Below are 564,709 nucleotides of genomic sequence, written 5' to 3'. Positions count from 1 at the left end.
GAGTGGACCTCCTCAACTCTCTCCATGGGGTGAGCTCTAACCCCCACCCCCTCACTCCACCTCACAGGAAGAGGCGGGATGTCGAGGGCTTCCTGTGAGGGACGTGTCCTGGCAGCAGCCGCTGGCATGTAAGTCTCCCAGCCCAGGCCCCTGTGACCAGCATGAGTTGTTCAGACCTTGCTCTGGTGCAGGTGAGACTTTCTTCCTTGAAACCCCTGTCTCTCCTTGCAGGCACTCATAGTGCTGGGTGGCCTCTTCCTAGCCCACAGCCCACCTTTGGGGCCGGATCCAACAGCTGCAACTTCATTCCACTACACCTTGATCCCAAACCCAGTGCCTCATGATCCATCCCTTTCCTGTTCAAGGATCACACACCCTCCCCAGTACTCCCACTTCCAAGGGCAAAACCTATATCCAGATCTCCCAAACCCTTTTGTTATTCTCCCTTCTCCACACCACGGAAGATCCCTTACTACAGCCAGCCACGTTTATTAAATAATAATAAAGGGCTTCCACTCCCTCAGCAACCCAGAGCTCGGCAGGCACTTCCAACCCACAAGTCGACACCTGCTATTCTACCCAGGCAACCTTGTCAGAGATAAAAGTTATATTTCCATTAGACTCCATTTAATGATTTGAGCGTCTGCTACATGCCACACGATATGCCAGACTGTGGAGAACAGCAGTGACTGTACAAGATAGACATAGTCCCTGACCCCACGGAGCTCACAGCTGATGTGGGTACAGTCAGACCCATCACTGGGCAGCTTAGGGAGCTGCATGTGGTCAGAGACACACGAGGGAAGTGCTGGCCCTGATTCGAGCATAGAGAGGCTTCCTGTGGGATCTGGGTTGGAGAGAACAGGGGACATGGAAGCCCAGAGGTGGGAGAGCACAGGGCACCCTTCTGGAAGTCCATGGAGAGGGGCAGGTGGCGGGGAGAACAAGGCTGGAGGGGCCTTGGTGGCCAAGATGAGACACTAAACCTTTACCATTGAAAGTTTCAGGCAGAGCTGATGGGTTTGCACCAGCCGCTGAGTGAGGAATGGATGTAGTGGGTGAAAGTCTGCTGGACACAGCAAAGGCAACATGCATTTTTATTATTACTAGGGGCAAACTCCTCTATTTCCTCTGTTTTACAATTCAGGGTTTCTGGAAATTAGAACAGATCTGCAAGGATATGTGGACTAGAAACAAATCAATGTAATCCCACAAGGGTTTATATGCAGTGTACCATCCCCCCACCCCACTCATGCAAGGGGGAGGGTGGGGAGGACTTGGTTCTTGGGCTCAAGTTAGGAGACTGTTGGAGGAAGAGATGATACATCTAAAGGGAGTCCTTTGGTGGGGAGTGTAGAGGAAATAGGCATGAAATGTGGGTCACTATCCATGGAGTTTGGAAACTGGTGGAGAGGCCAGAAGACACTGATGACCAGCCACCTTTTCTCCTTGAAACAGTTCATGAGTGCCCATTCTTGAATTCAGCTCCATCTCCCCTAACTCTGCAAGAGAGGGTAGAATAGGACCAGAGCTGTCACCTCACTGAGTCAACAATTGGGAAAGCTGAGGTGTCTACCGGGGTCCCCACATGGATGAGGGAGTGATGAGCTATAACTGATGACAAGCAGGAAAGCCATGGTGAGGGGCTGGGACAAGGCACCAGGCAGCACAGTTGGGGAAAGCAATCTCTTGAGAAGGCACGACCAAGGGCAAGGACAACAGCAATGGGCCATCGAGTGCCCACTGGGTACCTTTAACACTCGTTGTTGTGTAAGGTCATACATTTAAACCCCTCTGATGACATAATACCACTCATATAACAATGCTGAGAGAAGTATAAAGAATAAGATAAAACCCAACCACAATCACACCACCCAGCCCTTCCCTTGTCATAAAATATTCTTCTACAGCATGATTGTTAAGAGCCGCCTGGTCTGTTGTATGAATGTGCTGTTGGTCTGTGGTATGAATGTGCCTCTTCTTATCATCAGTCCCAAATGGTACTTGGTTTGTTCCTCATTCCTCAGTATCAGAAATAATGCTTGGTGGTAAAAAATCTATGCACAATTAACTTTGATGCACATTTCTGGTTATTTCCTAAAGAAAAAAATGCTAAAAGTGGAATTACCAGAAGGGACATTAAACTCTTCTGCCCGTAGCAATGTACAGATGCCACCCCTCTCCTTTTTTTTTTTTTTCTTTTGCTTTTGAAAGGTGTGGAGCATCCATTTGATGAAGCAACACTATCTATAGCCTTCTTCCCCAGGGGATGGTGACACCTGTGAAAGGATTAAGGTGTTGATCTCATTTTTCAGACCTAAGCAATGCTCTGCTAGCAGCTAATAAAAGACTTCTTTGAAAGCAAGTCCTTTCTGCTCTCATAATCTGGGTTAGAAGAAAACCTGAGAGGCAAGGCTGAGAGTATAAAGGCTCCATCTGCTTTATCCTCACAACCACCCCATAAGGCAGGTGCATTTTTACCCCCATTTGACAGATGAGGAAACTGAGGACTGGGGAGATGAGGTGACTTGCCCCAGTGACTGATCAGTGGTAGGGCTGGGGTCCCAAGCTGGTTAAAGAAGTAGAATCCAAGTCCAACCTAGGTGGAAGGCTTAGGCAAGGGGCACAGCTTGCCCTCAAGGAGCAGTCGTACTAGTTGAGCAAGAGGGTCTGGCACATAATCACAGGAGCTGTTCCGGAAGGCATGTGCCAGGACCTGGACTAGGGTGGACAGTGGTCAAGGAAGATTTGACTGCAAAGGAGGGCTGGAGACCTAGAGAAGGAGAAGAAACAGGCAGAAGAAATAGCCTGGGGAAAATGACCCATGGCAGGATTACAGGAGTAAGGAATTTCAAATTCTGCTATGGCTATAGAGAAGAAAGACACACACAGAGAAAAGAGGTTGGCAAGGGGCTAGGTAAAAACTTTGCGGTTTACCTCCAGGGCTATTGGCAGTTTCAAGCAGGGAGTGACAGCTGATCAAGTAGCCATCTCCTGTGAGGGTCACAGCCCATTGCCCTGCAGAACTGAGTACTCCAGGAGACAGGAGCTCCACTCCCATCACCTAGCCAATCTACTACCTAGACCAGGGCTGAGGGAGACATTAAGGGGATCACACTTTATAACTGTAAACTCTTAACCTGCCCCAGGTGACCACATCCCCAAAGGCAGGGGTGCTCACTGTGTACTGGGCTCTGTGCCCAGAACTCTACTTGGATTCACATTCAAGCCTCACATCAACCTGATTAGGTACTGAGATTACTTACTTCCCAGATGTGGAAACTAAGTCCTAATCAGGTCAAGTGACCCACGCAAGGTCACGCAGAAAGTAGCCAACTGAGATCTAATTAATCTCAGCTAACTGAGATTAAAGCCCTGCTTTAATCACGATTTAAAAAATCTTGCCAATAATAATGCACGTTTATACACACGTGTGCAGGATTTTCAAGTACATCAAACTTCAGGTACACTAACCAAAGGCACGACCTGCTTGTATTTGCATTCTGTCACCAGGCATGCTTTGGCCTCTCTTTGCTCTGAGTTCTCCCTGGCCTGGCCTTGCCTGGCCTGGTGGGAAACGTCTATGGTTTGTCTGGAAGCTGACATCTGCCCACTCCCTGGAATGTTTCTGACCAGCAAGAGCAGGAAAGACCAGGAAGAGCCATCCTCATCCTGGAGGACCATTACTTTATCTCTGCCCCCCTCCAGCTTCTAAAACTTGGAAAATTCCCCTGAGCACGAATTGATAGTCAGTTAGAGAAACAATCCCTGCTTTTGTTCACATCCAGAGCAGGGCGTGGTCATCTGGCACAGGGACCTTGAAGCAGGAAGTTCAGAAAAATGTCTGTCTCTATAGGGGCTGAAAGATGACTAGGGAAAATAGAGCCTGGTAAATGGGACATTAGCAGATCTGAGTACACAGTCAACTGTCACAGGCTATGTACAGTCAACTGTCACAGGCTCTGTACAGTCAACTATTAAGACGCCCAGGGTTCCTGCCTTTAATTTTGCTAGGAGGCCCTCCCCCTCCCCAAGCCCCATCCCTTCCTCCCAAAACAGTCAGATGCAGACCCACCCTCTTCTCTTAGGGGAAAGAGATGATTTAACTTCGCACTTGACAAAATCCCTGGGCTGAAGCTCCCATCAACAGGGAATTGTCTCCCACCCATATCCATATGGCCCCCAAATAGTCCAAGACCTGCTCTTCCACAAAATGAATAATAGCCACTATTTACCATGTGTCTAGCACTTGCCAAGCATGGCCATGGGTGCTTTATAGACCCCCCAGCTCATTTAAGCTTCACAATAACCCAATGTGGTGAGTATTAGTCCCATCTTACAGATGAAAAAACTGAGACTCAGAGCAATTAGGTGATTTGCCCACAGTTCCATACTTATAAAGAGGTGGAGTCAAGACGGCAAGGATCATGTATATCTTACTCATTACTGTGTCCCCAGTACACTCTTTAGGCTCTCAAATACAGTAAATATTGTCAAAGATTTTATCACCTATAAATGTGAAAGATGGTGTAAAACCCCTCCAGAAAAGAGGCCAGGGAGCCAAGCCCACTGATCTTGCATTATTTTTCCTTAATCTCAAAGACGAGATTTAAATTTTATATCACTGCAAAAGGCCTTACCCCATGTTTGTATCCCTCCCTCCCTCCATTGCATCCTCTATCTATCCTATTCTTGGACCACTTCTGATTCTGTTCCTGTCCTGTAGACAGAAAGGACAGGGTATGCTGGGGGTAGGGGTAGAAAACAAATATTTATTAAGGACTCACTATGCCTAAGACAGTGAAGATATAATTTATGTCTCCCTCCTCATCCACCTCCTTAGCTTATTGCCTGTAGTCTCTTATTCAACTAAACCGAAATTAAAAATGTTTTCTAACTAAAGCCTGCAAGGGGAAGCTGGTCTTTGCTACCCCTAGAGTTTGCATTTCTAAAACAAAGTGAATAAAACCAGTGGTGAGGTCCCAGAAATGTTGGCAATTTTAAGAACCCTAAACAGCTGTAAAAATGGACTCTGCTTTCTAATACCATGGTAAAAAGTAGGGCTTCTTGTGCTATCCATAGAGGATTATTTTTCCCCACTAACAGAAAAGAGGAATTCACTTACTGCAGTATCTAATGAGATTCTTCCAATGGAGTCCTTTTAGATCCATCTGCTTAACCTCTAAACCAGATTTACTCTCAACATTTGGATTGAGGAGGAAACCAATTCACTGTAACTTGCTACTCAAGGTTCGTTCTTCTCCTTATACATTATGTTGAGAAATGGTACAGCCCATTGATTAGGAGTAAAGGATGATTCAATCAGACGTATGAATCCCAGTGCTGCTGACTTCTTCTCTGTGCCCTCGGCAAAGCTACCCAATTTTGGGCCTCAGAATCTCAAAAATGAGACCCCAAAGTTGATGTACACCAAGAATTTAACTTACAGAGCATTGGGCGCACAGGAGATGAGAGAACTTCTGTCGGAAGAATGAACAGGCACCTTCTTCTTTCTGAATGACAGGAAATTTGTGGCTCCCAAATTTCAGTGTCCATCAACTTCTTTTCAAATTTCTGCAAAGAAAGTCCATTGTTCTAAGAGTCAAATGTCTCCTTGAGGTAAGTATCCCTGTCCCTGCTCCAGACGCCATGGAGACAACAGGCACCTGCCCAATGGAGGGGGAGGTAAAGGGTCAAGGGCAGCAGGTTCACTTTCTCTATTAAAGTACAAGACAGACCAGCCACCCTGGCCTCCTCACCCTGCATAATCTCTCTCCTTCTCAGAAGGAGAGCCCACAGAAAATTGTGCTAGGAATCCCAGCTATTCAGGAAATAGGAAACATGATCTAGAAAAATGAGCCACCACAATCTTAAAACATTTTATTTGATTCAGAAATTCCACAGTACAAAAACATTTTACAAATGTCAGCTGTGGTCTACTATTTACAGAGTTATGTACAAATCAAATAAGATGATAACATTTTCAATGTAAAAATATAGCATACTGCTACAGTCTGCCAGTCAGTGCTCACTACTCCACCAAACCTCACAAAATAGAAACTTAAAGATGAAACAAAGACAATGGCAATAACCACTGTTCCACAGGCTTTCCCCCCAGAACATAGTAGCAGGGAGCTTCTGCAGTGAAAAACAAAACAAAACAAACCAACAGTGAAAACAGAAGTTACCTACTCTCTAAATGAATACATTTGGTTTTTACAAAAGTTTTTGCTCTCTCCAAACTCACTACATTTTTTTCTTAAGACAGAAAAAAGACGCTTGTTAAAAATAACATACGATTACACATTAGCATCATCCAACTGTAACTTTTCGTCTAATGACTGGAGCAGCCAACTTTGTCTATGTCACATACAAACAGAAGATAGCTTCTTTGAATCTTCTCAACTGAAATTGTCTTTGATAAATCATCACATATGCAGTCATAATGGTTTGCTTTTGTCAGACTTCTGCTTGTGCAAACCACAGTGCTTTGTCAGTTCAGAGCTATGGCTCCAGCCCTTTAGAAATGGAAAAGCTCTTTGAGGAGTCTGTGGTCCTCACTGAATTTTGGAGAGGAGCTGAAGAGCAGGAGGGAAGACAACTGACCAAAATTCCCAAGAGGTCCTCACTCAACCTCTTAGCAAATTAGCCCTTAGCAACTGCTATTTCACCTGTGGCTAAACTGAAGTCTGCACCAGTTAATAATACTGTGAGTCGTGAATTAAAAGTAATGCCTACAGATACATAAAAATAGAATCCAAAAGTGGAAGTGAGGGGTGGTTGCCACTCAGAAGGTAAGAGCTGGTCTTGAAGAGTATCTTGAAGAAGCTCAGGAATGACATCAGACACATCAGGAATAAGCACCAAGTGTTTAAACACAAGAGGGGAAAAAAACCCATATATGATAGAAGACTATTGCCAAAAAAAAAAAATTGTGGTAATCAACTCACAAAATGAATTCAGGTGATATACCATTTTTTAAAAGTGCCTTTGTATTTTTAAGTAGTAAGAGAAGCAGGGTACATAAGAATGTCTCTGTTAATCCCCTTCCTGAGCTTGGCCTTCACAAGGCACCAATGTGAATAAGGCACCACCTTCTATTTGGGCAACTAAACTGAGTGTGAAGCTGAGAAACAAAAGAGCAGTGAAAATTATTAAGCCCTTGGAAAACAAGAGCTGTGAGGAATGAGTAGGGGTGGGATTATTTATCACTGAAATAAAAACACCAGAGTGATGACTTCACTGTGGTTTTCAAATACACGGAAGGTGACCAGCTGTTCTTTTCCCACTACATGCTGAACAAAGAAAGGCTGGTTTGAATTTCTATAAGGAAGATGTACAAAGAACTATCTGATCAGCAGGGTAGGTTACAGACTCTCCTTCACTGAAAATCCAGAATCCCATCCACAGCCACATGTCTGAAATAATTCATGCACAGCCTGTCTGACACCAGGGGGGTACATGCCAGATAATTCAAACTTTCTCTCACCCACAAAGCTCTGAAATCGGAATCAAAGCTATTGGCTTACAATCAGACTTCCTTTTATTTTCACCCTGACCCTGGAAACGAGGTGATATAGTAAGGATGACCCAACACCCATAAGGACTCCTAACTGATATCTCCGTATACAGTTGCACACCTCCAAAACAGATCAATTCACAGATCATTTAAAACAGAAGACAAAGCATACCTGGCTCTAGTGGACACTCAGGATTCCTTGCCCTACCTTCACAATGCCTGCTTTCCTTATTAGGTCTTGGCTTAAGCTCAGAATTACACATCATCTATAAGTGATTAAGCCAAGAGCTAAAACTATAAATAAGGTCCTTCAGGTTGTGGAGTTTAAGTGAAATTGCTCCAAGTGTCATATTTTTTAAATTGGGAGAACACAAATCTGATTTTGAAATAGACAACTGGCTTGTCTTTTTCTTAAGACATCATGAAGTGTGAAGAAGCAATCAAAAGATTTCAAATATATTCACAATCATATCAAATTTCTTTAGGGGAGCAATGGGTAAAAAAAGCAATCTAGCTCCCAGCTGCATTCAGTAAGAGCATTTTCTGGTGGCACCAGACATCTGTAATTACCATGGATGCCTTTCTTTTCCAATCTTATAAGTAGGGAGGGCAAACTGAGAGCTACTGGGCCAAATCAGGTCCACCCATCTGTCCCGTTGGGCCTGAATTAGATTTAAAATTTTGTTTTTAATTTAGTTGTCAATACGAAAAAAAGAATCAGAATCTTTCATGTAAACGTCCGGATTCTCAGGTTCTCTTGAAAAACGGGACAATCAGGAAACACTGCATGGTCACAACTGACTGGACTGGCTGCTCCCTGTAGGTGGGACAGAGGGTGTCCATTTGCCACAGTCCCCACTATGCCCTACTGTCTCTCTGACACCGAGAGAGCATGTCACTGCCATTTATCATCACCCCTTATTTATCATTACATTTGCTATAGTGGGGCCCCCTGAAGGAACAGCATCTGTTAAATAAGCGCAGCACTCTTTACCAACAATATAAAAAGAAGAGGCTAATAATCTTCTCATTGGCATTGTCCACCTCCCTCCAATAAAGACCCAAAGAGCCAAATTAGTGTTGAGGTGGTTGGGGACTGCAGGGTTTTCTCTTTAGGGAGGAAAGTGTGACATTTCTTCTCCGGGAATAAAATAGCCTTTTCCTTCCTTTGTCTCTTTTAAAGGAAAAGACACTCAACTCTGAAAAAAGGAAAAGTTCTGAAAATCACATAACCCCGCAACTTTGGGGGGACAGTTTTCCTGTTTATTTGTGCTTAAATGAGGTAACCTGAGACTAGGGTTTTCTTTTTAAATGACGCTAGTAGCTATAAAGTAGCACGACTAAACTTTGACAAACGTACATGAACTTAAATTACTATATATTGATTCCAACGATGTCATCATTGCCTAGGACATTTTTTGAACTTCTGATCTGGGACTGTCCTCAGTTATTAATAATATGTCAACCAAAAACTCTGTCTGATGACTTATTGCCCCATCTCATTTTGGACTCAAAATACTATTACCTGGCTGGGTCACCCGCCTAAGTACCTGGGCCTGGACCTGAATGACTTCTCATTCTCTCCGGAGATCGATATGCCTCAAAGGCCCAGGGCTCAGCCCTCTAGAGGACTCCTGCCCCAGTATGACTGGGCTGAGCCCATCCAGGTAGTCCCTGTTGCTTGTAGCTGACCTGAGAGAAGAAGACACCTTTTCCTGGGCTTTCACCTCCCTGGTCACTCTCTTAGCAAAGCTGACTGTGTCAAATGCTAATGCGTCAGATGCGTCAGATGTGTAGGGCATTGGTGAGTTAAGATAAACAACTAGCTCCCTAACTTCAACTACCTGCACTGGTCTCCTGTACAGAGGACACCATCAGAGCCACAGAGCCTTTTACTCTCAGGATGAAGGCCTTTCGCTGAGATCATCCCTATATTCTAGTTCTTGTTCCCCCAATGTCTAAAAGCCTGTGACTTGGCAGAACCTTTATCTGAATTCTGTCCTATCATTTTCACTGTCCACTCCATTTGTGAGTCAAAAATGCAGCTCTGCTTAAAATAAATGTTTTATTCCCGGCATGAGATGGGAGGGTTAAAAAAAAAAAAGTGAAACGAATATGGCAAAACCAGGAAGTTGAACTTCTCAACTATTCAGAGTTGGGCATTCATACTGTCGTTTCAATACTTGGTAAAATAGAGTTTGATTCTGCTGAACATCACAATCATTCGTATTTCAAAATAAGTACCCAAACCCTAAATCCAAACTAAAGCATCACCTCATTTTTGGACTACCACAATTTTCCCTTCTATTTTCATAATAAGTGAGCTTATTTAGCAAGCTCGCTGCCCACCCTCATGGAGCCCAGTTGATGTTTCCTCTCCAGTCCTTCACACTGTCCCTGGGGCCACTTTCTCAGAGATGCCTCCTTTCATGTGCAAAGCTGAGTATCTATCCTAAGGCAGCACCTAATGGTTCCTTTGGGGCATGCACCATTTCTTGGCTTCAATAAGAAATCACTGTGAAAATGTTCCAAAGTGAATTTTCGTACATTAATAGGACTGACCAATCTCCTTCACAGAACATATGCCAACAATAGAATGGCAGGACAGTCACGTGTGGGCAGGAGCTCTGTGCTCATCTCAGATTCCACGGTGACAACATGGAACATCTCTTCTCCAACAAGATGCCTGGTTTTATGGGGGAGACAGTTCTGCAGCCCACTTGACTCTCCCTCAGAGCAGCTGCAGGAAACTTGATGCCAGAGAACAGACAAGCACGTTCTTCTCCCAAGAAGCTGCCAGCTGCCTTTACAGAGCAGGGAGTGTGGCATTTGCATCAAAGATAAACACAAACCTCTTCTTTCCATCAGGGGGGCAAACCCCTTCCCCACCTGCTGGGCATGAGCCTGGAAGGAAAAGTCCTGCCCTCCCTACTTCCCACCCGGCCTTGGGATGTTTCTCAGTGTCCCCGCTTAACACTGGTCCTATTTGGTGAAGCAGTGAAAACCAGGGTCCCTGGTAGGGATGCTGAGAAAACAGGGTGCCAAAATCCAGCAGCATCTATGAAAAAGGTGGAAAAAGACACTCACTCCCGCTCAAGGTCACGAGGAGGAGGAGGGAACAAGTATTTTCCCTTTGGAAACAAAAATTCTGTACAGAAGTCATTCATAAAAACAGAACATTTACTTCTCCTTTTTAAAGCAAATTCTTTCCTCTTAAGTTCTCAGTACCTATTTTTGGCAGAATGGAGCACAAGAGATATCTTTCATTGGGTAAGTACAACAAAAACAAAGTGAAACCTGATTCACAGGCTGGGCTGCGGGGGTGGGGGGGGGGCGTACTTTAAGATTCAAGAATTTAATGATTTCAGGTCCCATGTCTTCCAAAGATGATACTCAAAGAGCACACTCATCTTTGTAACAATCCCTTCTTTTTCACCTTCTTAAAAAGAGGTTTGGGGCTTCCCTGGTGGCAGAGTGGTTGAGAGTCCGCCTGCCGATGCAGGGGACACGGGTTCGTGCCCCGGTCTGGGAAGATCCCACATGCCGCGGAGCGGCTGGGCCCGTGAGCTATGGCCGCTGAGCCTGTGCGTCCAGAGCCTGTGCTCCACAACGGGAGAGGCCACAACAGTGAGAGGTCCACATACCACAAAAAAAAAAAAAAAAAAAAAAAAGGAAAAAAAAAAAGAGGTTTGTCATTAGTCAAAACAGGTTCAGCAGATTAAGTGACTACCACCTCCACCTACTGCCGTATGTCAGTGGATTCTGATCCCTAACATTCCGGACACAGCTTTAGACCAGAGGCCAACCAAAGCAAAAATTACAACTTCCAGTAATACAGCCCAGTTGGGTATCAGTCTCTTAAAAATAAACTTCCAGGCACCAACATCTGAGATTCAGCACAGTAAATATAACCACGGGAAACCTCGCAGGGAGATCTGGCCCCTCCCTGATGCCTATTCAGATCAAGATGTGGCCCTGGTGCCTTCTGCACATTGACCAACCCATCTCAGAAAGAATGGTCTACATGGTCAGCCTGGCCCTGCGGCTCCTTCCTCAGCCAGATATGCCACCTGCTAATACATAAAAACTCATTTTTATGAAAGGTGATTGAATATTCAGTCACCTTCTTGACCTTTGACTCAGAGCTTTTTTAACACCCACGGCATTGTAAATGGTACCATAAATTCCACGTCAAAAATGGAAAAGAACATCATCTGTAACAACATGGATTCCAGAGAGACTGGCACTTGATTTCCATGGCTGTAGTGGCATCAAAAGTGCTTTTTCCACAAAGTATTTCAAATCAAAGTAGCCAGTAGTGAATAGGCAAAGTTTGCACAGATAAATTAAGTCTGAACAATCAGTATGGGTATTTTCCTGTTTCTCTTTACATGTTTCCTCCCTACCTCTCAGAACTGGCTCTAATTCAGTCTGACCCAACATGGCAAGCTGCTGTCAGACATAATGGACATGCCTTTCAGAGCTCCACATGGTTTCAGAAAACTGGAGACTGCCAATATACCTGGTAGAGAAGAGAGGCAAGGACAGCAAGTACTGGCCAGGATTTCATTCTGAATATCCTTGTAAGAGACCTCAGCTCCAAGTGGGCCACACACCCAGAGAGACGAGCTGGGGAACCAGAGAGAGGCGGCAGCTAAAGTGGCAATGCTTAGACCCTTCGTTTTGTTACAAAGGAGCGACCGTGTGGAGTTCACCAGTGTAGCTGCAGCAACCAGGTTCTGCTTTGCATGCCCCAGAGGCGAGGAGCTTGGAAGGAAGGGCGGGAGGGTCCTCCTCACCTAAGAAAAGAAGAGAGGGCAGAACCACACGTCATTGCACTTCAGTGGGCTGGACACTCAGGCCAGAACGAAGCTGGATCTGGGTTTGAACCACTCACTCTGTACAAGTGAGGCAGGCATCCCTGTCAGCTCAAGACTGCGCATTCTCCTCCTGCTAACAGGTTCTAGTTCCCTTAGCTGAGGATCCAGGGTTTGCATGCATGACTCCAACTAGTCATAGGCACAGTGAGAGTAGCTCCAGACAGCATCCTGCAAGGGTTCCCTGGGGAAGCAGGCCCTCCTACCTGGAGCCTGAGCTGAGCTAGAATGGAGAGAATACTGTGCCCTGTGAACTCCAGGTTCAATACATGTGGCTTTAAAGACTTGGGAAGGTGGGCGGTGGTGAACATCACAAGTCCCAACAAAGATACAGGTCCACAGACCCTCATCTGACACCCTTGGGGACCAATGTGTTTGGTTTGGTTTGGTTTTACAGTATTTTTTTTAAGTCTTTATTGAATTTGTTACAATATTGCTTCGGTTTTATGTTTTGGTTTTCTTGGCCACGAGGCATGTGGGATCTTAGCTCCCTGACGAGAGATCTAACCAGCACCCCCTGCATTGGAAGGTGAAGTCTTAACCACTAGACCACCAGGGAAGTCCCGGGCCCAGTGTGTTTCGGCATTCAGATGTTTTCACAGTTTAGAAAGGCGACATAATGAACATACTGTATATTACATAAGATGGTACCAGGCAGCTCACCATAATTTATCAACAGTATTTCTGCAGCTCACACATGTGAACATTCCCATTACCTGGGATCAGTAGAGACTATGCACGGAGTTTTGTTACTTCCCATCGGGCTGCCGAATAAATTTGCACCGAAATTAGAAAAAAGTTTTCCTGGATTTTGGACTCATGGGGCAAGGCCGTGGCCCGCATCAGGAACCCGACCCACCGACCCTCCGGGCTCCGCGCGCCTTACCCAGGCCTGATGAGGACGACATGCTCTCCGTCAGCGAAGACGTCTCCGTCTGGTCCGTGGAGAGCCCTTCCATCAGGGGCAGGGACAATTCGGACGAAGGCACGGACGAGTCGTAGATGCCCGAGTCCCGTGGCATGTCCGAAGGGCCGGCAGCTTTCACCGCGTGCGGCAGGGGCCGCAGGACCGCGCTGGCGCCCGGAACGGGCCCAGCCTCCGCGTCTTCGTCTGGAGCGAACTGCGGGCCCTCAGAGTGCGGGTCGGCCGGCGCCCCGGAGCCAGCGGCCTCGGCCTTGAGACAGAAGTCGCTCTCCGGCCCTGGCTTGCACAGGACTTCGTTTAAAACCAAGCCTGAGTCAAACTTCTTCAGAACCGGTTCCCGGTAGCGGAGTGGGGGGAGATGGAAGGGAACAAACTGCTTCTCAAACCAGTCAGGCTCCTCGTCGATAAACTGGTGCATGTTGCAAATGGCGACGTATAGGGAGCGGCCCGATTTGCTCCGGAAGTAGTTCCTCCTGCTAATGCGTCCGGGGTGCAGCCCCGGCTCCTGGGGGCTGAGGTCCTGGGAATGCAGGTGGGAGCAGAGCTGGGGAAGGTGGTCCATGAGTTTGTACTTGGTGCTCAGGTCCAGGACACCGGGAACGTCTCCCTCGCAGGAATAATCGAAGTAGACGGCAATGAACTTGCTGAGCGCCGTGGATGAGCTCTGCTTGGCTTGGCGGAGCTTCTCAGCAATGGTAGACACCGCCACCAGGAAGAGCTCCCCTTTCCCCGAGCCTCGGGCACCTCCTTTGTGCTTGTAGTTCTTCTTGTCTACGAAGTATTTCATGCCTTTGGAACACACCACGATGATGAACTGGGACTCGTGGATCTTCTGGATGACCCATTCTCTCTGCCCTTCTCTGCAGAGGCTGAAGTCTTCCCACAAGTCCAGAGCGACCTGGAAAGTGAGCAGAGAACCTCACTCACCTATACAACTTAGAGAGTCGAGTGACAAGAATGGGAATGTTACAAGAAGGGCACATCATCTGCCCCAAATCATTACTAGCACTGCTATATGCAGGCTTCGGGTTGCCCAGTTCCAAGGAACAGCTAACATTCCATGGGCGACAGTCACACACAGGCCCTCTGTATCATGCTCTCATTTTAGCATAATGTGGGATCGTTACCACTCCCACCCTACAAGTGAAGAGACAGAAGCACAGAGCGTCTAGCAACCCACCAAAGTTACATATCACATGTGGGGCCTTCAACTGACTTAAAGTGTGATAGGCAGCATGGAATACAGAGGCAGTGGGGGTGGGTCTATCTGATGAGTGAGGCTGCCTGGATCAGGGCAGATCCTGGAGAGACAACTGGAAGGTGGTGATAGATGGGTGTGGGTGAGGGATCTCAAAGTGGGCTGGGTTCAGGTCTGGATGCCAGAGTCACCCGTCCAGGCTGACTCAATGACAGAGTGTGACTGACAAAGAGGACCTCCTTGGCCTCTCACACAGCCCTGGGGTCAGCCTGCTGTTTACCAGGTGATCAGTGCATGGAGAGGAAGATGATGAGCTGCCATAACATGGCCATTCTGGTTCACTCACTTGGAGTGACCGGCTCCACCACTTCTCAGCAGTCTACAGGGCCACATCCCTACGAGGCCCCTACGAGGCCTTTAACCCCAAGGGGAGGTCTCATAGGGAGTCTGGGGTGGGGCACTGACAAAGAAAAGAACACAAGGTATGCGTGGCCCCTCAGAGGGCTTCACCTTCTCAGACCATCTTCATCTGACTCTGCTGAAAATGTCTCGGCAATTATATCAGCCTCTTTCCTTCCGTAGTTCAGAAATTAACTCTCAGTGCCTATGCCTAAACATGGCAGCCACAGTCCCTTATGTGGAAGGGGGCTCTGAAATGACTTTGCCTTCCTCTTTTGCTCTAAAGTGTTACCAAGGGAAGAAAGCCCCCAACATCCCTCCAGTTGCTGAAAATAATACTGAATTGTCTTACATTTTCCTTAATTCTCACTAACATTACGCATTCTGAAAGCTAACTGGGAATATATACCAAGCACTTTAAAAATGTTCCTATCTGACCCAGCAATTCCATTTCCAGGTATCCACCACTGGAATGGGGCAAAATTGAAATAATGAGATGTTTAACAGTTTGAAAAAACTCAAATTTGGTGAATCATTAATATGGATCAAGAGTCTGTTTAAAACTGCTGTTTACAGAGAACTGCTAAGAGTGTAAAAAGTTACTGAGTGAAGAGACAGAAAAAAATAATTCTAATCCATCCAAAATGCAAAACTATATGTACGAGTTCATCTATGCAGAAAAAGACTGGAAGGAAATACAGCAGTTTTAACTGTGGTTCCTCTATTCTCCAGGTTAAGATTACCATCCATTTTGAAATTTGTCATCCTTTTCTAGTTTCCAAATTTTCTATTACACTCATAACTGGAAGGCTTCCCCCCGGCCCCCGAGGCTAGTCACTTACAAAGTAGAGCAGAAGGGTTGTCAGTATCTGAAGACTGTGTGCCATCTGCGGGTCCGCACCAGTTTTTCAGTACACAGGCTGATCTGCCAACGTCTAGACCTTCATATATTAGGAAACCCGGCCAGCCTTGTAAACATGCTTAACTGACACTAGGGGACAGCCTCACCATGTGGAGAGAGTCTAAGAAACCCACCAGTCCTCAGTTTCAAAGCACAAATAACTTCCAATTACACAATTATTGTACAATTCTTGCATTTGTAAGAAACAGTGTGCCTTCCATGAGAGCTTCAAACTTCACTCTAAAATGAACACTATGACATTATAGAAAAGCTACATATTAACAGCTTAACTCAAGAGAACAGGCAAGAAACCAGAGGAGACCATTTGAGTACTTAACATGTTATTGTTTTCCCTTATTAGCCAAGCTCCCCCACCAAAACTGTCTAAACTCGCCTCTTTACTTGTCATTCTCTCTTTGACCCTCCAGTGCTCTCCGGGATGTCCTGAGTGACCTCCTCCCACCGGCCCCATTGCACGCTCCCAGGGCAGCTGCCATTTCCTCCACCATCCTGTCCCCCATTCCCCTGAGGTCTTTTTAATGCTTAAAACACTTCCTGCCAGGTGGGTGCCACTCAAGGCTTTTGAGCAGGAGTATGTCAGGGTTAGAACTAAGTGTCAACAAACATTTAGTGCTGGTGATGGGTAGGCCAGGCTGAAAGAAGAGTGCAAGGCTGACCCTAGTTTGGAAGCTAGGCATTTAAAAAGACTTTAGATTCCTCACCTCACAGCCACAGAAGTCCTGGAGGAAGTAGGCAAAACACTGGACGACGTTCATGTGATTCTGGCCATCTTTACTGGAATAGCAGAGGAAGACCTTGGGCCGTGGCCGGAGCCTCTCCCTGGGAAGTGCCGTGATGTACGTGGAGGACTCAGAACTCTCTTCATCTAAATGTGAATATATATTTTCTAAAGTGGAAAAGAAGATAGGGTTGGCGCCCACGAGCAAAGCTCTGTCCTGTTCCCTACGACTCGGGACCTAATGCTGTCTTCAAGAAACAACAGTCTCCATGTCACCTAGAGCACCCCCAGCTCCCTAATTCCACCAGCCCCTTGGGTCACCTCTGGGAATAGGACAGCTAGTTTCTGCAGTGGAGCCAAAAATGGACAAAATTTGTTCTTCACCTGAAACTGACCTCAGACAAGCCCAGAGCACTGCAGCACCACCCCACCCTCTTGCAACTGAGTGCACCTACTAGATCACTAAGCATCAGCAGAGGTGACCTTCTTTAAAACAAAAAAACTTTCATTGAAGGGTTTTTTTTTTGGTACAAATTACAAAAGTAAAGTCCGTAAATCTTAAGAGTACATCTCAATAACTTTTATCTAAGAATACACCTGTGTAACCGCCACTCAGATTAAGATATATTTCTAAGTTCCCCAGAAGCTGCTCTCCCGACGTCAGACTTTTATTAAGTGATAAAGCCCTACCTCTTCCCTTACTCACACCTTTAGTCTTCCTTTATGCTCTTGAATTTACCATCCTGAGTTTGAGAAGAGAAGTATGCCTGTCCTTTTAGTGGCTCCTGAGGTTAAAAGTCAAATTTTTTAATTCTGGGAACTATAGCAGCCAGGGAACTCACTCCAGGAGCTGTGTGGCTTCCCAGCCACCTGCCTGGAGGGACCAAGTGCTCCCGGTCTCCCTCTGTTGGCCCTAGACCTGCCAATATGGGAAGAACACACCACACAAAGATATACCTTGCTGCTTCTTGCGGCACATCACCGTGAACAGCGTCGCAAATGCCGATATGACAACCAGCGGCACAGTGATGGCAACAGCTCTGATGGGCCCAGCCCATTGGGAATACACTGGGAAATTTCAAAGGGAAGGCTTTTAGACTTAAGCAGTATAACAGGTTCAAAGAGAAACAATTTTTTTTCATTTTTAAACATAAGCCACATAACAGGTTCTAAGACTCCTTGACCACTTTTCTCTAGTACCGATTTGGTGATTATAAAAGTATTCATTTTAAAAGACTGTAGAAGACAACAGTAGTTAGAGTCTGCTGAGACAATAAATACCTTTGAGTGAGAATTTGCCTAGGGAAATCTCCCCTCCCACCACTTTTCTTCTGAGGACAATTGACTATTTATTTGGTCCCAGCAACACACACAACACCCTGGCTTTGATCTTCTGGGCATCAACATTAGGGTAGAAGGAAAGTCAGATTTGATGGAACATCATTTAAGAGTGAGGAGCTCAAGGGTTTTCTTTTTGTAAACCATGAAGTACAGAAAGTATCGAATACCTTGGTCCACTCTGTAGTCCAGAGGCAGCATTTCCAACAAACAAACAAAATCTTACCTGGTTTTAAGGCATAATGCATCACTTTTCTTGTCATATTAGTGTCATCCACCAGCTGCAAAACAGAGGATGCTGTATTACTTTTTTTAAGTGATAGCATCTCAACAGATTTTTTCATGCTTCCATCTGTGGGCAGTGGGGCGAGGGAGAGGAGAGCTGCTGCGGCCTGTGATCATTTTCAAGCTGAGATTAGATATTAATAGTCAGATTCATCTCTATATAAACCAACCAATACTAATATATATAGGATGGATAAACAACAAGGTCCTACTATATAGCACAGGAAACTACATTCAATATCCTGTGATAAACCGTAATGAAAAAGAATATGAAAAAGAATATAGGGACTTCCCTGGTGGTCCAGTGGTTAAGACTCCATCTTCCAAGGCAGGGGATGACGGTTCAATCCCTGGTCGGGGAACTAAGATCCCACATGCCGCGGGGCAACTAAGCCCACAACTACTGAGCCTGCACACCTCAACTAGAGAGCCCGCGTGCCGCAACTACAGGGCCCACGCGCGTTGGAGCCTGCGCTCTGGAGCCCATGAGAGACGCTCACATGCCACAATGAAAGATCCCACGTGCCGCAACTAAGACCCAACTCAGCCAATAAGTAAGTAAGTAAATAAATAAATAAGTAAATAAGAATATATAGGGAATTCCCTGGCGGTCCAGTGTTTGGGGCTCCATGCTTCCACTGCAGGGGGCGTGGGTTCAATCCCTGGTCAGGGAACTAAGATCCCACACGCCATGCAGCATAGCCAAAAAAATATTTTTAATTAAAAAAAAAGAATATATATAACTGAGTCACTTTGCTGTACAACAAAAATTAACACAATATTGTAAATCAACTATACTTCAATAAAATTTAAAAAGAATAAAAATAATAGGGCTTTCTTGAGTTGTACGTACCTCAATTATATAATCCCCAGGAGATACATTTTGAAGGAGGCAGCTGGTTGTCTCTGTATTTTGCTCCTGCAAAGAAACAAATAACACTTTAAAACTTTCTTCTTAGATAAAGGTCATTGGGACCCCTCTCTTCTGTCCTAGAACTGAAGGAGCCTTGCCACCAGTTTCAGTCATGTTTTCAGAAGATGTCAGTTGGAACAGAAAGCAACTGTGCTTATCTGCCAGGATATCTGAACTTCATTTTGATAAAAGGCCCAGGAGAGCCTGGGACCCCTGTCATATTCTATGCTTGGCTGGTGGTGCCCTGAGCAGCAATTTTTTATTTAAAGACAAAGAAACCAATTAGGATACATTTTACTTAATAAAAGGATGGGGAAAGAAACTACACTTCCATGTTTGTGCATATTTTATTTGCTATAATTTTAACTTGAGCTGAAGGTAAGTGACAGAGGTGAGAGCCAGCAGGAAAACAGAACTCGACACACAGGAGCACATCTACTTCTGCCACTATGACCAAAAACCTCTCTTGGTGCTCTCATGGGGTAATCTAGCAGTCTTGTGAACTTCCACGAAACATTTCACACACACACACACCCGCGACCACCTCTAGTTTAAGAACTTGGTTTACTGAATTTCTACTTCACCTTGGCCTCTGTGTAAAATCACTAGCCACTGACATGCTAGTGGCTTGGCTCCTAGATGTGTTTTTTTTTTCACTTACTAGCTGTGAAGCCTTCAGCAGTAGTCCAGGTGACCTCCCTGGGCCACAGGTTCCCCAGCTCTAAAGTGGGGATAACAGCAGCCTTTGTTCCATTGAGCTGTAAGGATTCAATGACCACAAAGCTTGGTAACTGGCACACAGTGAGCACCTGATTCATGCTTAAAATATGGAAGAACAGGGACTTCCCTGATGGTACAGCAGATAAGACTCCACGCTCCCAGTGCAGGGGGCCCGGGTTCGATCCCTAGTCAGGGAACTAGATCCTGCATGCTAAAACTAAGAGCTGGCACAGCCATATAAATAAATATTAAAAATTAAAATATAGAATAGACCACAACTACTTCATTGTTTCAGTTCCTTGGTAATACTTTATCTGCTACATCTCCACTGGGACAGCTACGGTAGAGATAACTAGGGGGTGAGGGATGGCTCAGGACGGCCCTGAGACGCACCCAGTGATAACATTCTGGAGTGTCCACCAACTGCTCAGAATCCACAAAGCCTAATGTTCACATTGAACCGTCCAAGTTCCAGGGCCCCAGGGGTCATTTTAAAACACAGAGTATTCCTTTATGCACACCTAGCAGCTCACCTGTTTACAGGTCTTTCGCTTGAAGGGTCCTTCATGCTTGAGCTTATAATGAATATAGAAGAAACGGAAGCCAAAGGCATGGGGTGCGTGGTCGAAGGACACCTGCATGTCTGAACCGTGCTGGGTGATGTTGAGGTTCCGAGGCTTCCAGACTGGGAGGAGGAAGGACCAGAGTTAGCACCCCGAGGCTGCCCCGACACCACTAGAGACGTGACAGACAAGGACAGCTATACTTACAGGGTTTACAGGCCAGGTTGTCCGGCTGCAATAGCAGGTCACAGGCTGTTAAGAAAGATGCATATTTTTAGTTTTAGCACAGTTTGACATTTTCCTCATCCAACAATTCAATACAATATAAATATATGGCACTGGGTATTGCTGGAAAGAATGTAAAATGCCTCAACTGCATCAACTCAACAATGATTTTCAGTATAGCCCAGTTGTATCTTATGAAAATTTGAATTGTGCAATATAAAAGTATTAATGCAGTTCACTTTATGTCACATAAATGGAAACAATATTAAAGTCAGCCAGATTTTAAAAGCTTCTTAAAGGCCACAGCCAAAGGCAGCGAGACCTATGTTCATGCTTCTGCCCCATGGGGGCTCTCTTTTAACTGTAGACAGAAATAATGCCAGCCCCTGCCCCACTGTAGACTGTTTAGGCACAAGAGAACTTTAGAGTGATGCTGATAATTTATCTTGAGGTTATTTTAACCTTAGCTAGCACTCTAACTTTTGATGGAATCTTTTTGATGGAATCTAAAAATGACATCCAGGCATCTATTAAGTAGTAGCAACAGTACTGAAAACCAGGCAGCAAAGGCAGTAGCTTTGAAATAGGATTTAAATGCGATAAAAACACAAGAGAGGCACTTTATGCCATGTTGCTAACCTAGGGAGAACCCTCTGGAAAATGATCTTACAATGCCAAGAAAATCAAAGGCAGCATCAAGGTCACAATGCACTGAAATGGTGATAAATGCACCACCTGCCTCACCCCAAAATAGACATTGATTCCAATGAGGAAAATTAAATCTTAAAGTAGGCGAGTTTTGATTTAAGCAAGCTTTCCATAAACACATTCTTTGAATCCTCTATCTGGTTGTTATGTGTAAGGCATCGAAAGATGCTGTAAAACGTTCATGGTCTCTGCCCTATGGAATCTTATTTTAATTAAGAAAATGAAATCAACTGTTATGAAATGACTTTGCTGCATAGAAAACAACCACAGTTTAAAAAAAAAGAAAAGGAAAGAAGGAAACAACCAGAGTAAGAATTCTACAAAGGGAAGCACGGATGTAGGCTGGCGTTGAGAACAAAAACATCACAGAGGGATGAGGACGGCAAGCAGGCCACATAGGAGGGGATGTCAGATTGGACAACCATCCAAGGCCTGGAAAGACGGACCAGGAAGGCAAGAGGGAAACACTGGGGCCCAGAATGCCTGGGCACCAAATTCATCAGCAATTCAGGTTGATGAAAGACACACCACACTGTGTGCAGAACAGATGGAAAGGGAGAGCCCGACAGAGAAGGGAATCCAGCATGGTTGGCTTGAGAGTGTGTACTCCAGAGTCAGGCTCCTTGGGGTTCAAATCCCAGCTCCCAACAGGCCCTTTAACCTCTCTATGTGTGATTCCACATCTAATAAGTGGGGATGGTAAGATTAAGTTCTTTGGAGGGTTGTTATGGAGGTAAACTGCATTAATATTTGGAAAATATTTAGAACAGAGCATTAATATTTGGAAAGCATTTATTTAACATAGATGTTAAATAAATAAACTTTCTAGAACGAGGTAACCTCAGGGATACTGCTTAATTTTCTTAATCTAATCCTGAAAATGACAGGCAATCACTCACAGAGGCCACCCTCCTGATGACAGGTACACGATAGAATCATTTCATGCTCTAACCCTTTACCTTGAAATCAACTTATATTTTGTATTCCGGTTTTTTTTTTAATCAAAGTATTTTAATACATGGCTGCCTTACAGCACCTTCAAAAAAATCAACCACCATGTCTACTCCAGAATAAGCCAGGAATGGGTGTCTCTGGTTAGATGCACACTGCCTGGGCCAAATCTTAATTCTAAAAGTTGCTTTTCTGAATGCTTTTTCTCTTCCCCATGCTAGTTTCTTACTAGTATTTCATGTGCTCTTGAACACATCTTGTCGAAAAGTCATTAAAAGCAGAAGAAATGTCTCCCCACAGGAAACAGGCAGGGAAGACCATACTCACTGCGGGTTCTGAAGAAGAAAGGGTGATAATTGCTTTCATTTTTAATGGAAGGAAAAGGGACAATCTTTACAAAGTAATCTGTTTCAAATTTCATATTCAGGAAAGGTTGAGATTCCACTCCCTAAAAGGGAACAAAAATACATGTGATGTCACAGAGAAATCACCCACCCTTCCAACCTACATGCGAGAGCTCCGGTCTGCCCTGACGGTCACGCAGACACAGTTCTAGGGCTGGGGGACGTGTTGCGGGGGGAAGGAGGAAGTCCAGAAAGTTTCCTTTCTGGACCAAGTTTAGGTTTGGACCCCTAACTGAAAAGGAAGATGGGCACCGCTGTCTGTTCTTTGGCAATGAAGCTGTGGCACAAAGCTGGTGGGGAGGAGCCTACATCCACTCCTGAGGGCTCAAAGCCACCTTCCAGGACGGCTGCTCCAGCCTGTAACCTGAGAGGTGTGTTTGTTTACCACCAAGAGGTGCTGGAGGGTTTCTGGGAGTGCAGAGCAGGATCGCCCACCTTGGCAGGTGGGGTGGACCCCACAGTCCCTTCTCCTCCAGTTTCACAGGCTTTCAATGGACCATTCAGCCCCCAGAACAATGGTGTATCTTCAGGAGCACATTCCCCACGTGTGACTTACAGCTCGTTTGAAGCTACTGTTGAGCTGCTTCGGGTCCTTTAGAATCAGTTGTTGGCACTGTCTTCCCTCTGACTTCAGCTCCTCCAGTATTACCCGAAATCCTTTTAGGAATTCGATGCCTAAGCAAAGCAGAATGCTTTTATTAAAAGTGGACCTAATTACTTCTGAACGCACTTTCCTTCCTCCAAGATTACCGTCCTCTCCACCTACACAACAGAGTTAAAGGAATTCTAACTCTAGCCGGAATATCTGAGTTTACAGAAAGGAAAAATAAATACCCTGCATTCCTCTGGTTACAGGCCAGGTGATTTGCTCTTTCCCACCATTACTAATTAATAAATCTCTCATCCAGCCAGCCAGTGCACAAACGCCCATTGCCTCTATAGGGTTCATATATTTAGACTCAAGTCACAATTGATCATAAAAGTCTGCAGTGGAATATATAATTTCTAGGTCATTAAACAAGGTGTATTCTGCTGATGATCATTCCCAATGCTGACCAGGGACTCCCCCCAAACCATGTTTCAAATACTTTCCGTTTTAGTCCCATATTTGCTTGCATGTTTCACTGAGCAACGGAGAAAATTCCCAACAAAGTGTGTGTCTGCACACAAGGGGTTCCTAGGCTTGAGATTAAATAGCTTAGGAGAATGCCTATGTGAGTTACAAAGCGGTTCTTGCTCTAATCATGCCTGAAAGGCCGACACCCAAGAGCTGCCCAGTGTGTGCTCTTCATACAGCCCTCAGAGGCCCCGAGACGCCCACAGCGCCGCTGAAAGGCACCGGCCCAGCCTCCCGCCACCTGAGCTTCCCCTGCTGCACGTCCAACTAGCTGCTTTCAAAAGGATTAAGCTCTGATGGCCACGAGAGCTGGTACTGGGGCTTCGTATCCCATGGAGACTGGAGTGGTCCAACTGCAGCTGGAGCTCCCCGAAGCCGGCCTCAATTGGTGAGATATCGATTTCGCATTCTTTCGGAACACTAGACAAGGAGACATTTTCAACCCTTCCCCTCCCAGGGCAAGAATAATTACACAGGATGCAATTAACCAGGTGGGAAAATTATCAATGGCAAAGGCCAGGGAAATCTTTTTCTCTTTCGAATAGGTTCTCCAATCCTGTAATTATTTAATGAAGAGCACATATTTTATGGTGGGAAAGGCAAAGGAGCTACAATTAGAGCTTCGCCATTTAGGGGGTCAGAGGACAGAGTGTGCAAGTATGGACCCTGCCATGCTGTATTATTTCAAGTACAAAGCTTCCTGCGGGGCTGAGTGCTGGCTGATCCATAGTCCGAGATTCACACATGCTGACAAGATCTAAGGTTTTTGACCAGCAACTATTTAGTAGCTCTCACAGGAACTTGTCTTTTGAGATCCCCCCTTCCCCCCAAAGATTTTTAAACAAATCCTTATTATTTATACTAAGATTTAATTCATTCAATGTCCCCAGAACTGTTTAACAAAAGCCAGGTGATTAATATGATTATAAGACTGTACATCTCACAATTACATAAAAACTCATCCGCTGGGGTGGGAGTGGATGATTCTAGTTCTTATCTTTAAAAGACCTGCAAGTATGGGAGTGGAAGTAGAGGCAGTAAATGTAAATCTTATATCATAGTAACCCCTGTATCACAATACTGTTAACATCTTGTAGTTATATAATGTTTAGCAATTTTATAAGGCAGTTTCCCATAAAGGAACTTACCTACTCCTCATCATTTAACTCATAAAATCCTCACAACCACAGGAGGAAGGTATTATTGTCCCCACTTCATAGATGAGGAAACCGAGGTATACAGACACTAAATGACTTGCCCAGGGTCACAGAGGGATCAAATGGCAGAGATGGGATCAAACCCAGAGTGCTCTTAACCCATATGCTTTTCTGTCTCCCAAGGAGTCTCCTTGTTAGAACCTCATAGAAACTGATAGAACCTGTCCAGCCATTCCCACCCACAAACCATCATGCAGAAAAAGCACATCTTTCTGCCTTCACTGTTCCACATCTCCGTTTTCCTCACATCTCTTACTTTCATTCTAAAGAGGGAGCCTGCAATGTGTCAGGCCAACCCCTTAACCGTTTAGCTTTATGTTGGAATGACTACTTCTCTCTTATCCACAGAGGATATTTTTCTTTTTAAATGTTAAGGTAATGTTCTTTTTGGAAAACCCATTGGGTTCAGATCCAGCAGTATTTACATGGATTAGTGAGTCAGGCCCACAGGTCTGATCCATCCTCCCTGTCTCTGTACTGAATCTGGTTCCTCTGAGATTTATCTCATTCAGATTAAGAAATTCATTTTACTTTTCCCTTCGTCAGATTTTTTTTTTTTTTTTTTTTTGCGATACGCGGGCCTCTCACTGCTGTGGGCTCTCCGCTTGTGGAGCACAGGCTCCGGACGTGCAGGCTCAGCGGCCATGGCTCACGGGCCCAGCCACTCCGCAGCATGTGGGATCCTCCTGGACCGGGGCATGAACCCGTGTCCCCTGCATCGGCAGGTGGACGCCTAACCACTGCACCACCAGGGAAGCCCCAGATTTTTTTTTTTTAATTCTAAGATTCGGTGGCAATGTCCAAGGAGCAGACCTGAGGACCAGGTTCTGATGATGATAAAAACAGCCACTGTTTTTTAAGAGCTCTCTTTAGAAATGTACCATGTGTCTCTAATTCTTTTTCTTTTTTCTTTCTTTTTTTTTTTACTCTTAACAGGTTTATTGAGGCATAGTTGGCATACAATTAACTTCATATTAGAGAACAATTTCATACACTTTGACATATATATATACCCATGAAACTGTCATCACAATCAAGATAATGAACTTATCTATCATCTCCCAAGTCTTCCTCATGCCTCTACAGAGTCCCTCCCACCCCTGTTTCCAGGCAATCACCAACCTGCTTTTTGCCACTAAAGCTTTGTTTGTATTTTATTGAATGTGTCATCACTCAGCATGCACTTTTTTGTCTCGCTGATTTCACTCAGAAAAATTACTTTGAAATTCATCCATGTTGTTAGGTATATCACTATTCCATTCCTTTTCATTGCTGGGTAGTGTTCCACTGTATGAATGTACCAGTTTGTGTATCGGTTCATGTGCTGATGGACATTCACGTTGTTTCCAGTTTTGGACAATTAAAAACAAAGCTGCTATGAACGTTTGTGTACAAGTCTTTGTATGGACATATGCTTTCCTTTCTCCTGGATAAATAGTAGTCAAATGGCTGGATCATGTGGTAATGCATGTTTAACTGTTTAGGAAAATACAAAAACGTTTTCCAAAGTGGTTGTGCCATTTTACATTTCCACCCTCAATATTTGTTTTTGTTTTGTTTTTTTAACTTTTATTGGATTATAGTTGATTTACAATGTTGTGTTAGTTTCTGCTGTAGAGCAAAGTGAATCAGTTATACATATATCCACTCTTTGTCTCTAAGTCTTACAACAAACCAAGAGGCAGTCATGTACACTTTACAGATGGGAAAGCTGGGGCTCAGCCAGATTTAAATGCTTCTTTTCAAAGGTAGATTCTGGGTTCAAACCCAGGCCCATTTGAACAAATGGGCCCTCCCCAGGTTCCATACTCAACCACTGCATCCTCTCCTGTGTGTCATCAATTCATTAAAGAGGACAAGCAGATGGAGCTCTAACCTGGATCTGGCCAGATAATGTGGGTTTGCTCTTTTCTGTTGATTTGTTTTAGTTTGCTTTTTTTTCAGCCCACACAATTTAAATAAAAATTCAATTCATTGCCAACATTTAAAAATTGTTGATTTCATGGTTTCTCATGAAAACTGGAGTTTTCCTGAAAACACACACAATGTGCCAATGCTGGGCCCACACATCTCCTTGTGGCCACAGAGATCACTGATGCTGGATACTGAAGCCATTATATCCTTGGATAGGTCACCTGTCCCCCCAACACCTGCTGAGACACATAGGCCAAGGCCTCAGTGCCATTTATCACTCTCACACTATTATTTTACAAACCCACATCTCTCTCAGTAACAGCCAAGGGAACAAAAGACAAGTCATAGGCACAACATGAAGCTGCATGCATGTGCAGCAAGTGTATACAACCAAGTAGCAAGTGTGTCTGTGCCGAGGCACACCTAAGCTATGCTCATGTCAAGACCCACCTGGCCCCGGAGGCCACCATGCTTGGGACCCCTGCACTGGGCACCAGTCACCATGGTGGACTCCATTTTGACCACTTACCGAGGGCTCCTGGGGACCAAAGAATGGTGACTGCCACTTGATCGTGGCAAGCATACTGACTGATGGTGATGTTCTGGGCATCGGCGATCACGTGCTTCCCCACTGGATTCAAGTAAGTGGTGCAGTCTAGAGAGTTGGGAGAATGAGAACAGTTATATATATATATTTTTTAACATCTTTATTGGGGTATAATTGCTTTACAATGGTGTGTTAGTTTCTGCTTTATAACAAAGTGAATCAGTTATACATATACATATGTTCCCATATCTCTTCCCTCTTGCGTCTCCCTCCCTCCCACCCTCCCTATCCCACCCCTCCAGGCGGTCACAAAGCACCGAGCTGATGCGGTTGCTTCCCACTAGCTATCTACCTTATGTTTGATAGTGTATGTATGTCCATGCCTCTCTCTCGCTTTGTCACAGCTCACCCTTCCCCCTCCCCATATTCTCAAGTCCATTCTCCAGTAGGTCTGTGTCTTTATTCCTGTCTTACCCTTAGGTTCTTCATGACATTTTTTTTCCTTAAATTCCATATATATGTGTTAGCATACGGTATGTGTCTTTCTCTTTCTGACTTACTTCACTCTGTATGACAGACTCTAGGTCTATCCACCTCATTACAAATAGCTCAATTTCGTTTCTTTTTATGGCTGAGTAATATTCCATTGTATATATGTGCCACATCTTCTTTATCCATTCATCCGATGATGGGCACTTAGGTTGTCTCCATCTCCGGGCTATCATAAATAGAGCTGCAACGAACATTTTGGTACATGACTCTTTTTGAATTATGGTTTTCTCAGGGTATATGCCCAGTAGTGGGATTGCTGGGTCATATGGTAGGAGAACAGTTATATTTAAGCATTTATTTATTCTCTCCATGTTCATCTTCTCAAATTATGCAGGGCATGTTCGGAGTTAGCCAAATCTATTCTGTCTAAAGACGTGTGCCTAGGGACTTCCCTGGTGGCGCAGTGGTTAAGAATCCGCCTGCCAATGCGGGGGACACGCGTTCGATCTCTGGTCCAGGAAGATCCCACAGGACACGGAGCACCTAAGCCCGTGCGCCACAACTACTGAGTCCACGTGCCACAACTACTGAAGCCCGCGTGCCTAAAGCCCTTGCTCCGCAACAAGAGAAGCCACCGCAAGGAGAAGCCTGTGCACCACATCAAAGAGCAGCCCCCGTTCGCCGCAGCTAGAGAAAGCCCGCGCACAGCAATGAAGACTCAACACAGCCAAAGATTAATTAATTAATTAATTTAAACTATATATATGCCTGAAATTATTTTTAAAAAAGACATGTGCCTTAAAGCCCACAGATGACATCAAAGGTTGGCTGTTTGGAAAACTTTAAAATGCTGCAGTGGGGTTTATTTATAACACCACCCCCTCCCCTTGAGTTAAATTCTGGGACAGTGGTAGGAGGATTATGTAAAGTCTGGAGTTTGTGTGTGTATCAGGCATTCACTTTTTACTACTATGACATTTTACCTAAATCAATAATAATTTACATCAGTTCAATCAGTTTTTAGCATTAAAGAGTGATCTGAAGCAAAACAATGGCTAAGTAATATGGGGTTTGTTCATTTTCAGAAGAAACCTCGAGGGCGAGGGCGAGGGGGGCGAGGGCGAGGGCGAGGGCAAGGTGACTGGGAAAAAGGAACTCATAGGAGGATGTGAATTCGTAGGGTAGTGATTCACAGCCAGACTGTTAAAGAATCCAATTAGGACCTGCCAAAGGGACTAACTGATTTCGTGATAAGCAAAAGCACCTTCAATGTTAACTAGTGTGTCAAAGGTAAAACCTTTGTTCCCAAACACCACCTCATCAAAGACACCCACAACACCCCCCAAATCCAAACAGTCCCAGGTAAAGACGAAAACCACCGATTCTTTGATTTTGTCTGAGGACATGACTCACTGCCACCTGCCAATGCAGCAGCTGTGCCACCTGGTATTGCTAAGTACACTTTCAAAGTCTAAAAAGGATCCTAAAAAGCTGCCAGAAGCTTCCAGCCAGACCCAGTGGGGGGACCTCCCAGGATGGCTGCAGGCTGTTCCAGCCACTTGTGCATGGAGAATCACAGACACTAACTTGTCATTCTTACGCTGCTTTATCTTGATTTCTTTTCAGTAATTAAACTTGAAAACTTTCTTTAGTATATGATGCAAAAGGCCTTCCATCGGATTCCAAAACTACTCATTACCCCTCTGAAGTCAGGGTGTTTTGGGGGTGAAGCATTCAGAGGCATTTTCTAAGAAGCCTAGTGAGTCTGCTGCATGCCTGTCCCCCTGCTCGCCGTAAACTATACCACACATTTCCCATTTTTATGACTAAAAATATTCACTAGATATTTGAAAATCACAACAGAATATTTAAAAAATGGAGAAGTCATCCATAACCTCCCACCACACAGAAGTAACTGCTAACATCTAACGGATATGCTTGCAAGCCTTTTGACATGCACACAATATCCCTTCTTTTTAAATTTCTTATTAGAGGACAACACACATGCGCTAAAATGCACCCGCCTCCTCTCTGAAACTCCACCCTTCACTCGGCTTTGTGTCCTGCTTTTCTGCCTAACTCCTACAGAAGGCATACTCCCTTCCCTAAACTCCATCTTCTTCAAAAACAGCCACCTCGACATTTCAGTATTTCTTCTTTTGAAAAGATGTTAATAATTAATAAAACCAAATTCTACTTCTGATGACAATTCACTCTCAAAGTGTTCAACATGTGTTCACTGGGTACAGAAGAGAACTTTAGAATAGGAAAAAAATGTTGAAACATCTGTTTTAATACCCACATTGAACAAACAAGGAAACTGCAGCTAGAGTGATCGGCTGGGTGGCTTGCAATGCCACCAGTGACCAGCCCAGAAAGCCACCTCAGATAGCTCACGCAGGGCTCTTGCTATTCTATCCCCAGCACAAAGCATATGACTAAAAAATAAGTTCTGAATCAGAACTATTCAGCCTGCAAAAATCCTAGCTGAGACCAGCTTCCCAGTATAAAAAAAGACAAGATCCCCCCATACGAGTAAAGTACAAACATTTTCATTTACTGAGGTCTATAATGAAAGAAACCTTTGACTCAAACAGCTTTAGGAAAAGATGCACGAACTAGAGTAAATCATGATTTTTTTCCCTTTGTTCATTCCTAATGCCAAAATCAGCACTCTCTGGGTTTCTGTAAATACAATTATACAAATATAAAGTCTACAAATTAAGACAACGTATTACAGCCTACTCAGGCATTACCCCACTCAGAGCATGACGAAGAAACGAGAAATGCAACGTGAAAGGAGGCAAGGGGATCTGTAAAAACTGATTTTGATGTAAAGGCAAGACATTTTCTTTCTTTGTAATGTTAAATGGCAAAGGAATAGAAAAGTAAGATATTTGTAGTTTAATACTTTTGTTGAAAACTTGGTGATTGGTTCTTAGCTATTTCAAACAAACTAGTAACCAGTCAACAGAGCAATAACAGGCACTTCCTTGTGGGAGAAAGAAATTATCTTTTTCAATGGAAAACAATGACTAAGTTTTTTGCACAGCCTGGATCCAATTATTAGCAACTCTAACGTTTTGGATTCCGAGTACAAAAAAATTATGCCCAAATGACATTTGGCCAATATGCAACCTAGCTTCAGATGTCTCAGGAGTCGAGTTGTGAATTAAATTCTAACTAAATGCTGAAGACTTACAAAGAAAATAATGACCAAGGGACAGGCATTGGCACGTGGGCCAAATATCTAGTCCCATGAAGAAAACAATAAGGTACTTTTAAGTTTTATAGGTAAGGATCCTCTTTCACAAAACCCCATATTAAATTAGAGATGCAAATACTTGTTTGCAGCTGACCGGAAAATTTTGAACTCTTGAATGTAATACAAGATCTACCAGGACCAAGAACATATATTAGAAATTAACTTTCTAACCTAAAGAAAGATCCCTTACACATGTCTTTACTTAGCTGAATTAAGTCTCATGGACTTGCAAGTCTTTCATTAGCATCATAGCATTTACCCAGAACATGTACACATCATGAACGTGAAATGTCTGAGTTTCCCATGTAAGTTCTCATCAGTTAACTTAAAGTACCCACGTCAGCAACTGCGGGCATGAACTTGACATCCATATTTGCATCTTAAAATTGTTAGATTGCATACATGACCTCAAAAACCCTGCTTTAGCAGTGATTATTCCAGAGGCCTCAGTGTGACCTATAGCCCTTACTCATAACTCTCCAAGAGATGAATCAAATGTCAAGTCACTAAATATGAATCAAGCTCCTTCTTGTCAACATTTTTACTTATAATTTATGGCTCATAAGGCTAAAATGCTCATAATTCTATATAATTACCTCCTAGGGCACAAAAGCAGATGCTAAGGCGGGCTCTACATGCTTAATCAGAAAAAGCACGCCCACCTGCCCTCAGAAAACAATTCATCCAGAAAAAGTCACACTTCCTTGAGAGAAAGGGCCAAAAAGGTACTTGGATTCTAATTCCAGTTGGAATGACTTCTAATATTAATAGATATCAATTACTGAGTGCACACGGAAGGCTAGCTCCTGAGATGAGCTGTTATAAACATTACCTCATTTAAGTGTCAAAATGACGCTGAGGAAGAAGTTAATCTTTATTTCACGTGACGAGAAAACTGAGGCTTGCCAAAGTGGAGTCACCTGCCATAGTTCACTACTGATAGGTGGGGAACAAGGTGAGAACCCAGGTCTAAGTCAAAGATGGCCAGCTGGAGACCCCTTTACCCTATCCACACTAACCACTACACGAGAACAACTATGACTACTCTTTCCTTCATGATCATTAGCCATAATATGATTTATTTCTACCCTAGCAGAAACTAACCGAGCCCCCTTTGACCTTACAGAAGGAGAATCAGAGCTCGTATCTGGCTTTAATGTAGAGTATGCAGCAGGCCCTTTCGCCCTATTCTTCCTAGCAGAATATGCTAATATTATCATAATAAATATGTTTACAACTATCCTATTTCTAGGAGCATTCCATGACCCTTACACACCAGAACTACACACAACAAACCTAATCGTCAAAACTCTACTATTAACAATATCCTTCCTATGAATCAGACCCCTGTGCCAATCTGAGACCGATTCACTCGGCCCACTCTGTGTTCGTGAAAATTTTTAAATAAATGCTGATTTTTTTTTAAATGTTAAATGTCCATACTGAAAAAAAATGCAAATTTCCCACTCTTCTTGGAAATCACATGCGGCTGTGCTCAGGGGACATCCCTCAAGACCACACCGATCTGGAATGGAGGAGCCAGTGCTCCTCTAAGACCAGACGCAGGCGACCCGGTTTACCACAGTCCCTACCACTCCTGCACCTGGTACCTGCGCTCCCTGTTCCCCTGCTGGGTCCTACAGGCATCTGCGTTTTTCTTAAGGATATGGCTACGTCCTGAGGAAATCAGGGGAGATCTCCACACAGCTTCTCTCAACACTTTAGAGGACAACTGACCCGTTCGAGCTCCGAAATACTTGGGGTTGCTTAACTGAGACTGAGGTGCTTTAGCTCTGTGGACAAACCTGAGCAGGTTCAGAAAGTCCCTCAACTCCAGGACCTGCAGTGTCCCTGACTAAAGCACAACTGTGGAAGCTTTAGATCACTGAAAGGGCTCCATTCTTCGGCGGTCAAGCCGTTCACTTACTGTCATATCTGAAGGTGATGTTATGCAGCCCGCTGTTTCTGCTGGCCGGCCCCACTCCCTGTGGGAAAACAGGAGAACGTGAGAAGGAGTGAAGCCAATTTGCTTTTCCATCACAAATTCCCCACGGAGTCAAAACACGCACATGATCGCAGAGACCCAGAGTCACGCCAGTCACCAAGCAACATCCACACTCTCCGTGTCCCCCTCCGTCCCCCTACCCAGCTCCCTCTAGCCCAGGAGATTCTTAACTGCCAGGCCACAGGGCTCAGGAGTACTCACATCCCCTGAAACAATAGCAGCAGAGGCTGCTCTGCATTTGGGGGTTAAATAATAATTCATTAACAGTAAAACTGGGAGAGAGTGACCGTGAGCTGCCAGCTGGAACCCTTCCAGTTGGATCCACTTTGAGCACTGATTGGTTATAAAATTTGCCTACCAGACACTCTCGTCCAAAAGCCCTATTAAGCCATAACAGATAGGCAATTCCTCAAGCCTAAGGAAACAGGTTTTTCATTCCAAGACCAGGAATGAGTGTGGGAATAAGCTGTTACTTTTAATGAGAAAAGTCTTCACTGCCTCCATACCTGTGCTTAGAGCATAGAAGGTGGATCATAGAAGAAGACTTTGAAAGGTCTAACTCTAACTCTTCGGGGTGTGGCTTTTAGCCATCTGTACTCTTAATAGCAGGGGTAACAACTCTGCCAGACCTCCCATTTTAATTACAGCATCCACAGAGGGAGCCCCGGAATCCTCCTGTTGGCCGCACCTTGTCCTGACCCACCACTTATCCATCATGGGAAAGAGCAGCTAAAGATCTCCCGACACTGGTTTGACTGTTTCTGTGATAATCTGCAAATGTGCCATTCAGCATTAATTGCAGAATTCTCCCCCAAAATGTTAATTCTTAAATGCTAAATGATGGGAAAATATTCTAACCACACAGCTAAAGTTTCCACCCAACAAGGGGGATGTTAGGGAAAACCATATGCTGGCAGTCTGGTATTTAATGGGCAATTGTTACACTAAGACACAATGTGCAGAACACTTCTGATGGAGCCCAGGGTCTCAGGTCACAACCCCAGCACATCCATATGCTACCAGCGTGTTCACGCTGCTTATCCTGAAGCCAGGCATACCCGCTGAAACTGTATCCCTGGGCTCAGATAAACATAGACCTTGGGAAAGCACAGCTGTGCAGAAGAGGATGGACACACATCATTCTAATTAAAGTGAGGAATAAGCAGTAACAGAAAATCTAAATCAACATGGGGCACTAGCCCCATGGTCTACTGGGGTTCCGTTCCCCTTCTTCCTGATTCACCTTCCTTCTCCAGCTGTCCTCCTTCCACCCTCCCTTCCACACATACACAAGGTTCCAGAATTCCTCACCTGAACGGAAACACTTTGTAAAGTGTTATTACCTTATTAAAACCCTAAATGTCTCCATAACTGCTTAGGGACAGGGCCACAGTCTGTGTGACTGGAGGATATCCAACTTACAGATAGCCATGACCAGAGCAACACGACCAGCTGGGGACCAGGAAAGAGACGATGCAAAACCCGCACAATCCCTCAGTAATGCCCAAGGGGTGTGCCCCAAGCCACACTCTTCTCCTCCCATACAAACCCCCAGGATATAAATTCACTCACCATCTATTATGAGCCAGACATTATCCTAGGTACAGTGGTGAACACAACAGCCACTATCCCTGCCCTCAGGAGCGAAGTGGTTCATTCTTTCAAAGAACAGTAACTGGGTATGTGGATCACATGCAGGGCATACAGACAAATCTCAAATCACACCCTGACCCTCCAAGAACTCTCAGTGTAGATGGCATACAAGGTCTCTGCAGCTAGGGTGAAAGGGCCAGCCATAAATAAGCATACAGTGTATGAAATGCCACATGCAGCGCCTCAGTAAGGATGAACCCAGGGTAAGAACACCATGTACTAGAAGCTGAAGAGAGGGAAGGATAACTGGGCTAGAATGGAGAGGACAGGGGAGTCTCAGGGGAGGGAAACAAAAATGTAATCCAGGGGCCAAGGTAAGTACCTTAATCCTTCATCCTCTAGCTGGGACCAAGGGCAAACCACTTCACTCCACTGGGTGTGAATCTCCTCAACTGTTTTTATTAAAAGACAATTTGCATGACTTTCCTCTGAGAAGGGAGTTTGAGGAGGACCATGTGAAGCCATGCAGAGGAAGCACTTTTCAAAAAGGAGATGCACTCCATTTAATAGCATGCTCCAAGGCGTGTAGGACTCTGGTGACCAATCACCTCGCTTGTAGGACTTTGTCAGCTTTTCATTTTGCTCTTGTTCGCCCTGTATTTCTACTGCAACACGTTTTTAACAGATATTCATTGGGCACTTGCCATGAATGCATTGTGGAAAGGAGCCCGAGACAGCGAGATGTGCTATATCCTGTATACAAGAACCTAAATCACTCCAAATAAGGTCTCTGTGATGTCTGTGGAGCTGCTCAGAAGCGGGCCCAGTGAGCTGACCTCAAAGGACAGTGAGGCTTGCCTATGGCATCCATTCACTACTGACTGAGCATTCCACCTTCATCCAAGCCCCAAAGAGCACTCAGCCATGAACCAGACCCGGGTCCTGATCTCAAGGAGCTCTGGTCACCAAGGTGATCTCCTAATGCGCAAATCTATCCTCATTTGTCTGCTCCAAGCCCACCACTGGCTCCCTGTACCTCCTAGACCATTCCTGACGTGGCCCCTGCCTACCTTCTCAATCACTCTCCTTCCTACCTTCCACCCCCGTCTGGGCCTGCATGACTGCTCAGCACATGTTCTGGAGACCTTCATATTCCCAGAATGCCCTTCCCATCACCCGGGGCCTGCTCCTCCGAGGGCTTCTCACCTTAGCCTAGCCTCTCTCACCCTCTGCTCCTGACACATTAGTCTGCCTGCACACTCATGTGATGGGAGCACAGGGATCCACCTCCACGATTTGACTGGCATGGCACCTCTGTGAATGTGGATGCAAAATGGTAATACTAATTCCACAGAAAATCAGAGACCAAAAGACCCTGTGACCATCCAAGGCTGATCTTGGAGCTTGGAAGCAAGAGGCACCATTGCAGGCACCAGCTCCTGTATGTACTGTAAAGACTTTTTGCTCTTGGAAGTCGTCAAGTGCACAGCTTCTCAGCACATGCCTCAGACAGATGCTCCACGAGGCTGTCCTCAGCTCACACCTAAATAATGCTTCAGCTGCTCCAGAGCCCTCAGAAACCACCTGAGAAACAGTATGTCCAGGCTGGCTCACAGAACACTGGTTTTCTTTACACTTGGTGGTAGACAGAATAACAACCACCCCCCGCAACATGTCCACATCATAATCCCCAGAACCCATGAATATGTTACTTTACATAACAAAGGGGCTATGAGATTAAGTTTCAGGATCTTGAGATGGGGAGAGTATTCTGAATTATCCAGGTGGGCCTAATACAATCACAAGGCTCCTTAGAAGAGGGAGAGAGGAAGGTCAGAGTCAGAGAAGGAGATGTGACAATGGAAACAGAAGGCAGAGAGACAGAGACAATGATTTAAAGGTGCTATGCTACGGGTTTTGAAGATGGAGGAGCAACGCGGCCGGCCTCTAGATGCGGGAAAGGGCAAGGAATGGATTCTCCCCCAGAGCCTCCAGATGGAGCCAGACCTGCCAACACCTTGATTTTAACCCCATAAGATTCATTTTGGAATTCTAATGTCAAGAACTGTAAGATAATAAATTTGTGGTGTTTTAAGCCACTAAGTTGGTGGTAATTTTTTATTACAGCAGCAATTGAAAGCAAATTACTTACATAACTTCAGTTGCCACATGGGATGAACATCTCTCACACACACACGTGTGCACGTGTGTGGTTTATACAGTCGTTCTCCCCTCCCAGACCGAGGGCAGACTGATCACTTGCCACTGCGCTCTTCCACCCCACTCCCCGCTTCAGGCATACAAGGAACACTGAACCATGACAGCTGCTGCTTGAGATTTTGCCGTCCTAGACAGAGGTTTCTGTGGGCTACTCTGGGGCTTATCTGGAGTAAAAGAGTAGTTAAGAGAATGGGCTTTGGAGTTGCCAAAGGTGTGTTCAAATCGTCCACTTTCCAGCTGTGTGACCTTAGGCAAACTTCTCAACCTTTCTGAGCCTCATTCACCAGAGCTATAAAGTGTTTGAATCAAGCTTCCTGGAAAGGATTGGTGTGGGGACCATGTGAGATGATTGACATATATCAAGTGCTCTGCACATTTCCTGGCACATATTGAAACGGTTATTTCATAGGCAGTAATGGTTATGCTATGATTCCTTCCCTAATAAACATGGTGAGAGTTGTGCTACAAGGGGACACGTGAGATAGGCAGGGTGACGCTCACAGGAAGTGGCATCTCCAGGTATGATCTGTCTCCAGCATCCAGACCTTGGGGGTACTGGGGGAGAAGAGGCAGCCGTGCAGGTCAGGACAAGGCGGCAGAAGGCACCAACCACCAGACTAAGGACTGTGTTCTGCTATTGGTCTTGGTGGGAACTGGGCAACCCAGGGACTCCATCTCTGCAAAGCACTCAGGTTGAACCAGATGGGGAGAAACTTAAGGCAAAGTGACCATGGCATTCCCCACAGTCCAGGGCCTAGCACATAGTCAGCCCTCGATAAATATCAGTTTTCTGTCAGAATGAATACATGCATAATTCAGCCGGGTAATATATCCAGAGAACCCAGGAGGGCCTAGCTTGATGTGACAAGGTGACTTATGGGCTTACAATCAGGTCCCACCATAAGGGAACACAGAGAAGGCAACTCACAAAGCTGGTCAACAGCTTCAGAAGCTGTTTCTTCAGGAAACAATTCCAAGCTCTTACCTACTACACCCGATTTGATATTTAATGAGCTGACAATTAACAATACTTGCAAAAAAAAAAAGAATACTTGCTTATTGCCTGTTACTTACAAAAATGCCAGTGCTGTAGCCTCAGGGTGTCACATTCTTGGTTAATTAACCACCCCCATTTGGTGCACTAAGGGCAGCTCTTAATTTGTTCCAATGCCAGCTAAGAAGCAAGCCCCAGGTGCCTGGAGCTCAGCTGTGAACTCTCTATGGTAAGCAAGGAAGGAAGCAGCAAATGGGGACAGAAGAGAGAAAACATCTTTTACTCTGGAAAGGGGAAGGGGAGGATAACCCCTAAGTGCTCTAAAGAAATAAAATTCAAAAGGCAAAAACCCACACCATGCTCCACCCATATGGCAAAAAAGCAAAGGCCTGGACACAAAGACCGCCACAGAGCGGGAATCCCACACAGAGCTGCCAACATCACCATGAGGGGCGTCAGATGGCCAATTTCCTGAGGGACCCTGGGGGATTCCGGGCCATTTGAAGATACCAACTTGCCAGAGCAACATTTTCAATCCAGCTCCAAAACAGCTTAACTGCCATTTAGGAAAAATGCATTTTAAAAAGGACTGTGCTAATTATAGTGCCCCCTTTCCATGGAAGGTAAGCCAAACAGTAAGGCCTACACAAGACTGCTTTCAAATCAATTAAGGAACTTTCAGAAAGCTAGTAAAGTTTTAGTGAATTGAGATTGGGTGAGAATTTAAATAAGACCATTTGTCAGAAAGAACTGAAAGGATGGTTTGTTTTTAAAGGCACACCGACCAAGTAACTACTTCAAACTGTGGGCAACTCAAACATCCTCTTTTCCATAACATTGCCTCCATCTTCGAGTTTCCAGTGTGTTAATGAGACTAAAAAGCAGACAGTTCTGTGAGGCTTGAAATGCACAAGGGGACTGATGTTTTTGCCTATGACCAGTGGACATTATGAGGGCTAGAGACAGGACATGGGGTCCATTTACTTCGTGCAGGTTCAGATGGTTTCAGAAATGAAGGCAGATCCCACTTACTTCAGTTCAAACCTTTAGCTTAAAAAAAAAAAAAAAAAAAAAATCAGCAAAGGCAGAGAAGCCCCAGGTGAGGCAAGCCGAGGAGAATGCCGGCAGACCCAAAACACAAGGAAAATAAATCACAAAGCCAGCTTGGGCCAGATCTATCTACTCAAGATATTCACTCCACATTCCCGGGAAGTGTTCTCTCTCACTCTCCATCTAGAAGCAACCAACTTCAGACATGCAGGGTGCCAGCCAGCTGTCTGCTTTGGGGAGGTGAGGTCTTGGATGTCTAGTGGGGAACACACAAACTCTTGAGGAGTGCCAGTGGGTTCCCACCAGCAATTACCACGACGGCCCAAAAAGACCTGGAGATCTTAAGTTAATTAGAGAGATTTGCTCGAGGAGGTAGGAATTCACTACTCCAAAGCATCGCCTGTGCACCAGACCAAAGCCATAATCATGATTCATCTCTGACTTGCTGCGAATCATCACACACATGTTCCTAATTTCACGCTCTCCCAAGGAAAGCTGAAGGGACAATTGTTTCTGACCTCTAACATGGAGCCGACCTATGCCAAGTTACCATGTGTCCTGCTTATCAAACTGAAAGCTCTAGTTTTCATCTAAGCATCTTTTCACTATTCCACCCTCCTCCACAGTGCACGCCCCCCCCAAGGAAATCCTTTCACTAAAGACAAAGATGTGGTAGGGCATTTATATGAGTTGTTTCTCAGACAGTAATTTTTCTTTTCTTTTTTTAAAAATTGAGATACTATTGACATACAACACTGTGTAAGTTTAAAGTGTACAACGTGTTGATTTGATACATTTATGTGCTGCAATATGATAGCAACTTTTCTACCTGGCGGTGGCCTAAATGGAATTTAATACATTTTAATATATCCTTCCCTGCTGCAGACTTTATAAGTTTCTTATTGCCTTGCCACTGGAACATGCATATGCAGTTAAAGCCCAGACATCAACACACACACACACACACACACACACACACACACACACACACATGCACACGCCAACTTTTTTCCTGTGTTTAAAAACAAAACAAAGCTCTGTAGCCACCTTGGTTTTCACAAAGCAGAAGCCCAAGTACTTTTTCCAACGAGTCTGTTAAGGATCTGGGCTGTGTGTTCTCTCATGGCTGATACTCGCAAACAGACAGGATTTTTCCAATCCTCAAAATGTTAAAAGCAAGTTATAAAACATGCCTCTGGACGGAGAGCCAGACCTTTCCCCTCTGCTGCACACACCACACCCATCCACACAAATGAGAACCTCATGTTAAAGAACTGGCATCTTTAAGGTAACAGTCAACCCACCTGCAGTTTCAAAAGCACACACAGACACAGATCAACTGGTCTTCTGTAAATACCGGATATGAAGAGGAAGCAAACAACCAACCACCCGAGAACAGACCCAGCAAATCAGCTACCGGCTCCCTCTCACGTAGCAGTGAAAGGTAGTTACGAAGACTTTGCTCCAGAAGCCCGAGAAAGTATCTTCCTGCGAGGGCAAAATAGTGATTAGACAGCAGAGGAAAACTTAGAGCTATAAACATGGTTGTTATGCCTAAACTCAGAGGAAATGTTTGGATCAAAACAAAACTACTAATAAAAAGCCTTAGGACCACACAGACATTGTGCGCTGAATTGTGCTGACTTCAAATACTGCTTCCGAGGCCCCGGGGTGGAGTCTCCAAATACTGTATCACATCTGGAATTCTGCTTTTACAGCATAAATGCCTGCAGAAATGGGGGATTGTGATGTTCCCATGGGGACCTAGCCTCCACCAGCTAGGCAGGTCCCCAGCATGCCCCACACATGTGCTTCCTTCAAGGTGGATTTCACATCTCTGGAAATTATGGAAGGCTGCCCTTTCAGATTTTAATGCTAATCGAAACATCACAGGCTGCACTATAAAGCAAGGCGACCCCTTCTGTCAGCCTATTATTTCTGTCCACACGGTGGTCTTGGACAGAAAAACCTCCTTAAAATAACAGAGAGAAGCAGCAAGTCAACATTAGACCCCTTTTCATAAGTTACTTAAACTCTCCTGTCTCTGGCTGCAAAAATCCAAGTCAGTCAACCTGTGCTCAGGGCCACCCCCCATCGCTTGCCTCCGGGAGGGATCAAGCTCAGGCTCCCAGGCTGCTTTGCCCATTGCCGGAAATGAGCCATTAATGCCATCCCAGCAGTGCTCCTGCCAAGGCAGGATGTCTTCACTTTTAATTGTTGATGACCCCTTTGCTGTTAAGGGGAAAGGGTTTCTAGAACCCCTAGAAGAATCCTGTGAGAAACATTCCTCACCCAATTTCCCACAGAAACATTTCTTATACAATTTTGGGGCATTCCCAGAGCTCCCAGAGGCCACTGAGTGCTTTCCAGGCCCCAGGTCCAAAGCCACGTTTAGACACAAAGATTCCAGAGACGCCACATAGAAATGAGGGGGTGCATCTTGGCTTCCCCCCTTCCCTGGGATGCAACCCCTCCAACCAGCCCCTCTAAGTGTGGGTTCAGATATACACACACAGAACACAACCTGCTTTGAGTGCTGGTAGGTGCCTCCCATCACTCCTGATCCTGCCATAGTCCTACCTCCCTAGGACCCCAACTGGCTCAAAACAGTGGTAAAGACCCTCATCCCTCTTTCCCCTAGGAGCATTCTTCCATCAGTTCTGACTAGAATGTTCCAAGCCAAAACTCCACTGACCCGTCTGATACGTATCTGCCTCTTTGCAAGGTCTGGCCTTTCTCAGATTTCCTGGGGGAAAGGAGGGGAATCAGCTCACCCAGAGGTAAAGCAACAGTCACCAAGCCCCACGGGCAGATTGAGGGGACTCAGGCCTTCTGGTCCTCAGCCCTGTGACCTCCCGATCCAACACTTCCACCTAGTCTGTTAAGTAACACATCCCAAAATGTCCCCGAGATGCAGTTGCAGTGTGTATGTGTGTGTGTGTGTGTGTGTGTGTGTGTGCGCGCGCCCAGCCACACAGGGTGAAAAAATAAAGGCACCAGGAAGGCAGCAGCGTGGCTCCAGGTGTTAACACTTAGCGCATCCTGCCCAACCCCACCAGCTTGAGGCCGGCCGCCCGGGAGCCGGACACAGCAATTAGGCCCTTCCCGGGCTGGGCGCCTTTGTCCCCTTGCTACCATCATTAGTGTCTGACTTCCTGTGCACAACGGGGGTGGGGGTGGGGGGCAATCACCGGCTGACCGGGCAGGACATTAGACTTCCTTTGTCGAAGACCCTCAAATGTTAACCAGCAAGTGAACAAGCTTCTCCTCTGCCCCACCCCCCACTCCCAGCCACTCCTCCAGCCCACCAAACACTCCGGGGCAAGTCTCAACAGTCTTGGTTCCCCCCACTTGGGGGAATGTGAGTTCCTTGGGAGCAGTATCAAGTCTCCACGTCGATTTCCCAGAGCCGTTCCCCTACAAGCATGTCACTGGCATTTGCTGAGTACCTGATGGTTACCGGGGCCGTGTTACTTGTCCTGCGTTAACGAGGGTGAAAACGAACAACGATGACGGTGCTCGGACAACGTGAGACCCAGGCTGTTCGACGCTCAGCTCAGTCCCCCCTAAGCACAGGTGTCCCATTCAAGTGTGCTCATGGGCTAAAGTGCAAGATGGTCTCAAGATGCAAGGATGTGCTGAAGGTTTGAGTAATATCACTGATCAGATCTGAAAATGGGGGAGTGTGAGTTGTTATATAGCTGCAACCCACATCCCTAAAAACCTCTCATTTACCCCTCATCCCTCCCAACAGAGGGCCCCAGCTTTTTCTGTGGGGACACAGATGTCCTTGAGGATTTGGTGAGAGCTGTGGCACACATGTACGCATGCAAATTCTTCAGGAGGTTTCAGCATTCCTGAAATCCACCCAGGCTCTCACCTGCCTGCCTTATTGATAGCATGACAGCTTAACACCAGGCCTACAGAAGAAGTGGTTTAGTGACCCAAGGGAAACTGGCAATTAAAAAACAAAATTCAAATAGGGCACGAGGTGGTTGGAAGTCAGATCTCAGTTTTAAATAAAACTCCGAATTAATGTCTCAACTGTTATCCTTTGTGGGCAGTATTTATTACAACTCATGTTGGGGCTCATGAACTTCAGAAAGTAGGAGCATAAAAGGCAACCATTTCCGCTGTTAAACACAGGAGCCCATTAAGAGCTTCTATCACTTTTCGGATCACAGGTGACAACAGTCACATCTGCAATCAAGTCAGTTTTACTGAATTTTGTTTTTAAAAAATAAACTGCAGTGTGGTTTATTCTTTTTTTCCTCCCTTTGCTGAATGGGAAGGAACATAATCGTGGTGTCCAGAAGATGGAGAAAACAGCTGAGTTTCCCACTTCTGCTCAACTGCTTCTTCCTGTCTGTCGTGTCTGTTGTCAGCACACAAAATTAGGTCACGTTTGGGATACATTCTTAAATATTTGCCCAAAAACCACTATGGAGGATAATCTGAAACTCCAGTTTTCCAGGGACTTCCCTGGTGGCACAGTGGTTAAGAATCCACCTGCCAGTGCAGTGGACACGGGTTCGATCAGGAAGATCCCACATGCCATGGAGCAGCAAAGCCCGTGCGCCACAACTACTGAAGCCCACGTGCCTAGAGACCGTGCTCCGCAACAAGAGAAGCCACTGCAATGAGAAGCCCACACACCACAAGGATGAGCAGCCCCTGCTCACCGCAATGATAGAAAGCCCACACGCAGCAGTGAAGACCCAATGCAGCCAAAAATAAATTAATTAATTAAAAAAATTTTTTTTAAGTTTTTAAAAAATAAAACTCCAGTTTTCCAAAATGAAGAATTATCTACGACTTTGACTTCTGCTCCAGACATACCAAAACTCATTCAAGCCTCAAAAATTAGATGTTGGTAACAGCAGAGACAGGACACTATCACTTCCATGATGCCAAGTCCCCCACAAGTTTATTTACATGAACCCAACAAGTTTCAAGGAGTAAATCATTTCACCTTCGGCTGTGATTTTTACCTCTTACCAAACCAATTTTTAAATAGTAGGTAATCGGAAGGTTATATTCCAATGCTAATGGTCCTTGCAACTTTAAGTCTCCCTACTTCTTGGATGCAAGCCAGCAGTCCGCCCTTAAACTATAAGCAATAAATCCAGAAGACTCTCTTTCCTAATTGCCCAATGATACCACATGGAATTCCCATTAAAGCACTCACATGCAAACACACACACAACGACATACCAATTAAATCATTGTATGATTTTAGGCCAGGAAATAATTGTGTTTGCCAAAAACTATTCAGCTTTGTTTTTATTTCCTTGAACAGCTAAAATGTCATTCTGGGAAGGAGGGCAAAGAATAAAGTAAAAATGAAGTATCAATGTCTTGGTGGATTTCAGATTAAGATAAATGTTCCCTGTGGGTGAAGGAGAGAGTGGAGAGTTCCCAGGAATGAAGAGTTCCCTGTACTACCTCCCCAGGGACTCCTGGCATAGATTGGTAGAGAGGTAAATTAGCAAATTCATATGAGGCAGGCAGGGCAAATGGAACAGCAGGTAGGTGCACACTTCCTTTCTGATGAAGTGGCCCTGGTGGCGGATTCCTACTCCCCCAAGGGGTTGAGGCAAGCAAATGGCACACATAACCTTCCTCCTTGACCTCTCAACAGGAAGAAATCAATGCACCTTGTCCCTTCATTAGCCTTCCCATGGAGAAGTGTTTACAAAATCAAAGCAATATGGTAGAAATCAGTTAGAAGCCTGTAACATTTTATCATGAAGTTAGGGTGAAACAGAGACTTACCAGAAAAAATTAAAAGCAGTGATTAGGTATTTTTAAGAAAGGGAATTCCCTGGCAGTCCAGTGGTTAGGACTCTGCACTTCCACTGCAGGGGACACAGGTTCAATCCCTGGTCAGGGAACTAAGATCCTACAAGCCACAAGGCATGGCCAAATTAATTAATTAATTAAAAAGAGAGGTCCAAAGGTTCTGGCTAAAATGATTTCAAACTGAGCAGCTGGGTGGATGTGAGGCCAAGCTGTCAGGCTTTGTGGGACATGGAGCCACGTCAGTCATAGGAGCACTGAGGAAAAGTCCCACACAGGCACAGCTGGCTCAAGTACCAAGTCCTGTCTACCACTTCCCCAACTGTCCCTGAGGAGTGCAATATTCAGTGGTTCTCAAAATCAGAGAACTCTAACGGTGGGTTTTCAAGTTTCTAGGAAAATAGTGGGCTTTTCTTTGAAAGAGGCTTTATTACTTTTGTAAATATAACAAGTTCAAGGCAAAGGAAATTTAAGTACAGAGAAGAATATGAAAATCCTCTCTAGTCAACATTATTGTACTATATACTTCAAAATTGCCAAGAGACAAGATGTTCAATATTCTCACTCCAAAAAAAGAAATGATAATTATGGACGTGACAGAGGTATCAGTTAAAGCTACTGTAAATCATACTATAATATAAATGTATCAAGTCAACAGGCCGTGTACCATATACTTATGCAGTGTTATAAGTCAATTATCAATATATCTCAATAAAACGAAAAGCACCCCCCAAACTCCTCCCCTCCCCATCACTTTGAAGACTCTTCCAAATGATCTCTGTTGCATGTATCACATGGACTCTGACTTGACATAAGTTAGATCCTAATACACAGACCATTGTTCTGATAAATCGCTACCAGCTAATGCAGTTTCTTTTGGGAGAGCCATGTGGGACCAATGGGATAAACAGCAAAAAGATCCTAATGAGGTAAAAATTAGGGCCATTGGGCCAAATTCTTTCTAAGGGTCCAGCCAGCTCTAATTAGCCATTATTAAAAAGTAGTAGGGCTTCCCTGGTGGCGCAGCGGTTGAGAGTCCGCCTGCCGATGCAGGGGACATGGGTTCGTGCCCCGGTCCGGGAAGATCCCACATGCCGTGGAGCGGCTGGGCCCGTGAGCCATGGCCTCTGAGCCTGCGCGTCCGGAGCCTGTGCTCCACAACAGTGAGAGGCCTGCGTACCACAAAAAAAAAAAAAAAAAAAAAGTAGTAAAGCAGGCCCTCTCACCTGTTCTAAAGCCAGTTGTATATGTGGAAAAGGCAACAAGGCAGATGCATCAAGAAGGTGACACACACACATGTTCATATTTTGGTAGGTTGCCTGTTGGCCTTGGTTCCCTAAATGTTGCCCTATAAGGTAACCAAATTACTATGCTTTATCCTGTATGTTTAAAAGAAAATTACACAAATTTAAGGGACTTTATGATTAGATGGCTGGTCTCATGTGAATAACAGAACTGTGTAAATTAAAAGGAAGTGCTGGTGGCGCCTTCCCTGGTAGCGCAGTGGTTAAGAATCCACCTGCCAATGCAGGGGACATGGGTTTGAGCCCTGGTCCGGGAAGATTCCACACTCCGTGGAGCAACTAAGCCCATGCGCCACAACTACTGAGCTCGTGGGCCACAACTACTGAAGCCAGGGCACCTAGAGCCTGTGCTCTGCAACAAGAGAAACCACAACAATGAGAAGCCCATGCACCACAACGAAGAGTAGCCCCCGCATGCCACAACTAGAGAAAAGCCTGTGCGCAGCAACGAAGACCCAACACAGCCATAAATAAATAAATAAATTTATTTAAAAATAAAAAAAAGGAAATGCTGGCAAATCCAGGAAGCAGTTGACAACAGCTTCATCAGGCATGGTAGTCACATTACAGCCACGCGGAAACCTTGGAGCTTCAACTGTTCAGAGTCAGGGTGGCTGGGAGAACACCAGTGTGGGCAGATTCTACAGAGCAAGCTGAGGAGATAAGATCATTCGCTATGTAATCTCCATTTTGTGATTAGAATCACAACACCCGTGTAGTGTGAAGGAAAAAGAATGATCTCTGCCTCAAAAACTTAGCTCAAGCCCCAGAATTTATCAGCAGAGATAGGCTTTACACTGGGAAGGCCATTTTGAGTGATGGAGAATAAGGCTCCTCCAGGAGTTTACAATTTGTTTTGGAAAACAAGCTTAAGAAAAATATGAAATTAGAGTCAATAGTGTTATACCTTATGGAATGAATATGCTAAGTTATGCAATCGAGCTCCAAATCACAGGAGCCCAGAGAAAGGGAAGTGAACAGAGGAAGACTCACCAGAGACCAGAGAAGTGTCTTCACAGAGAAGGCAGGTCTCTGGCTGGACCCTAGGGCATGTCAAGCTTTGGGGTGGGTGGGGACGGGGAGATGACCCTCTTCAAGCAGATGCAGACACAGGAGCATGTGGCCGCATGGTAAACATTCAATAAATGGCCCTTAGTTCTCAGGGATGACGTCATTCAATAAATGGCCCTTAGTCCTCAGGGATGACGTGGAGCCTCCCTCACCAGCCAGAGCAAACACTGGCAAGCTGGAGTAACTGACCCCACACCCTCATCCCTTCCATGTTAAACACCCCAAATGAATGGGCGCTGTAGGGCTGGGATGGACAAGTGGGCTGAGTTTTGCATGTGTTGCATCTTGGAGTTTGGCAAGACCTGAACAGAGTGATCCTTACAGAGGTGAGCACAGCCTGAGGCGGCAGGCAGGAGTGCAGGGGAGGGGTCTCCGATCCAGGCCAAGGTAGCAGTGGGCTAGGCTCGGGGTAGAGAGAAGCAAAGAAACAGGCAGTGAAACAGCAGCTTCCAAAGATGAACCAAAAGGATCAGAGAGTTAATCAAAGGGAGGAGTCAGATCCCAGGGCCTGCAGACCGGAGGTGCCACCGACAAAAGCGGAAGGATTAAAGCTGGGGGTCTCATTACACAGTCCTCTTATTTTCAAAATGGGCCACATTCCCTGCCCCCAATACAGATGGAAGGCATTTAAGAAGGAGGAAAGGGAGTCCTGAGCACCACCCACTTCCAATTTCCACCTATCTTCCCTCCGTGACCAAAAATGTCACTAACTTTTGGAATTAGTGCCACGGACGCCCAAGGTGGGAGTCTACATCTCCACCTCTCTAATCTTCCCCAGTCATTCTCACCCACCTTGACTTTCCTGTCTACACTTGGGGTAAACCAGTGCCATGCTCCCAGGCGGAGCTCACTAATAGTAAAGACAGAAAGAAGACGACTCAGAAATAAAGGCCCTTTGTTAGCTTTTTCCAACTCTCCATCAAAATTCCTAAAGATCAGATTCACTACAAACAATCTTTACAAATCTGACCTTGGCACAAATGGACAGATGCTATGTGATTCCTCTTACATAAGGTACCCAGCATGGTCAACCTCATGGAGACAGAATGTGAAATAAGCGGTTTGCCAGGGGCTGGGGGAGGGCGAAATGGGTTTAGAGTTTCAGTTTAGGAAGATAAAAGTTCTAGACATGGATGGTGGTGATGGCTGTAAAACAATGTGAATGGACTTAATGCCACCAAACTAAACACTTTAAAATGGTTAAAATGGAAAATTTTATGTAATGCATATTTTACCACAATTTTTTTAAAAGGGGAAAAAAAGGAAACAAGGATTTTGAGCAGGAAAGTAACAGTAATAAAATAGTGTTGTAGCCACGTCTGCAAGAAGAAATAGGAAGGTAGACAACTGGAGGCAGGAGAGGCGGCAACTACAGGTGTGAGGTGAGAAGGATGGCGGTGGTGGGGAGATGATGAAACAACGGGTCTGAGAGGCATTTTTAAGAAACTATGGCAGGACTTTGTGACAAATGTGATACAGAGGTGATGATGGAATTCAAAGGTAACTTGAAGGCTCCTCTTTTGGGAACCCGGAAGATTAGTGATTTTACAGCAATAAAGAGAACCCTGGGGAAGGACTCTTCTATTTTAAGAAAAAAATTTAGTGAGGGTGAGGTGACAACAGGGAAACTTCTACATAATACCATATTTTTTTTGGAAATACAGGATTAGAAGGCAGGAAGTCATGCATGAGGTCAAGCTACAGAACCTTAAGGACAGATGGGCTAATTAATAGGAGGTATAAAAAAGAACAAAGGGCCAAGAATTGGTCTTTGTGGGACCACCCACATTTAGAGCCTGTGAGGAGGAAAAGAGGATAGAAAAAGTGAGGCTGGCAAAGTAGAAGAGGAACCAGGAAAGACCATTAGGCAAAGGAGAATGAAACAGAATTTAAAAAAAGAACGTCAAATAGGTTTCATGTAAAAGAATGTCAAGATGGATATTTTCAGCATGAAAACCACCTTTTTGATTATACAAATCCCTGAGCAAATAATAATACTGATGGCTCATTTAGAATAGCTCCTCCATATAAATAAATTCCCATGTCTTTTGCTGCTATTCAGACCCATCCCCTGGTTTCCTATAAAACTAGGAAGCATATTGGGCTTCCCTGGTGGCGTAGTGGTTAAGAATCCTGCCAATGCAGGGGACACAGGTTCGAGCCCTGGTCTGGGAAGATCCCACATGCCGCAGAGCAACTAAACCCATGCGCCACAACTACTGAGCCTGTGCTTTAGAGCCCGCAAGCCACAACTACTGAGCCTGCATGCCACAACTACTGAAGCCCGCATGCCTAGAGCCAGTGCTCCGCAACGAGAGAAGCCACCACAATGAGAAGCCCACACACCACAAGGAAGAGCAGCCCCCGCTCGCCGCAACTAAAGAAAGCCTGAGTGCAGCAACGAAGACCCAATGCAGCCAAAAATAAATAAATAAAGTAGGAAGCATATTATAAGTACTATCTAAAGGAAGTCTTTTCATATGTTTGAAAACTTAAAAACAAGTGACATTAGCACTGGAAAAGGCGTTGAAAAGATTCTGGTTCACTGTCAGACTTTTGTGTACAGGATCAGAGCTTTACATCCTGCCAGGACAGCCATCCAATCTCCCATGTTATCAGGGAGAAGAGCACAGGGACCCTAAGTCATGACGCTCCCCAATTTCTGCTCAGCACTTTACAGTTTGAGCCACTGTTAAATTAGTAAAACCTTTCGGCAGTTTTTGAAACAATGCTATCTGAAAAATGTAGAGGCAGCCAACACTCAGGTCTTTTTTTAACCAAATACTGCTAACCAACTGACCTAATAGCTAGGATTCAGAATACCGACAACTGCCCAGAATTCAACACGAAATTAAAAAGATCAAAAGATAAGCTAGAACTCAAAGTTATCAAATTAGATTTCAGTTCAGGCAAACTCTTCTTGTCCAAAATTCCTGGAAATGGTAAATTTTTGCACAAAGGCACAAATACAAATATTAATTTTCAGACCATCCTGTTTTGGACATTATTCATCACTTGTGGCCATTTGACAGGCGCACATCCATATCACTGCCAGGCTAAGTGGATCAATTTTGGCTTTGTGGCTAACAACCTTTTCCCCAAAAGTAAGGGAATAAAAGCTGAAATGTCGTTATCTCTGAACTTTGATTCGTCTCTGAGAAGAGGCCTGCAGGAATATTACACCTCTTGAGTTTATTTCCAGACACCCAGAACAGTCTGGAGGAAGGCATATGCTAGGAAACAGTAACTACCACACTGGTTAAATGCTTATCACTAATGAACATTTATTGGGTAGTAACAGAGCTATGACCCTCATAACTTAACCATACTACACTCATGTCTTCCTGAAGGTACAGCTTCAATTCACAAGCATAATTTTTAAGGGCATAAAAAAGAACTTTCAAGCTCACCAACATAGCAAATACCTCTCTACCTCGTCTCTAAAAGTTTCACACTGTTTTGAAATTCTCCCCATACTTGAAGAACCCCATACCAACATCTTGTTGACTGATATTAAAGAAAGACTAGCCTCACTCTCTTAGCAACAATAACCTTCTAGAAGATTTGCCTAAGAAGAAAACAAACACTATCTGATAAAGGAAAGACAGATTCCATTGCAGACGTCTGGGTTCTCAGATCTGGAACATTATAATCTGATTGTACCTACATGGCATTCACCAAGAGGGCACTGCATGGTAGCGAGAGCAGAACAGAAGAACCAGAGCTATGAGCACCCCTGCCGCAACACTCTTACTGCCACAGAAAGCAGAAAAAGTAATTTCAAATGGGACACGTGGAGTCCTTACTCCTCCCTGCCCCACTCCCACCAAAAATAACCAATCATAAACTTTTAGCATCTCTCAAGGACTTCAAGAGAGACAAGAGGAGAATGTGTTGGCCTGGCTAAGGACCCTCACATCAGTGCAACTTCTTTCTTTACACATTTATTAAAATATGCAAGCACAGTACTTATAAACAAAGGAGTCATTTCAGTTTTTGCTTGGAAAGATGGGAGCCAATACATTCCTTCTGGGAATTCAGGGTAACGGCTTTACAAAAACAGTGTCCAGATGTGCTTAAAAATTCAGTCTGTTTCTTCTTTTGGGGCAGACTGGAGGGAGAAACAAAGGGTGGGAGAGTCATTTTATTAAAAATTGAAAAGGTTATTGGGCTTTTTTGGCTCGCACACTAACCTGCCCTCTGCTGACAAACCACACAGGAGCACCTGAGGCAGGACCATCGGGGCATCCCTCCTGTGAAGGCTGCAGGGAGGTAGCACCGGGCTGAGCACAGTGTGAACCTGGGGACCTTCTCTAACTTCCAGAATGTCCTGAATGGCAGACGGTTCCACCAGGTGGTGATAAAATTGGGGGAGAGACTCTGAAAGCCAAAGATTCTCAAGTGAAAATCAAGCATTTTTGTATCAAAACCACCACCCTTGGGACAAACCTTCATTAAAAAAAAAAATTCTCAGACTTTCCTGGCAGTCCAGGGGCTAAGACTCCAGCCCACCACTGCAGGGGGCGTGGGTTCGATCCCTGGTCTGGGAACTAAGATCCCTGCATGCTTAGGGGCACCGCCAAGAAAAAATGAATTCTTTTAACTGAAATGTTTTGTCAACATCAAATGCCAGTTTTAGCCTGGAATCTTTGCTGAGATTTGAAGCTTCCTCAACCCAATGGTTTCATTCCCAGAGTCCTTTTTAAACCACAGAGAGATTTAAATAGGTAGTCTGTTATAAAGTGTTTCGTCGTTTTCAGAGGGGTTGTAGCTGCCTCTGGGTTCTAAGGGTAAATGAGTGTTTCAAGCACAGAAAAATTAAGGGAGACAGAGAGTGAGGCGTATATTATGAATAAAAAGATAATCCTAATAATAGTTTACATTATCACAAGCCAAAGTTTATGCGAGCAGCTAAGCTCCCTTTCAAAGTAGAGGGCAGCTGCTGGTAGGCGGAGGAAAATGGTATGTCAGAAATGTGACCAACCTTCAAGCTTAACTCTGCTGTCAGCCACCGCTTCCTTCCGCCACCTTACAACGCCCTGGGGGTGGTGGCGGGATCCTTTTGGAAGTGTGTTGTTTGCAAAGGCACGGAACTGTCTCAGTGCTAGACAGACTTCATCTCCACTGTTCCTGGACAATCCTGACAGGGCCAAGTCACCCCGGTCAGGTGACCCCTGAGAGGCGGCCCTGGGCGGGCGGCCCTCCCACTGCCTCCCAGGAGTCAGGGGAACATGTCCGGGATGAACAGTCTTAGTCCCCAGAAGCTGCCAGGAATCCTATGGGAAGTAGGTTGGGGCTCAGAGGCTGTGCTTACATGCAGATGTGCCAAGTCACTAAGATCCTCCAGGCATCACACACTCCCCAGAATGCTGACCCCACATAAACCCCTTTACCCAAAGCGCTAATGTGCGTAAGCTGAGTATCTGTACTCAGTAGGATAATCCAGCCCTTATGCACAGAGCACCCAGGATGTGCAGAATGCAGGGCTAGGACACGGGGAAGGGTCTAAGGGTGACTGGGATGGGGGCCCAGTGCCCAGGAAGTGACATTCAGGTGTAAGGGACACCCCTGTGCTACCTGAAGACTAGGTGAGGGGGCACCTTTGGGCAGCGGCCATCTTCACATTTCCAAATGAGAACAGTGCTACATCTCAAGCCACTTATTTGAAGCTAAACATTTCTATACTTACAGGGGGCAGGAGGCGTATCAGAACAGGAGAAACAGTCCCTGCGATTTATCTCCTTTTCAATTTCCATAGATAGAAATCCCATTTCAAGATGTTTTCACCCAGCCAAGAGCGTTCTGCAAAGGTTGAAGCTTCATCCAGCCCAGAGCAGAAGAAAGGGGAAAAGCTCCCAGTAAGGAGCAGATCCCAAGGAGACCACCCCCTGCCTCCTATCCCACCCCACCTCCCAGCCTCACTGCATCAAAGCACATAAATGCGCTCAGTGAGGAACCAGTTGGTGGCACCGGGAGACCCTCAAAGGCGCTTGCAAGCATAAAGGAATGGCCGTCCAGGCCAGTGTCCTTCCGGCAGGGTACCACAAGCTATAGGCCACAGGATGGAACCACCAATTTCATGGGGTGTTGGTCAAGGTTCAGGGAAGGTGTTCACAACCAAGCTTTACTTGGGGTGAGGGTATTTAGAGGTACAAGCTGCACGTATCACGCACACCTCAGTCCTTTCTGCAGGGGATTAAGACACTGCTTGCTCTGTTACTGCTGCAGGTGGAGGTGCTGGTTTAAAACCACCCAGTGCCTTCCCGGGGCACCTGGCTAAGCTCAGAGCTTCTGGAGGGCATGATCCCTGGAGATAAGGCTCTTCATCAAGAAAGCTTTCTCCGTGCCCTCAAGCTGCAGGCCCTCTGGTCTCTGCATGGGTGACCTCTTCCCCAGCCTCTCACCATCACTTCCCCCTCTGGCCTGTGTCACAGACCCCTCTGGAGGTGACCAGCTTCCTGACAGCCTATCAAGCATTCTTGCCTCCTTGCCTGCCAGTCAGTGTCTTTAAGCAGAGGTTTCTTGTGTTGCCCTTATAAACTGGTAACTTCAGCCTAATGCAAAAAAAAAAAAAAAAAAGAAGAGCTTACTGAGCATTAAATGCTACTTCTTCCACTCTTCCTGAAATGTTCTTATCGTATCCAAGGAACAGTCACCCAGGACCCACTAAAGCAACACCACTTCAACCTGGGCAGGTGGCAATCACTCAGGATGACAGCACCTAGACGGAAACCCAGGGGACAGCAATCCCTGGGTGAGGGATGGGTGCGTATGTGTATCGCTATTTTAACCTGTTTAGCTTTTCTAATAAGAAGACAGCTAGGTATAAAATAAATAAGATACAAGGGTGTAATGTACAGCACAGGGAATATAACCAGTATTTTACAATAACTTTAAATGGAGTGTAATCTATAAAAATATCGAACCACTAGGTTGCAGACCTGAAACTAATATAACATTGTAAATCAACTATACTTCAATTCAAAAACAAGACAGCTTGGTGCAAATGGGGGTGAAAGGGAAACAAAATTAATCTCTCAGCCCTGCAATTACCCACATGCAGATTTTCTGCCAAACCAATTATTTCTTATCTCTGGTCAGTTTTTATCTGCAGCTGCCTTTCTCCCGCCCCTGCCACCACCGTGCACATACCTGAATCCTCTCTTCCCCCTGACAGTCACTGACAGAGTGGTCCAGGCCTCCGGGACTGTCAACACCCTGATGTAATTCAGGGCTCATGGGGAGTCTGAGGCAGTGCCGTTGTTTATGGATTCAGTGATTGATTGGACCCTAAAAGCTCCTGGCTCAGAAGACTAAATAGGTTGAAAGCAATCATTAACGGTAGTGTAATGTTGAAAAAAAACAAGAGACGCAAGGGGGCCTTTGGCCATGTGGACAAGAGCACGGGAAATGTGAAGGATGGAGGCAGATGGACATACTAGGCACCTCTGGGTAAACACCAGTACAGGCAAATCACAATGACGGTGGAGCCGATGCGGCGGGCACACTTGGTAGAAATAAAGCAATCTGTGTACGAATATTTTTTTTTTTGGCCACACCATGCAGCTTGTAGGCTCTTAGTTCCCTGACCAGGGATCGGACCCGTACCCTCGGCAATCAAAGTATCTTAACCACTGGAACGCCAGGGAATTCCCAGTGTACAAATCTTTTTTTAAAAAAAAAAAAAAAAAAAACCTATGCGGAGGACAGACACTTTACTTTTATTAGAGAAAGAACTGCAAAAATGGCCACAGGCTGGGTGTTTTTTCTCGAGACAGATCAAAAACAGGACACCCAGGTGCAAGAGGCAAGAGTCCAGATGGAAACAGACGGGACCGACTTAATAAGGAAGTGGAATGGGTAGGATAGAAAAATTATCCTCTGAGTTAAAACTTCAAGTTATCTCAATATAAACAATTTTTAAATTCTTAAGAATAATTCTAGTCTGACTGTCCCATTTTATAGGTAAAGAAACTGAGAGTCAGAGGGGTCACCTGCCCTGTCCACAGTCACACTCAGCTGGCCTGGGATGCCCTCATCTCACAGGTCACACTGATGTAAATGAGACCATCTAACAGAGTGGCTTCTAGCCCAAGATCAGGATTTGCAAAAGCTGCGGTAAAACAGGATTCATATATATTCTATTCACAGGAAATGTGTGATCAATCCAAAATCAACCTTGGAAAATCTATTTCTGAAGAAAGGTTCGCTAGCCAAATTACTGGTACAAATAGGATTCCCATGATAATGCTTAGATTCAACTATTTTCATAATATGCTATTAAGTGCAAAAGAGTCACTCAATCAATATTCTGATTTTAAAACCCTCATTTACTCACTTAAACGTCTTCCCTAATACTTTTACTGAGCAGCATTTCATCCACACCTCACATTAATACCACCAGACTTAAAAGCACTAAAACTTACTCAGAAGGTAAATCACCAGGTGGAAAGATTCGGTCCCTCTCTAATAAACCCAGAATGCAACAAGTATAAGGTACAACTCAAATAACAAAGTGTAAATAAAAATTATAAATGTCAATCTTTTTTAGGATGTGGAAAAATGAGCACACTTATTAACTGACAGCCGTCTGCCACCAATCATTATAAGTAGTTACTATGTGGACAGGCACAGAGCTAAATGTTTTAAAGACAGTAACTTATTTAAGTCTCAGAACAATGCTGGGAGATAAACTATTATTGACTCATTTTACAGGTGAAGAAATTTGCCCAAGGTCACAATAAATGATAGCAAATGGTACAGCTGGGATTTGTGGACCAAATTTACCCTCTTCTCAAAACACAATTCTTTGTAGTAAATTGGCTCAGTCATTATACAAGGCAGGTTGGTAAACGTGTTGTAAGAGCTATAAAACCTTTGCCCCAGTAATTACACTTTGGGAAACACTATATGTGCCAAGGAAACAAACCAAAATGGCGAGGTGGGACAGGAAACCAATCTGCCTGAAGATTTTCATAGCAGCATTATAACAGCAATAACTTGGAAATAGCCCAAGTGCTTCATCTGTGGGGGAGAGGGGTAGTAAAACGGGCAGGGGCACACAACATGAAAATATCATATGACCACTAAGAGCAAGAAGTCTGTAAACTATGTAAAAACATGGAAATATCTTCGGAAAACAAATATAAATAAGAAAGATAATAATAACCATTAAAAATAGTGATTACAACTCTACATCAAAATGCTTCTATATTCAAGAATGGAAGAAACAGCATTTAATGCTCATTCAGTTTTCTTTCTTTTTTCTTTGCATTAGGTTGAAGTTACCAAATTATAAAGGCAACACAAGGATACTCCGCTTAAAGATGCTATGATTCAGAATGTCCTTCTCTTCCTGATCTAAAGATGTGAAGTTTTCATATAAAAATAAAAGAATAGCTCTTCTAATTTTAAAGCCCCTTCTTTAAAAAAAATAAGTCCCCCCTCAGGCTTTCAAGTAAGCCCTACTCTAATGTTAACAAAACCTACTAATTTATAAAAACCCATAGCTCATGAATTTTTTTTTGTTAGTCATTTAGCAAATTTATTTAAGGACAAATATGTTGACAAACTGGAACATTATTTCTGTCACCATTTGGTCTGCACTAATAAAAGGCCACACTTTCAGAATCTCACTCTTTCATAAATGCATTTGGAAAAGTAACGCTATTTAAGATGGCATAAGTCCATGGGGGTGGGGACGTAGGTTTAAGAGTGTCTGAACATATGCCCAGATGGAGGCCGTGTGCTCCATGCCTAAGTGGGAGGTTTGTGCCCAGTTGCCTTTTCATAACATCTCATTCCCCAAAGGGGAGCAGAATATGCCCACACAGGTTCTTCACCACACCCCGTCTAGGTTGGCAGGGGGACCCAGCAAACCCTCAGCCCAGCCACAAGCACCCCCTAACCCTGTCCACACATCGCTCCCCTGAACCCTCCAATGGCTTCCTGTATATCATGTCACCTTAGGGGAATAGAAGAACAATTAAAGAACATACTAACTAACTACTTTTAAGATGAATGAGGTTGGGAAGTTGGGGAAGGAAGTGGCCCACAGTTGGCACCCTCTGACTTCTGCGCTAGGGGAAGAAAAGCTGACTCCTCCACTTGGCAAGACTGTTCTCTGCCTGGACCCATCTCACACCACTCTTCTTTCCAAGGTTCCTTTTTCCTCTGTCCTTACCAACCCACGCTGCTGGCCCACGTGCCCATTTTGCTCTCTACTTGGGATGACTTACTATTGTCCCTCAAGCATAAAGGGCTCTTTATGCACCTGGCACAGAGCCAAAGCCCCCCCCCCCCACAGTATGGCAATGCCTGCCTCTAAGGCAAACTGTCCAACAGGGCAGCCTCTAGCCATGTGTAGCTATTTAAACTTAACTTGAGTAAATTTAAAATTCAGTCCCACAATTGTACTGGCCACATTTCAGCCACCATGGTTAATAGCTACTGAACCGGCCAGTGCAGGGAAGAACATGTCCATCGTCACAGAAAGTTTTACTGGAGGACCTCCTTACCTGCCTCTGCAATTCCAGGTGGCGTTCTCCCACAGCTGGACGACCCTTCCCACCTGACACCTTGGGGATAGCTCAGTTTCACGCAAGCAGCAGTTTTTTTTACACGTAAATATGGACGCTTTTGGTGTACAGTTCCACGAGTTTATACATATATAAATGTATAATTAGATGTGTAAATGTGTACATTGCTGTAGCTACCATCACAGCCAGCACACAGAACAGTTCCACCATCCCCCCAAAATTCCCTTGTACTGCCCCCTTTGTAGTCAAACCCTTCATCCACCCCCAAAACCCCGGCAACCACCCATCTGGCAGCTTTTTTAAAAACTCATATTCCTGGCCTTCCCCTGGAAATCCCACTTAAGCAGGTCTGGGGTGAATCCCGGAATTTCTCACCTCCACGCCCCCTCCCAAGAATGTTCCTCCGGTGATTCTGGAGTTCAGCCAAGTTTGGTAACCTCTGGGGTAAATGCCAAATCCTAGTTTTCTGCAAAGCGCTCGCTGGTATCTAGTCTTGCTTTCTTCCCACCCTCATGAGTTGCTTTGTTGCACATGGTAGGCATGGCTGGGTGCTGGGAAGGCAGGGCAAGTTCGCTGCTGGGGGCACAGGCAAGGTAAGAACTTTGTGGCTCTCGTAGTATCTGGCAGAGAGAGGCCTCTCTGAGGCACATGGCCTCCCATCCTAATCCCTTCCTGGCTCTTTGTGCCATGGAATCCTCATCTGGAAAAAAAGGAACCACATCAGAAATAATCGTCTACCTCCGAAGCTCAGTGGAAGTGATGATTTACATAACACGTTCAAAGGCACTGGGCAGCCAGGATGAAAGGTACCTTGTCCCGGATATATCACCACCACCCAGGGCTGCCTCTGAATGAAACGTTCCTCACCCTGTTTACTTGATGGCTGTGGGGGAATCAGGACTCAAGTTACAATAAAATTGCAGCCTTTAAAAAGAAAAAAAATCACAATGTTTTTTCCTCCTAAATTCGTGATCCCAAGGGCAGGGTACCAAATTCCATCTTTAAAGAGGAATTCGGAAGAGTCAGCATCATCTCAGAAAACCTCCTCTGCTCAGAAAGTAAATAATTACAAGGAGGGTCAACACTCAAGTCTAGCCATTCTCCCGCACTTGTTCCTGCTCTGCTGACGATTCCTGGAAAACACTTTGAAAAGTTTTAAGATGATCAAAGGAAAAGAATGGCCAACCCAAGAAATGCTATCGTTTAACATCACATGTTTATTTAGCCCCACCAAGCCAAAGAGAGAAGATTGTTTGAAAGGGAGAGAATGCCTGCTTAATCAACTAAAAATGCATTCATTACTATGCTATTCACCGCGGCTTTCCTGAAATCAGACACTTTTGCCCCTAGACCGTAAGATTGAAGCGATTTGAAATGAAAATATTTCCTGTCCACTGCTTGCCAGTTTCTAGCCCCAGAGTGATATAACAGATGACATCCAGTACAATAAATGCTTTTATTAACCATAAATTTGAGACTGCTTTAGGGATTTGAAGTGTTGGGTTTCATGCTGAAAAAATGTAATGTTATCCACAGACCATCAGTGAGTAACAAAAACAGAGGCACAGGTTATGCTACTTTGATCAAATTATGGCCAAAACAAAAAAATCGTCTTTTGCATTTTAAATAGTAGTTGCTTTCAGGGCATATCTTCAAGGAGCACCACAATAGTTTAATCATATGTCTTAGAGAGTTTAATGGAAATTCATCCTGAGTGCAGATTTATTGAACCAGCAGCTTCTGTTAAACAGAAAGGAAATTGAAAAGTGTTACAAGGCTAAGTGAACTGAAAAATTCAAATACTAAAATGGAACCCCAAAATCAGGTTTTCTCAACCTCAGCACTACTGACATTTTGGGCTATTACTGGGAAAGGCTGACGTGTGCATTTGAAGATGTTTAGCAGCATCCCTGGTCCCTACCCAGGAAATGCCAGTAGCAAACCACCTCCCAGTTGTGACAACCAAAAGTGTCTCCAGAGATTCCCCAATCACCCCCAATTGAGAACTATTGCTCTAAATCAAATTCTAAGCCTGCTTAGCAAGTGCTGCCTGATTTCTCTTTTTCTAAAGAAAATGTCAGAGCCCAGGGAGTCTCACAGCCTCAGCTCCCTGCCCCAGGACTGCCCTCTACACAGAAATGTTTATCCCTGAGTGAGCTCTGAACTCAAAAGCACTCTACACTCCCTCTCCCACCAAAACTGACAGTAGAAGAGCCATGGAAACAAGAACCCTCTCCTCGAGCAGGGTAGACTAGACTAAGCAAAGGCAGCCCGCCGCCCTCTCCCAAGGCACACCCTGGCCCATCCTTGGTGCTCTGCGTGTACCCCAGCACAGCACCCCTACCAGCATCCCGATCGCTGCTTTTCTGGCCTTCTGCTGTCAGGCCACGGAGGCGACCGTGGATTCGGTGCCAGAAAATAAAATGAAAAGCGGGGTTGAACCTCTGCAGTCCATTCTCTGGACGCTGAATGTCCCGCTATTACATCTCGGCATGACATTTCACGGCCAGCAGGGGAGGAGGCCTGGTCCTGAAAGCTGAACAAACGACTGGTGCACAGGCCCTCCAGCGCCCTCCCCGGCTCCCTGCACTTATGAATAAAAGATGCAGGGCTTGTCTCTGTCGTCTCCCTGGTACCCTGGGAGAATAACAACTTGTCACTTTTTGACGTTTTAACTTACTTTGAAAAATAATCAATATTAACTTGCTGAGTCTTTGGGCTTTAAATCTGGGGTAGGGACAAATAAAAGAAAGAAAAGGCATGCCACGAGGTAGAAGACAGTAATTCAAGTTAAACGAATGAAACTCTGTTAAGGGTCTCTAATAAAATAATTTAGGCAATACACAATCATAGAAGGAGAAGACTGAAAATTGAGGACATGTTTTGAGTGAAGTGGCCTTTTCTGGAAATAAAGTTCATTGTTTTCTTAGCACAAAGGAAAGAAGTGGCTGAGTTTGGGTGTGAGGGAGCACTCAACCGTAAACCTGCCCCAGCCAAGGGGAGGTTATAATAGGAACTCATTCCTGCTCGGTCGCTGAGGGCGACATCTACAACTGTTTGCAAAAAGCCCTGGTGAACAGCAAAAGCCTTAAGCATTCTTGGGATCCAGCACTCCCAATTTTGAGAGCACAACTGATTTCAAATCGTCTTCAAGGAAATAAGTTAAATTACAGGATAGCACAAATGACACCCTGCAGTTTCTTTGGACGCTCAGTAAAGTAAAAGGAAAGCCCTACTGTAAAGCACTGTGTTTTTAAAAAAGACAAATAACACAAGACCAAACTGGGTTAAATGTACAATTTCAAGTAGAAAAAATGTATTTTGCTCTTTGCTAAAACTGCACCTATATTTGTTACCTATTGATATCTAAAATCCAACAGTGTCACACTCTCACCTTTAGAGGGATCTTGCCAAAATATTTAACTTGACCCTAATCATGAGGAAACAATCAGAAATCCAAGTTGTGTGACTGTCTATACCACAAGTGACCTTGACTCTTCAGATGTATATGTTATAAAGGATCAAAAAGAAGTGGAGGGACTCCTTTAGATTAAAGGAGACTAAAGAGACAGGAGGTGTCTATAAGCAGCGAGTGGCCCTTGTCTGAATCCTGGAAGGTGATTCAGAAAGAAATCATGAAGGATATTTAGGAGTACAGCTGAGGTACGTGAGGCAAAGCACTGGTGACTCTAGGCTAAGGGGAAATAGGTGCTCACCCCACTGTTCTTTCAACTTTTCTATAGGTTTGAAATTTTCAGAATCTAAAATATAGGGGAGAGAGTAAAGTAAAGCCCCAGGTATAGCTGACTGGCTGCCTGCTGGTCTGGGTGGGGGCTGGGCAGCAACAGCTTCATCTTCCTGTTTCAGAAAATGTACACCCCAAAGTATAAAGTCTCAATACAGAATAGATTCAGGATTAAAATAAATTTTTTTTAAAAATTTATTTTTTTTATTTTTGGCTGCATTTGGTCTTTGTTGCTGCATGTGGACTTTCTCTAGTTGCAGCGAGCGGGGGCTACTCTTCGTTGCAGCGCACAGGCTTCTCGTTGCGGTGACTTCTTTTGCTGTGGAGCCCAGGCTCCAGGCACGCGGGCTTCAGTAGTTGTGGCACTCAGGCTCAGCAGTTGTGGCTCGCGGGCTCTAGAGCGCAGGCTCAATAGTTGTGGCGCACGGGCTTAGTTGCTCCGCGGCATTTGGGATCTTCCCGGACCAGGGCTCGAACCCGTGTCCCCTGCATCGGCAGGCGGATTCTTAACCACTGCACCACCAGGGAAGTCCCTAAAATAAAATTTTAAAACCCATAGTAGTGTAACTTATTATTCACTTAACTGGGTAGTGGTTGAGGGGGTATGTACACATGGCAGACATTTAAGACATTTAAGTTTCTGCTTTTTAAAAAGGCATAGGTCCTTTTTTTTCCCCAAAAAGGCAATAGTTTATTTATGGCTGCGTTGGGTCTTCGTTGCTGTGCGTGGGTTTTCTCTAGTTGCAGGGCGCGGGCTTCTCACTGTGGTGGCTTATCTTGTTGCGGAGCACGGGCTCTAGGCACTGGGCTTCAGTAGGTGTGGCATGCAGGCTCCATAGTGCAGGCTCAGTAGTTGTGGCACACGGGCTTAGTTGCTCCACGGCATGCGTGATCTTCCCAGACCAGGGCTTGAACCCGTGTCTCCTGCACTGGCAGGCAGGTTCTTAACCATTGACCACCAGGTAACCTCTCAAGGAACAGGTCCTTTTAAAACCCCTTTATGCCTTTCCCTAAAACTCTTCTGCAATTTATCATTCTCTTTCTCCTCTTATCAGAATTCCTACTAATTTAAAAACTTTTTAGAATTGCTCTTTAAAACTCTCCTGCCTTCCACCCAAACTCTCCCCCATTATCTACCCCAATCTTTTTTTAATGAGATAAAAGCAATGATTACCCTAATCTCCAACTTGAAAACTGTGCACTTAAAGGGGAAAAAAAAAAAAGTGTGACCCTTTAAGCAAAAGGAAGAAAGCTCAGTAGATGGGAAATGTGCTCAAGTGAAAAGATGTTGGGATAGAATTTCTGTGTCTCAAGCTTCAAAACCCAGGGAGGAGAACAATGAGGCAGCCTGCGTGTCCAGAGCAGCCCTGAGAGACCTGGTTGGCAGTCACCTTGGGCGCGCCAGACACTCGGAACCCACCACTCCAGCCCCCCACTGCAGCAGTCTTCAGGCAGCACAACCAGATGTTACATTTTCTCTGCTTAATTTTGGTAAAACTCCATGACCTCTTTCTCAAATTAAAAAGGCAATGCTATTTTTTTAAACCACAGGAGCTATCTTTAGTGAACCCTTCTAAGGATTTCATTAATTCATAGCCAGCCAACCAGGACTTTTCCCACAGTCTCCCACAAAAAAGCCCGGGAAGTCACTGATTGCTTGGCTGGATCTGAATATGAGCAGAGGTAAGATCAGAAATATCTAGTTCCTCCCACAGGGAGGCAAGGCATGAAAATCAAAGCTGGGCAAAACCTCATTACCACAGCTGGCCGGCAAACCCACAGCCCTGGAAAGGCGGCAAAGAGCATCTTTGATTCTGGATGGACCCTCGAGTGACTTCAGAAAATGAAAGGCATTCACAACCAGAGGGGACCGAAAGAAAATGAGACCTGTATCTCTGTTAAAAAGACCAAGCTGTCATACCACCTAAGGGCTGCTGCCAGGGAGTAAGAGTCATTTCATTCACTTTGTGTCGTAAAGTCCAAAACCAAGATGCTTAGTTAGCGCTTAGCAGTCATTTTTTACATTTTTTTATCCACGGTGCAGCACAACCTGGACAGTCTAAACATCCCCTCTTCAAGCAACCAACACTTTGCCAACTGTGATTCCCATCCAGTACCAGCCCTAACCACTGCCTCTCTCATTCCCTGCGAATCTGTCCTACAGCCTAGCAGTTGGCCAGTATGAGGACACAGTGCCAATAAACTGTGGTGTGAATGAAGGCGAGCATATTTTTATGCTACTCTCAGCACCTAATGCCACATGATGCACCAATGTTAACAAAACATGAGTAAAACCAACTATACTTCAATAAAAATAAAATTTTTTAAAAAATAGAACATAGGTAACTATAGAACTTCAGAGGAAACTGTCATTACAATTGCTCGCCTTACATGTCACCTCCTCAGAGAGGCCACCGAGCTCACCCGCTCTCATCACCCCATTTTAATTTCCTTCAGAGCACTTAGTCACACGTAGGGAGAAACGACTATGCACCGCCACCCATCTCCTGGTGCAGCAGGGAACGAAGCAGATCAAGGACCGGCTGCCAGGGAGCTGACAGTGCACTGAAGGAGATGCACGGACAGACAAGAAAACACTCCTGTGTGTTTCATGGTAAAAAAATTTTGTAGAGAAAACTCAAGTGAAGAAAAGAGGTGAGCGAGACAGCAGTGGTTGCTATTTTAAATAGAGCAGGTCTGGTAGTTTGTTATCCTATTTGTCTCCTTTACTACAATCTAAGCTCCAGAGACCAGGCCTCACACATAGAAAACGCCAAATACTCACTGAATGAAGGAATGGCTGCTGAGGGTCACTCCTATCAAGCCATTCATCTGCTGGAGAAACCTTCCAAGCCTCACCATCCCTGACAAGTACATGTAGGCAAAATTCAAGGCACCCCTTTATCTAGTCCCAGCCTCTGTCTTCAGCCTTCTTGTTTCCACTGCCTCCAATGAGCCGACCTCCTCCAGCTTTACCCACATTTTTCTGTTTTTTTCCTCTCTGTTTTTTTTTTTTTTTTTTTTTGGCTGTGCCTTGCAGCTTGCAGGATCTCAGTTCCCCAGCCAGGGATGGAAACCGGGCCCCACAGTGGAAGTGCCGAGTCCTAACCACTGGACCGCCAGGGAATTCGCACCCACATCTTTCCTTCTGCCCAAACTGTCCCCACCTCCTGGCTCCACTCGCCAGAGGGCGCACTCAAAGTCCCCCCAGTGAGGCCAGTCTTCTTCAGCCATCTGATCCCTCCCTCTAAGCCTCCTCTGAACCGTCCAAATTAAGTGTCTTCTTCATAAGCAAATCAAGATTCCCCTTCTTCGCTGCATCACTGCAAAAGACTGAATGCATCCCACTAAATCTGGAGGCATGATGGGGTGAGTCTGACTTTACTAAATGCAGGCTTCCTGGCAAAGGTGAAATTCACACAGGGAGCCTAGGGGGCTTTGTGGAGAAGCCTCCCGGGGAAAGGCGGGCCTCCTCCAAAGCAGGGGAAACTGAGGCAAAGCAAGTAGCCAGAGTTACTGGGAACCAACTGAGACGTGGGCTAAAAAGCCAGAGTTCCAAAGGTGGGCGCCCAGCAGCACCTCAGACGTCTGCTCCGCATCACCCTGCTTCTCACACTGGCCAGTGCATAAGATGCAATGTTCTGGGATGAGGGGCAGCAGGAACCGTGGTTCATGCTACTCTGGGAGGAGTGGACAAGGCAGAGCGAGGACGGGGAGTTGTCTTGCAGCCCCGCCTGGATAGGAAGCCCCTACAGACGGGGGCCTGGTCCTACTCCGCTTCGTGTTTTCCCAGAAAACGTAACTACAGTTTAACCACAGCCTGACATGGGAGCTGCTCTTGCCTCCTCACACCAAATAAGTCTTTGCGAACTTCAGATATCGAGCAGTCACAACAAATCCTAACCATGCGAGGGCCTGGGCCCCACCCAGAGCAAATGTGCCCCCTCCAGAGGATGGAGGCGATAAGCTGTCACTCAACAGGGACCATGCTCAGGCTGACTGCTCCTGCATTTGGTCTGGACTGCATTGCATTTTCCTCAGATAAAAGGGGAAGAAACCCTTTTCAGGAGAAGAGAAGCCAGAAATCACCTGCACAGAATAAAATCACAGAGAACCACATGGCGCATCTCAGGAAAATGTACCTCTTCTTTACAAGGAAACCCTCCCTCTATCCCCATCAGCCCTCCCACTGGCAAGTAAAACAGTCCAGCTTAGAACAGAAGTCTGGGGCCACAGCCAGCATTTTTTAAAGGGTTACCATTCATTGGGGGGAAAATCTACAAAACTGACAAAACAGAACACTTGGAAAAACTCCTAGTTTTTAAGGGAATAAAGGACTTTCAAAATCTAAAAACGTTATAGTTAAAGCCTAATCCCTTATGATTTCAAAAGGATTCATTTGAAGTATTCATTTAATGTGTGAAAGGTAAATATCCATCTGAACATTTTAATTAATGTTACCAATTTCCATTCTCTTTTCAAAGTCACTGCTTCAATTTTATAGGCATTTCTGATAAGTTCAAGCAAGCTCCCCTACAATGTAGTAATTTTAATGAAAAGCCTCATGGTTAATGCCTATTAGATGAGGTTTGGAATGAAGAAACATACAATAAAATTATCATTTATTAAACTTCCCACAATACCTGCCATCTGTCCTGCCATTTCAACTTTTAATGTACCAGCCTTATGCAAATAAGACATTAGGTTTACTATAAAACAAATTCTTCTTAAAAGTGCATAGTAAAGGTAGTTCGCATTTACCCTATTAAATCACACAATTTACAGGCCAACTTCCGTTTTAGAAGAGAATTACATGTGTGTTCACATCACATCTTTATTTTGTCATCCATCCAGTGATTTGTTGAGGACAGCTGGTACCTATTAAGTCCCCCCTTTAAACGTTGTAGCCTTAATTAGCTACATCCACCTTCCCCCAACATTTCCAAACAAGGAACCAAAGAAAAGGAAAGCTGTTTTTATCATGGATGGTTTGAACAATGGAGTTGCAAATGTTAAAATAATAATCTTGGTCTTCCCTGGTGGTGCAGTGGTTAAGAATCCACCTTCCAGCGCTGGGGACTCGGGTTCGAGCCCTGGTCAGGGAAGATCCCACATGCCACGGAGCAACTAAGCCCCTGCGCCACAACTACTGAGCCTGCGCTCTAGAGCCCGCGAGCCACAACTACTGAAGCCTGCGTGCTTAGAGCTCCTCAACAAGAGAAGCCACCGCAACGAGAAGCCCGCGCACCCCAACGAAGAACAGCCCCCGCTCGCCACAACTAGAGAAAGCCTGCATGCAGCAATAAAGACCCAACGCAGCCAAAAATAAATAAAAATATAATAAATAAATTTTAAAAATATAATAGTCTTCATTAGAGACTAGCTATTCCATTTTTAGGCCCCTTCAGAAGAAACAGGGTACAGATGGAGTTTAAATGTCATGTCAGTCTTTGTTACTTAGGTAATTTTTCAATTGTTCAATTTTTAGTTTCATGCCTCACGTTAATAATTAAACCGTTCCCAGATACTGCTCAGGAAGGCATGAGGGGCAGTCTTCCCAGATATATTCTTGGTATTATTTAAGCTATAAACGTTTTACTTGGGCTTCTGAACACGTGAGAACAAGCAGACAGAATCTGCAAGCAGAGAATAAGCCAAGTATGGTTTTCTATGAATAGACATCATGCTCTTCCCAGACACTGAAGAGTTCTCAACTCACACAATGAGAAATTCAGTTGATCAAATCGCTTTAACCTGCCGTATGTAGATGAAATGCACACTAATTTGGTTACAATTTAGGCTTCCCTTCTTAAAAAAAAAAAAAAAGCATTCAGGGCTTTAAGTGTGAATGACATCAACAGGCTAAATTCTGAGCAAGATAAGGAGCCATGTCAACGAATCCCCAGTAGATTGGGTTTCCTCTTAGAGACCTGCTCCAGCTTTAATTTGCAGTAAGACTATCTGTTTCAATAGGATGTGATCACTCCTGGGCTTGTGTCTTTTCAATCAGCCGGTGGCCCTGCCGGGTTTAGAGTGGCAGAGAGGAAGTGGCCTGTGGTTAAACAGAGGAAATACCAAGGCATTTTAATAGAGCAAATAGTCTACTTCCCACAGGGAAGAGCTTCAAAGGCCTCAGGCCCTGGAGGAGACAATGTGTTACGGGGCCATCAGTCACCTAATCGTGTGTCAGGCCCATTCAGAACATCCTGGCAGCCAAGACAAACACTGCCCAGGAGGACACTGCCTCCCACCAGCCAGGCAAGTTGGGCTGCCTGGAGATGGGGCCTGTGGCACCAACACAGACAGGTCCCTTGGGCTTGCTGAGGGCAGAAGAACCTCAAAATCTGGGGGAGATGTGAAACGGAAATGGTCTTGGCTGCCGGAGTAGGGTGGCAGGAGAGAGGTCTGCTCCAGAGATGCTGTCCCCCACTCTAGCCTGTCAAGTTCTGGGGATACCTGAGCCCCTGCCTCAGCCCATTCTCTTACAAATTGAGGATGGGGGACCCAAGCTTCCAGAAGCCTAAAAACCCATCCATCGGGGCAGACACAAGAGGCAGCAAGGAATGAAAGGAACAATTAATTGTTGACTGGGTGGCCCCAGCAGCAGCAGACATCTGCCGGGGCACGGTATGTGAAAAGTTCAGGGACTGATGAGGGAAAGACAGTTTGAAAACTTTTTTAAAAGAAAAAAAAAAAAAACATTTTAGGCCAAATGAAGCATGAAAAATACTCAAATTAAAATAAAGACTTAAAAAAGCATTAGCTGTTCTTGCCTTTGTAAGGAAGCCATCTGTAAAGTTTGAATGGCTGAGGATATGATTTGGATCCTACCCTACTCTTTGCTGAGACTGTTTTCCAGACAGGCCCAGCTGTTCTGGGGAGGAACCCAGTGGAAGTGTCGGGTCCGCTTCACCCCCAGCCTCCTCTTTAACCCCAAGCCAGAGACACCCACCCAAAACGACTGGCTGCCCAGGTCCTCCTTCAGCCAGCCTCACCCCTGCCATTTTCCAGAGCTCGGACAAAGTCTCCACTTTACATTCTAAAAGTCCAGTGAAGTAATTTCAAGTAAGCTGATTTTAAACGTTTAGAATGTGGCTTCCCGCCTCCTTCTTGTGACCACAGAAGCCCTGTCTCCTAAAGCAACGATTCTCACCGTTGAGAGCATCACAGGAACTTGTTAAAATGTCAGTTCCTGGGCCCCATCTCACTCCCATTCTGGCCCCATTGGCCTTGAATCTGCATTTTAACGAGCTCCCAAGGCAATCCTGATACTGGAAGCCCCTGGACTTCACTATGAGAAATCACGTTTGGAAGGAAATGGTGCCTCAGTCGGAACTTAGTTGCTGGTCTCATTCACCCAGCTGTATCCCCGAGTTAATAACTAGCACAATGCCCCAGGCACTGCAGGGGCTCCGGGTCCATTGGATGGATGGGGGAGGGGAGAGAAGGGAGGGCTGCTCAAGAAAGATGGACCCCAGCCAAAGGATTCCCAAATTAACATAGCAAAACAGGCTGGAAGAAAGCATCACACTTCTTATAAAAATGTTTCTCTGAAAATGTGTCAACCGGGGCTGACTCGTTTTTAACCAAGAATTCTGTAAAAGACACAAGAGCATGTGTAACATGGACAACACGGCCACAGGACAGGCAGACCAGATGCAGCCTTGAGAGCCACGAGCTGCAAGTGAATGAAAACACATCCAATTCAGAATTAAATAAACATGGCTGGGCCCGCAGCCAAGGAGAGTTCTTGGATTGGACTTTTATCAGGAACCTAAATTTTAATCAGCTGGAACTTCTTCTTTTCCAAGTACCACCCTATTCCTTCCTACCTTTAGAGATGAAGTATTTGCCTTAAATGGGAAACTTGCACTTCATTGTAAAGACGATGCCAGCATTCTGGCTTCCTGAATTCCTGAAGGAACAGACTTTGGTGGGGGAAGGGGGGGGAAGTGGAAATTGTGTTTCAGGGATAATAGACCAGGGAAGGTGTACCCCATCTAGGTAAGAAGGCAAGAAATGTTCCCTCCTCCTCCACTGCAGGAAAAGCCACTAAATAAAAACCTGTGGGAATAGATTCCTAATTTCTTGTTCCATAAATAGGCTTCTCAAACAACCAGCAAGGCAAGAGGAGGGGAAAAAACCTCAGTGCAAGTGACCAACATAAAGTTACCCATCACAAACAAAACCATTCCACTTCCAAGAAGCAAGCAGTTAAGACTCAGTGTAAATGAGGATGCTGGCCCCTCTGGAAGTTTTACAACTTGTTACTTCTTTGCGAAAACTGTATTTATTACTCAAAGAGCAACTTTACCTGGCAAGAGCCCTAAGAGACTTAAAAAAAAAAAAAAAAAAAACTAGTTGAGGAAGTGAGCCCACAATTCATTTCTAAAACACTGCGCTGTGTTCAAGATGATATCGGCCCCTTAATTGCCCCGCTAATAATGGGGAGGTTGTGAAATCTGACCACTTAGACCAGGCTGGCTCCTCTGAGAGCAGCCCCGAAGGGAGGGTTACAGCTGCTGAGGGTTAGCTGGCTCCAGTCACCTTGCGAGTCCTGAGAAAATACACATTCCTGCAGGGGCAAGAGTTCCTGGAACAACCTCTCCCTGGAGAGCCAGGGGGTCAATCGCTCAGCTCCTCTCCAGCACCCAGATCCTGCCCCTCCTGAGGGCTCACTTCTCTATCCTGCTGTGTCTCCAGCTTCTCAGGTTCTGTGTGACGTAGACCCACAGGAAGCCCTCTCTTGCTTGCATCACACATCACCGACCCTTATTCTTATATGTTAACATAGCCCCAACTAGACTGTAAGCAACCTCAGTCAGCACTGAGACCAAGTACTATGGGCTGAACACCCACTAACTGGTAGGGGACTCGGACATGAATCAAATAGCCAAGTAACTGTACACCAGTACTTACTGGGCAGCCCTCTGACAGCGCAACTTCCGTAAAAACTTACCTAGGGAGGTAGGGGCAGAGGAGGCTTCCTGCAGGAAGTGATGCTGGAGCTGAGAGGGGAGGTTGAGATGTAAAGAGAAGGAACACAGGCGGGAGTAGCATGTACAAAAGCTCACTGCGGAGAAGACACTGGAGCTCACTGCTCTGATCGTGGCCCTTCCCCCACCTCCCCTTCTTAAAATCGATCACTTCATACAGGATTTAGCAGGAAGGCTGCAGGGTCTAACTGGGTTCAGCCAAGATTTACAGGGCTCCAGGCTCTGAGCTCACCAACATAAGGTTAAGCGTCTGGCTAAAGAAACTACTCTGAAGACACAGATGTGAACAAATACTGATGTAGTCTGGTGAGAACCAAAGGCAAGGACCTGCAGGAGAAGGCGAAGCAAGGGGAATGGCATTCAGAGGGCATCCTTGAGGAGGCATCACTTGAGCTGAGTCTTAGGCCAAGCAGGGGGTTCTCAGGGGAGGAAAAGCTATCCCAGGAGCAGGGAAAAAGCATGCCTCGGCAGCAAGAAGGGCACAGGAGTTAGGGAGCAGGGTGGGAGGGCCAGGGGCTGGAGTTGGAAAGGTGAGTATGTAAGGCAGGTGGACAAGCTGGGTCAGGGAAAGCTGGTGGCTCCATCAGATGCATCAAAAGACCAGTCCAGGAGGGAAGGAGCCACGTATCAGGTTGGGAAGAGCCTAGAATACAGGAGATAGCCCTGAGGCTTCCATGCTCATTCAAAAAGTAGGTGAAGATGACCCCAAGGAAAGGACTGTGAGGCCAAGGTAGGAGCTGTTGAGAAGGTCACCCCCAGCATGAATGTGAAGCCACTGGGATGAGGGCCCCCATTAATCCTGTGGGTGTGCAGGTTTAGGGGCAAACACATTCCCACAGAGAGCACAAAACCGCCAGCTTGGCTCCTCTGGGGCCCGGCTATACCCACAGCATTAAAACTTCACAAGGTCTTTGCACTGACACGTGAAGCCACCTGGGCAAGTGCAGAAAAACAGCAAATTGGGCTGATCCACCTAGGCCGGCTTATGAAAATGCAGAATAAAATATCTGTGATGCTGTTATTCAAAAGCCAACACACCAGTTTAGATCCAGAAAATTTAGGATTGGTAAGTCAACATGGGAAAGCCTTAAGGAAAACTTTTTGATCTAAAAACTGAGGAAAACTTGGTATCTATTGAAAAAAAAAAAAAAAACAAACCAAGAATAGTGGTATTTTTACTAAAATGGGACAGTAAGAAAATGTGATGTTTTACTCAAATCGGAAGGTTATATTCACTATGGGGTTGGTGAGAGGGTGGGTTATAGCTGTCTATAGCATAGCTATTGGGTTTGAAGACATTTCAGCTACTTGGTTCATACCTCGTTTTCTGCACTGTGTTTCTCTGAATGCGGGGCAAGTGAGCTGGAGGCACCAGCCTGTGCCCCTAAAGGGATGTCAGGTTCTAGGCCTCAACTGCTTGAGGTCGTTCAGAGCACCCCACAAGAGGTGGGTGGACGTTGTTCTAAGAGAACTACCCCATACCCATCCCTCAGAGCAGTAGTGCTAGGGAAACTAGGAAATCCCACTTACTCCTGTTTTCCAGGTGAAGAAATTGAGGCTCATGGCTGCCCAGGAGAAAAGCCAAGGTCATGTTCCATGGCTGCCTGAGTGCAAACCGGTGTCCCCTCCACAAGGCTGAAGGCCGTGAGTGCCCTGACACCAGGCTGGTCCTGGCTTGGGTGGGAGGAGTGCTGGGCAGATGGACACAGTCTCCAGGTCCTCTGGCCGCCCAAGCCCAGGAGCCCTGATAGAAACTCGGGACGGCAGCGTCCCCGCGCACACCCCCCTCCCCATGTCCCATCGCCCAGATGGCATCGAAGAAGCGCTGGGTTAGGGGCAGAGGGCTCCAAGCACAGGACAAAGTCGGTGCATCCCTCCAGTCTCGTCTCGGGCATCTGCCCGAGGTGACAAGCTCATTCCTCCCTTTGGCCACGAAAAATATCCTCAACTCAAGCTGGATGGCGGTGGAGGTGGGGGGTCATCCGTGAGACCGTTCCAAGGGCTGGATACGGGAGCAAAATTTACCAGCAAGTCAGGAGTCTGAGGTGGGGGGTGAAAGTGGGGTAAGACGGCCTGGCCCAGAAGGAACAAAGCGGCTCCTAAAGAGGAGGGGCGCACCCCTCTCCAGCACTCAGGGTCCCCTGCCTGGCAATCCCGGGCTTTTGCAGAGTTTTGGACCGGAGGTCCGAAAGAAGACCCCCACTCCCGCTCCAAAGCGCCCCGCATGCGAACAGCTCGGAGGATCCCAGCCCGGGGCCCTGTGTCCTGAGAGGGAAGAGGTCCCGGGCCTGGAACAAAGGGTGGGGCGCCCTACTCCTGCCCCACGCCGGGCGTCCCTCTCGCCCGCCCTCCTGGAGCCGGACCCCGGCCAGTGGCCGCGCCTCATTAGCAACACAAAGCCGGGGTCGAGCGGCCTCTTTCAACCCAGCCGAGGCAGGCAGACGAGCGACCAGGGAGGGACGCAGGAGGGCGGGAGCAGCGGGATCCCAGCCCCACCGCGCACTCTGCGGAGAGCAGGCAAGTCGACGCGGGCGCCACTGCCCGCGAGCACCTGTGCCCCCGCGCTTTGGGGGACAGCAAGAAACTCGCTGTCCTCTCCTTACCCTCCAGCCACAGGTGTCGGCGCCCCGCGTTCTGCTGGAGCCGCCTGCGGCCACTGCCAGCTGGGAGCCGTTGAGGCAGGCGTTGACTGTGAAGAAGACAGAGCAGAGCTGCAGCCACGGGGCCATGGCCGTGCGCTCACCCAGCCCGGCCCTACTCTGCTCCCCGGCCGCCTGCCGCTGGCCAGCCCGGAGTGGGCGGTGGCGCTGGCGGCAGCGGCAGAGCTGGCGGCACCACCGAGCATGCGCTGCGGACCCTCGGCCCGCCCCTTCCCTCCGGGGCCTGCCCCTAGCCTCGACCCTCGGGTTTTGGCCCCGCCCCCTAGGTCTGGCTCTTCCTCTTGGCCCCGCCCCGACCTCTAAGCCACGCCCGCACAGCCCATCTCCGAGTGACTTTGAGAAGCCGACAGCTGCAGTTTTTTCCCCTCACCTGAGAGGTCTTTTTTTTTTAAATCCAAGGATTTTTCCACGTAATGCCTGCTCCCTGCAAAACTCGGGAAAACAAACAAAAAAATGATAATGGTAGTTAAAATAATAATTTACAAGTGCCTACTATTTGCCAGTCCTCTTCTTGAATCCTCTCAAACACACCTGAAAGTGTCGGTAGTATTGTTATCCCAGTTTTCAGCGCAGAAAAGCTAGGGTAATGTGGTGGTTAGAGAAATCCTGGCTGGGACCTCGGACAAATGACTTGCTCTGTCCCCATTATTGTTCCCTCCCCCCTGTAAACTGGAATAACAGAGAAAGTGTCTTAGTCTGGGGAGGATTCTACTGGTTAACACATAAAAAGCATTCAACAAGTGCTACAATCTACTGTTAACTGACTTGCATAAAGTCACACAGCTGGCACCTGCCAGATCTGAGATTCAAATCCAGGTTGGCAAAAACAATACTCTTAACCATTACACTTGTCAAACTTACTCTTGTGAAGTGGGTACTACCTCTGTTTGGGAAAGGAAGCTAAGGCTGGGAGTGAAGTAGCCAAGATCATCCAACTTCGCCACAAGACCCTTCCCCCTTTGACTTGTCTCTGTGCTCTTGAATCCCACCTCTTCACCCTTCTCCATTGCCTTATCCCTCATCTATGCCACCACCTCCTCCACAACAGCTTTCAAAGGGCTTTTCTTGCTTGTACTTTTGTCCCAAATACAATGCATTTCTGCACCTTGGATCCAGAGTGATCTCCAAAAAGGTGTCAGACCACTGCCTTCTGATTAAAAATCTCCTGCAGTGGCTTTTATTCAATGGCCTTTAGAATAAAATCTGCAATGACCTCCTCCTCTCCCATGTTATCTCTTCCTACTCTGCCTTCACTACTTGGCTCCAGCTACACTGATCTCCCCGCTCAACCTCAACTTGGTTTTCTTGTCTCAGTCAACCTTGAAGACTCTCACCTTTGCCAGTCCAACAAGGCAGCCTCCTCTACACGACTCTCTCCTTCCAGGGCCTAGAATCCCCTCCCTCTCCTGTCTGCCTGGCCTACATGTGGTGATAGACAGCTCAGCTGCTACTAACACTGAGTTCCTGTATTTTCCATTGTGGCTCTGCACACCCTACCCATACCTTGTACTTAAACTCTCTGCAGAGGCAGAAGTGGCCCAAGCTTAGCAAGCTACCCTTGTGTAGACAGTAATGCTAGCAGAAGTCCTGGTGATTGGCTTTGGAACCAGGGAGCAGAGCCAGCTTCCCTTGAACTACAGAAGCTGGAAGTGGGAGACAGTGGTTGCCCAAACCCATCCTCCCTTTCTCGCTGCCAGAGAAAGGGAGGACGGGTTCCCCAAACAACAACTGGTGGTCCAGTGGGTAAGACTCTGCACTTCCAACGCAGGGGGCCCAGGGTTCGATCCCTGGTCTGGGAACTAGATCCCGCCCGCATGACACAACTAAGAGCCCGCATGCCGCAACTAAAAGATCCCGCACTCCACAACAAAGATCCCACGTGCCACAGCTAAGACCCGTCGCAGCCAAAATAATAAATAAATAAATATATATATATATATATATTTTTTTTTAAAACTCCACCAGAACATCCATGTGCTGAGATTTCCTGTTCATGTGCACCACGGGACAGGAAATGTTTTATTTTTTCATCTCATCACCAGGATATTCAGGAATTCAGCCAAACCCAGCATCACTGCTTTGGTCATCTAGAAGAACCAGGATCCACAGAAGGCTGCCTGCAGGGTAACCTTCTCCGAATAGACCTCATGAGGTACGTTGCTCCTGTGGGGAAGCTGTAGACTCTCTGCTCTGGTGCCTTCCAGACCTCTGCCCATCCTCCCTGACTCCCCTCTGGGTCATTCCCAACCCCCACAGCCGGGAGCTGGGGATGTCAGGGGTTTGGCCACGAATGTCAGGAGTGCCAGGGGCTGAAATGAGGCCAGGACCACATGGGTGTTGGTGAAGCACCCGGGAAACCAGGAGACTACCTGCTCCTTAGGCTCTTTAATCTCTATGACATTCCAGCCTAGACATGTGCCATAATTTATTAACCAATTCCCTGCTGAGGGACTTCTATTATAATCAGGGATTCAAAAATATCCTCACACATTTATCTTGATACACTTATTCAGCTGTTTTCTTAAGATACATTCCTAGAATCAGAACTGCTGGATTATGCACATTTAAAATTGGCAAATTGCTCAACATCTCATTGCAGTCTTAATGGGCTTCTCTGGTTGCTAATGAGGTGGACCATGCTCTCAGGTATTTAGAGGCCATGTGCACTTCTTCCTTTCTTCTGGAGTTGGACCCCAGAAAAAGGATCAGTATTTAGAGATTATGATAGAGGGAGAGCCTTAAGGAAGGTACTGGGGAGAGGAGAACGTTTCTTCTTGAGTTTCACTCACATCACCAATCACCATATGATTGAGTGACTGGGGAAGCAGAGCAAAGTCTCCTACATCCTTTCCAGTCTCCACACCCACCGACTTTTTTTTTTTTTTTTTTTTTTACCCACCGACTTTTGAGTTCCCTCCTGCCCACAGCTCGCTGCCCACTCTGGCAATTGACAGCCCCTGAAAATATGCTACAGAATTTAGAGAGCGCTCCAACTTTTCTAAAGGAGTACAGAGGACACAAGAAAGAAAATGTCTAAAACATGGTTAGAATGACATCCCTCAAGACCAAGGACTGAGAGGCCCTTCTGTTTGCCTTCTAGGGAGGCCACAAGCATGCATGTGGTAGGGGGGGTTTGGGTGCGAGAACCACATACATCAAAGGGAAAAATTTGGTCAGGAAATAGAGGCAATAAATTGGCATTTGGCAACATCCTCTCTATTCTGCTCTTCTTCATCAATTCTTTTCCTTTCATCCCCTCTTTTTATCGTGACCCTTCAGAATATTTGTGAGGCTGCAGGAAGTGAACCTCTGTACTAGAAACTGAGATAAAATGAGGAGGCCAGGCTTCCACAAGGCCTCCACGGTCTATCCTTCCTCTAGGCCACAGCAGAGCCCAGTTTTGTAGGTGCCCAGAGGATGAAGCCCTCCTCAAATACAACATGTAGTTTCACCCACCGTGGCTAGGGCTGTCTGTGGCCCAGTCACAATTTAAGCCACCCCTCATCTTCCCTATCTGGTTCACCTCTCTGCCACCAGTGCCCTGTACTCTGCCTGACACACATCAGTGGGCAAGAAACTGTTGCTGCCTCCATCCCTGGTTGGAATGAAGCTGGGGATTAAACAGATTAAATCACCTTAAGCCGTTGATGAAATGCAAATATATTTCCCCAATTTACCTAGAACCTAAGCAGATAAGAAAAAAATCCTTAACACGAGGATTGGATTTTGTTAGGAGTCAAATTATCCCCTGAAACATAAGAAAAGATAAAGTGATCATGGAAACATTTTGTATCCTGAATCATTTTCAGCTGAGAAGAACTAAAAACAATGAACGGTGGTGGTTAGAAGCCGTGGCCCAAAATTCTAATTTATTTTTGGTATTGCTATGTACACGTATTATGCACTAATCAAGACATTAAAGGTAAAGTGTGTCCTCCACCCCATCTCCCAGCAGGCTGAGCGTGAAAGTTTCCCTGGGCTTTGGGGAGAGCAGTACAGGGAGAACTGATACACTCCTGAGAGCCCAGCCGATGTCAGTTCGGCCCCGGGCAGTCTTGGCTCGAACCGGGTAGTTGTCATCATCTCCACTTCACAGATGGGGAAGCCAAGACTCAGCCAGGAGTTCCCAGACTCATCTGATCCCCCAAACTCTGCCTGGGGCGCGGCCCGCATCCTTCCGGAGCCGGCCTTGTCGCCGCCCAGACTGCCCAGAGGCCCAGGGCGGGGGCGGGCGTCAGACCCGGGGCGGCCGACCCAACCCCGCGCCCCGAAACCCTCGTACACGCACCCCAAAGTGTCGTGGCCATTACACGGAGTTCACACGTCCACTGCCACTTCCCGTTTCTTTTGAAGCGCGGGGAGCCCAGTCTCCACTGTAGCTGCCAGAGGGCGCGCGTGGTCCAGGTTGGAGACGCCCAAACAATCGCGGACTGCGCCGCCGCGAGGACACAACACTTTAGGGCACAGCCCAGATGCAGGAGCAAATGCTCGCTGTTAACCCAGAGCTGGTGCTAAGTTTGCGTGGAAGTAGAGTTCAGGAGGCGGTAAGAAAAGAATGTTAAATATGGGCTTTCAGTAACAGTGTAGCTCTGGGCAATAATTCAGTTAACCTCTCTGGATGTCACTTTTCTTAATGGCCACATAGGAATGACATGGATGCAGACCTCAGTGGGTTTTTGTAAATCTGAAGTAAGCAAATGGCTATGAGTTGTAAACCAGGACCTGATGGAGGCAGGCCCAGGGGCAGCTGGAATCCAGACAGTAGCCAGGGGAGATGGCCTCCTCTTGTCTCCTTCCGGAGCTCACACCCTGGTTTGGATATGCAATAGACTGGAAGGCTATGGACCATAACCTGTTTACCATTCATTCATTCAACAAGTGCTCATAGAGTCCCTGCACCATATCAGGCATTACACCAAAAGCTGGGGACCAGTGTGAACAACACGGACACTGTCCCCAACAAGACACTGTCCCAGTTGTCATAGAACCTACAAGCAAACATTCCATGGGGGACACTGGCATTACTCAAATAACCACATGACCAGGGGATAATTACAAGTAGATGGATTGTGTCTAAAGAAGTGATGCCTGGACTTCCCTGGTGGTCCAGTGGTTAAGAATCCGTGCTTCTACTGCAGGGGGCATGGGTTCGATCCCTGGTGGGGGAAGTTCCGCATGCCACACAGTGTGGCCAAAAAAAAAGAAGACCGAAAGATAAATAAAGAAAGAAAGAACTGAGGCCTGAGCTGAGATTCCAAGTATAAGAGTTACCTGGGCAAAGGTGAGGGGAGCAGAGAGAGGAAGAGTATTCTGAGTAGAGGGAACAGCATAGGCAAAGGCCCTGGGGCAGCAGGGAAGGTGGCATCTTCAAGGAACAAAAGAGGCCAGTGTGGTTGGAGAGAAGAGAGGTGTGGAAAAATGACTGGCAGTGGTAGGCAGATGGAACTTTATGCCCTATTTTGAACCTAAGAGTACCCAGCAGCTTCTGAAGGGTTTAAAGACAATGGCAGGGCTGTATTTTGAAAAGGTCCTGGTACCCCAAGTGCTGAGCACAGGGTACTACCTGGCATGTAGTCAGCATTTGACACATACTTGTTGAATGAATGAATAACCAGGATCATTGCTGAAATTCTGGGATTTAATGTCTTGAATGCAAAAATAATTTAAAAGCCTGGAAAAACATCCAGCCCTACTAAAGCTCCAAATCATACAAATAATATAAAATTCATAAAATTTTCTTGTGGTCTTTTAAGGTTATTTCTACTGTAAACTCTTTTATTATTTTTAATAAGACAATTTTGTAGAAAAATTTTAGATTTACAGAAAAATTGAGAAGATAGTACAGAGAGTTCCAATATATCCTGCCCCTAGTTTCCTTTATTATTAACAAATTACATTAGTATGGTACATTTGTAACTATTAATGAACCAATATTGATAAGTTATCATAAGTGAAAGTCCATACTTTATTCAGATTTCCTTAGTTTTTACCTCATGCCCCTCTTCTCTTCCAGCATCCCATCCAGGATACCACATAACATTTAGTTGCCATGTCTCTGGGTCCTCTTGACTGTGACAGTTTCTCACACTTCCTTGTATCTGATGATCTTGACAATTCTGAAGACCATTGGTTAGGTATTCAATATTTTGTAGAATGCCCCTCTACTGGGATTTGCCTGATGTTTTTCTCATGATTAGAATGAATATTATTAATTTTTACCTTAATCGAAATTATACGTGTACAAAGTTTAAAAAGGCTTATTAGTACTAACAGATGTATAATGGAAAAGCAGTCCTCTGGACTGTCCCTTATCACTCACACTCCCCAGAGCACCCTCCTTCAACAGTTTTGGCTGTTTTCTGGCATTTGCTGCCATATTTCTAAGTCCTATGCTGATCTTGCCTTTCTTGACTGACCAGTTTGGACACTGGCTCCTAATTTCCTGCTCTTTATGACACACGCGGATTGTGCTCTCTTTAAATTCCCTTCCTCTAGTCCCCCACTGAGGTTTGTGCTGGATGTCTTCCCTCAGCCCTTCCAGACCCACTCTGACCTGTATGGACCACATCAATGGGCTCTCTTACTCTAGGGCTTCTGGGTGGGTTGGGACACTGCAGGGCATAGGCAGGCAGCTGGAGTGGGGAGGGAGAGTGAGCAGAGATGCCCATGCCCTCAGTTACTTCTATTAGGTTGCTGCATCCTCGGCTCCACTCTCAGCACCCTCTCCATTTAGTTCTCTTCTTTTTTTTTTTTTAGTTCTCTTCTGTTTCTGATAACGGCTCCACCACTTTTGCCTTCTCAGGTGTGGTGGGGCAGGAATAATGGCTTTCGCTTGTAGTTTCTTTTCACTGCTCAAGCAATCTCTGAAATTCTCCTCAAATTACCCCATTTAAAAGCTGTTTCTTGGGCTTCCCTAGTGGTGCAGTGGTTGAGAGCCCGCCTGCCGATGCAGGGGGCACGGGTTCGTGCCCCGGTCCGGGAAGATCCCACATGCCGCGGAGCGGCTGGGCCCGTGAGCCATGGCCCCTGAGCCTGCGCGTCCAGAGCCTGTGCTCCGTAATGGGAGAGGCCACAACAGCGAGAGGCCCGCGTACCGCAAAAAAAAAAAAAAAAAAAAAAGCTGTTTCTTGTTGGGATCCTGACTGATATATTACAATTTTAGTTAAGTCAATATTCAGTGTCTATATTATTATGACCATATGAAACATTATTCACCTTTAAGGCAAACAGTGTTTGACGATGGAATTTCCTTTCTTGATACAACTATTTTGGGGTTTTGTGTGTGTGTATGTGTGTGTGTGTGTGTGTACTTAGTATATACCTTTTTAAAAGACTTTTGCTTTGTGTTATGCCCTCCTTGTTAAATCTTCCCATACAACTTTCCACAAGGGCAGAGGCATCAGCTTTTCTCCCAGTTCCATTTTATTCCAGGAGCATCCCCCCCTGGAGTCCCCATGTTCCTGCCCCAGTCAGGCTTGGGTTTTCTCTAGGTCTGCTGCCCAGCTGTCATACCCTTCCTTCTCTCTTGTGCTGGAATCCTAGGTTATGTTTCTTTCTGGGTTTTCTCACTCATTTTGGTGGCACATATCTTTCATTAGCTTCTTGAGAAAAGGTGTGGAGGTAAATTTTGTGAGACCTCGCATGTCTAGAAAACATCTTCATTAAACATCGCGGTTGATTAATAATTTGATTGGGTATTGAATTTTGTGTTGAAAGTAATTTTCCACTGGACTGTTGAAGGCATTGCTCCTCTGTCTTTTAGATCCTGAGGTTGAGGTTTAGAAATCCGATCGCATTTTTTATTCCTGGTCCTTTGAAAGTCAGTCAGTCTCTCTGTCTGTCTCTCTCTCTCTTAGCTTTTAAGCCTCTCTCTTTATCCCTGTTATCATGAAGATTCACAGGGATGAGTCTCTTCATTCATTGTGCCCCTTGACTTCTGGGAAATTCTTCTGAGTATTTATTTTATTTTTAATTTTAATTTAATTTAATTTTTTTGGCTGAGCCACACAGCTTGCAGTATCTTAGTTCCCCGACCAGGGATTGAACCTGGGCTATGGCAGTGAAAGCACTCAGTCCTAACCACTGGGCCACCAGGGAATTCCCTTCTGAGTATTTCTTTGATATCTTCCTCCTTTCCTTTCCCTCTGTTTACTCTCTTTTTGGAAATCCTAAGTTGGTTGATAGGTATGCTAAGTTTACCCTCCAATTTTCTTTTCTTTTCTTTTTTAATTGGCTGGGCAGTGCGGCTTTCGGGATCTTAGTTCCCCAACCAGGGATCGAACCTGGGCCTCCAGCAGTGAAAGTGCCGAGTCCTAACCACTGGACTGCCAGGGAATTCCCTATCCTCCAATTTTCTTATTATCTACTATTTCCCATCTCCTAGTCACTTTGTTCCATGCTTTTGAACATTTCTTCAACTAGATCTTCAAACTCTAATGAATTTTTATTTCAATTATTATATTTTTTAATATCTTATAGCAGCTCTTTCTTATTTAGGTCCCTTTTTCAGAATACCCTGTTCTTGCTTAAAGAAAGTAATTTCTTCTCTTGTCTCGCTGAGGAATAGTTTTTTGAAGTTTTCTTCAGTTTCCTCCAAATGCCTTTTTAAAGTTTGTTTGAACTTTTCAAACACAATCAGCTTTTCCTGGCTCCTCTAAAATCATTCTTAAGGAAATGGACGTGCTATGTCAGCAGGTTAGGATTTAAACTGGGCCATCAGCATCCAAAAACAAAGATCCCAGACAGGTCACAGACGTCAAGAGAAAAGAGGCCCCATTGAGACACTCAAATGAAACATGGTCAATACACAACTGGGAGCAATCATGCCAACTCTTAGTCATTTTGGCGGGGGGGCGGGGGGTCTCACAGGTACGTTTGTTCATGCACGAGGGCAGTGGGACTGCTGCAAGTCAACACGATGTCCCACATTCCCTCAACACAGTCAGACCAATGTCTTGTGCAAGGAAAGCTGGTTAATGATTACCATGAGCAGGTGCAGGACTGGAAGCTTTCAAGGTTTTGCTTCTTTTATCAGCACTCCTGAATTTATAAATGATGAAGCCCATCAATCCTATTCCTACCCAAATCTTCTGGTAAACTTGGGTACAGTAGGGCTTCATGGGGATCCACACATTTTCAATAAGGCTTTGAAGCATCCTGGTGCAGGACCAAGCTCAGGCAGCCCCAACACACTCCAACGACTCTGAAGGGTCACTGAGCACACAGGCACTCTTACCCATTTTATTTCTCCAGTTATAGTACCTAGAATTTTTAGCTCTCCATTCACTTTCTTCCACCAGATTTGTTGGGGTTTTTTGTTTGTTTTCTCCAGTACCATCTTGAACCTAAATGATATGGCTTGTGACATATATGAATGCATAATCACAGTAACTGGCATTTACATAATCAACTGTTTATTTAGCATTTATTGAGTGCGTGCTGTATGCCAGGCACTGTGTAAGGCACTGGAAAAAAAACATGCTCAAGGCCTTGAGGTCCCTGCTCTCCAGGAACTTACTGTCCAGGGCAGTGGCTCAAGCTTAGCAAAGCCCACTAAAGCCTGGGGGCAGCCACTGCAGTTCCTTATCAGATTAAGGATCTGAGGTTCAGGGAGGCTCCCTGGTTGTCCCAGTGACATGCAGCTATTCGGAGACAATGCTGCATCATGAACCTAAATATTCCTCTCTCACATTTTGTTTCAAAACCTGGGGGTATAAAGAGAAGCTAGAGAAAATAAAATGCAAAAGAAGGGTTCAGAAGAGACAGGAAGCTGTGCTAGAGTTCTTCAGAGAAACAAAACGAAGAGGGTACACACACACACACACGTATATATATATGGGGAGAGAGAGAGAGAGAGAGAGAGAGAGGAAGAGAGAGAGAGGGAGAGAGATTGATTGATATACTGCAGGAATTGGCTCACAAGGTTATGGAGGCCGGGAAGTCCCACATCCTGCCCTCTGCAAGCTGGAAAACCAGGAAAGCTGGTGATGTTATTGAGTCCAAATCTGAAGGCCAGAGAATCGAGGCTGTGTAAGTCCCAATCTGAATCTGAAAGCCTGGGAACCAGGAGAGCCCTTGCCCGAGCACAGAAGCTGTGACCTCAGCTCAGGCAGAGAGAGAATTCGCCCTCCCTTACCTTCCTGTTCTACCTGGACCCTGAACAGGTTGGCTGACGCCCATAAGCCCTGAGGAAGGCTATCTGCGGGTCTCAATTCACCAGTTCCAATGCTGATCTCTTCTGGAAACACCCTCACTGACACAACCAGCAATCTGGGCCTCCCTGTTAATCTCAGTGGAGGAAAATCCTCCCAGCTGAATAACTTGCACACCTAGAAGCAGTGGCAGCCACCCTGTGTGTCAGAGTCTTATCCGGTGTGCCCTCCATGGCATGGGAGGCCCAACCAGTGCCCCCTCAGTTGTGAAAAAACACAGAGCCCTAATTCTGTCTCTCTCCCAACCTAAGGCCCTGGAGCAAGAAATTCTACAGCAAAAGTTCACTAGAGATGGAGCAAGGAAGTGACAGATTGCAAAAACAGCAACAGAGCAAGGTGTTGAGCCAAGTTCATGAGCGAGAGAAGTCAGCTTCACACCAGCAACAAAAACAAAAATGCACAGAGCTCCGGGAGGGCCCGCATGCGCCCTCCTGACCAGGCCGCTTCCCCCTCCCATGTGAGCCGTCCTGAGGATGCAGGTGAGACAGCTGCTGGCACCCCTGCCCCGGCAGGTGGAATCTGCTTCAGGTTAGGATAGGCTGGCTCTGGGGGGAAGAGGAGTGTGGGGTAGAATGGTTCACCATCCCTCCTCTGGAGAGGTCAGATGATGATTTCCACAGGCCTTCTTTAGTGTATGTGTGTATATGTATATATATGGAAACTGAACATAATTTCTTTCTTTGTTGCTGGCTGCTGTTTTGTAATGTCTCACGGTGTTTCCCTGGGACTCTCCAGGCGGTCTCATTTACTGCCTTAGTTGTGCTTCCCGCTTTGTTCATGACTTCTAAACTGCTTTCCATAAAATTGAGCCATATATATATACACTGGCTACTCTCGACATAATTTGTACCTTTAAAAGTATGCGTATATTGTCGAAGGCCTATGTTGAGAATGGTGTGCAACGCCATAGACTGGATTACTTTTTAAAAACTGGAAACATTTCAAGCGCAATTAAAAATTTTTTTTTTATTATTTATTTATTAGGCTGCGCTGGGTCTTAGTTGCAGCATGCGGGATCTTTAGTTGCGGCATGCAGGATCTAGTTCCCTGACCAGGGATGGAACTCAGGGCCCCTGCATTGGGAGTGTGGAGTCTTACCCACTGGACCACCAGGGAAGGCCTTGTCCCTTCTCTTAAAAACTAAATTTTTAAATTTTAAAAATGTTTTAGATTTACATAAAAATTGAGAAGATAGTACAGACTTCCCATATACCTCACACCCAGTTTTCCCTTTTTTAACATCATATATTAGTATGATACATTTGCCACCATAAATGAACCAATATCGGTACATTATTATTAACTAAAGCTCATACTTTATTCAGATTTCTTTTGTTTTTATCTAATGTCACTTTTCTGTTCAAGGATCCCATCTAAACATCATATTACCTTACATCTAGTTTCATGTCCTCCTTAGACTCCTCTTGGCTGTGATAGTTTCTCAGACTTTCACCTCATTTTAATTTTATATACAAGTTGCCTAAGTTAACTTTACAGTTTAGTCTTTTCTTTTCTTTTTTTTGTGGGGGGGGGGGCTGGAAATGCAGAGTCAACCACTGGACTACCAGGGAATTCCCCAGTTTAGTCTTTAAGTAACAAGAATATTCAGTGGGACTGTGACTGAATTTAAAGAGTAATTAACATAGCCAGCAATGGATACAGTAACTGTTGGGACTGTGTGTGTCTTCATTTTGGGGACAGCGTGAAGCCTTCTTCATTTCTTTTCTTATTTCTTTTTCTTTTTTCTTCTTTTTTGGCTGTGTGGTGCAGCATGTGGGAACTTAGTTCCCCAACCAGGGATGGAACCCCAGTGGAAGCACAGAATCTTAAACCACTGGACTGCCAGGGAAGTCCCGCTTCTTCATTTCTAAGATAAAAAGCTATATCTTGTTAGATGGAATTATAGAGAGGTTTTGTTGTATGAGAGTTCAAGTGTGTGTAAAAAGGAGCATATGAAAGGTGAGTAGACAAAGAAGTAGACTCTGCCATATATCAATTGACTGCCTCTCAAACCTAAAATTCATTCTTCATGACCTGACATGCAGGAATGGAGCTGGTTCAGTTATCTTCTTTTGTCAGCTGGAACCATGTTAAACTTTGCCAGTAGAGGGTGACAGAGAGATGCTGCAGGAGGAGAAGGAAGGCCTGGTCTGGTGTGTTCCTTCTGGCAGGCTCCACAGTGTGGGCTGCTTTTCCCATCACTCAGCTCCTGCAGCATAGATGGCTTTTCCAGTTCCTGCTGTGTAGACAGTACCAGATTCCCCAATACCAGATTCTAGCAGCTGGGCTCCTGCAGTGCATAGCAGCCAGAAGCTCCATGGCCCAGTAGTCTCCCCTGGCACCCCTTTTGGGCAGTTTCATAGCAGAGTGCCTCCAGGGAGACACCTCCCCATGAACAGTTTTCCTGGCACCATAATGGATGGATTTCTGGAAAGTTCTGACCACACAGCACCCACCATTCACTGAGACATAGCCGTGCCCTCTCCAACAGGTCTGGATCTCGGCTCTGAGAGGGAGGCTTTTCCTTGGGTTGTCTTTCTCAGCCCTAGGCAGTGGCTGCTCCTGTTACAGGCTCTTCCTGTATTCTTTAGAGTTCTTTCTACTTTTTAGTAGCCAATTCCTCATTTCTCCAGGCTCTTGTTATAGTTAATAATACTTTAAACTTTCCTTGTTCAAATTTCTGTGTGGTTTCTGCCTCCTAACTGGACCCAGACTAGTGTGCACATAAAATAGTTTCAGAATTGCTAACTCATTCCCTTGTGAGAGCCACAGAGAGAAACAAATTTAGTAACTAAGCTATGATCTTTCTGTATAGTCCCTTTCAACTTTAGTCTTATAGTAGCCAGTCAAAATATTGTTTTCCAGAGTTAATTATGTTAGGTCTTTTCTTCCCTACATCCTCCTGTGTGGTTACATTATTTATTTGTAATACATTTAGATTCCTTACTGCTGGTGTTCTGTTTGAGGTTCTCTTCTCATCCTGGTTGATTTGAATGATTTATTTATTCTGGGAGTATATGAACAATTACCCTGGTTCCATAAAAGTGTACAGGTATACTCTAAGAAGTGTTGAGTTTCCATCTACCTGTTCCCATTCCCTCCTTCTTTCCATCCCATTCCCATCCACACACCTTCTATAAGTATCCAGTCTTTAGATTCTGGTTTAACTTTGCTGGAATTATTTTGCCATTTGATAGATGGGGGCCTATAGATGAGTCTCAAGCCTTCCTAGAGGGCAAAGACTTAGTGTCATATTCCTCCTGTCCTTGCTTTGTTTGAAGGCTAAGGTAAGCCCATCCCAAAGCTCAATAAAAAGAAATATTTGCTGAAGCTGACCACTGAAAGTCACGTTGGAGGGCAAATTGGTCATTTCTATTAAAATGTATGAATTTCTACCACATTGCCATTCTACTTCCCAATATTTAACCTTGGGGGAAAAAAATCACATTTGTGCACAGGTAGATGTGTTTTGTTTCTATAACATTATTTTTCATGGTAGAAAAACACACCAGAAACAACCGTAATATCTACCAATAGAGACTTGGCTAAAAACATACAATGGGGGCTTCCCTGATGGTGCAGTGGTTAAGAATCTGCCTGCCAGTGCAGGGGACACGGGTTCAAGTCCTGGTCCGGGAAGATCCCACATGCCGCGGAGCAACTAAGCTCGTGCGCCACAACTACTGAGCCTGTGCTCTAGAGCCCATGAGCCACAATTACTGAGCCCGCATGCCACAACTACTGAAGCCTGCGCACCTAGAGCCCATGCTCCGCAACAAGAGAAGCCACCGCAATGAGAAGCCCACGTGCCACAACGAAGAGTAGCCCCTGCTCGCTGCAACTAGAGAAAGCCTGTGCACAGCAACGAAGACCCAAAGCAGCCAAAAATAAATAAATAAAATAAATTTAAAAAAAGCAAAAAAAACCCATACAATGGGGATAGTCAACCTGGCACAGTATACAATGCAATGAGTTTGTTTGTTTTAACAAGGTAGAGTTACAAGGAACTTAGAAAAAGCTCTAAGACATATTGCTGAGGGAGGGGAGGAGCTAATTATAAAAAGATAAATATGTTAGAATACCATTTATGAAAACCAACAAATAAATAAAACAATACCACATATTATATGTGGGTACATATATATGTGTAAAAATCCATAAGAAAAAGGTTTGGAAGCATGTATATCAAACTGAAAAAGTGATTTCATTTGGCAGGGGCTGGGGTGGAAGAGACAAGATTTGGGGACAGGATTTCAAAAGAAATTTTGATCTGTATTGTGTTCACTTTTTCAATATTAATGTGTTCGTGTGTTATTTGTATAATTAAAAACAAACAAATAAACAAAACACTGACTACATTAACTAAATCTCAAAACCCTTGAAAAGGGACTACAACCTGTTGGGGAAACAGGTGACACAGTCAGTCAATATCTGCCCTCCTACAGAAAATTCTGGAAAATGACAAGGAGCCCCTACGTCTCTCTCTCCCATAAAATGTAAATACTTTTCTAAAAGTTGCCTGCCACTAAGGCTTGCTGTCTGCTAATAAAAGCAAGTAATGTAAGTAATGCAATAACTTAGAACCCAGATGCACAGTGAACACCATATACACACCACCTGTATTCTACAGTTAACATTTGACTAGTCCTGCTCTATCACATTAGATCACTGAAATGTAAAACCCCACTTTACGTCGCTGCTTTGATTCTTTTCTTTGCTGAGCTGTAGGATGGATATTTGACCCAAGGAAAGCAACTAAGAGCCAAGGACAGAGTCCAGGTATTCCCAAGGCCTTTGCTTTCTATTTCAACCATTTGATGACTGAGGTGAGAAAGGAGACAACATTCCCACATCAAGGTTGTTAAATAACTAAAGATAAAGAGTGTATAAAATACCTTCAAGTTTGTATTTATTTTCCTCTGGGGAAAAATAAAACTAGAGTCTTAGCCTCATTACATTAAAGGAAAAATGATTAAGATGATAATGAGCTAGAAAGTTGACTAAGCCACTAATCAAAGACAGAGACACAGATACAATTAGCGTTTTGGGCAAGTTGCTCTGAGGATTCTTGGCTAATCCTGAGACTTCCAGAGGCTTCGCATAGGGAGCCCCATCTCAGCCGGGACACAGAAAGGCACTTCCTGCCACTGTTCTCTGTTTTTTTTTTGTGTAGCTTGAGTTAAGACCGTGCAAAATAAACAATGGAATTTTGCCCAGGCATCACATTCCCTTCTGGGAGGAAATTACTACACTGGTGTTTCAGCTCCTCTGTTTTGGAGTATATTTTCTGGTATTTAAATTTTTAAATCCCCTAGCCCTTCTCCTGCCTTTTAGGAAAATTACTTGTGTTTTCTAACTTTATAGACTCAAATCTATACCTTTTGAAAGTCTCTCTTTGACTTAGGAAGTTTGTACAAATAGCAAAGTAATCTGGCCGAGTGAGATTCAACATCCCCCATAGAATGCACATCATCTGTGCACCTGAAATTGTGATTTTTTTATACAGAGAGGAAAGCACGTTATAAAGCAGCATGTGTGGTGTGATTCTACTTGTCCAAAGTGCATGTTACTCATGTGGAGAATGTCTGGAAGGAGAGGAGTATCACGGGGTGGTGGGATTACTAGCGATTAATTTCTTCTTTTTACTTTCCCGTATTGCTTACATTTTAAATATTGAGAATATATTATTTTCATAATAAAAAGGACATTTTCATTTTGAGGCAACAAAAATGGGGGGTAAGCAATAAAATAACTGGAATAGAAGAAAATGCAAGCAGGAACAATAGGATGCAACAGAACTGAGGTTCTCAAAATCCTTGCAGCCTCAATTGCTGTCCTGTTCCATATCCATCCCCTGTCAGACCATCATCCCTTCTGGCCTGCACCCCTCCTCCAGAAGCTTCCTGTCTGGTCCTCCTGTCTACCTGCCTTTTAATAATCCATTCTCTATAGAACACCCAGAGTCATTTTCTTAAAGTGAAAATCTGATCTGTAGTTCCCCCCAACTTAAAACCTGCAGAGGCCTCCAGTTGCACTAGATAAAAACCCAACCTCATCCTAACCTCAAGGCCCTGCCTGTTCTGGCCTTTGTCCCTTTTCCTTTGGCTCACTTTGCTGATAGTTCCTGGGGCACTCTTTCCTGCCTCAGGGCCTTTGCACTTGCTTGTCCCTAGCTGAGATAACTCTTCCCTAAGCTCCTCACATGGTCGACACTGCTCCTCAGAGTCTCCAGGAGTGGGGGCCAGGAATCTGCATTTTAAATATGTATTTTACATGATTCTCATGCACACTCATGTTTGAGAATCCCCATTCTAAAGCACTGGCTTTTGATGAGCATTCAAGGGGCAGGGAGTGCAAGAACAAACTTCTGACAGATACCTTGAGTACAGCGATGGCTCTCTCAGCCCCTTGCGAGGTCACATGGATCCTCTGGACCAAGATATTCCTCAAGAGAGACCTAGGTGTGTTGGCTCCCAGAAGGATGGGAATTTAGTACCCCATAGTACCTCCACCTAAAGCTATTATGGCCAGAATTTTAGCTAGGAAAATTCTGCAGTGGTGACTATTATTTATTCATCTATTAGTAAATTAAACATGAAGTATCTACAACAAATTCATTTAAGGTGGGTTTGGAGACTGAGCCAGGAAGAGTTCTGAAGCAAATACATTCAGACACCTGCCTTAGACGTTTACTACCTGAGAACTAGCTCACTCTGGAGCCCCCATGGAGGACAAAGCCTTGGAAGGTACTGGAAAAATGGTACAAATGTGCTCTGAGCTTACACTCAGGGCAAGCTCCTGTGCCAGGCATGGGATGTAGTGGTGGCAGGGGGACACCACAGGAAGATGTACCCAGGTCTGCCCAGCCCAGCCCACCCACGAGGGCTTGCGGCCCCTTGGAGGAGCTTACCTTGGTGCAAAGTTGTTAGGGTAGTTTTGTTTTTTATTGTTTTCAAGGAATTCACCTAGTCCTACCCAGTGGGCACAAAGAGAAGCCAGAACTTTACAAGCAGGCTGTGGCAGGAAAAGCAATGGAGTTGTTACTTTTTTGTTGGCCTCTCCTCTCTGTGCTCCCTTTTGGGAACCCCCTTCCTCACTCCCTGTGGTTCCAGGGGGCTGCTAGTCAAGGTGGTCCTGTCTCCCCCTGGACCTCCTTGCCAGACTCTGAGGGGCAGGCTCTCTTCCACTGGGCTTGCTAACCTGGCCCAAGATGAGCCTTGTGCTGTCCAGTTCCATCAGGCCCACCCAGCAGAGAATGCCTGGGCAGTGAAGAGAAAGAGAGAGTCCTAATAACATCATACAAGCCTCTAGATCCAGACAGACCTGAAGCTGGATCCACCCCTAGTCTTCCCACCATAGGTGCTAATAAATCCCCTTATTGTTTCAATTAGTTTGAGCTCAGTCTCTTCTCTTGCAACAGAAAGAGGCCTGACTCACGCACAGGCCTTTGTTTCTTTCATTATTGTTCCAAGTCTCCGAATAAAAAATGTGCTCTTGGAAGAAAATTGTCTTTGTTATGTAATAGTGAAGGCCAGTCTCGGAATGTAGATGGGCCATGTTACACTCCTACAGGGTGGGCGCTTCTATGAACACCAGGCCAGGCACAACCCTCCCATTCACAGCTCTCGGAAGCTGTTCTGTGGAGGAGTGTCACAGCTCTTAACGCCCAAACGCTCTGCCCTCATACACTGTGAATCTACACTGATGCCTCCGACTCTAACCTAACACCACAGAACCCATTCCAGCCTTCCTCCTTTCCATACTTATAACTTCCTTCCCAACAGTGAGAAACCCAGCTCCCACTGTCCTCAACATACTTACTTGCTTAAACCTATGATGCATAGAAAATTGTTTCAGAATTGCTAATCCATACAACTACAAAAAGCAAGTATACTAACTAGAGTTCAATATTTGTTTATAATTAGTTATCATTAGTCTGAGGGGATATAGTCAGAACACAGTGTGCAAAAGTTACCCTTTCCCCACTTCAGTATGTTTACGTTATTCATCTGAAATAACATTGTTTGTTGTTTCTGCTTACATTCAAATTTAAGGGACTCTGATCAACAATAAAAAATTGTTGATTTTAATTTTTGAGTATGTGAAACATGAATACAGTTCTAAGAGTCAAACCACACATAATGGTACACTCGGGCAAGTCTAACTCCTGCCCCCGTCCCTTCCACCCTGTTCTTACGCTCCCATCCCCTCCAGCCACCACTACTCTGAAGGTAACCAATCTCATTTCCTGGTTTATCCTTCCTGAGTTTCTCTTTTCAAAAATAAGTAGATACATCTGTGGTTTTTTATTTCTTCTTCTTTTCACACTATAGACACTCTTTAGCATTTTTCTTTGTTCACTTAATAATATGTATCCTGGACATCACTTCTTAACAGTCCATAGAGATAGTTGATCTTTTTTTAGAGCTGCATAATATTCCACTGTGTACATGTATTATGGTTTACTCAACCACTCTCCTATGTGCGGGCATTTAGGTTGCTTCCAATATCTTGCAATTACAAATAGTGCTTTAGTGAATAATCGTATGCATAAGGATTTTTGTGTTGTTGGAAATGTTTCTTGAGAGTAAATTCCTAGGAGTTGCATTGCTGAGTCAAATGTTAAACATATATATATTTTTCTTAGATGTTGTTCAATTTCCCTTTATATGAGTTCTAGTAATTTGCGTACCTTCCAGCAAAATATGAATGTGCCTATTTCCCATAGCCTTGCCAACAGAATGCTGTGTCAAATTTTAAATTTTTTGCTAATCTGACAAGGAAGAAATGTTATCTCAGTGCAGTTTTTAAAAAATTTTCTATTTAGTAAACAAACTTTGGTGTATAATCCCATGAGCTTTAACATATGTATAGACTGTTTAACCACAGTCAAGAGATAGAACATTGCCATGACTGCCCCAAATTCCCTTATGCTGCCCCTTTTTAGTCAAACGCTCTCCCCACCCACAAATTCTAGCTATCACTAATCTGTTCTCCATCCCTATAGTTGTGACTTGTCCTCATATCATAAATATGTCTTGTCATAAATAGAGTCACAGAGCACATAACCTTTTGAGACCTACTTTCACTCTGCATGATCTCTTTGAGATTCATCCATGTCATTCTGTGCACCAATAGTTTGTTTCTTTTTACTGCCCAGTAGCATCCTATTGTATGGATGCACCACAGTTTGCTTATCTGTTTAATCATTGAAAGATCTGGATTGTTTTTGCTGATTATGAATAAAACTTCTATAAATATCCGTGTACAGTATTTTAGGTAAATACTTAGAAGTGGGATAGCTGAGTCATATGGTATAAATATATGTTTAACTTTACAAAAAACTGAAACCATAAAACTCCTAGAAGAAACATAGGTGGTAAGCTCCTTGACACTGGTCTTGATGATGATTTTTTGGATTTGACACCAAAAGCGAAAGCAACGAAAGCAAACATAAACAAGACAGAATACAAGTAAAAAGCTACTGCACGGCAAAGGAAACTGTCAACAAAATGAAAAGGCCACCTACTGAATGGGAGAAAATATTTGTAAATCATATATCTGATAAGGGGTTAATATTCAAAATATATCAAGAACTCATACAACTCAATAGCAAAAAAACAATGTGATTAAAAAATGGGCAGAGGAACTGAATAGACATTTTTCCAAAGAAGACATACAGATAACTGCAGGTACATGAAAAGGTGCTCAACATCACTAACCATCAGGGAAATGTAAATTAAAACCACTGTGACATACCACCTCACACCTGCGAGAATGACTACTATCAAAAAGACAAGCAGTGACAAGTGTTGGTGAAGATGTGGAAAAAAGGAAACCCTGGTGCACTGCTGGTGGGAATGTAAATTTGTACAGTCACTACGGAAAACAATATGGAGATTCCTCAAAAAAATTAAAATGTTTTCTTCTAGTACTTGTATGGTCTCATATTTAATATTTCGATCTCAAACCCATTTGTGTATGGTATGAGACATAAATTTCATTTAATTTCTTTCCAAATGGTTATCCAGTTTTCCCAGTACCATTTATTTAAAAGTTCATCTTCGCCCCCATGATTTTATTTACTAAATTTCTAAATGCATTTGGGTCTATATGTGAATTTTTTATTCTATCCCATAAATTTGTCTATTCATGTGCCAGTAGAATATTTTAAAAATTACAGTTTTAATACAATGTCTTTAGGTCCAGTTGGGCTGCTGTAGATTTCTCTTTTGGTGTTTCCCTTACTGTTGTTCATTTTTATTTTTCTATAGGAAATTTAACATTAACTTTCCAGCTCCATAAAGAACCTCATTGGTATTTCTGGTAATAGAGATAGGGATATTCTTGCCTCATTCCTGATATTTGTGGAAATGTCCTTAGTGTTTCCCAGTGAAATAAAATACATTATGTTAAGAAAGTACCCAGCAATTTCTACTTTCATAAGTGATTTTTTTTTAAACAAAAATAGATGTAAACTTTTGATAAAGACTTTTTTGGGGATCAATGGATATAAAAATTATATGATTTTTCTCCTAAGATCTATTAATATGGTATATTATATTATTCGATTTCCTAATGTTGAACCAATCTTGCATTCTTGGAATAAATCCTACTTGGCCATGGTGTATTTTTTTTTTTTTTTTTTCGGTACGCGGGCCTCTCACTGCTGTGGCCTCTCCCGTTGCGGAGCACAGGCTCCGGATGCGCAGGCTCAGCGGCCATGGCTCATGGGCGCAGCCGCTCCACGGCATGTGGAATCCTCCCGGACTGGGGCACGAACCCGTGTCTCCTGCATCGGCAGGCGGACTCTCAACCACTGAGCCACCAGGGAAGCCCTGTATTACTTTTTAACATGGTGTTGGATACTGTTTGCTAATATTTTATTTAGTATTTTTGCATCAGTATTCACAATTGATAATAGTTTTGTGATTTTCTTTTCTTTTTTTTTTTGATTATCTTTTCAAAATCAACTTCATTTGATTTAGGTACCAATGTTGTATTCGCAGCATAAAAATAACTTGGAAATTTTCTTTCATTTGCTATATTTTACAATAATCTATGTAGCATTGGGACTACCAGGTTTTGAAGGTTCAACAGAATTCCCCTGTGAAGCCATATGGTGTCGGTGATTTTCTTAGTGAAATGATGTTCTGTTTCTTCTACAGAAATTGGTGCATTTAAGATTTCTATCTCTAAAGGAATCAAATTTGGTAAACTCTGGGTTTTTTTAAAAGGAAATTCACCATTTTGTCCATGTTTTTAAATGTAATTGCTCAAAGGTCTACCAAATAAACTCTTATGATTTTAAAATTTTCTTCTGTTGGGGCTTCCTTGGTGGCCCAGTGCTTAAGAATCCGCCTACCAATGCAGGGGACACGGGTCCGAGCCCTGGTCCAGGAAGATCCAACATGCCGCATAGCAACTAAGCCCGGGTGCCACAACTACTGAGCCTGCACTCTAGAGCCCTGAGCCACCACTACTGAGCCCACGTGCCACAACTACTGAAGCCCACGTGCCTACAGCCTGTGCTCCGCCACTAGAGAAGCCACCACACTGAAAAGCCCGTGCACGGCAACGACGAAGAGTAGGTCCCGCTCACCGCAACTAGAGAAAGCCCGCACGCAGCAACGAAGACCCAAAGCATCCAGAAATAAATTAAATAAATAAATAAATTTATATAAAAATTTTTTTCTTCTGTTTAAATTACTATTTCCCCATATCATTTCTTATTTTGGATATTTGCGTTTTCTCCCTTTTTTCTTGATTAAGCTAGCGAGTGGCTTATCTATTTCGTTAACTTTTCCCACCCCAAAAGTCAGGACATTGACTTATTTAGATACGTTATTTTCCTCTTCTCTACTCACTAATTTCTGATTTTATCTTACCTTTATTATTTCCATCCTTGACTTCATTGTTGTTGTTTATTCTGAAATTCTTTTCTGACTCGAGATTGAAAAATAATTTACTAGCATTCTTTCATTTTTATTGATATATTGATTTTATTGATAGTCATCTTTCATTTTATTGATATATGTGGTTAGTGATATGAATTTTCCTATCATCACTGCATTATATATGTTTTCCATTGATTTTCCTTTTTTTTCCCATATATTTTCATAATTCCATAATTATGGAATTCCAAATTCCAAAATTTCCATAATTTTCCATATATTTTCCATTGATTCTTTATTTATTTATATTATATATATATATTATATATATTATATATATATAATATATATTTATATATTACTTATTTTAAAATTTTTATTTATTTATTTTTCGCTGCATTGGGTCTTTGCTGCTGCACATGGGCTTTCTCTGGTTGCGGTGAGCAGGGGCTACTCTTCATTGCGGTGCACAGGCTTCTCATTGTGGTGGCTTCTCTTGTTGTGGAGCACAGGCTCTAGGGGTGCGGGCTTCAGTAGTTGTGGCACACGGGCTCAGTAGTTATGGCTCGCCGGCTGTAGAGCGCAGGCTCAGTAGCTGTGGCGCAGGGGCTTAGATGCTCCGTGGCATGAGGGATCTTCCTGGACCAGGGCTCGAATCCATGTCTCCTGCATTGCCAGGCGGAATCTCAACCACTGTGCCACCAGGGAAGCCCTCCATTGATTCATATATATAGGTTCATTATCATAGAGTAACATAGATATTCTTGTTTTTCTTTTGTCTTGTAGAATCCTAAGTTTCTCCCTCCTGTTCCTTTTCCCCATACAATCTCCTCTCCCCTCCTTTTTACCCTTTTCTCCCCCAAAGCACTGCCTTTCCAAAGGCTGTTCATGAGCACTTTTTAGTCCCTTCCCTGTAATCAGTTCTTTTATTTACCAAGACTCTTTTTCCTTTTCTTTTAAAATTTGAGATAATTTAAAAAGATGGACTTTCCCTTTTCTTTTTAAAATTGAGATAATTCACATATCATAAAATTCATTCTTTAAAAGTATACAATTCAGTGGTTTTTTAAAGTATATTCACAAGGTTATGCAATCATTAGCACATCTAATTTGAAAACACTTTCATCACTCCTCAAAAAACCCCATACCCGAGACTCTGGGAGGGCTCACACCAGGGAGTGCTTCCCAGAACTTCTGCTGCCAGTGTCCTTGTCCTCACGGTGAGACACAGCCACCCCCTGCCTCTTCAGGAGACCCTCCAACACTAGCAGGTTCTTGGTGCTGCAGCCACGAGTCAGTGCTGTGCCTCTAAGGTGGGAGAACCAACTTCAGGACACTGGTCCACAAGAGACCTCCCAGCTCCACATAATATCAAACGGCAAAAATCTCCCAAAGATCTCCATCTCAACACCAGCACCCAGCTTCACTCAACGATCAGCAAGCTACAGTGTGGACACCCTATGCCAAACAACTAGCAAGACAGGAACACAACCCCACCCATTGGCAGAGAGGCTGCCTAAAATCATAGTAAGTCCACAGCCACCCCAAAACACACCACCAGACGTGGACCTGCCCATCAGAAAGACAAGATCCAGCCTCATCCACCAGAACACAGGCACTAGTCCCCTCCACCAGGAAGTCCCCTCCACCACACAAGATCCAGCTTCATCCACCAGAACACAGGCACTAGTCCCCTCCACCACTGAACCAACTTTAGCCACTGAGGATAGACACCAAAAACAACGGGAATTATGAACCTGCAGCCTGCAAAAAGGAGACCCCAAACACAGTAAGATACGCAAAATGAGAAGACAGAAAAACACACAGCAGATGAAGGAGCAAGATAAAAACCCAAGAGACCGAACAAATGAAGCGGAAATAGGCAGTCTACCTGAAAAAGAATTCAGAATAATGATAGTAAAGATGATCCAAAATCTTGGAAATAGAATAGACAAAATGCAAGAAACATTTTACAAGGACCTAGAAGAACTAAAGATGAAACAAGCAATGATGAACAACACAATAAATGAAATTAAAAATACTCTAGATGGGATCAATAGCAGAATAACTGAGGCAGAAGAATGGATAAGTGACCTGGAAGATAAAATAGTGGAAATAACTACTGCAGAGCAGAATAAAGAAAAAAGAATGAAAAGAACTGAGGACAGTCTCAGAGACCTCTGTGACAACATTAAACGCAACAACATTCGAATTATAGGGGTTCCAGAAAAAGAAGAGAAAAAGAAAGGGACTGAGAAAATATTTGAAGAGATTATAGTTGAAAACTTCCCTAATATGGGAAAGGAAATAGTTAATCAAGTCCAGGAAGCACAGAGAGTCCCATACAGGATAAATCCAAGGAGAAACATGCCAAGACACATATTAATCAAACTGTCAAAAATTAGATACAAAGAAAACATATTAAAAGCAGCAAGGGAAAAATAACACAAAAGGGAATCCCCATAAGGTTAACCGCTGATCTTTCAGCAGAAACTCTGCAAGCCAGAAGGGACTGGCAGGACATATTTAAAGTGATGAAGGAGAAAAACCTCCAACCAAGATTACTCTACCCAGCAAGGATCTCATTCAGATTTGATGGAGAAATTAAAACCTTTACAGACAAGCAAAAGCTGAGAGAGTTCAGCACCACAAAACCAGCTTTACAACAACTGCTAAAGGAACTTCTCTAGGCAAGAAACACGAGAGAAGGAAAAGACCTACAATAACGAACCCAAAACAATTAAGAAAATGGGAATACGAACATACATATCGATAATTACCTTAAATGTAAATGGACTAAATGCTCCCACCAAAAGACACAGATTGGCTGAATGGATACAAAAACAAGACCCATATATATGCTGTCTACAAGAGACATACTTCAGACCGAGAGACACATACAGACTGAAAGTAAGGGGATGGAAAAAGATATTCCATGCAAATGGAAACCAAAAGAAAGCTGGAGTAGCAATTCTCATATCAGACAAAATAGACTTTAAAATAAAGACTATTAGAAGAGACAAAGAAGGACACTACATAATGATCAAGGGATCGATCCAAGAAGAAGATATAACAATTGTAAATATTTATGCACCCAACATAGGAGCACCTCAATACATAAGGCAAATACTAACAGCCATAAAAGGAGAAATCGACAGTAACACATTCATAGTAGGGGACTTTAACACCCCACTTTCACCAATGGACAGATCATCCAAAATGAAAATAAATAAGGAAACACAAGCTTTAAATGATACATTAAACAAGATGGACTTAATTGGTATTTATAGGACACTCCATCCAAAAACAACAGAATACACATTTTTCTCAAGTGCTCATGGAACATTTTCCAGGATAGATCATATCTTGGGTCACAAATCAAGTCTTGGTAAATTTAAGAAAATTGAAATTGTATCAAGTATCTTTTCCGACCACAACGCTATGAGACTAGATATCAATTACAGGAAAAGATCTGTAAAAAATACAAACACATGGAGGCTAAAAAATACACTACAATACAGTGATAACGAAGTGATCACTGAAGAAATCAAAGAGGAAATAAAAAAATACCTATAAACAAATGACAATGGAGACACGATGACCCAAAACCTATGGGATGTAGCAAAAGCAGTTCTAAGAGGGAAGTTTATAGCAATACAATCCTACCTTAAGAAACAGGAAACATCTCGAATAAGCAACCTAACCTTGAACCTAAAGCAATTAGAGAAAGAAGAACAAAAAACCCCCAAAGTTAGCAGAAGGAAAGAAATCATAAAAATCAGATCAGAAATAAATGAAAAAGAAATGAAGGAAACTATAGTAAAGATCAATAAAACTAAAAGCTGGTTCTTTGAGAAGATAAACAAAATTGATAAACCATTAGCCAGACTCATCAAGAAAAAAAGAGAGAAGACTCAAATCAATAGAATTAGAAATGAAAAAGGAGAAGTAACAACTGACACTGCAGAAATACAAAAGATCATGAGAGATTACTACAAGCAACTCTATGCCAATAAAATGGACAACCTAGAAGAAATGGACAAATTCTTAGAAATGCACAACCTTCCAAGACTGAATCAGGAAGAAATAAAAAATATGAACAGACCAATCACAAGCACTGAAATTGAAACTGTGATTAAAAATCTTCCAACAAACAAAAGCCCAGGACCAGATGACTTCACAGGCAAATTCTATCAAACATTTAGAGAAGAGCTAACACCCATCCTTCTCAAACTCTTCCAAAATATAGCAGAGGGAGGAACACTCCCAAACTCATTCTACGAGGCCACCATAACCTTGATACCAAAAGCAGAGAAGGATGTCACAAAGAAAGAAAACTACAGGCCCATATCACTGATGAACATAGATGCAAAAATTCTCAACAAAATACTAGCAAACAGAATCCAACAGCACATTAAAAGGATTATACACCATGATCAAGTGGGGTTTATTCCAGGAATGCAAGGATTCTTCAATATACGCAAATCAATCAACCTGATACACCATATTAACAAATTGAAGGAGAAAAACCATATGATCATCTCAGTAGATGCAGAGAAAGCTTTTGACAAAATTCAACACCCATTTATCATAAAAACACTGCAGAAAGCAGGCATAGAGGGAACTTTCCTCAACATAATAAAGGCCATATATGACAAACCCACAGCCAACATCATCCTCAATGGTGAAAAACTGAAAGCATTTCCACTAAGATCAGGGACAACACAAGGTTGCCCACTCTCACCACTATTATTCAACATAGTTTTGGAAGTCCTAGCCACAGCAGTCAGAGAAGAAAAGAAAATAAAAGGAATCCAAATCGGAAAAGAAGAAGTAAAGCTGTCACTATTTGCAGATGACATGATACTATACGTAGAGAATCCTAAAGATGCTACCAGAAAACTACTAGAGCTAATCAATAAATTTGGTAAAGTAGCAGGATACAAAATTAATGCACAGAAATCTCTGGCATTCCTATACACTAATGATGAAAAATCTGAAAGAGAAATTAAGGAAACACTCCCATTTACCATTGCAACAAAAAGAATAAAATATCTAGAAATAAACCTAGCTAAGGAGACAAAAGACCTGTATGCAGAAAATTATAAACCATTGATGCAAGAAATTAAAGATGATACAAATAGATGGAGAGATATACCATGTTCTTGGATTGGAAGAATCAACATTGTGAAAATGACTCTACTACCCAAAGCAATCTACAGATTCCATGCAATCCCTATCAAACTACCACTGTCATTTTTCACAGAACTAGAACAAAAAATTTCACAATTTGTATGGAAACACAAAAGACCCCGAATAGCCAAAGCAATCCTGAGAACGAAAAACAGAGCTGGAGGAATCAGGCTCCCTGACTTCAGACTATATTACAAAGCTACAGTAATCAAGACAGTATGGTACTGGCACAAAAACAGAAAGATTGGTGAGTGGAACAGGATAGAAAGCCCAGAGATAAACCCACGCACATATGGACACCTTATCTTTGATAAAGGAGGCAGGAATGTACAGTGGAGAAAGTACAGCCTCTTCAATAAGTGGTGCTGGGAAAACTGGACAGGTACATGTAAAAATATGAGATTAGATCACTCCCTAAAACCATACACAAAAATAAGCTCAAAATGGATTAAAGACCTAAATGTAAGGCCAGAAACTATCGAACTCTTAGAGGAAAACATAGGCAGAACACTCTATGACATAAATCACAGCAAGATTATTTTTGACCCACCTCCTAGAGAAATGGAAATAAAAACAAAAATAAACAAACCTAATGAAACTTCAAAGCTTTTGCACAGCAAAGGAAACCATAAACAAGACCAAAAGACAACCCTCAGAATGGGAGAAAATATTTGCAAGTGAAGCAACTGACAAAGGATTTATCTCCAAAATTTATAAGCAGCTCAGTAACAAAAAAAACAAACAACCCAATCCAAAAATGGGCAGAAGGGCTTCCCTGGTGGCACAGTGGTTCAGAATCTGCCTGCCGATGCAGGGGACACGGGTTAGTGCCCCGGTCTGGGAAGATCCCACATGCCGTGGAGCTACTAGGCCCATGAGCCATGGCCGCTGAGCCTGTGCGTCTGGAGCCTGTGCTCCGCAACGGGAGAGGCCACAACAGTGAGAGGCCCGCGTACCGCAAAAAATAAATAAATAAAAATAAAAACAAAAAATGGGCAGAAGACCTAAATAGACATTTCTCTAAAGAAGACATACAGACTGCCAACAAACACATGAAAGAATGCTCAACATCCTTAATCATTAGAGAAATGCAAATCAAAACTACAATGAGATATCATCTCGCACCAGTCAGAATGGCCATCATCAAAAAATCTAGAAACAGGGCTTCCCTGGTGGCGCAGTGGTTGAGAGTCCGCCTGCCGATGCAGGGGACACAGGTTTGTGCCCTGGTCTGGGAAAATCCCACATGCCACGGAGCAGCTGGGCCCGTGAGTCATGGCCACTGAGCCTGTGTGTCTGGAGCCTGTGCTCCGCAACGGGAGAGGCCACAACAGTGAGAGGTCCGCGTACCACAAAAAAAAAAAAAAAAAATCTAGAAACAATAAATGCTGGAGAGGGTGTGGAGAAAAGGGAACACTCTTGCACTGCTGGTGGGAATGTGAATTGGTACAGCCACTATGGAGAACAGTATGGAGGTTCCTTAAAAAACTACAAATAGAACTACCATATGACCCAGGAATCCCAGTACTGGGCATATACCCTGAGAAAACCATAATTCAAATAGAGTCATGTACCAAAATGTTCATTGCAGCTCTATTTACAATAGCCCGGAGATGGAAACAACCTAAGTGTCCATTATCGGATGAATGGATAAATGGCACATATATACAATGGAATATTACTCAGCCATAAAAAGAAATGAAATTGAGCTATTTGTAATGAGGTGGATGGAGTTAGAGTCTGTCATACAGAGTGAAATAAGTCAGAAAGAGAAAGACAAATATCATATGCTAACAGATATATATGGAATTTAAGAAAAAAAATGTCATGAAGAACCTAGGGCTAAGACAGGAATAAAGACACAGACCTACTAGAGAATGGACTTGAGAATATGGGGAGGGGGAAGGGTAAGCTGGGACAAAGCAAGAGAGTGGCATGGACATATATACACTACCAAACGTAAAATAGATAGCTAGTGGGAAGCAGCCGCATAGCACAGGGAGATCAGCTCGGTGCTTTGTGACCACCTGGAGGGGTGGGATAGGGAGGGTGCGAGGGAGGGAGAGGCAAGAGAGAAGAGATATGGGAACATATGTATATGTATAACTGATTCACTTTGTTATAAAGCAGAAACTAACACACCATTGTAAAGCAATTATACTCCAATAAAGATGTAAAAAAAAAAAAAAATCCATACCCATTAGCAGTCATTTCCCATCCCTGTTTCCAGCCCCTAGCAACTATTAACCTACTTTCTGTCTCCATGGTTTTGCTTATTCTGGACATTTCATATAAATGGAATCATACAATATGTGGCCTTTTGTATTTTACTTCTTTTATTTAGGATAATGTTTTCAAAGTTGTATAATGTATGAATACTTCATTCCTTTTTATGGCTGAATAATAGTCCATTGTATGACTATACCCCATTTTGTTTATCCATTTATCTGTTGATTGTCATTTGTGTGGACATGTGTTTTCAGTTTTCTTGAGTATATACCAGGGAGTAAAACTGATGAGTCATATGGTAATTCTACATTTAACTTTTTGAGGAACAGACAAATGATAACCAAAGTTGCTGCTCCATTTTACATTTCCACCAGCAATGTCTTAGGCTCTCATTTCTCTATATCCTTGCTACTACTTGTTATTATCTACCTTTTTAAAAAATTATATCTATCCTCATGGGTATGAAGTGGTATTTCATTGTGGTTTTGATTTGCATTTTCTAGACTTTCTCTTTCTGGTGGTGCTTTTAACCGAATCCCTTTCAGAGCCCCTACTCCTAATCCTTATCCTACAACACACAGACACATAAAGGAGTAAAAAGTAACCCCCGTGCCTGACCTTCCCCTTAATGCCCCCCATAGTAACCACTTGTTATAGTTTCAACAACTTATTATATATCTTTTCAGATCTTGTCCCTGCATTTAAACACACTCAGATTTATTTTAGTTTACTTTCATTTTTTTTACAGAAATAATGTTATAATATACATATTCGGTAACTTGCTTCTTTTTTTTCGATATTCTATTTTTTAAAAGTCTATTAGCATGGTTTTTGTAAGTGGAATACTGGCATCTTCTATATGAATGAGTAGATCTGGATTCCTTCTACGAATTTCTTATTGCTATTTTAGGGGAAAAGGACTTTAACCTAGTGATTTTGTTAAATCTAAATTGTAAGGTTTAATATTTATACACACAAGGATGTACCTATTCTCTAGCCAAAATACCACTTATATTTGGAGAATGTATTAGGGATACAATGTATTAGGGATATAAGGGATTCTTGGAACTTAAGAGATGTTGATTACCTTAGCTATCAAACACTCATATTTCATACTGCCACCCCCCAAAAAAAAGAATGGAAGAAAATAAAATTTCAGTGTATTTTTCTAGGTATTGACATCTGACTGTGACTATGTCTGCTGGAAGGCTTAGTGTGGGGAGGCAACTCTGGAGTTGGACAGAACTTGCCCTGCCTGAATCCTGGCTAAGCCACTTGCTACCTGTGTGGCCCTGAAAGTTATTTAGTCTTTCGGTATCCCTCAGTTTGCTCGTCTGTAAAATAGGGATAATAAACCACAATAAAAATATCTGGGTTAGGTTTCCTTATTTTTGAAGTGGGTTGACTATATCTACCTTGCAGAGCCGTTATGAAAATTAAATGAGATAATTCATGTGAAATACCATACTGCTTAGTTTGTAGCGGGCACCTAATAAATGGTGGTATTAATTATTGTTTATATTATTAGTATCATCATCTTTCACCTTTATGACTTTGATGAGGAGGCTTGTTCTATTCATTCTATTCATTATGCAAATAGATATGATGGACTAAAAAAAAAGTAACAGAGATCTAAAAACCATAGAAATAATTTAATAAATGAGAAGAACACTAGGTGATCACAGGGATGGGAAGGTGTCAGATAAAGCAGTGGGAAAAATCATAAAGGAAAAGACTGATATTTGTCTAAAAAATTTAAATTTCTATCTGCAAAAAGGGCAAATGTTAAGAAGTTATGAGTTAAAACATGGTAATCAAATGTTTACTATATAACTAGCTGCTAAAAATCAACAAGAAAAGCTATCAGACTCTGTACTAGTACAGTAATGCTGTTTTTATAAGCCCTCAAACTTGGTGGTTGAAAACTCTCTCTCACAGGTCTGGGACTGGGGAGAATGTAGGCGGGTTGGCTGGGCTTGGTTGCAGACTGCAGGTTGGGTTCAGGTCTGCTTCACGACTCTCAATTTGGAGCCCAGCCTAAAGCCCAGCTGCTACTTTGGGTATGTTCCTCTCTTAGCAATAGCAAAAGGCAAGTAGGCGAGGGGAAAGATATACTGTCTCCTGAAGCCTCATCCTAGAACTGGGACAGTATCACTTCTCTCTACATTCCAATGGCTAAAGAAAATCACATGACCAAACCCAACATCAATGGGATGGGAAAATATACTGTGCTCTCAATAATGAGTGGTACTGGGAGGCCACGTGGCAAAGAATATGGATGAATAATTTTAAAATATGGAGGGCATGAAGAATTGTGAACAATGATTCAACATACCACAGACTGCTAGGAAAGATATAGGTGAAGTAGGATTGACCAAGTGAGAAAATACAAGATATCAGTTTACATACACAAAGTTAAACCTCAAAAAATCAAGTTAAAATAACGAGAAACCAATTTTAATCTATGAAATTAGCAAAAGTTAAAAAAAGTTATTCTACTCAATATTAGGATGAGGTAAAACAAGGAATAATTAAAAGATTTTCATTTTTGTAGTAATAGTGCAAAGAAGCAATGTCATCTTTAAAGGTACTTAAAAGCTTTGTTATTAATTTTCTGAATACAGTTTGAATTTTTGAGATAACTCATCAAAAAAGTAAAATTTTCCCTAAATTTCAATTTCCATGCTTATTATATCTAACACACACACACACACACACACACACACACACACACACACACAACCATTTTGGATCTCATTTAATTTTGCAGGAATTTTTTGCCTTGTTAAAATACTTCTAACATTTTTCTCTATTGTTCATCTCCTAGTAAGAATGATTTTCAAATGTTTTAAAGCTTTGGTACCCTCTTGGAAAGCTAGAGCACAGTGGGAAAACCACGCAGAAATCAAAGAATTGTAGATCATGAGAAAAATTTGTCAGCAGAGTTACTGTTATTACTCGTAGGATGATAATTACTTGCAAAATTATTTGCCGGGATTACTTTGCAAATTGCTAAGAAAAATTTTTCTCATGACAACATCGGAAGTAAAAGTGGGTAAGTAAAGTTCGCTGCCTGAGTGTGTAAGTTGTGGGCTAAATATGATCCAGTTCTTGCATATTTAGCAATCTTCAAACGTCCCAAAGCTTGCAGCACTTTTAATTCACTCTTCCTTCCTTTTCCCACATACTTAGTTTTCAAAACCTGCCAAAGTTCCCTTCTCTCTATAATCTCCCCTTTTCTTTCCATCTTCACCACCCCACCCTCATCCAGGCCCTCAACAACTTCAAAAGCACATACTGCAACTGCAGATAGGTTGATCCCCTCAATCCAGCCTTTTTCTTCTCCCTGCGTCCTGCTTCTATCTTCCTAAGCCATGCTGCAACACTAGTTCAATAGGCAAATGTGGCTATTTACCACCATATCAAATTTTACTTCCTTGGCCTTTTTCTGTATCTACCTCCAACAGGGAGGACTGGCTACAGAATTTTAGGGGTTCAGTGCAAAATGCAAATGTGGCACCTCTTGGTCAAAAACTTAAGAATTTCAAAATGGCAACAGCAGAGCATGAAACTAAATGCAGGGCCCTTCTGAGCACAGGGCCCTGTGTAACTGCGTGGGTTCCACGGCCATGAATTTGGCCCTGCCAATAGGCACCTGCCACCCTAAGGAAGCCACTGTTCATGCTGTCCAGGTTTTGAGTCTTCTCACATATTGTTCCCTCACCCTTCCACCAACACCCAGCTCCTTCCCACATTAAGCCTTAGCCTTTTCCCAGATGCATTCAAGTAGGGGCAACAAGTTGAGGAATGATCTTTACACATCTCTCTGATCCTTCCCCTCCTATAGTCTACAGTAGTCCTAACCATCTACACACGTTAATTTAGTCCCTAACTATATACTTCCCTGTGTTTTTTCTGTGTCATTCATTCATTCACTCATTCACCATCTATCGTGGGCCAACTACTTGCCTTGACTGTGCTGGGCACTGGGTATGCTAAGTTCTAAAACAGCAGAGACCTTGTTTGACTTGTTCACCACTCCTTCCCTAAAGCCTCACACAGTGACTGGCTCACAGCAGACACTGAATAAATATTTGTTAAATAACTGTTGAATAGGTTTTCTCTCCACCATATGGTGAGTTCCTGGAGACCAAAAACTGTTTTCATTTGCTCTATGACTACTGATTTGGAACCTAATATGTGCCATACATTGTTCCAGACATGAAAACACTGTTCTAGACCACTGCCTTTACTTCTATATTCCCTAGAACATTATCTCTAGCACATTATTATAACAAGAGCTAACATTTACTGAGTGTTTTATATGTGCCAGGCATTAGTCTAAGTCTTATCTATTAACTCACTTAATTCCCCCAAAGATTCTATGAAATAGGTCCCATTATTATCCCCATTTTATAGATGAGGAAACTGAGGCTTAAAGAGATTGAGTAACTGGCCCAAAGTCAAATAGCTGCTGGGGTTTGAACCCAGGTGACCAGACAATAGCCCGATTTTTGACTACAGGGCTAGGCTGCCTCCAATGAGTATGTTTTGATTGACTGACTTGACTGAACTAGAGAGATCAAGTGGTGGCACAACACAAATCCATAAATAACAATCAAAGTGGTTGGGCCTCATAAAAACGACAAATTGTTATGCAATTTCCTGACCAACACTAGATACAATAGGTGCATAGTTTTTCAAGCTTACAATGTGGTAAATAGGACATAAACTATGGTATCATTTATTTCACTGAAATCACCCAGCCATAAAATGCTAAATAAAGGAGATAGCCCACTAGGCTACCCATGGAAGTCTGGAGGAAGAGAACAAACTCTAAGTTCCTACATGTTGGTGACTCTTTACTAGACTGAAGGTAAGCAATAAAGTTTTTAGGCTGAAAGTTCATTTGCTGGAGGCAGTAAAGCCTGTTGACACCAACAAGCTTACCAAGGCATTAGCAGGCAAAAAAGGAAAAGGGTGGAAAACAAGAGAATAGGAGGGAGGAAAATGGAAAAGGTGAGTTTAATGGAATGTAGAGTGTGGGAGCCACCAAGAGCTGCCTTGGCTGCTCTGCTGCTGTGGTTGGTGCCCCAGCAGGAGACAGAACAGTCAAGATGAACATTAAATTTAGCCAAAGGCACATGGAGGGCCTTTTAGTCCTATGGGGCTCGGTGAAATGGAGATAGCAAGTCACTATTTGTCGTACTTTGATTTGGGTTCCACATCAAGTATCAATAAATGGACTAGCGTACAGCAAACGGACTAGAAGTAAGCACAAGGCCCAGGTTGATGGTGTGTGTTGGGTTTGGTAATGGGGGATTTATGCCACTCACATAAATGTGTGACAAGATGCAGGGGGTGAAAGCGGCTATTAACACTGATTAACTCAAAAGTTGACCACCAGCACACACAGGCATTGTTTCCACCAGCACTCGTTAGTGACGGGCTTTGTCTGGCTGGCTTCACAAGAGACAAATGCCATTACGGGAGACCAAATAACCTTATTTAGGCAGTCGACAGATAATAGAGACGCTCCAGGTATTAGCCTGACTGCATTAGTTTGATTTGTTACTACTGTTCACCTTGTCCTAGGCATTAATGGAGACAAAGGCTTGGAATTACTTGCAGCAGAGTTAAGCTGTGGATTAGAGAGAGCCTTCGTGTTTTGAGGGAAAGATAATTTTATCTGGGGTTTTCATTTCCATTTTCATCTTGCTTGATTTTTCCTCAAAGCTGAAGTCCAGTTTTTCCCTTGAATATCATCATATTCTCTCCAATTTACTAGCAATTTTAATTGTTAAAGAGAGTTACTGACCCATTATTTCCTTTAACAAGATCAGCCTTTTATCTTTTAGGTTTTTGGAAATGATTTTAGGGTAAATACACTAGTGATCTTGTATATTATCTTACTTCTTGAATATTCTTACATATTATGAACTCACTTCACAATATTTAATAATATTGTTATTAGTATCTGAAAATATAAAAGGATGTGCATATTACATTCATAGTTACTTCTTTAATATTACAAATTTTATATTTAATTTTTTCTGACTTCTAAATGTTACTTGTTCTAGTTATAGATGCATAATTTCTATTATTAATGATTTCAGTTATAAATACATAACTGGTTATAAACACTATTTCAATTATACACAAAATTGAATTTTAGAATCACATAAATCAGTTATATTAAGCTGTCACTGGAAAATAATGAGATAATGATATTCTAGAGTTACTACATTTCTTTCCTCACCAGACTTTTTATAGATATGGTAAGTTTGTATAATTAAAAAATAGTTTAGGGGGCTTCCCTGGTGGCGCAGTGGTTGAGAGTCCGCCTGCCGATGCAGGGGACACGGGTTCGTGCCCCGGTCCAGGAAGATCCCACATGCCACGGAGCAGCTAGGCCTGTGAGCCATGGCCGTTGAGCCTGTGTGTCTGGAGCCTGTGCTCCGCAACGGGAGAGGCCACAACAGTGAGAGGCCCGAGTACCGCAAAAAAAAAAAAAAAAAAAAAAAAGTTTAGGGACTTCCTGGCAGTCCAGTGGTTAAGACTCCACACTTCTACTGCAAGGGGTACATGTTCGATCCCTGGTGGGGGAACTGAGATTCCGCATGCCGTGCAGTGTGGCCAAAAAAAAAAAAAAGTTTAATTGCACTTCTAGTCGTTGATCAATGTTTGTGATGCTGTTTCATTTTTTTCTAAAGTCTATAATTTTATACAGAATCCTCATACTTCTCAGATTTGGGGGTTAGGTTTAATTTTAGATAAATTCTAGATAACCTATGATTACTCTTTGAAAAATCTCAATTTGTGAAAAGTACTAGTTCAAAAATACTTAAATATTAACATTGTGAAATAGTTAGTTATACACAGGACTTGCTAAGACAAGCAAACATTAAGATGGAGACAGAGCTATATCTCCGAAACTGCAAGATGTTAGAAAGATGCACAGAATGTCAAGTGTGATGACATTATAAAAAATAACAACAGCAAAAACAACAAACATATACACATGTGTGTATATACATGTATAGATATATATGTGCTTTTATACACAGAAAGATCTACAAAAATGTTTAATGATGGTTATCTGTGAAGGATGAGATTTGAGGGAGGTTTTACTCTACTTCTATAATGCTTGAATTGTTTACAGTATGTAAACATGACCTTTGGGATTAAAATAAATGGCTATTTGAAAAAGCTTACCCATCACATGATCCTTTCCCCTCAAACCCACTCCTGGTGACTTCTAGTCCTCCACCTTAATATGATTTCATAGGAACCTACGAAGAGCAAAGAAAGCTCTTGGTGGATAAATTGTGACTAATATATTTTATAAATAGTGCTTTGAATTTTATAATATTACTGAAAGCAGCTCTTTATGTTAGCAAAAGTGGCCCCACAGGGTGACAGCACAGACTTCTTGGAAAACATTTAATGCTTCTGCTCTTCCAGTTACTTCCCTGCTGCCCTTCTCTTCCTCCTCTCTCTCCATCTCAGCAATAGTGAAACAGGATAAGCACAGCTTACTGCTGACCAGCTGTTGGGACACAGAGCTCTCTACCCCAAATTGTTCTCAGTAAATGATTTTTTAAAAGCTCTAAAATCTGAGTCATGGTACTTTTCCTCAGCAATAAGATACAAACTCCTCTAGTCTTTTCCATGCAATTAAAAAATGAAAGAAAAAATATATAATGGGCAGAGACTCAATAATTCAACAAGAATTATTCTACTCTGGTCATTACCGGAAGAGAAAAGAAGGGCAGAGGAATAGGAAGGAAAAAAACGCAAGCAAGGGAGAATTCAATCCAAATGGGCAAACTTGAAATACAGCTTCCAGGAAACAAAGTCAGCGTTCTCCAGCTCATATCAAAAAGAACACCCACTTTGGCCTTCCGTTAATTAACTGGAAAATAAATACCCAGATCTCCAGTGGCAGGACTCCCTTGTGACGCATCTTATCTTATTCCTGTCTTTAACTGGCAGGTACAGTGGCAAATGCAAAGAAAATACAGTTTTGGCCCAGAAAGTGCCCTGATTATTACCAGTGACAATGTCAGAACATATACAAAAGGCAGGAGATTTATCTTACCTCCTCAGTCAACATATTACTTGTAACAAAATATACAGGTGATTGGAAATCACTAAACTGGAAATAGATACAAGCCAGATGATCATTCTTACTTTGATGAATGCAAGTAAAGCACAACATTAAGTGGACTAGAAAAATATTTTAAAATTTGCATTTATTTGTAGCTCAGTTCTTTTGTGCAATGCAATACTAATGGCATGAATAAGACAACTCATGATTTTACATCTCTACTTTGGCAATAATAACTTTGCTTTAAAAAAAAACAACTTGAAACTGGAATGCTATACGGATTTGTGTTGATATATAGTGAGAAATTCTCACTGCTTTCTGCCAGAAATCAAGAGGAACAAAAGATTCACGAATAAATCACACTAATATGTTTAAGTATAATGTTTCAAAATGCAGTTGAAGGAAACTTATTGAAACAAATCACACCTTTGTGCCATTCTTCAGATTATTTGACTTGAATTATTTTGTAAATGGAATCCATTTGTGGAGTCAATTAGTCATGAGTTTACTGATTTTAGCAAACGAATTTATTAGATTAAATTTGCTCACAAAAAATAGCTGGCTTTTTCTGAAAAAGTTTATTAAAATATATAGGAAAGGCCTTTATTGTAACTAAAAGTGCCCAAGTATAATAGGTACCATGTTATAATAGTAATTATTTACAATATATTTTCAGAAAAAAAAGACAATACTCAGATTAAACACAGAAAAGAAAACATCACATTTTTAACACTTGATATCCCCATTGATTCTTTATATTCCACAATTGGAAGATAATTCCCCATGTTTAGTTTTCTATCTATTCCAGGAGATCTGTGTTGAAATTTTTTTTGGCCATGAGAAACTGTGATTCTCTATGGGATCTTTTCAGCTTTGCACGCCGATTTTGGAACCAGATCTAAAATTAAGGAAAAAGAAAACAGATCTGAGAAATGTTATTTTATTATTCTTAACATTTTAATTACCACAAGTAATAACTAAATTAAAAAATTACCTGGATTCTGTCTTCCTCTAGGTTCAATTTTTGAGCTAAGTCTTCTCTGATATCAATGCCAGGATAGCAGTTTACTCTAAAGACATTTTCCAACACTTCAATCTAAGAATAAGGAAACAGTTATTTAAAGTGTTGATCTTTGGTATGTTATCATAAAATAGACTTTAATTTGTATAGCAACATAATTGCATTTAAATCTTGGGCAATTAATCTGTATGCCTTTTTAAAAAAAAATTACTATCCAGAAACTGTTAAAGAGAGAGAGAGAGATACAGTCTATTGTTTCATTAATAAGGATTCTAAACTGAGATCCCAAGGTGGATAGGCTTTTGCCCAACAGGGTGTCAGTTAAAGCCTTTGTATTACGATCGTTGGTTGAAAAAACTTCCTACCTGGTTTTGAGTAAAAGCGGTTCTGGGTCTTCGGCCTCTATACCAACTCAACTCTCTTTTCAAAGAAAGTCTTTCTGAGGCTAAAAAGTAATCTTCATATTTCAAAACACTTTCTTCCGGCACTGAGTGATCCACAGTACAAGGTAATGAGATCCCATTAGGAAGACTCGGGACATGTAGACATAGGTTAACCTCTTTCCCTAAAAACAGAAAAATAAATCCCACCTTAGATGTCCAATTCTATATTCCACAAAGTTCTATAAGAAGTAATTTCAGGAACTTGTCTTTAATTTTCCTAGTAGAATTCTTCTGGGTTTCACAGGAGAACTGACCTTTCATCGACCAAAATCCAAGAAGCAAACAAAAATGAAAACCCTGCCTTGCTGATAGAGGACATATTTTGGCCTCTGAATGTCATTTATTTTTCAGTGAAAAGAGATTTAGAATATCTGATATGGCAAATACACCCAGAGATCTTCTGAAGAAAATGAAGATTCTTGGCATTTCCTGTGGGTGAACTTCATATCCACTTGGATCTAAGGCCGATGTTCTTTTTATTTCCCATAGGACTCAGCTGGAGGCATTAAAAGTGCTAGATTCTTCAATTATGTAATTGGATGAAATTGCAGTTTTTCTCTAAGTCTATGTAGTACGAAAAAAAGGTCAAATTAAACATTGCAAACTAATTAACAAAGAATTTTAAAAATTAAGTTGTGGCGTACCTGAAGAGCCGCAGGTGTCTGCCCAGGGCCTGTGGGGTTTCATTGATGGAACACAGTCTTTCTTCTGGTCCAGTCCTAAGATGCTCTCAATTGAAAAGGAGCAGGGCAGGGGTTTGCTTTTCCCAAGCCGAGCACCTTCTTGAAGGCTGGGAGACATCCTCGTGTGGGCTGCACAGAGCTATAGCTCTGGCCTCTCCACTCCTCCCTGGCTGGCTCTGCCCCACGTGTACCGGGCTGAACCTTCCTGCAGTTCACCTTATGGCTCCGCTGACGATGGGGGCTGGATTTAGAACGTCACTAATTAAAATCCTGTCTTAGAAAGTTTTAGCATGTCAATGAACACTGGCCCAGCCAGCAGCTCCAGGAGTTAATTGTTTATTTGTTTGCAAGTAATTAGCAACTAATGGTTACATCAGGGGGGCCACGTACAGGGACAAAAAGTGTTATCTCTCCTAAGCAGAACACAGACTTAACTTTCTCAAAAAGAAGTGATGCACAGACTAACACTCCTCTTTTATTTGAAATCATTAATGTATAAAATCATGCTTTTTATTCTGAAGTTTATACTTTCATGAACTCCAGTTACCTAATACAGGCAAGAGAGGAGAGCAGTCAAGTAATAAATAATCTAATTTAAGTGAATTTTCTTCCAAAGAAATCGGAAAAAATAATAATCCCTTAATGCTATTATAGTAATTCTGATGAAAAGGCCTGTTTTTCACATGCATATGTAATAGTGAATGTTGTCAATGAAAACACAATAGTATCTGGAGTGCAGCATACTGGAAAAGGTTGGCAATGTTATTAACACTGAGTTTAATTGTCTTCCAAGTGCCTCGATTAATTCATAAGGAACAGTTGCACCAAGTATTTTAAATAATTAATGAGCTAATTCTCTTCTTTCATCTTTTCTTTTAAATGAGATAGATACAAGTTTATATGAAGATTCATATGTAACCGCCTCCAAGCAACTAAAAAGTATGACTATTCAAACTAAAGGAAGAATTTCTCTCCCAACATAGTTGTTTCAAAGAAAAAAAAACAGTTTATCTTTTAAAGAAAGATTTCTCTCTGTTGATATTTTGAGGGACTGGAGGGTTTTCATGAGGACAATAAGGTTTGTGAAAAATAACCAAGAACAGAATATTTTAATGTCATCATCCTAAGAAAACATGAAATTAAAAGAGAAACACACCTGCTAATTGGGAAGATTCTGAAGTGGCCACTTCCTACCAAAGTTGTGACACTTTTAGTTCTTGTACTCTCCTGCTCCTCTTCTTCCAATACCTTCTTGATGATAAATTTAACTGCTCAGCTTTATCCAGCATTTAAACAACTATTAGGCTTTTCTTGTGGGAAGAGGAAAAGTAGTCTGTGTCATAGAGGAAACAGCCTCTACAGGACTGAGCTCAACTTCATCAGATTTTGCCCTATCATGATGTCACTTCCTATCACAATGTCATAAATACCAAGCTAAATTCCTCCTTACACTAGCTCTAGAGTGAATAAAGGATTCACACACAAAGCATCAACAGGCACACAAGATAGATTTATAAATATACAAGTAAAACCATCCTGACAATGAATAAACTAGTAAAACATTTATACCTTGTGGAGGTTTTGCCTGTAGTATCTTGGGAGATAGACTGTGCAATGGTGAGGGTGACCTTACTCTGGGAAGACCTGGAGGAAGAGATTGATTCAGAACCTCCCAGATTCCTTTCTCTCCTTTGAAACATTCATGCATTCATCCATTCATCCCGCAGTTGGGTGAACATCTACTGAGTACCAGAAAAAACAGAATAGGATCCTTGCCTTCATGTGCCCATGAAGCTCACAGCGGGGGTGGGAGTGGGGAGACAGGCAACAAACAATAAGTGTAAATAAGTAAATAATCTCGTACATTAACTAGGGATGAGAATGGAAAAAGAGAAAAGGTAAGTCAGGTAAGGGAGGTGGAAGGAGGCCTCACCGAGACCTTCAACCCCACAGATCAGTGCCCTAGAGGCACAAGTTTCAAGGATGCCACAACACAGGCTGAAGCAACTCCAGTCCCTAATTTCTTCTTTAAGAACACAAACATTGCAATATTTTTATTTCTCCTGAGTTGATTTTATCTGGACTTACTTATAACATTTTATATATGGATGAGTAGATGGAAATAAAAGATAGCAAAGAATTTCTTTTAAAATGTGGAAGAAATGTTTTCCCATGTACTCATATAATGAATTTTTATACAGCACTTAACCTGTGCCGGACACCATTCTAGGTGCTAGAGATTAGTGATAAACAAAACAAGGTAATTTTACAGAGTGATAAACTCAATGAAAGGAATAAACAAGGTGATGGTGATAAAACATAACAGGGGTAGGGGTGGAAAGGGAAGAGGGTCTTTAAGTATTGATGGTCAGGGAGGCCTCTCTAAGGAGGTGACATTTTAGCTGAAGCTGAGGATGAGAGAAAGCTAGTATGCCAGGATCTTGAGAAAAAGCATTCCAGTCAGAAGAACAGCAAGTACAAAGGTCTTGCAGCTGAAAAGCATTGGAATATTTGAGGAAGAAAAGGGCAGTTAGCCAGAGGGAAGTGAGTGGTACCAGATGCTATTGTTTGGAGAGCCAGGCCTGGCTGGATAAGAGATGCCTTTATAAAGACCATTGTAAGGAGTTCAAGAGCAAAGGGAACCCACGGCAGGGTTTTAAATTGGGACTAATATGATAGTCTGAGCTGTTTTTACTCACAACACTTCTGACACCAAATGTGTATGGGTTTTTCCACACCGAGCAATTCTCCAGTTCTCTGCAGACATCAACAGGGTGTCCTACAATTCAATTCTGACACTAACTACCTGGAGCTAGTGCAGACCCCACAGGTTAAGGGCTCAGTCCCACGAGACTGCCCCCACTTTAGAAACTAGTTTGCAAGTCCCAAGTTGCCACGTGTACTTCTGACCAACCGACTGTACATCTGGGGTTCCCACGACCCACTGCTCAGGTTCAATTATTTGCTAGAATGGCTCACAGAACTCAGGAAGGCATGTTGCTTATGTTTACTAGTTTATTATAAGGAATACAACTCGGAAACAGTCAAACAGAAGAGATGCATAGGGCAAGGTACGGGGGAAAGGTCAGAGAGCTTCCATGCCCTCTCTGGGCACACCACCCTCCCAGTGAACACCATTTCAATGTGTTCGCCAGCCTGGAAGCTCTCTGAACCCTGTCCTTTAGGGGTTTTTATGGAAGCTTCATTACATAGGCAACACTGAATAAATCATTGGCTATTGGTGATTGATCTCAATCTCCAGCCCCTCTCCCCTCCCCTGAGGTTGGGAGGTGGGGCTGAAAGTTGCAAGCCTCTAATCTAGGTTTGGTCTTTCTGGCAACCAGCCCCCACCTTGAAGCTATCTAGAACCCACCAAGAGTCATGTCATTAGAATAAAAGATGCTCCTATCACTCTTATTATCCAGGAAATTCCAAGAAATTTAGTAGCTGTGTGCCTGGAACTTGGGAAAAAGACCAAATATATTTCTTTTTATTATATCACAGATAGGATTTACGGTTTTAAAACCCCACCCTGGCTGCTACGTAGAAAGAGACTAAAGAGTGACAAATGTAACCAGAAAGATCAGTTGGGAGTTGTTTATTCAATACTTTTTTACTGAGCATACACTAATGCCAGGCATTGCTCTAGGTATGATGAAAACAGAGATAGCTGTCTGGGGCAAGAGATGAAGGCTAATAGTGGATTTGGGGAGAGATACAATTCTTCAGGAGGTTGTGGGAGACTGAGTAATTGAATAATTAGTACCAATTCTTCAATCCCCATAATATACTATATAGCCACCCCCTTGCTGTGGCCTCATAGTGGATATAGTGTACTTCCCACTCCTTAGCTTTAGGCTTGTCTATGTGACTTGCTTCAGCCAATGCGAAGTGATGTGAGCAGAAGCTTGAAATGCGCCAGCATGACTGGTTTTCCCTCCTGAGCTTCTGATATCACCATGTGGTCATCCCTGGGGTAGCTGCTGCCCCTCAGCCTGAGCCCCAGAATGAACACACAGACCTCAACCCATCCTGCGGCCTGCAGTCAAGTAGGCCAAGCCCAGGCAAACTCAGCCAAACATCAACTGACTGACAGTATCGTGAGTGAGAAAAATATTCATTGTTTAAGCCATTGAGATTTTTGAAGTTATTTGACACATAGCATTGTGGAGGAAATAGCTCATCCATTCAGGGATAGAAAAACACATCCTGCTGATGGACTGGTGGAAATGAAGGAAAGAGAGGCATTAAGGATGACTGTTGGGCTTCCCTGTTGGCGCAGTGGTTGAGAGTCCGCCTGCCGATGCAGGGGACACGGGTTCGTGCCCCGGTCCAGGAAGATCCCACATGCCACGGAGCGGCTGGGCCCGTGAGCCATGGCCGCTGAGCCTGCATGTCCGGACCCTGTGCTCCACAACGGGAGAGGCCACAGCAGTGAGAGGCCCACGTACCGCAAAAAAAAAAAAAAAAAAAAAAGATGACAGTTTTTCACCTTGAGCAAATATAGTGTCATTTACTGGGGTGTGAAAGCCTGGATTAGGAGAGGAAAGGTTTGGCAAGAAGTGAAGAGTTCCAGTTTGGATAGCAAGTAGGCTACTGGGTTTATGAGTATGAGCTCCGGGCTGAATCTCTCAAGTTTGTGCATTACCAGCATAAATCATAGGTATTAAAGCCATTAAAAGCTAGAGGTTTGCATGAGATCACCAGTGAATGGACCTAGATACAAGAAGGATCTTAGGACCAAGTCTGAGGTATTCCAACATTTGGAAATTGGAGAAGATGTGCTGGAGAAGGAACTATAGAAGGAAACAGCTAGTAAGGCAAGAGAAAAATCAGGAGATACAGTAATTGACCCAAGAGAGGAAAAAGGGTCAAGGAGAAAGATGGCTACAATAGCATCTCAAGTGGTCTTCCTGATCTTGATCTCCTTCCCATCCTTGATCTCCTATGGTTTTCTATCAACACAGTAAGCAGCCAGAGGGATCATTTAAAAACAAGTCAGTTCAGGGAATTCTCTGTCTGTCCAGTGGTTAGGACTCCGTGCTTCCACTGCAGGGGGCACGGGTTCAATCCCTGGTTGGGAATAAGATCCTGCAAGCCGTGCAGTGTGGCGGGAAAAAAAAAAGTCAGTTCATATCATAACTCTGCTCAAAAAATGGCTTCCCATCTCAGTAAAAGTCAGTCTGTATAGTGTCCTACAGGCTCTGACATGATTTGCCAGCCCCCCTTCCCTATCTGATCTTACCTCTTATTACATCTCCCATGCTCACTTTGTTCCAGCTACACTGGACCTCTTCCTGAAAACACAGGCACAATCCTGCTCCAGGAGTTTACACTGGTTGTTCTCACTACCTAGAATGTTCTTCCTTCACATATCCTCATGGACTACTCTGTTACCTCCTTCAAGTATTTCCTCAAATATCATTTTCTCAATAAGGCTTACTCTTCCTGCCCCTTTAAAAATTTCAACCTCTCTTTCAGGATTCCTGAGGCCCTCTGCCCTGCTCCAATTTTTGTTAAAAGCATTTACTACCTTTTTATATATCCTTTTTTGTTGTTGTTTTGATTTTGGTTTTTTTTTTTTTTTTGCCAGCACAGCGTAGCATGTGGGATCTAAATTCCCTGATCAGGAGTCGAACCCATGCCCCCTGCAGTGGAAGCATGGAGGCTTAACCACTGGACTGCCAGGGAAGTCCCTTATATATCTGTTTATTATGTTTATTGTTTACTGCCTGTTTCCTATCTCTAGAATTTTTGTCTGTTCTGTTCATTCTAGCATCCAAAACAGTATTCAGCTCATACTAGATGAAAGAATAAATGAATGGTCAGCTGTGTCAATGCTGCTGAGAGGCTGAGTGAAAATATACTAGGTTTGTTAACAAGGGGGTTACTGTCAACCTTGGCAAACTGGAGGGTAAAGAAAAAAGCCAGACTTGAAGTAAACTGGAGAGTGAATGGGATATTTCTGTTCTAGCAATATACTGGACCATATTCCTTGAAAGACCCTTCAACTACAAAACAATTAGATCCTGGGTAAAAAATACCTTCAAATACATTGCTGAGATCCCCATACGTAAGGAAAATTTTGTTTGTTCACCAAACAAAACAATAAAAACCCAACAACCAAGAAATGAAATCAGAACTGGGAGCAGTGATCAGTAAACAAATGATAAATACGAGGTAACCCACAAGGGAAAAATCCTTAGCATCACTGAAACCAGGATTCTAATCCTCAGGCTAGCAGTAGACGGGGGCGGGGGGGCACCGAACTGAACTCTCTTACTTCAGGCCACTTCATTAATGGTTCCTGGCAAAAGCAGACCAAATTCTCTCTGGAAGAAAGCCTCCCTAATTTAGGTCCACAGGATTCCCACAGATTAAAAGTAAGCAAATATAACCTCACAATCAAAGATTGGCAAGCACATGAGGCCAGCTACCATGACATGCGTAGAGGCCAACATGGAGAGGAACTGAGGTTTCCTGTCAATAGTCAACACCAACTTGCCAGCTATGTGAATGAGTCACTTGGGAAGTGAATCCTCTGGCCCTACTCAAGTCTTCACATGACTGAAGCCCCAAATGACACCTGATCACAATATTAACAGAGACTCCAAGACAGGACTGGGTATCCAAGTCACTCGTGAATTCCTGACATAGAGAAACTGTGAGAGGTATTAAATGAATACTACTTTTTTAAACCACTAAGCTTTGGGTGATTTATACAGCACTAGATAATTTATCTAAAAAGCTCCTGCTCCTCATAAAAAAAACTGGGCACAGGGAACTCTACTCAATACTCTGTAAATGGCCTATAAGGGAAAAGAATCTAAAAAAAAAAAAAGTGGATATAGGTATATGTATAACTGATTCACTTTGCTGTACCGCAGAAACTAACACAACATTGTAAATCAACTATACTCCAAAAAAAAAAAAAAAAAAAAAACTGGGAAGGGGGAACCTGTAGGTAGACTGGTCAAGAAAAAAAGATAGAACACAAATTACCAATATTGGGAATAAAGAGGTGATATCACTACAGAAATTGCAGACATTAAAAAGATAAATGAATATAATGAACAACTTTATATCAGTAAATTCAACAACTTACATGAAATAGGCAAGTATCTCGAAAAATATATGATTACCAAAACTGAGACAACATGAAACAGAAAACATGCCTAGTTCTATATCTATTAAAGAAACTGACTTGGTTATCAAATTCTTTCCCACAAAGAAAACTCCAGGCCCAGATAACTACACTGGTGAAGTTTATCAAACATTTAAAGAAAATCTTGGGACTTCCCTGGTGGCGCAGTGGCTGAGAATCCATCTGCCAATGCAGGGGACACGGGTTCGATCCCTGGTCTGAGAAGATCCCACGTGCTGTGGAGAAACTAAGCCCGTGTGCCACAGCTACCGAGCCTGTGCTCTAGAGCCCCCGAGCCACAACTACTGAGCCCATGTGCCACAACTACTGAAGCCCGCGCGCCTAGAGCCTATGCTCTGCAACAAGAGAAGCCACCACAATGAGAAGTCGGCGCACCGCAAAAAAGAGCAGCCCCCGCTTGCCACAACTACAGAAAGCCCGCACGCAGCAACAAAGACCCAATGCAGCCAAAAATAAATAAATAAATCTAGTAAAAAAAAATTTTTTTCAGCAAATTAGGATTAGAAGTAACTTTCTCAATCTGATAAAGGGCATCTATAGAAATAATCAGTTAACATACTATTTAGTGGTGAAAAATTGAATGTTTTCTCCCTAAGATAAGGAACAAAGCAAGGATGGTCACTTTCACCATTTCTATTGAACACCAGTGCAATAAAGAAAGAAAAAGAAATAAAGATCATATAGATCAGAAAGGAAGAAGTAAAGGGTCTCTTTTCACAGATGACATGATTGTTTACAATAGAAAACTTTTAAGAATCTACAAAAGCTACTAAAACTAATAAGTGAATTTAGCGAAGTCATACTATAAAGGTAAATATACAAAAATCAATTTAATCCCATACATTAGCAGCAAACATATACTTATGCTATGATCCAGCAATTCCATTCCTAGAAAAATGAAAACAGGTCCACAAAAAGACTTGCATGAGAATATTCACAGAAGCTCTACTGATAATAGCCCAAACTGGCAACTAGGTGTCTATCAACAGGAATGCAGATAAACTATGGTATAATACAATAGTAGAATACAACTCAACAACATAAAGGTATTGATATATAGTATCAATATATGGAAAAACATTGATGAATTTCAAAAGCATTTCAAAAACATTATAAGTCAAAGAAGCCTTATACAAAAGAATACGTGAAGTTTGATTTACTGATGTGATGTTCCAGAACAGACAAAACTAGTTTATATTGAAAAAATCAGAATTTGGAGTTGGAGGCAGAGAATGAATGGGAAGAAGAATCAGGAAGCATGGGGGATGATGGTAATGTTCTATATCTTGCTAGGTTTTTGGATTACACAGATGTATTCACTTGTCAATAATTATTAATACTCTAAGATTTAGGCACTTCACTATATGTAAAATTTTATCTGTTGAAGCATAAACGAGTGCTGAACTATAGTTAATGATACACATGCTAAAGAGTTTAGGGGAGAAGTATATTGATGTCTGTAACTTTAAAATGCATAAAAAATAGATTGGTGGAATAGATTGGTGGATGGATAGATATGTGGTTATAATTAAACATTATTCTATAATTGTAAACAAATAGAACTTCTAGTCCCATAAAGTTTTCTAAAATGAGAGACATGTTCTGTGTTTGCACTATCTAATATGGTAGCCACTAGCCACATGTGGCTAATGAGCACTTGAAAAGTGGCCAGTGCAAGTGCTGGTGCAATTAAATTTTAAATTTAATTCTCTTGTAATTTATTTACATTTAGGTAGCCACTTGTGGCCAGTGGCTACTATATTGAACAGCACAGACAGAGAATATTGCCATCACCGCAGAAAGTTCTGTTGGACAATGCTGGTCTAGAAGTACAGAACAATGTTGAAAATAGTGATAATGAAAACAGACATCCTTGTTTTGTTCCTGACAAGAGAATAGTGTTTCACCACTAATATAATGTCTACTGTTGGTTTCTAATAAGTGCTGTTTATCTAGAGTAATGTTATAATGAATATAAACACAAAATATCTATAGTGATTTATAGCTTTTAAAGCATTTTTGTGTATTTGTGCTTAGTCCTTTAATAAATCCTCCACTATTTGGTAGCTGAGAAAACAAACTGAGAGTTCAGTTGTAATTTGCAGAAGTCACCAAATAGCAGTGGCAGAGCCTTGACTTTTCTGTCTCCAAATTCCCTGTTCTATTGATTTTATCAATTAATGGCCACTGTAACATCTTCACCAATGATCTCATGGTATAAACATCAAAGTGTACTGATCAATTAAGAAAAAGGTTGTGAACCTAATTGAGAAAAGAACTTGAAAAAGAATAGATACATGTATATGTATAACTGAATCACTTTGTTGTACAACTGAAACTAACACAACATTTTTAATCAACTATACTCCAATATAAAATAAAAAGTTAAAAACAAAGAAAAAGGTTGTGAAACCTTGCCTATGATCAATCCTCAATATCTTTCAACAATTATTTTGAGATGAGAAATAAAAGCCTGACACATTGACACTGAAGAGACTTTAGGAATTGTAAAATTGGACAGCCTATATTTTAAACCTTTACATGTTCAAGGTGAAGTAAAAGATGAGAGGTTTATGTTTTATTTTGCTTTAGTAACTTATAAATCAACTCAGGCTTTGCTAACATTTATTTTCTAATTATGTATTTCAATTAAGTCCCAAATCATTAACTATCAGGAAAAATGCCCAATGTGTTAGGTGTTTTGGCAGAGATTTTTTTTTTTTTTTAGATGTTGGGGGTAGGAGTTTATTAATTAATTTATTTATTTTTGCTGTGTTGGGTTTTCGTCTCTGTGCGAGGGCTTTCTCTAGTTGTGGCAAGCGGGGGCCACTCTTCATCGCGGTGCGCGGGCCTCTCACTATCGCGGCCTCTCTTGTTGCGGAGCACAGGCTCCAGATGCGCAGGCTCAGTAGTTGTGGCTCACGGGCCTAGTTGCTCCATGGCATGTGGGATCCTCCCAGACCAGGGCTCGAACCCGTGTCCCCTGCATTAGCAGGCAGATTGTCAACCACTGCGCCACCAGGGAAGCCCCTTGGCAGAGATTTTTAAAAACCAGTCATAACATAATAAGAAATAAAATCAGCCTGTGAGCATAATAAGAAAGAAATGCAATAAGAAAAGCTTTAATGACATTTGCCCCTTACTTTTGCACAGGAATTACACTGTTCTATTTGAGACCCTCAGTATTTTTAAATATTAAAATGTGTTTTCTAAAATAAAATACTTTATTTTTTACTATTACACATACAGTATCTCCTAGAGCAACACTAAAGTAGACATTCAATAAATATTTGTTGAATGAGTGAATAAACGGATGGATGGATAGATGGATGGATGGATGGGACTAGGAAGAAGTGACATTTGTAAGCTGGACAGGCAATGTAAATTCTGTGTGCTTACTATTGTTGTCATTGCTTTTTAATGTGTAAAAGTAGTCCCAGTTTTCTATGAACTACTTATGTATGACTCCAGGGTAATCCACAAATTAGACATTATGACATTCTGAAACTATAATTAAATAAAAAGTGAGATGGGGGATTCATTTTTAAAATCTGAGCTTAAAATTTAAAAATCCTGAGGCACAATTCATATCTGTGACACTCTGTCATTCCTCAGGCCCTCCTCAGCCATCATTGTTACTTGAGACACATGGTATAGTTCCCAGTGGCTACAAGGTTCAGGAGAGTTGGGACTATTTCACACACTTCTGTCTCTCCCAGCACGGCTCACAGTGCCCATCAAACAGGAGATATTAAATAAAGATTTGTAGAATAAGTTCACTCTATTTATAACATGTAGAAAACATCTTAGGCTTTGCTCTTCTCAACCTCAAGAGTATAGTTTCATATTTTTACACTTTCAAATCAGTCAAAATTGTTTTCAGTATAGTGCCTTGCACATATCAAGCTCTTGATTTTAAAATTTTGATATAAAATCATCTAAAACTCTGATATATTTCTATTTTTTCAAAAATTCATTTAATACTATGGTACATAGAGTAAAATATGATAGTCCCCTTCAATTCTACCCCATTTTTACTCTCCAACCCACTGGCCACCACTAACAGTTTAGTGCTGCTCCTTCCTGTCTTTTTAGAATGCCTTGACATAAAGAGGTTGATGCATGCACACACGTTTTTATCCACATGGAGTCAGACACACATACTATTCTGCAATGTGGTTCCCCCACACTGACATGACATGACATCAGCACGCACAGCTCTACCTCATTCTTCAACAGCTGCTTGGTGCTACATCAAGTGGAAGAACGATAATTCATTGAACTATACCCCTGATAATGGCACTTACGTTTGTCTCCAATTTTTTAAACTATAACAAACAATGACTACCTTGTTAGCACATACGCAGGAGTATTTCCATGAAAAAGTTTCTTTGAATAATATATTATTTCTTTACCACCCAAAAATAAACCAGAATTTATTATGAAAAAAAAGAATATATTATTTTTTCACTGGATTCTGCCATATTTCCTTCTAAGAAATCTTTATCAATGAACACTCCCACCCAATCTAGCCCTTGTCTTTAGGTCCTCCCCAGATTGACAGTGGGAACAAGAAAACTCAGGGCTAGGTTAAATTAGACTCAGGATTTCCCCAGACTCAATAATCAAAGATAAAATAGTTTAGGATTTAAGGCTCCCAGAGGCTCAGGCCTACACGTTAGTGCCATTTAATCTAATCATTGTAGATTAAATGAGAGTTGTCAGTTAACCTGAGAACCTGATTGTTATTTATAACATTGTTTCTGGAGGATAAATGTCATGGTTCTTATCAACTTAAAAACAACCCTTTTGAATCACAACAAACATTTATTAAACTCCAGCATATATCAGGGATGTACTAGGTAACCAGGGGATGAAATGATTTCTGACCTCAAGAAACTCAAGATCAAGAAGGTAGTCATTAATATTAATTTTGTTCAGTGTGATAATGAGATTATGGTTATATTTTAAAAAATGTCCTTCTAAAAGAGATTCTACTTAAGTATTTACAGGTGAAATTTCAGAATTTGAAATTTTCGGTTTCTGGGTTTTGGTTCAAAATACTTCAGGAGGGCTTCCCTGGTGGCACAGTGATTAAGAATCTGCCTGCCAATGCAGGGGACACGGGTTGGAGCCCTGGTCCGGGAAGATCCCACATGCCGCGGAGCAACTAAGCCTGTGTGCCACAACTACTGAGCTTGCGCTCTAGAGCCCGTGAGCCACAACTACTGAGCTCACACAACACAACTACTGAAGCCTGTGCACCTAGAGCCTGTGCTCCGCAGCAAGAGAAGCCACCGCAATGAGAAGCCCGCGCACTGCAACGAAGAGTACCCCTGCTCGCCACAACTAGAGAAAGCCTGTGCACAGCAAAGAAGACCCAATGCAGCCAAAATAAATAAATTAAATAAATAAATTTTTAAAAATCTTATGTTATAAAAAAAAAAAGAAAAGAAAATACTTCAGGAAAACCCAGAAAGAAAACAAAGGTAATTGAAGCAAGTGTTGCAAAATGTTGATAAGTGCTGCATTGGACTGATGGGTATATGTGGATTCATTGTCTCTAATGAATAGAAATATAGTAATGTGGGTTCATTATTTTCTCTACTTTTGTAAATATAAATAACAAAATTCTCTCATTCTTCTAGGAACACCAATCAATAAATACAAAATCTCAATATAAGAATATAATAAAGATGTGTGCACAAGAGGCTATAGGAGGGCTTCCCTGGTGGCGCAGTGGTTGAGAGTTCGCCTGCCGATACAGGGGACACGGGTTCGTGCCCTGGTCTGGGAGGATCCCACATGCCACGGAGCGGCTGGGCCCGTGAGCCATGGCCGTTGAGCCTGCGCGCCCGGAGCCTGTGCTCTGCTAAGGTAGAGCCCACAACAGTGAGAGGCCCGCGTACCGCAAAAAAAAAAAGAGGCTATATGGGAGCAGAAAAGGGCCCAGATCTCTTGAGTGAGACTGAGAAGGGCTGAGGAGTGGTAAGAGCCCAACTCTGGTGTCATACTACTTCGGTCCAAATTCCAGCACTGCGCCTTTTTTTAACTATGTGACCTTGGGCATGTAACTTAGCCTCTCTGTGCTTCAGTTTCCTCTATAATTAAATGGGGATAATTATAGTACCTAATTGAGGATGAAATGAGATAATACTTGCAAAGCCCTTGAAGTAACACCTGACACATAGTAAACATTATGTAAACTGCTTGCTATCATTTATTACCATTATCAATGTTACTATGAAGGCTTTTCAGAGATGCCTTCAGGTAGAGATGTTTCAAGAAAAGGTCAGAGAAAAGCAACGTAATGAAGGCCAGTCAAGTATAGGGGTGTGTGTGTGTGTGTGTGTGTTGAGGGGAGTAAGAGGGAGGAAGTGAACCTGATTCCCATATTTCTAGCTTACGTGACCAAATGGATAATGACATCATTAACAGAAGGAACAGAGATGAAGGAGAGTTTACCAGTTGAAAACTGTATTTCTAATCATATAAACAAATGACAAAGTATTTAGCAAACTGAATTACCTCAGAATTAAAATATAGTTCCCAGATTGAGAAAGTAAAAAACTGATGAAAAATTGGCAGCATGCAAGTTAAATGATAAAGATTCTAAAAATACTTTAGGGGATTTTATCTGGAATAGTAAACATTATTGTTATACAGCTCACATATATAACCTAAATAAATGAGTTCATTTTAGTACTAGAAGATAACTGGAAATAACATTTCAGAAATCTAGCAACTCAGATATTAGTGGAATTGCCTTAAAATAAATACATATTTCTAAAAGGTTATAATCAAATAAGGCAGGTGTCATGGTTACCAGTGGATCCTTTTACATAAGTACTACCTGAGAATTCTTGGCAGTGTTTGGGTCCCCATTAAAGCAGATATATGTATGGGGGGCAGGGGCAGAAAAGAGCAAAAATCATCTCTGGAATATTTCACTTTGAGTACCCTGAGGTCATACCCCTCTCCAGGAGCTACGCTTTCTTTCTGTCAACAGCCATGACATCTATTTACTTAATGATTTCTCTTTAAAATCTGAAAAAACTTTAAGGGAAAAACAATTTAGCAACATATCATGTCATTGGTCTATTCATGAATATACCTATGCACCAATTTTCATTTTAATATTTAATGTTTTCTATTTAATTTTGAAAGAATCTCAAACTTTCAGAAAAGTTGCAAGTAAAGTACAAAAAACTTTTCTCTCCAACAATTTGAGAGTAGTTGCTGACATCATGCTCCATCACCCCTAAATACTTTAGTGTGTTTTCCTGCAAACAAGGACATTCACCTAAATAATCACAATAAAATCATCAAAGTCAGGAAGTTAACACTGATACAGCACTACCACCTAATCACCAAACCCAATTCAAATTTCACGATTGTCCCAAATAACATCCTTTACAGTGAAAGGATCCAGTTCAGAATCACAAACTGCCTTCAATTGTGTTACTTTAGTCTCATCCACTCAGCAACAGATCCTCTAGTATTTCTTTGACTTTCATGACCTGGACACATTTGAACATTACAGTCAGTTACTTTGTAGAAAGTCCTTCATTTAGGGTTTGTTTGAGGTTTCCTCGTGATTAGATTCAGGTTAAGCATCTTTGGCAGGATGACACAAAAGTGATGTTGTGTTCTCATTTCCTAGCAGGTAGCACATAATTTGATTTGTCTCATTAGTGGTGATTTTAACTTTGAGCATTTGATTAAGACGGCATCTGCCAGGTTTTCCCACTATAAAGTTACTCTTTTCACCTTTATAATGTAGTATTTTTTTGGCGAGGTATTTTAAGCCTATGTAAATATTTTGTTCCTCAACAAACTTTCTATTTATTCACTTCTTTATATCAGCAGGGACTCATGGTTTCCTATTTTATTTATTTATTTATTTATTTATTTATCTTTGGCTGTGTTGGGTCTTCGTTGTTGCGCGCGGGCTTTCTCTAGTTGCGGTGAGCAGGGGCTACTCTTCATTGCGGTGCGTGGGCTGCTCATTGTGGTGGCTTCTCTTGTCGCGGAGCACGGGCTCTAGGCATGCGGGTTTCAGTAGTTGTGGCTCGCGGGCTCAGTAGTTGTGGCTCACAGGGTCTAGAGCGCAGGCTTGGTAGTTGTGGCGCATGGGCTTGGTTGCTCCGCGGCATGTGGGATCTTCCTGGACCAGGGCTACAACCCGTGTCCCCTGCCTTGGCAGGCGGATTCTTTTTTTTTTTTGCGGTATGCGGGCCTCTCACTGTTGTGGCCTCTCCCATTGCGGAGCACCAGCTCCGGACGCGCAGGCTCAGCGGCCAGGGCTCACGGGCCCAGCCGCTCCGCGGCATGTGGGATCTTCGCGGACCGGGGCACGAACCCGTGTCCCCTGCATCGGCAGGCGGACGGACTCTCAACCACTGCGCCACCAAGGAAGCCCGACCGGCGGATTCTTAACCACTGCACCACTGGGGAAGTCTCTCCTATTTTATTTAATGAGTTAGAATCTCATTATTTATTGTGACGTTGAAATTTCCCCTGATTTGGCTAATGGGATCCCCCTTCAAGCTGACTTCTGTGTTCTTTTGACACATCAGTTTTGAGCACTTTCTGCTTTCTAGCACAACAAGATGTCTCAGGCACATCTTGTTCTTTTCTTGCTCTAGCCCTAGTGTCAGCCATTTCTCCAAGGAGCCCTAATTCTTTTTAACGGAGAATGGGGTTTGGAAGCCAAGATATGGACTCATATGTGCATTCATTGTTATTGGGGCATCTCTGCTCACAAGCCTTCTCGATGAAAAAGCTAAGAAACACATGCAGGTATGTGACATATACGCACTTTACATCCAGTTTACTTACTCCTATACATTTGTTGAAATCTGTGAGTTCACATACACACCTCTAATTCCAGTCTCGTACCAGCGGATTCATTCTAAACTTTCCCCCTTTCCATATTTGTAATTCCCTTCTCTGACAGTGAGAAATCTGGCTTCCCTTATCCTCAATATATTTACCTATTGCATCTATCCCCCTGTGTAACCAAACTGCCATTGCTACCACTCCTTCCCCGCAAAGATGCCCTAATTCCTCACTTGAGCTCTGACGCCTCATCCCAGGCTGCCCTACTTCATGGAAGCCTTCCTTACTGCACTAGAGTACCAATAACCTATCCTAGGTGCACAAAAGCCCTTCTCTCCCTGCTTGGGTTCTGACACCGCACACCCAAGCACTCTGTGTGGATACCTTCTTCACCCCTCTGGGACTCTGAGACCCTGCACTAGGCTGCCCTTCTTCATGGATATTCTCCACACCCCTTGTGTTCTGAAGTCCTGCAGCAGGCTTCCAACCTGAACAAAAGCCCTCCTCATCATGCTTGGACTCCGAAACAGCCCTCTCAGGCACCCTCACCCCACATTTGCTCCAACATCCTGCTGCTTGGGGGCTGCCCCTCCAACCAAAATGCTGTTTTTACCCATCTTGTGCTCTGATGCCCCCCCTATGTAGATGAGGGGGCTCACCTTGCACGGGCTCTGGCACCCCACACCAGGGTGCCCCTTTGTGAGGACGCCCTCCTTGCCCCTGCTGGCTCCAACACCCCGTTCTGAGCCCCCCATGCCTACCCACCCTGCATAGACTCCTACTTTATTTGGCCACACCTAATGGCTTTAGGGCTGAACTATTCAGAAAGGGAAGAGAAAAGAACATACAGCTGTTTTTACAAGAAATCATTGTCTCCTGTTATTAAGACTTTACTTTTGACCCTGTATATAGAACATGACTTAGCTAAATCACTCATGTAATTTTTCCTTTAAACCAATACATCTCATAAAGTATTGAGTTTACTTAAGACAATGTTAATTTGACCATGATTTATGATATCTCATATCACTAATTTATACAGTTTCTCCAACATTTGTTTCAAATCACAACCTCAGTTAAAGATGTTTTTGGGACTTCCCTGGTGGTCCCATGGGTAAGACTCTGTGCTCCCAATGCAGGGGGCCCGGGTTCGATCCCTGGTAGGGGAACTAGATCCCACATGCACACTGCAACTAAGAGTCCGCATGCCACAACTAAGAGTCTGCATATCGCATCTAAGAAGCCCGCATGTTGCAACTAAGAAGCCCACATGCCACAACTGAAAAAAGATCCCATGTGCCACAACTAAGACCCGGCACAGCCAAAAACAAATAAATAATATTAAAAAAATAAATAAAGGTGTTTTTATCCAAAATCAGGGTAGAAGTCAAAATCCTCACACCTTTCCTGCCATCCTGATCTCTATGCAATTCTCAAAATAGCCAGCCACTCCTGCTTTAGGGATTAGGGCGTCTGCCAGGTTGCTCCTCTCCCGGAACACCTTCTCCTCAGATGTCCCCACTGCTCACTCCAGTGACGCAAGTTTTTGTTCAGATGTCACCTTCTCAATGAAGTCTACTCTGACAAGCTTATTTAAAATTGCAACTGCCCCTCATCCCATTTTCCCTGCTGCTTTCCATAGCGCTCCCCACTTTCTAATATACTACTGATATACTTCTAATACTACATATTATGTTTATTTTTCATTGTCTCTCTTCCTACAGTCTCCACTAAACTGAAGCTCCGCAAGGGCAGAGATTTCGAATATTTTGTTCATTACCTAATAAATATTTGTTGAATGACGACAGCCATTTCCTGAGGTAGTGTGAATCCTAAAACTAAATTCAGAGCACCATCTAGTGTTCTTAGAAGGATGTCCTGATTAACTCTGAGACTTCACTGCATCAGCCATGATATAAACAGTACTGGTTTAATCAATTCTCTGTAACTGTTTTTTCACTGCCCTCTGTGGTTCCATAGAAAGTAAAATGATTTCAGTGATTAACCTGTCATGGGACTTATTGGTTTCTCTAAGAGCAACCTCTTCTCCACTGACTTGCCTATTGCTCCCCAGAACTTCTGGGAAGTAGGAATGTCGTGAAGATCTTGTATCTTTTAATCTGAGGGCATCTCCCCTCCCCACACTGCCAAACACCAAAAAACAAAAACAGAGTAATAGCCTTTGCTGGTTTGGTACCTACACCATTTCTCCAGAATATCACAATATATATATATTGATTAAACATTTTTTGATTTGACCACAAAAGCCCCTAAATCAAAGTGAAACAACACTAGCAAGGGTAACGGTAATATTATTTAAAATAGTATCAGGATTTTCTAAGACAATGAGGACAATCTTCTGATTTAGAAAATATTGGCTTCTTTAGTTATGATAAAGAGGGACAAATGAAGAAAATGAAAGCTGCCTTAAAAGCACTGAAACATTTAATATTTAAGAGTAAATCATGAAGGGAATACTTAGCTGATTTTTACTGGATGCTTATTGTGCCCAGCACTATTCTGAAAGCTCATTAATCATCTTCCCGACTCTATCATGTAGGTTCTCTATATTAAGCCCCATTTTTTAGATGATGAAATGGAGACACAGAGAAGTTAAGTAACTTGACTCAAGTCACAGAACTAGTAAAGGCCAGGATTCAAAGCCAGCTAGGCTGGCTCCACAGTCCATGTCCATGAGCTCACGCCCATGCATTTATTCACCTCCCAACAGAAACAGGAATGATGCTGCTTAGTTTCACAGCTCTTGGCTTGGTCAAAGAAATTAGTTTACAATGTCCTCATCTTCCAAAAATGAATCAAGGCAACCATAAAAGAAACAGGCATATACAATTATCCTAGAAATAAAGTTTTATTCTTTTCAGTCAAGAAAGTAGAAGCTATGGAATTTGCCTTTCCAAGGATTTATGTTTTAGCCACAAATTTGCAATCTAAGGATGCTGTGGCAAAGAGCAAAAGCAACATTAATATTAAGGTCAAAGACTAGAGGGTGGTTTGCAATGGGCACAATGAAGAATCGGTTGGTCCTGGCTGCCCACCCACCTCTTTTGGAACACACTCCTCAGAGCTTTTGATTTTACCCTCCAATTGCCCAAAGCTTCTCCCCACTCGACCACTGGTTCAAATGTTTTAGAGTCGATGGAATGACTCGGGTTCCCAAAATATCAATTAATATACTCATTTCTTGAATTTGGTTCATCTCAGCTGAATGCTAAGAAAACAGCTGAATTATCTGTTAAAGTGAGTCTCATTAAGGAGTGATTTATTAGGTAACATCTAGAATTATTTGCATTATATATTATACTCTCAAAATGAGCATGAATTACCCCAGAATTTCAGATTGATGGAGTCTTTCAGGGGATGTTTGTAAGTGGGAAGATTCCCAAGCTCTCTAGGTGATTCTGGAAATGGTGTGCCTCTCACCATCCTCAGCTGGAACCAAAGACTTCTTCCTAAATATTTACTTGACCCTTTAAATTTTCTAAAATACAAGGTTATTTGGTAAAGGGAAATGGTTATTTTCCATTTTGGATGGAGTTTTTCATCATGTGGTTTGAGGATGACCTGCTTTGGATTCACCTGGGAGAGTCCCAGTCCTACCTCTGACCTACTGCATCAGAATCTTCAGCTGGGCTCAGTAATCTGCATTCTAACAACCTCCCCCAGATGACTTTCATGTGTGCATAAGTCTGGTAACCACTAACCTAAGGGGACAATTTTAAAAGGTAAAGCACCAGTGTCATTTGCGTTGTTGGATTCTTTCCTATTATATACCGCAGACCAGAACTTCAAGAGGTGTCATGTAAAAACTTAATTATAAGAAGATCAAATATAATTTTAGGAGACTGATAATTAACAAATCTACTTACAAGACTGTATGTCTTTTTGTTGTAAATTATATTGTGAAACGTCTCAATGAATTCTTTGGTGGATGTCGTTTAATGCTGCCTTGCCTTCCATAAAATTAACCTGCTAGCCAGTTTTTACTATGCTACCCACACAAGTCTCCAGCAACCCTTGAAGCCTCATTTCCTGTATAAAAGGAACCGAGTTTGGTCAACTGTACAGAACTTGAGCTGATTAAACTTAAACTGGTTATCAAAGGAGACTGCAATTCTGCAGTTTTAGAGGTGTTTTAAAATAGGAAATACAATCATTTTTCTGGTTGAGCAGAGTGAACAGTAGCCTAAAGGTAGAGGATCCAAATGGAAAGCGTTTTAAGATTCTTTCTAGCTTTATAATTTGACTAAACTGCCTCTCCACCCAATTGAACATCAACTTGTTTTTTAATCAGCTGAGCCTGGCAAGAATTCCTTGCCTCTCTCTGATAATAGCCTCTTGAGAATCCTTGTACAGTTTAGGTGCACGTAACATACAAAAAAGGAAACCATTTAACTTGATGATAATACCCCACCCAGATAATTCAGATACCTAAGATAATTTTTCATTAGAATTATTTAGTTTGGCCAAGTTAACTGGCCGAACCCCTTCAGCTGCACCATATAACTCTTCTTCACTTTGTTTTCCCATATCATTTACTCCTGATTCTTACCAATTGTCACTAACTTTCTTCTTCTTCACTTATAATCTAATTACAGTTCAACCAAGAATGTTACTTACCCTGAAAGTCTTCCTTCTTTATAGCCAGGTTGCATGCCACTGTGCTGATAGATGAGAAATGTCGAAGGCCAGAGTTGTATTGCTGAGATCTGTATGATGCCGGGTACATCCAAGCAGCTGGGAACCAGTAACACTGTAAGAACTGACTCCAAACCACCTTTCAAAAACTAAAGATCTCTTCTACAGGGTGACTAATTGATAAACAATCTAAGGGGAAAGCTCTTATTGAAAGTTTATTGAAATCTAAGGATTATTCTGTGAAACTATACTGCAAGTCTACTTGGTAAAACTTTAAAAACTTGATTCTATTTGTCCTTCAAGAGATCATGGTAAAATCTAGTATTTGAGTTTAAAATAAGTAACTTCCATTCCGGTTACTGTATTTGGATTTGTTCCACTGTACCTGGATTTATTCCAATTTATCTGTGGAATCGGGCAACTAATAATTTTTATTCAGCATTTCTTATACTTCTTGAATGAAAATGGGATGGATTGGTGGGATTAATGGCTAGATATTTAGAAGACACTAGTGATTCTGCCATTTTCTCTGTATAATGATTCTTCTCTAAGGAATGTGGACATATAGAGATGGATGAAAGAGGCAGAAGTTCTAATCCAGACCGAGTTCTAGAAGTAGAGCTTCACTTTTCTTTCCTGTAAAAAAAGTTAGAGGCTGAAGAAGCTATTTAAAGATTCTTCCAAAACTTTAACAGAAATGCTAATCAGTTATCAGCATAATAAATCAGTGCACCCTGACTTTAAAAAGATGTTTTGTGATTTATAGGAAATATGGAAGTCTGAATTGTGGCGTGTCAGTCTCTCAAGGCCAGGTAAGAACTGACAAATTGGCAGCAAAGTCATGTTTTTAACTGAATATACTGATATGCAAGTGCTCAGAAAAAAATCTTACGGAGTCTACTATCCACGAATTTACCAGAAAGCCAAGTTAACGACACAACTGATCGCTCAGATCTGAGTTAGCCAGCACCATTTTGCTGGAGAGGGGAAACTGGACGCTTCAGGCAGGTTTGGGAAGGTTATAATCTGAGGAAACTAAAGAAGGCGCCAGCAGGGAGGTCTCCTTCATGGTCTCTGACGAAAAACGTTGCGGGAGTAGTCAAACCGCCCCAAATTCCCCAGTGCTGTCCTCACTCCAGGCTCTGGTTCCAGGAGACGCACGCCTTGCTGGGGGAAGACGGTCCCCTACGATTTACAACCAAACGCGCGGAAGCACGGCTGGCGCTCGAGGGGCGCAGTAAGAGCCGCCTCCGCCGCCTCGGAGGCCCAAACTCGCAATCAAGCCCCGAGCAGTGAAGGAACCCCCGGGCCAGCCCCGTCGCGGTGACGGGCGTCGCCTCGAGCCAATGAGCGCGCCGGGAGGCAGAGCAGTCAGGCCAAGGGGGCGGGATTTCCCGCGAGGCAGCGCAGCCCCTTGGCGCCTGGCGAGGGCGGCAGACCCATCGAGAGAGGGCGGGTCGGGGTCAGCTGCTGCAGGCGGGCGGGCGCGGGAGCTGTGGGCGGCCGCCGCGTCTTTTGCTACGGCCCTCCCTCCGCCACGATGCCGGGGATCGACAAGCTGCCCATCGAGGAGACGCTGGAGGACAGCCCGCAGGTGAGGCGCGGGCGGCGGCGGGCTGCGAGGGAAGGAGCGGGGCTGGCCGACCCCAGGCCTGGCGCCGCCGCGGCCGCAGGTGCCAGCCCTGGCCTAGGTGGGCGCCGCCCCCAAGTGTCCCCGCCGGTAGCGGGCGCCGCCCGGATCGCGGAGGCCGGGCCGCCCTACCGAGGCCCGCGTGGGCCTGATCCGCTGGGCCGAGAGCCGCGCGCGGGGTCTGGGACGTGGGCAGGCTGCGACAGAGCCGCGGCCGCCTTGGCTCGTGGGCCCGGCGGTCACATACGCGCGCGGGGCTCCCTTGTATTTGATAGAAGATGCTTTATAATCGCCGTGATGTGAGGTGGTAAATCCCGATCCTGGAATTTTCTCTTCGAAAACCTCTTCGGAGAAAATGCAGAAGGAGAAAAGACCCCGTAGACTTAATGATTTCTGACCAAGCTAGGGAAGGAAATGGATAATTTTGGGGGGGGAGATGCTGAAAGGCTGTTGATATTCCCGTGCGTAGAGTCCTCGGCGAAGCCCGTCAAGGGTCCCGGAGCCTCTCGGCCGAGTGTCGTGGCCGTGAGTGTAGCCGCTGTCACTCGGACCATGCACGCCGAGTGGAGGACGGCGCCTTCGCGGCTCCACAACTGCTGCGCCCTCATTGCAGACTTGGCTTTAGTAAACTCATCAAAATAAAAGCCCTGTGTTTTGTGCGTTGGGGATGATGCTAGTGTGGTTGCTCTAGCTTAAGATAGTCTAGGAACACGTAACCATTACTGATGTTTTCAGTACTGAAGAATGAAATCAGCGATGTTAAAAACCATGTTGGTAGGCGCTGTAACTTGCGTTGAGAAACTTCATCCCTAGGTCTGTCTCTTACACAATAACGGATTTAAGACGGTGTTGCTGGTTGGCTACCACTAAGAATGAAGAAAATTTTCTGAAATGTTGTTCATTTAGAACTACAACTGCACATATTTCATGTGTCTTGACGGTTTAATATGACTCCAAAAGAACAGAAGGGAGGGGCTGGATCCCCCTTTACTGTATGATATGTCTGCCATGGATGTGGTGCCAATTTTGATTGCCAAGTTGAAGTTGGGCTCTGATTGTGGAATTGATTTGTTTTTTTTCACGCTGAAAGTTATCTTCACAGGCCAGTTGCCTGCTGGTAATGTACTCTTATCAGCCTGTATTGACACAAAGAGAAACTGACTTCTTGGCTTATTTTGACTGCCAGAATAGCCAGTTCAAATGCTTAACGATTTCTGTAGTATAAAGTCATAAGCTACATTTGTTTCAGATGTTTAGCAAAAATTTTGTGGGATGTATTGCTCAGGTGTACTTTTGTCATTTTACTTTTTTATTTTATAAGACTCAACAGGTGCCTTACCTTTCTCATACCTGGGCTCGCTTTTATAGCTCATAAAGACTACACACTGCTCAGAATGGGTTACACAGTGCCCTAGCCATGACTTAGGAGGGTATAATCTCTTGACTCATCTAATTTCTTGAACTTTTCACACAATTAGTTTACAACTTGAGCTTCTTTTTTTACAAGCATGTGCTGTATTAGTATTAGTTTTATGGTAATTTTTAATGAAATAGCCACGTTGATAGTCTTTCAATTTCTAGAAGTAGTAAATTTGAACTAGTTAATGTTTACCTGGGAAAATTAATTGGGACAACTGGGATTTAGAAGGGTAAGACACTGAGAAGAAATTCTTGGGGAAAACCTGTGGCAAGATGGAAAGCCCTGGATTGGGGATTCAGGATATAAGGGTTTTAGTCATTACTGCCACTTAGTACCTTCTACCTTAGGGCAAGTCACTTAACTTGTCTGAACTTCAGCTGTTATAGATAGTGAATGTTTTAATCTTTGTACTTGATTATAAAAGTAATAGTTGTTTGCTTCAGAAAAATTGGAAGATACAGAAAGCACACAGTTACCTGTCGTGCGCCCAGCAGCAAACTCTGTTAACAGTTTGCTTTCTTTTTTCTAGTTTTTTTCTCTTACACATTCTAATGTGATTGAGATTATATTGTGCATAACGATTTTTATTTGGCTTTAACTACACATTGTAGCTTAAGTACCTTCACACGTTATTACATACTGAATAAAAAATTCAAAGGTTGCACATTTCCTTGACTCACTTAATATAGTTGTCCTGTTGTTGGACTTTTAGAGTTTTTCCCAAGTTTTGCTGTTATATATAGTGCTAAGATTAATGCTTTTGGGCATCAATTTTTGTTCTCATCTGGACTATTTATCTAGGATAGAGTCCAAGAAGTTGAGTAACAAAGAGGAGGAAAACTTCTAAAGCTCCTGATAGAGATGTTTTTATTAGATTATTTGATTCTAGTCAAAAATGGCCTGCCAGTTGCTATGTAAAAAAGTTAGAGCCTGGGAGTCTTGAAGGACTACCCTGAATTACAATTATCCTTTTTTAGTTTTAATTTAAAGTAGCGAAGTATTAAAATAGGGGTATATTTGCAAGTCCAAATCCAGCTGATTGCACATAAACATCTTTAGAATTATCTTGCACAAACCATACCATACCATTCTGCAAAAGATACCATCTGTTGAAGTAGGAAATCTTAAGACTACACTAGATGCCTTATCAATGCTTATATATTGTTTTGAAAATCAGAAACAAAATTAAACTTTCTATTTAGTAAGAAAAGATATGATCTTTAAAAAAATAACTGATTTTATATGTAGATAAAAATCTTATCAATGATCCACCTAAGCTAGAACTGTGAAGGCAAACTCCAATCCCAAATGGAGGCTTTTCTCTTTGGCATAATATGAAATACTCAAAGATTATGAGATGTACTTTTTTTAAATTCACATTTTGACATCTCTTATATTGAAATGCCCCTTACAGTTGATGTTGTTTTACTTGTAATTGCCTGCAAATGTACACACTTGGTTATTTCTCCTAGTGACATGAGTGGCTAAGTGCAGCCGTTTAATGTTCAGCCAACAAATCAATTCACAACCACTTGAAGGATTATCAGTCTTGTTTTTTGTCTGAAAATATTTCTTTGACAGCTAGTAACATGCAGCAAGTGCTGCCATCAAAATTTGCTGACTGGGTATCAATAATTTGGAAGAAAATATTGGAGATAAAAGTGGAGCACTTCTGAGAAATATTTGTCACCTGCTCGTGGCACAGAATAATATTGGATGTGAAAATATGGCTAGCGGTGTCTCTTATGTCAAAAAATTACCCACAAGAGTTGAAATTTTAGGGTTATATTAAATTTGTGCAACTTGTGTTTTCTTTTTTGTGTTTGTATGAGAGTTATATAAAAAATTCTGTCAAAGATCTGTTTCCATAAATATAAAGTAAAAACTTCAAGACATTAGAAAACCTGAATTCATAGCTTAATTGCCAGCATTGTTTTGTTTGTGACAGTAGTATATTAAACTGGCACAGCGCACAGTGGATGCTGTCATAGATTCAATGAAATGGTACCATATTGATTGCGTTTTTGTAAGCTGCTAACTTTAAACGGTCATTATACAGTGTTGAACTCAATCTTATTAGCTTTACATAAGGAAGCTGTTTCAACCCTGTTTGAGGCTAAGAACATCTTTTTAATTTAAGTCCACTACACATTTTTGCATAAATGTGTTATTCCTTGAATTAGAATGCTAATTTTTGAAGAAAAAAAAAAACGTAAGTGGCACACTTTTCTTAAGAATGGCACTAGCGAAACAAGATTTCATGATGCTTTCTTTTTTACATCTTAAAATAGCACTTGGGGAACGGCAGTAGGGCACTAGAGCTAAAAAATAAAAAGATTCTGCCAGATCTAAATCTCTGGGGCATTGGGAAGTAGAGGATTGAGATAACTTGGACTTCATATACTGGCATAATGATTTTGCACTGCTTTTTAAAACAACCATAGTGACTTAGCTTTCTCTTCTGAAAATAGGAAGCTAAGGAATAAGTTGATTTTTAGAAACCAGCTTCTAAGGCTGAGGTATAAATTAACTATTTGTAGAATAAAAGTACAAGGTCATCTTTTAGATTTTAAGCTGAAGTTATCTCAATAATTGTTGGAATTTAATTCTTATCCTGCCTTTGGGATATAAAAAGGTGAACATACTTTGCCTTTATGCTGAGTTTCCTTATATCTGATCCTTTTTATTGACAGTCTTAACATTTACTGACTGACAAGTTTTTACTCTTAAAGTGAAGGTAATTTTTACACGCTTATGCTCGTTGTGGGGAAAAAAAAAAAAAAAAAAAAAAAAGCCTAACAACATAGAAATGTATAAAGAAGAAGAAAAATGATTACAAATTCTGCACTCAGAAAAAACCTAGTTAGCATTTTACAGGCCATGTTGGGGAGGGGAAGGGGTACTATGGTGTTATTTTGGATTATAATGGGGAGGGGGTTGGCATTACTAGAAGAGACTATGGAGAAAGAGAGATAACCAGGGACTTCCCTGGCGGCCTGTGCTCCGCAACAAGAGAAGCCACTGCAATGAGAAGCCCATGCACCGCAATGAAGAGCAGCCCCTGCTTGCTGCAACTAGAGAAAGCCGCTGGGCAGCAATGAAGACCTAACACAGCCAAAAAAAAAAAAAGAGAGAGAGAGAGAGAGAGAGAGAGAGAGGGAAATAATCATACTAAGTTATCCTGAAAAAAGATATTTAAAATATTTATACATAGAATACTGTTAATATAGCCTTGACTGATTCTGTAGATTTGTTCTTAATTACAGACTTTTTAATTCATAAAAATATACCTTTGTTGTTCCTTCTAAGGTTTATATAACATAGTTGGAAAATCTGTCTGTTTTAATGAAGTGAAATTGAGAATAAAGAACCCTAGCATCTTGGCATTACTATCAAAAGAGAGAAAATCAAAACTCAGAATTGTTAGAGTTCTGATATCCTGTGATTTTTGCATCTTTTAGGAAAAAAAGATTTCCACTTGATTTATATAATGGTTAACATAAACTTACTGCTTTTATTTTATACAGACAAGGTCTTTACTGGGTGTATTTGAAGAAGATGCTACAGCTATTTCCAACTATATGAACCAGTTGTATCAAGCTATGCATCGAATTTATGATGCACAGGTAAAGAACTAAAGGCTGACTCAGTGCATTTATAAAATAAATCTTTAAGCCCATGAGGACAGAGATAGTGTCTGTCTTATTTACTGGTGCCTAGCCCTGTCCAGGGTGCATAGTGATAAACATTTGTTGAATGGATGAATGAATATTAAGTTTTGTATTACAGAGCTTACATTTCAATTACTAGTGTATAGTTTGTAGCACTACAAAAGTGATGAAGATTGAAGCATCTGCTCCTTTTCCCCAAACATAGTAAGGACTTTCTTAGTGAAACTCATTGATAGTGATCTTTGTGTAAGATTTGACTTAAAACCCTGTATTGTCACCAGTATTTTCCCTAATCATGCTTTTAATCTTATGGGATACTTCCCCTTTTTGAGCAGAGGATTTGTAAGTAGCTAGCCTCTATCTAGTTAGAAGGTAATAGATATAGCTCTAGTAGATATAGCTATATCTATAGAGTAGATATAGCTCTGGGGTACTAGGAGATGAATTTTAAAAGGATGTGACTAGATTATTTTGGTTGAACAGGCATAAGATTTGAGGCTCTATTTATGTAACTTAATTATAAGCCTTAACAGCAACCTGGGTTCTATGATAAACTCTCTTTGGGGTTAATTAAGTGTACAAGTTCCTTTTTTGCTCCTTCTCAATTTCTCTTCTTTCTGGACTCAAATTTTCATTATGTACTTTACGGTTACTGTGATAGTTACTTATTTATTTTTCTTAGTGATAGGTTGCTCAAGAATTTGATTTCTGACCACACAGATTAATATGTAAAAGAAACATTACATGTGTCATTATATTCATCACTGAAAAAAAACCTTTAAATTAAAAAAAGTATTTCCTTCATATGGCTACATTGCTATATGGTATGACTAGGTCATATGGTTGTATGTTATTAAATGCTTCTCATGGTCTAGTATCAGCATCTAGAGAGAGGGATAATCAGTTATCAATGTAGACTCTCTGAAGATTCTGGCTAACATTTTGTACAGTTTACTTCTAGCTTTAAAGCTTTAACTATTCGTTTTTATTGGCTAAAAAGAAAAAGCACACACCTGGGACACTGCTGAATTCCTTGATGGTGTCTATTTCGTGGTTTGAGTTTCCCTTTAAAGTGCTTAGTGGTAGTTCCCTTTCCAATGGCTTAATGAGGGGTTTTGAGAACATGTTGTACAATATTTATGTTAAGTGATAAATAAAAGTAGCATAGGAATCTTCAATTAAAACTTTTTTCTTAATCTGTACTACTGTGTTAATTTGAATGCTCATCTTTTCCCGTAGAATGAATTAAGTGCAGCAACACACCTGACTTCAAAACTTTTAAAAGAATATGAAAAACAGGTACTATATATGAAAGTTTTAAAAGTATAATTTAAAATATGCAGTGATACAGTATCTGTATAGATAAATAGAATTTCTTATCAATAATTCTAAGCCTTTTGGGATTCACAGAAGGTAATTTTGATATGCCGTTGAAATTCCATTATGCACTTATATCTAATTTTAATGATTTAATGTTAGACACAGAGGTTATCTAATTTACCTCTCTTTTTTCAAATGAAGAAACTGAGGCTTGCTCAAGGTTACACAGCTGGCTAGTAGAGAAACTGGAGCTAATTTTAAATCTTTGAACTTCTAGTATGGTGTGCATTCCTGTACACCATGTTGATTGGTCACTTAGCAAACATTTTAATTAATGTGTACTACTTATATGAATTACATTATTTTATTAAAACGATGTTTTTAGAGCTTATTCAAAATTTTAGAAGTTTTCTGAAGTTATTTAAAAATCAAAAATTATAATGTCACTCACAAAAGACATACAGCATTGGACCTTTACCTCATCTCTGTTTCTCACTTTTCAGCGTTTTCCACTGGGGGGTGATGATGAAGTTATGAGTTCTACTTTGCAACAGTTTTCAAAAGTTATAGATGAGGTAAATGCTTATTTTATTTTGCTTGGATAAGTGATCTTATAATTAAGTTACTGAAGTTGTTTAGCTTTTATTGGGATGTTTTATTATTAGGATTTTATGAGTAAATCTCAATGATAAAAGATTACTATTTAAAGAAGGGCCTTATTTCCAAATCTTGGTGGCTGTCTGTCTTGTAAAAACAACACTATCTTTGTCTTATTAAAGCAAATTGTTTTCAAGGAATAAGCATATAGATGTGCTGTCTCTACTTTCATGTACCATTCAGCCTTTAATTGTGTAGTTTGACATAGGCAGGGAGAGAAGAGTTAAGCTGTTAGCCATAGCTGGGCTCTTTATGGTTTCTCTGTTTTTTACATTGAGCAGTATTTTTCCATTCATTTCATTAATCCTTGCTTCCCAAACAACCAATACCAACCCTTAATTTCTCTACCAGTCAGCAGGACAAATCATTAAGACCTAGAAGCCAAGAGGAAGCAAGGTGGTGAGAAATGTTCAGAGAATCCATCCATAACTATTTTGTACTACTGCAGTGAAAGCTCTTCTTTTCAGATGAGCCATTAGGTAGTTCTGTCTTTTCTAGCCTCTTAACTGGAAAAGTAGTTTTTTGAAATATTTTAATAACTCATCATAGCAAAATATTGTCACAGGAGATCAATTTAAAGAAATATTTATAGGAAATGGATTTTTTTTTGTGGTAAAATATACATAAAATTTACCATTAATGACATTTCGCACATTCACAATGTTGTGCAACCACCACTGATGTTCCAGAACATTTTCATCATCGTCCCAAAGGAAACCTACTAGGTGCCTATTAAGTAGTCACTGCCTCCCTCCCCTCAGCTCCTGGCAACCACAAATCTGCTTTCTGTCTGTATGGATTTGCCTGTTTTGGATATTTCATACGAATGGACTCATACAATTTGTGGATTTTTGCGTCTGTCTTCTTTCACTTGGCATAATGTTGTCAGGGTTCATTCATGTTGTAGAAAGTATCAGAATTTCATTTTTTGTTTTTATTTTGTTTTGCTGAATAAAATTCCATTGTATGTATACCACATTTTATTTGTCCATTCATTAGTTGACAGACATTTGATTTGGGTTGTTTTCCCTCTTTTGGCTAATGTGAACAGTGCTGCTGTGAGCATTCATGTACAAGCTTTTTGTTTTTGTTTTTTCAAACGCCAGTTTTTTGGGGTATATACCCAGGAGGGGGAATTGCTGGATCATAGAATAATTTTATGTTTAGCTTTTTGAGAAACTGCCAAACTGTTTTCCACAGCTCTTGCACAATTTTACATTTCTGCCAGTAATGTAGGAGTGTTCCAATTTCTCCACATCCTTATCAACACTTGTTATTTTCATTAATTTTTTTTACTATAGCCATCTAAGTGGGTATGAAGTAGAATCTCATTGTAGTTTTTTTTTTTTTTTTTTTGTGGTACTCGGGCCTCTCACTGCTGTGACCTCTCCCATTGCGGAGCACAGGCTCCAGACACGCAGGCTCAGCAGCCATGGCTCACAGGCCTAGCCGCTCCGCGGCATGTGGGATCTTCCCAGACCGGGGCACAAACCCGTGTCCCCTGCATCGGCAGGCAGACTCTCAACCACTGTACCACCAGGGAAGTCCCCTCATTGTAGTTTTGATATGCATTTTCCTGAAGGCTAATGATGTTGAGCATTTTTTCCTATGCTTATTGACCATTATATATTTGAAAAAGTATCTATTCAGACCTTTGCCCATTTAAAAAAAAAAAAGTTTATTTTTTCATGTTTATTTTACTTTACTTTTTTTGGCCGCGTCTCATGGCTTGTGGGATCCCAGTTCCCCGACCAGGGATTGAACCCTGGCCCTCGGCAGTGAGAGCAAGGAGTCCTAATCACTGGACCACCAGGGAATTCCCTGCCCAATTTTTAATTGGGTTGTCTTTTAGTACTGAGTTTAAGAGTTCTTTATTCTAAAGTATACAAGTCCCTTATCAGTTATATGATTGGTAAATATTTTCTCCCATTCTGTGGGTTGTCTTTTTATTTTCTTGATAGTATCCTTTGATGCACAAAAGTTTTCAATTCTGATGAAGTCCAGTTTATATTTTTTTTGGTTGCTTGTGCTTTTGGTCTCATATCTTAGAAACCATTGCTAAATTCAAGGTTATCACATGTTTTCTTCTGAGAGTTTTAAATGGAATTTTTTTGACTGTCACCTAATGATGTGATAACATCACATAATTTTAGGGTTCCCTTATGTAAATGTATCAGTACCTTTTTTAACTTTTTGGCCGCACCACTTGGCATGCAGGATCTTAGTTCCCCAGCCAGGGATTGAACCTGTGCCCCCTGCCATGGAAGCACAGAGTCTTAACCGCTGGACTGCCAGGGAATCCCTATACCAACACCTTTTTACTAGGTTTTGTTCAGTTTCCATAATGCTGGTTGATTGTCTCTTTGTAGTTATTTGGCCTTTTTGGTCTTTCTTTTACCAGCTTAGCTCTTGTCATGCAGTACTTTCAACGCAGCTTGCTGATGCCATGATGTTCCCCATTACCCAGTTTAAAGAAAGAGATCTGAAAGGTATTGAAGTCAAGCTTATGTTTACTTTCATTAGCTGTCGGAAGATCACTGCTTGTAAAATGTGTAATACTCTATACCGTAACCATTTCTGACTGTAGCAAGTGTCACTTTTACTTTAATTAGTTGCTAAACATTTACAGGAGCTCCTGCTAGATGTTAAGCTAGATACTGAGGAGTACTTATATGAATAAGATGTCACATCCCTTGAGAAAGCCCAGAGAAGGAGATGGGTAAACAGATAATTCTGGTACTCTTATAATTAGGGATGAGCAAGGTGCTGTGGGGGCTCAGAGGAGGGTGTCAGAAAGGCTCCCTCACGGATGTGCCATGAGCACTGAGCAAGGAAGAAGAATTTGCCAGGAGAAGAGAGTCACTGTTCTACTGGAGGGACCAGAAAGCACAGAGTTATGGGTAGAAATGCATATGTTGTTTTGAGAAATTGAGTGTGGCTGCAGTGTTGGATGTGTTGGGGGGATGGCGGGAGACAACTCTAGAAATAGATTAGTTGGGATTAGATCATGCTAAAGATGTTGGACTTGAGTTTATAAGCAAAGAGAAGACAATGGAGGTCTTTAAGAAGTATACCTTTGTTTTTGGAGGATGGATTTGATGCTAGGAAGTTGTGACACTCCAGTGAGGTGTGACCAGGGCCTGAACTGGGACAGTGGCACAGGAGATGAGGCGTGTTGGTGGGCTGGAGTGGTGGGAGGTAGGGGCTGGTCCATCTAACAACCCATGTTTCAGTAGCTTGTGGTGGCTTTCTTTTTTTCCCATTTAGGATTATTATGTGATAAAATGAGAGTGTTTATAGACTTGGCTCTGCTTTCTTATAATTTACAATCTCAGACAATCATACAGACTTATTTACAAAGTATGTATAGATAGAGTAAAAACGTACTAATGTATCAGTGGATGATAAAGTATTTAAATTATACATGGAATAAAGACAAATGTATTTTAGAGATAGAATTAATATTTGTCTTGGTACTCTTCAAGAATAATCTTTTCCAAAGTCAAGAAACAAGACCTCTTTTCTCCATCTAAGGGGACTGAATATCATAATCTTGTCAATAAAATGTTCTTTTTATCATTCAGCGTTTGAACTTATTAGAGTCAGTATCAAAAAATCAGTAGGTTGCATTCTGGTACTAAATCAGAACATTTGTATATCTTAGAATTTGCAGTGTTTTTTTTTTTTTTAATTTACTTATATTATGTATTTATTTTTGACTGCGTTGGGTCTTGGTTGCTGTGTGCAGGCTTTCTCTAGTTGCGGTGAGCAGGGGCTACTCTTCGTTGCGGTGCACAGGCTTCTCTTCTCTTGTTGCAGAGCATGGGCTCTAGGCACGCGGGCTTCAGTAGTTGTGGTGCATGGGCTCAGTAGCTGTGGCGTGCGGGCTCTAGAGTGCAGGCTCAGTAGTTGTGGCCCACGGACTTAGTTGCTCCGCGGCATGTGGGATCTTCCCAGACCAGGGCTCGAACCCGTGTCCCCTGCATTGGCAGGCGGATTCTTAACCACTGCGCCCCCAGGGAAGCCCTGCAATGGTTTTAAAATTTTGTTTTTGGGTCATATTACAATTTGTGGCAGGTACAATTTCTGGTGGTGTAACTTGTTAATGATAGTAAATGATAGTAAATGTTAGTTGAAACACAATAACTTTTTCACTTTAAACGTTGAACTTTTGGAGTTTTAATAGTAGCTTAAATGGCAGTTACTGTTTTCTAAACAAAATTTAAGATAGTTCATAAATATGCTAAACTGAAATTATTCTTGAACTTTTCCAGAAATATTGACATTAAAGGAAGTGTTTCAGATTGCTAGTAATGGTAAGCTCTGAATACTTTGTACATTTATTTCTTGTATTGATGCATTTCTTTATCAATACAAATCTGTGGCCAGATTTTATGTAATAATTGAAAAGAATGAACCTAATTAAAAGTTTAAGTGAATATTATTTAAATCCTTGTTATTTAAGTTGCACTATTTATGCTAGAAGAAATATTTTAAAGGAAGTTAAATCTTGTGGTTTGTTATCTTCGTAATACCTAAGAAGGTGGTATATTTTCCCTTCCTTATTTTCCTGTCTATTCCATATTTTCTTTAATGAGCATTTGCTATTTCTGTACTAAAAAATACTTCAAGAAACTTTTAGTGGACTACTGTTTCCTTGGAATTAAATGTTTTTACCAATTTAATAAACAGAAACATACTTTAGGGGGAAATTTGGCTGTGGGGAACATTTGGGTGGAGTGATCACATAGTAGGGAATTCTTATTTTTGTTGAAAGATGCACATGTGAAAACCGTTAAAGCACTTAAAGGTTTTGCAAAGTACTGTTGTATTTTTGTTAATAGTCATTTCTGTTTTCCAGATCATGATGCTGCAATTAACAGATACAGCAGATTGTCAAAAAAAAGAGAAAACGACAAGGTGTGATACATATTACTCCTTCAGTATCACAATTAACAACTGTTTCATTAGGTGGTCTCCTTTTTCCAGTTTAAAAATGGTAGCCAGCAGTTGCTTTGTATGCTTTGCTGTATTGCCCTTATTCTTTCCTTCTAGTTATTTCAAAGCCTTTCTGTTAATTGTTAATTATCAGACAATTAATAATTGTCTTTTTAAACAAAATACTTTTCTGTTGATAGAGTTTTATAAGTAAACATAACTATTCCAAAAATGTAATTGATGCCCAGGTGTAACATTGCCTCCTTTTGCTTTGTATTTTGATAACACTGCATTTGTTTTATGTATGTATTCAAAAGTGTGTTCTGATATACAGTGGTTAAAAAGTTGAATTGTTACATACATAATTGAATGAAATTCTGTTTTGAAGACCCCCTCATTTACAGGGAATATATATATATATATATATTTTATGCTTCTTCAAGGAGTGAAATTCAGAAATATTATACTACATTTGAGGAGAAATGCATTTGAGTAAAGAACAAAGAACAGAGTATTAACAAGTTCATCTAGATGCTCCTTAAGATCATTTCTCTCTCAGTGCCTAGTCCAAGGCTTGATCAGAGTAGGCCTCCTCTAGATGCTTGTGAGTGAGGTGGTCTCTGTGCCCAGGAATTGGCGTCTGCAGCCTTGGCTGCGGCTGCTGGTAGGGACACAGTGACCACTCTGGGAATCCACAGCTGGGTATGATTACTATGCAACAGCCACTGTGATCCAAAAAGGGAATGTTTCTCTCACAAATTCAGTACAAAGATCTGCTTTCACTGATTACTTGATGGTGCAAATATTTATAAAATACATACATTTTTAGATCTACATTACTTTGTTACTTTGCCATAGAGAAGCAGTTAAGGCTCTAAGTATGAACTTTGTTTTTACATTGCTTCTGGCTGTTCCAGGTATTTTTAAATACATTCTTCCACTAATTCAATTTATTTGAAAAATTTATTGAGCACCTACTACATGTTGGGTACTATGGGGGAACAATGTGAGTAGGCTCCACCTCTGCCCTCAAGGAGTGGATAATCCACATCTATCAAAGGCTTCCTGTATGAAGGCATGTGACTAGAGCAGCTGCCAGAATACAAGGATGAAGAGAACACATGAATTAACACTGAGTTAAGTGCAGTAAAGAAGTCTTAACAAAATGCTGGGAGAGCAGAGAGAGGACAGTATATCTTTGATTGGTAAGTTGGGAAAGGTTACACTTTAAGTACCTTAAGCAGGAAAAACAGGAAAAGAGAAGAGACAATGTATGTTACGTAACAGGTGCTCAATAAATATTTGTTGTCTGAATACAAGAACTCAAGGGACATAGTTTAAGTGTGGGTGAAGGAAAACAAGTACAAGAAAAGAGGAGCAGTAGGGAGAGAACTAGAGAACTAGGAGGCAAGTGGTATGCTGTGAACTGAAAAAGGTCAAAGATTAATGACTAAGCTAATACCAGACTGTTGTCTGCTTTTCCTCCATGTGGTAGACCTTATCTGCCATGCTTAGTTTAGTTACTATAGCTACTATAGTTACTATAGTTCATAGCTATGTGTAGAATGCTGCTTTTAATGTGCATTTTAAAAAATAAAGTGGTTGGTAGTAAAACAGGAAAACTATCTTAGCCAATATTCTGCAGGATTTCTATCTCAGAAATTAAGACAGCTATGTACAATTGCTGGTGATGCACCTTTTTCCTTGGGTAGTCTCTTCCCCTCAGCCACTACTAAAGATAATTCAAAATTAAATAAATAATAGTATTTTTAATCTTTCACTCAAAGGTGAAGTATGAAGTAACAGAAGATGTCTACACTTCCAGAAAAAAACAACACCAGACCATGATGCATTATTTTTGTGCATTAAATACTCTTCAATACAAAAAGAAAATAGCATTGTTAGAACCTCTACTTGGGTACATGCAAGCTCAGGTGAATATTGTACTATGTTCTGGATTATAACTGTCTTAAGAACTTTATATTAAGTTTGATTTTTATGTTAAATGTAAGGATATTACAAACTAAGGTCAAATACTCATTTGTGTCTGTGATTTTAAAGCATTCTTTAAAATGTCAGAGTGCTGTTTTAAGGAAGTTAGGGAGAAGGGTTTTCCTAGCAAATGAAGATTTCAAATATTTTAGGGTAGATGAAACCACTTACCTTGTATTTAGACCTTGCCTATCACAGCTGGGGACAGGGAACAGAAAGATAAATGAATTCCAAAGCTACTCCTGTTGCTCAAGCTTCCACTCACTCTTGCTTCATAATAGATCTGAAAGAGAATGGACATGTTTGAGCTTGTCTCATGTTCCTGGCATACTTCCCGAGTTAAAATTAATGGATGAACTCCAAAGTATTCCAAGAGTTGTACATCAGGAAGGAGGCTAGAAAATTAAATTTGGGTAACATAAGATGAAATAGCAGTCCCCTAAAAGCAAGAGTTTAAAGAAATTTGAATATTCCTTTGAATATGAGTACTTATTATTCCTCAGATATAAAACTTATCTTTGTAGTAAACATGAAATAGTTTATCCATATGACTTACTTGAAATATTTTAAAATATATTTTCCAATTTTAAAAACTTGCTTACTATATGCATGTGTTAATATATAAGATGATGCACAGTGAAATTTAAGTGTAGTTTCTTCAGTGGCTCTATGCCCAGTAGAAATCATTGTAAACTACAACCTATTTTTACACAGATGGAAATAATCCTTTGTTTTTTACTTAACTATGTATCTTGGTGATTGTTTATATGATTCACTCTAAGTATTTTGTGTGTATGTGTTTCTGTTGTTCAACCTCCCATTCCCACACCCTCTTGCCCCAGATAAGTTTCTTTAAGATGGGTTCTGAAAATCTCAATGACCAACTGGAAGAATTCTTAACTAATATTGGAACAAGTGTACAGAAGTAAGTATTTTCTTCCTTAAAATTGAAAATGAAGTTATAAGAATGATAAGTTAACAGCTAAATACCATAATCTAAAAATATTTACCACTTAATTTCTGAGGGGCGATTTTCCCTGCCGTGAGAGTGTTTCTCGAGTGGCTCGTGGATGCTTCTTGGTTTTCTCACCATCTTTTCCACAGAATTTGAACTCTGAATTTCATAACAGTGTCAAATCTGATGGTATTTTATTGATTGTAACTAGGTTTTATGTCTGAATACAACAGACACATAATAATTATCCATAAGTGAATTATCTTCACAGTTATCTGAATTGTAGGGGATGGATGGGAGAGTACTAAATGAATCTTGCTTTGCAAACCATGAGAGATTAAAGAGACAGAGAAAGTAGGTCTAATCAGGTTCGAAGTCTGAGCAGTGATGTGGTTAATCTGCGATATGGAGGGAGATGAAAATGATTGTTTTAAACGCACAGGGCAGAGCAGTTTGAAAATTCCTCCAGAGTATGAGTCATTCAGTGTGGCTTCATTAGTTTTGGAATTTGGTATTGTTACCAAATATCTAAGTTTCAAATAAAATGTAAAGCTGCTTTATAACACGCCACTTTAACCACCCATGCCACTGCTGTTCTCTTTAGGAAAATATATACAGAACAAATATACAGATAAATAAGATTGGTAAGGAGTTCTTTGTCTGTTGTAGTTGGTAGTAAATAATCTGTTCCCTCTGTTAGTGTTCGCAGGGAAATGGACAGTGATGTAGAGACCATGCAGCAGACAATAGAGGATTTGGAAGTAGCCAGTGACCCCTTGTATGTGCCTGACCCAGATCCCACAAAATTTCCTGTTAATCGAAACTTAACCCGAAAGGCTGGATACCTTAATGCTAGGAAGTAAGAAAACTATTGTTATTTTCGTATATTGTGTATCAATTAAGGTAATAGCAAGTGAATATAATAAATGATATCTCCAAACTGTTCTGATTTTACTAAATGTTGAAACTTTTTACTAATACCACTATTAGTATTTATGCCAACTTTTTGACAGATGAGGTACATGAATAATTTTCAAAAGTAAAATTCTATTTAGATATTTATCAAATGATTTAGAATTATTTTAAAAAGTGAAACCAATTTGAGTTTAAATAAATCTAGCATAACATGTGAATGCTATTAAATATCATTATCATACTTTAAAATATATGTAATTACACCATCAAGTCAAATTTTAGTTTTTACCTGAAGATAGGATAAAGCAAGTTAACTCTAGCAGTAAAATAAATTCTTTTGTTTTGAATTTATTCCCTTGAAATACAGTTGGACTGTATTTTATGGAGCATCATAACAGCTGTAATTTGATCATTTCCAGCCTTGTTTTGGAAATATATACATGCAGAATCACACAAGTGGGTCAGTTTATGTGAATTTATTTTAGAGACTGAAAACCTGATGTTTATATTTTCTACGCACCTTGGTGCCTTTTTGCAAGGTGGTTCTTTGTGATGTGCTTTACCTTTATCTTGTGTCTGGCTGATGGTGGGATTTTAGGTGTGTTGTTATTAAAGAGTGAATGTACTTTCTTCATTTAGTAAAACAGGCTTGGTGTCATCTACCTGGGACAGACAGTTTTACTTCACACAGGGTGGAAACCTAATGAGTCAGGCCCGTGGGGACGTAGCAGGAGGCCTGGCCATGGACATAGACAACTGTTCAGTAATGGCTGTGGACTGTGAAGACAGGCGATACTGTTTTCAGATCACTTCTTTTGATGGCAAAAAGTTAGTATTTTTCCCTACTATTAAAAAAAATCTGTCATATTTTAAACTACTGAAATGTAGGATAATTCCTTTTCACTTGGACGTTGTACACATATGTTAAAATTATTATGTATTAAGATAATTTTCTTTTTAATCTTGTAGAAATTAGTTGAATTTTCCTTTTTGACTTAGATAAATGATGTCTTAATATTTTGAGGTTGTCAAAGCAAGTTTATGTGGTAAACACCTGGGATTTCATGTTAAGAGACTGGTCACTGAAAATCCAGCATGGTATGGGGAAGGTAGCACAAGCTAATGGAAAGAGCTCCAAACTTGGGGTCAGAAAGTTCAAATTCTGGATCCACTACCTACTTTGCAGTGTTAGACAAGTTACCTGACCTCTCTGAGCTTCATTTTTCTACATGTAAAATGGAGGTGGTGGGGTCCTTCATTTCTATTTTGTGAATTGTTATGTAGAATAGAAATCTAACACATGTAATGTGCCTAGCATGTAGTAGGTGCTAATAATAATATTTTTAAATGTTAATCACATATTTCTGATCAAATTAATTATTTAGGCCATTAATGTTTACGTGCCATTTTTTAAACTTCTATTACCTTTGCATTAAACAAGAATCCCATAGAGCAGCTTTTAAAACAAATTTTTGAGAAGCACAGAACAATACAAAAAGATGTATGAAAAAAAGCTATAATCTCATTAACCAGAAGCAATAATTAACTTTTTGGTCACTGCCTTACAGTTTTTATTTTTTATTCTAAGTACATTTTTTAAATAGCTGAGGAAATACTGAATGTTTATTTCATATTCCTTCTATAAACAAACAATGAATGTCAATTACTGTGTGTCATTTATCACACTGGATGTTGGGAGTCCCTTTGTTCATTTGTCAAAATTACCAAACTGTTAACGTTACTGGATGTATTTACATTTTTGTATTTCCAGTGTTTTGCTATAATGCTTAACATGATTTCCCATTTCACATTCCTGGTGTGATTCAAAATTAGTGAAAAAAAATTTTTTCTAACGCTTAAAATATTAACATCTATAGAAAAGCTACATATCCCTATGTTAGTGATTAATATGTTGAAAAGTTTTACTTAACCATATTCAAGGAAAAATAATAAATAATGAAGTAAAATTAGTATTTTCTATTAGGACCACTGATTTATGTTTGAAATATATATGGTAAGTGTCAGAAAGTTGAAATGCATTGTCTTAGTGTCAATGTACCTTTGTTATAGGCTGCCTTCTGAAAACCAGCACATTTCTTTTTTGGTACATCTTGGCATAGATAGACAAAGTCAAGAGTTGTTAAAATCTGAGTCCTGATACCTCTGATAGTCTCCTTTCCTTAAGATACTGGTTGGTTATGTGTTTTCTCTTTGTTTCATACTGATGTGTATCTTTAAAGATAAAAATTTCTCACTCATGTTAAAAGTACTTTAGAAAAAAGTTGACTGTCAAACTTTTTCTCCTTTTTTTTCAGGTCTTCAATTTTGCAAGCAGAGAGTAAAAAAGACCATGAAGAGGTAAAGTTTTATCTACTTAATTTCTTCAGCATCATCTTAAGATATTTTTCTGATGACAAAACATATTGATGTGTTCATTATAGAAATTTGGAAAATCCTAGTTAATTACAAATCTTTTTTTCAAAAAAGTCTATTGTCCTCAAGCAACATTCTTAAGTTTCACATGGAATTTTACAACTGGACCTATAAGGAGAGACCTTAGAGATCATTTCTTGCTGTCTTTTTAAAAGCTCAAATTCAGAGATGACCTTGTGACTGCTGCTTTCTGGCAGGCTGTTAGTATCATGAGGCGAGTTTAATCTACTCCCTTCTCTTACCAACTCTCTGAGACAGTATTTGCTGCATTAAGAACATAGTGGCAGATGTAGCATGGCAGGAAGCAACTAAAGCTTAAAACCTTGGGGAAATGAAAGACAGAAAAACAAAAATTTGGGAGTGTTTGTTCTTCCTCGTGAGTCTTTTGTTTTTGGCTCCATTTTTACTTGTCGTTCACCAAATATGGAAGGTAAGTTGTTATTATATAATTGTGCTGGTAAAAGACAAGTTTAGAAATTATGTAGAGATCAACTTTTATTTACTTCTTATGGAAAAGAGTAGGTATTAAAACGTGCTTCTGGTCTCTGAGGAATACAGACATATGGCTGTTCTTTGCAGGGTTTACCAAACAAAATATTAGGTTAGCTTTGTAAGGCTCCTCAGGCACTGGAATACTTGAGAGTGAAGCAGAGGATGTGGGGCAGAGAGTGTTTTCTGTGTTATTTATAAACCTGAAAGGGAAGTATGTAAAATACGTTCACAAGGAATATATTTAGCTCTTAACTTTTTTTACATTGGTATTAATCATGGTATCTGAGTCCAGACTGTCTTATTTGGTGGAGATTAGAGGGGGGTGTGATATAAAAAGATAAATATAGACTATCAAATTACAGTTTAACATGATAGCTATATTTTTTATTTCCTTGTATGAAATAAATCTGGGATTTAAAAATAACAAATCTGTTCAGTGTTCTGTTATACCTTCATATGTTGTACATATATATGCTTTTGTATATAGGAAGGTATTTATCTCATAAGAAAGATTATATGTTATTTCTTCTAGTGAAACTTCTGTCAGTTAAATATTAAACATTCTCTTTTAGAAGGGAAGCATTGTAGAAAAAAATATTAATCGTATTTTTCTATTTTCCCTCTTGCAGTGGATCTGTACAATAAATAACATATCTAAACAGATATATTTAAGTGAAAACCCAGAGGTAATATTTTTATTTTATGTATCCAGATATGGCAAAATTGAATAATTCTGTGGCTTATATGGCTTTTATTGTATTTTCTCAAGTTCTGTAATCTTTTAATTTGCCCTTGAATGGGCAGCTTTCACATATCATGAATAGAATGAGTATCTGGTCTTCCTAGAACAGTAAATTATTTCAGAACGTACTGAAATCAGTCAACCAACAAATGTAAGTAGACATCAACCTTGTGTTTAGCACCATGTTGAGCACCATGGAAAAAGGGGATATAGAAGAAAAATAGGCCATGGCCTCTGCCCTCCAGGAGCTTATGTATGTGGGAAGAAAAAACTAAAACTTTAAGTAACATTTCATATAAATTGAAAGTGTATGGTGATGACTGAAAGCTTAAGATTTCATAATATTAAGATCAGTATGGATTTTAGTTTTAGAGAAAACTCTGTGGAGATGGCAGAAACCTGAGCTAGGTAGGATTTGTCCAGATTTTGAGGAAGTTTGTGAAATTAGTTGTATAATTAGAATTGAAGGGTCTTGTTGGAGAATAATAGAAAACTGAAATGTGCATACAAATCACCTGGGGACCTTGTTAAAATGCATATTACGTTTCAGTAGGTCTGGGGTGAGGCAGCCTGAACTCTCAAGTTTTGCCAGTTATGCTTTGAGTAGTGGGTATCAAATCACATGAACTCAGCAGTGTAGACAGAGTTGTAGATGCAGTCCAAACATGCAGGCAGAACCCGGGGTGCAGAGAACTCTGGAAGGACCAGTGAGTCCTAACTGCAGTGTAGCTGGGAAAAGACTTGGTTTAAGAGAGGAGCCATCTGACCTCTGCCAGTCTTGGTAGGCCCTGCTAGGCTGTGAACCCGGCTGCCTCCCAGGGCTGTTTGGGGCTGATGGGAGGCTGGGGGTGGGGGTTACGGTTTCAGTTGAGGCAGATCGGGGCTAATTTCTCTAGGAAGCCCTACCCTTCTAAGTCTTAAACTGTTGTTGGTGTAGCAGTTAATTAGACAGGACTGTTGGGGGACATGTAGGAGGCCATTATAGTTTAGGCACAAATTGAGGGTCTGAACATGGTGGTAACCTGAGGGAAGAGAGAAGAATGAATCATAGAAACAGGTAAAAAGAAATTGGCTGGACTAGTTAGTAACTGACGGATGTAAAGGATGAAGAAACCGACCAACATAAAGGATGAAGGAGATAAAGATGACTTCCACGTTTTAAGCCCAAATGAAGGGAAGAACAATTTGGAAAAGAAGAGTTCTGTTTTTACCATAATGGTTTTGAGGTGCCATCCAAGACACATATGATTTGGATGCCTAGGAAAAAAGTTTTGAACTAAAGAAGCAAAATCTCATGACCTGAAAAATATTAGTTATTTCTGTTAGTTTTATAATGATCTAATGAGTTTAATCTAAGAATATCAGTGCTAACTGTAGAGAAGTCTTCTGCTTTTAGTAACTTGATCTCCTGCCAAACTTGCTTTTTCTTTCTGTTATGTCACTTGGGAATAACAAAAAATTAAAATGCAAATTAGATGACTTGTTAATACCTAAGGAATACAAAGGGAATATAGTGTTTGGATTTGAATAAGTCAGGCTTACTGTACTCTCCTGCCAATTATCAGAAGTCAGAGTTTTAATATTTTCCAGATTATCCAGAATTATTTTATTTATATTAATGAGAGGAAATTTTGATCAATTTGTGGCATTGTCTTTATACTTTTGCTAAGACACAGAAGTGCAAAAATGTTTTGTGATTATTTTTTCTAATGTACATGCTATTTTATTTAGCTTGTGTTTTAAATAATGTTTTAAATTATTTAATAAGTTTTAAAATATTTCTTATGGAAAGCTTTTTTCAAATTTGGCTGAAAATATCCATGATAACTTTATTAATAAATACACAGATATTACTGAGCATAAATACATTCCGGAAAATCATGAAAACTTCAGGATCATGGTTATAAAATACTTTAATATTTTGTGACTGTTTCCTACTCCTTTTAAATTTCTTTATTTAGCAAATTTGAGTGCCCATATGCTAGGCACTGTACTAGGCGCTAGCAATACAAACCTTAATCTAAAAAAAATTTGATAGTTAAAATTTAAAGAAAAAATATTTCCTATTATGTATATTCGTAGAAAAAAATCAGATTTTCCCCCTAGATTTACAGGAAGTAAGAGGAAACTTAAGTTATAATGTTGTGAAGTTAATTATGTGTCTTAATTCTAAGACAAGAGAATGTGGAACAACTTTAGTAACTTCAATTTACATTTTAAGTGTAACTCAGGGACATTCTGACAGTTCAGCGAGTTATATTTAAACTTTTGGTTTTCTTGCTTTACTAATTCATCCTTTTTTAAAAAAAAATAGGAAACTGCTGCACGGGTAAATCAGTCAGCTTTGGAAGCTGTCACTCCTTCCCCGTCTTTCCAGCAGAGGCACGAGAGCCTGCGGCCAGCAGGGTGAGTTACCAGTCTCTGGGCTCTTTAAAGAACTATATGGGCTATTGAAAGTGTTAGCAAACACTTTGATTTTAGCAGTGCTAGTTACATTAGTACGAAATAGTTCTAGAAAATGTATTTCAAATCAGTAAATTTACCAGCAAGAGTGCTAAATAAATGATGATTCCAAATTTCCCTTGTGTTTATCTCTAGGTTAAAGTGATTTACGTTTCTGAGTTTAGTAATTGGAAAGAAAAAGTCTTTTGATAAAGTCTTTTGACAAAGTAGCTGTGATTTGGGATTGTGTTTATTAAAATTTGTTCTCATCGACTTATAAAATTGTATTTTCTTTTCTCATAGTTTAAGTGTTTAATTTCCAAAAGAGAAAACTAAATGCAATGCCTTCTTGTTTTCTTCTGTGCTTAGACAATCTTGGCCACTGACAGCTCGAACCAGCAGTTCAGGATCCATAGGATCTGAGTCCACAAATTTGGCTGCCCTCTCTCTAGATTCTCTCGTTGCTCCAGACACCCCAATACAGTTTGACATCATTTCTCCTGTGTGTGAAGATCAGCCTGGCCAGGCAAAAGCCTCTGGCCAGGGAGGCAGGTGGGTAATAGGAAGGTCTGTAGGGCTGTAAGGCTTATGAGCCAATTTCTACAGTTGAGAGCCATCTCTCATATACCTTGTGCATCAGCTATGTTTTACTTTCTTTGTTTAATTACCTAACAGAATTTTGATAGTTGAAGAAGAATCATGCAGGCTTTTCTCTGTTTTTTGCCTCAGTTAAATGAGTTAAGATAATTTAGTTTTAAAAATACTCAATTCTGAATTGTTTATCAGATCTACTTCTAAGGTATTTACTCTTAAAATTACAGAAGAAAGTTGACAGTCCTATTTTTACATCATGACAATATTTTTTTTTTTTTTTTTTTTTTTGCGTTACGCGGGCCTCTCAATGCTGTGGCCTCTTCCGTTGCGGAGCACAGGCTCCGGACGCGCAGGCCCAGCGGCCATGGCTCACGGGCCCAGCCGCCCCGCGGCACGCGGGATCCTCCCGGACCGGGGCACGAACCCGTGTCCCCTGCATCGGCAGGCGGACTCTCAACCACTGCGCCACCAGGGAAGCATGACAATATTTTTTAAATTCTTGAGAGTCATACATGTGCTACAGGTTCATTAGAAAACGTTATCTAGGGGACTTCCCTAGTGGTCCAGTGGGTAGGACTCTGTGCTTCCAATGCAGGGGGCCTGGCTTCGATCCCTGTTTGGGGAACTAGATCCCGCATGCATGCCACAACTAAGAAGTCCACATGATGCAACTAAGAAACCCGCATGCCGCAACTAAAAAAAAAAAAAAAGTTATCTTGTGTCAGAATAAGAAATCTCCAGGAAGGAACTAAAACATTGTCATGCTATGAATTATTAATGAATTATCTTTTGTTTATATAATGAGAAATCCTTGTCAAAGCAGTTAAAATTTTTCTTTGGCTATGGATGAAGGAAACGTGGCTTAAGGCAAATCATTTATTAAGTAGGTGGGGCACCTAATAAACTGATAATGTAGTAATTTGGATATACCTGGCTGTGACCAAGAAAAGATAATTTACTCTTGATCACAGAAATATACTTAGCATTTGATATGATAGGTCAGACATGTATTAGGGAGATCAATTTCATGTTATCTTAAAGCCAGTGTTATTTTAGAACCACTTAGCTCTCTGTTTGTCTATAAAACCTACTTTAGATTGTACTTTTCTTCCTTCGTTGTGGGTGTGTCATGAGCCATGCACACTAAGGAGGGAGGTAGCTTCCATCTCTAGTTAGCTTTTCTTCTTGCATTCTGTTACGTATGTCTTGAGAAATACAGGTTTAAAACTAGAAAATGTTCAAATTATCTTAGTTAACTTGCGACATGTACTTAGAGGACCTAAAAAAAGGTTTTTTACAATCCAAGGAAATTCCTGGCATTTTTCTCATGTACCTAAAGTTGAAGCTAAATTAGCCATTCCTCTGTCCTACTTTATTTAAATTCAAGAACTTTTGCAACATGTTTTATTATAATGTTGATTTTTGTGTGTTTATGGCTAAACATGCAATCTGTCCACATCTTCTAAATATAGCAACTTTGAGTTCAGCCTATTAACTTAGTGTGAGGGCAGAGGCCTTCATCACAAGTTAGTTGGTCATCAGTAGTGTTCCTTAACAGGAAGGGGTATTTTGGAGCTTTTTTAAAATGTGTGTACAAGGTTTTGTGACTTTTAGTTTTTAACCCTGGGTTCAATGATTGAGATTCCTTCCATGTGGCTCATGGTAACTGACCTCTGGTTCATAATTTTTTAAAATACTTTTCAGGCGTACAAATCCATTTGGAGAATCTGGAGGAGGTACAAAATCTGAAACTGAAGGTAAAACAAGTGTAGTATTCTTATATTTTAGAAATTCTCAGAGCAGTAAACTGTGTGAAGAATTTGATGTTTACATTTGTTTTGCTGTATGCTGTTTTAATGGTATCTGTACTTCACAGTTTTCTCTTTTCACTCATAGTACACTTAAATAACAGAACTTTATCAAACTTAAGATTTCATTATTCACACAAAATTATAGATTATGATACTTTTGACCTCATAGTCAAATTTTCATTCCATAAGATATCCTTTGACCTTTTCCTAACAGCTGTTTTCTTCTGGTTTTGGAGCATAACTTTTTTTTTCTTTTTCCCATAGCTATTTACTTTGATATAATTTCAGACTTACAGAAAAGCTGTAAGCATAGTAAAAGGAATTCTTTTTAACTCAGAAGTACCAATTGCCAAAGCATAACCTTTTGCTCTTTGAGTTTGAGATCTTAATTTTTCTATAAGATGAACACTGTAGTTAGGAGTTATTTCTAAATGCTTCTGCTGTGTTGAATTTTTCATTGGAAAACCTAAAGAAAGCAGTGTATTTTATTCCTTAGGAAAAGAAATTTGGGATTTAAAAATACATAATGTACCTTGTTTTGTTGTAGATTCTATTCTTCATCAGTTGTTTATTGTCCGATTCCTTGGTTCTATGGAGGTGAAATCAGATGACAATCCAGATGTTGTTTATGAAACAATGCGCCAAATCTTAGCTGCCCGGGCCATCCACAACATCTTTCGTATGACAGAATCACATTTATTAGTCTCTTGTGATTGTTTAAAGTAAGTAGTAACCTGTCCCTCAAAAAACTGTAGGAAAAAATGTTTCCATAACTTTAGCCTAATTAAAATTTGTCTCCCAAATTTTTAATTATTATTATAGGTTAATTGATCCACAGACACAAGTTACAAGGCTCATGGTGAGTTCTGCAATGTTTAAAGCTTTATGTTAAGTCTCTTTGTACATATACACATCTTACATCTTTATAATAATCCTGATTCTGTATATTCAGATATGGTAGCATGAATTATGATTGGTCTTTAGGGTGTTATAATTGAGTCTATGGCTATCTCTACAAAAAAGTTGTAACATTCCATGTAATTTAAAGAATCAATGCAATCTGGTGTGATACTTAGTATTTATATTTAGCCCTCAGTTAGGAAGCATATATCATACACTAAAGAAACTAAAAAGTAAATTAAGGGATTAAAAGGCCAACATGATTGGGTTTGTTTTATAATTATCTGTTTTGAAATAGCTGCAGGCATGTGCTTCTATTTAATCATTTAATAATATAGACCATTTTTGTTACTGAATTTGAATTTGTAAAATGTGTTAATGACTAATAAAACAAATTCAGTATTCAACAACCTTTTAATTTCCTGACAATCCAAACCAAATATGACATTGTTTGTTCTTGGATTACCATTCGGTTAAGAAAAACAATTGACTCTAATGTTCTATTTAGGATATTAAACAACTTAGTACATGAGTTTGTCATATATAAGAGGGCTGTTTTAATGGTTTGAAAAATTTCATGTTTGCTTCTGATGTTTTCTGTGGCAGTTTCCATTACCCAGTGTAGTTTTGTATGCTACACACCAGGAAAATAAGAGACTTTTTGGATTTGTTCTTCGGACATCAGGAGGGAGAAGTGAAAGTAATCTGTCATCAGTCTGCTATATATTTGAATCAAACAATGAGGGTGAAAAGGTATGTGGCTTTTCAAAATGTGTTTGTTGTGAAATACATGTCATAGTCAAAGTTCTTACTAAGATTTCTGGAGAAAAACTCCCAAACTTTGCCTAGTCCAACTGAGTTGCTTGACCAAAGCCTCTTGTTTTGAGGAGAGCTGAGCTGATAGGTTGGGCCATCTGACTCCACAAACCTGTATCTTCCTGGCCATTGATAGCTGTTGCAATCTTATGGCTTTGTTAACTTATCCTGGGAATGCAAAATATTCCCATAATCAGCCATTTCCAAATGTCTTCATCTTAGAGTAGCAGCAGCAGCTGCTTGCTTTCTTCTTTGCAACTTTACCATCTCAGTAATGAATCTGAGATAACAAGAAGTGGGGTATGTGAAAGAGATGAGAGCCAGCAGTGGGAGCTCACAGACTCTGAAGAAAATACACAAAGGATTGGTTTTGGGACTGGAACATTCTTAAATCAGCTTTTGTTTGAAGCAGTGTATTAAAATGAGTTATAAAACTAGTTACATCAGCCATTTGGATACTTGATGTATAAGAACTGCCTGAGTTTTTCTTACTTGTTCCCCCTTTAGATTTGTGATTCTGTTGGACTGGCAAAACAGATAGCTTTGCATGCAGAACTGGTAAGAATCCAAGACACTTAATTATCCAAGAATGTTAACTAAAGTAATATAAGATCTTTCATATTAGCAAGTAAATAAAAATGATTTTGCTATGCAAGGTTAACAATAGATGCTATTGCTGATACATAGCATTTAGAATTTGGATAAATGGCTAACATTAGAATGTAAATTTTTGGTGTGCTTTCTCATATAAATGCAAATAATAATTTGAAAAGGTTACAAAGGTAATATTAATTGACAAGTTAAAATTTAAAGTTATTTCATATTTAATTCATTAGTTGTATTCATCTGGTCTTCAGGATCGCAGGGCATCAGAAAAACAAAAAGAAATAGAGAGAGTAAAAGAGAAGCAACAGAAAGAACTCAGTAAACAAAAACAAATTGAAAAGGTATGCAGTCCTAATGTCTAGATCTTCTCTGACTAGATATGATGTTTATGAAGTTTCCTTAATTCAGCACTGTGACTTTCATATTGGAATTTTCAAGTGAAGGTCTGTTTCTACTTGCTCAGCCACTTCATACATAACCAGATGATTCATAGCATAGTAGAAAAGGATGACATCTGTCTTCTTGGCTGTGCTGCACGGCTTGTGGGATCTTAGTTCCCCAACCAGGGATTGAACCGGGTCCCTTGTCTGAGAGAGCTCGGAGTCCCAACTACCGGACTGCCAGGGAATTCCTGACATCTGTCTTCTGATACAATGTTTACATTATAGTTATATTGACATGTAGTGTGACTTGCTATTTAGCAAACATACTACATATTCCAGAAGAGGTTGGAAGGTTGTCTCTGTCAAAGTAGGTCTTTTGAGAGGAGATATATATATGGCTTTCATCAATGGTAGTTGTGTGTGTGTGTGTGTGTGTGTATACACACACACACACACAGACACATACATACATATATATTAGAGAGAGGGAAGGGAGGGGATGTGGAGTGATTCATTATGAGCCTTTTCTGTAGTTTATAATGAGAGATAATGATGGCTTGAATGTAAGTTGTTGGCCATAAAAATGGAGAAGAGTGACATGTTGGCTTTTATAGGCTTTCTAGAAAAGTGTCAAAATTTACTTTGGTGTTGCATTGGTTGTGTGTAGTCTTTCTTTTCAGTAAGTTGCCAGAATTATGCATACATATTTATGACAGAAGAGTTGAAGTGGCTCTCAAGTATGTATTTAACTGCTTAGTTTCCTATTTGATTGCAAACAATTAACTTTAAGTTTCTTTTCTGTCTTTTCCACTAGGACTTAGAAGAACAAAGTCGGTTGATAGCTGCTTCCAGTAGACCAAACCAAGCCAGTAGTGAGGGGCAGTTTGTTGTCCTTAGCAGTAGCCAGTCAGAAGAGAGTGATTTGGGAGAAGAAGGAAAGAAGAGAGAATCAGAAGCATAAACTTATCCTTACTTTTTGGTTGATATTCGCCCCCCACCCCTTTGAATTTGTTGACAATTTCTGTGGTGAAGTGGCACAAGGTAACAACAATGCTGAACTATCAAGGAGACTAAAATTTATATTTGCTTGTTTATTTTAACTTCATTTTTTAAACTATGACTGACCTTGATAACTTAGGTTTGCATTGATTTTTTTTTCCCTTAGAAATAATATACTATGCAGTAACTTCAAATTCCACATGTCTAAAAGAAACCTATTCATATCCCTGAAGTAGATTGCTGAGGAATTACAGTTGCTCAAGCCTGTTCTTCCTTCAAATTGTGAACTTATTACCTTGCATTGTAATTGGCTGTGACCATAAGAAATCATTTATTCTTCAGCTTCAGGTATTCATGGATATGCTCCCTCTCTTTCATTAGGAACAATTGCTGGCAGTGAGGAAGCTTTTGACTGAATAGGTTTAAAATCCTTATACAGATAATTCTACAAGTTTGCAAATATTTTAACAATGTTAAATGTGCAATAGAACTTTTACAAAATAATTAGAATAGAGATTTTAGACTTAAGGTTTCAAGTTGTGGCAGGTGGTACTGTTGATTTCAGGGCATTTTCTTGGATTGCTCGCATTTCTCTGATGTACTACACCTGATGCCAGTGGGAAAGAAGCTTAAGTGTCTTCAGTTCAAGATTGCTACAGCCCTTGGCATTTTATTATCACATTCTTAGTTCTCAGGTTGGGACTTGAATTGTTGCTGCAGAGCAGTAATGGTTAAAATAAGATTTTGGAATTTATTAAAAGGGATTTTTTTTTTGTTCAAATACATTTTAGATTAGGATTTAACATGTAAAGATATTGTTACAGGATACATTGTATTTTCTGCATTGTGTGAAATAATTTTTATTGAAAATCAAGTGACATTTAGAAAGAAGTTCTATAGCAATTGTTTCCTGCTTAAAAATTCTCAGAATTTAGTTTAAAAATGTAATCTTTTAAATTTCAGACTGATAGCCCACAGTATTTTCATAATTCCATGTTTTTATAAAATACTGATCATCACTTTATATCCGTGAAGGCAAATAATATATGAGAATAGAATAATTTGCACTAATTATTGTAAATACTTGTCCTCTTTAAATAAGTAGAGTGAAAGGTCTAATTCCATGAAAGACTGAAAAGCAATTGAGTGCTTGTTATAGGAGAGTCAACCCAGGAAGGATTTTAACCTGGTGCCAAGGTTAAAATGACGTTTCTCTACTGCCTAATTCTGTGTCAAAACTTTTTTTTTTTTTAACTTGGATTTTTAACATTGCTGATAAAATTATGTTCCTGTGTTTCACATGTAAAAGTATATATGGCCAAGTTAAATATATTGAATAAAATATTTTACACAGTCATGCATTTAAAATTTTCAAGAGATTAGCCACTAAGACTAATTTTACAAGGGAAAAAGCCTTTTGTTATTTAACATATAGTTTTTTCTTTTTAGTTCTGATTTAGAAATGGCATATAGTTCTCACAATATAGTGTGGGTGTTTCACACTGTATATACATTGTTTTCTGTAGGAATGGGATAGATAATTATATATAGGATCATGATTTTTTTTTAGCCATGTGCCAAATGGGAATAATGATTACTTAATCATTATTTTGAAGCCTTATGTTACCAAAACATATAGTAAAAAAGTAGAAATTTATGGAATACTTTTTGAAAAAAGTTTATTTTGTCCTTGCTAAAGGGAATGCTTTCACAGTAGTTTGTGTATCATTCCTTTTGTAGAAATTGAAATTTATTCTGTGGTCAGCATTTGCTTAGTCATGGCAGGTCCTGCTTTTAAGACCTTTTTGAGAATTAGTAAGCTTTTTGTTTCAGTAAGTCTTTTACTATAAAGTTGTCACCTCACTTAGTTCAGGTGTAACTTGTCAGCCACTGTGCAGGGAAGGTGGTCAGCATTAGGAGGCAGTTTTACTAGGCTGGTGCTTTGCATGGTAGTGTACTACAGCCCTTGGTGAGCACTCTGGGTCAAAGTGTAGGCTAAAGTTAGGGGTACTGGCAGACTTAGGGATGCTGGACCGACTTGTGGTTCCTTTTACGTCATGTTTTGATAGGAATTTCCACAATAATACACCCATGTCTATAGGTCAGACCAAAGTGCTTTCCAGTGCCAAATAGAAGTTATGTGTGGGTTTAACAATTTTAGATGATTCAACTTCTGTTCCATTACCGTAGAACCATATGAACAATTCCATTACTGCAGATATTTAAGGATCAACTTTAATAAATTCTGTGTTTTGTTTAAGGAAGGCTCCCCATGGATTTCTGCGTAATGTTAAAGCTGGTCTTTGTTACCCTTTGAAATCCCTTCAAGCTTTTGGATGTTTTGGTGGTGATTGAATTAGATTTTGGGATATCTTTCTCAGACTTGAATTTGCACTTAATGGTTTTAGAAATTAACAAAACTGATTCTTTAAAAGGAAAGAAATTAAGTCTACTTAATTCTGCTAGGCACTCTTGCTACCTATGTCAACAGTACTTTTGTAACTATGGTAGTGAATAGATCAATAGATAGGAAACTGATGATTCCTTCCCCCTTGTAAAATTGGGAAAACTTGCTAACAAGGGACTAAAACTGTTGCCTTGAACACAGTCCCCAGTCTAGTTTTTGCCATGTTTACAATGATTACTTTGTGTTTAATTTCAAAAGAATTCTCAGATTCCACAGTCTAGGGGTGGTAAATTTATGTTACTTTTATGCTTGAGGAAAGGATAGTAGGGTGTGCATACCATTCTACATAACATATAATCATATGTGGTAAAGGCATCTGAGTTAATTTTGAGTTATATATAGGAACTGCAAGTATTTAAGATTTGAATCTTCTTATACCTGCTGACAGACCCTAAGAGCCTGTGTTTTGTAAAACCTCTGCCACCCAAATTAATAAAATGAAAATATTAACATTGGTTTTGATAACAGCCTCCTAGCATCCAAACTGTACTTTAAATATTCAAACACACTGATTGTAGCAAGCAAGCCTTTGACTTTATTTTTATCAAGTTCGGCTTACTTTTCTTTCATGAGATTTTTTTCTTCCGTATTAATTAATAATACATAATAATTTGAAACTGGAACTATATTATACTTTTTAACTAATCTCTTGTGGCTGTACTCGTGTAATTTACTTAGGTTAATATGAGAACTGGGGATTAAGTTATAACTAATGTGCAAAACCACTTTGTATATTTGGTGATTTTGTAATGTAAGTGAATTGGTTCATATTTCACTGATATTGTTAATCATGCATATACAATTAAAAATTATGCTTCATTTCCCTTTAGAATTAAATTTGAAAAACTCGACTTTATGTAATGGTGGTATACATGTGGAGTGAAGAACTTATTTTTTCATTTTGTCAAAATAAGTATTCCTGACAAGGCTTCAGGAAATATGCTGTTAGGATATTTTTAATGTATAATAAAGTCCATGATTTTTTTATAGTCTTTTTTGTATGAAATATTTGATATATACTCTGAATTTTACTTCTCCAAGTAATTTCAAATGATGCTTATAAAACAATTGGACTTTTTCTTAATCTGTTATGATACTGTTATTACACATCTAACCCTATTGCAATTCCATAACAGCTAAAATGGGAAAAAAATGTCACTTATGGGGAAATAATACTAATTCATATCTAGTGACTTTTTTTCCTTTAGAAAAATTAAGAGAATTTTCAATAATTACCCTAGACATGTTACAATGTATACTTGCTATGTTGGGTCCTATTCAAAGAAATTCCTGTAATTTAAAGGGTCAGGTTATTGTGTACACCAGCTTAAGTGGCTTGGGCCTGTAGTTTTAATACTAATGCATATTCATCCCCTGTGCTCTTTATGGTTTCCTGTAGCACTTACCAAGTTCTGTTCTTCTACTGGCAGTTTGTTTTAATTTGTTTTGAATTTTATAAAATGTATACACTTGTAGAAGGTCCAGGGAGTGGATGAAATTAACTTCAGAATTATGTAATTTATCTAGGTGCATGTATATCTTAAATATATTTGTGTATCGACATACATATAATCTAGCACCCATTTATAAACAGACACAACAATTTGATTTAAAAAAAATAAAAACTATTCATGCCAGCTAATTTTGCAAATTTTTTATGTGAAAACTGTATTATTAGTAATTTTAAGTCTGTGCTTACTGAAATAGTCTGTATAGCCATGAATTCCTACATCAGAAAGAAATCATATAACTTCAGTTTCCTTAAGAAGGACTATATTATGCTAAAAAAAAAGTATGCTAAGACTAAACATATAAACATCAAGCTATAACTGACTGGGCCTGTGGTCATCATCCTGCCTCTCTGTTCTCTCTGTTGATGTGCCATATAATGGTACACAGGTATGGCTGAATGAATGTCTTCTTAGTTTCTTTCCTCGCTTCCACATACAGAAACCTGTACTTAAATGCAACATAGAATATATAGAAATAAAATTTTAAACTAACACCTATAACTGCTTCTATCAGTGAGCCCCTCCTCTGTGTCTAGTAGTCGACTAGGTTCAGTACAGGAATCATAAGCCATCATCCATTCGAAAACACTTGTAGTGATCACATTAACCAATAAATGGCAACCCTTAGCCAGGGTTTTGTAGAAAGAAGGAACGCATGTATCCCATTAATGATGAATTCGCAATTGAAGGTTCTCTTTCAATTAACTGAATTACCTCAGTAATGGACTCTGCAAGTAAACAGACACTAAGCTGGCCTTGGGACTTTTGTACAAGAACAGCTAATTTTAGGGTCATGTACTGGGGTCAATACTTTATTCATTGCAGTCACTAAGACATTTTATATATGTACTTCTCTGTAAGAAGGATTACTGTTAATTCAGAATTATCTTGAATTATCAGAGGTAGCATTTATTATTTTGAGCATGTAGAAACGTGGATTTATACATTTAATGTAAGATGAATACAGCATTAGAACTGATGTATCTTAGTTAATTGAAATTTTTACTGTTTGGATTTTATTTTTACAAAACTGCCTTTCAGAATGCCAGCCATCTGTTGAGAGGCTATGTTCAGAGTGACTTTTTAAAGAATGTAGACTGCATTGAGATTTTAGTTGCTAGGTAAAGTGAGCAATATGAATCAATGTAACAAGTCACATTTTAAGAAAGACATCTGCGGAATTATATACCTTTTCATCCAGAATAGTTTGATTACCAGGTTCCTGTGAAAATTCCTTGTTCATAAAGGTCATATTCTTTGTAAAGGACATATGCCTTTAGACGATTGGGTAACGGAAGAAATGACATGAAGATGGGGCAGCGCAAATGTAAACGTCCCATACACTTCCGGATCTTGAGGCGGCACAAATGTTTCAGGGAGCGAGGGTTTGCTAAAATGAAAAACAGGCACATTATCCAAAAGAAAGAATTGCTTCATTTTTTAGTGATCTTTAGCAAATGTATTTTATACTTAAGCCACCAAGATTTTCATTTGCTGTGACTAAATGGAAAAGGTAATTGGGAAATAGCTTTCCACTTCTCACTGCAGATCTCGTAGCTGTGGTTTCAGAGCCATGTCATGTTAAGAGTCCAAAGACTGGCATCAGTTGTGGGTCTGGCCTGTGAGACCTAAAGCTCCTACATCTGTGTGTATTAACCCCCTGTTCTGCCCCTTGGGGTCAGGCTAAAAACTAAAGATCACTACCTGTGGGGAAATTATATGAAAGAAATTCTTCTTAATTTGACTTATGTGCTACTGTGAAAGAATTTGATTTGAAGGGTCATTTAATATCCTCTGTAGCCTTAGATCTTAGCATTTTCTCATCCCTGTTTTTAGTGCCATTTCATAGTTTTTAATTCCTGTGTCTATGGTGTACCATAGGACCAGAAGAAAAGTATTATCTACCTATATAATAAATAATTACCTAACAGATTTTATCTATTGGGAAATGGTAGTAAGTACAAATTAAGTGCAGTTATAAATGGTAACATTTTTTAGATAGGAATAGTATTTTTCTTGGTTTCTTTAGGTCAAGCTTTTAACTGAAGAGAACAATGTTCTACAAAAGAAATAAGAGCTCAGTTAGTATTTTTTGGTAAGAATCGTCAAGAAAGAAAGATACTCACTCAAGATAAAATGGATTTCTGACCAGAGCCTCTGTTTTTGGAGCACAGCTTTCAACTTTGAACAGATCCTAACTTGATCAACATAATCAAGCATCACTCGAACAACCTTTCCAGAGAGATGTTGCAGCCATGACAAAGTTATTACTTCGCAGAACTGAGGAAGAAAATCAGAACTATGAAAGTAAATGGAAAACTAAGTATCTGTGGTTTAACACAGTAATCAAAAGAACACTAAACTCGGAGTCAAGAACCAAGGTTTGAAGTTCCTCATTTATAAACTAAGGTGTTGAACAAGAAAATATTTCTTAGCTCTAACATTTGGAAAAATATTTACTACCAAGTCTTCCAAACTTTATAAGATACAAAGGTTTAAAACAGACTGTTACCTAATAGCTTTTATCCCCTTTGGTTGCCTGCATGGCTGTGTGGAATAAAGATTACCTTTCCAGCTTCACTTGCATCTAGATGTGGCCATCTGACTAAGTTCTAGCCAATGAGATGTCAATGGAAGTGTGAGCAACTTCCAGAATGCTGTTAAAGGAAGAGCAAGGTGTGTGCTGCTTCCTCCTGCCTGCCTTCCTGCTGGTTGGACTGTGGATGTGAGTTTCTCCTGTGAATCATGGAACTGTCCAATTAGAAGTCTATTTACTCTCGCCTTTATTTATAGGAGAGGGAAGTAAGCCATGTTATTAGAGCCTCTCTTATTTGGGGTTTTCTATCATTCATAACCTATTCCCACTCTCATACTTGAAACGTATGATAGTTTCTGCCTTTAAGTAAGGCAGAAACTATCTGCCTTAATATGATAAATATATGTCCTTACACAAGATGCCCATGTAAGAAGGCAAATAATACTATATGAAAAGTCAGGAAATAATACAAGATGACATATTGCTTAAATACCAAGTCCTACATTAATCATAACCTAAAAGTAATATACAATATAAAAATATTTTCCTTTTCAGAATTGACTCAAAGTTCTTTCTCCATTTTATTTATATTTTCAGATTTTAATAATATGAATTCAAGTATCTATAGTGCATCTATTGTGTGCTAAGCACAGATCTGTAAGCTGAGGAAAGTGGTGAACAAGAGCTTACATTCATGTATTTGTGGGGGAGATACATTAATCAGTAAAATATTAAGAATTTCAGAAACCGATAAGTAAAAGAAATGAAAAGCATTAAAGAGAATGATTAGGGAACAGAACTACCTTAGGTAAGATGCATAAGGAAGGGCCTCTTTGAGGAGGTAACACTTGAAATGAGACCTGAAGGGTGGCAGCTATTTGAAAAATCAGGGGAACAGCTCAAGTTGGGGAAAATAGAAGTGACCAATTAAGTAGGGGGAAAATAGGAGACTGTGGTGTGATGACAGCTAAGAGAAAAATGTCTCAAGAAGAGAGTGGTCAACTATATTTATTGTGATCCTTTTTTCATCAAAATGTGACCAAAGAAATCCATTAATCAAATGTTAGAGCCAAAAACCTAGGGGTACAAGTATCAGGAACCCAGAAACATTTTAGCTAGATAACTCACTTCTTCAAAGAAAAAACATAACTGGTATATAAGGCTGCATTTATTTTTCACAGCCTTGTTCAGATGTTGCTTCATTTGTGAAACTCCCTAACTGGAGTTAAATCACTTTTTCCTCTGTTTCTATACCTTTTACATCTTTCTACTATCATGTTTATTTTATCATATATTTATCATATTAAAATCTTTCCCTCCATGAGCTTCTGGAGGGGATGGAGTTTTATCTTTTGCTGTAGTTCAGGGACACGGATAGTGACTACATAGGGTGACACAGCCGATACTGTGCACTTACCATAGTATCTTTGATAACTGTAGATGTCCAGCCTTCAACAAAAGTATAGAAAGGATGAACTTTGTCTCCATGAGGACAGTCAAAGCATCGCTCTGTGTCATACCCATAATTCAACAGCATCCTGAGCATGACTTCATCTTTCAGTGTGTATTGAAGTGCTGATGGGAAATGTAAAGGGTTGACTTTGCAGAAGTAATTAACGTTGGCCCCATGCCGTAGCAGCAGGCTTATCAGCTCATAGTTGCCCATCCTTAGGGCTACCTGGAGGCAGTTAACTGGGTCTTGATTAGGCAGAGCTCCAGCGCTCAGAAGCAGCTTAACTGAAGAGAGGTCACCATTTGATACAGCAAAATACAAAGCTGACTTCCTGTGGTCATCATAGTGTTTGCGAATTCTCTGATCTAGCATGAAATTTACATCAAATCCAGCCTGGATGAGAAGTTCCAGGCATTTGGGGTGTGCTCCTGCTGCTGCACAGTGAACTGGACTGATGCCACTCCGCTTAATGGCAGCAAAATCTGTGACTGGAACCAAAATCTTCAGAGCTCTGAGAAAGAATTTCAAAGTGCATTAAAAAATAGTTTTTGTTAAGATGCTGCATTGACCTGTATATGATTGCTTTATACTAGCACTGGATGGTATTAGCATCAGTTGGTTTTTAGACACCCCAACCAAAAAAAAGCATGGGCCTGCATCCAAAAACTCAGATACCACGTAAAGTTAAATGAAACTAAGGTGTAGATATAAAACTCAGAATTACCCCAGTCAGTGAAACCTGAGGCTCCCCATATTGCCAAATGACCTGAAAATAAAATAGTTTTATGTCTCTTCAGGGTCTACAGAGGATGTCTGAATTTACCACTTTCTAGCTGGTCAAGAGTTTCTCACCTTTAAAAGGGGTGTTGGAGTTGTAGGATCAGAGGTGAAGAATATAAAATTCCCAGAAGCTGCCCCCCCTCCAAAACCCCATGGCTATTACTATTTCTATTATTTGCAATAATGTAGTTGAACTTACAACAAGTGGCCTCTGTCAGCTGCCACATGAATGGGCAGGTGGCCTGAATTCTTAGGGATGTTGGCATCAGCTCCATACTCTAGCAAGAGAGTCACAGAGTCTGGATTTCCTCCACTAGCTGCTTCAAGTAAGATGGAAGAAGAATCAGAGGCCTGACCAAGAGCATTAGCTCCTAGAAGGAGAAAGAGTGATGTTATGCAAAGAGTCTTTTCCACCGTATTGCTTAAGTATTCTTAAAAGTGTACCACCACTACCAAAAAGCAATTATTGAGCAGCTACTTTAGCAAAACACTAAGAATCAAAGACCTAAAGTATGTACCTCCTGTCTCAGACAGTTTACAAACTAGTTGGGGAGAGAAAATGGTGTAAGCAGTCTCTAAGTTATAAGTAGGTTGGCTTTCAGAGTAATTTTGTAAGTTATTTGTTTCTAACTTAAAAATCCCAGGAGAAGTAATTTTATAGAAGATGGTTTTATTTCCAGACCAGCATACAAAAGCTCGCTTACCTCATAACACACTATAAGATGGTCTAACAATCCTGTTGAACTATGTCACCATGACATCTAATGAAGATCTTACGGTGGAAAAGCGTATTTGTTCTGTTTTAACTTGTTCCTAGGAGACTGTTCATACTAAGAGACACTAGCTGTTTTTAGTTGAAGATAGGGACTGCTGATAGTTAAAAGGGTATATTGTAGTACCCTGTAAGCTAAGTGCTGTGTGAGTGGTGTGGATAATAAGAGTACAGATACAGGCTGTCTTCTTGAAGATCTCAGGGCTGGGGTTGTGAGCAGGGCTGGGAGGTGAAGGAAGGAGGGAGGAATTTGGGGTCAGTTGTGGAAGGCCTCTCAGTAAAGGCTTTGAAGAAAGAGTAGCATTCGAATGGACAAAAGAAAAGGAGGACACTCTGGGCACCTTCACAACTCATATAAAAAAGATATAGTGACTTTAGTGTGGACTCCATAATCTTCAGAATATAAGGACTCTAATAATTTATTGACTGTCTTGCATGTGTAAGCAGTAAGCCAAAGCCCATTTAAGGTGTATGTTGGCTCATCACAGTCATTTGTTCTTCTCTGTTCTTTATTTTGGCAATATCATCCACATACAAATTCTATTTCAATATATTATTCCTAATTTATATGGTGTCATTGTGCTTTACATGGAATGGCACTCTACTGCTGTTTCAACTTGGAGGAAATTGAAAGATCTTTCTTCATGGAAAAGATTATGATGAATCAGATCTCAGTCTTAAAAGCTCATATAGTTTTAGATGCAAAACTCCAGACTTAAGTGGAGTTGTACCGTAGGAGGAGAGATGAAAGTGACTTCAGTCTTTGGAAAATTATGTCCCCTCCTTAACAAGTGCAGAATGGGGTACCCAAATGATGCCATTCATTGAATAATCCATCTTGAAAATGAATTCCTAGAAGACAGATTATCTTCTCTATGTTCTGGAAGGAATCCATAAAATGCTTCCTACAGAAGAATTCTCACTGTAGCATTTGATGAGGAATAATCCATTTTAGGTGGGTGTTCTCTTAGTGAAAGTTCTACGTAGAACTATGAGAAATCTATTATATGCACCATGTTTTTTCTTTTACTGTTACTCACATTTTTTGCTAATACATATAATATATATGTCCTGATTATCATCGCTCAATTAGATAACCCCTTCCTGCATATTTTTGTCTAATTGAAAAATTTGTAAATGGATTAAAATATTTTGAAAATTAAAAAAAAAAGAATATAGTGGCTCCCCCAGAACCCCATTCCTAGAATGCATTAAGAAATGTCTAATAAGCCCCCATGTAATGAGTACTCACTATGTGCTGGTTTCTTTTTTTTTTTTTTTTTGCAGCACGCAGGCCTCTCACTGTTGTGGCCCCTCCCGTCGCGGAGCACAGGCTCCGGACGCGCAGGCTCAGCGGCCATGGCTCACGGGCCCAGCCGCTCCGCGGCATGTGGGATCTTCTCGGACCGGGGCACGAACCCGTGTCCCCTGCATCGGCAGGCGGACTCTCAACCACTGCGCCACCAGGGAAGCCCTGGTTTCTTTATGTATGTAATAATTTCTAAACTTCACAACAACCCTAGGAAGTAGATGCTAATATCTTCATTTTAAGATGAAGAAACTGAGTTTCATTGAGATTAAATTACTTCACCAGAGATGCACAACTAGTAAGAAAGGTAGTCGGGATTCATATACAGGTGGGCCAGACCCAGGTGCTATTTCTATGATGCCATGTTGCCACTCTAGCAGTGCAAGGTAATAAAGTAATGTGATTTGGAATGAGACAGATGTGGGTTCAAAGCTTGGCTCTTCTATTTAGTAGCTATGTGCAAATGACTGTATAAGGGGCTTACCTAAGGGAAATGCTCCCTCACTGACCTCACTGAGGTCAACCGATACTGGTTTCTTTGAAAGGTTAAGGATTTAAAATCTGTCGCCTCTCTTTTTTTTGTGTGTGGTACGTGGGCCTCTCACTGTTGTGGCCTCTCCCATTGCGGAGCACAGGCTCCGGACGCGCAGGCTCAGCGGCCATGGCTCACGGGCCCAGACACTCCGCGGCATGTGGGATCTTCCTGGACCGGGGCACGAAGCCGTGTCCCCTGCATCGGCAGGTGGACTCTCAACCACTGCGCCACCAGGGAAGCCCTCTCCTGTTTCTTTATATTTTAATCAATGATCTACACAAAAGGTTGCTCTTTTTGTGTAGATGAAGGATCCAGTGTTTACTTTGCTATTCCAGCTAATAACTTTAGACATCTCTGGTATCACTCATTTAAAACATCTTACTTAAAAGGTCTTATGGCCATTGATTGGGAACTAGCCTCCCCTATATGATAGGAAAGATTTAGGTAAGTCTAAAAAGCAGAAAGTTGTTCTTAAATGTAGGAGTCCCTGCAGTCTAGAAAATTGGACACCAGGACCGTCTATTGTTAGAGAAAGAAATAAGACTTCTGGATACAAATGGGGAGGAGAATAAAGAAGATAATTCTAATATTGGGACTTTATTAAATCTTGGTAAAGATTTGCTTCTTCGAAAAAAAGCTTTAGATATTACACTGCTCTTCTAACAGTGTCATCAATGAGGGTCTCCTCAAAGACAGTTCTCTGAGCTAGGATCTCTGCCAGTTAAACCAGGATCTAAGATGGCCACAGCTATAGCACGGGTGGCAGGGGAGGGTGTGTTTGAAGGGAAGTTCTACAACTGGTACCATCCCTGACCCTCACTTTCCTCAAGGGTAAAATGAGGATAATGCCTACCTTACAGGGTTTGTAGAAGATTATTTGAGATAAAATAAGTAGCTTAATACCTGGTGCTTAGAGAGTACTCAATACATATAAATTGCCTTCCCCTTCTCTCAGAGTTTTGTTTATTAATAGAGGGGAGAAGTGGGACCCAAAGAGAAGAAATCAGGAAGAATTTCCTAACAACTTAATTCATCTGGTAACAGGTTGGACTGCCTCATAACTTAGCTTAAGCAGAGACACGTGAAGGGGATGTTGTGGAGTGTTTCATTCTACGAATCTAGAAAAGAACACCACCACACAAAAAATTAAACAAAAAACAACCATCCTCTTAACATGGTCAGGGTACATTAAATAAAAGAGTAACCTGCATCCTAGTAATTTTAGGGAAACTGCTTCACAGCAAATAAGAAATATTCAACCCCTATTTTAGGCTCTTTCAATAGCTAATATTAACACACACTTCAATAAAATATTAAGTTAGGCTTAAATAAAATGTTAACTTCTATTACACTGAAGCTCTCCAGAAAGAGGAGAATGCTTAGGTCATGTTATCCTTTAGTAGTGTGCTGACTGTATAGGAAAATCTTGCCTTTCTGCAGTAATAGTTCCATGATTTTAGTGTGTCCACTTTGGGCAGCAAGAGCAAGAGGAGTGAATCCGTAGGAGCTCTTTGGGTCAGGGTGGGCCCCAGAAACCAGCAGGAGCTTCACTATGTCCCGTCTGCCCAGCCTGGCTGCTTCGTGGAGAGCTGTCTTCTCGTTGGCACACCGCAGATTGACATCTGCTCCATGGCTGATCAGCAAGGCGGCCATATTGTAGGAGTCCTGTAGAACAGCTGAGAGATTAGAAGTGAGGGAGGCATCATGTTCAACCGGAAATTAAGGCCAGAGTATCAGATCAGCTAGTTTCCCTCAGGCTTCTTAAGGAGTTCTTCCTACCTATTCCCCATGTACCAGCATTTGGTGTTTAGGAAACGGATTGTAAAATGAGGCATATATCAAATAATATTAATAGTGTTTTACATCAATAGGCTATTTGCTTTTCTGTAAACCATGACCAATTGTTCATTGTCTGTTGGCTGCTTATGTAGCTGAAAAACAAAGTTTTCATTTATCATCTTTATGTTCTCAAGAAAATGGGAACTTAAGTACCTAGTACAGTCCTAGAAATGTTTGTAGCTGCTTTACATGAGGAAAAACAAAAACAGCAATAATTAGGAAATTATTGTTAACCTCACATTTTGTTAACCAATATTCTCTAATTGGCATTTCTGCATTTCTGCTGTTAATTTGCATTGGATGATAATCTTTAGTCTTTCAAGATTCTAGAGCACCTTAATTTATCCATCTCCCTATCCATTTGCTAATTGTTGGCACCAGCTGTGTTTGGGGAATCTTGCTAGGTGTTAGACACTGAATCAGTATGAATTCTGCTCACAACCATTTATAATGTAATTATATAATTATAGCCATATCAAGGGCTATAACTGCACTAAGACTAGGAATATAGAGCGCCAAGAGTGTTGGGTCTTTTGTAATTCATTGAGCTGGCACTTTGTGTGCTCCTTCATTCTGGAAAGATGAAACATGTCCTTTGTTTTAGGAAATAATTTTCTAGACTTGTCTCATTGACGGTATATTGCCTCTATTTTGTCTGTTCTCTTTCTACCATTCCTGTTACTCACAGGTTGCTCCTCTTCAGTTATCATCCTAGTTCTCTTAGTTATTCTTCTTACTGATTTTTCATTTCTTATCTTCTTCCTCTGGAAGCTTTCCTAACTTTTATCTCCTCGCATTTGAGTTTTTTTAAATTTCTGCCGTCATATTTTTAATTTTCAAGAGTGTTTTCTGTTTTGTTCTTCATTTTTTTTTAGTAGTGTCCTGCTAGTTCATTAATTTTCATTGATTTCTCTGAGGAAATTAATGATAATTTCCCCCTACCTTTTATTTTCCCCTAAATAATCTGTTTCTTCCAAGTTGTTTATCTTTGTTTGTTGAAGACTTTCCTCAGATAGTCCTTGGATGTCTGCTCATGATTAAGAGCTGGGGACTAAAAATCTGCCTGGAAATTCTAAACATTGACTGTGGTCTTAACTGTAGGTTAATATGCCTGGGCTATTTGTTGGGCAACCTCCAGTTTTAGTATTTTTAGTTCTTTCTCTTTGAGCTGATCAGATTCTCCAAAGAAGCCTCCTCTTGGAGGGAGAAGTTCTAGCTGCCGGCTTTCTAGAATTTGGTGAAGAACTGGCAGATCTCAGCCTATGTGCTTAATTCCTCCAGTGTTTTCAATCCAGTATTCTTGCCCTTGCCAAATAACCCCCAGTCCAGAGAGCCTTTGCTCACACTATTCAGAGAAAAAACTTCCAAAATTCTGCTGGGTGGGGGAAGGGTCTGACCCAGCAGGGTGGATTGAGAGAAGTGATCTAGATACCTGACTACTTGTTTCTTAATAGTTTCCAACCAATTTTTCTATTTTAGCTGCCCATCCTTCATCCCTGCTCCATGAGGTAACTATAGCCAACAATTTCCAGGCCTTTTGATATAACTGTGCTGGTTTTTGGCTTTCCCCACTCCAAGTTAAGATTTGGCTTTCTTGACACTTACTACTCATCCATCCGCTCTTCTGATTTTTAAAAATCATGTTATTGTTGTCTCCTCTTCCATTCTTCCCATTCTTTGTATCTTAACCCTTTAAAACACCTGATGAACTGTAATCCTCCCGAAGACTCAGGAGGCAGCAGAAATACTCATTCATATTTAATCTGCCATCTTTACCCAACCATTGGCTGCTTCTTCCTACTCTGCTCCTCTCCTATATTTCTTATACCAGAATTAACTTGTTCAACTGAGGTACCATGTAAAAATGATCAGCTCATAATTGGGCAGAGACTTTCCCTCAGGCCACCTCACAGGCCAGCCTATATAAAGCTTTTTGAGGGTCAGGTACCCATGTGTGGTTATTTGGCACCAGAGTGACAGTGCTACAACTATGCACAAGAAACTGCCTTTGAAACCCGTGGGCCTGGAGGACACTCAGAGCCACAGACTGTTCTCCAGAGCTAACGTGTTAATTTACCTGTAAGAAGAGGAGAATTGCCTTCGACATTCTTGGCATTTGGATTGCAGCCATTGAGAAGAAGAAAACAGACATTTTCTAAGAGGCAATTGCTGACAGCCAAAAAAAGTGGTGTTTCACCATTGTTGGTGGTTTGCTCCCACACACTGGGTTTTGAAGCTGAAATAAATCCATTAGACCACACAGATTAAGATACAGAAATAAATTTTAAATTTATTTCTCAGAAGCATCAATAAGAGTTATAAAGGGAGTTTACCATTCAGGGTTATTTCCAAAATGTTCTTATTTAATTGCACTGCAGCCTTATGGAGAGGAAGCCAGCCTATCTCATCTGCTTCATCAAAAGCAGAACGGTACTTGGTCAACCCTGACAATACATCTTCCTTACCTATTAACAAGTCAAATGAGAACATATTCACATTTGGCACATATACAAGGCAGCCCATACTGCTTCTGAATTCCATCATCAAGGTTAGTGCATGAGACAACAATATTTTAGCACTACCTTTAATGAAAGACAAATTTAAATGGCATAGGACAAACAAGCAGTAAGGCCTTTCATCTAGCATTCCATACCACCTGGACCTGTGAATACCCGTCATCTTGTTACACACAGAAAACAGCTCTGTCCACCGAGGAGCCCAGGAGCTGTTTGCTAAGTTTTGCTGAAGTAGTTTCTCCCAGGGAAGGCCCCATCAGACTCTTGACAATTAGCTGTTGACCCCATAGTGTTCGGCACTTGGGAGATCCTGCTTCTAGGCTTCCTGAACTTAGAGGGGAAATGCTACCAGTTGTCACCATTACATCTTACCATAAGTTGAAGGGGATAGAATAGGAAGAGTACTTAACTGTCTCTATTGTTTCAACTATCCTCTTACAGTCTGCAATCAAAAAGCTGCAGAGAAAAAACATATGAATGTAATTCCAAAACTGAGGAAAAAACTAAGGCATTTGATAAAACAAAAGGAAGGGGTAAAGGCAATAGTAGTTAACCAGGAATGAACTCACATGAGGCAAATGACTGAGGCATAATAGAAATACTTCAAAACGCAAGAGGGAGGAGATAGGAGATATATGTATATGTATAGCTGATTCACTTTGTTATAAAGCAGAAACTAACACACCATTGTAAAGCAATTATACTCCAATAAAGATGTTTCAAAAAATAAATAAATAAAAGATATATGTATATATATTCAGAAAAAAAAAAAAAGGAAAAAGAAAACGTAGTATGGCCCTTAATGTATTCCAGGGAAACTCCCCTCCCATGTGTCTTCCCTCATCAGCTTCTTTAGGGCAAGAACTTTGAGAGCCTGGATTACAGTTAGCCTTCAATCAGTGTCTGCTGAACTGAATCAAACATGCCTAGGACTGAAATGTCACACTGTCACATGGTAAAATTTAAATGGCCACTCTATAATGTCAATGATTCTAGCAAAAATTATTATTTAAAAAAATAGTAAATAATCATGGTGTAAGTTTTAAAAAATATTCATGATCAGAATCTGTATTCAAAAACAATTAGCAGTTCTTTAAAGTAATATTTTTATTAAAATATTTAAAGTTTTAAAGCTCAACTTATATTATTTTAAACTCTAGTAAATAAGGATTGTCACCTTCCCTTTTTCTTTGATTATTCAATGAACCCAGCTTGAAAAAAATAAATTCCCTTAGCCAATCTGTCCTACATAAAATTTAGTCAATCTCCCTATCTTAAAGTCAACTGATTAGCAACCTTAATTCAATCTGCAGCCTTAATTCTCCATTGGCATGTAAGGTTACATATCCACAGGTTCTGGGGATTAGGACTTGGGACATCTTTTGGTGAGGGGGGGCTTTACTGCTCCTGTCTCAAGTATATTCTATTTTCCTAATTCCTTCAAGTGCCTGATCAAATCAGCAAGCCTTGCTAAGTATCATACAATTCTTGCAAGTCTAATGACTGAAATTTATAACTGTAGTCAATTTTAATTTCTTTGAAACATTTCAGTACTCTTAATCAAAATCTCTTATGCCTTTCAACCTAAAATCATGACTTCAAAGTTAATCACAAGGTTTAATCACAAGGTTAATACAACAGGTAACCCAATGAAATCCAATTTATTTACAAAACTTTTAACTATTTAAAGATTATTCCTAAATTTAACATAAAAGTGTAGGAATAGTGTAGTAAAGAATGCAGACTCTGAAGCCAGGCTGCCTGGCTCATTACTTACTAGCTCTGTGACCTTGGGTAAGTCATTTAATTTCTCTATGCTATGCCTCAGTCGCCTCATCTCTAAATGGGGAAAATAATAGTACCTACCACATAGAGAGGTAATGAGAATTAGAATTTAAATGAGTTAATACATATTTATGAAATGCTCAGAATAGTGTGGCACACAGTGATCACTCCATGAGTATGTTACTTAAAAAAAAAATACTGTAGGTTTGATATACTCCAACATCTCTGTATTTAATTACAAAATCTCTTGGGGTTAAAACACATTTATCCCATTTTACCTCCATCAGGCAAATAGAGGTCACCACCCCAAGCAAATGGGTTTAATACCCCTGAAAAATAATTGTAACTACTCAGGGGCTTGAAGTTGCTGATCACCCAGAGAGCATTTGACTAGCTGTGCTTGGCCGCAGACAGCCCATATCCAGGGCAATTCTCTTACTCCACTGAGGGATCCATGGGGTCCTTTTCTAGTGTTGTCATACCAGAACTCTGAGTTCACACCCTTCAGAAGGGGTTAGTCTCTTCTGGGTCTAAGTTTACATAATTACTTCTTTTGATTTGAGTAGGTTAAAGACTTTACCCTACTAAGGTTTCTGTGTCTTGGTTGGATTTATGCATTTCCTTAGCTCCCCAAAGACAAGATGCATTAGTGTTCTCTAGTCTTACATATCCTCATGTATTTCTTCTTTCTGATTTCTCATCTGCCTCTCCTCACCCATATTTGCTATTAACCTCCTCCAACTATTTTCTTTCTTTTTTTAAATTAATTTTTATTGGAGTATGGTTGCTTTACAATGTTGTGTTAGCCTCCACTGCACTACAAAATGAATCAGCCATATACATACAGATATCCCCTCCCTTTTGGACTTCCTTCCCATTTAGGTTACCACAGTGCATTAGGTAGAGTTCCCTGTGCTATAAAGTATGTTCCTATCAGTTGTCTATTTTATACATAGTATCAATAATATCAATGTGTCAATCCCAGTCTTCCAATTCCTCCTTCCCCACCCCCTTCCCCTTTGGTATCCATACATTTGTTCTCTATGTCTATGTCTGTATTTCTGCTTTGCACATAAGGTCACTGATACCATTTTTCTAGATTCCACATATGTGCGTTAACATACGATACTTGTTTTTCTCTTTCTGACTTACTTCACTCTGTGTGACAGTCTCTAGGTCCATCCATGTCTCTACAAATGACCCAATTTCATTCCTTTTTATGGCTGAGTAATATTCCATTGTATATATGTGCCACATCTTCTTTATCCACTCCTCTGTTGATGGACATTTAGGTTGCTTCCATGTCCTGGCTATTATTTTCTTTACTGCCTGATTAAATTCTGAATTATTTCCAAATTTCTCCTGTCTGGTCACACATCAAGTCTCATAGATATTCAGCTCCTTGGATTCTGACCCTCTCTTCTGTTTTTGTCACAACACTAGCATCGGTGCTTATGACAAGGCTCAACTGTTGAATACTTATACTATGTTGCCAATGAGATACCATTACCTCTCATCTTCAGGTGACTGCTGTGTAGTTTCCGGCTTGTGAATATCCTGTAAACTCTGTTGAATGATGAGCTGGGTGTCAAACTCATTGTCTATGTCTTCATCACTGGTGTAATTATCCATGTGAAATGCAGACAGATTTACTTTAAAGTCAAAATGAATTAAAAATATTTTTCCAGTTGTGAAAGATTATCAACTGATTAAAATTATAAATGAAATTCAGAAAACTAAAAAATTAATAGGATTGATAAATGAAAAAGTGCAAAATTTAGAACACAAAATATTCATTAAAAATCTTTTTGAAAACCCCAAACAGTTTTCTGAACTGACACAGATTCAACATAAATTAGAAGTTTTCCATGAGCAGCCATCTACTTAAAGCTTATTCAGGAAACACAACCTTTCATATAAAACTTAGGTCAGTGCCATTATAACTATGAAAATGTTCATACCAATCTATTTTAAACTTGACTTATGAGTTTTTCTCATTAATTGTAGCTCTCACTCCAAAGAATATCTTTCCTACACGCAGGGAGTATAATGCTGAAAATAATATTTTATTTAGTTAGTAAATACTAAAAATAAACATGTTATAGGAATAAATGTATTCTCATAACATGTAACAGGAATAGTGGGAAAAAAAACCCCAATATATTTTACTAGGCAACATCTCAATGGTTTTAAAAGAACATTTCAGTTTTAGCATAGAATAGGTTTGATCACATACCAAAGACTTTTTACCTTTTATTATATCCTTTAGGACAGCACTGAAGTTTTCACTGTTAAGGATTAGCACATCAGAATTTTCATTTATATTTAGGATCTCCACTCCCGTGTAGTGACCATTCCATTAATAGCTTTACTATAAATACTTGATCATAAGACAGTCTGGCACATTCTCCCTGTTTTTTATATGTGGTTTAGCTCTGTTTGAAAACATGATCTCTTTTTTTCACTGCTGTATTCATTAAATTTAAAAGATTAAACATTCTATTCCTGGAATAAAATGCTTTTGCAGGGGGTTGGCCATGTGAAGTGAATTCGTTCTCTTAGGGCTCATGCACATAGACACTACAAAGCAGAATCAATTTTCTACTTAAGAGAGGCCAAACATTTTGCACTGACTGAATTATCAAAAGTGACTGTCCCAATGGTCCTGATTCACTGGGATGCTGCACCTACATTTTCTTTGGATTACACAGCTGTGGCCTAAAATGTCCAGGGAATCCTAAGGAAGGAATAAAAGATAATAAAAACAAGATAATAAAATTTTGACTATAATTTTGTTTTGTTGAAATGTTTAAAAATTGTTAATATACACTAATACGATAAGTGCATACTAAATAATAAGAATAATAACTACTAAAAATAACAAAGAGCCCACTTGGCATTTCCAATTAAATATGAAGCAGACGCCAAGAAGCATGATACCACCTCAAGTGTGTAGGATTTCCCTCCAGTCATCTAACTGCCTTTGCATGTCAATTCACTGCTTTGCGTTTCCTTTCCTTGTCACAGGGGTACTGTGAGAAATGGAACTAACGTTTTAAAAGTATGAAGAAAGGGGTTTCATTCTGAAATTGTTTCAACATTTTCCTTATTTACAATTTATTTATTTATGTATTTGAAATGTTTGTGTATAATCACTTCACATAGGTGAGTGGAAATTATTACTGAAGCTGATGAAATGACTTAACACTTGTGAAACAGATAATTTCTGATATTAGTTAAATTTTATCCAGTCTTCCTAAATCTGTTTTTCACATATATATCAAACTCAAAAGAGGAACTAAATAAAAGTTTCAAAGATTTTCCACATTTCTTTTCACGATTTTCTTCCACAGATGTCTGTGATCTTGAGAGTCCATGTGGAAGGCTGTGCTCCAATTGAGACTGGTACATCAGGGAGGAGAACAATGCAAAGACCACTCACAAAGATCATTTAAAAGAATTACACCAAGATACTTGGGTTTTATAATATATATATTTTCAAGTAAGTGAAGGCAATTTTTTTAAACTTCTTTCAGATGTTTTCTTAATTTGTCCAATTTAGTCATCCAACTGACAAAGCAGAGCAACCCCACGTTTGATCCAGTGTTGAGTGGGTTGGTCTGTTTTCAACAGCATTGCAATGACAAAATTAGTCGAATGTCCTGTGGTGGAAAGAGTTCCTTTACGTTCACTTGTCTTGTAAAGAGGACAGACATAAGCATTCGACTTCACAATCTGAGACTTTTTAGCTTGAAGAAAAAGGAAATATATTCATTTGATAAAAGGAAAACAGCCACTGGTACTAAAAGAACAACCATTTATCTTGTAATAAAATGACCAGTAGTAAATCTAAGATCATGATTATGATATTGAACATTTTAAAGTTATTATTGTTGTGTTTTTACAGTTGGCGTATAATTATGGTTGTGAAACAAGGTAAATGATTTCATATGGTGCATGATTCTAGGTCTGGAGGACAGGAATTGATTTTAAAGACCTATCACTTAGCAGGTATGAAAACACTCAAGAGGACTTGGGAGAGAAGGAGAAATTAGGGAAGAAGGAATAAAATACAGCATAGGTAATGGAGGAGATGCAGAAAGAGAAACACAGCTGCTTAGAGCTCTAATACAAGAAATCCATAAATTAGAAGCTGAAGTTACAATTTTTTTCAGCAGGTTATTACTAAGAAAAATATACCAACTCTTACCTATTCACAGAAAGAATCTATACACAATCCTTCAAAAGCCAGGTATGAGATATTAGGAATCTTTCTAAACTGAGGCCACATTTGTCATAGTTATAAATGAACTGCTTTAATAATAAAAAATGCTTAATGGGTTGAGTGGTGATTGGGTAATTTATAAATTTTTCATTTATAGCTATTTGAGAATTAAAAAATAGAGAAGAAAGAAAAAACTAAAGAATGAGCTTCAATTGTTCAGATTTGGTGGGGAGATGATTGCAGAAGGAGGGAAGGAACAAGTAGGTTTCCCAAGGAGGCAAAATTGGCCTCCACCCCGTGTGGCTTGCAACATCTGTACCTTGGGGCACCTGGCTGGCTCCTAGGCCTAGGAGTTTCTTATAGCCAGAAAACTCTAGTCACTAGCTGGAGACTGTGTCAAGCCTATTTGTGTCTCTGAGAGGTATACAAAGGCACTTCAGAATCAAAATATTGATGGGAAGCTCTAGACTGAAAAAGAACTGTAGGGGAGGGGCAAAGGAAACATTATATCCCATGGGATAAGAGCAAAAAGAGGCAGAATAATATTCCTAAAATAACATAAATGCAACCCAAAAAGGCAGAACAATATATTTCCATTGTAAACATTAAGTCACTATTTACTATAATTGAACAAAATCTTAATAGGTTTGAACAGAGACTTATTTGGGGAAGCAGTTATAATATCTATCATTATCTTTCCTAAAACTCTACAAAGTTTCGTTAGAAATATATTTACTTGGTTTTATCCATATTATGGGCATCAGGTCAAACAGAAGTTTGGGGTATTGTTCGGCAAGCAATCCACTGTGAAGAGAAATTGACAGATGTTTATTAGAAATAAAATAAAATTTGCATCTTAGAAATTGCTACTTAGCTATTGGCTTTTAATACAAGAGAGGACCAGAGATATGCAGGAAAAGAAATGTAAAAACAAAACCAAACAAAACCAAGGAAGAGGCAATGAAGAATCAAGAGAAACAGAAGAAAAATATGGAAAGGCAATGTGTCAAACAGTGGACAAATATCAATTCCTGCCATTTTAAAAGCACTGTCCATGAGGCCATTTTAAAAGCACTGTCCATGAGGCCGACACTATGCTGTCACATTTAACCTTCCCAATAGTCTTGTCCCCATTCCTAATCCTATTTCACAGATGAAGAGTGGAAGGAAGCTCAGAGAGATTGAGTACTTTTCTCACAGTAACACAGCTCTTAAATGCCAGCATGAAGATTCAAACACAGATCTATCTATCTAGAAAATGTGGTTTATTTTCCCTATGCTACATTGTTTGTTTGTTTGCTTGTTTGCTTGCAAGAGGAGGGAAGAAAGGGATGAAAAGATGAATACGTATATAAAGAAACATAAATTAAGAGAAATGTCAGCAGAATGATGAAAATGAAAAGCGAAATAATCAAATGAACTATGTGCAGCTAAGTCTCCTCATATCCCTATCTTAGAGCCATCTCTGTAAAACCACCTTCATGCTCCTTCTTAAGTGACTTTCCCTGCCTCCGGCTTTAACCCTCCCTTGAGAGCAAAGTGTAACCCTAACTCTGGAAATAGAAAATTATGCTTCGTAATGGATTGTTAAAGAGCAGGGCTTCAAGGGAAATAATCTTTCCCTTTCTCATGTCTCTGTGTGTGTATATAAATATATATATACACACCTATGCACTGTTTAGTTTCCTAAGCTGGAAATTCAGTATTTATTTGAAATATGTACTTATTATGTCATCAAAATGCAAGAAACAGTTTTCCATTCACCAGGAGAAATGGGAACTTTACTATAAACTGTTTGAAACTGAGGTGCTCCTACACATTACCAAACAGAACGTAACTGTTATAAAACAGAAGAAGGAAAATAATTTCAACTAACTTTTCTACTAGTAAGACCATTGAAATATTAACTCAAAATTGTTCAGAACCTGAAATTACTCACTCATTAACTGTCCGAGCCTGAGTAATGACTTACGGCAAGAATTCTGATATTATTTATTACTTGTCGTATTCTCTAGAAGTCTTTTGGTTGATGGGGATGGCAGGGGGAAAGGTAGCAGACAGCTTATCTCACCTATGATTCAGCTACAAATGAATAGTCTTTGCAGTTGAAACTACTGACCTTGTTCTGTCCCAGCGTGCTCCATCCAGATATAATCCGTGGATATAAACGCCATCTTCTGGTGTTCCCTCAGATGTATCAGAAGAAATAACCTGAAGGCAGAAGCACACACTAGCAATGATTTTCTCCCTAGACAACTTTGTCTCATAAAGAAAGCAGTAGCTAAATCTTCAGAACATATTCAGGGAAACTCCTCCATATTAATAGCTTCTTAAACTGTAAGACTTTTTCAGTAAAATGTAAATCTAAAAATATATAATACGATTCCTTTTGACATATTTTATATGGTTTTACTGTACCTCATATTAATTTTTTGTTAAGATAGAAAAACAGCATTAGATTATTTGAATTGAATATTGAGATATATAAAAATTCTCTCATAAAGATAGCAAGACAAATATTATATAGTTTCTTCATGAACACAAAGAATGGAAAGAAGTAGAATTGTTTGTAATGGGCTATAAAAATATGAATTCCCCATATCCTCCTTGCTTAAATACATGCCTTTGATGTAATGATATACTCTGGAGTTTAAGGAGTTTACTGTACCTCAAATTCATATCCTAGTAAATCAATAGGGATGGTATATTTTCTGGCATAATTCTGCATCGCTCCAGTTAAAAAGGCTTGGGTGAAAAAGAAACCTGAGAGCCAAAACACACGAGGTTTTCCTGAATTGTACCAGTCCTATAAAGGAAAAAAAAATGCATTATGTTCATTTTTCAACTTAAGAATCACCTGACATACAATTCCTGATTCTGGTTTTTGTGTATGTTGCCCACACTTTCCATCACAGGACTCTTTCCTGACACCAAACACACAACCTATCTTGGCCCTTCTACCTTTTATCCCTTCTAGTTACTCTTCTTGGAAAATTCAAACTAACCTTAACATTAACCTGAATAAAACAAAATTTGAAAGATTCAAATCTTCTGCAAAAAGGCAAATGTAAATTATTTGAGGGTTTATTACATTACTTAATACCACTCAACTGAAGAGAGAAAAAAAAATACCACTCAAAAGCAACCATCTTGGGGCTTCCCTGGTGGCGCAGTGGTTAAGAATCCTCCTGCCAATGCAGGGGACACGGGTTTGGGCCCTGGTCCGGGAAGATCCCACATGCTGCAGAGCAACTAAAGCCGTGTGCCACAACTACCGAGCCTGCGCTCTAAAGCCTGCAAGCCACAACTACTGAAGCCTGCACACCTAGAGCACGTGTTCTCCTCAATAAGAGAAGCCACCACAATGAGGAGCTCACGCACAATGAAGAGTAGCCCCTGCTCGCCACAGCTAGAGAAAGCCCGCACGCAGCAACGAAAACCCGGCTCAGCCAAAAATAAATAAATAAAATAAATAAATTTATTAAAAAATAAAAAAGCAAACATCTTTAGACATCTTATGCATTGTCTAACTATAGCCCTCATGTGTTGGTTCCAGTTCCTTAATCCTCTTAAACTCCCTGCCTCCACACCCACTATCCCTGTTCCAGTTTAGATATCCTGGCCTTCTTTCTGTATCATGTGTACCTCTTCTTGTTTCTTCCCTCTGTCTGCTCAGTACATCTATAACAATGCTGCCAGAGTACACTTCTCCATGCATGGTTTAGATCAAGTTTTAGCATCTTTAATTCTTCAGCAATCTACTACTACCCTACCAAATTAAAGTCTAAAACATCTTAGTCTCCTATTCAAGATACTTCACAACCTGGCCCCAAATTGTATTTAAAGATCCATCCCTTTTAGTTCCCCTTTAAAAGATCTTACATTCTAATCAGAATGTACTTTTGGTGGTCTCTTCTCTGCACTGGGTGGACATCTGTTGTTTTTTCTGCTTATCTTAAAGTGGCACTACTCTTATATCTCTCTGGAGGATGAACCCTCCTACACTTTCAATCGAAACACTTCTGGTGGTGGAAATGCACCTTCTGGAAGTGGGCATGTCATTCATGCCTAGCTGATCGTACCTGCAGTCATAGTGACTGATTCAGGAATGGACATGTGACCCAATCAAAGTCAGAGATGTAGAGACTTTTGCTGGGACTTTTGGGGAAAAGATTCACTCTAAACTCTTTGAAGTTTTGTGGATGTAAGTCCAGAGTTGCTGTTGCTATCCTGCTACCGTCAGACAAGAACCTAACTGAGAATGGAGTTAACCCACAGAGATTGGAGCCGAGAGAAGTGCAAGAAGCCAGGATCAGGCAACCACATTTGCACTCTAGGCCAAATGCTGCCTGGAGTCACTTTACTCCCTGGCTTTTTCAATTACATGAGGGAACAAACTTAATTTTTGCTTATGTCAAAATTTTTACAACAGAATCAATCCTAAATGAAATAGTGTCTTTCATCCTACAGCTGTCTCTTAAGTCCTCTTCCTTTATTTGCAGTGTCCAAAACCATTCATCATTTAGACCAGCTCAAATGCTACCTCATCCAATAAAAAAACTCTGCTTTCCTAAGGTAAAAGAACTCTCTCCCTTCTTTGAATTCCCAGAGCATCTTATATGTCGCTCTTAGCTTTTTCTTAGATACACAGATTATCTTCCTGTAGGCTACTGGCAACTTGAAGGTAACCTGGCAACTTTATGCAGCAACAAAGCGCTTTAGACAAAGTGGGTCTCAAATCACATTTGAATGAACAGATGAATTAACAAAATGAACTTTGTCTCTGAGTGAGCAGCACACTATGGGAAGAAGCCAGCTTTGCTCCCTGGGAAGAAGAGAACAAACCACTGCTGGAGACGTTGCAACAGTACAAGCTGTCAGATCAAGAAGAGGAAGAGAAAGAGATGGAGCTTGACAAGGGTATAAACCAAGCAGAACTAGTATCATGCACAAGAAAGCTATAAGAACCCAGAGGCAAGTGTATAGAACATTCCCTTGCTCACTCCAGGGCTTCATTTAGCCAAGAATGTCGTGAGTGTCTGGGTCAGCTACTTACATACAATCTCTGAATCAGCTACCATTTACTGAGCGCTTAGTGCATACCGTAGGCGCTAAGTAATTTACATGCATCACCTCACTTAGTCCACGAAATAATTCAGTGAGTTAGGAATTATTCCTTCCATTTTACTGATGAGGAAACTGGGGTGTAGAAAGATGAGTATCTTGCTCAAAGTCACACAGATACTAAGTGTCGGATCCCAGATTTAATCTGAGATTCCAGCCAGTGTGCAAAAAGCTTAAAAAAAAAAAAAAAGGCACAGGCAGGAGGAAGGGAAGGTAAGTAGGGTGAACAGTGAGAGAGAAATGACAAAAGAAGAAAAAACTCCAGATGACTCAATTTGTTTAATTTGTTAACTCTAAGAATCATTAGGAGGTGAAGTTAAGAGTCCAGGGGAGAGAAAGATGATGGGAAAACTGTGCAGCTTCTGTAAGGGTAAGAAAACAATAGGGAAGATCCATTCAGGGGAAGAGATTTGTGGTGAAGGATGATAAACATGCCCAATAATGAGTGAGATTTTCCTTTCTCATTCAAACAGAATGATTCCAACGGGAAAGCCAATTTCAGAAAGTAGAGTTTGATATGAACTTTATATTAACAATAACAACAAAGGAAATTTGTTCTGGATATTATTCCAGCTGGCATCATGCCAGGACCCCTCTAGGGGACCAAGCTAAAGACTCTTCAAGGCCCTTCAGGAACAAAGCAGTATACGAGAAATGTAAGCACTTCCGATTAAAATTTCAGAAAAGTTTAGGAAATGAAAAAAAGCAAGATTATGTCAAGGGGAGGATGGAATTAACTATATGTCAGATACTTTTGATAAGGGACAGAAACTACTGAAGCCCGCGTGCCTAGAGGCTGTGCTCTGCAAAAAGAGAAGCCACTGCAACAAGAAGCCTGCACACTGCAACGAAGAGTAGCCCCTGTTCGCCCAACTAGAGAAAGCCCGCACACAGCAATGAAGACCCAACGCAGCCAAAAAATAAATAAATTTTTTAAAAAAATGTAAAAAAAGCCCTTATATTCTGATTCTTTTGTTAAGTGTATAATCTACATAAAAAGCTCCTATAAATTAATTTTTAAAAAAATTTTCGAAGAAATATGGGCCTAGGAGATGAAGAGGCAATTCAAATCAAAGAGGAAATAAAAAAACACCTAGAGACAAATGAAAATGAAAACACAACAATCCCAAATTTACGGGATGCAGCAAAAGGAGTTCTAAGAGGGAAGTTTATAGAGATACAAGCTTACCTCAGGAAACAAGAAAAATCTCAAATAAACAACCTAACCTTACACCTAAAGGAACTAGAGAAAGAAGAACAAACAAAACCCAGAGTTAATAGAAGAAAAGAAATCACAAAGGTCAGAGCAGAAATAAATGAAATAGAGACTAAAAAAGAATAAATAGAAAAAAAATAAAATAGAAAAAATCAATGAAATTAAAATAGAAAAAAATCAATCAATAAATAAAATAGAAAAAAATCAATGAAATTAAAAGCTGGTTTTTTGAAAAGATAAACAAAATTGATAAACCTTTAGTCAGACTCATCAAGGAAAAAAGGGAGTGGGCCCAAATCAATAAAATCAGAAATGAAAAGGGAGAAGGTACAACCAATATACACTACCAAATGTAAAATAGATAGCTAGTGGGAAGCAGCCATAGAGCACAGGGAGATCAGTTTGGTGCTTTATGACCATCTAGAGGGGTGGGATAGGGAGGGTGGGAGGGAGACACAAGAGGGAGGAGATATGAGGATATATGTATATGTATAGCTGATTCACTTTGTTATAAAGCAGAAACTAACACACGATTGTAAAGCAATTATACTCAAATAAAGATGTTAAAACACACACACACACACACACACACACACGAGATATCGCCCTGCATCTGTCAGAATGGCTATCATCAAAATTAACACAAATAACAAATGCTGGCAAGGATGTGGACAAAAAAGAACACTTGTACACTGTTGGTGGGAATTTAACTTGTTGCAGGCACTGTGGAATATGGAGGTTTCTCAAATAACTAAAAATAGAACTAACATATTACCCAGCAATTCCAGTCTCAGATATATATCGGGAAAAAAACAACACTAATTTGAAAAGATACATGCACCCCAATGTTCATAGTAGCCTTATTTACAATTGTAATATATGGAAGCAGCCTAAGAGTCCATCAGCAGATGAATGGATAAAGTAGATGTGGTATATATATATACAATGGAATACTACTTGGCCATTAAAAAGAATGAAATTTTGCCATTTGAGGAAACATGGTGGACTTGGAGGAAGTTATGCTAAGAAAAATAAGTCAGACAGAGAAAGACAAATACTTTATGATGTCACTTATATGTGGAATCTAAAAACTACAACAAACTAGTATATACAGCAAAAAGAAGCAGACTCAGAGATATAGAGAAAAAACTAGTGGTTACCAGTGTGGGAGTGCAATGTAGGGGTGGAGGAGTGGGAAGCACAAACTACTGTGTGTAAGATAGGCTCAAGGATGTATTGTACAATGTGAGGAATAAAACCAATATCTTGTAATAACTGTAAATGGAAAGTAACCTTTAAAAATTTTATAAAAAATTTAAAACAAACAAAAATAGTCCCATGAAAAATCAGCTTAGGAGATGAATAGGCAATTCACAGGAAAGAACACAAACAGCAAACACACATACCAAAAGAAGCACAGACTCACTAATAATCAAAGAAACTCAAATTGAAACAAAGATATGCTTGACCTATCAGATTGGCAAAAATTAAAAAGCAATGTACGAGAAAGCCTATCGCTCCACATCTTCACAAGTAGGGTTATTTTGTTATTAGCTTCTATAGTGAAACAAATAAAGCGTTTGTATAATAAAAGGGCAACTGAACACTGAGAGGTCATATACCTATGTGAATTTCCAAAATGTATTTTGGGGGCTCTCCCCACCCACTATCCTCACATAAGCATCAACCATACGATGGGGGCAAGTGGAGGAGTTGGGGAGGAAAAAGAGTGTGCTGCCTTACACATCCTTTATGTGTGAGATTGCAGGGTGAAGCGTTCGGAGATTTCAAAGCACTCCATCTTCTCCCTGGTTTTATGAGATAAGAGATAAGAAGCACCGATTTCTAGATAATGGACAATTATTGATAAATCCAAGCCTCAGGCTCTTTTTGTGATTTACCATCAGTAGGAAAATCACAAGACCAAGTTGTGAATCTTCAAAAATATAAATGTCACATATTACTTGGGTTTGGGTAAAATAAAATTTTAATTTTCTACTAGTACTTTGAAATGTGTGTAATTTTCAATATTCTAAAATTTTGATTAGATTATCATGAAACTACTAATCCATTTCATCTAACTCAGAGACATTCAAGTGACCACAGCCAATTTCTAGTATCTCTTCTAGTATCTCCAAAAAAATGAAATAATATATACATTATAATATATATATATTATATATAATTTTTAACCTGTAAAAAGTTCAGCCGGGCTAGAAAGTCTGTGATGTAACTTCCTAGGGGTTTAAGACTTGGGTATGATCGTTGGGCCCATATTTCTGGAACCTTTCCAACAAGCAGACTGCCAGAGAGTGCCTCCAAAGCAGAATCCATGACAACCACGCCCTTAATAGCTTTTTCAAGGTCCTGTAGAGTGTTGCGTACAGTTTTAATTAAACTGCAAGGAAAGAAATTGTGTCATCAACATATATGATAGTAAATACCAACATACAGTCTTTCCAGAAGAAGAAATAGCAGGATACCATTCACAGCTTTATGGGAGTGTATTCCCAAAGTGTGGTCACCTCCCACTTGATAATATAAAGTAATTTTAGGTGATACTTGGATGAACATTTTTCATCTTATTTATTACATATGTATTTTTAAATATAGAAAATAATATAACTTGCATATCAAAATTGGTGCTTTCAAGGTATTATTGCTTAACACCAGGCAAATTTAAACAGAGAATGATTTAAGGAAAAATATCAGGTAAATAATGTTATAGGTGACATGTAAACATGAAGAAAGTTATAAAGGTACGATACAATGGCTGAAACTTTGGAAACACTGAATTAAAACATACAGTGTATATTCATTTATACCCTTGCAAGTACTTTGTTTCCCGCTGAGGCCCAGACTGCTAAGAACACCATAAATATACCTGAAGTGAGGGTTTTAGCCTAGAAGCCTAAGCAACTGAGAGATAGTATGTTATGATATGTAAATACATATGGTCTTTGTATAAGAATTACTAAATTAATTAAGACAATATAGTGTTTTAATATGCTTTATTTTAAAATTTCAAAAAGTCTGGAAACTGAAACAAACTTGGAAACACTAGAAAATTCATAACCAAAACAATTCTCCATTCCTTAAGCCAGTATTTAACTGTAGAAAATTCAATTTGAAAATTCAAAGCAGGGGCTTCCCTGGTGGTAGAGTGGTTAAGAATCTGCCTGCCAGTGCAAGGGTCACAGGTTCAAGCCCTGGTCTGGGAAGATCTCACATGCCGCGGAGCAACTAAGCCCATGTAGCGCAACTAGTGAGCCTGCACTCTAGGGCCCGCGAGCCACAACTACTGAGCCCATGTGCCACAACTACTGAGCCCACTTGCCACAACTACTGAAGCCCATGTGCCTACAGCCTGTTCTTTTAAAAAAGAGAGGCCACCACAATGAGAGGCCCGCGCCACAACAAAGAGTAGCCCCCGCTCATGGCAACTAGAGGAAAGCCCATGTGCAGCAACAAAGACCCAACACAGCCAAAAATAAATAAATAAATTTATTTTTAAAAATTCAAAGCAAATAATTTGTTTGCTATTTTAGGGTACCTAGTCAATCCAGATAGACTCAGGAAGAAAATGGGGGGGGTGAATATGTGTCAATGGCAGAAAAATGACAAGAGATGTATTTACACATAGACCAAGATAAGGCTCATTCCATCTTCACTTCCTGAGGAGAAGAGCAATAGGTGGATGAGAAATTATGATTAATGAACATTTTTAACCAGTCAAAGCAGATCTCTATTTCATCACCATTTTTACATTATAAAAGATACCTTCCCTTCTGGAGCAGAAGATTATGCAACTTTAAAAACGGAGAAGAACTCTAATGAAATGGCAAGTTTTGATAATTTTTTCTTAAAATTTTAATTCAATACCAGTGTAACTTTTTATCAACTTTGGTTGGTAGCCTTCTGAATAACTGGGTATAGAGCTCCTTACTTGTTAAATCTTTCCATTTCTTGTACTAAAACAGTATTCATGCTCTCTTCATATCTCACGGGATACTTGAGTAGTGCTGATTCAATGTCAAAGTCATTTGGTAGCTAAGAGAACAGATTTTGAAGATCACATATTACTCTCAGAATAAATAATTAGTTTCATTCAGCTATAATATCAATTATAGCTAACATTAGGCAATTACTATGTGCCAAGTATTATGCTAACTGCTTTCCAAACATTATCTCATGTAATCTTTACCATTCACTATTAGATGGCCATCATTATCATTTAAGTACAGATAGGTTAAGTAAATGCCCAAAGGTACAGAGTCCAAAAGTGGTCTGCTTAAATCCATAGATCTCTAACACTAAGGCCCATGCTCTTTACTACAGGATAGAGTACTATGAAGAAGATATACATTTCTGAAAAGTTGTGTAATTTTCTTTTGTAAATTGAATTTTATTTTCCATTAATAAAACTGATGTACCATTTCATAACTCTTTTTAATTTATTTCCAATAAATTATCAATTGGCTCAAAATGGATTTGCTTACACCACTATCAAATAATTAATGTATAAATGTAGCCAGGTTCCAGGGCATAGGGAAAGAGAAGGCCATTGAGTGTCTGATTTCAATGAGGCATCTCAGAGACACTTGAGGAGAAGTGATAAAGGGGACTTTGGTGTTGGTGATCAAGCCCCAAGACAATGGAATTCACACTCTTAAAGGGGCAAAGGAATTTCCCTATGGGGGAACTCCCAAACTAAAAAAGTTGAGCTGCCCAGACTGTCCCCAGGCAATGGTCCTTGGGTGGTACAAAAGAATTCTAAGTCATATTAGGTGGTGTCACTCAAGGCACATTTGGCTCAGCACAAACATTCTACCCCAATTAAGTCCTATATGCCACTTCCAGGTAACTTCCTGCTAGGGATCTTGTAAGAGCCCTTTTGGGAGGGCAAGAACCTTGCCCCGAAGAGATAAACCACAAAGAAGAAGGGGCTGAGGGTGAGAAGAGGCAAATGGCAGAAGCAGCAGTCCAGGGGTGGAGGTTGGAGGAGACTAGCTTGATTTTACCCAGGGGTAGAAGGCAGTGTTGCCCCTTTCTCCTCTCCAGTGGCCACAGCCAGGCTTAAGGTGAGTAGGCTCTACTTAAGGACTGGTGTAAGGCAAGGGTACCAACTGTGAGAGTAGAGTAGGTGCCATCCGTGGATTTTCAAGGCAGATGGGGTAGGGGTCAGGTTCTGCTCTGTCAGAGTGCCTGACAATGAAATATGGGGATAATTATAGTATTTATCCTGGAGGGGAGTTGTGAAGATCTGTGCTTAGCACCATGAAGTCCTCTTAGTAGTTCTTTACTGAATTTAAGACACAGAAAAAAGTGAGAAAAGAGAGTATCATTCCACTCTACCAAGAGGGCTAAGTACATTGGGCTGTAGTATGGGGGGAAAAAAAAGGCTGTAGCTGTTAATTTAGTGCTGATCTTATTTCCCTGTGCCTCCTCACTTCTGAAGGTATAGATTAAAAACCATTCCCTCCTTGAACCAGCAAGTTCAGACCATTTCCTCCATTTAAAAAAAGTAGGCCCGGGCTTCCCTGGTGGCGCAGTGGTTGAGAGTTCACCTGCCGATGCAGGGGACACGGGTTTGTGCCCCAGTCCGGGAAGATCCCACGTGCCGCGGAGCGGCCGGGCCCGTGAGCCATGGCCGCTGAGCCTGCGCGTCTGGAGCCTGTGCTCCGCAACGGGAGAGGCCACAACAGTGAGAGGCCCGCATACCGCAAAAAAAAAAAAAGAAAAAGAAAAAGAAAAGTAGGCCCACCATCTTTATTTAGAAATGATAATAAATCATATATTCAGTAGCTTATCCACAACTGTAGTTACTAAGAACTTACTATTTGCCAGGCATTATGCAAAGCACTTTAATTTAATGATCTCCTTAATGTTCACAAGAACATTATACAGCTGGTACTATTATCACCACTTTACAGATTTGAAAACTAATGTTCAGAAAGGCAAAGTATCTCACTCAAGGTCATAATGCTGCTAAATGGAGTTTTCAAGTTGACATTTCAGTGCCATTTTGATTTATGTTATATTACAAGTAACGTACCTTAAGCTAAACATTACCTTGTTGAGAATATCTTTGGTAATTTCTAGTAGAATCTGGTCAGCACTTCCTGAGGATCCTGTCTGTTTGGAGCCTCCTTGGGTGAGGAGCAAGGACTCAAAGAGGACTTTTGTTTGTTGAAGATCTTTGGAGATATCAACATTTTCATGTAATCCAAATATCTCAGGGTGTTGAGTAAATGGAAGTTTCTACCAGAAAATAGATTCAACAAGCATCACATTTTCACTGGATACATTAATTCATAAGGTAGACATGTGCAGACCAAAAAGGGTTAAAAATCAACTAAACATCAAACAACAGAGGAATCAAACTTTTCCAGTTTTCAGTAACTACTAGAAACAAAATATATTGAAAGCTGATTGAACCATAGTACTTGTCTAATCCTATACATTATGGGGGACTACTTCACTATTTGCTTTTTAGAAAAATCACACTTGAATCTCACCCTATTTTCAGTGATATCAGTTACCTTAATGAATTCAATGTACTCATTATAAGTGCCTTTGGGAGGTGCAAAATAGTTTCCACTGGGAGAAAACTTATAATGAGAGTTTTCAATTATGTTTGCGTTATAAAAGTCAGCCAGCATGGTTAAGAGGAGACGTCTGTCCCAATCATCTGTCACTCTTCCTCCATAGTTACACTCTCCAGTCAGGTAAGAGATAGCTTCAAATGGAATTGTATCATATTCATTTATAAATAACTGAAACAAAGGAAAAATGAAATGAGAAAAACCTTAAAGTATTTCACTTCATTTCCACTTTAAGATGGCCTTCACTATCAATCAATCAATCATCCATCAATCTATATACATGGAAGTGGGGTTGGAAGAATTATCGTCATGGTTGTTTTGAAGCCCCATGTCATAAAGGCCCTTATCACAGCACAGAAGCAGAAAAATACAATATTCTGTGGTTGTCTAGTTGGATTAATATATTTGGTAAAACATGACAGAAATAATGGGAAAGTATTGGAGTTGGACAGACCCGAGTTCAAATCTTACCTCAATGGGTAAATTTACTTCTTAGCTTTGGTTTTCTCCAAAATAGGGATAATACCCACCTTACAGGGTTGCTGTGAGAATTAAAATTCACGTAAGTAATGTGCCTAGTTCAAAGTCTGAGTGAGTAGTAATTTATAGCGGACATTTGATCTTTTTCCTTTGGTGGGGGGCTGCTGACCATCTCATGCATCTCATGTTTCATTGTAAGTCTACAGAAACTGAAAAAGCCGACCACTCACTTTCTCAGCCTCCATTATGGCTAAAGCCTAGGCTTGTGACCTGGGCTTGGAAACTCAGATGTAGCCATCCTAGACTGAACTGGGGTTTAGGGTGCAAAGAAGCAGGAACAGCAAAGAATTTTTTTGATGACATCAGAGAGTATGTAGTAGACTAGTGTCTGTGTGGCAGCTATGAGCTGTGGTGTCTGATATTTAATAAGAGTAGAAGGAATGCTGTTACCAGACATGATATGATTCTGGATATGACTATGTATGCCTTGGCTCTCCAGCCATCTTGGTGATTCTGTAACGTACCCAATATTCTTTCAATAAATTCTTTTTCTACTGTTTTTGTTGACTGATAGAGCTAAATCATAGATCTGACTGAGTGGAGGCTAAGAGTAGAGTATAGTGAGGACCTATATAAAGCCAACACTGAGGAGGGCACTGCAAAAAGAAAGAACTAGGGTCCTTGATGGCAACGCTTTTGTTGAATCAACCAACTCCAGAGTCTGTCCTTCCTCTGCAACTCTTTTTTTATGTGAGATAAAAAGTTTCATTATGGTTTAAGCCAGTTTGAATCAGGTTTCCCATTATTTGCAGCAGAAAAATGCAGATGGAGATTATGCTTTATAAGGCAAAATTATAATTATTAATACCATCTAGCCAACTATTAGTGGTGTTGGGAGAACTGAATAAGTCATTCTAAGCAAAGGGAATTGCCTAGGGCCTGGTACACAGTGATCCTCCATCAGTGTTAGTTCCTTTCTAATTTTACCTGTAGTTGTCGAATACTGATGCGTAAATCTGATTCATTAAATCCATATGGAATATTCCAACCAAGAGGACCAAATTTCTTTCTCTCTTGCACAAGGGCATGAAAAAAACAAACTCCAAAGAGTAACTTCTCCCATGCCTTTTAGACAAAAATATGCAACAAGAAAAAAATCTGATCAGATTTCCATTACTAAAATGAGGGGAACTGATGATCTTTCATTATAAGGTTCTATGATCATATATCTCTACAAACTTTTATTTAGAAAGACTATCAAAATAATGCTTACTATAAAAAGTATTAATCTTATGACTTATCCAAAATCTCCAAGCTAGACAAACTACAATAACATTATACTTTATTAAAATGCAATAGTGCTAGAGAGACATGCCAAGATGGCAGAATAGGAAGAACTTGAACTCACCTCCTTCCTTGATACACCAAAATTACAACTACTTACAGAGCAACTATCTATGAGAACAAACTGAAGGTAGAAGAAAAGATTTTCCACAACAAAAGACATAAAGAGAGAACCACAAGATGGGTAGGAGGATCAGAGACATATTGTAGTCAGGACCCAGGTTTGCTGACCCACAAATGAGAGGAAAATCACAATTATAGAGGTCCTCCCCAAGGAGTGAAGGGTCTGAGCCCCACATTGGGCTCCCCAGTGTAGGGGTCCTGCACTAAGAAGACAAACCTCCAGAACGTCAGGCTTTGAAAGCCAGCAGGGCTTATGTTCAGGAGAGCTGGTAGGCTATAGAAAACAGAGACTCCACTCTTAAAGGGTGTGTGCAAAATCTCCTTAGTACTGATGTTTCCTTCCACGCAAGGAAACTTCAATTAATGTAACACTCCTGGATTTTCTCCATCCTTATACTCACTGGTGGAGGGAGGAGTACCTATCTGACGGATAAATTTGGGGAAAGTCAAGCAAATTTGCTTTGCTCAGCTTTTCCCTTTCCTCTCTTAGAAGTGAGCTTCCTGCAGGGAAGGAAGTTTTCCTCTGTTCCTCTGGGTAGATAAATGTACTTAATTCTGGGTTCAGTAATACTAAGCCCACTTGTTCACAGATGTAAACTACATCTTCCATCCTAGTCTATATCAGTAATTAAGGTTATAATTTGGTTCCCATATGTTTGTACTTTTTCCTGTTTCTTAACTGGTAAGAATTTGGGCAGAGAAAAGGAGTGCTATTTATTGGAACTCCTAACATCCTCAATACCATGTGCAAAACTTTTTTACATACGGATACACTGAAGAGTGTTATTAATATGTCAAAACATTATTACTAGAATTTCCATGAAGACAGACTTTTTTGGTGATGGCAGTGTCTATTTTACTCTCACTGCATTATATCGTACCTAACAAACATATTTGTTGAAAGAATAAATAATGTTAAAATAGATTGCTACTCTTGGGTCTGAACTGTCTTAATCAAATGCACTGTTGGACTTTTGTACAAACTAAGAAATGTTCATTCATTTAACAAATATTTATTTGAGTATCTACTACATGGGAAGCAGAACACAAACAACTGGGAATAAAATAACATAGGTAGAATTTCTATCTTCTTAGGAAATGCCTAAAGTTTAATATTAAATAAAATATTTATGTTTTCATATTTTTTCACTATAAAAACACATTTTAAAAGTTCCAGAGGCTGAATATTACCAGTTCCTTTCCCTCGCATCCACTGAAAAACTGAGGATCAGAAACTGGATCAGTGAGATATGATTGGAGGAGATTTAGCCGAAGACCCGTAGGAGGCTCATTAGTCATTTTTACTCCATTCTGTAGAATTGTTACTGGGAACTAAGACAAAATAAACAAAGAGCATTACTCTAGATAACCAACTCAAGTCCTAAAAATACATACACTAGGGCTTCCCTGGTGGCGCAGTGGTTGAGAATCTGCCTGCTGATGCAGGGGACACGGGTTCGAGCCCTGGTCTGGGAAGATCCCACATGCCGCGGAGCAACTAGGCCCGTGAGCCACAACTGAGCCTGCGCATCTGGAGCCTGTGCTCCTCAACAAGAGAGGCCGCGACAGTGAGAGGCCCGCGCACCGCGATGAAGAGTGGCCCCCACTCGCCGCAATTGGAGAAAGCCCTCGCACAGAAACGAAGACCCAACACAGCCAAAAATAAATAAATAAATTTATAAAAAAAAAAAAAAAAATACATACACTAGTGGATTAAAAATAGGTATAAGGGAGGACTCCAGAAATATTTTTAAAACCTCTTAAGGTTAAGCATTTAAGATATACAATGTATCAATAACACATAACCAAATAAATGTACTAAACTCCATAGGAAATAAATATACTTTTGGAGATGGGTAACTTGTGAGCCAAAGCCTAAAGGATGAGTTACAGCCTTCGGGAGAAAAATCTTCACATATTTTTTCCAACATGGGCATCCAGGAGACAGCGAGGTGACAGTTCTGTAGGCAAACCCAAGTTCCTTCCTCTATTGCTGCGTTAATCATTTTTGTTGCAATTGGCCCTTGTCCCTGTCCCAGTGAAATAGCTTGAAATTTATTTCCAGACATAGCTTTATCATTTGCAAATTTCAGTAGGCCTAAGAGGGCACAAAAAAATAAATGGTTTCACTGCTTACTCTAAAATTATAAAATATGCCTTATGTTTCAGTGTATAAGGATTTAATTGTGAAAAATTCTAGTTACCTTTCCTTATAAATACCGAATTTACTGATTTACACTCATCTAAGAAATAGATATTGAACGAGATGATTTATTTATAATTTATTAAGTTGACATTATGCACTTACTGGCCATGGGATCTGCTCCTGGAGATAACACAAAAATTAAGGGAATGGTGCAATTTGAATCCAAATAACTCTTTGTCAAATCAAATGGTGGAGGCTCTACAAACTTTTTCCCTAGTTTCTCAGTTACATAGTTAGTTATGGCTGGAGTTATCTGTTGAAGAGAGAAAAAATATGATCTTTAGAGTAACTTTTATTCCACAAAACAACTTTGATTATTACTGAAAACCGACAGAGTAAACTATGAGCCTAATGGATAAGAAAAGCATGCAGCATATCATAGGCAAAGCACTAATTTTCCTAATATATAAAAGGTATCTATAAATTGATGGGGCAAGACTAACAATCCAAAAGAAAATGGGCAAAGAAGATAAAGAGTTTGTAGAAAATGAAATAGAAATGGATCTTAAGCATAGGAAAAGATGCTCAACCTCATTTAGTATAGCAGAGACTGCAAACTGTTCCCATTCTGTGTCTCCTTTTGGTAACAGAACCCCAAGTTTTCCCAACCTTTCATGCAGCTAGATGTGGCCATGTGACTAAGTCTTGGCCACAGAAATACAAATGGACATTATATATGGAGCTTCCAGATCCTATTTTTTATAAGCAAACTGTTTGCCTTCAACACTCTCTTTTCCTGTTCAACAGATGTGGTGTTCATGACCCAGCTTCAATCTCACTGACAAGGACCACACTTTAGGAGTCTTCTCTAGTATGAGAGAAGGAACTTGAATCTCTGGATGATCTCAAGAACAGAGATGCCCTGCCAGCCATCAAGCAAATACTCTGGGCTGTTAGGAGAGATAGAGAAAATAACTTCTATTTTGTTTCAGCTACTGTACTTTAGGTCCCTTTGTTATAGCAGCTTTGTCTATACCCTAATACTTATAAATAAGAAAAATACAAATTATAATTATACTTAGATACCATTTTTCACCATCAGCTTGTTATATAAATGGGACAAAGATAGCCTGTGTGTATTTACCGCTGGATTGTTTATTTTTCACAGTAGGCTAAAACCTGTTAGTTCAAAAGTCCACTGGCACCAAACTCAAAATGTTGCATATTCAACTGTTTTAAACATAGCCCAAATAAGCAGATTTTTAACCATTTAGAGTTTGCCTACTTTTCACCCAACATCTGCTAGCCATAAAAAGATAAGCCCCAGGATATAAAGACCCCAAGCCACTGCTGCCCTTCAGAGCTCTGACACAGAGACTCTCAGCCGCCATGCTGATGAATAATGTCGTCCAGACACCACACAAGTCCCCTCTCCATTAGGGATTCCCTTGCCTTCCCCTCTCCTTTGGAGTTGTAGACCTCCCCTCACTCCCAGCCTCTGGACAGACACCTGCTATGAGGGATTTCTCCCTCCCCAACAAACAAACCTGTCAAAGTAACATCTAATGAAACTCATGTGCGTTACTGCCACCTCGATCAGCCCCAGAATCCTCAACCTCTCTGCACAGATTGGCAAAGATCCAAAAGTTTGGCAACAGGGCTTCCCTGATGGTGCAGTGGTTAAGAATCCGCCTGCCAATGGAGGGGACACGGGTTCGAGCCCCGGTCTGGAAAGATCCCACGTGCCGCGAAGCAACTAAGCCCACGCACCACAACTACTGAGCCTGTGCTCTAGAGCCCATGAGCCACAACTACTGAGCCCATGTGCCACGACTACTGAAGCCCACATGCCTAGAGCTCCTGCTCCACAACAAGAGAAGCCACCACAATGAGAAGTCTGCGCCCCGCAACGAAGGGTAGCCCCCGCCCGCCGCAACTAGAGAAAGTCTGCACGCAGCAATGAAGACCCAACACAACCAAAAATAAATAAATAAAATTTAAAAGTTTGGCAACATACTGGGTGGGCAAAAGTACAGGTAAACAGATATTTTCATACACTGCTGAGGAAGAGCGATCTGGTATAACTTTCATTGAGGACAATTTGAAAGTATCCATAAAATTACAGAGGGCAAATCCACTGACATAGCAATTTTGTTCCTAGGAATTTATTCTGATATATAGTTGCACATGTGAGAAATGACTTTTGAATAAGGTTATTCGTTGCAGCATTTTTATAATAAATAATATATAAATATTATAAAGATCCATCAGTAGGAACTGGCTAAAGAAATTATTGTACACTCATACAATGGAATACCATGCAACTGTAAAAAAAAAAAGAAAGAGAACACTATTTATGAATTAGTAGAGAAAAAAGCAATATGCAAAACAGTGGATGCTACCGTTTGTGTTGAAAATAAACAGAAAAAGAATTTATATGTATGTACATTTATATGTGTATAAAAGGACAACAAGAAGCAGATAACATTAACTGCTTGAGAGGAAGGATGATGAGTGACTGAGAGATGGAGACTGGAGGCACACTTTTCATTGTATTCATATGTTCATGTGATTCAAAACAGTGCATCAGTTTTGAACCACAGGAAGATGTGACTTACTTATAAATTATATTAAAATTAATTAAAAATAAAAGAAGGCTGCTCATCAATATTAGCAGCAGAAAAATCAGTACAAAGAGGTATCAGACATTATCTTCTAAACGCCAAACGAATTTCTAAAGGGAATGTGTAAGAATTTGATGGAGAGAGGAGTGATCATCACAGGCTTCTTTGGTCCTGGAAGGTTTGTGGAATACATGGGGAGGAAGGATAGAGGCTTCTATATGGGTAATTTACTGTAGTTGTGAGCAATTCTGTAGTTTTAAATAGTAGAAGTTTCAAGGAGAAGAATACTAGAAGTTTCAAGAAGCTTCTATATGGGTAATTTTGTGTAGTTGTGAGCAATTCTGTAGTTTTAAATAGAAGTTTCAAGCTGAAAAGAGGTCTGATTAGCCAAGGTAATAAGACTGCAAAGCTGTACTTTTGTCATTATTCTACAGGTATTGACAGGCTCCTGAAGGTTTTTTTTAATAAAGAGCTCACAATGACATAGCAGCTTTTTATTTCTTTCTTTAATAACTACACATGCACAATGATGAAATCTTTTTCATCCTTTTACCATTAACACCATGTAGAGTTTCCGCCTAGCACAGGAGATCTTCAGTATACATTTTTAAGGAAAGGGAGATGCTGAGGATGCAGAGACCTTGCTCCGCATTACCCTACACACTGGCCAGGGGCAATGGTGCAACTGCAATCGAGTACGATAGTTTTCTATAGAAAAAGTATCTTGTTCCAGTAATTTAACATGAGAAGAAGTTATAAGACTTTTCTATAATATTAAAATATATATTTTAATCCTTCATGTAAGATACTCTAGAAAAGAAATTATGGAGACTTAAACAGACCTGGATATGGGCTTTGTGATGATTAATTTTATGTGCCAGCTTGGCTAGGGCACAGTATCTAAATACCTGTTAAGGTATTTTTAAAATAAGATTAACATATAAATCAGTAGACTTTGAGTAAAGTAGATTACTCTCCATAATGTGATTCAGCCTCATTCAATCAGTTGAAGGCCTTAAGAGAAAAAAAGACCGATTTCTACTGAGGAAGAGGGAATTCTGTCAGTAGACCACCTTTGGACTCAAGCTGCAACATCAGCTCTTCCCTGGGTCTGCAGCCTGCAGATTTTGGACTTGCCAGCTTCTCACAATCATGTGAGCCAATTCCTTAAAATCATCAGAATCCTACTGATTCTGTTTCTCTGGAGAATCCTGACTAACACAGACTTTAACTGAATTTGGTTTAATGCAATTAAATTCAACTCAACTCACAGATATTTATTGAGATGTCCAACCATCTGCCAGGTACTGCTTTAAGTCCTGGAGATACTGAACAAAATAAGACATGGGTCCTGACCTCAAGAAGCTCAGAGTCCAGTGGGAGACCCTACCAAGTAGACAGACAATTACTGTGTATTCCAGTGTGGTCAGTGTGGTGTTTAAGCACAGGATCCCAAGCATGGCAGACAAACCAGTAACCCCACACGTGGTACTGAAACAACATCTCCACTGGTCATCAGAGAGCCATTCTGTGGAATGCAAATAGGCAGGGGTTTCCCAGAAGCAGAGCTACTCATTCCTAAGTTTACCATGAACAAGGGAAGCTATTTGTGATAAAATAATGAATAAAGCACTGTTTTGACCTTCAAGGGACTCATTTTCTAGTGAAAGGAACATATATATATATACATACAACTATCAGATAGGAAAGAATGAGGTACATTTTAATAATGTACAAAGGTCTTTGGGAGATAGAGTAAGGAGAAATACTCAGAAGTCACGTAATTATATAGGTCTCTGTTTGAACCTACTCAGAGACTGAATGAAGCATTAGATAATGCTCCTTGTGAAAAAAATGTAAAAAAAAAAAAAGGAAAAAGAAAAGACAGGACCATTGCAATCACTTTCAATACCTTCATTTTATATGTGGTTGTAACTGGAACTCAGAAAGGTGAAGTGACTTACTCAAAGTTTTAAGCTACATATATAAGCATAGCTTTTAGTATTTTGGGGTTTTTTTTAACATCTTTATTGGAGTATAATTGCTTTACAATGCTGTCTTAGTTTCTGCTTTATAACAAAGTGAATCAGCTATACATATACATATATCCCCATGTCTCTTCCCTCTTGCGTCTCCCTCACCCCCTCCCTATCCCACCCCTCTAGGTGGTCACAAAGCACAGAGCTGATCTCGCTGTGCTATGCGGCTGCTTCCCACTAGCTATCTACTTTACATTTGGTAGTATTTATAAGTTAGCTTTTAGTTTTTTGTTTAAAATTTTTCCTTTCGTAACACTATAACACTTTTCTCGAGTGTATGAAAATTGGTATCAGCCTATTTATTTCACCTAAAGAAAGATTTTTGTGCTTGTTTGAACTAATAAAATTATGACACATTCAAGATTTTCTACTGTCTTCTGCTTCTAGTCAATATTGAGGAAATGGACCAGATTTACCTTCTTGCCATAAAGAACTAAAAAATGGGCAATATTAATGAAACAGCCATTTTCAGACATAAGGCTGTTCAGACAATAGGTGGTACAGGACAGCGATTCCTGATAAAAAAAGAAACAAACAAGGTGAGACCTATTATCCCCTTGACTTTCCTCTGGGAGATACATTCCAGACTGTGGAACAAGGAGAGCAACTGAAAGTGGTACAACACAGTGTTGCTGAATTGGGAAGACAGGAATCAGAGTTCAAGGAGGCTCAGGCTGCTGGAAGTTTCAGAGTTCAAATTTGAAGGGAAGTATCCAGAGAAAGAGCTCAGAAATCTGCATAATATTGTCCTTCTATCTTTGCTGAACACCATGGTATGTATACATAGGCCAAGCAAAGAGTGATTGGGGAGCTGTGAACTTGGGATATGAGGAGCTACCAGAGTTCATGAAAGGCTGGGAATCATTCAAGTTCCCAGTAGCCACAATGGAGAGCCCTTGGTGATCACTTGGGGCATTCAGTAAAGGCCCTAGAAGGACCATACTTTAGCCATGGAACTAAACTATCCATGGAGTAAAGGCTATTCAATACCTGCGCTAACAAATCTTAAAACAATCTTTGAAAGGAGCAATCTGAATTTAACTGTATGGTCAAAGGGGTAGGTAAACCTTTCCTATAGAGAGCTAGATAGTAAATATTTTAGGTGTTGTGGGCCACATACAATTTCTGCTGCTTTTTCTTTTTCTTTTCTTTTTTAAATTTACTTATTTTATTTATTTTTGGCTGCATTGGATCTTCGTTGCTGCACGTGGGCTTCTCATTGCGGTGGCTTCTCTTGTTGCGGAGCATGGGCTCTAGGCGTGCAGGCTTCAGGAGTTGTGGCATGTGGGCTCAGTAGTTGTGGCTTGTGGGCTCTAGAGTGCAGGCTCAGTAGTTGTGGTGCATGGACTTAGTTGCTCTGCGGCATGTGGGATCTTCCCAGACCAAGGCTCAAACCCGTGTCCCCTGCGTTGGCAGGCAGACTCTTAACCACTGTGCCACCAGGGAAGCCCTATTATTTTTTTTTAAAACAACCCTTTAAAATGCAAAAATCATATACAGTTCATGGGCTGGACAAAAATAGGTCACTGGCTAGATTTGGCCCAGAGGTGTTGTTTGCTAATCCTGAACCAGCAGAACAAAAGTCAACAATCTTTAAAGGAAGATGACAAAATCAAAATCATAAACAATGTTGAGCATCCAATCAAACATTACTGTGCATGCCAGGATGTGGGAAAATATACTCTATAACCAAGAGTAAAATCAGTCAATAGAAACAGATCCAGAAATGATGGAATTAGCAGTCAAGGATTTAAAAACAGTTATTATAACTGTTTTCAAGTATTTAAAGAAAAGTATAAACAGAATGAAAGGAGAAATAGAATATATAAAAAAGAACAAAATTAACGTTCTGTAAATAAAATACACAGTTGCTGAAACAAAAATTAATTGGATGGAATTAATAGCAGATTAGACACTACAAAAGAAGAAATCACCAAATTTAAAGATAGCAATAGAAACTGTCCAAACTGAAGTACAGTGATACAAAGGATTTTAAAATAATTAACAGAGTATCAGTCACCTATGGTATAATATCAAGCAGTCTAATGTATATTTAATTGGAATCATGGGAAAAAAGTATTTGAAGAAATAATGGCCAAAGTTTTTCTCAAGTTGAGGAAAACTATAAACCTATAGATCCAAGGAGCTCAATGAACCCATGTGAGCATCTGAAATAAAGGTTAAAGTACCAAATAACAATAACTTTAAACCTAGTACTTCATAAATGGCAAATTATCTGGGTTCCAAATAGAACACATTTGTCTTTTACCTTATCAGGTCTTAAGCACCGAAGAATTATGATTTTCTGTAGTTCATTTAGCCTTGTATCCATTGGTGCTGGAAATTTAGCATTGTGTGGCTCTTTACTATTGTAGATCTCCCGCCATTCAGCTATATTGTCACAAAAATGATTCCTAATGGAAAGAAAAGCTTAATGATTATCCTTTCATTGGGAAAAAATTTTAAAAAGAGATTGTTAAATGAGGAGATGAATCAAGACAGCTATAGAAATATTTTTTAAAAATCACTAGATGAAATTAAAAAATCACTAGATTACAAATTTACCCATTACTATTCAATGCTAAGTCATTGTGTTTAAACAATTACCTGAGTCCTTTGAATGCAGGAAATTCACTTGCACGACAGATTTCCTCCCAGCTTTTATCCTGTAGCCAAGTTGGATCAGGATTTTTCTCAGAACTCTTAAGACTTACACCTCCAGTTAAAAGAAACATCAGTTCCTGGTATTCAATCTCTTTCTTTGCCCTGTGTTCCCAAAATAAGGACTGCTGTAAATTGTTGTTTTAAAATTGAATGAAGTCAATTTCTGCTTATATAGCCTGGATAAAACAATCAGAACTGACCTACCCTACTGCTATAAGCAACTAGGAATTGGAAAAAAAATAAAAGAAACAATTGTTTTTAGAAATTATAATAGCTAGTGCAGGACTGTGGTCCATGGAAAAAGGGAGACAAGGTGATCCCCATGATTGCCTCAGCTAACCTCCAGGAGGCACTTTTCAGACTACAAAGCATGAGGGTAATCAAATCAGAATCTAAGAGTACTGCTGAGTTGAAGAGACAGAGATCAGAGTTAAGGAAGGCTAAGGTGGCTGCAATTTGTGGGCAGAGTACCAGAAGAGAGGAAGATACATGGACGAGGAGCTCCAGAAATCTGCATAGAAATCCTTTTTATTCTATTGCTAAATGCTGAGTTATGTATGAGTAGGGTAAAACCCCAGGAGGACAGGCAAAGAATATCTGGGGAGCTGCAAACTAAGTAGCTACCAGAGCTCACACAGGACTGAATATATGAGTTATTGCCAACTAGAGTTGAATCTTTATTGAACACCAGAGGAGTTCAGTAGTGACACTGGAGATACTTTAGTAGTGAAGCTAACCTAGCTGTAGAATAAAGTCTACTCTAAAACTGTCATAAGAAATCTTAAAAATAAGACTTGAAGAGGTCAAATGAATTCAGTATAATTTAAGTACCTGCAAAAGTAAAGTCTAGTGCTCTTTAAAGCAATTAAAAAAGAGAGAGAAAAACAAATACTGTATGCTAACACATATATATGGAATCTAAGAAAAAAAAAAAAAAGGTCATGAAGAACCTAGGGGTAAGACAGGAATAAAGACACAGACCTACTAGAGCATGGACTTGAACATATGGGGAGGGGGAAGGGTAAGCTGTGAAAGTGAGAGAGTGGCATGGACACATATACACTACCAAAGGTAAAATAGATAGCTAGTGGGAAGTAGCCACATAACACAGGGAGATCAGCTAGGTGGTTTGTGACCACCTAGAGGGGTGGGATAGGGAGTGTGGGAGGGAGGGAGACGCAAGAGGGGAGAGATATGGGAACATATGTATATGTATAACTGATTCACTTTGTTATAAAGCAGAAACTAAGACACCATTGTAAAGCAATTATACTCCAATAAAGATGTTAAAAAAAAAAAAAAAAAGACCCAGCACTTACCAATGTAAAATTCACAACATCCATAACCAGGAGAAAAGTCAGTACATAGATACGATGTAGAAGTGATAGAGATGATATAACAAGCAGATAAGAATGCTAAAAGAGCTATTATAAACATGCTGAAGGAGTGAAAGTGAAACATGAACATAATGAAGAGAGAAGTGGGCAAAATAAAAAATAACCAAATGAAACTTCTAGAGATAAAAAATTAAAATCTGAAAGAAAAATTCACTGACTTTTTCTCAGAAATTGAAAGTATGCATTACCAGTAGACCTACACTATAAGAAATGTTCAAGGAAATTTCAGGTAGATGGAAATTTGAATCAACAAAAAAGAATAAAGAGCATCAGAAATAGTAACTAGTAGATAAACATAAAAGACATTTTTCTGTTACTTATGTCTCTTTTAAACATAATTGACTATAGCAAAATAACAACATGCTGTGGGCTTTATAACATATATACAAGTAAAATGTATGACAATAAAACAAAAGCTATGAGGGGAAAGATAAAAGTATATTGTTTTCAGTTCTTATATATATATGAAGTAGTATAATTTTACCTGAAGATAGACTATAAGTTCAAAGGTATACTATAACCCTAAACAAATCACTAAAATAATAAAACATAAAATTATAGCTAATAAACCAACAAAGGAGATAATATGGAATCATAAAAATACTCAATTTAAAGAAAAATAGATTTATAGAGACGTGGATGAGCCTAGAGACTGTCATACAGAGTGAAGTAAGTCAGAAAGAGAAAAAGAAATATCGTATATTAACATATATATGTAGAATCTAGAAAAATGGTACAGATGCACCAGTTTGTGAGGCAGAAATAGACACACAGGCGTAGAGAACACATGTATGGACACCAAGGGGGGAAGGGGGGTGGGATGAATTGGGAGATTGGGATTGACATGTATACATTAATATGTATAAAACAGATAACTAATGAGAACCTGTTATGTAAATAAATAAAAATAAAACCCACAGGTTAAAAAAATAAATAAAACAGACACTAAGTTCCCAAAAAAAAAGAAAAATAGAAAATGAGGAAACATGCAACAAAGAAAAGATGGGCAAAACAAAATAAATCATAAGATGGTAGATTTAAACATAACTCTATCTATTATCTCATTAAATGTAAATAGTCTAAACAATTTCATTAAAGGTAGTGATTATCAGATTGGATAAAACAAGTAAGACCTAATTACATGCTGTCTATAGACACAGTTTAAATATAAAACAAATAGGTTAAAAGTAAAAGTATGGAAAAATATATACCATGCTAACACTATTCAAAAGAAAGCTGGAGGGGCTACAATAATATCATACAAAGTAGATTTCAGAGCAATAAATATTACCAGGGATTTTAAAAAGTCAAGTCAATTTATTAAGAGGACATAACAGTCCTAAACATTTATACATCTAATAACAGCATCAAAACACAAAGTAATATTGATAGAACTGCAAGGAAAAGTCTCTATAGTTAGAGATTCCAACTCTCTCTCTATAACTGAACAAGTAGATAGAAAATCAATAAAGATATAGACGATATATGGACCATCTTGACCTCCTTGACATTTTAGAACATTCCACCCAAGAACAGAAAAATACACATTCTTTCCAAGAGCACGTAGAACATTTACAAAGATGGATCATATTCTGGGCCATCTAATGTCTCACTCATAAAAGTTCTGGAACAGGAATAACTATAGAGACAGAAAGCAGATCAGTATTACCTGGGGCTGGAAGTAAGAGCAGGAATTGACTAAACTGGCAAAAGGAAACTTCTGGGGATGATGGAAGTGTTCTAAAACTGGATTTTGGTGATGGTTGCACAATTATATAAATGTACTAAAAATCATCTAACTGTATTCTTACAATGGGGGAATTGCATAATGTGGCAATTACACCTAATAAAGCTGAAAAAAAGAGGATATCTCTATTGAGTGACTTACATTTATATTAATAGAAAAAGGTGCACAAGAACATTTACAGTGTATTCCCTTTGTGTAAGAAAGGAAAATAAGAAAAACATAAACAAATATATATAAACACACACGCACACACTTCACAAAAATTTACTCAAAATGGATCATAGACCTAACTGTAAAATGCAAAACTATAAAATTCCTAGAAGATAACATAGGAAAAAATCTAGGAGGCTTTAAGTATGGCAATAACTTTTTAGATACAACACCAAAGGCACAATCCATGAAAAAAAGAATCGATGAAGTGGACTTCATTAAAATTTAAAACATTAGCTCTGCAAAAGACAGAGAATAAGAAGGCAAGCTACACACTAGGAGAAAATATTTCCCAAAGATGTATCTGATAAAGGACTGTCATCCAACTCAACAACAAAAGATGAACAACCAAACTGCTTAATAAATGGACAAAAGACCTAACAGATGCTTCACCAAAAATGATATAAAGATACCAAATAAGCAAATGAAAATATTTTCAATATTATATATCATTAGTGAATTGCAAATTAAAACAAGATTATACTACGCATCTATTAGAATGGTGAAATCCAGAACACTGACAAGACCAAATGCTGGCAAGGTTGTAAAGCAACAGGAACTCTCATTCATTGCATTCTCATTCATTGGAACTCAACAGGAACTCTCATTCATTGCTGGTAGAATGCAATGGATTAAGGAATGTAACCTATATGCTTGTTGAGCCTCTTCTGGGATCTGTGATGCAGAATGGATTTAGACTTTCACTTAGGACCCATTTTCAAAGTAATTTTCACAGAGAAAATATTAGTCAAGAAGAAAAATCTTTTAATATTTTAATGGTCCCATGAGTGAGAAAATAAATGTGCTCCTTCAGCACCTTCCCCTGCCCAATATGTTCTGGCCTGAGTTTTTGCTTTTTCCAGAGTGTGGGTCAGTTTCAACATTCAGGACATCAAGGACCACAAGCCAAGATTCCTAAAAATGCTGAGATGCTGCATGGAATCTCTTGGAATACAGTTTCTTATAAAACTAAACATACTCTTACCCATGATCCAGCAATCACACTTCTTAGTATTTAACCAAATAAGTTAAAAACTTATGTGCACACAAAAACCTGAAGTTTTATTCATACTTTTCAAAACTTGCAAGCAACCAAGGTGTCCTCCAGTAGGTGAATAGATAAACTACAGTACATCCAGACAATGAAATATTACTCAGTGCTAAAAAGAAATGAACAATCAAGCCATGAAAAGACATAGAAGAATCTTAAATACGTATTATTAAGTGAAAGAAGTCAATCTAAAAACTCTCTTTTTTTTTTTGGCTACGCCACACGGCTTGCAGGATCTTAGTTCCCTGACCAGGCCGGCAGTGAAAGCACCGAGTCCTAAGCGCTGGACTGCCAGGGAATTCCCTGAAAACTCTATTTCTCGATCTGAGTGGTAGTTACGCAGATTTTTGCTTTGTACGAATTTACCAAACTGTACCTGAACATTTTGTGAGATTTTCTGTATGATCCAAATTTTAAAAATCAAACATCAAAACACCAATACTACTATAGAGAAATGTACAAGTAAAATCATGAATTATGCAGAGCTAAAACATGATATCCTTCTGTGAGAAGCCATTGATTAGGTTTTCCAGGCAAGTTTTTTTTTTTTTGCAGTACGCGGGCCTCTCACTATTGTGGCTTCTCCCGTTGCGGAGCAAGGCTCCGGACGTGCAGGCTCAGGGGCCATGGCTCACGGGCCTAGCTGCTCCACGGCATGTGGGATCTTCCCGGACCGGGGCACGAACCCATGTCCCCTGCATTGGCAGGCAGACTCTCAACCACTGCGCCACCAGGGAAGCCCCAGGCAAGTTTTTAAAATAAAGAAAAAGCAAGTAACTTACAAAAGAAGATTGGCACATAATAAAAAAGAAAACAATAGCTTGTCCTTCTCAAACAGTGATCGGCATATATTACAATATAAGTTGTATGTGAAGTGGTCATTTAAATATCGTAGGCGCTTTTCCAAAATTTTGGATTTGTTACTGAAAGGTTAAAAAAAAAGGAAAATATATTGAGTCAAGTAAAACTAAGAAAAAATAAGTAACATGTTAATTAACATACAAGTTGTTTTTATTTTATCGAAATAACCACTGTTAAAAATATGAAACTACACACACACACACACACACACACACACACACACACACACACGTGCATATATTGGGTTCACCAAAAAATTTATTCAGGAAAATACCCGAAAGAGCTTTTTGGTCAGCCCAATAAAAATGGTGACATCTGAGTAAGCTCTCTGGATTGTACCAGTGTGAACTTCCTGGTTGTGATATTGTACTATAGTTATATAAGATATTATCATTGGAAGGGAACCCTCATGCACTATTGGTGGGATTGTAAATTGGTACATAGTCCCACTATGAAAAACAGTATGGGGGTTTCTCAAAAAAATAAAAATAGAACTACTATACAATCCAGCAATGCCACTTCTGGGTATTTACCCACCACAAAACTCCAAAAACACTAATTCAAAAAGATATATGCACCCTATGTTTACTGCAACATTATTTTTTTTAAATTGAAGTATAGTTGATTTACAATATTGTGTACATTTCAGGTGTACAGCACAGCGATTCAGTTATACATTTATATATATACATATAAATCTATATATTCTTTTTCAGATTCTTTTCCCTTATAGGTTATTATATAATATTGAGTATAGTTCCCTGTGTTATATAGTATGTCCTTGTTGGTTATCTATTTTATACATAGTAGTGTGTATACGTTAATCCCAGTCTCCTAATGTATCCCTCCCCCGACTCCTGTTTTCCCCTTTGGTAACCATAAATTTGTTTTCTGTGTCTGTCTCTCTCTGCTTTGGAAATAAGTTCATTTGTGTCTTTTTCTTTTAGATTCCACATACAAGCAATGCCATATTTGTCTTTCTCAGTCTAGAATACTTCACTTAGTATGAGAATCTCTAGGTCCATCCATGTTGCTGCAAATGGCATTATTTCATTCTTTTTTTATGGCTGAGTAATATTCCACTGTACATATATACCACATCTTTTTTTCTCTCTCTTCTTTTTATTAATGTAGTATACCATATTGATTGATTTTTTTAACATCTTTATTGGAGTATAATTGCTTTACAGTGGTGTGTTAGTTTCTGCTTTATAACAAAGTGAATCAGCTATACATATACATATAGCCCCATATCTCCTCCCTCTTGTGTCTCCCTCCCACCCTCCTTATCCCACCCCTCTAGGTGGTCACAAAGTACTGAGCTGATTATCTTTTCAAATTATGGTTTTCTCTGGATATATGCCCAGGAGTGGGATTGCAGGATCATATGGTAGTTCTATTTTAAGATTTTTAAGGAACCTCCATACTGTTCTCCATAGTGGCTGTACCAGTTTACATTCCCACCAACAGTGTAAGAGGGTTCCTTTTTCTCCACACCCTCTCTAGCATTTATTATTTGTAGACTTTTTGAGGATGGCCATTCTGACTGGTGTGAGATGATACCTCATTGTAGTTTTGGTTTGCATTTCTCTTATAATTAGCGATGCTGAGCATCTTTTCATGTGCCTTTTGGCCATCTGTGTGTCTTCTTTGGAGAAATGTCTATTTAGGTCTTCTGCCCATTTTTTGATTGGAATTTAAGTGTCCATCAATAGATGACTGAATAAAGAAGATGTGGTATATATACACAACATACACTTAGCCATAAAAAAAGAAAATTTGCCATTTGCAACAACATGGAAGGAACTAGACTGTATATGCTAAGTGAAATAAGTCAGATAGAGAAAAATATCATATGATCTCTCTTATATGTAGAATCTAAAAGACAAAACAAATGAACAAACAAAACAACACAGAAACAGATTTATAGATACAGAGAGCAAACTGGTGGTTGCCAGAGGGGATGGGGTGGGGGCCATATAGGTGAAGGGGATTAAGAGGTACAAATTTCCAGTCAGAAAATAAATCAGACATGGGATGCAACATAGCATAAGGAATATAGTCAATAATATTGTAATACTTTTGTATGGCGACAGATGGTTACTAGACTTATTGTTGTGATCATTTCTTAATGTATTTAAATGTTGACTCACTATGTTGTACACCTGAGACTAACATAATATTGTATATTAACTACACTTCAACTGAAAAAAAAAAGATGTAAGGACTGGAGAAACTGGGTAAAGGGTACATGGGACCTCCCTGTACAGTCTTTTGTGTGTGCAACTTCGTATGAAGCTATATGTTAAAAATGGGGTATAATTCTATGAGAAAATGAAATATGGTTTACACCATCTCTCTATTTTCAAAATTCTAAATTTCTTATTGTACTCCCAAATGACTGAAAACAATCAGTTAATTAAAAAGCACCTACTGAATATCTATTAGTGTGAGAATCTAAGCTGGGGAGGGAACTGTAAGAGATAAAGAATTATGAAACATTTACCTGCCTCAAAGAAGCATAAAATCTAGATCAAGATTCATATGTTAAAAAAAAAAAGAAAAGTAAGAAAACATATGGACAAAAGTGATTACTTCTGGATGGGTTATGACTAATAATTATTTTCTTCTTTATACTCTTACATGCTTAAAACTTTTGCAATAAGAATACGTTGCTGGGCTTCCCTGGTGGCACAGTGGTTGAGAGTCCGCCTGCCGATGAAGGGGACGTGGGTTCATGCCCCGGTCCGGGAAGATCCCACATGCCGCGGAGCGGCTGGGCCCGTGAGCCATGGCCGCTGAGCCTGCGCGTCCGGAGCCTGTGCTCCGCAACGGGAGAGGCCGCAACAGTGAGAGGCCCGTGTAACACACACACACAAAAAAAAAAAAAAAAAAAAAAAAAAAAAGAATACGTTGCTTTCATTTTTTTAGTTCAATTTTTTCAGTAATACTTATGGGAATCTAAGATGATACACCCATTCTAGGAAAGTTTAGCAGTTACTTAAAAAAAAAACAAACAAGCAACTACCACATGACCCAGCAATTGCACTCCTGGGCAGTTATCTTGGAGAAATGAAAACTTATGTTCACACAAAAACCTGTCCATGCATTTTATAGCAATTTTATTTGTAAAAGCCAAAACCTGGAAATAACCCAGATGTCCTGTAACAAGTGAATGATTAAACAAACTGTAGTACATCAATATCATTAAATCCTCTCAGCAATAAAAAGGAGTAAACAATCTAAATGAATCCCCAGAGAATTATATTGGGTGAAAAAAAGCCAATTCCCAAAAGTTACATAGTGTATGATTCCATTTATACAACATTCTTGAAGTGACAAAATTATAGAAATGGAGAACACATTAGTGGTTGCCAAGGGTTACGGTCAGCATGAGAATGGGAGGAAGATGAGTATGGCTATAAAAGGGCAACATGGGTATCCTTGTGGTGATGAAAGTACTCTGTATCTTGACTGTGTCAACATCAATATTCTGGTTGTGATATTGTACTACAGTTTCTCAAAACGTCACCATTGAGCAAACTGCATAAAGAGTACACGGGATCGCTGCACTTGTTCTTATAATTGCATGTAAATCTACAATTATCTCAAAATTAAAAGTTTAATTTTTAAAAATACTTGGATCCATGGGAATGGGATGGAAGGGGAGGGGGTAGTGACACTTCTCTGACCAGACCTTCTGTATGGGATTTACTTTTGGAGTCATATTGATGGCTTATGTACTCAAAAATATAATTAAAATCAACAAGGAAAAGGGGGAAACTCTAAAATGAAATATAAAAATAAACAAATTACCCTAACTGTATTTCACATGAATAACAAACATCATCATACTAAAGGAGGAAAAACTAACCCAAGTAACTTTTGAATATAGTTTTTTGCATATAAAATCAAAAAGACTGTAAGTTTCTGTGTGAATACATGCATTGAATTCTCTTTAGTGTATACCCAAGAATTGCTATATTTGCTGGAAATACTGGATCATACGGCAAATCTATGTTTAATATTTTGAGGAACTTCTAAAAATGCTTCCAAAGTGGATGCATATTTTACAATCCCACCAGCAGTGTATGAGGGTTCTGATGACTTCACATCCTTGACACCTATTATTGACATTTATGTCAATTCTTCAACTTGAACATCCTACATCATGTAGGGTATGTTAATTCAAATTCCAAATCCCAACTGGGAAAGCTTAGGGATTTCAATCACTCAGGAAAGATTGTTCTACCAAGAGCCCATGTAGAACACATATGCTAGGCTCAAATCATATTTTTATTCTACTAAACAAGTTACTAAATACCAGATATTGTTTAAAAATACTCTATAAATATTATCTTTTTAATTCTCATAACAACTCTTAAAGGTAGGTATTATTATTATCCCTATTTTATAGATAAGAAAAATTGAGGCAATCACAGAAAAGTTAGCTGACTTGCCTGTATTCATGCAGCTATTATGTGGCAGAACTGAAATTTAATCCCTTACTCCAGTCTAACTCCAAAATCTGTGTACATTCAGTAATTGGTTAAAGTGAAAATATCTAGCAAATGATTAGAAATGGGGGGCTGAAATTTTTTAGAGAACTCAAGGCTGGAGAAAGATATATTGGAGTTGCTAGCAAAGATAGGTCATGTGCTTTATCAAAATATTTAAAAGAGAGGGGCAAAAAGACCTAAAGTTAATCCCTCTATGCCTAAATCTTGAGTAGAAGTGAAACAAAACTTAAAATAGAAATGAGGCCTGCTTGCTTGCTTTTTCTTTCTTTCTTTCCTTCCTTCCTCCCTTCCTCCCATCCTTCTTTCCTTCCCTCTTCCCCTTCCTTCCCTCCCTTCTTCCTTCCTTCCTTCCTTTTTCCCATATTTTGTAATGTTCTATAGTGAATATGTATTATATAAACAGTAAGAAAAATATTATATATCTTAAATGGAAGGATGGTGAAAATCCAACCTAGGGAGCATGAATGAAGCTAGAGAATGTTTACCTGTCATGAATAGAGTTGATATAAAGGTTCACAAACCAGATGAGAGAGTACTGGTACATGGGATCAATGTTAGCCAGGTCTGCAATGCTAAAGAATAATACTGATGAATGTTTAGCAATAGGTCTATAGCCTTCTCGAGACTCTGCTATTTTGAGTTCTGTTTTTTCTGCAATCTAGAAGAAGAGAAAAATCAAGATTAAGAAATAGGAGATGTTTTAATTATATATTTTTCATATAATGAAATTTATATTAAAAATATCCCCTAACTTAATGACAAAATTATACAGGCATGGTTTACATCAAAGGAGGGGACACTGGTTCAATCCCTGGTCCGGGAACTAAGGTCCCACATGCTGTAGGGCAACTAAGCCCGTGCACCACAACTACTGAGCCTGCGCGCCTCAACTAGAGAGCCTGCATGCCGCAAACTACAGAGCCCACGTGCTCTGGAGCCCACAGGCCACAACTAGAGAAGAGAAAAGAAACCCTGCATGACACAACTAGAGAGACGCCCATGTGCCGCAATGAAGAGCTCACGCATTGCAACTAAAGCTCCCACATGCCTCAGCGAAGCTCCTGCATGCTGCAACTAAGACCCGACGCAGCCAAAAAAGAAAGAAAGGAAAAGGAAGGAAGGAGAGAACTAGGGAGAGAGGGAAGAAGATGAAGAGAGGGTGGAAAGAAGGGAGGTAGAAGAAAGAAAACTCTCTTTACAGATTGAAGGTGTAACTATCCACCAATCATCTCTTTCTTATTTGAGGAATACAAAACTGTCAATCTTTGCTTATTCTTTGCTTTCATCTGACATGTATCTATTATTGTCACTCACCCTCTTTTATTTTAATAGGTCAGAGATACAGAGAGAGGGAGATGGAGAGAGAGACAGCAAGTATGCCTGTGTGTATGGTTTAAGGTGTCAACATGTGTACCAGAACCCAGCACAAAGTCTGACAAAGTAGGAATTCAGAAATATTTGTTGGCTGATGGTTTGATACGTTAAGAATACCTTTTTTCAGTGAAATTCTCAAAATTTTAACTTTTCTAGGCTTAATAACAGTATAGATATTTAACCCCAAATGAAAAAATTTCTCCAAGATAACAGCCCTTCAAATGACAACTCAATCTGATAGGTTGATATTCTACAGGAAAAACATGTAGAGCATTTTTCCAACCCTCTTCTCCCTTCTTTGCAAATGCTAGCCACAGACTCTCTTGAATAAATGTGCCTATGTAGCCATGTTTATATTGAATGATCCTGTTTGTAGCTGATTAAATCAGGTGGGAGGGATAGAACCAGACCTAAAATAAGCTAATTAATTTTCCCGCCAGAGAATGAGAACTTTAGGAACATCAAAAACTGAAATCAGGTGGTACTTGGCCTTAGTGCTAAAAGGTAATGGTATCAGAGTTGGTTTCTATGTGCAAGATAAACGTATGAAGGAACAGTACAAAAGTTTTACAGAAAAAATTGGTCTCCGGATGGAGCAGAAAGAAGCACATATGAGAACGGCACAACCTTAGAGAAAGGGAGAGACAGAGCATAGAAACTTAATGCTTTCCATTAATTCCTGAGGCCTGTATGTACTTCCTATAATTGGGAAAATAAAATATCCCCTTGTATATTTTTTATTTAAGCTAATTTGAGTAGGTTTCTGTTCCTTGCAAGCAAACTTTCCCCCAAATTACAGTGTAGCTACAATTAAAAGTAAGGTTTGAACCTCAAACTTGACTATAAGTGAAACAAAGTTATCAACAATGGAAATTAATGACATTTTTACAAAAGAAAGCATAATCTTGGTATTCTCATTTTAACCTCCTGTTATTTAACCCTTAATTTTTTCAGCTAAATGCCATTTACCATTAACGGCAACAGTAAGCAAAACATTGTTATTATTTTTGCAAATATTGTTATTATTTTAGCAAATATATTGTTATTATTTTTAAAGAGTAAATAATAATTTAACTCAGGTTCCAAGGCTTAATCTGCAGTGTATTTATAAATAGTGTTGTATTTATATATACTTGGCCGCTTAGTATGAAACGCTAAACTCAAGACATATAGAGTTTTGATTAATTACCATTAATGGCCTAAAATCAAAGGACAAGACATTTTCTAACAAATAAACATTGTGAGCACACGATGTTAAAAGAGGAGAATTTATTATTGTAAAAATTTCCGGGGCTCTGCTATTTATATATATTATACTTTCCAAGAATCCACAAGACTAAACTTCAATGAAGACAACTTTTGCAGGGAGGGAAGGCTTTGAAACTTATAGAACAAATTCTTTTTTTTTTTTTAATATTTATTTATTTAATTGCACAGGGTCTTTGTTGTGGCATGTGAACTCTTAGTTGCAGCATGCATGTGGGATCTAGTTCCCTGACCAGGGATCAAACCCAGGCCCCCTCCATTGGGAGTGCGGAGTCTTATCCACTGCGCCACCAGGGAAGTCCAGAACAAATTCTTAAAGTTTTGTTTGTGTTTATTTAATCTTATGGGTTGGGATAAAAGGGAAAAGCAGGTTTTAGACTATGTGGGAACACTTTGCTCTGAAGATGGTTTATCTTACATCTGGGTGGGTGGGTAGATAAAAGTCAGGGCCAGATACAGAGCATGTTTTAAATCAAAATATATAGTGAATTCTAAATTATGTTTGTAATGATTAATGAGACCCAGTCAAAAAGACATTATGATTAAATTTCTCTCTTTTTGTAAGATGAAGTATTTGAACCAATAAATACTGATATCTACTTTCCTCTTTGAGTCTAATAGGAAATAAGCTGATAAATGCTTCCTGTCTTTTCTTCCCTTTGAGAAAACACTGTGGTGAGAGGAAAATGAGGAATGGGTTCTGCTCTGACGAACATTAATTGGAAAGGCAGACATTATAGAATATCTCAGCCACGGTCCTCAGATGGGAGGCTACCACAGCATATTACTCTAAGACACTACTCCTTTTGGCTCTCCTGAAATGAAAAACACAAACACAAAACAAAACAGTACACCTGGCTAGAGAGTCATTACCATCACATTCACATAAAACTAAACCCATCCCAAGGGGAAAGGTGCCTAGACCTTTTGGAAATCCTCTACCCCAAAACTGGGGTGCACGGGGTAGGGTGCAAACAGAAGGATACTGAGTAATTAGTGAAATTTCTATTAGGTTTCTTTTTATTTTTTAATTACGCCAATATTAAGATGTGTTTAATTCATTGGGTGGGCCAAGGAGGGTTGAAAGGTCTGAAAATCAGTAAAGTTAGCCTACTAAAGTCATTCTGTATTATCATTTCATTGTGTGAACTTGGGCCTTAACTACTTTTTCTGGGCCCTACTTTTCTCAACTATGAAATGCTAAAGATGACAAATAGCTAAGGCTTCTTCCACCCATAACACTGTAGGATTATATTTTTTAAAAGATGCAATATAAAAATACCATTTAGCTGTGTTAGATGAATTTGCAATAAGTACATTATTGTATGTTTCTTCCTTCCTCTACCTGCCACTCCCAACTCTCATGCCTCTCTCCCAGACAAAAGACAAGATAATGTCAGAAGATCATCCTTATTAGTTCCTAGAACCACTTACTGTCCAATTAACCAGCAATTACCTTCACACATCTTAAGTTCCAACCACGAACAGAGGCAAGCCATATTCTCAAACTTAAGTTTTAGGTGAAGAGTCAATTAAAATTTGAATGAACCTGACTAGCTTACCCTACGTACACAATAATAAAAAGTATGTTTAAAATTCTTTTCATTCCAAATTTATTTCTTCTGTGTATAGGTGCCACAGAGATGACACCAGGTTTTGAATGATTCAACAGTATAAGATATTCTCTTATGAGTTTAAAATTAGTTTCTATCTTTTGGTATTTTATGAATCCTTTTCCTCTTCCTATAAGCCTAGTATAGCACTTTCCTTAGGGAGTGGGAGCACATTGGACTCTTAAGAATCTAAAAATTTCTAGGATTCTTTTTTTACCTGTTGTTTCTTTGTTATCTCATTGGACATCAATTTAGCAGAGTCTAAGACTTTAATTGCACTTTCATCTTCTAAAATGTTCCCTTCTGAAGATGATAATGTTTCTAAAATTTTTTTCTCTATATCTTTTAGCTGTTTCTTATTAGCTGCAGACTGAAGAATAAGAGCATTTCGTTCCTCTTCTAATTCTGGTCTAAAAAGATAAAAACATTTAGTCTAAATTTGTAGTATTTTATCCAAATATTAGATATCACAATTTTGTAGATAGTTAAATAATTTTGTAGACATATAATACAAATTAAGATGATTAATCTCTTTATCCTAACCTAAGAAAAAAATGCTCCCATGAAAATAATAATTTGAGAAATTCAAGCAAAAAAAGCATTAATTACATATATGTAAAATGTGGCAATAACATATACTACAGTAAGTCTAAGAATATGTTAAATTTACCATATGGCTTAGCTCATTGTGTGAGAATAAGAACTGGAAAAGAAACTCAGAATATGAGACTTCTTATCTATTCCTTGGCTTAATCATATTCAGTCCCATTTTTATCATCTCTTCTACAACAGGAGACAGAAAAGATGACTCATCCTACAACTGGCTCTTCAAGTAAAAGACAAAACTCGCACTTATATCTTAACAATGAAGGTATGAAACTTCAAAATAACATAATTCACCATGTTATAGAATATGTTATGACAGTTCTGTCTTGGATACTGCGCAAGTGGGATAAACATTGAAAATAACAAAAGAACTTCATGGTACATATTTTCACTTATAAGTTGATTTCATGTAATAGACTACTTGAGAGTGTTATATTAAGCTTCAAGTGGAATCGAAGGTTTCCTTCAGGAAGCAATTCTTTACTAGTAGCCCTTCTAGGTATCATAATATTTTTTCTCATTTAAAAAATAATACATGCTAGCAATGGAAAAATACATAAAGTATAAAGAAAATAATAAGAACTATCCATAATCTTACCAATCCTAAGGATTATCACTGTCAATATTCTTTCTCAATCTTTTTTTGGTATATATGGATATCCATCCATGCATTAACTTTTTAAAAACAAATATTACCCCTACCATATATAGGTTTGTATCCTGCTTTTTCATTCTTGTCCTAAGTATTTTCTTATTTCATTAATATCCTGTATATGTCTTTGAACACATTTCTGATTTTGTCTGTAGCATACATTCCTAGGGATGAAATTTTTTGGCTCAAACAGTCAGATACAAGTCAGAAGTCATGGCATATCACCTGAATCCGGCTACCCATATTAAAAGCCCAATATAACATGGTTGGTTTATAACTTACTTGTTATAGAATGGCTATTTTAAAGAATTAAATACTTATTTAATTTATAATGACAAAATATTAAATTTTGACAAGGTTTCAAAATAATCACATAACAAAAGTATTAATGGCCTACAAATATTCCTCTCTATACCCCCTGGAAGTATCTAAAAAAACACGTACCTCTCCTTTGCAACAACAATACCTAGTAATTGATCTTCAAGTCCTTCTGGAGTTATCATGAAATTGAGCAAAGATAGCTTTGTAGCCAGCTCTGGCATATAGTGTGGATTCCTCAGCTTTGTGGTGATATAAAACTTGAAATCAAAGGAATACTCAATAATGACCTCACCAAGTCTGAGGCAATCAATGCCACCTGTATTTCAGAAAAAAAATGCAGAATAAATAAGCCAAAGTTACATAGCCCATCCCCCCTGTTAAAGCCCTTCCTAGGTTACAAGTAAAAAGTCATAAAGTAATTTCAAATAGAATACAAAAAGGTGTTGCAAAAGTCACATATAACACAGAGGCAAGTAAGCAATTATACAGCAGGACTCATGAATTCTGGCGTACTATAAGACATTTTCTCTGGTTGTCATGGAGCCTTCTAAATAAAGATTCCTTTTAATCTTACTTCTTCCATTACTTTTCAATATATAAATATTGCTAAAGCTCTTAAAAGTACTAGAGCTTGACAGAGATAAAATTTTTATAAGCAGAAAGATATATGGTGGGCAACATTTACCTAAAGTCAACTCTGGTTCACATTAACCACTACTATTCATAGTAATGGACTTTGTGTGGTCCTTAGTCACAAGATAAAGGAATTTCAGGCTGGCTTCAACTTCATGTTCTCTACTGAACAGTCTAGGTAACAGTGATTAAGGCAATGAAGGTATTTACTTTAGAATATCTGATACTTGTTCCAAATTTCCTTTCATGCATAACAATGACACAGAAGTTCTGCGTTAACATTATTATTAAAATATGTAGTGCTTTTCTTGCCTCAGAGATAATCCAATCACCTTTCAGTTCTACCAACTAATATCAATTGATTTCTACCTTGTTTAAAAGTTTGTCTAAGTAGTAAAGGCTCCAAAGATGGATCCAGTTCTTCACCAACATTTTCTAATAGAAGTGGAGTTCCAAACTGAATACAGTTTTCCAGTGTTCTCATATAGTCTGAATCTGATAGCTTAATAACACTAAGCTGATTTTCTTTCTCAGAGTTTTTGATCCATTTATTGGCTTGACCCTGGGGGTCAATCATTAAAGGCCTAGAATATAATAAGAAATATTCTGAGGGGAATAAATAGATGTTGAGATTTCTTTAAAATTATATAATTTACATAATAAACATCACCATCAATCTGTACAAATACGAAGTGTTTCACATACATTATCAGGATTAATCTTCACAAAATTCCTGTGAGAAAAAAGTGAAAAGGAGTTTTATTCTCATTTATTTATTTATTTATTATTTATTTATTTGTTTTGCGGTACGCAGGCCTCTCACTGTTGTGGCCTCTCCAGTTGTGGAGCACAGGCTCCGGATGCGCAGGCTAAGGGGCCATGGCTCACGGGTGCAGCCGCTCCGCGGCATGTGGGATCTTCCCGGACTGGGGCACGAACCCGTGTCCCCTGCATCGGCAGGCGGACTCTCAACCACTGCGCCACCAGGGAAGCCCCCCCTCATTTATTTTTAAAGTGAAGAAATTCAGTCTCAGGGAATACTTTGCCCAAGGTTCTAAGGTTAAAAAACTAGTTCAATGTCAGAAGTAGGATAAAGAGCTGTGTTTTTTCCAACATAACATACTGTTTTCATGGTAATTTTAATCCATGTCATCTGTTAACATAATATAAAAAATAATCCTACGTATTTGATAAAAACTTAAAATAAGAGATCCACTAGCCTATAACGGATTTCCTTAGGTTATGAGTAGAACCATAAACTAAGTTTCCAAGTTTAGTTTGGTATATATTTGAGATCTATTTAGGAATGTTTTCTATGTAAGTATGGTACAGACTTTGTGTTTAAGAACATATGATTCATGGTTTCAGAGAATCAAAATATGATGTGCTTTCCTCTTCTTCAGTGATGATGCTATCTTAGGTTCCTTTTATATTCAGTACAGTGCATTAAATTATCTTTTAAAAATATTAGCACAGAAAGGGGAGTTTTCATTCCATGTCACTTTGGCTTTCCCATTCTCCTTCTGTTTCAACAGCTTCTAGGGATAAAAATCCCCTTTCCCTTTGCCTAAAAATAAGCTCTTTAATCAACTACTCCCAGATAACTTTGTTTTTGTTTTTTCCGGTACGCGGGCCTCTCACTGTTGTGGCCTCTCCCATTGCGGTGCACAGGCTCCGGACGCGCAGGCTCAGCGGCCATGGCTCACGGGCCCAGCTGCTCCGCGGCATGTGGGATCTTCCCAGACCGGGGCACGAACCCGCGTCCCCTGCATTGGCAGGCGGACTCTCAACCACTGCGCCACCAGGGAAGCCCCCAGATAACTTTGTTCTTTTATTTTCTTTCCTTTCCAAAAAACAAAACAATCCAATACTAGCTGACTGGTTGTTTTCTTTCTCTGCTCAAACTGTGCTGAAATCCTATTGAAAGCACAAAAAAGTACAGACACTAGTTAAAATTTACTTTTGCTATCATAGCAAACAGAGGAAAAGTGTTCCGGAAATGAGAAAGTTATTTTGCACACAATTGCTTAAAAGTTGTCTAGTAATTAGACTAGATGCTTTCAGTACCTTTCAAGGCCCTGTTTAAAGGGACATTTTTTCTTCCTTACATATCCTTATTATTGGAAAAATATGGTATTTGTTCATTCCCCTGCAAAAAGTAACTATTTCTGTCAATTAAGATTTTTAATGCCTATCAATATTCTTGGTAAAACCTAAATCAATGTTCTCAGTAATGCAATAATTAGAGATCTTGTTTATTCTAAAAGAAATCCAACTTCTACTTAATACAACTTTCTGTTTTACAAATACAATTGGAAAATTGAGTTGTGTCCATCAGAGAAATAACACCATGCCAAGTTATTTGTATTCTGTATGTACATGACTGTAGGTATGAAAGTAATGCTCATCTACATCTGAGATCTTTGGGCAGTCTGAAGAAAAAAGCATTATCAATCTATGCTTCTGACAGAGGTAGTAATTTTGGGGAAAACAAAGCTTTGCTGTTAAGTAGGCAGTAGCCAGTGTTGTATTAGTAAACGATAATAAAGCAGAAGAGTAAGTATTTTCATTGTGGTTAAAAAGTAAGCAAGGGGGGGCTTCCCTGGTGGCGCAGTGGTTGAGAGTCCGCCTGCCGATGCAGAGGACACGGGTTTGTGCCCCGGTACGGGAAGATCCTATATGCCGTGGAGCAGCTAGGTCTGTGAGCCAGGGCCGCTGAGCCTTCGCGTCTGGAGCCTGTGCTCCACAACCGGAGAGGCCACAACAGTGAGAGGCCCGCGTACCGCAAAAAAAAAAAAAAAAGTAAGCAAGGGGCTTCCCTGGTGGCACTCCATGGTATGGAGTGACATTTTTAAAGGAAAAAAGGAAAACCAAAAGAATCCAAAAAACTGTCAACTCAGAATTCTAAACCCAGCAAACAATATCTTTCAAAATGAAGATGAAATAAAGAAAAAAAGCTAAATGAATTAATTGCCAATAGACCTGTACTCAGGAAGTGCTAAAAATATTTGTCAGGCAGAAGAAATATGAAAATAGATAGAAACATAAAGAAATGAAGAAGTCTAAGGGCATTCCCTGGCAGCCCAGTGGTTAGGGCTTGGTTCTTTCACTGCTGTGACCCAGGTTCAATCCATGGTTAGGGAACTAAGATCTTGTAAGCCGTGCCACCACAAGGCCAAAAAGAAAAAACAATCAAAAAGTCCAAAAATGGGGAAAAAATGAACATAAACATAAAAGACATTTTTCTTATATTTAAGCACCCTAACATAATTACTGTCTAAAGCAAAAATAGTAACAATGTATTGTGGGATTTATGACATATGAAAAATAAAATATACAATAACAGCGCAATAAATAGGAGAGAGACATTGGAACTATACTGTTGAAAGATTCTTATACTATATGTGTAGCAGTATATTGCTATCTGAAAGTATTCAGAAACTAAAGATGTGTATTGTAAACTCTAGAGCAAACACTTAAAATAGGGAATATATAACCAACAAGCAAATAGTGGAGATAAGATGGAATCATAAAAAAATTCAATTAATCCAAAGCCAGGTGGAAAAAGAAGATAAAAGGAACAAAGAACAGATGAGACAAACAGAAAAGAACTTGTAAGACAGTAGAGTTAAATCTAAATGTATCAATAATTCCATTAAGTATAACTGATCTAAATACTCTGATTACAAGTGAGAATTATATCAATTATATCTCTATTTTAAAAAACGAAAAAAAGTCATGTAATCCCTCTCATTTAAAAGCTTCAAATTGTTGGTAATGTTCTGCATCTTGATTGTGGCAGGGATCATATGACCATAGGCCTTAATCAAAATTCATAAAACACTGCACCTAAAAAGGGTGAATTTTATTGTATATATCATATCTCAATAAACCTGACATAAAATTAAAGAAAAAATAAAGTGAGGAGAAAAACAAAGACATTTTCAGACCAATTCACAAGTCCTTACTAAACGAAAGACCGAAGGGACAAAGATAGCATTACAAATCAGTGAGGAAAGGAAGAATAACTCAATAAATGCTGCTGGGGTAAATGGTTATCATTATAAAATAAATAAATAAAATTAGATCCTTACCTTTCATCACATCCAAAGATGCAAAAAGAAGCAAGCAACAGGGTTCTAACTGTAAACTGCTTTCCCAGTTCACGACTCTTTCTGAGAACTATATTCTTGACCTACTCATGTGTGTTACTACAATGGCTTGGCCCCCAACCATAGGTGACAAGACCTAGTATGGATATTTGTCCCACACTAAACTAATCAGATTTTTCTCTCATGGGAATTTGAACTTGTACTTAATGGTTCTGGTTAATGTATATTATTCAACTGATGTGTTTTGTGAACTTAGGAACTAAGGCTTCATTAGGGAATGGCCATATGTACAGAAGAACAGAATCAGCATATAATCAGAGACAGACCAATGAAGCAGCTGCACAGAGAAAAACACAGAAAATAGGTCCTACAGTGAGGGAGAGAAAAAGAGACAGAGGGAGAGATTGAGACTGATTGGGAGAGATACCAATTTTCATTGGCATTTTCATTACAAAAGCCTACTGGCTCAACTTTTCTCTGAGGTACACTTAAGATACTCTAAAGTGAGTAGCCAAAAGAGTGAACATTAGTTACATTACTGGGTTCTGCTGTTAGGAGGCAGAGAGAAGAGATTAAGCCTCTGTGGTCACTTACAGTGTCCAGAAGGATGATAGCCATAGATGAACACATTGGTCCCAACTGGCAAGAGGTGAAGTCTGGTCTATAAGGATGGAGACTCATCCCTCAGAACTGACCCAGTCCATGACTTATTGACCAGACAGTCCAAAAATAACAGGTAGAAAGGAGTAACACCATTGAAACATTACTGTATTAGAAGAGTCATATTTCTGCCAGAAAATGACAGATTGTTTTCTTCAATTTACATACAATCCTGAAACCTCTGGTTTCCCTGGATTTCAGTTAAGCCTTATAGATATCCTAATAGCATTTTTGAACTGCAATTTTAAAAATCTGAATGGCCACCAAATGCATAGAAAAGAGTTTTAAAACAGAATACTCAGGGTCAAATATTCTGTTAAATAGAACTTGCCCTGCTTTACAAGAGAACACATTTTCTGGAATAGCTAATTACACTTCCTCAGATTGTAATAAATTTTACTAATTGCCTAGACGTTTCAACCTAAGGATGTTCACTCTCAAGTAAAATTTTGAGTGGATAAGCACTCAAAACACATACATCAGTATTTCAGTAAAATGATACTATCAATATAAAGGAGACTTAGACGTCTTGAAGTATCTAGTAAGTTTTCCAAAGAATATAATAAACAATACCTCAACCTTTTAGAATGTAAGATTCCCTTGTATCTTTAATGTATCTTATATCCCAAAAGAAGACTGAAATTTCCATTACAGTTATAAAGGTAGCAAATGGGATACCCTATTCCACATTTCACTTAACATAATAAATAAGAACAAGGATTTGGAAGTTAAATTGCATGGGTTCAAATTCTTACTCCACCATTTATTAGCTCAGTTATCTCACTACATTTCAAATTAGTAAATCACTGTGGGCCTCAGTCGTCTCATCTGTAAAATGGAATAATAAGAACTAACTCACAGGAATTTGTGAGGATATAAGGCACTTACAAAGTACCTCATGAATATAAGAACTTAATAGTATCTATCATAGTATGTTTGACATAAGATCCCAAGAAAAGACTTAAATTAGATGACATGACTAAATAACCATTTATAAGAAACTATTTCTCAGATGAGAGCAATTTCCCAAGTTTTTGAAAGTGATATAAATAAAAGGATAACAATAAAAACCATTTGGAAAACTCATATAGTTATCACACTATCAGTGATAGTGTTGAAAAATATACATGAAATTGCATAAATTATTGTTATAGTATCAGGAAAATGGGTAGAAATACCTAGTTAAAATAAATACATTGAATAGCCAAAACCTGCCAACGGCCCAAGTGTCCGTCAACAGGAAAATGCATAAAGTTATATAGTCATGTAATGGAATACTACTCAGCACAAAAATTAGTAAGATTATGCTGTGTGGAAAAAGCCTTATACAAAAGACTACATACAGTATGATTCCATTTATATGAAGTTCTAGAATAGGCAAAACTAACCTGTGATGGAAAATAATCAGAATAATAATCTCCTATGGGATGAGGGTGGGGATTTACTGGGAAGGGACAAAAGAGAATGTTTTATACCTTGACAGAGGTTTGGGTTGCACAAGTGCATACTTTTGTTAGAACTCATTGAATGGTATAGTTTTAAGTTTTGTGTATTTCATTGTATGTAAATTTTACCTCAAAAGAAAAAAAAAACAAATATTGAACTTTAGTTAATGATATGCATGCTGAAGTATTTGGAAGGAAGTAGATCCATGTCTGCAACATATGTTGAAATACATGAAAAAGGATGAGTTGATGGATGGATAGAGGGATAGATAAGAATAATAAAATGTTAATTGTAGGATCTAGGAAGTAGTAGCTATACAGGCACTTTAAAATCCTTTCAACTTTTCTCTATATTTGAAAACCTTAAAATAAAATAATTGAAAAGTAAATACTTTATGTTCCTTACCAACGCCTGGAGTTATTAACAATCACTCCATTGTCTATGGAGAAAGTATCTGTAGGCAATCCAGCAATATTCCAAGCTCTAATTTTTACTGGATCACCCAGGGTCTTACTCAATGAGAACTCCTCTGAACATGGGATTTTTTTCTGCTGTAAGAAATAAACAAATTTCTTTTGATGTTTTCTCTTGTCTTGTTGATTGAAATATTGTTAACATTAAAATACTGATTTAATTGTTATTAGATATTGTTTAATAATTCTAAAGAATAAAAAGAAAACTGAAAGGAAAGTTGGACTATGGAAGTATTTTACTGATCAAACAAGAAGAAAAAAAGAAAAACCCCATATTTTCAGTCATTTCTCCCCTTCTCTGTTTTTATTATCATCTTTTCCCCCCAGATACCCCAACACATACTTTAAGTGTTCTACATAAAGAAACTTATGAAATATAAAACCATTACCTTGCACAACATGCTCCAATCTTCTGTACATGTTTGTCGAAAGCCAGCAGTGAAAGCACCAAGGTAGGCTATTACTCCTGCGGATACTAAGACATCACCAGTCAAATTTTCATATACTATCTGAAGGTCATCTGCAGCTTGAGACCATCTGGGAGATTAATCAAAGGCAAAATAGCCTCATCATAGAGAATGATCTATGATAGTAATTGAAAGGGCTAAGGGCTTCTAGTCCAAACTCTATAACAAAATGCCAAGAAATGTTGGGCACTTGCTTATCTATAAGCAAGGAGGTTGGGTCCCTTCTAGCTCTAACATGCTAGAATATATATCTATGTTATACAAATGATAATCTACCTTTGATTATTAGAATATTGGGCATTTCTTACAGGACTTGTTCTTTCAGAATAAGCAAAACAAAACAAAAAAACCACCAGCATTTTGTCTAATAATTTTAATCAGGATGGTTTGGTCTAGTGGTCCTGCTATTTGTTCCTGAAAAACATAGGAACATTTGCCATTCATTACCAAAAATTACATTTAAGTTGTATAGCAGCTGACATACTAATGCTAAGGTTGATATTTTTTTGCATTTAATGAAACCTTTACAATAAAAAGTGCATTACAAAACCATCCAATCTACCTTACAAAGTATTGTCAAAAGTATGTAACTTTATCATGCTATTCATTCAACAAATATAGTTAATAACTATGATAGTTGGCTGGCCAGTACAGATAAATAGATTAAAATGAAGCTAACTGGCTTTGTTATATCAAGTCAGTTATCTGAAATAAATTTAACAAAATGAACCATATATCCAATACTCCCTCCCAAACATTTTATTATGAAAAATTTTAACATACATAAAATTGGAAAGAATTGCACAATGATCACCCACATACTCACCACTTAAAAATTATCATTTGTTTTATTTGCTTCTTTCTCTCTCTCTCTCTCTTTTAACATTTGAAAGCAAGTTGCAAACACCATCCTTGACATTGATATTCTGTTAGGAGGAGCTTAGCCAGGTGCTTTATAGAAAGTCCCACAATCTCAACCAGCCATTTAAAACTCAGTAATCATAATAAATACCCAAAGAAAGTCACATATTCAAGCCCGACATTTTAAAATATTGTTAAAAGGAGTAGAGATCTGACCTTGATTTTTCTCCACCTAGTCCTCCAATTAGTTTTGAGGCTCTTTCAAGTTTCTTAGCACAGAGTTCCACCTGGTCTTCTAAACGAGCCTTTTCCTCAGTTTTCTCAAGAAATGTTGCTTGTAAATTTTCCAGATGATGTTCTACTTCTGCTAGTTCTGCTCTCTTCTGATTCAAAAGCTCCATTGTCTCAGCTAAGGACTTCTGAGCTTCTGTTAAGCGGGCTTTCTTAGGAGCCACTACCTGTTTGGGAACAATATATACAGCTATAATGTGTACTATATAAAACTGACAATCGACATAATCCTTTATAGATATTATGAATTTTAAATGTTTATTTATGATTATAAATACATTTATCACTTATAACAATAAATTATACAAATTTTAAATGCCTTAAATCTTATATCATATTTTTATAGGCAGATAAAGTAAAATATATTTCTATGTCTTATAAAATATATAAAATCATTCTGGACTAGCAAACAGTTATCTATAAAATAGGCAAGTTATTCTGGACTAATAAAATGTCATAGTATGTAGCAAGAATAGCATAATAAATAGCAAAATATCTCAAAATAATGAGGAGTTGCCATTCAACTGCTGCAAAAAAAAATAGAAAAACATGTAACAGGCGTTAACAAATGCTTAAAAATACACGAAAGTGCTTTTTTTTTTTTTGGCATTTCCAAGTCAGCTTGGAAATTCTCAGTGTCTTCCCAGTCATCTGAGACTTACATTTGCCTTGAGGGGATTAAGACAGTAGCAGTAATACAAAGAGAAATAAAGTCTCGTTGTTCATCTTCACTACCAAAACTGAATTTTCCTCAACAAATCTTGAAAAGTGACACTTTGTTGAGAGAAAAAGAATTTTCTAAATTTCTTATTTTATTATGCTCATTAGTATCAATATATCAAGAATGGGGTTTGGTCAACTTGATCAGAGTGTACTATAAGCCACCAGTAGAAGGAATTTACAAGATGACCAAAGAGAGTATATGTCCATTTGAAAGAAGGGAGATCTAAGTCTTCTGGTACATTGCCGTGAATGAGCTAAAGGGTAAGAGGAAGAGTGAGGCAAAGAATCAGATATTGGGGCTCCCCTGGTGGCGCAGTGGTTAAGAATCCTCCTGCCAGGCTCCCCTGGTGGCGCAGTGGTTGAGAGTCTGCCTGCCGATGCAGGGGACACGGGTTCGTGCCCCAGACCGGGAAGATCCCACATGCCGCGGAGCGGCTAGGCCCGTGAGCCATGGCCGCTGAGCCTGCGCATCTGGAGCCTGTGCTCCGCAACGGGAGAGGCCACAACAGTGAGAGGCCTGTGTACCGCAAAAAAAAAAAAAAAAAAAAATCCTCTTGCCAATGTAGGGGACACAGGTTTGAGCCCTGGTCTGGAAAGATCCCAAATGCCACAGAGCAACTAAGCCCGTGCGCCACAACTAGAGTCTGCGCTCTAGAGCTCAGGAACCACAACTACTGAGCCCGCGTGCCACAACTACTGAAGCCTGTGTGCCTAGAGCCCCTGCACCGCAACAAGAGAAGCCACTGCAATGAGAAGCCTGTGCACTGCAACGAATAGTAGCCCCCGCTCACTGCAATTAGAGAAAGCCTGCACACAGCAACCAAGACCCAGAGCACACACACACACACACACACACACACACACACACACACACACACACCAAAGGATCAGATATTGAATTAGGAAGCTCCACTTTCTACTTTGGAGAAGACCTTGCTGGATATCTCCCTTCAACCCCTCCATAACAACATGAGACAGGTGCATCAGAATTAAAATAGCAGTGTGGAGGTGTAGAGTGGAAAGTCAGAAAAGAACCTGAATACCTTAGATTCTCAGCTTTATAGAAAGGATCCAGAAGATTCCACATGTGTAAATTAGCTGAGTTGAGAGCTTGCCGACCTGCTGAGATTACTGTGGGGAGGGACAAGATGTTCAAATGGAAGAACATCCATTAAAATTAATTTTAGGGCTTCCCTGGTGGCGCCGTGGTTAAGAATCTGCCTGCCAATGCAGGGGACACGGGTTCGAGCCCTGGTCCAGGAAGATACCATATGCTGCAGAGCAACTAAGCCTGTGTGCCACAACTGCTGAGCTTGCACTCTAGAGCCCATGAGCCACACCTACTGAGCCCGTGTGCCACAACAAGAGAAGCCACCGCAGTGAGAAGCCTGCGCACCACAACGAAGAGTAGCCCCCACTCGCCGCAACTACAGAGAGCCTGCGTGCAGCAATGAAGACCCAACACAGCCAAAAATAAATAAAAATAAAGTAAATTTATTTTAAAAAATTAATTTTATTTCTTTAACAGGTGTATAAAGGTCTACTTCCTTGAAATTTACAGTCACAGTCTGTACCTCTCTACAGGTACATATACCTTATTAAGAATATCTTCTCAATCATTACAGCCTGATCACTCATCCTATACTCTGAGGTTGTTCTAAACACATGCTATCATGTATTTCCATGAGTATTTTTTTTTTTTTTTTTTTTTAATTTTTTTTTTATTTTTTGGTACGCGGGCCTCTCACTGCTGCGGCCTCTCCCGTTGCGGAGCACAGGCTCCAGACGCGCAGGCTCAGCGGCCATGGCTCACGGGCCCAGCCGCCCCGCGGCACGCAGAATCCTCCCAGACCAGGGCACGAACCCATGTCCCCCACATCACCAGGCAGACTCTCAACCACTGCGCCACCAGGGAAGCCCCATGAGTATTTTTATTTATATTTCCTGCTCCCCTTGGTAGAATTCTGCAAGCTCCTGAGGACAAGGCCAGTGTTTCCTTGGTCCTTTGCTAGTCAAATTTACAAAATGCTCTTAACCATTCTCTGCTCTCCCAGGAATTTGGCCTCAGTGGGTACTCTAAAAAAGACTCCCTATCACTGCATGCCATGGCTTGATTCCACGCTCCGCCTCTTAACCCTACTGGAATTTCTTACTTCTGACCTTTGCATCAAGATTTTAATCTGCCACTTTGCCCTTGGTGTTTTGGATTTTTCTTTGCTTCTGCAGTCCCCTCATAAAACTTAATTCTCTTTTGCCCCAGGTCCCTGTAGCTATAGGTCAGTCTGGCCAACTCCAATGATCATCCCTGCTCTCACTTACACTAGTCCCAGGTTATGTCACACATAAGTATTCTCTTCATGTACTAGATACTCAGTTAATGCCTGATGATTATGCTGCAGCAGGACAAATTCTTTGTGGTATCACTTTTAGAAACTTCTTAACTAGTAAATATCGGCATAGATTTTAACTTATGGGAATATTTCAACACAAAATGATGCGCTGATCCTCAAAATACCTTTGCAACTCTGTCATACACCTCCATAGCCATGATCCACTTACAAAGACCCTCAGCTGCAGAGGAAGCTTTAGCAACCTTAGGGGGATCAAATTCAGGGTTTGTTAAGTATTCACCACGAATCTTCTGCATAACAGTCACCTATAAAACAAAGATTTAGATCTTAAGATTTCAACATATATCACGCAACCATAGATGAAAAATTAATCATACACAGTAAAAAAAAAAAGTATATAAAAAAGTTATGTTGCCTTTAAAAACCAAAGTGAGTACTTTGAGATATTTTTAAAATAAGCATAATTGTAGCAGTCATATTTGTGAGCAAAATATGCAAACTTATTACAGATAGTGAAACAAGGTATTTCTTCCAAAAAAATTAAAAGACTTGTGTAGTTTGGGAAAACATATGGAAATAAGGAAGAACAATTAAACATAAATAAATAGAAGTTTGGATGAAAAACAACTATACTTTTTTACTTCACAAATTTGTATATCTAATTTATTAAGAAATAAACCATTATAAGACACTTGGAGAACTCTTTCATGTCAATAATACACTAAAACAGTAATTTATTCCATGACTTTTGATGGTCTGAAAGAGGAGAGGTTTTATGTATTATGAGAATTCATAATAGTAATTAAAAAATATAATATTTATTTATTATCTTAATTCTAAAGACAGACTATCTTCTTATGTTTTATATAATATTGCAAAATGTTAAAGATTTTATACATCTTGGTAAAATTACATTTGTAGAAAAAATCCAATGAAACTCACCGGAATGTTGTCTTTGTCATATTCTCTCAAATCTCTTAGGAAATTCATATCTCCCAGAAGTTTTTTGCTAGGTCCCCAGTAATCTAATATCTATAAATAAAATTTATGGAAACTTATTAGATGTGCAATTAAATATGCTTGATATAAAACTTTTCTTCTTGAGGTTTAAGATATATTAATCCAGAGAAACTATACACTGTACTTTCAAAATATAAACCTACATCTCCTTGGAAATGAAATAAAGAGACTTCTCTCCCTGAGAACATGTTAAGTATATCAAATATTTAAAATATGTATATGAACTTATATATTGACTTTATTATTAAAAATTAAATATTAGAAGGCAAAAGATATGTTTATTTCTCTTTAGAAAACTTAAGAAAAGCAGCTGGTATAAACACCATCACAATTTTCATATAAGAAAATATATTTTTTTAATTTCAACTTTTATTTTCCATTAATCTTGACTTTCAAACCAGAAAGGTAGTGCCATAGACTGAAAGTTTGTGGCCTTTCCCCAAATTCGTATGCTGAAGCCTACTCCCCAGTGTAATAGTATTTGGAGGTGGGGTCTTTGGGAGGTGGTCTTTGGTCTGAGAAATAGACCTCAGAGAGGTCCCTCACCCATCCACTATGTGAGGACACAACAAAGAGATGGTAGTCTATAAACCGGGAAGTGAACCCTCACCAGACACTGAATCTACTGTAGTCTTGATTTTGGACTTCCCAGCCTCCAGAAGTGTGAGAAATAAATTTTTGTTGTTTATAAGCCACCCCTATCTATGGTAACTTGTTATAGTAGCCCAAATGGACTAAAACAGGTAGCAAATATTTTTCTTATAGAAAATCTCCTCACCTACCTAGACTTCCCAAGTGGAATAAAGAAGAGAAAGCCAAAGATTATACACTGCTCTGTCAGTTATAACATAAAGCACATGGTACTTGTGCTAATAAAAGGTGTTAAATAAGTAGCTGAACATTCTTTTTATTAATTTCAGAAGCCTGATGGGGTGTATGTGTGTGTGTGTATGTCTATCTGTGTGTGCGTGAGAATAACTTGTTAAGAGCCTATTTATTTTCTTTATCTTTATTATGTCAACGAAGGATAGAATGGCCAAAAAAAAAAAAAAATCCCGATTTTCCAATTCAGGAATTCAAACCTAGGTATTGTAAAAACCTGAAAAGAAAATAAGTCTATAAATTTAGTTTAGGATAGATGTTATACCATCTTTTTTAAGGGAGATACCTTTGAATAATAATTGTAATAACAACTAACATTTAGTAATAAATGTGTAATATTTATTATTATAAACAGCTTACTGTTTATAAGGCCTTATACATAAGAGCTTTATATGTATTAACTAATCTAATCCTTGCATTAACTTTGTGAGGCAGGTACTATGACAATCCTCTTTTTACGGAGTTCCACAGAAGTTAAGCATTGTCCCCAGGGTCACATTGCTAGGAGGGTCAGAATTTCTGAATATAGACATTCTGGCTCCAGAGCAAATGCTCTTAACAACGTCACCGTACTGCTTAACAGCAGAATTTTTTGAATGCTCAGAAACACCTATATAACCATATCACGTTCTTGAGACTCTTAGCTGGAAAAGCACAGGTGTCTCACTGTTCATTCAACCCCACCCCATGACAGTGGGGAATTCTGCATAGACAGAAAAGGAGATGGAAACAACTGGAACTACATTTTTCTGATGCTATACTGCGTTAGCTTTATCTAGGATACATATAATCTGGAAAACAATGTCTTCCCTGAACTGGGTACTGTTGACATTTAATTTGATAATAGTTGCTGTAAAGTGTTCTGTACATCCATGAATATGATATAAATCTGTGTCTAGTTATTACCTTGCCTCCAGTTCCTGAAGGATCTGAAACTTTTTCTGGTTTTATATCTTTCATAACACAAACAGCTGCCATAACTAGTTTAACACCAGATGGAGGATTCTTCATTGACTTCACAATTGTAATGTCAGCTGGCTAAATAAAAAGAAAACAGTAGGCTTCAGAATAGCCTACTTTTAAATAATAAGAGTTTCAAAAATAATGTTGGAGAATAATAAAAGCATAAATTTTCATTTGAAACTAATTGTTTTTTGCTTTGCATGGTTATGAAAGAATTAACAAAAGAGAACTTAAGTACAGTAAACCAATGGTTCCCAAGTGTTTGAGAGCTCATAGGTCCTTATGAGAATATGGTGACAGCTAAGAATCTTCCAGAGAAAATATTTTTGCGCACATGCACAAAATTTTTATATAGTCACATGCCAAGCCCACACATGGAATCCACGTTAATAACCCTAAGTTAAATAAAGACTTAATTCTATATTTGCTTATATGTTAGCTTTACCCACCAAAAATGAAAGAAGAGGTAAGTTCCAATTCCAAACTTATTTTCTAAAAACGTATATATTATTACGACAGACACAATTGATTCAGTTGATTAGTTATTGTCCACTCCAGTATCCTTCTGACTTCCCTTGCAATTGCTGGAAAGCTAAAAATTTATCTTAGTTCCCCATGCAGCTAGAGTTGTGGGAGGTCGTTAGGTCCTACCATCAGATCACTTGAGTGATACTAGAATTCAGAGTGAATAAGTGAGGACACTTGCAGGGTACGAGGCATCTGTTTTGCTGATATGGATTATGGTGGAGGCAATATGGCTCTGTAAGAAGGCTCTGCAGGCTTCCAACTCAGAGGGATCATTCCTCTGGTAGATTAGTGCCTCAGTCTAGCTTTGTGAGTCATTCCTGGCAGCTCAGCCTAGAATCTATTTACTTAGCTCTTCCAAGAATTCTGTAATTTATTTATAAAATTCCCTAAAGAATCTTTGCTAACACTAGTCAATTCTCTTCTCTGCAACTGAACCCTAACTCTTTTCTATAATACAGTATTTGATACTAGGAAGGGTACAAACAACTGAAAGGGAAACCTGATACTGATAACTTGAACTGGTGGTGTTTAAAGGCATCAAGAATCCTGTGAGTGTCAGAGGATACAGTACTGAAAGTCCATGGTACACAGTGATAAAAGTTACCTAAATTCATGCTCATGGTCGTCTAGAATGGAGTGTCTATTAAAAACAAACTTTGTCAAAATGATTGGCTCCTGTGATAAACATCTAAGGAGAGAATGAAGAAAGACTACTGGGTAGAATGTGGCTTTTAAATGCGACAGAGAGCAGACATGAAGAAAATAATAAGCTCAGAATTTTAAAATTAAAATTCTGGTTAAATTCCTCGTTCACAGCACAGTGACAGTTTCTAAATATAAATGACCTAACACAATCTTAAGTCTTACAACTACAAGTCTGATATAACTGAAAATCAGATATAGAGTTTGATCCTGAAGATGCTGAATTACTGATATGTTGAGCTCACTATCTTGTCAGGTATCTTATGTGAAAGTTGTAGCGGTCCCTAAACTTTCTGGCACCAGGGACCGGTTTCATGGAAGACAATTTTTCCACGGATGGCGGGTGGAGGGTGGCTGGGGGATGGTTCAGTTGATACTGCAAGCCATGGTTCAGGCGGTAATGCGACTGACGCAGAGCGGCGGATGAAGCTTCGCCTGCCCGCCGCTCACCTCCTGCTGTGCAGCCACGTTCCTAACAGGCTGCAGACCAGTAGCAGTCTGTGGCCTGGGGGCTGGGGACCCCTGAGTTAGGGCATTGATTAGGAAAAAAGGTAAAGAATGGGGTCTGAATATCCTGAACTTCCATACTACACTGGGCCTCCCTAGTCAACAGAAGCTGGTCTGTCTGTTTGGTGAGGTTATTCTAGTTTTGCCTAAAGACCCTGTAGAGTCATACACAACATAGTGTAATGCCGACAGGTGTGACCCACATCTATATTGTAAATGATCTTTAGGTTTTGCTGTACATGCATGTCCAGAAGGCTGCAGAAAGGTAGCTCAACATTCTATTTAACATATGCCTCCTGGTCCATGTACAGAACCACTGTGGCCTCTTGGAGATTATTCCATTCCCACTGGAATATCCTGAATGAAAATTATAAATAATATATGAAAAGCAAAAAATATAAGATAACAGTATAGCAAAAAGGAATTGTTAAGAGTCAAGTTTCATTTGACTGGACAAAAACAATATAATACCACCCACTGAAAGTGAACTACACCGAATTAACCAAGTATCTGTATGCAGTTTTACTTTGTTGATGAAACATAAGCTAATTCAAACACTTGCCTTTAGTGTATCCAGTGCAGACAGAGCTGCTTCCAAAGCTGGAATCGCCTCAGCTAGATCACTTTCACACTCATTTTTCAGAGCTTGGGCTTCTTCAGCCTTTCCACTGGCTATCTCTTCATCAAATTTCACAAACTCTCTTTTTGCTTCTACTTGTGCAGATTCTATCTCAATAATCTAAAGAAAAGAAAGAAAAAAATAAAGACATTTCCTTAAACATCCTAATGCTTTCTCTATCCTAGAGACAAAAGAACATTTGAAGATTAGGGAACTCGACATATCATTTTGAAGGATAAAATGAGGAGAAATGTAAATACACATGATCTAATTTGGTAATGGGCTCCCCATCTCTCTTCAAAAACAACAGAAACCACATGGAACCCAATGAGTCAATTGAAAAGGGTAACATCCCTAAGATCTAGTGGCAAAAAAATTAAGGCTTATTTTCAAGGCTGATTTTACATATTTCAATTGTCCTCTGACATCAGTTTTTAAAAATTCAGGATACTTTACCTGCATCATATGTGCATTTTCAATTTTAGCTTCCTCCAATTTGGGCTGTAACTGAACAAGCTCTATTTTCATTTCACCAACCTAAGTAAACAATTTGTCATTAGTTTTCATAACTACAATAGCTACGGAAGCCAAACAGAGAAAATTGAAACTTAAATGTATCATAAGGTATTGGGGACAGAAAACCTTAACTTTTTTTTTCCAGTTCTTTACATGATAAACAAAACCATGAGAGTGTGACCAGTTTTCTTCACAAAGGACTTTATCTTCCTTGAGTATGACAGGGCAGTGGAAGAATGCAGTTGTTGAGGAAGAAAATCAGGTAGAAAAAAGGTGGCAGCTCGGGCTATCCCTATTAATACTATGTGCCTGGTATACAGTGCATCCAGACCACCCCAACACTCTGTTGCCTATGTTGAAATAATGCTAATAAGTATTACTAGCACTTGACTCATTTTCTTAAAAACCCAATCTTATATTTAACCAGCCATTACAATAAAAAGTCAACCCTGACATTATATTCTCTCCAAATGCCAAAGAATTAAGAATAAAACTGGGTGTATTTGAGTCTGTGTGGTCTGGGAAACTCAGTGAACTTCTGTAAAATTTACTTTACTCATCTGTAAAATGAGGATGATAAAAGTGTCTACCTCATGGAGTTGTTATGAGGAATAATTGAAGGAATATACATGAAGCACATAACACAGTACCTGGCACATAATATATTCTCAATAAATTATAGCTCTTCTATTTCCCATTATGTATTACCATTTGAGCAGCTCCTCAAATTTACCTGAGACTCAGCAAAAGCTAATTTGTCAAGTCCATTCACATATCGCTGTTTTGCTTCCATTATAGCTTGTTGCCTCTTAGTCAAAAGCTGTCGAAATGAGGCAATAAGTTCAAGGTAAGAAGTAGCAGTAACATAGTTATGTCGTCCTAATGTGTGCAAGAACCTAAAAGAGAGGCAGATGGCATATCTTACTATAAGTAATGGGTTTTACAAAGTACGAAGTAAATTCGACATAGCATTAACAACAAACATTTAAGAATAAAGGTTAATTTTATTCAGAAGCTGCTGAATACTTGAAGTTTACAAAATCCTAGAATTTTACACAGAACCATTGCCTAATTTCTTGTCTACAAAATATCAAATAGCAATGGTGTAGTTAAAAAGCACAAATCAACAAAGATATGTCTCAAAAGAGAACTATAGCAAGAAAGATATAGGTAGGTCTTTTTACATGTTTCATATGCCAGGAGGATCTAAGAGACCCAAGATACTGTACAAGAGTATAGTAGGAAAGGGGACTGCAGATAGCATAGGAAGAATGAGTCATCATTCCTTGCACACGTGTCACATGTTGGTTGAACGGGGTTTGGCCAGAAATATAAGACTACTACCCATACACATAAAAACAATGGATGCAATGATGTTTCACAGCAAGTATGTAGACTAGAGCCCACTGATTGGTGTTAACTGTCCAAGCCAAACATGCTAGCTGGCTGTAAAACTCTGGCAATATACTATGAGCATCTTTGAAATGAGGATCTCAGAGATGAACAGAGGTAAAACTTATACTTTTAAGGCATCCACAGCCCACCAACCATCTCCCTCCTTGTCTGAGAACTTCCAACCAGTGCCCCAAGAGCAATGTTTGTTCTGTGAAACCTGCCACCATAACCACAGCAGATCAGAGCAGGATTGGGCACTGGACACAAACAAGGCTAATCATATTTTGGAATAAATTGGGAATATAGAGCTGGAAACAGCCAATCAATCTCTGCTACAGCTGGAATTGCAAGAAGTAAAATTGAGAATCGAAAGGCACACAGTTTCCTCCATATATACTGGGAAGTAAAAAATTCAGTCTGTAAAGAGAAAGAAGAAAGCAGATGCCCGATGAGAAACAGAGAAAAAGCATTTCTGGGTCTGTGGTGGCTTTGTAACTCCTGCTTCCAGTCACTTCTAAGATACAGCTGTATTCTTTCCCTTAAACTCTGTAAGGTATCCCTGTATCTTTGTAATAATTTCCTCTCTTTGTGAAACCTAAATCAAGTAGCTTTCTATTACTTACAAGTCTTAACTAATTAAATGATTGGAGAGACTTAGAAGCCATAGAAATCTTATTAAAATTTTGGGCTTTCACAAAAAAAGATGCTTTAAAATACAAGGCATTATTGTAAAATTTATTAATATTAACCTTTCGGAAAGATGCATAATGGAAGTGTGAAAGTGTTTGCAGATTGGAACTATCTCTCGTCGTTCAACTTCAGTAAGCTCCAGTGTTTCTAAGAATTTCACAGCTACAAGTTCAAGAGCGTCTTCGGGCCATGGCTAAAAATAAGAAAACGAAAAGCAAATAAAAGTTAAGATGATTAGTCACACTTCAGTTATATAAATTGTCTTCCTGTGTGAGAAGAATTTGGGGTTGAGAAAATTAAAACCTTAATAGGGAAAACAGAATTAGGGGGACTAAGGGCACAATGAAAGATCTAATAAATATTTTATACAGTAAAATTAAAGATAACGCAATATAAAGGAAAGGTAGATAATAATTTACATATCAAAGATATACTACACTGCTTCCCTAACTCTTCCACTTGGACATCTAGTAGGCACCCCAAATTTAGCAGGACAATGGCACAGGCTGCTTAGTTGCTCTCCTAATACCTATCAGCCCCCTTTCCTTAGGACTCCAATTTTATTCTAGATAGCAATATGCCCAGTTATAATACCACATTTCCTAGACTCCTTTGCAATTCAGAGTAAATAATGACATATAAGCAAGCTCTCTAGAGAATTACATAGAGCTGGCATGGGTCCTTTTTGCCCTACTTTCCATTATTCTACTTTGTTTCCGTAGCACAGATGTGAAAGTTGGAGATCTAGCAGCCACATTAGACCATATGATGACTCTGAAGATGGAAACCACATGCTAAGGATAGTAAAGAAGAACATGGGGGGCTTCCCTGGTGGCGCAGTGGTTGAGAGTCCGCCTGCCAATGCAGGAGACGCGGGTTCGTGCCCGGTCCGGGAGGATCCCGTGGGCCGTGGCCGCTGGGCCTGCGCGTCCGGAGCCTGTGCTCCGCAGCGGGACAGGCCGCAGCGGTGAGAGGCCCGCATACAGCAAAAAAAAAAAAGAACATGGGATTCTGATGACTTTGTTAAGTCACAAAAGTCCTAGTCTGCTTACCTTCAATTTTTTTCTATATGAGAGAGGAAAAGAAAAAAAACCCTATGTGTTTAGTTTGGGTTTCTGTTACTAGCAGCCCATTATAATTCCTACCTGTTATAACATCCAAAGTTGAACATTTGATTTTCTTCCCCACAGATTCACTTTTCTTCCAGTATTCCCCATCTCAGTGAAATGGTTCCTTTGCTTTTCCTAGAATATATCAAGTGTGCTTCTACCTCTGGGCCATTGGATTTGCCGTCCCTCTGACTAGAACCCTCCCCACCTAGACCTCCATGTGGTTCACTCTTTCACATCTCTGTGCAAATGCCAATTTACCAGGAAGGTCTTCCCAATGCACTCTTTCTAAAACAGCATTCCTTCCCTCATTACTCTTTCCATTATCCTGAATTTTTTCTTAGCACTTACCAATATCTGACATATATATTTATTTGTTTTTGTCTGTCTCCCTGACTCACCACTAAAACATAAAGTCCACGAAAGCAAGGACTTCTTCCTCACTGCTGGTATCTTCAGTGCCTAAAACAGTTCTTGTCAAATAAATACTTGAAATATTTATTCAATGAAATAATTTATGTTAAATGAGTAATTAATCTCCATTTTCTCATTAGAGTATTTTCCAAACTTCATTTCATTTAGATTCAACAAGATGCTTATAATTATTTTCTTTATAGTAGACAATATGCATTTTAAGATCAATTTTTTCAGTGTCTGGCCCTCTATCCTGGTAAAAGTCAAACTTTTTTGATCAAGCACCCTATTAGTAAAAAAAAGTTTTAAGCACACACTACCAGTGTGCACATACTTATTAACAGATTATATGCATATGGTATTACTGTACTAATATATATTTTTTAAACCTCAAAAGAGGCATCTAAAGATTATTAAGATAAATGAATTTTTGTAAAATGCCAAAATAAGTGTCATATGACTTTTCCGATCATGTAACTCTTTTTATACTGAGAAAGCTTCTCCCAAAAGCTCCCTGGCAGACTTTAAATCCAGATCCATTGGCAAGCAATGGGTTATGAACAGGCTCATGTGTAAAATGGTCAACAGTAAGAGGAGTGAGAGCACCAATGCTGAATTAGACCGACCAGGAATGAATCCCTATTATACATGGCTACATGGATAGTGATTTCCCAAACAAAATCAGAATTCTGTCAGCAAAGATGGAGTGGGTAGAAAATGGCTGTTGATAGGTAACCATGCTATCATAAGCTAATATTGCAAGTCACGACACCCCCGGGGATAACCTTTATTATTTAAACAGTTGATATAAATCCATATTCCAAATAGCCTGCTTAAATTTGTTTTTACCAATGTCTTACCAGATCTTGTTAAGTAGTCATTGTTTTTGCCTTATAATGTAGCTGACACAGAGCTTGAGCTGGCTGCTACTGGTTTATGACATTCTCTTACTGTCCACATACAACTGCATTATGTATCTTCAATTTTTAGTTCATTGCAGGAATCCCTCAGGGTACCTTGCATACCATCTATGACACATGGCCATTTGACATACAAACTGAGCAAGGGTATCAATGTTAATCCATGTGAAATATTTCATACAAAAGCGAATATTCCAGTAAATCCTTCCGTTATCCTCTGAGTTGTTTTGGCACCTCTGGTGAGAGTACTCCCTACTTGGGAGAACAGAGATCTATCCAAAAAGTCAGTGACTTCCTGACTATGTGACACAGTGGTTTACACTCACTTCCTGAGTTTAAAAGAGCCAGGCCCCAAACAATGCCATCAGCGCCCCTGACACAGGTTCTATAACCCCAATGTTCCACTATAAAATCTCTGTTCCTCTCTGTTATCCACTTAATCTCCCTTATCTATTTGCAACTCCTAGTTCCACCTTTTAAAAAATTTCCCCCAACAAGTATGAATCACATATAACAGAACAGAAAGCCTTATGGTTATAAAAAAAAAAATCCAGAAGTCATAGAATTGTATTTATAAGATTTCACAAAAGAAAAACTTATGGTTGGACAGGCTTTGTTCATTTGTTTGGTTTTGGTTTGGGGCTACTTAATGGAAGCAATATTAAGATATAGTTTGCATAAAGCAAAACTGTTTCACACAGTTTTATTGTTGTATAAACACTAAAACATCCACTAGCTGAAACATATTGCAATCCTCAAAAGGGCAGAATTAGTTTTTCAAACATGCAATTGATAAATAGGCAAGAGGGAATAAAACAAATTAGTGTCAGAAATTTATCTTTAAAAGAAATTATCCAGGGTCAATCTATAGTCCACACTCCATTAGGCATAAAACAAACAAATAGAAGGCACCAGGAGCTACCCTTCTCAAGAGCATAAATACTTAACGGCTTTACACAGGCAGTGACGATTTGCCTTGTTTAAATGAGGTGGTGGCCTGCATCATTTGCTGCTGGCATGACTGAAATTGCCACCAAGTTGGTCTTCCTGTTTCTTGTTTTGCCCCACTCCAAATCATCCACCATATAGCCTCCAAGTGTTTTGGGTTATTCCTAAAATATTGATTAGCTAAATATATGTTAATGCTCCACAATGTCTTTGGGATAAAACCAAATTCCTAGGCACATTTACAAATTCCTTTATAGCCTGGCACCCACTTAAAGCTCCAACTTAACTTCTGCTGCCCTCATTGCCAGTCAGCCATGCCAAACTATTTGCCCAAATGAGCCATGCTCTCCCCACTGTTCCACCTTTGCACGTACTAACATCTTGTGATAGTTAATTTTATGTGTCAACTTGCTATGGGCCAAAGGGTGCCCATATATTTGGTCCAACATTATTCTGGGTGTTTCTGTGAGGTGCATTTTTGGATGGGTTCAATATTTAAATGAACAGACTGAGTAAAGCAGGCTGCTCTCCCTAATGTGAGTGAGCCTCATCCAATCAGTTGAAGGCCTGAATAGAAAAAAAAGGCTGACACTCCCTCAGGTAAGGGGGACTTCCTCCTGCCTGATGGCCTTCAAGCGGGAACATCAGTTTTTTCCTGCTTTTGGACTGAGATGGAAATATCATTTCTTCCTAGGTCTCAAGCTTGCTGGCCTTCACACTGGAACTACACTGTCAGCTCTCGTGGGTCTCCAGCTTGCCAGCTGCAAATCTTGGAACATGTCAGCGTCCATAATCATGTGAGCCAATTCCTTATAGTAAATATATGTACAGATAGATAAATATATATCTCTCTCTATATATATCTTTACACATATACGTGTGTGTGTGTGTGTATATATATATATATATATATATGTATATATAAAATACATTCTGCTGGTTCCTTATACACCCCCTCCTCTATGTAACGAATTCATTTTCCTATTTCAGAGAGTCACTGTCTTAATAAGTACACCTTTCCCACACCAAGACTATGGCTCTTTTATATAATTGTTGACTGCTCATTTGCTGACTGCCTTTTTTGTCTTCCAGTCTAGAGTGTGAGCTCCTTTTGGGGATCATGTAGTCTTACCAGTCCCTGGTGCTGCCATTAGAGTAAGTGATCAAGAAACACTTGATGAATGTAAATTAATAGAGGTTGAGTAAGATTTCAGCAAAATTCCAAAAGATTTAGTTGTCCTTCCCCCCCAAATTACAAACCTGAAACCAGTCAATGGTACAGCAATTGATGAGGGATGGGAACTGCCTCAAGCAATTTCGAAAGGCATCTCCAATGGGACTAAAGGCCACTACAACATGAAGATTATCTTTGCAGCGATTCACAAAGAAAGCAAACAGCGCTAAAGGACTGAATTCATCGTGTTTACTGCCAGCCTGAGCCACAGGATGAACACCCTAGGGAATACCAGAAAAAACCTCATAAATAAAAACAGGTATGCTGATAATAAGATTACTAGATACTGGAATATTAAGAATTTTTATTACTCCCCTTATAAATATCTTTAAATTTTTGCTTTTATATCAAAATAATGGTTTTGTCATAGCTTGCACTTAGAAGACTACTTTCAATTCTGTAATTCTATAATTTAAAAACAAATATCTGACAAAAATTTAACTTATAAAAATACAAAAGTTCACCAAGATATATGTGTGGGACTATAATTCAACATTGTTTTTAGGAGGAAAAAATATAAACAACTAAAGTGTCCAGTTAAAAACATTATAGGGACTTCCCTGCTGGTCCACCGGTTAAGACTCCACGCTCCCAATTCAGGGGGCCCGGGTTCGATCCCTGGTCAGGGAACTAGAGCCTGATGCCACAACTGAGATTCTGCGTGCCGCAACTAAAACCCGGTACAGCCAAATAAATAAATAAATATTTTAAAAATAATAAAAAATAAAAACATTATTAAACATCCATATATTGTAATTTTATACAACTGTTAAAAATAATGAGATGCATCAACATGTGCTATGGCAAGATCAACAAGATAAAATAAATGCAAGAACAAACTGTGCAACAGTATGTATAATATGATCCTTTTTGTTAAATTAAAAAATATATAGGTGCATATGTGTGAGCACATACACACTTCTTTATGGAAGCAATCACAAAGAACTATTAATAGTGGTTACTTTGGGTGGGATGGACTTAAGGGAGAGTGAGAGAGAGGCCTTTATATTTTATCTTGGACATTCTTCTTGGTTTATATCATATTTTTTTCCATTTTGGACGTTCTTATGCTGTTTGAATTATCTAATTTTATTCTTATAATATTTGTATTTTTTGAAATGTTAATAGAGTTGTTTGGTAATGAGATTATAGGTCACTTTTAATTTTCTTCCCTTGTATATCTCTGTATGAGAAAGGCATCTTATATGTGGTTAGGAATAATGGCTCTAGAACCAGACTTCTTGAATTCAAATCCCCGCTTGCAGCTGATTACCTATGTGACCTGAAGGCAAGTTACTTAACCTCTCTGTACCTTAGTTTCCTCATCTGTAAAATGGGGAAAAGAGTACCTATATCAAAGGATTGTTGAGGAATCAAAAAGCCATTACATGTGAATACTTAAAATAGTTCTTTCCACATAGGTAAGTACCTTTCAGCTTTTTATACCCCACCTTTCTCCTTGTTCAAAGCAGAAAAGGTTTCATAGTCAATAAATTATCTTATAAATAGATTTAAAATTTTTTCAATAGCAAATTTAGGGAGTGATCACAATGATCATACAATTTCTAATGTTATAACTATGAATTTATTTCTAAAAGAATTCTCTACTATAGAAATATGATAGCTATATCTATGGGAAACTCTGTATATTCATTCTGACAGTAATTCTCAAATTACAACTATTATGATCAGTGTCAATCTATGAAATTATGTTCAGGTGGTCTACCTGCATTAACTCTGAGTTAACAGAGGGACATTCAGATAGAGAAAGGTAATACATGGTTCTAACTGTAGAACAAGAGTTCATGAAAGGGCCAGGATGGTGATATAAATATAGGGGTTATTTACACAGAAATATTGGTTAATGCTTCTAGAGTAGAAGTAGGGAGTAATATCCACACACACACACACACACACACACACACACACTTTGGGAGCACAACTGATTCTCGGGAGCAAGAAAAAGACTAGTTACTGAAGGAATAATTAGGGAGATAGGAAACAAACTGAGTGAAATTTCATAGCAGTCCAGAGAAAGCAGAGTTTAAAAGGAGGAATGATGAATTATTTCAAAGATGAATCACAATTTTAAAAGGGAACTGAGAAAATATCACTAAATGTGGTAAATAAGTCACTGCTACACTGAGAAAAATACTTCAATAATTTGATTCTGCAAGGAGTACAAATGGAACAGTGGAAAAGGTAGTCAGGAAACAGAGGTTTCTAGAACTCAGAGGATCTGAGTCTAGAACGCTGATGTTGACATCAGAGAGATGTGCTGAGTCTATAAGAGGTGCCCTCTAGGCAGTACCAGAGCCAAGCTACAGAGGTCAGTTATAGGAAGTGAGGTTTACAGTAAAATGTTTGCCAGATGGATGAAATAAGCAAAGTGGTCTTCAAAGTGGGATGCAGGGTATGTAAAGAAATTAATATAACTTCTTTTACATTACCTTTTATATTTTTAAAAATTAGTATAAAGCAAGCAAAAACAGGAATGCATTTTGGTACCCCTGAGTTCTGACCATGACTATTTCCTTGTGGAAAAACTGATACGGTGTTCCTAGGGTGGAATATGAAGGAAAGAAGTTCTTAAGGCTACTGTTGGGTCATACTATAAAAGAGTGAAGCAATGGAAAAGTTTTGTAGCAAAGTGATGAGAAGAAAAGATAAACAATAGCTACAGTGAGCAGAAAAGCCTTGCAAAGCTTAGAAAATCCCACTCCCCAAGGTGTCCTATTCCTTGGGTAGGAGTGTGGGGGATGAATTTATCCTATAAATTAGGAGAATTACGATTCTTCAGCAGCCTTAGCCACAACCTGGACGCTACTTGGGATTTTTTTTTTCTTTCTTCTTCCCCACGCCAGGCCATGAACTGGTAATGTATCAGATTTACTGAGGGCTTTCTAAGTGCCTGACATTCCATAAGTGCCTTACATTCCATGAGTGCCTTATTTCACTTGATCCTCAGAACTCACAACAACGCTATGTAGGAGGAACTATTTTGTGTATATAACAGTTTCATTCCATAGACAAGAAAAGCAGAGTGCTTGAACAACCAGGGTGAAACCATTTTATTCCACATGCTATCACTAGAGGCTGGAATGAAGCATCCTGGTGTGAGTGATAAAATCTGTGGGTAAAAGTAGTTATGGTACATGAAAGGGGAAATTACTAGCTGAAATCTTGTATGGGAAGATCTTAGAAATGGGGGTCAAAGGTCAGGACATCTGAAGTAGTGGGTGCTTCAAAAATGTATTTTTTTGTCAATTAAATCACAAAGCATGACTCTCAGATATATCAGAATTAATACAAGTAGTTTTGTTAAAATTTGAAAATTTTACTAACCAGTGGTAAACCATAAAAGCTAATCAAGTAGTGTTTTAAAGCTATATTTTCTCATATCACTGTAACCCTAAGATATGATTTTAAATCTCTAATCACTCAGAAAACATGCTAAATAAGATCAAATGGATGAAACACACTGTCATCATTATGGAAAAAATGAATTAAAATTCTGTCTCATAACTATCGACGCTATTTAAAATTCACCAAAAAAGTATTAAAATAATATACATTAATTTTTCAATTACCAAAATCCTCTGCACAAGATATATTTATCCTGAAGAGCAGAAAAGCTTCAAGACATGTTGAGAGCAGCACTCCCTAAAAAGCACTTACCTCCATCACTTCCTGTTTTTCATCTGCTGCAAAAATATTAGGTACTTCTCCAGTATTGAGCACACTGTCAATATCCTCTAGAAAAGCTTCCTCTTTAATCTGAGTGTCCGTGATTAGAAAGACTGTCTTCTGGCCCCTCATGCCCACATTCCTTAATAGAACCTTAAAATAAAAATGTACTTATAACCAGAATCGGGTGGAAATCTGTTGGTTTTGCTTTCCTTTCTTTTGATAACATCTCAAATTTAGAGTAGTACCTTTTCCATTTTGGTGGGGCTGTCAATCTGGGCCTCCATTTCTCCCACCCTTTTGGTGGGAGACTCCAACTGGCCAGTTTGCCAACCCCATAGACATACCCATTGATTCAGAGTCTTACTTCAGGGACTGAGATGGATTTGAAAACAGAAAGAATCTCTGTCCATCTAAGATCGAAGATATAAAGACCAGTTCTCTACACTAACTTTTAGGATGTAGAACTTTAGTATGTCAGGGTCAGAGAAAGTTTAAAAAGTCCAGTAATATCTCTCTTATTTTTTTCCACTTTAGGTCATCTCTCTTCAGGGGCCTGCAGAGCCCTAGGCACATGAGGATGAAGCCCCAAGTATGCACTCCACTATTCTATTTGTTACTGGAACAGCAACACAGCTCCAAAGACACTATTAAGATTTGACAACATTAATGACATCATCATCCTCATTGAGGTTCATATTTAAGTCTACTGGAAAACATACATTTACCTGAAATAAGGCCTCTCTGAACTAGAATAAAGGTAAAATCAGCAGCAGCCATGGTAACAGCAGTGGATAAGACTTAAGTCATAAATCCTGCTCTGCTGTGCATACCTTCTCTCAACTTCAGTTTCCTCATCAGTAAAACACAGAGACAACCATACCTGCTGCATTGAACTGTCATACCTATAGAATGACAGCATGTATATAAAGAACTTAAAACAGTGCTCAGCACACACAGTAACTGCTCTAGGGATAATATTATTATCATCATCACCAGTGTATTTAGCACACAGCGATACACTGGTGATAAAATAATGCATTGTAACACATATATGTAGAATCTAAAAATAAAATGGTTCTGAAGAACCTAGGGGCAGGACAGGAATAAAGACGCAGATGTAGAGAATGGACTTGAGGAGACAGGGAGGGGGAAGGGTAAGCTGGGACGAAGTGAGAGAGTGGCATGGACATATATACATTACCAAATGTAAAATAGACAGCTAGTGGGAAGCAGCCACATAGCACAGGGAGATCAGCTCAGTGCTTTGCAATCACCTAGAGGGGTGGGATAAGGAGGGTGGAAGGGAGATGCAAGAGGGAGGGGATATGGGGTATATGTATAGCTGATTCACTTTGTTATACAGCAGAAACTGACACACCACTGTAAAGCAATTATACTCCAATAAAGATGTTAAAAAAATAATGCACTGATATTATTTGCTAGATTTGCTCACAATTTTACCTTCAGGTCCTCTCTCCATTCATTCATACCATAGCTCTTAGAAATTTCTGGTTGGAAAATTTGCATTTTTGCCATGGATGTAGCCAGACGAGTTAAAGATTGACGACCACTTCCTCCAAGTCCAACAAGCAAAGCATTTCCACCAGACTGCTTTAGAATTCGACATATTCGTGATAAATGTTCCAACACATACCTATGAAATATCGATATTATTATACTTGAAAATCTTAATATAAATGTATATTTACACATAAGTATCATTTTGCTTTCCTAGAAAAATGGACCTTGCTGCCCCATACATTACTATCCCAATTTTAAAGAGGTAATCATCAAAAAGCATGATTCTTCAAATGCAGTTGCAATTGGATCATTTGATGTAAAGGAAAACTATTTGAGCTACAAATTCAGGAAATGTACTATACAAATTATAAAAATAAAATGAAATGGTAATCATTTATATTGGGAGTATATTATTGCTTTTAATAAAAATATTTCTTTGGGAATTCCCTGGTGGTCCAGCGGTTAGGACTCTGGGCTTTCACAAGGGCCCAGGTTCGATCCCTGGTTGGGGAACTAAGATCCCACAAGCCACACAGCTCGGCTAATAACAAAACAAAACCAAAAAAAACCCCAAATTTATTCAATCTTTTAATACTGGGATTTCTATGTGAGAAATAGAAAATCAGTTATATACAAAATGGTAAATTCAGGAAACGTAGCCTCACTAGTAATTAGGGGAATTAAAACTAAAGTCACAAAGTAGGCATAGAGGGAACTTACCTCAACATAATAAAGGCCATATATGACAAACCCACAGCCAACATCATTCTCAATGGTGAAAAACTAAAACCATTTCCACTAAGATCAGGAACAAGACAAGGCTGCCCACTCTCACCACTATTACTCAATGTAGTTTTGGAAGTTTTAGCCACAGCAATCAGAGAAAAAAAGAAATAAAAGGAATCCAAATCGGAAAAGAAGAAGTAAAGTTGTCACTATTTGCAGATGACATGATACTATACATACAGAATCCTAAAGATGCTACCAGAAAACTACTACAGCTAATCAATGTATTTGGTAAAGTAGCAGGATACAAAATTAATGCACAGAAATCTCTTGCATTCCTATACAATAATGATGAAAAATCTGAAAGTGAAATCAAGAAAACACTCCCATTTACCATTGCAACAAAAAGAATAAAATATCTAGGAATAAACCTACATAAGGAGACAAAAGACCTGTATGCAGAAAATTATAAGACACTGATGAAAGAAATTAAAGATGATACAAATAGATGGAGAGATATACCACGTTCTTGGATTGGAAGAATTAACATTGTGAAAATGACTATACTACCCAAAGCAATCTACAGATTCAATGCAATCCCTATCAAATTACCAATGACATTTTTCACAGAACTAGAACAAAAAATTTCACAATTTGCATGGAAACACAAAAGATCCGGAACAGCCAAAGCAATCTTGAGACAGAAAAATGGAGCTGGAGGAAACAGGCTCCTGGACTTCAGACTATACTACAAAGCTACAGTAATCAAGACAGTATGGAACTGGCACAAAAACAGAAATATAGATCAATGGAACAGGATAGAAAGCCCAGAGATAAACCCACGCATGTATGGTCACCTTATCTTTGATAAAGGAGGCAAAAATATACAGTGGAGAAAAGACAGCCTCTTCAATAAATGGTGCTGGGAAAACTGGACAGCTACATGTAAAAGAATGAAATTAGAACACTACCTGACACCATACACAAAAATAAACTCAAATGGATTAAAGACCTAAATGTAAGGCCAGACACTATCAAACTCTTAGAGGAAAACATAGGCAGAACATTCTATGACATAAATCACAGCCAGATCCTTCTTGACCCACCTCCTAGAGAAATGAAAATAAAAACAAACAAATGGGACCTAATGAAACTTCAAAGCTTTTGCACAGCAAAGGAAACCATGAACAAGACGAACCCTCAAAATGGGAGAAAATATTTGCAAATGAAGCAAATGACAAAGGATTAATCTCCAAAATTTACAAGCAGCACATGCAGCTCACTATCAAAAAAACAAACAACCCAATCCAAAAATGGGCAGAAGATCTAAATAGACATTTCTCCAAAGAAGATATACAGATTGCCAACAAACACATGAAAGAATGCTCAACATCATTAATCATTAGAGAAATGCAAGTCAAAACTACAAGGAGATATCATCTCACACTGGTCAGAATGGCCATCATCAAAAAATCTACAAACAATAAATGCTGGAGAGGGCGTTGAGAAAAGGGAACCCTCTTACACTGTTGGTGGGAATGTAAATTGATACAGCTACTATGGAGAACAGTATGGAGGTTCCTTAAAAAACTCAAAATAGAACTACCATACGACCCAGCAATCCCACTACTGGGCATATACCCTGAGAAAACCGTAATTCAAGAAGTGTCATGTACTACAACGTTCATTGCAGCTCTATTTACAATAGCCAGGACATAGAAGCAACCTAAGTGTCCATCAACAGATGAATGGATAAAGAAGATGTGGCACATATATACAATGGAATATTACTCAGCCATAAAAAGAAATGAAATTGAGTTATTTGTAGTGAGGTGGATGAACCCAGAGTCTGTCATACAGAGTGAAGTAAGTCAGAAAGAGAAAAACAAATACCGTATGCTAACACATATACATGGAATCTAAAAAACAAACAAAAAAATTGTCATGAAGAACCTAGCAGCAAGACGGGAATAAAGACGCAGACCTACTAGAGAATGGACTTGAGGATATGGGGAGGGGGAAGGGTAAGAGGGGACAAAGTGAGAGAGTGGCATGGACATATATACACTACCAAACGTAAGGTAGATAGCTAGTGAGAAGCAGCCACATTGCACAGGGAGATCAGCTCGGTGATTTGTGATCACCTAGAGGGGTGGGATAGGGAGGGTGGGAGGGAGGGAGATGCAAGAGGGAAGAGATACGGGGATATAAACTGATCCACTTTGTTATAAAGCAGAAACTAACACACAATTGTAAAGCAGTTATACTCCAATAAAGATATTAAAAAAATAAAAACAAAAAACTGAAGTCACAGTCAGATACCATTCCACTCTCCTTCGACTGACAAAACTTACCAAGTCTGGCAATCCTAAGTGTTGTGAAGGGTGAGAAACAATGGAAGCTCTTAAAAACAATAATTATTTTTGAAGATACTTTAGCAAAACTTAGCAAAGTAGAAGATGCTTACATACCATGACACAATAATTCCATTTCTAAGAATATAGCCTAGAGAAGTTCTTACACATGTAACTAAGGAGACATGAATGTTCAACCCTTTTTTTTACATAAACTAGAAATTACCTAGAAGTCTATCTCAGAAGAATGACTACATTCTGTTAAAATTATACAATACAGTGCAATACAGTAGTAATAATTCATCTTCTGTGAATTTCACAAACAATCTAGAATAAACCAACTTGCAGAGGAATGTGCACGGTATGCGACATGCAAAATAAGATTGCATATATGTTTAGGAACACACACATGTAGTAAAAGGCCAAAGAAACACGTGAGTTTCTTTTTATCCCCATAAGGTACAATAAGGATGCAGTGAGGGAGGGCTGGCTACCCAAGGGACTTCAAATAAATTGCTAGTATTTTATGCCCTTTTTTAAAAATCAAAGTATATTTGATTTACAATATTGTGTTTAGTATTTTATGTCTCAAGCTGGGTGATGGGTACAAGGTTGTTCATCATAGTTTTATATCTTTTTGTACATTTTAAATATTTCACAATAAAATTTTATAAACAGTAATTTTAATCATCAATACCAAATATAGGTACCTAAAAATGACAAGATTCATTCTCGTTTTGTGAGTTTGATTATACTCATCTAAGCATTGCTCCACGATGTCACTAAAATCATGAATATTTGGAATTTCAATATAAACTCTGTCATCTCCTTCAAGGTCAGGATTCATATAGTCACCAAACATGAGATTTCTTAAGTCCTCTTCAGTTACCTATAAAATGGAAATCAACAAATTATATTAAAATTTAAAATTTTTTCTAAAATAATTTTAAAACAAAAATTTTTCTGAAATAAATTTAAGAAAGTTTAAAATTCTTTTCTAAAATAAATTTAAGAAAACATTCCACAAAATTTTGTTTTATCTATGTTATGGGATGATTATCAATTAGATAATTCTTTTAAATATTAGGATAGTAAATAATATACTTGTAAAATTAACACCTGAAATTATATTTTATCCTTAGGAAGTAAAAAGAAAACAGTTTTTTCTATCATATAAGCTTTTTGCCCCCAGGGGAAGGAAAAGCCACTCCCATTTTGTGAGTCATTACTAAGGGATGGTCACCATGTTAAGCACCTTATATCTATTATATCATTCAATCCCTATCATATAACTTCTATGTTATACACATAATTCCTCTGAAAGCAAATCTTCTCAATATAAATACCTATCTATGAGGAAAGTTAAAAGAATATGATCATTAAGAAATAATAGTTTGTTATAAAGCAGAAACTAACAAACCATCGTAAAGCAATTATACTCCAATAAAGATGTTAAAAAAAAAAAGAAAGAATAGTATTCTTTCAAAGATAAGTTGATTGTAATAATTCATGCTATTGGATTGTTTTAACTTAATATATTTTTAATCACTAAATATACTCACTGGTGCATTCCCTTTCCTCAAATGTGAAAAGATACTATCAAATGATTCTTTAAAATGGTCTCTTATAACATTTTTGGTTAAAGTAAACAGCCAGAATCGGTCATTATCATTAATGAGACGATCATAAAACACTCGGAGAACCTCATGCACAAACAGACGGATCATAGTGTGCTTGCTCTGCACGGCATCTCTTTCAATGAGCAAGCAGCCCCGGATGACACGTGAAAAATCCCGCAAGTTGAAAGTGTAATGAGATTTTGTGGGAGTGGGCAAAAGATTTTCCATGGATTGTTTATATATCTGAATATGAAAAAAGCAACAAAGCAAAAATAAAATGCTTATAATCAGCAAAGTCAATAATACAAAGCCAAAAACAATGTAATATACTGTAAAAGACAGTATATTATATAAAATATTTTATTTATCCTATCAGATCATATTGACTTGGAAAATTGTATAGTACTGAGTCTAATATAGCACATATCTATTTCTTTTGGTTTATAGCAATCAACCAGGCATTACAAAGTTGAGGGAACTTATTATTATCTGATTCCATCCAAGCTCAAGAAGTGACAAAGCTTTTATTTCCCAGTAATTATGGTTGTTCCATTTAAAGGCAAATGACCTGGGATTAAATAGTTAACAAAAACTTTAGTAGAAAGTGAAATCAGATAACTCATTCTGAAGCGTTCAAAATGAAGAGGATGATGAAACAATTTTCTTTGATCACCACTGGCTTCAAAACAAATCAACGTGTTCTCTCCCTTCCCTTCTCTCTCTTGTTTTCTCTCTCCCCTCTCCTCCTATCTTAATTGGCTATAATATCAAAATGAAGTATATTTTTACTACAAGCTGAATTCACCAAATGAAGTTTAACATCCTCTTTAAGAAAGGTAAATTAAACCTTTTATAATATAGCCTGAAAAAAAATCCAAATGAAATTATTTTTTATTTATATATGTTCTCTAATTCATCTCCCCTTATCTCCACACATGGTAGGTCTACAATACATCAAAGACAAAAAAAAAGAGGATCCTTTCTGTATCCTCTTTTGCCTAACCAACTCCCCTCTCTTTCCAGGAGATGCCTGAAATATAACTACCATATTTTATAAATAGAAGAACTCTTCTGTATAAGTACAGAAATTATAATAATGTACTATCTCTTTGCTCATAGTTTCTCTATTTTAACAACCCAATTTTCCACCAGAACAGGGGCAGAAGAACTTTAGAAAGATACAGTGCTCTTGGAAACTGATGGAATGATTCTAGGGAGCTTTTTGCTTCTGGTTGCAGTGATGCCAAAGTGAACCCCACTGTATCAAGGCTCCAGAAAGCTTAGTTCAATGAGATTATCTTAAATTTAAAATTAAAATTTTAAATTACCTTAAATACATTTTTTTTCCCTTTTACCATCAGCGATGAGGCTGGCTCTGGCCTCTGAGCAGAAGCAGGTAACACACCCTGAATAAGTTAAGGGCTGCTCTTTGGCCATATGGGCAATCTTGTTTTCTAGTCCCACCTTTGTATTCTATTTTTTTTTCACTGCTACTCCTAAGTTATGTGGTCTGGCAAAAATAATGTATTCATAAGCTTCTTAAGTTTCTTTTTTTTTTTTTTTTTTTGACACAACATGAAGAATGGGAGGGAAGAGAGAGAAGGGAAAATTAGTAAATACTAGAGTAGGAACCCAACAATTAGGGAAACACCCACAGTATGGCAGATATTTGTTCTGGATGATTTCCTTATAATAACCTTGTGAAATAGGTATTATCTCCCATTTTAGTGATTAAAAAGTAGGTTTCTGGAAGGTCAAGTTACTTGCTCAAGGCCAGATAGCTAGGAAATAGCAGTCAAGACTCAAACCCAGTTAGATTCCCCAATTTCAAAGCCTATGATCTTCCTGTTCTCAAGTCTTCCTAACAGCTTCTCTGACACTGAAGACTAAAATGGCTAAGGGAAAAAAGAAGTTAAAAAAAAACAAAAAGGAAGGATTAAATAAGGATATATGTAGTACTAAAACATTCTATTGCATTCTTTGCTCACCTCCATAGTCCCATTGACAATTTGGTTCCCAACTAAAAAGTACTCTGGAGGAAATTCTCGAGTCCTAAGGTAGAATGCTACAATTGATGAGAAGATTCGGACCATGGTTTCATCACTAAAAGTATTAATAGTGCAGATGTTGAAATGTCTAATAAAACGGGGAGTGACTGGATTTCTTCCACCACCTGGAAGGCCCATGGCAGCAATCAGTTCTATGTCAACCAACGTGATTTTACTTGTGTCCTTAAGGTCATACCTTGAAAGCACATAAAAATTCCAAAACAATCAGTTATAAAGCCAACAAGATGGATTGAAAAGTAGATCTCCTTAGAAAATTAATCTGATTTTAGCTTCTTTAAATGGAAGAAGATTAGATAATGCTTGGAGTAAGAGAGAAGTTTTTTTTTAAGGATTTCTATAATCTTTATTTCTTTTTTTTTGAATTGAGGTATAACTGACATAACATTATATTAGTGTCCGTGTACACCGTAATGATTTGATATTTGTCCAAATTGTAAATTGATCACCACAATAAGTCCAGTTAACATTTGTCACCATACATAGTTACAAAATTTTTTTTCTTGTGATAACTTTCAAGATTCACCCTCCTAGCTACTTTCAAATATGCGATACAGTATTATTAACTATAGTCACTATGATGTACACTACAGCCCCTGACTTACTCATTTTATAACTGGTAATTTGTACCTTTTGACCCTCTTCACCTATTTTGCTCCCCCTATCCCCCACCTCAGGCAACCATCAATCTGCAGAGAAAACTTGTTTTAAAGCAGCACTCTATTTCTCCTTTCAGTGACACTGATTCTGTTGCCCAGATTCTGAGTATCTAGAAGGTCCCTTCCTCTTGCTCTTGCCTTTCTTTTTTTCAGTTCTTTCCAATTTGACTCTCCTTTGCCTCTTCACACTCCAAATCCAGAAGTATGGATGAGAGATCAATCTTTTTTGTGGATGGTTACAGGTAAATGACAATATGTCCCACTTTGCCTAGGACAATTGTTGTTTGTGCCTGTCCTGTAGTAACTATTAACACTCCCCTTTTTCTCTCAGAAATATCCTGGTTTGAACAATAAACTATATACCTATTCTACTTACAGCTAAGTCCTGATTTCTTTTTCTCATCTCAAATCTTATCTTCGGAGCACAAAAGGATGTATAAATAGAACCTATACACAATTTTGTTATATAAAAAGAGACCAATTAGGGAATAACAAAGCTTCAAAGAAGTTTTAATCAGAAGGGGTATACAAATGACGCAGTTTAGCTGGAACCACTCAAAGTGAAAAGCTGCTTATTTCCAACAGGTCATAAAGTCCTTTAATATTGAAGTTCTTGCAAAAAAGGGGGGTGGTTATGGAAGAAATCTATACAGCCAGTTCTTAGTCTAAAAGTACCATAGAAAGTATGAAAATATGACTTGATTTTTGGCAACAACTCTAGTAACTGTCAGTAAAGGACTGGTTAAGTAAATTATAGCAAGATCCACAAAACTAAACAGTATTAAAAGGCAACAAAATGAATGAGACAGACAAATAATATCGATAAATATTTAAATGCAAATAAGTTGCAAAAACATTATATGTAATATGGGTCTTTTTTAAATAAAAATATATTTATATAGAAAAAAACCTTGGAAGAATAGGGAATAAACTATTAACAGTGGTTATCTCCTGGAGGCAGGATTCCAAGGGCATGCAATAACAACAAGAAAAATATAATCCCAAAATATGACTTAGCTTCACAGTTAGGTTACCCTTGCCTTGAAATAAAAATCATGGCATATTAGGGATTAGGAAAGTATTTTAACAGGAGGAAATGAAGAATTATTAATCTGAACTAAAAGATACAATGTCTTATTTGTTGGAAACTAACCATGTCATCATAAAATAGGGTGGGAGGAATGGAAGAATTATCTATGAAATTGCTGTCAAAACCAAGTCATCCCAAGGATACAGTAGTCCCAAATAGTTATAGATAATATAAAGAATTTTAAAATGGTAGAAACATAGGGTGCTGATTTACGGTTACTTAGGTTGGAGACTACCCACAAATTCTCAGTGCTGGGTGATGGTAAAAGATGTAATTTGTAAATTATATTTAATAATTGAAAGTAGTAGATAAAAAGGACAAAATTTAATACTAGATTATTCTTCCATGGTATAAAAAGGTATAGAAAAGTCTTCTAAAATTTTCTTTATAGGAAAATCTGAGCAACCATTTTCTTTCATAAGTAATTTGAGAAAATGTATTATTTTGATGTGAGAAATTAAAATAGAAAAAGAGAACAAGAAATAACTTCAGCATGGCTACTTAAGACTTTAATTAAATAGTTACCAATTCCCACAGTCAAAAAACTGTCGTAATAATTCAATAGGAGGTTGAGCTCCATATTTCTCCAATGCAGGCATATTCATGTCATCTATAAAAATTATGCACTTCTTTCCCATAGGTGGTCCAAAAACTCCTTTGCGTCTTTTATCCAGCCTAGCCATAATAATGTTCTAAAATTTTAAAAAGAAATAGTAGTATATTTAAAGCCATACTTAACACCAGAAAAAAAAAAAAGAAATTTAACAGTCTAATTATGTAAGGAAATAATGCCAAGCAACACTATGTGCATGTTTATTCATTTATATTTATTCATTTTAGGGTTATACCAAACTTCATATTCAACATCATTCAGAGAGCATATATTGAAATCCTTCTATGTGCTCAGAATTGTTACATGTTTATATGTAACCAATTGTTACACCTATTTATATATTTATATTGTATACACACATATGCACACACACACAAAAAATATTTTCTATATTGGATACCCCAACATATCTATTAACTTTAACTTAATATCTAAAAGCACTAATCTAAATCTGTAGTATTTTGAAATTAGGGAATTCTACTGGCTTAAAACAATGAAAATGAGCACCATAGATCAGGAGAGAATGGACAGATATAAATTTAGGAATGGATGATAAAAATGGTGATTAGAAAAGATCTCATGCAGTACTTTCATCTTGGTACCTCTGGGGGTAAAGGGTGGGATGCACAGTTTCCTGTCACAGAAAGTCATACAATAAACAGTATATGGTTTGAAAGATCTTTCACTGACAGAACTTCAGCAGGCAGCAAATACCCCTAGGGAACCATCTAGGAGAATCTCGAAAGAACAAGTTTTCTCTCTCTCTCTCTCTCTCTCCCCTTGTCTCCTTCTCTCTCCCCTTCCCTCTCTCTCTTCCACCCTCCCTCCCTTCTCCTTTACTTCTCCAGTTAAGAAATCAATTGTTGCTTCTTGGGCTTGAAAAAAATGATGACAAAGCTCAACAATTCAGTATTAATGCAAAAATGCTCTCTTGAACTTTTGTCCTTAAAATCTGATTTTTAAAACTTACTTGTAATGCCAAAAAGAAATTTTGAAGTTTTATTTAAATTCATAGAGGATTTACACAGCTACTCATTTAAAATACAGTTTTAAATGCTAATCAAAAAGGCAAAAAAATTAATAACTATAGATCCATGTTTCTGGCTTTTAACTAACCTGAACCTGATTGGCACTGGTCCGTGCGGAGAAATTAACATAAAAAGGAAAGTACAGGTCCTTTTCCAAGTGATTCATCAGCTTATTCTTCACATACACTGATTTTCCTGTACCCGTCGGACCCACAAAAAGTAGCGGCCTTAATGAAACAGTGAACATATCATTCAAAAGGAGAAAAAGTCAGAATACATTTCAATTAGAGGAGGCTGGATTTAGTTGAAAACCTAAATAGTAATCAAATCAACTTCATCCAAAAACTCACATTTCAATTTATCATTGTAATTTCATAAAAGACCGGTGAAAGTAACAATTGGCACACAGTTTTGCTTACTTACTGAAATTTAAATAGTAACAAACTATTATTTGAACAAATGTAACATTGCTATATGCAAAAACACTCATAAAACGAGTAGTAACATGCTTAACTTTTCAGAAAAAAAAAAAAAGTCAAAGTTTGTCTCCTCAGAAAAGTGATGTATTTGTACTTTTTAGTTAGAGATACAGGCAAGAGGGTGCTGTGTGGAATAGACTAATAGGATGATGACAATAAGAGAGGTTGAAAGTGTTTCGCAGTTATCTCAATAGCACAAAGTTTTTGTGAGAAACTAAATAACAATGAATTCTAAAGGTAACGGTTATATATGCCCATTAACAGCATTTTTGAATCAAGTCAGTGTTACTAACTGAAAATACTTGTCTAAAAGCAAACTCTAAGGAATTCCCTATTCCAAGGGTTTCAAAAGCAGGGTTTCTCATTTTTGAGTGGTCTGAACTAATTTTAAAGGGAAAAAAAAAATCCTAAGAGTTTATGTTCACAGAACCCTGGAGAATCCCAGTTTGAGACATACTGAATTAAAAATTAAATACTGTCATTTTAATTGACAACTTGGCATCACATGCTACATAAAGACAAACACAAAGGCTGGCACTAAAACTGAGCAGCAGTAATCAGGTATAAAGAGTCATCTATATGACCCAAATAATGATAATATTAATTTTTAAAATTATCATTGACGTAGAAACATAAAATTAATACTATAAACAAAAAAAGATCATTTAGAACTACAGTGATGCCTGAGAATTCATCTACGCTTTCCAGTCTGAATAACATGCTATGGAAACCTATTTATTAAAATAATTTTACTAAATAAACACTGTTCTTAACTTGAGGTCCATGGATCAAACTGAAGAAATTCTTAGACAATATTGAGAGTTTGTGAACTTAGATGACATAGAGTTTATACCTTTACTTTCACTACCCTTAACTAAAATGGAGCAATTTATAATATAGTACCTGTGTACTTTATTATCAACAATAATATTGTTAATATTTGTCATCAATAGAAATCATAGATATTATACTAAATATTACAATTGTTAGAGATATCTCAAAAATATCACTTATGCCCATTGCTTCTTCAAAATTATGATCATCATCAGACTCACTGCTGGATCTTATTATTTAATGTGTTAATAAAAAGCACATTATTACTACTATAGCTCAAATTTGTTCAATATTTTAATAAATATATTTTAATATGTGGTTTGCTTTATAATCCTATGTTTGTACTTATTCATTCAAAAGCATTATTCTGACAAATGGTTCATGGAACAAGAGAATTCCTGTACCAGGAATTCCCCAGCATTGACAAGTACTTTCCTTGCTTAATGAAGTTTTTAATATTAGCCTCTAAATGCAAAAATGCAACTATGGGTACAAAATAGGGGTAAAATAATGTTCCCTCATAAGCTATTTTTCTTTTTTTTAATAAACAGGATAAAACTGTCACAAAATTCACGCAGAAACAGGTTCTTCATCAAAAACAAATAAACCATGACATTCATGCATATAATGTAAGCTTGTCCAGTTTAAATAATATTTTTAAAATAATTTTATTTATTTATTTTTAAATTTTTGGCTGCATTGGGTCTTCATTGCTGTACGCAGGCTTTCTCTAGGTGTGGCGAGCGGGGGCTACTCTTCGTTGTGGTGCGTGGGTTTCTCATTGCCATGGCTTCTCCTGTTGTGGAGCATGGGCTCTAGGTGTGTGGGCTTCAGTACTTGTGGCCCACAGGCTCAGTAGTTGTGGCTGACAGGCTCTAGAGCGCAGGCTCAGTAATTGGGGCACATGGGCTTAGTTGCTCCGTGGCATATGGGATCTTCCCAGACCAGGGCTTGAACCCATGTCCCCTGCATTGGCAGGCAGATTCTTAACCACTGCACCACCAGGGAAGCCCCAGTTTAAATAATATTAATGATAAATTATGGCTAGTGTTTCAAAGAAAAATAACTATAAAAGTGTTATTAAGAAAATTGGTATGGATATGTCTATGGTACGTGCTAGGCTTTTCATCTTTTTTGATGTGCTTTTCTTATTTAAGTCTGAGTCTTTTATGCTCATCTTAAGTTATGAAGAACTAGCATAGGACAGATCTCAAAAATGCCAAATGGGAAAATGTGGATCATGGTTAGTCTGATCCCTCAGGAATACAATGAACCTGTGAGTTGAATGCATACCTTTTTAACAGTAACACTGTAACTGACTTTTAATCTGCTATTACAAATAAAAGAAATAAAAGATGGCTTATGAGGCAACAAAGTATGATGGTAAAGACTTTGAAGTGGGCAATAGGAAACCTGGATTTCAGGTTTACCACTAGTAACAGATGTCACTATGGAAATGTCAATTAGTCCCTCAGGGTCCTAGTTATCTGAAAATGGATGACCTCAAAGTTCGCTTCAAAAGTCCTATGATCCTGGGCTTCCCTGGTGGCACAGTGAATAAGAATCCGCCTGCCAATTCAGGGGACATGGGTTCGAGCCCTGGTCTGGGAAGGTCCCACTTGCCACGGAGCAACTAAGCCCGTGCACCACAACTACTGAGCCTGCTCTCTAGACTCCGCAAGCCACAGCGACTGAGCCTGCGTGCCACAGCTACTGAAGCCCGTGCGCCTAGAGCCCGTGCTCCGCAACAAGAGAAGCCACTGCAATGAGAAGCCCGCACATCACAACAAAGAGTAGCCCCCACTCGCCGCAACTAGAGAAAGCCCATGTGCAGCAACAAAGACCCTACACAGCCAAAACTAAATAAAAATTTAAAAAATTATTTTAAAAAATCCTATGATCCTATTAGAAAGGTACTATAATATTTAAAATGCATGCTTATAATAGAGTTTCTTACTTTGCATAGGTAATACTCAAATCCATTAGAAATGTATATCTAATTGTATCCATTGTAGGGACTATGATATCTTGAATCTTGACACTTTTATCTCCTAAATTAGTACTTTTAATTAATTCATTCCAGTGGATCCAGCGACCTCGGTTTTTCAACTATAAGAGAACATAAATTTTAAAGTATTATAACCATGCACTTGCTATCTAAAAGGCTCTTTTTAGCACAGTTATCATATTTGCTTTTAAAAACTTTATAGCCTTTTCCTCCTTTTTATTGTGAAATACAGTGGCTTCTCTTGTTGTGGAGCATGGGCTCTAGGCACGCGGGCTTCAATAGTTGCGGTGCATGGGCTCAGTAGTTGTGGCTCGCAGGCTCAGTAGTTGTGGCTTGCGGGCTCTAGAGTGCAGGCACAGTAGTTGTGGCACATGGGCTTAGTTGCTCCGCGGCCTGTGGGATCTTCCCAGACCAGGGATCTAACCCGTGTCCCTTACATTGGCAGGTGCATTCTTAACCACTGTGCCACCAGGGAAGTCCCTGTCCTCTTAACACTCTAATCTTTCCAGACTGCCTTCAAGATGTCCTTGTGCATATATCAAGAATTTATCTGAGAGCCACTCTGATGTGGCTGAAGTTACAATTGACAGGACTTTGGCTTAATGTTTTCATATTTTAAAGTAAATGGGCAATAATCTAACTAGAAACAAAATATCAAATAAACTCATATTTGTTTCTCTAAAATTATTCTCTTTGGCATATTGATCCAGGCTGATATTCAGCCAGGACATATTGGAATGGCTGGACTGATTGTTACATTATTGAAGTTCTTCTGAACCAGGGGCTAAATAGCTGCTGTCTTGATACCCTAAGTGATCCTGATTAGGGAATCCACCCTCCCCCACACAGATATCTTCCTCTCCAAGTTGTCCTGCCCTTCCCTGGAGATCCTAAGGCCTCTCACCATCAATCAACAAAAGAGTTAGCACCTGGCAAAGAGGGAGGTCTCTTGGACTCCAGTGCTATGGCTGGCATCTAAGAATCTTTAAATATTTTCTGGCAAGTTGTATATGTATATGGTTTGTGTCTGGGTGACGGTAATTTTGCAAGTTTGGGTGAGTGTTTCTTCAGTAATTCATATTCTTAATTTCTTAGGTTTTAGCTTTTATTTTTATCAAAGTTATTTATGCACTATTTTAGAGTCAAAAGTATACAAGGTTAGGGAAAAACAGCAGTTTCCCACTCTTTTCTCCTCTCTAACAGCAACTACCTTTGCCTCTTTAAGCTGGATATTTTGATATTTACCTTCAATTCTTAAAGAATATGCTTGTGTTATCACTTCTTGATTTTTTAGTTTTAGAGGTTATTCTATTCACTTCCCACTGTGACTAATGAGGATGAAACTCTCTTTCTGGTCATATTCTTAAAATTCTGTGTTAACATGGTTTTAGGGAAAGATTTCTGCACTGGCAATCAGGAGAGCTGGGTACAAGTCCTGACTGTGCTAGTCAGTTGTATTTCTAGGTTTAGGTAAAATTGTAATAAGTCTCTATCCAGATCTTATGGCTCTGTGAAGTAAAATTTGCATGAATCAAATAATTATGCAAATGCTTACTGTTTAAAAGAATCTTCTGGTGAATTCTTTTTTAAATTGGAGAAAATAGATTTAATTTAAATCTGAAATTATAAAATATTCTCAAAATAAGTTTGTCTATACTGTCCACAAGTTATAGGAGTTAACTGAAGAGAAGGGACTAAAATGCTAACCACAGGAGTCAAAGTAACTCTAGGATGGGAACCCACTTTTGACAGCTGATCTAAGACTTTGTGTTTTACAGCTTATCATAACAAGCATTTTATATCATACCTCATACATGTAGTCATAGACTAGGCCTTTTTCATCAAAGTGGCATTCCCATTTACCCACAGAGTCAGGTATTGGGTTGCTTTCATCTTTTCCCAATATGACTAATCGTATGTAAATGTCAAAAACAATGCGACCATCTGTATCACAACTTCCTCCAATGGACCAAATCAAAGAAAATATAAAGCAAGCCTGTTGGTTAAAAAGAAAAATTAATTTAAACTATTTAAAAGGAAATTTTAACAGATTAACTAAAATATAGTACATTAAGTTCTAATTAATCTACTTGGAAAAGGTCAGATTTACAAATAAAGTAGAATGGAGCACATCTAAGTCACGTAACGAATCATTCCTCTGGCACTATGTATCTAAATTAAAATTCTCATGCCAAATGACCTAGGAATTTCTCTTTTAGGAGTTTATCTTCAAATATATTCCCACTGGACAAAACGATATATGTACAAGAATATTTACTGCAACACTGTTTGTGGTAGCAAAATATCTGAAGCAACCCAAATGTTCTTCAATAGAAGTCAGCTTAATTGGAATATGCTACATACGCTGGAATACATGTAGCTATTTAAAAAAAAAGGTAACCCAATACTGATATGGAAAGATCTCCAAAATATATTGTGAGAAAAGATGCAAATCAGTATGTATAGTATGCTAACATGTATAAAATATGTATACATATAGAAGAGGATATGTATCAAATATCTCTAGCAGGCTACATGAGGCACTGGTAATAGTGGTTGCCTTGAGGGTGGCTGGGGGGCTGGTATGGGTGGAAAACTTACTTTGCTCTTTTGAATTTTGCTCTAGGTACATGCCTTATCTAGTTAGAAAAATCTTTCAAATATATTTTGGGAGAAAATTTTCTGTGGCAACAAAGTGAAGGGAAAACCATGGGAGGGGAACTGCTATTACCACAGAGTAGAATAGAAGATAGATTGAAAGAGGAGATCGAGGTATTTGAGAATAAGGTGGTGGATAGGAAAGTAGCATAGACCAGGGAAGAGTACAGAACACCTCTTTCCTTTGGCTCCCTGAGAGCCTTATTCTCTGCCATTCTCTATGATCTCTAGACATTAACTAACCTGGACCACTGACTCCTTCCTACATATATCCTCTATGAATTCTGCCTGCAATGCTCCACCCAGCTGGTTGGATGCCTGCTCCTAGTCTTTCATAGCCAGTTTGTTGTAGCCTACACTCTAGCTTAACATTTAGACAAGATCAATTCACCTGAAGTCCATATTGGTTTAATATTGTCACCTTATTAAGTGTTTATCAAATTATGATCTTTCATAAGTAATAGGGTGTTTTGATTCATTCTGACATATTTTACTTTCTCTAAATCGTTTTTTAAATCAGAATACCAGGTCAGGGCAACTTTAATGTCTTCAGGTATTCTTTTGGTGCTCACCAAAAAACAGCTCTAGGTCTTGTAATGTCTTTCTCAACACAAGTATCATTTGCCAGAGGCATATTTTATTCCATAATTAAAAAACACAGTAAGTATAAAACCAACCATAATCCAAACACGAATGTGCTTGCTGGTAGGATCGTTTTCTACCACGTTACAGAGGAGTACTTCAAAGAGGCGTGTGAGAGATACAACTACATTGCTATCGCTTGTAGGAATCAGTTCCTTCAAAGTGAAAAGAATAAGATACTTTACTTTCATCTTATTTACATAATAAAAGAAAATAAACATTTCATTTAAAAAATGTAGTTTTCCTAAGGTCTTTATAAAATTTAAACTTAAGGAATTTAAATTGTAGGCATGATAAAAATCTCTCAAATATTTTAGTCTAGCATATTACATTACACAGTTGTGCAAAACATATTCTTATTCTGAATTCTTTGAGAAATGAAAACTAGTCAGAGAATAAACAATGCTCTAGAGATAGTAGAAAAGAAGTTTATAACACCCATTTATTCATCTGTTTATTCAACAAACATTTATCAAAAACACAGTATACCTATATACCAAGCTAGGAGATATGAAAATAAAACACATGATCTCTGAAAAGAAGTGATATTGAAATTAAATAGACTAAAATAATATGGTATAATAATGACATGACAGAGTTAAGTCCCAAGGTAGTGGGAGGCTACTAGATTACTTGGGATAAACAATTAGCCCAGACCCAGGTAGGAAGACAAGGAGGGAAATAGGAGAGGAATAATCAAGGAAGATTTCCCAAATGAAGGAATAGCTGAGATGAATTTGGAAGGAAAGTGTGAGTTAACCAGGTGCAGAAGGGAATAATGTTCAAGGCAGGGGAAACAACATATATACAGACATGGAGATGTGAGTGGACACAGAGTATTAAAGGGATTCTGTAGGATGTGAAAAGAGGGTGTGAGAGAGGAATGGCAAGAAATAAAACCTGAGAAGCAGACAGGGGTCAGATCTTGAAAGGCTTTATAGGCTATGTTAAGGATGTCATGCTAAGACGAAGAGGGTTCCAATGGAGGGTTTTAAGTAGGGGAGTAAATGGAATGAATTTGTGTTTTGGAATCCTCATTCTGGTAGCAGGATGCAGACTGGACCAGAGTAGCTCTATTGTACTGATTCGGGTAGGAAATGATGAAGGTCAGAACTGAAGATATTATGACAGGATGAAGTGGGGTGGTCAGAGGAACTGTGATGGAGAGAAGACAGATATGAAAGTTAGCAATGAGGGAAAAATCAATAGATGCTGGGGACTAACTGGCTATGGAAAATATGGGAATGAATTATGAAAAGAAAATCTATCACTCATTATCAGAAAGATGAAGTTTATTTATTTTTTTGCGGTATGCGGGCCTCTCCCACTGCGGAGCACAGCCTCCGGACGTGCAGGCCCAGCGGCCATGGCCCACGGGCCCAGCCGCTTCGCAGCACGTGGGATCCTCCCGGACCAGGGCACGAACCCACGTCCCCTGCATCGGCAGGCGGACTCTCAACCATTGCACCACCAGGGAAGCCCCTATTTCGTATTTTTTACCACGTATAGTATTAGCTTTAAAATTTTAAAAACTGAAAAATGATTATTTGTATATTTTTTCTATGAGATGTTGTACAGAATCTTCATAAAGTGAAATTGTCTTCTTTTATTTTATGCAGGGTATTTTTCCTATCTCCAAAATAGTATTTTAGGATGAAAATCTACTGAATACTCTTTTCCCTTCTCTATTATGTGGTGGTCCCCAAAAAGATATATCCACATCCTAATCCCAGGAAGCCACAAAGGTGATCTTATTTGGAAAAAGGGTCTTTGAAAATGTAATTAAGTTAAAGTCTCAAGATGAGGAGATCATTCTGGATTATCTGGTGGGCCCTAAATTCAAAGTCATAAATCCTTATAAAAGTCACATAGTGGAGAGACACACAGAGTAGAAGGCCATGTGAACATGAAGAAAAAGACTAGAGTTATGCAGGCACAAGTCAAAAAAAGGCTGGAGCCAAAAGAAGCTGGAAGAGATAAGTAAAGAGTCTCTCTTAGTGCTACCAGAGGAAGCACATTCTGGCCAACACCTTGATTTCAGACTTCTGGCCCCAGAACTGTGACAGAATAAATTTCTGTTGCTTTAAGTCACCAAGTGTGTAGTAATTTGTTACAACAGCCCCAGGAAACTAACACAATATGTAAAGTTTTCTCACAAAATACTATATGTATATGTGAGTTTTTAAAGATATATATTTAAAATCCTTTTATTATTTATTTATTTTTTGGGCGGGGGGGCACTTGGCTTGTGGAATCTTAGTTCCCTGACCAGGGATTGAAGCCAGGCCCTGGCAGTGAAAGCACCAAGTCCTAGCCACTAGACTGCCAGGGAATTCCCTAAAATAATTTTAAAATATGGAATTTTTAAATCTTTAGTCATGATAGTTTTAATCCAAAGAGTATAGCTGGAATAAATTTTACCTCTGGGTTATTCGGATGTAACTTCAGCAATATAAAACCACAGCGTGGTGGGGACTTCTCTGGTGGCGCAGTGGTTAAGAATCCACCTGACAGAGTGAAGTAAGTCAGAAAGAAAAAGACAAATACCGTATGCTAACACATATATATGGAATTTAAGGGAAAAAAATGTCACGAAGAACCTAGGGGTAAGACAGGAATAAAGACGCAGACCTACTGGAGAACGGACTTGAGGATATGGGGAGGGGGAAGGGGGAGTTTTGACAGGGCGAGAGAGAGGCATGGACATATACACACTAACAAACGTAGTAAGGTAGATAGCTGGGGGGAAGCAGCCGCAAGGCACAGGGATATTAGCTCGGTGCTTTGTGACAGCCTGGAAGGGTGGGATGGGGAGAGTGGGAGGGAGGGAGACGCAAGAGGGAAGACATATGGGAACATATGTATATGTATAGCTGATTCACTTTGTTATAAAGCAGAAACTAACACACCATTGTAAAGCAATTATACCCCAATAAAGATGTTTAAAAAAAAAAAAAAAAAAAAAGAATCCACCTGCCAATGCAGGGGACATGGGTTTGAGCCCTGGTCTGGGAAGATCCCACATGCCGCAGAGCAACTAAGCCCATGTGCCACAACTACTGAGCCTGTGCTCTAGAGCCCACAAACCACAACTACTGAGCCCATGTGCCACAACTACTGAAGCCCATGTGCCTAGAGCCCGTGCTCCGCAACAAGAGAAGCCACCGCAATGGGAAGCCCATGCACCACAACGAAGAGTAGTCCCCACTCACCACAACTAAAGAAAGCCCGCAAACAGCAATGAAGACCCAACACAGACAAAAATAACTAACTAAATAAAATAAAATAAAAACCAAAGGTGGATATTGCTATAATGGTGCTGTGTAAAATCACTTTTAATTCAACTATAAAAGCTAAAGGACAAAAGTATTAAAAACAACTATAACTAAATTATGTTAATGGATACATACTATAAATAAATGTTAATTGTGACATCAATAGCCTACAATGTGGGGAAAGGAGGGATAAAAGTGGAGAGTTCTTACATGTAAATGAATTAAGTTGTTATCAGCTTAAAGTACCCTGTTTTAAGAGAATATATGTAAGCTCCTTGGTAACAACAAAGAAAATACGTATAGAAGCTACACAAAAGAAAAAGAGGAATCAAATCCTATCAATACAAAACAAAACAAAACACAAAGGAAGACAGCAAGATAGAAAAGAGGGACAAAAGAACTACAAGATAAACAGAAAATAGTTTTTAAAATAGCAATAGTAAATTCTTTCCTATCAATAGATAGCTCAAATGTAAATAGGTTAAACTCCCCAGTAAAAAGATATAGAGCAGCTGAATAGATAAAAAAAAACGAAGATCCAACTGTATGGTGTCTATAAGAAACTCACTTTAGATTTAAGGACACACATAGGCTGAATATGAAGGGATGGAAAAAGATATTCCATGCAAACTGTGACCAAAGGAAAGCAGAAATGGCTATACTTAAATAATATGAAGTAGACTTTAAGTCAAAAACTATCTCTAGAGACAAAGAAGGTTATTATTACATAATGATAAAATGATCAATTGAATAGGAAGATAAAGCAACTGTAAATACATATGCACCCAACATCAGAGCACCTAAGTATATAAAACAAATACTAACTGATATGAAAGGAGAGACTGATAGCTATACAATAATATTAGGAGACTTCAATATCCCATTTTCAATAAGGAATAGAATATCCAGACAGAAAATCAGTAAAGAAACAGTGAACTTGAACACCATAGACCAAATATACCTAACAGATATATACACAACTTTTCACCCAAGAGCAGAAGAATATACATGCTTTTCCAGTGCACAAAGAATACTCTAGGATAGACCCCATGTTAGATCACAAAACAAGTCTTAAGAAACTTAAGAAGATTGAAATTATACCAAGTATCTTTTCTGACCACAATGGATTAAAACTAGAAATCAGAAAAAAAAAAAAGAGAGAAAATTAACAAATATGTGGTAACTAAATAACATAAGTACAACCACTGGGTCAAAGAGGAAATCAAAAAAATATCCTGAGACAAATGAAAATGGAAACAATACATACCAAAACTTATGAGGTACACCAAAAGCAGTACTAAGAGGAAGTTTATAGCAATGAACACTTTCATTAAAAAAGAAAAATGATCTCAAATAAACAATCTAATTTTACACTTCAAAGAACTAGAAAAATAAGAGCAAACTAATTTCACAGTTGGCAGAAGGAAGGAAATAATAAAGATCAGAGTAGGAATAAATCAAATAGAGACTAGAAAAACAATAGAAAAAAAATCAACAAAACTAAGAGTTGGTTTCTTAAAAAAATATATTAAATAAACAAACCCTTAGCTAGACTAACCAAGAAAAAAGAGAGAAGACTCAAATAAATAAAATCAGATATGAAAGAGGAGACATTGCAATGGATGACTCAGAAATAAAAAGAAATAATAAGGAACTATTATGAACAATTATATGCAAACAAATTGGATAATCTAGAAGAAATGGATAAATTCCTAGAAACATACAACCTACCACAACTGAATAGAGAAGAAACAGAAAGCCTGAATAGACCAATAACAGATAAGGAGATTGAAGTCGTAATCAAATACTTCCCAACAAAAACTCCCAGGGCCAGATGACTTCACAGCTTCACAACTCTACCGAACATTCAAAGAAGAATTAATAAAAATCCTTCTCAAACTCTTCAAAAAGTAGAAGTAGAGGGAATACTTCTGAACTCATTCTCTGAAGCCAGCAGCCAGAGAAAGCCGCCACAAGAAAAAAACAAAAAAACAAAAAACTATAGGTCAGTATCTCTGATGAATGTAGATGCAAAAATCCCCAACAAAATACTAGCAAACTGAATTCAACAACTTATCAAAAAGAGAATACACCATAACCAAGTGGGATTTATCCCTGGGATCCTCGGTTGGTTTAACATATGCAAATCAATCAACGTGATGCAACACATTAACAGAATGAAACATAAAACCACATAATCATCCGAAGAGATTCAGAAAAAAACATTTGACAAAGTTCAAAATCCATTCATGATAAAAATCCCTGCAACAAAATAAAGGCCACTTATGAAAATCCCAGAGTTAAAATCATAATTGGGTAAAACTGAAAGCTTTTCCCCTAAGATCTGGTACAAGGCAAGGATGCCCCCTCTCACCACTTTTATTCAATACAGCGCCAGAAGTACTAGCACAATGAGACAAGAACAATGAGACAAGAAAAAGAAACAAAAGACATGCAAATCAGAAAAGAAGAAGTAAATTTATCTCTCTTTGCAGATGACATAATCCTATTTGTAGAAACCCTAAAGACTCCACGGAGATGGGAGGGAAGGGGGACACAACATTTTAGAATTAATAAATTCAATAAAGCTGCAGGATACAAAACCAACTCACAAAAATCAGTTGCATTTCTTTTCATCAACAATGACCTATTTAGAAAGGAAATCAAGAAAACAATCCCATTTATGATAGCATCAAAGGAATAAAATACTTAAGAATAAATTTAACCAAGGATGTGGAATATCTGTACACTGAAAACTATAAAACAGTAATGAAAGAAACTGAAGACACAAATAAATGGGAAGATATTCTGTGCTCAAGGATTGGAAGAATGTCCATCCTACCCAAGTGAGCTACAGATTCAATGCAATCACTATCAATATTCCAATGACATTTTTTACAAAAATAGAAAAACCAATTCTAAAATTTGTATGGAACCACAAAAGACCTCAAATAGCCAAAGTAATCTTAAGAGAGAAGAGTAAAGTTGGACACATCACACTTCCTGGTTTCAAATTATATTACAAAGCTCTAGTACAAAACAGAATGGTAGAGGCATAAAAACGGACATATAAACCAGTGGAACAGAGTAGAAATAAACCCAACCATATATGGTCAGCTGATCTTTGGCAATGGTGCCAAGAATATACAATGAGGAAAGGATAGTCTCCTTAATAACTGGTGTTGAAAAAACTGGATGTCCACATGTAAATGAATGAAATGGGACCCTTACCTTGCACGAGACATAAAAATCAGCTTGAGATGGATTAGACTTAAATGTAAAACCTGAAACCATAAAACTCCTAGAAGAAAACATGGTGGTGGGGGTGGGGAAGTTCCTTGACATTGGCTTGGCAATGATTTTTTTGGATATGACATCAAAAGCTCAGGCAAAAATACAAAAATAAACAAGTGGGACTACATCAAACTAATAAGCTTTTCCGCACAGCAAAGGAAACCATCAAAAAATGAAAAGGCAACCTACTGAATGGGAGAAAAATATCTGCAAATCATATATATAATAAGGAATTAATATCCTAAATATATAAGGAATTCATACAACTCAACAGCAAAAACACAAACAACCCAATTTTTTAAATGGGCATAGGACCTGAATAGACATTTTTTTCCAGAGACAACATACAAATGGCCAACACATATATGAAAAGCCACTCAGCCTCACTAATCATCAAGGAAATGCAAATCGAAACCAAAATGAAATATCACCTCACACCTGTTAGGATGGGTATTATCAAAAAGATAAAAGATAATAAGTGTTGGTGAGAATATGGAGAAAAGAGAACCCTCATGCACTGGTGGTGGGAGTGTAAATTGGTCCAGCCATTATGGAAAACAGTGTGGAGGATCCTCAAAAAACTAAAAATAGAACTACCATATGATCCAGCAATGCCTCCTCTAGATACAGCACCCAAAGGAAATGAAATAAGTACCTCAAAGAGATATCTGTGCTCCCATGTTCATTGAAGCATTATTCACAATAGCCTAGATATGGAAACACCTAAGTGTCCCCTGGTGGATGAATGGATAAAGACATTGTGGTATATATATAATGGAATAATATTCATTCTTAAAAAAGAAAATCCTGCCATTTTCAACAACATAAACAAAACCTGAGGACTTTATGCTAAGTGAAATAAGCCAGACATAGAAAGGAAAAAACTGCATGATCTCACTTGTATGCAAAATCTAAAAGCTGAACACATAAAAAGAAGCAGAGAGTAAAACAGGTTACCAGTGGTGGGGAGGTGAGAGAAATGGGGAGATACTGGGCAAATAGTACAAAGTTACATCTATGCAGGATGAATAAGTCTAGAGATCTAATGTACAACATGATGACTTTAGTTAATAATACCTGATACAATATGTACCAGTACTGGAAATTTGCTAAGAGAGTAGATTTCAGGTGCTCTCATCACACACACACAAAAGTATGTTAACTATTTGAGGAGATATGTTAATTAGCTTGACTGTGGTAATCATTTCACTACATATATGTATATCAAATCAACATGTACACTTTAAGTATTATAACTTTTATTTTTTAAATTAAAAAATTAAATGCATTTACACACACACACACACACACCAAGTAGAAGTATAACTAGGGAAATGTAGATAAGATCAATAGATATTATCAATGTCAATATCCTTGTTGTGATATTATAATACAGTCTTACAAAATGTTACCATGGGGAGACATTACGTGAAGTGTATGTGGGATCTCTCTGTATTATTTCTTACAACTGCATGTGAATCATGGATTGTCATAATAAATATTTCAATTTTTTAAAAAAGTGGATACTACAAGTCTAAGGAGAAACTGATTTTAGTTATTTATCCTACCATTCTGACTTTAGACTTAGTCAAACTGAATGGAAAGTAAAGAAATTTCAGTGTATAAGAGAATTATAGTGTTACCTTGCATTTTTTCTTACGAAGACTTAAAGTGGGCTGTATTAACCAGTCAAAAAGTCCTCTCAGAAGAGCTTGATGATCTGGTTCCTGTAGAGGTCCTTTCAGTGAATTCAACCAAGAAGACACAAGTGGTTCCCATCCCAACTGTGAGGGCTCCAAATAAATCATGCCACAGCGGCTTACAGTGGCAGGCTACAGAAAAAAGACAAGTTTTCCTTTACTAATCTTGTAGTTATTAACTAATTCTTTGCATGACTTATAAGGTCCTTCATGATCTGGCTCCTATCTTCCTCTACAGCATTCACATACACTAGATGAAACCATTTGCAGTTACAGTTCCCCAGATATGGCATGGCTCCATGTCTCTATAAGTTATCTTGTCATGATTTGGAATGCCCAGCCCCAACAAGTCTCTGTGGAGAAGTCTTACCCCTCAAAACCAGATCAAACACTCAAACATTTTCCATTGTCGTCCTCCTCTACCCATTCCTCTCTTGGGTGCTCGCCCCCTCCATATTCTTAGAGCACTTAACATGTAGCTCTGTACTGGAATATATATATATTTATTAGCATGGTTCTCATCCTCCCTAAATGAGCATACACTGTGTCTTATTCATCTTTGTATTCCTTGTGCCTAACTCGCTTTCTGACACAATAAAAAGTACTTATTGACAAAGTGAACAAATGAACAAACAAAATAAATGAACAAACAAAAACTACTGTTAGATTAAATTATGAACTTACTGAGGCCTGGGAAAGGTCCATTGCTTCAAAGATGAGACTCATTTGAGGGGACATTTGAATGATTTCTCCACTCATAAGGCAGAGCTGAAGGCAATAATTTTTCAAATGTTTATTTTAAAAAAATCTCAACCTCCTCAGGTAAAAATTTATTCTATTTAAGTATCTCCTATGATATAATGGATTAAGTATTAGAATGGAAGCCAGAAAAAATCTTAATTCTAGGTGTAGTTCTGTCAATTACTTACTATGTAAGCAAATATATAATATCTCTGACTCTCAGTCTCTTCCTCTATAAAAAGGGATAATTTTCCTCTCATAGAATTAAGGGAGAGGGGAACTACATGATATATTGAAAAAAAATAAAATCCTATACAAACGTCAGCTTTTGTTATTAAAAAATTACATGAAATATTCCTGATTTTATAAAGTTGTCATAAGACATTTTTTATTAATAAAAAAAGAGAAATAGAAAAAATAGAGAATACTATGAACACTCACATACCCATCTCGTAGATTTAACCTATGTTAACATTTTGCCATATTTACTTAGTCTTTTTTAAAAGTATTTTAAAGATCATTACAAACATCATGGCATTTCACATCCAAATATGTCAATATTCATCTTTAAAAATAAGGACTTTTCTATATAACCACAAGAACATTATCACATCTAACAAAATTACCAATAATTCCTTAATATCATCTAACACTCAGCCAATACTCAAATCTTCTCAGTTGTACAAATGTCTTTTCAACTGATTGATTCAAACCAAAATTCAATCAAGGACTATGCATTGGGCTTGCCATGTCCTCTTGGTCTCTCTTAATCTAAAACATTCCTCTTTAATCAAATATGTGAAAAACTGAATTTATCAACTGTGTCCTTCCTGTCAAATTCCTATCTTGTCCATTATTATTAAAGCCGTTGTATCCCCTCAATCTCCTTGGCTTCCACCTTTGGAATTATCATTAACTTTTAATAATGTTGGTAATAATTATAAACTGTTGATACCCCAAATTAATTGCATTATTAAGTCTTTAAAATTCTTCCTCTACATTTATTTTTCAGTGCTTCATCTCTGATTCATTACTCTAATCCCAATTTTGCCCCTATCTAGTTCGTCAACAATTCAGCATTTAACATTTCTGGATCTGTTTCTTACCTGTAAAATGAATGAACAGTTTAGTGCTGGATTGTCCAATAAGACAGTCAGTAATCATATGTGGCTATTTATATTTCACTTTAATTAGATAAAATTTAAAATTCAGTTCTTCTATTGCACTTAGCCACATTTTAAATGCTCAATAGCTGCATGTGACTAGTAGCTACCTTATTGGACAGTGCAGATATGTCCATCACTACAGAAAGTTCTATTGGACAATGCTTGTCCAGAATACTTTTAAGTTTCTACCAGGCTGTTTCAGCAAACATTCTCCTTCTTGCTACAAATTTGGGAGGGGGAGTCAACATTCTCCTCGCTCCCCCATGCTATTTCCCAACTACTTCTATTCCATCCTCTATTACAGCCCTTGCTCCTTTGACAACCCCTGCTTGGCTAAAGCCTTTGGCATCTGGCTCAGTCTCTTTCTACTATAACTCTGGCCTGATCCAATGTTCATAAGGGGAAACATCTCATTACAGCACCCCCACCCCCTGCCTCCGGTATTTAACTACCTTGTCTTCACTTACTTCTCCCCTACTCCACTCCAGCCATCTACCTTATCTACCTGGGACCTTCTCTCCTGGAACACTACACAGTTCTGAGCATTCAAGTCTCTGCTCCATCCAGCTCTCTCACTCATTGACTCCTACTATATTTGCTCTTCATTTTCATAGAGATTTTCATATCCCTGTTGTTTTTACTTCTTTCTTTAGGTAGCTTCTGTTCTATGGTCCAGCACTTCTATCGTTCTCATGCCAATATCTTTAAAGTCTTTCTGTATTTCCAGTCTGGCAACATTATCTACACCCACATCCAAGGTGCTTAAATTGGTAGAGAAAATCTCACAAAGGCAGACCTTGGCACTATAGTTTATAATTCATGGTCTTTAACTCCATCAGGTTCTCTATAACACTCAGATATGCTTCTATGTTTTCCCAGGCAGCTGTCTTTCCCATTTTCCATGATGGCTAATTTAAATCTTCCCCTTTCTCCTTGAGTATACAAAGAACCAGGGCCTGCCACTGCACAAAGAAAAAATAAAGCATCAAAAGGATTTGCCTTCAAATTTCCACTATGAAAGCCATACATTCACCTTTCCTGCTCTCCTCTCATCCAATATGAAACAATCCTTCCATTTGGCTCTGAATCCTTAGACTTGACTGGACTGATTAACCCCTCTCTTCTGAATCATCACTATTTCTCCTCTCTTTACTTTCCCCTTTAGTTCAATCAATATGACTAACTGAATGAATGAAAAAAAGAATATGAACAAATGACTAACCACCTATGATAAAGTACTGGAGTATATGTTTGAATGCTAATTAAATTAGTTTGTTTATTTAGTATTATAATTATTTCATAAAAGCAAAAAAATAAATTGATATACTAACACAATACTAATACAGACACAAAAAGAATAATAAACAAATAAAATGGATCTACAATATAAATATCACAGAGCACTATATTGACCAAATGAAAGAAAACACTAAAGAGTATGATTCTATTTATATGAAGTTCAAGAACTGGCAAAACTAGTTTATCAGAGTAGAAGTCAGAATAGTGATTGCCCCTTGGGGAGGGTATACTGATTGGGTAGGGACATGAGTGAACTTTGTAGGGCACAATAAATTTTATGCACTTTTATTTAGGTGATGGTTATGTGAGTGTACACATATGTAAAAAAATCTTAGAATCTAAACTTAAAGTTAGTGCACATTTTATACTTATGTTATCTCTCAATTAAAATAAATACTAGAAGACTTCCATTTTCTCTTTTTTTGTATATCTCATAGGTTTAAGGTAATGTACCACATATAAGCACTGAAGCAACTGATGTTTTCAAAAAAGAATGAGGGCTTTTTATTTTCTTCTAAAATATTAAAGTTCTATAAGAAACCTTAACACTGTAGTCGCTTAACTTATTGCCACCCATTACATTACTATGCCTTGCTGCTAATACAGTAATTTTAATATACTTGCATTCTAATTAAAAAATTAAGCAAAGAATTTACTACAGCATAGTTTTCATTGAAAAGATAATTTATAAACTTATTCAATTTGCTGCATCCCTTATTTTAAATATATAGTCTGAGATGATTAGCTGTTGAACACATAACATTGTTTAAGCCTATCTGCATCTGCTTTGCTTTTTTAAATTGTGGTAAAAAAAATTAATTTACCATATTAACCATTTTTAACTTTACAGTTCAGTAGTGTTAAGTATATTCATATTGTGCATCTGTTTTGCTTTTAATAATGATGATTTACCTTTTTATTATCATCCAATACTGTGTTCATGCTCTCTATCCACAAAGTGTCAATGGGACCATCAAATACAACCCATTTCCGGTCAGGTGTTTCTGATAAGGCAAATTCTCTAAAAGTGTTAGCCACAATACCATCAGTCCACTGAGGAGGAAAAAATGAAGTGTTGGAAAGTGTCCTTAAAAAATTATAAAGTGATAATACAAAAACATTTCAAATTTCTTGGCTTAATGTGCATTGTCAATGAAAGTGGAGAATGTTTATACTGTAGATTACCTCATGGGACACGGGGTCAAATTGTCCAAAAAGTTGGCCCATAGTAATGGATTTGGGGTTTACAGTCCTATAAATGACCTTTTCTTCCTCTCCATAGCCACGTTCATTCATAAGAGTTAGAGTATCAGCCAGCATATGCAGAACTTTTGTTTTAGCGGCAAAAGGCTCTCCTACTAGCATAAAACTATTAAGGAAAAGAAGTCATTATACAATAAAATTCTAAAAAATAATGGTAAATTAAATTATTTCCCTATATATTGGTATGTGAAATTTTACCCTATGATAATTACTACATATAATTTTTGAAATTATATTAATTTTTCTCAGATATAAGGGAAATACATTTAACTTCTTAACTGGTTGATCTCTAAATCAAATTCTCGACATTAATACCATTATCTACAAAAGAGAATAAAAAATTTCCAAATGAAAATGGAAACTTAGTAACTGCATACTCAAAAAAATTTTTTTAATGACTTGGGGTTTCCTAAGCAGAGGAGAGGAGACGATTCACTTTTCCTCAAGATTTCACTTGCTGTAGTGCTCCTTGCCAAATATTTCTGAATCTCCTCTCCTGGCGCATAGGATTCCGCACTTTCTTGTGGGAATGAATACTAGGTAACTAAGGAGTAATAAGGGCAAATGATGAGTGTTACTTCTTAGGGGATAGATAATTGCCAGTGAGGGAACTTACAGAGCTCTCCTTTCCCTCTAGCACACCTGGGACCCACAATGCTGAGATGGTGGCTGCTCTAACAGCCTGGGACCTGAGTGATTATGATGAGCAGAACCTCTCTGTTAAACTATAATGGAAACAGTACAAATGAGAAATACATATTTGTTTTGAAGTCACTAAGATTTGGGTGCTGATTGTTTCTATGGAATAACCTAGTCCATCCTTACTGATAGAAATTGGTAACTAGAAGGGCAAAAGGTTTTCTTGCCATAATAAAAAAGACTAAAATAAGTGGCACTGGCTTAGAGGCTAGGTTGTGGGTGGTGGCCAAAGGATTGGCAATTAATATTATGCAATGATCAAACATTCGGTAAATTTATCCCTGAGATAACCTGGAAGATAGATAATATATCTAATGAAATTGTAGTTTTAGGGGAAAAGGATAGTGAACAGAATATTATTAGTATATATTGGCAGCTGATGGCTGTATTTAACAAGGAACTACAAAAAGAAATAAGCTTAAGAAAATATGGTCAGTTTGCAAGCAGGAATGAAAGTAGAGGGAGTTGAGAAATTCAGAGACTTGAGGGATTGAATGAGGTCATTTATTCTCACCTGCAATTGGTAAAACATAAATTGAGAAAATCTTTGAACAACAAAGATCAACTCAGCCTAGTATCAAGGATCAAATCAATAAGCCTAATATGTTCAAGGATACTACAAGGAAGTTTAGAAAGGTATGACTTAATAAGGACTATTGTTGTGGCTACTGGCACATGGAACTACCTGGAATCAAATAGAAAAAAACTTATTAAATAGTTTTTGAGAGGGTTTACTGACAAAGAAACCATGAGTCTAGGCTAAAACACATGTGAATGTTTAAGATGTAAAGAAGACTCAGGTACTGAATGCACGAGGGTTGACTGTACTAATTCCCTCTATTATTACATATGTTTGAAAATTTATATGATACAAAGGTTTTTTTTTTTTTAATTTTGCCTTTAAAAAATCATGACCTTTGAGATTTCAACTTTCTATAGGCAGTAAGTGGGCTGAAAACATTTGTCAGCTCCCAAGGATATTTTCTCTATTGTCCACCTCACATGTGACCAGGGAAGAAAATGGAGATAGAAAGACCTCTCAAAAGGTTGAACCGAAGTCCACAGAGCAGAGGTTACTGGAAAGACTCTCTCAGGGAGCAAAATCAAGCAGAAATAGATCCAGGTTTTATGGGGATTTCAGTTTATACAATTGGTGGGGAAAGCTCTCTAAGGAAAAAAATATATATGTAATTACAAATACAAAAATGTCCACCGCCACTTTAATGACACCCTTTCCAATAAATTATATATAAAATGATTATGACTCCCTGGAGGGGCCTCTACTAATAAGAGGTTCTGAAGTTTAAACTCCAGTAGTTTCACAATCTATCTCTGGAACTGGGCTCCCACACGCACAGCTGGGTTTCAGAACTGCTACTGACAAGTGTTGGCTTTGTCTCCCATTCTTCAGTTTCTAAATGGGAGTATTTGCTCTGATAATCCTGCTCTGGTAAACCCACTATTATAATACTGGATGTATGCAGGGCAGATAACTTGTCTTTGTAGTTTTAGGTCTTTGGAGCAAGAACAGCTTCCAAATCTGATACACAAACTATCATGCATCACCTAGAGATCCTATACTTTGAGTCTGGTTCATTGATTGATCAGATCTTTTAGGTTGTCTCCCTGGGAAAGGAAAAGTGTGTTCTATGTGCATGAAGTACAGCAAATAACATATCTGATGATCAAAAGGGCAAATTGTGGTGGTCATTAGTGCTACATCACTAATGAGTACTCCTTACCACTCCTTTTTGGATAGGTAACATGAGAGAGAAATAAACCTTTGTTTTTAAGCTACTGGAATGGAGATGGGGGTGGGGGGCGTTGTTCCCTAGCCTACCTCGCATACAAAGTTTGCTGAGTCTTTTAGTTCACAAATTTTAGTTGTTTTAATAGTTTAACTTAAAAAACAACATCTAACTTTGGCACACTATCTATAATCTATAATCTTACCCATGTCTAACAATCATCATCTCATATGCCTGAATCATTTTTTCAAGAAAAAATTTAACAGGCTGAAGATTATGTACTTTGCAGGCTTCATGAGCACATTCCAAAAATTCCTAAAATAAAAGAAAAATGGAATGCATTTCTACAAAATCGTATTATAAATCATGTCATTCATGTCTTATAAATGTAGACTTTTCATTTAGAAATAAGAAATTGTATCTTCTTATATTTATAAATTATTTCTTGAAACTTTATTTTTTAATTAAAAGGAGGAACAAATAAAATTAAAATACTTTAAAAATATTAGTATTCCCCATTATAAGTTATCAATGATCATGGCACCATAGCATTGGGTGTACACTGCATGAAAACAACTCCTCTTAATAGTTTTTCCAGAATTTCACTTTTGGTTAGGATATAGAAGGACATGCCAAACAATCCTTCACACTATAGTAAAGAGAAATAAACAGAGGTTACAAAAATTATAAAGCTTTTAAAGATACAGGAGAACTTTGGATGCAGATAAGTCTAAAGGAATTAAACTTCAGAAAGGGATGAGCCTTTCCTAGGTGAACACAGATCAACAGCTAATTTTGCCTCTGGGAGCAAGTACAGACATAGGTGGGCATTGGATTGAGCCTGCTATAGGCAGAGGGACTTTGCTGAAGTAAGGAGAAAATAACAGATATTTTAATGGTCATGTGGACTTATGTGAACCTCATAAAACTGGAGGAGCCTCAAATGCAAAGCTGGTTTTCCCATGGCCTATGCTTTTGCTGAGTCTGAAGTGACATAAGAAATCAAAGTCTTAGCTAGAAAGGCACAAAGAGAGAGATTTTCTTAGTCTTCAGATGCTTATATCCCAGAATGCTGCTATAGGAAGGGCCTTATTATACAATAGGACAATTTTCACTATAAAGACATTTGAAACCAGAGGTAAACTAAAGCTCAATAATTCTGCAACAAAACTCTGGCTTAGGTCAACTCCTGATTGAACTGATCAACAGCTCAATCTAGCTATCTGACAAAAGAAGAACATGGTTTTTCTGTAGGAAAATAATACCAGTTCAGCCTCTACAATTATTTTCTATACAATTTTTTTTTTTTTTTTTTTTTTTTTGCGGTATGCAAGCCTCTCACTGCTGTGGCTTCTCCCGTTGCGGAGCACAGGCTCCAGACGCGCAGGCTCAGCGGCCATGGTTCACGGGCCCAGCCGCTCTGTGGCATGTGGGATCCTCCCAGACCGGGGCATGAACACGTGTCCCCTGCATCAGCAGGCGGACTCTCAACCACTGCGCCACCAGGGAAGCCCCACAATTTTTAATACAAGTCATGAGGAAAAAAAAGCTGATAATCAGTAGAAAAAAAAAATTAAATAAAACAAAATCACAGTTGACCTAGATGCTATAATTAGCAGACAAAACATTAAACTAACTTTTGGGACTTCCCTGGTGGTCCAGTGGTTAAGACTGTGCTCCCAATACAGAGGGCACGGGTTCGATCCCTGGTCAGGGAACTAGATCCTGCATGCCACAACTAAAGGAGCCCACATGCTGCAACAAAGATCCTGCACACGGCAATGAAGATCCCGTGTGCCACAACTAAGACCTGGCACAGGCAAATAAATAAATAAATAAATTTTATAAATGTATTAAAAAATGGACAATATGACAAAAAACAGATGAAAAATGAAGAATTTAAGCAAAGATATGGAATCTCTTAATAAAACCAAATTGGATACACTAAAACTGAAAACAATAAAATATGTGAAATTAAGAATTCATTGGGGAGCTGGAGTCAAGATGGCAGTGTGGGAAGACGTGGAGTTAGCTTCTCCCCACAACTAGGGCGCCTTCTCTCAGCTGGTGGGGGACTCCAATGCCCAAGGAGATGGGAGAAACCCCAAAGTGAACCAGTAGGACATAGGGGGACTGACAGGGGAGGAGAAGTGGAGGCCAGACAGGATTGGCACCCCTGAGGCAGGGAAGATCAGGAGAGGCAGGTGAGAGGGACTCTCCGGGAAGAGCAGGACAGGAGTGGAGGGTGATCGCTTGGCCTACTCGGGCTGCAGAGCCTGCTGAGCTCCAAAGCCCCGTGTGGGTCCTGGGAGCATAGGAGGGAGGTCAGGGAGATCAGGAGAGGCAGGTAGGAGGGGTCCTCCCACACTGGAGGAGCAGGAGAGGAGAGGAGGGTGTTTTCCCTGCCCACTCGAGCCCAGGAAGCCTACTGGGCTCCCAGATGAGGTCCCCTGTCCTCTGAGACCAGGGGTGGGGGGCATGCCTGGGCCCCTTCTGTTCCTTGAACCTAAGCCCCACCCTCCACAGCCCCAGGGCCTTTTCCAGCCCCGTGGGTATTAAGCATTGGCCCAATCCACCACCCAAACCCTGCCCTTGCTTAGGCCCCATCCTCCACAGCCAGGGCCTTCCCCCTCACCTTTTTTTTCTTTTCCCTCTTCCTCTTTTTTATTATTGTGCTACTGATGTATCTTCCAGTTGCTGATTCATCTATATTTTCATTTTTATATTCTTTCTAACATATCTGTTAAGTTTCCTAGTCTAATTTTATTTTTTACTTTGCTATTGTTCTCATTTTTTTTTTTTTTTTTTGCCACCCCACATGGCTTGCAGGATCTTGGGTCATGAGCTGGGGACTGGGTGGAAGCTCCTGTGGTAGGAGTTCCAAGTCTGAACCACTGGAGTAACAGAGAACCTCAGACCCCAGGTAATATTCATCAGAGTGAGGTCTCACAGAGTTCCTCATCTCAGCACCAAGACCCAGCTCTACCCAAGAGCCTACAAGCTCCAGTGCTGGAAGCCTCAGGCCAAGCAGCCAGTAAGACAGGAACACAATCCCACTCATTAAAAAAAAAAAAGAGAGAGAAGGCAAAAAATATATGTCACAGATGAAGGAGCAAGGTAAAAACCTATCAGACCAAAAAAATGAAGAGGAAATAGGAGGTAATCTACCTGAAAAAGAATTCAGAGTAATGACAGTAAAGATGATCCAGAATCTTGGAAATAGAATGGAGGCACGGATTGAGAAAATACAAGAAAATGCCTAACAAAGATCTAGAAGAACAGAAGAACAAACAAACAGAGATGAACAACACAATAACTAAAATGAAAAATACAGTAGAAGGAATCAATAACAGAATAACTGAGGCAGAAGAACAGATAAGTGACCTGGGAGACAAAATGGTAGAAATAACTGCTGAGGAGCAGAATAAAGAAAAAAGAATGAAAAGAATTGAAGACAATCTCAGAGACTTCTGGGACAACACTAAACACACAAACATTCGAATTATAGGGGCCCCAGAAGAAGAAGAGAAAAAGAAAGGGTCTGAGAAAACATTTGAAGAGATTATAGTTGAAAACTTCCCTAACGTGGGAACGGAAAGAGTCACCCAAGTCCAAGAAGCACAGAGAATCCTATACAGGATAAACCCTAGGGAAAACACACCAAGACACATATTAATCAAACTAAAAAAAATTAAATTCAAAGAAAAAATATTAAAAGCAGCAAGGGAAAAACAAAAAATAACATACAAAGGAATCCACATAAGGTTATCAGCCGATTTTTCAGAGGAAACTCTGCAGGTCAGAAGGGAGTGGCAGTATATACTTAAAGTGATGAAAGAGAAAAACCTATAACCAAGATTACTCTACCCATCAAGGATCTCATTCAGATTCGATGGAGAAGTCAAAAGCTTTTCAGACAAGCAAAAGATAAGAGAATTTAGCACCACCAAACCAGCTTTACAGCAAAGGCTAAAGAAATTTCTTTAGGCAGGAAACACAAGTGAAGAAAAAGACCCAGAAAAACAAACCCAAAACAATTAAGAAAATGGTAATAGGAACATACATATTGATAATAACCTTGAATGTAAATGGATTAAATGCTCCAAACAAAAGAAACAGACTGGCTGAATGGATACAAAAACAAACCCATATATATGATGTCTACAAGAAACCCACTTCAGACCTAGGGACACATACAGACTGAAAGTGAAGGGATGGAAAAAGATATTCTATGCAAATGGAAATCAAAAGAAAGCTGGAGTAGCAATACTCGTATCAGATAAAATAGACTTTAAAATAAAGACTGTTACAAGTGATAAAGAGGGACACTACATAATGATCAAAGGCTTTATCCAATAAGAAGATACAACAGGGCTTCCCTGGTGGCGCAGTGGTTAAGAATCCGCCTGCCAATGCAGGGGACACGGGTTCGAGCCCTGGTCCGGGAAGATCCCACATGCCGCGGGGCAACTGGGCCCGTGAGCCACAACTACTGAGCCTGCGCTCCACAACGAGAGGCCGCGACAGTGAGAGGCCCGCGCACCGCGATGAAGAGTGGGCCCTGCTCGCTGCAACTAGCGAAAGCCCTCGCATAGAAACGAAGACCCAACACAGCCAAAAATAAATAAATAAATAAATGTTTAAAAAAAAAAAAAAAAAAAAAAAAAGAAGATACAACAATTATAAGTGTTTATGTACCCAACATAGGAGCACCTCAGTACATACGGCAAATGTTAACAACCATTAAAGGACAAATCGACAGTAATGCAATAATAGTAGGCGGCCTTAACACCCCACTTACCCCAATGGACAGATCATCCAAACAGAAAATAAATAAGGTAACACAAGCTTTAAATGACACAATAGACCAGATAGATCTAATTTATATTTATAGAACATTCCACCTAAAATTGGCAGAATACACTTTCTTCTCAAGTACAAACGGAACATTCTCCAGGACAGATCACATCTTAGGTCAGAAATCAAGCCTCAGAAAATTAAAAAAAATTGAAATTGTATCAAGCATCTTTTCTGACCACAATGCTATGAGATTGTAAATCAATTACAAGAAAAAAACTGTAAAAAACACAAATACATGGAGGCTAAACAGTGCGCTACTAAATAACAAAGAGATCACAGAAGAAATCAAAGAGGAAATCAAAAAATACCTAGAGACAAATGACAACGAAAACACGACGACCCAAAATATATGGGATGCAGCAAAAGCAGTTCTAAGAGGGAAGTTTAATAGTAATTCAATCTCATCTCAAGAAACAAGAAAAATCTCAAATAAACAATTTAACCCTACACTTAAAACAACAAGAGAAAGAAGAAAAAAGAAAACCCAAAGTCAGTAGAAGGAAAGACATCATAAAGATCAGAGCATAAATAAATGAAATAGAAACATAGAAAACAATAGCAAACATCAATAAAACTAAAAGCTGGTTCTTTGAGAAGATAAACAAAATTGATAAACCCTTAGCCAGACTCATTAAGAAAAAAAGGGAGAGGACGCAAATCAATAAAATTAGAAACGAAAAAGGAGAAATCACAATTGACACTGCAGAAATACAAAGGATTATAAAAGACTACTACAAACAACTATATGCCAATAAAATGGACAACCACTAAGGAATGGACAAACTCTTGGAAAGCTACAATTTTCCAAGACTGAACCAGGAAGAATTAGAAAATATAAACAGACAAATCACAACTAATGAAATTGAAACCATAATTAAAAATCTTACAACAAACAAAAGTCCAGGACCAGATGCCTTCACAGGTGAATTCTATCAAATATTTAGAGAAGAGCTAACACCGATCCTTCTCAAACTCTTCCAAAAAATTGCAGGGGGAGAAACACTCCCAAATTCATTCTACGAAGCCACCATCACCCTGATACCAAAACCAGAAAAAGATATAACAAAAAAAGAAAATTATAGACCAATATTACTGATGAACATAGATGCAAAAATCCTGAACAAAATACTAGCAAACAAAATCCAACATCACATTAAAAGGATCATACACCATGATCAAGTGGGATTTATCCCAGGGATGCAAGGATTTTTCAATATATGCAAATCAGTCAATGTGATACACCACATTAACAAATTAAGGAATAAAGCCATATGATCATCTCAATAGATGCAGAAAAAGCTTTTGACAAAATTCAACACCCATTTATGATAAAAACTCTCCAGCAAATGGGCATAGAGGGAAACTACCTCAACATAATAAACGCCATATATGACAAACCCACAGCAAGCATCATACTCAATGGTGAAAAACTGAAAGCATTTCCTCTAAGATCAGGAACTAGACAAGGATGTCTACTCTTGCCACTCTTATTCAACATAGTTTTGGAAGTTCTAGCCACAGCAATCAGAGAAGAAAAAGAAACAAAAGGAATACAAATTGGAAAAGAAGAAGTAAGACTGTCACTGTTTGATGATGATGTGATACTACACATAGATAAACCTAAAGATGCCACTAGAAAACTACTACAACTAATAAATGAATTTGGTAAGGTTGCAGGATACGAAATTAATGCACAGAAATCTCTGGCATTCCTATACACCAACAACGAAAAATCAGAAAGAGAAATTAAGGAAACATTCCCATTAACCATTGCAACAAGAAAGAATAAAATACCTAGGAATAAACCTGCCTAAGAAGGCAAAAGACCTGTACTCAAAAAACTATAAAACACTGATGAAAGAAATCAAAGATGACATAAAAAGATGGAGAAATATACATGTTCTTGGATCGGAAGAATCAATATTGTGAAAATGGCTATACTACCCAAAGTAATCTACAGATTCAATGCAATCCCTATCAAATTACCAATGGCATTCTTCACAGAATTAGAACAAAAAATTTTACATTTCATATGGAAACACAAAAGACCCCGAATAGCCAAAGCAATCTTGAGAAAGAAAAATAGAGTTGGAAGAATCAGTCTCCCCGACTTCAAACTATACCACAAAGCTACTGTAATCAAGACAGTACAGTACTGGCACAAAAACAGAAATATAGATCAATGGTATAAGATAGAAAGTCCAGAGATAAACCCACGCACATATGGGCACCTAATTTATGACAAAGGAGGCAAGAACATACAGCGGAGAAAAGACAGCCTCTTTGATAGGTGGTGCTGGGAAAACTGGACAGCTACATGTAAAAGAATGCACTCAATGTAAAAGAACACTCCCTAACACCATACACAAAAATAAACTCCAAATGGATTAAAGACTTAAATGTAAGACCAGACACTATAAAACTCTTAGAGGAAAACATAGGAAAAACCCTTTTTGACATAAACCACAGCAAGATCTTTTTTGACCCACCTTCTAGAGTAACAGAAATAAAAACAAAAATAAACAAATGTGACTTAAAAGCTTTTGCACAGCAAAGGAAACCATCAACAAGACCAAAAGACAACCCTCAGACTGGGAGAAAATATTTGCAAATGAAACAACAGACAAGGGATTAATGTCCAAAATATACAAACAGCTCATGGAGCTCAATATCAATAAAACAAACAATCCACGTAAAAATTGGGCAGAAGACCTAAATAGACATTTTGCCAAGGAAGACATATAGATGGCCAAGAGGCACATGAAAAGATGCTCAACATCACTAATTATTAGAGAAATGCAAATAAAAACTACAATGAGGTATCACCTCATGCCAGTCAGAATGGCCATTGTCAAAAAATCTAGAAAGGGTGTGGGAAAAGGGAACCCTCTTGCACTGTTGGTGGGAATGTAAATTGATACAACCACTATGGAAAACAGTATGGAGGTTCCACAAAACACTAAAAATAGAACTACCACATGACCCAGCTATCCCACTACTGGGCATATAGCCTGAGAAAACCATAATTCAAAAAGAATTATGTGCTGAAGTGAATATACCACAATGTTCAGTGCAGCACTTTTAACAATAGCCAGGACATGGAACCAACCTAAATATCCATTGACAGATGAATGGATAAAGAAGATGTGGCACATATATACAATGGAATATTACTCAGCCATAAAAATAAATGAAATTGAGTTATTTGTAGTGAGGTGGATGGACCTAGAGTCTGTCATACAAAGTGAAGTCAGAAAGTAAAAAACAAATACCATATGCTAACGCATATATATGGACGCTAAAAAAAAAAAAGGTACTGATGAACCCAGTTGTAGGGTAGGAATGAAGAGGTAGACATAGAGAATGGACTTGAGGACATGGGGTGGGAGGGGGAAGCTGGGGCAAAATGAGAGTAGCATCAACATATATACACTACCAAATGTAAAATAGTTGGCTGGTGGGAAGCAGCAGCATAGCACAGGGAGATCGGCTTGGTGCTTTGAGATAACCTAGAGGGGTGGGATAGGGAAGTTGGGAGGGAGGCTCAAGAGAGAGGGGATATGGGGACTTGTGTATGCATATGGCTGATTCACTTTGTTGTGCAACAGAAACTAACACGGTATTGTGAAGCAATTATACTCCAATACAGAGCTATTTAAATAAATAAATAAATCATTGTATAGGGACTTCCCTGGTGGTCCAATGGTTAAGACTCTGTGCTTCCATTGCAGGGGGCGAGCGTTCGATCCATTGTCAGGGAATAAGATCCCACATGCCGCATGGTGCAGTACTCCCCCCCCCCCACAAAAAAAGAGAAAAGAATTCATTGGATAGGCTTATCAGCAGAATGAACAAAGCCAAGGAAAGGATCATTAATCTTAAGGACAGGTCAATAAAATTATCCAAACTAAAGTACAGATAATAAAAAACAAAAAGCAAAAACAGAGCATAAGAGACATGTGAGATGACATAAAATGTCCTAACATTCATGTAACTGGGGCCCCAGAAGGACAGGGGAGAGAAAATAAGGTAGAAGAAATATTTTAAAACATAATTACTGAGAATTTTCTGGAGAAAGCAATACACAGATTCAAGAAGTGCAGCAAATCCCACATAGGATATGTAAAAAGCAAACACACTAGGCACATAGTCAAGCAAGGAAAGAAAGAAAATATTTCAAACAGCCAGAGGGGAAAAAACATATTACATTCAGGGAAATATACATAAGAAAAATTCCTGACTTCTAAGCATAACAATGAAAGCCAAGAATTAATGGAACAACATCTTTAAAAAGATGGGGCGGGGGAGACTCCTGCCAATCTAGACTTCTATACCTAGTGAAAATATTCTTCAAAAAATGAAGTCTAAATAAAGATATTTCAAAAGAAAAACTGAGAGAATTTGTTGCCAGAAGACTCAACATGTACACAATAAATACTGAAGAAAGTTCTTAAAGTTGAAGGGAAAAGATCCCAGTTTAAAGCACATATCTGCTGGAAGGAATTAAAAAACACTAGAAAGGGTAAATATAAAAGACTTCTTTTTTTCAAATACATAAAGCAAAAAATGTGGAGTTTATAACATATGTAGAAGTAAAATACGTGACAACAGTACAATGGGCAGAGATGAGTGGATAATGGAATTATACCATTTAAAATTCTTATATTGTGTCTGAAATGGTTTAGAATACAAACGAGGTAAACTGTCATAAATCAAGGATGTGTATTGCAATCTGTGAGTGGCCACTGAGGTAAAATTAAAAAGCCAACAGAGAAGATTAATGAAGTAATAAACACTACCTGAAACCCAAAAGAAGTCAGTAGATGAAAAACAAAGTAATACAGTACATATTAAAAAGCAAGATATTATATTTAGTACGGGCATACCTCAGAGATACTGTGGATTTGGTTCAGATCACTGCAATAAAGTAAATATCTCAATAAAGCAAGTCACACAAATTTTTTGTTTCCCAGTGCATATAAAAGTTATGTTTACACTATCCTGTAGTCCAGTGGTCCCCAACCTTTTTGGCACCAGAGACTGGTTTTGTGGAAGACAATTTTTCCACAGATGGGCGTGGGGTTGTGGAGGGGATAGTTCAGGCAATAATGTGGTAATGTGAGCTCAGGGGAGCGATAAGGAGTGGTAGATGGAGTTTCCCTGGCTTGCTCACCTCCTGCTGTGCAGCCCAGAGGCCGTGGACCAATACCAGCCTGAGGCCCAAGGTATGGGGACCCCTGTTGAGTCTATTAAGTGTGCAATAGCATTATGTCTAAATAACAATGCACATACCTTAATTAAAAATACGTTTTTGCTAAAAAAATACTAACCATCATCTGAGCCTTCAGTGAGTCATAGCGGTAACATCAAAGATCACTGATCACAGATCACCGTAACAGATATAATAATAATGAAAATTTTTCAAAACTTCAAAAATTACCAAAATGTGACACAGAGACAAGAAGTGAGCAAATATTGGGAAAATGGCACTGATAGACTTGCTTGACTTGACTGATAGACTTGCCCAAATCCTTCAATTTGTAAAAAACACAGCATCTGCAAAGCGTGATAAAATGAGGTATGCTTGTAGTATTTTTTTTTTCTATGACTCTGGCTCCCCTGCAGCTCAGTTGCAGGCATACACAGTTGCTCAGCCACACACCTCCCAGCATTGACTGCTAGTAGTGTTTTTCAAACTGGATTCTATGAATCCATGAAACTATTTGCTGTATTCATAGGAGTACAAGAGTTCTCCAAGAGAATATTAAAATTATGTATTTTTATTTTGATTTAAAAAATCATATTAGCGTATTTTGAATCATCTTGATAATCACCTGTGGTATAATACTAAAATATATAGAGTCTTTGTCCCTAGTTCCTGGCACAGAGCTCCTAAAACTCTTGGAATTTTCTGAGTGATAGAAGTATCTTTTGTTATTCATAAAGAGCCCTTTTCAATAACACCTGAGTTTATGCTAATGAGGTGACTTGTTGTGGGAACCTAGATAGCCTCAGGATTGGGTTGGTCACCAAAAAGACGCAGTGATTAGAGGGTTGGAACTTTCAGCCCTACCAGCCTTTGGGGAAGAAGGGGCTGATGACTGAACTCTATAAAAATTCTTGAACAATGAGATTCAAGAGCTTCCGGTACAGGAAGGGTGACTCTCCCTGAAAGGGCACAGAAGTTCCACGCTGCCACCTGCCCATACCACGCTCTATACATTTCTTCCATTTGGTTGTTCCTGAGTTGTATCCTTTATAATAAACTGGTAAGCAGAAGTAAATTGTGTTCCTGAGTTCTGTCGGCTGTTCTAGCAAATTATTAAACCTGGGAGGGGAGGGGTCAGGGAAACCGCTGGTTTATAGCCCGTCAGTCAGAAGTACAGGTGGCCAGGACTTGAGACTTCTGTATGAAGTGAGAGGCAGTCTTGTAGGACTGACACTAACTCTAGGCAGTTAGTGTCAGAATTGAATTGAATTTTTGAACACCCAGTGGGTGTCTAGAGAATCAGAGAATTAGTTATTGGTATTGGAAAACAGCCTAGAATCACCTTATTCTGATTCTGCCATAGGATGTATAGTAGTATTTGAATTTGAAGATTTAAAAAAAAAAAAAGAAGGCTAACATTCACAGCAAGATGGATGGACCTAGAAATATCATACTAAGTGAAGTAAATCAGACAGAGAAATACAAATATTATATGATAACGCTCACATATGTAATCTAAAAAATAATACAAATGAATCTATATGCACAACAGAAACAGACTCACAGACACAGAAAACAAACTTATGGTTACCAAAGGGGAAAGTGATGGGGAAGGGATAAATTAGGAGTTTGGAATTAACAGATATAAATTCCTATACATAAAATAGATAAGCAACAAGGATTTACTGTATAACACAGGGAACTATATTCAATATCTTGTAATAACCTACAATGGAAAATAATCCGAAATATATATATATATATAACTGAATCACTTTGCTGTACAAAAAAACTATAGGATGTTTTACCACTTTCAGTTTATCAACTTTTCTACCTGTGGAGGTATATAATAGTATTATTGTATACATAGTAGTAAATATTATAAATCACAAGATAGGAAATAAAATATGTATTCTCTTACAATAAACATTATCTTTGACCTGAATCTTGTTAACCCTACTATCATACAACATAAGGTACTAAAATTTACTCTTCCTCATTAATTAAAGTGGCCAAAATAGGGGTTTATCCTCCAAACAGAATAAGTCGCTCATTTAATAAAACTTGGAAAACTACTGAGTCACCAGATGAATTTATTTGCAGAACAAGTCATTCTCACAGGTTTACTTACATGATAGTCAGCTTCAGGAAGTTTAACACCAGGAAATAAGTCACTAGTTATTCCATTAAATAAGGGTATATCATGTGATAAAAACTTTGGTTCATTTACATCTTTAATTGATCGAAGAAGCTAAAACCATCCAAAAAGTGCAAGATAAGTTAAGTGCCAGTATTTGCCCTTCTTTCACCCCCACCCCACCAAAGTCAAAGTTTCTTTTACATGGTTCCATGGAATCCCCATACTAAAAAGCCAATACTACACTTATCAAACCTAATGGTCCTTGGATTCATACAAAGTATAATGAAAAACAGAACCTCAAAACTATCATTTCAACCCCATGTAAAAAGGCTCAAAGCAACAACTCTCTTATCTGCCTAAGCAACAACTCTCTTATCTGCCTATCTATAGTTCATGATCAACCTTGCTGAAAAAGTTATCTTTCTACAGATACACTTTCTACATTTTCACAACGTGTATATTTAATACTTACAAGTATATCTTCATTTTCATTTGGAAATTTTAGTTTTAGGTTTCCAGCAGCCACTAAAACTGCTTTTACTGCTCGCATTCCATAGTCATAATGAAATTGTGATGAGAGCTGCTCTGAGCAGAGCCTGTAGGTCATTACTATCTTCACAGACAGAGGTTTTGCATTCAAAAATCCATAGGAGTAGAGGGAGATTTCTGCTATGAGGGCATAGTTCGGAACCATCATAGCCACTGTTCTAAAAAGAACCTGAAGTATATAATAAATGAAATATTTACATAAAGGAAACCATTTTTAAAGCTGAGCATAAGCACCCAAAGATAATGTGTTGATATCCAAGTTTACTCCCCCAGTGAAGCACCTTTTCATTAACTTTGTAATTTTTTCAGTAGCACTTTAACAGTTTTATGTACTCTAATATTTTTTTTAGACATCTAAAAAAGTTTTTAGAGGTTTACCTTATAGCAGATGGAAAAGGTAAAAGGGAGATTACAAATACATGTGAGAAAATTATACCATTTTGAGTAGATTATGCTGTTACTTTTGATTACCAAATTTACACTCTTTAAAAAAATATTACCTTAAGATTATCCGGTAATTCAGAACGTCCTGCATAGCCAGGATTCATAGTAATAGCTACAAAACAGTTTGGATTGAGCTTAAGTTCTGTCCCTTCAAAACTAAACATTTCTATCTTCTGTTGAATGGCTCTCTGAATGCAAAGGATCTGTTGAGCTACCACTGACAGCACTTCCAATTCAATTCGATTAAATTCATCAAAGCAAGCCCAAGCACCAGAAGAAGCCAATCCTTTAAAAAACTGAGGACAAGAAAAAAGGAGATGATTTTCGTAGGAAAGGGCATCATTTGTTAAAACAAAAATTTAACCTTTTTTGGGTTTTTGTTTTGTTTTGTTTTGTTTTTGCGGTACACGGGCCTCTCACTGTTGTGGCCTCTCCCGTTGCCGAGAACAGGCTCCGGACGCGCAGGCTCAGCGGCCATGGCTAACGGGCCCAGCCACTCCGCGGCATGTGGGATCTTCCCGGACCGGGGCACGAACACGGGTTGAGAGTCCGCCGCCGCATCGTCAGGTGGACTCTCAACCACTGCGCCACCAAGGAAGCTCATAAAACAAAAATTTAACCTTTTTAAGTCAAAAGTGACAGTTAATAAAAGCCCCAAGGATAAAAACGTCTTTACCCCTAAAAAAAAAAAAAGGTCAAGTAATGCTTAAACCACAGTGTTTTAAACGAGTTGCTTCAGTTTATCCAGGTTGACCTAGCTGTAAATTTGTAACATTTAATATGTAACTTTACCTTTCCCATTGCTAGATAATCTAGCCCATCTGAACAGTTGAATACCACACACTGTACAGCAAGAGCTTTAGCCAAGTCCTTGGTGGTTTCAGTTTTTCCTGTGCCTGCTGGCCCTTCTGGAGCACCTCCAAGGTTTAAATAGAAGGCACCTATCTGAAAAGAAAAATAAACGTGAAGAGAAATCCATGCTTAACTGAAAACAAACAAAAAACCCCATAATAGGACAATTGCTATTGTCCTATTATGTCCTATAATCCACTAAAGTGGATTTAGTCTTATTTGTAGCTTCAGAGAGGCAGTAATACATCATTCAGTTAATTTTTAGCACTCAATTTTCTAGCTGCACAAAGAAAAAGCAGTTTAAAGGATCTAAAAAAAAAAGTGAAACTGCATCAAAGTCTCCTTATCTTATAATACTTCATGTGTATCCCATTTGCCTTTAAAAACAAAGAGAATCCAGCCTTGAAGTGTTAACATTTGGTCAGAAAAGTTTAATTAGAAGTGGTTATGGAGGGACTTCCCTGGTGGTGCAATGGTTAAGAATCTGCCTGCCAATGCGGGGGACACGGGTTCGAGCCCTGGTCCGAGAAGATCCCACATGCTGCGGAGTGCCTAGACCCGTGTGCCACAACTAGAGCTCCCGGAGGGGCCACTGCAGTGAGGAGCCTGCACACCGCGGCGGGGAGTGGACCCTGCTAGCTGCAGCTGGAGAGAGCCCGCACGCAGCGATGAGAACCTAATGCACCCAGAGATGAATGAATGAACCAATTAATTAAAAAAAAAAAAAGAGAGAGCAGATTGCTCCATCTCCTGTAAAATAAAGTAATATAAAATAAAAAAAAGAAGTGGTTATGGAGATGGTTGTAGTGATCAATGATGACAACCTCTACGGCTAGCTGCGAATAGAGAAAACACCTAAAAGTGAGGGTCATAAGTGGGGGCCCATCAGTGGGAAAATAAACAGATGACCTACTATATAATTTTGTCTATGATTCACCTTCGCTGTTGCATTCCACTCTTGGTATGTTCTTCATTTTATCCATCCCCATAGCATTGTTCTGTACTTCTCTAACCAGTAGTATCACTTTCAACCTTGTGAAACCCAGAGTAGTTATCAGTTACCCACTGATAAATGGTAAACTGTGACCTACCTTCGCTGGTTGGACTCACTTGTATTGTTTTTACGAAAGCTGGCATATCCTCCAAGCGTCCTGTAGCCTGGGCATTTGGATGTTTGCCCAAGTTGCTTTTTACATATTTGGAGTCTACTGTGTCAAATCAAGCTTGAGCTGATTAAGATGGTTAAGACCATCAACCCTCCACTTGGGCATGGGCAAGGGTCCACTCGGTGACATTTTGATGTCAGAGGCCAAAAACTCCACCCTCAGAGCATGCTAACTAGGCTACTTTCTGAGCTTTCCTCCCATGAAAAAGCCTACGGCTTGGGTGCATATGCTCAGAGCAACGATTGCCTCACCTTTTTCTTGTTTTCAATTACATTTCCCCATGCTCCCCACACCTCAGCTTTATCCCATAGATATCCTGAGCCCTTCGCCTTCAGAGAGGCATATTTGAGTTGTTTTCCTATCTCCTTGCTTGGCTGCTTTGTGAATAAGCACTTTCTCTGCTGCAAACCTCAGCATTTCAGCATTTGGCTTACTGCAGAGTCAGACAAATGAACCTGGTTCATTTGGTTTAGCAACGCTCACATTACAGTTAACTACGTACGTTTTTCCCCTCTCAATTAGTACTTAAGCTCCTTTATTTTTTTAATAATTTTTAAATTTATTTATTTATTTATTTGTTTGTGCTGGGTCTTAGTTGCTGCATGTGGGCTCCTTAGTTGTGGCATGAGAACTGTTAGTTGCTGCATGCATGTGGAATCTAGTTCCTTGGCCAAGGATTGAACCCAGGCCCCCTGCATTGGGAGCACAGAGTCTTAGCCAGTGGACAACCAGGGAAGTCCCTGTCCTTAAGCTCCTTTAGAGTAACATCAGCAGTATCTGAATTCTTTCTGGGTCCCCACAGTGACTAGAAAAATGGCTAGAAATTTTTATATGCATACAAGTTACAGTCAACTCTCTCCATGAAGTTTGTTTCATGAAAACTTCTATGAGAGTTTGTGAAACTTAACTCCTTTTAGATAAAATAGGGTTAAAGGACCAAGACTGTACATTTGGGGAGGCAAAGGGTATATGGGAATGCTCTGTTCCTTCTGCTTAACTTTGCTGTGAACCTAAAACTGCTCTAAAAAAATTAAGTATTTAAAAAACTAATAGATAGACCTATGAAAAAAATATTTTCACATTTACTAAAATAAAACAATAGAGAGAGCTCATTAAATAAAGGCAATATCAATGATATTTTACCCATCTTAAATTTATAGTAAACACTATACTGTTAATGTCCATTAACTTGATTGCTGGAAACCTCAGTCTTTCCCTTCTTTATAATTTCCAAAAAATGCTTACAAATGTGTTCCCTTTATTATGGATAGTAAATATAATAGGAGACTTTCAATGTTTAGTGTTGTATACAAGTGTTTAATGTGATTTTGATTATATAACTCAAAGTCCTTAGCCTCCACCTTACAAATTCACAGCTGATTTCAGTGAGGTCTGAGGACACAGAAGCTTGAGATTCATTTAGTCAACAAACATTTAGGGAGTAACTTATGTACTTGTCAATCGCTAGAGCAGAGAACAAGACAGATGTGGTCTGGCCTTCAGGTAGCTTCCTGAGAAAGAGGATTTGGTGAAACTTTTTATCATAGATGCACTAGAACCTTACTCAGATTCTTTTACTGGTCATTGCATCCATCCTTCCAATTGCTGTCAGTCATCTACAAATAGCTCACAACTGTCCTTTTCTCCTGAGATTTGCCCTCAATTAATAGGAGCTCCCTTACCCACAAACACCTGAAAGCTTACTCACCCCCCAACCCCTGCCCAGCCGCAGGAGTGAACCATAGCCAATGATAATAAAGGGATAGAAAAGCTAGACCCCTTTGCCTTAAAGTGAAGTACCCCTGAGATGCCATTCATGCTCTAATGCTCCCCATGAGATCAGGCTAAGGCCATACATCCATCAAAACCACATCTTTGTTTAGCTTTCCCACCTGCTTTCCTCATTTCCTTATGGGTTTTTACTGAGAGCATTCCCTAGAAAATCATTTGCCCAATAATCCCCATTTCATTTCTGCTTCCAGAAAACTCAGACACTTTAATTTACTTACTCAGCACAGGTGGATTGGTGTTTCTTGATGCATCTCCTCAATTCCCAGGTAGGATTGCCAGATTTAGCAAATAAAAATACAGGATGCCCAGTTAAATTTGAAAATCAGATAAACAATGAATAATTTGCTGGTATAAGTATGCCCCATGTAATAATTAGGACATATTTCTACTAACAAATTATTCATTGTTTATTTGAAATTCAAATTTACTTGAAAGTCCTGTATTTTATCGGACAACGCAATTCCCAGGGTTTCACTTTGTTGTTGTTGTTGTTTTCTGTAGTCATGGCTTTATCTTCCATAGCTTCCCAACAAGCACAGCCCTCAGTACTACCTGCCTACATTTCAGCTCTCCCTCTCCTATTCAACAAAACTAACTTGGAGTTCTAAGGCCCAAATGTGCTTCCTTCATCTTCTTGGCATCTCTCCCAGAACTCCACTGCAAAAACTGATACCATTTTCCAAAGCTCTGGTTTCTTCTTTAAATCTCCAGTACCTTCCTTTTTCTAATTATCCCCAACGAGAGTGACTCACGATTTTCAAACATTAGAATTCACACACTCTTGTATTCTACAAAAGCACGCAGAAGTAAATATTCACTACTATAACTTCACATAAAGGGAATTTGGGATTAGGAAGGGATAGCTGTATTCAACTATACAGATAAGAGAATAAAATGAGGATAGCCATGTTAAATTTAGACAAGAAAATATGACACCAAACCAAAAAGGAATCTTTAATGTGTGAATTAAAATAATTTAAACACATACCAATGTTCTGTAACATCTGTCAGTTAGAGGAGTAATGACAAGTCGAGGTGAGTTACCAAGGTATTCATAAGCATATTTTACGTTGCAATTAATGATACTAACATGAGCGTTGTCATATTCCCAATAATATCGAAGCTGAGCAAGCCACTGGAAATCTGTATCATGTGAGACACCTAAAAGGAATAAAGTAAAACAAGACAGATAATCCTGAAATGGAAATAATTTGAAAAATAAGTATTTTATCATCTTTACAACAGCAAATATTAAAATAATTCATGTTTTCTAACTTATGGAAAAGATCATATAAAATAAATTCTGTTGAGAGAGAAAAAGACATACAGTGTAAGTCCTTGTTTCTAAAAGCTACCTATATCTTATTTTTAAAATTAAAAAGAGTCACATACCCATATCAATCATGTCCATAACCACATCTCTAGCATGGACATCAATAGTAACCAAAGCCCCCAGAGTAATCCTGGTCTGCTTCGACAGTTTTCCTCTTACCAGCTCTACAATATCATTTAGTTGATCCTGAAGTTCCTTATAGTACTTCTTTAATCCCTACAAAATAAGAAAAGCAATTAAACTAATGTTATATAGTAGCTAAAACATGTATTTCATGCATTTACTCTTTAACAATTCTGACATCATAATTTAGCCCAATATAGAAATGAGTTCTCGAATAGAGTGATTTTTGTCTAAGCATAAGAAAAATTAAGAACAAGTTTTTAAATAATTGTACAATTTTAATGCTACATGTAGAAATAGGGGGGAAGATTACCTTTGCAAATAATAGATAAGCTAACTAAAAGAACATAGCATGTAGAAAAGAAAGTTATTTAAAAAGAATGTTATTTAAGGTAATGATTTACCTCTGTCCCACTACTTATAACTTCCTGTGTCTCAGTGGTCCAGAACATTTGAGAAACACAAAGTACAACTTGGCCAGGCCACTCTCGAACCCAGTCTCTTCTTGCAGATTCTGGATAAGCCTGAGTAATTAAAATGCATTTCTAAGTTTAAAAGTTTACAAAGGGGAAAAAAGCTTAATGTTTAACAATAAAGAATTGCAATATTTGGTACATTTGTAGGCTAGAATGTAGTCATGAAACATTTTAGATGACTATTTAAAAGACCTGAAAATTTTTTACAAATCATATTTTTGAAATATTTATTTATAAAAGAATGGAAAGATGAGCACAAATATGTTAATAATCAGTTATCTTTGGAAGGATTTGATTATTGATTCTTCTGGAAATTATTTTCCATAGGAATTTTAGGTTTCCTTGATGTGGGGAGTTGTCAATTTTCTACATATAATACATATTACTTCTATTATAATGAAATATGAGGGTTTATTAAAGTACAAAATAAATCAGTCTAATAGGTTATATATATTGATACCAATATTTAATTGAAAAGAAGACTATGCCATCTAGTAGAAAACTGACCTAGTAGCTAGAACCCTTGTATTATTTATCCATAGCTTATCTAAAAACTTGTATGGGGCTTCCCTGGTGGTGCAGTGGTTGAGAATCTGCCTGCCAATGCAGGGGAGACAGGTTCGAGCCCTGGTCTGGGAAGATCTCACATGCCGCAGAGCAACTAGGCCCGTGAGCCACAACTACTGAGCCCGCGCGTCTGGAGCGTGTGCTCCGCAACAAGAGAGGCCGCGATAGTGAGAGGCCCGCACGCCGCGATAGTGAGAGGTCTGCGCACCGCGATGAAGAGTGGCCCTTGCTTGCCGCAACTAGAGAAAGCTCTCGCACAGAAACGAAGACCCAACACAGCCAAAAATAAATAAATTAATTAATTAAAAAAAAAACTTGTATGACCAGCATATATAATTTAAACAATAATATATTTGTTCATTTATATACAACTGAACAATCTATGCTTTTGAGTTCAAAGTATACTTTCATTTCTTCTAACATTTTTATGTTCAAAATGCATTTAAATAGATTTATTGATGGGGTAGTCTTTTTAAAAATAACTTGTTTCAAAAGTAAATGATAATAGCAGATCCAAATTAAAAACTGAAAAAAACAACCGCAGAACAAAGTATGAAGAGTCGATACTAAAGGAAACTTTATATATATATATTTTTGTTACTGGCCATGCGGCACAGCTTGCGGGATCTTAGTTCCCCAACCAAGGGCTGAACCCAGGCCACAGCAGTGAAAGCGCCGAGTCCTAACCACTGGACTGCCAGGGAGTTCCCCTGGAAACTATATTTTTAATACAATGACACCACCTTAGATATAAGAATATTAAACATAAGGATACAAATATCTATTATTAAAATGCATTTTATTAGCAATATTTATAGATAAATGCAAATGACAAATTAACCTAAGTTTCAAAGAAGGCTGAGTTTCAAAGAATTGATGAGCCATTGCTAGGTACATAGAAGGTAAATTTCTATATGGATTAAGGAAATACTTTCATGGACAATGTTGATTCTTTCCTATGTGTTTTGGTTTGTTTGGAATCATAAATAGAAAAAAAGGAGAGAAAAAGTCAAGATTTATCTGCAGGAACATTGAAGCTGAACAGAATAGTCACTGCAAGAAGGTGGTTCTCATAGGGCTCTTGGTGAAGGAAAAGGATTCCTCACTCATATAAAGTGAGTTGCTGGATATAAGGCTGCAAAGCCTTTTTAAATGACATTTTTGCTACACAACTGTTCCTTTGTGATCCTAAAGGAAGAAATATACTGAAGTTTATCATTCAAGATTAGGTTAATTGAATTAGCAAAAGTGAGGTACATGTAGTGCCTACATGTTATATTTCTCTCAAATATTATAGATCCTCCGTTAATGTTGGTTCATCTCATTTTGAGTTTCTAAGTAATTGTTTGAGTGTAAATAGCAATAAGTAAACTAGATCATGCATTTAACACCCATGTCTGAGGTTCTTTCTTATCTCAGGGGCTTAACACAGGATACTTAGGTGCTCTCCCATTTGCTATTTATCTGGTTACTACTTAATCTTTGGGTCTCAGTTTCAATTTTACTTTCTCTAAAAGCCTATCACTAGCAACCCACCTCCCCCATTCTAAATTATATACACCTTATTATTCTTTCTCATAACACCTTTTTTCTTTTGTAGCACTTAATCACATATTATTATCAATTCTTACTACTATTATTATTTTAATAATAATGTTAGGAACAAAGAGTAAAGAAAATAATAAGAGCCTTAAAATAGTAAGACCTTAAGTGTTCATTTACTGGTACCCATTCAAAACCTCCTAAAAGAAAGCATTTACAGAATATAGGATATACATTAAGTCCTAGGAAACATACCAGCCTGGCAGCAGCAATCACATCATGAATACTCCGGAGCATCAAATCTTCTACTTGAATGAGCCACTTTTCCACAGCACCTCGCGCTGCAGATGTGGAAATAAGTGCAATCAGCTCCACTCGCTCACCTTCAGAGCTATACATGGCTTTAATGTCCAAATTGGGAAGGAACTCCAATTTAGTGATGCCCTCAAAGCATTTTTTTAAATGAGGCTGAACTCTAAGTGGATCTTTGGTCTCTGACAAAATCTCTAACATTTCATCATTAGATAAGAAGAAAAAACTAGGGAAAAACATGCAAATACAAAAGTTTTAGTTATAATTCATCACACATCAGAAAATGCTTTAATTATAGCACAATTGATTATCCATCATACCGAGGGAAGAAAAGTCGTTTTTTTTCAAGATATGCATTAAGGCCTTTCATAATTTTCTCCAAAACTTCATTGCAGTTCTGCAGTTTTTCCAGTAAACCTGTTAAAGAAGTAACAGCAAGAACCTAAAAGAGACCAATTCGTTCAGGTCAGCACTTATATATCAGATATGATGATAAGACTTAAACATTAACTTATATGTCAAAAATGTTAAGGTGTCAAAAGGTTTATGAAAATTGTCAGGAAATTTTTTTATAATGTAAAACCATTAGAATTCAATAAATCACAAATATTCTTACCAAAAGATGCTAGTTATAAATGAGAAATTATGATTGTCATGCATATTTTCATTTCTCCTATATTGTTTTGAATGATGTGGAAAGAGTCTGCTAGGTTGGTGTGTGATTTAATTTTTGCATTAACAACTGTCAACTATAAACAATCTATGGTATGAGTTGGCAAACTACATCCCATGAGCTAAATCCAGTCTGCTACCAGTTTCTTTTTTTGTTGCTGTTGTTTTTCAGCTTTTATGAGGTATAATTAACAAATAAAAATTGTATATATTTAAGGCATATAACTTGATGCTTTGATATCTGTATACACTGTGCTGCCACTATTTTTTTTAATGTTTATTTATTGTTTTCTTATCAGTCATCCATTTTATTTATTTATTATTATTTATTTTTTTTTGCTGTACACGGGCCTCTCACGGTTGTGGCCTCTCCCGTTGCGGAGCACAGGCTCCGGACGCACAGGCTCAGCGGCCATGCCTCACAGGCCCAGCTGCTCCGCGGTGTGTGGGATCCTCCCGGACTGGGGCACGAACCCGTGTCCCCTGCATCGGCAGGCGGACTCTCAACCACTGCGCCACCAGGGAAGCCCCACTCATCCATTTAATACGAATCAGTGTATACATTCAATCCCAATCTCCCAGTTCATCACACCCCCACACCCCCACCACTTTCCCCACTTGGTGTCCATACGTTTGTTCCCTACATCTGTGTCTCAATTCCTGCTCTGCAAACCGGCTCATCTCTACCATTTTCTAGGTTCCATATATATGCGTAAATATACGATATTTGTTTTTCTCTTTCTGACTTCCTTCACTCTGTATGACAGTCTCTAGATGCATCCACGTCTCTACAAGTCACCCAATTCTGTTCCTTTTTATGGCTGAGTAATATTCCACAGTATATATGTACCACATCTTCTCTATCCATTCGTCTGTCGATGGGCATTTAGGTTGCTTCCCTGTCGTGGCTATTGTGAATAGTGCTGCAATGAACATTGGGGTGCATGTGTTTTTTTGAATTATGGTTTTCTCAGGATATATGCCCAGTAGTGGGGTTGCTGGGTCATATGGTAATTCTATTTTTAGTTTTTTAAGGAACCTCCATACTGTTCTCCATAGTGGCTATATCAATTTACATTCCCACCAACAGTGCAAGAGGGTTCCCTTTTCTCCACACCCTCTCCAGCATTTGCTGTTTGTAGATTTTCTGATGATGCCCATTCTAACTGGTGTGAGGTGATACTTCATTGTAGTTTTGATTTGCATTTCTCTAATAATTAGTGATGTTGAGCAGCTTTTCATGTGCTTCTTGGCCATCTCTATGTCTTCTATGGAGAAATGTTTATTTAGGTTTTCTGCCCATTTTGGGATTGGGTTGTTTGTTTTTTTTAATATTGAGCTGCATGAGCTGTTTATATATTTTGAAGATGAATTCTTTGTCCATTGATTCATTTGCAAATATTTTCTCCCATTCTGAGGGTTGTCTTTTCATCTTGTTTATGGTTTCCTTTGCTGTGCAAAAGCTTTGAAGTTTCATTAGGTCCCATGTGTTTATTTTTGTTTTTATTTCCATTACTCTAGGAGGTGGATCAAAAAAGATCTTGCTGTGATTTATGTCAAAAAGTGTTCTTCCTATGTTTTTCTCTAAGAGTTTTATAGTGCCCAGTCTTACATTTAGGTCTCGAATCCATTTTGAGTTTATTTTTGTGTATGGTGTTAGGGAGTGTTCTAATTTCATTGTTTTACATGTAGCTGTCCAGTTTTCCCAGCACCACTTATTGAAGAGACTGTCTTTTCTCCATGGTATATCCTTGCCTCCTTTGTCATAGATTAGTTGACCACAGGTGTGTGGGTTTATCTCTGGGCTTTCTATCCTGTTCCATTTTTCTATATTTCTGTTTTTGTGCCAGTACCATATTGTCTTGATTACTGTAGCTTTGTTGTATAGTCTGAAGTCAGGGAGTCTGATTCCTCCAGCTCCGTTTTTTTCCCTCAAGACTGCTTTGGCTATTTGGGGTCTTTTGTGTCTTCATACAAATTTTAAGATTTTTTGTTCTTGTTCTGTAAAAGATGCTATTGGTAATTTGATACTGATTGCATTGAATCTGTAGACTGCTTAGGGTAGTATAGTCATTTTCACAATATTGATTCTTCCAATCCAAGAATATCTCTCCATCTGTTGGTATCATCTTTAATTTCTTTCATCAGTGTCTTATAGTTTTCTGCACACAGGTCTTTTATCTCCCTAGGTAGGTTTATTCCTAGGTATCTTATTCTTTTTGTTGCAATGGTAAGTGGGAGTGTTTCCTTAATTTCTCTTTCTGATCTTTTGTTGTTAGTGTATAGGAATGCAAGAGATTTCTGTGCATTAATTTTGTATCCTCCAAATTTACCAGGTTCATTGATTAGCTCTAGTAGTTTTCTGATGACATCTTTAGGATTCTCTATGTATAGTATCATGTCATCTGCAAACAGTGACAGTTTTACTTCTTCTTTTCCAATTTGTATTCATTTTATTTCTTTTTCTTCTTTGATTGCTGTGGCTAGGACTTCCAAAACTATGTTGAATAATAGTGGTGAGAGTGGATATCCTTGTCTTTTTCCTGATCTTAGAGGAAATACTTTCAGTTTTTCACGATTGAGAGTGATGTTTGCTGCAGGTTTGTCGTGTATGGCCTTTATTTTGTTGACGTAGGTTCCCTCTATGCCCACTTTCTGGAGACTTTTTATCATAAATGAGTGTTGAATTCTGTCAAAAGCTTTTTCTGCATCTATTGAGATGATCATATGGTTTTTATTCTTCAGTTTGTTAATATGGTGTGTCACATTGATTGATTTGCCTATATTGAAGAATCCTTGCATCTCTGGGATAAAACCCACTTGATCATGGTGTATGAGCCTTTTAATGTGTTGTTGGATTCTGTTTGCAACTATTTTGTTGAGGATTTTTGCATTTATATTCATCAGTGATATTGGTCTGTAATTTTCTTCTTTTGTAGTATCTTTGTTTGGTTTTGGTATCAGGGTGATGGTGGCCTCATAGAATGAGTTTGGGTGTTTTCCTTCCTCTGCAATTTTTTGGAAGAGTTTGAAAAGGATGGGTGTTGGCTCTTCTCTAAATGTTCGATAGAATTCACCTGTGAAGCCATCTGGTCCTGGACTTCTGTTTGTTGGAAGATTTTATTTTATTTTATTTTATTTTTTCTTGCGGTACAGGGGCCTCTCACTGTTGTGGCCTCTCCTGTTGCAGAGCACAGGCTCCAGACACGCAGGCTCAGTGGCCATGAATCACGGGCCCAGCCACTCTGCAGCATGTGGGATCTTCCCAGACAGGGGCACCAACCCGTGTACACAGCATCAGCAGGCGGACTCTCAACCACTGTGCCACCAGGGAAGCCCTTGTTGGAAGATTTTTAATCATAATTTCAATTTCTTTACTTGTGATTGTTCTGTTCATATTTTCTGTTTCTTCCTGGTTCAGTCATGGAAGGTTATACCTTTCTAAATTTCTTCCAGGTTGTCCATTTTATCGGCATAGAGTTGCTTGTAGTAGTCTCTTAGGATGCTTTGTATTTATGTGGTGTCTGTTGTAACTTCTCCTTTTTCATTTCTAATTTTATTGATTTGATTCCTCTCCCTCTTTTTCTTGATGAGTCTGGCTACTGGTTTATCAATTTTGTTTATCTTCTCAAAGAACCAGCTTTTAGTTTTATTGATCTTCGCTATTGTTTTCTTTGTTTCTATTTCATTTATTTCTGCTCTGATCTTTATGATTTCTTTCCTTCTGCTAACTTTGGTTTTTGTTTGGTCTTCTTTCTCTAGTCCCTTTAGGTGTAAGGTTAGATTGCTTATGTGAAATTTTTCTTGTTTCTTGAGGTAGGCTTGTATAGCTATAAACTTCCCTCTTAGAACTGCTTTTGCTGCATCCCATAGGTTTTCGATCGTCGTGTTTTCATTGTCATTTGTCTCTAGGTTTGTTTTTTTTTGTGGTATGTGGGTCTCTCACTGTTGCAGTCTCTCCCATTGAGGAGCTCCGGTCGCGCAGGCTCAGCGGCCATGGCTCACGGGCCCAGCCGTTCCGTGGCATGTGGGATCCTCCCGGACTGGGGCATGAACCTGTGTCCCCTGCATCAGCAGGTGGACTCTCAACCACTGCGCCAACAGGGAAGCCCACTAGGTATTTTTTGATTTCCTCTTTGATTTCTTCAGTGATCTCTTGGTTATTTAGTAACATATTGTTTAGCCTCCATGTGTCTGTGTTTTTTTCAATTTTTTCCCTGTCATTGATTTCTAATCTCATAGCATTGTGGTCAGAAAAGATGCTTGATATGATTTCAACCTTCTTAAATTTACTGAGGCTTGACTTGTGACCCAAGATGTGATCTACCCTGGAGAATGTTCCATTCGCACTTGAGAAGAAAGTGTAATCTGCTGTTTTTGGATGGAATGTCCTATAAATATCAATTCAATCTATCTGGTCTACTGTGTCATTTAAAGCTTGTGTTTCCTTTTTAATTTTCTGTTTGGATGATCTGTCCATTGGTCTAAGTGAGATATTAAAGTCCCCCACTATTATTGTGTTACTGTTGACTTCCTCTTTTAGAGCTGTAGGCAGTTGCCTTATGTATTGAGGTGCTCCTATGTTGGGTGCATATATATTTATAATTGCTATATCTTCTTGGATTGATCCCTTGATCATTATGTAGTGTCCTTCCTTGTTTCTTGTAACATTCTTTATTTTAAAGTCTATTTTATCTGATATGAGTATTGCTACTCCAGCTTTCTTTTGATTTCCATCTGCATGAATTTCTTTTTCCATCCCCTTACTTTCAGTCTGTATGTGTCCCTAGGTCTGAATTGGGTCTCTTGTAGACAGTATATATATGGGTCTTGTTTTTTATCCATTCAGCAAGCCTGTGTGTTTTGGTTGGAGCATTTAATCCATTCACATTTAAGGTAATTATCGATATGTATGTTACTGTTACCATTTTCTTAATTTTTGGGGTTTGTTTTTGTAGGTCCTTTCCTCCTCTTGTGTTTTCCACTTAGAGAAGTTCCTTTAGCATTTGTTGTAGAGCTGGTTTGGTGGTGCTGAATTCTCTTAGCTTTTGCTTGTCTGTAAAGTTATTGATTTCTCCATCGAATATGAACGAGATCCTTGCTGGGTACAGTAATCTTGGTTGTAGGTTCTTCCTTTTCATCACTTTAAGTATATCATGCCACTCCCTTCTGGCTTGTAGAGTTTCTGCTGAGAAATCAGCTGTTAACCTTATGGGCGTTCCCTTGTACGTTATTTGTCATTTTTCTCTTGCTGCTTTCAATAATTTTTCTTTGTCTTTATTTTTTGCCAATTTGATTACTATGTGTCTCAGCGTGTTTCTCCTTAGGTTTATCCTGTATGGGACTCTCTGTGCTTCCTGGTTTTGGGTGGCTATTTCCTTTCCCATGTTAGGGAAGTTTTTGACTATAATCTCTTCAAATATTTTCTGGGGTCCTTTCTCTCTTCTCCCTCTGGGACCCCTATAATGTGAATGTTGTTGCATTTAATGTTGTCCCAGAGGTCTCTTAGGCTGTCTTCATTGCTTTTCATTCTTTTTTCTTTATTCTGTTCTGCAGCAGTGAATTCCACCATTCTGTCTTCCAGGTCACTTATCTGTTCTTCTGCCTCAGTTATTCTGTTATTGATTCCTTCTAGTGTATTTTTCATTTCAGTTATTGTATTGTTCATCTCTGTTTCTTTGTTCTTTAGTTCTTCTAGATCTTTGTTAAACATTTCTTGCATCTTCTCAATCTTTGCCTCCATTCTTTTTCCGAGGTCCTGGATCATCTTCACTATCATTATTCTGAATTCTTTTTCTGGAAGATTGCCTATCTCCACTTCATTTAGTTGTTTTTCTGGGGTTTTATCTTGTTCCTTCATCTGTTACATAGCCCTTCTGCCTTTTCATCTTGTCTCTCTTCTGTGAATGTGGCTTTTGTTCCATAGGCTGCAGGATTGTAGCTCTTCTTGCTTCTGTGTGCTGCCAGTTTTTACATGGCCATCAAGCTAAGCATTATTTTTACACTTTTAAAAGGTTCAAAAATTAAAAGAAGAATAACATTTCATGGTACCTGAAAATGTCAGTTGTCCATAACAGTTTTGATGTAGCACAGACACATCCATTCAGTTACATATTGTCTTTGGCTGCTTTCTTACTACAACAACAGCAGAATTGAATAGTTACAAAAAGCACTGTATGCCTCACAAAGCCTAAAATATTTACCATGTGGCCCTTTGCAGGGAAAAACTGCTGACTTCTGTTCCATAAGAAATAATGTCTTACAAAGGTTCTAAAGTCAACATGTAAGGGAAATCCTTGAAACTCATAAATTTCAGTACTATTGACCCTCAACAGTTCAGCACAGCTAGATTTTCTCTTTTTTTTCTTCTTTTATTTTTGGCTGCATTGGGTCTTCATTGCTGTGCATGGGTGGTGAGCGGGAGATCCTCTTGTTGTGGAATTCAGTCTCTAGGCGCATGGGCTTCAGTAGTTGTGGCTCGCAGTTTCTAGAGTGCAGGCTCAGTAGTTGTGGTGCACGGGCTTAACTACTTCACAGCATATGGGATCTTCCTGGACCAGGGATCCAACCCGTGTCCCCTGCATAGGCAGGCAGATTCTTAACCACTGTGCTTCCAGGGAAGTCCCCAGCACAGCTACTTTTTCATCCAGCATTGAAACAAATCGTTATTTCTTAAGTTGAATACCAGATTAAAAAGTGGATATATATATCTATGAACTCTGTATACTATGCATATGAAAAATGCATGGTCTGTCTCTCAACATTAAAATCACACTCAACAAGGTGCTATACTCACTAGGAGAGACACATAGGAAGTGAAACCAACTGAGAGAATTGCTGACTCTTTTTTCCCATCAACCCCAAGCATATAGAGTCATTGAGTAGAAACTCAGGTGAATCACATGCAACTCATTCATTTGTATTCATTCTCTCTCTCTGTCTCTCTCTCCCACCCTCTTGCTTTCTTCATTTTATTTTATTTTACTATTTATTTTTATAAGAGGGATCACTGAGTATACATAGTAGAAGCCAAGTGAGTTAAATGAATGTTTGAAGCAGCTCCACTACACATATTGAAGAGTTATGAGTAATGTATCTTATGAATTGAAAAGTAAAATTATCTATGCTTTCTTATATTTTTCTGAGCTTTCCCGTTTGTATACAATGAGCAGGTTTTATTTTTGTACTTGGAAAAAAAGCCAAATGCTTTCTGTAATAGCCAAAAATAAAGATTCCCCTTTATCTGAAACAGAGAAAACAAACACTTCACCTTTGGATCTTTTGTACAAAACTTCATGATATCTCTCCAATGTCTGTCTACTGTCTGAAACTGACGCCCTTCTTCTGGCATCTGTTGCATGATATCCTCAGAACAAAAAATGGGCTCCAAGTACAGCCAATGAGCTTGTACTTTTAACCATTCATCAATTGTTTCTTGTATTCGAATCAAACGGTCCTCCCAGGCCTTAATGAAAAGCATAGTATTCTAAGTTCCAGTTATTAAAGAAAACCCATAACTTATAGCAAGGAATATGTATTTTAAATTTATTGTTATTTTTGAATCAATGCAAAACAGCTCAAAGTCACTTATACTGTCTCACATGGGCTTTGAAAAACTCTAGGAGGTCTGAAATTTTCCTAAATCATTGGAACTCACAATTGCAAATGACTATAGTTATTTAGACCAATTTCCTAATCTCTAGGTGAACTGTCCCATGTCCAAAAAGCATACAGGAATACATCCTGCTCTACACCAGTAGCTATCAACCTAGGGGCTATTTTGCTCCCACCCCAAAGGACATTTGACAATGTCTGGAGGCATTTTCATTTGTCACAACTGGTGGGGTGAGATTTCTACTAATATCTAGTGGGTAGAGGCCATGGACACTGCTAAACTTCCTACAATATACAGGACAGCCCCCACAACAAAGAATTATCTAGCCTCAAATGTCATTAGAACCAGGTTGAGAAACCGTGCTGTACATCAATGTATTTGGGGGGAAAATCTTCCTTATTGTCACATCTCCTAGAATCCATAAGGTATTTCATTAGCCAAAGATCATTCATATAATCTCTTTGTTTCTTAAATATATGGCCTAAGGTCCTATATATCAAGAGATTGGCCTCATATTTTTGTTTTAAAAGCTCTAAGAGAGGTTTCAAACTTGTCTTGTAAATTCTCCTTTGTTAAACAAGAAATATCTGCAAAAGCATAACTTCTTACCAGGAAAGGGTAGGTCAGCCTGATTCAAGGGAAAATGTGCAGCTTCATGTCTTTTTGGAAGAACACAACTCTTTGTCTTCTCCAAATATTGAAAGCCAAGGTGTTCTATAAATACACTATTTATACTTAAATTAAAACCAAACTGCCTTTTTTGAATTCCAGGTTTGTCGTTTATTAGCTGCGTGAACTTGGGTAACTTACCTATCCCTCTATGCCTTGGTTCCCTTAACTATGACTACTGATAATAACAGTGCCTACCCTGAGGGTCGGCTATGGGGATTAAATGGGTTAATAAATGTAAAACCCCTAGAGTAGTATCTGGCACACATTTAGAAGTCAATAAATATCAGGGGAAAAATCCATTTGCTGTTGATCTTTTCACCATTTTATATAGTCTCCAGTTTGAATTTTGATACTACCTATAAAACTATTAGTTATTATAATTTACTTGCTTTGTGTACTTACCCACATCAACTATAAGGACATTAAATAATTTTACAGTCTCAAATATCATTTGTTTTTGTCAAGTGGACAATATTTCATTAAGTATTCTAAAAGACCCTCAAGTTATTTGTTCCCAAATATAAAGTATAGTATATAGAACTTTACTACAATTTATGAGAATATAGCATGAACTGTTGGTAGGAATGTAAATTGATACAGCCACTGTGGAGAACAGTATGGAGGTTCCTTAAAAAACTAAAAGTAGAACTACCATACGACCCAGCAATCCCACTACTGGGCATATACCCTGAGAAAACCACAATTCAAAAAGAGTCATGTACCACAATGTTCACTGCAGCTCTATTTACAATAGCCAGGACATGGAAGCAACCTCAGTGTCCACTGAAAGATGAATGCGTAAAGAAGATATGGCATATATATACAATGGAATATTACTCAGCCATAAAAAGAAACGAAATTTAGTTATTTGTAGTGAGGTGGATGGACCTAGAGACTGTCATACAGAGTGAAGTAAGTCAGAAAGAGAAAAACAAATACCGTATGCTAACACATATATATGGAATCTAAAAAAAAAAGAAAAGAAAAAATGATTCTGAAGAACCCAGGGGCAGGACAGGTATAAAGACACAGACGTAGAGAATGGACTTGAGAACATGGGGAGGGGGAAGGGTAAGATGGTATGAAGTGAGAGAGTGGCATGGACATATATATATATACACTACCAAATGTAAAACAGGTAGCTAGTGGGAAACAGCCACATAGCACAGGGAGTTTTGTGCTTTGTGTCCATCTAGAGGGATGGAATAGGGAGAGTGGGAGGGAGACGCAAGAGGGAGGAGATATGGGGATATATGTATATGTATAGCTGATTCACTTTGTTATAAAGCAGAAACTAACACACCATTGTAAAGCAATTATACTCCAATAAAGATGTTACAAAAAAAGAAAGAAGATTAGCATCAACTTGAAACAATCTTTAAATGAGAATTTATTCATTGCCCTTTGAAGAAAATATTTCTTTTAATTCAGAGTGTAAAATTCATGTTTTGTCTTATCTGCTATTGAATTCTATAAAAAAAGTAAGAAATGTCCAAAGTATTTTGTTTTATAACATAACACTCCTGCATAAACTCAAAATTATTATATTGGTTCTTTCACTTTAATACCATTTCTTTATAGCACCACCAGTGTTGAAAATTTATTTCTTCTTTTCTCCTCCATGTTCAAGACCATTTTCCTGCCTCACAACCACTAAATAATGACAGCAGCTATTCTTTAACTGCTCAGCCAACCATTTTGCACAATTATATTTATTAAAATAACCAGATTGATTTTCTGCCTATAAGAAAAGACATTTTGAAAACTTTATGTTTCTCGGTCAAAGATTATGTCAATAAAATACTCAGTAAAGTGGAATAAAAAAAGAATATAGTATGAAACAGGGTCTAGGCTGTCTACAGTTAGATTAAATAATACCTTTTTCCTTCCAAATCTATCACTGTCACTGGAGAAGATTTTTCTTAATAAAAATATCATTTGTTCTTTTAAAAATCATTAGAGTTAATGGCTCATCTGTTCTATATATTTTCACATTAATTTTAAGTTACCTGTTTCTATATTTCACCAAAGCTATCCAACAAACTGACTTATTTTCACAAGAGCATATATGTAATAAGATTGCAGTTTTTATAAATGACCAGGAGTTGACTATCATATTTAACATACCTTGATCTCCTTTTCAAATGGTTTGATGAAAGGTGAGCCTCTCATTGTCTGCGTTTTTATAATTTGATCATCAAGGAGAGCCTGAATTTCGTCTACTGAAGAAAGAATACAGACTCCAGTATCACGATATAGACTTATATGAAAAGCAATATCATCCCAAGTTCCCATCATTGTATTCATGGATTTCTCTAATGAAAATTCCTAAATGAGAAAAAGAAGAAAGAATTTAGTGCATTACACAGCAATTTTTGTAAGGTAATCTGCAATTGTCTGTAAGTTAGAAAAGTTTTTAAACAATTAAAAAATTCCTATGGAAAATGACAATGTAGTTTTTAAAAATTCACTTGCTCTGAAAATTACTGCTATCAGTATTAAAATAGACAGCAGAATGAAAGACCTGATGGATTTTCCCTGAAGTGGCTTTTCTGCAGTCTATAGTCTGAAGACGTTTTCAGTGTATTTTGAGAACACTAGACGGCCTTACTTACTCTGCTAGAATACACACACATCACATGCCACACACACATGCATCTATTTCCATTCTTAATGGAGCAATTATATATCAAGACTAGCATATCATCCATGCATATCAGAATGTGGCAGAATTAACAAGAGGTCAAAGGAACCATTTCTACTCTGGATTCGGGACAAGGAAATCATAGAGAAGCAGACACTTTGTGGGGAAAAATAAGAGTGGTCTTCTACCACTTTACCCCATCTCCTCCCACTGCTAGCCAGTACTATACATTCAACCACAACAAAAACTATGATTATTTGATTAACAAACTCATCAAATAAAGTATTTCAGTTGATCTTCATATTTACCTTGCTTGCACCCGCACTTATAACTTCAAATTTTTCCAAGTATGGTGTAAGGTTTAATTTTAAAACTTTCCTCATTGTAGTTCCAGAGTCTGGAGTTAAGTCATAGCCTACAATTTCTGATAACTGCTTCCAGTGACGTGTTCTCATTCCTGGATTGCATAGGATGGAGACAGTAGGGATGTATTCCTAATGGTGAAAATAGAAACAATAATGAGTCACTCATTTGAATTCCATACACATACACTTGAAATTAGGTAATATACTTAATGAGTCCAATCAAAATCCCAATTAGATTTGGAAGGGGAGAAAAAGTAATAAAATTATTCTAAAGTTCATCTGCACAAACAAACATGTAGAAATAGCCAGGAAAACTATAAGAGTAAGAAAAAGGGGGGATATAAATGTTCTATAAGATATTAAAGTATATGATAAAACTACAGTAATTAAAACTGTCATATTATTATTATGGAAATACAAAGTTAAGTTTATTCTATATATTATATGGAGAAAAATATAGTACAACACAACATAATATAATATATAGTTATAAACTCACACACAAAACATAAATGGCAAAAAGCCTGAAACAAAATGCCAAAGTGTAACTGTTTGGAAATAAAAATTAAATATCCAGCAAAAACACTTAGTTCATCACTTTTTTTTTTTTTTTTTTTTGCGGTAAGTGGGCCTCTCACTGTTGTGACCTCTCCCATTGCGGAGCACAGGCTCCGGACATGAAGGCTCAGCGGCCATGACTCACGGACCCAGTCGCTTCACGGCATGCGGGATCCTCCTGGACCGTGGCATGAACCCATGTCCCCTGCATCGGCAGGCGGACTCTCAACCACTGCACCACCAAGGAAGCCCAGTTCATCACTTTTGATACTGACATTATAACACTTCCTTTAAAATTAGGAACAAGATAAGCATACCCATTATTAATACTTCTAATCAACACTGTATTGAGTGTCTCAGCCACTGAGATAATATAAATAAATAAAAGATATGGGGGAGGAGGGGGATCAAGATGCCAGAATCGCAAGACCCTGAATTCACCTCCTCCTATGAGCACAGCACAAAATTATAACTACTTTATAGAGCAACTATCTATGAGAATGACCTGAAGAGTAGCAGAAAAGATCTTCCACAATGACAGATATAAAGGAGTGACAATAAGATGGGTAGGGGAGTGGAGATGCAATCTTGTCAGGAGCCAAACTCTAAGGTTGGTGACACACAAATGAAAAGGACATCACCACTGCAGAGGTCCTCTCCGAGGAGCAAGGGGTCTGAGACCCACGTTAGCCTCCCCATCCTGGAGGTCTTGCACTGGGAAGACAAGCCCCCAGAATGTCTGGCTTTGAAAACCAGTGGGGATTCCATTCAGGAGAGATGGAGGGCTAAAGGAAAAAGATTCCACTCTTAAAGGGCACAGGCAAAATCTTACATGGTCCAAGACCCAGCAAAAAGACAGTAGCTTGAAAGTCACCTGTGTCAGACCCACTTGCTGATCTTGGAGAGCCTACCAGAGAGGCAGGAGGCCTCTGGGACTCCCCCTGGGGATGGAGATGCTGGTGGCAGCCATTTTTGGGATCTTGTTCTATTGGACTGACTCCAGCACTGGCAAGCACCATTTAGAAATCCTCCCTCTAGCCTATTAGTGCTGGGGGCTTGCCCTGTGCACCAGAGGGCCCACAGCAATTCTGCACCACCAGGCCACATAGTCAAATGCACAGGGATCCTACCCCACCTACCTGTGGTCCCGAAGAGGGTGCATTGCCCAGCTACACAGTCAGCCTCACCAGGAGACTGCCCTGCCCACCAGGGCACCCACAACAACTGCATGAGTCAGAGCACCACAGCCAGACAGGCCAAGGGCCAGCCCCACCAACCAATATGCCATCAACAGTTAGCTCTTCCACAACAGAAGGGAGCATGCAACATGAATAGAGGACACCCCTGGAGCATAAGGTCTAGTAGCCAGGAGGGAGTGTGCTGCTGAGCTCATAGGATGTCTCCTATATAATGTCACTTCTCCAAGATCAAGAGACATAACAGTCCTATCCAATATATAGAAATAAACATAGGGAATTAGGTAAAATGAGGAGGCAAGAGGAATATGTTCCAAACAAAGGAACAAGACAAAATCTCAGAAAAAGAACTAAATTAAATGCAAATAAGCAATCTACTCAATAATGAGTTCAAGGTAATAATCATAAAGATGCTCACTGAACTCAGAAGAATGGATGAACACAGAATTTTAACTAAGAGTTAGAAAACATAAAGAAGAACAAATCAGAGCTAAATAATACATTAACTGAAATGAAAAATACACTAGAAGGAGTCTACAGCAGATAGAATAATATAGAAGAAGAGATCAGTGATCTGGAGGACAGAGTGTTAGACATAATCCAAGCTGAACAGAAAAAAAGAAAAATGAATTTTAAAAAATGAGTATAGTTTAAGAGACTTCTGAGACAATATCAAGTGTACTCACTTTCATGTTATAGGGGTCCCAGAAGGGGAAAATTGAGAGAAAGGAGCAGAGAACTTATCTGAGGAAACATTAACTGAAAACTTCCCTAACCTAGAGAAGGAAACAAACATCCTGCTCTAGGAAGCACAGAGAATCCCAAACAAGATGAACCTAAACAGGTACCCACTGAGACACATTATAATTAAAATGACAAAAATTAAAGATAAAGAGAGAACCTGAAAAGCAGCAAGAGAAAAGCAATTAGTTATGTACTGTATAAGGGAACTCCCATAAGACTATGAGCAGACTTTTCAGCAGGAACTTTGCAGGCCAGAAGGAAGTGGAACAATATATTCAAAATGATGAAAGGAAAAAAACTACAACCAAGAATAATTTACCTGGCAAGGTTATCTTTCAGATTTATCTTTATCTCTGAAGGAGAGATAAAGAGTTTTACAGACAAGCAAAAAGAGTTTATCACCACCAAACAGACGTTACAAGAAGTGTTAAAGGGACTTCTTAAAGGAAAAGGAAAAGGCCAAAACTAGAAATTAAAAAATATGAAAGGAAAAATCTCACTGGTAAAGGCAAACATAGAGTAAAAATACTGGATCAACCACTTATAAATCTAGTAGGAATGTTAAAAGACAAAAGTAGTAAAAATCATCTATATCTACAAAGTAGTTATGGCAAAAATTAAAAGATGTAAAATATGATATCAAAAGCATAAAACACTTGGAGGGTTAGTAAAAATGTAAGGTGTTCAAACTTAAGAAATCAACTTAAAATAGACACCTATTTGTTGTTATATAGGAACTTCCTGGTAACCACAAACCAGAAACGTATAACAGATACACACAAAAAGAGAGAATCATTGGGTCACTGAAAAACTCAAGTAGAAAATTTAAAAATACCTTGAGACAAATGAAAACATAACATTCCAAAATCTATGGGACACAGTAAAAGCAGTTCTAAGAGGAGAGGTTATAGCAAACAAGCCCATCTCAGGAAACAAGAAAATTCTCAAACAGTCTAAACTTACCCTGAAGGAACTAGGAGAAGAAAAACAAACAAAACCCAAAGATAGTAGCAGGAAGGAAATAATAAAGACCAGAGTGGAAATAAATAAAATAGAAACTAAAAAGAAAAAAGAAAAGATCAGTGAAACTAAGAGCTGGTACTTTTAAAAGATAAACAAAATTGATAAACCTTTAACCAGACTCATTAAGAAAAAAAAAAAGAGGGCCAAATAAATAAAATCAGAAATGAATGAGAAGTTACAACTGACACCATTGAAATACAAAGGATCCATAAGAGACTACACAAACAATTACACACCACTAAAATAGACAACCTAGAAAAAAATTAATAAATTCCTAGAAATGTAAAATCTTCCAAGACCAAATCAGGAAAAAACAGAAAATACGAATAAACTGATTACCAGGAATGAAATTGAATTAATAATAAAAAATGCCTGGGCTTCCCTGGTGGCGCAGTGGTTGAGGGTCCGCCTGCCAATGCAGGGGACACGGGTTCAAGCCCTGGTCTGGGAAGATCCCGCGTGCCGCGGGGCAGCTAGGCCCGTGAGCCACAACTACTGAGCCTGCACGTCTGGAGCCTGTGCTCCGCAACAAGAGGGGCCGCGATAGTGAGAGGCCCATGCACCGCGATGCAGAGTGGCGCCCACTTGCCACAACTAGAGGAAGCCCTCGCACGGAAACAAAGACCAAACGCAGCCAAAAAAAAAAAAAAAAAAAAAAATGCCTAAAAAAGAAAAGTCCAGGCCAGATGGCTTCACAGGTGAATTCTATCAAACAATTAAAGAAGGATTGCCTTTCCTGAAACTATTCCAAAAAATTTGCTGAGAAAGGAATGCTTCCAAACTCATACTACAAGATCAGCACCACCTGGATACCAAAATCAAAGACAACACAAAAAAAGAAAATTATAGGCAAACATCACTGATGAACATAGATGCAAAAATCCTCAACAAAATATTAGCAAACTGAATTCAACAATTAATTAAAAGAATCATACATCATGATCAAGTGGGATTTATCCCAAGGATACATAGATGGTTCAATATCTGCAAATCAATCAATGTGATACACCATATGAAAAAATACAAATCATATGATTATCTCAATAGATGCAGAAAAAGCTTTTGACAAAATTCGACATCTTTTTATAATAAAAACTCTCAACAAAGTGGGTATAGAGGGATAATAACTCAACATATTAAAGGTCATATGACAGGCCCACAGATAACATCATACTCAACGGTGAAGAGCTGAAAATATTTCCTCTAAGTTCAGGAACAAGACAAGGCTGCTCATTCTCACTGCTTTTATTCAACATAGTATAGGAAGTCCTAGCCTCAGCAATCAGACAAGAAAAAGAAATAAAAGGAATCCAAATTGGAACAGAAGGAATAAAACTGTCACTATTTGCAGATGACATGATAATGACATAGAAAATCCTAAACATGCCACCAATAAACTAATAGAACTTATCAATGAATTCAATAAAGTTACAGGATACCAAATTAACATACAGAAATAGGTTGCATTTCCATACACTAACAATGAACTATCAGGAAAGGAATTTAAGAAAATTAATTTAAAATTAAAATTAATTTAAGAAAATAACCCCACTTATGATCATACAAAAAAGAATAAAACCCCTGAGAATAAATCTACACAAACAGGTGGAAAGATACACCATGCTCATAGATTGGAAGAATTAGTATTTTTTAAATAACTATGTCCCCCAAGGCAATCTAGATTTAATGCAATCCCTATCAAAATACCAACAGGGATTTTCACAGAATTAGAACAAATAATTCTAAAATTTGTATGAAAATACAAAAGATTCTGAAGAGCCAAAACACTCTTGAGAAGGAAGAACAAAGCTGAAGGTATCAGGGTTTCCCTGGTGGCACAGTGGTTAAGAGTCTGCCTGCCAATGCAGGGGACATGAGTTCAAGCCCTGGTCTAGGAAAATCCCAAATGCCATGGAGCAACTAAGCCCATGTGCCACAACTCCTGAAGCCTGCATGCCTAGAGCCTGTGCTCCCCAACAAGAGAAGCCACGGCAATGAGAAGCCCACACACTGCAATGAAGAGTAACCCCTGCTTGCCGCAACTACAGAAAGCCCGCGTGCAGCAATGAAGACCAAAATAAAACACAGCCAAAAATACAGAAAAAAAAAAAAAAGCTGAAGGTATCATGTTCCCTGATTTCAAACTATACTACAATGATACAGTAATCAAAACAATATTATACTGGCACAAAAACAGACACATAGATCAACGGATCAGAATAGAGAGCCCAGAAAAATAAATCCGCACACTTCTGATCAATTAATCTATATTTAATAAGCGACTTGTATCTAGAATATATAAAGATTTTGTACAACTGAATAAAAAGAGATAAGTAACCCAATTTAAAAATGGGCAAAGGATCTGAACACACACTTCTCCATAGAAAACATAGAAATGGCCAATATGCATATGAAAAGATGCTCAGCATTATTAGTTATCAGGTAAATGCAAATCAAAACCACAATGAGACACCTCTTCACACACATTGGGATGGCCATAATCAAAAAGATGGACAGGGCTTCCCTGGTGGCACAGTGGTTGAGAGTCTGCCTGCCGATGCAGTGGACAAGGATTCGTGCCCCGGTCCGGAGGGATCCCACATGCCACAGAGCAGCTGGGCCCATGAGCCATGGCCGCTGAGCCTGCACGTCCGGAGCCTGTACTCTGCAACGGGAGAGGCCACAACGGTGAGAGGCCCGCATACCACAAAAAAAAAAAAAAAAAAAAAAGATGGACAATAACAAGTTGGCAAGGATGTGGACAAACTGGAACTCCCATGCATTGCAAGTGGGAAGAGTGCAGCCACTTCGGAAGACAGTCTGCAGTTCCTCAAAAAGTTAAACATAGAATTACCATGAGACCCTGCAATGCCACTTCTACATATACACCCAAGTCAAGTGAAACATATAAGCACACGAACATTTGTATATAAATACTCATAGCAACATTACTTATAATGGCTAAAAAGTAGAAACAACACAAATGTCCATTAAGTGATGAATGGATAAACAAAATATGGGTATATCCATATAATGGAATATTATTTATCAATAAAAAAGAATGGGGACTTCCCTCGCAGTCCAGTGGTTAAGACTCCACACTCCCAATGCAGGAGGCCCAGGCTCAATCCCTGATCAGGGAACTAGATCCCACAGGCCGCAACTAAGACCTGGCGCAGCCAAATAAATAAATATTTAAAAAAAGAAAAAGAAAAAAGAATGGAGTATGAGGCATATTACCACATGGATTAACCTTGAAAACATGCTAGGGAGAAAGAAGTCAGTCACCAAGGCCATATAACAACATGATTCCATTTATATGAAATGTCTGGAATCGATAAATCCATAGAGACAGAAAGTAGATTCATAGGACACCAGGGCCTGGGAGGAGGAGGAAATGGACAGTGACTACTAATGGTCAGGGGCTTACTTTTTGGAGCAAGGAAGTTGTTCTAAAATTAGATAGTGGTGATGATCACACAACTCTGTGAATATTCTAAGAAACCACTGAAGTGCATAATTTAAAAGGTGAACTTTTATATGTGAATTATATCTCAATAAATCTATCATTAAAAAGTCAAGCCAATAACAAAGAAAAAACAGTAAACTAATGATAAAATAATAAATACATAACAATTTTTATTCAGATATGAAAGCAATCAACCGGATAGCCTTGTCCACCAGAGGGTAGACAGCAGAAGCAAGAACTACAATCCTGTAGCCTGTGGAATGAAAACCACATTCACAAAAAGACAAAATGAAAAGGCAGAGAACCATGTACCAGATGAAGGAACAAGATAAAACCCCGAAAAACAACTAAATGAAGTGGAGATAAGCCACCTTCCAGAAAAAGAATTAAGAATAATGATAGTGAAGATGATCAAGGACCTCGGAAAACAAATGGAGGCAAAGATCGAGAAGATGAAAGAAATGTTTAACAAAGATCTAGAAGAATTAAAGAACAAACACCTACACGAATTAAAGAACAAACAGAGATGAACAATACAATAACCGAAATAAAAAATGCACTAGAAAAGGGCTTCCCTGGTTGGCACAGTGGTTAAGAATCCGCCTGCCAATGCAGGGGACACAGGCTCGAGCCCTTGTCTGGGAAGATCCCACATGCCATGGAGCAACTAAGCCCATGCACCACAACTACTGAGCCTGCACTCTGGAGCACATGAGCCACAACTACTAAGCCCACATGCCACAACTACTAAAGCCCTCACGCATAGAGCCCGTGCTCCTCAACAAAAGAAGCCACCACAATGAGAAGCCCGCGCACTACAATGAAGAGTAGCCCCCACTCGCCACAACTGGAGAAAGCCCGTGTGCAGCAATGAAGACCCAACTCAGACAAAAATAAATAAATAAAATAAATATATTTAAAAAAAATCACTAGAAGGAATAAATAGCATAATAACTGATGCAGAAGAACGGATAAATGACCTGGAAGACGGAATGGTAAATTCACTGCCGTGGAACAGGATAAAGAAGAAAAAATGAAAAGAAATGAAGACAGCCTAAGAGACCTCTAGGACAACATTAAATGCACCAACATTTGCATTATAGGGGTCCCAGAAGGAGAAGAGAGAGAGAAAGGACCAGAGAAAATATTTGAAGAGATTATAGTCGAAAACTTCCCTAACATGGTAAAGGAAATAAACACCCAATTCCAGGACGTACAGAGTCCCAGGCAGGATAAACCCAGGAGAAACATGCTGAGACACATAGTAATCAAACTGACAAAAATGAAAGACAAAGAAAAATTATTAAAAACAAAAAGGGAAAAACAACAAATAACATACAAGGGAACTCCCATAAGGTTAAAACCTGATATCTCAGCAGAAACCCTACAAGCCAGAAGGGAGTGGCACGATATATTTAAAGTGATGAAAGGGAAGAACCTACAACCAAGATTACTATACCCAGCAAGGATCTCATTCAGATTCAACAGAGAAATCAAAAGCTTTACAAACAAGCAAAAGCTAAGGGAATTCAGCACCACCAAACCACCTCTATAACAAATGTTTAAGGAACTTCTCTAAGTGGGAAACACAAGAGAAGCAAAGGACCTACAATAACAAACCCAAAACAACTAAGAAAATGGTAATAGGAACATACATATCGATAATTACCTTAAATGTGAATGGATTAAATGCTCCAACCAAAACACACAGGCTCGCTGAATGGATACAAAAAAAAAGACCTGTATATATATGCTGTCTACAAGAGACCCCCTTCAGACCTAGGGACACGTACAGACTGAAAGTGAGGGGATGGAAAAAGAAACTCCATGCAAATGGAAATCAAAAGAAATCTGGAGTAGCAATACTCATATCAGATAAAATAGACTTTAAAATAAAGAATGTTACAAGAGACAAGGAAGGACACTACATAATGATCAAGGGAACAATCAAAGAAGAAGACATAGCAATTACAAATATATATGCACCCAACACAGGAGCACCTCAATACAAAAGGCAAATGCTAACACCTATAAAGAGGAAATTGACAGTAACATGATAATAGTGGGGGATTTGAACACCTCACTTACACCAATGGACAGATCACCCAGACAGACAATTAATAAGGAAACAAAGCTTTAAATGACACAATAGGCCAGATAGATTGAATTGATATTTATAGGACATTCCATCCAAAAACAGCAGGTTACACTTTCTTCTCAAGTGCACATGGATCATTCCCCAGGATAGATCACATCTTAGGTCACAAATCAAGCCTTGGTAAATCTAAGAAAACTGAAATCATATCAAGCATCTTTTCTGACCACAACACTATGAGATCAGAAATCAATTGCAGGGGAAAAAATGTAAAAAACACAAACATGTGGAGGTTAAACAATACGTTACTAAATAACCAAGAGATCACTGAAGAAATCAAAGAGGAAATCAAAAAATACCTAGAGACAAATGACAATGAAAACATGATGATCTAAAACCTATGGGATGCAGCAAAAGCAGTTCTAAGAGGGAAGTTTATAGCTATACAAGCCTACCTCAAGAAACAAGAAAAATCTCAAATAAGCAATCTAACCTTACACCTAAAGGAACTAGAGAAAGAAGAACAAACCAACCCAAAGTAAGTTGAATGAAAGAAATCATAAAGATAAGAGAAGAAATAAATGAAATATAAACAAAGAAAACAATAGCAAAGATCAATAAAACAGAAAACTGGGTATTTGAGAAGATAAACAAAATTGATAAACCTTTAGCCAGACTCATCAAGAAAAAGAGGGAGAGGACTCAAATCAATAAAATTAGAAATAAAAAAGGGAAAAAAAAAAAAAAAAAAAAAAAAAAAAAAAAAAAAAAAGAAATAAAAAAGGAGAAGTTACAACAGACACCGCAGAAATAGAAAGCATACTAAGAGTCTACTACAAGCAACTCTATGCCAATAAAATGGACAACCTGGAAAAAATGGACAAATTCTTAGACAGATATAACCCTCCAAGACTGAACCAGGAAGAAATAGAAAATATGAACAGACCAATCACAAGTAATGAAATTGAAACTGTCATTAAAAACCTTCCAACAAACAGAAGTCCAGGACCAGATGGCTTCACAGGTGAATTCTATCAAACATTTAGAAGAGAGCTAACACCCATCCTTCTCAAATTCTTCCAAAACATTGCAGAGGAAGGAACACTCCCAAACTCACTCTACAAGGCCACCATCATCCTGATACGAAAACCAAAGATACTACAAAAAAAGAAAATTACAGACCAATATCACTGATGAATATAGATGCAAAAATCCTCAACAAAATACTAGCAAACAGAATCCAACAACACATTAAAAGGATCATACACCATGATCAAGTGGAGTTTATCCCAGGTATGCAAGGATTCTTCAATATATGCAAATCAATCAATGTGATAAACCATATTAACAAATTGAAGGAGAAAAACAATATGATCATTTCAATAGATGCAGAAAAAGCTTTTGGCAAAATTCAACACTGAATTATAATAAAAAAACCCCAGAAAATAGGCATAGAGGGACCTTACCTCAACATAATAAAGGCCATATATGACAAACCCACAGCCAACATCGTTCTCAATAGTGAAAAACTGAAGAAACCATTTCCTCTAAGATCAGGAACAAGACAAGGTTGTCCACTCTCACCAGTATTCTTCAACATAGTTTTGGAAGTTTTAGCCACAGCAATCAGAAAACAAAAAGAAATAAAAGGAATCCAAATCGGAAAAGATGAAGTAAATGTGTCACTGTTTTCAGATGACATGATACTATATATAGAGAATCCTAAAGATGCTACCAGAAAACTACTAGAGCTAATCAATGTACTTGGTAAAGTAGCAAGATACAAAATTAATGCACAGAAACCTCTTGCATTCCTATACACTAATGATGAAAAATCTGAAAGAGAAGTTCAGGAAACACTCCCATTTACCACTACAAGAAAAAGAATAAAATACCTAGGAATAAACCTACTTATGGAGACAAAAGACCTGTATACAGAAAACTATGACACTGATGAAAGAAATTAAAGATGCTACAAACGATGGAGAGATATACTGTGTTCTTGAACTGGAAAAATCAACATTGTGAAAATGACTATACTACCTAAAGCAATCTACAGATTCAATGCAATCCCTATCAAAATACCAATGGCATTTTTCACAGAACTGGAACAAAAAACTTCACAATTTTTATGGAAACACAGAAGACCTCAAACAGCCAAAGCAATCTTGAGACAGAAAAATGGAGCTGGAGGAATCAGGCTCCCTGACTTTAGATTATACTACAAAGCTACAGTAAACAAGACAGTATGGTACTGGCACAAAAAGAGAAATATAGATCAGCGGAACACGATAGAAAGCCCAGAGATAAACCCACACACATAAGGTCACCTTATCTTTGATAAAGAAGGCAAGAGTATACAATGCAGGAAAGACAGTCTCTTCAATAAGTGGTGCTGGGAAAACTGGACAGCTACATGTAAAAGAATGAAATTAGAACACTACCTAACACCAAACACAAAAATAAACTCCAAATGGATTAAAGACCTAAATGTAAGGCCAGACTACCAAACTCTTAGAGGAAAACATAGGCAGAGCACTCTATGATATAAATCATAGTAAGATCCTTTTAGACCACCTCCTGAGAAATGGAAATAAAAACAAAAATAAACAAATGGTATCTAATGAAACTTAAAAGCTTTTGCACAGCAAAGGAAACCATAAACAAGACGAAAAGACAACCCTCAGAATGGGAGAAAATATTTGCAAATGAAGCAACTTGCAAAGGATTAATCCCCAAAATTTACAAGCAGCTCATGCAGCTCAATATCAAAAAAACAAACGCAACCCAAAAATGGGCAGAAGACCTAAATAGACATTTCTCCAAAGAAGATATACAGATTGCCAACAAACACATGAAAGGATGCTCAACATCACTAATCATTAGAGAAATGCAAATCAAAACTACAATGAGGTATCACCTCACACCCATCAGAAGGGCCACCATCAAAAATTCGACAAACAATAAATGCTGAAGAGAGTATGGAGAAAAGGAACCCTCTTGCACTGTTGGTGCGAATGTAAATTGATACAGCCACTATTTAGAATAGTATGGAGGTTCCTTAAAAAACTCAAAATAGAACTACATATGACCCATCAATCCAACTACTGGGCATATACTCTGAGAAAACCATAATTCAAAAAGAGTCATGTACCACAATATTCACTGCAGCTCTATTTACAATAGCCATCGACATGGAGGCAACTTAAGTGTCCATCGACAGATGAATGGGTAAAGAAGATGTGGCACATATATACAATGGAATATTACTCAGCCATAAAAAGAAACGAAATTGAGTTATTTGTAGTGAGGTGGATGGACCTAGAGTCTGTCATACAGAGTGATTAAGTCAGAAAGAGAAAAACAAATACCATATGCTAAAACATATATATGGAATCTAGAAAAAAAAAAGGTTCTGAAGAACCTAGGGGCAGGACAGGAATGAAGATGCAGATGTAGAGAATGGACTGGAGGACATGGGGAGGGGGAAGTGTAAGCTGGGATGAAGTGAGAGAGTGGCATGGACTTATATATAAGTCCACTTATATATATATATATATATATATATATATATATATATATATATATATAAGCGAAAAACAAATATCGTATATTAACACATATATGTGGATTCTAGAAAAATGGTATAAATGAACTGGTTTGCAAGGCAGAAATAGAGACAGAGATGTAGACAACAAATGTATGGACACCAAGAGGGGGGAAGAGAGAGTGGTGGGATGATGGGAGATTGGGATTGACATATATACACTAACATGTATAAAATAGATAAGTAATAAGAACCGGCTATATAATAAAATAAAATAATTTTTAAAAAGAAAGCAAACAACCAACATTACCCAGCAATGACTTTGTTTCCAGTATCATATTATAGAGCACTGTTTCTCCAAATTTGGGGTTTTACAGCAGACGTTAATAAAAATTATTTTAAAACTTGGGGAAAAAGAGGGAGGTGGTATGTCCTTTCAATGCCATATGGGGTACAGGGTCACCTAAGGAAAATTTAACTGTTTAAAGAGTGTATTTTGTTCAACTCACTGTTTACTACTTAAAGTCCCAGACTGAGAAATTACATGTTAATTTGTAGATTTGACCAGTAGAAATACAAGTAATTTCTGTCTACTAAGAAGGATAATTCCAAATGTTAGAGTTTATTGTCCTGTATGACATTAACCAGCCTTATATCAATACTAGCAACTTTTGCCAACATTCCTTTACTAAATTGTCTATAAATAGCCCCTCAAATGCTCTTTGAACCAGCCTTACCACCTTAGTGGTTCTCCCATTAATTAATAAATAGAATAAAATATTTGACACATGTTCATTTTTATTTTTGTATGACAGTCACGTTTTCATGTTTTTTGTAAATAATAATTAATAAGGTAAATTTTTTTAAATTGGAGAACCATAGACTTAAGTTTACTCTAGTTGCTATATATATTTTTTTTAATTAATTTATTTATTTTTGGCTGTGTTGGGTCTTTGCTGCTGCAGTGGTACGTGGGCCCCTCACCGCGGTGGCTTCTTTTGTTGCGGAGCATGGGCTCTAGGCAGCAGGCTCAGTATTTGCAGTGCACGGGCCCAGCTGCTCCGCAGCATGTGGGATCCTCCCAGACCAGGGCTAGAACCCACATCCTCCGCACTAGCAGGCGGACTCCCAACCACTGTGCCACCAGGGAAGTCCCTAGTCACTATATTTTAAACAGATAATGGGATAGGGGTTGGGGCAAAGGTAGAAGCAGGGAGTCCCAACAGGACCTTTTTGTAGAAATAGATGTAAAAGAAGATGGAATTTGGACCAGATTGGTGTCACTGGGAAAAATGAATTTTGAGTTTGCCATGTGTATTGGACATCCAAGGGAAAATTACAAGTAGGAAGTTATAGATATGAATCTTGGGTTTGGAAGAAAGGTCTGGACTGGAGTTAAACATTTGGGAGTTGCTAGCATATAGATGGTATTTAAAGTCATCTATATTTTTGATGAGATTGATGAAATCATCAAGACAGTGAGGGTAGAGAAAGAAAAGGACCAATGACTTAGCCCTAAGACTTTCCAACATTAAGAGGCTAAAAAGAATAAGAAGAGAATAGTAAGGATGGGAATACCCTGACAGTCCAGTGGTTAAGACTCTGTGCTTCCACTGCAGAGGGCATGGGTTCTATCCCTGGTCGGGGAACTAAGATTACACATGCTGCGGCCAAAAAAAAAAAGGAAAGAAAAGAAAAGAAAATAGCAAGGAAAAAATTTAGTGATACTACTAGTGGTATGGGACAATTTGTTTATCTTCCATTTCAAGATGACTTTCAGAGTACATGATGATGCACTGCTATGAAGATAGGAATAATGGATGGTGCTGATAAGAAAGGAAAGGAGGAATATCATTTAGATAAATTAAAAAATGACCAAAGGCGGGCTTCCCTGGTGGCACAGTGGTTGAGAGTCTGCCTGCCGATGCAGGGGACACGGGTTTGTGCCCTGGTCCGGGAAGATCCCACATGCCGCAGAGCGGCTGGGCCCATGAGCCATGGCGGCTGAGCCTGAGCATCTGGAGCCTGTGCTCCGCAACGGGAGAGGCCACAACAGTGAGAGGCCCGCGTACCAGAAAACAAAACAAAACAAAAATGACCAAAGGCTTAAATGTTAACAATAAACTGTAACTAAATCCCTAACTAGGCTGATGAAGAAAAAAGAGAGAAAATTAAAATTATTAATATTTGGAATGAAAAAGGAGTTATCCCTATAGATTCCACCAACATTAAAAGATAATAAATAAATATTATGAGCAACTTTATGGCAATAAATTTAACAACTTTAGAAAATGGAAAAATTCCTTGAAAAATACAATTTACCAAAATTGACACAAAATTAACACAAATCTGAATATCCCTATATCTATTTTAAAAATTAAATCTGTTTTCAAAATCCTTCCCATGAAGCTCCAGGTCAATGGTTTCACTAGTAAACGTTTCTCTAAAATATTTAAGAAAGAGATAATAATAATTTTATACAAAACTCTTTTGGAAAATAGAGATAAAACTTCCCATTTGTTTCATAAGGCCAACATAATCCTGATAGCAAAACCTGACAAAGATATTACAAGAAAAGAAAATTAAGACCAACATCGCTTCTGAACATAATCTCAAAAATCTTCAATAAAATATTAACATACTATTAATATTAACATACAAAGCCTAATCTCCCTATTCCTGTTTCTAGGACTAGAAATCAGTAAGAAAAAGACCATTAATTCAATTTAAAAAATAGACAAGAAGACCAAATAGTTCACAGGCAAAGAAATACAAAATATTCTTAAATACATTAATTTAGGCTTAACATTTTATGTAATAAGAAAAATGAAATTCTTCTAGCAGATTAACAAACACCCAAGTTTGATGATATTCTGTTGTCAAGGTTGGTGAGAGTACATACTGGTAAAACCCATACAGAAGGTAATTCAACTGTAGATTTTAACCTGGAATTTACTCTTTGGCAATTTACCTTACAGTCACACCTTCACACACAGAAATTTTACACCAATATATAATATTTATAGGTGTAAAAAAGAATGAAAACACTCTATATACAATAAGAAAAGGTCTCCAAGATAAATTAAAACAAAGGGGGGAAATAATATAAACAGTATGCTATTTTTTTTCAGTATGCTATTTTTATGTAAAAAGATGGAAGGATTAGAATATATATTCACATTGTTATACATGTAAAAAAACTCTGAAGTATACAACAGAAAGTAGTAACATTGATAACCTAATAACAGGTGAGAAACACAGCAAGGAGACCGTTCAGGTATGTCTTTTTATATTTTTAAACCATGAAAATTTATTAAATATTGAAAAAAATTTTAAGTAGTTACTTTAAAAAATTTTTCAGGTAGCTCATAGTATATCTGAGAGTGCTAGACACAGACAGGAACAATGTTGAAAAGCAGAGTTTGCACTCTGAGCATGCCGACAGTGGAAACTTGGCACTACCACTAGAACCACTGCCAGTACTGCCTTGGGAACGTAGATGTATTATTTACTGTCACAAAAACTGTTATTATCCTCTATTTATAAATGAGGTGACTGAGGCATGAGAAGTTAAATATCTTGCACAAGTGGCATATTGCCATTACCAAGTGCAGAATTGTGATATAAAACTAGGTAGTGTGACCCCAAACCTTTCTCAGCTAATTGGTACCCTGGGTTGCTGCCCATAGTATAGGCTAACTTGTTTATTCTAGTAATTTTTTACCCTCTTCAAATCATTGTAACTGGTCATTACAGTCTTTTCTATTTGTTAAGTATTGTTCTATGAAGGGATTGATTTCAATGACATCATCAGGAAAGAATGAAGCATGTATTAATAGGTCAAGTTTTCTGGATTCAGCTTTGGTTTTGCTTTCCAGTTTTTCCATTTCTCTTCACTAGCACTTGATGCAAACAACTCTACCAGGGCTTTTAAAAATGTCATTAAATGTGTTTATACCTTAATAACCTTTATCTGCTCCATTACTGCAGTGCACATAGTAATAGTAGGATTCTCTTTTGGTTCTTCTTCAAGTTTCTCTTCTCCCAGAGATCGTCTTTTTGCTGCCTTTCTTTTTTCTTGTAATTCCTTCTTTTGCTTTGTTTGGAAAAATTTCAGAGTCTTAAAAATTTCTCGGGAAAATTCATCTACTTCAGCTTCCATGCTTTCCCCATTAAGGTCCAAAAACCCTCCATCCATCCACCTGAATTGAAAGAAAAAGTAATATTAAACTCAGAGGGGCTTCCCTCGTGGCGCAGTGGTTAGGAATCTGCCTGCCAATGCAGGGGACACGGGTTTGACCCCTGGTCCAGGAAGATCCCACATGCTGTGGAGCAATTAAGCCTGTGCGCCACAACTACTGAGTCTGTGCTCTAGAGCCCGCAAGCCACAATTACTGAGTCTGTGCTCTAGAGCCCACGAGCCACAACTACTGAAGCCTGCGCGCCTAGAGCCCGTGCTCCACAAGAGAAGCTGCTGCAATGAGAAGCCCGCACATCACAATGAAGAGTAGCCCCCGCTCCCCGCAACTAGAAAAACCCTGTGTGCAGCAATGAAGACCCAACACAGTCAAAAATAAACAAACAAATAAATAAATTTATTTTTAAAAAAAGACTAAGGAAGAATGATTAAAAACAGAATTAAAATTAAGTGAAAAAAATAGGATATTTTAATTAAAAAAATATTAAACTCAGAGACTTCTGGTGTGTGAAAAGGCCTTAGAGATTCTTTAGGCTAGGCCCTTCATTTTATAATAGAAACAACTGAGAACAAGAGCAATTAACAGTTTTTCTCAGTCACACAGATAGAATGATGACAGACAATACTAAAACCACAATTTCAGCTATGCTGCAGGTGCAAAAATATGAATCAGACTGTAAACGGACAACTAACAGTATCCAGATGAAATGCTGATTTGACTCCATACTTCTAATTCTTAGTGTCAGATGAATGAGTCAAATGAATTAATTGGATTAAAAAATGAATCAACTCTGGAAAACCCAGGTGAGACTTTAGATATTATATTAGTAAGGCTAGGTGGCGCCTTAGCAACATTTGATGCTTCTCCTATATAATATTTGGTTTCTCTTTCAAATGGACAGATAAATCCTACTTTTAAACACCTAGCCAACAACAACAACAAAAATCAATGTACATTTTATAAATCTCTTTATATCTTTACTTAATTTTTTATTACATTACCAGAAATTACCGTTTTTCTGTTCGTTGCCACTTCAAAACTAAATTAAAAAACTTCTGATAGGGCTCAATGTTAACTTTTAATTTATCCAGTTCAGGATATTTTGTCAGTTCCCATCTGAAAAGTTCCTCTTCTTTATTAATAAATTGAACTGCTTCTTCAGATTCCTGAATACGTTTTTGTAGTTGTCTTACATCTGTCACATACTGAAAGCAAATAATTTTTTATTTCAAGAAATACCCAAGAAATGTTATAAAAATAAAATTATATAATACTGCATAGGCTATGTCCTTGCATTTATATAGCAACTTTAAACATCAACTTCACGACATTACCATGACACAGAGCAAAACGTATGGTTATGTCTAACTTACAAATAGAAAACTAAATCACAAAAAAAGATTACATAATTAGCAGCAGTCCCAGGCCTAAGAGTCAGGACTCTGTTTGCCTTAGTAAGCACAGGTTTTTCTATATTATAGAAACATGTCCTGTATTAATCTACCAGCCTGTCATAGCTACTGTCTATATTTATCAGACCTGCTGCATGTGGTCCAGTTCTGCAAATTCTGCAAACTCTTCCATGCGGCGTGATTCCTTTTCTATTTCCAAAATCAGTTTCTCTCTCTTTTCTATTAGCTCATTTTCTTTTTTATGTTTAGCATTCTCAAGGAGCTTTAAAAGAAAATTATTCATGTTAACTATTTTGTTACAAAGCAAAGAATTATCAAATCAGAAATCCGAATGCTTTATACAGTAACAAAAAACATCAGCGAAGTAAAAATAAAATATTGTACAAAAATAAAACATTGACTGATATAAAAATGAAAAGAATAATAAACCACAAAACCACACAGAAAAACTTTCCTATATCTCTGAAGTGACTGTAACAATTCTTATTTATTAAATAGATACTTTAACTATTTAACAGATTCTGGGAAAATAATAAAAGCTGCCATATATTGAGCACTTGTTATGTCAAGATTTATTAAACACTCTACCTATATTACCACAAGTATTAGTATCCTCATTTCAGAGGTAAAGAAATTTAAGCATATAGAGGTTAAGAGGCATGTCCAATGTCACAAAATCATAAAAGTCAAAATCTGGATTAGAACTGGCTTATCTAACTGAAGTCCATGCTTTTCATTACTACTATACCATTTCACTTCCCAGTTTAGGAGAAACTAGTTTACATTAGGACTTTTTCAAAATCTGAACTATATTCAGTCTTATATAAAATCCTGAATCTGCTACTTCTTCCTGGGAACGTTACTTAACTTCTCTGAAACTCATTTTTCTCATCTATGAAATGGGGAAAATAGGAGCACCTGGGATTTTTGTGAGTATTAAATGATTTAATAGCACAGAGCTTACAATTATTATTTGTAAATAGTTCTGACTTTTTTAATGTCAGTCCCACTTTTTTTTGTTTTTTTTTTTTTTTTTGCGGTACGCGGGCCTCTCACTGTTGTGGCCTCTCCCGTTGCGGAGCACAGGCTCCAGACGTGCAGGCCCAGCGGCCATGGCTCACGGGCCCAGCCGCTCCGCGGCATGTGGGATCCCTGCGGACCGGGGCACGAACCCACGTCCCCTCCATCGGCAGGCAGACTCTCGTCCACTGTGCCACCAGGGAAGCCCTGTCAGTCCCACTCTTTACAACTTTGTGGGTTAAGCCTAAGCCTGCAGGGCCATAAATGTGGCTAACCCCAAAATCATACGGACACATGAAGATAATTTTTAAAGGTAGATGGCAAGTATGTATGAAAATTAAATGAACACTGTGCTTAAAATATCATAATACAAAAATACATATTGAAAAATATATTCACCTCATCATTTTCATCAAAGATGGGATTAATTTTCCAAGGCCACATAAGGACAGCTGAATTTAAAGCTAAGTCTTCTGGAGGAAATAGAAATACATCTAAAAAGTAACTCATCCGGCGTTTGGATTCCTACAGAAGAAACTCCAGATATATTAAACCATATAGAAAATCTAAAGCATTATGAAAAAGAGAACCAATAACAATTTCTAATACTCTCTCAAATTTCAATCTGACTCACATCGTTAACTGATATTTCATATTACCCAAACCACATGGGTATTTCAATAACTGTAGGGTTATTTATTCAGCTTCATACCACACAATTGCAGATTTTTATACCAGAAACAAAGCTTTTTAAAAGTTTTCACTTGCAGTTGACTTAACAGAAAGGTACTCTTGAGTGTCCATGTAGATGACTGAAAATGATGATGAAATATGCAGCTTTTGTTCAGCAACCTTTTAAATTTTTTTCTTTTAAAAGATTTTACATTTTTTATTCTTATGTATTTAATTTTTGAATCTTTGTTGACAAAGATTTTAGCATCTTTTATTTTGTTTTGCATCTTCAGTGACAGTACCACTTTTTTTGCCTACCATTAGCATATAGCAATTGTCTAGAAAGAGTTTAGGGGTGAATGGCAAAACCAAACCAAACCAAAACAAAAACCTTTAAAACCAATAGATTTACCTGAATAGAGAAGTTGAATATCTTTACCCTTTATAGCTTACATATTTGCTGTATATAATATATATAATATGCAGAATGCATCATATATGTATTATGTTGCATGTAGAAATTAACCTAATAAAATCTGATTCATGTAATCAATTATATTAATAGATTAAAGGAGAAAAGGCATAAGATCACCCCAATAGATGCAAAAAAAAAAAAAGATAAAATTCAACATGCATTCACAGTAATGTTTTTCACTTAATTTTTATTGGAGTATAGTTGATTTATAATATTTTGTTAGTTTCTGCTGTACAGCAAAGTGAATCAGTTATACATATACATATATCCACTCCTGTTTAGATCCCATTCCCATATAGGTCATTACAGAGTACTGAGTAGAGTTCCCTGTGCTATACAGTAGGTTCTTACTAGTTATCTATTTTATATATAGTAGTGTGCATATGTCAATCCCAATCTCCCAATGCATCCTCCCCATCCTCCCATAGAAGAGAATTTACTAATCTCATAAGGGAACCTATAAAAAACCTATAGCAAATTTCATACTTAATAGTGAAATCTTGAAGCCTTTCCCTTTGAGATTGGGATTAAGATGACTTCTATTCAACATTGTACTAAAGATCCTAACCAGTCCATTGTAGCAAAGAAAATAAAGTTTTGGAAATATGTAATGTTTGATAAAACCAAAACTTTCATTAACTACTAGTTATAAAATAGTATATGTAGACATTCCAAAAGAATCTTCGGATAAACTGTTAAAATTAAAAAGAGAAAAAAAAACATATAAATTTTAAAGTTAAGATATTTAAATAAAAAATTTTTAATTAAGAAAAAATTTAGTGATAGCTATTACTTTGCATATAAAAATAAATTTTATATTATATTATAGTCAAAGTATAAAATAAATATCCATAAGTTCATATAAATAAATGATTGAATAAATTAAAAAGCAGCGGAGAAGAAACAAGTCTCCTATGCAGAATAATTCCAAATAAATAATGTAGCTACCCTACTGTAAAGGAGGAAAGCACAACTACCGGTTCTTAAGTGTGGATGCATACAGTGACTTCCTTCCAAAGGAGACAGTATGGAAAGGGGGAGAAAAGAGTGGAGAGACATGATAAACACTACTTCTGCCTGGTGATCAAGCTCAACATCAAATGCCATGTTGATAATATGTATCCTTGACATGATGTGATGAAAATGGCACTTTTCCTTTGTGATTCTCCTCCAAAAAACCGACTACCCTGTTCTAATCATGAGAAAAATAGCAGACAAATTCCTACTTCTCAAAACTATCAAGAACATCAAAAGCAAGGAAAACCTAAGAAACTCTCAGAGCCAAGAGAAGCCTAAGGATACATGACAACTAGATACAATGTGGTATCTCAGATGAGTTCCTGAGATAGAAAAAGGGCTTTCAGTAAAAACTAAGGAAATCTGAATAAACTATGGACTTTAGTTAATAATATATCAATATTGGTTTAATAATTATAACAAATGTACCATATTAGTGTAAGATGTTAATAATGAGAAAATTGAGTGTGTGAGGATGTGTGTGTAATATGGGAACTCTCTGTACTATCTACTAGGTTTTTTTTGTAAATCTAAAACTATTTTTTTAAGGTCTATTAATATAAGTTAATTGTATTTTTGTATTCAAGTAACTAAGATAAGATGAAAAATTTAAGATATAATTTAATATAACATTAAAAGATATCAAGTACCTGAAAATATAACTAACAAAAGATGTGCACGACCTCTACAGAGAAAATTATAAAATATTAAGAGATATTAAAGAAGAGGTAAATGAATAAATGATATATCATGAACTGGAAGACTCCACAGTGTATGTACTGATGCTCTCCATCTATTTAATGCATTTCTAATCAAAATTCCAACAGATTTTTGCAGAATGTGAAAAACTGATTCTAAAATTTATATTGGAAAGATGTTAATTCTCTACGTTTATTATCAATTTTATGCAATCTCAATGAAAATCCCAAAATGTTATTTTATGGGCTGTGATCATCTAATTCTAAAATTTATATGAAAATACTAATAGCCAAGAACAAACAAGAAACTTGATGAAGAATAGAGTGGGAGGACATGCTCTACCGGGAATCAAGAATTATTATTGCTATTACAATTAAGCTGTTGTAATTAAGTCAGTGTGGTATTGATACAAGGATAGACAAAAGGCCAATAAAACAGAATAGAATGTCTTAAAACAGATCTGCACATATAGGGACACTTGATATATAATAGAGATGGCACTGCAGAGCAGTGGGAAAAGTATAGTCTCTTCAATAAATATGTAACTGCTCATGCATATGAAAAAGTAATTAAATAGGACCTCACATCATTCACAGAAATAAAATCCAGGAAGACTGAAAATCTGAACCTGAAAGGCAAAACTAAACAGCTTCCAGAAAAGGACATAAGAAAAAAATCTTGATGACCCTGGGTAGAAAAGGATTTCTTAAACAAGATACAGAAAGCACTAGCTGTAAAAAGAAAAAAAAAAAAATTTGCTCCACTTGACTACATTAAAATTAAGAACTTCCAGTCATCAAAACACCATTAAAAACTGAAATAAATTACAGAGTGAAGGAAAGGATATTTATCAATAATATATTCAAAACTACTACACTGAACTATACACTTAAAAATGGTTAAGATGGGGCTTCTCTGGTGGCGCAGTGGTTGAGAGTCCGCCTGCCGATGCAGGGGACACGGGTTCGTGCCCCGGTCTGGGAAGATCCCACATGCCGCGGAGTGGCTGGGCTCCTGAGCCATGGCCAGTAAGCCTGCGCGTCCGGAGCCTGTGCTCCGCAGCGGGAGAGGCCACAACAGTAGGAGGCCCGCGTAACCCCCCCTCAAAAAAAAAAAGGTAAAGATGGTAAACTTTATGTTATGTATATCTTATCACAATTTTTTAAAAAACTACTATAAATCAATTAGAAAAGGACACACAACCCAAAAGAAAAATAGGTAAAAGACATGTACTGGAGTGAAATACTACACAGCCATAAAAAAGAATGAAATTTTCCCATTTGTAACAATATGGATGGACTTGGAGGGTATTATGCTAAGTGAAATAGAGAGAAAGAAAGCCAGATAGAGAAAGAAAAATACTGAATGATATCACTTATATGTGGAATCTAAAAAATACAACAAACTAGTGAATATAACAAAAAAAGGAACAGATTCACAGATTTAGAGAACAAACCAGTGGTTACCAGTGGAGAGGGGGAAGGGGGAGAGGCATTATAGGGGTATGGGATTAAGAGGTATAAACTATTATGCATAAAATAAGCCACAAGGATATATTGTACAACACAGGAAATAGAGCCAATATTTTATAATAACTATAAATGGAACATAACCTTTAAAAATTGCACATCACTATATTGTACACCTGTAACTTATATAATATTGTACATCAAGTATACTTCAATTTTAAATATAAATAAATAAATAAAAATTTAAAAATAAAATTTTCTTTTAATTAAAAAAAAAATACTAGTATTTCACAAAAGAGGAGCTCCAAATGGTCAATAAGCATACGAAAAGTGTTCAGTTCACTTTTTTTCAGGAAAATGCAAATTAAAAATACAGTAACCTCCACCCAACAGACTGGCAAAATTTTAAATATCTCACAATAGCAGGTATGGGTAAGGATATAAAACAACAGGACTCTTAAACACTGCTGATAGGAGTATAAAATTGGAACTACTTTAGAAAAGAGTTTTGCCTTAGCTAGTAAAGGTGAAAATAAGTATATCTTATAACACCTGGAAGAAATGCATGAATATATGCACCAGCGTACACATACAGAAATGTTCCCAGAAGCATTGCTTTTAGTAGCAAAAGTAGAAACAACCCAACTATCCAGAACAGTAAAATTAAAATAATAAATTATTCTATGGTTATATAATATGAGTACCAGACATCAATGAAAATAAATGAAAGTTAAGGAACAATGACATTACTAACATAATGTTGACAAGACACAAAAGAATAGAAATAGTATGATTCTATTTATATAAAGATCAAAATGAAACAAAAAGTAGCTATATTGATTAGGAATGCATATTTAGATGGTAAAACTACAAAGAAGAGCAGGAAATGACTACTATAAAAGTCAGGATAGTGTTCACATCCAGAAAAAGACAGGAGATTGTAATGGGCTTCTAGGGTGTTGACAAGCTTCTATTTCTTTCCCTGGATGATAATTACTGGATGTTTACTTTATAACATTTTAAATTGTACAATTTATTTTTTATGCAATTTTTGGTGTGTATTGTATTTTAATTTTTTTTTTTTTTTCCCTTTCAGCCATGCCGTGCGGCATGTGACATCTTAGTTCCCTGACCAGGGATCAAACCCATGCCCCCTGCGGTGGAAGCACGGCATCTTAACCACTGGATCGCCAGGGAAGTCCCTATATTTCACATTTTTAAACAAAAGTTAGAGTACAATATAGGTGAATAGGTATATAACCTTGTGGTGGGGCAAGTATAAGCATATGTACTACTAAATGTAGAAACTATAAAAGAAAAAAATTTTTTAAACCTTTGTTAAGGATGCACACATGGTGGAACTAAAGAAAAATAAAGAAGATTACTGTAGAAACCAAGTTGACACCTCTAGGAGGTAAAGGAAGGGAAGGAGTTATGGTCAGATAGTCATACGCAGAGGGTTTCTAGGGTGCTGGCAATATCCTATTTCTTGACCTTGGTGGTGGCAACATAGGTGTTCACTTTATAACTTTGTTTTTTTTTATATAACTTTGTTTAACTATATGTTTTATACACTTCCAATATGTTTATCATATTTCACAATGAAAAAAATATTTTAAAATATGTAAATTTAAAAATTCTTACCTTGATCCGTGAAACCAACTCATTAATTCTTACAGTCCGGGCTTTTTCTACATAAGATATGAGCTCCATCATCTCTTCTGTTGTCTCAGGGACTTTTAATGCATGCTCTTTAATTGCTTCAAATTCACTGCAAATACTGACATAATACCCTGCTTTATTATAGTTAAAGTAATTAATGCTCTATCACACTAAATAAATTTTATTATGATTACTATAAAATAGGAACTGTGATCTTAAAAAAATTGGCTAATTCACTAATATATCTTAAAATATTTAAGCATAACTTATCTGATATAACTCAGGATACATCATACATCTATAAAATCTATAAAATTAAGGTAACATTTTCTGTGTGACATAGAGCATGCTTTGGATCAAGCAGCCCTACGTCTAAATCCTGCCTCAGCTGCTACTAGCTTTGAGAACTTATGTAAATCTCATAGGTTTAGCTTCCGTATTTGTAAAATGAAGTCATTAACATTCATCTTGCAGGATTGTTGTAATACAATAATGAATAATGAATGTAAAAGAGCCTAGCACACAGTACACTCTCAATTACTGGTAACTATAACTATAATTTTTAGTATAATCATCAGCTTAATTATTATTATTATTAGTGTCCCTTGTGAAATGCGGTAAGTAAAAAGATCAAACCTCTGTATACATTTAAAAATCTATGATTCTTTCAGAATATATATGTATGTAAGTATGAACCTAGATACCCTACAGCCATTATTCAACTAAAGGTATATTTCATAGAATTTTTTTCCTTGTACTTGGCAGTATCAGTACTGTCATGCCATTATTAGAAATATCAGAAAAAACCCTTGCAAAAACAAAGTACAAAAGAGGTAAGTGATTTTAAAAATAAATTTTAGTTCATGCAGGTATTTCATTTATATTATGTGAGTAATTATACTTATTCATTCATCTAATAAATAATTGAGTACCTACAATGTGCTAAGCAAAGTTCTAAGCACTGGAGATATAACAGCAAATAGATAAGTCCCTACCATCATAAAGCTTACATTCAAGTTGATGAGAGAGACAAGAGCACATAAATATATAACACAATGTTAAGTAGTAAAAAGTGCCATGAAGAAAAAAAAAAAGCAAAGTAAAGGGATAAAGAATGATGGAGTATAGAGAAGGGGCCAGTATTTTATATAAAGTGGCCAGGAAATATCTCTCTAGAGAGGTGATATTCAAGATGAGAGAAGGAAAAAATGAGTCATTCAAATATCAGGAAAAAAGCTCCCAAGGAAGAAAAAATAGCAAGGATTAAAGCCTGAGGTAGCAATAAGCTTCGCATAGTTTAGGAATGGCAAGCAGGGCAGTGTGAATACAAAAGCATAGTTTAGGAATGGCAAGCAGGGCAGTGTGAATACAAAGGAGAGGACATAACATGAAATTGTAGAGATAAGCAGGAATCAGATAATGTAGGGCTTGACAGTTAATTCTTGATTATCAAAATTTTAGGAGGATGCATTAATGTCGATAATGCAAAAAAGACAGATGATTCTACTGTGGGTGCTTTCTTCTTACTAGAGCAGAATCTGAGTCCCTTGGGGAGTAACATTATAGCAAAAGAAAAGGAGGCCGGAATTCCCTGGCGGTCCAGTAGTTAGGACTCCGTGCTTCAACTGCGGGGGCATGGGTTCGATCCCTGGTCGGGGAACTAAGATCCCACATGCCGCGTGGCATGGCCAAAAACAAAAGCAAAAACAAAAGAAAGAAAAGAAAAGAAAAGGAGGCAAACAAGATTACTGAGGGCAAGGTGGCCCAAGCAGATACTAAACCAAACTATGAAGTAAGAAAATTGTTCTTTAATAATTATTAATTTATTTAATAAATTGTGCTTAACATAGTGGCACATATTTCCTCCTTTTGATGTTACCTATCTCAAGTATGGAACTTAAACCGGAAAGAATCGAAGAATGAATGAGGCAGAGGAAAATGGACTTTTCAGCTGTTCTTATGTCATGGGTTTATAATAAGACAGTTATTTTGTTGAAAGAATTTTCCAGAAAAGTGACAGATATTACAAAAATAAATACCAAAAAAGTCATGTCAAACATAAAAATTTTTTAAATTAACTATGGTATTGTCACTGCTCTTACTCAACGGGATTGTTAGAAATGAAGAGTCTAATACTTTACCATCTTCAACATCTTTTTGTAGTATAATTTTGTACAAAGTACAGCTGACCAATACTTAACTTTCTGAGAGTCATATATTTTTTATTCATTTAAAAATATTTATTGATGTGATAGCTCTCTTTATTGGGTGCCTATTCTATGCCAAGCATGGTGCTAGATACTTTACAAATGTTATCTGTGATCCTAACATTAGTCCTACAAGGAAGGTATTATTTTTCATAGTTGGCACTGCAGGAAATTGAGGCTTAGGGAAATTAAGTAACTTGCCTAGAGTCACAGAACTAGTTCATGGCAGAGACAGGATTCAAATCCAGGTCTCTCTGATTCCAAGGCACATAATTCTCTTACATTGCTTCTGGGAAAATAAACATAATGGCTAACATTTCTTGAGTACTATGTTCCAGGCACTGTGCTAGGTGATTTATATAAATATTAGTTTTAATCCTTATAGAAGTTGCAAACTAAAAGTCCTCTGGAGCCAGACAGGTAACAAATAAGTTAAATTATTTAGAGGATCAGTTGCTTGAGCACTGGATGAACAAACCAGAGGCCATTCTCCCTGTCAATGGGAAAGTTTCATCTCAACTCTACCACTATAGGCCTAATGTGGCATGGTCTTCCCACTTTTTCAAGAAAAGTCAGAGATCTGGAGAGAGAGAGAGAGAGAGAGAGAGAGAGAGTGTGTGTATGTGTGTGTGTGTGTGTGTGTGTGTGTGTGTGTGTGAAAACTCCTAATTTTGAAATGTTGATAGCAAATTCAAAATTAGTTTAAACAAAATAAAAAACAATGTGAGACAAATAAAACACATTTGCATGACACATTCAGCTAGTAGGCCACTAGTTCATGAATCCAATCTATAGCCACCCTGCCAACTAGGTATTACTATCTCCATTTTACAGATGCAAAAAATAAACTAGGTGACACAATAAGTCAATATCATGGTCAGGAATGATCCCAGATCTTCCCAATATCACTGAAAGTCTATGGTTTTTTCATTACCATGCAACCTGTATCCAAAAGCTGATGTATGTCAATTTCTTTTTTTAAAAAAATCCCGGGTTGCCTCAAAACTAGTCTCAAACAGTATCAAACGAAAAGAAACCAAACCAATAAGACTATAACAAAACCCTCTTAGGAAGTAGCTATGGAGAAAAACTTGCAAGTACTTATATTTTAATCTTTTATTTTTAAACAAGAATTGTTACTAGCAAACTATTTCTTTTAGCCCTATAATTCTGAGTTTGGCAACTAATTCTACTTACCTTTCATTTTCTTTCCTATGTTTTGAAGCTATGTCATTTAGTAATATGTTTGCAAAGGCTTTTGCTTTGTTTGTTAGGCCTGTCTTCAAACCTTCACAATCCAAACGGACCATAGGAAAATGAGCCCACTGAGGCAAAAGCATTATTTCTGAAGCAAGACTGAAGAATTTTCCTACAAACTTAAAAAAAAGGATTTAAAACAAAAATGCTTAGAATTTTTAAATTCAGCTGTGATTTTATAGTACAGTATTATGGTGAAATTCTTAATTATATGATATAAATGTAAATTCATTTCTTTTTGTTAAGTGACTAATATATTTTCCATTATCGCATGTCACATGGCATGTGGGATCTTAGTTCCCTGACCAGGGATTGAACCCACACACCCTGCACTGGAAGCAGGAGTCTTAACCACTGGACCATCAGGGAAGTCCCTCACAATCCATCTTTAATGTTGCCTCTACCTTCCTCCTCACCTCATCTCCACCCTCCACCAAAAGGCCTCACATTCCTTTTATTCTTCCTTAAGGAGACTTTTTCTTCATTTCCCTCTCTCTCAAATCTACCCTATTTTTATAGTCTCCAGTATTTAGCGGTTTGGGCTTAAAATTTTCAGTGTTTAAAGGAAATGAGGATATTAATTAGTTAGTTTAAAGACCATACTCAGTAGTCTTGGGTTTTGGTTAAAAATATACCAAATAGAGAGTTGATAGAGCTGATGGCACCTGAGAAGGGAGAAAAGATGTTTTCTCATTCTCAAAGGCCATCATCCAGTTTTTCATGGATGTAATTAACAGATATGGAAAATAAAATGGGCTGAATCAAAGAAAACATGGCAACTGGAAGCAACACAAATGTCCATTTATAGTAGAATTGATGGCATATTCATATATTGGAGTGCTATGCTATAATAAACTAGGACTATATGCAAAATATGGATGAATTTCATAATGATGAAAGAATAAAAACACAAAAAATACATGTAATATGATATCTTTCATATAAACTTACCATGGGCAAAACTAAACTATATTATTTAAGAATGCATACATAGGTGGTAACTATAAAGAACAGCAAGAAATGTCAGGATAATAGTTCCCAATAAAGAACGGGGAAGTTTAGGGTTGGAAAGAGGCACATGGGTGGCTTCTGGAATACTGCAAAATTCTAACTCTTAATCTAGGTAGTTATTAAGTTATAATTACCTATAAATCGGTACATATATGCTTTACATGATTTTTGTATTATATTACACTTTTTAATGGAATATTTTAAACGTACAAAAGTAGGTAAAATGTACCCATTTTCCAGCTTCAACCATTACGAACTCATGGCCAATCTTGTTTTCTCTATACCTCTAACCAATCCCCTTCTGTTTTATTTTTACAAAAATCCCAAGCACCATATCATTTCCTCTACATATATGTGTAGTTCATAATTTTTTATTTCTCCCAAATAGGCATACTATTCACAACTATAGTATGTCATAATCGACAAAAAGTCCAGGGGTAGATCACTAAACCTAAAAGTAAATTTTTATATACTTATGTAAACCATCCAGAAATTATGAAATTCTATAAAATTTCACAGCAAAATACTAGGCCGAAGAAGACAGTCACTGTGAAACCCAATGAAACATGTTCCCAGCCTAGAGATTTAGGGTTTCCAGATGCTAAAAGTTATGGCCAGGATCAAAAAATTTAGCTGTTAGCTCAAAGAATATTTATTGTGCCTATTCTCTGAAGAACATTGTATTGAGAAATATGGTAAAATACAAATGAAAGAGAATATACCATCACTGATTTTATGAAAGTAATAATGCATTTATGAATCCATTATGTATTTTTATAAACACACAAAAACCAAATAAGGTATAAAGTATGCAAATTAGAAAAAACATACAATCATCTCATAGATACAGAAAAAGCATTTAATGAGACTGGTTTAAGATGGTAGAGTAGAAGGACATGCTCTCACTCCCTCTTGCAAGAACACCAGAATCACAACTAACTGCTGAACAATCATCAATAGGAAAACACTGGAACTCACCAAAAAAGATGCCCCACATCCAAAGACAAAGGAGAAGCCACAGTAAGAAAGTAGGAGGGGCGCAATCACAATAAAATCAAATCCCATAACCTCTGGGTGGGTGACTCACAAACTGGAGAACAATTATACCACAGAAGTCCACCCACTGGAATGGAGGGTCTGAGCCCCACGTCAGGCTTCCCAACCTAGGGGTCTGGCAACGGGAGGAGGAATTCCTAGAGAATCAGGCTTTGAAGGCTAGTGGGATTTGATTGCAGGACTTTGACAGGACTGGGGGAAACAGAGACTCCACTCTTGGAGTGAACACACAAAATACTGTGTGCATCAGGACCCCGGGGAAGGATCAGTGACCCCATAGGAGACTGAACAAGACCTACCTGCTAGTGTTGGAGGGTGTCCTGCAGAGGCGGGGGGTGGCTGTGTCTCACCGTGAGGACAAGGACACTGGCAGCAAAAGTTCTGGGAAGCACTCCTTGGCAAGAGCCCTCCCAGAGTCTGCCATTAGCCCCACAAAAGAGCCTGGGTAGGCTCCAGTGTTGGGTCACCTCAGGCCAAACAACCAACAGGGAGGGAAGCCAGCCCCAACCATCAGCAGACAAGCAGATTAAAGTTTTACTGAGCTCTGTCCACCAGACCAACAGCCAGCTCTACCCACCACCAGCCCCTCCCATCAGAAAACTTGCACAAGCCTCTTAGACAGCCTCATCCACCAGAAGGCAGACAGTAGAAGCAAGAACTACAATCCTGCAGGCTGTGGAACAGAAGCCACATTCACAGAAAGATAGACAAGATGAAAAGGCAGAGGGCTATGTACCAGATGAAGGAACAAGATAAAACCCCAGAAAAACAACTAAATGAAGTGGAGATAGGCAACCTTCCAGAAAAAGAATTCAGAATAATGATAGTGAAGAAGATCCAGGACCTCGGAAAAAGAATGGAGGCAAAGATTGAGAAGATGCAAGAAATGTTTAACAAAGATCTAGAAGAATTAAATAATAAGCAAAGAGAGATGAACAATACAATAACTGAAATAAAAACTACACTAGAAGGAATCAATAGCAGAATAACTGAGGCAGAAGAACAGATAAGTGACCTGGAAGACAGAATGGTGGAATTCACTGCTGCGGAACAGAATAAAGAAAAAAGAATGAAAAGAAATGAAGACAGCCTAAGAGACCTCTGGGACAACATTAAACACAACAACATTCGTATTATAGGGGTCCCAGAAGAAGACAGAGAGAAAGGACCCCAGAAAATATTTCAAGAGGTTATAGTCAAAAACTTCCCTAACATGGGAAAGAAAATAGCCACCCAAGTCCAGCAAGGGCAGAGAGTTCCACACAGGATAAACTAAAAGAGAAACATGCCAAGACACATAGTAATCAAATTGGAAAAATTAAAGACAAAGAAAAATCATTGAAAGCAGCAAGGGAAAGATGACAAATAACATACAAGGGAAATCCCACAAGTTTAACAGCTGATTTCTCAGCAGAAATTCTACAGGCCAGAAGGGAGTGGCAGGACATATTTAAAGTGATAAAAGGGAAGAACCTACAACCAAGATTACTGTACCCAGCAAGGATCTCATTCAGATTCAACAGAGAAAAATCAAAAGCTTTACAGACAAGCAAAAGCTAAGAGAATTCAGCACCACCAACAGCTCTACAAAAAATGTTAAAGGAACGTCTCTAAGTGGAAAACACAAAAGAAGAAAACGACCTACAAAAACAAACCCAAAACACTTAAGAAAATGGTAATAGTAACATACATGTCGATAATTACCTTAAATGTGAATGGATTAAATGCTCCAACCAAAAGACACAGGCTTGCTGATGGAAACAAAAACAAGACCCATATATATGCTGTCTACAAGAGACCCACTTCAGACCTAGGGACACATACAGACTGAAAGTGAGGGGATGGAAAAATATATTCCAAGCAAATGGAAATCAAAAGAATGCTGGAGTAGCAATACTCATATCAGATAAAATAGACTTTAAAATAAAGAATGTTACAAGAAACAAGGAAGGACACTACATAATGATCAAGGGATCAATCCAAGAAGGAGATATAACAATTATAAATATATATGCACCCAATATAGGATCACCTCAATACATAAGGCAACTGCTAAGAACTATAAAAGAGGAAATCGACAGTAACACAGTAAGAGTGGGGGACTTTAACACCTCACTTACAACAATGGAGAGATAATCCAGACAGAAAATTAATAAGGAAACACAAGCTTTTAAATGACACAATAGACCAGATAGATTTAGTTGATATTTATAGGACATTCTATCCAAAAACAGCAGATTACACTTTCTTCTCAAGTGCGCATGAAATATTCTCCGGGATAGATCACATCTTGGGTCACAAATCAAGCTTCAGTAAATTTAAGAAAATTGAAATCATACCAAGCATCTTTTCTGACCACAAAGCTAAGAAATTAGAAATCAATTACAGGGAAAAAAAGGTAAAAACACAGAAACATGGAGGCCAAATAATACATTACTAAATAACCAAGAGATCACTGAAGAAATCAAAGAGGAAATCAAAAAATACCTAGAGACAATGACAATGAAAACACAACGATCCAAAACCTATGGGATGCAGCAAACGCAGTTCTAAAAGGGAAGTTTATAGTTATACACCCTGCCTCAAGAAACAAGAAAAATCTCAAATAAGCAATGTAACCTTACACCTAAAGGAACTAGAAAAAGAAGAACTAATAAAACCCAAAGTTAGCAGAAGGAAAGAAATCATAAAGATCAGAGCAGAAATAAATGAAATAGAAATAAAGAAAACAATAGCAAAGATCAATAAAACAAAAAACTGGGTATTTGAGAAGATAAACAAAATTGATAAACCTTTAGCCAGACTCATCAAGAAAAAGAGGGAGAGGAATCAAATCAATAAAATTAGAAATGAAAAAGGAGAAGTTACAATAGACACCACATAAATACAAAGCATCCTAAGAGACTACTACAAGCAACTCTATGCCAATAAAATGGACAACCTAGAAGAAATGGACAAATTCCTAGAAAGGTATAACCCTCCAAGACTGAACCAGGAATAAAGAGAAAATATGAACAGACCAATCACAAGTAATGAAATTGAAACTGTAATTAAAAATCTTCCAACAAACAAAAGTCCAGGACCAGATGGCTTCACAGGTGAATTCTATCGAACATTTAGAGAAGACCTAACACATATCCTTCTCAAACTCTTCCAAAAAACTGCAGAGGAAGGATCACCTCAATCTCATTCTATGAGGCCACCATCACCCTGATACCAAAACCAGACAAAGATACTACAAAAAAAGAAAATTACAGACCAATATCACTGATGAATATAGATGCAAAAATCCTCAACAAAATACTAGCAAACAGAATCCAGCAACACATTAAAAGGATCATACACCATGATCAAGTGGGGTTTATCCCACGGATGCAAGGATTCTTCAATATATGCAAATCAATCAATGTGATACACCATATTAACAAATTGAAGAATAAAAACCATCTGATCATCTCAACAGAGGCAGAAAAAGCTTCTGACAAAATTCAACACAATTTATGATAAAAACGTTCCAGAAAGTGGGAATAGAGGGAACTTACCTCAACATAATAAAGGCCATATATGACAAAACCACAACAAACATCATTCTCAATGGTGAAAAACTGAAAGCATTTCCTCTAAGATCAGGAACAATGGCAATCAGAGAAGAAAAAGAAATAAAACGAAGACAAATTGGAAAAGAAGAGTTAAAACTGTCACTGTTTGCAGATGACATGATACTATACATAGAGAATCCTAAAGATGCCACCAGAAAAGTACTAGAGCTAATCAATGAATTTGGTAAAGTTGCAGGATACAAAATTAATGCACAGAAATCTCTTGCATTCCTATACACTAATGATGAAAAATCTGAAAGAGAAATTAAGGAAACACTCCCATTTACCATTGCAACAAAAAGAATAAAATACCTAGGAATAAACCTACCTAGGGAGACAAAAGACCTGTATGCAGAAAACTATAAGACACTGATGAAAGGAATTAAAGATGATACCAACAGATGGAGAGATATACCATGTTCTTGGATTGGAAGAATCAATATTGTGAAAATGACTATACTACCCAAAGCAATCTACAGATTCAATGCAAGCTCTATTAAATTACCAATGGTGTTTTTTACAGAACTAGAACAAAAAAGCTTAAAATTTGTATGGAGACACAAAAGACCCCGAATAGCCAAAGCAGTCTTGAGGGAAGAAAACTGAGCTGGAGGAATCAGACACCCTGACTTCAGACTATAAAAAAAAGCTACAGTAATCAAGACAATATGGTACTGGCACAAAAACAGAAATATAGATCAATGGAACAGGATAGAAAGCCCAGAGATAAACCTACGCACCTATGGTCAACTAATCTATGACAAAGGAGGCAAGGATATACAATGGAGAAAAGACAGTCTCTTCAATAAGTGGTGCTGGGAAAACTGGACAGCTACATGTAAAAGAATGGAATTAGAACACTCCCTAACACCATATACAAAAATAAACTCAAAATGGATTCGAGACCTAAATGTAAGACTGGACACTATAAAACTCTTAGAGGAAAACATAGGAAGAACACTCTTTGACATAAATCACAGCAAGATCTTTTTTGATCCACCTCCTAGAGTAATGGAAATAAAAACAAAATTAAACAAATGGGACCTAATGAAACTTCAAAGCTTTTGCACAGCAAAGGAAACCATAATCAAGACGAAAAGACAACCCTTAGAATGGGAGAAAATATTTGCAAACAAATCAACAGACAAAGTATTAATCTCCAAAATATATAAACAGCTCATGCAGCTCAATATTAAAAAAACAAACACCCCAATCAAAAAATAGGCAGAAGACCTAAATAGACATTTCTCCAAAGACACACAGATGGCCAAGAGGCACATGACAAGCTGCTCAACATCATTAATTATTAGAGAAATGCAAATCAAAACTACAATGAGGTATCACCTCACACCAGTTAGAATGGGCATCATCAGAAAATCTAAAAACAACAAATGCTGGAGAGGGTGTGGAGAAAAGGGAACCAACCCTCTTACACTGTTGGTGGGAATGTAAATTGATATAGCCACTATGGAGAACAGTATGGAGGTTCCTTAAAAAACTAAAAATAGAATTACCATATGACCCAGCAACCCCACTACTGGGCATATACCCTGAGAAAACCATAATTCAAAAAGTCACATGCATCCCAATGTTCATTGCAGCACTATTTACAATAGCCAGGTCATGGAACCACCCTAAATGCCTATCGACAGATGAATGGATAAAGAAGATGTGGTACATATATACAATGGAATATTACTTAGCCATAAAACGGAATGAAATTCAGTCATTTGTAGAGACTTGGATGGACCCAGAGACTGTCATACAGAGTGAAGTAAGTCATAAAGAGAAAAACAAGTATCATATATTAACGCATGTATGTGGAACCTAGAAAAATGGTACATATGAACTGGTTTGCAGGGCAGAAATTGAGACACAGAAGTAGAGAACAAATGTATGGACATCAAGGGGAGAAAGCAGCAGGAGGTGGTGGTGGTGGTATGATGAATTGGGAGACTGGGATTGACAAGTTCACACTGATGTGTATAAAATGGATGACTAATAACAACCTGCTGTATAAAAAAATAAATAAAATTAATTTTTTTTAAAAAAACATTTAACAAAATCTATCACTCTTGTGGTAATAGCACTTAACAAACCAGGAATAGTAGCCAACGTCCTCAGCTTGATAAAGAGTATCTAGGAAAAATCTACAACTAATATTATATTTAATGGTTTAAAAAATAATGTTTTCCCTCTAAGATTAAGAACAAAAAGGGTATCTACTCCCACAACTTCAACTCAACATTATACCAGGGGTACTAGCCAGGGTAATTAAGCAGAAAAAAAAATGAGGCAACCATATTAAAAAGGGAGAAATAAGACAATCTCTACTTGCAAATGACATATTATATATAGAAAACCCTACACAATATACACACATACACATAAAACTATGAAGATTAATAAAGTTCAACAAGTTTGCAGGATGTAAGACCAATATACAAAAATCAATTGTATTTCTAGACATTAACAATCAACAATACATAAATGAAATTAAGAAAACAATTCCATGTATAACATCTTCAAAAAATAGAATACTTAGCAATTATATTTTATGAAACAAGTACAAGACTTATAGAACACAAAAATGTTGGGGGAAAATGGAAAAGCACTATATGATGGACTGAAATGATACAGACCAGCCTCCCCGTAACCTATTAGAAATACGCTCTATTATGTTCAAGAATGTAAAATAAAATATGAACATAGTAAAGCAAAAATAATATTTACAAAAAAATTTGGAAAATACAATATCTGAAACAAAAATGTTACTTAATATGAGTAACAGCAGTTTAACACCAGAGAAGAAAGGATAAATGTATTTATTTATTTATTTATTTTGATTTATTATTTTTGGCTGCGTTGGGTCTTCATTGCTGTGCACGGGCTTTCTCTAGTTGCGGTGAGCGGGGGCTACTTTTCGTTGCGGTGAGAGGGCTTCTCATTGTAGTGGCTTCTCTTGTTGCGGAGCACAGGCTGTAGGCATGCAGGCTTCAGTAGTTGTGGCTCAAGGGCTCAGTAGTTGTGGCTCACAGGCTCTAGAGCACAGGCTCAGTAGTTATGGCACACAGACTGAGTTGCTCCACGGCATGTGGGATCTTCCTGGACCAGGGCTTGAACCTGTGTACCCTGCATTGGCAGGCAGATTCTTAACCACTGCGCCACCAGGAAAGCCCTTAGTGTACTTAAAATGATGGAAAAGAACTATCCAAAATGAAGTATAGAGAGAAGAAACTGAAAACTCTGAACAAAACTTCAGTAACCTCTGGAATAATATCAAACAGTCTAATATACATGAAATTGGAATTCCAGAATTGGGGGAAGGAGGCAAACAAAAAAATTTGAAGTAATAATGTCTGAATATTTTCCAAGTTTGATAAGAACTAAACAGACCTAAGAATCTCAACAGTATTTCTTCTCAAACAAAAGAAATAAAAAAGAATATAAAAGCACTTCACAATCAAATAGCTGAGAAGCAACAAAAAAGAGAAAATCTTAAAAGAAGCCAGATTTTTTAAATTACAGAAAGAAACCCAGAAAACACTTCCAGCATGACAACATGAGGAGCTCTGTGGACCTGCTCCCCAGTGAAACTGGTGAAAATTATTTTAAAAACAAGCATTTAATTTAAAGCCTCTGAAAATGGTCATAAGAGTATACAGAAAATGAAGAAACATCTATTCACGAAAATCTATGAATATTTGGTAAGAAAAGTGAGAATCTGTGGTATTTGAACCTGGATTGCTCCCTCCCTCCGTGTTCCCAGCTCAGCAAGGTTGATACTCCACTCCAGATAAGTGTACTCAAGAACACAGGGCTATCTTTCCACACAGGTTCCAGCTGGAGGGCTTAAATAGCTGTTGATAAAGCTACATTCTTGGTGAGTACAATTAGAAGGTGGGGACTCCCTTGTTCCACCCAGATACCACTCATGGAAGGAAGGGTCTACCTTGGTCATGGTACCACTGAGAATACTGAGACATCAATCACACTTTCCCTGGCTGGTAAGGTGGTGGTTCCATATCAGAAGAAAGACAGGAAAACCTCAGGTTATGGCTCTTCACTCCACTGAGGGTTCAACCCCTTCAGTGGGTTGTCACTGAGAGAAGCATGTCACTATCCCCATTCCCAGCTCCAGGGCCTTGGCTCAGAGATTTTGCCTGGAAGTGAAGGGGAAGCAGGTCATAAAATAGATACCTCCTAATCTTTTCCCAAAGGAATTGACTTCATTTGCAATAGAGCATGGAAAATTTCAAGCCTAAGTGTGCCCTCAAAAATATTGGAGGTTGTGGTAGGGAGCAACTGTGAGGAAGATTCAGGGATTTGGTGAAGATTTGGGCTAAATCACAGACCGGCTAGTTTGAAGGAGAGAGCCAGGGAAGGAGACTGCTGGTAGAAGCCCTCCTAGGGTAGAATAACTATCAAACACTGACCCTGGAAACTGCTCTTTCAAGGGAGTCTGAATTTGATTAATCAGTAGAGCAATGTATACTTCCATGGCATTGTTGAAAACAATACACAATTAGCCAACAAAAAGTGAAAACTAACAGCTATGTGTGGCCAGAGAAAGACAGAAGAAAGCCATTTGAAAGCATGGCCTCCCAGGAAGACTTTGGGCACACCAAAAGCTGTGGCTCCTGGAGGAGCAACATCAAAGGCTTAACACTTCAGAGGGTGGGGGAGAGAAATAGGCTTCACTAAAATAATCTACCCAGTCACTAAACAAATAAACAAGCAAATAAAAATAACAAACTGGAAGGGGGAACAGGGCCTAGAGTTGCTAAAATATATTATCTAAAATGTTCAGATTCCAACAGAAAATTATGAGACATACAAAGAAACAAGAAAGTAGGACCCATACACTGGTTTTAAAAAACGCAGGCAACAGAAACTGCCTGTCAGCACAACCAAAACCAATCGAATTTAACAGAAAAAAACTTGAAAGTTGCCATTACAAATATGTTCAAAGAATTAAAGGAAATCATGCTTAAAGAAGTAAAGGAAGGTACAATGACCATGTCTCATCAGATAGATGAAAGGTTTAGAAATTATATATATAAAAAAAAGAACTAAATGGAAATTTTGGAGTTGAAAAGTACAAAAACTGAAATGGAAAATTCTCTAGAGAGGCTCAACAGTAGATTTGAACTGACAGAAGAAAGAACTAGCAAACTTGAAGGTAGGTTGATAGAATTTATGCAATCCAAAAAACAAATGGAAAAAAAAATGAAGAAAAAACCAGAGCCTTTGTTAAATATGGGACATGATTAAGTGGACCAATGCATGTGTAATGAAGAAGGAAGCACAAGAGAGAAAGAAGCACAAAAAATATTCAAGACCACAATAGCTGAAAGATTCCCAAACTGATTGAAAAACACCAATCTACACATCCAATAGTTCAAAGCACTTTAAGATAAATGCAAAGAGATTCAGAAACAGACACATGATAGCAAAAATACAGAAAGTCAACGACAAGGAGAAAATCTTGAATCAGCAAGAGTTAAAAACTGTCAACCAAGAATTCTAAATCCAGAAAAGCTATCTTTCAAATATCAAGATAAAATAAAGATATTTCCAGATATACAAAAACTGAGAGAATTTTTTAAGCAGACCTGTCCTATAAGAAATACTAATGGGACTTCCTCAGGTTGAAAGCAAGTAACCCCAGATGATGATTCAAATCCGTAAGGAAAAACAAAGAATACAAGTAAAACAAATTACGTAAGTATAAAAGATAGTATAAGTACATATTTTTCTCCCTCTTTCTCTTAACCAATAATAAAAAGAGATGTATAAAATAATATGTATAATACACATAATATACATCTATATTATATTTAATGCATAAAATAACATGTACAATAATGTATTGTTGGGCATCTAACATACAGAAATGTAAATATATTTTAAACATAAACGTAAGAGTACAAAGAAGAAAGGTGGAGGCAAAGCTGTACTGGGCTAAGGAAATGACTACAGATGGTAAAGTAATAATTATAACAATGTACTGTTGGGCTTGTAACATTAATATATGTAATATGTATAACAATAATACTGCAAAAAGGGGGAAAGGGTATAGAACTATATAGGAATAATGTTTCTATATCTCACTGGAATTAAGCTAGCATAAATCTGAAGCTATTTAAGTTAGGCTTTTCTCATAAGCCCTAGAATAAACACTGAAAAAAACTTTTTTAAAAATGGAAAAAAATCATTAAAGAAATGTAATTGCTTCATTAGAAAATATTCATTTAATGTAAAAGAAAGCAGTAAAAGAGGAAGAATAGAAGAACAAAAAAGACATGAGACATATAGAAAACAAAAAGTAAAATAGCAGACAGAAATAAAACTATATTAATAATACTAAAAGTGAATAAATGACCAGGACTTCCCTGGCAGTCCAGTGGTTAGGACTCCACACTTCCACTGCAGGGCCCCAGGCTTCAATCCCTGGTTGGGTAACTAAGATTCTGCATGCCGTGCAGTGCAGCCAAAAAAAAAAGAAATTCAGTTCAATCCTAATCAAAATCCCAGCTGGCTTCTTTATAGAAATTGATTTTGAAATGTACACAGAAATACAGAAAACATAGAGTATTCAAAATACTTTTGAAAAAGAAGAAAAAAGTAGAGAACTTATAATTAATACCTAATTTTAAAACTTACTGTAAAACTGCAGAAATCAAGATTATGGTATTGACATCAGGATAGGTCTATAAATCAATGGAAAAGAATATAAAATCCAGAAATAGACCCACAAACATAGAGTCAATTGAATTTCAATAAAGATGTCAAGATAATTTAATGGGGAAAAGACGGTATTTTCTTTTTTTTGTTTTTGGCTGTGTTGGGTCTTCACTGCTGCACACAGGCTTTCTCTAGTGTGGCGAGCAGAGGTTACTCTTCATTGAGGTACGCGGGCTTCTCAGTGCGGTGGCTTCTCTTGCTGTGGAGCACAGGCTCTAGGCGTGTGGACTTCAGTAGTTGTGGTGCATGGGCTCAGTAGTTGTGGCATGTGGGCGCTAGAGAACGCAGGCTTCAGTAGTTGCAGCGTGTGGGATCAGAAGTTGTGGCTCATGGGCTCCAGGTGCGTGGGCTTCAGTAGTTGTGGCACATGGGCTTAGATGCTCCTCAGCATGTGGGATCCTCCCGGAGCAGGGATCAAACCCATGTCCCCTGCATTGGCAGGAGGATTCTTAACCACTGCACAAACAGGGAAGTCCCAATGATGGCATTTTCAGTCAATGATGTTGGTACAGCTTGATACCCACATGGAAAAAATCGAACCATGACTCATATTCCACACCATATGTTAAAATTATGTATGATGGGTAATGGACCTAAATGTAAAAGCTGAAACTATAAAACGTCTAGAAGAAAATATAGGCACGAGTCTTTGTGACCATGGAGTAGGCAAACAAAAAGATAGACAAGACCTTAAAAAGAATGAACCTTAAAAGAAAAAATTGATAGACTGGAATTCAATAGAATTTAAAATGCCTGCTCCTTGAAAGACATGGTTACAAAAAGTGAAAAGTCAAGGCACAGGGCTTCCCTGGTGGCGCAGTGGTTGGGAGTCCGCCTGCCGATGCAGGGGACACGGGTTCGTTCCCCGGTCCGGGAAGATCCCACATGCCGCGGAGCGGCTGGGCCCGTGAGCCATGGCCGCTGGGCCTGCGCGTCCGGAGCCTGTGCTCTGCAACGGGAGGGGCCACGACAGTGAGAGGCCCGCGTAAAGAAAAAAAAAAAAAAAAAAAAGTCAAGGCACATACTGGGAGAAAATATTGCAAAACATTTTGCAGATAAAAGACTTTTAGCCAAAATATATAAAGACAGCTTAAAACTCAATAATAAGAATTTTATAATAATATAGCCCAATAAAATAAATCCATTATAATTAATAAGAATAAAAAACACAACTTAAAATATAAAAATTACTAGAACAGACACTTTATTTTTAAGAAGATACATGGGTGGAAAGTAATACATTAGAAGATGTTCAGCATCATTAGTCATCAGTGAAGTACAAATTAAAACCACAATGAAACAACCAATGGGTCACTGAAGAAATCAAAGAGGAAATAAAAAAATATCTGGAGACAAATGAAAATAGAAACACAATGATCCAAAATATTTAGGGAAAACAAACTTTTGTTTACCAAAGGGGAAAGGGGGTTGGGGGATAACTTGGGAGTTTGAGATTAACAGATGCAAACTACTATATATAAATTAGATAAACAACAAGGTCCTACTGTAGAGCACAGGGAACTATATTCAATATCTTGCAATAAACAATAATGGAAAAGAATATGAAAAAGAATATTTATATATATGTATAACTGAATCACTTTGCTGTACACCAGAAACTAATACAACGTTGTAAATCAACTATCCTTCAATAAAATATATATATATGAGATACAGTAAAAGCAGTTCTAAGAGATAAATTATAGTGATACAAGCCTACCTCAGGAAACAAGGAAATCCTCAAATAAGCAATTTAACCTTACAGCTAAAGGAACTACAAAAAGAAAAACAAAATCTAAAATTAGTAAAAGGAAAGAAATAAATATCAGAGCGGAAATAGAGATTTAAAAATTAATAAAAAAGATCAGTGAAAACAAGAGTTGGTTCTTGGAAAAGATAAACAAAATTGATAAACCTTTAGCCAAACTCATTAAGAAAAAAAGAGAGGGCCCAAATAAATAAAATCAGAAATAAAAGAGAAGTTACAACTGACTCATAGAAATACAAAGGATCACATGGCATTGTTACCAACAATTATAAGACAATAAAATGGACAACCTAGAAGAAATGGACAGATTTTGAGAAATGTACAATCTGCCAAGACTGAATAGGGTAAATATAAAATATGAACAGACCAATTATCAGTAAAGTAATTGAATCAATAATTTTAAAACTCCCAACAAACAAAAGTCCAGGACCAGACAGATTTGTAGGTAAATTCTACAAAACACTTAAGAGTTAACACCTATCCTCAAACTATTCCAAAAAATTGCAGAGGAAGGAATGCTTCCAAATTCATTACATGAGGCCAGCATCACCCTGATACCAAAACCAGAAAAAGACAACAGAAAAAAAGAAAATTACAGCCCAATATCACTGATGAACATAGATGCAAAAATCCTCAACAAAATATTATCAAACTGAATTTAACAATACATTAAAAGGATCATATACCATGATCAAGTGGGATTTATCCCAAGGATGCAAGGATGATTTAATAACTGTAAATCAATCAATGTGATACACCATATTAATGGAATGAAGAATAAAAACCATCTGATCATCTCAATAGGTGCAGAAAAATCTTTTGGCACAATGCAAATTCCATTTATGATAGGAACTGTCAAAAAAATGTGTATAGAAGAAACATACTTCAACATAATAAAGGCTATATTACACAGCCAATGTCATACTCAATGGTGAAAATCTGAAAGCATTTCCTCTAAGATCAGGAGCAAGACAAGGATGCCCACTCTCACCACTTTTATTCAACATAGTATTGGAAGTCCTAGCCACAGCAAACAGACAAGAAAAAGAAATAAAGGGCATCCAAATTGGAAAGGAAGAAGTAAAACTGTCACTGTTTGCAGATGACATGATAACCCATATAGAAAATCCTAAAGACACCACCAAAATAGTGTAAGAAGTAATAAATAAATTCAGGGAAGTTGTAGGATGCAAAATTAATATACAGAAATCTGTTCTGTTTCTACATGTTAATTATGAACTATCAGAAGGAGAAGTTAAGAAAACAGTCCCATTTACAACTGCATCAAAAAGAATAAAATACCTAGTAATAAATCTAGCCAAGGATGTAAAAGACCTGTACTCTGAAAACTATAAGACATTGATGAAAGACATTGAATCAACACAAACAAATGGAAAGATATACCAGGCTCATGAAGTAAAAGAATTAATACTGTTAAAATGACCATACTTCCCAAGGCAATCTACATATTCAGTGCAAGCCTACCAAAGCATCAATGGCATTTTTCATAGAACTAGAACAATTAATTCTAAAATTTGTATGGAAACACAAAATACCCCATATATTGTTTCCCTAATTACCTACTCTTCAGCCATTTGGGGTTTATTTGACGTTCTCTGAACACCTCTAAATACTTTTGGCCTTTTCTTATGTTACATTTCCTCTCTTCTCCAACTATAAACATCTACTTCAAAGTCCAGCCCACTTTTCACTTTTTCTAGAAACCTCCACCAATTTCCAAAAGCAAAAGTAACCATTCCTTCTTGTGAGCTTCCACAACACTTTGTCCCTATCTCCATTCTAGTACTAATCTCAATATATTACAGTTGTTATTTCGATGTCTGGCTTCCATGCCAAATACAAGCTCTTGAGGATAATGCTTACGTATTATTTATTTTTGCATCACCAAAATCTTGCTATGTCTCTGAATGTGATGAAAGATATTTTTGTTGAATCAATGAATGAGTTAAATGAATGACTAGGGAAATGATTAGATGAACATACGAGTTTACTAAAATGATGTTTTGAATAAGAAATTCTGTTAACTTAGACTGAAGCATTTATTTTTTAGAACAAAAAGATCTTAATTTTAAAAAGAAATTCAAAGACATTAATGAAAAACAGAATTAACACTTACCTCTGTATATTCATCAAAAGTATGATCTTCTGCCTGAAAAGTCTCTATCAGCTTAACTGCAGTCCCATCAAGGAGCCAATTGTATTTTTCAACTGAAAATTAATAATCTAACTTAAATCTCAGTAACACCCTCTTAAAAAGGTAAAGTGCTTGTTTTATATAGTCATAGAATGGAGTAGCCTATTCAATTAAATATTATTAATAGACTATTAACATACACTAACAGGAACAGACAGAATAACATAAAATAGACTTAATAAGCAAACCAGGTTAAATGCAAACTTTTAAAATAAAGATAATAGGATATGTAAAATAACTTAGAGGTACAGATAAGCCAGTCAATAAAAGGTTTTGGTTAATAGAATGTCAAATAACAACTATCTATCCTGAGCCCATAACACACTTGAGGAGGCTACTGAGCTGCAGACTCTTCAAAACTATTCTTAGAAATTACCTTGCTTTTGCCCTTGATTTAACTTTCTCCTTATGCCAACAACTCTTCTCTCTATATTTTGGCCTTATGACCCTGCTCCAGTTAACATTCACCCTTTGGACTGAACAACAGAATTCAAGTTTCTTGGGTTGGATCCATGACTCTGCCAAAAGCCATGCCTATGCTCACTTCTGGCTCTCTGCTCTTTCATGACAGATCCAGACAACCAAATAACTGACCAAATTCTAGTAAAAATAAAATGGCATTCTTTTATGGCAAAAAAAAAGATATAATATTATGTGTCATATATACCATATGTCTCATAATGTTTTCTTGCACCTTCTAAGTTATGATGTACTGCCACCTTCAGTGTATCAAGAGCCCATTGTAACACATGTTCAGGAAGCTCTGTGTCAAGACTCACAGTTGTTGAAGTTCCTGATAGCCAAGAGGGTACTGTTTGGACATTCTAACATAAATAAAAATGACAATTCATGAAATAAATAACTGTGCAATTGATCTATATGTAGATCTTATACTATACTTTTAAAAATTCATTTCAGATTTCAGCAGTCCAAGAAAAAATAACTTGATGCAAAATAATGATTTAAAATTTGTCTGTAGTCTAATATAAAACCTTAGTTGGGTTAGCTTTCTATCATTCAACAAATATTTATTGAGGAAATATAATGTTGAAATGATTATACTAGAAAGCTCTAGAAAGAACAAACATGACTTGGATCTTGTCCTTAAGAAGTTCACAACTCAGTAGGGAACATGAGACATAGACAAAAATATCAATAACTGCAATAAATCAATAACTGCAATAAAAGTTATAAGAAGAAAAAAGTCATCTCAAGCCAGGAAACTTTCTCAAATAGAAAGTACTTTTAACTTAAAATAACCTGGAGGATGGAAAGAAAACAACGAGTTATAACATTTAATGTACATATACACTTTATAGAGCTTCAAGTCAATTTAAAAGTTCAAAAAAGGGCCATATAAAGAAACCCAATGGACAGAGTCACAGATGTAGAAAACAAACTTATGGTTACCAGGGGGTAAGGAGGAGGGAGGGATAAATTGAGAGATTGGGATTGATATATACACACTACTATATATAAAAGATAACTAATAAGGACCTACAGGGAATTCTACTCAATACTCTGTAATGACCTATATGGGAAAAGAATCTAAAAAAAAAGACTGGGTATGCGTATATGTATAACCAATTCACTTTGCTGTACACCTGAAACTAATGCAACATCGTAAACCAACTATACTCTAATAAAAATTTTTAAAAAAAGAAACCCAATGGATAAGAATAAAGAAATACCTGCAGAGCTTCAGCTATTCGCTCAACCAAACCCAAAACAACATCTTCCAAATCTTGAAAAGTAGGATAAAATTCCATTTTATCATCATCAAACGTCAATTCCATCTTAAATATCGGCAGCCCTCGTTGATCTTCTTGGTCAAAGAGTTTTACAAATCCTTCTACAGTTCTCTTTAAGAGCTCTTTTAGCTGCATGATGCCATAAGTTATTATTACTTTAGAAAGTACAAACTGAACCTTTAACTAAAATCAGTAACCTATTGCCTATAATTAATTCACTCTACCAATCCATTTAGTCCTGAAAATTATCTTCATTCAGCACAATATGTTCTTGATAAATATAGTCTAAAATAAATAGGACAATATATACAAACTTTAATTTTTCTATGGAATATCAACAATCTTAAAATGGCAACTCAGAATCTTCTACATCCTTTAGTAATTCTGTCCCTGGTACAGAAAAAGTTCCAGAAGACCCAACAATACGGTAAAGATTGAGAGGAGGAGAGGCCTGAAACCTAAGTTTGGGGGTGTCATGAGGTGACATGTATACAGGGCAAGGGACAGTAGTGTACTAGAGCTAGCTCCTACAATTATAAGAGCCAATTGTTAAACATTCAAGAATTTTGTGAGCCAGATACTAAACTCTTGGATGCTTGAAAATCACCATGGTGGGAATATTTACCCCATGGAAACTGGCAAACACTACAAACCAGGGCTTTTACTCCTGGGGTCAGATTTCTAGCACTTCACTAGGTGAGAGTGAAGCCACTGGAACTTAGAAACGTGCACTGTAAGTTACCAAAGTATGAATAATGCTTTCTTATGCAGAACCAACTATTAGAAATTTAAGCAAGGTACACAAACATATATCTAAATAATCTTCAAAACATTCCTCAACTCTTTACTTCTTATCATATAATCATAGTCCTCTTAAGAGGATAAAGGTAAAAAGGAAATCATGTATATTCGTTACAGTATTACATACCAGATACATATATATATATAAATTCCCTTTAAAAATGGCAAAATTCGGGCTTCCCTGGTGGCGCAGTGGTTGAGAATCTGCCTGCCAATGCAGGAGACACAAGTTCGAGCCCTGGTCTGGGAAGACCCCACATGCTGCTGAGCAACTAGGCCTGTGAGCCACAACTACTGAGCCTGCGCGTCTGGAGCCTGTGCTCCACAACAAGAGAGGCCGTGATAGTGAGAGGCCCGCGCACCGTGATGAAGAGTGGCCCCCGCTTGCCACAACTAGAGAAAGCCCTCGCACAGAGACGAAGACCCAACACAGCCAAAAATAAATATAAAAATAAATAAATTAATTTTAAAAATACAGCAGGCTTGGAAGTCCTTCTACCTGTGTTTAAAAAAAAAAGGCAAAATTCATGGAATCTTTGGAGGTCTTTACCAAAAGGAAAAGTTTTTATTCAAAACTATTTTTCTAGGATTACATTTCTACAATAGTAAAAATTCAAGGAGCCCATAAAATAATTGTATAAAATTCATATTCTCTTTCTGTTTGTCATTTAAAGACGATCAATAACGTTTCGAACCAAGATTTTATTGAGAACAAAACAAGAATCAATTAACTTGTAATTTCATAAGTTCAAAAATATGTTCACTAGGATAGTACTTTTGTTAATTTACTCCAATAAAGCTATAGATAATTAGCTTTTAGCCTTTAAGCATGAATCCAGTAATCAATCATAATATTGACACATACTTCTAGACTTACCTCTCGTTTTATTTTTTATTTTTATTATTTTTAGATTTTATTTATTTATTTATTTATTGGCTGTGTTGGGTCTTCATTGCTGCGCACGGGCTTTCTCTAGTCGCAGCAAGTGGGGGCTACTCCTCGTTGTGGCGTGCGGGCTTCTCACTGCAGTGGTTTCTCTTGTTGCAGAGCAGGGCTCTAGGCACACAGGCTCAGTAGTTGTGACTCACTGGCTCTAGAGCACAGGCTCAGTAGTTGTGGCGCACAGGCTTAGTTGCTCCGTGGCATGTGGGATCTTCCCAGACCAGGGCTCGAACCCATGTCCCCTTCAGTGGCAGGCAGATTCTTAACTGCTGCACCACCAGGGAAGCCCTTACCTCTCATTTTTAGACTGCTTCCAGAAATGAAGCATTTTTCTGCTAAAGTTATTTAAACAAACTTATAGTAAAAGTCTTTCTTAATTTATTTCAACATAATTATATAGCACTATATCTAAAGAAGATTTATTTAAAATACTAAAGTAACTTCAATAACATTATCATTTAAAATATACAAAACCTATTTACCTGATTTGACATAAGTGTGGAAACACAGTTATAAAATGCATCCAGTTTCTCAGGTTTAATGCCTTCTAGTGACTCCTTCTTGGTAAAGAGACTTATAACCTTTGGATACCAAGTGTTCATTATCTTCTCTTCTGCCTTTCTAGCTTGTATTGATAAATCATTTTTCAGTGATCCACAATCAATTGGGCCTTTACCTCTATTTATGAAAAAAAATGATTTAAAGCAAACAATAGATATTGGTCATGATACAAAATTATTGAAACAAGATAAATTAAAATTATTTTTAACCTAAGAAAAGTCCTGAGTATTTATCAGTTTTTTAAATTATATAGTCAAAATATAGACTCAAGCAGGAGACATTCAAATTTTAAATGTTAATTAATAAATATGGGATTTTACCTAATTCCAGTTAAGTCTAGCAAAACTGTATTGGCAAATGTTGTATAACCAAGGTCCAATAACATTTTCATAGTTGGATGAACAATGTACAAACTAGCTAATATTTGTTTTCTTGTCTGCAGATAGTTAGAATGCCAAAGCTTAGAATAATCCAGGCCTCTGGAAAAGCAAAACACCATATCAAACAGGATTCAAATGATACATTCTAAATTTTAGGAAATAATATTTATGGCATGGAATTAGTATCAAAGTGAGAAGACTGGGGATTGAGAAGAGAGAAATATACTCAGCAATGGGAAACTTAGGAGATAAGCATGTAATAAAAATACATCAAGATCTTGAGAGTTCATTATCTTCGGAGACATCAGAGATCATTTGTGTGTAAGGCAGGCTGATGGGCCAGGCATGAGTTCCCTAACTTCCACTGTGCTCTGGCTCAGTTACCCTGGGTAGAGATAAACAAACTCAGTCCTTAGGATTGGAGAGAAGAGACGGAGAAATCTGTCTGGCATACTCCAAAGCTTACTTAAGTCCGAGTTGAGTTATACATCCATAAATGTTCCCACTAATTGCATAAGCAACAACTAGATAAGTTCAATGTAGAGGATACCTTTGGGGAAAAACAAAAACTGTAGTACTATTTTTTTTTTACATGTTTTCAAAACACTTTTGAGCTTCATAGTTGTAGCCTTGAATGAAAGATCTGTTTATTTTCAATCTGTTATCAAAACCTAGATACAGTACTGTTTTATAAAAATTTTACTTACACAGGGGATTCAGGTAAATGGCCTCCTTCATCTTCAAGCCATTTAACTGGAGGTCTCACAAGAACACTCCTCACTCAAAAAAAAAAAAAAAGTATATATATACATATATTTTATAGATAGATAGATAGATAGGTTAATGCTTCTTGAAAATCCTTGCAAGACTTAACTGAAATCAAAGTTTCTAACTTTTGATAATGGATAGTATAGTTTAATATGAATCAAAATGAGTATAAGAAAAAAATCCCTTATGTGAAACAAAATCATGCTCTTGGTACAATTTCAGCCCTGCTTTGGAGGTGAATTCAGATACAGTAAAGCTTTAATAAGTTCTCAGTTTTTCTCATCCTATCTATTCAAAGGTCACTGGCATGGTCACTTAAAACAATTAATCCAATTAAAAATTGCAAAGGTTAAATCCCTAATAAATCTCCCCAAACACATTAATATTTTCTTATAATCCTGTAAATAGTATAACCATAAAGACAAAGTAAAAAATTAAAAAGCTATTAAGCACATAAAAATTACAAAAAGTACCCTTAAAAACAGTGTCCTTAAATTACAAAGATTTGACTAGGTTATAGGCTCAAAGTTAAAACTTTATAAATATCTAAGAAATATATATAGCTAAACGTATAATGTTCATTATTCATATTTCTACTTTCGATTGGGAGAGGTGGGGGAACAAGCAAGCTTGGTGTGTGTTAAATGCCACTTACCCAAATATCTCTTCATGCTTTTTTCAAAATCACTTGACACCTCATTTATGAGACTTTGAATGAGTTCTTCTCTTTCTTTCCCTTCCTTTAAAGACTCAGGTATCAGCATTAACATGTGATCCAGCCATTCCTGCTGAATAGGTACTATGGGACTACTCTCTACACATTGTTTCAAATAAATATAGTTGAACTGAGAATGTAATAAGAAAAAATTAAATGTTCTAAATGGTGTAGCATTTCAATGATACATGTGAAATGTAGCATTCCAGAGTAAAAATATCATGAAAAATAACATGTTTTCAGAATAAAAATATTTTATCCAAAAGTACAACCTACAAAGAAACTATTTTACATTTTCATTTATGATGAGTTCTCTCCAAATTAATGTTCTTAGTATACTCTTCACTTTCTCAAGGCAAAACAAACATCCTTAATCTAACTTACTATTCCTTCATTTAACAAATATTCATTAATTCAACAAATATTCAGGTATTGTTCCAAATGCTGAGGATATAGTAATAAACAAAACAGGCAAAGCCCCACTCTCTTGGAGATACTATTCTGGTATAATAGCATCATAATATAATTTCATAAATTCTCCCATAACAATGAGTAGTCTGACAAAAATAGACATGAACAAATGGAAAGACAGTACTTGATCTTGGTAAAGATATTTTAACATCATGAAAATTTAAAGTTGTCCCAAAATCAATTTAATGCAATACCAATAAAAATATCTACACACATTTTTAAGAAACTAGACAAGTAGAGACTAAAGTTCAAGTGGAAAAATAAATAGCCAAGAAATCCCTGAGAAAGAATATTTGTAAGGAAGAACTATTCCTAGGAGACATTAAAACATACTATAAAGTCTCCCTGATGAGAATAGTGTGGTACAGGTACATGAATAGACACACCACTGGGAAAAAAAGAAAAATAGGAAGTCCAGAAATAGCTTCAGTCCATAGGAAAATGTAGCATATGATAAATGTGGCACCCCAAATCACTGAAGCAAAGATAAAGATTTTAGCAAATATTTCTGGGACAACTGGTTAGCCATTTGGGAAAAGATAAATTTAACACATATCTTCCAACATACACAATAATAAATTCCAAATAGATCAGAAATTTAATTAAACTAAATGATAAAACTATACAAGGCCAGAAAAAACCTGATAAAATTCTTCTATAATTAAGCATAGGGAAAGACTTTATAACTATGATTCAAATTCCAGGTACAAAAAATGATTGACAAATTCTGACTTCATAAAATTTAAATGTTTGCATGTTTTAAAAACATCATAATAAAAAAGGTCAAAAGACTACTGACAATCTGGGAGAAAATATTTGCAAAGTATATCTCAAATAAAAGGGAAAGAATGCTTAAAAATTTAGGAGATGGGTGAAACTTGAGGACATTATGCTAAATGAAATAGGCCAATGACAAAAAGATAAACACCTTATGATTCCACTTATATGAGGTATCTACAGTAGTCAAATTAATAAAACAGAAAATAGAATGCCACTTGCCAGGGACTAGGGGGAAAAGGAAATGGAGAGCTGTTTCATGAGTGTAGAGTTTCAGTTTTGCAATATGAGAATATTCTGGAGATTAGTTGCACAATGTGAAAATACTTAACACCACTGAACAGTACACTTTATTTATTTTTTTTAAAAAAATATTTATTTTTGGCTGTGTTGGGTCTTTGTTTCTGTGCGAGGGCTTTCTCTAGTTGCGGCAAGCGGGGTCCACTCTTCATCGCGGTGCGCGGGCCTCTCACTATCGCGGCCTCTCTTGTTGTGGAGCACAGGCTCCAGACGCGCATGCTCAGTACTTGTGGCTCACGGACCTATTTGCTCAGCGGCATGTGGGATCTTCCCAGACCAGGGCTTGAACCCATGTACCCTGCATTAGCAGGCAGATTCTCAACTACTGCGCCACCAGGGAAGCCCCTATTTATTTCTTTTTAATTAATTTATTTATATATTTTTGGCTGCAATGGGTCTTCATTGCTGCGCACAGGCTTTCTCTAGTTGCCGGGGGCTACTCTTCATTGCGGTGTGCAGGCTTCTCATTGCGGTGGCTCCTCTTGTTGCGGAGCACGGGCTCTAGGCATGCAGGCTTCAGTAGTTGTGGCACATGGGCTCAGTAGTTGTGGTGGCACAGGCTTAGTTGCTCCATGGCATGTGGGATCTTCTGGGACCAGGGCTCGAACCTGTGTCCCCTGCATTGCCAGGTGGATTCTTAACCACTGTGCCACCAGGGAAGTCCTGAACAGTACATTTTAAAATAGTTATGATGGTGGGACTTCCCTGGTGGTGCAGAGTAGGTTTCTCACATGTTATGGGTTAGCAATTTTAAAAGTTTATGTGTATTCTAGAATTTAACAAAATAAGTAAATATACTGTGGTTCATAAAAGCTAGGTTTCTGACTGGGAGAGAAGGGAGCAACAAATAAGGAAAGAGGGAAGACTAGAATGAACCCAGTGATATTAAATTGGAATAGGAGGCATAAGTGTAAACTCATGGTTTTTAAGATAGATAGATGATAGAAGGAAAGATGGATGGATAGATAGATAGATAGATAAATTATGTTTCCTCAAGGATGAATAAGAAAGTCCATGTTGGTGAAGCATAAAATATGATACAGAGCGTGGTGAGAGGAGAGGCAGGAGAATAGGTAGGAGTCATATTACAGAAAGCCTTGCATACACATTAAGATTTAATTCTGTATGTTATGGGAAGCCACTGATGGCTATTGTAGTCAAGGGGAAAGAGGAGGACCTGATGTAAGGCTAGGACAAAAGAGGACTGATTGGAGAAATATTCGTAGCATTTGGGGACTAATTGTATGGCAGAGAGAGGGGGAAAAAGAAGTTAAGACTCAGGTGTATTAAGCATGAGTGATTGGGTAAATAGTGATAACCAGAAGAGAGAATAAGGAGGAAGAGACGTCTTATGGAAGAAGCTGATAAGTTCATTTTTTCTGACATGTTGAATTTGAGGTATTTGTGCATCAAAATCTATGGGAGTCATCAAAATATGGAAGGTACTGGAAATCAGAAGAGAATCATCCAGGAAGATTCAAGGAAAGAGAACATTGGGCCACAGTTACACAGGGAAGCGAAACTCATGAAGATGACAGAGAAATAATATTTAGAGAACTAGAAAAATATGTATAAGGGCATTTAAAAGGAAATGAATATTCAGCAGTGTCAAAATTCAGCTGGAATTGTCACTATTTTTTATTTTAGCCATACTAATGGGTATGTAGTGATAACTCATCACAGTTTTAATTTACATTTCCCTAATGGTTAATAAGGTGGAGCATCTTTGATGTGCTTATTTGCCATCCATATATCCTCTTTGGTAAAATGGCTAGTCATGTCTTCTACTCATTTTCTAATTGGATTTTTTGTTTTTATCCTGTTGAGTTTTGAGAGTTCTTAAATATTCTAGATATAAGTCCTTTGTTGGATATGTGATTTGTGAACATTTTCTTGCAGTATGTAGCATGTCTTTTCATCCTTTTAACAGAATCTTTCATCTAGCTATAGTTTTTAATTTTTATGAAATAAAATTTATTGGTTTTTTTATGGATTGTGCTTTTTATTTATTTTTTGGCCGTGCTGCGCAGCATGCAGGATCTTAGTTCCCCGAACATGGATTGAACTCATGCCCACTGCAATGGAAGTGCAGAGTCTTAACCACTGAACAGCCAGGGAAGTCCCAGACTGATTTTTTAAATTGAGGTACAGTTGATTTACAATATATATTAGTTTCAGATGTACAACGTAGTGATTCAAAATTTTTATAGATTATACTCCATTTAAAGTTATAAAATATAGGCTATATTCCCTGTGCTATACCATGTATCATTATAGCTTATTTATTTTATACATAGTAGTTTGTACCTCTTAATCCCCTACCCCTATCTTGCCCCTCCTCCCTTTCCTCTCCCCACTGGTAACCACTAGTTTTTTCTCTGTATGTGTCAGTCTGTTTCTCTTTTGTTATACTCCTTCATTTGTTTTATTTTTTAGATTCCGCATATAAATGATAACATACAGTATTTACCTTTCTCTGTCTGACTCATTTCTCTATGCATAATACTCTCCAGGTTTATCTTTGTTGTTGCAAATGGAAATTTTTCATTCTTTTTTATGGCTGAGTTATTCCCTTACATATATATATATATGTATATAAATTATATATATGTATATAAATTCACATCTTCCTTATCCACATCTTGGCTTTTGTAAATAATGCTGTTGTGAACATTAGGGTACATTTATCTTTTTGATTAGTGTTTTTGTTTTCTTTGGCTATATACCCAGAAATGGAATGGCGGGGTCATATGTAGTTCTATTTTTAGTTTTTAGCGGGACCTCCACACTGTTTCCCATAGTGGCTGCACCAATTTATGTTCCCACCAACAGTGTACAAGGGCTCCCTTCTCTCTACATCCTCACCAACATTAGCTATTTGTGGTCATTTTTTATAAAACATCTTTATTGGAGTATAATTGCTTTACAATGGTGTGTTAGTTTCTGCTTTATAACAAAGGGAATCAGCTATGCATAAACATATATCCCCATATTCCCTCCCTCTTGCATCCCCCTCCCACCCCTCTAGGTGGTCACACAGCACTGAGCTGATCTCCCTGTGCAATGCAGCTGCTTCCCACTAGCTATCTATTTTACATTTGGTAGTGTATATATGCCCATGCCACTCTCTCACTTCGTCCCAGCTTACCCTTCCAACTCCCCATGTCCTCAAGTCCACTCTCTGCATCTGCGTTTTTATTCCTGTCCTGCCCCTAGGCTCTTCAGAACCTTTTTATTTTTTTTCGATTCCATGTATATGTGTTAGCATATGGTATTTGTTTTTCTCTTTCTGACTTACTTCACTCTGTATGACAGACTCTAGGTCCATCCACCCAACTACAAATAACTCAATTTCATTTCTTTTTATGGTTGAGTAATATTTCATTGTATATATGTGCCACATCTTCTTTATCCATTCATCTGTCGATGGACACTTAGGTTGCTTCCATGTCCTGGCTATTGTAAATAGAGCTGCAATGAACACTATGGTACAAGACTCTTTTTGAATTATGGTTTTCTCAGGTTATATGCCCAATAGTGGGATTGCTGGGTCGTATGGTAGTTCTATTTGTAGTTTTTTAAGGAAACTCCATACTGTTCTCCATAGTGGCTGTATCAATTTACATTCCAACCAACAGTGCAAGAGGGTTCCCTTTTCTCCACACGCTCTCCAGCATTTATTGTTTGTAGATTTTTTGATGATGGCCATTCTGACTGGTGTGAGGTGATATCTCATTGTAGTTTTGATTTGCATTTCTCTAATGATTAGTGATGTTGAGCATTCTTTCATGCATTTGTTGGCAATCTGTATATCTTCTTTGGAGAAATGTCTATTTAGGTCTTCTGCCCATTTTTGGATTGGGTTGTTTGTTTTTTTGATATTGAGCTGCTTACAAAATTTGGAGATTAATCCTTTTTCAGTTGCTTCATTTGCAAATATTTTCTCCCATTCTGAGGGTTGTCTTTTCATTTTGTTTATGGTTTCCTTTGCTATGCAAAAGCTGTTAAGTTTCATTAGGTCCCATTTGTTTATTTTTATTTCCATTTCTCTAGGAGGTGGGTCAAAAAGAATCTTGCTGTGATTTATGTCATAGAGTGCTCTGCCTATGTTTTCCTCTAAGAGTTTGATAGTGTCTGGCCTTACATTTAGGTCTTTAATCCATTTGGAGTTTATTTTTGTCTATGGTGTTACAGAGTGTTCTAATTTCATTCTTTTACATGTAGCTGTCCAGTTTTCCCAGCACCAATCATTGAAGAGGCTGTCTTTTCTCCATTGCATATTCTTGCTCCTTTATCAAAAATAAGGTGACCATATGTGTGTGGGTTTATCTCTGGGCTTTCTATCCTGTTCCATTGATCTATATTTCTGTTTTTGTGCCAGTACCATACTGTCTTGATTACCGTAGCTTTGTAGTATCGTCTGAAGGCAGGGAGCCTGATTCCTCCAGCCCTGTTTTTCTTTCTCAACATTGCTTTGGCTACCTGCCCCAGTGATAAGGAGGTTGAAATAGCATATAGTGATGTAGCCAAAAGATTTACCAAATAAAATAGCACTTACGAGAGAGATGTCTTCACATCTTCCCCTGACTAAGAACATGATTTTCCTAACACACTGCTCCTCTTCCTATAGAGTAGAAACTTTTTTTTGCACAAACATGCAGTTATTCCAGATTACTATAAAGGATAGACAAGGTATAGTAGCTATCATTAAATATATACTCTTAAGCAGTGTCATTTTAAAATTGTTTTACCCTGCTTACCTCCCCTACCCTGTATCCTCCTCTCCTCTAATCTGGACACACTCCATAAAAAATTTTCACTTTAAAGGTAGTTTGCCGGGCTTCCCTGGTGGCGCAGTGGTTGAGAGTCCGCCTGCTGATGCAGGGGACGCGGGTTCGTGCCCCGGACCGGGAGGATCCCACATGCCGCGGAGCGGCTGGGCCCGTGAGCCATGGCCGCTGGGCCTGCGCGTCCGGAGCCTGTGCCCCGCAACGGGAGAGGCCACAACAGTGAGAGGCCCGCATACCGCAAAAAAAAAAAAAAAAAAAAAGGTAGTTTGCCATCTCTCTAGAGACCTCACCACTGTTTCCATTCACTGTTTATAGATGGCAGAACTATTGAGGTGCACTGTTTAACTGTTAAAATAGTAACCACAACCTCATCAGGCCCAAAATGGAGCACAATGCACAGTACAAGGAATATTTATGTATTTTTGGAATTTTATAATATTTAGTAAGAGTATATGAAAGTATTGCTACTGTATCAAAATATATTGTTTCAATTTAATCTATCCTGGATATGTACTAAAGGATGTTACCACAAGAGAACAGAGCCTTCTACAGAAAGTCTCTACAGATTTTGCTATTTTACTTTGTATGTGGATTTTTACTTTTGCCTAAACGCATTTATACTTCATATCAATTATAACATCTGACACTATGTAGAAGCTAAAAATTTAGAGGGAGGAACATTATTTTCAAGATCTTCTTCAAGCCTGTTATGCATATTAAGAGAAACCAATCGGCACCTGATACTCACTGTCTAAATATGTTACTAGTAATATGTATTTTGCCCAGTTCCATTCATTTGGAACATAACTGTTTTCTTCTTTTATTTTAAAAATGCTCCTTTTTAAGGTAAGCATCAGCCTTGTTGTTTGTAGATCTTTTGAGCAACACTACGTAAAATTATATTTAGTTGATTTAGCTATAGCAGTACAATGATAAGTAATATAAAAATTAACCTAAGGGGGAAAAAAAAAGATTGCTTTGGCTATTTGGGCCTCTTTTGTGTTTCCATACAAATTGTGACATTTTTTGTTCTAGTTGTGTGAAAAATGCCAGTGGTAGTTTGATAGGGATTGCACTGAATCTAGATTGCTTTGGGTAGTATAGTCATTTTCACATGTTGATTCTTCCAATCCAAGAACATGGTATATCTCTCCATCTGTTTGTATCATCTTTAATATCTTTCATCAGTGTCTTATACTTTTCTGCATACAGGTCTTTTGTCTCCCTAGGTAGGTTTATTCCTAGGTATTTTATTCTTTTTGTTGCAATGGTAAAAGGGAGTGTTTCCTTAATTTCTCTTTCAGATTTTTCATCATTAGTGTATAGGAATGCAAGAGATTTCTGTGCATTAATTTGGTATCCAGCTACTTTACCAAATTCATTCATTAGCTCTAATAATTTTCTGGTAGCATCTTTAGGATTCTCTATGTATACTATCAGGTCATCTGCAAACAGTGACAGCTTTACTTCTTCTTTGCCAGTTTGGATTCCTTTTATTTCTTCTTCATCTCGGATTGCTGTGGCTAAAACTTCCAAAACTATGTTGAAGAATAGTGGTTAGAGTGGACAACCTTGTCTTGTTCCTGATCTCTGAGGAAATAGTTTCAGATTTTCACCATTAAGAAAGATGTTGGCTGTGGGTTTGTCATATATGGCCTTTATTATGTTGAGGAAAGTTCTTCCCTCTATGCCTGCGCTCTGGGGGGTTTTTATGATAAATGGTGTTGAATTTTGTCAAAAGCTTTTTCTGCATATATTGAGATTATCATATGGTTTTTCTCCTTCAGTTTGTTAATATGGTGTATCACATTGATTGATTTGCGTATACTTAAAAATCTTTGCATTCCTGGGATAAACCCCACTTGATTGTGGTGAATGATCGATCCTTTGAATGTGCTGTTGGATTCTGTTTGCTAGTATTTGGTTGAGAATTTTTGCATCTATGTTCATCAGTGATATTGGCCTGTAGTCTTCTTTCTTTGTGACATCCTTCTCTGGTTTTGGTAACAGGGTGATGGTGGCCTCATAGAATGAGTTTGGGAGTGTTCCTCCCTCTGCTATATTTTGGAAGAGTTTGAGAAGGATAGGTGTTAGCTCTTCTCTAAATGTTTCATAGAATTCGCCTGTGAAGCCATTTGGTCCTGGGCTTTTGTTTGTTGGGAGATTTTTAATCACAGTCAGTGCTTCTGATTGGTCTGTTTATGTTTTCTATTTCTTCCTGGTTCAGTCTCGGAAGGTTGTGCTTTTCTAAGAATTTGTCCATTTCTTCCAGGTTGTCCATTTTATTGGCATATAGTTGCTTGTAGTAACCACTCATGATCCTTTGTGTTTCTGCAGTGTCAGTTGTTACTTCTCCTTTTTCATTTCTAACTCCATTAATCTGAGTCCTCTCCCTTTTTTTCTTGATGAGTCTGGCTAATGGTTTATCAATTTTGTTTATCTTCTCAAAGAACCAGCTGTTAGTTGTATTGATCTTTGCTGTTATTTCCTTCATTTCTTTTTCATTTATTTCTGATCTGATCTTTATGATTTCTTTCCTTCTGCTAAGTTTGGGTTATTTTTCTTCTTCTTTCTCTAATTGCTTTAGGTGCAAGGGTGGGTTGTTTATTAGAGATGTTTCTTGTTCCTTGAGGTAGGATTGTATTGCTATAAACTTCCCTCTTAGAACTGCTTTTGCTGCATCCCATAGGTTTTGGTCATTGTGTTTTCATTGTCATTTGTTTCTAGCTACTTTTTGATTTCCTCTTTGATTTCTTCAGTGATCTCTTGCTTATTTAGTTGTGTACTGTTTAGCCTCCATGTGTTTGTATTTTTTACAGATTTTTTCCTGTAATTAATATCTAGTATCATAGTGTTGTGGTTGGAAGATACTTGATACGATTTCAATTTTCTTAAATTTACCAAGGCTTGATTTGTGACCCAAGATGTGCTCTATCCTGGAGATTGTGCCATGAGCACTTGAGAAGAAAGTGTATTCTGTTCTTTTTGGACGGAATGTCCAATAAATATCAATTAAGCCCATCTTGTTTAATGTATCATTTAAAGCTTGTGTTTCCTTACTTATTTTCATTTTGGTTGATCTTTCCATTGGTGAAAGTGGGCTGTTAAAGTCCCCTACTATGATTGTGTTACTGTCAATTTCCCTTTTTATGGCTGTAAGCATTTGCCTTATGTATTGAGGTGCTCCTATGTTGGGTGCATAAATATTTACAATTGCTATATCTTCTTCTTGGATTGACCCCTTGATCATTATGTAGTGTCCTTCTTTGTGTCTTGAAATAGTCTTTATTTTAAGTCTCTTTAGTCTGATATGAGAATTGCTACCCCAGCTTTCTTTTGATTTCCATTTGCATGGAATTTCTTTTTCCATCCTCTCACTTTCAGTCTGTATGTGTTCCTAGGTCTGAAGTGTGTCTCTTGTAGATAGCATATATATGGGTCTTGTTTTTGTATCCATTCAGCCAGTCTATGTATTTTGGTTGGAGCATTTAATCCATTTACATTTAAGGTAGTTACCAATATGTATGCTCCTATTACCATTTTCTTAATTGTTTTGGGTTTGTTATTGTAGGTCTTTTCCTTCTCTTTTGTTTCCTGCCTAGATACGTTCCTTTAGAATTTGTTGTAAAGCTGGTTTGGTGGTGCTGAATTCTTTTAGCCTTTGCTTGTCTGTAAAGGTTTTAATTTCTCTGTAGAATCCGAATGAGATCCTTGCTGGGTAGAGTAATCTTGGTTGTAAGTTTTTCCCTTTCATCACTTTAAATATGTCCTGCCACTCCCTTCTGGCTTGCAAAGTTTCTGCTAAAAGATCAGCTGTTAACCTTATGGGGATTCCCTTGTATGTTACTTGTTGTTTTTCCTTTGCTGCTTTTAATATTTTTTCTTTGTATTTAATTTTTGATAGTTTGATTAATATCTGTCTTGGTGTGTTTCTCCTTGGATTTATCCTGTATGGGACTCTCTGTGCTTCCTGGACTTGACTGTTTCCTTTCCCATATTAGGGAAGTTTTCAACTATAATCTCTTCAAATATTTTCTCAGTCCCTTTCTTTGTCTCTTCTTCTTCTGGGACCCCTATGATTTGAATGTTGGTGGGTTTAATGTTTTCCCAGAGGTCTCTGAGTCTCTCCTCAATTCTCTTCATTCTTTTTCTTTATTCTGCTCTACAGTAGTTATTTCCACTATTTTATCTTCCAGGTCACTTATCCATTCTTCTGCCTCAATTATTCTGCTATTGATTCCTTCTAGAGAATTTTTAATTTCATTTATTGTGTTGTTCATCATTGTTGGTTTGCTCTTTAGTTCTTCTAGGTCCTTGTTAAACATTTCTTGTATTTTCTCCATTCTATTTCCAAGATTTTGGATCATTTTTGCTATCATTACTCTGAATTCTTTTTCAGGTAGACTGCCTATTTCCTCTTCATTTCTTTGGTCTGGCGGGTTTTTACCTTGCTCCTTCATCTGCTGTGTGTTTCTCTCTCTTCTCATTTTGCTTAACTTATTGTGTTTGGGGTCTCCTTTTCACAGGCTGCAGGTTCATAGTTTCTGTTGTTTTTTGTGTCTGCCCCCAGTGGGTAAGCTTGGTTCAGTGGGTTGTGTAGGCTTCCTGGTGGAGGGGACTGGTATCTGTGTTCTGGTGGACGAGTCTGGATCTTGTCTTTGTGGTGGGCAGGGCCGAGTCCAGTGGTGTGTTTTGGGGTGTCTGTGGCATTATTATGATTTTAGGCAGCCACTCTGCTAATGGGTGGTGTTGTGTTTCTGTCCTGCTAGTTGTTTGGCATAGTATGTCCAGCACTGTAGCTTGCTGGTCATTGAGTGGACCTGGGTCTTAGCATTTAGATGGAGATCACTGGGAGAGCTTTCACCATTTGATATTACATGGAGCTGGGAGGTCTCTGGTGGACCAATGTCCTGAGCTCAGCTCTCCCACCTCAGAGGCACAGGCCTGACACCCAGCCAGAGCACCAAGACCCTGTCAGCCACATGGCAACAACAACTCTGTCAATATGTCTTCATCAACCATATGAGCAACGCCAATGTGGGACCCAGTACCATTCACTCGGTGGAAGAATTCCGGGTTCAGGCAGGGGACAGGCACAGTGCAGGTGATATCTGGATATTGCTTGACACTTTACAGACTGTTCTCAATGGATTTCCCTTCTTTGATGAGCTTCAAAGCTTCCAAGATATTGGGAGCTGGGAAGTGAAAGGCAGAGGGAGGGAGCATGGGGCAGGAAGAGCCCCTGGGCGTTTGCCCATGGGAGTGGCTGCCTCTGTGGTCTTTTTGATGGTAGTCATTTTGACAGGTGTGAGGTGATATCTCATTGTGGTTTTTGATTTCATTTCTCTGATGAATGAATGATAAATGAATGTTGAGCATCTTTTCATGTGCTTGTTAGCCATCTGTATGTCTTCTTTAGAAAAATGTCTATTCAGGTCTTCTGCCCATTTTTTAATTGGGTTATTTGTTTTTTTGACATTCAGTTAGTTGTATGAGCTGTTTATATACCTTGGATACTAACTCTTTATCAGTCATATGATTTGCAAATATTTTCTCCCATTCAGTAGGTTCTCTTTTCATTTTGTTGATGGTTCTGCTGTGCAAAAGCTTTCAAGTTTAATTAGGTCCCATTCATTTATTTTTGCTTTTGTTTTCTTTGCCTTAGGAGACCAATCCAAAAAAATATTGCTACAATTTATGTCAAAAAGTATCCTGCCGGGGCTTCCCTGGTGGCGCAGTGGTTGAGAGTCCGCCTGCCGATGCGGGGGACACGGGTTCGTGCCCCGGTCCGGGAAGATCCCACATGCTGCGGAGCGGCTGGGCCCGTGAGCCATGGCCGCTGAGCCTGTGCGTCCGGAGCCTGTGCTCCGCAAAAAAAAAAAAAAAAAAAGTATCCTGCCTATGTTACCTTCTAGGAGTTTTATGGTTTCCAATCTTACATTTAGGTCCTTAATATGGATTGTGCTTTTGATGTCACGTCTAAGAATTCTTGGTCAAGTCCTAGATTTTCTTCTAAAAGTTTTTAAATAGTTTTGTTTTACATTTAAATCTATGATCAATTTTTAGTTAATTTTTGTACAAGAGGCAAAGTTTAGGCTGAGGTTTGGGGTTTTTGTTGTTTATTTCTTTTGTTATTTTATGGTTGTCCTATTGCTCTACCCCATTTGTTGAAAAGATTATCCTTTTTCCATTGAACTGATTTTTGCACCTTTGTCAAAAATCAGTTGGCTGTAGCTGAGTGTGTCTATTTCTGAGTCATCTATTCTGTTCTACTGATACATGTGTTCAATTATTTAAAAGTAAAACGTTTTTAAAAGTCAGCTGAAGGTCTAGTGAGAGAAATATTGAAAAAATATCCTTTGGGTTTGGCAACTAGTGGTCATTGGTGACATTTATGATGAAGTGGTGGAGTTCCTAGAAGCCAGATTGCCAAGGCAGTGGGTTTAAGAGTGAATTACTGTTTCATACCCAGCTACCTATTTTAGATTGTAAGACACTAAAGGCAAAAACTATGGAGGAAGGATGAGGATGCTAAACACATACACACAAAAATATCTTGCAGTTCACCCAGCCTCACATTAAATATTTATAAATGTTTTGGGGTTGTTTTATATCAGTTCTTACATCTAGGAAAGAGGCAAATCCACAGCCCAAGTCTCCGGAAAAGTTCGGAGGCAGAGGGAGGAGGAGGAGGAGTATTTTAAAAAGACAAAAACCTTGGATTAGCTAAAATGAGATTCTTCCAAAGATCCTCAGTCAGTAGGAAGGTATCCTTAGCCCTCTATCCCAAGAGGGAACTTCAAGGGTTCTGGAAAGCCTGTACCCCCATCTGGTAACATGCTGCATAAATTCTTCTTTTGTGTAACCAGCTCCATAACTTTCCATATCCTTTGCTGTTAAGGAAATTTTACATGTTTTCATCTTCCCAACAATCACATCACAGTCCCATGTTGTCACCCATGCAGTCAGTGTATTTTTTTTAATCTCTATCATCTAGCATGTGGATGGCACACAATGGATTCAAAATAAGCAGTCATCATTATATCAACATCAAGACAATGAAAAGGGAGATGTATTTTCCTTTATAACTACCACTTTGGATATTTTTTCAGTTCTTTGGAATAACAACAAAAATATTTACAATTAATCCTCAAATAATGAATAGCAACAAAAATGTAACTCTTAAAACCTGTATAGGGGCTTCCTTGGTGGCGCAGTGGTTGAGAGTCCATCTGCCAATGCAGGGGACATGGGTTCGTGCCCCGGTCTGGGAAGATCCTACATGCCACGGAGTGGCTGGGCCCATGAGCCATGGCTGCTGAGCCTGAGCATCCAGAGCCTGTGCTCCGCAACGGGAGAGGCCACGACAGTGAGAGGCCCGCATACCCCCCCAAAAAAACAAAAAAAATGAAAACAAAAACAAAAAACCTGTACTGTCGGGCCTTCCCTGGTGGCGCAGTGGTTAAGAATCCACCTGCCAATGCAGGGGACATGGGTTTGAGCCCTGATCCAGGAAGATCCTACATGCCGTGGAGCAACTAAGCCCATGTGCCACAACTACTGAGCCTGCGCTCTAGAGCCCATGAGCCACAACTACAGAGCCCGCGTGCCACAACTACTGAAGCCTGTGTGCCTAGAGTCCATGTTCTGCAACAAGACAAGCCACCGCAATAAGAAGCCACGCACTGCAACGAAGAGTAGCCCCTGCTCTCTGCAACTAGATAAAGCCTGTGTGCAGCAATGAAGACCCAATGCAGCCAAAAATAAATAAATAAAACCTGTATTGTCATCATGGCATGCTTGTACCTTTGGCAGAGAAAATAATCTGTTTCTAAATTTCTTTCTTCTCTAGGATGGAATTTAGCAGGTGGTCTTAGAAGGAGCTACTCTGTAACAATTTGTTTGAACATTTTCAAAGCAAGAAATATAAAAAATTGAACTCACTCCTTTCTTTTTAATTTCACTGGTCATCTGTCAAAAGCAAACAAACAAGACATAATTAAATCAAGAAGAAAGTTTTTAATGTAATTTAAAATTTTTTAAATAAAAAATATAAATAGTTTTAAATATATGTATTATTCTTTTAAAAATACTAGTTATATTGAGACTGATTTAAAATAAGAGTTAGAATAGTATAAAGATACACTTTTTAAAGAGAAAATATAAACCTACAGTTGGAGGATAATCTGGCTCTGGTGATGAAGGTGTTCTTTTATCCAATGTTCTGGCTAAATTTCGTTTGGCTCCTTCAATTCTGAAATTTATAGTTAGAACAATGTATGACTTTCTTGAATATAACATTAAGATATATTATTAAAACATAACACTTTGAACATTTTTTCAACTATACTTGAAGAAGAGATATTCAAGACTTCTTTATCTTACTGAATTTTCTGTAAGAAATAAATCTCAATTGCCATTATCAATGACTCCTAATATTCAAATTATTCATGTGTAATATAAAAGGAGACTAAAAATAATAATCAATAATGTTCAATTATAACATGACAATTTTTAAGTTAATACTGATGCATGTGGGCCCTTATGTATGTGTCATCTCTGTTCAAATGCCACACTGTCAGAGAAGACTACCCTTACCCCTTATATTAAGTAGCACTTCCTTCACTATCCATCGCTTTTATCCTCACTTACCTTGCTTCATAGTACTTACCACCATTTGACATACTATATGTTGTAGACCGTTTTATTCATTGCCTTATCCCAATGCTCAGAATAGTACCTGCTACATAGTAGGTGCTCAATAAAAAGTTGTGAATGTAGGAATTTATCATCCATAAAATATAATTTCTTCTTTAAATAAAATTATCATCATATAATCTGTTCATCTGTTACCAAATACTTACTGAATGTTTATATTCTGCAAGATACACTACTAGGTTTTTTTTTTGGAAAGTACCTTTTCTTTTTTTTTAATTTAATTATTTTTATTTATTTGTGGCTGCGTTGAGTCTTCGTTGCTGCTCATGGGTGCTACTCTTCATTGCGGTGCACGGGCTTCTCATTGTAGTGGCTTCTTTCGTTGCGAAGCATGGGCTCTATGCATGCAGGCTTCAGTAGTTGTGACACGCAGGCTCAGTAGTTGTGGCCCGTGGGCTCTAGAGCGCAGGCTCAGTAGTTGTGGCACACGGGCTTAGCTGCTCCGTGGCATGTGGGATCTTCCCGGACCAGGGATGGAACCCATGTCCCCTGCAGTGGCAGGCGGATTCTTAACCACTGTGCCACCAGGGAAGTCCCTACTAGGTTTTATTAAAACAGAGCAGCAACAAGTTTCAAGGAATTTATAAACTGAAAGTGTAGGAAGATAAGATCAGAGCACCATATAAAAAGTATGGGAGGGCTTCTCTGGTGGCACAGTGGTTGAGAGTCCGCCTGCCGATGCAGGGGACACGGGTTCATGCCCCGGTTCAGGAAGATCCCACATACCATGGAGCAGCTGGGCCCATGAGCCATGGCCGCTGAGCCTGTGCATCCGGAGCCTGTGCTCTGCAATGGGAGAGGCCACAACAGTGAGAGGCCCGTGTACCACAAAAAGGAAAAAAAAAAAGTATGGGACCCTGATGGTTCAGAGGAGGGACAAGTTCACTTCCACCTGAAGGTATATTTGAAGGTTATGTGAACAAGTTAGCATTTGCAATAAGCTTGAAATGAAGAAGAGGATCTCAGTTGGAGATGTGGCTTTCCTGGGCAGATGGATCTGAAAAGATAAAGACCCTAAGAAACAGGAAGACAAGGGAACAACCAAAGGCAAAAATTGAAAATAAGGAGTTGTCCAATCTGCTCAGAAGTTATGGAACCAGATGGAGATAAGTTTGGAGAAGTGGACTGGAATATCTAGGTAAGGGTCTCAAATAGCAAGCTTTTTTATTAGTAGACAATGGGGAGTCACTAAGAGTTTTTAGGCATGAGAACATTTTTAGAAAGACAAATCTACCAGTTTGTAAAGGCTAAATACACTAGAAGAGATGGCCAAAGCAGAAAGTATACAAGGGAAAGAAAAGAGACTTAAGAAAGAAGATTGAAGGATGCCAAGTGTGACAGGAATGAGGAAGAACAACTGAAGGAGGCAAAGGAGACATGGTCAGAGGCAAAAGGAGAACTAAAAGGAATTTGAAGGGAAGGATGGCCACCAGCACCATAAAAGCATAAACTAGTAAATGCCATAAAGAAAAAGATCATGTCTGTTTTGCTCACCGATCTATCCATAGCACTTAGATAGTGTCCATCAAGGTCAGTAAATATCCGTAGAATGAATGATCAGAGTAGTGGATGTGGAAAAGATTCTGCATATCTAGTTCAGTACTTTCTTTAATGCATGAATACTCTCAAAAATTTCAAGTTGTACCCCAGGATGGGTGAGGGGAGATGACATTCATCACTTTCTGAGGTAGCTCAATTTATTGTCAGCTAGCTCATATTCTTCGAAATAAATTTCTTGAGTTGTATCCTTTTAAATTATATTCTCTGAAGCTATATAAAAAAGTCATATTCCTCTTCTTTGTTACCCTTCCAAAACTTAGTAATACCTATCCAGTTCCTTTGACCATTCCTGTCAATAAAAGTTACCATTTATAGTGAGTTTCTGACGTTCTAGGCATTGGCTTAAGATCTTTATATGCATGGATCTCATTTAACTCTCACAGAAATCATAAGAGGTAACCATTATTATAATATTATCCCCATATTACAGATAGGAAGATGAGGATAAGCAAAGTTACTTGACTTGCCAAATTCACATTAATAAGTTGTAGAGATGGGATATGAACTCAGGCCTGTCTAAACTCCTCCCCATTAAGCAAATCAGTTCCCTTCAAATTAGGTAGTTTCAAAATTCCTCACTCTCATTGGTAGCTATAATGGTTTAGCAACATCCCTCTTATAGTGTGACCCCAGAATTGGAGATGTTGCTTGACCAATGGAGGGTGAAAATTTTCTCTCCCACATTCTAGACATTCTTCATTTATTAAAAGAGACTAAGACTGAATTACCTTTTATGAGTAACCTCATTTCCCTGTTGTGCCTTACTGAGCCTGACTAAATCAAAATTAAAACACGATGACACAAAACCTATGGGATTCAGCAAAAGCTGTTTTAAGAGGGAAGTTTATAGCAATACAATCTCACTGCAGGAAACAAGAAAAATCTCAAATAAACAATCTAACCCTACACTTAAAACAACTAGAGAAAGAAGAACAAAGAAAACCCAAAGTCAGTAGAAGGAAAGAAACCATAAATATCACAACAGAAATAAATGAAATAGAAATGAAGAAAACAATAGCAAAGATCAATAAAACTAAAAGCTAGTTCTTTGAGAAGATAAATAAAATTGATAAACCCTTAGCCAGGCTCATCAAGAAAAAAAGGTACAGGATGCAAATCAATAAAATTGGAAATGAAAAAGGAGAAATCACAACTGACACTGCAGAAATACAAAGGATTATAAGACACTACTACAAAAAACTATATGTCAATAAAATGGACAACCATGAAGAAATGGACAAACTCTTGGAAAGGTACAATTTTCCAAGACTGACCAGGAAAAATTAGAAAATATAAACAGACATATCACAAGTAATGAAATTGAAACCATAATTTAAAATATTCCAACAAACAAAAGTCCAGGACCAGATGGCTTCACAGGCGAATTCTATCAAACATTTAGAGAAGAGCTAATACAGATCCTTCTCAATCTCTTCTAAAAAATTGCAGCAGGAGAAACACTCCCAAATTCGTTCTACAAAGCCACCATCACCCAGAAAAAGATATCAAAAAAAAAGAAGATTAAAGACCAATATCACTGATGAACATAGATGTAAAAATCCTGAACAAATTACTAGCAAACAGAATCCAACAACACATTAAATGGATCATACACCATGATCAAGTGGGATTTATCCCAGGGATGCAAGGATTTTTCAATATACGCAAATAAGTCAATGTGATACACCACATTAACAAATTAAGGAATAAAAACCATATGATCATCTCAATAGATGCAGAAAAAGCTTTCAACAAAATTCAACACCCATTTATGATAAAAATTCTCCAGAAAATGGGCATGGGGGAACCTACATCAACATAATAAAGGCCATATATGACAAACTCACAGAGAGCATCATTCTCAATGGTGAAAAACTGAAAGCATTTCCTCTAAGATCAGGAACAAGACAAGGATGTCCACTATCGCCACTCTATTCAACATAGCTTTGGAAGTCCTAGCCACAGCAATCAGAGAAGAAAAGGAAACAAAGGGAATCCAAATTGGAAAAGAAGAAGTAAAACTGTCACTGTTTGCTGATGAAGTGATACTATACATAGATAATCCTAAAGATGCCACCAGAAAACTACTAAAACTAATAAATGAATTTGGTAAGGCTGCAGGATACAAAATTAAGTCACAGAAATCTCTGGCATTCCTATACACCAACAACGAAAAATCAGTAAGAGAAAATAAAGAAACACTCCCATTTACTACTGCAACAAAAGAATAAAATGCCTAAGAGTAAACCTGCCTAAGGTGGCAAAAGACTTGTACTCAGAAAACTATAAAACACTGATGAAAGAAAACAAAGATGACATAAACAGACGGAGAATATATCATGTTCTTGGATTGGAAGAATCAATATTGTGAAAATGACTATGCAAAGCAATCTACAGATTCAATGCAATCCCTATCAAACTACCAATGGCATTCTTCACAGAAGTAGAACAAAAAAATTTACATTTTGTATGCAAACACAAAATACCCCGAATAGCCAAAGCAATCTTGAGAAAGAAAAACAGAGTTGGAGGAATCAGGCTCCCTGACTTCAAACTATACCAAAAAGCTACAGTAATTAAGACAGTATGGTACTGGCACAAAACAGAAATATAGGTCAATGGTACAAGATAGAATGCCCAAAGATAAACCCATGCACGTATGGGCACCTAATTTATGACACAAGAGGCAAGAACATACAATGGAGAAAAGACAGCCTCCTCAATAGGTGGTGCTCGGAAAACTGGACAGCTACATGTAAAAGAATGAAATTAGAACACTCCCTAACACCATATACAAAAATAAACTCCAAATGGATTAAAGACTTAATAAGACCAGACACTATGAAACTCTTAGAGGAAAATATAGGAAAAACACTCTTTGACATAAACTACAGCAAGATCTTTTTTGACCCACCTTCTAGAGTAACAGAAATTAAAAAGAAAAAATAAACAAATGGGACTTAAAAGCTTTTGCACAGCAAAGGAAACCATCAACAAGACCAAAAGACAACCCTCAAAATGGGAGAAAATATTCAAGAGACAAAGGATTAAACTCCAAAATATACAAACAGCACATGGAGCTCAATATCAAAAAAACAAACAAGTCAATTGAAAAATGGGTGGAAGACCTAAATAGACATTTCACCAAGGAAGACATACAGATGGCCAAGAAGCACATGAAAAGATGTTCAACATCACTAATTATCACAGAAATGCAAATCAAAACTACAATGAGGTTTTTTTTTGTTTTTTACATCTGTACCTTTATCTTTTTTTAACATCTTTATTGGACTATAATTGCTTTACAATGGCGTGTTAGTTTCTGCCTTAAAACAAAGTGAATCTGTTATACATATACATATGTCCCCATATCTCTTCCCTCTTGCGTCTCCCTCCTTCCCACTCTCCCTTTCCCACCCCTCTAGGTGGTCACAAAGCACCGAGCTGATCTTGCTGGGCTACACAGCTACTTCCCACTAGCTATCTATTTTACATTTGGTAGTGTATATATGTCCATGCCACTCTCTCACTTTGTCCCATCTTACCCTTCCCCCTCCCCATATCCTCAAGTCCATTCTCTAGTAGGTCTGCATCTTTATTCCCATCTTGCCCCTAGGTTCTTCATGACCTTTTTTTTCTTGTTTAGATTCCACATATATGTGTTAGCATATGGCATTTGTTTTTCTCTTTCTGACTTACTTCACTCTGTATGACAGACTCTAGGTCCATCCACCTCACTACAAATAACTCAATTTTATTTCTTTTTATGGCTGAGTAATATTTCATTGTATATATGTGCCACATCTTCTTTATCAATTCATCTGTTGATGGACACTTAGGTTGCTTCCATGTCGATAGTTATTGTAAACAGAGCTGCAATGAACATTGTGGTACATGACTCATTTTGAATTATGGTTATCTCAGGGTATATGCCCAGTAGTGGGATTGCTGGGTCATATTGCTGGTGGTGCTACTGTTAGATTTTTAATGAACCTCCATACTGTTCTCCATAGTGGCTGTATCAATTTACATTCCCACCAACAGTGCAAGAGGGTTCCTTTTTTTCCACACAATCCACAGCATTTATTGTTTGTAGATCTTTTTTTTTTTTTTGTGGTACACGGGCCTCTCACTGTTGTGGCCTCTCCTGTTGCGGAGCACAGGCTCCGGACGTGCAGGCTCAGCGGCCATGGCTCAGGGGCCCAGCTGCTCCGCGGCATGTGGGATCTTCCCAGACCGGGGCATGAACCCATGTCCCCTGCATCAGCAGGCTGACTCTCAACCACTGCACCACCAGGGAAGCCCTGTTTGTAGATCTTTTGATGATGGCCATTCTGAACGAAGTGAGATGATATCTCATTGTACTTTTGATTTGCATTTCTCTAATGATTAATGATGTTGAGCATTCTTTCATGTGTTTGTTGGCAATCTGTATATCTTCTTTGGAGAAATGTCTATTTAGGTCTTCTGCCCATTTTTGGATTGGATTGTTTGTTTTTTTTGATATTGAGCTACATGAGCTCCTTTTAAATTTTGGAGATTAATCCTTTGTCAGTTACTTCATTTGCAAATATTTTCTCCCATTCTGAGAGTTGTCTTTTGGACTTGTTTATGGTTTCCTTTGCTGTGCAAAAGCTTTGAAGTTTCATTAGGTCCCATTTGTTTATTTTTGTTTTTATTTCCATTTCTCTAGGAGGTGGGTCAAAAAGGATCTTTCTGTGATTTATGTCATAGAGTGTTCTCCCTATGTTTTCCTCTAACAGTTTGACACTGTCTGGCCTTACATTTAGGTCTTTAATCCATTTGGAGTTTATTTCTGTTTATGGTGTTATGGAGTGTTCTAATTTCATTCTTTTGTATGCAGCTGTCCAGTTTTCCCAGCACGACTTATTGAAGAGGCTGTCTTTTAACCCCTGTATATTCTTGCTTCCTTTATCAAATATAAGGTGACCATATGAGCGTGGGTTTATCTCTGGGCTTTCTATCCTGTTCCATTGACCTATATTTCTGTTTTTGTGCCAGCACCATACTGTCTTGATTACTGTAGCTTTGTAGTATATAGTCTGAAGTCAGGGAGCCTGATTCCTCTAGCTCCATTTTTCTGTCTCAAGATTGCTTTGGCTATTCAGGGTCTTTTGTGTTTCCATACAAATTGTGAAGTTTTTTGTTCTAGTTCTGTGAAAATTGCCAGTGGTAGTTTGATAGAGATTGTATTGAATCCGCAGATTGCTTTGGGTAGTAGGGTCATTTTCACAATGTTGATTCTTCCAATCCAAGAACATGGTATATCTCTCCATCTATTTGTATCATTTTTAATTTCTTTCATCAGTGTCTTATAGTTTTCTTCACACAGGTCATTTGTCGCCTTAGGTAGGTTTATTCCTAGATATTTTATTCTTTTTGTTGCAATGGCAAATGGAAGTGTTTTCTTAATTGCACTTTCAGATTTTTCATCATTAGTGTATAGGAATGCAAGAGATTTCTGTGCATTAATTTTGTATCCTGCAACTTTACCAAATTCATTGATTAGCTCTAGTAGTTTTCTGGTGGCATCTTTAGGATTCTCTATGTATAGTATCATGTCATCTGCAAACAGTGACAGTTTTACTTCTTTTTTTTCAATTTGTATTCCTTTTATTTCTTTTTCTTCTCTGATTACCGTGGCTAGGACTTCCAAAGCTATGTTGAATAACAGCAGTGAGAGTGGACATCCCTATCTTGTTCCTGATCTTAGAGGAAATGCTTTCAGTTTTTCACCATTGAGAACGATGTTGGCTGTTGGTTTGTCATATATGGCCTTTATTATGTTGAGGTAAGCTCCCTCTATGCCTACTTTTTGGAGGGTTTTTTTCATAAATGGATGTTGAATTTTGTCAAAAGCTTTCTCTGCATATATTGAGATGATCATATGGTTTTTCTCCTTCAATTTGTTAATATGGTGTATTACATTGATTGATTTGCATATACTGAAAAATCTTTGCATTCCTGGGATAAACCCCAGTTTATCATGGTGTATGATCCTTTTAATGCGCTGTTGGATTCTGTTTGCTAGTATTTTGTTCAGGATTTTTGCATCTATGTTGATCAGTGATATTGGCCTGTAGTTTTCATCTTTGCCTGCTTTTGGTATCAGGGTGATGGTGGCCTTGCAGAATGAGTTTGGGAGTGTTCCTACCTCTGCCATATTTTGGAAGAGTTTGAGAAGGATAGGTGTTAGCTCTTCTCTAAATGTATGACAGAATTTGCCTGTGAAGCCATCTGGTCCTGGGCTTTTGTTTGTTGGAAGATTTTTTTTTTTTTTTCTTTGCAGTACGTGGGCCTCTCACTGTTGTGGTCTCTCCCTTTGCAGAGCACAGGCTCCAGACACACAGGCTCAGCGGCCATGGCTCACGGGCCCAGCTGCTCCACAGCATGCAGGATCTTCCTGGACAGGGGCACAAACCCGTGTCCCCTGCATTGGCAGGCGGACTCTCAACCACTGCGCCACCAGTGAAACCCTGTTGGAAGATTTTTAATTACAGTTTCAATTTCAGTGCTTCTGATTGGTCTGTTCATATTTTCTGTTTCTTCCTGGTTCAGTCTCGGAAGGTTGTGCTTTTCTAAGAATTTGTCCATTTCTTCCAGGTTGTCCATTTTATTGGCATATAGTTGCTTGTAGTAATCTATCATGATCCTTTGTATTTCTGCAGTGTCAGTTGTTACTTCTCCTTTTTCATTTCTAATTCTATTCTATTGATTTGAGTCTTCTCCCTTTTTTTTTGATTGAGCCTAATGGTTTATCAATTTCGTTTATCTTCTCAAAGAACCAGCTTTTAGTTTTATTGATCTTTGCTATCATTTCCTTCATTTGTTTTTCATTTATTTCTGATCTGATCTTTATGATTTCTTTCCTTGTGCTAACTTTGGGGTTATTTTTGTTCTTCTTTCTCAAATTGCTTTAGGTGTAAAGTTAGGTTGTTTATTTTAGATGTTTCTTGTTTCTTAAGGTAGAGCTGTATTGCTATAAACTTCACTCTTAGAACTGCTTTTGCTGTAGCCCATAGTTTTTGGGTTGTCGTGTTTTCCTTGTCATTTGTTTCTAGGTATTTTTTTCATTTCCTCTTTGATTTCTTCAGTGGTCTCTTGGTTATTAAGTAGTGTATTGTTTAGCCTCCATGTGTTTGTATTTTTTACAGATTTTTTCCTGTAATTGATATCTAGTCTCATAGCATTGTGGTCAGAATAGATCCTTGATACGATTTCAATTTTCTTAAATTTACCAAGGCTTGATTTGTGACCCAAAATATGATCTATCCTGGAGAATGTTCCATGAGCACTTGAGAAGAATGTGTATTCTGTTGTTTTTGGATGGAATGTCCTATAAATACCAGTAAATTCCATCTTGTTTAATGTATCATTTAAAGCTTGTGTTGCCTTATTTATTTTCATTTTGGATGATCTGTCCATTGGTGAAAGTGGGGTGTTAAAGTCCCTTAATATGATGTGTTACTGTTGATTTCCCCTTTTATGGCCGTTAGTCTTTGCCTTATGTATTGAGGTGCTCCTATGTTGGGTGCATAAATATTTACAATGTTTATATCTTCTTCATGGATTGATCCCTTGATCATTATGTAGTGTCCTTCTTTGTTTCTTGTAATAGTCTTTGTTTAAAGTCTGTTTGGTCTGATATGAGAATTGCTACTCCAGCTTTCTTTTTTTATTTGTGGTACGCGGGCCTCTCACTGTTGTGACCTCTCCCCTTGTGGAGCACAGGCTCCGGACACGCAGGCTCAGAGGCCATGGCTAATGGGCTCAGCCGCTCCACGGCATGCCGAATCTTCCCGGACTGGGGCACAAACCTGTGTCCCCTGCATCAGCAGTCGGACTCTCAACCACTGCACCACCAGGGAAGGCCCTCCAGCTTTCTTTTAATTTCCATTTGCATGGAATACCTTTTTCCATCCCCTCACTTTCAGCCTGTATGTGTCCCTAGGTCTGAAGTGGGTCACTTGTAGACAACATATATATGGGTCTTGTCTTTGTTTCCATTCAGCCAGTCTATGTCTTTTGGTTGGAGCATTTAATCCATTTACATTTAAGGTACTTATCTATATGTATGTTCCTATTATCATTTCCTTGATTGTTTTGGGTTTGTTATTGTAGCTCTTTTCCTTCTCTTGTGTTTCCTGCCTAGAGAATCTCCTTTAGCATTTGTTGTAAAGCTGGTTTGGTGGTGCTGGATTCTCTTAGAATTTGCTTGTCTCTAAAGGTTTTAATTTCTCTGTCAAATCTGAATAAGATTCTTGCAGGGTAGAGTAATCTTGGTTGTAGGTTTTTCTCCTTCATCACTTTAAATATGTCCTGCCAGTCCCTTCTGGCTTGCAGAGTTTCTGCTGAAAGATCAGCTGTTAACCTTATGGGGATTCCCTTGTGTGTTATTTTTCCCTTGCTGCTTTTAATATTTTTTCTTTGTATTTAATTTTTGATAGTTTGAATAATATGTGTCTTGGCATGTTTCTCCTTGGATTTATCCTGTATGGGACTCTCTGTGCTTCCTGGACTTGATTAACTACTTCCTTTCCCATATCAGGGAAGTTTTCAACTATAATCTCTTCAGATATTTTCTCAATCCCTTCCTTTTTCTCTTCTTCTTCTGGGACCCCTATAATTCGAATGTTGGTGCATTTCTTGTTGTCGCAGAGGGTCTGAGACTCTCCTCAATTCTTTTCATTCTTTTTTCTTTACTCTGCTCTGCAGTAGTTATTTACACTATTTTACCTTCCAGGTCACTTATCCGTTCTTCTGCCTCAGTTATTCTGCTATTGATCCCTTATAGAGAATTTTTAATTTCACATATTGTGTTGTTCATCACTGTTTGTTTGCTCTTTACTTCTTTTAGGTCCTTGTTAAATGTTTGTTATATTTTCTCCATTCTATTTCCAAGATTTTGGATCATCTTTACTATCATTATTCTGAATTCTTTTTCAGGTAGACTGCCTTTGTCCTCTTCATTTGTTAGATCTGGTGGGTTTTTATCTTGCTCCTTCATCTGCTGTGTGTTTCTCTCTCTTCTCATTCTGCTTAACTTACTATGTTTGGGGTCTCCTTTTTGCAGGCTGCAGGTTCGTAGTTCCCATTGCTTTTGGTGTCTGTCCCCAGTGGCTTAGGTTGGTTCAGTGAGTTGTGTAGACTTCCTGGTGGAGGGGACTAGTGCCTATGTTCTGGTGGATGAAGCTGGATCTTGCCTTTCTGGTGGGCAGGTCCACATCTGGTGGTGTGTTTTGGTGTGTCTGTGGCGTTATTATGATTTTAGGCAGCCTCTCTGCTAATGGATGGGGTTGTGTTCATGTTGTGCTAGTTGTTTGGCATAGGGTGTCCAGCACTGTAGCTTGCTGGTCATTCAGTGGAGCTGGGTCTTGGCGTTGAGATGGAGATCTCTGGGAGCTTTTTGCCATTTGATATTACGTGGAGCTGGGAGGTCCCTTGTGGACCAGTGTCCTGAACTTCACTGTCCCACCCCAGAGGCGCAGCCCTGATGGCTGGCTGGAGTAGCAAGAGCCTGTCATCCACATGGCTCCAAATAAAAGGGAGAAAAGAAAGAAAGAAGAAAGAAAGAAAGGAAGGAAGGAAGGAAGGAAGGAAGGAAGGAAGGAAGGAAGAAGGAAAGAAAGAAGACAAAATAAAATAATGTAAAATAAAATAAAATATAGTTATTAAAATAAAAAATTATTAAGAAAAAAAAATTTTAAGTAAAAAAAACGGACAGACAGAACCCTAGGACAAATGGTGAAAGCAAAGCTATACAGACAACATCACACACAGAAGCATACACACACACAGTCACAAAAAGAGAAAAAGGGAAAAATACATACATATCGTTGCTCCCAAAGTCCACCTCCTTAACTTGGGATGATTCGTGGTCTATTCAGGTATTCCACAGATGCAGGGTACATCAAGTTGATTGTGGATATTTAATCTGCTGCTCCTGAGGCTGCTGGGAGAGATTTCCCTTTTTCTTCTTTGTCCGCACAGCTCCCGGGGTTCAGCTTTGGATTTGGCCCCGCCTCTGCGTGTAGGTCGCCTGACAGCATCTGTTCTTCACTCAGACAGGATGGGGTCAAAGAAGCAGCTGATTCAGGGACTCTGGCTCACACAGGCTGGGGGGAGGGACGGGTACGGATGCAGGGCAAGCCTGCAGTGGCAGAGGCCAGAGTGACGTTGCCCCAGCCTGAGGCGTGCCGTGCATTCTCCCAGGGAAGTTGTCCCTGGATCTTGGGACCCTGGTAGTGGCGGGCTGCACAGGCTCCCAGGAGGGGAGGTGTGGATAGTGACCTGTGCTCGCACACAGGCTTCTTGGTGGCTGCAGCAGGAGCCTTAGCGTCTCATGCCCATCTCTGGGGTCCGCACTGATAGCCGCGGCTTGTGCCCGTCTGTGGAGCTCTTTTAAGCTGTGCTCTTAATCCCCTCTCCTCGCGCACCAGGAAACAAAGAGGCAAGAAAAGTCTCTTGCCTCTTCGGCAGCTCCAGACTTTTTCCCAGACTCCCTCCCGGCTAGCTGTGGCACACTAGCTCCCTTCAGGCTGTGTTCACGCAGTCAACCCCAGTCCTCTCCCGGGGATCCGACCGAAGCCCAAGCCTCAGCTCCCAGCACACGCCCACCCCAGCAGGTGAGCAGACAAGCCTCTCGGGCTGGTGAGTGCTGGTCGGCACCGATTCTCTGTGCAGGAATCTCTCCACTTTGCCCTCCGGACCCCTGTTGCTGCGCTCTCCTCCGTGGCTCCGAAGCTTCCCCGCTCCGCCACCCACAGTCTCCACCCACGAAGGGTCTTCCTAGCTTGTGGAAACCTTTCCTCCCTCACAGCTCCCTCCCACTGGTGCAGTTCCCGTCCCTATTCTTTCGTCTCTGTTTTTTCTTTCTTCTTTTGCCCTACCGAGGTACGTGGGGAGTTTCTTGCCTTTTGGGAGGTCTGAGGTCTTCTGTCAGCGTTCAGTAGGTGTTCTGTAGGAGTTGTTCCACATGTAGATGCACTTCTGATGTATTTGTGGGGAGGAAGGTGAACTCCGTGTCTTACTCTTCCACCACCTTGAAGCTCCTTACAATGAGGTATTAACTCACGTTGGTCAGAATGGCAATTATCAAAAAAAATCTAGAAAAAAAAAATGCTGGAAAAACGTGTGGTGAAAAGGGAACCCTCTTGCACTGTTGGTGGGAATGTAAATTGATACAACCACTATGGAAAACAGGATGGAGGTTCTTTAAAAAACTAAAAATAGAACTACCATATGACACAGCAATCCCACTACTGGGCATATACCCTGAGAAAACCACAATTCAAAAAGAGACATGTATTACAATGTTCAGTGCAGCACTATTTGCAATAGCCAGGACACGGAACCAACCTAAGTGTCCATCGACAGATGAATGGATAAAGAAGATGTGGCATATATATACAATGGAATATTACTCAGCCATAAAAAGAAACGAAATTGAGTTATTTGTAGGGGGGTGGATGGACCTAGAGTCTGTCATACAAAGTGAAGTAAGTCAGAAAGCGAAAAACAAATACCATATGCTAACACATATATATGGAATCTAAAAAAAAAAAAGGTATTGATGAACCTAGTTGCAGGGCAGGAATAAAGAGATAGATATAGAAAATGGACTTGAGGACATGGGGTGGGAGGGCGAAGCTGGGGCTAAGTGAGGGTAGCATCGACATACATATACTACCGAATGTAAAATAGTTGGCTGGTGGAAAATAGCATAGGGAGATCGGCTCGGTGCTTTGCGATGACCTAGAGGGGTGCGATAGGGAGCATGGGAGGGAGGCTCAAGAGGGAGGGGATATGGGGACATATCTATGCATATGGTTGATTTGCTTTGTTGTGCAACAGAAACTAACACAGTATTGTGAAGCAATTATACTCCAATAAAGATCTATTAAAAACAAAATTCCTAAGGCTTTCTCACATGGAGTAGAAAATGTGCCTGGAATATCCTCCTTCCTCTTTTCTTTGTTAATTGTCAAGGCCCAGGCCAGACTCCCCTTCATCCATCATTTCCTCTGTGAGCAGCCTAGCTCTCAGTGATCAATACTTTCAAGGATTATACTTTGGTATGCTAGTTGGCACTAGCTACCTTGCACTGTAATGATCCCAACATAAATATGCCTAACTTCCTTGAGCTCTTTATATATAAATGTCACCCTTTAATATAGCAATAATTTCCTGGAGTGTGTTTTCTCCTACTCATATAAATAAAAAGAGCTGAGAAGAATGTAAGAGCTAGCGTTTTCACTCCCTGTTTTTGCTTTCTGTGTTAACAATCAAAAACAGATAAATAAACAAAATTGGATAATTTCAAAGGACTGTGTAAGAGACTACATATGGTGAAGGAGAGAAAGGCTGGTCTGAATCAAGAGGGATTCCTAGTGGCCAAGGAAGAAGTGGCTCATTCATGGGAATCTGGAAAGCTACAAAACAATTTTCTATCTTTGCTCAGCCAAGTGTTCCGAGGAACTGGTCCCAGCAGAGGGCTCTGTTCTGCCCAGGACTCCTTACATCCCACCTCATTCCTGGAACTCTCTATCCACAGACCTCACCTGATAATACTCTTCCCCAGGTCCCTGATACTCTAGTGACATTGACCTTTGTCAATTCCTAGAACACAGTGAAAGCATTCATATTTCAGGGCTTTCATGCTTGCTATTCCCTTTGCTACAGTGGTGTTCTCATGTTTATTTAAATGGCAAACTTCTTATTCTTTAGATCTCTATATATCATCTCCACGGGACTTTCCTGCAATGTTCCTAGAAACATCTTCCCTGTCACTCTCTATCCCACTATTTTATTTCTTCATAGTATTTATCACCATCTAAATGGTTAACATAATTTTTTTAATGTGTTTACTATCTGCCTCCTCCCACCAGAATATAAGCTTCTGAAAGACTAAAGTCCTTTCTGTTGTGTTCTCTGTGGTCTTTCTAGTAACAAGCACAGTGTTTGGATAACAGTAGATATTTAATATCTGTTAAATAGATGTAAGAGAATATGTAGACAGGGTTAAAACTGCACAAAGGGGATTAGGAGAAAGCTTTCCAGAGGAGGTGATTCATAAACTAAGCCTTGAATAAATTGTATAAGTATTCAGATAGACTTTTCAGTGAAGGAAACTGCAGGGAGCAATTGTGAAATTTATTTTTCACTAAATGTAAAAATATGGAACTGCAAGTAGTTCAACATTCTGAGATTATAAAAGGTTTTGGAGCAAGAACAATATGTAACTCCTAAGGAACCCCTTTTTCTATTCTCTAAGTCTACTGAAACATTGGTTAGAGTCTTAGAAATTAAAGGGGTAAAGGGTATCTAACAATACATATACTGCCATTAGTTAATATACCTTATAAGTTTGGATTTAAATATGATTAGAAGATTGACAGACTAATAGTAATGTAAATTTAAAGAAGTTATATGATTAACAGACCTGTTTAATTTTAAGGAAAGTAAAATCAGCAAAAACTTAAATTATTTTAACTAGCAACAATATGATCATCAACAATATGATCATCAACAATGTAACAGAGAATAAAACTTAGTCAGTTGCAAAAATAGGTATAAAGGAGGCAGACCAAAGAGGGAAAGAGAATGCAGAAAGAGAAGCAGAAATCCACCAGAGAGAAATTCCCTGTTTTATAGTTCAGTGTTAGGTTCAAAGCGTACAGAGCTCAATATCTTTTTCTTCTTATTTATCCCTAGAGCCCAGCAGAGTCAGGTACCTAGGAAATTCTCAGTAACTACTGAGTTGACTGAACCATCCTTATCAGTGCCTTTGGTAGCTGGTACCTAAATTAGTTTTAATTTCCACTAAATTGGAGGAGAAAGGGTAGGATGTTAGACTGTATTTTGTATAGAAAAAATTTTAAGTACAAGTAGTTTCAAGGTATTTTATTAAGTATTTGCTCCAGTGCAATGCTATTTGTAGAGGCCCAGTTACTTGGTCTTACTTTCAGGGACCAGTATGGTTATAATATATCACAAGGAGGAATAGTGTGGTGTTCAAAGTATGTGAACTCTAGGACCAGACTGTCAGGGCCTAAACTCAAGCTGTGAGACCTTCGGCAAGTTACTTAACTTCTCTGCACCTCAGTTTACTCATCTATATATAGAAATAACAATAGTACCCATCGTATAGGGTTGTTGTGAGAAGTATAGGTAAAACAATAAAAACAATGCTTAGAATAAACACTATAAGCACTATATAACATTTACTATCATTACAATTACTTTTTCAATTGTTTTCCTACTTGAATTTGAAGATGATATTTTGACCATGAACAACCTAAATAGTTAAACTTTTTATGAGAATACAAACACTAATTATTTCATTCAAATTCCAAACAAGGATTATTTACTAATATGCTACTTACACTAACTGATTAATTGTCTTCTGCTGCTCCTTGGATCTTCTGTAACTCAGCAGCTTACTTTGTGCTGGTACGCCAACACCTATGTCTTCCAGGGGACGAACAATGGGAGGTAACTTCAAGTTCAGAGCCTCTTTTTCTGCTGCAATGGCAGTTTTGTTTGTATCTGACATCTTGGTCCCCTAAAGATTAAAATATACTCTGAGGAGAAAAAGTCCATAAAGCCATTATTGTAAAAGCTAGCCTCGATATATTCATTACATATCAATACCAAAAATTCTAGGCCTCTTTATATCTTTTTCCCAAGGATGGCAGTTGAGATAAATGGGCAGGGATTCCTGTTACAGCTCTACCATTCATTGCTATGAAGAAATGAAGCCAGTCACTTCCCAGTGAGTGAGGGCTTCAGTTTCCTCATGGCTGAAATTAAGGAACTGGATTAGATGCTCTCTAAATACCTGTACAGTTCTAAAATTTTGAGTTCAAATTTTCCCTAAGAAGCAAATCACAACAACAACAAAATCCAGTTGTTGAGGTATAATCTCTCTCCCCAAAAAGCTGCTACTTTAACATCATTAATATTTTTAAACATCACTATTGTATCTTAGTTTTGCTACCTTCCTAGAAAGCCATACTATGACCAAACAAAAATAGGCATGCTAAGTGCATAAGAAATCTAAAATGTCATATAAATGCTGAATAATTGTGATATCAACTGCATTTGCTGCAGATGCCCACACAATTTGGAGATTCCTGCCTTGAAAAAGACAGTTTCTGCCGGCGCCCAGTTCAAAATCTCCTCCCCTGGGAGAGGGGTGAAGAGAAAAGCTGAGAACAAGAAAGTACCTCTCTGATTGTTTTCACTACTTCCCGGCTGCTCAGATAAGAGGGGTACGTTCAATGAACTTCTCTAATGGTGAACGGGAGAGAAAACAGGGTTGAATCCTCCGGAACGCCCTACGGGGTCCTGCCGAACTGGTGAAAGGAAGAGAGAAAACAGGGTTGAATCCTCCGGAACGCCCTACGGGGTCCTGCCGAGCTGGGCAGTCGCCTGCCGCGTAGAAACAAAGTTGTCGCCATAGAAACTGTCGCGGTCGCAACTAGAGAGACTGGGCAAATGTTGCCTGGAGAGGCAGTTGCTGAGCTGCCACTGATTAGGATTACCTGTCACAACAATAATTCATTACTCGAGTAAATGGAAGGTCAGTGAATGAGACTTTTTTACCTAACTCTCTTCCCTTAGAAAGGGCACGGAATCAGGATCTTCAAATTGTGGAAAACTGCAAGACTGGAAATTCAGATCCGTTGGAAAATAGATTTATATAAACACTCTCAAGGAGGATCAAGTCTTCAAGTGTCTCCATAGCGACTTCCCTGTAAATATTATAACTAATCAAGATTTTAATTTATCTTTTTTCTCTATCCAATATTTGTTTAGACAGCACTTCTTTCAGAAAATTTTTGGCAGAGAAGATTAAGCTGTGTAAATTTTTTGAGTATGCATGAAGACAGAAATGTGAAACTTTGCTATTTGAGGCTGCACAATGGATACTCCATCTAAATAATAATAGCCTACACAAATACCATGTGCATAAATAAAATTGGTAGATAAATAAATCCTGGTGGTGTATTAATGGCATATTCATTCAACAAATATTTGAGCATCTTCTATTGCCAGTCAGCATGTAAAGAATTTTTTTTAATGAGAGTACAGCCTACACTATTGTGTCTAGCAAACAGTTCTTCCTCTAGAAATGTCATTCGAGTCAGTGAATGAACAAATTGAAATTCCTCCTAGCTTGTAAAAACAAACTATTTTCTGTGGAAAACAAAACACTTGTGATTTTTGTCACAGTGTCTTTTTAAAAAATTTTATTGAAATATAGTTGATTTACAATGTTGTGTTAGTTTCAGGTGTACAGCAAAGTGATATATATATCAGTATATATATATATATATATATATATATATATATATATATTCTTTTTTAAGATATTTTTCCATTATGGGTTATTACAAGATATTGAGTATAGTTTCCCATGCTATACAGTAGCTCCTTATTTGTTATCTATTTTATGTATGTATATATATATATATATATATGTGTGTGTGTGTGTGTGTGTGCATATTTTAATCAAAAACTCCTAATTTATCCCTCCCCCACCTTTCCCCTTTGGTAACCGTAAGTTTGTTTTCTATGTCTGTGAGTCAATTTCTGTTTTGTTAATAAATTCATTTGTATCATTTTTTCAGATTCCACATATAAGCAATATCATGATACTTGTCTTTCTGTGATGGTTTTTTGACATGTCAATTTGGTTAGGCTAAACTACAGAACTGAACAGAGGACAGTATTATATCATGCACTCACCTTCTCCCAGTTACTCAATCAAATACTAATCTAGGGCTGCTGTGAAGAGATTTTGCAGATGTAATTCAAGTCCCCTGTAAATTGATGTTAATCTAGGGAGATTATCTGTGTGGGTCTCACTCAGTCAGTGGAAGTCCTTTTAAAAAGTTTTAGACATGCCCTGAGTTAGACTCCAAACAGCAGCTAGGTGTACAGGTGCTCTCCCCTTTCTGGCTCTTCCCTTCCTGACAGCCTGCCCCTACAGATTGTGGACTTGCTTCATGAGCCCCTACAGTTACATAAGCCAGTTCCCTGTAAGAAACCCTATATATAAACATACAAACAATGGATACATATAGGGTATATATATAATCTCCTGGTTATAATCTTAATCTTCTGCTTCCCTCATTAGATCCTAACTAATACAATGTACATCTTTTGTCAAACAGGTTTTAATAGGTATAATTTACATACTATAGAATTCACCATTTTAAAGTATACAATTCAATGGGTTTTTCAGTAAATTTATACAGTTGTGCAACCATTACCAAGATCCAGTTCTAAAAAATTTCCATCACTGCAAAAAGTTCCCTTGACGTCATAAACAGTCAATCCTCACTCCCACCTCCAGTCCTAGGCAACCAGTGATTTGCTTTTGGTCTCTATAGGTTTACAACTTCTGAAAATTTCATATACATGGAATCATGTATTATGTGGTCTTTTGTGTCTGGCTTCTTTCACTTAATAATGTGTTTGAGGTTCATCTATACGTTGTATGTGAGAGAAGTTCATTCCTTTTTACTGATGGATAGTCTTCCATTACATGGATATATCATATTTGGCTTATTCATTCACAAGTTGATGGACATTTGGATTGCTTTCAGTTCGGGGCTATTATGAATAATCCTTCCATGAACATTTGTGTGCAAATCTTTGGATGAACATACATTTTCATTTCTCATTCGTAGGAATTGCTGGGATAAATGATAAGTGTATGTTTGACCTTTTAAGAAACTATCAAACTGTTTTCCAAAGTGGCTGAAAGATTATACATTTCTACCAGAAAAATATAAGCATTCCCATTTCTCCACATCCTTGCCAACACTTGGTATTGTCTATCTTTTTTATTCGAGGTATTTGAATGGGCATACAGTGGTATCTCATTGTGGTTTTAATTTGCATTTCCCTAAGTGCAAATATGTTGAATATCTTTTCATGTGCTTATTATCCATTAACATATCTTTTTTTTTATGAAATGTCTATTTAGATCTTTTAACCATTTTTAAATTGGAATATTTCCATTTTTATCATTAAGGGGTAAGAGTTCTTTACATTCTGGATACAAATCCTTTATCAGATAATTTGCAAATATATTCTCTTGGCCTGTAGCTTGCCTTTTCATTTTCTTAATGGTATCTTTTTTTTAAAACATCTTTATTGGAGTATAATTGCTTTACATTGTTGTGTTCGTTTCTGCTTTATAACAAAGTGAATCAGCTATACGTATATATATATACCCATATACCCTTCCTCTTGCGTCTCCATCCCACCCTCCCTATCTCACCCCTCTGGTGGTCAAAAAGCACTGAGCTGATCTCCCTGTGCTATGCAGCTGCTTCCCACTAGCTATATACTTTATATTTGGTAGAGTATACATGTCAATGCCATTCTCTCACTTCGTCCCAGCTTACCCTTCCCTCTCCCTGTGTCCTCAAGCCCATTCTCTACATCTGTGTCATTATTCCTGTCCTGACCCTAGGATCTTCAGAACAATTTAATTGTATTTTTTAGATTCCATATATATGTGTTAGCATATGTTATTTGTTTTTCTCTTTCTGACTTACTTCACTCTGTATGACAGACTCTAGGTCCATCCACCTCACTACAAATAACTCAATTTCATTTCTTTTTATGGTTGAGTAATATTTCATTGTATGTATATGCCACATCTTCTTTATCCACTCATCTGTCGATGGACACGTAGGTTGCTTCCATGTCCTGGCTATTGTAAATAGAGCTGCAGTGAACATTATGGCACGTGACTCTTTGAATTATGGTTTTCTCAGGGTATATGCCCAGTAGTGGGATTGCTGAGTCATATGGTGGATCTATTTTTAGTTTTTTAAGGAACTTCCGTACTGTTCTCCATAGTGGCTGTATCAATTTACATTCCTGCCAACAGTGCAAGAGGGTTCCCTTTTTTCCACACAATCCACAGCATTTATTGTTTGTAGATCTTTTGATGATGGCCATTCTGAACGAAGTGAGATGATATCTCATTGTACTTTTGATTTGCATTTCTCTAATGATTAATGATGTTGAGCATTCTTTCATGTGTTGGCAATCTGTATATCTTCTTTGGAGAAATGTCTATTTAGGTCTTCTGCCCATTTTTGGATTGGATTGTTTCTTTGATATTGAGCTGCATGAGCTGCTTGTATATTTTGGAGATTAATCCTTTGTCAGTTGCTTCATTTCCAAATATTTTCTCCCATACTGATGATTGTCTTTTCGTCTTCTTCATGGTTTCCTTTGCTGTGCAAAAACTTTTAAGTTTCATTAGGTCCCATTTGTTTATTTTTGCTTTTATTTCCATTTCTCTAGGAGGTGGGTCAAAAAGGACCTTTCTGTGATTTACATCATAGAGTGTTCTGCCTATGTTTTCCTTGAAGAGTTTTATAGTGTTTGGTCTTACATTTAAGTCTTTAATCCATCTGGAGTTTATTTTTGTGTATGGCATTACGTAGTGTTCTAATTTCATTCTTTTACATGTAGCTGTCCAGTTTTCCCAGCACCAATTATTGAAGAGGCTGTCTTTTCTCCACTGTATATTCTTGCAGCCCTTATCAAATATAAGGTGACCATATGTGTGTGGGTTTATCTCTGGGCTTTCCATACTTTCCACTGATCTATATTTCTATTTTTGTGCCACTTCCATACTGTCTTGATTACTGTAGCTTTGTAGTATAGTCTGAAGACAGGGAGCCTGATTCCTCCAGCTCCCTTTTTCTTTCTCAAGATTGCTTTGGTTATTCAGGGTCTTTTGTGTTACCATATATATTGTGAAATTTTTGGTTCTAGTTCTGTGAAAAATGCCATTGGTAGTTTGATAGGGATTGCATTGAATCTGCAGATTGCTTTGGGTAGTAGGGTCATTTTCACAATGTTGATTCTTCCAAACCAGGAACATAGTATATCTCTCCATCAGTTGGTATTATCTTTAATTTCTTTCATCAGTGTCTTATAGTTTTCTGCATACAGGTCTTTTGTCTCCTTAGGTAGGTTTATACCTAGGTATGTTATTCTTTTTGTTGCAATGGTAAAAGGCAGTGTTTCCTTAATTTCTCTTTCCGATTTTTCATCTTTAGTGTATAGAAATGCAAGAGATTTCTGTTCATTAAATTTGTATCCTGCTACTTTAGCAAATTCATTGATTAGCTCTCGTAGTTTTCTGGTAGCATCTTTAGGATTCTGTATGTATTGTATCATGTCATCTGCAAACAGGGACAGTTTTAACTCTTCTTTTCCAATTTGGATTCCTTTTTTTTTTTTTTTGCAGTATGCGGACCTCTCACTGTTGTGGGCTCTCCCATTGTCCCCTGCATCGGCAGGCAGACTCTCAACCACTGTGCCACCAGGGAAGCCCTGTATTCCTTTCATTTCTTTTTTGTCTCTGATTGCTGTGGCTAAAACTTCCAAAACTATGTTGAATAATAATGGTGAGAGTAGGCAACCTTGTATTGTTCCTGATTTCAGAGGAAATGGTTTCAATTTTTCACCATTGAGAATGATGTTGGCTGTGGGTTTGTCATATATGGCCTTTATTATGTTGAGGTAAGTTCTCTCTATGCCTACTTTCTGGAGGGTTTTTATAATAATTGGGTGTTTGTTGAATTTTGTTGAAAGCTTTCTCTGCATCTATTGAGATTATCATACGGTTTTTATCCTTCAGTGTATTAATATGCTGTATCACATTGATTGATTTGTGTATATTGAAGAATCTTTGCATTCCTGGGATAAACTCCACTTTATCATGGTGTATGGTCCTTTTAATGTGCTGCTGGATCGTTTGCTAGTACTCTGTTGAGATTTTTGCATCGATGTTCATCAGTGATATAGGCCTGTAGTCTTCTTTTCTTGTGACATCTTTGTCTGGTTTTGGTAACAGGGTGATGGTGGTGTCGTAGAATGAGATTGAGAGTGTTCCTCCCTCTGCTATATTTTGGAAGAGTTTGAGGATAGGTCTTAGCTCTTCCCTAAATGATTGATAAAATTCACCTGTGAAGCCATCTGGTCCTGGGCTTTTGTTTGTTGGAAGATTTTTTTTTTTTTTTTTTTTGCGGTATGCGGGCCTCTCACTGTTGTGGCCTCTCCCGTTGCGGAGCACAGGCTCTGGACGCGCAGGCTCAGCGGCCATGGCTCACGGGTCCAGCCGCTCCACGGCATGTGGGATCTTCCTGGACCGGGGCACGAACCCATGTCCCCTGCATCGTCAGGCGGACTCTCAACCACTGCGCCACCAGGGAAGCCCTGTTGGAAGATTTTTAATCACAGTTTCAATTTCAGTGCTTCTGATTGGTCTGTTTATATTTTCTATTTCTTCCTGGTTCAGTCTCAGAAGGTTGTGCTTTTCTAAGAATTAGTCCATTTCTTCCAGGTTGTCCATTTTATTGGCATATAATTGCTTGTAATAATCTCTCATGATCCTTTGTATTTCTGCAGTGTCAGTTGTTACTTCTCCTTTTTCATTTCTAATTCTATTGATTTGAGTCTTCTCCCTTCTTTTCTTGATGAGTTTGGCTAATGGTTTATCAACTTTGTTTATCTTCTCAAAGAACCAACTTTCAGTTGTATTCATCTTTGCTATCATTTCCTTCATTTGTTTTTCATTTATTTCTGATCTGATCTTTGTGATTTCTTTCCTTCTGCTAACTTTGGGTTATTTTTGTTCTTCTTTCTCTAATTGCTTTAGGTGTAAGGTTAGGTTGTTTATTTGAGATTTTTGTTTCTTGAGGTAGGATTGTATTGCTATAAACTTCCCTCTTGGAACTGCTTTTGCTGCAGCCCATAGCTTTTGGGTCGTCGTGTTTTCAATGTCATTTGTTCCTAGGTATTTTTTAATTTCCTCTTTGATTTCTTCTGTGATGTCTTCCTTGTTTAGCACTGTATTATTTAGCCTCCATGTGTTTGTATTTTTTTATAGTCTTTTTCCTGTAATTGGTATCTATTCTCATAGAGTTGTGCTCGGAAAAGATAACTGATATGATTTCAATTTTCTTAAGTTTACCAAGGCTTGATTTGTGACCCAAGATATGATCTATCCTGGAGAATGTTCCATGAGCACTTGAGAAAAAAGTGTATTCTGTTGTTTTTGGATGGAATGTCCTATAAATATCAATTAAGTCCATCCTGTTGAATGTATCATTTAAAGCTTGTGTTTCCTTATTTATTTTCATTTTGGTTGATTTGTCCATTGGTGAAAGTGGGGTGTTAAAGTCCCCTACTATGATTGTGTTACTGTCAACTTCCCCTTTTATGGCTGTTAGCATTTGCCTTATGTACTGAAATGCTACTATGCTGGGTGCATAAATATTTACAATTTTTGTATCTTCTTCTTGGATTGATCCGTTGATCATTATATAGTGACCTTCTTTGTCTCGTGTAACAGTCTTTATTTTAAAGTCTATTTTGTCTGATATGAGTATTGCTACTCCAGCTTTTTTTTTTTTTTTTTTTTCCGGTACACAGACCTCTCACTGTTGTGGCCTCTCCCACTGCAGAGCACAGGCTCTGGACGCGCAGGCTCAGCGGCCATGGCTCACGGGCCTAGCCGCTCCGCAGCATGTGGGATCTTCCTGGACTGGGGCATGAACCCGTGTTCCCTGCATCGGCAGGCAGACTCTCAACCACTGCGCCACCAGGGAAGCCCTCCAGCTTTCTTTTAATTTCCATTTCCATGGAATATCTTTTTCCAACCCCTCACTTTCAGTCTGTATGTGTCCCTAGATCTGAAGTGGATCTCTTGTAGACAGCATATATACAGGTATTTTTTTTGGGTATCCATTCAGCCAGTCTATGTCTTTTGGTTGGAGAATTTAATCCATTTACATTTAAGGTAATTATCAAAATGTATGTTCCGGGGGACGAGGGGAAGATGGCGAAATAGTAAGATGCGGAGATCACCTTCCTCCCCACAGATACAGCAGAAATACATCTACACGTTGAACAACTCCTACAGCACACCTACTGAATGCTGGCAGAAGACCTCAGATCTCCCAAAAGGCAAGAAACTCCCCAAGTACCTGGGTAGTGCAAAAGAAAAAGGAATAAGCAGAGACAAAAGGATAGGGACGGGACGTGTACCAGTGGGAGGGAGCTGTGAAGGAGGAAAGGTTTCCACACACTAAGAAACCCGTTCGCGGGGGAAGACTGTGGGTGGCGGAGGGGGAAGCTTCGGAGCCGCGGTGGAGAGCACAGCATTGGGTGCGGAGGGCAAAGCGGAGAGATTCCCGCACAGAGGATCGGTGCTGATCAGCACTCACCAGCCCAAGAGCCTTGTCTGCTCATCCACCGGGGTGGGCAGTGCTGGGGGCTGAAGCTCAGGCTTTGGTCAGAGCGCAGGGAAAGGACTGGGGTTGGCGGTGTGAACACAGCCTGCAGGGGGTTAGTGCACCACGGCTAGCCGGGAGGGAGTCTGGGGAAAAGTCTGGACCTGCCGAAGAGGCAAGAGACTTTTCTTGCCTCTTTGTTTCCTGGTGCATGAGGAGAGGGGAGTAAGAGCGCTGCTTAAAGTAGCTCCAGAGATGGGTGCGAGCCGTGGCTAAAAGTGCGTACCCCAAAGACGTGCATGAGATGCTAAGTCTGCTGCTGCTGCCACCAAGAAGCCTGTGTGTGAGCACAGGTCACTATCCACACCCCCCTTCCGCGGAGCCCGTGCAGCCCGCCACTGCCAGGGTCCCGGAATCCAGGGACCACTTCCCTGAGGGAACGCATGGCGCACCTCAGGCTGGTGGAACCTCATGCTGGCCTCTGCCGCCGCAGGCCCACCCCGCAGTCCGTACCCCTCCCTCCCCCCGGCCTGAGTGAGCCAGAGTCCCCGAATCAGCTGCTCCTTTAACCCTGTCCTGTCTGAGAGAAGAACAGACGCTTTCAGGCGACCTACATGCAGAGGCGGGGCCAAATCCAAAGCTGAACCCCGGGAGCTGTGTGAACAAAGAAGAGAAAGGGAAATCTCTCCCAGCAGCCTAAGAAGCAGTGGATTAAATCTCCACAATCAATTTGATGTACCCTGCATCTGTGGAATATATGAATAGACAACGAATCATCCCAAATTGAGGGGGGACTTTGAGAGCAAGATTTATGACTTTTTCCCCTTTTCCTCTTTTTGTGAGTATGTATGTGTATGCTTCTGTGTGAGATTTTGTTTGTATAGCTCTGCTCTGACCATTTGTCCTAGGGTTCTATCCGTCGGTTTTATTTTTTTTCCTAATAATTATTTTTTATTTTCATAACTTTATTTTACTTTATCTTTTCTTTCTTTCCTTCCTTCCCTCCTTTAGAAAACGAATCATCCCAAAATGAGGAGGTGGACTTCGAGAGCAAGGTTTATGATTTTTTCCCCTTTTCCTCTTTTTGTGAGTATGTGTATGCTTCTGTGTGAGATTTTGTCTGCATAGCTTTGCTTCCACCATTTGTCCTAGGGTTCTATCTGTCCATTTTGTTGTTGTTGTGGTTGGGTTTTTAAAATTTTTTTTTCTTAATAATTATTTTCTATTTTAATAACTTTATTATATTTTATGTTACTTTATTTTATTTTACTTTATCTTCCTTCCTCCTGCTCTCCATCCCTCCTTTCTTTCTTTCCTTCTTTCTTTCTTTCTTTCTTTCTACTTCTACTAATTCTTTCTTTCTACTTTTTCTCCCTTTTATTCTGAGCCGTGTGGATGAAAGGCTCTTGGTGCTGCAGCCAGGAGTCAGTGCTGTGCCCCTGAGGTGGGAGAGCCAACTTCAGGACACTGGTCTACAAGAGACCTCCCAGCTCCACATAAGATCAAATGTTGAAAATCTCCCAGAGATCTCCATCTCAACACCAGCACCCAGTTTCACTCAACGCCCAGCAAGCTACAGTGCTGGACACCCTATGCCAAACAACTAGCACAACATGAACACAACCCCAACCATTAACAGAGAGACTGCCTAAAATCTTAATAAGTCCACAGACACCCAAAAACACACCACCAGACGTGAACCTGCCCAATAGAAAGACAAGATCCAGCCTCATCCACCAGAATACAGGCACTAGTCCCCTCCACCAGGAAGCCTACACAACACACTGAACCAACCTTAGGCACTGGGGACAGACACAAAAAACAACAGGAACTACGAACCTGCAGCCTGCAAAAAGCAGACCCCAAACACAGTAAGATAAGCAAAATAAGAAGACAGAAAAACACACAGCAGATGAAGGAGCAAGATAAAAACCCAACAGACCTAACAAATGAAGAGGAAAAAGGCAGTCTACCTGAAAAAGAATTCAGAATAATGATAGTAAAGATGATCCAAAATCTTGGAAATAGAATAGACAAAATGCAAGAAACATTTAACAAGGACCCAGAAGAACTAAAGATGAAACAAACAACGAAGAACAACACAATCTGAAATTAAAAATATTCTAGATGGGATCAATAGCAGAATAACTGAGGCAGAAGAACGGATAAGTGACCTGGAAGATAAAATAGTGGGAATAACTACTGCAGAGCAGAATAAAGAAAAAACAATGAAAAGAACTGAGGACAGTCTCAGAGACCTCTGGGACAACATTAAACGCACCAACATTCTAATTATAGGGGTTCCAGAAGAAGAAGAGAAAAAGAAAGGGACTGAGAAAATATTTGAAGAGATTATAGTTGAAAACTTCCCTGATATGGGAAAGGAAATAGTTAATCAAGTCCAGGAAGCACAGAGAGTCCCATACAGGATAAATCCAACGAGAAATACGCCAAGACACATATTAATCAAACTGTTAAAAATTAAATACAAAGAAAACATATTAAAAGCAGCAAGGGAAAAACAACAAATAACACACAAGGGAATCCCCATAAGGTTAACAGCTGATCTTTCAGCAGAAACTCTGCAAGCCAGAAGGGACTGGCAGGACATATTTAAAGGGATGAAGGAGAAAAACCTGCAACCAAGATTACTCTACCCAGCAAGGATCTCATTCAGATTTGATGGAGAAATTAAAACCTTTGCAGACAAGCAAAAGCTGAGAGAGTTCAGCACCACCAAACCAGCTTTACAACAAATGCTAAAGAACTTCTCTAGGCACAACACAAGTGAAGGAAAAGACCTACAATAATGAACCCAAAACAATTAAGAAAATTGGATTAGGAACATACATATCGATAATTACCTTAAATGTAAATGGACTAAGTGCTCCCACCAAAAGACACAGATTGGCTGAATGGGTACAAAAACAAGACCCATATATATGCTATCTACCAGTGACCCACTTCAGACCTAGAGACGCATACAGACTGAAAGTAAGGGGATGGAAAAAGATATTCCATGCAAATGGAAACCAAAAGAAAGCTGGAGTAGCAATTCTCATATCAGACAAAATAGACTTTAAAATAAAGACTATTAGAAGAGACAAAGAAGGACACTACATAATGATCAAGGCATCTATCCAAGAGGAAGATATAACAATTGTAAATATTTATGCACCCAACATAGGACCACCTCAATACATAAGGCAAATACTAACAGCCATAAAAGGGGAAATCAAAAGTAGCACATTCATAGTAGGGGACTTTAACACTCCACTTTCACCAATGGACAGATCATCCAAAATGAAAATAAATAAGGAAACACAAGCTTTAAATGAAACATTAAACAAGATGGACTTAATTGATATTTATAGGGCATTCCATCCAAATACAACAGAATACACATTTTTCTGAAGCGCTCATGGAACATTCTCCAGGATAGATCATATCTTGGGTCACAAATCAAGCCTTGGTAAATTTAAGAAAATTGAAAATGTATCAAGTATCTTTTCTGACCTCAATGCTATGAGACTAGATATCAATTACAGGAAAAGATCTGTAAAAACTACAAGCACATGGAGGTAAACAATACACTACTTAATAATGAAGTGATCCATGAAGAAATCAAAGAGGAAATAAAAAAATACTTAGAAACAAATGATAATAGAGACACAACGACCCAAAACCTATGGGATGCAGCAAAAGCAGTTCTAAGAGGGAAGTTTATAGCAATACAATCCTACCTTAAGAAACAGGAAACATCTCGAATAAACAACCTAACCTTACACCTAAAGCAATTAGAGAAAGAAGAACAAAGAAAACCCAAAGTTAGCAGAAGGAAAGAAATCATAAAAATCAGATCAGAAATAAATGAAAAAGAAATGAAGGAAACGATAGCAAAGATCAATAAAACTAAAAGTTGGTTCTTTGAGAAGATAAACAAAATTGATAAACCATTAGCCAGACTCATCAAGAAAAGAAGGGAGAAGACTCAAATCAATAGAATTAGAAATGAAAAAGGAGAAGTAACAACTGACACTGCAGAAATACAAAAGATCATGAGAGATTACTACAAGCAACTCTATGCCAATAAAATGGACAACCTGGAAGAAATGGACAAATTCTTAGAAATGCACAACCTGCCAAGACTGAATCAGGAAGAAATAGAAAATATGAACAGACCAATCAGAAGCCCTGAAATTGAAACTGTGATTAAAAATCTTCCAACACACAAAAGCCCAGGACCAGATGGCTTCACAGAAGAATTCTATCAAACTCTTCCAAAATATAGCAGAGGGAGGAACACTCCCAAACTCATTCTACGAGGCCACCATAACCTTGATACCAAAAGCAGAGAAGGACGTCACAAAGAAAGAAAACTACAGGCCAATATCACTGATGAATGTAGATGCAAAAATCCTCAACAAAATACTAGCAAACAGAATCCAACAGCACATTAAAAGGATCATACACCATGATCAAGTGGGGTTTATCCCAGGAATGCAAGGATTCTTCAATATACGCAAATCAATCAATGGCATAAATCATATTAACAAATTGAAGGAGAAAAACCATATGATCATCTCAATAGATGCCGAGAAAGCTTTCCACAAATTCAACACCCATTTATGATAAACACCCTGCAGAAAGTAGGCATAGAGGGAACTTTCCTCAACATAATAAAGGCCATATATGACAAACCCACAGCCAACATCGTCCTCAATGGTAAGGGTTTTTTTAAAATATAAATTTATTTATTTTATTTTTGGCTATGTTGAGTCTTTGTTGCTGCGTGCAGGCTTTCTGTAGTTGCAGTGTATGTGGGCTACTCTTTGTTGCAGTGTGTGGGCTTCTCACTGCAGTGGCTTCTCTTTATTTCAGAGCACAGGCTCTAGGTGCACGGGTTTCAGTGGTTGTGGCTCACAGGCTCTAGAGCACAGGCTCAGTAGTTGTGGTTCATGGGCTTAATTGCTCCGCAGCCTGTGGGATCTTCCTGGACCAGGGCTCGAACCCATGTCCCTTGCATTGGCAGGCGGATTCTTAACCACTGCACCACCAGGGAAGCCCAGGCTTGATTATATAAAAGCACTTATGGATAACGACACAAAAATATGATTCTCCAGTACTATACAAGTTTTTTTCTATTTCTTAATATAAATGATGAAGATGCTAAGAGAACTTATGAAACAAACTTACTATGCTTTAAACTATGTATTGTTATTTCAAAATTAAGAATGGGAGTGCAGGAAAAGAAATGAGTCCATATGCTTAAGAGTTTTTTATGGAGATAAACTGTTGTTTTACGTAAGTTTTTTGACTGAATTTCTTTTCTTCGAACTAAGTTTATGATTGCTGTTATAGTAACATTAATTATACTTATATTAAGTGATATAGTTGTACCTCAATTTTAAAAATGAGAAAAATGATATAGCTGTATCATATACATACTATGCTATATAGTATATTAATATATAATGTAATCATAAATTATGATAAATATTTTTAAATATAAGAAACAAATAGCACTGTTGGTGGGACTGTAAATTGATGAAGTCACTATGGAAAACATTATAAAAACAGAAGTTCCTCAAAAAATTAGAAGTAGAACTACCGTATGATTCAGCATTCCATTTCTGGTTATATATACACACAAAGGAAACAAAATCAATATCCCAAAAACGTCTCTGCACCCCCATGTTCTGGGCAGGATTATTTACAATAGCCAAGACAAGGAAACAACCTAAATGTTAAGTGTCCATAGATGGATAAATGGGTAAAGAAAATGTAAGATATATAGATATAGAAATGATATAGATATATAGATACAGATATATAATGTAATATTATTCAACAATAAAAAAGGAGATCCTGCCATTGTGACAACATGGATGGACCTCAAGGGCATTATGCTAAGTGAAATAAGTCAGACAAAGACAAATACTGTATGATTTCCATTATATGTGGAATCAAAAAAAAATTAATTCATAGATATGGACAACAGATTGGTGTGGGGGGAGGGATGGATGGAGGAAATGGATGAAGGTGATCAAAAAGGTAAAAACTTCCAGTTATAAGATAAACAAGTTCTGGGTATATAATGTACAACATGGTGACTACAGTATATGTTAAAGTTGCAAACAATAGATCTTAGAAGTTCTCATCACAAGAAAAAGAACTGTAACTATTGATATAATGGATGTTAATTAAACTTATTGTGGTAATCATTTGGCAATATATACTTATATCAAATCATTATGCTGTACACCTTGGACTAATACAATGTTATATATCAATTATATCCCAGTAAAACTGGAAAAATAATTTAAAAAGAAACAAATAAATAGAAGAGATTGATTCCCTTAAACAGAAAGCAAATAGAGATTATTAAATTTTGGGGACTTTCCTGGTGGCGCAGTGGTTAAGAATCCGCCTGCCAATGCAGGGGACATGGGTTCAATCCCTGGTCTGGGAAGATCCCACATGCTTTGGAGCAACTAAGCCTGTGTGCCACAACAACTGAGCCCACATGCCACAACTACTGAAGCCCGCGTGCCCTAGAGCCTGTGCTCCGTGACAAGAGAAGCCACCACAATGAGAAGCCCACTCACCACAACGAAGAGTAGCCCCTGCTCACCGCAACTAAAGAAAGCCCACACGCAATGAAGACCCAATGCCGCCAAAAAAAAAAAAAAATTATTAAATTTTGAATATATGAGTAAATAGGTTACCCTGAAGTGATATCACCAAAATTACTCAAAATTTCTGAGTGCTATCCCTCAAAATTAGTTTCATGTTAACCTTAAGTTAAAAAAGATAAAAGTATATTAATGATCTATGCCAATGTTATTAACTAATTACAAGAAACTTGTCTTCACACACTAATTCCTGCAGATATACGTATAAGTAATAAAAATAACTCCAACAACCGTAACTTTTGATTAGTGAAAGTTAGCTTGTGTTTCTTGGTATGAATTGAGAATGGATGAATAAAATGATTTCTATTAGATGCTTCTCCTTTTGGCATGAGGAAAAGCATAGTATTGGTTCAGTCTTGTAATCTCAATTTTTAATTATATAATGTATATAATTTATATACATAATTGTGCTACAGTTTAGCCTCATAAAATAAACACACCATTTATTATTTTTAAGTCTGTAGAGTTCAGATTAAACTTTCTTTGGGAAGTTGTGACACTTTCAGAACACTTGCAGATACTTTCTCCTGAAAGAACTGACAAAAGATAATGTAAGATAGTGAAAAGAGGAAGGTACTGAACCATGGGTATACTACGTTCCTATCTGTGCAAAAAAGTGGGGGGAACGGTATAAATTCATAAATGTTTGTGCATGCATAGAAGTCAGAGGCGGGAAGATTACCTTTTTTTCACTACAGATGTATTTTTACTCTTGGAAAAAATTTAAATATCAAAAAAATAAACCCTAAAAGAAAGTATGACACTTCAAGGCATGTGTCTTAAACTCGGATTAAGACTGCTACAGTGCTACAGAGTTAAATTAGATCAGCTTGCTTGGAGGAGAGTCATTTTCTAATAGGGTGTTTTTTTTTTTTTTTTAGCCTCCCGGAGCAGGTTGCAGGATCTTAGTTCCCAGACCAGGGACTGAACTCTGGGCCTCAGCAGTGAAAGCCTCGAGGTGTAACCACTGGACCGCCAGGGATTCCCACATTTCCTAATAGGGCTTTTATCTTTCAGCTTATTTAAGATTGAGTTCTGCAAAGATGCATGAAGAAAAATGCCATTTCAAAATTTATATTTGCTAATGTGGGTACTATGATACTATGAACTGGAGTACTGAGACTTATTTTCTTAAGTCAACTGATACAATGTAATGACTTTTACACTACACTGTAGCCCCAGATTACATACATACCACCAGGTATCCAGTTACCTTGTCAAATGCTTGCTGCGTGGGGAGAGGGGAGAACAGGAATATACATTTCAAATGACTGCAAAATTCATCCTTCTTTTAGAAGAGGCTTATTTTCCTTATTGTAAGCCAGGGGAAAGGGTATGGCTTATTATTAGATACCCAAAAAATAAACATTCTAGTTGTAGGAGACGGGAAGGTACATACAAACATATCACCTGTCAAGAGAAGCGAATTCTCAATTTTTTCTCTGAATCTTCAAGAGTTGTTTTTTTTCAGTTAATCAGAGTATTAATTATATTTAACACAAAATCTGTTTCTTGAAATACTTGCTTCATTTGGCTTTCAAAGAAGCTACATTTCTCATATCCTCTTACTTACTGGCTATTCTCAGTCTCCTGCCATTCATTCAGCAATGTCTGTTTGGTCTTGAGCAGGTAACTTAATCTCTCTGGTCCTCACATCTGTAAAAGACGTTTTTAGCACAGTCACCGCTCACTGACTGGGAGCTACTATATATCGTTCGTAGTTACTACCACAAAACCTCTGCTCCGCGCGTCGGCGCTGGCTAGGCCTGAGGTGAACCCACCACACCTCGGAAGACGGTGAGCAGCCTCGGGAATGCTGTGGAAAAGTGAGCAACACTTTCCACACCCGAAGCCAGGCTGGCAATCCGGGCGGAGTTCCCTACGCCCTCGCGCCAGGAAGCCCCAGGAAGCACCAGAAGGCACGGGGTTAACAACCAGGAACTACGCCAGCCTCCGCCGGGGAAGCGAAACCCGTGACTCCACCCCAGCCAGTTCCGTCTTGGGCGCGCCTTCGCTTCCGCCCGCTAACTGCACTTTCGATAAAAACATGGAGTCTAATATTTCCCTCTGGAACTTCTATATTTTCTTCATTTTTCCATCCTTATGACTTTGGTTGTAGATAAAAATTAAGCTGTGATGTATTAGAGACAGGAGTGGCTATGGAAAAAAGGAGCTGGTGAGCGGGCCTGGCGAAAGTGCGTGGCAGGAGCACAGTACGCCCTCTCTTCGCCGGCCGGAAGTTGAGGGACTGAATGGGTTCCGGAACCGGCGGCTGCGCCTCTTCTGTTTCTGCCTGACGCTTAACGGTCGCCCAGCCTCAGAGCTCGTCAGCCTCTGGGCCACCAGGTTCATGTGGAGGCTCCCAGGCGCCCGCTCCGCGCTTCGTGTGGTCCGTACGGCAGTCGAGCGGCACAGTCGGGCCGAGGCGGTGACTGAGACCGTGGCAGGCGCGATGGAGCGCGCTGTGGTGCGCTGTGTGCCCTCGGAGCCTAAGCTAAGTCTGTCGTTCGCGCTGGCCGACGGCAGCCACAAGAACATGCAGCGCGACCAGAGCGAGCCGCTGGGTCGGGCCCTCAGCCGGATCGCTACCAATGCCCTCAAAGGCCACGCGAAGGCGGCCGCCACCAAGAAGAGCAGGAAGAACCGGCCAAACGCAAGCGGCGGCGTGTCCTGTGCGGGGCCTGGGCCCGAGCCGGCTGCAGCCTGCGAACCCGTGGTGAAGCTGTACTACCGGGAGGAGGCAGTGGCTGAAGACGTGCTCAATGTGGACGCCTGGCAGGACGGTGCGGTGCTGCAGATCGGCGATGTCAAGTACAAGGTGGAGCGCAACCCTCCCGCCTTCACCGAGCTGCAGTTGCCGCGCTACATCATGGCCGGCTTCCCGGTGTGCCCCAAGCTCGGCGTCGAATTTGGGGATCCCGCCGGCTCCCTCTTCCGCTGGTACAAGGAAACCAAACCCGGCGCGGCAGAACCTGAGGGCGGAGGACCCTCATCGTTGTCTCCCTCTTCGCCCTCTCCTGGTTGGACTGAGACGGGTGTGGACGAGCGCGTCTACACCCCGTCCAATGCCGACATCGGGCTACGGCTCAAACTTCATTGCACCCCAGGCAATGGGCAGCGCTTCGGGCCAAGCCGGGAGTTGGAAAGTGTGTGTCCAGTGGAGGCCGGGCCCGGCACCTGCACCTTTGACCACCGGCATCTGTACACCAAGAAGGTGACGGACGACGCTCTCATCCGCACTGTCTCCTACAACATCCTGGCCGACACATACGCTCAGACTGAGTTTTCGCGGACGGTCCTGTACCCGTACTGTGCCCCTTATGCCCTGGAACTCGACTACCGCCAGAACCTTATCCAAAAGGAACTCACGGGCTACAACGCCGACCTCATCTGTTTGCAGGAAGTTGACCGCAACGTGTTTACAGACAGCTTGGTGCCGGCCCTGGAGGCCTTTGGGCTGGAGGGCGTGTTTCGAATCAAGCAGCACGAAGGCCTGGCCACTTTCTACCGGAAGTCCAAGTTCAGCCTCCTTAGCCAGCATGACATTGTTTTCCATGAAGCCCTGCAGTCTGACCCACTTCACAAAGAACTGCTGGAGAAACTGGCCTTGTACCCATCAGCGCAGGAGAGGGTGCTCCAGAGATCTTCTGTACTTCAGGTAGAGTAACTCCGCCAGTCTCGACATACTCGTTCTGGAAGGGGCGCCGGGGCCGGGGGTGCTTATAGAGAAGAAACAGTCCAGATTTTACTGAAAGGTGTTTGCTCTTGTATCTTAAGCACGTAATTTAGCCTTCCTTCCTTCCTTCCTCATTGAGCAGATACTTATTGAGTACCTGTAATGCGCCAGGCACACTACAGGTTGCCTTGAACAACACAAACAGGAACTTTTCATAGTGCTTATGATTTAGTGTTTAGCTAAATACAATAATTTAATAGCTAATATTTTCTTACTACTTGCCAAACACTGTTTTGACACATTTTAAAGAATTTGAATTTTAAGTCTGGCATGTTGTACAAAGTGCTCCGTAAATATTAGCTGTTATTTTAATTTTGGCTCATAGTAATCCTAATGTTCCCATTTTATAGATGTTATTCTAAAACTCTGTTGTCCAGAGTTTTTAGGTATTTGGTTTTGTTCATAGTAAGAAGAGCAGCTGCCATTTTTTGAGCACCTACTGTGTCTCATGCACCTCTGAGTAAGCTTATTTAATTGAATCCACACAATTAAATGTCCTCCTTGAGGTGGATGATATTGTCTCTTTTTTACTCATGATGAAGCTGGTTTAGGAAAAAGAAGTGTCCCTCTCCAGGTCTCACTGCTGTAAATGGTAGAGTGGGTATTCAAAGTGAGTTCTGCCTGACTCCAAAGCCCACGCTTACCCACATAAAAACACTGGCTCCAACCTTAGTGTTGTCATGCTAAAATGTATTCCATGCTACCTCTGTGTATTGGACTGTTACTAAAATGTTATGCTGAATCCCATTCATTTATATTCCAAAACTTAAAATTAAATTTCATAATTTCAATCATACTTCATCAGCAGGGAGGCAAATGGAATGTCAGTTCATCATATAGTTTTAGATTTTTTAAAAATTCAGATTGGGAAATAGCATCTGAACTTGGCATTTTCTGTTTATTTTAGGTTTCTGTTCTTCAGTCTACAAAGGACTCTTCTCAAAAGATATGTGTTGCTAATACCCATCTCTACTGGCACCCCAAAGGTAAGTTTTATTGGTTTTCTCAAGTGGCTTGAACGTGGTAACGTAACGTCGGTAAAAGCTGTTTTACACAAATACATCTTTTTTGAGTTTTATTGAGATATCGTTGACATACAGTGCTATACAATTTAAGGTGTATGGTATAATGACTTATACATATTGCAAAATGATTATCACAATAAGTTTAGTTAAAATCTATTGCCTCATATAAATATCCCCCAAAAGGTTTTTTTCCTTGTGATGAGAACTTCTGGGGTTTACTCTCTTAGCACCTTTCAAATATACCACCCAGCAGTGTTAACTATAGCCATTGTGTTGTATATTACATCCCCAATACCATTAATCTTGTAACTGGAAGTTTTACCTTTTGACCACCTTCATCCACTTCCTCCCCACACATACAAATACATATCTTGAATGTCACCCAGATACTGTGGTTTGTTTTTTAATTTCTTTGTTTTTTTTTAACTTAAAGGCAACTTTAGAAAGTACTTAACATTAATGTTTTTTATATTCATAGGTGGGTACATTCGTCTCATTCAAATGGCAGTAGCCTTGGCTCACATTAGACACGTCTCTTGTGATCTGTATCCCAGCATACCAGTTATATTTTGTGGGGACTTTAATAGTACCCCATCAACAGGAATGTATCACTTTGTCATCAGTGGCAATATTCCAGAGGATCATGAAGACTGGACTTCCAATGGGGAAGAGGAACGATGCAACATGTCTCTTACCCATTTCTTCAAACTGAAAAGTGCTTGTGGTGAACCTGCTTACACAAATTACGTTGGTGGCTTTCATGGATGTCTGGATTACATTTTCATTGACTTAAATGCTTTAGAGGTTGAACAGGTGATTCCATTACCTACTCATGAAGAAGTTACCACCCACCAGGCCTTACCTAGTGTTTCCCATCCCTCTGATCACTTAGCACTTGTATGTGATTTAAAATGGAAATAGATTTGTGTCTGATGGAATTTAAATCTGCTTTAGTAGGAAATTTAATATGAATCAAAGCTATGTGTAACCTTCAAAGAGGAAAACTAGGCACTAAGGTAAAATATTCTTACCATACAAGTTATGTTCTAGTGTCTTCATTACATGACTATCATAATGGTTGCATAATATAGTTTCTCTATCCTTTTTTTTCTACACTTGGAGGAAAACATATATTTATGACTAGCAAGAAGAACATTGGGTACTTTTTATACTTTTTTTTACTAGTAATTAAGAATTTTGTAAAAAAAAAATAACCATTTGAATGATCCTGTAGTTTTTCTATCATAACACACATTTCAAATTAAATCATGTATATATAATTAGGGGGAAAGCACATACAAGTTAAAGTGAGAGGCTTATTCTGACACATGGAAGGAATAACATTAGGGTCTACCTCTACCTCAATTTGGTTAGCAATTTAATACAACTTCAGAGCTTTAACAAAAAATTAAAATATACCATTACCAATTCCTATTGCTTCTCATCTTTCATTTTTCAGTTATCATAAGGCATCTTCATTCTCTTAGGATTTTAATTTTTAGTGTATGGTACAAATGGACATATTTATATTCCCATTCTTACTTGCAAGCTCATTTTAACTTTCAGTATGCAAGCACAATTTAGTATTTAAAGTGAACTAACATCGTCAACTTGATCCTGTTGTCTTTAACACCCTTGCCTATGGAAAATGTTCATAAATCAACAGGGTATTTGACATATATTAGACTATAACACAATATGTTAGATATGAGAAACTGCCTATTGATACGGGCTTGCAGTTGTGGATGAACCATGGAGCATTTCTGTGCTACAAGTATTTTCAAAATTGTTGTTTTTTTCTAAATAGGAGAAAGGGAGAGTAGTAGTGGGGCTTTTGAGCATCTCTTGAATAAACTTCTTATAGACTTGAGCATTATAGTTTGAGTTACAGAACACTGTATATGTAATTACATACTGTAAAAAAAATTTTAAGTATGAAGCCAAACTCTTGAAAATTACATAGTTTTACTGATTAGAGTCTAGCCTAGAGTAGTAACTGAGCTTTTCTAACTCAATTATCACCGTACCTTATTTTTAATGTTTTAGCTGTTGCGCTCTTGTTCAAAAGAACCAAAATGTTCTCGTTTTTCTGCATTTAACTTCTAAGCTTAGATAGCTAGAGCTCACTTCAAGAGCTCTGATTTTCCAGTCATGAAGGCCTTTGTTCCACGTTTAGTCTCTAACCCGATACCATAAGGACTTTCATCTTTTGACAAAGTAACCTGTATTTTCATATTCTGCTCACTATCCAATGTATTGTTTACTCTTAGTAATTTTGAGAATGAGAGGGTTTTACTTGCACTTCAGATTGAACCTTGAAGTGCTTAAAAGTACGTGCCAGAAAAATTAGGGTGGCAGTTTCCTGGGATCTTGTTTAGAAAAGGCTGTAAGTGAAAAATTGATGCTACCAAATTGTGCCTTCCTAAAAAGCATCTTGAAAGCATTTTTTAACATCAGTTTACAAATATAGAAATAATATATTGAAGCCAGAATCTGATTCTTTTGCAATTTTTTTTTCCGTTTTAATATTTGGTTTTGGTTTGCTTTCAAACAAACATGTGGACAGGACTTACTACAGTAAGTTGAGAGAAAAAGTTTAAGCAAAAAAGTTGAGAAACATAAAAGTGTAACATGACATCCTCATGCCCATGAGAAAAACATACAGGTCCTGTATTAACACCACAGCTAGCTAGATGGAACTCTGCTCTGAAAAATTCTAAACACTTATCAAACATTCCACATCCTGATACTTTAAATTTGATATTTGCTGACTAAACAATGATCAGATTGTACACAGGCATTTCAGAATATTAGAATATAGAATATTATTTTGAAGTGCATATACTTTGGTCAAATCTCTAGCATATAGATATGTTAGTATGGTTAGTCCAAATGTAGGGAACACTAAGAAAACTGTATAAATAGCATACCAAAATGTCCTTGTATATGAGCTAGAATAAAGTGTTATTCAGAAATGTTTAAGTGTTTAAAGCCATCTCTGTGATTGAATTTTTCTATTACATTTAGATTTTTTTAGTACATTTAATTATAAAATATGGAAAGTAGTAACTGGTGAACCACATTTTACAATGTTACAAGTTCTTGCTATAGGAATTAACATTCTGAAAATTTTGTTATCAATGACAAACTACTATTACAGAACATATTATCCTGTTAAATGCTTTTTTTTTTAATTTTATTTTTTTATTATTTTTTTTTTGCGGTATGCGAGCCTCTCACTGCTGTGGCCTCTCCCGTTGCAGAGCACAGGCTCCGGACGCACAGGCTCAGCAGCCATGGCTCACAGGCCCAGCCGCTCCGTGGCATGTGGGATCTTCCCGGACCGGGGCACAAACCCGTGTCCCCTGCATCGGCAGGCGGACTCTCAACCACTGTGCTACCAGGGAAGCCCTAAATGAATTCTTATACAGTTGCCACTACAGACATACACACTGGTAGTTCATAATTCATTAGTGAATAAATCATTTCTGGCTATGTGATGTTCTTTAAAATTCTAGAAACTAAAATCAGTTTCAAATTTTCAAGAATTTTACTGGTTGGTGACGTTTTTGAGTCATCAAAATGTGGTGGTTTCAGTCCAAAGGTAGATCTCTGAGCAACATAAGGGGGAGAAGTACAAAGAACACTACTGTGGGAAAATCTCCCTGGTGGAAATTGACACCGTTAGATCTCACATTCTCCAGCTATGAAATACAGGCAGAAATTCCCTACAAACTAGTCTGAGACAAAACCAAAACCCATATATAATGAAAGATAAAAGTTTGCACTACTGGTTTATCATAAGACCCACATGGCAACTCAAGAGGGAAAATCTTTCCTAATAGCCAACCAGTTTTCCAAACATAATTCAAAAACATTTAAATGTGGGAATTCCCTGGCAGTCCAGTGGTTAGGACTCTGCGCTTCCACTGCAGGGGGCAGGTTCAATCCCTGGTCAGGGAACTAAGATCCTGAATGACACGCAGTGCAGCCAAGAAAAAAAAAAACAGAAATCAATGACATTAAAAACAAGAAATCAATAGAGAAAATCAACTAAACCAAAAGCTGGTTCTTTGAAAAGATGAATAAAATTGATAAGCCTCTAGCCAGACTGAGGATACAGATTACCATTATCAGAAATGAAAGTGAGGACATCACTACACATCCCATGGACTTTAAAAGTCAGTTTGGGGGGCTTCCTTGGTGGCGCAGTGGTTGAGAATCTGCCTGCCAATGCAGGGGACACGGGTTCGAGCCCTGGTCTGGGAAGATCCCACATGCCGCGGAGCAAATGGGCCCGTGAGCCACAACTACTGAGCCTGCGCGTCTGGAGCCTATGCTCCGCAACGAGAGGCCACGATAGTGAGAGGCCCGCGCACCGCAATGAAGAGTGGCCCCTGCTCGCCGCAACTAGAGAAAGCCCTCGCACAGAAACGAAGACCCAACACAGCCAAAAATAAATAAATAAAAAAAAAAAAAAAAAAAAAAAAAAGAATCCTTCCTTTAAAAAAAAAAAAAAAAAAAGTCAGTTTGGGGACTTCCTTCCCTGGTGGTCCAGTGGTTAACACTCCATCCTTCCAATGTAGTGGGCTTGGGTTTGATCCCTGGTTGGGGAGCTAAGATCCAACATGCTGTGCAGCGTGGCCAAAAAAAAAAAAAAAGCAGTTTGATCCCAGTAAATATCTGGAAATAATTATTACTACATATGAGATAATTCTGTGTATACACTAATGAAAATGAAGTCTCAGTAAATGAGACACTGATACTCTGGAAGATTAAGATAAACATTTCACTTATGTTTTATTTTCATTGAAGAATATATAAGGTAAAGGGGGGAATCCATGGAAGCAAACATGTAACAAAATACTACCACAGAAAAGCAACTGAATGATTTGAGAAAAAAAGACAATGGGGAATATTATGGACAACAACAACAAAAAAGCCCATTAACAGAGGGACAGAAAACAGAAAATGGTTCTATCCTCAACTCTGATGCTGCTAGTCAGCCTTTAAGGGAACCACAATCCCTCTTCAGCTTCTCTGTTAACATACTTAACAATTATTTGACAGAGTATTTTTTAAGCTGTGGGTATAATCAACTGTTCTGTATAATACAGGAGGGTCACAGAGACCTCTTTTTGATTGATCAATACTATGTTTAACATTTGTGTAAACAGTAAGCAATGAATATAATGTCAAGTATTTCATAAAAGAGTACTGAGCATGTCAATAAATTAGGACAGTGATAGTGATTTTATAAGTTTGCATTGTTTTCAAAGAATGTTAAAACACAGTGAAAGGCATTCTAGGGATTATCTCTCAATTTACACTTTTCCCCAAAGCATTTACTCACTTCTACTTGGAAAAAAATGTAACTTCTCAACTTAATTTAAAAACAAAAACAAAAAACTACCACAAGGACTGAAGAAAAAGAATAATTTCTTGGGGTAAAAACATGCCAAATCAGGCTTCCCTGGTGGCGCAGTGGTTGAGAGTCCGCCTGCCGATGCAGGGGACACGGGTTCGTGCCCCGGTCTGGGAAGATCCCACATGCCGTGGAGCGGCTGGGCCCATGAGCCATGGCTGCTGAGCCTGCGCATCCGGAGCCTGTGCTCTGCAACAGGAGAGGCCACAACAGTGAGAGGCCCGCATACCACAAAAAACAAAACAAAACAAAACAAACAAAAAAAAACATGCCAAATCGCCAAGTTAATGTTTTCTTTAAAAAATAAAAAAGAACAAGCAATCTTGCAAATCTTTATTTAACCCATTTAGCAAAAATTAGGCAATTTTAGGTTCCTAATGCAGTCATTTCCAACAATGGTAGTAAGAGCTGCCATATCTTGAAAGTAAGATTATATGGATTCTCTTTATCTTCAGAGTTCATGAAAGCATCTTTGACTTACTTGGTTTAGTCTTTTAAAAATTAATACAACAATGGTAATTTAACTATGATCCTATCATTGAACCTCTGAAGTTTTGTATCCCCTAGTTGAACCCCATAAAAACCACACATACTATATACCCTTATCTTAGTTTTATCCAAGAAATGAGACCTTTCTTATTTGGAGGGAAGAAGGAAGAATTCATCCAGTGAGCTAGAGAAGATGCACTTACATGAAATAACACAAGTTTAGCATACACTTTCTCCCAGGAACCTGTTTCACCATCACCAACTACTTAATTCTAAATTCCTTTTGCTTTGTCCAGTAGTTTTTTTGTTTTGTTTTTTTTTACAATTCAAATATACACATTATTTTACAAGCATGTATTGGCTTTGAAACCAAGATTCCAATCCATAAATTTATCTAAATCTAAGCCATTAATAATCATAAAAATGCAAGGTTTATGAAATACATAAAACGTTAGAGTACAGACAAAAACTAAGTTACTCATAAGGTGACCAAGTTGAGTTCTTAAGAAATAAACAGATGTTAATTCATGAGGTACTACCCTATGACAAAGATTTAGTCACTTTCTGCAGAAGTTCTGAAGTTTGTGAAGCTAAAAAAGAAAAGTGTTTGTGAACTTTGTTCTCCTACCTAGGAGAGCAGCATCACTAACCATCTATGTATTATGAGATACAAAAAACACTTGAATTTTTTTTTAAACGAATGTTAGTTGTGAAACAAACACATGCATACATACTTTGGGAGCAGTTCATTTTATTACAGCTTTTTACTCTTGATCTGACTTTAGAAATGTACAGCATCAAAATGGTATTTTATCAAAGAAGACTAAATTCTTGAAATTGCTCCTCACTCTGTTACACACAATAGCAACCCACATTTTATTTCCAATTCAAACAATAAATAAACTCACTGGGATCTTTATTATTGTTCACAGTATGTATTATATGCAAATCAACTAAGAAAAATCTATTTCAAACATCTTCAAGACTCAAGAAAAACAAACACCATTACATGTTTTATCATTTTATTAGGAATAATTCCAAATGGGTTATGAAGAAAACTTATTGAGTCTGATGAGTTTTCCAAAACTCTTAATGAAGACATGTTCACCAACAAACAATAAAACATCAGCAGAACTATCATATACTGGGCCAAGAGTCAGGCTGATACCAAAAGCAACATGCAACATAAAAAAGATACAATATAAAGGAAGACAATCTGCTGAGTATTAAAAATCATCTCAATATGAACTCTTTGCAACTAGCACAGAACTAATTAGCTATCAAATCCAAACCACACCAAGGTAAGCTTGGCTGATGGAAGCCAGGAGTTAATAATGGGAGGGAAATATAAGTTCTTCAGTGCAAAAGATCTGAATAGTGTTTTGGAGCATTTCCCTGGCTGGTACAAGCAGTATTAAAAAATCTTTTTTGGCAAGGGAGAAAAATAAATACAAATGGAATGCTACATTTTTTAAATCAGCAGACTGTCCCAGGAATGATAAACGTATCAGTAAAGTAGCAAGGGGATAACTTTAAAACATTATTTGTTGTGGGCTCAAAAAAACATTCAAAATGGATTTATTTAAAGGTGTCACATTAGCTATGTCCAGGCATTTAGGCTTAAGGGAAGTAAAATTAAAAGAGGACACTTTTTTTCCCCAAGTTAAGAGAATCTCTTTAAAACCAAGCATATTGCTAAATGGCAACATTATACTTGGTAAACAATAATTGGCAACAAAATAAGTTTAAACGCTGTAATATTCTGCCCAAACCAGTCCCACATACTGTTTAATAACCAAGATGCAAACTAATTTTGTTGTAACAAGCCTAGACCAATTCTATCAAACATGTCCTTGGTTAGATATCCAGTTTCATTTAACGTTTTGAAAGCTCATTTGACAGCCAGTCAAGTCCCTCATACAGACCGGTTCCTTGTGTAGCACAAGTGGCTTGAACATACCACTGTAAAGAAAGGACAATGAGAAAACACTTGATTAATATAACCAGTGTTTAAAATTCCTTACTCAGAAAATTGTTTTCCAGGGATATTAGTGAGCAAGTGCCATAAATGTATAGAGAAAAAGGAAAAATACATAAAGCCATAGGAACTAAAGTTGTAAATGTGTTAAAAGTATCATATTTCACAAATGATTAATTTTATATTTAATGATCTCAGTAACTGTATAGATTAGAACTGTTCTCCTACCTCTTGCTTCTCACAAAACTCCTCTCATATCTAAAGCTACTACTACCCATTCATTACATTTAACCAACTACTACTTAATCTGAAAAGAAAATTCATGGGAAGATTAGTAACTAATAAACTACCCACCTGGTCCTTATGATGCTCTTGTTTCCCACAAAACTAAGTTCAGAGTAGAAGAGGCAAAATTTTGAAAGAGTAAGGATTATTGATATTTTAGAGGCAAGCTTTTTCGGGAGTTTCACTATCTTTAGTCTCATGTACCCCCACAAGTTCCAATCTTTAAAATGTTTATGAATATTATCTTCAGTAACTGTATGAAATGCCATGAAAAGTTTCAAATACCAAGAAAAAGACCTAGAAAGCAATTTAATTACCTTTTAGGGATGGTTTATTAATTTTCTTTACTGACCAGTTTTATTTTGCCTTAAAATAAAGACCTTGCTTTAATGTTGCAAAGTCACTTCAAGTCTACCATATGCTGCCAATTATTACTTTAATACCAAGGACCCCAATAACCTAGAAGGCTGGGAAAAAGGCATGAATTCATATCCTCACAGCATGGAAAATTGCATCATTTACAGTCTGTCTTATTTAAATTGGGCTGGGACATCTTAAACACTGTATACAGTTATTGCCACACCACAGTTTCACCTTGTTGACAAGTTAATGAAAAACTACTGTAAGGCACAAACCATAATAATAGTTTGTGATATCATCTTTATAAATAAAACAATATATTGTATTTCGCCAGTAATAAACCACTGATCTCAAATGGTAAAGCTATTGGAGAGCAAGTAGATATTTTTTATAATTTTAAACTTAAAACCTGTTTAACATCATAATTACAGGCCCCTCCACAAGCTCTTAGTGCTACCACGCACACAGTACAAAATATTATCTAAAATATGGCTGCTATGGCTTCCCTGGTAGTGCAGTGGTTGAGAGTCCGCCCGCCGATGCAGGGGACACGGGTTCGTGCCCCGGTCCGGGAAGATCCCACGTGCCGTGGAGTGGCTGGGACCGTGAGCCATGGCCACTGAGCCTGCGCGTCCGAAGCCTGTGCTCCGCAACGGGAGAGGCCACAACAGTGAGGGGCCCGCATACCACAAAAAAATAAAAAATAAAAAATGTTAACAAAAGTCAAACGAAATAAAGATATTTAAAACCTCTGGATCCTTAAAGGATATATATTAAAAAGTTTAGGGCTTCCCTGGTGGCGCAGTGGTTGAGAGTCCGCCTGCCGATGCAGGGGACACGGGTTCGTGCCCTGGTCTGGGAGGATCCCACATGCCGCGGAGCGGCTGGGCCCGTGAGCCACGGCCGCTGAGCCTGCGCATCCGGAGCCTATGCTCCGCAACGGGAGAGGCCACAACAGTGAGAGGCCCGCGTACCCCAAAAAAAAAAAAAAAAAAAAAAAAAAAGTTTAAGAATGGAGAAGATATCAACGTACTTTAAAGTTAAATACAACATTTACAAAGGTTTGAAATAAAGCCTGAAAGGGCTCATTTTTATATAAGCAAGAGTCTCTTACTGTTTAGTCTCTTAGTGTTTTTTGTTTTTTGCTTTTGGCTGTGCTGCCAGGCATGCGGGATCTTAGTTCCCCAACCAGGGATCGAACCCGTGTCCCCTGCATCGGCAGGCGGACTCTAAACCACTGTGCCACCAGGGAAGCCCTCCTGTAGTTTTTTAAATGATGTGCTCATCATCTATTTCAAAGAGGACAATTAACTAATAAATGTTTAAACTAAATATCAGCTTAAACAATTATGTTAATAATCTAATAGTCAGGAAATTAATATGAAACTCCAAATACTTACTGTTCTGTTACGAAGAGACTGAAGACCTAATTTATCTGTCATTTCACTAATGGCCATAGCATTCGGCAAATCCTGTTTGTTTGCAAAAAGCAGCAACACAGCATCTCGCAGCTCATCTTCCTGAAGCTGAAAATAAAGACATTAACAACTACCAAACTGGAATCCAATTATTGTAACAAACTAAGTAAAACAGGCTTCCTACGTATGTACATCATTTATTCAACATTAAATACATTATCAAACATCAAATCAATAATCATACACCTTCAAGTAAAGCAAAACTATTTTCCAAGTCAATCATCCTACACTCCATTAAGGTAAATCATTCATTCAGTCTTGATGATAATCCATGGAGGGTCACGATTGGCAAGGACAAGAAACACACATGGGAATAAACATTTATGGCAGGATCTTATGGTACTCAGTAGTAAACATACTTAGACGATGATTCTTTTTGGACTTTTATCCTTTCCAGCCAGTTGGATCAAACGACAGTGGGAAAACAATACAGTGATTAGGGCATTAGTAGTATCATGTAAAATACAAGAATTATACCAAGAGCAAAAGCCGGTGGGAATGAAATACTGATATATGACACAACACTTGGAAACTTATGCTAAGTGAAAAGAAACAAAAAGTTTAAAAAGGTAACAAAAGACGACATATTTTATGCAGGCAGGGTAGAATGGGGGAAGGAATGGGGAACAAATGCTAATAGTTATAGGATTTCTTTTTGGAGGTGATGAAAATGTTGTAAAATTCAATTGTGGTAATGATTGTACAATTTTGTATACCAGAAACCACTGACTTGTACATTTCAAATGAGTGAAGTTATGGTATGTGAACTATATCTCAATAAAGCTGTTTACAAAAAAAAAAAAGAGTAGAAGGGGTAATAGTTAACTGAGACAAAAAAAGCACCAGTTACACACATACAGGCACAATGGTTTTACAAACTGCACTCCACTCTTAGGAGCACTGAATGAGAATATTTCAGTAAATATTTTACACCTACAAGTCTGAAACCATGACAACGTTCCTCTAGCAAAGTTCCTCAACAATTTTCCCCCTCAGGATTTTTAACAGTATGAACATATGAAAACATTTATCCAATATTTGGCAAGGCCAAAATGCCACCATCAACCAAAATGCCACATGCCTTAGGTGGAATTCTTTTACCATGGTTGCTATTATGTAACATTTTGAAGTATATTTTATAGGTATAGTATAGAGAAAACTGAACCCAGTGACCTTGGGAACAAGGTATTTGAACCAGGATTCCTAGGTCACAAAAGCTTCAAAACTGGAGATTTTATAACTAGAAAATAAAAGACTGGACTAAAGTAAAAATCCTCAACCAGAGATATGCATCAAAATCACCCATGGAGCATTCTACAAACAAACTGGGCCTTCCTCCCAACTTACTGAAGTAACTGCTCATCCATGAGTTTTTTAAAAGCTCTACAGGAGATTTTTATGTGCAGTCTTAAAAACCTGTGATAATACATAGTTTTTCAAGGTTCTTTCTTGCTCTAAAAAGTTGATTTATGTAATCAAATTACAGTTAAAATGTACCGACCACTAATACCACCACTATCACCCAGAAAAACATATCTTGGAAATGATAAATTTAAAAACTATTCTCACCATTTTCTGCAGCTCTTCTGCTCCTTCCTGAATTCTTTCACGATCATTGCTATCTACCACAAAAATAAGACCCTGAAATAAATTAAAAGTTAAATTTAAAGCACACACTAAATATGAAACATAAGTACATAGGCAGCAAAACCATATCAAGAGTTAATAACATGTTAGGAAGAAAGTCTCCTTACAAAAAAAAAAAAAAAGGGAGAAAGTCTCCTTACAAAAAAAAAAGGGGGGGGGAAAGACAGGGCATTACAGATTTGAGCACTATTTGTTATTTTAACTTATCAATGTTATTTCCAAAAAAATATCTACCTCTTAACAACTGATCACTTTTTTCAACTATGCTAAGAAGAATAAATTCTATCCCTTTCCCCTACCTTTGCACATTTAAATGCAGGTAAGTAGAAGTAACAAAATGGCCACAAAGTAGGCACAAAAGGAAAAACAACAATCCACAGATCCTAAGGATTCATGAATTTACTAATTGAATTACCTTATTCAAAAGCATGCACAAAATGAAACTAAAAAAAGAAGCGGAAGGAGTGCACTACAGTAGCTTTTATATAGTTCATCAGGAAAAGAGTCTTGCTGTAGAATGCTGCCTGCCAGCTCTAGAATCAGAAGAAAGTCTTCAGCAAAATATAGGAAGAAAAATTCAAGGCTGACTTGATCGAATAAGAAATTCTTAACAAAAAGGAAGGTAGTAACCATTCTTAAAGATATTCAAATATTAGAATTTTATACTACAAAAGAAGTGGAATTGGGAAGGAATTAATTGAATTAAGACTCTTCCAAAATCTTTCAAATGGGAAAGTATAAAATTTTCAGTTAGAGAGACAGGGCAGATGAATTTTATAGCTTTGTTAAAATCTATTCCTATTACACTAAAGTATATTCTTTAGTATATACACTAAAGTATTATTTTCCCCACAACCCTGACCCCTAAAGTATTTTTAATCATTTGTCACTTTATCATAAACTGTTGTGCCACTACTGATTTGTGGAAGTCACCAGATTAAATCCACTGAGGGATTAATCCCCTCAGTATTACCATAGTACTGAGCTTGCCAGGGTACTTAATAATTATTTTAGGCTACGGTCATTAAATGACATAATTTCTTTTGGTCTAAAAAACTTGAAACCCATTTCCTTTATCTCTGCAAGAAATCTTAATTTTTAAACATCCTACCCTTTGAAAAAAATTTTGGTGCTCTCAGAGCTAGTATGGCATAGTGGGAAGATACCAAATTCAATGCTTATTAGTTATATAAATTACCTAATCCTTGAACATGCCTCCTTTTCTATAAAATAAAATACCACCAATTTTTTAAGCCTATTTTTAAACATAATCATAGAGGTATAAAAGAATGAAGCATTGTCCTTGGCATATCACAGGCATTTAGTAAATGTCTCCTCCTTTTCCTCCTATCCCCCAAACCACTCTTATTTAGAACCTACTTCTCTAGAAGAGGTAATGCCTCTAAAAGGGATCTAATTTTATCTAGACTACTAACAATCCGTTATCGTTTTAAAATGCAAATAACACTGTCAGTCCCAAAGTAACATTACTGAGAGGGAGGATTATTTGAGAAATTCTAAGTTATTCACTTCCTGGGACAGCACAATCAAGAGTGTAGAAAAGCTAGGATTCTAAAGATAGCTACTCTAAGAAAAGATTACTTAAAAGGCCAAATATTTAGAACAGGAAAATAATTTGAATTATATAATGAGGTAAGAGGAATTTACTACAATAAACACTGTGTCCTGAATTGCTAATAAAAGTTAGAAGCATGGTTAAATGGAATAATTAGTTTCTTTTAAATTTTACAGCTAAAAGAACTGATCATGAGTGCTGCAAAAACAGCTTTAATAGCTTAGCTGTGATTACATCAGGCAACCTTGATGTAAAGCTTTCTCTGACAGCCTTGAAGTCCCTAAAAAGTACTTGGATTTCTGTGGGGTTTTAAGATTTTTTTTAATTTGGACCATTTTTAAAGTCTTTATTGAATTTGTTACAATATTGCTTCTGTTTTACGTTTTGGTTCCTTGGCCATGAGGCATATGGCATCTTAGCTCCCTGACCAGAGAATGAACCCGCACCCCCTGTATTGGAAGGCAAAGTCTTAACCACTGGACCGCCAGGGAAGTCCCAGAAGTACTTGGACTTTTGATTCTAAGGTGGTCCACAGAGGCCAGGAATGGGTCTAATTGCAAGTTAAAGTAAATTAAAAAGCATTCTAAACAAGTCTAGGGATAAGAGCACGGTTACCCTTGGTCAAGAATTAAAGGCTTAAAAACAAAAACATGGAAACAACCTATATGCCCATCGACAGATGAATGGATAAAGATGCAGTGCATATATACAATGGAATATTACTCAGTCATAAAAAAAGAATGAAATAATGCCATCTGCAGCAACATGGACAGACCTAGAGATTATCATACTAAGCGAAGTCAGAAAGACTAAAACAAATACCATGATATCACTTATATGTGGAATCTAAAATACGACACAAATGAACATATCTACAAAACAGAAACAGACTCACAGACATAGAGAACAGACTTGTGGTTGCCAAGGGGGAGGAGGAATGGGGGAGGGAAGGATTGGGAGTTGGGATTAGCAGATGCAAACTAGTATACATAGGATGGATAAACAACAAGGTCCTACCGTATAGCACAGGGAACTATACTCAATGTCCTGTGATAAACCATAATGGAAAAGAATATGAAAAACAATACATATATGTATAACTGAGTCACTGTGCTGTACAGCAGAAATTAACACACTGTAAATCAACTATACTTCAATAAAATTTTTAAAAATAAAATAAAAAGAATTACAGGTTTAGGATTAGCAGTTTTACTTCACACCTAAATGTATTTAAAAAGCGTGTTCCCTAAGTGAAATGCCTATGACTTACTTTAAAATAATCCAAAAGGTGAAATACATTATAAAGGAGTACTGATTAAAGAATACTGGCCATATCCTAATAACTGAAGTTGGGTAATATCATAGATATGTGGGAGCTTATTATGCTATTCTCTACATTTGTATAAATTCAAAAATTTCCATAGTAAAGTTTTTAAAAGCATGTAACTCATATCAAAACATCTTTCCTAACCACAGCTGTGTTAATGAACAGAAACATTTTAATTTTTAAATAAAAAAGTATGCCACTTACTTAACATGACATGCTACTTAAACCTGGTTGTTCCAGCCACTCACCTAGGGTATTCACTGCCACCCGGTGGCAATAAACGTCACTTGTCTACAATGTTATAAGAGCTGGAGATCCAGAAAGACATCTGTACATCTTAAACATATGAAGTGCTTCTAACCTCATACATTATTCTAAAAAAATTTTATCAACTCCAGTAGTAAACAAAAAATGATAAGAAACCTCTCGTGGTAGAAAACACCACAGAGTTGGGAACTACTTGAATAAAAAATGTAAAACAAGAACCAGCTCTCCAATTAAGTCATTCCAAGCTTCAGTTTCCTCTTATATAAGAGTTAGACTACCACAGTAGTTCTCAAGAGGGAGCAATTTTGTCCCCAGGAAATATTTTGCAATATGTGGAGACATTTTTGGTTGTTGCAACTGGATTGGGTGGGGGAGACTACTACTGGCAACTAGTGTGTAAAGGCCAAGAATGCTGCTAAGCATCCTACAATGCAAAGGAGAGCCCTCCCCTCACTCAATGACAAAGAATTAACCGTCTGAAATGTCAACGCTGCTGCTGTTGAAAAACCCTGTACTAGATAGAGCCTTGCTATTCAAAGTAAGGTCCCAAACCAGCAACATCAGCACCACCACCTGAGAACTTGCTAGACGCGAAGAATCTCAGGCCTTACTCAGCCAGGTCCCACTGAACTGATCTCTATTTTAACAAATACCCAGGTGATTCATATGCAGATTAACATCTGAGAAACACTACTGATGTCTAGTTTATATCCCCAGAGATTCTTTTTTTTTTAACATCTTTATTGGAGTATAATTGCTTTACAATGGTGTGTTAGTTTCTGCTTTATAACGAAGTGAGTTATACATATACATATGTTCCCATATCTCTTCCCTCTTGCCTCTCCTTCCCTCCCACTCTCCCTATCCCACCCCTCCAGGCATTCACAAAGCACCTAGCTGATATCCCTGTGCTATGCAGCTGCTTCCCACTAGCTATCTACCTTACGTATATATGTCCAAGTGTATATATGTCCATGCCTCTCTCTCGCTTTGTCACAGCTCACTCTTCCCCCTCCCCATATCCTCAAGTCCGTTCTCCAGTAGGTCTGTGTCTTTATTCCTGTCTTACCCCTATACCCCTAGGTTCTTCATGACATTTTTTTTTCTTAAATTCCATATATATGTGTTAGCATACGGTATTTGTCTTTCTCTTTCTGACTTACTTCACTCTGTATGACAGACTCTAGGTCTATCCACCTCATTACAAATAGCTCAATTTCGTTTCTTTTTATGGCTGAGTAATATTCCATTGTGTATATATGCCACATCTTTATCCATTCATCCGATGATGATGGGCACTTAGGTTGTTTCCATCTCAGGGCTATTGTAAATAGAGCTGCAATGAACATTTTGGTACATGACTCTTTTGAATTATGGTTTTCTCAGGGTATATGCCCAGTAGTGGGATTGCTCGGTCATATGGTAGTTCTATTCGTAGTGTTTTAAGGAACCTCCATACTGTTCTCCATAGTGGCTTTACCAATTCACATTCCCACCAGTTCAGGAGTGTTCCCTTTTCTCCACACCCTCTCCAGCATTTATTGTTTGTAGATTTTTTGATGATGGCCATTCTGACTGGTGTGAGATGATATGTCATTGTAGTTTTGATTTGCGTTTCCCTAATGATTAATGATGTTGAGCATTCTTTCATGTGTTTGTTGGCAGTCTGTATATCTTCTTTGGAGAAATGTCTATTTAGGTCTTCTGCCCATTTTTGGATTGGGTTGTTTGTTTTTTTGTTATTGAGCTGCATGAGCTGCTTGTAAATTTTGGAAATTAATCCTTTGTAAGTTGCTTCATTTGCAAATATTTTCTCCCATTCTGAGGGTTGTCTTTTGGTCTTGATTATGGCTTCCTTTGCTGTGCAAAAGCTTTGAAGTTTCACTAGGTCCCATTTGTTTATTTTTGTTTTTATTTCCATTTCTCTAGGAGGTGGGTCAAAAAGGATCTTGCTGTAATTTATGTCATAGAGTGTTCTGCCTATGTTTTCCTCTAAGAGTTTGATAGTTTCTGGCCTTACATTTAGGTCTTTAATCCATTTTGAGCTTATTTTTGTGTATGGTGTTAGGGAGTGATCTAATCTCATACTTTTACATGTACCTGTCCAGTTTTCCTAGCACCACTTATTGAAGAGGCTGTCCTTTCTCCACTGTACATTCCTGCCTCCTTTATCAAAGATAAGGTGACCATATGTGCGTGGGTTTATCTCTGGGCTTTCTATCCTGTTCCACTGATCTATCTTTCTGTTTTTGTGCCAGTACCATACTGTCTTGATTACTGTAGTTTTGTAGTATAGTCTGAAGTCAGGGAGCCTGATTCCTGCAGCTCCATTTTTCGTTCTCAAGATTGCTTTGGCTATTCGGGGTCTTTTGTGTTTCCCCAGAGATTCTGATTCAAGTGGTCAGGTGTCATGATCAGGGCTTTGGGATTTTTAAAACTCCCCAGGTAATTTTAATGTGCAGTCAAATTTGAGAATTCCTGCTCTACAGGATCACTAAGGTCTCTACCATGCCAGCATTATACATACTACATGATAATATAAAAATCATGTACAAATCAACAGAGCAGATCTACCTTAATATATTTTTCTTAATGTATTTTAATAAAGCAAACACTTAACTGGGTTAAATGAAGGGCTATTAATTGTATTACATTCATTTAAAACTACAATGACAGAAAGTTATACAGATCTTACTTCCTAAACTAAGAATGAAATCAATAGAACTACTGAAGAAACATCTAATTCAACCCTGAGAACCACCCCACCCCATCTTCCAAAATATTACTACGATAATTATGTAACTCTTCCACCCTAGGTTATTTAGCCTACAAAGGCATGAATGAGAGAGTCCACTGAAGAACATGGAAGTAGTGATAAGAATGCCAACTCATGGAGTAAACACCAATATCCAAGTAAACAGTATATATTAACATAAACTTTGGAACATGAAACATATAAAAAAAAGTTATAAAAATGTATAGCATTCCTAACTTACCTGGGTATTTTGGAAGTAATGCCTCCAGAGAGGCCTAATTTTATCTTGACCACCAACATCCCATACTGTGAAACAAATGTTCTTATATTCTACTGTTTCCACATTAAAACCTATAGAGAAAAAAGAAAAAAAAAGTTTGCTGCGCACAATGTCATTCAGAAAATAAATCCCTTTATTGTGGAATTCTCCCAGAATTGCTTTTTTTTAAAGTCCTAATAGATAATCAACAAATGTAAAAACCCAAGACATTACAATGATGGCTATATGTCATTGTATATTTGTCCAAACCCAAAGAATGTAGAACAACCCTAAGGTATATGGACTTGGGGTGATTACGATGTGTCAATGTAGGTTCATCTACTGAGTGATGCTGACAATGGAGGAAGCTATGCACGTGTTGGGGGAGTGGATATATGGGAAATCTCTGCAGTTTCCTTTCAATTTTTCTGTGAACCAAAAACTACTCTGAAAAAAAAAATAGAATGAAACTATATTCTATTTTACTTTATAATACATTATTATGATATAAATTAAAATCACTGTAAACTTTCTTACCGATGGTAGGAATCGTGGTGACTATCTCTCCTAACTTCAGTTTATACAGAATGGTGGTCTTGCCAGCAGCATCCAACCCAACTAGAAAAAGACATTTCAGATTTTAAATCTAGACCAACAGCACACACTAAGAAACAATTTTACAACAAATTTTTATTTTGAAAGCAAAAGCTGACTGGTCAAGGCACAAATGAGTTAGAAATGAAATCACCTCATTTCTGATTCCCAAAGGCAACACCTCCTACAAAAGCCTTTCCATTTTTCTTTCTAGACCTAGAGAGACAGCACAAGGTCTGATCTCAAGATCTGCTTTGCCACACAATAGTTGAATGGCTTTAAACAATCACCTTGGGAAAGAGGCCAGAGAAATCAGCTATAAAATAAGGGGACTAGATCAAGTAATCTAAGATCTCTTCCAATTCAAGTTCTCATTAATTCTATGAACTACTACCATTTTTAAAAACACAAATTATAGGGCTTCCCTGGTGGCGCAGTGGTTGAGAGTCCGCCTGCCGATGCAGGGGACACGGGTTCGTGCCCCGGTCCGGGAAGATCCCACATGCTGCGGAGCGGCTGGGCCCGTGAGCCATGGCCGCTGAGCCTGCGTGTCCGGAGCCTGTGCTCCGCAACGGGAGAGGCCACAACAGTGAGAGGCCCGCGTACCGCAAAAAAAACAAAAAAAAAACACAAATTATAAGTTGAATCAGAGAACACATAAAAACAAATTAAGAACTATCTTTAAGATTCAAAAACTCAATTTCCTTTAATATAACAAGCAAATTTTAGGTAAAAGGTCTTGATGCTAGGGGAAAAAATATACATGTAAGAAAGGAAGATGAGGCCAATTTTACCCCTACCTAAATCCATTTCAACATCACACGTGCAGAAATGATAACAAAAGACTGGTTAATTTGGGTTGTAAAGAAGGCCTTGTCATATTCATCTCCAATATAATGTCTAAATTCTTAAAATAATTCCTTTGAGGCAGGCAGATATAAGTAGGGAGGAATGTACTTGTTTCCAAAACAAAAAAAATCCATACTACAACAAGAAGGTATAGAAGAGGGTGAAAAGCAAATTAAATGTTTAAGTATGAATCTCTGAAAAGCTGAATATTCTACATTGTTTGTTAAAGCCTTCATAAATGGAAGGTCAATATCTAAAAACCTCACTGAATATCATTGGTCTAAGGATATCACATTTGGCCACCTAGATTAACACTATTATCACAGATTTTGAAATCAATTCAACCGAGTATGGTTTAAGCAAGGATAGTTTTTCGTGTTTCTTTGTTTGTTTTTTAAGGATAGTTTTGTTGTTGTTGTTTAGTATTTATATCAGAGCATGACTTAGCACAAGAAACCCTTGCTTAGGGTTTCCCTGGTGGCGCAGTGGTTGAGAATCCGCCTGCCGATGCAGGGGACAGAGGTTCGTGCCCTGGTCTAGGAAGATCCCACATGCCGCGGAGCAACTGAGCCCGTGTGCCACAACTACTTAGCCTGCGAGTCACAACTACTGAAGCCCGCACTCCACAAGAGAAGCCACCACCATGAGAAGCCTGCGCACCGCAACAAAGAGCAGCCCCCGCTCGCCGAAACTAGAGAAAGCCTGTGAGCAGCAACGAAGACCCAACGTAGCCATAAATATATAAATAAATAAATTAAATAGTGTTGTATAAATGCAAACCAGGTTTTTTTTAAGGTATTTCTATTGTGAGATTTAAGATGCAAAAATTAATGCATATCACTCATTATATAGTTCCTCACTCAAAAACATGTTGGTCTAACAATTCTGTGCCCATTTAGTGATTTCTTAAGTATGTATTTCCTTAATGTTGCAATATTTGGCAATGAAATTTCTCCACAAAATGAAACTATAACCAATTCTCAACTAGCCAAGATAAGACTCTAATCTGTACAGTCCAGTAACGTCCTCCCCTCCCTCTCACCCTCATAAACAAGTCACTGTTTTGAAAGATATACTGGAATTACTTGTTCTCCTTGACTGGACCTGCACTTTAACCAAAGTGTTAAAAGCAGCAAAACTTTCCCCAAAATCTTTGCCGATCATTAAAAAGTATGTCTACCAAATTAAGGCAGCAAGATATACTTATATTTTAAGTTTTAAAATTAGATTCCAATTATCTCAACTTGGAGAAACAACCAAACGCAGAAAAGAAAACGACTAAGAAGAAAAAAGTATATTTTCAGTTAAGTTTCAGTTACGATATTTTTCTTCATGTTTTATCTTTCAAATTTTCTACAAGGAAGCTTGAAAAAAACTTCGTAATTTTTCAATAATTAAAAATTGAGTGCTTATTGTGTTCCAAACACAATACTAGGTGATTCCATACATTTTGTAATTTAATTCTCACAATAACTCTCCATTTTTCAGATGCAAAATCTGAGATTCAGAAACATCCCCAGAATCACAGGAGTAGTAAAACAGATTTTAAAACCCTAGGTCTTTTGGAGAAATTAGATCCATATATAGCTGTGGGAATGGAAAATGGTGTAGCTGCTTTGAAAAAGTTTGTCAGTTCCTCAATATGTTAAACATAGTTAACAACGACCCAACAACCCTATTCCTAGCTTATCTACCCAAGAAAATTAAAAACATATGCCCACACAAAAACTTTCATGAATGTTCACAGCAGCATAATTCATAAGAACCAAAAAGTAGAAACAACTACATTTCCATCAACTGATGAATGATAAACAAAATGTGGAATATATCCATACAAAAGAATTACTATTCAGCCATAAAAAGGAATGAAGTACTGATACATGTTATAATATGGATGAATCTTGAAAACACGCTAAGTGAAAGAAGCCAGACACTAAAGGCCACATATTGTATGATTCTGTTATATGAAATATCCTGAATAAACAAGCCCACAGAAACAGAAAGCAGAAGAGTGGTTGCAAGAGGGAGGGGTGAGGAGGGGAGTGACTGCTATCGTGTGTGGGGTTTCTTTCTGGGCTGATGAAAATGTTCTAGAATTAAGACAGTGGTGGGAGTTCCCTGGTAGCCTAGTGGTTAGGATTACAGGCTTTCACTGCCCCGTGGTCCAGGTAGATCCCCAGTCAAGAAACTGAGATCCCACAAGCTGTGCGGTACCGGGGAGGGGGACAGTGGTAATGGTTACACAACTTTATGGATATACTAAAAAGCACTGAACTGTACACTTTTAAGGAATAGTATGTGAATTACATCTCAATTTTTTTTTTAATTAAAAAGAAACAATCCTAAGTCTGATGCCAGAGCTCTCAAATAGTATTCATATATTGCCATCCTGCCCTTAGGGTTTTTTGGTGTACACACACTATCTTAATATTTTATCTAATTCCTCAGAGGTTTGACCATCAAAACTGAAATTGAGTCTACCAGATGTACAGGAAAACTATAATGACCTTGAGCTTTGCTTCTACCTAACAGGTCAGGAATATCAGCACTTCCATCAATGTGTTAATTAACAGCAAATTATCAGCCTCTGATAGTCATACTTTATAATAATGCAGGAGAGTACACCTAAAGGTGGTTGTATCAACTTCTAATGGCATGAAGCTAAGGATTTTTGCCTTTTCTATTGTTTACCTATATCACATAACTAATCAGAAGACACGCCCCCCCTTTTTTAAAGGCTGGCAATTATGTTTTCAACTAATGACCTAAGAAGATGGTCATAATAAACTAAGTCAAAAGGACTACAATTTTGGAGAAACAAAAACCTCCTCTTAAAGGCTGAGAGTAAATATAACAAATATTAAAAGTGGAATGGTGCAATGATAAGAAATTATCACTTTATTGTTTTTCATGTTTTCTAAATTTAACAAAAAGGACATTATTTTTAGAATCAGGACCAAAAATTTAAAATTAAATAGTAAATGTATTTATAAAATATGCTAGGAAAAAAGTATGAGACATTACTCACTTTAAAATATTGTTAGTATTTTTCAAATTGGCAAAAGATCCTTTCCTCCCAAACCTCTCTGGTCCCAAAGAGCCACTGTCACATGAAAGACAACACAAAACTACACTGGGTATGTATTAGCAATCTTTTTGAAAGCAATACTTTCTCAGCTTTTCAACAGGCAAGAACTTGCAAGTTCAAAGAGAGGAGAATTAGTATTTCCTCTACAGAACATATTGTTTCAAATATAAACAAAATTTGGGCAGTCATTTACCAAAATTACATCTCACCACAGATATGGAGATCAGACTTAAAACAGGATAATGATGGACTACATGAGAAATCTACGGTGAAAACTGGTCATCTTTGAATTTAAGCTCAATAATATCATTTACAAGATTTTTTTCTGTAAAACTACAAAATTTCTGTCAATCTATAGTTTAAGTGATGTTACATTTGATACATTGTGTTGATTTTAAATTTTTTTTTTTTTTTTTTTTTGCAGTACACGGCCCTCTCACTGTTGTGGCCTCTCCGGTTAAGGAGCACAGGCTCAGCGGCCATGGCTCAGGGGCCTAGCCGCTCCGCGGCATGTGGGATCTTCCAGGACCGGGTCACGAACCCGTGTCCCCTGCATCAGCAGGCGGACTCTCAACCACTGCGCCACCAGGTAAGCCCGATTTAAAATTTTTTAATTAGGGAATTCCCTGGCGGTCCAGTGGTTAAGACTCCATGCTTCCAACACAAGGGACGTGGGTTCCACCCCTGGTCGGGAATTAAGATCCCGCATGCCTCACAGCACGGTCAAAAAGAAAAAAAAAATTTAATTAGTTAACATAAGCTGCAACTTCAAACACCTTTTAAAATTACTTTAACTTTTAGGAAAGTGTGTACAAATAAAATTTAAAACTTCTCCAACAGTAATTTGGCAAACCAGATTCAATAGCTAACTGCTATCTTTCAACAACATTTTAAAATGGTCACTGACTCAAGAAAGCATGAATTTTACCTAAGCCATATAAAGGAAAAGAACACATGCCTGTCAAAGAAAATTAATATGGAAAAAACAATCATTAATTGGTAATTCTAAACTAGGATGGGGCAGACACATTAAGAGTGATCTATTATATATGCTATCACTCATAAAGCTAGATATAAAAATCTAAGAATGATCAAACCCCCAAATCACCTATTTCACTATCCATACACATATTCTCCATAAGGTTATACTTCCTTTGATGAGCTACCATAAAAGGTGACCTTGTGACTAACCTGTTTTTAATCAAGGAAACCTAATTATCCTGAGTTAAAGTGCAAAACAAGAACAGCAAACCTGAGTAATAAAACATTTAACATGAATGAATAATTTCAAATCATAACGTCTATTCCCTGCACAAATGCACAAAGTTACTTTTCTTCTTCCATTTTCTATCAATCATTTCTGGGGAGTAAGGGGGAGAAATGCTTCCCTAATATAGTAAATATATGAAAGTGCTTATAGCGTATATAATTCTACCTTTCTTCTGCCTCTGAAACTGTCAGCCATCACAAAAAACTAGTGAAATGAGAAACAACAATTTACAAAAAATCTTAAGTAAAATACTACACATTACATTTCAAATATAACACACTACACTTCCAGGAACAGAACCATGTACTAGCTAATCTCTTCAAGGAACAGGCTGGAAATCATTTAGCACAGTCCAAAGTTCTCCCAGTGACTTCAGATCCTTTTTTAGACGGTCGATTTTCAGGCACTTTTAAAGCGTAAATAATATGTTTACCCTGCTAAAATAATTCTTTTTCATAATTGAAACCTGACAAACTTTGAAAGAGAAAACATTTTCATTTATCTTTGTGAATGAATTATCAACAATTGTTTCATGGATTGTGAATAAGCTGCAATAAGAGGAAAGTGAAAAAAGAACCAAATGTGCACACCCTTAATCTTCACATACCTTGAAATACTACTGAACCTTGCTTTGGGAAACTTTCAAATAAAACCTCCCCCACTGCACTTCTCTAGAAAACAAGCTAATAAACCAACAAAATTCAATGTTTAAAGTTAGCGAGGCTCATTATAGCATTATTTAGGTCCATGGAGCTTAGCTGTGATGTAAAGACTACTCACAGTACTATGAGGGAGGCGTTGCTTACATCACTCAAGTGACAAGCCCCTTCTCCCTCAGCAGAGCGAAAAACCGACCCTAAAAAGTAATTTTTAAAAAGCCCATTTTCCATAAGAATTTTAAAAAACATCCTTGTAATTACTGCTTAACAAGGCCTCCCTAAAGTTATGCGTCAAGATGTTCACTTACTGAAAATTTGTCACCGGCTTAAAAAAATTAGTTTCTAAGCCTTTTTTTTTCATTAAACTTTAGCCAGCTGTATAAAAACTACATAGTTTTAAAACCAAAGAGAATAAACCAAATATATTTAGCCCTTGAGAGTGGCCAAACGAAACATTCATGATAAACTCAGTTTTCAGGGACATTAATAAGGAAAAGAAAAAAAATATGAGGCGGAATCCTGAGCGAAGCGAAGTTTAGCGAAGTGAACGCTGAGGACTCCGGACTCTACTGAAACCGTGGGTGCTCCCCTGCCACCGCACTGGGCCCGGTCACTTCCTGCCCCGGCCGGCTCCGGGCTCTCGGCGACCGCTCGCTCACACACCATTGGAGTGTGCAGAGTGTGCACACGGGGCAGAAAGGGGGAGGAGGAAGGCTGGAATCGCTCGGCCTCCCTCCCGACCGTTGCCCACACCCGGGGAAGAAGGGAGCCAGATCGCACTCACAGAATGGGCCTCGCCAGTGTCTTTAGGGTTCGGCAAGATCCGACAGTCCGCTACTCTCACATCTCCGCCAAGCTGTGTCGGGCTTTCAGTAAGACCACGAAGAGAAAGCCAAACCCAGAAGGAGGAAACCTTGCCCGCGGCCCCGTTCCAGCCTCTTCGACAGATCTCGGGCGACCGCCCACCCTTCGCCCCATTGTTCCCCCTTAAGAATTCCTCCGACCCCCAGCCCGCCGCCCCTCCCCCACCACAGCTGACGGGGGGGTAAAAAAACAGGCCCCGAGGCCGCTCCAAGCGAAGAGACCTGGCCGCCCCACCAGGGCCTGGCCTCTTCCCTCGGCCCCTGACTCACCCATCAAAATGCGCATCTGCTTCTTGCCGAAGAGACGGGAGAAGAGAGAGGAGATGGTGAGGCCCATGGCGGTAGTGGCACTTGCGATGGGCAGAAGCAGAAGGGGTTTGGCGCGACCCCGAGCCTTCTTTCACGCTCCCGGCAAACTCAGGGAGGAAAGAGGAGCTGAGGGCCGCAGGGACGGCACGCCAGCCGATGTGTAGGACGGAGCTCCCCTCCGGGAAGGAATTAGCGGGGTGATGACCTGCTTGACGACTGGCGGGGCTGCTCCGGCTCTGGCGTTAAATCTTCGGCTATGCCACGTCACGCGGCAGCCGCGGCGACTCCGGCAGCGGCCCGGCCCCTCCAACGCGGACAGAACCGCGTCACCGTCGCCCCATCCCCCTGCGCTTCCGGCGCTGCCCGAACCAGTGCGCCTGCGCACCAGGGGAATTGGCCATCTTCGCTGACTTGCGCCGCTGGCCGGCGTCACCCCCCCGGACGTGGCTCCTGGAGTTGGGCGAGGCCAGTCAGCCCCTGTGTAAAGGGCGACGGACACGGTCCCACACTGCCTCGCTTCATCACGTCCAATCAGACTCAAGGAGGGACGTTTCTGCGCAGAGAAATGCATCCTGGCGGTTGTATTCCTTGCTTCCGGAAAGGCGGGCTGTGCATTATGGGTTAGGTAGTGAACCTCCGTTCTTTCCGCCTCTTCAAGGGAACGCGCGTTGGGGATTTCCTGCTCTACGAAGGTACGAGGTTCACGCACGGCACCACACACTTGCCCTAAAGGAGGGGCGAAAACGGGCCCTGCTTTCCCAAGAGATAACTTGTTAAAAGCTGACGTGCAGGGGAAGAGGCTGTAGCAACCCCATATGAAGCTAGGCCTAAACACCTCGGTCCCCACGCCAGGTCATACTGAAGATCCCTAATCCTTTGTCAGAACAAGAGAACTCCGAGATATTTTCGTCGACTATTGAAGCTTTTTAAGAGAAGCCAACGGGGAAGGCTTTTCTTGTATCTCTTCTCTCCCAGAAGAAGCATGGAAGATTTATTCCCGATGTTAAGAAAATGGAAAGCCTCCTCACTTAAAAAATATTTACGATCTTAGTATTTTCCTGACTACAAAATAAGGTATACATCTTGTTTAAAATACACATGTCTACACATATATCCGTAAGTTCCCCACAGTCTTCGCCTCCTACATACTTCCTCCATACTGTTGGTGCAGTTTAGGATTAGTAGCACCCCCGACCAACACCCTTATGCTGGTTAAGTCATGCTCACCCACCTTTCAGATCTCTTTAGAGTTTAACTCCCTGGGAAAATACATTCTTGACCTCCTAAATTACTCAGGCTCAAAAAAATCATAACTACCCTTCACAGTTATGATTTCACATTTAATATTACTATTGACAACCCTCTTCCCCTCTCCCACTTGTCTGAAAACTCTATAAGGCCGGCCTCTAGCCCGTTTTTATATTACGTTGTTTTCGCTGGGCTGGCACACCGCGAAACTCACATATGGTTGAATGATCGAGGGATAGCTGAATAAATTATGGTGTATCCATTACTATTCCTGAGAATACTCTCAGGAGTTAAAGGAATGTAGAACTATAAATTCTAATGAAAAGATCTCCGAGATACAGTTACTGAAAAAACGCCAAATAATGACTAAGTACCGTGAAGGAATATAAAAATGTAGATTTCACCCGGGGTGGGGTGTGTGTGTGTGTGTGTGTGTGTGTGTGTGTGTGTGTGTGAATGCAGAACAATAACTTTCAAGTAGAATCTGCAGTAATGATAGTTACTGGTTACCTGTCTAACCTTTGTGGAGCGAGGAGGGCACCTTCCCCAGAGTGAGGGAACCTAGTTTGGGGGCGGTAGTCAAAAGAGCTTTATCTAGGGCTTCCCTGGTGGCGCAGTGGTTGAGAGTCCGCCTGCCGATGCAGGGGATGAGGGTTCGCGCCCCGGTGTGGGAGGATCCCACATGCCGTGGAGCGGCTGGGCCCGTGAGCTATGGCTGCTGAGCCTGCGCATCCAGAGCCTGTGCTCCACGACGGGAGAGGCCACAGCAGTGAGAGGCCCGCGTACCGCAAAAAAAAAAAAAAAAAAAAAAAAAAAAAAAAAAAAAGAGCTTTATCTATACTTTTAAAAATCCGCTTTATTGAGATATAATTTACATGCAACAAAATTCACCAATTCTAAGTGTACAATTCTATGAATTTTAACAAATGTATACAGTAGTGTAGCCAACACCATAATCATGATATTAATCATTTATATTACCCCCAAAAGTTATCTCATACTCCTTTGTAGTCGTTCTCTTCCCTCACTTCAAGCCACTGGCCAACCACTGATGTGCTGTCACTATAGACTTGCCCTTTCCAAAATTTCATGTAAATGGAATACTGCAGTATGTAGTCAGTCTTCTGTGTGTGGCCTCTTTCTCCTAGCTGAATGATTTTGAGATTCATCCATGTTATAGCATGTACCAATACTTTGTTCTTTTTTATTGCTGAGTAGTATTCCATTGTATGGATATACTACAATTTCTTTATCCATTCATCAATTGATGGCCCATTTGGGTTGTTTGAAGTTTTGGACTTTTATGAATAAAACTGAACATTTGAGTACATGTGTCTGTGAATCTGTATTAACTTATTTTTACAAGATGAATTTATTCATGCACTTATGTAATTTAAAAAATAATCTTTTAATTCAATGAATAAGTTCACTACTGTTTGACATTTATTCTTCCAGATTTTACTCTCTGAAATATTAACATCCCTTTATAAATATTAATGGGATTTTATACTGCTAAGCAACTCCTTTTTCAATTTACTAATATACTGTGGCCATTTTAAAATATAAGTACTTACAGATTTAACTCATTCTTTTTAAGGGTTGCATTTCATTGTATGCATGTAAGATAACTTATTTAACTGATCTATCAAATTGTAAAACATGAATTTCTTTGATCAAAATTCCACTTTCAATAATCTATGGTACCAAAATTTCCCTCAAGTTTCCTACGTAATACTTTTAAGATGTTCAGTGTTTATTACAGCACTGTAATGGAGAAAACTGGAAACATCATTTAAAATAAATAAATATATTTTTTTGGCCGTGCAGCTTGTGTGATCTTAGTTCCCCGACCTGGGACTGAATCCATGCCCTCAGCAGTGAAAGCGTGGAGTCCTAACCACTGGATGGCCAGGGAATTCCCAAAACAAATATTTAAATACTCCTTTGTTTCTTTTCCTCACTGGTCACTAGTCCAGACATTCCAATTTTGCTTTTGCTTTGCTGCAATTTTATGAGTTTACGCCAGTAATAAATGAAGACAGTTATTAGACCCATTGCCAGGATAAAGATTTAATACCTTTTCCTAATAGTGCTATCCTAGGCGATTCTGTAGTTGCTTATTCCAGCTGGTGCATTCTGCAGGATGGGGTTGAATAAGATAAGAAAAACCTGCGAAGTTTCAAAAAGAGTAAGCTTTATATTGTTGAAGGCCTACTGAGTAAAACTACGTTTCGTAGAACTACCCTTCAGAAACTCTCATTTCTCAGGAGTGACCCTGAGCAATCAAAACCAAAACCTTCTTTACTCAGGTGGATAAGGTAAAGCCACTCACAGATTCCAGTCGGTTTATTCTGCCCTGCCCCCTTTTTTAAAAATTTCCAAATGTTCCAATAATATTCTTAAGCAAAGTGAAATTAAATTTCAATTAAATATACAACATTTGAAGAACAGGGAAATGCAAAGGGTAAGCAACTGATTTTTGCACTCAGATATTTAAACTTTTTAAAAGCAATAGACATGTTTATTAATTTCTGGTGTGCAACAAAATGCTATTTGATTTTGTAATAACAAAGTCTATGCAATTACCTGAGAGATCCACATATTTCCCAGAATTTGACTTAAACAGAATTATAGACTATATCTCCCTTTTTGAGAAGAAAACTTCCTTTTCACTGGAAATACGTATAAAGAGTTGCTTAGCAGTTGAATAACTTAAAATTGCATTTTGGAAGCTTGCTAGATAAAACATTCTCGTATCCTTTAAGTTTTTATGTCTGCTTTGAGTTTTTATAGAATTCCTTAAAACAATGTTCACCTGATCTAAGGGTCTTCTTAAATTGATTTTCTAAATTTCTCGAGACAAATGAAATGGGTTCCCTTCCTCATAACTTCTTCCAAAATATAATCCATATGTTCTTCTTAGTTAAGCAAAACAGATGGAAAGAATCCTGATCTCCATCACTAGCTTCTAAAACCTAAACCAAAAAATCAAATGAAGATGTCAGGAATAGATTTTTCAGATTTCCCTTTAAGATTTTCTACGCATCAAGAAGCTAATGGAGGTTACAAAACAGGATAATGGCCCACTTAAATGTCTCCATTGTAAAGATAAGGATAATCAGAGTCAGAGAGGTTAAGTAACCTGCCCAAGGTATCACAGCTAGTAAGAACTGGGATAAGAACCCATTTCTTCTCATGTCAACACCCTTAACCATGGTACTACTGCCTTTTTTTTTTTTTTCTTTTAAGTACGCTTAAAAGCAAGGGTTCCCATATGGAACAAACAGAATGGAATACCTATTTTAATTAGTGTGAAGAAGCCTCCAAAAGATTTCGAAATTCCCAGATAGCCTCTTTGAAATACTTGTCGTAAAAGGCTAATGAAAAATCAGGCACAAAAGGTATCTAAAACAATAACTAGGTCTAACCCATTATACCCTCCTAGGCTTCCTCATCAAAACATTGGCCCCCAAAATGATGTGTCAATTTCAATCAACTGAGACACTGGAAAAAACTATCCTCAAAAACCCTATGTAAACTCTTCAGCATCAACTTAAATGGCCTCATATGGGTCCCTCCCAGATTTGATGACTCTCTGAGGGATTTTCTGGCAAACTACTATGTATTTCCTTAAACAGCCAAGGGGAAACAAAAATTAAAATTGATAAGGTTATTGAATACCACCAGAAATATTTATTGTTTGTCCTGGATGAAACCTGACAATATATTTGAAAGGATTTGATAACTTAAGGATTAGAAATTTGGCCAAACGGGAGAAGCTGATATTCAGGGCCTCCTAGGAATTTTTTTAGGCCTTCTCTCCTAAGTTAAATATACTCAAAGGGAAAGAGGCATTCAAACAATAGGTGAATCGGTGTGTCAGTCCTTTTAATCCTAAAACCTCCCCATTCATCTTAAAATACCTGTAGACATTGTGACATTAGAAACAGAATTGTCCTGCAGATATACCCCAAAAATCCATCTTGTAAAAAACTTGGATACTTTGTGCCTTTGTGATATAGATTTTATACTCCCATTCTCTCTAGGACCTAAAAGCCATTCTTGGACATGCAAACACCAGGGAGGTAATTCTTATCAAAAGGGGTAAAAATCATTAAAAAAAAAAAACTTTTGTGACTTTTACACAAATACTAGTAACTATAAGGTCTCTGTGTCTCTGTGCATTTATATTTATACATGTTGTAAATGTGTGATATTCTCCACCTCTGGATGGTATTATCAAAACTAATTTGTAGGGACTTCCCTGGTGGCTAAGTGGTTAAGAATCCGCCCGCCAATGCAGGGGACAAGGGTTCAATCCCTGGCCTGGGAAGATCCCACATGCTGCAGAGCAACCGAGCCCGTGCACCACAACTACTGAGCCTGCACTCTAGGGCCCGGGAGCCACAAGTTCTGAGCCCTTGAGCCGTAACCACTGAAGCCCGTGCACCCTAGAGCCTGGGCACCACAACTACTGGGCCTGCGCGCCTAGAGCCTGTGTGCTGCAACAAGAGAAACCACCGCAAAGAGAAGCCCGCGCACTGCAACAAAGAGTAACAAGCTCACTGCAACTAGAGAAAACCCACAGGCAGCAACAAAGACCCAACACAGACAAAAAAATAAATAAAATTAAAAATTTTAAAACTCTGGAGAAAAGAAACCCTTATAAAAAAATTTGTAAAGTGCTCTATTTGATTGGCTTAAAAACAAACAAGTGCATATATATATATATATAAATTAAGGATTGGGTATTCTAAAACTCAGAAATATAGAAACTAACCCAGATGTTTTTCAAGTTTGTGTGATCTAGGATAAATTAAAGCTAGTTTAAGTTCACTGATGTAAAAACAGGCATGTTTCTAGAATTATCAGCATCAAGTATAAAATTTTTTATTTTACCTGGGTTAACTGGTCAGGTAGGCTCTTGTTGCCTCTTTTAAAAAATGTGTCAGCATGAAAGTAATCAAAGTATGATTGTTAGGAGCAAGTAATAGATATAAGATAAAACGTTTTTAGGTGAACTCTTTAGCAATAATTATATTTTATGTGTACTTAAAAAAATTTCTCAAATCTCTCAGGTAACTTGAAACTTTAAAGATTTTGCAAGTTAAATTAAATAATAGGGTTTATTGAATATCTGGATCATTTCCAAATGGGATAAAATACTGATACATTAATTGCTAAATATAGGTTCATCTACTTTTGGCTTCCTACTATAGAGAAACTAAAGAAAAAGGAGAACATGCTTGTAGAAATAAAAGTTTCCAAGGGTTAAAAGTTATAATTAATGCATGTATTATAATTAAGACTACTGGAAATAGTAGAGGAGACAGCTCTGTATGTAAGGACAGCATGATGTGTTTTTTGGTTAAGAAGAGGTTTGAGGAATAAAGATGCAAATTTGTTGAAGGAAATGAGAGTAATTTTGTCTAAACTAGAACTTCTGGTTATTTCAGAAGACAGTGAGAGAGAATTTTACCTTGTGTAATCAAGCTGGATAAAACTGAATTATAAGGGTTTTTTAATTACACTTTAAAATTAGTAGTGTACTTACGTAAAACTAAAACTTGATTACCTTTCATCTGTTAAAAGGACAGTGGTTTTTTTAAATCATTTTGGCCAAATAGATAATTAAGTATTGTTTCACAATCTGTGATCCTATTTAGTCAAGTGTCCAAACTTTTGATATTCTTTGATAGCTTCTGCAAATCAAATGTTATATGAAGTCCTTTTGATCTCTAGTTAACTTTGGGATTTCTCAGAGGGCCCCTGAAATATCTCAAAGAATTTATTCTCTCATCTCATAAAACGGGAGATGTTAAACCAATTTAGGCTTATTTGACATGTTAAATTACATGGGAAGCATCGTCAAATAAGTAACATTAAGCCTTCTTTATGTTGTGTCTGTATAGGTATGTGTTAATAAGTGTTCCAGAAATTGTATGAAATTCATGGAAGTCTGATATGTCCTGGCATAATGTTGTCTGTCATCAAAATTGAGGCTCACACTAAAAGGACTGAACTTGAATATCAGGGAAATGCCCTAGCTTTTATGCAAAGGCAGTAGCAACAGAATCCGTAAAGATTGTGGTACCTGTGGATGACGTCTATTCTACTGGAAAAAAAAAAAAAAAGACCCCTCATTGCCAGACCTTTGCCATTCTGATATCCTTCCAACATGGCAACGGTCTGTTCCAGAAACAGAGAAATTAAGATGGGTAAACAATGGCTGTAATTTAAACAATCATGGCTATAGGAAACCCAAGACAGCCACTTGGATTTTCCAGGCTCTCTGGCAAACCCCAGTTTTCATTTTTTGCATTCCTTCTGCACAGGCCTCATCTCTTCCCTCTGGACCCTTTGAACACCTGCAGCTGGACTTCATTCAACTGCCACTTAGTATGGGCTATCAATATGCTTCTGTTATTGTATGCATGTTTTTCAGATGGGCTGACGCCTTCCTCTGCCATAAGGTGTGATGCCCTCACAGTGGCAAGGAAATTGTTAGACAATGGGTTTCCCACTTTGGGTAGACCTTTCACAATCTCCACTGATCAAGGTACCCACTTCATTGGGCAAATCATATGAGCCTTAATGAAAAACTGACAAACTACTTGGAATTACCACTGTCCCTATATCACCCTCAATCATCGGGTAAGGTCAAGAGAACTAATGGAAATACTGGTTTCAAGCAGAGCAAGTATTAATTACATGGGACTGCATAAACTCAGGAGGATGCTCTAACATTTTGGATTTCCAGATTTAAGGAAACCTTTTCTCTGAAGCTATCTAGGACTTAATGGAAGTTTGGCAAAGTATACCTCTGTGAACAAAGATGAAACATTTACTTTTCTCCCTACCTGGTCCCTCCAGAATTCAGAATCTCTCAGTGAATATTCTTATTTTCATGACAATATATTTATCTGCATAAGTTCAATAAGAATCTGTTCTCCTTCTCACACTGCACCAAACCATACGAACATGAGGACTACAGAGAAAAGTCATATAAATGTAAGGCATGTGGGAGAGTCTTCAGTTACCACAAATCTGTTCCTATGAAAGAACTCACCCCAGAAGAACACTCTGTGAATGTAAGCAATGTGGAAAAGCCTTCAGTTAATACCAGTCTGTTCAAAGACATGAAAAGAGTCACACTGGGGAGAATGGAACAATGGGTAAAAGCCTTCAGTTACTGCAGTACATTTTGAAGCCATGAAAGAACTCAGAATGGAGAGATATCTCTTGAATGTAAGCAAAGTGAGAAAGCCTTCAATTTGCCCAAATCCTTACAAAATCATGTGAGAATGAACACCAGGCAGAAACGAGATAAATGTGAAAAACATGGGAAATTTTTCAATTTCAACAAATACCATCAAAGTCATATGTAAACTCCCACTGGAGAGAAATCCCACGAATACAAGTAGTACTGGAAAGCCTGATGCAAATTAATTCACATATAATGCTCCTGAAAATTTACAATATGAAAGTTATCAGTTATAAATATATATATTTTTTAATCAGTCCCTCATTCATAAAGTAATTCTGTGGAGCATGGATTCTGCTTGTTACTTTTACCAATGTACACTGAATTGAGATGATTCTGTAAGTACTCTTAGCCCTAGTACATAAGTTTAATAAGTCATGTTTTTTCATTAAATCAGTTAATAACATTTTTGTCTTTCCATTATGAAGTTTGCTGGATCCATGGGTAAATTGAAGTGTACTTTGAATATGCAAGGAGCTTCAATTTTTATATAGTTAAAAAACTGTTTTCTAAGTAAGGGGTCATTGAGAAATGACACTCTGACATTTGTTGGACTTTTCCAACTGGCCTCCTGTGGGAGGTTCTGGATATCTTACCCATTATATATATTTCATCTTTCCTATAAGAAAAATTACATTTTGTTGGCCAGAAGAGCCTTTTTCCATTTTCCTTGCTAGTAAATAGTTGACATAAATTTGTTAAGTATACAAAGGTTGTTATATCGTCACATGTGAAGTATTCTTTTCATCTTCTGCCTTTTGTTGTCATTACTTCTAATTGGGATATGAATAACATATTTTGCATTAACAAGGGGGACCTGTGATAGGACAATAAAATCTAGAGTTGGAGATTACCATTCTGGATTGTATCCTGTCAACATAGGTAATGTTATGAAGTACATTTTCTAAAATCTACTGCTTTTATGGCTCCATGTTAGAATTCATGGAATCTATGGAAGATGGAGGAAAATAACAGCTTTTGTTTTATTTAATAGCAAAGGAAAGTTAAAAAAAAAAAAAGAAATAAAGAAAAAGAACCTGTTCTCCTTGTAAAAGGACACAATTACCAAGGCTTTCACTGGAATGTAATGTTTGAGAGAAACGTACATAGCCTCATATGACCAGACAGCTTCAAGGAACTGCTTGGAAAAATCAAGCTGTTATTTTGCTTACGAGGTTCTAGCAAAGCAATCTTACAAAAATATGTATATGGTCAATCACTGTTCTTGCTGCATGTATATAAATAATCAGGCCAAGTTTAATACAAACAAATTTAGTTTTACTGTGATTATCTATAGTAAAAAAAAATGGGAGTAATTATAGGAGAAAAATTAAGTTTTTACCTTTGTAGATATTAGATTTTAGTGCTGTTAACTGTCACACCTCTATACTGGACTCCCCTGGCCTAAGGTATTGCCTGTGGTCTTGCTGACTGTTCATAATACCACTTTTTTTTTTTTTTTTTTTTTTTTTTTTTTTTTTTTTGCGGTACACAGGCCTCTCACCGCTGTGGCCTCGCCCGTTGCGGAGCACAGGCTCCGGACGCGCAGGCCCAGCGGCCATGGCTCACGGGCCCAGCCACTCCGCGGCATGTGGGATCCTCCCGTACCGGGGCACGAACCCGCGTCCCCTGCATCGGCAGGCGGACTCTCAACCACTGCGCCACCAGGGAAGCCCCATAATACCACTTTTGGGAAACATAAACTCACTCCACATGAGATAATCATGGGCAGACCAATGTCTATTGGTATACAACCTTCTGCTGATCCTTTGTAGCCCCATGCTAGCATGATCAGCTACTGTAAGTCTTTAATATCTTATTTTCAAGCCTATTACCAACAGGTTAAAGAAGCTTTCCCATATTCCAATTTAGGGAAAACTTGTTGGTCAGAGTCTGAAGCCTGGTGACTGGATATTCTGGAGGCATTATCAGAAAAAAAACACTCTCAAAGCCCCACTGGAAGGGAACTTATCAAGTGCTTCTGGCCACTTACACTGCTGCAAAACTAGAAGGCAATAAGCCTTGTATACATATATCATAGCTAAAGGAGGCTCCAACTGACATCTGGTCCTGTACAAACACGGGAGACCTCCAAATCAAGTTGACAAGGATGAGAAGTAGTGGACATCGATGTAGACTGCTTCCATCCAAGACGCCAGATCAAGACTTTCCATTTCAGCTAAACACAATATCTTTTCTTCTCTTTCCTTTATTCTGGCACTGACTTGGAAAAATAATGCCATCAGCCATATCTTCAAGGCCATTGCTAAGGAAGGTAATCTCTAGAATTTAGAACAACTTTTTATTGCAAGCTAGGAAAAAAATCTAACCGACCCCGGCCTTAAATGGGCAAATGCAACAATTCTTGCAGATGAATCCATTAACAATGTCATCTTAGTGGAAAGGATTTATTTTTTGGTGGTTATCATTCTCCTTGGGCATATGAATGCCTAGATGGCTGGTGCACAGCTGGGCAATGCCTCCTAAGTTACCTAACTGTGACCCTAACTGTTCTCGAAAGGGCCTACCAGGAGGCATTTATGATTCAGGATTTGCTTCCCTTGGCAGGTCCCTACTTCCCTGGTTAGGAATAAATACAAATGATGCTATGATCAGGAACCTTTCCTTAACTCTTGAGAGTACAGCAGGATCCACTACTAATCAATAGCCTCCCAGCAAAGATCCTTGGACTTTCTGGGGGGGGTTGAAATTCAGTTACATATTAAGCAAGCCACTTGGCTTAAGAAGATGACTCTGAATGGGGTCTTTCTTTGATTGGTTTGGGTCTTGGAGACCATAGCTTCAAAGTCCACTCCAAACACTGGAAATTATCCTGCTTATTATAATCATAGTAATCTCCCTGGTGCCTTGTATCCTCTCAAAAGCTTTAAATGCGTGTTTGCAGCCACTAACCACCATGCAAATGATCACCCTAAGACTTGAACAGAAAAGAAACAAAGAGAGTAACCAATTTAAGGATTATGAACCATCATGACCTGTGAATGTCACAGGGCTTAAGGAAAAGTGTCATGACCTATGGATGCAGAGAGTGACCTATGGCAGCTGAGAGTGGCACTAATGCCTTAATTTTTTTTATCACATCTCATTTATGCTGAGAGTTTGATCAGAAGGGGGGAATTGTTAAAGAAGAAGCCGACCCAAAATGGAGTCATTTGCTTCCCCTTACCCACTACAGCAAACCAGGACTTAACTGCTGTTCTAACTCCTCCCAGAAATGACCTTGTGTTTAACAATGGTTAAAGAAATTATTAGGTAGCATGAAGCTGAATGTCTAAGACTGCTATGTACCATAACAACATCAACATCATTTTTTATTTCAGAAAACCTTCTTCTCCTTACCCAAATTTCCATCTATCCTGACTGTATAAATATTTCAAATGTCTCATAATTACTCACATATCTTCCATGCTACAAAACAGAAATGAATTTACTCAAAAAACTTTTTCCTCCAAAACTTAGATTTACCGACTCATGTCTTCATGGTAAATGACGGTTGATAGTGGAACAATCATCTAACATTAAATTCAAATATCTGTATGTTTCTCAGATTTCAACATGCATCAGGATTCCTTAGAGGGATTGTTAAAACCAGATTGCTGGGACTCTCACTTCTAGTCAAGATAAAGTAACAAAGACCAGATTTACCCCCTCACCTAAAATAATTTTTTAAAAAACAGACAAAATTTATTAAACAATGGTTTCAAGACCCTGGACACCAGGCAATGAAAAACAATGATTCCTGAAAGACAGAAAACAAATGCAGTAAGGCCTGAATCTGAGACTGCCCCTGCTTACTGCCTTGAGAGTGTTTCCAGCCCATAGCACAGAAAGGGGAACAGAGGGGTAGGCTGGTGAACTCCTTGAGCTGTAAGTCCGAGGAAACCAAACTTTAGGGCAGAATGCCAGAGAGAGAGAGCAAAGAAAGAAAAACACCTTGTATAGAAAGAGATCTACAGAAGGCTTCCCCTAGAATATCCAGCAGAGTACCAATAAGTACATGCATGTGCAGAAACGACCGAAAAGCCAAAGACTCATCAAAGGATTAAAGAGAACAGTGCCTGTTCCCATCAGCAAGACTGAAAAAACTCATAATTCAGGGGATAGTGAGTAGGATACTCAAGAAGGTTTCCCCTCAGTAGTGAAGAATAATTAGTTCTATATTGAGGACTACTTTGAACCTACCTAACAAGTCATAAAACACCTGAAAGGACCAAATTGTTTGCAAATAGCTTAATTGCACCCTAGAACAAAGCTCAAGAAATTTTTAAGAATACAAAAATATCCAACGTCTAACAAGGTAAAATTCTGGCATCTAACCTAAGATTATTATTTTTTAATATTTATTTATTTTATTTTATTATTTATTTTCTTTATTATTTTGGCTGCATTAGGTCTTAGCTGCGGCACTCAGGATCATCGTTGAGGCATGTGGGAGCTTTTCGTTGCGGCACATGGACTTCTCCTTCATTGCAGCGCGTGGGCTCCAGAGTGCGTGGGCTCTGTAGTTTGCAGCACGCAGGCTCTCTCATTGAGGCACATGAGCTCAGTAGTTGTGGCGCGTGAGGGTTTAGTTGCCCTGTGGCATGTGGGATCTTAGTTCCCTGACCAGGGACTGAAACCACGTCCCCTGCATTGGAAGGCGGGTTCTTTACCACTGGCCCACTGGGGAAGTCCCTAACTTAAGATTATTGAGTATACAAAGAAGCAGAAACACATGACCCATAATAATGAGGTAGTTCATCGAAATGAACTCAGAACTGAGAGAGATGTTATCTTAAATAACTACAGGACTTCCCTGGTGGCGCAATGGTTAAGAATCCGCCTCCCAATGCAGGGAACACGGGTTCGAGCCCTGGTCCGCGAAGACCCCACATGCTGTGGGGCAACTAAGCCTGTGCGCTACAACTACTGAGCCTGTGCTCTGAAGCCCGCGCGCCTAGAGCCCATGCTCTGCAACAAGAGAAGCCAACGCAATGAGAAGCCCGCGTGCCACAACAAAGAGTAGTCCCCACTCACCGCAACTACAGAAAGCCCGTGCACAGCAACAAAGACCCAACACAGCCAAACATAAATGAATTTTTTAAAAAAGTACAGACATGAAAGACAAAAGAAAGACATAAATCAAACTTTTAGAAATAAAAACTACCATGTCTGAGAAGAAAAATACACTAGATAGTTAACAGCAAATTAGACAATACAAAAGAGAAGACTAACTTAAAGGCATAGCAATACAAAAGTATCCAAAATGAAATACAGATAGAGGAGTAAAACAAAAACATGAAAAGCATCAGTGAGCTGTAGGACAACCTAAAGCAGCCTAACACATGAGGTAACTGATGTCCCTGAAAGAAGGGAAGGGGGACAGAAAAAATACTGGAAGAAATAATGACCAAAAGTTTTCCAAATTTGATTACAACTATAAAACCACATATTCAAGAAGCTCAACTGACCCCATACAAGAAACCTGAATAAAACGACATCAAAGCCTATCATTATCAAATAACTCAAAACCAGTGACAAAGAGAAAATCTTAAAAGTAGCAAGAGAAAAAGAGACTTATTAGCTACCTAGGAACAAAGATAAAGATGACATATTTCTCACTGGAAATAATGCAAGCAGGAAGACAGTGGAGCAGCATTTTAAAATACTAGAAGGCAAAAAAAAACAGCCTAGAAATCTATATGCAGCAAAAAACATCATTTAAAAAGAAGGTAAAATAAAGATATTCCCAGACATACAAAAGTTGAAAATTCATCAACAGCAAATCTGCACTACAAGAAACGTTAAAGGAAGTTCTTCAGGCAGAAGGATAATGATACCATAAAAAGCTACACAAAGGAATAAAGAGCACCAGAAAAGGTTAGGTATAAGAGTATACATGTAAGAATCTGTTTTCTTACTCTTTAAAACTTAAAAAAAAATAATGAACCATTTAAACAAAACTAACAATAGGGCTTCCCTGGTGGCGCAGTGGTTGAGCGTCTGCTTGCCGATGCAGGGGACACGGGCTCGTGCCCCGGTCTGGGAGGATCCCGCATGCCGCGGAGCGGCTGGGCCCGTGAGCCATGGCCGCTGAGCCTGCGCGTCCGGAGCCTGTGCTCCGCAACGGGAGAGGCCCGCGTACCGCAAAAAAAACAAAAAACTAACAATAATGTATTGTGGTATTTATAACTTATGTAAAAGTAAAATCCATGAACAATAATATTACAAAGGCTGGAAGGAGCCAAACAGAAGTACACTATTATAATATTCTATACATCAAGTGGCATAATATTACTTGAGGGGGAACTGATAAGTTACAAATGTGTGCTGTAAATCTTAAAGCAACTACACTAAAATAATAAAACAAAGAGTTATACTTAATAATCCCACAAAGGAGATAAAACGAGATCATAAATATTCCATTAATTCAAAAGAAGTCAGAAAAAAAAGAAAAGGGGAACAAGAGCAGATAATACAAACAGAAAACAAATAGCAAGATAATAGATTCAAATGTAGTTTTTTTGTAACCATAGCAATAATCACAGAAATTGTAAATGATATAATTATACCAATTGAAAGGCAAAATTTGTGAAATTGGATAAAAAAGCAAGAACTAGGGAATTCCCTGGCAGTCCAGTGTTTAGGACTTGACACTTTCACTGCAGTGGGCCTGGGTCTGATCCCTGGTCAGGGAACTATAAGACCCCACAAGGCATTCAGTGTGGCCAGAAAAAGAAAAAAAAAGCAAGAACTACATTACCTACAAAAGTATTTTATTTTATTGAAGAGCTGGCTCTTTTAAAAAATCTTTATTTATTTATTTATTTATTTTGGCTGCACCAGGTCTTAGTTGTGGCACGCAGACTCCTTAGTTGAGGCATGCAGGCTTCTTTTTTTTTAATTTTTTTTTTTTTATAAATTTATTTTATTTATTTCTTTTTGGTTGCATTGGGTCTTCATTGCTGCGTGCAGGCTTTCTCAAGTTGCAGTGATCGGGGGCTACTCTTCGTTGCGCTGCGTGGGCTTCTTATTGTGGTGGTCTCTCCTGTTGCAGAGCATGGGCTCTAGGCGTGTAGGCTTCAGTAGTTGTGGCATGCGGGCTCAGGAGTTGTGGCTTGCGGGCTCTAGAGTACAAGCTCAGTAGTTGAGGCACACGGGCTTAGTTGCTCCGCAGCATGTGGGATCCTCCTGGACCAGGACTCGAACCCGTGTCCCCTGCATTGGTGGGTAGATTCCCAACCACTGTGCCACCAGGGAAGCCCCCATGCGGACTTCTTAGTTGTGGCATGCAGACTCTTAGTTGCAGCATGTGGACTTAGTTGCGGCATGCAAACTCTTAGTTGTGGCATGCATGCAGGATCTAGTTCCCCGACCAGGGATCAAATCCAGGCCCTCTGCACTGGGAGTGCAGAGTCTTACTCCCTGGACCACCAGGGAAGACCCTACGAAAGTATTTCAAATGTAAAAATACAAGTAGGTAAAAGTATGGAAAAGATATATCATGCTAACAATAGTCATAAGAAACCTGGAATTCTATTAATGTCAGACTAGATTTCTGAGCAAAGTATACACAAATCTACAATTATGGTCAAGAGATTTCAATAGCCCTCTCTTAATAACTGACAGAACAAGAAGGCAGAAAATCAGCAAGGACGTGAACAACATTATCAACAAACTTGACCTGACATTTATATAACACTCTACCCAACAACAGCAAAATACACGTTGTTCTCAAGTGTACCCAGAACATTTACAAAGATAAACCATATTCTGGACCATAAAATGAATCTTAAAAATTTAAAAGGACTCAGATCATATCAAGTATGTTCTCAGACCACATTAAATGAAATTTGAAATCAAGAACAAAAAGATTTTTAGAAAATCTATAAATATTTGAAAAGGAAATAACACTTCTAAATAACCCATGGATCAAAGAAATCCTAAAGGAAATTGTAAGGTATTTTGAACTGAATGAACATAAATATAGAACATATCAGAATTTATGGGATGCCACTAAAGCAGTACTTAGGGGAAACTGTATAGCACTAAAAACCTATATTAGAGAAGAGAAAAGGTCTCAGATCAATGACCTCAGCTCCTACCTTGAGAAACTAAAAAAAAAGAAGACCAAATTAAAACCAAAGTAAGCAGAAGAAAGGAAAGCCAAAAGTAAGAATCAATGAAATGGAAAACAGAAAAACAGAAAATCAATATAAGCAAAATCTGGTTCTTTAAGAAGATGAATAAAATTCATAAGTATCAGGAATGAGAAAAGTTACATCACTATAGTCTCTACGGATAATAAAATAACAAGGGAATATTATGAACAATTTTATTCCCTTAAATGCCACCACTTAGATGAAATGGACACAGTTCTTGAAAAACACAAAATACCAAAGCTCACTCAAGAAGAAATAGATAACCTTAACAGCCTTGTATCTTTTTAAAAGTTGAAAATGTAAACACCTTCCCACCAACCATCATTTAAGGAAGAAATAATACCATTTTGACACAAAGTCTTCCAACTCAGTCCATGAGGCTTGATACCAAAACCAGGCAGTCATTACAAAGAGACTACAACCCAATACTGCTCATGAACACAGATGCAAAAATTCTAAACAAAAATTTAGCAAATCAAATCCAAAACTATATGAAAAGGATAACATATCAAGGCTAAGTGGTGTTTAATCCCAGGAATACAGTTGGTTTATCATTCAAAAGTTGATCAGTGTTAACAAACCAATTATATTCATAAAATGAAAACAAAACAAAACCATATAATCATCTTGATAGATTCAGAAAAAGCATTTAACAAAATCCAGAATCCATTTCTGATAAAAACTCAGCAAACTAGGACTAGAAGAGGACTTCATAAATTTGATAAAGGACATCTACAAAAAACCTACAGCTACTATCAGACCTAATGATAAAAGTCTGAATGCTTTCCTTTAAGATCAGGAATAAGACAGATGTCTAGTCTCATACATGTTATTCAACATTCCATTGGAGGTTCCAGCCAGTGAAATCAGGCAACAAAAATAAACAAAAGTCATCCATATTGGAAAGGAGAAGTAAAACAATCTTTATTCATAGATGGCATGATCTTCTATGTAAAAAAATATGATGGAATATGCCAAAATAAAGCTACTAGAGCTAATAAATGAATTTAGTAAGGTAGTGGGATACAACATCAATATACAAAAATCAACTATATATTAGAATTTTGAAGGGGACATTTTAATGAAAATTGAAAACTGAATTTTATAAAGTGATATCATTTACAATAATATCAAACATATGATAGGCATATGGGTAAATCTGACAGAAGATGTGAAAGATTTGTACCTTGAAAACTATAAAATACTGCTAAGAAATTAGAGTAGACACAAATAAATGGGGAGATATATTTTGTTCATAGATCAGAGACAATTTTAAGATATCACTTCTCCCCCAATTTACAATCCCAATCACCAGCAGTAATTTGTGTAGAAATTCATAAATTTCTGCTTCTTCAAAAGATCTGTTATGAAAATGAAAAAAGGTATATAAACTTTGGAGAAAAATTTTGTAGACCGTATATCTGAAAAAGAATTTGCATCAAGAATATATAGCGAGCTTCCCTGGTAGCATAGTGGTTATGAATCTGCCTGCCAATGCAGGGGACACGGGTTCGAGCTCTGGCCTGGGAAGGTCCCACATGTTGCGGAGCAACTAAGCCCGTGCACCACAACTACTGAGCCTGAACTCTAGAGCCCTCGAGCTACAACTACTGAGCCCACGTGCCACAACTACTGAAGCCTGCGCACCTAGAGCCCGCGTGCCACAATGGGAGAAGCCACTGCAATGAGAAGCCCACGCACCGCAACGAAGAGTAGCCCCCGCTCACCGCAACTAGAGAAAGCCTGCACACAGCAACGAAGACCCAATGCAGCCAAAAAATAAATAATTTTAAAAAAGAAAAAAGAATATATAGAGAACTCTCAAAATTCAACCACTAGAATTTAAACAACTCAGTCTTTAAAAAGAGCAAAGATTTTAACAGACACTTTACCAAAGAACATATACAGAAGACTAATGGAAAGCACATGGAAAGATGTTCAACATCACAGGTCATTAGGGAAATGCAACTTACAATCCCAGTGAGACAACCATACAAGCATATTAGAATGGCTAAATTTAAAAAGGCTGGGCAGGGAATTCTCTGGTGGTCCAGTGGTTAGGGCTCCATGCTTCCACTGCAAGGGGCACAGGTTTGATCCCTGGTCGGGGAACTAAGATCCTGCAAACTACATGACATGGCAAAAAAAAAAAAAAAAGGCTGCGCAAACCAAGTGTTGAGTAGGATGTGCAGAAACTGAAACTCTCATACACAGTTGGTGGAAACAAATTAGTACAACCACTCTGAAAAACAGTCTGGCAATTTCTTAAAAAGTTAAACATTCACCTACCATATGATTCAGCTATCACAAGCACTATCACTCCTAGTATTTACCCAAGATAAAAGGATATATATGTCCATACAAAGACTTGTCCATGAGTGTTCATAGCAGCTTTATTTGTAATAGACAGAAACTAGAAATGACCCAAACGTCCATCAACAGGTGACTGGATAAGAAATTTGTGTTATAGCCATATAATGGAATACCACTGAGCAATAAAAAGAATCAACTATTTAAACATGCAGTATGAATGAATCTCAAAATCATTATGCTGAGTGGAAGAAGTCAGATCACTCTCTGCACTGGGAGCCACTTTCCTGCCACAGTCCCTTACTCCCCTCCCTGGTGAGGAGTACCTCTGAGCTGCTGGGCCGACCACTGTCTGCAGTAGTGATGAAACAACTGCAGATGCTGACAGATGAGAGCCTCAGCAGCTTGGCAGCCTCAGGGTTCTTGACCTCCCTTATCCCTAGGCAAAGCTTCCAAACCAGTGCCACTGAAGGGACACTGACACAGCAGCCACGTTCACTGGGGCTGGGGCTGCCACAGTTGGGGTGGTTGGGATTGGCACTGTGTTTGGGAGCCTCATCCTTGGTTATGCCGGGAACTCTTCTCTGATGCAACAGCTCTCCTCCTATGCCATTCTGGGCTTTGCCCTCTTGGAGGCCATGGGACTCTTTTCCCTGATGGTAGTCTTTTCCATTCTCTTTGCCATGTTAAGGAGCCCTCTCTAACTCCCATAGTTCTTTCTACCGTGTCTAATTGGCCCTGTATGTTCCTTTTCCTACACATCCCCAGGCAGCCTGGGGAAAGTGGTTGGCTCAGGGTTCGACAGAGGGAAGACAAATAAATACTATGTTAAGATGATTAAAAAAAGAAAAAAGAAAAAAGCCAGATCAAAAAAAGAAGTACATACTGTGTGTAAAACCTAGAAAATACAAACTAATCTACAGTGACAGATCAGTGGCTGTCTGGAAAGGGGAGGCAGGATGGAGTGCAAAGGAACATAAGAAGATTTTGGGGGGTGACAAGACATGTACCTATCTTGACTGTGCTGATGGTTCTATGGGTGTATTCAAACGTCCAAACTTATCAAATTGTACACTTTGTGTTCAGTTTATTGTATGTCAATTACACCTCAGTAAAGCTGTTTTTTAAAAACACAAATTTCTGGATTCTATCACCAGAGCCTTTGGCTGTAAAAATATTTACCCATTTCGTTCGATCAAAATCAATCATTTTGGCTTCCCTGGTGGTGCAGTGGTTGAGAGTCCGCCTGCCGATGCAGGGGACACGGGTTCGTGCCCCGATCCGGGAAGATCCCACATGCCGCTGAGTGGCTGGGCCCATGAGCCATGGCCGCTGAGCCATGGCCCTGCCGCTGAGTGGCTGGGCCCATGAGCCATGGCCCTGCGTGTCCGGAGCCTGTGCTCCACAACGGGAGAGGCCACAACAGTGAGAGGCCCACGTACCACAAAAAAAAAAAAAAAAAAAAAAAAAAAAAATCAATCATTTTGATAGCTTCCTACTGAAGTCTAAATATCCACTCACTTAATAACAAGTATGATAACTTGGGAACATAAAGTTACTATTTTTCAAAATTATCTCAATATAGAAGCAACTTATACTACAAAGTATTCATCCTGGTGGATATGGAAAAACATGAGGGATAGTAAAAAAAAAATTTAAAGGATTTATGAAGTTTAGCTTTCTAACGGCTAAGCAGAAATAGTATGATGACAAAGAAAATGGGGAGGCAAAAATAAACAGAAAAGTCGACGTACCTATGGTCATCTAATCTATGACAAAGGAGGCAAGAATATACAATGGAGAAAAGACATTCTCTTCAATAAGTGGTGCTGGGAAAACTGGACAACTACATGTAAAAGGACAAAATAGAACATTCTCTAACACCATACATAAAAATAAACTCAAAATGGATTAAAGACCTAAATGTAAGGCCAGACACTATCAAACTCGTAGAGGAAAACATAGGAAGAACACTCTTTGACATAAATCACAGCAAGATCTTTTTTGACCCACCTCTTAGAGTAATGGAAATAAAAACAAAAATAAACACATGGGACCTAATGAAACTTAAAAGCTTTTGCACAGCAAAGGAAGCCATAAACAAGATGAAAAGACAATCCTCAGAATAGGAGAAAATATTTGAAAACGAAGCAACTGACAAAGGATTAATCTCCAAAATATACGAGCAGCTCATACAGCTCAATATCAGAAAAACAAACAACCCAATCCAAAAATGGGCAGAAGACCTAAACAGACATTTCTCCCAAGAAGATATACAGATTGCCAACAAACACATGAAAGGATGCTCAACATCACTAATCATTAGAGAAATGCAAATCAAAACCACAATGAGGTATCACCTCACACCAGTCAGAATGGCCATCACCAAAAAATCTACAAACAATAAATGCTGGAGAGGGTGTGGAGAAAAGGGAACCCTCTTGCACTGTTGGCAGGAATGTAAATTGATACAGCCACTATGGAGAACAGTATGGAGGTTCCTTAAAAAACTAAAAATAGAGCTACCATATGATCCAGCAATACTACTCCCGGACACATATCTGGAGAAAACCATAATTCAAAAAGATACATGCACTCCAATGTTCACTGCAGTACTACTTACAATAGCCAGGACATGGAAGCAACCTAAATGTCCATTGATGGATGAATGGATAAAGAAGATGTGGTACATACCGTCTTTGGAAGATTACTGGAATATAACTCATCCATAAAAAAGAACGAAATAATGTCACTTGCAGCAACATGAATGGACCTAATCTAAAATTAAAATTGGAATCTAAAAAATGGTACAAATGAACTTATTTACAAAACAGAAATAGAGTCACAGATGTAGAAAAAAAACTTACGGTTACCAAGGGGGAAAAGGGGGGAGGGATAAACTGGGAGATTGGGATTGACATACACACTACTATATATCAAATAGGTAACTAATAAGAACCTACTGTATAGCACAGGGAGCTCTACTCAGTATTCTGTAATGACCTATATAGGAATACAATCTAAAAAAGACCAGATATATGTATAATGTACAACTGATTCACTTTGCTGTACAGCAGAAACTAACACAACATTGTAAATCAACTATACTCCAATAAAACTCAAAAAAAAAATTTAAACAGAACCCAAGCCTAGTGTTAACACTAGTAAAACGGATGAAACCTATGATAATTAGACAACAATAATCTTAATTTGAAGAAAGGCATAGCATGGTATTCAAGTAATGGGTAACAGAGAAAGACTGGTGTTCAAAAGTCCAGAAATAACGCTGGAGACTAGGATATAGCAGAATTCTACTGCCATCTTCTTTTTCCTCAACATTTGTGCATCATGAGATAGGCAATGTTATAACTGCAAAATAAATGTCATAAACCTATTTCTTTAACTAACCATCAACCTTAAACTTGCTTTTCTAAAAATTGGTTAGATGTGGGATATATGTTAGGAATCATGATTTTGTACCTTGTATCAAATGCTTTATCTATTTCAAACAAACAAGGAAAATTCTCGGAGCTCTATTTACAAATGCTAATTTCTATTGATATAATAATAAATACCATAATTCAACCAAGTTGTAGATAGCATATAAGTACTGTATCTTCAATATAGAAGGGATATCAAGTTATTAGTGATAATTTAGTCATTATTATGAGTTAACATATTTTGTTATTTAAATGACATTCATCCATAATTAGAGAAGGTTTTTGCCTTCTTCAACTATCTGTTTTTAAAGGACTAATATTAGAAAGTTGGTAGTTAAAATTTTTCCCCCATGTTATGCTAAAAGAAGAAAGTAAAATTCAGGTATATAAAAACAAGTGAGTTAAGTTATGGGCAAGTGAAAACAAAAGGACAAATTTTAATGGCATCTCTCCTAAATGTACCAATATATTTTACAGTATACTTTGAAGGATATTACCCAGTAACTTCAAAAAGGAATAACATCCAATATATTTTATTATTAAAAAATAAATTAAGGGCTTCCCTGGTGGCGCAGTGGTTGAGAGTCCGCCTGCCGATGCAGGGGACGCGGGTTCGTGCCCTGGTCCGGGAAGATCCCACATGCCACGGAGCGGCTGGGCCCGTGAGCCATGGCCGCTGAGCCTGCGCGTCTGGAGCCTGTGCTCCGCAACGAGAAAGGCCACAACAGTGAGAGGACCGCGTACCGCAAAAAGTAAAAAAAATTTTTTTTAATAAATTAATTAAAATCTAAAGAACGGTATTATATACTAGCTACTTTCAAAAAAGAAGAGGAAGAAATAAAAGTAATTTGAGATTTAAGGTTAGAAAAGAAAAGGTAGCAAGCGGAGAATCTAACAGTACCTAGATTATTAAGCTAAAAATTTTTCATCAGAACATTTCACAAAAATCAAGACACTGGTAGGAAGGATATGAAATCACTTAATTCTGTCTGTTAATAAAATGGACTATTCATCTGTTCATAATGAAGTAAACAGAGGAAGGTTTTCATTTAAATAAAAAAAAAAAGTTAGAAACTAAAAGGAATCCCATAATGCAAAGGTTTCATTTACTCTGCATTTTTTCAAGCATTCCAATCTTACTCAGAAATAATACAAGATATCCAAGGGCTTTAAAATCTAAGGCCTTTAATTAGGTTTTCAGTAATGACCATAAATGCCTTCTCAAAACCCCTTTCACTGAAACCAGAAGGCACTAGGCATTACATAACACCCTGAAAGCAGTGATTCCTTCTGGTGCTGGTGAAGATACACATTAAATGGCAGGTTTTAGATCTTAATGTCTCCTCCGGGAAAAAAAAAAAAAAAGACAGCTCTGAAAATCACCCCAAAACTTAAAGTTATCAGTCTTTCTCAGGTTCCCAATGCAATTTTAAGTTATTTTTACAAGTACATAATTTGAAATTAATAGATAAACCCAGTAAGTATGATATGGTTTTCAACATGTGTTAGGCTTTTTGTTAAGTACAGTAAATATGAAGATACCGTTATTATGCTAATTGGCATCCTTTGCTTCTCTTTAGCTGTGCAAAATAAAGTTGAAATGATACATCCTGTAGTGGTATAATTTAAAAGATCCTTGATATGACACTAACAACTTTCAAACTCTGGTCACAAACTACATATAAATTGTTAGATTATTAAAATACACCTTTTTGAAAAATAATAAGATGACCATTTATACCTAAATAAGGTTTCCCAGGAAGATATGAAATACTTTAGCATATAAAAGTAGTTGCCCCTTTTCCATGAGGACAACTGTTGTTTCACAAAATAACTCATGTGATTCAAGGCAAATGATTCCTTTCAAATGCCACATTCTCTCCATGACTTTGAGGTATGCTTCAAGAGACTTGTATCCATGAGAAAAGGGCACATTTGGATAGAAGACCACAGTTACAAACACCAAGGACCCTTTCTTAGGTCAGGAGTGCCCTTAAGAGTTACATTAACAGAGAATAAGAGATAGCTCCTGAAGCCATTTCTTTTACAACCTACAACTAAATTTGGATATGTAAAGGGTAATTCAAGACACAGCTATTTACATATGTGCTATGTCATGTGTGCCTATTTTAAACAGTGGCTTCTTCAGGACACTCCTATTCAAACACTAACGAAAAAACCTTATTCTACCAAACCACAATCTTCTATTTTTGGCAAGGTAGTATAGTGTAAACAAAACAAAACAGAAACAAACAAAAATAACAATGACAAAAAACTAGCTATAACAGTGATTGAGGCAAAAGTTCCATGTCAAACAACAGTAGGGAAAGTATTCTGAGAAATATTAATTTTGGGGGAAAAAACCCTACCAAACAAATAATGCTAGAAATCAATCTTACAATCGCTCAAATGACTATCACATAAAAGTTTTAGGGCTTCCCTGGTGGTTGGGAGTCCACCTGCCGATGCAGGGGACAAGGGTTCGTGCCCCGGTCCGGGAAGGTCCTGCGTGCCGCGGGGCGGCTGGGCCCGTGGGCCGTGGCCGCTGGGCCTGCGCGTCCAGAGCCTGTGCTCCGCGGCGGGAGAGGCCACAGCAGTGCGTACCACAAAAAAAAAAAAAAAAAAAAAGGTTTACAAATTCCTTTAAAATAAGAATAGTTGTTTTAAAAAGTAGCTGATTATGAGGTTTATAATTAGAATGTCTTTGAAAAACAGACAAGCTAATTAACTTGGGCCCAATTAGCAAAGGGTAAGAGGAAATAAACTCTTCCATAATTAATACTAGATGTCTTCTTCCCTTTGGTGAAACAGATTAAATTTGAAACTGGTATAGAAAATAATGAAATGAAACCTCTATGACAATTGAAAAAAAAAAACACCAATGCCACTAATAATGAAAACAATGGGAGGCAAAAAACATATTTTTAAGCAATGATTACTCAAAAGAATGCCTTATAAAAAACTACACATCATAATCAAGTTAAGAAAAAGCTTCAAGACTAGCAGCCGGGCTTTGTGAAACACGTAGGACAACGGAAGGCACTACAAAAGCATTAATCACTCCTAACTACAGTCTGACAGTTCAGTCTTTTCCTTCTTCTTAAGAAGATAGCCAGTGTGAATGTCATTTTTATATCCCCCTGAGTTTTATCATGATTGGGCAGAGAAGCACCAATTTAAAAAAAATATCTGCAATGCCAGCACTGCAGTTTGGAATCACTTAAACTGATGGCCCCACAGGTCTCTCATAAGAGCACTTTAGAACATGATTAAAAATATAGAAATGCCTTTTGGTGTTTCAGTATTAAAGTGGAACCACCACAGATATCCATTTTTTTAAAACTAATGCACTAAAAAGGTCTGTTTATACAGTATAGTCTTTCAACCCTGTAGCTAGCATTCACGGCTATTTTCCGCTCCGAGAGATCTTGGGCGTCTGGTTGAAGTGTCAGTATGCTTCATGGTATACAATCCTTTTGGCTGGAAAATCCTGGCAAATATCATGTCATGCCCGTTTTGAGCAGTATGCCTTGTAGGTCCTCTGGCAATGCTAAAATAATTGCATCTATGTGTGTCCGTAACTTTTCCATAGTGTCAGGTTTCACAGGTAAATGCTCTCGATCAGCCTGCAACTATATAAGGAACATTTGGAAGCATTTAAATTACCTTTTGAGGCTGTATTAATACAGTATATTCTCTAAATAAACAGTTTTAATGGTCAAAGATTTGGAAACTTCAGAGTGAGACCAGAATTTACAGAATCTATAAAAAAGCAAAGAACATGCCACTTTAACAATACAATTGCTGAGCTCGAAAAAAGACTTCATGTAAATTAATAGATAATATCAACGCAGACCATGTGGTATTAAATATAAGTCACAATGTTTTTTGTAAAGCTCATTAGACTCCATGTAAATAACCAAAAAAAATATATGGCTTCATTATGATCTGCTTGAGTTACCAAGTATTTTCAGTCAGATCTACCATCAGTTGACCAATCATAAGTCCTCTCATTTAAAAATTTACTTCTGTGATACATCAAAGCTATCACCTCAAATAAGAGCAAAACAACTTCACAGATCTTTGGCTGCTTTGGCTACATACCAGCTTGTTTTTTAGCTTCAATACAAGGTCTACTGTTTCTACTTCTGTGTGTTTCTGGGTCCAGTGAAGTAAGTCCTAGAAGAATAAACAAATCTCAAATCAGTAAATACTCAAAATAATATTCAAATCGTTCTATTTCAATAGTCAAGGCTACTGGGAAGAAAGGACAGGAAGGAAAAGGAGAACAGGGTATTTAACCCAGACATAGCATTATAGTATAATTCTGTACATAATATTCTGACAATGTGAATCAGATACTTTTTGACATTAGCCAGAATGACTGTCTAATATTCAGAAGTAAAACACAATGGAAGAAATTCCTTTCTGGCCCTTTTAGATCAATCAAGAAAAACAAAATTGGAACTTAAGGTACGATACTAACCCCTAACCCCACTAAGTATTGAGTAATTTATAAGGTACATCAACTAACAAATCAAGATAATTGCGAACATGAATATATTACTGTATACAAACTTTGCATCTTCAAATAAGCTCTTCCTGGGCTTATTTGTCGTTGCCTTCATGGTATTCTTTCTCTGAAAACCAGTCACTGAGAGTTTATGATTAGAAAGTTAACACTGAGGCTAGCCCACCTCAAGCTAAACACAAATTGAGACTATCCTATATATTTTTAAAAGTAGCTTAATTTAAAATAGTCTGCTGACAAATTATAGAATACGAAAAAGTCCAAATACAGGAAAAATATATTAATAACTGGGAAAGGTGAATAACGCATGGTGGAAAAGGTGTTGAGTTGGACTGCTCGGATCTGAATTCTAACTCCATCCAGTGGTATGCTAGTAAATATTTAACAACTGGCTGTCAGGAAAAGTTCCTGTTTTATACCATTTGCCAGTTGCTGTGGTGTAATTCTCCCTCTGTAGCTGATTTCAAGCTACCAACCTGAGATCACTGAATACAGAGCTGGGAAGAGATGCACACGGCTGGCTCTTGTGAGCCAGTGCAAGTGGGCTCGAGCACACTGCTGGTTCCACTACTTAGCAGTGATGTGATCTGAAGCAAATGACTTAATTGATTAATGGATCACTCACGTGTCTCAATTAATCACTCAAGTGTCTCATAACGCAGATCATAACACACCTACTTCAATGAACTATGAAGATTAAAAGACTGTCCATTTAAAGCACCTGCACAGTCCTTGGCACATAGCACATGATCTGGAAAAGTTAGCTATTACTATTTATAAAGTAGTGGATATGGATATAACCTTTCAGCCTCTATGAATAACTTTATTTTCAATAGTTGTTAATCATCACACAAACATGCTGTTTTCTAACCTCTTCACAAAGAGCTTCCAGATGGAGTGCCTCCAGTTTCTGGGTCATTTCCTTCCTCCGGGTCTTGAACCAACCATCAAAATTTGGAGATTTTAGAAAATGCCTATAAAAATAAATTTTTAAAAAGCAAAGTTTGATTATGACTTAACTTCCTCTCAATACTTTTTCTACCAATAGCTAGGAGAACCATGTGAAACAATGTAATTTTTAAAAAAAAGAATATGTTGGATTTCCCTGGTAGTCCAGTGGTAAAGAATCTGCCTTCCAATGCAGGGGACGAGGGTTCAATCCCTGGTTAGGGAACTAAGATCCCACGTGCAGCGGGGCAACTAAGCCTGTGCGCCACAACTACTGAGCTTGCGCGCCTCAACTAGAGAGCCCACACGCCACAACTACAGATCCCACAAGCTCTGGAGACCGTGCGCTGCAACTACAGAGCCCACGTGCTCTGGAGCCCCTGTGCCACAACTAGAGAAGCGAAAACCCACACAACACACCTAGAGAGAAGCCCACACACTGCAATGAAGATCCTGCATGCCGCAACTAAGACGCGACGCAGCCAAAAAATTAAAAAAAAAAAAGAATATGTTTAAGCCCAGTTTTTTGTTTCATTTTTTTTTTTTTTTTTTTTTTTTTTTTGCGGTACGCGGGCCTCTCACTGTTGTGGCCTCTCCTGTTGTGGAGCACAGGCTCCGGACGCACAGGCTCAGCGGCCATGGCTCACGGGCCCAGCCGCTCCGCAGCATGTGGGATCTTCCTGGACCCGGGCGCGAACCCGCGTCCCCTGCATTGGCAGGCGGACTCCCAACCACTGCGCCACCAGGGAAGCCCCTGTTTCATTTTTAAATAAAGCTCTATAGATGGATGAAATAGAAAAAAAAAGGACCAACCGGTAAAGTCCAATCCAATCGCCTTTTATTCTAGAGGTCAGCTGAGGTCCTGTTTTCTCAAGTGTTTTCATAAATTCTTCTGGAAGGAACTGTCTTAATTGGGGTGGACTCTAGAAAACATGACATACTGTATTTTAAAATTAAAAATGGATATATTCACAGAAGTTAACTGCAGTTAGACAACTCAAATAGGAATTTAACTGAATATATTTATACCTTCCATGGAGAAATGCTTTTCTGCAAAGGCATCAAGCTTGCCACATATCTTTCCTAAGTCCAAGAAAAAAAAGTTAGTCAAAGTTAGGTGTTCTTACCGAGAGTCTTCAAAAATGTTTAAACTGACCTACTTAAAAAAAGTGGGCTTCCAAGTTTTTCATCATATGCTCTTTCAATGGACATCAACAACACCATCACCAGTCTCAATAGATACACTAAATTTAGATTGAATTGAGAAGTCACACTTTCAATAAAAATTTAACTAACTCTCAGATAATCCAAAGAACTACCTATTTTTAATGATAATAATTAACCTTATCGAGTAACTGTGTGCCAGAAAATGTACTCAACATTTTACATGCATGATCTCTTTTAACTCTTGCAACTATCCTTTGTGGCAGGTATTACTGGGAAACTGAGGCTTCGAAAGGCTAAGTAACCTGCCCAAGTTCACACAGCTTGAACTTGAATTCAGGTCTACTTGACTTCAGCCCATGCTCTTAATTAAGCACTACAGTAAAGTTCACTTACTTAAGCAAGTTGATTTAAATGGAACAAAATAAATTGACATCTATAGACTAAGAAAAAATATTTCTTCCCAAAGTATAATAGCAAAGATTTCCAGACTGCCCTCCTATAATATTCTTAGATAGATTACATTAACAACTACACGAGTCTCTCTCTGATGCAGTCTCCAGACTAGGACCACATCATGGTACTGCCTTATACTGTGAGGCATAACTTTTAGTAATTTAACATGATGTTCCACTGAACTTCAAAAAATAACTATATCGGGCTTCCCTGGTGGCGCAGTGGTTGAGAGTCCGCCTGCCGATGCAGGGGACACGGGTTCGTGCCCCGGTCTGGGAGGATCCCACATGCCGCGGAGCGGCTGGGCCCGTGAGCCATGGCCGCTGAGCCTGCGCGTCCGGAGCCTGTCCTCCGCGACGGGAGAGGCCACAACAGTGAGAGGCCCGCGTAACGCATTAAAAAAAAAAAAAAAAAAAAAAAAAAAATAACTATATCATCTAGTCATTTATTTCATAAATATTTATTGAGTGCTACCATGTAACAGACTGAGGAAAAGGTAATGAACAAGACAGATAAGGAACTACATCACGGAACTACATTCTCACAGGTATCATATCAAATTGTGCTCAAGAAAATAATATCAGATTTCAAAACTTCTGCTCTTTCCATTATAGTAAATGCAGATGATAATGGCAGCTACCTCATAGAGTTGTTAGGAGAATTAAACAAATTGTTGGTCTCTAGCGCCAGTGCTTGGCAGTCTTAAGAAAGCACCTGTTTAGCTCTGCATAGTGAAGTTCTTCTTCCCAGTGAAATCTATTTAGCCCAGACCATGATCCTAGGGAGTTGCTATTTAATTCTTTAGAAAGTATAATCAGTAAACATGTTTTTTCACCTGCACAGTATCCTGGGAATGTAATATTGGAAGTCTTGGGTATGCTCTGCAAGGAATAGGTACTATTGTAGGATCTTGGACTAATAACAGAATCCTAAAATGTTCAACCTCATCTCTACCCCAATGCCTCCTTCAACCAGTTCAAGCTTTGTCCTGATACCTCAGACGAAATGGAAATATGAGCATACAACATCACTGCTTAAAACCTCCCCATCTGCTTGGGGAGCACAATCTGACTCTCTTAGCACGAAATAAAAAGTACCGATCAAAAAATAAATAAATAACATCAGAGGAAGAAGCTCCAGTAGAACCTTTTAAGGTGCAAAATTCAATAATTATATAATATTTCATAAAAATTATCTCTTTTAAGATTCACAACAACCCTGAAAAGTCTTTAGGGAAAATATAATCAGCCACATTTTACAGATAAACAAATTGAGGGTCAAAGAAAGGAAGTGACTTACCAAATTACACAGCTAATAACCAGAACAAAAAATTCAGGTGTCTTGCAAAGGGCTCTATTTTAATCACTACACACACAAGCATGCAAAACAATTTAAGATAAAATTTTGGTGGTTGAAAAAAACATTCATGTGCCCTTCAACAAATCATTAAATTAAGCAAATACATATGCTAACTTACTAATGGAATGATGAAGCTTTGTGTCAATTCCAAAAAATAACGTCGGAGAATAACGCTTTGAGCCTCAGAAGGACGCTTCTGTTGTACACCCTTAAAAGAGGAAAAAAATGAGAACCTATACTCTAGTGTCAGAGAATACAAAACAATGAATGCTTATAGAAGTTTAGCTGATATGTAAATATGTATTTTACTTGATAGGAAAAAAACCCTAGAACTTCATCTTGAAGTAATTTAATGTGAAGTTCACTGTGCAATATCCTGTAAAAAAATCCTTAGAGAAAAATATAAGACATTCATCCCATACTTTAAAATATTAGCTCACAACAAAGACTATATTTATTTCATACTTGTTGTATTAACAATATTTACATTTTCCAAAAAAATGCTAACTATTCTATTAGGTGTTAAGCTACCTCATAGTACAGTCCACGACTTTCTCACTATAACTCCTAAGTTTTCAGGAAGATTGGCACTAGGTTGGTAGCTGCAGTCCCATATTTCTAGCCCATAATTGCTGCTACATTAGTCTCCTGATTTTCATGAAGCTTTGGTTCAAAGTCCAGATTCCAGGAAGACCTCTTTTCATATTATTGTACATAAAGCACATGTTGCTTTACTGGATACTGCATACCTGAGTAAGGAAATTTAAATTAATAATATGAGCAAGTAATCACCTTCTGCAATTGTTTCATGATTTCTTCATCTCTATTTAGATATGGCTTATAAGAAGTATAAACTCCTAAGAAGTGAAGAAAAGAAAATGAGGTAAGCAGTATGACCCATTTACCCATATAGTATATGTTTTAAAAATTAATAAAAGTCAATACCAGGTTTAGAATCCAGAGTCTTTAGGTTCTTCAATTTTTTCACTTTAACCTGCTTAGGAATTTCACCTGAAGGAAACATCATAAAGATTCTTATAGTTATTTGAATTTCACATATCACAAAACTGGAATTTTCTAAGACTGATAATCCACTAACTGTTATGTACTTAGTCAGGGATGCAGTAGCTAAGGTATTCGTAACATCAGTGAATATTTAAGAGTTGATTCCTAGTACTTTAAAACTGGATAAAGGGAACACTGGGCTATACAACAGCATTACAGAAACAATTGTGTAAATTATATAAAATGGATATTTGATCTTTCATTAATATCTATCACTACTTTAAAATTTCCCTTTTTGTCACTCAACTTAAAATTTAAAATCTTTGTGCTAAATATATGAAACATGAATAAGATACCATTTTGAATATGATGCCAAATATAATACCGTTTAAGAGTAAAGAGAATTGAAAGCAACTCCTAAGTTAGTATGAAGATGTAGTATTCAAAGATTTTTTTTCTGGTACCGCCCCAAATTCTGCTTTTGCAGTGTAGAAACACTGCCACCAGGTGGTGATAGTGGAAGCCACAACCACAGGCCTGAGCCACAGGTGGACTGGACTCTGGACTCCTAAGCAGGGGTGCTGTGTTGCAAAAAGGAGTATGAAGTAAAAGAGAGAAAAGATTACAGGATGAAATGTATGCTTTATTGAATACTGCTCCTGGGTAGAAAGAAAATCTGAAGACATGTGCAGCAAGGAAAGAGAAGAAAGTGAGCTACTGTAGCTCTGTGGAGGAGATTGAAAAACAAGAGGCTTTGGGGACAGACTGAGAAACAATAGGAAAGAGTCCAGAAACACTCAGGTTTCTGGAATGTTTCTGATTTATTAGCTCACAGTTTTTACTTTGTCAACTTATTCTATATATTCCCACATACTAATTCTTATTTATTTATTTATTTTTTGGCTGCATTGGGTGTTCGTTGCTGCATGAGGGCTTTCTCTAGTTGCGGTGAGCAGGGGCTGCTCTTTGTTGTGGTGCGTGGGCTTCTTATTGCAGTGGCTTCTCTTCTTGAGGAGCAGAGGCTCTAGGCGTGCAGGCTTCAGTAGTTGTGGCACGCGGGCTCAGTAGTTGTGGCGCGCGGGCTCAGTAGTTGTGGTGCACAGGCTTAGTTGCTCCATGGCATGTGGGATCTTCCCAGACCAGGTATCAAACACGGGCCCCCTGCATTGGCAGGTGGATTCTTAACCACTGCGCCACCAGGGAAGTCCCCACATACTAATTCTTATGAGAATGTCTCTCATCTTGAATGTTATCTCACGGTTTTGCTTTCCAGAGTTCAGAGTAGCTTTTCGGCAGAAGATTTGTAAAACTTTTTTTCTTAAAGTGCGGAATTAATACATATTTAACTATACAGATAACTAAATTCAAATCACTATCTGCCTCTGACTCTGAGAACCCAAAGAACATCACATGTCAAAACCACAACGCTTTGAATAAGTCTAAATATTTCTGTGCCTACTTTCTGTTTCCTTTTGTCTAGATCACAAAGGACTTGCAACTCCTGTATCCACCAGTGCCATTTATTATATATTATTTTCTGAAATTCACTGTGCAGAGGAACCAAATATCAGGGAAGAGAATAATTCAGCAGTAGGTTTCATATATTCTTTACATTCAATAAGTTCTAGGTAATAATGAAGATATATAGTGATCCATATCAGCTTTTTTTAAAAGGCAAAGACAAGAATACTACCTGCGCAGCAATCTTCACTCACACGATTCCCCTCTGATTCAAGGGACCTCATCAGGTGCATACCGAACTCTAACCCTAGCCACCATAATTCTTACACTGCAGTACATAATAGACATAAAGAAAACTAGTCATAAAGATACACTATCTATTGCCAAAAAAAGTTAAATGGTATTTGTCAAGTACGTCTGGAAAATAAAATAAGAATGCCAGAAAATGAACTGAAATCCTACAATTACAGCTGTTTATTTTAATTAAAAAATAATTATTCAATGTCTGTTATGTACATGCACATAAGAGAGGGGTTTAACATTATTAAATTAATAATGTTCTGCACCTCTGCACATTTGCATAAGAATCTTCTACATTTAGGTCAAATGTTTTACCTTTGATTAAATCATCAAACCAAATTTCTGGTTAGAAATTCAGTTTATAATGTGATCCAATATACACTAGTAGAATTACTTTCTCTTTGAGGAATACTTGTTCAGTACCATTATCCTAGCATTACATTTCTTCATTTAATAGGATTTGGGTGAACTAAAACTAGGCATAACCCATAAGAAGTAATCCCTTTATAGCACGAGGAATGACCTCTCTGCAGGGTTAAAACTATATATATGTGTCTAATAAAGCTACGAACTTCTGGGCCCAGGAGAGCAAAATCTCAGTTCTGCTATGCCTTCCCTGCTGGTCCTACAGAACATACTTTATCTGCAGTTTTACTGACCCTCTCAGATAGTCTTGAATTTTCAAAGCCAGGATCCAAGGCAGAGCTGTTGTGTTTCCTAATTTGTGTAGCATATGCAGTGGTCCTAGTCTTGAGATCAATGGGTAGAAAAGAAATATATCCCAAGATATATGCCCAGTACTCATAAATTAAAAGACAAATGGATTTTCATGAATGTGATACCAAAAACAGAGACAATAAAAGAAAATATTGATAAATTGGACTTCATCAAAATTAAAAACTTCTGCGCATCAAAGGATACTATCAAGAGAGTGAAAAGACAACCCACAGGAGAATACATTTACAAAGCATCCATCTAATAAGGCATTAGTATCCAGAATATTAAGAACTACAACTCAACAAAAAAACCAACCCAATTAAAAAACAGGCAAAGTGGACTTCCCTGGTGGTGCAGTGGTTAAGAATCTGCCTGCCAGTGCAGGGGACACGGGTTCGATCCCTGGTCCAGGAAGATCCCACATGCCGCAGAGCAACTAAGCCTGTACGCCACAACCGGCTGAGCCTGCGCTCTGGAGCCCACGAGCCACAACTACTGAGCCCATGTGCCACAACTACCGAAGCCCACGTGCCTAGAGCCCGTGTTCCACAACAAGAGAAACCACCACAACGAGAAGCCTGCGTACTGCAATGAAGTGTAGCCCCCACTCACCACAACTAGAGAAAGTCCGTGAGCAGCAATGAAGACCCAACAGAGCCAAAAATAAATTAATTAATTTTAAAAAAAAAAAGGGAAAAGGACTTGGAAAGACATTTCCCCAAAGGAGACATAGAAATGGCCAATGAGCACATGAAAAGATGCTCAGTATTACTAATCATTCGGGAAATGTAAATCAAAACTACAATAAGATACGACCTCACACCCACTAGGCTACTATCAAGAAAACAGAAAATAACAAGTGTTGGTGAGGATGTGGAGAAATTGATACCCTGTGCACCACTGGTGAGAATGTAAAATGAAAACAGTATGGCAGTTCCTCAAAAAATTAAACATGATGACTATATGGTCCAGCAATTCCACTTTTAGGTATACAGTTGACCCTTAGGTATACATGTTGACCCATGTTGAACAACATGGGTTTGAACTGCCCAGGTCCACTTATACATGGATTATTTTCTTTTTTTGATGAATATATACAGTACTACAAGATTTGCAGTTGGCTGAATCCACAGATGTGGAACTGTGGATACAAAGGGCCAACTATGGGAGTTGAACATCCTCGGATTTTGGTATCTGTGGCAGGTCTTGGACCCAATCCTCTGTTGATACCAAGGGATGACTATATACCCAAAAGAAGTGAAAGCAGGGACTGGAGATATTTGTACACCCATGTTCACAGTATTATTCACATAGCTAAAAGATGGAAACAAGCCAAGTATCCATCAACAGATGAATGGATAAGCAAAATGTGGTATATACATATGATGGAATATTTTTCAGCCTTAAAAAGGAAGGAAATTTTGACACATACTACAACATGGATGAACTTTGAGGACATTATGCTCAGTGAAATAAGCCAGTCACAAAAGGACAAGTAGGTAGAATTCCACTTACATGAGATACCCAGAGTAGTCAGATTCACAGAGACAGAAAGTGGAATGGTAGTTGCCAAGGGTGGGGGGTGGGGCGATGTGGAATGAATAGGGAGCTACTGTGCAATAGTTTCAGTTCTGCAAAATGAAAAGAGTTCTGTGGGGAGATGGCGGTGATGGCAGCACAACCACGTCAATGCACTTACTGCCACTGAACTGCACACTTAAAAAATGATTAAGATGGTAAATTTTATGTTATGTATATTTTGCCACAGCTTTTTAAAAAAAGGAATAAAATTCTAAAACATGCTACAGCACGGATGAATCTTGAAAATGTTATGCTAAGTGAAGTAAGCCAGACACTAGAGGAGAAATACTGTATGATTCATAGAAACAGAAATTAGAATAGAGTTCACTAGGGGCTGGGAGATGACAGGAATGAAGAGTTATTGTTTCATGGCTACAGATCTTCTGTTTGAGATGATGCGAAGTTGTGTAAATGGACAGTTGCACAACACTGTTAATGTACTTAATGCCACTGAATTGTACACTTCAAAACTGTTAGAATGGTAAATTTTATGTTATATATATTTTGCTATAATAAAAAAAACTTAAGATAAGTGGGAAAAAGTATCGTAAGCATACTAAACTTAATGAAATTCCGCACGTCTGTTAAGACCTGTGCTCAAACGACACAATCCAGTCCCAGAAATAGGTACTATAGTCTTGCTCAAAATTATTTAAACACCCCTGGTGTCATTGCTCACAATGTATCACCTCTACTAATTGAACAAGGACCAAACTGAGGACATTGACACTCTCTACCATCCACTCCTCAATGACCACTAAGGATCTATAAAACATGTTTCCATACAACATCATCACTCTCCTATAGAAAAAGTGATACCTTTTTCTATATGATATGGTCCAAATACTCTGGTGACAAATAATCAGAGGGAACACAGCATCTCATCCCTAAAATAGGCTGCTTAAAATAAAGTATAGGGTTTCCCTGGTGACGCAGTGGTTGGGGGTCCACCTGCCGATGCAGGGGGCACGAGTTCGTGCCCCGGTCCGGGGGGATCCCGCATGCTGCGGAGCGGCTGTGTCCGTGGGCCATGGCCGCTGGGCCTGCGCGTCCGGAGCCTGTGCTCCGCAACGGGAGAGGCCACAGCAGTGAGAGGCCCGCGTACCGCAAAAACAAAAAAAACAAAAACAAAAACAAACAAAAAAATAAAGTGTAATTAATATTCCATACATGCCCTTATGCCCATTTTGAAAAATAAACTCAAGAAGTGTCCCCTTCCCTCCCTTGGTCCTAGGTCCTACTTTTAAACGGTAACTTCACCTGTCTGAAGAGGATTCTCAGAGCAGCAAAAATATTAGCTATCAAGACATCACAAGAAAAGAATATCCCTCATGGATAAAGATGTAAAAATCCTCAAAAAAAATTAGCAAACTAATAATAATAATAAAGGACTATACACCATAACCAAAAGGGATTTATTTAAGGAATGTAAGGTTGGTTTAACATAAAAAATCAATTAATTTAGTATACTGTATTAATAAAGGACAAAAAGTACACGATGATCTCCACAGATACAGAAAAAGCATTTAACAAAATTCAACACCAATTCATTATAATCTTTTTCAACAAACTAGGAACAGAGGGCTACTACCTCAACTTGATAAAGGACATCTATGGAAAACCTACATCTAACATCATAATTAGCCCTGTATATTGAAAACTACAAAACATTGCTGAGAAAAATTAGAGAAGATCTAAACAATGGAGAGACATTCCAAGTTCCTGGAATGGAAGATTCAGTATTTTTAAGATGGCAATTCTCCTCCAAACTGATTACATATTCCCTATGTAATCAACACAATCCCTAACAAAATCCCAGTTAGCCTTTTTGTTTTCTGTCCAGTTGGCAAAAATTGGCAAAGTAATCCTAAAATTTATATGGAAATGCAAAACACTATTTTGAAAAAGAACAATAAAGCTGGAAGACATATTTCCTGATTTCAAAACTTACTATAAAATTACAGTAATCAAGAGGTTGTACTGGTACAAAGATAAGACATATAGATCAATGCAACAGAAACAAGAGTCCAGAAATAAACCCTCAGGTTTATGGCCAACTGATTTTCCAAAAAGGTATCAATGCAATTCAATGGCAAAAGGATAGTCTTTTCAACAAATGATGCTAAGACAACTGGATATCAACATGCAAAAAAAGATGATTTTATACCCTTACTCCACATCATAAACAAAAATTAACTCCAAGTGGTTCCCAAATGTAAATGCTAACACAATAAAATTTTTAGAAGAAAACATAGAAGAAAATCTTTGTGACCTTGGGTTAGGCAACAATTTCTTAGATAAACATCAAAAGCCTAATTCATAAAATAAAGAAATTGATAAACTAGAATTCATCAAAATTAAGTACTTTTGCTCTTCAAAAGACGTCCTTAAGAAAACAAAAAAGAGGGCTTCCATGGTGGCACAGTGGTTAAGAGTCCGCCTGCCAATGCAGGGAACACGGGTTCGAGCCCTGGTCCGGGAGTGTCCCACATGCTGCAGAGCAGCTAAGCCCGCGCACCACAACTACTGAAGCCCGCACACCTAGAGCCCGTGCTCTGCAACAAGAGAAGCCACCACAATGAGAAGCCCGCACACTGCAACGAAGAGTAGCCCCCGCTCGCTGTAACTAAAGAAAGCCCGCATGCAGCAACAAAGACACAACGCAGCCAAAAATAAATTAATTAATTAATTTTATAAAAACAAAAAGAGAAGTCAAATACTGTGAGAAAATATCTGCAAATCATATATCTGAAAACAAACTTGTGTCCAAAATAAAGACCTCGTACAACAAAATAATAAGACAAATAACCTAATTTTAAAATGGACAAAAGATTTAAATCAACATTTCATAAAAGAAGATATACAAATGACTAATAAGTAGATGAAAAGATGCTCAACATCATTAGTCAATAAGAAAAAGCAAATTAAAACCAGCATTTTAAACCCACCAGAATGGTTATAATGAAAAAAAGAGACCATATCAAATGTTGGCAGGGACGTGAGGAAACAGGAGCCCTCATACACTGCTGGTAAGAATGTAAAATAGTGGGTCACTCCAGAAAACAGGTGGGCAGTTTCTTAAAAAGTTAAGCAGACTTATCAACCCATGCTACTTTACCAGTGATCTTTGCAAAAGTTCCTCTACTTACAGCCCCAACAGAAAGCCTTTTCTTATTGGAAAAAGACAATAAACAGTAGTCTACTATATTACGATTAATCAAATAGTCCAGATTAATAGGAAAAAAACAAGAAAGTAAATGTCAAGATTAAATTAAGATTTTAAAAAAAAAAACCTTTCCATATCTTCTTATAGATGAGACTCCGGTGACTGCTGTGCTCTGAATTATCAGACAGAACACTAATGAAATGGCAAGGGACCATGATCTTTACAGAGTGCCATAAGTCAGATACTGTGTTCAATCCTCCCAGCAGACAAAGAATTGCAGGCTTAAAGAGGCTGTTCTGCCTAAGGTCACACAGATCTGACGGCCAAGGTAAAGCCCTTTGCCCTTTCCTCTATTTCATAAGGTTTCTAAGGATTTCAGTCTAAGATTGAGTCTGATATTTGTAAATAATATGATTTAAAATGTTATTCCCTAATATGTCATCTAGATTTATTTATATTCCAGAAGGGATATTTTATAAAATAATCATATTAAATAATGTCTTAAATATAATACCCATGTACACCAAAGGAAAAGTCTTTAAAAGTAACATATCATAAAGTTATTAGAAATATTCTAGATAGCTCACGTCTCAACTATTTCCATGGAAAATTCAGGAATGTCCAGTGAGAAAATGTCAGAGGTACCATTAAATTGTCATCCAGGTTAACAAAATTGCCAACTTCAGAATCATTTACTCATTTAGTAAACATTCATTAAACAGCTACCATGAACAAGGTACTACATGTCTTTTTTCAAGGAAAGCACAGCCTTTTGACCGCTTCCTTAATCAATACCAGTGCCACAGAAATGTATAATTCTTGTTTGGAGTCCTAGTTGAGAATTTTGTGTCAAATTGATTAATTAGAACTTTCTATAAGGTTTTATTCAAGCAGTGTTGGAAAATCCTGTTTAATTGGGCTTATACATATACAAAATGTAGCTCAAATTTTTGAGGTTTCATGAAACCTCAAAATAATTCAATGTTTAAAACACTGTAAGTGCATTTTTTTGGTAGGTGGGCACGATGGGTTATACATATAAGAATCTGTAAGTTATGCTCTTCTCCAAAGACTTTTATTCAAGTTGCCTCAAAGAAGGTTGCCATCAACATAATTAAAAAGTAACGAAGCAGTGAAAACAAAGAAGAAATAAACCTGCTCATCCACCTTACATACTACAACGAGAACACCAAGTTTATACTTTACCTGCAGGTTTAAGGTCTCCTATCCGAATAATGTGTGGCCAGTGCTGGAGTGTTTTTGCAAAAAAAGGGTTGGTTACTCCTAATATGACTGAGGGCCTACATTAAAACAAAACAAAACAAAACCAAAGTGAGGAAAAAATGAATGTTCCATCAGTTTACAATTTATTTTGAGTGAACTACTGTTTACTCAAAGATTACTAAGATAATCTTTTCCTTCATTGGTACCACATATCAACTACATTCCAGGCACCATTTTTAGCACTAGGTATATAAAGATGAAAAGACACAGTCTTTCTAAAAGCATACAGGAAAAGCGGTATACATAACCAATTATGATACCAGAAATTAGAATACAGTGAAGGTGGTATAAAATGTACAATTATTACAAAGGAGAAACTATGTCTACCAGGGGATTAAAGGACAGCCTCACCAAAGAGATGACATTTGCACAAAGCTATGAAAGATGAATAGGAGGTTTTTTTTTGAAGGACAGTTGATATATAACATGATATAAGTTATGAACAGGAGTCTTTTGCCAGGTGGATAACGGAAGAAAATGTGATGCAGGAGAATGAATAGTATGTGCAAAGCAATGAAGTGAGATCACGGTCTGTTTGTAAAACTACGTATAGTTCAGCATTCCTAGAGCACAAAGCAGGAAGAATGAATAGTCAGAAATGAAAGCAGACGGGCAGATGCTGGCCAGATGATTCAGTACCAACTTAATATGCTAAGAAATTTAGATGTTATCTTGTAGGCAAACAGAAGCTACTAGAGAACTGAGTGGAGGAATGCTACTTGAACAAAAATGTACTTACTAGAAAGATCACTCTGGGGGAAATTTGGAAGATGCTCTGCAAAAAGGGGAAGAGGTTTGGGAAAAGCAACAGCAAATACGAGAAAGACTGGAGGTAGTAAGACTAGGAAGAGAGCTCTGGAAAGAAGATAACAAATGTTATGAGAGATATTTTAGGATGTTGAATTGACAGAATTTGGTAAAACTTCACGTGGAGAACATTAAGAACGAGAAATTTATGACAATTTAGGTTTTTGATAACTAAGTGAAAAGAAGCACCATTCATGAAGTAGGAAGAGGCATGGAACTAGGGAAGAAGAGAAGGAGACAAAAAGAATTCAGTTTGAACATGTTTAACTTTGGGTGCCATTAAGATGTCCAGGTGGCAATACGATAAAAAAACAACAACAAAAACCTGGACAGAGGTCGAGACCTTGCAAAGATTTGAACTAGGAAGATAAATTTCAGTCATCAGTATATAGGTGTTAACAGAGACTGTGGGTACAGATAAGACTGTACAGAACGAAATATCAGTCTGAAATCAGAACCCAGAACACAATACTGGAGAACACCAACATTTAAGGGGTTGGCAGAGAAAAAGAAGTCTGCACAGGAGACTGAGATGCACCACCAGCCAGCCAGGTGAGACGGTACCAAAGATAAAATGTTTTCAACGTCAATAGAGTAAGTGTTACAAGAAAGGGAAGGCAGGAAAAACAGGGCAATAATGTGCCCACAGGTTCAAGGCAGTGAGAAAGGTCTTGATGACTTTGGCAAGAACTTCAGCGGAGATGAAGAAATCAACCTGCAACGAACTGAGAAGCAACCAGGAAACCAAGAAGTGGAGAGGGTAAATGGAAATTTTTGTTGTTATTCTAGAAACAGCTATGAAAAGAAGGTGAACAACAGAGCAGGAACTAAAGGGGAAAGGTAAGATATTTCTTCCCCTTTTACAGATTGGGAAGAATCTTTATATGTTTATATGCTGATTCAGTGAAGAGGGAGAAGGAAAAGGAAGTTACAGAGCAAGAAGAGATAACTGATGCTATAAGGGGTCCTGAAGTAAAGAACAAAGATAGAAGTAAAAGTAGTCAGATAGCTATTAAATTAGAGGAATTAGCTATTAATTAGCGGAAGACAATATAGCTTCCACTAATAAGATCATTCAAAGAAAATAGGATAATGACTCTTGAAATGTGAAATTATTACCAGCAGCTCCTCAAAGCTTCCTTTATAAAATCAATCTGCCAATAAGTTCAAAATTTAAACTTTTCAATTATTACCAAAAATAATTCTACATAATTTGGTTATAAAGGTAATGCTTGGTCAATAAAAGTTATTTTGTTTACTCACGGGGCTTGAGTACGGGTGGTATATTCTTTGAATTCACTATCATGAATAGTGAAATAAGGTCGGAAATCACTGAAGTACTTTAATGGAGAAATACAGCTGTAGAGCAAGAATAACATGTAAAACAAAGGACAGAAATTAAAGGCCCTACTCAATAACTATGAAATATCTAAACACAGAGTTTACCCCACTGGGATCATCTATCTATAACTCATTTAAGGAAACTAGAAAGACAAATGGAAAAATGTAATGTAGATGGCATACCAAAAACACACTGGATTTGGGGCAGAAGACGGGGTGAAATTCTGGCTCTATCATTCATTAGCTACATACCTTTCACTAGACACTGACCATTCACACAACTGATTTTTATCAGGTGCTAACTTTATGTAAGTGGATGAATGTGCTTATTGCCCAGAAAAACAAAAACATGGAATCTGAATTAATTTTCTCATCAATAAATGGTGCTATAATGAGCACTACCTTCTTACAGGATTATTGTGTAGATAATACAATGAGTGTGCAAACATATCACAGGTGGTAAACTGTTGCAACTATCACCATGAGGAACCAAATATACTCACTTAACAAGTGCCAATACAGTCTCTGACGACTCTGATGGTGACGGTGCCATGACCACGAGGGGCTCACCCAACAGCACCAGCTCCCAAAGCATCTGACTATGAAGGAAAACTGGGCAGAAACACCTGAAAGGTGTTTATGCAGCAGAGACACTGTTATTTATCCATCCCTGTTTTTTTTAAGTTCCCATATAATCATTCTAAAAACTTCACATTGATACAATTCTTCCAGCTATGTGTACCTTGACCTGATATACAAATTCATTTAGAATATGGTGATGTGGACTTCCCTGGTGGTGCAGTGGTTAAGAATCCACCTGTCAGGCTTCCCTGGTGGCGCAGTGGTTAAGAATCCGCCTCCCAATGCAGGGAACACGGGTTCGAGCCCTGGTCCGGGAAGATCCCACATGCCGCGGAGCAACTAAGCCCGTGCTCCACAACTACTGAGCCTGCGCTCTAGAGCCCGTGAGCCACAACTACTGTAAGCCCACGCGCCTACAGCCCGAGCTCCGCAACAAGAGAAGCCACCGCAATGAGAAGCCCGTGCACTGCAATGAAGAGTAAGCCCCGCTCACTGCAACTAGACAAAGCCCACGTACAGCAATGAAGAACCAACGCAGGCAAAAAATAATAATAATAATAATATGGTGATGCACATAGATATAAGTTCCTTTTATCCACACAAAAATATATAGCAATTTTACTTGTTCCAAGTTTTACAAAATTAAATGTAATATATTGACACATAGAATGGCTAACAAACGATAAAAGCATATAAAATAATTATTAAATTATTGTACCATATAGTATATCTAGTTTATCAATATTGCTGTTACATTTGAATTTCTACTCTATTTTGAAGGAAGCAAGAAAAATTAATTTTCCAAAGGATGTTTACTGGATGTACTTAATTTCAAAGCCAATGCTTTCAATATTAAAGAATGAGGAAAACAAATCACAAGGAGGTGTTCTAACACCAAACGACAGAATGCTTTCCTAAGCAGATCCTCCCCCTACAGAAATGTTGCATATTTTTACAGTAGCCCTGGAATTAGGCAGAAGCCTATAGGACAAAACTCTGGTAATTATCTAGCCTAATTTGATAACTTTTACTTATTTAGTAATTTCCTCCTAGTAGGGTCAAAATTTTTCCTAGTAGATTAGAGGGAAAAAAAACTACATTATCTATTTATAAAAATCATAACCACAGGACTTTCCTGGTGGCACAGTGGTTAAGACTCTGTGCTCCCAATGCAGGGGGCCCGGGTTCAATCCCTGGTCAGGGAACTTGATCCCACATGCCTGCTGCAACTAAGAGTTCACATGCCACAACTAAGGAGCTGGCAAGCCACAACTAAGGAGCCTGCTGGCCGCAACTAAGGAGCACACATGCCGCAGCTAAGGATGCCGCCTGCTGCAACTAAGATCTGGTGCAACCAAATAAATAAAGTAAATGTTAAAAAAAAAAAAGTAACCAATCTACCTACCTGAAAACATACACACACAAGAAAGAAAAGGAAAAAAATACAAGTAACTTTTAAGTGTAAAAATATGAAACAAATTTGTGAGATGGAAATTAGGGAAAGTTCATTTTAACTATTCAAAGGCAAGAAGAGAAATGTGAAGGAAGGGCAAAAAACCAAAAATAAAAACAATAAACAGTTCAAGGATAAGGCGAAGGAGCTCTTCCTCCTTCCTTCTTAAACAATTCAATCCTACAGCAAAACACAGTGCATGGTAGGCATCTCTGCCAAGAGGGAAAGAGAGCCCTGTTGGCCTGAAGAGCGTATCAGGGCTTGTGTGAGATAAGGCAGACATCCATGTGGAGGGGGTGGCTTGTCGTGGGGGTGTTGGAACCCTAATGTAGTGAGAAAGGTGTGCATGTGTGGAGGTAATCTGATTTGGGGTGATAGAGCCCAGGAATTGTGAGGGGCATGGAGGGGCAGCAGGTGCAGAGGGTCAGAGCCAGAGTGGGCTGAGGAGGCTGTCCATGGTGGGATGTCAGAGAAGAGGAATGAGGGTGAACATATGGAGGGGTGGCCTGCAGTAAGGTGTAGAAGCACAAGTAGGGAAAGGAGGGATCCACGTGGGGGCTGGCTTGGCATTGGGAGTCAGAGCACGACAGGGTGAGTATGGCATCCACATAGAGAGGTGGCCTAACGTGGGGTATAGAAGCCTGACTGGGGCAAGAGGGGAACCACGTGGGGGGTCAATCAGGCATGGAGCAGGGCCTAAGCAGGGTAAGGAGGGTGTCCATGAAGAAGAGCAGCCACGTGGGCAGTTTCAGAGCCCAAGAAGGATAAGAAAGGCATTTGCTCAGAGAAGAATGTTGCAGCAGAGACGAGAAATTGGTTACTAACATGGGCTGATCAAATAAGTAACTGAATCAAGGATAATAGGATGTAGCTCCTCTGTCAGAGAAAAGAAATACAAATATGAAAAGGGAAAAAAGTAGAGTGAACCCTGTCATGCTGCACTAGAATTAGGGGTATTGGTGTGACTTTATAGTTTTCAATATATATGGATATAGAAATAAATATGTATGTAAAAGTGTTTAAATACTATATATGAGTGTGTATATATACATGCATTTACAGATACATATTTTCCTTAGCTCTGTCCACTGAGAGGGATATTCCCTTAGCAAGGAGCACAACTAGTGCCCAGATCTTGACTTCTAAATCCTGTTCTCTACTAAGTAGCTGATTCCAGGGCTGGGGAAGAGAAAATACAAGATAATCTTGGAACCCAACAGAACTGAAAACATATGTCCACACAAAGGCTTATATACAAATGTTCACAACAGCATTATACATAACAGCCAAAAAGTGGAAACCATCCAAATGCCCTTCAATGGATTAATGGATGTGGTATATCCATACAATGGAATACTATTCAGCCATAAAAAGAATGAAGTAATGATTCATGCTACTGCATGGATAAACCATGAAAATAGTATGCTCAGTGAAAGAAGGTAGACATAAAAGGTCACACATTGTATGATTCTATCCATATGATATGCCTAGAATAGACAAATCCAAAGAGACAAAGTGGATTAGTGGTTACTAGGGGCTGCGGGGAAGAGGCCATGGGGACTAACTGCTAATGGGGTACAGGGTTACTTTTTGAGTGATGAAAATATTCTGGAACTAGACAGTAGTAATGGTTGCACAACTCTGTGAATATATTAAAAACAACTGAACTGTATACTTTGAAAGAGTGAATATTATGTATGTGAATTATATATCAATTTTTTTAGTTAGAAAAAAAAAAAGATAAGCCTGGAACAAACAAGTTAGTGTTTCAAGAATGAAAAGGATATGACAAAAAAAGAAAAACAGAGGCCAGCTTGAAATGGATTCTCACTGGCCAAACTGGGGACAATTTGAACATCAAAAACTGATGAGAATAATGGATTTTAATAACCTGTTGAATAAAACAAGAAACCAAAAATCCATACAGATATACATACATGGTGCAATGTTTTAAAATATTTCTACAAATTCTTTGACACTCCTTTTAAAGCACTGAGCCTATTTCTCATCCTCTTAGGTGGGCTGGGTTAGTGGCTTGCACTTAATGAACAGAGTAAATTAAAGCAATAATATACAACTTTTTTTTCAATAATCGTTGAACAAATGAACCTTTAATAGCGGTTACACCATTGAGGTGTCCTGATCCAACATCGAGGTCATAAACCCTATTGTCAATATGGACTCTAGAATAGGATTGCGCTGTTATCCCTAGGGTAACTTGTTCCGTTGATCAATTTTTGGATCAATAAGTGATATTATGCTTTGGCTAGTGGGCCTAAGCTTTAATCACTCGGAGGTCTTTTTGTGCTCCGAGGTCACCCCAACCGTGTGGCATGTGGGATCTTAGTTCCCCGACCAAGGATCAAACCCGCGCCCCATACAGTGGAAGTGCAGAGTCCTAACCACTCGACTTCCAGGTAAGTCCCAATAATATACAACTTTGAAGCCTGAGTCATAAAAGACATTGTGACTTCAGCTTTCTCTCAGATCACCTGCTGAATGTTGTGAGAAAATCTAAGCGGTCCTTTGGAAACGTCCACATGGCTGGAAATGAAGGTCTCCTGCCAACAGTCACAAGGAACTGTGACCACCAGCCAACAGCTAAAGTAGCTTTCTAGGGAAGCAGACCCTCCAGCCCCACTTGTCCAACTGACTAAAACCTCAGCTGACATCTTGACTGCAACCTCACAAGAGATCTAGAACTAGAACCATCCAACTGAGCAGTCCCCAGATTCCTAACTCTCAGAAACTGTGTGAAATAATGTTTGTTCTTTCAAACTTCTAAGTATTGGGGTAACTTATTACACAACAATAAATAGTTTCATAGTTTCAACGTATAGTTTCAACGTATCTCCTCACAAAATATTTAACTACAAAAGGAAAAAGAATAATTTATCAATGGAGAAGCTTGGAGAACACCACACTAATAAAGAGATCAAAGTGAACATTATCAACAATGAGGCAAGCCAACCTTGTGTGCTACCTCCTGGCCAAAGATACAGAGCCTGAATCTTATTATGAGTAAATCCCAGACAAACCCAAGCTGAGGGATTTCCTGTAAAATAACTGTCCTGTAATCCACAAGAATGTCAGGGCCATGAAAGGAAGACTGAGGAGCTATTCCAGACTGAGAGTAAACAGACATGACATCTAAATGCAACAGACAGTTCTGAACTAGATATTATTGTGACAACTGGACACATTTGAATGTGGTCTTAGTATTAGATGGTATTAATTTATCAATGTTAACTTCCCAATTTTTATGGTTGCATTGAGTCCTTACTTGCAGGAAACAGACACTAAAGTATTAAGGGAAGATGGGGCATCAGGTCTCCAACTTACCATCAAATGGTTCTAGGAAAAAAAAGTTTACTATACTGACCACTTTTCTGTAAAATCTGTGATTGTTTCAAAATTTTATACAGATACATAAACTTTATATAAATATTTATATATGTAAAATTTTGAAATAATCATAAATTTACAGAAAAGTGATCAGTACAGTATATATGTATAATTTTTAAAATATATAATTTATATATATTATATATGTATATTTATAATTTTAAAATAAGCAAAGGAAAAATGGAAAAGACCTATATGGAAACATCTGACCAACTGACTTTAATAGTGGGATGCCCTTAAGGCATCAAAGTTGCAAATTAGTTTTTCTCTGAAGTATAGTAATGTTATCTATCAGCAAGGGCACAAACAGATAGGAAGTACAATTGCAAGATGAAGCATTCTCTGAAACCTCTGTATTACACTAGTAATATCTGTTACACAAAGTAGTTTTTATTGGGGGGAGGTAAGTATTAAATATTCAAGAGAGGAAACCTTTAATAGATATTGGTGGCATATATCAAATTAACGGCAGTGTAGAATTACTAAAATGAGGGGTTTGTAGGGAAATCACAGTCTTCTTTTAGCACCACTTTTATATTCCCATTCTGGAGTATCATGCCTTTATGCTCTCAACCCACTCCCCCCAACTCCCCAAAAAAGGCCATCCCTAGAAAAAAATTATTTATTTACCATTCTCACACCCAACCAAACAAAAATAATTTGTGTCTACCATGTAATACCCAATCCATATCCAAATTTCCCTAATAGTCAAAGCAACTGACATGCAGTCAGGGATGAACCACTGATTTACAACATGTGAAACATGACTATTTTCTTCCAGGTTTTTCCACATTTTATATAGGAATATTCACTTTCTAAAGAAATTAACAACAATATCATAAAGCAAATGAGACAAAGCAGTTAACAAAATTTTTTAGTCTTTACCTGAAAAGATCCACCTCATGAACAGTAGGTAAAATAACAGATATATGTGTGTCTCCCTAAGAGATAAAAAAGAAAAAAAAAATAGACAAGATGTCACCAAAATTGCCAGAAACTGACTTTTATAATATGCCTATCTATTCATAATCAATCAGCCATGTTGCCCTGTCTTCTAAGAGTCTCTTCCTCCAGAAGCAGCTGCAAAGAGAATGGGTCTTAACAGTCTCCCCTAACACAGCAGGTCAAGGACTACATAGATTCCACCGATAAAACATTAATCCAGTGGTCAGATGTTAGATTAATTCTCAACTGTATGAATACTACCATAATACCAGTTGACATATATAACAGGCAAAATTTGTTTTCCTATTGCTCTCCATTTTTATTTAATTCAAAGGACAATGGGAGTGCTAATGTACCAGTTAAATCGTTTCAAATGAAAAATTCATCCCCACCCATGAACAAATGTAACTTTGGGGAAAATGAAGGGCAATTATAACTACAGAATCCTTTTGATTAAGTTTCCTAAAACCAGAAGTCTGTTGACCACTCTTCTAAGATAAGAGGTTTTGCTAGAATTAAACCTTGTTTAATCTTTTTCAAAAGCTAATTTTCTCCTTGTCCTCACAATTACAGTATAAATTCTGAGTTCTCCAGTGTCTACTAGAGAAAGAACAAGAAAAAAAAATCGGAAAATAGGAAGCTTTTTTTTGATAGGAAGCTTATTATAAATTCATTAAAAATTATTTAATGGGATATTTCAGTGATATTCAGAAATGAATCATAAACCCAAGAAATTCTACATTTGCTAGTTTAAAATTTCTGTTAAAGAGACTATACATGCTGGATTATTCTACCACAGTAGCACACTACCTGCTGAGTTAACTGCACTATTTGAGTTGTCCCAGGCTTGTCATGACATGTGGGAATCCGTACCTAAAAGAGAAGAAATTAACTTTGGCTACAAAAGAATGACCTTTCTATAACTTGCGAGTCCTGCTATAATGAGGCATCAGAAGCACTCTATCCTGATGCTAAAAAGGTACACTCAACAATGCCTAAAAAGCCATAAAAACAAAATACTTATGTCAGATTAAAAACTAAAGTCATATTTATTTTTAGTCACAACAGAAGGTAAGTGAACCAAGGTCTCCACATTCCCATACACACAGAAATCACTAACCCACTGAGAAGCAAACGTGCTGAAAAACAGAAAAGGACATCAACTACATACCACTTCCTGTTTATTGTTCCAATCTTTGCTTCATTAATGTACACACACCCAAACACACCCTCTCAAGCTTGCCAAACTATGGGATAAATCTCACAGGGAACCATGAGAACTCTCAACCCAGACCTACTTTTGATGATTTCCCATGGAAAAAACAGAACAGAGGTCCTACAGAAATGAGCACATCTAAAGAGAGAACATTGCCAAAAATAAGTTCAACTTGAAAATGAACTGCAAAAGCACTTACAGCACATTCATACAAAGCCTGAGAGCAAAATGCTAATTCATTGTATTAAAAAAAAACCTTAGTAGAGAACAATACCCTGGGATGGACATGTTGGTCTGAAAATACACATTAAAAAAATCACTTAAGACTAAGAACCAATGACCTGCTGTATTAAAAAAAAAAAAAAAAAAACGACTAAGAACCAATGGCTTTCCTAATTTCTTTTAAATTTTACTAACTCATACTCAATTCTACAAGTGTTCTGCAATACCATCCATTTCTGGAGGGCCATGAAGTTGCACAATTCTAGGAGGTGGCATTTACATTCACATGCATTGTATAAGAATGACAGCATCATGTAAACTCTACAGGATGAAAATGGGACTGGTGACCCCTGGAGTTGTGTGACTAATGGTTCTGTGCAGCAGGATAAATTGCAGTGTCTTTGTAACCCCTCACATCAATGACAAGTGAAAGCAACAACAGGACTGAATGTTATTAGGAAGTTAAAAAGCAAAATTCATGTGTGAGCTTCCTAAAAAAGGAGACAAATGAAATATAAGCTATTATTACCTTCATTACTACCCCCATAATAGGCAGATGTAATGTTTTCCCTGGCATTGGTGCAGGCCATCGATCAACATCATTACAAGCTGAAAAATATAGTAAAATATTTCTTTAGTATAAGTGGAAATACTAAAATATTAAAAATGGAACATTAGAAGTTAGAACTCCACTTTATGCTTTCTATATAGCAGAAAAAATACACTGGGAAGGATGGAAGATAAAAGGCAAAAGTACTGAAAATATCTTATATTTCACCAGATATACATCTATGTTCTAGGATATAAATTGGTTAATACATGTTTTGAAAGCAACAGAATAAGTTTAAAGGGAGTTTTCCTACTCATTTATTACTACTAAAATTAGCTACAAAAGCACACCACCTAGCAGATGTCTTCTCTCTGTATTGAGTGACATAAGGATTTCTGTTTAACAGTACTCTGAGTATCAGAATTGGCAACTCAATATTTGTTTATTATTATCCTAAAAAATAGGCATCATCCGTGCTGCAAAAGGAGAAATAAAAGATAGGATCTTTGGTGTTTGTAGGTAAGTATGCCAGAAGAATTGTTTTACCTCTCTCTCCTACTTTATAGTCCTTAAAATTCTTAACTAATTTTTTTTCATTCATTTCCAGTAAAAAATTTAAAACTCCTTCATAAAGGTACCTAACTCACACAATGTTTAACTTACCTGCTTCCAAATAAGGTTCATTCTTTTCAAAATACTCTGGTGCTATCTGTTTGAGCACAGTGTGAAAAAAATGAATATAAGGTAGTTTGCTGATCAAAACCAAGGACTGGAGGGAAAAAAGAAACAATGTTTAATTTCTTAATGATTATAATTTTAGTTTGCCATTTCTTATATAATCAATTACTAACAAGCCAAATTCAGCGAAAAGTGTGGATTTTAAAATAAAAAGGCTTTTTACAGTAGATGGTTAAAAGAAACATAAAACTATAGTGGCAGAACACCAGAAGTTTAACCTTATTACTACATTTTAAGAGCATAAAGACACATTCACAGATTTTCCTGCTATGCAGGAAAAAGAATTTCCTATAAACAAACTAATGTCATGGATAATTCCAAAGCCTGGCTACTACTGCTGTCAGCAAAGCAATATTAGGAATTAGCTAGGTAAACTCTTCCTAAAAAGGAAAGCGCAAATTGTGATGCTTTTTCTGACTAAGACCTATGACTGTTATATTTTAGAGTTCAGTGGTTTTAGCCACATTCTTAGAAATTGTGACTTTATAGTTTGTGACCACTTCAGATATAGATTATGCTGACTTTTTAAAAATCTATTTTCTTGAAAACTACTTTTTATCTTTCCATTAAACATCAATTAGTGGTCAGGGCATGTTCTGGTTACAAAAGGTAAAGGTGTGTCCCTGTTAGCTGGGATTAAATTGGAATTAATTGATATTTATATATATATATATCTTTAGAAACAAAAAGATTGTACATTTAGAGTGGGAACAATAATGACTAAGATGTTGATCAAGTATATTTACTAGCTCTTCAAAAAAAAGATATTGCAGGCTTTTATTAGCTGTAACTATGTTACAACCTGTTTACTCTTTCCCTTATTCTAAAATGTGAAAATTAAACAGATTCTTCTGAGTTTTGACAGTTTCATACAATAACTGTAACTTACTGTCAGGAATCTAGTACAGAGATAGCAGGAAGGCAAAATTCAATAGCAGTTAAAAATCTAGGGACTTCCCTTGTGGCGCAGTGGTTAAGAATCCGCCTGCCAACGCAGGGAACACAGGTTCAATCCCTGGTCCGGGAAGATCCCACATGCCGCGGAGCAACTAAGCCCATGTGCCACAACTACTGAGCCTGCGCTCTAGAGCCTGCGAGCCACAACTACTGAGCCCGCACAATACAATAATGAAGCCCACACACCCTTGAGTCTGCACGCCGCAACTACTGAGCTCACACACCACAACTACTGAAGCCCGTGCGCTCTAGGGTCTGCGTGCTGCAACTACTGAGCCCGCGTGCCCAGAGACTGTGCTCCAAGAGAAGCCACCAAAATGAGAAGCCCATGCACCACAACAAAGAGTAGCCCCCACTCGCCCCAACTAGAGAAAGCCCGCATGCAGCGACAATGACCCAATGCAGCCAAAAAAAACTAAGGACAGGTGTCTACAATCTAAAAAAAAAAAAGATAAAATATAAATTCTAGTATGTTTAAAGATAAAATATCAAACACTTTAAAGACTGTTCATTCTAATAATTTCTATTCTTCTAACCACAATGTAAAAATATTTTTCTGTTAATGTATATGAAAATTACCTTCTGAAAGTAGCCTCTTTTTAGAGTTTTGTCTCGAACTTGTCGAAAATACACATATCCATAAAAATAGGCAGGATCCTTCTATAAAAGAAGTGACAAATTAAAAAAAAAAATATATATATATATAGCCATCCTTCCTTATTAAAAGCAGGTTCCTTTATAAACTTGAACTGAGATATGAGGTACACACAGAGCTAGTTATGCTTTTCCACCAATGCAAACAACAATCATGACAATAACTGGCAGATAAAAACCTGCTAACTTGCCCACAGATGAAATAATCATAACTAAAGTACTAAGGTCAGATTTTACCCCCTATAACTTACTCTGTTTATGTTCTTTATTCATATCTGTGGTAGTTAATGGAAGTTAGGAAAACAATCAAATTCTGTTTTCCCCAATGCTATACTTAGTTTTGAAAAAATTCTGCCTACAATTCTGAGTTAGGCATCAGTCTTATGAGGTATACTAATGCAAAATTTCAAGAGAGAAAATAAAAGGAGTTAAATGCCAATATGAATCTTACATAGACAGTTATATTTTTACCCAACAATAATGAAACACTGGAATATTTATCAACATACAATTTGAAAGGTCCAAAAAACTTAAAAGTTTTTATATCCTAATGGAATAAACTCTGGTCCAGTTCCTTATTTGATTGTTATTCTTTAAGCAAATATTTATTGACTACCTACTTTGAACAAGGCATTGTGTTAGAAAAGATAAAAAGATGTGTAAGACACAGTTCCTTAAGGAGATCACAAACTAAGCGATAAGAAAAGTACAAAAATGACTAGTATGTGATAGGAGGGCAGGTACCATGCAAAAAAGCACAAAGTGTTACCAAGAGGCCAAGGGGGAAGAGGTTACTTCTGTCTATGGCGATCAGTATTTTGCGGAGACAGCTGGTTTTGAGTTGGGCATTGAAGGATGGATATGATTTAAACAAAGACAAAGACATTTCAAGTTTAGACAGCCAAGAGTTTGAGCAAAACCACGCAGAGATAGAAAAATACAAGCTACCTCAGGAAAAAGCATACAGTTCAGTTTAGCTAATATATGGCACATGTATAGAAAGGAGATTAAGCTGGAAATTTGAAAGGCAAAGGTTTTATTTTGGAAGGTCCAAAAAGTGAGAACCAGGAAATATTACTATCATTAGCTCTTTATTCATTAAGCAATAAGTAATCATTTTAGATTTTATTTATTTTATGTAATATATATGTACACTTTAGCTGGGAACACTGTGTAAGATATATTGCACTGAAAAAGACAGAAGATGGATGTCTTTGGGCAAATATTTTTATCCTCAATAGCCCTCAATTCCTTCATTTGCAAAAGGAACTCTTTTGGAACAATATAGGGAGGATTAATAAGATAATATGTGCTTATTGATACAATGACAAGAACATAAAAAGCTCTAATAAGTAGTAGCTATTATTATCAGCAGTTGACAGAATATGTTATTAGTGATAGCAAATGGTCATGAAAAGGACAAGATGGCTATAAGAGACATTTCAAAAGTAACATCTTTGCTAACTGGAAGAGGATTCCTGTCATTAGTGGAACCAGGAAGGTAAGCTGTAAATACTTATTTTAGGCAAAAGATGTCAAGTTCTTATTGGATGTGCTAATAGGACATCCAGATGGAAATGTTCTTCATGTAATTAGAGATAAAAGTATGAAGTACCAAACAGAAATTCTACACTCAGGAATCATCTGAATTATTAAAATTGTTTTTAATAAACAACAACTATAAACCAAAGCTTATTCAAAAATCAAAAAGAGACAACAATAATTCTACTATAAAGCAGGTAGGGATTACCACAGGGAATCTTCAACTCTGGGTGATATTTACTGGTATACTACCACCCTGCTTCCACATCTAAACAGAGTTTTAACACGTGAAAGAAAATTAATTCAACATTCTAATTTCTATAATTCACAATGGCATTATGTTTTAAGAATAGTAACTTTATAAAGTCTCTTTCGCTCACATGCTAAATCCTTATGAATTAGACTCAGGAAATTCAGCAGTATAATACAGTAACAAAACAAAAGCACAATATTTCTGAATGCTATAAGAGGTAACTGAGTAACTGAGTTCTAAAGTTTCCTCTCACATAGACATTATTCTATTACTACTTTTCCAACCTTTAAGTAAACTGGTAAATCTTTCTCAAATTGATCCAGGAGACAATGCAGTGACACCCTCCTCCCAGAAGACTGTCGAAATCTAAAACAAAACTGGGTATCTCCAAGGCAACCTAATGAAAACAAAAATGAGAGAAATTAAGGGCAGCACAGTATAACATTTATTTATCCAGTTTCACCACATCTTAGAGCTAAAGGGGTCCTATCAATTACTGAAACACATTCTATCATGCTTTAGAGAAGAAAAAAGAGATCCTGACAGTTCGACTTGCTCTAAGCCATCTTTGCTGGTTAAAGGTAAAGCCATTAGTAAACTATGCATCTTAACTCCTATGTCCCTCTACTGTTTTTCCTATTCCATTTTCTCTATGTAATTAAAACTTGTTGAAAACTGTGTGCATGTCATGTTGATTCACAAACATAATTATGAGCAAAAGAAGCCAAATATAAAAGAACACAAATTGTTCAAATCCATTTACATAGTTGTTTTTTTTTAATAAAGCAGGCAAACTAAACAATAATGTTTAGGAATACATGGTTGGGTGATAAAACTATAAAGAAAAGCAAGAATCTTATTACTATAAGAATCAGTAGAGTGATTTGAAAAGATACATGCACCCCAATGTTCATAGCAGCCTTATTTATTTACAATTACCAAGGTATGGAAGCAACCTAAGTGTCCATCAACAGATGAATGGATAAAGATGATATGATACACACACACACACACACACACACACACACACACACAAATGGAATACTACTCAGCCATAAAAAAGAACAAAATTTTGCCATTTGCAGCAACATGGATGGACCTGGAGAGCATTATGCTAAGTGAAATAAGTCAAACAGAGAAAGACATATGTATGATATCACTTACATGTGGAATCTAAAAAATACAACAAACTAAGCAAAACTAACAACAAAAAAAGCAGATTCACAGATATAGAGAACTAATGGTTGGTTACCAGTGGCAGAGGGGCAGGCAATATAGGGGTGGAGGAGTGGGGGGTACAAACTACTGGGTGTGAGATAGGCTACAAGGATTATTGTACAACACAAGGAATATAACCATTATTTTGCAATAACTGTAAATGGAAGGCAAACTTTAAAAATTATATTTAAAAAATTTTAATAAAAAGTAAAAAATTGAAAAGAAAAAAGAATCAAGATAGTGGTTATCTTAGGTGTGGGGGAGGGAAATACTGTTTGGGAAGAGACATGAGGGGGCTTTTGCGGTGTTGGCAAAGTTCTATTTCTTGACCTTATATGTGTTTTATATTTCACAATGAGAATTTTTTAAAAAAACAAAAACATAGCAGACTCAGGAAGAGCCCAAGTAATAGACTTACTATATTAATCATGTTAATTATAAAGTTTTTAAACTTCAATCATTTTAGCAAACCTCTTAAAATATTACCTAAACTGTCAGGCAATAATTACAAAAAACTGTAAATACTCTAAAAAGTGAAAGACACAAGAAGTAGCCTGTCACTCAAATTCTTCCCAGTTACTGTATTTAAAACTAATGAGATTATATTAAATACAAAATGTGCTCAAGATTTTATTACACACAGAAGTACTTATATTTCTTTAGCACATCAAGTTCTCAAAAAGGAAGCAGAAACTTGATATTATGTTTAAGTTTTTTAAAAAGCAACTCAGTACATATACCTAAATGCACTTATAGAAACTAGTATTTCTTTGGTGGAGGAGGGAAGAAACAAAGGGGACTGGAGGGTGAGTCAGTTCAGTTTCTTTACTTGTCATAGCAGATGGTTCAAAATAAGGAAAATACATGAGACCTGAGATAATGGAAAATACTCCTAGCATTGTTTTAGTTCAACAGATTTATATACAGATGGTTCAGTTTTTCTCTTCAGAAGACAGAAAGATCCACTGAGAAGTATACACTAATTTCTCTGAGACACATAGCAAGATGTAGCAGAAAAAATGCAACTGATTTTAAGAAAGATGTATGGCCTCTGGAAAATGTAAGGAATGCTGAGCTTTGTGGAAAGAAAGTAATGAAGCTCCCACAGCCTTAAATCCCAACCCACCCCTGGCTCCACTCCCAAACCATGGGCATGCTGTAAGAACTTTCTGATGACCAGCTGTACCTGCAAGCTGTACAGAACTGGTCAGGAAGCTAGTCCACCAGGTCAAAAAGGCTTTAACCATAGTGTCTTTGTGAAGTGAGGTAAATGGTTCCCATTTTATGTTTCAGAAGTCTGTTCCCTCACACACAAAAGGTTACTAAAGAAAAACCAACTCTTTATCTGGGTAGACCTTTGTTCTCCATCCTGATCTCACTATTAACAGGACAGGAAAAGAGGTGTTACAGATTGGCAACCAGGTTATTTACATTTGTCTTGCAGAAAATGATACCTGTGGAGGGCAGGGCAATCCTGATAACCTACAACCTCATCAACAATAAATCTACCTTGTTAGTATGACCCATCCAATCTGCCTATTTAACAGGAGAGTGCACCTCTACATAAGCAGTATAATGATTACATATGAAAGATGGTTAAATGACTGTGCCCATGAGGGAAAGGTTATAATCTGAGGAAAAAGGAACCACAATCAATGGGATCTAGTCCCAGGTCCATCAATAATTAGCCTTCTAGAAGTCACTTCGCCCAAGGTTCTCAATTTCCTTGTAAACAAAAGTTAAGGGGCATCATAAAATAATCTCTAAAGTCACTTCCAGCAGTAATATGCAATAATTCTAAAATAAGTCTCCACAACTGACCTACGATTGTACTGAATTCCAAGCATCTTACCCACTGTATTCACTAAGAAAACTAAAGACCTATATAAAGATCCAAAAAGACCTAAAAGTTATGCTATGTGCACCATAGCTTTCTGATTATTAACAAAAACAAAAAAAAAGGTAAAAAGCTTTAATGGAAAGTATTTTTTCTTCACATAAATCAAGGAATAAAGATGAATTTATACAAATTTTAAGATTAAATGACAGCTCTCCAAAGAAAATACACCTTCACGTGGCTTCTGACTAAGAACCACATAAACTCTTTCCCTGATAAAGCAGCAGGGATTAAGGAAACAGCAAATTTGCTCAGCAAACCCCCACAGCTTGAGGAAAAGTTCCACTTTAATTAATCTAAGATAATCTTTACGAGCCCAGAAAACAGAACTAATAACCCAACACTTTTTAAACCAAGAAAATTCCTGTAACCTTCCCCCAACATCCTTTTCCAAACAACTAAGTTCTTACAACAGAAATCAAACAGAATCCCAGGTCAAAATTATTTTCATTATTTTGTCTGCTTTCAGAAGTGACTTTCCACCCTTTCAATACATGAATTGAGCACCAATTTCACTGAATGCTCACTCTGTGGCAGGCACTGTCCTAAACACTTTAGATACATTAACTCATTTGGTCTTCATGCTTCTCAAGTAGGTCCCATTATTAGTCCTGTTTGCGAGGAGGAAACCAAGGCACATAAAAGTTATGTAATCATCCAAAGAAATAAATCTGCTAAATGGCAGAGCAAGAATTTGAGCCCATGACATCTGACCCTGGAGCTGGTGCTCTTGACCATTACATCATACTGGCTCTTTCAAGTCAAAATGGACTTCAAAAACACCACTTCCACTAATATGAAATATCCAGAATAGGTAAATCCATAGAGACAGAAAGTAGACAGGTGGTTGCTGAGGGGGAGAGGTGGGTAGGAGGAAACTGGAGCAGGAAGTTTCTTTTTCAGTGATGAAAATTTTCTAAAATTGACTTCGGTAATAGTTGCACAACTCTGAATGTACTAAAAATCACTGAATTGTACATTTTACACGGGTGAATTATATCTCAATAAAACTGTTTTGTTTTTTTTTTTTAAATGCTACGTCACTGCCAACTGGAGCAGATCAAAAGCTTCTATTCTTCACTTAGAAAACGAAGTCCTGAAAAGCACCCCTCCAACTGAGGAGTTGCTGAACTCACTGGTTTCTGGGACACTCACTGGTTTCATGGCTCCTCCTATGCGAATGCCATGTAGTAAGCCACAAACTGCTCTCCTCCATTTTAAAATTATCAAGGGCACAGATGATTTTATCCTTTACATCTGCCAATCAAACCAAGACTGCAAAGCTATAGATAAACGGAAGACAATTTCCTGTATCAAAAATATTACTTGAGGGGCTTCCCTGGTGGCCCAGTGGTTAAGAATCCACCTGCCAATGCAGGGGACACAGGTTCGAGCCCTGGTCCGGCAAGATCTCACATGCCGCGGAGCACCTAAGCCTATGCGCCACAACTACTGAGCCTGAGCTCCAGAGCCCATGAGCCACAACTACTGAGCCCGTGTGCCACAACTACTGAAGCCCATGCGCCTAGAGCCCGTGCTCTGCAACAAGAGAAGCCATGACAATGAGAAGCTCACGCGCTGCAATGAAGAGTAGCCCCCGCTCGCCATAACTAGAGAAAGCCCACGCGCAGCAACAAAGACCCAACACAGCCAAAAATAAAAACAAATAAATTTATTTTAAAAAAATTACTTGAGATTTGAGGGAAAAAAAGCTTAAATATTTCTTCTAAAGGGAAAAGACAACTTCAGACTATTTTTATGGGCTTCCCTGGTGGCGCAGTGGTTGAGAGTCGGCCTGCCGATGCAGGGGACGTGGGTTCGTGCCCCGGTCCGGGAAGATCCCACATGCCGCGGAGCGGCTGGGCCCGTGAGCCATGGCCGCTGAGCGTGCGCGTCCGGAGCCTGTGCTCCGCAACGGGAGAGGCCACGACAGTGAGAGGCCCGCGTACCGCAAAAAAAAAAAAAAAAAAAAATTAATTTATTTATTTGGTTGTGTCAGGTCTTAGTTCTGGCAGGTGGGCTCCTTAGTTGTGGCAGGCGGGTTCCTTAGTTGCAGCTCATGGGCTCCTTAGTTGCAGCTCACCAGCTCCTTAGTTGCAGCATGAGAACTCTTAGTTTTGGCATGCACGTGGGATCTAGTTCCTGGACCAGGGATAGAGCCTGGGCCCCCTGCATTGGGAACACAGAGTCTTAACCACTGCACCACCAGGGAAGACCCTTGATCAGTTTTGTTTTTGTTTTTTTAATAAATTTATTTATTTATTTATGGCTGCGTTGGGTCTTCGTTGCTGCACGTGAGCTTTCTCTAGTTGCAGCGAGCGGGAGCTGCTCTTCATTGCGGTGCACAGGCTTCTCATTGCGGTGGCTTGTCTTTGCTGCAGAGCATGGGCTCTAGGCGCATAGGCTTTAGTAGTTATGGCACATGGGCTCAGTAGTTGTGGCTCCTGGGCTCAGTAGTTGTGGTTCATGGGCTCTAGAGTGCAGGTTCAGTATTTGTGATGCATGGGCTTAGTTGCTCCACAGCATGTGAGATCTTCCTGGACCAGGGCTCAAACCCGTGTCTCCTGCATTGGCAGGTAGATTCTTAACCACTGCGCCACCAGGGAAGTCCCAGAGTATTTTTATATTAGCGGAAAACAGCTATAGAACAGTTCAGAGTAAGACTAAAATAAAACATGAGACCCTAAGAGCTAGCCCCATCCCTGGCCTTCAGCTCTATGTAGTCACCCTCTCTGTGATTAGAGTTGGAAACGCTGAGAAGCAGGAGTTTAGACCAGGGACTACACTTCTCCAAGTGTAGTCCATAGAGTGATGCGAGTCCACAAACTCTTGTTACAATACATGACAAAATAAATACCCAAACTGAGAATACACATTTAGAAACCCTTATAGCGATTTGATATTGCCATGACAAATTTGGACTTTTATTTTGTATTCTTTGGTTTTTCTCCCTTTCATTTTTCTAATAATTCATGTATACAGCATTTTATAAAAGCACTGGTCCACAACAGATTGGAAATTCTTAAAACACCCAAATGGCCCTTCAACACAGATGAGTGTGAGAAGCACTCCTTTCACCACCGGGAAGTGTAAAGTACATGACGACATCCCAGCTGTTTACATAGAAAAAAATCTGTTGAGACAAATATTATCTGCACATCTAATCCATCCACAACAAGGATTGATATTTCCCTCGGATTCATCATCACTTGAAACTCTCTCTACTAATGCTAAGTTTTCCCTCTGGCCTTGTTTAGAGCATAGTGATTACAGTCCTTGGGTACCCATCACAGCTTAAGACTCAGGAATGCATATATCCAGATGATATTAATGGTAAATAATGAGAAAAATATCTGACAAATATTTATTAGAGAGAAAACATTCTTTAAACTTAGGCTCCTAAAGATAAAAGCCATTCAAATGGAACAAAAAGCTGAAAGCTAAAAACAAACAAAACAAAACTTTTTTCTAAAGTCACAGTATCTAAGTTGTGTGTGGGTAGTGGGTGGAGGAAGTGGAGGACTGGCAAATCCTCCCATTGGGAATCCCAAAAGTATTCTTCTTTATCTGTATAACTTACCATAGAGTCTAAATGTTGTTTTACTTTTTTTAAGTGTGCACCGTGGAAACAAAAGCTAGGTTATGATTCTTTCCTAAAGACTGCTCTACTGCACCTTCTGTAACAATAAAGCTATCTTGGGAAAAATTAAATCCATTTCAAAGTTAGCATAGTACTAATTCCCAACTTCCATTTAATGAACACATAAATGAAACAAACTATTTGGATAATCACAATTGAGAACAGTGATCTCAAATACATATAAATGCATAGTCTCTTGCTGTCTAGATTAATATTCTTCTGTTAAGATGGCAAGGTGTCTATTTTTAAGATCTTTTGTTGACTTTACTTCTAAGTACCAACCATACTTTGAATAAAATGAACCACACTTCCTTTGATATGCAGCTTATAAAAAAGGCATTACAAAACATCTGTAGGTCATTCAAATGCCTAAAATACTGAACAAATTGGTGTTTTTTTTTTGGCCCCACAGAGTCCTAACCCCTAGACTGCCAGGGAATTCCCTGAACAAATGCTCATTTACACAGATTTACACTTGAGTTTAACTTCCAATAAGAAAATGACTCATACAGAGACTAACTGCAAAACTAGAAACAAAAAAGACTATCAGACATCATACAATTAACTTCTTAGTCTTTTTTTTTTTTTAACTTCTTAGTCTTGATGCTCATGTAGAGAGGTGAAAGGGAGAGAGCCATGAAAACCAGCCATGACCTGAAGAAGAAGAGCGTGCAGTATAATCACATGAAGTCAGTTTATCCTGTAATCCACACAACTCACCCGACCTTGAGTCATGGAAGTCCAATCCAATACTCACTACAATCAGAACTACATGTGTGCACTTTGTAAGGCAAATGTTATCCGAAATAAGGGGAGATCCTATAAGACCGCTGTATCATTATCTCGTTAACAGGCAAAACATGTGAAAAGATTCCAATGATTCCAGGTCAAAACAAAAGCTGTCCTGGGATCGCTCAAAGCCATCCTTTTAACTTTTTTTTTTTTAAACATATTTCATGAAAGCTGAGCTCCAAAACTATAGGAAAAAATTCTGGAAGCATTTATAAGGAAAAGAGAAAATGCTTTAAAAAGCTAAAATGTCAAGTCTCCCAAGTCAGATTGTCTAAACTAAATTAACAGTATATTAGAAGTAACCACAAAAGGAAAGGGAACTGTAGTGCCTTTGCTTCATGGGATTCTAAGTGTGTGGTCTAAGAAGTTAAGTGTTCTGGTCACTGTAAGCCTGAAAAATTATTTTCAAAGTGAAACACAAAAGGTAACCTGAAAGATATCAACTTATAGGACCACACAAAGGAAGAACTTGAAGGAGACCAGCAAAACCAAGCTTAATAATAATAGCAAACACTTATAAAGTACTTTCTATACCCAAGCACTATTTCAAATGCTTTATATATACTAACTCCATAAACTATTGCAAATAATTGATGGCCATGCTTTATAACCATGTTTACTCTGATTTTTTTTAAATCCCTGCTTTTACAGAGTTCTTGGCAAGCTCCCAAATCCTAAACTAAAAGAACACTGCTTAATATAAATCCTCAAACATACCAGCGTTGATGATTTTCAATCTCTTCATTATTTCAACAGTTTATGGCTCCATGATGTTTTATCTCATTACATGATAACAGTTATTTTCAAAGTTGAACCAACGAAAATAAGTAAGACACGACTAGGATCATAAAAGTAGGAATCAAAATCACTAATCTGTTAGGATGAAATTGAGTTTGCATTCTGCTATGTTATTTCAATTAATTTTCATATATTAAGAGTATAATCAGTATTCTCAGTATAAAATTCAACAGAAACACCACATGAAAAATAGTTACCTGAATTTGAATCTGGAAAAGACAAATAGCAAATATTGGTTTTCTGAAAAAGAAAACAAAAACTATATATGCTGACATATATACACCAATAAAAACAAACAGAAATAAAACAGTAAACTATATAGAGCAATATTTTTACTTACTTCTTTATCAGTAAGTTTGGAATGTTGAGGATAAATTACCTGGGAGAAGAAGAGTTAAATTTTGTTAGACAAATATATGGAGTATATATTGTAAACATTAGCAGGTACTTCTAAAATACTAGTTGGCTATGATCAAATTGGTTTAAGAAACAGTTCACAAATTTAACAATGAAACACAGGAGAAGCTGGGAGAATTGAGGAGGATTTACAGTTGGCAAAAAAAAGTTTTGACTCAAAGTTATCTCTAAAAATTGGTGCAATTTTGAGTTATCAAGAATAATTTGAGACTTCCTTGGTGGCGCAGTGCTTAGGACTCTGCGCTCCCAATGCAGGGGGCCCAGGTTCTATCCCTAGTCAGGGAACTAGATCCCACAGGCATGCTGCAACTAAGAGTTTGCATGCCACAACTAGGGAGTCCGTGAGCCGCAACTAAGGAGCCTGCATGCCTCAACTAGGAAGCCCATGTGCTGCAACTAGGGAGGCGGTGAGCCACAACTAAGGAGCCCTCGAGCTGCAACTAAAGGAGCCTGCCTGCCACAAGTAAGGAACCCATGTGCTGCAACTAAGACCCAGCGCAACCAAATAAATAAATGAATATTTTTTTAAAAAGAATAATTTACCAATTGAATTGCTAATAACTCAAAGGTTTTTGAGTCTTTTCTTTGGAAGCCTAAAATCTAAAGAGAACTTGATCTATAAGCTTGTAGCTACTTCAAGAAATAATAATTTTCAATTGATTCCAAGAAGTAATACAAATTACTAACTACTTATTAAAAGAAAAATGAAAAGGAAAAAATGATCATCTGCAATTTAAGAAATCTCAGAGGCCATCTTCCCACCATAAAGCCTATCCTATTTTCCTCCAATCCTTTTAAATAGTCATAGCACTTCCCTAGATAGGTCAATTTAGTGCCTGCAGTGACCCAGCCACCTTCTGAGGGAAATTCCTGTCCCACAGCCCCACGAAGGAAGCAAGACTAGGCCCACACAGCTCCTGTCAGAACAAGTACTAGTAAACACCAGACCCAAGGGCACCCACTCTATAGGCCAATCAACCAAGTGCCCAGATGGGGCTGGGTATGAAAATTCTGCCCAAGAGAATACCAGTGCTCAAGTGGGCCAGTACAGATTCTCTCGGGAATGTGAAGAAGAGATGGGATTCGGAGCAGCAGGTTAGCTAGTGGCTGGTAACCAAAAAGAGAGGAAACAACACAATGTGTAGCGGAACTGCATTAATACTAGGTTGCTCTTCCAGTTCTGGAAGAATCCATGAGTTCTTCCATTCCCCAGAGTTGCCCAGGTGCCTGAAAATCTTACATTTCCAGAAATAACATACAGTAATAGCACATTATAAACTGTATTAAGGTGGTTTCACATATTTATTTCATTTATTTAGTTCTCACAATAATAGACAAGGCTAGAAATGGTATCCCCACTTTACATATAAGAAAACTAAGGTAAGAAAAAAGATGGGGAGAATTCACATTACTGACCATCTTCTAGAGTTTTTAATTTTCACAACTCTGTCAATTCTTCACATCTTTACAGAAGAGGGGACAAGTTCACAGTAGTTAAATAACTCTCCCAAAATTTAGCATCTAGTAAGTGCCACAACCAGGACTTGAACTTAGGTCTGCCTGATTCCAAAGTACAAAAGCCACCATTCCTCACTCCACCCATAGTAGCAATCATTAACTCACAATCACAGCCCTCTTCCTCCCCTAGCCAGGATGTGGCATATAATCCTTCTCAATTCAGGAGTATGAGGAGGGTCTACAGAGCTGGTATTGTTACATGAAAACCACCCAGCATTCCTGGAATAGAAAATGACACCAAAGCCAATATTCGCTCTACTTTGCTTTGTATCCCATGTTCTGACCGACCTGACTTAACCTCTGTCTCCACAATTCATGAAGGCAAGAACCTGGTCTGTTTTGTTCAACAGTCTATCTTCACACCTAGAACAGTTTCTGGTGCATAGTAGACACTAAAAAAATATTTCTTCAATCAGTGGATATACTCTCAGATTAGCTCTGTTAAACAACTCAGTATTTAGTAATATGTAATTCTTTAAGTGTACATAGATCTTCCTTGCTTCACCTTGAGACCATTTTACTTTGTTACCTTTAAAGGAGAAATGGCACAGATGCTGCGTGCTGCAACTAAGACCCAGCACAGCCAAGTAAATAAATAAATATGTAATAAATAAATAAAAATAAAGGAGAAATGGCAAACTTATAACCTATTTGGCCATATTCATGAAAATCTCTTTACATCTAAGTTAACCTGGAGTTTGCTGGTCTAAAACATATTGAGAAGTTTAGTGGCCTGTAACAGCTTAATCTTAGACTCTAAATTCACTTTTATGTGAATGCCCTTCAAATTTTTATTTCCTCAAATTAAAATACCAACTCAAAAGCAAATATACAAAATTCCATTTTTTATTACATAAAGATATCAACCATGGTTCATCTGGACATTGGTTTCCTAAGGTTTAAAATATTAGCAAGACAGTATAGAAGAAAAATGTTGGTATGTTTTACCCATATATATGAGTACCTTAAATATATATATATAACATGTGTGTGTATATATATGTGTGTATATGCATGTATTTAAGGGACTTATATATGCTCTATATATTTAAGTAAGTTAAAAGGATATAAAAACTACAGAACCTATCAAATCTGTCTTTCAGGAAATTCCCTGGTGGCCCAGTGGTTTGGACTCCACACTTCCAATGCAGGGGGCCCGGGTTCGATCCCTGGACAGGGAACTAGGGTCCCACAGCCGCACAGCGCAGCCCCAGAAAAACCCCACAAAAAAACAGTCTGCCTTTTAAAAACTCTGACTGTGGGACTTCCCTGGTGGCACAAGAATCCACTTGCCAATGCAGGGGACACAGGTTCAATCCCTGATCCGGGAAGACTCCACATGCCACGGAGCAACAAAGCCCATGCACCACAACTACTGATTCTGCGCTCTAGAGTCCGTGAGCCACAACTACTGAGTCCACGCGCCACAACTACTGAAGCCCATGCGCTCTAGGGCCCACACACCGCAACTACTAAGCCCACGAGCTGCAACTACTGAAGCCACACGCCTAGAGCCCGTGCTCTGCAACAAGAGAAGCCACCGCAATGAGAAGCCCACACACCACAACGAAGAGTAGCCCCTGCTCACCACAACTAGAGAAAAGCCCGTGCACAGCAATGAAGACCCAACGCAGCCAAAAATAAAATTTAAATTAAAAAAAAAAAAGTAAAGTAAAAACTCTGATTGTACTAGACTGTCAAATAGTATCTAGAATTTCATTTTAATGTACTCTGTTAGAACTACTCAGTGTTTTATTTTGGAACAAATATGATATTCAAAAAGAAACAATGCATATTTATATGCTACAGCTACTGAAATGGCCACACTGTACCTAAGATCAGAAATATCAGAAAAATTCAGGGACTTCCCTGGTGGTCCAGTGGTTAAGACTCCATGCTTCCACTGCAGGGGCACAGGTTCGATCCCTGGTTAGGGAACTAAGATCCTGATTGCTGCACAGGCAAAAGAAAAAAATAAACAAGTGAAAATAGATTTTTAAAAAAGAAAAAAGAAAAATTCATACTTAACTTTAAAAACATCAACTCCCTATTTAAAAAACAAAAGAAAGAAAAGTAACCACTACCAAGTATCTAGAACTGCGCAAATTGCCACAGTTACTAGAATTATTACCTGTGTACATACTTTATGTTGTTAAAAAAAAAGTTTAAATATAAGTTTGGGCAATCACTGTTAGTTTAGTTTTAGTCAGTTAGCTCCTGATAGCTATATGGGAAATAATCAACTGTAGATTAGCTCCAGTACCTGGAGATGCCTCTCACTTGAAGCTTCCTCTCTCCATAGCTCAAGTAAAGGCATCTCTATTCCCCCAACCACTGGCATTCTGGGTGGCATTAAAGGGGGACAGAGAGCATCAACTAATGTCACTCTGGTTTTGTTACCTATGTTAAGATCTCCCATGTTACAGCAAATAAGGGAGAGGTGGCCAGGTAATAACCGAAGAGAAAAGTGAGTTTTATTTGATATAATTATTAAGGCTTAAAAATGATGACATATTTCACATCATGTTACAACAGAAAAAATGTCTCAGAAAAATATTAATATATATACTGGAAAAGAGTATTACAAAATGTTTTAAATGGGTCTATTCAAAGGTACATTTCTCTGCATACATATACATCTCTCTAGCATTCCCAACTCAGTATGAAAATAATCATGGTCCCAGGAGGAGGAAAATTAGAAATACCAGCTAACTTACTGCCAGTATCATTTGGACATGGGAAAAATTCATGCCTGCCATGCACCCAAGTTGTGTGTGAATGGGTGTCTACCTGATGCCATGTGACTGGGTATCTGTCTCTACTGCATGACCCTGCCTGGTGTCCCAGGCCTGACAGAGACTACATTTCCCAAGAAACCTTGCCTTGACCTCCTACAGAAACATTAACTTACAAACAAACATCATCATAACCTTGGGGACTTCCCTGTTGGTGCGGTGGTTAAGAATCTGCCTGCCAATGCAGGGGACGTGGGTTCGAGCCCTGGTCAAGGAAGATCCAATATGCTGTGGAGCAACTAATCCCGTGAGCCACAACTACTGGGCCTGTGTGCCACAACTACTGAAGCCCACGCACTTGGAGAGCCCATGCTCCGCAGCAAGAGAAGCCACCGCAATGAGAAGCCCGCGCAACGAAGAGTAGCCCCTGCTCACCGCAACTAGAGAAAGCCTGCACACAGCAACGAAGACCCAATGCAGCCAAAAATAAATAAATATTTAAAAATAAAAATAATAAAAATGAAACTGAAATACTGTGTTAAAAAAAAAGAATTCCAACTAATAAATGCAGAAGGAATAAGGAAAATAGCAAATCACTATTAGAACACCAGAGTAATAATAGTTACTACAGGAAAGATCCACTTTTGGATTCTGAAATTAGCAAGCAAATTAGAGAAACAAGATACTGCACAGTCTCAAAGTATCTCCCACAAAATAAATATTTACTAATTATGAAGAGAAAAACAGTAAATTCACGGTGGATAAATCTGGCAGACATCATTTTAACCAAGCGATCAAGGTTAAAATCACTAATAATAAGACATTTTAACACCATGTACTCTTTGATATGATGCACCAAGAAGGGCACATCATGTCTGGGGTATTCTTCCCAATAATGCATAACCCCAGACTAATCATAGGAACACACCAGAAAAACCCAAATTGAGAGACATACTACAAAATATCTGACCAATATTCTTCCAAAGTGTCAAAGTCAGGAAATATAAGAAAAGACTGAGGAACTTCCACAGATTTTGGAGAGGGAGTTATGACACCTGTATGCAATGCAGGAACCTGGATTGGATCCTGAAAAAAAAGGACATTAATAGAAAAACTAGTGAAATTGAATAAACTCTGTTGCTCAGTACACAGTATCATGCCAATGTTATATTCTTAGATTTGATAATTGTACTATGTTTATATAAAATGTTAACATTAAAGGAAGCTGAATGAATTACTTTCATAACTCTAAAATTTTCTCAAAATAAGGTTTTTAAAAAAGTAACACCTCTACTTCACATCATATTCAAAAAGTAACCCAAAGTGGATCAAAGACCTAAGTGTAAAAGCTAAAACTATAAAACTCTTAAAAGAAAATATAGGAATAAATCTTTATGACTCTGAATTAGACAATAGTTTCTAAGCTATGATACCAAAAACACAAGCAACCATAAATAAATTGGACTTCATCAAAATTTAAAGCTTTTGCACTTCTAAGAACACTACCAAGAAAGTGAAGACGAACTGCAGAATGGGAGAAAGTATCTGCAAATCATATATCTGATAAGGGTCTAGAGTACAGGATCTATAAAGAACTCTTATAATTCAACAATAAAAAGTCAAATAACCCAATGTTTAAATGGGCAAAGGATCTGATTTGAAATTTCTCCAAAAAAGATATACAAGAGGTCAATAAGCACATGAAAAGACGCTCAATGTCATTAGTTATTAGGGAAAAACAAATAAAATTACAGTAAGATACCACCTCATACTTCTAGGATGGCTGTAATCAAAAGGACAAAGTGGTAGCAAGGATATGGAGAAATTAGGAGCCTCATACATTACTGATGAAAATGTGAAAATGAAGTCACATTGGAAAACCATTTAGTAGCTTATCATAAAATTAAACATGGAAGTCTTCCCTGGTGGCAAAGTGGTTAAGAATCCGCCTGCCAATGCAGGGGACACGGGTTTGATCCCTGGTCCAGGAAGGTCCCACATACTACGGAACAACTAAGCCCGTGTGCCACAACTACTGACCCTGCTTTCTAGAGCCCATGCACCACAACTAGTGAGCCCCCATGCTGCAACTACTGAAGCCTGCGAGCCTAGAGCCCGTGCTCCACAATAAGAGAAGCCACCGCAATAAGAAGCCCATGCACCGCAACGAAGGGTATCCCCGGCTCGCCGCAACTAGAGAAAGCCTGTGCACAGCAACAACGACCCAAAGCAGCCAAAAAAATTAAACATGGAGTTACCATATGACCCAGCAATTTCACTCTTAGGTATACATCCAAGAGAAGTGAAAAGCATACATCCACACAAAAACCTGTACACGAACGTTCATAACAGCATTATTCATCATAGCCAAAACGTGGAAACAATCCAAATTTCCATCAAATGATGAATGGATAAACAAAATGTGATATATCTGGACTTCCCTGGTGGCGCAGTGGTTAAGAATGCGCCTGCTGAAGTAGGGGACACGGGTTCGAACCCTGGTCTGGGAAGATCCCACATGCTGCAGAGCAACTAAGCCCGTGCACCACAACTACTGAGCCCACGTGCCACAACTACTGAAGCCCACCCACCTAGAGCCTGTGCTCCACAAGAGAAGCCACCGCAATGAGAAGCCCGCGCACTGCAACAAAGAGTAGCCCCCACTCACCGCAACTAGAGAAAGCCCGCGCAAAGCAACAAAGACCCAACACAGCCAAAAATAAATAAATAAATAAACATAAAAAAAAGTGATATATCCATATAATGATATAAAACTCAACCATATAAAGGAATGAAGTACCAATACATACTACAACATGGATGAATCTTAAAAACATACTAAGTGAAAGAAGCCAGACACAAAAAGGCCACGTGTTGTATGATTCCATTCATATGAAATATACAGAAAAGGAGAATCCATAGAGACAAAGTAGATAAGTGGTTGCCAGGAGCTGGAGGGGAAAGGAGAATGGGTCATGACTGAAAGAGAATGTAAGGGAAATTTGGGGGCAGTAATAATATTGCTTCTTGATCTCTAGGGTCGTGACATGGTATACTCATTTTTTGAAAATTCACCAAAATACAGATTTAGGATTTGTGCACTTTTCTACATGTGTGTTACACTTCAATGAGAATGTTACTTACTTTAAAAAGTAGAAAAAATGGCCTGAAATCACAGTATCCTCAAGTCTAAGATTCCCACTTTCTCAAGATTGAAGTTAAATTACTCTACTAGAAAACTTGATCAGTTTGAAAATGGAATGGATGGTAAAGCATTTCTCAAAAAAAAGTAAAGTTTAGGTACAGTTTTCCATGTTTCACATCATTCATCACAGTAAGTACAAAAACATAAAGTACTTGTGAAAGAACTAACTAGACAGAACTAACTAACTAATTAACTAGAACGTCCCAGATTATCCCCAGATTATATAATTTCATAACTGAATCAGAGATTAGTAACACCAAGGAAGCTTTTGTAGAATCTGGGAGCCTAAGAAGCTCAAGAGGTCACTAAGGTTTTAAACCTCAAATCATAGAACTACATCAAGCTACCATGAAGTGCTACTATTTCACAAGGAAATTTAAAGGCCATTATTAGTACCCTGCAAATCCTAACCTATCATTCACTGTTGAATGGTCTACCTTCCATGCTAGACTGCAAACTCAATGAGGAAGGGATAATCAAGGCTTTACCTCCAGAACATACCATTGTCTGGATATGGTAGTTGTCCAGTAAATATCTGAATAGATGGCTCAATGAGACAGTATAGCAGCATGCAATTATACACACCCATTTCAATTAAAACAGTGAACATGCTGAGGATCAAATACTGAGGCTATGGGTCACCCAGAAGAGAGGAAGAAACACGAAAACCTTTCACACAACTGCCTTTATCCTTCTCAGAAAAATAAACAGAAACTTTGCTAAGATAAAGAAAACTGTGCTGACTACTCCAGATTCCACCCTGTTAGGGGATAAGGGAAATAGGCAGTGGCTCAACAAAAAACAGAAGTGGGAAAAAAAGGGGAGTCAATTCTGCTACCTGCTCTTTTAAAAACGGCATAAGTTTGCCTTCACCCCAAAGCAGAGATTTATCTTCATTTGTTAGAAAAAAAGTAGGGGGGGATCAGTAATGAAATGATTATAAATTGTCCTGCTTTTTATAGATAATTTAACTGGCCTGAAATCCTTTTCACCAAAGAGGTGAAATACAAACTATGTACATATACATATATGTATGTACACATATATGTACATACAAATAGGCTATGTCATAGATTATCAGCAAAGTGAAACCTAATAAACTTGATTCCCAGAAAGTGCTTTAAGTACCTGTGACTGACACAAGCTTAGCTTGGATGATTCACATCCAAAGCTGTGTGTTTTTATAAATAAATTTAAGGCAAAATAATAGGAGTGAGGGAATAGCCAAGATAGGCCCACACTGACTACTGAATGTGCAAGGCCACTAATTATAAAAAAGGGGCTAGAGACTTCCCTGGTGACGCAGTGGTTAAGAATCCACCTGTTGGGCTTCCCTGGTGGCGCAGTGGTTGAGAGTCCGCCTGCCGATGCAGGGGACACGGGTTCATGCCCCGGTGTGGGAAGATACCACATGCCGTGGAGCGGCTGGACCCGTAAGCCATGGTCGCTGAGCCTGTGTGTCCGGGATAGGCCACAACAGTAAGAGGCCTGCGTACAGCAAAAAAAAAAAAAAAAAAAGAAAGAAAGAACCCACCTGTCAATTCAGGGGACACGGGTTTGATCCCTGGTCCAGTAAGCTTTCACATGCCACGGAGCAATTAAGCCTGTGTGCCACAACTACTGAGCCTGTGCTCGAGAGCCCACGTGCCACAACTACTGAGCCCGCGTGTCACAACTACTGAAGCCCGAACTCCTAGAGCCAATGCTCCGCAACAAGAGAAGCCACTGCAATGAGAAGCCTGCGCACCGCAAGAGTAGCCCCCACTCGCCGCAACTAGAGAAAGCCCGCGTGCAGCAATGAAGATCCAATGCAACCAAAAATAAAAAAATAAAACAAAATTTAAAAAATATTTTTTAAAAGGGTAGCTAACATATTGGGTATGCATTAAATAACAGAAATTAATTTTTACATGCTTTATCTCACTTAGTACCTCCAACAACGCTCAGGATAGTATTTTGCCATTTTATAATTGAGGAAAATGAGACACAGAGACTGAAGAAACTGGTCAAAACTCGGACAATTAGCATATGTTCAACACCCCAAAGCTTGTACTCTTTTCACTAGATTGATACTGTCCAAAAAGTTGATAGGTCATAGCCTTCAACAGGGGGAAAGCCACCAATGATTTCTCGATTCTTTTTTTTTTTTTTTTAAACATCTTTATTGGGGTATAATTGCTTTACAATGGTGTGTTAGTTTCTGCTTTACAACAAAGTGAATCAGCTATACATATACATATGTTCCCATATGTCTTCCCTTCGATTCTTATAAAATTGGGGTAGGGGCTGGAGAGGTTCAAGAGGTAATCTCAAATTACAGATGTGTCACCTCCCATGATGTTCTGTGAGTTCCGTAAATTCACATGATTTAAAGGCCCTCAAAAAATGAAGACCATCTCTAAGGAAGTGTGTACAGGTGGCAAACAACTCTTCACACTATGAAGAAAAAAAGAAACTACTAAATATCCAAATTAGAGAAAATGGTTAAATAAATTATGGTCCATAAAAAAATATTTATGAGGACTCTAACAATATGGCAAATTGTGAGAATGCTTATCAGTAATGGCAGACTCTTACAGCAGACCTATTTGGGGGACTGCTGCCCAAACCATGCTTTCAAGTGTCCCCTCCTTTTGCAGGGGTGAGCCTAAGTGGCCACTACGGTTACTGAAACACTGTCTCCTTACCGCAACTGACTGAACAAAAGGGAGCACCTGACCCATGCTGAACCAATCAGATATTCTAGTATTTGAATTAAGCTTCTGCCTGGTTCCAGAATACAAAAGTAGAAGTTTGGCTAATATCAGTACCGTGGAAACCCGAAGTCAAGTGAAATGGGGGAGCAGAAATTGAGACCCTTGCAGAGGAAATCAGCCTCAGCACAGAGAATAGAACAGACATGCAAAGAGAAGCAAAGACAAAAGACCACACAGCTCCATAGAGACAAAGGCAAAAGCCTGGGGCTTTCCAAATCCCAAGAGGTTCAACCCTGCTTCCTGCAACTAGTTCCAAAAGATTCCTTACAATCAATTTCTCTTCACTTAAATTTATTTGAGAGGATTTCTGTTCTTAACAATCAAACTTATCCTTGACAGATACAAAATTATATAAAGAAAAAAAGTATTAACAAAAATGCCAAGTATTAATCTCTTAATATAATTATGAGTGATGTTTTCTAGTGTTTATAATTCCCTTTCTTGCCAAGTTTTCAACAATGAACATATTATTACTCAATGAGAAAAAAAAACTGGAATGAGGCAATTCTGGATTCAGATAATTAATTAAGGCTTTATTATAAGATCAGGTAATTTCACAGAGCTGGAAGTGACAAAGAGTATATAAAATTCAGAGGATTTCAAACCTTGGTCCAGAAGACCCTTAGTGTCACTGTGGTGATGCCAGAGCCATCTCAGGGAAAAAGAAAGAGGCTGAGCACACCTCCTGTAGTCAACACCTTTTGCAGTCTCTTCCCAGCTCAAAAGATCCCCTTTACTGTCCCCTTCTTCTAGGACAGGGTTCCCAACAGACATTTTATGCAACACAGACCACTCCTCCAACCACTCAGGTTTTCAGCTGATTACAGCAGAGTGAGAATCTGCTCCAAACCAGGCCTGAGTACCTTCCTCCGGTGTTTGGAATGAGAATGACATTCACTCTCTTCGCTGAAGTGGCCGAAAAGGGCAACTTTGCCATAAAGATCACAGAAGCAGAGAAGTTAGTTTAAAGTAGAGCATGAAGCATGAACAAAATCCATAAAACAAGAGCATAAACAAGAGACTTCCCTGGTTCTGGGCTCTAGCCATTTTCTGGAAGTCCCTCTAGATTTGTACCTTGGACATCTTGAAACACCTCTGTGGCCTTACAGCAAATGTGCCTTTTCTCCTTCAGCTATAGCTTAGTTTCTGTCGTCCACAACCAAATATATACACACAGGCCCCATTTCAACCAGATTAGCCACTGAGGTACATCTGATTTTCATCTACCCAGAAAAAAAGTTCCCCTACTTTACAAAGAATACTAATTCGGGCTTCCCTGGTGGCACAGTGGTTGAGAGTCTGCCTGCCAATGCAGGGGGCACGGGTTTGTGCCCCAGCCTGGGAAGATCCCACATGCTGCGGAGCGGCTGGGCCCGTAAGCCACGGCCACTGAGTTTGCGCGTCCACAGCTTGTGCTCCGCAACGGGAGAGGCCACAGCAGTGAGAGGCCCGCGTACCGCAAAAAAAAAAAAAGAAGAATACTGATTCTAGTACTTCAACTTCATTTTTCTAGTGAGAAAACTAAGGTCCGAAGGCTTCATCTTCACAAAGCAAAACTTAGGGGTTCTCTTCATTGAAAATGAAAAAGAGAATTTCAGTGCTTCCCAAATACTGACTTACCTAGGTCTTACTGAGTCCAAGGCACTGTTCCAAATGCTTCATCAACATTAACTTACCTAACCCTCACAACAGTGCCATGATATAGGCACTGTTATCCTGTCACAGAGGAGTGTGAGGCTCAGATGAGCTAAGTAACGTACCCCAAGTCACACAGATTCAAGCCTAGGCAGTCTAGCTCTAGGGTCTGAGTTCTTGGTCAATATTCTACATTATCTCTTTAGTAGGGATTTAAGCTTAAATAAGTGGCATTGTTTATGCATTTAAAATTTGCAACTGGTACTTTCTATCATGGCAGAACTGACTTCTTAAGTCTCTCTCAAGCCTAAGACTAAATGACTGCATTTCTGATAACACAACTGAGTTGGAGGATATACTGTCCAAACCTAGTTTTTAACCTATTTAATTAACTTCCCTTCTGAATCCCTATGGCTGTGCATTATAGGAAGTAGGGTGGGGCTATTATGTCATTTCTCCAAAACAATTCTATACTTACCTTCTTGCCCCATTACAGCCACCCCTCCTGTCCAGTTTTGACCTGGATATGGCCATATTACAAAAGTGAAATATATTTTCAACTATTTTGTTATATTAATTATTAATTTGTATTCCTTTTTCTCCATTTTAAAAGTGGCAATATTCTACATTCCTCAGGAAAACAAAACAAAATTAAATTGTGTTGCCTCTCAATGTGTTTATCTTTCTCGGGATCCTTTATTAGGGAATCTTCCCCACCCTCACCCTACATTTTCTAAAATCAGTGATTCTTAACCTGAGGACAATGCAACAGAAACTCCATAAATGACCCCCAGATAGTCAATGGAAGCATATACATGATTTTGTATTACCATTTTCCTTAGGGAGAGAGTTCATGAAGTTCATAACTTATCTGCATTCTGGACCTTTTAAAAATGTGAAGAACCAAAGACCTAAAGAAAACTCTGTGCAATAGCATATACTATGGGAAATGAAATTCAAAATAGTCTCAGTGATTTACATTTTTGTAGCACCTCAATACTTGCTAAGTATTGTTTATTAGGTCAGAAAAAAACATACACGTTATAAAGCATGCCCAAAGGGTCAGAGTCCAAAAGATCTCCATACTTTAACTATTCAAAAATGTAATCGACTACAACAACTCAATCCTATGCTTTCTGATTAAATCGTATTTTGCTATACATATAGCTTCAGGTTAATATGTCAGTGTACATGATAGATGACATAAATCTCTTCTTCACAGTCTTTGGGAACTGTTGTTTCCATCTCAAAGTACTGTTCATGTATTCACTCTATCAACTTTTTATTGAACACTGTCACGTGCCAAGCACTGCATTTAGCCCTATCTGCTGGTGTGATTAATTCTTGGTTCTCCTCTAAATTGTAGTCTTACTCTATAAGTATAGGTTAGAGTATATCTTTCATATACGTCTGCTCAACAACCAAGATAATGCCTAAATCTTAGTGGAAACTTAAAGTGTATTGAGCTGTGTAATGATAAAACACAGAGAAGACAGGCTGAATACACACTCCACATTAAGAAACACCTCCCTGGCCAATTTTCATAGCCCACTCATGCCACTAAAGTCAGAATGAGATGATTCATTAAAATCTGTCATTGCCACCAAAACAAACAAAAAAATCTTCTAAACATAGGTCCTTCTGACTCTACGTTTTTCTTGGCTACATAAAGACAAGCAATCTCTTATGCTACAAAAGGAACCCTAAATAATGTCAAGATTACAAGGCCTTTCAACAAGGCGCTATAAAAATGGAAAACTTGACAAATTCACAAGCGAACGATTTTCCTTATGTTCATCTTGCTATTAGCTTTCAGGCCGTCTCATAAGCAACATCAAGAAATAACAGAGATGAGGAACAAAAGGAGGAAAAGGAGAAAACCCCTGCTGAGACAAGCATTTCGGCTCAGGCTAAGTGGAATGTTCTGAGAGTCGCTGCAAATGACCAAAACAATCCATGAGTCTAAAAAAAGTTGGTTGTGTGAGGTCTGGCTATTATAGTTCACCATATGTCAGGGGCATTGTTTGCTTCTTGAAAAAGTCCCAAACATCCTGCCTGCAGTCTTCTCCGGGTGCCGCTAACCATTCTAGTTATTCCTGTGACACCGGGTTAAAAAAAAAAAAAAGAAAAGAAAAGAAAACAGGGCCATCAACAAGTATTTAGGAGGGGGCTAGAGAGAACTTTTCACCCTTAGCCACAGCCCACGATCCTCCCACGGGAACTGCCTCTGGACCGCAGCCCGGCAGACGGCGGAGGGGCTGCCGGCCACGCCCGGATGCGCAGAGGGCAGGGTCCAGGCCGGTCGGCCCGCGGGCCACAAGCTCTGCTGGGGCTGCCCCAGCGCAGGGACCGGGACGGGGCGCGGGGGCCAGGTGCGGCCGGGCCTCACCTCCACGGCTTGGCCCAGCTCCAGGTCGAAGCCCACCACACACACGCAATGCAGCCAGGCTGAGAAGCCGTCCCAGCGCAGCAGGCCCCGGCTGCGGCCCTCGTCCTCTTCAACGTCCTCTGGCGCGTCTCCCGCCGCCACCACGGCCGGCGCCTCGCGTTCCTCGTCCGCTGCCCCCGCCTGACCCAGCGGCCCGCGGGAGCCGGGCCCCGAGCCTGCCAGGCCCCGCAGAGCCATCCGCCGCCCCCTGGCTGTTTGCGCCGCCTCCACTGCGGACCGCGCCACAGAGCGCGCTCGGCTCCGCGCAGACGCAGCCACAGCTGCCGCAGCCGCGGGGGACGGGCTCGGCCGGGGCGGGGCCGCGGCCCATGTGACCCTGGGAGCCCGGCTCTGCACGGGTCCTCCTGTACCGGCCTCCCAGAGTAAAAGACGTCGCGCAGGCCCTTGACTGGGATTGTGAAGCCTCCTTGCTTTAAAGCTCTTCAAGACTGAAGCAGTGAATCCTGGAATCCTCCTTCGCAGTCCAACAGCCAAGGAATGAATTATTCTTGGAATGACACCGTTCATAATTATAAGGTATTATCAAATTGTTAGAACATAGTGGTAACGGTGGCTAACATTTATTGAGCACTTACTTTGTGCCAGATGATATGGCAAGAAAGTATTTGCAAATATTACTTCATTGAATCTAGTAGGTAGTCATCATTGTATATTTCTTTTCAGGTAAACTGAGGTTCTGAGAGGTTATGTGACTAGCCAAGCAAGTATTAAAACTCTGATGCAGGCTTACAGTTCACTCAGGCAATCTGTTGACAGAGATCTGTGCCTTCATTCAGCAGCCCCCTCTCCACCAAGCCCCCTCCCACCTTTCTTGGCCTGGTTGCCTGTGACTCACTCAGCACTCATCCATCGCCAGACCTTTCTGGAACACCTCTACAACAACCTGAGGATCACTTTCTCTCAGCAGAGGTCTAGTCTCAGGCAGCTTAGTATTCTTGGAGATCGACGTTGGGCTGGGCACCCAGGAGGCACTTAGTCTATTGAATTGTTACTGATTATGGGTCCAGCGTGGTGCTACAGACTAGGATTTATTTAGCACCTACTGTGCTGAGCATAAACTGCAAAGTGGAAGTAAATCAGAAACACACAATAATGCCCCAATAGAAAAGTGAGTAAAAGACAATGAATAATAACTCACAATAAACGTGTTTTTAAAAAACAGCACAGTATTCATGCTTTTACACACATTATCTTACCTAATCCTCCCAACAGCCAAAAAGGTAGGTCCTATTCTTCCCATTTTACAGATAAGGGCCCTGAGGCTCCATGAGATGATGATAATGTCACAGCCAGTAGGTGGCAAAACAAAGACTTAAGCCCACATCTCTCTCACTGAACCTGAGCTCCTAAGCATTTTGCTGCACCACCCAGTCAAATCTACCCTGTCTGACAAGCGTTGTTCTGTCCACATCCATAGGATTTTTATTTGAAGTAAGTGTTAGCATCTCTCTTTTCAAGGAGAGGGTCAAGCATTCTCAGACATCAGTAGTGATGTTTGCAAGAGTTTTTCTTTAGGGCATAAGATGAACTAGAGACAGCATTAAAGTTAGGAGGCCAATTCTTTGCCCGAAGCTATCTGCCCTCCTACTCCAGAGAACCACTGTAGTTAGAGAGAGAAAATATATTCTGCATTTAAGTAAGTCTCTAGACCTGCTATTAGGAAAAAACAGTAACAGTTTTTAGTATTGAAAACAGTATTGGAAAGAGCACTAGACAAGTGCTAGTGGATTTGGATTATTAGCACCTGCTCCATCCACAATCATGGTAGGCAAGCTGCTCCAAGACCCCGTTTCTGCATTGGTAAAATAGGAATGATCATTCTGGTCTACTTACATAACTGATTATGGGGAAGAGCCAAGCTATTGCAACATACACGTTTTACTGGACACTACCTCATTATTAATGATTAATGAGCTTTAAACACCAGTTGTTCCATAGGACTGCTTCTTTGACATGTGGACAGACTGCCATTCCCTGAAATGCTGCTTTATAATTTTGGATTAAGAGTAATCTTTTCAAAATGTAATATCCTGAAAACTATTAAGAGAACCATAAGTTTGATGAGAAAGAAAGCAAACCAGGGCTTTAAAGAATCTTAAAAGAGAAAAAAAAATCATTCCATCTGCTTCGAAAATAACAAATAAACACTACTACACAAATCTTTATACACAAAATTGACAACCACGAGGGAAAAGAGAAAGTTCCTATGACTTTTTTTCCTTCCATCCTCATAACTTTGATATTTGACCTTAGAGTCAATTTTAGCATAGTTTCTATGGTTAATACTTGTATGAGATCTGAGGCAAAAAGGTACTAACACTTCTTTCCTTCTTGAGGTTCTGTCATTAGAACCTTTGAATCTGTAAGGCTCTTAGATCAGTTTGTCTCTCCAAACCTCCCATCCTATTCGTGAATCTTCTGGTGTTTGGTCAGCCAGTCACCATTCTAACACCCCATATTAAGGTAAAGTCACTACCTTGCAAAGCTCCTGTTTTCTGGATGTTCATAAGGGCTAGAAAATTCTTCCTTTTATGAAGACAAGATCAATCGCTTTGTAATGTACACCCATTGGTCTAAGTTGTGCTTGCTGAGATTATACGGAAGAGTTCAACTCTTCTACATGATAGCCCTGCGAGTATTTGGAAGTGGTTATCCCACATCCTTATGCCTCTAGTTTCCAGGGTGAACTACCCCAGTTCCTCTAACTGTTCCTCAAAGGATGTAGTTTCTAGGCCATTCATCATCTTGTTGCCCAACTTGGGTGTACTCCAACTTGTCAACATCACTTTTAAAATGCTGTGCCCAGGAGGAAACACCATCCTCCAGGTGTGGTCTGACCACTGCAGAGTGTACTCTGGGACTGTTACCTTACTTGTCCCAGCCACAGCCTTTGATTAATGCTGGTTCAGATCACATTGGCTAGTTTTGGCAGCTAGGTCACATCACTGGCTCAGGTTGCTTTTACTGTCAACTAAAGCCCTGGGTCTTTTTTCATGTGAGGAACACTTAAGTCAGGGTAGGCTGCTATAGCCAAGAGCGTGACTGGATTCACGGCTCTGCTGATCTTCTAATATTACCAGCAATACTGAGAGCAGGATTAAAAACATTCCATACTTCCCTATTCACCTGTAACCAAACTCCTGGCATTTCAGCAATTTTCATAGTTGAAGAAGAAGAAAGATAAAAGGAAAGGGTGAGCTGTAGATAATGGTGTGAATTGCAATGCCAAGGTCTCTGGACTTAGTTTTACCAAAAGGACCTGAAGGGAATCCAAATGTCCTGGATATCTACCTATTTGGGCAGCCAGAGGACTTCCTCTTGCTCCTGAGCTAAATGCTGCTGCAGCTGCTCGGGCAAGAACATAGAATACAGGGGCTCAAGTGCCAATGTGTTATCAATAGAGAACTGAGTTTACTGCCACATGACTCAGAGACAAGATGCTCAAATGCACGTTTTGAAGGGAGGATCCAGGCAAAGAAGACAAAATATACTGTTAGGTATTTCCTAAATAGTACTTGTGAAAGCTTTAAAAAAAGAAGATGAAGAGCTTTGGTTTTTCATTTTTACGTTCCTAATATCTATACATGTGACAGGTACTCAGCAAATATTTACTGAATGAATGAAAACAGTAAAAAAATCTTTAATTGCTCTTCTCCTATTTTACAAAAATTTCCTTTCATGGTCAGTTGTATGAACACATGAAAAGTTAACATAAAAATGTTTCTTAAATGTAGTTCACTCTTAGCTTATGAAAAGTAAACATAGTAACACCTCACTTTATTTGAAGGTTACTTTACCAACGGTTTGACCCAGTTAGTACCAGGAGGTAGCTTTAAAAGGCTCACTACGAAATGCCAAACAGAAAGGATAACCAGTGAAGTTCATGCTCTTTAATCAGAGAGATGTGAGGCTTTTACTCATAAATTATTTTGACTAAATCTACACATAATTCTAGTAGATGTGCTAGTCTGGTTTTCCAGACTAAGCAGCAAATAAGAGTGAAGAGGCTGCTTGAGGCTGAGGATAAGAAGAGCAGGAAGCAAAAACCTACAGTTAACAGAATGGAAGGAAAAGGAAGAAAGAAGTCAGAAAACAAATTCAGAAAGACACACAGTAAACTATTAATGGTGGTTGCCCCATGGGGAATAGAAACGCTGGGGAAAAGAAGTGCTGATGAATAGAAATAAGGAGCTTTGCTTTTTATCTTACACAATTCTGTATTGTTTTAGTTATTTGGAGAGGGCATGTATTGCTTTTGTAACTAAACACTGAGAGATAACAAGAGAGGGCTTCCCTGGTGGCGCTAGTGGTTAAGAATCCACCTCCCACTGCAAGGGATACGGGTTCGAGCACTGGTCGGGGAAGATCCCACCTGCCGCGGAGCAACTAAGCCCGTGCGCCACAACTACTGCTCCTGCACTCTAGAGCCCACGAGCCACAACTACTGAGCCCACGCGCCTAGAGCCCATGCTCCGCAACAGAAGAAGCCACCACAATGAGAAGCCTGCACACCACAACGAAGAGTAGCCCCCACTTGCCGCACGCAACAACAAAAACCCAAAGCAGCCAAAAATAAATAAAATAAATACATTTTTAAAAAAGAGAGAGTCCTACTGTCCAAGAGTGTGTTAGAGTTGCTTATAATAGTGAAGAATTGGAAACTACTAAACGTCTAACAAGGGGAGATTGACTGAAAAATGCCATTCAATAGACAATTCAGCAGTCATTAAAAATGTCATATAAAGATGTTAAAAAAGTCATAAAAGAATATTTTGTAGCAAAGAAATGTTCAAATTATATATTTTAAGTAGAAAAAGGTAGGTCACAAAATATAATGAATGATCCTGTTTGTATAGACTATCTAAAAAAAAAAAAGACACTGGAGTTGATAAAAAAATATCCTGACTTAGGAGAAAATTTTTGCTTAGAATTAAACATTTCTTTTTTTTCATCTGTGTAATATCTATTTAACTAAAAGCTTTCTTTATATATATATCTATATAATAAGAAAACAACTGAAACAGAAAGGAAAGGAATTAAATCACAATGTTTTCACTAATATCTTTGTGGCAGAAATTGCTATGCCACTGTGATGATTAATTTTATGTGTCAACTTGACTGGGCCATGGAGTGCCCAGATATTTGGTTAAATATTATTCTGGTGTGTATATGAGGGTGATTCTAGATGAGATTAACATTTAAATTGCTGGACTTGAGTAAGGCAGTTTGTCCTCCCCAGTGTAGGTGGGCCTCATCCGATCCATTGGAGACATAATAGGACAAGAAAAGCTGAATAAAGGAGAATTCCCTCTCTGCCTGACTGTCTTAGAGCTGGGACAACAGTCTTATCTTGCCTTAGGTAAGACTCAGACTCAAACTGGAACTTACACCATCCCCTCTCCTTGTTCTCAAACCTTTGAATGCAGACAGGAACTATACCATTGCCTCTCCTGGGTCTCCAGCTTGCCTTTGCCGATCATGGGATTTCTCAGCCTACACAACCGCATGAGCCAATTCCATACAATAAGTCTCTCCCTCTCCCTCTCTCTCTGTATATGTATCTCAGTCCTATTGGTTCTTTTTCTCTGGAGGCTAATTAATACAGATTTTGGTACTGAGAGTGAGGTGCTACCGTAACAAATACCTGAAAATATTGAAGTGGCTTTGAATTGGACAAGGGGTTGAGGCTGGAGGAGTTTGGAGGTGCCTGCTAGAAATATGGCCATTAAGGGCAATGATTTTGGTGAGGACTCACAAAGAAAAGGGGAGAACTGGAGGGAGAGCTTCCCTCTTTTTAGAGAATATGTAAATCATCAGTAGAATGTTAGTATATATATGGGTGGTAAAGGCTATTCTGGTGAGATCTCAGATGGAAATGAGGAACATGTTATTGGACAATGGAGAAAAGGTGCTCCTTGTTATAAAGTGGCAAAAGAACTTGGCTGAGCTATATTCTAGTGTTTTGTGGAAGGAAAAACTTGCAAGCTATGAAACTGGATAGTTAACCGAGGAAATTTCTAAGCAAAGTGATGAAGAAGCAGTTTGGTTCCTTCTGGCCACTTAGCATTAAACGCAAAAGAGAGAAATGAGTCAAAACAATGAATTGTTGACAAAAAATGAACTAGAACTTTAAAATTCGGAAAATTCTCACCCTGTTTATAGTGAGTGTGAGCCACAGACCTAATCAGCCACCCCAGCGCAGAAGGAAGGCTGTCAGACTTCTTAGACCCCACAGAACTGGACTGTGGAGCTAGGCAGCTGCAAACGTGTGCTGTTCTTCAAGGCAAGGGAGGAATGACTACAAAGGTGATTCAGAGATCATCGGGGCTGCCTCCTCTGTTTCACGGGTTGGGGTGATCTGTTGCTTCCGATTCGCTGGGCCAGACTGCAGCCACCTGGAGCTTGGGGGGTGGGGCCCCCCACCTGGCATAGCTACAGAGGTGGGATCACCCCATTGGGTCTGGAAAGCAGAGCATCGAACCAAAGAGGATTATTCTCAGGCCTCAAGATCTAATATTATTTACCTTATGAGGTTTTGGAATTACTTGGGATCTGATACCCTCTTCTTCCTTCCAATTTCTCCCTTTTGGAACAGTAAAGTCTACCCTGTACCTGTCTCACCATTGTATTCTGGAGCACATAACTTACCTGGTCTCACAGGTTCACAGCTAGAGAGGAATTTTGCCTCAGGATGAATCATACCTCGTGTCTCACCCATATCTGGTTTAAATGAGATTTTGAACTGTAGACTTTAAAGTTGATACTAGAATGAGTTAAGACTTTGGGGGCCATTAGGATTAAATGAATGTATTTTGTATGCAAGAGGGATGTAAACTTTTTGGGGGGGTTGTCAAGGGTGGAATGTTATGGGCTGAATATTCATATGTTGAAGCTCTAACCCCCTATGTGATGGTATTTGGAGCTGGAAGATAATTAGGTTTATATGAGGTCATGATAGTGGGGCCCCTTGATATGATTAATGTCCTTGTAAGAAGAAACTAGACCTCTCTCTCTGCCATGTGAGGACACAGCAAGAAGAGGGCCATTTGGAGGAGTGCCCTCTTCAGGGAACTGAGTTAGCCAGCACCAGAACTATGAGAAGGAAATATCTATTGTTTAAGTCACCCAGTCTGTGTTGCTTTGTTATAGCTGCTCCCGCTGACTGAGACAGCCCCCCAATATCCATTATCCCCCTTTTCCTTAGTAATGCAGGCTGGTTTAATTTGGAGTGGCACTGAGCCCAACTAAAAGACTACATTTCTCAAGCTTCACAGAAGATATATGTGACCATGTGATGTATGCAAGAGTATTGATTAGAACATCTGGTTATACTCTTTAAAAAGTACACAGGAAGGGCTTCCCTGGTGGCGCAGTGGTTGAGAGCCCGCCTGCTGATGCAGAGGACACGGGTTCGTGCCCCGGTCCGGGAAGATCCCACATGCCACGGAGCGGCTGGGCCCGTGAGCCATGGCCGCTGAGCCTGCGCGTCCGGAGCCTGTGCGCCACAACGGGAGAGGCCACAGCAGTGAGAGGCCCGTGTATCGCAAAAAAAAAAAAAAAAAAGTACACAGGAAAAAAGAAAAATATATGTTTATATAGCAGGCAGTTCTTGCCCTTTTGTACTCCTCTGCTTCCTCCTACTGCCACCCTGGGCATGAAGCCCAAAATTGCAGCAGCCATTCTGGGACCATGAAGAAAATATCAAGAGACTCACATCCGTAAGTCACCAAACCAATACCAGTAACAACCTACCTCTGAACGTCAAAATTAACCCTTATCTGTTCAAGGCACTATAGTTAGATCTGTCATTTGCAGCCAGATGTGATTCATAACTGACATGAGTCAGCTTTTGCATTAAAGCTTTTACAGTGTACAAAACTACATCAGAAAGCTTTAGAAGTTAAATGCTAGAAACAAGTTTGTGTATAGAGTTGATTCTCAGTTCATTACTTTTATATAAAAACAAAATTAAAAATAATTTGTTTTGCAGAGCTAGGATTTGTGTTTTTGTTTTTGTTTTTTTGTGCAGTACGGGGGCTTCTCACTGTTGTGGCCTCTCCCATTGTGGAGCACAGGCTCCGGACGCGCAGGCTCAGCAGCCATGGCTCACGGGCCCAGCCGCTTTGCGGCATGTGGGATCTTCCCCAGACAGGGGCACGAACCCGTGTCCCCTGAATCGGCAGGCCGACTCGCAACAACTGCGCCACCAGGGAAGCCCTAGGATTTGTTTTTTGTTGTGAATTCCCACTGCTCCTACTTGGCTATCACTCATTGCATCTTCTGCTTAAGAGTCCCCAGTTTTCTGGGAATCCCCTGGTGGTTAGGACTCCGCGCTTTTCACTGCGGGTTCGATCCCTGGTCAGGGAACTAAGATCCTGCAAGCCACGTGGCACGGCCAAAAAAAACACAGAAAGAGTCCCCAGTTTCCCAACAGGAAGCCACCCCATGATCATTCTCAGTCCATGAGGTTCAGGAGGAGGTAAATGCTACCCCTGAACTGCAGTGTGGGCATATAACCCAATCCTAGCTAATCAGTGTATTCCATAGACCTAGAACAATGACCAATGCAGGCACATCTCCATGTGTGACTCATTTAAATGATGCAGCTCAACTCTGGGAGGCATTAGAACTGTTCTGAAAGAGGCACTGTCCAAACACCAGGATTACTGAGAGGATAGCGTGGCGCTGTTAGCAGCCTTACCACCATAAATGAAGAAATGGCCCTAGAGATCCATTTGGCCCTAGATTTAGAAAAGCCTGAACTTTTCAGATATATGAGTCAAATAAATTTTCCTTTTTGGTTGAACTAGTTTGAGCTAGCTCTTCTAACATTTGCAGCACATGGTAAATAATCCTGATTCATTACATTAGCCTTTTATCACATCGGGTTGCTCATAGGAAATCTTCCCTGAGAATTTATTTACCAAAAAAGCAGTATAATAGAATACTAACTCACATAATGCATTGCTTCTGGGTTTTTATATTATAAAATAATCCACAATTTATTTTTAATTGGACAAAACAGGGAGAAATACTATTACTATAATATAATCATTATCACCTAGCTAAAGGATATTTATCTCTACAAAATTATGAAGCAACTATCACTGAAAAATAATCTTCAAAAGAAGATAGCTCAGGGCTTCCCTGGTGGCGCAGTGGTTGAGAGTCCGCCTGCCGATGCAGGGGACGTGGGTTCGTGCCCCGGTCGGGGAGGATCCCACATGCTGTGGAGCAGCTGGGCCCGTGAGCCATGGTCGCTGGGCCTGCGCTTCCGGAGCCTGTGCTCCGCAATGGGAGAGGCTGCAGCAGTGAGAGGCCCGCGTGCCACACACACACAAAAAAAGATAGCTCAACTCATTCTCCCTTCCTTCCTTCAAATATTTAACTTATAAAAGCTATAGTCTTAAATTGTGAGGGATAGCAAACTGAATGTGATGTTTTCTAGGACCGTACAATTTAGCAGAGCAGACAAAACATGAATGCTAATAACCGTTTTACACCATTTTCTAAGAATTAGAGAATAATAAGAGAAGTATCTAGAAGAGGTTAAAAAAAACCCACAAAAAACCATGATTCTGTCATATTATTAGAGCTGTTAGAGTTCTTAAAAATCCAACAGTTCTTTCAGCACATGGTTGAGGAAATTGTAGCTGAGAACCAGTGACTTATTTCCCATTGCAAGTCAGTGGCAAAATCCTGTTGGAAGCCAGAGCTCCTTAGACACAGTCCAACATTCTTTCTTACTACCCCACCCTACCTCTGTTAGGAGAAAAGCAAAATACCAGGCAAGTTTCTCAAACTATAATTTTTCTTCTGCACAACCTGAAATGGAGAGAAAATCTCAAAGACCCACTAAAATAAGCTTGATTCTCTTTTTGTCATATACAGAGGCAATCCAGAAAGGCTCTGCCTAGTTTTGAGAGTTTGCCTTTAACTTTCTGTTATGATTTTTCTCTCATTGACTTTTTTTTTTTTTTTAGTCTAACCTTGAATGTGCAGCAACCCTGCCTGATAAAATCCCAACCAGCTTGTTTTGAACATGTTTGTTCTCTTCTGTATTCTGGGCAAACTAATGGAGCCTGATAACCCAAACTGAAAGAGTTACCTAAGTTAAACTTAATCCAGGAAGTCTTCTTTGGCTGATATCCCAGCTGGGCAGTGCCAGCCTGAACAAAAGGCTAAGATACTGCAAATTCTAATTCAAGTGTGAGTAAGACTTTTGTCTAAGGAAAATAAAAGAAATACAGTGACTCCAAATTAGGACTGCTATTCCTAGACACCTTCTTGTGAAGAATTTACATAGAAGACCAGTTCTTATTGGAAGTAATTGCTGTGAAATGTGTATTTTTGCACTGTTGCTGAGATGGCAACCCCTACAAACAATTTTGGAAATTATTTGTAGGATTAAAAATTTGGTTTCAAAGAAAAACAAAGTCAGAGGACTCACACACCCTGATTACAAATCTTACTACAAAGCTACAGTTATCAAAATACTGTGGCACTGGCATAAAGACAGACATATAGATCAATGGAATAGGATAGAGAGCCCCAAAATAACCCATTGCATATATGGTCAAATGATTTTTGACAAGGGTACCAAAACCATTCAATGGGGAAAGGATACACTTTTCAACAAACAGTGCTGGGAAAACTGGATATCCACAAGATAGAAGAAGAATGAAAAAAGAATGAAGTTGGACCCTTACCTTAAACCCTATACAAAAATAACTCAAAATGGATCAAAGACCTAAATATAAGGGCTAAACCTATAAAGCTCTTAGAAGAAAACAGAAAAAAAGCTTCATGACATTGGATTTGGCAATGATTTCTTGGGTATGACAGCAAAAGCACAGGCAACAAAAGAAAAAATAGGTAAATTGGATTTCCTCAAAATTAAAAATTTTTTGTGCATCGCAGGATGCCATCAGCAGAGTGAAAAGACAGCCTACAGAATGGGAGAAAATATTTGCAAATCATTAATCTGTTAAGGGATTAATACCCAAAATATATAAAGAACTCCTACAACTTGAAAGACAACAAAAAACAACCCAATTCAAAAATGGGCAAAGGAGTTAAAAAGGCATTTCTCCAAAGAAGATATACAGATGGTCAATAAGCACATGAAAAGATGTTCAACATCACTAATCATTAGGGAAATGCAAATCAGATCCATGAGAAACCACTTCACACCCATTAAGTAGGCTACTATCAAAAACAAACAATCAAAAACAAAAGAAAATAACACATGTTAGTGAGGATGTGGAGAAATTGGAATCCTTGCACATTGCCAGTGGGAACGTAAAATGATGCAGCCACTGTGGAAAACAGTATAGAAGTTCCTCAAAAAAATTAAACATAGAACTGTCACATTAAAAAAAAAAAAAAAGAATTGTCACATAATACAGCAATCCCACTTCTGGGTATATACCCCAAAGAATTAAAAGCAGGGACTCAAACAATTATTTGTACATCAGTGTTCATAGCAACATTATTCACAATAGCCAAAAGGAGGAAACAACCCAAATGTCCATCTACAGGAGAATGGATAAACAACATGTGGTATATACATACAATGGAATATTATTCAGCCTGAAAAAGGATTAAAATTCTGACACATGCTGCAACATAGATGAACCTTGAAGACATGATGCTAAGTGAAATAAGATAGACACAAAAAGTCAAATATTATATGAGTCCACTTAATATGAGGTGCCTAGAGACTCATGTAAGACTCAGAGACAGAAAGTAGAATGGTGGTTGCCAGGGACTAGGAGGAGGAGGGAATGGGAAGATATTGTTTAATGGGTACAGAGTCTCAGTTTGAAATGATGAAAAATTTCTAGAGATGGATAGCTTTGGTGGTTGAACAACAGTCTGCATGGACTTAATGTCACTGAACTGTATACATAAAATGGTTAAAATGGTAAATTTTATGTTATGTATATTTTACCACTATAAAATAAAATGTTGGCTTCAGGCACAATCATACATTGAAAATAATTTTCAATTATTTTCAAGAGCCAGGTTTGCTGAATTATAGGTTTGTTTGTTGTCAAACAATAATATGTACTTCAGAGTTTCATTCACTCATTTTTTTAATAAGTGCTTTGAAGTTTCATTCATAAATATTCATTGACAACTAGCTGAGGTTACAAAAATGAGCAAAACAGACATAGTTGCAGCCATAGCAGAGCTTACAGTTTGTTGTGGGAAACAGGTAAAAAGAAAGTAAACAAGGGACTTCCCTGGTGGTCCAGTGGGTAAGACTCTGTGCTCCCAATGCAGGGGGCCCGGGTTTGATCCCTGTTTGGGGAACTAGATCCCTCATGCATGTCGCAACTAAGAGTCTGCGTGCTGCAACTAAGAAGTCCACATGCTGCACCTAAAGATCCCACGTGTCTCAACGAAGATCCCACTTGCCACAACTAAGACCCAGCACAGCCAAAAATTTTTTTAAAAAGTAAGCAAGCAAATAACTAAAAATAATGACGAATTATGTGTAAAGAAGTAAATATTGTGGGAAGATACAGATTAATGCGGGTGGGAAAGACCTACTTTAGAAGGATTTGATAGATGGTGTATTAGTCTGCTAGGGCTGAATTATATGATAAAAATAAATATTTGATTTGTGTCCCAGGTTGCTGGCATACAGCACCTAAAACCGTTGGAGTCTCTGGAGTGATAAGAGGGACTTTTGTATGCTAATGAGATGACTGGTGACTGGGGCCCCCTAGATAGCTTCAGACTGGGGGCTGGTTGCCAGAAAGGCATAATTAGAGGGTTGGAACTTTCAACCCCACAGAAGGGGAGGGGAGAGGTGCTGGAGATTGAGCTAATCACCTGTTGCTGGTGATTTAATCAATTGTGCCTACATAATGAAACCTCCATAAAACCCCCGGAATGATGGGGTTCAGAAAGCTTCTGGGTTGGTGAACACATGGAGGTGCTAGGAGAGACCATGGAAACTCTGCACTTCTTCCCCCATACCTTGCCCTATGCATCTCTTCCATCTGGCTGTTCATGAGTTGTATCTTTTATAATAAACTAGTAATAGTAAGTAAAGTGTTTCCCTGAGTTCTGTGAGCTGTCCTAGCAAATTATCAAACCTGAGGAGGGAATTGTGGGAACTCCTGATTAATAGCCAGTTGGTCAGAAGTACCTGGGACTCGTGACTGGTGTCCGAAGTGGGGGCAGTTTTGTGGAACTGAACCCTTTCACCTGAGGGATCCAATGCTAACCCTAGGTATATAGTGTTAGAATTGAATTGAATTGTTGAACACCCACTTGGTGTCCGAAGAGTTGGAGAATTGGTTAGTGTGAGGAAAATATCCATACATTTGGTGTTAGAAGTATCATGAGTAAAAAAAATTCAGAGGCTGCCATAACAAAATACTATAGACTGAGTGGCTTGAGCAACAGAAATTTATTTTCTCACAGTTCTGGAGACCAGAAGCCCAAGATCAAGGTGCCATCAGGATTTGTTTCTGGTGAAGCCTCTCTTCCTGGCTTGTAGATAGCTGCCTTTTTGCTGTGTTTTCACATGGCCTTCCCTTACTGTGTACAAGGAGAGAGAGAAATCTCTGCTGTCTCTTCCTTTTCTTATAAGAACACAAATCCTATCAGATTATGACGTCATTTAACCTCCCTAAAGGCCCTATCTCCAAATACAGTCATATTAGGGTTAGGGCTTCAACTATGAATTTGGGAAGGGACACAATTCAGTCCATAGCAGATGGGTGATCAGAGAAGGCCTTTCTGAGGAGGTGACGTTTCCACTGAGACCTAAAGGCTCTTGGAGCTTGTTATGGGATGAGCCAGAGGACGGTCACCATGCAGAGAAGAAATATGTGCAGAGGTATAAGGTGCATTAGTTATACTGCTTGAGAATACTGAGTTATGAGGCAGAAGAAAAGAAAAAGCAAATGGGATAAATGAAACTCATAACATATGTTAAGTTTAGATAAGTAGTTAGTGGGTAGAGCATGTGTGTTAAATGTAAATAGAAAGGAATTAAAAGACCAAGAGTAATAGTTGAGAGGCACTAAGTATACATAAGGCACATAAGCACTAAATAAATATTCATGACAAATTAAATATATACAAGATATTTAATGTCCAGGATACACTAACTATACATGAGCACTTAATATTTATGAGCTCTTAATCCAGCCACTCACTGGTAATAACTGTTCTGGTGTATGTGTCTTCTGCCCAAAACATAAAAACTCATAGCTGTTCAGCAGGGTAATTGGCAAGCTACAGCTATTGGCCAGGTGTACTTGTCCCTGCATCTTTCTGGTAGAACAAGTGTGTACCACTGGCCCAGGGCACCTTCTGTCTGTAGGCCCTCTTGATTGGACCTCAACTCTGGTCTGTCAGCAGAGAAGGCTGACACAGCAAAGAAAGGGAGGATATACAAGCATTACATAACCCAGGATTTGAGCAGTGTGATCCTTCCACCATTCATGCAACCTTTCCTAATAGTGTATTAACTTACCCTTTCTCTTTTCCCTTGCTCTGTGCTGTGTTTTAAATTAATTTAATAAACTATGTGATTCAAGCATTTTAGTTTGATCTGTAAGTTCCCATACAGCAAAAGGCCTTAAAATGGGAAAAACTCAATGTGTTCTAGAGCTGCATTGCCCAGTATGGTAGCCAAACTACCTACGTTTGGCTATTTAAATTTAAATTAATTAGAATTAAATAAAATTAAAAATTCATTTCTTCAATTGCACTAGCCATATTTCAGGTGCTCAATAACTGTGTGTGGTTGGTGGACACCAAGAGATGACTGGAGAGTGCAGAAGAACATTTCCGTTAGCAAGGAAAGTTCTGTTGGGCAGTGATGTTTTCAAAACTTAGAGGAAGCCAAAGTGGCTGCAGGGTGTTGCTGAGGAGAGTGACAAGAGATGAGTTTGAGGGGAAGGAGTTATTGACATCATGCAGGGACTTGTGGACCATGGTAAAGAGTTTGGATTTTAGTCCAAATACAATACACATAATTTGGTTTATATTTCAAGAAGATTCCTTTGGTTATTGACTGGAGAATGGGTTAGAAGATGTGCAGAAATGTGTTAACATAGTAGGCCGGAGTGCTGTCTTTTGAAAGTCTGGCTTACAGGATTGGTCCTTGGCAGGTGTCTGGAAACTCGGGTTTTGGGAGGGTTCCCATCACCCCGTTGATAAGATTGGCTCACTTTGCATGAACTGTTTGTATAAACAATGTGCTGTATGTTGAACACCTGCTTTCCTTTGAGGAATCTGGGATTTTGGTACCTGCTAGGCAGAACATGTCTATGTGATTTGCCCCCAATCTGTGGATGCTGAGGTTTTCTTTTTTAAAATTTTATATTTACTTATTTTCTTTAGTTTTTTGGGCTAAAGAAAAAAGCTTTAGTTTTTTAGTGTTGGGTCTTAGTTGCGGCACGCAGGACTCTTCGTTGAGGCATGCGGACCTTTTGTTGTGGCCCACGGGCTTCTCTCTCGTTGTGGCACGTGGACTCTGTAGTCTGCAGCACGTGGACTCTCTCATTGAGGCCCATGGGCTCAGTAGTTGTGGCACACAGGCTTAGTTGTCCCATGGCATGTGGGATCTTAGTTCCCCAACCAGGGATCGAACCCGTGTCCTCTACACTGGAAGGCAGATTCTTTACCACTGGACCACCAGGGAAGTCCCTGGATGCTGAGTTTTAAACAAACTTCCCTGGTTGGCAACATTTTACATGTGCTGTCACAACTTATTGCCAGGGGAATTAAGCACATCCTGTGTGACTCTAGTGGGAGAAGACTCTTGGAAGCTTGGGCCTGGTTTTCCCTAGACTTTGCCCCTGTGCCTTTTCCCTTTGCTGACTTTGTTTTGAACACTTTTTCTGTAATACTTCATAGCCATGAGTATGATTATATGTTTTCTGAGTCCTATTAAAGTCTTCCTAGCAAATCATTGAACACGAGAGGTGGTCGTGGGGACCCCTGACACAGAGGAGGAGGAGATAACAATGAAGTGGAAAAAACATTTAAGAAGCAATTTCAATTATCCATCCAAGTGAGAGATAATAATGACTTGACTAGAATGGCACCTGCCTGGCTAATGTTAATGATCTTCAGGTGCTCCTTGCCCCTTGCAGCATACAGAAATGCTGGCAATTATGGAATCCAGAAAAATTGAACCAAGAGCTTTGGCCTTGGTTCATCATGGTAGCTTGGAGATATTCACTCCCACCTCATTTTCAATTTGAATCTCAGCAGCTCTTACTGAGGGCATCTACCCTCTCTAGACCACTGGGATTTTAAGTGTAGATCCTAAGGCTAAATGTGCTTAGTGTTGAGAGCCCAGGCTTCCATACTCACCTTCTTCAGTGGTTTTGCACCTCCCATGACAGAACTGTATGGGATCAAGACTCACGTCTCTATTAGTTATATACTTATATATTCTCTTACAGTAATTGCTACAGTTTTACATGGGTAAAATTTTTCTTCCAAGCTAAACTGTTTGTTTTATAATTTATACTTTTGTAGGCCTCACTTTGCTGAGCATAAAGAATGCAATAGGGCTTTCCTAGTGGCGCAGTGGTTAAGAATCCTCCTGCCAATGCAGGGGACATGGGTTCGAGCCCTGGTCCGGGAAGATCCCACATGCCACGGAGCAACTAAGCCCACATGCCACAACTACTGAGCCTGCGCTCTTGAGCCCGTGAGCCACAATTACTGAAGCCCATGTGCCACAACTACTGAAGCCTGTTTGCCTAGAGCCTGTGCTCCGCAACAAGAGAAGCCACTGCAATGAGAAGCCCTCGCACCGCAATGAAGAGTAGCCCCCGCTTGCTGCAACTAGAGAAAGCCCGCGCGCAGCAACGGAAGACCCAATAAATAAATAAATAAATAAATAAGAATAGCTCAACCCCTAACGTTGTTTTTAAAAAGAAAAAAAAAAACACGAATGCAATAAATATTGTTGATAGGTACAAAAAGGAGAATACACAGTTTCTGCCTAAAGAAATTTACAACTGGCCAAGGAAGTACAACTGAGAAGGAGAGGCCCAGATATGACCACGAATCAAGGAAGAGTAATAGGACTGGAAATGAGAAAAGGAAGTACTATAGACACTCTAAAAGAATAAGATTAGATCTTGCTGAGGGTTCAGAAAAGGATACATAAAGATAGACTCATTAAAGAATGCCTTTGAAGTCTTGAACCCCTTTAAGAGAGAAAAGAGATTTTTCGTTTTGATTTTCTAGTTTTTTGAAAGAAGGATTTTAAGATCTAAAACAAGCACTGTTGGGGGTGGATGCAGAAGTCTGGAAAACATTTTATTCTCTCTTGATCCCTCTTCATTAAGATTCAGACTTTGTTTAAATTTTATTTGCAAGAGGTATCATTTAGTAATAAAATGATAATAGATATTAACATTTTTATTAACATCTAATGTTAATAGATATTAACATTTAATATCTATTAATGTGGATTCAAACTGTGTAATTTCATTTCATAATAGTTATGCAACTAGTGCTGCCATTCTTTCACCCATTCTGCTCAACTTTCATGTCAGTGGTAGAAGGCCTTGATGTAGACTGCAGCAATAGAGGTAGACCAGCAAACTGCAGGCACCAAGTGCCTGTTTCAGCATTTATCCCTGCCCCCAAACTCCCAGACCCTAGAGAATGTTATTATAAAGTCATGTTAGGTACTTTTCCAATAGGACTGACTATGAAACTAACCGTCCTGATATGAGACATTGATGAAGAGGAGCACAGTGACTTTAAAGAAGCATCAGACGCAGGAAAAATCTTCTTTTATTGCGTAAGAAAATACTAAGAAGCAGAAAAATAAACATTAAATTATTTGATAGAAACATTTATATTTCATTTGTATGTTAAGACTGATAACCTGTAGAAAAGAAATTCTGGAATGCTATTTACATAGTTTTGTAAAAGAGGTATCAGAGCAGCACTTGGATGAGATCTCTTGCAAAAATAGCACTCTCTAACAATAGGATGATAACTAAAATTACTGTATTTCAAATAACCCAGTGCAGGGCTGGATGAGGGAATGGAGTCAAAGCTGGAAAAAGGTTTCAATACCAAGAAGGGGGAGCTATTAAAGCTGCATTTGTTTTTGCAGCCAGGAGTTTTCTGATGGTTCTCTGATTGTTGGTATGTATCATATGTTAGTTGAAAAAGTGGTTTGCAGTGCCCTTCCCCTAAAGAGTCAGATTCAGCAAATGTAGGTAGGATGGGGTATCTGCATTTTTAACAAACTCTCTAGGTTATTCAGATGCAGGTGATCTGAGGATTGTACCTTGAGAAACACCGAACATTCAAAGCATTGCTGCTTCAGATTTTCTGCACAGAAGGTAGAGTGTGGAAAGCTCTCCAGTTGGAAAGGGTGGCTAGGGGGAATTGTCCGGAAGTTTGTTTAGAAAGCAAACACTCTGTATGCTTTTTGGTTTTGTTTTTTTTTAAATAAGTTTATTTATTTATTTTTGGTTGCACTGGGTCTTCGTTGCTGCGCGTGGGCTTTCTTTAGTTGCAGCAAGCGGGGGCTATGCTTTGTTGCGGAGCACGGGCTCTAGGTGCGTGGGCTTCAGTAGTTGTGGCTCACGGGCTCTAGAGCACAGCCTCAGTAGTTGTGGCGCACATGCTTAGTTGCTCCGCGGCATGTGGGATCTTCCCGGACCAGGGCTCGAACCCGTGTCCCCTGCATTGGCAGGCGGATTCTTAACCACTGCACCACCAGGGAAGCCCTCTCTGTATGTTTATTTGAGGTGATGAGGGGCTCCTGGGGGACACTGGTGCATCCATTGGTTAAGGGATACTTAAGTGTAGTGCTTCTTAAATATTAATGTACACACAGATCACCAGGGATCTTGTTGAAATGCAGATTCTAATTCAGGTGGGTCCTGAAAATTCTGTATTTCTAACAAGCTCTCAGGTGATGCCAGTGCTACTGGTCCCAGGACCACACTTTGGATGGCGAGATTTTAAATGACAGTGGGGTTATGTCATGGAGAAAGATATGGTCAGAAATTGCCTGTGAGGTGGAAAACCAAGACATGAAATACAGCCACAGTCTGAAGAAGACAATCCAAAGGGTGAGCAAATTAGAATCATGAAAGGGGAAATAACTAAGAGTGAATCACCAAGGCTCTGGATCTCAGCCTTCTTTTTCTCCACATGGAGGATGTTTGGTGTCTGCATGAAAAGAGGGGATCATAAATAAGGTCACAGGCCAGGTCCTATCAGACAAAAAGGTCCAGCAAAGTTTCTTAAAGAAACACACCGTTTTCTCTGATTAACAAACACACCTCCCACAAGCCACAAAATGCAACTTTGCAACACAGGATAACTGATTATCACCACAGAAGTTTCAAAAACCAAGATTTTATCATATCTTCCTTGGCTGAAAATCCTGGATGGTTCCCCACTGTTAGGGACAAACCCGTACTTCTGAGCCTTGAATTCAGTTCCCTCCATATTCATCCCTACATTTCCAACACTAGCTCTTATCAATATTTAGTTTTCAGTGCAGGTCACACTTACCTACAGGGTATTTCCTACTTGTAAGCCTCTGCTTCAGTCAGTTCTTTGCTGGAATACCCTTTTTCTAATATAGTCTTCAAAGACTAGTATAAATATAATAATAATGATGATACAGCAACAATCTGTGTTCAAATAGTCTTTCCTATTCGATAGGCATTAACATTATCAGAATGAACCCTCACTCCAATTCTGAAAGATATAATTGTCCATTCATTTATTCAGCAAATATTTATTGAGCTCCTAATGTGTGCTAGGTACTCTCTAGGCACTGAAAACCTAAATAGAAATAGACAAGTCCTTCCTTCAACAGGCTTATATTCCAGTTTTAAGAGATAGTGAAATAAACATACTCTATGTCAGTGATAAGTGCTGTGGAGAAAAATGAAGCAGGCTCTGGGGATAATGATAAAGGTAATTGAGCAGATACCTGCATGGAGAAACTATTGTCCTGAGGATAATGCAAAAGGCATGCCTGACATGTTTTGGCAAGGGGAGTGTGACTGAAGAAGAGGATGGTTGGAACTGAGGTCAGAGAGGTGGGGGAGGTAGTGCTAAGTCATATAAGAGGGTTTTCTAGGTTAGTCTAAGAATTTTGCCTTTTCCTCAAAGTTAGATGAAAGCCATCATCCTTTTCAAAAGAAAATTGATGACGGGAATAAGGGTAGAATCAAGGAGACCTATTAGGAGGCTACTGCAAAGATCCAAGTGAGACATGGTGGAGACTTGGCCCCAGGTAGACGCAGGGTAGGTGGAGAGAAGTGGTCAGATTCTCGTTCTGTTCTGAAGGTTCAGGAGGCAGAATATGAGTGGCAGTGAGAGAATGAGGGAAGCTAAAGACATAAATTTTCTGGTCTCTACAACTGGCAGGATGGAGTTGCTATTTGTTGTTATCTTATAGATAGATAAAGAATTTGAGGTTTCAGGAGGTTAAGTAACTCCTCCACAGTCAACTGTCTAGTTGTCTGTTATAGGTTTATATGGAGAGGTTTAGTGGTAGTTCCTTTTCCCCATCTCCTCAAGAAAATAGCCTTTACTAGTATAAAGACAACACTAAGGCTGGGGAGGGGTTGTGGAATTTTAGGATTTCCAAGTATCTCCCTCGAAAAGAACAAACCCAGGTTGGGATGGCTGCAGGATGCCTGGGAGACAGGTCACTAAGCACTGAGATCCTGAAAGCAGGTTTAAAAGTGTTGCGGGGCTGCTTCCCTGCCTAGAATGGAGAAGACCTCTGGAGAGGACTGTCTCTGGCCAGACAAAGGAGGATCAATAGCATAACCCCAATCCAGTTTCCTAGGGCCACTCAAACCCTGGAGGTCATATATAATTCACTGTAGCGGGGAAAAGAATTCCAGTAATAACTCTTGTCCACCTTGATAAGTGGGGGCTCTGAGTCATATATTTTTTTTGTCTGTTTCTGGTTTTGTTTTTTTTTTTGGCCGCACTGTGCGGCATGTGGGATCTTAGTTCCCTGAACTGGGATCAAACCTGTTCCCCCTGCAGTGGAAGCACGGAGTCTTAACCACTGGACTGCCAGGGAAGTCCCGAGCCATGTTTTATTTGAATGAACAAATAAATAAATACATAAATAAATAATAAGGGGACTTCCCTGGCAGTCCATTGGTTGGGACTTTGCCTTCCAATGCAGGGGTTGTGGGTTTGATCCCTGGTCGGGGAGCTGGGATCCCATATGTCTCAGGGCCAAAAGACCAAAACATGAAACAGAAGCAGTCTTGTAACAAATTTAGTAAAGACTTTAAAAATGGTCCACATCAAATAATCTTTAAAAATAATAATAATAAAAGAAAGAAAGAAATATGACAGGGATGTTTACCATGGTATTGCTAATTAAAAGAAAGCCTTGGGGGTTTCCCTGGTGGCGCAGGGGTTGAGAGTCCGCCTGCCGATGCAGGGGACTCGGGTTCGTGCCCCGGCCGGGGAAGAGCCCACATGCCGCGGAGTGGCTGGGCCCGTGAGCCGTGGCCACTGAGCCTGCGCGTCCGGAGCCTGTGCTCCGCGGCGGGAGAGGCCACAACAGTGAGAGGCCGGCGTACCGCAAATTAAAAAAAAAAAAGCCTTGAGAACAACCCAAATGTTCAACAGTGTGGGAATGGTTGGTTAAGTTACGGTGTTTACATAGAGCGTAATACTACGCATCTGTTTAGAAAGCTGGAACCAGATCTATATTTATGGAAATGGAAAGGTGTCCACAACGTGTTGCAAAATGAAAGGATCAGTTTACAGAACGGTATGATTCTGTGTAGGTCACGCTACGGGCATACATATGCATACACAAATATATGTATGAAGAGACGGTTGGAAGCAAGTTCACAAAATTTTAACAATGCTTATCTGTGGCTGGTGAGGTTTATGTAATTTAGTTTATTTCCTGCTTTTCTGGATCAATTGAATTTTTTTTAAATGAGCATGTCTCAATTATGTAATCAAAGGAACTTTTTCATCTTAGAAAAAAATCTGTTACCTAAGTTTTTTTAAATTAATTAATTAATTTTATTTATTTATTTTTGGCTGCATTGGGTGTTCGTTGCTGCGCACTGGCTTTCTCTAGTTATGGCGAGCGGGGGCTACTGTTCCTTGCTGTGTGCCGGCTTCTCATTGCGGTGGCTTCTCTTGTCGAGGAGCACGGGCTCTAGGCACGCGGGCTTCCATAGTTGTGGCTCGCGGGCTCCAGAGCGCAGGCTCAGTAGTTGTGGCTCGCGGGCTTAGTTGCTCCAGTGCATGTGGGAACTTCCCGGACTAGGGCTTGAACCCACGTTCCCTGAATTGGCAGGCGGATTCTTAACCACTGCGCCACCAGGGAAGCCCTATTACCTAGGATTTTGCAGATTTACCTTTAATTATGCTGTAAAACTGTTTTATCTAAAGCTAGATATAAAATATTCATTAGACATTTTGCTCCTTAGAAAATTTTTATTGAGCCTCAATTTTCATCAATTAAATGTTGAAAAAGGTAAGTACATTAAGTGGTGTCTCCAGATGCTAACCACTAAGCACTCAGCTCCATTTCCTTATTTTTAACATTACTTTCCTTGGGCTTTCTTGCTAACAAAAATTAAGTGGTAATTATTTTTTTTAACCGCAGTTATTTCCACAAATAAGATGACATGAAGTCCACTGCTATTAATTTTTACTGAGGCAGAAATAGTTTTGAAACAACTAAAAGAAAAAGTCCTGTTCAAAATCTGGGATTGTAGCACATTTATTTATCATAGTGATCTTTCTTCTCAACTTGATTACAAAACTATATGACCTGACAAGTTACTTTTTCTTTAATCCTTGAAATGCTAGTGCTATGGACCCTGCATTTATCTATGTGATCTTTCTAAATATATACCTCTTGGATAAGTAGATCAGGTCAAATCAGGTGAATTCCAAGTCTTGGAGCGTTGACTACTAGGCCATACTTAGGTGTTAGAGATGAAAATCACTGTATTAGTTGAAAAACAATTTCAAAGAATTAGACAGCTATTGACAATGAATCAAGAATGAATGCCTGTAAAATATTCAATTAAAAAAATCAAGAATTCTGCTACACCTGTTATATAGTCAGTAAAGGAAGAGGTTTTATTTTCTTTTGTTCACAAAAAGCAGGAAGAGGAGAAAGGGGAAAAAAGGAGGAAGTAGAAGATCATGAAACTCATATAAATTTACTGGAAAATAGGTGAAGAAAATGGAAGCAAAATTTAATTCAGAAAATTTTAAAATCAGTGATATTGAAATGGGGCATAGATCATAAGATGTTATACATGATGGAAAATGTAGATCTAAGAAAGGAAACTTTGGGGGAGGGAACTAATTTTTTAGACTCTTCCCTCTCCTTCAATCTCTATACTTAATTAGTCACCAGATTCTGCTGATGGTTGAATCCCCAGCAAAACTGGAAGATACTACAAAATGGCCTTCCACCTGTACCTGGTTCTGACTTCATGCCATTGATCCTATCCCAGGTTTTTACTGTAAATCTTATTTCTAAATGGCTTTGCTATCAATGAAAGATAAATCTAAAACTCTAAATTGTAGTTTGATTTCATTTCACCCATGGAATTACTTACCTTTTAAGAGGGGATGCTTGTATGAAAAAGCCTTCAAAACTTCTGTGCATCTTCAGCCTGACTTCATTCCCTCTTGGGTTCCAAGCCAGACCAGTGTTTCTAGTTGTCCCCTGTAAATGTTTACCTTGGTGTCCTACACACCACTCAAACTCACCCCTTCAAAACTTGCTCCTCAAGACCTCCCTGGTGGTCCAGTGGTTAAGAATTCACCTTCCAACACAAGGGTCACGGGTTCGATCCCTAAGCCCATGCGTCACAGCTACTGAGCCTTCATGCCACAACTAGAGAGAAGCCCGTGCGCCACAACAAAGAGCCCACGTGCCTCAGGTAAGACCCATCGCAACCGAATAAATAAATAAATAAATAAATATTTTAAAAAACTTGCTCCTCCTCCTGGATCCCACATATTCCCTTTTCCTCATCCCTCATATTCTGAAAATTATACCTCCTAATAGCCCTCCATTCCCCGCCCCCCGTTCACACTGCTAAGACTTTAATTCAGGCACTAATCATTTCTCACCTGGACTTGCAATTATTTCTAAATGGTCTTTCTGTCTCCAATCCATCTTCCATTTGGCCATCATTCTAAAAGGTACAATTGATCATGTCAGTTGCCTGCTTAAAAATTCTTTAGTGGCTCCTCATTGCCTTCAGGATAAAAAACAAATACATGAACATGGCATTTAAGGTCCTTTTTGAGCTTGTTCCTGTCTACTCCTGTAATCTTTCTCTACCTCATTCTTTAAACATACTGCACCCCAGTCATGCTGAATTTATTGCTGTTTTTTCAAACAAGCCATGCCCTCTTACTTCTGGCCCTATAGTCAAGCTGTTCCTTTAGCCTGAAATGATTCCCCTTTCTCCACTTTACCTCCACCTGCAAGCTCCTACTCATCTTTGAAGACTCAACCCATGTCCTCTTTTTTTCTGAAGACTTGGCTGATCTATTAGGCAGAGTTTCACATAGACGTTTATTCCATAGAAGCTATAGTATAGTGTTTTATTTATTGATGCATAACAAGTCATCCCAAGACTTAGTAGTTTAAAACATAATAAACACTTATTATCTCTTATAGTTTCTATGGGCTGGGAATATGGGAGCCACTTGGCTAGGAAGTTCTAGATAGGGTGTTCTCATGAGGCTCAGTCAAATGTCAGCTGGGTCTGCAGTCATCTGAAGGCTTGAATGGGGCTGGAAGATACACGTTCAATGACTTAACTCACTTGGCTGGCAAGTTGGTCCTGGATGGTGGTAGAGGCCTCAGTTCCTCCTCTTGTAGGCCTTTCCACAGAGCAGCTTGAGTCTTCATGAGGACTTCTCTGGCGGTCCAGTGGTTAAGACTCCACGCTTCCAATGCAGGTGGGCAAGGGTTCCATCCCTGGTTGGGGAACTCAGATCTCGCATGCTGCGTGGCATAGCCAAAAATAAATAAATAAGAGGCTTCATGAGATGACTGCTGGCCTACCCCAAAGCAAGCAATTCAAGGGACCAGAGCAGAAGTTGCAAGTCTTTTACAACTTACCCTTGGAAGTCAACCACTGTAACCTCTGCCATACACTGTTGTTCACATAGACTAGCCCTGATTCATTGAAGAAGAAGACTATATAAAGACATAAATACAAAAAAGCAAGGATCTCTGGGAACCATCTTGGAGACTGGCTATGGCATATAGAGTGACAGATACAGTACATCCTATCTCACTAACCAGTGACTACAAAATATGATCATACTTACTTTTATTGTTCAAATTATGATGGCATAAGCCCTCATGGCCTATTTCCTGGAAAAGGCAACCTTCTTCTCTCCCGTATTTCTTTTTTTTCTTCTTCTGTATTTCTGACATAGCTTTTGTGTTCTCAGAAACAGTCCCTCCTGTACTTCTGCCCCAACTTTCTGGACCTGCTGCAGCCTTACTATCTCTCACCCTTATGAGGACAGTGGGCACCACTGTTTTGCACAGATGACTGTCACCATTGCTTCTATCATTAACTTTAGGAAGTGCCTGATATTCTTCCAAGAAAGTAGAACAAGCTCAAGAGCACAACTGAGGCCAGGGTGTGACAGTTAACAAGTCTTTTCAGAAGGCTTGGGAATACCAGAAAAGAAGTGTAATAGACAGGGTAACTTACACTGCTATTAGTAGTGGCTACTCTGAGATGTCCACAGTCTGAACATCCTCAGAATGGTACAAACCTAGGTCCTCTGGAAACTCTACCACCACCAGATGCCCTATGTCCTACAAAAGACAAAGTACAGAACAATCTGTCATCAGTCTTAATTCCTAAGGTCTGGGATTTTCAGTCTGGGATTTTAATACCACAGGTAAAACTCAACCATCCATGCCAGGGCATGCTGGGCCAAGCACTCTCCATTTCTTGTTCACAGCCTGTCCTCCAGCACCAGCTGAAGAGAATAAGCCTGTGCACTCTCCCAGCATTCCTTTCCATCCCACTTCTATGATCCTCACAAACAAAGAATAATCCAAAGAATAGTCCTCTCAACTCTGCAAAGAAAGATATGCAGCAATGCATAAGCATAGGATAGTCCAAATCCACACTTAGGGAAAAACATTTTCGCATAGAAATCTTAATCTATCGAAGCCTAAAACTACTGAGACATCTTGTTAACAGCCTGAAGCATCTACGTTTGCTTTACCTTAATTATTTCAGGCCTTCCCCAAGACTAGACCTGGGTAGACTGCTTTATATTTACATAGCCCAAGAGACGACTTCAGGGTGTTTCCTAGCACTAAGGAAGAGTTAGTACTATGGGGAAATTGGATCCTTTGCTTTTAGAAGGTAGTATTTCCAGCTGCTTTACTCATCAAGGTTAAAAAGTAAAATCCTGGCTTCAGCCAGCCTGGTTATATCACTTGCCGTAATTACTTCCTGGAAAGCATGTCTCCTCTTCATCATAGAGCCCAGAGGTCAGACAGCAAAAATAGGAGCTGAAGGGAATAAGTAGTGCCTGGAGATAGAAAATAATGTCAGGCAGATTGTCATATAGAAACAGTGGGCTGCCGTGAAAAGACAAGAGATTTTGGAGTCTGGCAAATGTAGGTCCACGTTATGGTGGATGCTTCCCTTATGGTGAGGTAACTCAGACTTAACTTTTCTGAGCCTTGTAAATGATGTAAAATGATGGTAACAATCTCTACCTCACAGAGTTGAGGAGTAAATGAAAAAATATATAATCCAGCCCTGGCAAGCAGGCTACACTCCAGCTACAGCACTGGATGGTAGGAAAAGAGTGGTGAGCAGATAAAAATGAGTCACTGTCTTCACTGAGGTTCCAGTCCAGAAGGGAAGACAGGCATTAAACAAAGAACTACCTAATTACAATTGTGATGACTGCTATGACAAAGAAGCACAGGGTAACATAAGAGAAGACTTGACCTAATTTAGGCTGGCAGGGAACGTGGTCTTAAGGTAGTGATGCCAAAGGTGGGGAGTCTGGGTTAGGGAGAACATGTTGGGTTTCAGTCAGAGCACTGTAGGCTGCTGGAAGGTGCTCAATAAATGGGAGCTGCTATAATAATTACTATTATCAATTTAGTAAATATTTATTGAGTATCTACCATGTGTACTGTGCTACTATGCATACTGAGGGTACACTAAATGTGTGAATTTGAGCAAATATCTTAACCTCTTTGAGCCTCATTATGTTCATCTGTAAAATGGGGATATTAAGACTATCTCTTAAGTCTGTCTTTGAGGATTCAATGAAATAGTGTATATAAAGTGTTTAACATAGTGCCTGGCAAAAAGAGAAGATAATATATGTTAGTAAGCTCATTAGTCAGGGCCAGCTACATAATTTGCGGGGCCCATTGTAAAATGAGAGTACAGGGCCCCTTGTTTAAAAAGTAATAAGAATTTCAAGACAGCAACAGCAGAGCATTGAACCAACTTCGTGACCCTGTGTGACTGCATAGTTAACACAGTCATGAAGACAGCCCTGTCACTAATTATATCATGTATATATATTTAAATAGCTTAACTATCCAAGAAGTTTGAGTTGGGAGGGTGGGGGATGCAACTTCTAGAACTTAATCTGTTGAATTTAGTTTATAAGAATAAAATATAAGCATATTCAACATATCAGTATATCAATAGATGACCGGTGATTACATTTTCCTCAACATTTTATTATGAAAATTGTTAAAGTGCAAAATTATAAGAATTTTATAATGAACACACATATATATACACACATCACCTAGATTCTACAATTAACATTTTATTATATTTGCTTTATTATGTATTCATCTATCCATTCCTCAAACCATCCGTTAATCTATCTTGTTTTCGGTGCATTTCAAAGTAAATTCCAGATATCAATATCACTTACTAAAATCCAATTTGTTTTTTTCCTTCTGATGCAAAACTGACATACAGAGGAATGCACAAATCTTGGCTAAATTTGTTGAGTTTTGACAAATACATATACCTCTATGACCCAAACCTTTAGAACATTATCCATCACCCTAAAAGTTTCCTTCATACCTTTTCCCAGTTTATCTCCATCCCCAACTTCCCAAGAGACAACTACTGTTCTGATTTTTTTTTTCTGCTTAAATTTTTCAAAAGTACTTGATAAGTATTTAGCTCCAGTGCTTTCTCAAATGGGTGCATAGAAAATTCAGCAGACTGTAAAATAGGAAAGATAATTCTAGAATAATGTGGTACAATCAACAAATATTTGATGAGTCAAAGAGTAAAACTAGTGAAATCACTTGAATGCTTTTTCTTTATCATTTATTTATTTATTTATTTAGACCATGCTGCAAGGCTTGCGGGATCTTAGTTCCCCAACCAGGGATCCAGCTAGGGCTCTTGGCAGTGAAAGCTCTGAGTCCTAACCACCAGACCACCAGGGAATTCCCAGCTTTTTCTTTTTAATAGTTTCATTTTTGGGTAAAAATGATGACAATGTGTACTCCAGAAAAATGTGAATAATATGAAAAAATACAGAGAGGAAAACCACCCATCATGGAGGAATAAACATTTTAAATATTTTGAAGACATTTCTCCTAGATATCTATGCGTATATACATATAGTGATATATGGATGACATTTGATAAAAATGGGATCATACACATGTAAGATCTGTTTCTATATCTTAAAAAAATGCTGTACTGGGTTACAGCATGAGTACGTTTTACATGCTGATTTATGATACCAAAATGCCCTGCAAAAAGGAGGCACCAATTTACATCCACTGACTAAGTTTTAAATTCTTAAGAATGGAAAATAAGTGTTTGTTTTATATTTTTTCCTTTAGGGTAGAAAAGAGGGAAACACATGAAGGGCTAATAAGTGCCCCTAAAAGCACAGCAAATCAATCCAGTTGAACTCAATTCAATAAACAATTACTAAGCAAAGATAAGAATAGCTGCTGGGAACAGAAAGATAAGTCATGAACCCAATATGCAGAATACTCATACCCTAACAGGACAGTTTCCTTGACTACAGTGATTTATCCTCCCTTGAGCCTACATGATGAGGGAGGATCAGAAGGATCTACTGCTGAAGGGGCACTGAGTCCTCCATTAAATTTGGTACAAAACTCAAAAGATGTAAGTGAAAATCAAGTCTCCCTCCTGTCCTTCTTCCCCAGATTCTTACCCCCACCCATTGTTCCCCTCTCCAGAGTTTTCCACTGTTACTGATTTCCTGTATCTCTTCCCAGAAAATGTTCTGCATATATATATATATATATATATATATATATATACAGGCATATGCTGAGCAGGCAAAAACATTAATTGTCCACTCATTGCTTACTCCTTCAAGCAATTTTAAAATACAATTGTATGATACCTACACATAATTGTGCACATTGCTCTAAAAGTATACCTTGAGGATTGTTCCATATTTACTCATATGTGGGTGCTTCATTTATTTTTAGCTTAGAGATCATTACACAGCCACTCTTAGGGAGCTTCTTCATTCTTTTTTACCATCTACGCAATATTCCATTGCGTGAGTGTATTTATTTAACCGGTACACTATTGTTGGACCCCTAGGTTGGTCCCAATATTTTGCTAATATGATCCTGCAATGAATACCCTTCTAGATACTGAAATCAATTTTCAGTAAGAAGTGATTGTGTGAAGGTAGTAATGTTTGGCTTCAAATCAAGTTAGTAAGTAGTAGTTGGTAGAGACATTTGTTGGGTTATAGATGAATATTTAAAAGTACAAAGCATTAAATATATATGCTGTGTCTGAAGTATGTTCCCCTAAACCACTGTTAAAACAAAAGAAAAGCATAAGAGCCAACAGGAAATCTCCACCCACTTAGTCAGACTCCTCAGGAGCAGTAAATAGTCAGGCCTTATCCAGTATCTTCCAGGTTCACAGTGGAGCTTTGTCACACTAGTAGTGAGAACGCATTGTAGAGTCCATGCTTTGGCACTAAAAACTTCCCCTAGAGAGTTAGGATCTAGCAGTACAGACATACAAATACTCACTTGTCACACAAATAATTCATCAAAAAGCCTTTGGACAAGCAGGCAGAGGAACAGATTTCCTTTTGCCCTTCCCATTGACTTTTTTTTTGGAGTTCATTTTGAAATAATTACACTTAGAGAAGAGTTTCAAGAATAGCTCAGAGAACTCCCATACACTTTTTATTCAAATTCACTACTTTTTAACATTTGGACACTTTTTAACATTTGTAGACCCTTTCTTTACACAGAGACACACACACGTATGTATATGTGTATGTACATGAGTTTTTTTTTTCTGGATTATTTGGGAGTAGGTTGTATACATAAGGCCCTTTTACTCCTTAATACTTCAGCGTATATTTCCTAAAAACAGGGATATTTCATTGATTCTGAGAGGAAAGACTGACCTGGCTACTTCCATCTGTTCTTTTTTAGAATCATGGACTTTTACAGCTAGAAGTAACCTGAAGGTGTCTAGTTCACCCCCTTTACACACAGGGAAACCCAGAATTGGCAAATGAGTCAGCCAAGGTGATATTGCCAATATCTGGGAGGAGATCCTCTCTTCTGGCTCTTTTCTCTCTACAAGCCACTTGGGATCATCTGGTCCAAACCATTCAATAGATTTTATAAATGAGGAAACTGTGGCCCAGAGAGGGTTTATGATTTGTCTAAGGTCACACAGGAAGTTACTGGCCTGGATTCCATAGGTAGCTATAGTTCTTTGCTATGGGGCTCAAGGAGAAGACTAATTTTCCTGAATGTGCACTCAGTGAATAAGCTGATGAATGGACATATAATGCTTTTGCCTGCCCAGCAATCCTTCCCCCTTCTCCTGGCAACAGCTTTGGGAAACCATCCTTCTTCCATTAGATATAGAGTTAGTGGGACTGTCCTTCAAAGTTCTGCACCCTTCTGGCCATGAAATGGGCATGTAACCCAGCCTAGGTCAATCACCTTCTCTGGGGCATTTGAATCTTGAGGAGAGAGACTCAAGGATTGAAAAAGGTCAAGCTGATAAGGAGGCTGCTTGTTGGCTTTTGTTGCTCATCAGCTGTGCTTCCCATCCTGCCTGAGACTTGCTTCTTCAGTGTTTATTTCCATTCTCTGAGCTACCTCATGTCTTTCCAATACTTTCTGCAGGCTTAGGTTGGCCAGGGGTAGTTTCTGTTGTTTGCAAGCACAGGACTCTAACCAATAACAGCTGACTTGAAAAAAATTTTGCTTTCAGTAACACTTGCCGAAACAGAACTGCAACGTAGGTTCCATAGGAAAAAGTTGGCCCTGGGTACACCCTCCCTCAAAGCTCAGTGTGAAAGTGCTTTTCAGGCTTATCGCTATGCTGTTCAGTCTAACTGATGACATTCCACTTTCACGTTCCCTGAAGTGACTGTTCCTTCACAGAGCAACCTTTCTGTTAGTTTGTAGCTCTTAGAAATGTCTCCAGCAAGGGGACATTGCTTAGTCAGTGGTGATTTTAACTCCATTGCCCCCAAACTGTCCATCTGGGTGGTTAGAGTGGTGAAATGCGATCTGACTTGAGCACAATAGCCCAGAGTGGGCTCCCTGCTTGATTGATTCTAGGGCTTGCTGCCAGTGGGAAGTGAAGACACTACTCATTGTCTTTCCTGACAATGTGTTCCTGACCTCCTGTGAGGATGTTTGGAAGGAACTTACACATATGCAGGAACACATTGGTATCTCCAGAATGACATTCAGACAGTGTAGTCTGAATTTGCATCCAGGAAAAAAAAAGTCTCCAAGAAAACAAAATTATCTTCAAAGAGATTCCCAAGCACTTGTTGAAAACAGCTTTTTCTTCCTTTAAAATTTTGTTGTTTTAATATTCTCTAAAATAATGTATATAATTACATATAATTAATCTTATATATAGTTTAGTATTATAATTGTTAATATAATTACACAGAGCAGTTTAGCTTCTCATTAGCCACTCAAGAACCAGATTTTTGCATTGCCAAACATCCAATCATTTAACAAATATTTTGGGGTCAACTATGTGCTAGGCACATAGCAAAAACAAACCAACAGGGTCCTTACCCTTACAGTGCTTTGAGTCCAGAGGGACAACAGACATTAATCAAGATGTTATACTTGTACCCCATTGCAATGTGTTATAAGTGCTATGAAAGACAAGTACAAAGATCTGTGAGAGATTGAGAATAAATGGTTTTCCTCAAAACAGTTTCCATAATTCCAAGTGAATTTCTTAAAAAGACTAGAGAGCAATCCCTCCCCCTGTCCTATGAGTCTGTAAATGGTCTGTGAATGTATCAGCCCAGCCCTGGTCAAAAGAACCATAGAAGATCTAGTCCCCCTTTCAGAGCAAAACCTAGGGGTACTGCCTTTATTTTCTCATTGTGTTAGTCATTATTGTTTTCAAAGCCAAATAGAAGAAGAAAATAAGAAAATAATTCAGTCACAATGTCCTAAAGAGGGCATTGTGGTGGTGCAGTGGTTAAGAGTCCGCCTGCCAATGCAGGGGACACGGGTTCGATCCCTGGTCCAGGAAGATCCCACATGCCATGGAGCAACTGAGCCCGTGCACCACAACTACTGAGCCTGCGCTCTAGAGCCTGTGAGCCACAACTACTGAAGCCCATGAGCCACAACTACTGAAGCCCGTGTGCTGCAACTACTGAAGCCCATGCACCTAGAGCCCATGCTCTACAACAACAGAAGCCACTGCAATGAGAAGCCTGCACACCGCAACGAAGAGTAGCCCTTGCTCACCACAACTAGAGAAAGCCTGCGTGCAACAATGAAGACCCAATGCAGCCAAAAAAAAATTTTAAAAGAATGTCCTAAAGAATAAAAGACTTCCATTTCAAAGGCAAATACAAATGGGGAGATATATTCATTTTCTATTGCTGCTATAATAAATTACCACACATGTGGTGACAATGCAAATTTATTACCTTAAAATTCTATAGGTCAGAAGTCCAACTGGATCTCACTAGGCTAAAATCAAGGCACTGGCCTTTCTGAAGTTTCTAGGAAAGTTTCAGTTTCTTTGCCTTCTTCCATCGTCTAGAGGCTTCCTTCATTTCTTGGAGGCTTCCTCTATCTTTGAAGTCAGCAACAGGTTGAGTCTTCATGTCACATTTCTCTGATTTACTCGCTGCCTCCCTCTTCCACTTTTAAGGACTCATGTGATTAAAAACAGATCCACCCAGATAATCCAAGATAAGATCCCCAGCTCAAATTCTGTACCCTTAATTGTACCTGCAAAGTCTCCTTTGCCTTGTAACGTAACATACTCAAAGGTTCTGCGGATTAGAATATGGACATCTTTGAGGGGCCATTATTCTGCCTACTACAGAAGGCATGGAAAATGTTGGTAAAGGTGAAAATAAGTAGAGATGCTTCATTCTGTGTGGACAAATAGATACAACGTGAGGCCATTTTTCTACTTATGGTGGTTATCTCTGGGCAGTGGAATTATGGGTAATTTTAATTTATACATCTCTGTTTTCCAAGTTTTCTACATTACAAATAAAATAATTTTTTAAAAAAAGCATTATATTTTCGTTATTTAGGAGAATGTCTGAATTGTTAGGAAGGGCATGTTGAACTATTTCAGAGTATTGTCATGATGTCTGCAACTCACTGTCAAAAGTTCAGAAAACGTGGGGCTTCCCCGGTGGCGCAGCAGTTGAGAGTCCGCCTGCCGGTGCAGGGGACATGGGTTCGTGCCCCGGCCCGGGAAGATCCCACATGCTGCAGAGCGGCAAAGTTCAGAAAACACACAGATACATAGATAGATATGGCCAAGTGGTAACAACTTTTACTCACAGAGGAGTATATATGTGCGTTCATTGCAATTGTAGTTTTCCTGTACATTTGAAATGTTTTATAATAAAAAGCAAAACTTTAATGGACAGAGATTCTGTGTTGATTTCATATTATTCTAATTATCATTTTCAAGAATAACTTCAGAGTCTAAGAGTAAGAAGATAAGTCACAAAATCAAGGCACGTTTTCTTCGGCAACCATCTTTGCCACTGATACCAAATTATATAATCAGATTCCAGGAGCTAGAGAGATGGACCTGACTGGTTTCGCTTGAAAAGGTCTCATTTCTATAGGGATGCTTGTTCACTGTCAGTAGCCCACTAATTTCTCCTAGCATTTCATGTGTTGTGCTTGTTAACATGCTGGACTTGTACAGAGGAGCCTGGGTTCTCAAAGCAGTATGCCCAACGTGGGACCAGCTCTATAATATGACAGGCCCAGTACAAAGTAAAACTGAGGGACCTTTCGTTAAAAAAGTATTAAGAATTTCAAGACAGCAGAGTCCTCAAGCCCCATGTAAGGTCACACATTCATGAAATCAGCCCTACAGAAAGCCCAGCAGATTCCAGCAACAGTCTTCTCCCACGAAGCCTCATATGCTGAGCATGCTCGGTGGGAATGGGGGTGGAGGAAGAGCAGGCACTATAGACTCATTTTACTGCATAGTCTGTTTACTCCATTTCAACCAGTCGTCTTAGGGATGCTTAAGATCAAAGATTCCTGAGAAATCTATGAATTCTCCAAATTATAACCATTCAGTGAGATGCTTTTGACCATTATCTATGACCGTGTTGTACCGTTGTAGGAACAATGCATTTATGTGAAAGAAAAGCTCTAACGGAGCTTATCAAAAGGAAATACAAATAATTACATTAAAAAACGATGATTTTGGGCTTTGCTGGTGGCGCAGTGGTTGGGAGTCCGCCTGCTGATGCAGGGGACACAGGTTTGTGCCCAGGTCCGGAAAGATCCCACATGCTGCGGAGCAGCTGGGCCCATGAGCCATGGCCGCTGAGCCTGCGCGTCCGGAGCCTGTGCTCCGCAATGGGAGAGGCCACAACAGTGAGAGGCCCGCGTACTGAAAAAAAACAAAAACAAAAAAAACCTGATGATTTAAAATGTTATAGTCTTGGGACTTCCCTGGTGGCACAGTGGTTAAGAATCTGCCTGCCAATGCAGGGGACATGGGTTCGAGCCCTGATCTGGGAAGATTCCCACATGCTACGGAGCAATGAAGCCCGTGAGCCACAACTACTGAGCCCACGTGCCACAGCTACTGAAGCCCGCACACCTAGAGCCCGTGCTCCGCAACAAGAGAAGCCACCGCAATGAGAAGCCCGCGCACCGCAATGAAGAGTAGCCCCCGCCCGCCGCAACTAGAGAAAGCCCGCGCACAGCAACGGAGACCTAGCACGGCCAAAAATAAATAAAATAAAATAAAATGTTATAGTCTTCCTAGAATAAAGAATATACTTAAAATATTTTTTAAAAACTCACTAGATGAACAAAACCACCACATAGAAAGTCTCTGATATTTTAATTGATAACTAAGTTATTTAAAAACAAACCCAAATGTACCAATAAAAATTCAGAAAGAAAATGCCTCATGTGGCTTTCTGACCCATCCCTTTTATTCTTAAGCATTTGCTGCGTTCCAGCTAACATTCTTAAATTGATTATAAAAAGCAAGAGAACGCTTCCAGTAATCAAAAAGGGACTTACACAAGAGTGACAAAAATAAATAGAATTTCTTCTCTTCCTCTTCTTTCTCCCCTTGTCCAGGCTTTTTGCTATTGATATAAAGTATTTATCACTTTTAGGAATAAGACTCCTAGTGTTGATTTTCCCATTTCTGATAAATGATGTGGTATTTTTTTTAAAGGGCATGCCTCATATGGCTTAGAAAAACATCTGGAAGGATATAGCTAATAAACTGTTAATAGTAGCTAGCCCTAGGCTGAGGATTTGTGATGAGGATAGAGAGGATTTTTACTTTCCTTACTGTTGCTTATATGAATATATGCAATGAATATGTATTAGCTTTATCAATCAAAAAAAAAAAAAACAAAACAAAACACTAAAGAAAATTTTTAAAAAGAAAAAAACCCAAACAACCCAGCACGCACTTTAGATCTAGCATGGTGATTTAGGATCAGTCACTCAATCTCTTTAAGCCTTAGTTTCCTTACCTATAAAATGGGGTTAATACCACACAGAGATGTCATGAAGAAAACGTGTGGTAAATACACCCTCAAGTGCTCGCTTCGGCAGCACATATACTAAAATTGGAACGATAGAGAAGATTAGCATGGCCGCTGCGCAAGGATGACATGCAAATTCGTGAAGTGTTCTATACTTTTAAGAAACGAAATTGAGTTATTTGTAGTGAGGTGGATGGACCTAGAGTCTGTCATACAGAGTGAAGTAAGTCAGAAAGTGAAAAACAAATACTGTATGCTAACATATATATATGGAATCTGAAAAAAAAAAAAAAAAAGGTCATGAAGAACCTAGGGGCAGGACGGGAATAAAGACGCAGACCTACTAGAGAATGGACTTGAGGACACGGGGAGGGGGAAGGGTAAGCTGGGACAAAGTGAGAGAGTGGCATGTACATATACACACTACCAAATGTAAAACCGATAGCTAGTGGGAAGAAGCTTCATAGCACAGGGTGATCAGCTCGGTGATTTGTGACCACCTAGAGGGGTGGGATAGGGAGGATGGGAGGGAGGGAGACGCAAGAGGGAAGAGATAAGGGGATATAGGTATATGTATAGCTGATTCACTTTGTTATAAAGCAGAAACTAACACACCATTGTAAAGCAATTATACTCCAATAAAGATGTTAAAAAAATACACCTTCAATAAATGTACCTTCTCTGAGCCTCAGGTTCCTTGCCTGCAAAATGAGGGAGCTGGATTAGTTGTCCATGATCCTTTCGAGAGTTAATCTTCTGATTCCCTCTTTTTATTTTCACAGAAAAAGACTGATGAATGAAAAATAAATGTCTTTACTTGTCTTCAGGTAATTGTTCTTCTTTTATTTCCTGAAGAACCAAGAAGCCAAAAACCAATGAGCAGTACCTCTGGAATGTCTGGGCAACTCCACCCTGGGCACCTGGGAAATGACAGAGTATTTCCACTCATTAGACTCTCCCTGATGAGGAGAGCTCTCCTTATTGTGAAGAAGGTTAAACTTCAGTTTCAAGAAGCTAGTGTGTGCCATTAAAAATATTATATCCTTTCAATTTTAATATTTGACTACTCCAGGTCTCCTCTTTAGTTAGTTTACTTATACGTATTTGCAAACCAGATACTCTACTTAAGCAATTATGCAAGTGTTCCATAATTCATGATATCATATGTCATTGGTTAAAATCCGATTAGATGAGTATCACTTAGGGAGGGTTGCATACTGAATGAGTTTACAGAGTAAACTCTGTAAGTTGAGCTGTCTCTTACACATCTCAAATGCTAATGATTGCCTATTTTTCATGGTACCAGGGTAATAATTTTACAATTCGTTCTTTGTTTTTCTTAGATTGAAAAGTAGCATGGATCATAGCAGTGGTAATAATGATCAGTTTATTAAAAAAGTAAAAACAATAAAGGAAGAGAAAGCGACCACATTGGGAAATACTATCATTCCAAATTTCTCAAAACATAACATGCTTTTTATTTAATTAAAAGATTGTATGGATACAGAATTGTAGAGAGGAACACCCACATGGCTTAGAATTCAAAATATCTCATGTATGAGATGTCTAATTTAAGCCTTTTCTGTGCCTACCAAATACCAGTGGGTGAGGAACGCCTTCATTGCCATTTTAGCATTTCCAGCACCCTGTGTAGCTTGGTGAGATTCTTTACCCTTCCAGGTTATAGCAGTCCTAGCTTTTCTTTGAAAAAAGTGTGAAAAAGCATATTCTATTTAACGTTAATTTTAAGAGATTGTAGTAGAACTCAACATAAAGAGACACTTTTTGTTTCCACATTTATGAACAAGTTTCTCCATATACAAATTAGAGACATTACAACTTGCTCCTTACTGTATGTGGAAGGCTGGAAGAATTCTTTTTTTTTTTCTTTTAATTTATTTATTTTTGGCTGTGTTGGGTCTTTATTGCTGCACACAGGCTTTCTCTAGTTGCAGCGAGTGGGGGCTCCTCTTGTTGCGGAGCACGGGCTCTAGGCACGTGGGCTTCAGTAGTTGTGGCACACAGGCTCAGGCTCAGCAGTTGTGGTTCACAGGCTCAGTAGTTGTGGCGCATGGGATTAGTTGCTCTGCAGCATGTGGGATCCTCCTGGACCAGGGCTCAAACCCATGTCCCCTGCATTGGCAGGTGGAATCTTAACAACTGCACCACCAGGGAAGCCCTGGAAGAATTCTTAATATTAGTAATAATAATAGAAACTAACATTCTCTGAGCATCTATTATTTTCTAGCCATCATTATCGTATTTAATCCTAACATCATTTTATTTAATCCTAACAAGACTCCGTGGGGGTACTATCTACTTTTCTTCAAATGAGGAAATTGAAACTTAGAGAAGGTTAATAATTTATAATTTACAGTGCTTTTAAATGGTGATGTAATGTGTGATTCTGAAACCTTGATTTTCTTTATTCTACTTTGATCTTCTAGGAGAAAGATGGAAATACTCCGAAGACTACTGCATTGCCTGCAAGTCCTTCAGCAACTGAAACCACTTTTCTGTGCCCTTCTTTCTTGACCACCTCTCCTTATGCTCCAGTAATACAGACCTACTTGTAATTCCCTTAAAGTCCT

The 564,709-nt window shown here is 38.8% G+C and overlaps 9 protein-coding genes, 1 long non-coding RNA gene, 1 other non-coding gene and 1 pseudogene across 18 annotated transcripts; 5 read left to right on the top strand and 7 right to left on the bottom strand.

Moving 5' to 3' along the window:
• Positions 1–11,212: 11,212 nt before the first annotated feature.
• On the bottom strand, positions 11,213–73,310 carry IL17RD (interleukin 17 receptor D). The gene is made up of 13 exons (XM_032647311.1): positions 73,136–73,310; positions 33,145–33,202; positions 27,443–27,568; positions 23,222–23,340; positions 22,589–22,709; positions 20,585–20,629; positions 20,348–20,499; positions 19,035–19,100; positions 18,123–18,177; positions 17,516–17,626; positions 16,542–16,726; positions 13,283–14,219; positions 11,213–12,318 (listed from the first exon to the last, which is right to left on the bottom strand). Exons 1-13 carry the CDS (start codon positions 73,259–73,261, stop codon positions 12,206–12,208), a joined length of 2,214 nt encoding a protein of 737 aa, XP_032503202.1. The 5' UTR covers positions 73,262–73,310; the 3' UTR covers positions 11,213–12,205.
• Positions 20,954–32,443, top strand: LOC116761506. The gene is made up of 3 exons (XR_004352037.1): positions 20,954–20,965; positions 27,465–27,468; positions 32,212–32,443. It is a non-coding gene; the product is annotated as an uncharacterized LOC116761506 (long non-coding RNA).
• Positions 73,311–82,164: 8,854 nt separating the features above from the next.
• LOC116762934 (ATP synthase subunit ATP5MPL, mitochondrial-like) lies at positions 82,165–82,347 on the bottom strand. Its single transcript, XM_032650549.1, has one exon. It carries the CDS (start codon positions 82,345–82,347, stop codon positions 82,165–82,167), a length of 183 nt encoding a protein of 60 aa, XP_032506440.1.
• A 28,647-nt stretch (positions 82,348–110,994) lies between these two features.
• On the bottom strand, positions 110,995–149,455 carry HESX1 (HESX homeobox 1). 2 transcript variants are annotated; one of them, XM_032648584.1, is made up of 5 exons: positions 149,438–149,455; positions 133,621–134,274; positions 112,216–112,415; positions 111,824–111,925; positions 110,995–111,727 (listed from the first exon to the last, which is right to left on the bottom strand). In XM_032648584.1, the coding sequence occupies exons 2-5, from the start codon at positions 133,727–133,729 to the stop codon at positions 111,629–111,631; spliced, it is 510 nt and encodes a 169-aa protein (XP_032504475.1). In that variant the 5' UTR covers positions 133,730–134,274; positions 149,438–149,455; the 3' UTR covers positions 110,995–111,628. The 2 variants fall into 2 exon arrangements, with proteins under 2 accessions (XP_032504475.1, XP_032504476.1); XM_032648585.1 differs by lacking the exons at positions 133,621–134,274; positions 149,438–149,455 and adding an exon at positions 112,548–113,496.
• Positions 135,051–166,813, top strand: APPL1 (adaptor protein, phosphotyrosine interacting with PH domain and leucine zipper 1). Of its 3 annotated transcripts, none has more exons than XM_032648581.1 (22): positions 135,051–135,232; positions 140,216–140,314; positions 141,599–141,658; positions 142,183–142,254; positions 144,738–144,825; positions 146,611–146,652; positions 147,198–147,256; positions 149,062–149,208; positions 150,109–150,191; positions 150,922–151,080; positions 151,776–151,964; positions 153,452–153,494; positions 154,691–154,747; positions 157,118–157,209; positions 157,615–157,797; positions 159,544–159,596; positions 160,198–160,372; positions 160,473–160,509; positions 161,157–161,303; positions 161,874–161,924; positions 162,224–162,313; positions 163,170–166,813. In XM_032648581.1, exons 1-22 carry the CDS (start codon positions 135,179–135,181, stop codon positions 163,314–163,316), a joined length of 2,127 nt encoding a protein of 708 aa, XP_032504472.1. In that variant the 5' UTR covers positions 135,051–135,178; the 3' UTR covers positions 163,317–166,813. The 3 variants fall into 3 exon arrangements, with proteins under 3 accessions (XP_032504472.1, XP_032504473.1, XP_032504471.1); XM_032648580.1 differs by having other exon boundaries at positions 135,089–135,232; positions 162,203–162,313; positions 163,170–166,810; XM_032648582.1 differs by lacking the exon at positions 162,224–162,313.
• Positions 164,130–182,489, bottom strand: ASB14 (ankyrin repeat and SOCS box containing 14). Its single transcript, XM_032648583.1, has 9 exons — positions 182,368–182,489; positions 179,484–179,528; positions 178,890–179,023; positions 178,634–178,792; positions 176,148–176,393; positions 172,301–172,472; positions 171,286–171,832; positions 169,459–169,612; positions 164,130–168,722 (listed from the first exon to the last, which is right to left on the bottom strand). Exons 1-9 carry the CDS (start codon positions 182,487–182,489, stop codon positions 168,544–168,546), a joined length of 1,758 nt encoding a protein of 585 aa, XP_032504474.1. The 3' UTR covers positions 164,130–168,543.
• Positions 182,490–184,374: 1,885 nt separating this feature from the next.
• DNAH12 (dynein axonemal heavy chain 12) lies at positions 184,375–419,716 on the bottom strand. The gene is made up of 75 exons (XM_032647909.1): positions 419,254–419,716; positions 402,934–403,062; positions 402,091–402,288; positions 385,580–385,661; positions 385,352–385,378; positions 371,010–371,199; positions 370,294–370,366; positions 369,527–369,685; positions 369,128–369,323; positions 366,842–367,030; positions 365,818–365,974; positions 365,073–365,164; positions 348,695–348,873; positions 345,273–345,408; positions 339,696–339,821; positions 338,404–338,538; positions 337,876–338,069; positions 336,624–336,867; positions 319,977–320,162; positions 319,152–319,352; positions 316,008–316,202; positions 308,386–308,507; positions 308,009–308,291; positions 305,573–305,692; positions 305,105–305,261; positions 304,701–304,873; positions 300,696–300,848; positions 299,960–300,199; positions 299,383–299,628; positions 298,902–299,021; positions 286,907–287,016; positions 284,177–284,360; positions 283,904–284,044; positions 280,470–280,553; positions 279,729–279,917; positions 271,552–271,671; positions 270,024–270,212; positions 268,166–268,317; positions 264,984–265,122; positions 263,780–263,946; positions 261,428–261,683; positions 259,383–259,682; positions 258,531–258,709; positions 254,681–254,873; positions 253,208–253,369; positions 249,556–249,750; positions 244,964–245,097; positions 243,553–243,715; positions 242,760–242,840; positions 242,247–242,423; positions 239,891–240,022; positions 238,025–238,114; positions 237,247–237,387; positions 233,934–234,175; positions 232,779–232,926; positions 232,322–232,467; positions 226,068–226,282; positions 225,189–225,381; positions 223,704–223,896; positions 219,719–219,891; positions 214,635–214,775; positions 209,391–209,549; positions 209,053–209,197; positions 202,283–202,433; positions 201,819–202,072; positions 201,166–201,306; positions 199,495–199,632; positions 197,965–198,198; positions 197,495–197,683; positions 195,369–195,472; positions 193,616–193,820; positions 187,751–187,888; positions 187,202–187,293; positions 185,819–185,886; positions 184,375–184,606 (listed from the first exon to the last, which is right to left on the bottom strand). Exons 3-75 carry the CDS (start codon positions 402,258–402,260, stop codon positions 184,416–184,418), a joined length of 11,883 nt encoding a protein of 3,960 aa, XP_032503800.1. The 5' UTR covers positions 402,261–402,288; positions 402,934–403,062; positions 419,254–419,716; the 3' UTR covers positions 184,375–184,415.
• A 213-nt stretch (positions 419,717–419,929) lies between these two features.
• PDE12 (phosphodiesterase 12) lies at positions 419,930–425,432 on the top strand. The gene is made up of 3 exons (XM_032647910.1): positions 419,930–421,338; positions 422,324–422,402; positions 422,920–425,432. The coding sequence occupies exons 1-3, from the start codon at positions 420,031–420,033 to the stop codon at positions 423,360–423,362; spliced, it is 1,830 nt and encodes a 609-aa protein (XP_032503801.1). The 5' UTR covers positions 419,930–420,030; the 3' UTR covers positions 423,363–425,432.
• Positions 425,433–429,360: 3,928 nt separating this feature from the next.
• ARF4 (ADP ribosylation factor 4) lies at positions 429,361–448,277 on the bottom strand. 2 transcript variants are annotated; one of them, XM_032647911.1, is made up of 7 exons: positions 447,881–448,277; positions 440,825–440,905; positions 440,270–440,379; positions 434,026–434,097; positions 432,379–432,504; positions 430,688–430,720; positions 429,361–430,317 (listed from the first exon to the last, which is right to left on the bottom strand). In XM_032647911.1, the coding sequence occupies exons 1-7, from the start codon at positions 447,945–447,947 to the stop codon at positions 430,231–430,233; spliced, it is 576 nt and encodes a 191-aa protein (XP_032503802.1). In that variant the 5' UTR covers positions 447,948–448,277; the 3' UTR covers positions 429,361–430,230. The 2 variants fall into 2 exon arrangements, with proteins under 2 accessions (XP_032503802.1, XP_032503803.1); XM_032647912.1 differs by lacking the exon at positions 430,688–430,720 and having other exon boundaries at positions 447,881–448,274.
• Positions 448,278–466,397: 18,120 nt separating this feature from the next.
• LOC116762338 lies at positions 466,398–468,342 on the top strand (annotated as a pseudogene).
• Positions 468,343–471,693: 3,351 nt separating this feature from the next.
• On the bottom strand, positions 471,694–526,314 carry DENND6A (DENN domain containing 6A). 4 transcript variants are annotated; one of them, XM_032650062.1, is made up of 20 exons: positions 525,981–526,314; positions 511,666–511,704; positions 511,523–511,565; positions 503,265–503,377; positions 501,111–501,191; positions 499,500–499,605; positions 498,816–498,895; positions 497,659–497,721; positions 496,789–496,844; positions 490,967–491,089; positions 490,386–490,481; positions 488,238–488,332; positions 479,747–479,812; positions 479,594–479,658; positions 478,920–479,009; positions 476,852–476,905; positions 476,636–476,745; positions 475,746–475,848; positions 474,448–474,522; positions 471,694–473,975 (listed from the first exon to the last, which is right to left on the bottom strand). In XM_032650062.1, the coding sequence occupies exons 1-20, from the start codon at positions 526,215–526,217 to the stop codon at positions 473,844–473,846; spliced, it is 1,827 nt and encodes a 608-aa protein (XP_032505953.1). In that variant the 5' UTR covers positions 526,218–526,314; the 3' UTR covers positions 471,694–473,843. The 4 variants fall into 4 exon arrangements, with proteins under 4 accessions (XP_032505953.1, XP_032505955.1, XP_032505954.1 ...); XM_032650064.1 differs by having other exon boundaries at positions 499,500–499,545; positions 525,981–526,260; XM_032650063.1 differs by having other exon boundaries at positions 501,111–501,188; positions 525,981–526,260.
• A 35,858-nt stretch (positions 526,315–562,172) lies between these two features.
• LOC116763004 lies at positions 562,173–562,277 on the top strand. Its single transcript, XR_004352421.1, has one exon. It is a non-coding gene; the product is annotated as a U6 spliceosomal RNA (small nuclear RNA).
• Positions 562,278–564,709: the final 2,432 nt, after the last annotated feature.

This window comes from Phocoena sinus, chromosome 11, assembly GCF_008692025.1.
Source record: "Phocoena sinus isolate mPhoSin1 chromosome 11, mPhoSin1.pri, whole genome shotgun sequence".
NCBI lineage: Eukaryota > Metazoa > Chordata > Mammalia > Artiodactyla > Phocoenidae > Phocoena > Phocoena sinus.
Note: the sequence above shows the minus strand (reverse complement) of the source record. Positions and strands in the feature narration are given on the sequence as shown.

Bases quoted from the DNA above. Each gene is read 5' to 3' on its own strand.
- IL17RD (XM_032647311.1), bottom strand. From the start codon at position 73,261: ATGGCCCCGTGGCTGCAGCTCTGCTCTGTCTTCTTCACAGTCAACGCC. The intron at 19,101-20,347 runs GTGAGCTGCTAG...GTTTCTTTGCAG, and splicing joins AGCGAAAGACCTGTAAACAG to GAGCAAAATACAGAGACAAC. The intron at 14,220-16,541 runs GTGAGGAATCTA...CTCACTTTCCAG, and splicing joins AGGACTTCTGTGGCTGTGAG to GTCGCTCTGGACTTGTGGGA.
- LOC116762934 (XM_032650549.1), bottom strand. From the start codon at position 82,347: ATGCTTCAAAGCCTTATTGAAAATGTGTGGATCCCCATGAAGCCCTAC.
- HESX1 (XM_032648584.1), bottom strand. From the start codon at position 133,729: ATGTACCCGGCATCATACAGATCTCAGCAATACAACTCTGGCCTTCGA. The intron at 112,416-133,620 runs GTAAGTAACATT...TTCTGTTTTTAG, and splicing joins AAAGAAGGAAGACTTTCAGG to GGAAAGAGGTTAACCTATGT. The intron at 111,728-111,823 runs GTAATTTTTTAA...CCTTAATTTTAG, and splicing joins TAGAGGAAGACAGAATCCAG to ATCTGGTTCCAAAATCGGCG.
- APPL1 (XM_032648580.1), top strand. From the start codon at position 135,179: ATGCCGGGGATCGACAAGCTGCCCATCGAGGAGACGCTGGAGGACAGC. The intron at 150,192-150,921 runs GTAAGTATTTTC...TCCCTCTGTTAG, and splicing joins ATTGGAACAAGTGTACAGAA to TGTTCGCAGGGAAATGGACA. The intron at 151,081-151,775 runs GTAAGAAAACTA...TTCTTCATTTAG, and splicing joins GGATACCTTAATGCTAGGAA to TAAAACAGGCTTGGTGTCAT.
- ASB14 (XM_032648583.1), bottom strand. From the start codon at position 182,489: ATGGATAATTACACCAGTGATGAAGACATAGACAATGAGTTTGACACC. The intron at 179,529-182,367 runs GTAATGGTATCT...TTTTCTCTGCAG, and splicing joins CAGTCACCTGAAGATGAGAG to CTTTTTGATTGCAGACTGTA. The intron at 172,473-176,147 runs GCAAGATTTTCC...TTCTCCTTCTAG, and splicing joins GGAACTATTACTGCAGAAAG to GAGCTAATGCTCTTGGTCAG.
- DNAH12 (XM_032647909.1), bottom strand. From the start codon at position 402,260: ATGTCAGATACAAACAAAACTGCCATTGCAGCAGAAAAAGAGGCTCTG. The intron at 338,539-339,695 runs GTGAATATATTT...TTTCTTTTAAAG, and splicing joins TCTTTGATGAAAATGATGAG to CTCCTTGAGAATGCTAAACA. The intron at 209,550-214,634 runs GTAAGTTACTTG...TTGGGAACACAG, and splicing joins TTATGTGCCAATCTTCTTTT to GGCAAAGAAAGAGATTGAAT.
- PDE12 (XM_032647910.1), top strand. From the start codon at position 420,031: ATGTGGAGGCTCCCAGGCGCCCGCTCCGCGCTTCGTGTGGTCCGTACG. The intron at 421,339-422,323 runs GTAGAGTAACTC...TGTTTATTTTAG, and splicing joins AGAGATCTTCTGTACTTCAG to GTTTCTGTTCTTCAGTCTAC. The intron at 422,403-422,919 runs GTAAGTTTTATT...TTATATTCATAG, and splicing joins TCTCTACTGGCACCCCAAAG to GTGGGTACATTCGTCTCATT.
- ARF4 (XM_032647911.1), bottom strand. From the start codon at position 447,947: ATGGGCCTCACCATCTCCTCTCTCTTCTCCCGTCTCTTCGGCAAGAAG. The intron at 440,380-440,824 runs GTAAGAAAGTTT...TTTTCTCTATAG, and splicing joins CACCACGATTCCTACCATCG to GTTTTAATGTGGAAACAGTA. The intron at 430,721-432,378 runs GTAAGTATTTGG...CTCTGAACTTAG, and splicing joins AGTCTCTTCGTAACAGAACA to TTTTGTGGGAAACAAGAGCA.
- DENND6A (XM_032650062.1), bottom strand. From the start codon at position 526,217: ATGGCTCTGCGGGGCCTGGCAGGCTCGGGGCCCGGCTCCCGCGGGCCG. The intron at 496,845-497,658 runs GTAGTGTGCTAC...TTTATCTCTTAG, and splicing joins TAGTGCAGTTAACTCAGCAG to GGAGACACACATATATCTGT. The intron at 479,659-479,746 runs GTATTGACTTTT...TTCACTTCTTAG, and splicing joins GACTCTGGATTCTAAACCTG to GAGTTTATACTTCTTATAAG.